This window comes from Thunnus thynnus, chromosome 11 (genome assembly GCF_963924715.1).
Source record: "Thunnus thynnus chromosome 11, fThuThy2.1, whole genome shotgun sequence".
NCBI lineage: Eukaryota > Metazoa > Chordata > Actinopteri > Scombriformes > Scombridae > Thunnus > Thunnus thynnus.
The window spans coordinates 23,302,174-23,822,771 of record NC_089527.1 but is presented as its reverse complement, the minus strand read 5'-3'; the positions used below and the strand labels follow the sequence as shown (position 1 = coordinate 23,822,771).

The following is a 520,598-nucleotide window of genomic DNA, read 5'->3' as shown; positions in this document are numbered from 1 at the left end:
CAAACAGCAGAGCAGACAAAGTTAGCAACTAGCTAGTGAACATAGTGGAGCATTTATCGCAGCTCAAGAGCCAGATATTTTTCCCAGGAGTTGGTGGAGACCATAACAGAGGTAGAGGAAAATTGAATATTTGACTTACATTCATCAGGTGGCCACAAACATGTTGCTCCGTGTTTTCTGGATGTGTAAATACGCAACTGTTTGCCAACACATTCACCATATCTTCTTTCTAAGTAGATGATAGGTCAATGTTGTGTTTACAGCTTGCTGTGCTCCACCCAAAAGACCAATTGATGCAGTTTTAACGATTTCACACAAACAAAATTTCAGTGTTGGTATCTAGACACAGCAAGGAAGTGTATTTGGACTACCTATTTGCATCATATAATCCATACTAGCGCAGTAGCATCCAAGGCAGACAGGTTAACATCCACAGAGTGATATGGACCTCTGGAGATACATTTAGCGTAATGGAGTCTTGATTTCAGCTTGCCGTTGCATCACCCCATTTTTCAGCCTCTACCTCTATGTCCAAATCCCCCTCTGAGCATAATTTCAGTGTTTTGGCAATTAAAAAATGACGTATTGCAGTTTGTGATAGTTAAATTCCTTTCTCTTGCTTGGCGGTCGCTGCCAAGGGCTTCTCTCGCTGTCACTCTGAGGCTTGGTGGTTTGTGAGGTAACCTCTTTGAGGGTGATTTATACCACACAGATGTTCAGGGATGAGCAGTTATCCTGTTGGGAAGTAGTGTGTGTCTGTGTCTGTGTGAAGAGTGTAATGCCTTTAGCTTGACACAGAGCTGTCCAATGTAGTCTGCAGGGGAAACACTTAAGGTCCTATGGCACTGTAATGAAAAAAGCTTTTCTACTTGTTTTTTCCCCTTTCGGAGAATTTGGTTCCATCTTCTTGACTCTAACAGTCAGAAAAGGCAGATACTGTACAGATTAACCCTTCATTAACACCACCCATCCTGTTCCAAATGTGTTCATCTGAATTGATTGTAAACTGGATGTTGCTGTACATTCTGGTTTGTATTGTTACAGTATTTTTTTCATACAATTGAACTGTCAGCGTTTAGTTTGGTCAAGTTTAGAGCTGCAATGATTAGTTGATCGACAGAAAATTAATTGGCAACTATTTTTGATAATAAATGAATTGTTTTGAGTCATTTTTCAAGAAAAATATCCAAATTCTCAAATGTCAACATGTGAACATTTGTGAAAATGTGAACATTTTTTGGTCAATGTAGTCTTCTATGATAGTAAACTAAATATATTTGTGTTAATGGACTGTTGGTTGGGACAAAAAGATGACATTTGAGGACGTCAACTTGCACTTTGGGAAACAGTGATCAACATTTTTCACAATTTTCAGACATTTTATAGACAATCAGTGTAAATAATTAAAATAACTGACAGATTAATGGACACAGAAAATTATAATTAGTTGCAGCCCTAGTCAAGTTTTCATTCTTGCTGCTATCACTTTGAGTAGCAGAAGCTGAACATTTAAACCATTTATCCTTTACTTTTAGATAACTATTTCAACTGTTTATGAATTACTATTTCAAGTATTTATCCACTTTTAGGTTACTATTTCAGCTGTTTATTTATTCCTTTTAGCTAATCAACCATTTATCCATTACTTTTAGCTAACAGTTTCAAGTTCTCTGCTTGCTTGTTAACAAGCTTTCATGCACTCTCGCTTGCATTGTGGTGTTCAGGAATTACATCTTACTCAAATGTAGATATATATTTTTACAATCAAATTCTTATTTCTATTTTTTCAATTTAATTGAGCTTCTCCACAATCTTTTTATGGACCTCCTGGCAGCTGCAGAAGTACCCTGGGGTACAAGTATGTGCCTGCTATATCAGACTGTATACTCATCAAGCAACAGCAGATGTGATATGTATTACCTTGCAGGAAGTTGTTTCTTCTTCATTAAAGTGATTGATGTTATACATTTTCAAGCAGGAAGATGTATTTTAAGATAAGACCTGTGCTTCTACACTGCAGGATGAGGCTTATAGTCAAAAACAGTTCTTATTGTCATCCTTCTTTAATCAGGGGTAGATTCAGACCAGGTTCTTTGGCAGCAGCACTAACCAGTGGGCTATTTATCAGCAAGTATCAGTTGGATATTTGGCACTGGTTATTCCTCTGTTTTGGTGATTGTTGTTGCGTTGTACAAACACTGGACCCACAGTAACAGGCTGGGACAGTCTGTGCAAAAAAACCCCTTTGATGCAATGAGGCATTTGTCCCCACTGACATAAAAAAATGCAAAATGAGTATTGGTTTTGTTTTTTGTTTTTTTCTCTTTTCAATCATGTTCCTTTGCTATTATACGGGTGTAATGGAGCGTTTACTCTGCAACATTATTTATAACTGCACTGGAACTGCTAAATCAAGAGTGTGAAAAACATGATCTCAGCTGTCTCGTTCCAGACCCTCTGTCAGTGGACTCCTCGGCAGGGGCTGGTGGGAACAAACAGTTCCTCACGGGGAACGGCTGTTGCAAGGAAACCTCTTCTGGCTCGTCAACGCCTCAGCATATAGCGAGGGAAAGGTATGCCTTTTGTGTGTGTGTGTTCTGCTCACGTATCCACTGAGCTCATGGTCTGATGTCATTCACGTTGGTTTATAGTGGCCACAGTGTTGAATATTGGAAATGATTTCTGCTGTGACGAAAAAATTAATGAGTTCTACTCCCTTATGATAAATAACTGTGCTCTCTGTTTATGAGATTATGATTTTACACTATTGGTTTTGTCACATCATAACTGATCATCTGGAGGTCTTTTGTTGTTTTGGTTGCGTAATGGTCTGCTCCATGTAGACTGTTAATGGGGGACAAGACAGAATCCTGGACAAATTTAGATCCGAGGTTGCTGATAGCTTGTGCAAAATCATTTCATGAAGCCCCCACTTCTATCCCCGAATAATGTCAGAATTATTTATGTTTTGATCGGCTGCAGCTCTCCATTTCCATTTTTAACCCTCTGTGTATATATGTGTGTGTGTATGACTGTTGACCTGCTGGCAGGAGCATCAAGGCAGCATGTGGCTGAGAAAGAGGCTGAGTGGAAAAGGAAAACAGTCTGAGACAGAGTGCAGGTGTAGAAACCAGAGAAGCCCTCAGCTCATCTGAGGCATGATGGAGAGAGGGGAGTGTCTGCTGTAAACTGCAGACAGTAGCAGAACCAGCCGGTGGTGGAAAAATAGCTCAGATCCTCTATTTAAAGATCACTTGCACACAGGTTTTAAGACATATTAAAATACTCTGCTTGAAATAATAATTTGTGTCTAACATGGTTTTCCCACAAAAAAGTTGAATTACCTTGTTAAAAGACACATTGAAGCTCAAATATTTAACTGAAGGAACAAGAAGAAAAACACATTACACTTTAAATAAAAGTACTGCAATGTAAATATTCTCCATTACAAGTCAAAGTAAAATGCAAAGTCAAAGTAGATGCATTATCATCTAAAATGTGCTTAAAGTACTGTTTCAAAAGTGCAGATAATTGGCCAAATTTGGTTGGCTGACATGGGAGTCAGTAATGTATTTCACAGTAGCGCTAAGTAAAATACAAAAACGTATATCATGAGTAGATACAAACTATTCCACAGATGACCATCACAAATTGCCAAAGTCATCAAGCAACCATCCTCATGCGTATAGATGGTAACATAATTTCCTTCTCCGTCAATATAATCCAGTTGTCAATAACTGAGTTCATATAGTCCACAAGCCGTCATTAATGGATCACCCCTGTGGTCTTAACTGAGGTAATTAATCAAACACAAATCAAATATCACTGCCTTCAAAAAAGGTTTGTGTATGTCAGCTGTCCTTTAAACATCAAACGTCGCTCAAATGCACAGGAAGATGTTCCAGAAACATTCCCAGCTTGCAACTACATTATAATGCATCAACCTTGACAAAAATGAAGCCAGTTAAACGTTCAATGTTGTGATCGATCGCCTACTCAACCAAGTTTTCATCATAGCGTGCTGAAATTGTGGACATAAGTGATTGTCTGAAAGCAGGACATCAATCTAAAAACTTGGATGGTCAGAAGCAGTGTAAAATATTGTTAGTTTTTTGGCTAAAACAAACAAAACTACTGGTATCATTCTATAAAGCGGCAGGAAAAAAATGTGCCAGTGCCACTCTGTAATGCACCTTTAGGGTCTGGCTAAAGATTGTATACACTGTATCCTCCAGGGTGTTCAGGTGCATCACAACTATCAGTTTTAGTCACCAATTTATCCAACACATTGCAGGAATGTACACCCAACTATGCTGTATTTACTGCAGGTTTGGACAACTTATTGAAATGTACAATCTTAGTTTAAACAGATATAGCAGATCATTATGTGACAGATGAGTTATTGGGCGCAAAGAGAGCAGATTACCCTCTGTGTGGCAGGTTCAAAGACTGTGTTATGTAACAGATGAGGAGCAGACAGTTCAGCTGTGTCAGTCAAACCGTGCTCCTCCTGAGACAAGCTGCTCTTCTGGGCCTCACAGCAGCAATAAATCCCGTGGGGTTTTATTGCTGCAGTGTTCTGCAAAACACTGTCAAAGATCACATGAAAACGAGAAGCATGGGTTACACCAGCAGCGCTGGGTGAAAGACTGCTTTTACCTGCTGCTTTTGGTTTTTAATCTCTGTAGGCTAACACCACCCTGGAACTTTCTGGAATAAAAGATTTCTTACTTCACCTGTGCTCACAGAGCATTCAACAGATTATTGGAAGGTGTTTGAAACTGACGCACAAGTTACCATAACTCAACCTGATACTATTATATAACAGAGAACTATGTCAAACTAGTGATGAATGAATGAATCACACCTCTTTTTGCCTTTAGTTATTTGGTTTTAATATAAAGTCTGTACATAACAATACAGAAACCACACATATCAAAACAGAAACAACAGCATATCACAAAACTCATACCATCATCATCAAAACTGTTGTCTTTTAAAACAGCCTGTTAATCTTTCAGCGAGGAGTATGTGGAGAGTCTCTTTTAAAGACGTAGTCAGACAGCTCAACAGGAAGTCACTGCGCCCCGCCAAGAAATAGACAAGCGCATAAATCCCTGTAAACCCCGCAACTTATCATTTTTACACTTCAGTTTTTAAACAAACAAGAGTTCACTTTAGAGATGCTGGTAGGTGGATTTTATTACCTTCAGACATAGCTAGGCTGGCTGTTTTCCCTTGTTTTCAGTCTTTGTGCTAAGCTAAGCTAATTGGCTCATGGCTATAGCTTCATATTTGATGTACTAACTTTAGCATGGCAGGAAAGCAAATAAGCGTATTCCCAAAATGTTGAACTATTCCTTTAACATACGAAAAAAGGCTGGTTCATATTCCAAAACTCAATTCATGAGTGCTTCAATGTGAGCCCATGTCTTTCCACTTAAAACTGTTACTGGTCCACGAAGAGTCAGAGGGAAGACATTCAGACGTCCAGCTGATCAATAACAGTTGTCTTTTCATCACTATGACAAAGGATCTTGGATGCAGAGAGAATAGATTTTCTTTCTGTTTCTATATCATCCCTGCTGTGTTTCAGTCCCTCAGTTTATTTTGCTTGGCTATTCTGACGAGGCATTTCTCATCATATCTGTGGTTGACAGTGATAATCTTTAATATACATGGTGCTGTGTGGAGGAAACTGTGGCTTACCGGCCAATAACGTTCTGGGCTCAACAGGAGACAATGTTTTAAATCATCTGTGCTTATAATACTCTTTTTAAAGAATCTCTTGATCCACTTTGCTTTCTCCTCTCAGATCTCCATGTTTCCTTTTCTTGCTGTCTGATCTGATTCCCCTATTATCATACATGCTATGCTTGCTCCTATACTCCTATTCTATTTTCTCCACTGCCTTAAAATGTTAAAGGATATTGTAGCCTGACCCATTCCTCTCTGTGTTCAAGTCCCATTGGCTGAGTGACATCTCTCCACATCTGTGACGAGAACTGTTGAGCTCTTTGATAACTTGGAGGACAGATCTGGCAAGATCTCTAAGAGCTCAGAGGAACCCTCATAAAGGATGTGCCTGAACTAATCTTAACCTTTGTTGATTTTTACAATTGAGAAGTACTTGATTTCAAGTACTTCTCAATTATAAAATGCAATTGTAAAAACTACACATTGTGCTTTTATGGGAGGTTATGTGCTGGACTATATCTTGGCTGGGTGCAATTACTTCGAGGCTTGCCAGGCAACCAGCAGAAACTCCAGGAAGTCACTGTGACCCCTGCAAAACCACAACATGTACTTTTTATCCTCCAGAAAACAAGACTCAACTGTAGAATAAATACATTAAAACCAAAACCAATCTCAGTGAGATTAAATGTACTTGGAGTTAGCTGTTTGGTGCAAAACATGCATTTGAAACTTGTTTTAAATTAAGTCTTGGGTGCGATAGTGCTTGCATGAAGCATCCATCTTTGCATTGAGTTTTTAATAGATCTGAGGGTTCTCTGTTCTCTCCAGGAAACGACGAGCCCCCATGGCCAAGTGCTGATCTGAGCAATGCTGATACTTTTTGGTTTCCAGCCAATAGTAAGAGTTGTTTCTGACAGTCATATGGAAACCAGATGGGCTTTTGCCCAAACAAATCTTCCAAGGGTTTGACCAACGTGTGTAATCAAACGATTGTGGCTTACACACCAACTTGTCAACTGAAGATAAACAACCCAGTCTTGTATGTTGTATCATGCATAGTGTAACATCTATGTGTGTATGTAACATAGACTGTTTCGTGTCCCAGTTGTCCTTCACTCACTGATTGTTGTTCTTTCTTCATTGTTTGTTGACACACTGTGGGGTTTGCGTGCATCATGCATCAGTGAAAGCTGCCCACACACACCCATCTACTGGGAATTTAATGCAAGTTTAGAGGCAGAATGTGAAAGTATCTGTGACTACGTGTGTATGTTTGCATGTCTGGGTATGCTGTGCGCTCAGTCTGCCAGGTAGAGTAGGGAATGTTATGGAAAATTAAAAAGGCCTGTGAGGGAAAAGGGCCAGTTGGGGTGACTGTGGCATTTGGAAGCAGGGGCAGTTTTTCCAGTCTGTCCACTGTGAGCCTGCTAGTCACCTGCTCACAATTAGACCTGGAGGTCTTTGCTCCTCTCTTCTCCTATGGCCTCAGCAATCAATGTCCAGACGGGGCCTCTCTCACACATGTCAAGAACTAGAAGCAAGGCAGTAAAGTAAAACTAAGCAATCTACCATCATGTCAATGGTCTTGCTATCAAAGATAACACTACATAGATTTTCAAAAGACATTAAAAACTTTCTCAAAAAGTATCTTAATTGCAGAAGTGAGTACATGACTTGGACTGCAGTCCGTCTTGAGTCATAAACCTGCTGATTTTAGACCAAGCAGCAACTACCACAGGCTGGAGGCTGAAGTCAATGCCAAAGTACCTCAAAGTGAAATGCCACTGATAGCTACTAGATGCTGGCTCCAATCCAGTGGTCTCAATCACTAAATTCAGGCCCTCTAATGAGTGTGCTGGTGGTCATTTTGGCTGGTATTGCTCCGTTAATAAGATTTGAAGACTTCTAGGTGCTTTGATGTCTGCCGTGTGGGCATAGACATCTGTGATTGACAGTTTGCTCACTGGCTCCAGGACTTGCACTGAATGGGACTATTGTCGCAATATTTCAGTAAGTTTCAAGTTAATTGATTACGATATCTACCCTGTTAGGAAAGAAAAGGTGGCGCCAACTGGCTCCAATGCAAACCAACGAGTGATGTCACACCTCACCACGTCCATCTCTACATACAGGCTATGCTTTTGACTCAACTTGACAACATCAAAAAGACCTGCAACTTGACTTCAACACCAACGACTTCCCTTGGACTTTGGCTTTGTGTCTTATGACTTGACGTCTTCTCCAAGCCCCAAAATTAGAAATGATGTTATAAAAAGTGCAACAAATTACTTATACCTCAAATCAATCTGATGAGCAGCCAATCATGTTGTGCTAGCATGAGAGATCAGGAAGTAATCAGGGACTACTTAGTAACTACTCAGTATGATGCGTCTCTTTACTTGAGGGTGCACAAAAAGAGTAATAAGTAATTTATGAGTCATTACTAGTTTCTAGCATCTGGCTCAGAGTTTATCAAATCATAAAGAAAGTAGTCAGTCGACTTACAGATATTTATGAACTAGTCATAACCTAATGATTTATTTTCTCCCAGACTATTCTCTCGTCATCATCATGTACCCTATGTTAAGTGTTACCACTTTATTTAAGATATTTTTAAGAAGAAATTCCCTCAATACTTTTCAAACACTGCGGGCATATTTTGTCTGTCTGACTCTCATTGGGTTTATGCTGTTTACCTTGTTATTTTTCTCAAACTTAGTGTATCTTTGCATTGCCATTCCCCTGATTAAAATGTCAAAAAGATAGTCCTCTAAGCACAATTCTCCTCTAGCAGACAGACGTTTTCCAGCTCAATGAAAGTCATGTACCCCCACAGATGGAACAGTTTTGGCGTACGTTTTTCTTCTGTCAAATGTCTTACTTCACCAACAGTACATTGAGGCTCTGGCTGTCTGTATGAGTCTGATCTGAGGGATGAGTTACACAACAGGTAAAGTTCAACGTCTAACAATCTGATTTAAAATTAGATTTACTTTAGCCCAAAAATTAGGCTTTATTTGAGTCCGGCTCTCAGTGAGAGAGCTGATAGACCATTTTTATTGTCTTCACCATGTGTTGCAGTCAGTCCTGTGGTTTGCTTGTTTTTGCTCAGCCTTGCATCATACAACAGACACATACGATTCACATTGTCGTCTGATTTTGACCACACTTACCACTCATTTTCTGAAACACAGAACTATTAAATGCAAAGTGATCTGTGTGTTGTGGGACAAAATCAGGAATAAAACAATGGTAAACTTTAGAGAGTTTTGGCAGCTGACAAGTTGGAGAGTTACTGGAAAGAGTTCAGCACCAGAACCAGGGTCTAGAGTTCAGCCCAACTGTCTGGCAAAATGCTCCAGCAGGTACTACCTGAGGCTGGCTGCTTCAAATCTACTTTTCAGTGGCTGGAAACTATTTTAATGGGAAACACAGGGATGGATAATAAAAAAAATGAGAGTTGAGAGTTAGAACTTCCCTCTTCTCTAGGACCAATTAGATGTTGGCCTGTTACTGTCGGGAATCTTTCAGCAGTTTTTCAGGGAATCATAGTTTATTTCACCAGCAGCACGTCTCTCCACAAAGGAGAGGATTAAAAAAGACCCCAGTTCAGAATTGACACTTGTATTTCATGTGACATGCCAGTCATAATACCCTTTTTGGTAATGAAGTGAGGTATTATGTAATAATTGCTCCTGGTAAATTGCTGGATAACGTGCTCATTTGTATCAAATTAAATGCAATCAGGCATTAGCATGGTCATTACAGTCCTGGCTCTGACTACTGCCATGGAGAATATCTCCCACATGCTGCACATGATATCAGGTTATCTGTAGTTCACGGCAGCCTACTCCACTATGGCAGTCTCTTGGGTATTTGTATTCATTCACTTACCTGCTCTTTGCTGGATGTGGTTGTGCACATTCAGGTAAGGTTAGATTAGTTCTTTCCAAGAATCTCTGATGGTTTTCACTTGTGTTCCCTTCTCCTTGACAATAATTATGTCTTAATAATTGATGACGTTGGTGCTGAAAACCATCACATTCAGACGCTGTGTTATTGGAAAACAAAACCAGAAAAGCAAACAATTAGTAAATATTGATGTTGTGAAACAGATCATATGAATCTGGTTGTTTCTTAAATTTTTAAAGTTTGTGCAGCAGCTAGTCTTGCATAGCCAGACCTATTTCCATAGTGCTGTGCCAGCGTTGGAGAAAGGTCTGGCTGCACGAACTATCAATTCTGCTTTAGGGGAGAAAAATGCTCTGGCTTGTTTGTATTTCTTTAAACCAATCACAGTTGTCTTGGGCGGTGCTAAGCCCAGCATGTAGCGATGGGTGCCCGGGGGGGGGAGGGTAGCAGCCATGAAATGGACTGCAATGTAATCCTTGGGGGTAATTGCTCCCATTAAAGTACATCCACTAAAGGTGCTTGCTTTTGCCACTGACAAGCTCAGATTGTTATTATAAGTGTCTGATAATGAAAGTAAACACAGCAACTAGCTGCCTGTAGCAGCATTATGGCTAACTGCATAGGGAACTACATCTGGGGCAGTTTGCCGGCTAACCGAACCACCCACATATTCATCTGCGCATGCTGGTTTGTTTACATGTATGAGGCTGACTTTCACTGCAGTTAGACTGTAAGGAAACTAAAAAAAACTAAGAGCAGTGATGGATTATCCCGTGGACTACTATGAAGACAATTGTAAGTCATTTCACTTAGACTGGCCAACTGTATTTATTTGAGCCGGAGTACACAGAGAGGAGATAGAACAAATGAAAGAGGAAAAATGAAGAATGGAGGCAGAAAGGCAACAGGACTGTCAGGAAAGACAATGTACAGTAATGGTTACCTCGGAAAAGCTGCTCGTATTCCTGCAGTCACTGCTCTCCTGACGAGTGAAAAGGAAATCTTTTGCTGCAGAGTGGGACCTCTTTCTGCCAGATTCAGAAAATCTAGAAGTATCCATGGAGGAGAGTATCCCAGCTGTGTTACTACTAAAAATGGATTTTTTTTTCTGCACGCGGCTACGCGGCCATCCAACAGGTAAAAACTACATAGAATTGTGTAAAAAACTAGTACGATCTGTTTATAAACGATTAAAATAAATACCTCATTGTACCAGAGGCAATGCGGTGCAGCAGTGCAACCTTGTGGGTTTTTTTTTCATTGCACATTAAAATAAATCAATCAAATCAATGTGTATCCATGATCCTGTAGTTAAAATGATCTAGTTAATTTAATTCGGTATCATTTAATATAGCCTATACCTCACCAAATCCTGCATAACCAACTGCATTATCACTTGGCAAAACTCATATGCAAATATGCATGTAGTGAAGCTGATCATCTATGTGGAAAAATACTGGTATTGTACCCAGCAGGAGGGATGCAAACATGTTGGGGGTGGGAGGGTAGGGTCACAGAGAGACATTTCACTGTAGGCATAAACATGGATGAGCTGAAGCTGATCATTGAAGTTGAAAAACATCCGGAGTTGTATGACCCAGCTAACCAGTTTTACAGTATGGACAGGATCACGCACAGCTGAAAGCACACACGAAAATAAATTTGCAGGACACATGTAGACAGGTCTTACTTTTGTAATAGTTTACGTGGCAAATGCTTTAACTTAGCCATTTTCCAAAGTATCCTACTTGAAATCTCTTCAGAAAACACAGCTAGCATGCAACCACAAGCAACAAAGATGCAGTTGGTGTAGCAGGTAATGGGGCACGTTGCATCCGTACCTGATGTATTTCAACTGTGAGTCTCTATCGTCCGCAGTAATCCATGAAAACTCTACAGTGTGGATCTGGTCATTTTATCCTTGCAATTTGGACACTTGCAGACATGAACAATTTTATTTCATCTACTAAGTTATTATTTCTCTAGCATGAATGGACACTGAGCTATCCACAGCCTCAGACATAAACAAACCGATGTGCAAACTGCCCTGGATGTAGTTTCCTATGCAGTTAGCCATAATGCTGCTACAGGTGGCTGTGTTTACTTTTGTTATTTACTTTAGTTGTCAGGCACTTATAATAACAATCTGAGTCTGTCAGTGGCAAAAACAAGCACTTTTAGTGGACGTACTTTGATGGGCACAATTTCTCCCAAGAATTACATTGCAGTCTGTTTTGTGGCTGCAATGTAAGCAATCTCACTCAATACTGGACTAATTCCAAAATTTTTTGTTCCCATTAGTCACTTAGACCCCAAATCATGGGAAAATAGGGTCCAGGTTGAAAAATACCAGAATTCCTCCCTGGAAGGAAGGAAAATCAATTTAAAAAGCCTCATGGTGTGTTTGGAAAATGGTTGGCAGAAAATACACTCAGTTTGCAGTTAATGGGCTAAAACATGCAAAACCATCACTGTGGTCCTCCAAACATGTCATTTGCTTCTATTGACCAAAGAATTAATAATAACTTATTAACTTGTTAACGTTTCAATCCTGTTCCTTTAAGGGTCTTTATTAGCTGGTTGGTTTTATATCATGTGACTGTATGAATTTTAAATTTGCTCCTATCTTTTGCTTCTTTGACTCACAAAAAACGGACATGTTTTCAAATACACAGCACGTGATGTTAAAATCCAAAGTGCCACCTCTTAAACTCCCGTGCTCCTGGTGGTGATGAAAGGCTTAGGCACCAACCTGTGCTACTCCAATGTTGAGAAAGGCTGGGCACACATTTCATTGGGGTTGTCAAGTGCGGTCCTACTTTCATTGTTTTGCTGACTGGGCCAGTGACATCTCCAGTAGGCTTAGCGGTGTGTTCTGTGTACCAGACCCCCCCGCTTATTTGGGAGACCAGCTGGGGTATTTCCTCTTCAGCCAGAGCCACTAGCTGCTCTGGTCTGCCACCCTGAAGTTTCCTTGATGGCACCAGTCTTACAATTGATTTTTCCATGAAGCCCCAACATCCAACTTCTACTTGGCAGATCTTTGCTCTTCGGCTCTGCTGTTCTGCTTCTGCTGCAAGCTCTGTACATTGTAGTTTCTTTCTTTCAAAGACTTCCTGCACAGCATCCTCCCCCCAAGGGACTGTGAGCTCCACAGTCCCACAGCTCCACAGCTATGTCTAAGTGTTGAATTACCCAGCCATTCATTGAGATTTTCAGGGTTAAGAAAGAAATTGTAGGTTGCTCGAATGAGGAAACTTATCCTGCTTGACTCCATCTCCAACATCCTTCCAGCTGATCTTCCATTTTTCCACATTCTCCAATCTCATCCACTAGCCCTGTTTAGCTTGCAACACAGCCTTTTTTTACTCATCGATTACTGTCGGTGGACTTCAGCCAAGACCAACTTCTGCCACTCTAGTGAGGTGATCACTTGATTTTGCCAGAGTCATCTTTAGCCTCAATGTAGTGCATTTGAACTCCTCTGTGAGGCTAATGAGAGGCAGCTGGAATAGCCCCTGACCATACAGGCCTGTGCTGCTCAGGCATTGCAACACCTAACTATTTTCTCACATAAGAGCTGATCGTCCTTCCCGCCTTCTCGACTCCTGTGAGGGTGATGTCATACATGGTTAGTGACTACATAAGGCAAGGTAGTAGCCCAAACTGCAGGCACCAGATTTTCAGCTTACCGGGCATGAATTTAATTCTGGCCCCAGTGATGTTCTCTTGAAGCTTACCTAGAAGGCGTCTGGTGCTCGTTTCTGTTGTTGTCATGGTTGTCATGTCATCCGTGTAGGCCCTGATGGGTGGTAGATGGACTTCAGCCACTTGCCACTCTCTACTCACTTGGAGGCCCTTATGATGACTTCCTTCGCCATGGTGAAAGCCAATGGGGAGATGGTACACCCTGACATTATGCCAATCACCATGCGTTGCTATGTGTGGCGAAACAGAGCTGAAGATCTTGGAAATAGGCCTTGACAAGGTTTGTGATGGTCTCTGGTATCTTGAAGAAGTCAAAGGATGCCAAAGAATGTCAAAGGAGGAAACTGGGAGGGACAGATCCGAATGTGTTGGCAAAGTCAAGGAAAATGACATGGAGATCACTCTTCTCTTTCTTAGCAGTCTGGATTTGGTGCAAAATCATGCTGGTATGTTCAAGACATCACGAGAACCATGGGATGCCCTCTTTTTGGACTGTTGTATCAACATGGTTGTTTCTCTCCAGATAGCTTGTTATCCTCTGAGCTATAACACTGAAGAAAATCTTACCCCCTACATTGAGGAGACTGATGGGGCAGAATTGGATGATATTGATGGATTCCTTCTCTTTCAGAATCAAGACTCCTCCTGACCAGCACCATGTTTTGGGTATGATTCCCTTCTCTCAAGCCACTCTCATTAGCCTTCACAGGAAGCGAAGAGCATCAGGAGCGTTCTTGTAGAGTTGATATGGAATGTCAGCGCTATTTGGCCCTGGGGCAGATGATGCTCTTGCCCACTTTACTGCCTTCTTCACTTCCCTCCACTTTGAAGGATTAATGTCCATCTGGTGCTCAATTGGTGGGATGTCCAATAGAATAGCTGTCTGCACGTGTCTCTTGTCTTCTGCATGCATTCTTTCCAGGTACTCCTGCCTTGATGTTTTCAGATTTCCTTCCTTTTCTTAGGTGAAAAGTGATTTCACTAACTTGAAGGGATCCTTGAAGAAACGTGATCTTGCTCATTCTGTCTTTTTTCATGATTTCCACAAGTTCTCCACTCATCTCAGGGTTGCTAAACGGCTTTTGATGTTTTCCTGGACAATGTTGATGGCCTCCTTCTCACCAACAGAGGGTTCTCTCCACTGCTTCTTGAGCTGCCTTCTCTCCCAGATCAGGCACTCCATCTCCTATTGTCTCCTGGACTTGCTTTCCAACACTGGTGCCTTTTCCTTTTTGTTCCTTATTCCATGTTGTTCTACTCCATTGTCATAGATGATGTCCCCCATCTGGTCAAGCTTTCTTTTGATTTTGCCCCTCATCCCCTGTAAGACACTGGTCAGGTCTGCGTTTATGGTCTCCAGTTCTTTCTTTCTTCTCTGAGGCTCCAGGTCATTTCAGCTTCCACTGATCTTCGTCTCCATTGCTGGTTTTCTTGGCTGGATGGGCTCCATACATTCCTCTGCCTCTGTCACTGTCCTTGAATTTCCTTCCTCAGGGGGCTGATGTCCTGCGAACTTTGATGAGACTCTAGTTGCTGGACTTCATTTGACTGACTTGATTGACTTCAGAGGAAGTACTTATCAATGCGAAGTCCCTGTTTTCCCTCTCTTGAGTACCCTTTCTTTCCTTGATGTATTTTCAGGCCCTCTGAAGATGTTATTTTCCTCCAGCCACAGGAATATACCTGAAGCCTTTTCTTGGATGCTGATGATGCGCATTCTTCTTGTCAAGTGCTGGAGTGCTTGTTGACAAAAACCACAGGACTTGTGACATGACACATCCAGTTGTAAAAAAGTGAGATTCTCATCATCAGAGCAATGTGGTGGTCAGCAGAGCATCTCTAAACCCTGAATGCTGTAAAACAGTCTCTCATCCATTTACATTCTATGTAAGGATTTGTTGCTGCTCTTTTATGTAGGAGCTGCAGTGTGGAAGCTGTTCTTCCATTTATCATTTGATGTTGAATATATTCCAAATGCAAAAAGTCAAGACTGTTCTTTTGTTTAAAAGACAACTTTTCCCCAGCTTGTATCATTTATAATTGTCCCTTGCAGAGCAGAAAATCCACTCTCCATGTGAGTCCATATGAATGAGAATGTGTTTTTGTCATTAGAGGAGATTGAAAACATAGTAAACAACCACAGGCCACTGGCTCATGACTCTGCCCAGCCGTGGAAGGACACCTCTCTGCAGGGTTGGACTGGGATAGTACTACATAGTACTCAAATGGCCCACATAGCCCACTGGGATTTCTCCTGATGCTCCTGATGGCCAGTCCATGCAACAACTAGGAGCCTGGAGTTTGTGTTTGTTTGATCAGTTAGTATGGTTGTGTAATTTTTCTTTGTTTTAAAATATCACTTTGTAATCTTTGCCAATGTTTGCCAAGTGATCTTATCTGTTGGTATGTTTCTTTCACTGTCATACTCAAAAATATACCAAATAAGGTGGTAAAAGGCTGCAGCAGAAATCTTGTTTCCAGATCTCAAGAATCACTGTGGTGAGTACAATGTTATTTTTTCCCAAGAGAAATGATGAAAATAAGGTCTAAGTTGTGATAAACTGGATTTTTTCTGTAAGTCAATATTTGATCAAAGACATATTGGTAAATTATCTGTGATGAATAGTTCTGCTGCATGAACAGTTTCACCAAGGAGAAATTAAGCTCTTCTTTCGTAAGGAAAGGTACATCTGGGATTTTTCAGGCAAAGTTGGAAGATTTTTCATATCTGATTCTCTTTTTTCATATTTTGGGCAGTCTATGATAAAATGTGCTTTTGTCTGTACTTCTCCTGTTTCACATTGGGCACATACTCATTTTTCTCTAACTATTGTTTTCTATGGCCTGAACAATTTTATTCTCTCTGTCTTTTCCTCTTTCTTTCCCTCAATCTATCATTTTGTGAATATTGTGCCAGCACACGGTCCACTTACCAGCTCTGCTGTTGCACCAACCATCCACCATTTGACATAAAGACAAATAGATGAAACCCTTCACAGACACCTGTTGAGAGTTATATGTATCTCCTGTGAGGTCGAACAAGGACTGCTGTGTATCCATATAGAGTCTCTTTCCTTATCATCTGTCACATGTTGATTTACTGTGGTCCATATCCAGCAAAATTCTTCATTGGACGAGCCCTTTTTTTACCTCACAGTTACCAGATGGTTTAGCAGATAGATGAAGGGATAGAAAGATGGAAAGCAGGAGCAATTAGTTTCTCTAGAAAGTTTCATACCGGCGATTTTCAGGCTGCTACATCATTTACTGTAAACTGCGGTGTTCATATTCTGTTCGGTAAGTGTGAAATGATGTGATGATGTGATGTGGAGTGGGTGATTATTTTCCACACTCCAGTGCACTAGTATCCTATTTGCTTTCACCTACTGAACTGGGCTGTACTACAGATGTCCAAATCTCTCCTGTCTTCCTCCATTCTGTCTTCCAGAGCCTGTCTTAGTTTGATCCCGGGGTTTATTTGTTTTAATCACCCAGAGGAACAAAGACGGAGCCGAGACCAAAGAGGGCTTTAGTACAATTATATCAGCAAGCCAGGAAAACAAACTCACTTCAATCAGAGGTTATGTCTCCTTTTTTCTCTGTCTACCTCTCTCCCTGAATCACTTTCTTACAATTTATTTTCCTGTTGTTGAGTGACAAGAGATTTTTCACTATTTAAAGATGGTTCCCAACCAGATTAACATGGAGCAATATGTTACTGTGATCAGAAAGAAAATATTAAAAATACATGAAACTTTTGCCATTTTGCCAGCACAAGCATTTACTCTTTTGCATCATCCAACAATTTTCTGGGGTGAGACAATAGATACTGTAGCTGTTGTACTGACCTTAGTCGAAACGTCATATCTCTCAATGTTTGTTTTATTTCTGGAGATTGTTCACAGCACAAAAGTACAGTGGTATTCTTCACAATAACACACAGAATGAAGTGCAGGAAAGGAATGAAGAGAGCAGACCTGTACTGTGTACAAACACATCTAAACAATTTATCTGTTGGCTGCCGAAGGCCTCCTGTATTTTGCACACTGACCCTTTCTGCAGGACTCTTGTACAATACAAGACTGCCCTCTCATAGCCAGCCAATGTTCCATCATAAAACATTATTTCATGAATGCGTCTCAACCTTAAAACTAAATATGATGCTGGATTTTTGCTCCGAAGGAAGCAGAGGTGAGTGGTTTTCAGTGTGTCGGACCCCAAAAATGACTTTAGCATGATACGCATCTGCTATGTGATTTTAGTCTCCAATGTGTTATGTAAAGTAGCTGTTTTAACTATTGTCAAGGATGCATCATCTTCCCTGTTTGACCGGTCTGTATTTTGCATTTGATGGTTTAATGGACTGGTGGAATCATGGAGAATCCAGTCCACATAGTAATATATAATGGTTAAGTGGTTAATAACACACCTCATTGAGCCTCAAGTTATGTTTGTTTTTTTCATTATGAATACCTCTTCTATTATTCACAGTGCAAAAATGATTTTTTTTTAGCTTAGCTTAGCATAAAAACTGGGGGAACAAGGGGAAACATCTAGCCCAACTGTCCAAATGGAACAAAATCCACCTACCAGCAGCTCTACAGCTCACTAATTTACACTTTATATGTCAAAGTGCAAAAAAGTTTTTGGAGAAAGTCCCTGCACCAAGAACTAGTGAAAACCAACTCGTCGTTTTTACATTTTGGTTTTTGTACGTATTCAAAAATCAACATATAACATGTTAATTAATGAGCTTTAGAGCTGCTTCCAGTCATTATGCTAGTATCAGTATCAATACTAGGCTAGTATCAATCTTTTTATCTAAGTCTCTGCAAGAAGTGAAAAAGCGTGTTTCCCAGAATGTTGAAGAATTTCATTTTTTGAGGGGGACATATGCTTTTTGTGATTTTCTGTCATATTCTATCATGATATTAACGTATGTAAAAATGCTGTCTTCAAGTCAAAAGCCCAGGCTTGAGCCTGCTCTGAATGCTCTGTTTGCAAAGTTACCTTTCATTACCCATCGCCTTTGTTGCTAAGGTTGTTCCACATGTTGTTTGCGTTGTCCACTTACATATTTTGAATCAAATTCAGGCTTGAACATTTACAGATGTATTTAAAAGGTTTATATTACGAGTGAAGATACGAGTGACATCCAACTACTACTGTTTGTAGTTCCCGAGCCACCAGAAGTCTGCTGAGGGGCAGCTTCCAGAAGCTGGCCAATCAGTACAGAGTGGGCTCATCGGGAGGGAGACCTTAAAGAGACAGGAGCTGAACCGAGGGGCTGCATAGAGGGTCAGTATAAGATAAATAAAGAGTTTTTTGAACTGTAAATCATGCAAAGATATTCCAGTAGAGCCCCAGAATAAAAATATAGACCTGGAAATTTGCATGTTAGGTCCTCTTTAACAGAAAGAGAGCATCTGTATGTAGGTCAGTCATCTACTCTACCTCACAATTGTATTGCAGAATTTTTAAAAACTATTTGGAGTGAAATAACACTGCAGAAAGTGTGTAAAAAGTGTGACTTTTATGATGCGTACATCTGTGTGTTTTTGTATTGCCACATCGGGGCCAGATTTTCACTTTATGCCTGTGGATTTGTCTAGTATCCTATCAGCTGTCAGCTCTAAGCTGCAGGCTGATCCTTCCATGTAATGTGGTTATTTATCTTTCAGACGGAGGATCCATCCGGACAAGCGCACCAACATACATAAAGTATGTAGTACAAACATGTGCACACACATACACACACACACACACACACACACACACACACACACACACACTCACATGCACAAAGGCACACAAAATTAGAAACACATTGAGCTTTCTGCTCTCTGAGACAAAAGTGGATGAATTATATTTGTCTACTCAGTTGTCACTTTTCTCTGTCCTCTAGTCCCCCTAAATCCTACTGCTTCATCATCCACAGCACTGCTGTCCCCCATGGCTTCCCAGAAAGAAGATTTGCTGATTGCCACATGGTAGTTGGCAATAACAGTTGCCTGTCTGTCAGAAGTCATCATCCTGTGGTTGAGGGCCTTATTTTTGCGACCCCCGTAGGAATTACTGGTCCTGGCTTGCGGTGTAAACGTTTTTGAACATACCGATCAGGAATTATTTTCAACTCAAAAAAAAAAAAAAAAAAAAAATCAGCACATGTGGGAAGATACACACGTGCTATTCACCTGTTTCCTGTGTGTGTGTGTGGAAGTATGGGAAATCTTAACGTCTGTAATGTTTTAGTTGTGCAGCAACAACCACAACAACTGTTACAGTAATCAGCAATGAAGTCATCCTTAGGGTGGATCCAGGCACTGCTGCAATTTGGAAATTTATGCTGTTATCTTATTATCAACAACGTGACGAGTGATCTGTATAATAGACTGCTAATATCTGCAAATGACAAAGAGAGTGTGTGCGTGCACATATTATATGCAAAGGTGAAACTAAATGAGCATGTGATCTCTAAAAAAAACTGTGTGAATAAGTGGAAGAACATTCCATACATCATATTTTCCACTTTGCTGCAGAATGTAGAGCCCGTTTATCTGGCAGGAAATCTTGACTCGCTGCACTACCACACATCCTGACAGTCACATAATAAATCTCCAAAAATGGAGCAGGGTCAGAAGTCACAAACATTCTCTCAATAAAAGCATAAAGGTTATAATATAGAAATGTGGCAATATAGTGATGACACAAGAGACTGATTTCCATGGTGTGGCATGAAGTATGAGTATGAGAAGTATGAATATGTGTCTTTTAATGTCTGCAACATTTTCATCCTCGAACTGTTCTGACCTGGTATGGAACGCTGTAACTTAATAAGCCATTCCATTCATGGCATCAGCAGATTGGAAAAAGTGAGTGGAAAAATAATCTAAATTATTGTCTTTTTCCATACTCAAAATCACAACCAGTCCAAGTGAGGAAACTTGCACACTCGACTGAGCTGTGAAAGACCTTCTGCTCTTGGCCACAGAGGCAAACGTTTTCCAATTGCCGGCGCCCTCTGGAAGAAAGAAATTGAGAAGAATGCAAAGAAAAAAAAAAGTCACAACCTTAAAATTGAACATGTCAGTGTCATATTGGGAAGGATTTTGTTGAGGCCTTCACTGAGTGCTTTTCCACTTGAGTAAAGGTGATCCTTCTTCAGGGAGTGTGGTGGCTTTTTGCCTGTAGATGGGAAGGAGAAAATCCTATTGTTTCCTTCAGTATAATCAGCCTTACGGAAACTGATGTGTGTTGCTGGGTGCTTGAACACGTTGATTATTACCACTCCGTTTTTTGGTACCCATCACTGACACAGTTTTCCGGCTGCGTGGCGCATGTTGGCAGGTGGGGCTGATGATGTGTTGAAAAGCAATAAAATGAGGGAAAGGAATGACAAATCTGTGATGACAAAAGCAGAGCAAGTACAGCGTGTCTGACCCACTATCCTCAGCATCCTTCACAAACCCTGAGGGAAGAAAGAAATAGGAAGGAAAAGGAAAAGGATCATGGTTGCACAAAGGGAATAAAAGATAGAACAAGAAAAGGAGGATGAAAGACTGATTTGTTCTGGTATGAATGATCATTTTAAACTAATAGAGAGAGTAGACAAGGAATGGAAGTTTTGTCGCAATAAATCAGTATATAAGAATAACAAATTTGCATCAACACTTAGTGAAAAACACATATATCTTCTCTCATGAAATGTGAAAAAGGTTGAAATCGGGTAAGAGGTACAATAAAGGAAGACTTGAAGAGCTGAAAAGCACTGACAAAATGCTTGATGATGCTTAAAAAGGGAGAAAATTATATTTTAATTTCTTTGGTTTCATGATGACGCCCCCTAACTTTGCATTACTTTGATGAAATACTGCTTTATTATCTGTCTATGTAGATGGAGACCTTATTTCGATACAGAAAATCAGATCTTTAATGAAGCGATAATGTGGCCGTCATAGGCAGAGCAGACTTTTACACTGAGCCTGATAGCATCCTGCTCCACAACACAGGAGCCACAGACTCAAAAAAAACTCACATTAGCTTTTCTGCTAAAGTCTCCATCTTAATCTAACTTACAAACATAAACACACGTCTTGTCCTGCACCTTAGCTTGTTGAACAAGCCACAGAACAACCTTCACCACATTCACATGCACTGTTAACGCAGGCTAGGTAGCTAATTAGCTGTTTAGCTGCTCAGCTGCAGCATATTAAATAGGATGTTAACATACCTACAAATGTCACTTCAGTACAGTTAGATGGTGGTTTGCTCATTGCTTTTCAAAATCCTTGTTAGACACAGTTTCAGTACATGACATGTAGCTAAAGCAGTTTGTTTACTTTGTCTCTCGTGTAGCACTGGGACAAAAGGGAATATTTCCAATGTTTCACCAAAGACCCCTTTTCTCCATTTTAATAATACTAAACTATTAATAATGTATTTAAAGGACCAATGTGTCAGTAGTGGCATCTAGCAGTGAGGTTGCAGATTGCAATCAACTGAATACCCCTCCCCTCACCCTCCTCTTCCAAATGTGTAGGAGAACCTACGGTGGCTGCAGAACTTGCGAAAAACATGAAAAGCCCTCTTTAGACCCAATGTTTGGTTTGTCTGTTCTGGGCTACTGTAGAAACATGGCGGGCCCCATGGAAAATGACCTGCTCCCTATGTAGATATAAAGGGCTCATGCTAGGGTAACGAAAACATAACGATTCTTATTTTCAGGTGATTATACACTATTTAAAACATAATTATGAACACTATATTCCATTTTTATTCTGTTCTGCTAGATGCCACTAAATTTTACACACCGGTCCTTTAAAAAACATATTGACATTATTTTTGACTGAAAACAGGGATGACTAAATGTGATTTCACTTGGACTTTAAGCACAAAAAAAGCTCTCAGGACTAACCATATATCTGAACAAGGAGACAATGTTGCAAAATGTTGCTTTCAGTCCATTAATCACAGAGTAATGGTTGATTCCATTGGATTTGAGAGGTTATTTGCATTCACTGCTCTCTGCCAAAGTCAGAAATTTCCAAAATCTTACACATAGTCTTTAATTTGAGAACTTGAGAACCATGCAAGAAAGCTGCAAGAGTTTTTGATCTCAGCTATGACTTTTTTGGGCAACGTATGTCCTCTTGTTGTGTACAGTAAACGGGTAAGCTTTTCACCCTTTTTTGTGTTAGACATTGACAGTTATCAGACTACGCAATGGTTCACCTGACTAAAGAAAAAGGCAGGTACAGGCAGACATGGCTGCTCAGGAACTGTGCATCTGTCATGAAGGAGCCATAGAAACTTGAATACATTTGCTTGAAGAATATCCAGACAAAAACAAGGGGAATTAAAGTGGAGTTTTGGCAACTAAACTTGTCACTCTCTGCAACAACAAAAGAGACGAGCAAAGATATCGCTCAAAAGCCTGAGAGAGAGAGAAAGACCCCATTCCAAGGCCCCTCAGGGTGTCACTCCCGGTAACACAATCAATTTGAGAGTTAGAGGCCAATTATGACTGGTTCCAACACTTAGAGCATCTAATAGATACATTCTTCTGTTGATACAAGCCAGATTACATTCCACAAGAAGAGAAAGTGGGATGAGAGAGCATAGTAGAGGGGGAGGAGGAAAATGACAGGAGCAGACACAGTGAGGGTGGTGGTGAAAGGGAGTATAATGAGTAAGAAGAACATTAGGAAGAAGAAGTGATGAAGAGAGGATGGGGAGGAAGAGGAGACGGAAGATGAAATGGAAAGGAACAAATTGTGGATGGTGAAAAAACAAGAAGGTGGATCACAAATGCAATTATCTTTAACAAAACGTCACCGACTAACAAATCCAGTCAGCAAAGCAGGTCAGGTCCGGCTGATTGCACCACAAACTCTTCTATAATTTTCACAGAGTGCAGACTATGATTCATCTGTATTTAATAGGTTCTGGCACAATGAAGGCTGGGGTTCCACTGAAACAATCTGTTTAGGGACTTCCTTGGGAGACACACCTCCTCTGGTGCGTGCCATCATTTCCTGTCTCGTGTGATGACATGTGGGATATAATCGACTGCATTGGAGGGTGGAGATGTTACACACACATGCACGTGCAAGCAGACATGTGTGGGCCTTGCACAAATGCACACACTTCTTGTCCTTGAGGCCCAGTTTTGGTGGAGAGTCTCGCCTGACCACCATTAAACCAGGCTCGAAAGAAAGACACGCTCAATTGCACATAAACAGACGCAAAAATTGAAGTCATTGCTTGTAAACCTTGATATACTTTATGACTTTGACCTCAAAGAAAGTTCCTAATGCAATGCTGTCGCCATGTGTTTGTGATGCACCAGAGAGTCATGTCTAAATGTGTGACACATGGCTGCAAGTGGCACGTTACGGTCTGTCGTGCACGTGACTAGTGTGTTTTTTTTGCTATTGGCAGAGAATATATTTATAAATAGTATGATGAGACATTGTTTTCGTGGAATATAATGGCAGCCATACCCAGTACAATCATAACTTTTTGGATGCACAAGGCTTATATGACTGTTCCAATTACCCATCGACTTCACCAGACTCCAATGTGTGTATATGTGTGTCTTTGTTTATGTGATATTGTGGGGACCCAAAACTGGAGGCCCTCTTACACTACGGGGACCCACCACCCCCACCTCTCTCTTGGGACCAAAAAGCTAGGCTTCTCAAGTTTAACAGCCTATTTTATGGCTTGGTAAACATGTGCACTAGTGCCTTAGGCTTGATCAGTTTTTTGGTATCGCAGTTATGTGTTTGCACATGTTGCAACATCCTATGCTGGTTTCAGAACCCTGGAAGACGTGATGACATCAAATTATAACTTATCACATTGCCTGTTGTCTGCGTCATCCTTGTTTATCACCTCATGTCTCTTTCCCCTTTGTGTGAACCGTATCCTTGAATCTTGTGTGTGTGTGTGTGTGTGTGTGTGTGTGTGTGTAGTCTATCTGCTTTCCAGGTCCAGGAGTCTTTGTTTTAACAGTGCATATTGGAACCTGGGCACCTGGAAGTTGTGGATGTCTTCTTGCATCTGTATTCTTACTCTTTGTTTACACTTTATAAAGTCCCCCTTATTCGTTATGGAGTCTAAGGATACACGATCTTATTCTGGATTTGAGAAACCCTAATATAAGAGCTGGAGTGCTCCAGGATACTGTGGTATGTAAACACTTTATCCAGATTTCTGATCTCTGTCTGCAATGTTTGCAGGTGCGTCCTCAAAGTATGAGTTATGTGGTTGACAGTCAGTGATAAACAATGTGATGATCGTGCTGAAATGAAAAGGGAAAATCTGTCATGCCAATAAAGCAAAGTGAAGTGAAAGCCTCACACTGGTGATGCGCAGGATGAACTGCGTTGTCACTCTTGTTTTTTATCGCTGGCGATCAGAGTGAGAAGCCTGATCCAAAAGACTGGGAAGTGCATCAAAGTCCAGCCAGCCAGAAACTAATGTTGGGTCATCCACAGCTGTAACTCACCCACACACACACCTGGGCACAGCAACACAGCACCCTACAGTAGGAATTATGTCCTTTTTGGACAATTCTGCACCTCACAATCTTTATCCAATGTCAAAGTGGAGAGTAGTGTGGCATCTGTAGAGAGGCTCAAAGCAAGGGTGTGAAATCAGAGTGGGGAATCATGTACCATGGCTAATTTTCATGCAGGAGACCAGGATTTCACTAGTAGTAACTATATTTCCCTTACCTTAAAAAAGTGCTTCAGTTGCATAAATCTATACCATAACCATTGTTTTTCACCATAATCACAATAACCAATTTCCCTTACATTAAGCATACCGTAGTTGCCATATAAAGATTTTTAATTTGACATAAAAAAAAATGTTGGCAATGAATGTTCTTGTCTGTGTGTGGGTGGTACTAATACATGTACATGGCTATAAATAACCAGGTTTCTTAAATGCCATGCTACCTTCATATTCCAAATATTAACAAGGATATTTGTGTGCATATAAACATACTCAGTGCAAGGAAAGCTAAGAAAAGGAATAAAACCAATAAGAAAGTGTCAAAGGCCTCTGCAGATGGAAAGCAGGATTGGTGTGGACACACCAGACTGAGCAGAGAAAAAAAGAGAAGAGAAAAGAAAAGAGACAGAGAAGGGCGGGAAGGTTGGAGAAAAAACATACACTCCTTTTCCAGAGAAAGAGAGTGTTGAGAGAGAGAGAGAGAGAGTGAAAGAAAAGAAGAGATGGGGGGAGGGTAAGGAGAGTGGATTTGTGCGCCTCCTTCTGTCCCCTCCCTCCATTATAGAGGTATAGATGGTGCAGGAGCAGCCTGCTGCATCCAGAAGTCCAGTCCAGTGAGCTGCACTAGTCCTGAGAGCCACCAGCTCAGAGAAGTAGTCCAGCCACTGCAGAGTCCTGCAGCTGCAGCACACATAACACTCAACCTGTTACAAAAGATTTATTCAGTCAGCAAGGTACCACTGAGCAACCGTGTTGAGAGATCTCTGAGCTGTTACACCTGAGACTCATAGTCGACCACAGCAGTCATGATGTTTAGGATGCAGCAGCACTCACACAGCCTTCTGGTCTTTCTCCTCATGGTCTTCATCGCTGGGATAGTTCTCTGTGATCCCTCCGCTCCACGCAGAAGCAGAGGTAGGTGACATATACATTTTCTGGACATGCATATGAGTCACTCACCCTGGTGTGCATGTGAGGGGACACCATGATGATGCTTGCTCATCATGGTGTCCCTACACAGTCTCAAGACCCATGCAAGTCACGTGGACCAGAGACTTCAGTTTGCTGATACTGTATGTTTGGATGTGAACATCTCTGTGTTCTCCTTGTGATGGACTGATTACTTTTCCATAGTCTGTCTCTACCTTCTGCCAAATGCATGCTAGGTTAATAAGATTCATACTTGTCTTATGAGTACATGACAACAGTAAAGGTTCTGCAACTTAAGCAAGCCTACTCTGTACTAATGATATATAATGATTGATGGGTGTCATTTACAAATCTTGTTTCTAACATGATAAAAAAGGTAGAAGCATCTTGCAGCCTCTGCTTTGTAGAAATCCCCAGATGCACACAATGAGCAAAAGATAAACAAAAGTAGTCTTGTGTTTCCAACAAACTTGTTTTCTGTGTCCACAAAAAACAGCTGCAACTTATCAGTATTGCAGTACATATGCATTCATATGCATATATATATATGGTAACGCAGCAGTATAGTGAAGCTGGGTGTTAAAAGGGATTAGTGTTGAATTCCAATAGCTGATTCAAAGCATTCAAGTAGTTATAGAGCTAAAGTTCTTAAATATTTCCTTATCAATACATTTTGTTTCTCAAAATTATTGAAGCTGTTTTGTTCCTGCACTGAGTGGAATAAAAACTATACATATTGTCTCCCTCCAAACAAATCACCTAAATAGATTCAATGAGGGATTTGAAAGTTCTCAGATTCTTCCTAAAAGGGAAGGAGGAGAAGTAAGTTTTTCTTCTCAAGAACCACCTGTTAGACTTTCAAACTGCCCTGATTAGAAACTGTGTGCTTTTACGATCCCTGTCGTTAATCCACATTTCCCTGAAATGAGGTGAGCAGACACAGTGAAATAGGTCAGTTACTGCTCACAGGTTTTAATGAAAGTGTTTCCAGGTTGGGGGTTAGAGGTTAGACTTGTAGACAACCTGGTAGGATGACTTTCCTGGAACTGTGCCAACAGAGCAGATCAAGTGTATAATTTGGCTAATTACTTTCATTTGTTGCTTCAAGCAAATATTTATTGTTTTACATTATCTCATTAATGGATTTTTTTTTTTAAATCAAACCATCTGAAGAGAGTCTTTAAAACTAAACACAGACAGTGCTGTAGACACATCATTGCTGTCCAGTGAAGATATCTCCAAAGTATCAACAGAAGTACAGAAGGAAGATTATCACAACAATGTCTTTGCATTATGTAAATATTACATATGTATCATGTGCAATCCAAATTGCTATTTAGGGGATTTATCACCAGTTTGAAGATAACTCAGTGTCAGAGCTCCCAAACCCTTTACTCCTACATACAGAGTTTTCTTTTCCAACATAAAGGAAACCATAAAACAGACTCACTTTGATAAGTAGATTATAGCATATTGCACCTCTTCGGTCTGATTAGGATTCTCACGACATTCTTGGAAAACAATATATTTTCCACAAACGTTTTCCATATAGTCTCATTATCCCACTGCAAACACACTGAACTCTGGCTCTCCATCTCTGACTCTATACTTTCCAGCCATGCTCTATTTTGTGGGTTAAATTTGGGGACCCTTTGAAGACTTTGATGGTAATAAAAGTGATTTGAGGTGAGCAGACTGGAGTATAAAGAGGTAAGCACGGTGGAAAAGGCTGCTTCCAGTGCGTAACATCGCTGGCTGAACTTGGCACGCAGACAAATCACAGTGTGCAGTTTTGGAAACTAGATGAAAGGGGGAATGTGTGTTTTTGCTTTGGGAGGAGAGTTAAAAGTCTGTATCTCTGTTCTTCTTGGATCAGGCTGCTGGTTTCAGAATGAAACATGTTATGCAATGACGTGTGTTTGCTTTCTTTTGTTAAAGATATTATCGGACAACACAGTGTTGTCAGAGCTGACAGGTCTACGTGCTGTTAGATGATCTGTACTTCCCACAGCATTTATGGTAATTATGAGTGTATATCTGCATCTGAATGAGTTGAAACTCTTTTAATACAAGACATTATTTACTACCGATCCACTTCAGGACAATATATGGCCTGGAAACTGCTGCTGAGCCAGACAAAACAAGGCCACATGTCTTGCACAGATTAATGAGGGAAATATGGAGGTAGAGAGGAAAGTAGAGGAGGTTAGAGGACAAGACAGATAAATTCAAAGCACTTTAGGAAGTTGAGAGAGGATCAGGTTGATGGAAAGATGGCTGGTGACACATACAGGACAGAAGAGATTGAGTAAAGGAGGAGAAGGATGGGATGGAGCTGTGCCACAGGGGAAAGGAAAACAGCTGTTGCTCAGTTGAATCTGACAAGGGAATATATAATGTGAGAGCAGAGAGACCAACATGGAAGCAGCCAAAGTGGGGGAAAATGTGGGAGTACAATCCCAGGCACAGCTCTCTCCCGCTGCGCCGCAAGGTGAGGCCTCCTGGCATCCCCTCCTGTGAGCCTGAGAGGTGGGATCAAGAAAGCTCCAGTTGAATTACGGTATATATTTGATGGGCTGAGTTACACTAGTCTACAGCTCCGGGTATTCCCGTTAGAGCTAATATAGGTCAGTTCAGCTGTCGTTTGCACACCAGCTAAATGATTTCAAACCCTCTGCGCTCCGGCTGGCACGGGGCTCAGATGATTTTCACACTTCATTGCCTTAAATGAAGGTGACTGTTTTACCAAGGGCCATAAAACATCTGTCTCTGTCTCCACGGTGCGTGAAGCCAAGTCTCCTCTTCCAGGATAGAAACCTGAGAGGGCGAAATACTGTACGCCAGAGCTGCGTAAAATCACTTTGAGACTTAGGGCACCATGCACGCAAAGTCAGAATACGTGTGTGTGTATGGCATCTACTGTCAGTTGAATTGATTTAAATGGGTGTGTATGTGTGTGATACTTTCAGGTTGTAGGGTACTATAAAGTGTTTATACCCTCATTTGGTCAGTCTGTAGAGCCCAGCTGTCATGTTCAGCCACTCTGACTCAAGACAAACTGACATGACTTCATTATTTGGTGTCACTTTCATCCACCAAAACTACCACATTCATTTCAACAAAGAGAGGAAAGTTCCATTGCATATTTTGAAAACAAAACAAGCCTTGTAGTCCTGCTCCAAGTTTTTTTTTTTTTTTTGAGGCTTTGCTTTGGATATTTATAGTTCATTAGTTCACACATCAGCTTCAGTGGAAAAGTCTTGAGATGATCTCAGTGTATTTATTCTAGAGCATTTACTTGAATAGAGTCCTTTTCATCTGAACTGAAAGAGAGGCGAGAGACGGTGTAAAGAACTTGCAGCAGTGATGATCTGTGGTTCGTTAATGACAGTAAATCAGCATGTGGAAAGGTGATGCCAAAGAACTGCGAATACTGTAGAGATGCACTTCTTAATATTTATTTCCAAACACCAAACACACATAAAAATATCATGTTGCACTGCAGTTGAAAGTGAAGAGAGCGTGTTATGCTGACAACCCCATTAACCTACTCAGTTTCCCGGAGGATCATCCATCACAGCTGATGATCCAAGATCGCCGCTCTGCTGAGCCAAGCTTGAATTTCCACTTTGAGGGTGTTTCTCTTTTTCAAGCCAGCAGGATTACATTCTCTGGATATTAGTTGAAAACAGGATGACTACAAGGGTGAAATGTTTATTGAATGATGTGGCATTGTTTATTGTATAATCTGACATGTTTATTGGCCACCTCCCAGTGTTATGATGGATTTCCTCGTACAGTAAGCGCTGATTAATTGGTTGTGTTCTCTTGGGATGCATGTGGAGATAGTCTGCTCATGTCATGATGTTTTAATTGAAGGGATTAGTCTTCAATGTGAGATTTACAGTATATTATATAATAGACTGCCACCCCAAATTGTGAGTAGGAATGACATTCGTGAAGCTGTTTCGAAATTCTCCATAACCTGCAGATGAAATTTATTAAAAGGCAGATCCATTTTTGGCTATATCATGGCACTGTACCATTTTCTCTCTGTTAGAATGAATGTTTGCTTTGATTGGGTATTAAGGTTATGGGTTTAATTACACTGTGGCTACATGTCATTTGATGAGGTAGTAAATCACTGTTTTTTTTTAGTTTGACAGGGTCAGAGTCACCAGTACAATTGCTCTCATGATGAATTTATATTCAAATAATCAGCCATTATTTTCCTCATTAGTCATCTGAAATGACTCGTTGCGGGCCCACACAAACACGCACAACATGACTTTGTGGCTTAGAGATTTTTTTCTGGCTAGCTAAATGTCAATAGTTTTCCTTTGTACTGTAGTTGATTGATTATTAGAGCTGTGACTGGATCAGTTCCTAAAGCCTTATTCATTTTACTCTGGAAATATTGATAAGTCTTAACAGTCCCTAAGAGGTGTGTGGGCCAAATGGCCAGGCTTTCGATGGGTTGTCGTGGGAGCAAGCCAGTGTTTTCTTGTACTGGAGTTTTAAAAACGTGCTGCCAGAAGTTTCCTAATGTTTCATATGCTCTGAGCCCCCCACCCTGTGAGCCAACCTCACTCGTGTTTTATCGGAAATATTGATGGGAGAAGCAAAACAAATGCAGTTTTGATAGGAAACACATAGCTGGAAAAGTGCAAGGGTATTTTTCAAATTCAGGGCTTCCCCCTCTTTCGCTGTCAGTGTCTGTTTTGGCATCTGGCAGCTGCTGGCATTATTCCTCATGCAAAGTTCCACTATTTCATTTAATGCTGAAATATGAGCCAAGGACATGTGCTGTGGAGAGTATAGTACAAGCCATAACCCAGGCAGAAAGTCAATTGTTTTAAGCCTCGAAGACAATGAGGGGTGAAAGTTTAAGCCTCCATAGACTCATTTGTGATTTCCACTGTAGACCTCAAAAAATTTAAATGACAAAAACAGAGCCTGTGGAAATATAATTAAATGTATGAATGCTCTAAATTCTAAGTTGATTTGAGGAGGATGTAAATGTTCAAAATAAAACACACTTAAATCTAATAAAAATGGGATTAATATGACAAACTTGTGTGTCACATCTACCCTGGTGGTTATTTATTGTTCTACATGTGTACTTGCCAACTGTCAGTCATAAGTCACACTTCTGGCCCAGCTGCCTTCATCTGAGTTTTCTGATATTGATTTGCATGCCTGTAATAAATTGACTAACTGTTAGCTTGCCAAGTTATTGGCTAGTGTTGAAGGCCAAATGGCAGAGGCAAGTAATGAGAAAAAAATAAGCAAATTCATCAATTGATTGTGCAAGCAGGGACCTAGAGTTTGCTTGTCAGTTCACTCGTTATGATGTGCTTCATTGTATCAAGACTTGTTGCTTAAAATTTAACACAAGCTAGCTACAGCTACTAGCATACAGAGTTGTGATATTGATTAAAATGGCTTCTTCTTGTTTGGATAAAATGAAAGAAAAAGTTTCATTGTATTAGAAAAAGATGTTTGACAAATCAAAAAAAGTTTTATCAAATATTCCTTCCAAGTCTTCAGGTTTAAGAGCTCGCCTGTAAAAATGAGACTTGAACACTCACAGAAATCATCACATTTTTGTGCATTCCACCCAATATACAAGTAATCAACTGTGGGATGAAATAGTCAAATCTGCCACTCTCACCTACCTTTGATTTACTCCTGTTTTTGTTTTGTCCAACTGACACTCTGCAGGTCTCTGATCTTTACACGTGCATTTCAGCAATCGCAATGTCAGACCAAGTTCAAGCTGTCATGGTTGCCTTGGCCAGTAAACATGAGCTCATCTGTAGCCTCTGTTGGCTCAAGATTACTATGCTCCACCCTTTTGTGCCTGTCCTCATCTAAAATCTGTCCCAAGGCTTGGCTGATTGGGTCTCTGCTCTGTGGAGGTCCCTTCTGGCAGGAAACGTGCAGTTTCTTGTAAAATGTGTGTGTGTGTGTAAGCGAAAAAAATGTCTGTGTGTGCAATGTATTATCTCATACCATTTTTTAGTCAAATCAAATCATTTGAATCATGCCTTGCTGACCTCAAGGTTTCATAAGACCTTGATTTAAAATTTAAAAAACAGCATATCTGTTTCAAAAGCCACTTCTAAGAGCAGAGACATATCTTTCGCCTACAAACTCCTCATATAGAAGCTGCAGTGTCTATAAAAGTCATGTTCTCACCCAATTAGAAAGCACACAATAAAAAGTGTTATTAGGTACGTGCTCTAGTTTTGTACTCTATTAATAAAATCACCACTATTAACTTTTGGTAAAACCTAAACCTCAGCAGACATCTTAAACCAGCAGCAAGCCTGCTTTGACTGTGTGTACTCCTAGCGTGCTTGTTAAGTGATGGAGAGCAGAAGTGCTCAATCTCTTCCTTGTAAGCTTTTCTGGTTTTACAAAACAAGACTAAAATGGAGAAAGAAGTTTGTTTGAGGGTTGTAGGCACTGCACTTTATGACAGCTTTCCCTATGTGCTTTAGAAGCCATAGCCTTGAGTCATAAGTGCAGTGATCTTCTCAAAAACAAAACAAGAGTAAGAACCTACTTGAATGTTACATGAAACAACTGTGTCTTCTCCTGCCTTCCCAGTGAGACGTCAGAACATGAAAGTCCGTATCAGCGCCACTGGAGACACCATCGTGATGAAGTTTTTGCGTCCCAGCACTGACACAAAGCTTGAAGGCTACATCCTGGGCTATGGCAGCAGCATGTTCTCCAAACAGTTCATTCAGCTGCCTGAGAACGGAGAGCCTTATGAGAATGAGTTTGGTGGGTTCCACAAACAGACAAGGACCAGATGACTATGATGCATTAGTGAACTGCATATTGCATATTTTGACTTTGACTGTTTGTGTCTATGGAGGCTCAGAGGATCTGTAAAACTAACCTCTAGTTCGTCTTTTTATAGATGCTGAGCCCAAGTACCTTATTGCTGTCCAGCCCATCCCAACCAACGAGGTGAAAAAGCAGTGCACAGGTAATGCTTCTACAAGAATTTCATAGGGAATTCAGGCATGAAAGGCATGGCCACTTTGGCATTGAGGTGGACATTAATGTTAATGTTCATTTGTTTGCAGGTAAAGTGGAACTGGAGAAGCCGCTACACTTGGTCATTGGGTCAGTGACGCCCACTTCAGTTCTCCTGTCCTGGGGGACGCTGCTGAAAACCCCCTATGAAGGCAATGTCATGAATGACTGTTTGGAAGATGGGTGAGCTTGCACACTAACACACGTGCACGTTGTCCTCGAGAGCTTGATTGTAATACCACATTGCAAATACAGAGAGACAGCTTGGTACGGATTCATCGATGTGCTGAAAAAAGAGACAATCACATGAATGCACAAGTGCATGAAGATTATTTTTCAGGCTTTTTCATTTCATGTCCACTGGCTGTATTGTAGTTTTGGAAAGCACAGAAACAGATGGTGGAAGCTTAAGTCACTCTCTCTCTCGCTCTCTCTCTCTCTCAGACATTTGGTGCAGAGACTCTGGTATAACTGTATAAACAGTATATGACTCCCTTAAGTCTCTCAGGTTACTAAGCAGTGGATCCCTAACAGACTGTGCACACAGGTGTTTAGGAGAATCCGCCCACATAGTGTACTGTATGAGAAAGTTTTCCTTCTCTAAACAACATCTCCTAATTGAAACTTTATGTAAAAAACCATTTTGGAAGAATCTGATAAAAAACTTGATCTCCTGCTCCGCCTTTTGGAATGAATCTCTTCTTGCTTTTATTTCTAATATTAGTTTCATGTGTGTCTTCTGAATAAAAGAATAGAAACATTGGTCCTTTTGTGGGAAGAGTTTTTCTGTTACAGCATCAACACTTTGACGTTGGAAACCTTGAGATGGACATTTTTGTATTGAGCGCATACATTTTTCTCAGAAGGAACATACAGTAAGATCAAACTCCCAACCCTGCTTGTTAGAACATTGTTAACATTGTTAGATTCGTATACAATACTGATTTTACAGTATCTAGATGTACTTCATTAGTTCTATTGTGACATTAAAGTGTGAATGTCCCTAAAACGGTTTAAATGCCTGGGAACTCCTCACAAGTCAGAACTGATAAAACTTCTTTAAACTTTTTTCTTTAAAGTTCTTGTTCATCTAGATATCACTTCACCTGGATGACTGAGATTCTTCATAGACAAATTTAGATGTAATGTTTATCTACATCTACAATCAGCATGCTCTATTCTGATCTTTCTTTGGCCCAGACACTACACAGTGCGTTATCGGGAGAGGAACAGGAAGTGGAACTACCAGACTTGCCCAACGAGTGACACAGTCATCGACAATCTGAAGCCCAACACAGTCTATGAGTTCGGTGTCCAGCCCAACACTAAGGACGGCACTGGAGTGTGGAGCAAGCCAGTCATTCACAACATCAGCATGGGGAGTACAGATGGTATGTTTGATGTTGGTTTTTCATGACACCATCCCTCCCTTTCCGGTTATCTGTGGACCAAAATATTTAGATGTTATTGTATGTTTAAGAAAAACTTTGCTAGATAATGTTACACATCCCCTTAGAAAGTATCTTTCTGTTTCCGTTATTTCTAGTCTTCACAGTCTGTAAAAACCTGTGCATGAATCTGTTTGTTCAGTTTATTACGGATCAGCTCTTTTGCTAATTGGGCAATGTTTTCCATCTTTTTTTAATGTGAACACATGATGGCAGATGCTGACTAAGTGTCTGCCAATTAAGTGGGAGTAATAACAGTGACATTGCGTGCCATTACGGTATCATATGAACCCTTAGATCCTGAATAGTGTTAGTGAATCATCTTGTGGTTTACTTGTGGTATTAACCCACTACTGAGGAACCCTCTTATTCAGTCATTTAATATGAAACACATCTTGAGCAAAGCATGTTTGAAATGTGGTTTTATTTAGCTCCCTCACTTTCTATTAATTTCCTAATTTTTTAAATCTTGTGTTGTGTTTCTAGACAAGGCCATCCGGAAAATCGTCAAACGTCCCATCAACCCTGTGGTATGTACTGGATGCACTCTTTTTAATTTCTTATCAAAGCATAACTAAAGCATCATAACTTAATATTATAATTTGGCCTTTTTGCAGTATTTTTTACGTAATCGTCATATTGTATTAATATGTGGATACAGGTGCTATTAGTAGTCAAATATGCTAAATGAAAGATGCGAGAGTGGTGTGACTGCAAAGGTACACCTCTTCTCAAAATAAATATTTTCGGGAACAGGGTGTGTATTTGGAACAAGAAATATACTTTAGAGTCCATGTTGTGCACTTTAGTAAGTGTATGTTATTCTCAGGGTTGTTTGCCTAATTAATTTTCCATCCAACTGCTGAATGGAAACAGCATCAGTGCAGCCAGGGTAGGCCGAGCCAAGAGAGCAGTCTGTAGCTAGCTAACTTCTGGAGAGGAATAAAAGAGAGAAAAAAAGAAAATGAAGGACAGCGAAGGAACGATAACACTGTGGAAAGGAGTTGTGAGGAGAAAGATGGCACGGATTTTCGGACAGTGCAGTGCTGTTGTATCATGTGCTGCTAGCTTCATATTCATAAAGTGTCACAGCTGCTGAGAATCAGACACAACACTTACCCCTCAAGAGGGAAACTTTGAATAACAATCTTCTCGCCAGGGAGTTTACCAATTCGACATGGAGTTGAAGGCCTAAGAGTTGTGCAACAAAGAAAGAGGCAGAAAAAACATGGTATTGAAGACAGAGTGTACATTTAGAAGTAGGACATTTTGTTATGATGATATTTCCTTACATTACATTAAATTATATTTTTCACAAATTCTTCCATGTCTTCTTGTCTTTCGCCCACCAGAAACCCTTAACGCCAGGTCCACACTCCTTCCCCTTTGCTCCTCGCCATGGTAAGCCAATAGAGACATGCTGCTTTTGGTCAAACCCACTGAACCCTATTTAATACAGCAGCAGAATTTTTATAATGCGGTATGATTTATCGCTGCCCAGAAATGTCTGTTTCAGCCCTTCTCACTGACCCCTGCTTTAAGACTCAGCACTGGAAGAATTTTAACATGCAGGCTGGACCTCATCACATCCAGTCTCACGTTTTTAAATCTGCAGTTTTTGTTTTGCTGGTTTATTGCAGATTCCAAGACCAGTAAAGCTGTTTTCAAATTGTGTGACCATGAAGATTTAGCACGAGATTAATTATAAACAATATTACTACGTGGAGACCAGTATGCCAATATATAAACAAGATATATAAACAACTTCAACCCAGTTTACCAAAAGCTATGTTTATGTTTTTTAATTAGAGATTGAACCTACTTTTCCCTGGTTTAAAAATCTTTTAGTTTCCTAACCTTAACCATATTTTTCCTTAGGTGCCTGGCGTGGATATTATAAGAATAAACATTTAATAAATATTGGTTGATGTGTACATTATTGGCCCGATAATGTTGAAGAAAACTATATTGTAATGTGGGTGACATTATTTTTCCTCCAAAACATATTTTGCTATTGTAATTTCTCTACCCAATTCTTTTTTCAGGACCCTGAAGGCATCTTCTGTGTTGACTTCTTGACATTAATCTCTCCTCCCTTGTCCTTGTCAGTTCTCCATAACAGGACCCAGGGCAGAGTGCCCCTCACCCGGAACATAGGCTCAAAGACAACTCTTGGTAATGCATTTTCTGACCTAAAGCTTAATTCTGAGGTCGGAAAAAATCTCGATGTTCTGTCTGACTATTACTTCTCTATCACTATCTTGCAGGAAATCTTAGCTCGTTGTTTAATGAACATACACTAGTTTTTGTACATTCTACAGGACATACAGCAACAAGCTTTCTCCCAGATCTACTAACATACACTATATTTCTCAGCTCCACCCGCAACCACTAGACAGGATTCTCTGTCGACCCCTGGACCCACAGTGCCTTTGGTCACCAAACAGCAAATCGGTAAACAGTGAATAATGGTTTTAAAAAGGCTTCATGGCTCTCATTCCCGCTGCGTGCAATCATAGACTCGGCAGACTATAATTGAGAGGCTGTCGATAGCTGCATGAGCAAGAGTGGCATGCTCTGAACAAGTACAGTAGCTCAGCCCTCCCTGGATGCGAGCTGATGGTGTCAGCTGTTTAATAAGGGTAAGGTAGGTGGCCTTGGCTGCATGGCATTTTCATAAAACTACATAGCTCATAGTGATTTTTAATGAAGGTTTTAAGGTTCTTTTATATTTGTCAGTTATTTTTATAGTGATTGATTTTCAAGATCTGTTTACCCAAATGAATCACAGATTATAACTCAAACTGTAAATCACTTAGACAAGCCTGCCAGCCAACAGTACTATAGAGAACTGGAACATTAATACCATTTATCTAGAGTCACCACATGTCGTGGGCTCCTGTTCCCAGCCCCCCAGAAAGTGGTGACCTTTGATCAGCACTGACAACCTTGTAATCTTGCATTTCAGTCAGATCAGTCATATCTCAAATAAATGCACTGTCTTAATTTTCCCGTCTCTTATCTCTTTGCCGTTTGTAATTTCATCAGTACAAACTCCATCAGTCCATAACACTATTTATGTCCATATGTTACTCTGTTTCATTACTCAGACTTGATCTTTCAGTATGTACAGTATAATTGTTCATCACCATTTGTGCTGATTACAAACCTGAAGCTTTTGCTTTCAATGCAGTGCAGTCGAAGATGTGAAGTCTGCATGACAAACTGCATGCACCAAACATTCCTCTCTCCCCAGCAGGAACTCCAGCAGAATCTCTCTTATCTTCTTCTTTTCTTTCCCTTTGTCGTCTTCTCTCACATTCATCTTTTATTATATATATTGTATATTGCAATTTCCCTCAGTTGTTATTACATAAAACCAGAGTGTTGTCATACACATGCTGTGTCCCAATTCGGGCCTGGATATGTCCAAATACAATCGAATAGACCAATTATTCATCTTGTGTTCAAGTGAAACTGTAAACTTGGGTATCACAAAACCCAATTTGGTATTTTGTGGTACTTTGTTCAGCATTTGAGGTCAACTTTATAGTGACTAACTTGAGAATGATTGACCCGAGGAGTACCTGAATGTGCCATAGTTTTGGTGTTTGTGACGCTAGACTGTCTCATTTAGGAAGAGCTCAGGCTCAATCTGGCCCTCTGGTTCTCTGAGGGACCGACTGTCATGGGCCGCATTGTTGAGAGGATCCAGTCTCTGAATTGAGACACAGCTAGTCTTGATTTCTTTTTAATATATAAAGTGTAATTCCAGGAAAAAATCAGATGACCATTGTTGTGATTCCTGTTCAGATTCCATTGAATTAATCAACAATCCTCAAAACAGAGGTATTTTTAACATTACATGGCCATAAAGTTGAGTACAGGTACTAAAGGCCTAGAATGCCATGTTATCTATTGCTTGTTTGCCTTTCTGTTGTTTTTTTCACTATCTGTCTCTCTTATTTTCTGACTTCCTCTCTTTTTCTCTCATTCTCATCACTGAGATGAGCATCTGATCAGATTGAACAATCAATTTAGAATGGTCCATCAAAATCCCACAGCAAGCGATCAATCAGTGACTATTAAACCCTCATGTGTCATAGAGGCACAGCCAATGGATTTGGATGGCCGTCGCTCACAGACATCCTGGCTGTGGTAGCTGAGTCTGTCTGTAGTAACACGGTTGTTACATTGCAAATACCTCCATATGGTCTGTATGCCTTTGAAATTGGATCCCCTCTATCAGACTGGTGCCAGGTAGAAGATATTGTGTAACCTGTGCTTTAGTCCAAGATTATCTGTGAGATCTGTGAGTTCTCAGGCCAGTAGCTGTTGGCACTTCTGCTGATCTAAATTTCAGCTGTTCAGCCATTGCCTTTATGTCTTGCTTTTGTCATTTTCTAGATAATAAAATAACATTATGTTTTATTTCATTTTATAAAAGAACCTTTACTACAGAATATAATATTTGAAATAATATTTTACAGCACAGTGTTGTGGCATCATGGCCATATTTTCTCTCTCTTGCACCACCCAGGAGGAGGAGACCTCTCCAGATCTTTCTTGCCTCCTCTCCTGGAGGTCCCCTTAGCTCCCAGGCTACGCCCTCCACTACACATTTCAGCCACCATGGCCTCTGTGCTAGACCCCCAGACAAATGTGGAGAAATATGGAGGATATCCTCTGAGTCAACCACAACAAAAGCCCCAGTCCCAACCTCATGCACAACCTCAGCCAAACCCCCAGCTACAGCCGCAGTATCGACCTACACCACAACCAAAGCCCCAACCCCAACAATCTCAACTAAAGCCCCAGACGAATCCTCAACTCCAACCTCAGCCAAAACCCCATTACACAACTCAACTACAACCTCAATCAACATCCCAGCCCATACACCATCCCCAAACTGAGCCCAACCCCCAACAGACATCCCAGCCCACTGTCCAGACCCTAAGTCAAACACAACCCCAAGCAACATCTCAGCCCATACCCCAAAGCCAACCTCAATCACAACCCCAAGCAACATCCCAGCCCAAACTTCAGACTCAGTCACAATCTCAGCCAAAGCAACATCCCCAATTACAGCCTCAAACCACACCCCAGCTCCAGTCTGAACAACAACCTCATTCAAGAACACAGCCCAAACACCACACACACCCACAAACACAACCTCAACTTAAGACCCAGACCAAGCCTCATCTGCAAGTTCAACCCACTTCCAAGCCCACATTAGTGGCAAATCCTAAAACACCTCGACCAATACCACGGCACATACTTCAAACACAACAGGCACAACCAAAGACTCACACCCAATCCCAACGTCAACCACAATCACAATCTACAACTCAGCCACAAACTCAAACACAACCTCAACCAATGGCCCACTTCCAGCCCACCTTCCAACCACAACCTCAACCAAAGACCAACCCTCAGCCTCAGCCTCAGCCACAACCAAAACCAAAACCTGAGCCAAAACACACCAAGCAGCAGTCTAAGGCCCAACCACCTAAAACACCTAAACCAAAGAGTGATTTTTCCCAACCCAAGCCCAAGACACAACCTCTAGAGAAGAACCAACCCAAGTCCCAACCAGATCCTCAGTCAAAAAAGAAGCTAAAGCCACAACCTGAATCAAAGACCCCAACCAAGGATCGACCTCGGCCAAAGACCCGGCCAGGGCCTTCAACAAAGACCCAGGCCCATCCCGTACCTCATTTTCAACCCACTTCCCAATCACAACCCAGATTGGCCCAGACTCAGTCCCGTTCTGAACCTCTACCCGAGCCACACCCTGCATCTAGGCCCCGACCACAACCTCCTAAGACCAGGACCCACTCTGATCTCACCAAGGTCACTCCAAGGCAGGGAGTCCCTACGGGTAAAGACCCTACTTTCTTCCCATCAGAAATCCACACTTAAGTATTAAGACATTATCTAAAATTACATTTTAAAAGGGGCATATTAATTAAATTTTTTGTTGTATATGTATTGAGTTTTCAAAGAAAACTTGGATAGTTATTGTCAGAATCTAGTAAATAAAATCAGTTAAATTAAGATTTTCGGTTAATCTCAATGAGTTGCTAAAATGTTTAGCAACCTTCGATACCATTATTAAATGTTCTCAACTGGTAAAACAAAGTTAGCCTGTGCAATCAATTTGTCTTCCAATCAGAGTGTGCTATTGTGTTGTTAGATGTAAGAGTTGACTCTTTATGAGTGTCAAAATCACAAAAAAATGCCCTTTCTAGTTACCATTGATTTAAAACCAACAATAATCTCATTGTGTTTTAAGAAATAGGGGTAGGACATGCTCCTTTTAAAAGTCAAATTATATTTGTATACATATTATCTTAAATAATAATGATTTAATAGTGTTGAGTTATAGTGAATAAATAGTGAGTTTTCTTTCATACAGCTCCTAGTCCACCAGAAGAGGGCAAGCCTCTACCAAGACCTGCCCTGGCTACAGAGAAGGCTGGTAGTTACAATCATGGTAAACACCATGACAAGTTTGTCCCATTACCATCTCTGCTTTCGTCAAGCCACCCATGGAACCCAACGCTTTCAGTTGTACTTCAAACCATTGGATGATGTCACCGCTTCCCCATCTCCATCTCCATTCTTACGCCCTACACACCCCACCCCATCATTGTCCCTGCCTCCATGTGTGCCTTCATTATCAGCCCAGAACACTCACCTCACTCCTGCCCATTCACAACCAGCGCAGTCTGGCTAACTTTTCTTTCTCAGATTTTCATTTATGCCTCTCTGTCATTTCACTCATCGTCCACTCTTCTACTTTCTTTTCACTGACTTGCACTATCATTTATTCCATCTAGGTAAAGCTATCAAGCTCGGAAAAGGATCAACCCTAACCTCCCCAATTGCCTTTCTGCTCATCTAGGTACTGGCGTCACCAGATCCTCCATTGCTGAAGTCCCTCGTTTTCCCATTAGCTCATCAGCTCCTCCAGCAGGAAGAAACACAACGCAGTCTCGCACCAGAGTTCCTCCTCATTCCACTCGTAATGGTGTCAGACCATACTCTCAACCCAAGATATTCCCCAGCACACCTGGGGGTAATGGAGCACTCACTTCCTTTCCTCTAAATCCCTCTTCCCAAGCAGCTACCTCAGATTATCCTCTCCTGTCAGCACTCTCTCATTCTTTTGTCTGCAGCTGTGCATCTACAGAAGAAGACAAACAGACTCAAACAGACTCTTGATTTAGCACATGATCTGTTTTAATTCATACAATAGAATGCCTGTACCTTTATCCCTCTCACTCTATCTTCTGCTTTATCTCCTGTTACAGTCCATGTGCTCTCCATGCTCTGCCACATGTGCTCTGTGGCCCTCTCTGTGTGTATTTCACACCTTTACCATGAGCAGCAGTGGCGTCTCTGGGGTCATGATCGTTAACATGATTTATGGTCCCTCTTGTTGGCCCGGTGGGAAGTCTGGCCACAGCACTGGCCAGGATACACCACATTTTACACCAGCCATGCCAAGCCAAGCACTGGGCAGACAGTACAGCCACCATAGCCAGTCTTTCTTTTTCTTCCTCTCTCTGTATCTCTTCCTCTCCCAAACACACCCGCACACTCCCCAAAGAGTTATAGAAGAATGGATAATGAGAAATGCCAAGAGATAGAATTTATGTTTTAAAGTCATGCCAATTCCGTTTGTATATCCAGCACATCTGTAAAAGCAGGCTAAAAACACAAGCAAGTCTGCAGCTGACATTCAATAGTGAGACAGGCAAAAGTAAAATCTTTTTTTCTCTTTTCTGACTTTCTTCTTATTTGGTATGTATATTACACTGACACAAAACATTTTATAACAGACCTTTTTCTCCCTCCAACAGCCGATGGGGCGCATCATAGGGGCAATGCTCTTCCTAAACCTGTGGTGTGGCCCAAAGACAAAACTGGTAAAGACAAACCAAGATAATCATCTTTCAGTGTTCCTCACTCACTAACCTATGAGGCACTGTTATGTCCTGTCCCACACAGTCACACTGATCTGTGCTTTTGTCACAATCCTCTCATGCTTTGTGATTTTCAACTTGCCTGTCAGTGTGATGTTTTGTGTCTAGCTGTGGTCTGTGTTTTCAAATATGTATAGTCCCAGTAGCGTGTACTTGACTGAGACTGAAGCCACATAACTCTAATTTTGGCATATACTTGTCCTCGCCACATTATTTAGTCTACGGCACATATGAATTTGTAATCAGGAACTGGTTTGAATTAGTTTTAGAACAGCTTCAGCCTGCTTGTTGGGAAAGGTGAATGTGGTCTACCCTTTTTTCTTGGTCAATCACATTATTTCCATTCTGCCAGGCAGGCTCAGTTAATTAGAGTAATTGAATCCATCTCAAGTAGTAATGCAAACCACGTCTAGACCACATAAATTAATGGTGACGATTCGCTCACTCCTTGTTGCTTGGAGTTGTGAAGAGAGGTTGTGCTTCAGTCTCATGTCACAGCTGGTGTGTGTTATTTCTGGAAACTTGGGTGGTTTCAGAGGTCTTTAAGGAGTCGCAAGGCTCTCTGGAAGCACCTCTACAGAAAAGAATAGTTGTTTTGCCTGCCACCCTGCAACACATCAAAGCACAAAGCTCCTAATGACCATTTGTACCTTTTTTAAAAGACAGAATCCACACATAGTCCACCTTGCTTCCTTTATGAAGGAAATAAATAACATGAAACTGAGTTAGTAATATCATCATTACTAACTCATTAAACTGAACAGCACTCTGCTACTCAGTACAGTAAGCAAAAGTTAGAGCATGCTTTGGCGAAACGCGAATTAGAGCATGTCCTCAACAGTTTTATAGCGCTCAGTTTCACATTGGCATTTCAAATTGAATTTATTTCAAAACTGTGCTTATAGTGGACTGCAGGTGTGTAATGGACAGTGTCCATTCATGAATCCCATCCATAAAATCTGAGTGTGTGTTGCAAAAACAACAACCCCTGAGACACTGGTATGTATTTCAGTGGGAATATTTTCCTAGACTGAACGTAAATCTCTGTGTTTTTGATTTTCACATTCTCACCCTGAAGATGTTAGAAGAAGTTATCTGACGGAAACCACCACTCAAATCTATTTTAAATTTACAGATCTGACTCTGAGGCTTTCAGCACATCAGGCGCTCGGCTTGCTATTTGGGAAGTTTATTGTACAACAGGAATTCAAAAGCATCCACTGTAGAAACTATAGGATGTCGGCCAGATTATATTATAAACATGTAGATGTATTGTTGACATATGTATTGTTGCATCACATCATATCACATTACATCACTATGGCTCTGTTCATTCATTGTCCAGTTAAAGCATGACATCACTCTATTTGTATTTGTTGAGGCTGGCATTCAAATTACTGCATCACCATTGTGTGACTTCATGTATAAGCATATGCTTGCCATTAGCTATACCATGTGTGAGTCAGAGGCACTCCTTGAATGTATTCTCAGTGTTCATCAGTCAGACTTATTGGCAGATGATGTTTCTCTTGAGAGTATCAAGAGAAGTCAGAGATCATTGATTTATGCAGACTACGGTGAGGTCAACTCCAGCAATGCCCAGGGAGGAAACAAGTCCAAGAGAAATGTTTTTGAGGTATTTTGGCCTCGATATGGATAGCTTAGACAACTACAGAATTATGTTGTCAGAATGAGCACTAATGAATCTCTGAGATAAGAGAGTGATGACTGGCAAAGGGAGTGGATACCTTAGAAATTAATCCCAACTCTTAAAACAGGTTATATCTAAACAGCTCAGATATGAAATAAGTAATAATAAGGAGATTTCGTATGTCAAGACACTCAGGGCTTCTCTACCTCCTCTAAGATATCACAACAAAATTTAGTAAGATTTGCTTGTTTAATGACATTAAATCATGCTAAATTCTTTACATTTAAAATCTGACTTTGAAGGTTTGTTGCAAAGATGTTTTCATTACAAAACCTTGCACTTTCTTGTGATTACTTATGCAGCTCATTAAAGCCAACTCATTCCTTGTGTTCAGTTTAGATTGAAACCGATCTGGTTTTCATCTCATAGCTTGGCTTGAACTTTATTTTATTGTAGCTTTGTAATGCGGGAATTTTGTGGAAAATTCGGTGGTCCAATTGCAACTGATCCAAAATAATTTTTAATAGAACAGAGTCAAAATCTTATAAAAAAGTTATTGGATCTGCTACTTAGCTATCATCTTTAGGATTAACTTTTTATAATTTGTTGGTTATTCCTCTGGAGTGTTTTTTAGGTTGAGTGGATAAAACGGGCTTCAAGGTAGTTTAACACTGACATGGTTTTCATCAGTCATAGACCATGGCAGTGCTCTGCGGCAGCACTTCACATGCAATCTGCCTGGCTTTTTATGTGCTTTATTGTCCCTTGTATTATGCCTGTGTGTGTGTGTGTGTGTACACTCATTTCACAGCCCACAGCATTACAGCAGTCTCCTGCATTGCTAAATATCCCTCTGTTTTCAAACCCATAAACACAGCATTCTTTCACCATTATTGCACAATTAAAATAACCATCATTTGTTTTCAGTTGTGTATCTCCTCTTCAGTGCCGACCACCTGTTGCTCTGTCTCAGTTGTGACTCTAAATCTGAAATGGACTCTGTTTCCCATGATTCCCTGCAGTTCTGCGTCCCTCTATTCCTGTCAACAAGAGAACCAACCTGGTGGGAAAACCTAGTGACCATGGTGAGGGCGACAGTGATGGCTGCACTGAACACTGCTGCACTTTGTCTTGTATACTGTAATTAAGCACACAACAGCTTAAACTAAGCTGCTCCTTAAGCCATTGGTGCTCAAACCTCTTTTTCCATGCTCCCCTTTCAATGCAGAAAATATTATGAAACATGACACTTATTTTGTTGTTTGAATGAAGCTTGTTAAAATGAATCTGCTAGCGTGAAAGCACTCTTGTTTGTTTATTACTCCCACATGTATCAGATTTATTCAACTTTAGTTCCACTCCGCATTTTTCCACAAGGTCATGCTGCAATGCTGCAATGCTTCTACACCTACCAGTTTGAGAACCGCTGCTTTAAGTTATCCTCTGCAAATAAAAAGGGCTCACAACTCTCAAACTACAGTAGCTTGCAATAAAATGTACAAGGTGTCCTAATGCACAAAACAGCATTTACCTTAACATTACAGCTCATCACAGATGTCTTGTCGCTGAGGCTTTTTTTGTTTCACTCACTGTTTTCTCGCTCATTCTCCTGTCTCACTGTGATTCAAATAATTGTACTTGTGTGCACAAAGCCAGTGTGTGTGTGTGTGTGTGTGTGTGTGAGCGCACTATGGTTCTGAGCATCTGGGCACCCTTGGTGTCAGTAAATGTATTCTGGCAGACCTTTTCCCCCTATAAAGAGCACAAGAGATATTACACAACAAGTAATCTCTGATCTTTCAGCAGCCAGGAAAAGGCCACTGAGTTGCTCAGTGAGGATGGCCAGAGCAGATGGATCACAACTGTGTATGACTGTGAGTCAGATGATGAGGGTGAATAACTGATCTCTCCTCCTCCTGCTCTCTGTCCTCAGATAAACCCATGGACCTGAAACAAGGAGACAAGGAGTCCATCTTGAAGCCATTCCCACTGGTCACAGCCAAACCTAAACAAGAGCGCAGACAGCAGACAACCTCCTCTGCCCCAGCCATAAACAGTATGAGTACTTTTAATATCATAGAGGAGTGTTACATCATCATCAACATCATAGCTGCTTTAATATAGCAAAATGACCTCCATGAATGTGAGAGCATATGTAACTGAAAAAGCTGTGAGTGCGAGAGTATGAGACAATGCATGCATCTGATAATCAGGTGATGTAGCTTGCAGGTGTGTATTGTATATTAGTATTAGAGACGGAAAAACAAGAAAATGTTGAATATGAATAGGCAGACAGAGAGCCAGAGTGCCGGCCAGAGCAGGTGCTGGGCGGGCTGGTCGTTGACCTGGGCCAGAGCTGTAAAAATAAGGACAGAGAGAGCTGCCAGGGACTGTTGGCACATCAAACTAACTCCAACTCCTCTCTCTGTTTCCTTTTCAGGCAGCCGTTTTGACCTAAATGACAACTCCTCCATATTCAGGCCCTTGCCTGCATCAGATTTAGACATCATGGGCAGGAAGCGCTTTGTGGGTAAGACTTCATCAGGCCATTTTACATTTCCACTGCAGATTTAAATGCTTCATTATTAACATCAACAGCTCTGTAGCAACATACTGTGTGTGTTAAGGCTGGGATATGACGTGAATACTGTAACTCCTATTCTTATTGTACCTGTCCACAGCTCCTCATGTGATCTATAAGACAGATAAAAAGCCAGATGAGCCGTGCTCTATCACCTCCTCCCTCGCTTATTTCCCTGATGAGGAGGAGGGCAGTGATCAGAATGTAACTGGTCCTCCCCGCGTACCGCCCTCCAATCTCACTGTGGTTACTGTGGAAGGTTGCCCATCTTTTGTCATTCTTGACTGGCAGAAGACCGACAATGAAACCAGAGGTACAGTAAATTCAAACGAAAGGCAGACACTTTAAAAATAGAGTTAATGATTAAAATGGTGAATTTTGTTTTAAGACATTCAATAAATCCCTTGGAAACATGTTTTATGAGTGACAAAGTGATGGCCATGGATAGATGAGTCGGTTATGAATGATGCTGTGTGTCCATTTAAGAAGTTTGTAGAGATAGAGGCGAGTGCAGTGTTGGTTATTTTGATGAGAGCAATGTGAGAACATAGAGCAAAATGTGATGGTTGGGGTTGAAATGTGAAGTTTAAAGGCCTCCATTGCATCCAAATATATTTTACTATTACTTTCTAATGATGGTTTATGGAAAGGGTTTATATATTGGCTTTACTAATGGTTAAAGATCCCCTCCAGGAGATATAAAAATCCTCTGCTTGGAATAATACATTGTGTCTGATATGTTTTTTCCACAAAAATGTTCAGTTACCTTGTAAAAAAATTCTTGAAATAACATTTAATCCTTCTCCATCATTGAAAAATCTCCTCCATTGCCTCCAAACTAGTTGTGACGTCACAAATCACGCTCGTAGGTACATGCCTTAAACTCAGATTTAAGCTTCAGCAGATGAATATGAAAACAGGTTTTAGTGTCAAACTTTACGTCATTCTGCTCAGTGAAGCTCAAACATCCAACTGAAGGACCAAGAAGAGAAAATCTTTTTAACTGGAGGGGGACTTTAAGAAATCATTTCCTGACAAATGAATGGTGTTGATAATGTGTAGTTGTTTAGAGTTGAAATTTAGAGCATGTTTGTTTTATTAAAAGCACATTGGGGATTTTTCTGCTCCTTTGTCAGAGTATGAGGTTATATCCACCACTAAAGGACCTCATGGAGAGGAGGTGTCCATACTGACGACAAACCAGACACACACAGCAGTAGAGAATCTCAAACCAGAGAGCAGGTATGTAACAGAAGACTGCAGCTAGACATTAAAGGATAGGTTCACAAAGACTGTAACACTGAAAGATATCTACTTGATTTGAATCATTTGGACAGCTGAAACTTCATATTAGCTCCAGATAAACTTTTAAATACATTTTTGCACAGAAGGAGGACTGTGGATTTTAGCCCCCATCACTTACATTGTAATTGGATTATGAAGGGATCTTCTAATGGGCAGTATGAATAAGGGGAATGAATATGGCAAGAAAAACCTATGTCAGTGTTCATTTGGGCACCTGACTGTTGTTTTGAGACATACTTGAAAAATTGTGAATCCATCCTTTAATATGTCTTTTATCAGTATGTATCTGAACTCATCAGGATGTATCTCTTTCTGAAGTCTTCCATTTGTACAGATTAGGAACAACCATCATGCTTACAAGATTTAAATACAAACCTTTTGCTTAACAAATACGTTAGGCTTGAGATACTGGCTGATTACATTAGTACGGTTCACAGTAGACTTCATCTTTTTCAAATTCCCTTGCACAAGTCAATGCAGTGAATCACGTTTGGTTTTGCACATGCAAAATGTCCAAGGAGACACGAAAGCTGAGTAAATCTGGCTGGAATGGGTCACTGAGTTTTTAATTAGATCTCAGCATCTGGAGTCTCAAAACTCACCAGAACCCTCCCTTGGGCTGGGTTTGCTAACCCAACGATTGCCAGGACATCTGAGCACAGCACATGGAATAACCATCATCTATGTGTGCTTGTGCGTGAGTGTGTGAGACGGAGTGTGTGTGTGTGTGACCCTTCTTACTTTGCTGTCCAAGGCATGAAAATATCTCAGAGTCTCAGTTCTGGAGGAGGGAGGAATTCAGGTTGAAAACTCCTCGAAGTTTGGATTACACGTTTTACTCCTTTTTCTGTATGTCTCAAATTTCTTGTTCTTAATGTGTAATTCTTGTTTCAGTTATGAATTCAAAGTAACACCGAAGAATGAGCTGGGAAGCGGACCCTCCAGTGAGCCTGTGTCTTTCAGCACAGAATCAGGCAAGTTTTTACAAAACATCTAATCCATTTTAACCATAAGAGGAAATCCCTGATAAACCCTGATGTGTTTTCTCTTACATAATTAGTTGCATGTCAACGCCACTGTATATGTAGGTAATCATCAGACTATGATTAGCGTTGTTTAGCATCCCAGAGGGTGGGCTATTAGGCAGTTGTTAGTGTAATGATTTCAACATGGTAAAGGGGTCCGACTGATTAAGACTCAAGGGTGTTGTCAGCTCACCAGATGTCCTCTGAGGTTTCTAACAGAGGCATATCATCCACCTGGTAATTAGGATAAGCTAATTTAGAAGCTAAATTTGCACTGATCATAGTGCAGCTGAAGTATCAACTGTTGTGTTTTTAAACTCATGATGACAACACTAAGAAGGGAATGCTGTGCTTAATTGGCGTCTTGTGGCGTCCCTGTGCAATCAAAGCCATGCCTTTTGGGGCTTAACACTGTAAATACTGTGCCAAATCGGCTCTAATACAAGTTTGGATTCATCTAACACAATATCCAAGATGTCTCATGACTGTGTATTAATTGTAAGTTGTTCTGATGACGTTACTCATTGCAACTTTCCCTCAAAATTGCAGCGGATCCTCGAGTGAGCGAACATGTTTCAGGTGAATATGGCCCTTTCCTCTTATCGTCAGTATGTTGCAGAAAATTGATGCTATTTTAAAATGTTGAATGTTCCCTGGTTTTTGGTCATATACATAACATGCGTTAAGCATTTTTGCATCTAATGATTTCCTCACAGGAAAAGATGCCATCTGGACTCAGTTCCCATTTAAAACCGATGCCTACTCTGAATGCAACGGGAAGCAGTATGTCAAGAGAACTTGGTACCGAAAGTTTGTGGGAATCCAGCTCTGCAACTCTCTGAGATACAAGATCTACCTGAGTGACTCTCTCAATGGTAACTACAGCCCACCGAAACATTAATGAACTAAGCAGCTCCTTATGGCCACCAGCAAATTACAAATCACTTCTGAAAACATTTCAAAATATCAGCTCTGTGGGAACTTCCTTGTTTTACATAACATAACTGTGCATTTCTGGCAACATTATTAAGGGGTTAAAATGTCCTGAATCCATAGAGGAACATGCAATTCTTCACTTATTTCACTTATTAGGTCTGCTGTGGATTTGAAACATGGTTGGACTGGCTCAGGGTATCTATGTGCCCATTAATGAATTTGCAGCTATGTTGTCTTGATGATGTTAAATTAGGAAATTAGATTAGATCATTTCATTCAAGATCTGAAGATGGTCCAGAGAGAATTAGATTGGTCGCTCCTGTACAGTGACAAAATAGACACAAGTCAGTCACAAGTCTGTACATAACAGCTATATGTTTATGTCTGCTGATCTCTGTTAGCCTGCTGTACGTCTTTAGCTGTATATTTACATGTGTGCAAAAGTGTACATTGTATGCAAGTACATTTAGAGCCACTGGAAACCGGAATCCGATTCTTTGTGTGGTCATGTATTTATTACAATCAATCACTTAATAAATAAAAAGACAACCATGAGTGATGCACCTGAAAACAGGACCATTAAACAGCTGAAAAATATTAAATAAAAAAATTGTAACAAGAATACATAAGAAACAAAACCATAGAACTTATTTCAAAAATACAACCGATATCTCAGAAAAAAAACATACTTTTCAAAGGTTTCACGACTGTTAGCACAAAACACTTTCTAAACACAAAACAGAGGATGTCCTTCAAACTGAAGTGTAGTTTGAACTCTTCTCCTGACACCTTCCTCCAAGACCTTTTCTAATGAATCATGAAGTCAAACCAATTACAGCCCCAGACAGAAAATTGGTCCTGTGCCCTGATTTCTTTAATAGCCAAAAACATACTTTCTCCTCCATCTCTGCAGGGAAGTTCTACAACATTGGAGATCAGGCAGGGCATGGTGAGGACCACTGTCAGTTTGTGGACTCTTTCCTGGATGGACGGACTGGCACCCAGATGTTAGCTGACCAGCTACCAGGCAGACAAGGTATTTTGGTTTACCATAACCATTAATAAATCATTAATACTGGTTTTCATTATGTAGACTCTCATCCCTTCTCTTTTTTTATACCAGGCTTCTACAGAGCAATGAGACAGGAACCTGTTAATTTCGGAGAGATTGGAGGGAAGTCGCACGTTACTTACGTAGGTTGGTATGAGTGCGGCACGCCCATACCTGGGAAGTGGTAAGCCCTCCACAGGGCTGTCCAGGAAGGGTGACTTCCTTGGTGGTGAGGAAGAAGAGGAGTACCAAAGACGCCTGACTTGGCCCAAGGGGGAGTGGGCCTCTCTTTCATGTTACCATGGACACTGTAGATGGGTCTCTCTGTTTGAACTCCCAGGTATGAACCTGTACAGGACTAATAGGTGTCACACAACTCTATGGGGTGTAACATTTGTCTTAATTTCTCTATTTATCAAACATGTCACAATGGATGAAAGAATGCAGGAGTTTGAGTGAACCAAAACGTTGAATATACAGTAATAACAGAGAAAATGTTGGGAAGCTGGCTCCCAAAATGTAATAACTTGTATGATATTATTTATCAAGGGATTGTTATTGAATATCTTGTGTGTGCTCGGGCTTTTAGAAGAGAAAGTAAAAATACTTCCCAATACTTGCATGGCTATGAACACACACATAGATTGTTCATTTGTATACAGAAATGAAGTACCAATCATATATTGATTGTACATTTGGATGTTGTAAAATACAAGAACACAAGTACACACAGACATGCAGAATTTACCTTCTACTGGCCCTATGAGATTATTAGCAGTTACAGTTTGCACAGTATTAAACTTTTGTTCATATATGTATATGGTGTGAAATACAGTATGTGTACCAGGGATCACAGATGATAGTTTTCAAGTTTGAATATCATGTCATGGATGTAACAGCTTCAGCCAAATTGTTGATCTATTGTGAAAAAGCCAAAACTTGAGCCCAGAGGTTCTATGGGATAACTTGGAAACAGAAGACTTGTATTTTTTAATGCCCATGCAATCTTTTCTGGTATTTTATAAAAGAATAAAATATATATTAAAAACAATAAACTGCGCTTCATTGTGAAATGATAATTTATGTGTTTCTGTTCAAACATGCAAAATGTACATAAAACTTTAGAGAAACAAAGTTTTTTCCACATCTGTTATATGACTGCGGTTGTTTTTGATGTACCATGTAGACAATGTTCAGCAATAAATCTTGTTTTTATATTTACCGATATCCATTTCCATCTGACTTCAATGCCTTACATTTAAAGGAAAAGTTCAACATTTTGGGTAATACCCTTGTTTCCTTTATTGCCATGAGTTTCATTACATTTTGGTACCACTCTCATGTGTTTGCAGTAAATATGAAGCTAACTTAACTTAGCACAGAGACTGGAAACATGGGGAAACTGCTGCTAGCCTACCAGCACCTCTAAACTCATTAATACATTTTATCTTGTTTGTTTAATAGTACAAACTATTTCTTAACCCTTGTAAAATGGCTAATTATTATTTTTACACCTGTTATGTGTTAATTAGTTCTCAAGTCTGGGTAGCAACTTCCACATGTCCAGTCTTTATGCTAAGCAAAGTTATCCTTGGCTGCTGAAGATAGCTTCATACTAAGCATACGGACACATGAGGGGTGTCAATCTTATTAATTCTCTGCAAGCAAGCGAATAAGCATATTTTCCAAATTGTCAAACTTCTTTTTTATGATGCACTAGCATTGTATTTTTGTGCTCAAATTCTGATCCGAGTCTGAAACAGAGTGCATGTAATGGTAAGTATGTAATACAGAATTTAACTCCAGTGGTAGACATTAAACCTATATAATAAACCCCTAACTGTGCTATCAATATTACTGACCACTTACAGTCCAGTGGTCAAACCCATCTAGTGATTTCAGCTTGGCACTGATTACAATGAGGGTATTCGATAACTTCTCTAAATTATCCTTAATAAACCCTTTGTGCTCAATTGCCCTCACTCAGTTAGACAGTTTGACATGAAAGACCAGCCACATGTCTCAGCCAACCACAACCCTCAGACAGGAAAACAAAGTAGGGACACCAGCATTACCACAGTTTTCCATATCCGGTTGGGGAAGAAGGAGAAAGGAGAAGCCAAACTTAACAGACATGAACTCAGAAACCACAAACAGTGTGTGAGTGTTAAGAGAAAGACGGCAAGCTGACAGTGCCAAGAGCAACACAGTATCAAAACAAAAAGTAAAAAACAAACTCCATCTGGGTCTCAATCATTTATTAGGTTCAAGAAAAAAATGTTACAGTTTATACATAAACAACTAATCTCACTTGAAGGTGGAATTTGCTTTGATTTTTAGTAAAAACCAGTGATAAGAGAAAGAGAAAGACAGAGCAATAGCAAGTTTTACTGGAGGTGATAGAACGAGCTAAACAAAGAAAACCTTTTTTTCATGACACTGGGATCTACAACTCCCATAAGCCATCACTTAGCTAGTGTTCCCAACATGGGGCAGTTTCATTGACAAATCATTAATACCGACATGGTGGTGAAATTGATCAAATAAAGAAAAAACAAAGCAAACAGACATAACATAACATCAAGGGGTAACATTTCATTTAGGTAGTGTCTTATAAATGCATCCAGTAAACCAAACATAGATGGTTGAGGCGTATGACGCAGATGCAGTACGAGGATGCTGATCTCACTCGCAAAATGAAGTGTTACCATGAAAAGAACAACAAACAAGAGTTTGTGAGACAGCCTGTTTTGGTCTTCCAGATGTGTGCATACAGACTGGTTACATTTTTACAAAGATGGATACATGAGGGCAGATGGTGGTGGTGACAGGAGATGACGGAAAAAAAAAACAAAAAAACACAAGGTACATACGCCAAGGCCGGAACAGAGTGGTGTGTTGGAGAGACAGCATACAAACACTAACCATCAGACTTGAGGGGGGGGGGGTTTGCTTGTTTCATATTTGGACTTGATATTTGTAGGAGGGGAGATGCAGAGCAGTAAAGCATGTTTCCTGCATCCAGTCCAAACAGTTGGAGCCACATAGAGGGTTGGGGGGTTTGGGTGTGTGTGAGGATCATCCACTATCCTCTTTTACCGGTATCCAGGCCCTGGCTGAGTGTAGCCCTGGCCGTAAGGGGGGCGGGTGCGAGCGTACGGGTTAGCAGCTCCGGGTGGAGGGGTTACGGTGTTGCCTGGAGGCGGGGTGTATCCAGGGCGGGGCTGGTACCCTGAGCCGGGCTGGGAGCTGGGCGGCAGGCTGTAGTTGGCAGGCTGGGAGGCCTGGGAGGTATAGTTTTGGGGAGGGAAGGCTCCTGGTGGATACTGCTGGGCTCCCTGAGATGGATGAGGCTGCTGCTGGCCACCCTGGAAGCCCGGGGCTGGGGCTGGACCGGGGGCAGGAGCCTGGGAGGAGGGAGGCGCGTAGTTCTGGAACTGCTGCTGTGGCTGTGGTGGACCGGGCTGAGGGGCTCCGGGCTGAGAGCTGTATCCTGCTGAGAGAGGGAAGTAGAAGAAAATCTCTTTAATTCACTCCAGAGAGGAAAGAAATCCACCTCACTTAGCAACAAACCACAAACTGTATTTTGACCATTTTTGCTCTTACCAGGGTATTGCATACCGTACTGCTGCTGTGGTGGGGCTCCTGGTTGCTGAGGCGGGTATCCACCTGGAGCCTGGTACTGCTGATACACCTGACCTGAAGACAGCACAAGCCAGAGAAAAAAATGTCATCTATAAAAGCCACTATTCATTCATCTATGTGACATTCTAGCCTCATTTAGAGTTGTAGTTTCGAGTGTGTCATATGAGATTTAAGACACTTTCATTTACACAAAGCCACATACAGTATGTGTCTCTGTCTCTCTCAATCAGATATCTGATTGTAATACGTCTTGGTTGTTCTGGACTATATGCAAATCATGGTCAGCCCCACTCAAGCCCAGAGAGTGGTGGTAATGCACCTAAAGCTGCCAAAAACAAAGTTTAGTTCAAACAAATAACTATCCACAACAATCCACTAACACAAGCACTTGGGCTGTGTCTGAAATCACTCTTTCCGAAATGGTGCACTTTATTTACTCTCTGCCATTTTATTTGAGGGTGTAAATTTGTGTGTCCATGACATGTACAATACTTTCTGCTAACAATCCCACAATGCAATAGGCAGCGTTTTACAGATCTGAAAATTACTGTAGTGTGACTCTACATCTGTCAGTGATGAGGCAAAATGAGGGTGATTAGTAATTTTAAAATCTTAATTTACTGCTCTCTATTGAGTGAACTATGAAGTGTGTATTATATACGGAGCGTTGAATGAGGGAATGATTTTGGACACAGTCATGGATAACTGGCTGCTCCCTAACCCACACTGATCAATGCTGTCACCCACAGATTCACACTACAACAGCCATTTCAGTATGATCGAATATGTTGAAATCACTGGAGCCACAATGGCTAATTTCTGTGTAACTTCAGCTTCCATTATCACAGGGGACAGAGCCTGCGGAGGCTTCAACAGACCACTTACTGATGTAGTTACAGTTGGGCGGAGTACGCAAGTGTCTTGGAGTGACATGCATTTAACCCTTTTAAACATCTGGCAAGAACGTGTTCAGTTGGACTGCAATGCGTCTCGAATGCTTCTTGGATGCATTTACACTTGGCTTTTGTGATATTGGATAGCTATCCGATACACCCAAGACACGTGAAGTGACTAAGTGTAAATATGGTTTCTGTATCTGCATGGAAACACCTGTGCAGCTGGACAGCATAAAACACGAGTGCTTCAATAGAAACAGCTGCAACCACTTTGATATAAGTGTTTGTTGCTAAGAGTGCAATACCCGCAGAAATCTCTCTGTGGCACATTACAGTAAGAATTGGCTTGAGGCTAGAGAGCAGCGTGCAGGTGCCCGAGTAGACATAAACACACATACACACAAAGAAAAGATGCAAAACCTCTTAAAACTGTGGCTGACGTATAAACCCACTATCAAGATGCTGTATACACACAGACATGCACAACTCAACAGGCGCCGTCCTCTTCACCAGACATGTCTATGTTTGCAGACAGCGACTTCCTGCTGTACTTTTATTAACCATGACTTCACCAGTCCACATCGCCTGCATGCACATGTGGAGGATGGTCACAATCATCTCTACAACTTCTTAACTTGACTCAGTGCTGTGACTTAAATAGTAATCCTTTAAAGACCTCTGAACACCCAAAGGAAGCCTGGAACATCGTGTTAGACGTATTAGCCACATTTGAGTAGCATGACGAATAATCAATATTATCTTGCTTAAGAGGGACGCCATTGCACATCTTTTTTATGTTTCAAAAACATGGAAAATTTTTACTTTTTATTCTAATTAGCTTACAAAGTTTTCCATTGAATGAAGACTTGGCAGACCAATGGTTCCCCTTATACAAGGCCCAAATCTTACCCCCAGATTGCCTGCCTGGCATATAAATTGGGGTGACTACACACGAAAAGCACAAAGAGTGAAAGAGAGCCACATCAGAGTTGACTGGTTTTCAAGAACTAGTGCTTTTCCACTCTTTGGGAGGTCTGATATGGTGGCACTTAAAATTTTGAGTCTGAATAGAGCAAAGCTGAAAAGACTATGAGCTCCTATCAAATGGTTCTGTCCTAATGTTCAAGAACCTCAATGTACTCAAGAATAACCATTAATGTTATTATTATAACTCCATACTGTGGAGGAAAATGATTCTTTTCTATCCAGTGGTTCATGATTTAAACATTCAAAGCGGCACTTACTGTACAGTACGTGTACCATATATTGTCTGAAAGAAAATTTACTTTTTACATTTAAAATAAACATATATAGTTGAAGAGGCTAATGCTCAATGTACTTACAGTCCAAAAACTAATATTACTTTGCATGGTCAAGGAGACACTTGACAACTAAATACTGCTAAAAACACTTTACCTCTGTATAGTGTCTTTTTTATAAGCAAAGCAGTGATGTGGCAACCATGTGTTATCTCACTGACAGCACTTTTAACATAAGCACCATGGTCTTTATTGTGTGAAAAGGCATGTGTGTGAAATTGGCTGCTTCTCCTGTTCTCCCTGGCCTGTAATCCATCAGGAGTCTTATGTAAGACTGACAGAAGGATGCGTGGCTGTTAAACTGCATTGGCACGACGAGTTCGTTTCACCTCACTTTAGCCAAGAGTTCGGCCATCGGCCTGCTAAGCGATCGTAGGACAGACATGACTAGGGGCTCGCTGGCAGAGCTGCACTGTTTCAAAAGCGGAGACACCCGAAGTTAGGAAAATGATGTTCATAGGAACAAAGCATTTGGCTGTAGTTCTGTTGACCTCTGAGCATGCCTTTATAAGGAGTCATAAGAACATGGTCTTAGTTTTAAATAAACATGTCACACCAAACACATGTCTGCCCATCTGATAAAGAGCCCCACGCAACTGTCTGAGCCGTTGCAACATATGCATGTGTTTACGCTTTCTTTCTTTCTTACACAGATGTAAATTATTGCCAAGGGTCCATCGGCATCTGACAGACAACAGGTTGAAATCTTTACCATCTGCTTATGGATCTCATTAGCAGCATTCTCATGGCGACGTGTAATCTAAGCTTGCATTAAAAGTGAGCTTAAGGCTGCCTTTAAAAAACCACACATGCTCAGTTGGCGTCTAATCTCATGTATTACCCTTTCATAAATTCTTGTACATCGACTGGCTGTTCTGATTTGCCTTGAGGCTGTCATACTGACAAACAGTCTCTGCATCCAGAGCAAGGAAGAAAATGAGGACAAAGAGTGAGGAGGGGTCATTTGGGAGAGGCGGCTGGGCAGGATCTGGTTTGATTTCTCTATGTGCCAACCATGTGCAGCCTTGCTTGGGCGTAAGGAAAGAGATGAGGAAGGGATACTGTGATGAAGGAATGGATGAGGAGAGGACGAACTGTTTGTTGCCAAGTTCGGCTTCGAGATATATTGAGATATCTAAAATCCCATCAAAAGATTAAAAGATGGTGTCAAGCAAAAGCTACAAATCTGTTTAATAATGATACTTCACTGATCACTTGGGGGGAAATATATTTTTACTTTCTTTTTTACTTCTCTTTCCACAGGGGAGCTCAGAGTGCAGCTTCAGCTACAGAAAAATTCCCTGGGAGGTGGGAGGAAGTCTTGCTAAATTCTTGCTCACACAGGGGGTTAGGCTGAATCACTTATTACCTCACATCTCGCTAGCTACAGCCAATATTGACACAGCAATGGGAACTTGAAACTCTTCCTTGAAAATAGCAATTCCATAAAAAAAATCCCATCTTCATTTCAGTAAGCTTGACTGACCTCCATAACGGCATCCCTGAGTCACCACATCTAGTAACGCTGAAAGTAACGGTCAGAATCAAATAACAAATATGAAAGACCAAGTTACTTATGATACTAAGCCATCTGTTGTTTTTCCCCAGTCCTTCTGTTATGGAAGGAGAAAAAAAAAAGAAAGAAGAAAGAACCATGAACAGCTTTCTGTTGAGCTGGCTGTTTGTGTGCAACATGATGTGTCGTTGGCCAACCCACTGACAGAATAAGTCTTCCTTCTGGACCAACTAAACTCTTATGAAGCCCTACGGTTTGGTCCTGCAGTGCTAACCAGGCCAAACCATAAACCACCAGTTAAATGGGAGAACTCATACCACATGTGTGCTGATCGTGTCGCAGGTGTGGTCAGAAGTCAGCCTTGTGACTGCTCTGAATGAAATGAAAGTAATGCCTCTCACACGCTGCATCAAAAAGGCATCTCCTATGCTCAAGTGGTCTCCACATTCAGCTGGACCAATAAGAAAAATACAGAAAACTGGCATCCTTATCCATTAAATAAGATCCTTGGATAAAGTAAATGGACATGTTAAACTTCCCCCGAGCTGTATCCCAGATACTGTGGTGAGAAAATTAGGCAAAAATAAGCTTTGTTTTTGCCATCATACCGCCTGATCCTTTGTTCATTTATCTTTATTTAGGACTTGAGTTTGGGCCCAACATGTCTGTGTTAAAGATTGCACACAGGGGAGAACTGTGATAAGGTCTCTGCAGATGAAGATAAATGCTAATTCCATGGATACTCTTGTTTACACACTGATGATTAAGATGGATTATTTCTCATTCAGGGAGACCTGCTGCTTCAACCGCAGAATGGAACAGATTACCAAAAACAGGGAGCAAGCATTTTCTTACAGTTGATGCAGTAAACTGCAAACTTCAGTTAATGTAACTTGGTAAAAAACAACAACAACAGTATATTCAACCTATCAACTAAGCTTCTCCATTAATTATTTCGATTTAAATTAAGTGCTGCATCTTCTTCATTTTCTCGGTTTCCTTTAGTTTGCTCTGCTCATATCATTTTACATATCACATCACATATAATATTCTTCCACTCCATTAATGTTTCACCAGATCTAATCTACTATGGATCTCTGGCAGGATGAAAGTGATACTGTCTGTAATCCTATGAGAGATAAAATGATGGTAAGTGACACAGACACTAAACAATGGTATTATAGTATGGTCCTAGTCTATCATGTTACTAAATCACACATGAATATGTAATAGTTTCAAGAGTGGGCACAACAAGGAGTGGCATGAAATTACATCTCACATGCAGGACTGTAGTGATTGTGACATGGGTGCACATGTTTCTGGAGCAGTGTTTCCCCTATATTCATTCTGAATTATGAGCGCCGCTGCTTAAGTTTCACACTATCATTAATATCAATGGGCTACTAATGATTTTAACTTGCGCACTGTGCAAGCATGCTTTGAGTCATCGACTAGTGCAACAAATCCCAGAATCCTCCCTCTCATCATTCTTCAAAGGACATTTATGTGAAAGCACTGACCTATAGCCAGCTATGAAGACGATTCAGAATAGCTGGTCCACCTTAAGTGGTCCTCCGATAGCTGGTCCCCACATGGTCTTTTGATCAATATTCCATTGTGCATACCTCAGAGGAGTACCTGCCTGTTCACCTATTATGCTGTGTTAAACATGGTATGTGTGCACGTGTCTCACCATCCATGCCAGCTTGGGGTGCCTGCTGTACTCCAGGATAGGGAGCCTGTGGTTGAGGGGGCACTCCTGGCTGAGGGGCTGCAGATGAGGAGGAAGCAATGCTGTCAGGAGTTCCTGAGCGCTCCTCTGGCGCAACCGCTGGCAGAGCTACAGACACCACAGAGGGAGACAGGCATGTGCTGGAAATATGAATGCCTTATGTGACAGTTAAAACAAAACAGCAAGCAAGCCAAAGAACATCTGTTAAATTTAAAAGTGACGCACCAGTCGTAATTGCAAAGATTAAAGTCAGATTAATTTACAATAGCATCCTTAATTTTCTGCGGTTGGTTAGTGTGTGATACCTGGGGGCTGGTCCTCGCTCAGGCCAAATGCGGAGATGACATTCTTGTTGACCTCATCCTGGTTTTTTAATGGGTCGAAGGCTGACATGCTGGCTGCGCTAACTGGGGTCGCCTGTTTCACTGTGGTTTCTGCTGTCACCACCTTGCCCTCACGCCCATCCACTGATTCTAGAAACACAGCCAGGAAAATGAGTAAGCACTAGCAGATTGCAATGTTGCAATACACATGTGCCACATTTTGCACTTGTCAATTATAAACACATTTGTTGTTACACCATGAACACAAACATGTAGTAAAAGGGGTATGTGACGATGTATGAGTAATCTTCACAAACAGGTTTTTAAAAATTATCATTGCCAAAGCCTAATAAACGTTGACCTTGATTATAACTCGAAAAATAAATCCACCTGTTTGTCTGAGCAGGGTGCCAAAAGGCAGACTACAGATCACCTCTGTCCACTTCATTCCTTGATTCAAGCCAAATCGCATATGAATATGTACGTGCTCGGGAGTGGGCAGAAATAAAAAGCTGCGTAAAGTTACAGCTCACAGAGAATTACAAACACACAAAACACAAAATCAGATTTTATACAGGGAAGGGTATCTGTGGAGGTGAGTGACCATAGTCAGACTGGACTAAACTACAACATATGCAGTATGTAATTAAAGCAGTTTATAATTCCAGACAAATATTCACATGAAAAGAGTTATTAAATCATTCCAACAATAACTGACTCTTATCAATTATCTCATTCTTGTGTCTGTATCTGTGGGATACAGATGTTACAATTCTGGCAGTGAGTATGTGGAATATGAACAAGCGTTAAGGTGGCATTGCAATTTCCATCTGTGGGATTAAGAGAGAAGGTTTGTGATCTAAAAAAACAAACAAATCCCCCCCCCCCAAAAAAACAAAAAACAAAACAAAAACAAAAAGAGAAATCAAATCATCTGGACTGTTCGTGTGCACACATGCCATTAACTAATGGGACAGAATGTTTGTTGTGGATTCAGCAAGTTTATCTTACCTATCGATTTAAAATTTTCATCAGCAGGCAGAAGTTAAAGCTGGAGTGTGGGACTTATGTCTCCCCCTTCTAGCAGTGAGAGTAATTACAAAAACACTGTCGACACATGCTTACATCATAGGCTCCGCCGTAGCCTACAGTAGTTTCTACTGTAAAACGGTAGATAAATTGTTTTAAGTGTAACACAACCCCAGGGATATGACTCATCTCACTATCAGAATTTGATCCATTCGGTCCGATAACATTTGGAAAGTCTAGAAGAGCCGCACGATTAAATTATTTTATCCCCATTCAAGTTAGCAGAGAGCTAACCAGAAGGTGGCTTGGACCATAGAGCAGGCGCAGTATGCATTCATCCGGCCAGTGCAGGAATGTCAAACCCAACACCAGAATAAAAACTGTACTGTGAAGTACAGAGAGATTTATCTGGCAGTGATATGCTTAATCAGTATTGCGTGAACTCGTTGGGCAAGGGCTTGAATGTTACCGACATTAATTTATATGTAAAAGTTCTGCACTGCGGGTTTAAGAGTTCTTGTGTTAAAACAATTCAAAGAGCAGATGTGCACACACATACTGCAAGAAGACTCAAGGCATTACAATGTGTATACGTGTATGCGTGTGTGTATTCGCATGTGTGGGGGAGTACTTACCATTGTCAGGTGCTGTAGCAGCCAGACCAGGCTCTGTGGGGGGCTCCAGGCTATCCAGGAGGTTGTTGACTTTATTCCTGAGCTCGATGAGCTCCCTGCGCAGGTATTTCACCTGACTGGATTCCAAAGGTCGTGGCTGACCATTCACTGAAGATAACAAGAGATGAATTTAGGGGACACAAGGGAACAAATTAAGTATCTGTTTGTCATCTGTTTGGGGACTGATTTAGCAAAGTCAAACATTTCTCCATCTCTGCACAGTCTTTGTGTGTTAGACTTCGAGGAGGCTGATGGATAAAGCTCGAGGCCTGATCGCTTTTACAGAATACAGCAATCCCCTGGTCAGCACCGTTATTAATGGGGCTTTTTTGTGCATTACTGAATATGGAGCTCATTAATTCTGATCATTCCCCACCTGGGGCAATGCTGTCTTTAACTTGAACCACTTGTTGACATAGATCATGGTCTACAAATAAGTTGCAGCAATGAGCTATTAAGACTTTCTGGGTCAGTCTTATACAGAAGAGTGTCAACAGCCTGGCAGATAGTAAACCAAACCAAATGTGGCAGGAAAACCAAGCAGCATAACCTCACACCCCGAGAAAGTAAACAGACTAACAGACTGACAATACACATACATGCTTATAGGGGACTAACAGCTCCCAATATACATGTATGAATAATGTGTGAACTTCATATTGAGGCAAATCGTTGTTGGCTGTATACACTGATGAATATTCAAGTGTTGTTCACTCTATTAGACTGGTAAATATTGATTAATAGTTAATTAAACAGTCCTAATGTATAGTATCTCATTAGCAGATAACTGAAAAAAACAGCATTGTGATACACAGTAACATGCATCATGTAAAACAACCACCAAATCATTAAGTTAAATGACTTGGAAAATCTGTTAATTCTAAACTAAGTATGTGTGCATATTAAATGATGATCTGTCCCAATTCTGTTAGCTCTGCACTCTGAATATCTGGTATTACAGGGATAATCTATCACATGGTTGAGTCCGCAAAGCCATTCACAACAAAAGCCAGACCAACACAGGGAGCTCCGTCATCATCACTGCACCCCACCAGCTAGGCATTCAGCAAAACAATGAAACTGTGGAACATTCAGCAGGAAGGCACCAGCTTGTAGTCCAGCTTGTCTTTCCTCTTACTGTGTGTATATTTAAAAAGTAAAATAACATAAAAAACAATCAGGCAAACAGGTAAATCTGTAGGAAACACAGGATTAAGTTGTTTATTATGGACTGTACCTCCATGATTCATAAGGTACTATGACTTGGCAGAGTGACCCTTCGTGACCTGAACCACACGGGTCACTCTTAACTACTTTCAACTCTCATTTTCCTAATACTAAGTGATAGAGGAGTGGAATTTCCATTGCAAAACAATGAAATGTGAGAGTGAAAATTGCCGGACATTCCTTTCTCACACAAGTTTCTTGAGTTTGAGTGGATAATGCTGAACAGAGATGCACGGGGTCATGAGGCATTGCCTGAGACACGAGCTGCCATGAGATTCCATCTACTCTCGCTCGCTTTGAATATCGACACATGTCGGAGAATATCAGTTCCACGTGAGGTCATGACATGTGATGACGAGCCATGGCTCAGCCTCGATTGGGAGGAAGTAAAATATTTTTAAAAGAAGAAAAGAAACAAACATCTTACGGATGCCTGGCTGATAATAGCAGCAACCAGAGGACAGACTGGCTGGAAGTGCAGCACAGCAAACATGTTGTTATTACACATTCAAGAGTAGAGTGAGTGTGTGTTACTGCATGTTTAACTTTGTGAGAGTCATATTGAGCTTTAGATCTAGATTAGATTGTTACATTATAGTGATTAAAGTCCATGTGTGCTATGCTTATGACACATTTTCATAGCTGATAGCAATATTTCTTAGATTTAATGTCTTAAAGTTTGACAATTATTCATGCCTGTATTGCCATACCAGTAAATCCCAACCACAGTTTGAATCCTGGCAGAATAGAGACACAATTAGGCTATATAATAGCAAAACACTGTAACATACTCCTGCCTTTAAATGAATAACATTTACAGGAAATAAAATAATTCATGAACATGAACAAAAAACACATGTAATGTAGAAACAGCTTGCCGGGACATTTCATTAGTAAAATCAACATGTATTTAGAAATTTACAGATGCTGACCCTCTGCTGTTTATGGCCTTATATGGACATGTATTCTTTGCTGTGATTGAAAAAAAAACAGTCCCAGATGGCATATTTGATCAGTACAATTAAATTAATGATGTACAATATACTTCATCATTAACTTTGCATGCGTCTGCATTCTTTACTTTCATGCCCATAATTTATGTGTGAAAACAAACCTTTTAATCGTGTTTTTTTTCCAAAAAGCAGACAGAATGCACTTTGAGACTAAATATTAATGCTGAATGTGATTTATGTACTTATTGTTTTGTCTGTTTATGTCTGGAAAGGATCAAATTTCTAAAGAACTTAGCTTCATGTGTATGCCATGTAGTTGCTGGGCTCGTCTTGTTTTCAAGAAACAGAACATTTTTTTGATTCTGATTCAAGCACTGATCAAATTATAATTCAGGCCAAGTAAGGTACTGCATTCAAATAGTCTTGTAAAAACCCTGAAATATGGCAACACTTGATGCAACTTGTTGTTATTACTGAGAAAAACAGGCATCAACATGACATGTTCGGGTGTGCCCAACTGGTTGTTTGGTAAAATGTAATTAATTCTTCTATGACCTACATCTGAAGTCACACAGCTACAGGGCTATTGGGTGATTGTGGACTAAAAAAGTGGCAAATATTTAAGATTAAGAAACAGTATAACTAGTATAAAGATCTTTTGTGAATGCATCAATCTACTGTCTATATTGTTTGTCTGCTGAACCAGCCCTTAGTGACACACAGAAATTCCACCACAAATTAGTCATAAGGGAGGGCAGACAACTTTCACTTGGATGGAGACACACAGAGAGTTGTTGTGAGAAGCATAAGCTAGACTGCCCTCCAGTGACTGGTTGCTGTAAATGAATCTCCAATCACAGCAGATGAAAAAACATCCTGGTGTACAGTTTATCATGAAATAAAGACTTTAAAAACCTACAGGTTTAAAGTGTGGGATTTCTCAAAGCAAAGTTCAATTGAAAGGGAATAATGTGACATCTTACCAAACAAAGTCAGTTTGAGTATTCTACTGCACTGGATTGCGAAGGAGAGGTCAGAGCTGTCGAAGATGGTAATGAGGTCATCATCTACAAAAATGGAAAAGAGAGAACATGTGATTCACTGTACGGCAAATTATCTCTATTAAAGAAAATATATTACGATACCAAAAAAAAACCCAACCCTGTATTCCCTTATTAGAATTACATGGTCAAGTGAACAGATGATATGTTCATGTCATCAGTACAACAGCACACTACTTTACAATAAATAATCTGATCAGGGGAAAATTTAACACTGACATTTTTACTCTTAAGAATAATTAGGACAGGGGAGACCCGAGCCAAGTGTCCCGACTCACCTTCATCCTTGTATTTGATGGTAACCTCGTCGTTACTCTGCAGCTTGCCTCTGAAGACCCGTTGCATCATCAGCACCAGCTCATCGTAAGTAATGTCTTCGTTATGGATAGGGATGCGTCTGATGTCATCACCCAACTGGGCCTTGATGATCAGCTTCCCGCTCAGGTCCAGCTGGCCGTTCATTGTGCCGTCCGACCTCTTCTGCTCCAACCACTTAACAGGGTCAGAGAGGAAGCGGTTTTAAAAACAACCAATTAAGCAATGAGCCTGCTGTCCCGGATTTCCTTTCCAACATAAACTTTACTTATGACAAACAGGATGATATAAGGATAAGATGGATGTATGGATAAGCTGCATGGTTATTTATAAAATTGGTTAGGGAGGTTGTGAATAACTAAGGTCTTTTATCAATTGTAAATAAAAATTGCAGATATTTCTGTAATCTGTTTCCTGTGGGATGTAATCAAGGGTTTGGACACTAGAGAGTGGTCAGCCTTACATGTTGCAATGCCAGTGACATGCTGCACCACTAGGGTTGCAAGATTATGGTTACAATCATAATGATTATTTAGCTCAGTATTGAAAGTTCTAAACTTTTCACAGTTATATGTGCATTCATTTTTGGGAACAAAATAACATCATTCAAACTGGTCAGAAAACCTCCTCCACTTTCAATGAACTTTTCTTAATAGGTACAATGGGAATGTTTAAATCTTAAATAAAAAGGGATTTCATGAAACATATGTCTTTAATATCATCACAGTACATAAAAACAACAAAATGCACTCATCATAGCAGTAAAACTGAGGCCTCAGGTAAGAATGGATTTGTGCAAGTCATTGTTTTGATTAAAATGTGGTTATTACATTAACAAGTACATTCGGGTGATGATGAAATTAGCAGCTGCTCTTGACTATAACTGAGCTTTACTGACTTGCTTGAGGGTACCCTGACAATTACAAACAGAGGGACAGAGGGAGAGGGAGAGCCCTTTACTTTCAGAGCCTGGAAAATGGATTTGATTTGGCAATGTTCACTTCTAAACAATCAGACTATGCCCCCCAGGGTTAGTAACATGTTTATTTAGGTCAATTTATACTGACTGTAATCTTTATCACAATAAGAGGACAATCCAATCAAGGCTATGCCTATGCAGTTGCAATACAATGCAATTTCACTTTATCTGCAGAGTCTAAGGGTCAAACGTCACCAAGTGATGTGGCATAGTCTCTTCCAAGCTATGACAGAACTCATAACACACTTTGACCCAAAATGCAAGCCCACTTAATTAAATAATTTAATCTTTCCATTATGTTTAGTGGCTTTTTAAGTGCAATGTAATTGGATCATGCATGAGACATTATTTATGACATCATTAGTGTAATTCTTAAAACTCACAGATTTCGTTTAACTGTAACTTGTATCTTATACAGTCAAGTTAGCCTGCTGTCTGTGGTACATCAGTGTGTGTTTGCTCGATCGAATGTCGTCACCAGTTGGATTGAATTCACAATATATTACTGTGAATTCAATCTCAGAGACGCTCCGGCTTTGCCTGTCCCGGCCAGATGAATAATTGGCTGGATGCTAAGGATTGTGTGGTAGCTAACGTTTAGCAGAGCAACTACGATAACAAATAGATTTCGACTGAGATTAACGATTGGTAAACCGTAATCAAACGTTTCAAATGCCTCCCACATTATTTATCTGCGACGCTAAATCGCAGAGTCATCTGTCAGTGGCGCACATAACGTTACTTTCACTTATTAAGTTTGCTAGGCCGTTTCACTGCAGTGTCAACGATGACAGGACAAACTATATACTATGCTTTAAGTAAAAAAGCAATACAGTTAAAAGTCCACTGTATAACGTTTGTTCACCTCAAAATAATCTGCCTCAAAATCAACTTCGCGTTGTTAGCAACCGGTCAGCAAAAACAGGTTTCCAATGTAGCTAACTTTGTAACAGCTACCATAAATAAACATTCAGAGCTAGTTAAGCCAACAAATTTTTATATAGTAATGCAACATCATCACTTTCCTTAATCAGAACAGATTAATCGCTAGTCGTGGTGTGAATCTTTTTGTAAATACTTCCTATGAATCACTCCCAACACCTGTTTGGGTGAGCTAGCGTAACATTAGCCGGCTAACGCTAAATAGGTAGCTTGCTAGGTAGCCACACACAGTCAATCAATGACTGCAAAAAACTGTTGCGTGGTTAAAACTACATTATAATATGATTTGGCACCAAACCCAAGATGCCTCTCACCTGTATCTGACGACTTGACCACGCTGTATTTCACAGGTTTCCCCAAACTGTGAAAATGAAATCTGTTAGCTAGCCTAGCTAGACCCGGCTGCCAGCATCAGGAAGTGTCCTCTCGGCTGTCAACGTCACCCAGTACGTGGCATTTACTGCGCGCAGCCGCAGACAATCCGGTACAAAGTGCGCTGTGATTTACTCACCAAAGAGTAAAGATGATTAAACATCAATCTCAAACAAGTTCAAGAGAAAAAATGTATTTTTTATTCCGTCCACAATGCATTATTTTAGTCATACACACAAATATATCATTTTGGCTTTCTGATCCTGAAGGAGAATACCTGAAAACATAACAATACACGTAGTTACTGTGATTACCACCTTGGCTTAGATCAGTGATCCCCAACCTTTTTGGCTTGTGTCCCTTTTTGGTTTTTAAATCATCAAATAAATTCATTCATTCATTCATTCACACCCCTTAAAATAAAGCAAAGTGTATGCCTGGCACCCCTTGTCACATGTTGTGACGTCTACCAGTTAAACAAAAGTTTTAATAACATTTAGAGGCTTAAGGAGATAAAATACAGTAATTTACAATAAGTAAAGCAAAGGTTTGATGAAGCTTGAAGTAAAAAGAGAAAATTCTGTGTCATAAATCTTTTTTTTCTGTTGCACTATTCTGTCCTATCATCTTGCAACCCCTTTGATTAATCCAATGGCCCCCAGGTTGGGAACCACTGGCTTAGATGCATTTTGAAAAAAATAATGTCCAAGGTAGACTTAACAATGAAGGACACTACATCAGCATATTTGCAGCAGAGGCAAACCTGCTTCCTTTAATAAATACATTAAGCAAAATATATGTGTTGGAACAGTTCATGCTGTCACTGTTCCATAAGTATGAACACCTCTACATCGGTTCAATCATGGCGACATTTTTAGAGAGATGACAACAATGTCCTGGTCCTAAATGACCTCTTTCTCTGTGAGGAAAAAAGCAGAAGTCCAGACTCTGTGTTGAACAGGGTGTGAGGTGGTTGAATTCTGTGTTTATTGATGATGCTTTAATGCCACTCCTGATTGTGTGAGCTAGACATTTATCATCAGTTTTACATGTGTAAAAACAACAACTCCAGATTCCTGGATGAATTTGAAATCTTCCTCTATTTTACAGAGAGCACTAGTTGCTAAGGTATGATTTTCCATGATGAATGGTGACTGAATAACTAAACACAAATAAGACTCATTAATCATGTATAAATTAAGATAAAAACACAGTTTTGCCCAGTCACAGCTTTCTCTCCGCCATTATTTCTTCTTCTTCTCCTGCGTGGCGTTGAACCACGAGTCTAAAAGCTTTTTCATGTAATATAACTGCCATGCGTGCACTTGTACAGCAACCACCATGACTAGGTACATAACAGTCACTGCAGAGAAGCCAAAAATGAAACGGTAGGCCTTCCCATGGCGGTAGAGCTGCTGTGCTACAGGAAACATCTCCATTCCACCATAAATAAGAGGTGCCACAGAAAACAGCCCTGCACTGATCATGGATATGACCAGGTAGCTGATATTGTTCTTTGGAAGTGACAGGCTGCTACAGAGCAGAGGGAGGATGCTGAGCAGGTAGGGGTACTCCCACTGGTACGGCATGGACACTGTGTCATGTGACACCAGGTTTAAGTGGCTGACAGTCACTTGTGCAGCCACCAGGAGCCAGATCAGAAGATGGACTATGTTTAACTTGCGCACCTCTGACTTCAAGGAAGCACTGCAAAACAAATAGCAGACAGAGAGTCAGAGATTCTTGAAGACATTGTTGCTATTCAGAGATAACATTCATATCAAAAGTTTGATATCAAACATAGAGTTACTTGCCTCATCTGGTAATGTGGGGCCACCTTCTCTCTGTGTTTAAAGTCACTTCCATTGGTGCCAACAGCTCTGGGGCCAACGCGTGATGTCATGTTGAGAAAACCTATTGGTGAACAAAACAAATTGTATTCCAGCAGAAAAGCTTAACACAACTAGGACTGCAACTAACATTTATTTCAATAATCAAATAATTAAGTAATCATTTGTTCTGTAAAATGTCAAACAGTACAAAATAATGGTCATTATAATTTCCTGAGAACCACCATGATGTCTACAAATTGCTTGTTTGACGGACAAATGAAAAATCCAAAAATATTACAGATTTCGAAAGATGCTTCATTAACTTTCACATAAGACAAAAGAAAGAGGCAAATCCTTACTAGCTGGAACTAGGCCTATGTAATATTTGGCATTTTTAGCATTTGATTACCAAAACTGTTGCCAATCAATTATCTGTCAGTCGACTGATAGATTAATCCAATATTTGTTTCAGTTCTAGACACACAGCAGCTGATATTTTAACCTGCTCATCTTTCAATTTGACTGCTATCAAATGATGCTATTGGAAGAGAAAAGAAAGTCAAGCAAATAAAACCTGACACGATATCAGCCATTATGTCTACTTTTTTTTATATAAAAGCGATAACAGCTACTGGATTTGAAAAGGACTAATTTAATACAGATTAGTTGGGCTGTATAGCAGCCTAGCGTTAATTAGCTGCTGCTGCTGCTAGCTAACCTAATTCAGCATTACCTTTTGACACATACGTACGAGCCTATAAAGTAGGTTAACGCCGTTTCATTATCATCATTAACAGTGGAGTGTTACATCTCCAGATTTACATTTAGCTCGCTAACAATGCTTACTTACAATGCGTATTTCCGTGTTTCTTGTCAAGCTCGTTGTTTGAAATTGCTTTAACAAAAGATGAGATGAATGGATGTTGCAAAGAGCTGTGCGCATGCGCATGATCTCTGTTTTAAAGACCTCCCACCGCAGCATCAGCACCTCTCCTCACAGCACACAGCTGAGATCCTGACGCCCAGTCACAGTTATGATGTAAAACGAGAACTACAGACTGAAAGGACTGCTTAATGTTCCCTAGAAGCCATTTAATGATTTAAACTTTGTTGTCTTGATTTATTGAATGGACGGATTAATTAATTAAGGCTGTTTAACACAGCCTCTGATTTGCTGGATAATTTTATTAAACACACTAGGAAACTGTAGGAATATACACATTAAAAATCAGTGGGTTAAATTTTACCCAGTTTGGATCACTACAGCATTAACACAACACTGGGTAAATGTCACCCAGACAGCCACTCAAGATAAGGTGTTGTTTTGACCCAGTATAAGTGTTACTTTTTATTTTACTGTTGTGTTACTAAATCTTTATAACTACTCTGCTCTTTTTAAACATGCATGTCACAGTTTGTTATTCACTGTTAATAACTTGCGTGTCTTTTGAATGTCATATAAACATCATTTTGTACAAGAAACAATAAATCTGTGGCAGTTTTTAGCTACAGTTTGTTGTGTGTAACACTGGGTCAAAATATCACATTACTACTGGGGAAAATTAAACCAATGTTGTGTTGGTGCTATATTGATCCAAACTGAGTACAAGAAGTGATTTTTAGTGTGTACAAAACAAAACTGAGATAATGAAGTCCCCACCTTAAAGCCTTAACCATGTCAGATGTTGTGGTTTGTGCTGTATATTCACAAAACAAACGCTCAGCTAAATTAGCACAAACCCTTTGCCATAGAGGTACAGTATGAAGCCTGGTTCAGGGACATTTGCCCACTTTGTCTGGTTGGTAATACAGCCTTGCTTGTGGGAGATAATTTCACTGACATAAATTGTACAGCATGAGCTGATGAAGGGAAGGCTGAGATGTGCAGTCAATGTTGTTGTTCTTGCCCACCAGTTAATGCAGTCATCATGAGGGGAACAATTTAAAGCTGGAATGGATATTTTTACACGTGATGTAACTACAGCAAAAATGACTCAGCAGTGTCTTGGATGTTACATTATCTTATCATACCTTATCATTACCTTATCATTGTTGCTGGCATCCAACTCTCCAACAGACTGAAATGTCATCAACCAACCAAGAAACTTTTACATGATGATATCACACTTCACTGGAAGTATGAACGAGATCAAGTATGACCTGACAATCCTGTCAACATTTTTCAGTACACTTGGATGAGGATGAGCTCCTGCAGTGATTTAATCAAGTAGTTTTCTGTTACTGTACCCGCATCAGTTGAATGGGTTTAATTTGCTTTCTGTGAGCTTAGAAATACAAAATGTCAATGGCAGTTTTTTAATTAAGAAATTTTATTTAGAAAAAAACAACATAGACAACAATAACATGTGAAACATAAAGACATAAGTTCTTTGGTTACACTGACAATATTAGCACCATGGTTAAAAGGATAAATATGTATTTTCCTTTAAAGTTTTCATGCTTGAAAAAGTCTTTTCATACAGTCAAAATAATAAATTATTGACATAATTGTTGTATGAATTGCTGCAATATTCACTAAGTACTCACTTAGACTCCATTGTTTTTGATCCATTTTAAAGGCAAATTTAGTTTATATTCTCCGCAAATCTGCCAGCGAGACATCCTAATGAAACAGATCCAGGTTACTGTGAAACTGCCATTACAAGTACAAATGTAACATATGATTCTAATTCAAAATCTTGGCTTACAAAACAGTAACAGAATATAATCAGCATACAGTAAGTAAGAATACATCAGGTAACAATTTACCTCTGAAATGGTTTTGATGTGTTTTGAAATAAAAGTCAAATGCAAAGTTATTGGATCGAATCTTTAGAGATTTGTTTGACTCTTCTTCCGACAGCAGGATGGACTTGAACACTGCATAGTACCTGTTGAGTATTATATTGTAGTAGAACTGTTCATCTGTACATATTCACAGGCAGGGTCTGTGCTTTCTGACATTTACCACGTGTGAGTTATATTTGTATAGTACAACAGTTTATTTAGTCGCAGAGAAATGCTGTACGGTTTTTCATATACTGTGGTGTAGTGTTTGATGTAGTGTAAAGAGTGGTTTTCACAATTCTGGGCCAAATGATGTGGTTGTTTGACCTCTGTGATTTTAAATGAACAGGTTTCTTTACAGCACTATTACACCCATAAACCTGTACAGCTGATTTGCCCATTGTTCCCACTACATGTGTTAAAAATCCCCTGCAGCATCACAGCTATTGAGAGCAGGCCTAAGCAAGCATTAAGACAAAATTAACGTAACATTCTTACTCTTTGAAGCTTACTCATGGGAGAAATTGTCAGTCAGCAACACATTTGCTAAGGTAATATTTCATGTGTGTCATTATCTAATTTTAATCTTTTAATTGTAATTTTATGTAGTCACTGCCCAAATGTACACCATCCTACGTCCATTAACAGTGAAACACCAATAACTGGTACATGTAGTGCCATCACATACTTTCAAATTTACTTTCATATCCTTCCATTTCGTAGATGTAATTGAAGTTGTGCCCACACTGGATTTAAAAAATTGATTCATCCCTACCTAACTTTCCCTGAAAAACTGCTACATTTATTGAGGAAGCTAAAACAAATGCAGCCTTATGAGTTTTATGGTACAATACTGAAAGTGTATAACATTTAATTGAAATTCTTATAATAGTTTAGACATTGTTCATTTGTAATTATTGTTCATGTGTGACATAATTGACACAATACTGGTAAAAAGATAAATACTCTAATTTAGGTAATCCACTAGGAATTCATGAGAATCAGAAATAATCCATTCAACCAAGATTGTATAAAAATTAAGGCTACACAACCGGAAAATTCTTTCTTCTAAAACACCTACGAACTACAACAATACCAACCTTCAATGAACCGTCATTCCTATTTTACATTCTTGCCATTATCAATCAATACAAAAACTGTATTTACACAAAGGTATGCATGAAAAAATATAAATTTCCTACCAAAGTGAATATGTCTTCATGTTTTCTGTTGTATTTCACATTATTTGCCACATGGGGTAGCTGCCAGTTTTGAAATGAGGAGCAGGGACACTGTTGCAATAGTGTAACTGGAATTATACTGTTTGTTTTCTCTCATTTTCCCTTCATGTGTTGATACATACTGTAATTACAAATTGCACTCTTATGTTTTTTGACTAATGAAAGTAAGTAATATTTGAGGTGTTCTTTGAATGCCTTTTCACACATTCTTTTACATCTTCAGAGCTGTAACAAATTGCACAGGGCTATATGGCTCTACAGTATTAAAGCTGCTGTATATACAGAACATCACACTTCAGATTTCCCTTGAGATATTTTATCCTGGCCTCTCATCTTTACTGACAAGATTAACAGATTGTTGACTTTAAAATGAAAAGACAATAATCATGTTTTATATCACAGAAAATCGTGCTCCCATTTGTGCTCCGCTCAGACTGAAGCCGGACTTACATCGGATATAACAAATACCCAGAAAAGGAGGAGTGCACATACTGCCCAGCATAAAGTCCTGCGGCCTGATCTGAGGGCAGCTGAATATACACAGTGTCCCCAGGTTGTAAAGGTAATACTGCGCTCCCTGATGCTTGATCTAGGAAACTCTTTTTGTATTCATCGTATGTATACATCACTGGCTCATTGTTCCTCATCAAAGCCACCCACACATTACCTCCTTTGCAATGAATGTGGTAGGCAAAGTAATAAATGCCAGGCATGTCACAAGTGAAAATTCCTGTTTGGGGGTTGTAGTTTTGGCGACCATTGTACAAGAGCTTGTCAAATACTACTGGAGTGTCCACAGGTGGAAAGGGGGTTGTTGCTATAGCTGTGAATGCCGGCATTTCCAACCCACTAGCACCCATGACTTCTGCCCCAGTGCCTCCATACTTCTTCTTACCATAACCACCAGCTTTAACACCATCTAGTCCAGGGCCCATCTCAGAGAGCACTCCAGCCATGTCAGGAGACAGACCAGGTAATCCAGGTGGGCCTGGTGGTCCAGGAGGGCCAGGCTGACCACGTTGTCCAGTGGGTCCTGATGGACCTTCTTTCCCTTGGGGTCCTATGGGACCAGGAAGACCTGGACTCCCCTCTCCTGTGATGCCTGGTGGACCAGGTTGGCCGCTATCTCCTTTTGGCCCAGGAAGACCAGGAGGCCCAATTGGTCCTGCTGCACCATCCATTCCAGGGATTCCTTTAGGACCCTGGGGTCCCACTTCACCAGGTAATCCACTGAGTCCTTTCGGCCCAGGAATTCCAGGAGGACCAGGGGGACCAGGTAGACCTTTATGCCCACCGTCTCCTTTTGGACCACTCGGTCCTGGTGGACCTCTTGGACCTGGCTCTCCACGTTCCCCAGGCAGACCATCCTTACCAGGTATCCCAGGGGGACCACTTTCACCCTGGGCTCCATCAAGCCCTTTAGGTCCTCCCTCTCCACAGTCCCCTTTTGGACCAGGTGCACCTAAACCTCCTGGTGGTCCCATAGGGCCTGGAGGACCTGGAGGACCATTTGGTCCAGGGGGTCCAAGCATACCAGGTAGTCCTCCATGGCCCTTATCTCCTTTCAGTCCTGGAGGTCCAGGTGGCCCACCCATACCTTTATCACCTTTTGGTCCTGGGAGTCCTGGTTTACCAAATCCAGGCAGTCCCGGCTTTCCTGGCAAGCCTGGTGGTCCTGGATGACCTTTCCCACCTGGTAATCCAGGTTGTCCTGGCAGGCCATTTTGACCTGGTTTTCCTTGGCCAGGTAGACCTGGTGGGCCAGGCTCTCCTCCTTCACCAGGTAGCCCAGCTGGTCCCTTTTCTCCAGGATGACCTTTCTCTCCTGGTGGTCCTTGTGGGCCTGGCATCCCATTCAACCCAGGTTTTCCAAAACCAGGCAGCCCTCTTGGGCCAGCAGGTCCTGGGGGCCCTGGAAGCCCTTTGTGACCAGGTTGTCCTGGCTGGCCCATTCCTTTGTCTCCTTTGGGTCCCGGTAATCCTGGTAGTCCTGGCAGACCTTTGTGACCTGGCTCTCCTTTGGGTCCTGGTTGGCCTGGCAATCCTTGTACACCTGGTTTACCTATTCCTGGTAGCCCAGGTGGTCCTGGTGGACCCTGAGGCCCTGGCTGTCCAGCTGGCCCTTCTTCACCCCTTGGGCCCATTTCTCCTTGTGGTCCAACCTCACCATTTCCCCCTGGTTTGCCTGGTAGTCCTGGCAAACCTGGTTTACCTACTCCAGGCTCTCCTGGTGGACCGGGAGGTCCTGATCTCCCTGCTGGTCCTGGCTGTCCATTTCCTGGAGGTCCAGGTGGTCCTGCAGGTCCTGCAGGTCCTGCAGGTCCCTCAGGTCCAGGTGGCCCAGCTGGGCCTTGCCCTCCTTGAGGAATACCCTCAGCACCACTGGGGACTGTCTGACCTGTGAGAAATGAGCAACCAGAACTGATGAATTTGAAAATACATGAGCAAAATGTGGTAGTTTGGTTGCCACACACACACACACACACACACACACACACACACATGCACACAATCGACATACAGTTGGGTGTAAAAACACTTACCCATAAATATTTCTTTTCTGACACTTGAAGAAACAATATAAGCAATAACATGTGCTTGTCATGCTTCAGCAGGTCATTTCACATTCTAAAACAAAATCTAAATGTATATGTTTTAGAAATTTGTTGGTTACTGTTTGTTTAAAATGTTGACTTTCTCACCTTTGTCTTGTCCACCATTATAGCTGATACCTTTACGAGCATTTTCTTTGCCCTTGAGCATGGGCATCTGGGGTAGCTCCTTCCTGTAGTGGGGATACTGCATATAGGGCACCTCTTTGCCATGGTACTGTTGCTGGGGAAAGCCTTCTTTGGCCACGCCCATGTGTTGGAGGTGCTGCATGGGCTGGTATGGCTGAGGGTGTTGCTTGTGTCCATAGTATGCCCCACCACTCACATAAGTAAGAACTACAAGCTGTAGCAGTGTCAGGAAGAGGGGGGCAGGGAGGGGAGGCATGGCCAAGGCCTGTACAGAAGGTAGAGGAGAAAATATGTATTTAGATCCTTTTCCTTTTAGATCATCAACATTGGTGTAGTATCAATCTAAGATTTCTTGAAATATCATTAATGTCTTCAAGTGTGAGTCTAGTGTATGGCCTCATTTGCAAAGTGCAGACAAAAGGAGGCCACACTCTGTCTCCCTCTGCTGCATTTACCTTGGAACTACACAATGCCAAGGTGGACTGGTTTTTCAGTTGCACTTAGAATGTGTGCTTGCAGCATGTCAACTATGTAATATTGTCATAGATGTCAGGAATCATTGGGCTATTTCTTTGCTCAACTTCGGTATTGGTGCATCAAAATAGATCAAATTAAAGGAGTAAATGGGTCCTTTAAGTGTATACCATTTACATTTGATTAAAGTAGACATCTGTACCACAAACTAAGCACTCACAGGCTAAGCATGGATGAACTGTAGTTAGTACAGTTGTCCACAAGAGGGAGCCACAGTAAATACCAGACAGAATATTACATTTATACTGATGTCAATTTGTTGGGCTGAAACTTCCCCTGCAAGAATTTTTAGAAAACAAATTTTGAGCAGAAAAAATGTGATGCCTTTGGGAAAACTGTTTAAATACCACTGCCACAATTACCTACCACCTAAATGACAACACAAAGGTGCCATTATGCTGATGTATATATTATTACAAGGTGTAATAATTTAGTCGTAATTGTCTACGGATAATGTATCATACATGATGTATAAGATTTACATGGCCTGAATGCATGACAGGAGAATGGAGAATATGCAAGAACATATATTAATGGCCTGACACTATTTTTTTTCTTTTTATCTGCATTACTGCAATGTATTCAGACAGACAATGAAAATCATCATTAAAAGTCAAGTGAGATGATGAGACTAGAAGGTGCACAGCAGTAATAAGAAATATCAGCCTCCTACAAGTGCTTGTCAGAAGTACAAACAACACACTTCCCCCCTCAAACCTCAAAACAGTGCTTGTCCTCTCAGCTAAACACCAGTGAGGAAGAACCCGTTGATGTGACAATGCCTGCTTGATGTCTTTTTTCTCTGTTTGGCCTGCATTCAGATGTCTGGCTGAACAAGTACATTTTTGAGCAAACAGAGTTACGGTCCAGCTGTGCAGTTCAGACTATATGCCTTACACCCATTATTTATCCCCTAAGCTTTCTGCAAGGTGAAGGGGTTTTCTTTGGCTCCACAGTTATTGAATAAGGCCCTCAGCTGCTCCTCTGAGTGGTTTACTTCTGTTATTCTGTCATTCTTTACAACTGATATTTCCATCTCAGTGTCAGTCTACTCATCCCCTGCCACACTCTCCACCCAGGTTCAACACACGATCACTCCCATTTTTATTATAGCCAACTCATGTGAGGTTTTTCTAATTCAAATCCCAAACCATATCCTTACTGTCCACTCCATCACCGGCTCTTTAGATCTTTGACCTTTTCTCAGTGGACTGGTGATTTTGACATGACCATGCCACTGTCTCCCCTGATGAGAGCTGGCCTTTGAAGGAAGCTAACCCAGTTTCTATGGTGGCAAAAGTCAGACATGCCAAAGAGCCCAGAATAATGTCACTGAGTTTTCCCAATGAGAGATGGAATTTATGTTTGCCCACTGTTCCCAGTATCCTCATCAACAATGTGAAGCTGTGAGATCTACAGACAATTTATAAGTGGAGGGAACGGACGAGTATTACACTGTTCTCTAACTGTGAGGTGTGTCACAGGCTAAACTGAGCATCAAGCGTTTCCCATTCTATGTGTGAGGATTAGTTTAGATTTCCATGCTATGGAGGCCAATACAAGCTAATAGAGATAGAGTGATAATAGAAATATACAGAGGCAAGACAAGCCTTGAAGATGTTTCAGTTATGGAAGACACATTCAGATAACATCTAACTAAATAAATTAGCAAATGGATGGTTAATAATAATAACACATTTTATTTATAGAGTGCTTTTCAGGGTACTCAAAGACACTTTACATTAGTTAAAATGCTTTATCATCAGTATAGTAATTTTTAAAATTAATTTCTCTGTACCAACAAAGAGCATCAATAGTTCTTTACAGAGGGTGACACATATACTTGCATGTATACTGCAAGCAGGAAACAAATGAAAGACCTCTAAGAGTTGGGTGGTGAGCGTTAGAAGAAAGAGGTGCATTGATCCTGAGACATTTGTCAGGGCAAAATATTCAGACACACTTTTGCCAACAAACACTCAGAGTCCAGAAATCCAGCAAAAGTGTCACAGAGCCTATGAGTGTTTTGAGGTTTCGTGAGGAAGGTGTAAATGTTCACCAACTATCTACTGGCATGCCGAACACAGACACTTTCATTATTATAACAGAAGAAGTACTATAACAAGACAGTCAGATCATACAGCCGAACAATTTTGATTTAATTATGAACAACATCTCATTTTTGTCATTACTGGGATAATGGCAATACAATGATAATATGATAATTCAAATTTTTATTTTATTCACAACTTTATCAAAACACAAAATTTATGTGTGTGAAATATTGCCGCTTTGGTCCATATTCATGGTAGCAGGGAATAGCTTATCATTAGGTATCTCCTTAAAAAATGCTTCAATTATTACAAAAATATTAGTAATAATGGCACTGAGGGAAGCCTGCATCCAGTGCACTTTTGACAAATACACTTTCCTAACAAAATCACCAAACAGTTGAGATGAGATGACAAAAGCAATGTTGACCATGTTTTCTCTGGCCAGCCTAAAACTTATTATTTAACAGAAAATGTAAATGACATAATAATGTAATGGTATAATAGTTTATAAATAAGCTTTCTTAGTGATTTCAGAAAAGCAAAGAGACAACAGGGTCCTCAGTAATATCCAACACATTAGAAATAACACATGATACATAATGATACATAATGTAAGTGTGTGCCCAAACATGACCGTGTATACATACATAAAAAGGTTTAAGTAAATAAATGTGACAGTTTCACTAGCTTGTAGGAAGGTCCCAGCTCAGTGTCAGTACGTGTGTGTGTTTTTAAAGGGGTGGAAATATTCTGACAAAAAACTTGCGACTACAGATCAGAAGGACCGAACAACGAGGGTCTGTTCAGTGTCACATAGCAACACCATAACGTCGTCATGGTGATCACATAGTGATGGAAACACCTTCTGTCTTTACCTGGTGTGCTTTTCTCTAACACATTATTCAACATAAGTGTTACCTCCCAAGTGACTTATTCATACAGTAGGGTCACTTTCAGACTCTGACATAAACATTAACCAGCAATTTCCACATCTTAACTTGTTATTAGAGAAAACAAAAAAAGAAGGCTGTAGTTCCAACAAAGTGACTGCAAAGAAGCTTGTTACACCTGTTCAATTTATTTTTAAGCGCCAGTGTCTTCCCTCTATCTGTATCCACACAGATGGCAGACATGAAGTCACTTATAGAGTAAACGTGCCACAGCTGTGTGCAGACATGGCGTGAGCAGCGTGTTGTGAGTAGTTTCTCACGTTTGTAGGATTTACAGTTTAATTTTTCCACACACTGGTGCAAAATCAATTTAACTCCACATGATGACTTTCTGACAAGCAGTGGTTTGTAACAGTGACTAAACTGAAACAGCAACCGTGTTTTACATTTTCATGCCAGGCAGATGTCATCAGTGTGTCACGCACTTCACACATGTTTCCATACTGGTTTGCTTATGAGACACACATGCACACATACAGAGGAGATTGTAGAAAAAAGAACAATGGACATTTATTTGTGCAATTATAGATCACAGCTGGGGCCATTTTAACACCAAGTTGAAGCTGTTTTAAAAAAATGATCAGGCATGTATTCATGGGTGATCAGATGACTTTCTCTGAATGAATGGTACATGTATTAAAAAAAAAATTCTAAAATCATTTTGACATGTCACAGTAGGAGTTTACCAGTTTAGCACAGATGTAAATAATAAAAATAATGATGGCTGAATTCCATTTAACTGCTTCACATTCAGGGTCCTAGTATTGTGATATCAATTAGTAACACTTTTCCTAGGGAAAGTCAAAATGATGAAAGTTGTCCGATAGAAAAAGTCCTATTACTTGTGTATTGCATGTATTCTTTTATTGCACTGTATATGATTTTTTTTTCCCAAGCCCATTTAGGGGCAACAATTGCAAATTTGCTCAGGTTATGGATGCTACCATATGTGTAGAATATTCAGTAATATATTCTTAAATTCTTATAAATCAGTCAGTATATAAAGAAAATCCTAAAAAAAAAAAGAAATATATGGTTATAAAATGAAATGCACTACTTTTCACACCTGCCACATCTCATTACCTTGAGTGAGTTCTGTCACTGAAATTAAATATATAATAAATTAGCCCAGGGGGACATGCGGCTACATCTGCTGCCAGAATCATGTGTGGCTGGTCATACACCACTAAGCTCTCAGCATGTCCTGCTTGGCCCAGACAGTCTCAAAAATAAGCAAAGTAGTCTACTATGTATGTGTATATGTGTGTGTATGTGTGTGTGTATGTGTGTGTGTGTGTGTGTATGTGTGTGTGTGTGTGTGTGTGTGTGTATGTGCGTGTGCCTCTGTTTCCCGACTACTTCCAGATGTCCATCTTTTTGACATTTTACATAAACGAAACACAGTAAATTGTCCATCAGGTGTGCAACGTGAGAAAGGACTCATGGGCATCATATGTCTATAAGCTGTTGTTTTTTGCTGACTTTTCCTTCACCCTGCGGAAGTTGAGGTGTTGGCCACTGAGGTTTATATAAGCTTCGATCACCAGAATCTCATTAAAACCGCAGCAGCTGTGCAACCCTCCTGAACAAATGTGTAAAGAAAGAATAAGGCTATCAAAACTACAGTATGTTGTAATGAACACCAGCTTCCTTAATACTTCTGATTTACCATTACATGCTGGAAGGAGATAGTGAGGGAACACTAAACACAGATATTTTCATTAGGCAGCCTCAAACATTATTCACTGCAAAAAAGTTTCAAATTTAAAACATTTTTTAAAAGAGAAAACTGAAAGTTATTGAGGCAAGTTTGTTTGCTTAGGAATGACTTATTTTCTGCATATGATATGATGCTTATTAGTGCTATCATTAAACATAGTAATAAGGGTGTAATTATTATATTGTGGAGATACTGTATAACTCCAAACATACTACAGGTCTGTGTAACACTGATCTCTGGAGCATTTGGTTAGTTTCAAGAGTCATATTTGGATTTAGGAGAAATTTAATAAATATTTTAATTTATTTCTGTAATGTAGGATGAGATATTATTTTGGAGTAAGAAAGGAAGGCAGGCTGCGATCATATTGCTAGTGTCAAAAATATGAAGCTCTGCACAATGTAATTCATGTAAATGTTATTAATTCCTTTGCACCTAACAATGTAGGACAGGAAATAGAGAAGAGTTAAAGATAATAAATGAGAGTGGCAGTTGGCTGATTCCTCACTTATGGAAACACACCTGGTTTTATATTGTCATAAAAGCATACACCAACTCCTACGCACACAGTGACAGATGAAAATGAGGTCAGCTGACAGACTGAGGAGTCAGTGTGCAACGTTCTTCCTCGAAAGCACTTGTTAATCTCTCCTCCCAAGCATTAGAATAAGATAGAAATATTAGTTCTGCGTAGACTATCCCCATTCCTCTAGACACATCTGTCTATACTCTCTCTTCTGTCAGATACAGACAGCTTTCTTCTCACCATCTCCCTTTGTCTCTGTGTGAACAGAGCAACGTCTGTTTGGCACCATCTTCACTCTCATTTATCTCCTCTATGTCTCCGTCTGTGTGCTTGCCCTCGCTGCCCTTTCTCTCCCTTTGGAAACATCCCGGTTCAGTGACCTGAAGCCACTCAGTGACCTTGCCGACTGCCATGGAGGTTAGGGGGCAAGACTAAACTACCTTGCAAACAGACCAAGGAAAGGAACTACAGAAAAAGTCAAACACTGATGAGATACGGGAGGTCAAATGGTATTGATCACGTGGATCTGTTGGTCTGTAAAGTGCTCCTATGTGAGCACACGTGCATGTGTATTTACCTTGCTTGCGCGGCATGGTTGTGTGTGTAAAAAAAGCATCTAGAGCCTAAAATATTCACTTACTCACCCAAATTAGATTTTACTTTGTCCCTCTGGATAAAAAACAGGCAGTCTGACCAAAAGCTAGTGTTTAAATCCCACTGAACATGTTTGGCAAACCACTCTGCCTTCCTCCCCTGCACCGCAAACCATTAACAAATTTATACTTAAGCCAGCAGTACCCTTGCACTCAATCTTGGTAACTCTACTGACGTTGTGGTTTCTCAGTGAAAGGGAAAAACATTTGCAGCTCCTCGGCTCCCTAAACGCAGCTTTTATCACAAAGCACACCTCGTAAAATTAACACCTCTTCAAGTCACGCTGCAAATGTCCTCGTTCAAACAAACCAGGGGAATACAGCTACTCCGCACGCACACACACACAAACACATATACACACACGTACCCTGCCACAGCTGTGCAGCTAAATGACCAAAGTGTTTACCTCCTCCCCTCTGCTTTACCCAACCATCATTCTTGGTTTTCATAGGGTCCTTTTGTCCTTTTGTCCTCTAGGCATTCCTGACGTTTGCTGAATAATGTATACAGGAGGGTAAGATGTTGAATGTATTTGTGCACAGGACCAGCTATATTTGAGGGTCTCGTCTTCTGTAGCACTTTTCACACACTTGGTTAATACATTGATTTTGTACTATGATGCAGTGCAAAGCTAGGTAGACAAAAGGTGGAGGGAGAGAGAAATAAACTGTGCGCATGAACAGAGGAGGATTTTGTTATCAGTAGAAAATTAGGAAAAAGGAAAGTGAGGAATATTACAGTAAAAGCTTTTAGAACCTCGTGTAATAGATTCTATTTGCACACAATATGATGTGTATTTCACTGTAGGTCCCTGAACATCACGCACACAAATCAGTCCACCAGAGTCGAGCAAAGACAAAACTACGTATCAGTAATGAAACAAGAGAAAAAAAGAGCTGATCTTCATCCTAACAAAGCACTGATAACATGAGAATCAAGAAAACATTTAATATGAGTTTCCTGAGGTGACTAGAAGCTCTTTGGTGAAGCCACATATCCACAGCTAATCCCACAGCACCGAAATGAAAATCGAAATCATTTCCATTACATTGTTTTCATTCAAACTAACGCAACTTAAGAATTGTGGTCTCTATATAAGGCATCAATCTGTGAGGCAGAACTGTGTGGATTTTCTGAAAACTCACAAAACACTGTATTTCAGCTTCAAAAAGTTTGAAACAAAAATATGTCATCCCTCAGGCTCGACTTTTGAAACTTCAGATCCATTGCTTAGTTTGTGCACCCGTCCTGAATATCTGATCAGGAGTAGTGCTCCTGACTATATCCAGATCATGAAGATTTAATATTGTAATAAGTAAATCATTTAATTGCTGCTGTGACTGATAAGGCACCGAATTGACGAGCAACTTCAGAGAAAGAGCATTACAAAGCAAATCAGGCCAGAGAGGCAGAGCTGCTCAGAGCCAGAGACGGTGTTTGCTCTGCAGTCTCTTCTCACCAAACTGCTGCTCTTGCCCCCATCACATACATCTGACAGTTTGGCTTCAGCTTTCTGCATGCACACACATTTGAATGTGTATTTGCTTTCAGCACAGGCATTCTCTCATAGAGGGATGTAGCGCAGACTTCAGCTCTCTGGAGCCCCAGAGAAAGCAGCTTAACTAGGGATACCGTTCAGATAGCAGCCTAAAAACTCCACTCTATAGCTGGGAAGATGTTCTGTTCTGCCTGCTTCTCTGAAGGATGATGATGTGCAGAAATGATGCCATAGCTAAAAACCATATGTATGAGGCCTATGAGATGCCACGGCTGCCCAAAACTAAATCACTTAAATTCTGTCCCTCAGAAAAAAACAAACAACTGATTTTGGACTAAAATGTACATTATACATGAGAGTGTATATTGACAGTCACGTTGAATTAAAAAAAAAAGTTTTTTTGTATGTTGCAGTGAGTCTGTGATCAACAATTCATCCAGTTCAAACACAACTTTTTAAAGGATGTATATGTATGTAGTGGAACAACACTGGACACTGAGCTAACGGAGTGCACAAGCAATTCTTGATAGACAATAAAACAACATGCTGTGAGATAACTTTCAGCTGTACTATGTATATAAGCAGTAAAAATCACACAAATAAACTGCTAATAGAGATTAAAATCAAGTGGATATAGTGAGAATAGTACAGTGCTTACCTTTGTGAGTGGCCGTTTATGGGGAAATAATCACTGAAGACAGACCCACAGAAAGAATAGCAGGCAGACAGACAACCACACAGAGGGAACCCTGGGATATGTGCTCATAACAGATGCACACCTTGTGGACACAGCTTATATCTGCTGTAGGGTGGAGCCACTCGGGTGGGTGGGTGGGAGAGAGAGAGAGAGGAGGAAAGAAAAGGAGGGAGGTATAGAGTGAGAGTAAATATAACCTCCTGAAAAGTTATGCCAATGCTAATTTATAGATGGATGACAATGATACAGATGGAATTTTCCCCTCATTATAATGTTGTGATGTACAGGTCTGTGAAAGCAGTAAATAGCAGAGTAATTCATTATTCTTGTGTATGAGACACACTGGACTGGCTGTTTAAGTTCACCTGTCCTGGCACACACCTGGGGAAAAAACTCTTAAACATTTACAGGCCAAACAGACTAAAATAAATAATACAAACAAGCGTGTGCAGAAATATAGTATGTATGCATACTCAGAGGCAGTGGTGGCAGAAGCACTCAGATCCTTTGCTTAAGTAAAAGTACCAATACAGCAGTGTAAAAATACTCCATTACAAGTAAAAGTCCTGCATCAAAAATCCTACTTAAGTAAAACTACATTAGTATTAACAGCAAAATGTAGTTAAAGTATTGCAGTAAAAGTAGTGCTTTGGTCCCTCTGACTGATATATTATTATATATGACATCATTAGATTATTAATACTGAAGCATCAGTGTTAGAGCAGCATGTTACTGTTCTAGCTGCTGGAGGTGGAGCTAGTTTCAACTACTTTATATACAGCTAGCTAGTTTAGTCCAGTGGTTCCCAACCAAGGGGTCGGGCCCCTCCAAAGGGTCACCAGATAAATCTCAGGGGTCGTGAGATGATTAATGGGAGAGGAAAGAAGACAAAACAAAGTTCTGATACACAAATCTGTTTTCAGTTTTGGGACTTTTTTTCTAATCTTTGATTTTTGCTGAAATATTGGATCATTTGAACATTTATTGAAATTAAACCATGTGAGAAATTTAGAGGGAAAAATCACTATTTGGTGGAGCTGTTAACAACTCATAGACATCTGAAATGTGACCCTGACTACACACTGCTTTATGTAAAATGTCAAAAGCCAAAAAGGTTGGAAACAGGTTGGAATCTTTAACAATGTGTTGTATTTTAAAAGCTTGTTATATTATCAATTGTGTCAAATCTTCATCTGAAAAGCTGTCAGATAAATGTAGTGGAGTAGAAAGTACAATATTTCCCTCTGAAATGTAGTGGAGTGGAAGTATAAAGTAGCATCAAAGAGAAATACTCAAATAAAGTACAAGTACCTCAAAATTATACTTAAGTACAGTACTTTAGTAAATGTACTTAGTTACTTTCCACCATTGCTCAGGGGTGATAAATAATGTGACATTTGTGATGTTCATTACTTAACTGACTTAAAATTCAAAATTTGCAATCAACAAGATTAAGGAAATAAATTATGGTTTGTTGTGCTTAAACTTAAGTTATGTCATAGACCAATATTTACTGTTCAAAATATGAGATAAACTAAAGACAAATGATGCTTTGCTATCAAACTCTGAAGTTGCCACAGTTCAGAAATAGTACCGATACATTTGTTACAGTACATATACTGTAATGTACTGTATTTTACTTCTAATACTTACATACTTTTACTTAAGTAAAATTTCCAGCACTCTCACTTATAACAGTGTGTTTTCTTTTCAGTTGTGTAATTTGAGTCTTCCCCCACTGCATACTGTATACTTATAATAACTCATAGAAAGTTTTTGTCAGAGTTTTTCTTTCAATCATGTGAGGATCATCCATCAATGTGAGTTTGCATCTGTATTCGTCTAAAAGCAGAAGGAAAAATAACATCCATGCTTTTATACCTGTCATAGCAAAAGTGTGAAAAATTGAGTCGGCATTAAATGTGGTGAAAAGCCGTCTGATGAGCACTTTAGAAGGAGCATTCAGTCTCAGCCACAGACTAAAAATATTCTTTTTCTCTGAGGTTCTTTGTTGGGTGTGATGACAGACACTTTCCAGGGCAGTTTTGACACCTGTCTACAACAACTTAGTAACTCTGACGTGTCCGCACAGTAACTATATACATTATGTACATACAGCGTGACTCTCTGTACTGTACCTCTGCTGTGACTGTGTCTTCTCTTTTATTTCCTTTGCGTAAATCGCCCTGCTCTTTCCTCTCACGATTTTAGATACAGAACAGAGGCCAGCACTGTGTCGTGACTGAGGGTGGCTTAAAGTGTGCGTGTGTGTGAGAGGCAGTGGGTGCATGCGGTTCCAAAGTGACACAGTGGTGTAAAAGGGTGGATGCCCTGTTCCATCTCCAACAGCCAAGTGTCAGTTTAGTCAACTTACTGGTCCCGGCCTGATTTGTTAAATGAGGATTGATAGTCTTTTGTGATGATGCGATGATGTTCTCAGTGGTCTCACAAATTTCGTTGCTGTTTGAATGTATGCAACACAGTAAGGAACATCAGTCTCTCTATATTATCTGTGTGAAAATGCTCTAAAGTCGTCCTTCATTAATGAGGTAATCAGTTTGAAGCTACATAACTATGATGTTTATATACAGTACCAGTCAAAAGTTTGGACACACCTTCCAATTCACTTGAATGAGAAAGTGTACTGTATGTAATGTAATCCACAACTCCCAGTTCAAATACTATAATGCAGTTTTCATCTCTATGGAGCTTAGCTTGTAATTGTTCTCTACCCGCCCACTCAAACACAAAACTCATATAAATGCAATAAATGCACCACAAACTCTTTCGCTCTCACACATACACAGTCACACACTTTGAGTTGTGGTGTGAAAGGTACACGATAGCCAGGGGGTAATGAGTTGTGTGTGTTTGCCCTCGTGCTTCAATTCTCTTCCTGTTCCATTAATGAAGCCTCAATGGGCCTAACAACGGCCTCTCACCAGCCGCTTTGCACCTGTTGTACTGTATACTGCTGCACGTGAAAGTAGACCCTGCGTACAGATGTAGTCCTGTTATTCCCAGACTATCACACGCCCTACTTTGATTCATGTCAGCATTCAGTTTGTTCTTGTTCTTGATGAAGTCCACGACTTATAGTTAACTTAAAGCTGCATGAATCAATATTTTCATATTAACAAAGGACAAAATTACTATGTGTAATGTGAAAGGTGTCACTCTTAGAGGAGAACCTATAAATAATTATTATCCGACTTGACAGTATTTCCCAGCTTTACCAAGTTTTTTAGAGTCTTTCAGCTCATTGTTTTGGTTTCATGTAACTTTACTATTTTGGTTCACTCTCATCAGCCTTGTTTCCAGCAGCAGTAAGCAGCTGTTTTCATTACTATGATGTGTACAAAAGCAACTAGTTGGTGAACAAGGTGTACCATTTAGCAGCGCCAGATATGTTTCTCAAGAGCTAAAAGTAGAAGAAATATTGGAGTTACATTGGTCAGCTGGACGTAAGACTTTTACACATTTTACACTATTTACAAATAAATATATGAATATATATATGTAATATTTAAATATCCTTATATCAGGACAAATCATAATATTCTGGCTGCCTTCATACAGATTTCATACATATACTTTTATATTTTGTATATCACATACAGTGCACAGCATAAATTAACTTTATAAAACAAGTATGAGGGACTAATCAAACAGCTACAAAATAAATAGCAAATATAAAGACAATTCTTGTTGACTTTTGTGTGTGAAGAGACAAGGAATTGATACAGACACGGGCAGTTGTCAAGGTTTGTGACACCAAATTAAGTTTTAAGGCCTTTTTGAAAAATAGATGATGTGATTAAAATATGAAATTTTGGATATGAAGAAAACCTATAAGATGCTCTATAAGACTTAAAATGTAGTGCATACTTGAGAAATTTTAGAGAATTTTTAAGTTCTGAACAAGAAAAGACTGAAGGACTTTGTGCCATAGACTCTTCATTTTGCTCTGCAGTCATGAAGGACTCTGAGAGAGTTTTAATCAGCTTATTATCATATTTGAGAGTTAAAGCTGTACAGTTTGTCTTCCACATGGCCGCAGCCTGAGGATTAGAAGTATGTGGCAGACACATGGTGCTGTTCCCTGCTCTATGAGAATAAAATAAGAACGTAGCTCAGTCACTTCCCAACTTGGGACTTATACACAGCAAGCACAACTACCCCAGAATCCACACACGAATGCACATACAGATCACCCACATGTTTAGCCCTCGTGCATACACACACTTATCCAAACACAGAATTGCACACAGCACATAAGATAGAGTGGCTTTGTTTTCCCACCAGTTGGCAAACCTCCTCTGTGCCCTGAGAAAGTTTATGATGCGTATTATGCATGATATTGTCCAGAACCCCTGATGAGAGTTACACTAGGTATTTGTGTTTTTGCATTCCAGTGGAGCACCACTTAGCGGCTGAACAAAAACACTAATTTGGTTGTACTATAAATACTGCTTGTTAATAGTCCAAACAAGTATATGACAGACAGAATTGTATTTGAACAGAGTACAAGTATACATGTCAGTGTGGGGAAATGCGCTACTCTTAATGAAGTGTTCTTATCAGACGTATTTGTAGCTTACAGAGCAGTCTGTGCCCAGTCTACTATTTATCACTGTCTCTTGCTCTTAGGCACCAACTTTCACAGACTATTTTCTGTGACCTCCGCTCTTCAAATTGTGTAGGCTTGTGTATTGTGTATGCATGCACATGTTGTCTAAAGGCCTATGGGGTCCCAGCAACTCACTGGCTGTGCTTCAGTACAGCATGGCAAATGTAGATGCATTTACAAATATTTGCAGAGTTTACATTTTACAGTCATAAAGCAGAGACAATCAGGCCATCACCACAGTAACTCACCGTCAAGAATCTGGTTTTAACATTTCAAGAGCTGTCCCATAGCCCTGTCACATTTTCAGATGAGTTTACGACATCTGAGTTTGTAAGGCTTCCACATTCCTTACTTCTTCCCTCTTCACCATGAGGCAATCTTGGAATTTGCAGTGCAAACAGGAGTAAACATCGGAAAGTGTCCATGTCACCTCGCCGGTAGGGACAGTGCACTGTGGAATTTAGCTCTGCCAGAAAGCTCCTAAAAATATGAGTGATCCCTTAATCAGTGTCACCAATATGGGATTGATATGATATGGGTATATTACCTACCTGTTCGGCCATGGAACAAGTGTTTTCTTAAAAAAAAAAAAGAGCGTCCCTATGCTGCATCATTACCCAAATACTGAAAAATACCAGAATCTGATCTCACGCTGGGTTAATATTTACCTCTTCATGATGTCACCGAGGGGCATCTAGTTACCGGGGGATCCTTTCAGAGAACAAGAAGTAAATCAGGGTTATACCTACATTGCTTTTCAACAAGTGTGTGATCAGCTTCTTTCTTTTTAGACTTTTACTATTTTGAACTTTTACCCCACTGCCCAGAACAGCGAACCTTGACCTTCCTTCTCTGACCCTAGTTCCCACTGAACTAACCCGCAGGAACAATGGAGAGCAGTAAAGCAAGAAACACCAAACTATGTCAGGAATAATAATCACTATACCACACGAATTGTGGTTGCATGGACACTGCCACAGCAGGACATATTTAGTGATGCTTTAGGGATGGGAATGTAGGTTTGTTGGCCCAACTCTTGATCCTGACCGACATATCTCAACAAACGGTTGAATGGATTGCCATGAAATTTTGTACAGACGTTTGTGTTGCCCGGAGGATGAATCTCGCTGACTTCTCCCGTAGCACTACTATATGGGGTTTTGCGTGAAATGTCTTGGCAGCTATTGGATGGATTGCAGTAAAATTTTGTTCAGACATTCATGATCCCCTCAGGATGAACTGTAATACCTAATAACAACTTTTCATTTAGTGCCATCAAAATTTAAATTTGTCCAAAACTTTGGTTTATGACCACATATTAAAAGTATTTGATCCACCAGTCTCATGCAGCCGTTCTTTGTGTTTGGTGTTAATTAAATGTCAGCACGTTAACATGTGAACATGGTAAACAATGTTAGTAACGTTATTATGAGCATGTTAGCATGCTTACATTAGCATTTGAGTAAAAGCCCTGCAACGACTGAATACAGCCCACAAGCTGCAACCATAGCTGTATGTCTTTCTGTTATTGAGTCCTATTCTTATTTTCCCAAAATAAGTTAAAAAAAAACAAAAAACAATCTGCCAGTGTTGTAAGACCAGTACTGCCATTTTCTGTCACAAATAAAATTGTTTAAAGGATTTTCAAGAATTGAGAAGTGTCATTTTCCATGATGCTAGCACCACCATTTGGATTATTCTGTCTTTGTTAAAAGTAAGTACCAACCCTTATTTCTACAAAATTTTGAAACAAATAAATTTTTACAATTTTTATGGGTTGACATGCACTGCACTGAGATTATTTTTTCATTATAAGCAAATAAGGCAAATGAGACTTGATAAGACAATTGCTTGTTAGTATTGCCTAAACGCCACACAGCAGAGCGGTTGATAATACTGTCACCATATTGATTCCTGAAGAGTAATGGTTGTCTTTGCTCTACCACTTGTTATCGCTTTAAATTATCCACCATACTGCGCATTCAAGCAGTAAAACAAATGTTCCACAATTGCCTACATAACATTTAGTTGCCTTAAAGTTAGTTCAGTCCCTGCCCCCTCCATTTGTAGTTGTGATGACCATACTACTCAGCCCACACCTGCTACACTCAGGGTGGGTACTTCTCGTTCCTTGCCCCCTACCATAGGTCCAGCAATAAATCACTGGCTTTAAGAGCCCCCTGTGTCACTTCAAAAATGCCCCTCTCACCACCAACAAGGCCAGAGGTTTGTTATTCAGTTTTTTATGAAAACAACCTTGTTGCTCAGGCAGAGGGGCTCCCAGGACTTGTACCACCACCTCCCTCTCTCATAGACCTCCGCCTCAAGAAACATATGCAGACTGTGGGCATAGCGAGTGAGACGTTCCAATAAGGTCAAAATCCCATAACCTTTACTTTATTTCTAAATTTCAGTCATTTGTCATGGGAACAGTATTTTTACACACTACAGAATTTGGGTTAAGGACAACACAAACCACTTGATCAAATATTTAGGCTAATTCTCTCCTAAAGAGGAACTAAATGTGTAATGAATCCCTCACTGGAGGCTCCCATGTTCCCACCATGATCATCCATTATGACTCCAAACAGTCTGCGTTCAACCACAATAACATATTCATCCTCCCGTATATGTATCTGTGCCTCTAAGTGAGTAGAGGTTATTTAGCTTTGTGAGTTTGCAGTGACACACACTCCCCCGCTCACAGCTGGCCTGAAGACAAGCCTCCACACAGTAGTGTCGCACCAAAACCTCCATACATGCACGTAAGTGTACACATGCACAAACACATGCACAGTCTCTTCATTCCTCATGTTAAAACACACACACACACATAGCACCCACAATCCTTTGCCTCAATCAACAGGCTCTAACATTCCAGTCTCTCACCCAGGGCTGTCCAGCGATGACATCACTGCACCGAAAGAGACGGGCAAAGGGTTTACAAGGCATAAGGTGGCTTGGTGGGTCGAGTCTGATTCAAAAGGCTCTCTCTCTCTTGGGCCCCATAAAAAAACACCAGTTTATTTAAATAAAACATTTGACGGAACATCGAAAACAAACATAATGGATCAACTTTTTTAATGGAATGAGTCTTTGTCTGCGAGGAATGTCAGCATTGGTGCAGCATGTCTATAATCTGTAGGAGTGCAGATTCTATGGGAATAGTTAAACATTTTGGGAAATACATTATACATTATTATACATACATTATTCATTCCAAGAGAGAGATGAGAAGATTGATACCAATCTCATGTATGTGCGTCAAATATGGAACTATAGACAGGATGTGGTTAGCCTCGCTTAGCATAAAGACGGCAGGTAGGGACCTTCCTCTGTTCAACATAGGTCTCCACTACATAAATGTTCTGTGATTACTTTATTCATGAGGTACAGAAGAGGGGTTATGAGTCAGACTATTTCTTGGCCAAGCAAAGTTGCTTCTTAAAGTCTCTGCTGGTTGCCTGGCAACATCATGGTGATGAAAAGACTCCAGGAAGTCACTGCCCCTGGTAAAGAAATAGTCTGATACATAACCAAAGCAACTTGTTTTCACACTTCAGTTTTTGTAAAGATTAAACAATCAAGTTATAATGTGTTAAGCAGTGAGTAGTAGTGAGTCAAGTTAGCCATTTCCCCCAATTTCCAGTCTTTATGCTAAGCTAAGCTAACCGGATGCTGGCTGTAGCTAACTGGACAGATGTAAGAGTGTTGCCTACCAACAATTTTACAGCTGAGTAATTAACATGTTGTATCACTTTGTCTAAACTGCTTTGACTGAGCGACTATACAGAGACCAAAACCAAAATCTGTGCTCACAAACTATACCTGTCAACCCATGCTATAGCCAGAAATGCTGCATGGAAGTACTACATGAATGGCTAAACGCCATGGATTCTGCTGATGTTGAACTACCCTAAAAGAAGCAATTGTGATGTTCACATTTTTATTCATGTGTGGGTTAAACAAACAAGGTTCAATGTCTAAATAAGAGCGCTTGTGGTCTATTTTTTCACTTTGGATAGAGCCAGGCTGTTTCCCGTTTCCAGTCTAACCACATCTAGCTAACTCCAGCTCCATATTTATGCCAGTTCATGTAATATAATTATTACCAGTTTCTGATTTGCAAATGATGTTCACACAACATCCATGCTGTAATTCCAACTGGGAATTACATCCAACATTAAGAGCATAAGAAATGAAAAGTGGATGCCTCACATTAGCCAAAGTCCATGTTCAAGGTAATTAAACTCAAACATAAAGGATATAGTGTTATAGTATTTATTTAACCTTCACACTACCAACTTTGCAATAATGCATTTGTCTTGATTTGTCCAATGATGTGGATGCTCTTCTAATCTCACTCTGGGAAAATAAAGCAAATAAGCATAGTTCCCAAAAATATTGAACTATTCTTTAACATGTATCTTCTTTTGTGACCCCTGTGAACAGATTTTGTCATTGAGGAAACTCTTTATGGTAATGTAAAGTCAAGTTTATGTAAAGTCACACCTATTAGATAATCCAAAACACCTCACAGTCACACATACTATGTACAGAACCCCTTGTACTCCCTCATCACACTATGGTACGACTGCCTCCTTCCTATATCACCTGCACCCACACCTTGGCAAACAGACAGAATCATATTAATGATATACTGCAAGAAATGTTAGAGGGAGACAGACAGTCTGTAGATGTCTGTCATGTTTGATTTAATGGTCAGAGTTTAGGTGTGTGGGAGAAACAACAGAGCGACAGGTAAACATATTTACAGCTTTAGTGGAGGAGGGTAAAAGGTTATACAAAGTCAGAGCAGTCCTATGCTGAAAAAAAAGCAATATCACTCTTCTAATCTGCAGCATTTTCCTCTTATCTCCTCTTCTCTCATTTAAGTATCAAAAAAGCTCTTAGATCATATTCTTTCTATTATTTCCTGAGTAAAATAAAATTTCACTCACTAACTTGACATTTGACATGAAAATGTACATTTAGTTCTGTAAATCAGATTCAATACAGAAATATTTTCTTGCATTCTGGCTTGCCAAGAATTCTTCAGTCTTCTACTTCCCTACTTCATAGGAAGAGGACAGTAAGGCATGCATATGTGCACATATACATACATATACTGTACACAAATGGCCTTTGCAAATACAGTTTGCCTTAGTGTGATTAACAGTTTTCGTAGCTTTTTGCCAATTCTTGCATTTTGATGAGAGGTGAGAATTGATACCAGTTCTATCAATAAACACTTGTGATTCACACTTGAAATGTTTGCCTGAATATGTTTCTCTCCTGTTTAAGGAGAATTTAAAGGCTTGAGGATGTTCCATCGCAGAGATGAGCCTCCCAGACATCACTTTGAGTCAGGCTTTCAGGCCATTTTATTACCACCTGCACTGCTTAAATCTAAACTTTGTCACCCAATAAGTTCGTTTGTAACATTATTTAAGATTGTTTATGCTTCCATTTACATGTCTGGCAGTCAGTTTGGTAATATACAAGCTGAGAAGGAGAAGGAGAAGGCCTTCAGAGTGCAAGCATATGGCTATTTTCTGGAGGCAGTACCGGCCAAGGCCGGTACAAATCAAATTGTTCACTTTTTGCTCCTCCTGGACGAATGATCGGTACAAATGATTAACAATAGTGTTATAAAATATCTTGTTCTTGCACAAATCTGTGTACATAAAAAGGCGAAGTTAAATATGACTCCCAAGGTTGGTCCTAAACATACAATAATTTCTTATGAAATCTCATTGAGTCCTTTTTCTGTTATCTTCTATTTTTCTCCTAACTAAAAAAATAAAGCTGTATTTCCCACTGGGTGAAAGGGTAAGGTATTAGGCCATAAACACAGGTGCTTGCTGAAAGGCATTGTGGGTAGGGTATTCTGCAGTGAGGTGTTAGTATGTGAGGAATGCTCATAGGACTCAGTGTTGACCTGGGACAAACAGATAGCATGCTGGGATACAGCATATGGGGGACAAGACAGTTCTGGCTTAGGCAGTTTACCATGTCCTCCCATGGTAATCACTGAAAAAAGTCAGGCTGAAAACTGACAGAAACAGAAGAAAACTACACAAAGAAGAAAATGAGTTAATGCATTTGGTGCATTGAAAAGAAGGTAAACATCCTGCAAGTGACAAAAAACAGAAAATGATACACATCAAAGAAACTGAAATGTGTGTCAATCTTATTGCCTATTATTATTCTTATTTCTTTCAGATTTTCTTCAAGCTACAAGTATTTACACAAGAAATGAACAGATTAATAAATTACTTAATCTGTGCAATGAATCCAAGTTAATTTAAGATGGCTACATTGTCTACCAAAAAACAAAATGTGTAGAATCCAAAAGAGTGCCGCATGCTGACAGTAACACCAAACTATTTAAAGTCTACTTCACCTTATTTAATGTACTCTATACTCTAAAACCAACCCACCCATCATGGTTTCTGTCAACTGGTGCTCAGTTTACACAAAAGCACTATTTAATGCCCACTTTGTGTCTGAAAGCGAATTGAAATAATCTGTATAATGACTGTAAATGTTGGCACTCCTTGTAGTCAGGGAGAACAGTTAATGTACAGTCCATAGTCCCAAATGGCCCATATATATTATGGGCAGTCCACTGTACTACCCTGTGTTATTCCACCCTACACTCTCTGTTGCCATCATTAAATGTCAAACCAGAGGCTCTGACATGGCAGGCAAGTATGCCAGATATAATATACTTGAAAGAAAGGTATAGCCCCAGAATGTATTCTCAAAACTGAGACATGGAACAAAAGCCTTTTTTACTAGTTTGTCATATTGTTTGTTTACATTTTTACAGAATTTTATATACATAAACTTCACATAACATATTTTATTACGGGAATCAGTAATTACAGAGTTCCTAGAGAGGAAAGTTGAAGGATGTAAAGCATAGTTTGTTATTTGTTTGTTTTTTATTGTACTAGATCTAAACAGGATGCAGCAAGAGAGAAAAAGAGAGAAATAAACTGACAATAATGTTACTCAAATCAATATGTTGCTTTTTGTGGCAGCAAGACAGTTAACTTTGTCAGTAGCAACAGTAGTAACAGTAGCAGTACCAGCAGCAGCAGTGTATTAGTGGTAGCAGTAGTGCAATAACAGTAGTGGTTGTAGTAAGGATAGTAATAGTAGTAGTAGCTCGTCTGCCCTCATTTAATCTTCAGAAGGTTAAACACACTTCCAATAAAGTTTGAAGACAGGAGTTAGCATTTTAAAGATTTAAAAGCAATTGTGAAACAGTGAAAAGAGAATTGAATGAAACACAAACTTTAGTGATTTAGAATAATTAAAACATTGGATACTATAAAAAAAAGAGTTAAAGAACTTTAAATCAGTTATACTGTCCCTCATACCAGGAAGAAAAAAAACGTCACCACAGAAAGATCCCCATAGGTCCCTGCAGGAAGTGTAACACAGTAATCAAGTAAATATATGTGTAGAGTCCACAAGAAAAAAGGAATAAAATAAATTATATAAACACTTGCTGAACAGTGTTCAGCATCACTCCCTATTTGCTCTACAGTGCACTGCATTCACCTGTCACCATTTCATCTGAGTGTTTGAATTGAGTGTGTAAATGTAACCACTTATAGTTTCCTCAAAAAATCCACAATGGATTGAAAAAGGTAGTGTCCATGGCGTGTACACTACTTTCTAACAATCCCACAATGCAATCCTCCACACTTTATAGATGTAAATTTCTCAACATCTGTCAGCACTGACGCAAAATAATGATGCGTGTCTGTAGACTCAGTTTATTGCTCACTTAAGAGTAAACTTTAGACAAACCTGGCTGTGTTGAGCTCTCGAGTGACATTGCTGCTTTGACAACAGAAGTGTTTGTGTTATTATGGTTGGCAGTTGCCCCCTCTGACAGATGAAAACTGTCTGTGTGAACGTGGCAATCATTCAGTCTTACAACCCTCTTGTGAAATTAGTTATGACACAGGCTTCAGAAAACATACAATGTATCCCTTCTGTCTGACCTCCATAGCCTGTTTATTAAAGTGCTGTGTGGAGTAGCTCATTAAACCCAACAGGAATTACTTGCAAGCTTTTGTTTTAAATTCCATTATTATGTGCATTGTAATCAGTGTTAATGCATCATTAAAAAAAAAAATCACACATGATGGCGTAAAAGTGGAATTTCAGCCTGGGAACGTAGTACCAAGCTAGCGGCGTGGTGCCTCACAATCTGCAGGCAGATCGCTCAGTCTTTAGCAGTCCATGGTTAACATGCAGCTCAGAATGTGACTGAAACATTAGGACAGCCCTGGAGTGTTGCAGGCTATTAGTGCCACATTAGCCTCAAACAGCTAATAATGCCAAGCTTGGTTAGCTCTAAACTGATAGCAGAAACACTAATTTAATTCCAACAAGGGCATTTAGAGAGTAGATAAAAGATGCCTGTCAGTCTGTTCTTGGTCACAGATCTTACAAAATGGTTCATGGTTGCTACAAGGAACAAAATGATCAACTAACTAACTGCGTGTAGTGGGGATAAAGTGACATCAGGGGTTAATCAAAGCAGCTTGAATTCAATGACCCGCAGCATTTTTATTTTATGGGTGTTAATTTTACTACTGACTGGAGATCAAACACTTATTAAAAGATACAACACTTAAGGGCACAATCCTCTTTTGTTCTCTTTTCCTCTGTGAGTATTTTTGGAAACCTTTTACTCCCCGTATGTTCATCCTAAAGCCCGCTGAATCATTTCTCCTTCCCAAACACCCCGGGCATTTTCGGTTATATGCATGTCAAGACAGGCATTCGATGAGACGTATTCAAATCTTTGCCAGGTGCTTTGTTCATAATAACAGAGCACACTGAACAAAAGACGTTTAGGGAAAACCAAACTAAGCCCAACTGTGTCGATGTCCATGCCAAAAACTCACTCTACTTCTCAGGTTCTGTAAACAGTTTTTACTGTTCTCTTCTCAGTGTGAGTGCAGACTCACTACTAAAGCCAAACCACCTCTATGGTCTGTAAACCACAATATTGCATATAATATTACAGCAACATGATGCCAGTAGTGTCTTTACCATAGTGAGGGATTCATTGTCATGGTAGCAAGATTAAAAGCCATTAGCCCCAATTTGTATTATATAGACTTTTCAGTTTGGAGAAACCAAATTAGACCAGATGAGATATATTCTGGACAGAGTGCAGAGTGCATATATATATATATATATATATTATACAAAACAAAAAGCAACTATGAACTATGAATTGATTCTAAGCAAGTATTGTCTTTGTGGCCAAAGGTTGATATATTAATTGGCTGTGCCATAGACCTCCAGTGTTGTCCAAAAGGTGTTAAAAACACAAAAATGAGCCACACCACTGCATTTCATTATGACGAAAACTGATAGTAGTATTTTTGGGGTGTTTTTTGTCATTATTAGACTTAACAGGGGACAAGGGAAGAGAGAAATGGGGAACAACATGCATCAAAGGTCACCCACCACATTCAAGTTAGCACCCTAAACTCCCAATGGCACCATTCAGCTGTTTGTGGGATTGACTCAAAATAAACTGAAGATATGAAACTAATGACTATACAATCTGCTGCTAAAAATAGTCCCCGACAAATTCACTTTCTACTCCTTTACTCAACTACTTTGGGTAATATTCGTTAAAATCTAGTGCCCCATTATTTTAGGGAAATACTTAGCCTTTTTAATAATGAAACTGTACTGTATTTTTCAATAGTTTACCTCGAACCAGTGGGGTTGAGGCTGAGCTGAGACAGAGAGTAGGGAAGTTGGAAAGTATTGAACAACAGATTGTTAGTTTTGGTCTTTTCAAAGGATTTGCTGGCGCAACGAAAATGAAAGAATAACACCAGGCTTCCTATTTGAAAGCCAATCGTTAATTCCTGCTTGATTCATTGAAAGTTATCTATTTGCCGATATATTAAAACCCACGGGCACCCAAAACATCTCCTTCTACTTTGCTACTCTATCCTTGACATGACACACCCAGCACTATCATTTAGAGGGAATTGTGTGTTAAGTTATGGAGCAGTACTGGATACAATATGTGACTACACCAGGAATGACGGCCTACTGTCCTCCACTGTTCAGGCCCTTCTTTTTTTTCCTCTATCTATCAATCAATCACTGACATATTCTTGGACTGCTACTTGCTACTTGGGAGACCTTACAATAAAACCTGTATTGTAAACAATGTGTTGGAGAGCTGCTGTGAAACTCACTGTACATATGCAAACATTAGACCACACACATACACATGCACATGCAAACATGTTCCATATACAGTACAAGGGAGTTGAGTGTGGCAAAAGGGACCTCCTACAAGTTGACCTCTGAACCTTAGAGAAGTATAGATATTGCAGTTTATTTACTCTGTCTTGGAAGATGAAACACCCATAAAATACGCTTCTCTTCCCCCATTAAAAACTGATAGCGAAACAAACTGTACCACCTCAAAATGTAAGCTCTGTTTGAGTATGAATGAAGTATGGCCTGCTGCCTTTGTCAATGGAAAACTATTTCTAATTAAGTGAGTTAACAAATAAATTTTCCTTTAACTGATGTTTTCCATTCTTCTTCTGAAGACGATTCTTCTTCTGGTTAGACGATTTCACCAGAATATCTAAAAAACACAAAGTCCTGGGCAGGTTGCCAGAGAGATGAAACTTTTTATTATGTGTTTGAATAATAAATGAATTTATCCTGCAGAGTTTACATGGGAGGCTCATGCAGAATGAAAAAGAAAATACACAGCACCTGGACCAGGAATGTGCCCAGAGAGCTGAGAATGGATCCTGGGCAGTCAGACAGAGTTTGTCCAGCTCAGGTCCAAGTATTTTAGCCACAAGAGAAGCTCCGGACCTTGAACCAAGACTATAACACTTAGCAAGACAGAAAGCCACAGTTTTAAAAATCTGCTTCAAACTCCTTTCCCAGATTCAATCCAACTACACTTGTCAAACTTTTGCATTTAAATACCTCAATCACATTCTGTACATCTACACATTACTGTATACTGAGAGACAAGAAAAATAGAAACACTTGTGTGATGAAAACCACAGCCTCAAAGATAGCCATTCATTGTACAACCTTAATTTAACAACAAAATAAACTCTTACTAATTGACTTAAATACAATATATTATATATTGTGTGCTAATATTAACACCCCTGCAGTTAAAAACTGTGTGCAGGTGCAGACAAAAACACAGATATGGCTGATTAATGCATAGTGAGTATATGAACACTTAGTGGCACTTCAGTGACACTGTTTATGTGCGTGTGGTTGGGTGTGTATGTGCCATGTGGCATCGCTAACACAGGAAAGAAGCATACACAGCATTCCTCCTCAATTGGAGCAAACACCCAGTCAGAGAAAAGGTCAGAGGTCACATAGGACCTACCCACACTGAGCATCAATGCCTGATCTACAATAATTATGTTTCTAACTGCTCCTTTTCAAATCTCATGTATGTCTGCATTTTTTTCCTGCTAATTGGAACTGCTGGTGGAAAACAAAAGCCAAAATCAGCCATTTCATTTGCATCCAGTGTATCCAATAACTGCAGCTGTCTCACCTTTAAGATATATTTTTTTTGTTTTTAGTTCAACTGTTCAAAGCAAAATGTTTGCCATGTGCACACAGTGTGTTGTGGATTGAGCTACTGATATATGTTTGTGTCCTGTAGTGATTCTATACTTTGGTATTTCTCTCCCGTAGTAGCACTAGTGTGTGTGACAAACACAATTCATCTTGGCTGACAATTAATACTGGGGGACAATCAGAGGTCAGAAAGAGGAGGAGAAACATAAGGAGGAAGAGAGAGAAGAAAGATGGACAGAGCTGAGTCTCCACCAAATCAGAAATTCTTAATTGTAGATGATAATATTGATGCAGGGAACTCTATTTTAAATTTGGTCATAGACCTACAGCATTGCATCTTTCAAAAAATGATTAATTCATTTTTACAGGAGGATTATTTTGATTGCATTTAAATAAGTAAACTAATGCTTTCCTTTTGTTCTCAAGTTTTGTGAAAGGCATCACTGTGCATACTTGCGTGAGTGTGGCCTGTAAGGGTTATGGAAGATGGTCCAGTGATCTCTCATCACCTTTATCTAGCACATCCTCATTTTTTTTTCTTGTTTGACAGCTGATTGGCACATTTAGTGAATGTACACTTAAATACTAAATAAACCATAGAAAATAAGTTAAACTAAAGATTTGTGTGGATACATGTGATGTGAATGTGCCTCCCTGAAGCCTGAATGGGATACCAGAGAGGTGGAAGTGAGTAGATTGACATAGAAAACTGAAACGATAGTCTTGGCGTGATTTAAAGAGGAAAAAATATGTGTGAGTTGTCCAAAGATCATAGTTTTCCCTTTGTGAAACCAACACTCTTAAAGGAACTAAAAACTTTGCAAACAAACAGTGAGTCAGTTTAATGAAAATCTAAAAATGTACCAGTTGATCTTTACTGTGCCCTGAAAGAAAGGTACAAATAACAAAGACGACAGCTGCAGATGTTGGATCATGAAAAGCATCTGTAAGAATAATGTAAACAGCAGTTCAACCTCCACATGCAAGCAAAACATGTCAAGAGTTATCAGACCATTATATCTAAACTACTGTCCTATCTCATGATACTGTCACACAAAACCTGAACTAGTAATGTCTCCTTAGTCTTTTGTGCATGTGTTTTTTTATGTATGCACATAATGTTGAATGGGCTCCTTGTCCACGTGTTTATTGCTATGTATTCCCCACAGGAAGAGGAATCCTTTTTAAGGCAAAATGACATCCATCATTTACAGTCACCCCTGGTTTGAAGAGTCTGCTGCTGATTATTGGTCTTCATATAAAAAGAGCTTGTTCCCAAAGCTCCCATTGAAAACTAAAGCAAATTTGCCAAGTAAAAAGATAACCATCTGTGCACTGGGTCTGATTACCACTGTTGGTATGTCTTCCATAAACTGTCCATTTGTGTGAGTGTGTAGGTATGTAGGACGCTATATGTGATGTATGCACACATGTCTACTGTCCCACTGGAGGGTGCTGTGGTGTGAACAGACACTGTGGTTAATGGTTACACAGCGGCGGACCACCAGCCACGATCTCCCATAAGGCCGTGGGCAGGATACTGAAACGGACTCATCAAGTCACACATGTTTATTTAATGGTACAAAAAATATTGAATAAACCGGTAGCTAGAAAACCACGTTTCCTTCCGCATTGCTAAAACTACAGACAACCGCAGACCCTTATATACTTAAACTGTACTGTTCCTCTGCCCAGCGTCTGTGATGATGGATGGAGGATGACACATAACTCACACGCACTCATGTATACACTCAGACACATGCACACAAACAAAGGTACACATGCATGGAAAACACTTGCTGATTCAGTCACTCTCTGAAAGACTCACACAGGGATTCTGTTGTCTGAAAAACCAAAGCTACACTGATTATGTTGAACATAAATCTGAGGGGGAAAAAATAATCATTTGGACACATTAATCAGAGTTGAAACACATGTGTGCAATGTTGCTATGTAACATCACCCAGAAGGCTTTAAACAAAAGTGTCAAACAAAGGTCTACTTGCAGTGATGACTCTTAATCAGATTAAAGAGAATCTGGAAGGGATGAGAGAAAATTACTTGATGCCTAATTTAAAAAACATCTACCTATCAAAAGTCCCCCAGCTGAACCAAAACAGACTGCACCAACAGATTAATATGATTCATAAGGTAAATCTCCCCTTACAGTATGTTCTGTATGTTTATAGTATGTTCTGTACATTATGTCTCTGTACACAAACATACAGCGGTATATTCAGATCTTTGACTCAAGTTAAAAAAATTTTAAAAAGCAATAGCACTTCAGCAAAAAATAGCATTTCAGTGCTATAGCTGGTCATTTTTGCTACATTATACACTGTTAGGTAGTTTATATTATAACAATGCATCATATTGTATGAGCTCATCAGAGTTTTTTAATGTAAAATCATCATCTGCAAAGTACTTGGATACATGTAGAAATGTAAAGGGTACAATATTTTTACAGTGTTTGAATTATAGCGTGATTAACGCATAACGTTACCTCAGAATTGTACTTTTACACATCTGCACACACACACACATGCATGTTGGCTCATATAATGTTCTCATACACACGTTTGTTATGACCACAAATTCAAGTCAAATCTATTTTCCTGAATCTCCCAAAATAAACCAAATTAAAGTCTGTAAACTTGAAAATATCCTGGAATCAATGTGTCTAAAATTAATGTCCACCTTTTGTCAGTTCACACTATTGGACAAACATTCAATCACACACACACACACACACACACACACACACACACACACACACACACACACACACACATACATGCACACACATGTTTTTCACATATTCTTTTTGTTGACCAAAAAAGCAACTCAAATCCATTCTCTTTAAGCTCTAAAATCAACCACAACACAACACTCTTACAAAATAACCAAACTCAAAGCAGTCAATGCCATTTATCCCATTTCTAATACATTAAAGGCTCCTGAACCTGAAATAACCTGAAATTATCTTGACCAAAGGAATTTTTGAAGAAGAACAATTTTTGATTTTGACACTTTGAAGTTTTTTCCTCAATTTGCTGTCATTGGGGGAACATTTGGTTCTCACTTTGGTCACTGCAGGCCTGAGTCTGACCCCTGAAATGAAACATTAAATATGATATTACCAGACATTGGCCTTATATTGGCCAATCAGCTCAAAAGAGACAACCATCTGCTTATCTTCATTTTGAGTCTCACTCAAAGGTTATTTTGCAAATATGTGGTAATGGGAGACATTTCTATTTAGAGAGCAGGAAGCTCCTGTAATGTTTTTAAATCATTGAACAGGGAAGGAATGATTTACTGGCAACTGTGTTGCACTTGTCTGAGCCCTATAGCGACTCCCAGTGGAGATATCATTTAGTGCATTTTACTAGCAGCACTAGATCAGATGATCTGTAACTTGCAACACAAGTTGTTATAGCAACACATCAAATAAAATGTATTCCAAGTCACTGATTTTATATCAAATACTGTACATCCAGGTCTTCACAAACAATCTTCCTGCAATTTACTTGGAGTCATCATGAAGGTCCATTGAAAGCCAGTCCTGCTTTCAGAGTACTCTCGGGTCGGTATCACTATGGAAACTCTTGACCCTGTGGTCACTGTCAGGACCTTGGTTGAATTCTTCAAAGTCCCATTGTCCCTTTGCAGCAAAGTTAGAATTAGAATACCAGTCAGGTTTCGCCTGCATCTGTTGACCTTTGCGAGCTGACTGGCCAAGAACAGCTACATGCTGAGACTTCAAACATCTGCGGGAATTTCCATTAATTTCCCATCCCACAGATCGATATCATTTATAACCTTGTGCCACATGCTCTTTGGATTATTTCCAATATTTTTTCACTGTTCAGCAGTCACTGAACACACGGAAATACACATACTGCTGTGAGGGTTGATACGTAAACTATTGATACTACCAGTACTAAGACTTATTTTGAAATCAATACTAGTGTTACACACACACACACACACACACACACACACACACACACACACGCACACAGAATCCATTAAACATGAAGATCATGTTCTAGGTACATGAATGAATATGAAAACATATTTGTTATTTACCATGAAAAACTGTCCTGTGTTTTGGCATGCATGTGATTTCCTAATAAGTGAATTTCATAGATAAATGCTTAATGTTTGCCAAATCAAATGAAAATGCATTAATTCATAAGCTATTAATCATAAATCATGACACATGACTCACTCCTATACATGACAGTACATTAGCTGTGTTTAATAGTAAAAACTATTGGTATCATTATAATGGTGATTCTTGCCCTGATTGCAGCCAGACTTTGTAGTATCATCTACTCTACAGTGCAGGGAAACTTTGTTCTTGAGTCAGTTCCTGAGTTGATTGTTGTCCAGACCCGGAGCAGCAGGTACAGACATGATCCCAGCATGTGATGACTAACTGTCACTAACTATTTTTCCCAAAAGCCTGTGCCAAGCTCTTATCAAATGATCTGATATGGTTAACGGTAAAAGGAAAAAAGCACTGATAATCAACTAACCGTCACCATCAAACGTGCACACAATTCTGTAAACAAATGTAATGTCAAGCAAAGCAAAGTTTTGGCTTGCATTTAACAAAACTTGATATGGACTGAGTATACCAGAGATTGCATGATATTAAATACATGCACATAAAATTGATGTTGTAAAACAACCAAATGGAGGGTCTGCATAAAAACGGCCAGCTGGCTGCTTCCTTGTTATAATACTTTGTGACCACCGAGTGGCACAATCTAGTTTCAGCAACTCCTCAGCAGTGGACTAGACCACATTGCTCACCAAACAACTGTAACACAATATTTATGAGAACAGCTGGGTAAAATTATTAATGTTTACTAGCTCTTTAGCCAGTATCATTAAATTAATGAGTTCAGAAATTCATTGTGTAGCTCCAAGACACAAAAAAACAGTGTGCATTAATAATGTGTATGTGGACATGAGTCTTTTTGTTCCTGTAAAATAAATCACAGCTTTGGCAAAGCAGCATCCCACCAATACAGAGACTAGTCTTTATACTGGAAAAACCTCCGGGGCTGAAAATTATGTCAGTTTTAAGCATAAAATAACATTAAGTGTGAGGAAGAGGGAGCATGATTGAAGAAATGGTAGAATTTTGACCTGTTGTTACACAGTGGACATAGTGTCATCAACAATTTAATGCACAGTCTAATGCATTAAAATCAAATACAATAGCCCTGCATCAAATCACTACCTGTATTGACAGTTTTACAGAAGTAGTATAAATAATATATAATAATAATATCAATATTTGTTGACAAAGGTGCTGAATAAACTCAAATTTTACTAATAAATCTATTTTTTTAACTGTTGGAGGAAAGAAATAGGACCGTAACACAATACAATGTTATCACCACCATAAACAACCACAAAAAATAGCATACGTGAAGTTGAATCCACACTTTTCTGACAATCTCAAAAAAGTAAACTTTAGAAATATACTATTTGCGTCAGGGCTGTCTCACTGGACTGCATTAGATTGAGCACATATTTATATTATTTTCTCCAAACTTGCTTATAGTATGTTATCTATATTGGATTTTTAGGGGGATTTGTGAGGATGTCCCTCGGGATATCTTGACAAGCCTGCTGCTCTGAATGTATTGGAATTTCCCTTGTGCAAATGTGTCATAGAAATAAAGATAGAGGATGGAAAACAGAGATACAGAGATGAGGGGTGTGCATGGGAGAGAACAGAGTTGTGGACAATTTCAGCACGAGTGACTTTCTGGCTGCTTCCCTCATGGACATCTGCACACTGCACAAAGAGATGTAGAAACACACACACACACACACACACACACACACACAAACACACAGACACACACACACACACACACACACACACACACACACACACACACACACACACACACACACACGCACACTGGGTCATCCATCTAATGTGAAAAAAAAACTCTGAATCATCAGACATATTACTCACAGGCTACAGGCTAAAAACTGTGTTTGTTGCTACAGGTTACTATTGGTTACTCTGACAGTTGCATCACATCCAAGCTCTTTGCCAAGCGAGGGTGTATTTTATAACAATAATAAGTTGATATTTCTTAAGTATCTTAACATTGCCTGGATGTTTTGAAAATTCCCATGATGTGTGCCAACCAGTTGTTAATCAGCCACAATCAACTTCTTTCTGTTCAGTGTCATTTTAATAACTCTGTAAAGGGTTGCCTTTTTCCCGAGCGAGTAGATTCAGAGCCAGATTTGGGTGTACAGAAAGAAAACACATTACTGGAATAATACAGGGTGGGTGGGTAAGAAACACTAAGTTTATTAGCTCACTGAGGTCTTTATGATTTATGAAACAACTGAGTTCCAGGAACACACAGGAGTTATTACATAAGTCTCAGCAAATGACCATCAACAAGAGGATTAGGTTGATTTTATTGTCCTCAATTTACTCCAGTACTCCACACTAAAATGTTGAGGCATTTGTACTTAATTTGTTCTTAATATGAAGTTTGTTTTGATTGACTTTACATTTTTTTACTTAAAGATAAGTTAATATTTTGCCCCCCTCATGTATGTTAATGAGGTGGACAAAATATTAGGACGACTTTTCAATGTAATGCACTCCAGTACACCACCACCACCCACTATGATAATAAACATAAACTAGAATTATCACCTTTCAGATGATGTCAGTAAAAACTGAAAATGTTATAAGCTTGGTAAAAGTAGAATTTATAGCAGAACTGTTGTATTGGATTGCATTAGATTGCACAGGTGTACCTAATAAAATGCTCGGAGAGTGTAGATCCCAAAGGAAGTGTATATGCCTAATATACTTTAAATAAACATATGCAGCCTAGTATAAATATGTCATGTACATGCACAGAAAAGTATAGACAAATAAAAATATACAAAAACAAATTATTAAAAGAATGAATAAATGATGGATAAATGAATAAAAAATGACTTAAAAAAAGGAGGTGCAAAGTACAAATGAGAGTACAATGTATTAATATATTAATGAAAGTGCAGGGCATCAGTTACAGTATTTGACATTAAAATCAATAACCTGTGCAGGAAAATGCATCTGTGATACAAATATAGAAACATAATCAATGGAACAGTAACACTGTAGGAACTTTACTGTATAACTGAATGAAAAACAGCAGGAATATGAATAGACATTGTAGTTTGAGTGGTTCTACAATAATTAAACCTCTGTTTATCTTGATTAACAGATAAAGACTTTGCGATAAAAAGAGACATTAAGAAATAAAAAATTCATTGGGAAAAATAGAGTTGTGGAATAAAAATGAAACACAAGAAAAGACCTGTAATAAACTTTATTGTGAACAATATTGGATAATATTGCAATTTCATGGTTATGTTGTATACTTTTTCTGTATCTGTTCATCTGATTATTTATGTCTTATCTAACATGGAACACTTAAGGTTTCCATTAAAACCAGCGCCCTTTAGACCACTTACAACATTATAACACTGCTTAATAATTTAACGCAGAAATGGGATTTGAACAAAAAGCTAATTTCATGGTGCCCATATGAACATTGTAACAGTTTTTTCTTGCTGTATTCATTCATTTTGTTTATAATAAAAGATCCCTTCATAACGCACTACCAATGTAATAAATATAATCCATAGTCCTCATTCTGTGAAAAAAATGCATTCCAATGTTAATCTGAAGTTATTATGAGACTTCAGCAGTCTGAGGTCATCACATGAAATGGCCATCTTCCAAAGTTACAGAGTTTTTAGAACAAAATGTTGTTGTTGTGTTATTATCCGTCCACTGCAGCTCAGCACAACCACATTGTGCAGGAAAACACAAAAAGGACTGTAACTTTGGAAGATACTCACTAAATCTGATTAACTCACACTGCTGACGTCTCATATTAATTTCAGATAAACTTTGGAATGTATGTTTGCACAGAATTTAATTGAACTGTGGATTTTGTCCCCCGTCACTTTATAAACATGTATGAAGAAGACGAATGATTATAGCAAGCAAAACCTGTGTCATTGTTTTAAAACAGACTTGAAAAAATGTGAATCTATCCTTTAATAATGACTCTGTTCTGTTCAAGTGTCCCAGTCAGCCATGACAGTATGATAGTGAGCCAGCATGCACAACAACAGGACCCTGAACCTGAAGCAGCTTAATGAATTCAGCCTTCATTTATTGTATTATTTACACCTGTGCTTTTCCTACTGTGACGTCAACATGTCTTCAGTTAAAAATGACTGCCCTCATATGAGTCGTCTCTCTATCATTGTAGAGAAATTGATTTCTTTCTCTGTGCTTTTCACTAGTAGTGATCAATGGGAAAATATATAAGTTACAGTTTAACAAGTACTACAATGGACATTAGCATTTAGCTTTATTGTGTTTTTATTCTGAATTGCACGTCAGGACCAGGTGTTTACTCTTTTGTGTTTACCTTTATTAGCATTTGGGCTACTGTTAGGAACAAAAAACGTATTTCAGGTTTTTCAGTTTCACCAAAATCCCATTGTGCTAGAACTTACTTTTTATTTATTGAATACAATTGAGACATACAACATGTCTGTTCTCAGACAAAACCTCCTTTGAAGGTGTCTGTTGGCTATTGTCTGAGGTTTTTGTGTTTGCAGCAAAGATATTATAGTTAACTAGAAAACTAGGTGTAAAAAAACATTTTTGTTAACGGAAATAAAAATTAAAAACTAGACTAGAAAAAAATGAAATTAACTGAAACTATATTGTTTACTTACGCAACTGACCAAAATAAAAATATACATTTTTATCAATTTTGTCAAATTTGTTAATGCAACAAGCATGAGGAGACACTGGTGCATATGTTTATTGAGACTGGGATGTCTACATCAGTGGTTCTCAAACTTTTTCATGTCAGGGACCCCTTAACTGACACAAATGAGACCACATACACCCATCGGATAAGATTTTTGCTTTTAGATGTTTTATTTCAGAAAGTGTAGGAAACCCATGACCAATATTCATTGTGTTACTTATGGATGGAATTAGAGTGAAAATAAATTATTCCCCTTTTTGCTGGGGACCCCCTGGAACCCACTCAAGGACCACTGGGGGTCCTCGGACCCCACTTTGAGAACCACATGACCAACCTGGCACATGAGTGAGTCAATCGCCTTCACGAAGTGTTGTGTTTGGAAATCTTGCGCCTTTTATAACAAAAAACTGAAACTAATACCGCAACTAATCATCTTTGAACTATAAAAACTAAACTGAAACGAGCAAACCCACTGTGGAAACTAAGAAAACTGAGCTGAAAACAAACAATTAAAAACAAAATAAAAAATGAAAACTAATGAAAAATACAACGCTATAAGAACTCTGGTTTGCAGATGTTAAGAAGGTGGAGTTTGGGATGGTTTTTATTGTAATACTGTGCTGAAGAGTGACTTTGAGGGGGGTGTAAATTTGGGATTTTTCAGAGCACATCCAGCTCCAGCTCCGGAGGAGGAGCCTCAGTGGAGGAAGTGGCTCCACAGATTGGATGCGTGTGTGTGTGTGTTGAGCAGTTACCTCCATAGTGAGTGTCGCTAACCACTGGATCGTGAAACGAGAAACAAAATACATCCTCAGGAGGGAACCACGCGCGAACTCGCCCTCGAGGACTTGAAGATTAGTTTTTTTTTTCTTTTTTAATGTTCTTCGGTACAGGTTGAAAGCGGTGCAGCCGGTCCAGAAGCGAGCATTATGCATTCAGACTGCAGGCTGCTATGGGCAGAGCGGTAATGGTGGGCAGGGGACCGACAGGGGCCGGGGTCCTCGTCCTGTCGATTCTCATCATTCTCACCAAGGAGGGCTGTCGAGCGCAGAAAGGTTGGTGCCCCGCACAGCTGCGGTGACAACTGGAGGAGTCGTGTGTAACCGCAAGGACACGCGGCCATGGTGGTATAACACAAGCGTTTAGATGTGTAGAGATAACTTAAGCCAGAGGCTCGGCGTATTGTTACTGTGCACCAAAGTTAAAACCTACCTTACATGGCCGTGTGTACGTGGAATTCCGCTTGATTTACGCCGCTTGCCGCCGCCCGTCATCGGTGTGTTTGGTGAAAGAGTGGGGTAGTTAAACCAGGAAAACCGGTTCCTTGTTAAGGAACAACTGCTCCTTGGAGGATATGTTGTAAGCCGAATCAAACCGTGGCTTTCAACGAGTTGTTAAAAGTCTAAAGTCACAGTCTTTTTAGTTATTTGTGTTTCCAAATAAGCGAGGCACCTTTAACTTGCCTGTTTTTTTAATGGAGTCTGGCTCTAAGTTGACTGTACGAGACAACAGCACATTTGGGAGCTTGTGGCCTTGTTTCTCGCCCCAGTTACACCTTTTTTTCGCATTTACCGTATTCCTAATACTATATGCTCGATCAGCGTGATGTGTTTGACAGGTGACGGGTTTCTTACACCATACTGAACCTAAAAAACAATATTTTATAGGTTTTAACGCAGACAACCAACCTCAGGTGGTCAGAGATTGGGGGTGGGGTGGCAGTGGGGGTATGACTGTAAACACGTGGACACAGTTTGTCATAACTTTAAAATTCAAATGAATTATAATTGAGTTTCTCTCTTTAAATATTTTGTGATATCTGTGCGATATTTTCAATTTTCTCAACAAGTTTAATGATGGAACAGTCTCTATTTATTCTATCTATCTATAGGCTCTATTTCTTATTGAATTGAGTTGTATTCTGGTTTGTTTTTGACCATCAGAGGGTGACTTTAGGAAGGTAATATGAACTCCTACTGAATCTGAACTCCTACTGAATACCATGCAGTTGTTCACTAACATTTATGAGTCAGAGTGAGGGAAGCAGCTTTTGTTTTTGTCCTGTTCATCTGGATAATGTCCACTGAGAAGCTCTTACGTAACACCAGGCTGACAGAACATCCACTTAGCACCATGAAGCGTGACTGTTGAGTGTTATCTCAGAGCCATAGGCCCACAGCATCAACACAAAGAAAAACAAATGTCTCCTAAAAATGTCTTAGGTCATACGTTTTGTAAAACAAATACGATCGGATGGCTGCTTCTTAAATTTTATGCTTTGGTCAAAATTAGTTGACGTTCTCAGCAGCACAGCTAAAATTGTTGTCTATAAAGCCCAAAACCAACCTAATGCTTTTCTCTTTGCTGAACCAAATAACATTACATTAATTCATTGTGCGTTTACCGAAAGTGACTTGGATTTTTATATCCTACATTCACACGCAGTTTGGTGTTTAATGTCTGGCACCAGGACACATCAACATGTGGGCAGGAGTCAAACCACCACCCCGATGATTAATGCTGCCACAGTTATCGCTCACATACTAAACCGAAAAGCCTATTCTAGTTAAACCCGAAATGATGTACAGACCTGCAGAAAGAAACCCAAACAAATCTCTAATCATACCGAGTCTTGTAAAATAAAAAAAGAAGGTAGATTAGGGCTGCAACTAGCAATTATTTTCAAGATATTTTAATTTGCTGGTTATTTTTTTGATTCAACTGTTAATCTTTTCATCTAAAAAATCTCAAAAGATTTAAAAAAATATGCCTCTTGGATTTCCTGAGTACTAGATGATGTCACCAAATATCTTGTTTTTTCCGAGCAACAGTCCTAAACCCAAAGATAGTCAGTATATAATGATAGAAAACAAAGATAATCCTCACATTGCTTAAACAATTAATCAATTTTCACATAGTTGCAGATTAATGTGTCTACAGATTGACTAATCAACTAATTGTCACAACCCTAGATAAGATTTATTACACTTTCTAATCCCTTACTTCCTGTGTGTCCTAAATGAAACTGGAATTACTAATGTAACATTTATAGATGTATTAGAACAAGCATATATTGTATGCATGTAAGCTATCAGTTTGGCCCCTCTCAACAGGTGTGGAGCCCCTCCATTTTTTAAATGGAAGAAACCTAAAAATATAAATAATAAAGGATAAGACAAGTGTTATTCTGTATTTTTCTTATTGTCAACAAATCTCATGTAAAGACCAACGAAACCAACCAAGTGTTAAGGCGCTAGTATACGGCATCGGAACTGCTTAGATGATTGAATAGCCTCAGAAACCCCCTACCCCCACACATTTCCCATAACTGAATTGGAGGCCTGCGTCCGACAATTTCTGTCTGAAAGACATAAATCTTTTGTAATGGGTCACAGATACATATTCATTTAAAATTGAAAAACTCAGTAATTTTCCAAAACAGATGGGCCTGTAATTACTAGCAAACGTTACTCAATCCGGAATAAATTGTGCATTTATTGGGGACTATTTTCAGACTTGAATTAATCCACATTTGGTGTGCAAGTATTTATGGCAGCAAGCTGACGTATGTGGTATAAACGCTAAATAAAAAAAATAAAGTGCCTATGTTCATGGTAATGAAGGAACGTGTCACCTAGTGCTACTTTGTGGTTCATTAATGTAAATAAACAGTGGAGGTCTAAGGAACAGAGGAATGAGCTATTTCAGGCTTTAAGGCAGCCAATACTTGATAGGAGGAACAATTCATTGTTGGTTTTGGTCTTTTAATGAGGTTTGTTGACAGTGACAGAAATATAGAATATCACCAGACTTGTCCTTTAACCTCCTGACATCTGTTTGTGTTGCTCTGCAGGTGATGGCTGTGGCCCCAGTGTGCTTGGCCCCAGCAGTGGGACTCTGTCCTCTCTGGGTTACCCAGGGACATACCCAAATGACACGGTGTGTGAGTGGGAGATCAGTGTGCCTCGCGGCAACAGGATCTACTTTCGCTTTGCTGAGCTGGATATAGAAGACAGCGACTGTCAGGTCAACTACCTCCGCCTCTACAATGGCGTTGGACCCGAGAGGAGTGAGATTGGTGAGAATGACAAGCAGTTACTGGACTGGATTTAGTCTGGTTTAGGGGAGAAAGTTACTGCCAAAATGACAATGCTGTCATCTATTCTGTCAGTTGAAACTCAATTCATAAAAGCACCAATATAAAGTGAGCATGTCCTCCTAGTCTCAAATGAGCCATTTCTTAAATGGTATGCGTCTCAGTATCTCCCATACTTGTGTCACTGTCTGTATGTTTACATGCACAGCTGGTTACTAGGTTACAGGTTATGTCAGGAAATTGGAGAATGTATTAACATGTGCTGCAGTAACCTGGTTACTATGAGATCTGCATTACATTCTTAAAGATATATAGGATTGCAAGCAACGATTATTTTCAATATTGTTTAATCTGTAAATTATTTTCTCGATTAATGGATTACTTATTTGGTCTATAAAATGTCCGAAAATGGTGAAAAATGTCGGTCCCTGTTTCCCAGAGCCCAGGATGACATCCTCAATCCAGTCCACAATCCAAAGATATTTAGTTTAGGAATATCTAAAGGACTAAAGAAAACTAAAAATACAAAGAGACTAGAAAATATTCAAATTTTCAGAATCCGGAATCAGAGAATTTGGACTTTTTTTTTCTCAAAAAATGACCAAATGATTAATCGACTTATCAAAATAGTTGGCTCTTAATTTAATAGTTGACAACTAATCGATTAATCAGCTAATCATTGCAGCTCTAGAGATATATTGTGTGTATATACAATACCTAAAGCGGAATATGTCTGATCTTTATAAATAATGTTCAGCTGTTGAAACCAAACTATTTATTTCATTTTCAGTTCTAGGACTGTGCATTTCTGAGTTTATCTAATTGTTTTTGATGTGTGGAAGAGGATGATTTGTGTTTTTATTTAAGGTGAAACATAAACAAGGATGAATAGCCACAGTCTGTGCTATTGTCATAGCAGTACTTACTCTCTGAAGTATTTGCTTACATGATGTTTAAAAAAATCAGTTTGCTGCAGCGCGCTGACAATACCAGGTCACTTGAGTGCATGTAAACACAGCGACTGACAATGCGCTGGTCACATGATAAGCACCTAGTCATCAGTGATTGTAGATGATAGAAAGCTAAATATTAGACCTGTAGATGCTCAGTGCCATTGTTCAGTATGTTCTTTCTTGCTTTGACATTGCTGTAATGAGATGGCTCCATAAGACTTTGAGAAAAGGCTGATTATAAGTTACTGATAATTAGTTGAACAGATTATAACATGATATGAATTTTCATTTTAGGGGAGAACCATTTCTTGAAATGCTCCCAGCTTAAAAGTACAGTCAGTAATCTGTTACTAGCACCTGGGTGATTTTTGCTTTCCTAGAGTTGGTTTGTGAGCACGTGTTGAGAATAGTCAAATTCATTTTTGAAATATTTTAATCCATCAAGACGATGAAGATCAGCTGTATCATTCTGTCCTGGGTTATATGTTCTATTGTTGGCTCTTGTGATGTAAAGCCCAGTTAGTCACAGCAATCACTAAAGATTTTTTTCTGCATTATTATATAACATAATGCTTGTGTTGTGGTAGATCTGTTGTTATATTTGTTATACTTTACAGGCTTTTGTAACTAACCATAACCATTTTTGTCCTGCATCTCCTACATATTCTCCCACGGCTGCCTGTGCTGTGCAACAGTCAAGTACTGCGGTTTGGGTCTGAAGATTAAAGAGCTTATCGAGTCCACTGGCAACCAGGTCACGGTCCAGTTCATGAGTGGGACCCACACCACAGGACGTGGATTCTACCTGTCCTACTCCACCACTGAACACACAGGTACCTGCTCGTTCTCTTCTCTGCGTCTCATGTGTTGATCATCAGGTTTCCCCCTGTAGGTCCCAGCCTGCAGGGGTAGTCATGTGATAGAGGTGTAGCAGACTGGAATGATGTTTTGTTGAAGTCGTCTTAATATCAAGTTTGGTTACATTTCTGTTTTGGCCCCAGGTGTTAGAGTTGCTCTGGAGACCGTGTGTGTCACTGATCGAGTTAAAGTCCAATGTGAGGCTGATTACAGCTGTTTCATTCTGCACCACCTCCTCAGTGTTAGCTATCTGATCTAAATAGATTGTCCTGGAAAGCCCTGTACACAGGTCAGCTAGTGTGTGTGTGTGTGTGTGTGTTTTATCTCTTCATATGTCACCTTTCTAGACAATCACAAACAGCCTTGTCTGTTTCTCGACCACTTTGCAGTTTTTTTGGGTTTTCACAGTGTTCGTGCTCTAGGATCTGTAATAAATCCCAAAGCCGTGTTTCATCCTGTGCTAGGATGTTTTTTTTTCAAGTTGAAACATGAATACTATGAGAACTGGAGATTACAAATGTTTTGACAGTGACATTTCTCTCTCACTCAGTAACATGAGTGTGCTCCGTGTGTGTGATATTAGGTTAATGTTGGTGGGTTTTTGGTGGCCCGGAGTTGCAAAGCACAAACAGCGTTGGATGAAACGCATTAACAAAACAGAAAAAATGACCACAACAGTATTTCATAAAACACATGAACAAATCACTTAATGCAGCATTTCACAGACATCACAACACTGCAGAACACAAAATCACACTGGAGGTCTTCTCAGGTCTACTCTGTTGTAATATTGCTAGTTATACTTACTCTAATTAGGCTGGGTAGGTCCTGTTGTGTTGCCATGGGTCACAGGTCTAAATATGTCTTATACCCAAGTAGTTGATCAGCAGAAAATAAATCAACAACAATTTTGTTGATTGAATACTTATTAAAGTCATTTATCACTGATTTCAGCTTTTCAAAAATGAGGATTTACTGCTGTAATTAGTTTTCTATCACTTTATATCAAATCATTTTTGACTGTTGGTAGACAAAACAAGTAGAGCCACAATGATTAGTCAGTTAATCAATCGCCAGAAAATTAATCAGAAACTATTTTGTTGATCAATTGTTTAGGTCTTTTTTTTTTTTTTTTTTTAGCAAAAATGCCAAATATTTGATTTCAGATTATTAAATTTGGGAATTAATTGCTTTTTCTCGTCTTACACTATAGTAAATTGAGTATCTTTGAGTTTTGGACTGTAGATTGGATTGTATATGATATATAAATAGGAAATTCTGATTGAAATTTTTTCAGTTTTTTGACGCGTTACAGACCAAAATGATTAATTGAAAAAATAGTTGTATTGTTAATTGATAATGAAAGTAACTGTAAAAACAAAAAAAAACATGTTTTCATTTGTTGCATTTTGTCCTTTGTTAATGTGTTTTGTTTTGTCTGTGCTCTGCATGTCAGAGCCACTGTATATGAGAGATCAAAATACATTATATACAGTACATGTCCCATAATCCCATAAGCAAACAGTGTCTACAGTTAGATGACTTGAGCTGAATGGAGGGCTGTGTGCAGTTTTGTGGTAGTGGTGCTGGAGGCCAAATGAGAAGAGCATTTACGATGCTGTGTTTGCTTCCCGTTGAGTGTATTTAATCACACAGAAGAGATAAGGAGCTGCTGCCCGGCTGTAAACGTTACATTCTGATCAGCCACATATCTGGAATTCCATCTGTAATATGCAGGGTCATCATGCTAGTGGGAATTGTCTAAATTTAATGTTTTTCCATCCTAAATGATTGAACAGGCAGTAATGAATACTGAGGGGTGGCACCAGCAGATTTGTGTGTAGCTGTTCAAGAAGATTTCTCAGTTCCTGCTCAGACATGAATGTGTCTGGGTTTGGTCAGATAGCAGTTCAGCAGTCGTCCATGTCTGCATGAAAAACTGTGAATCTAGACCGACTTTAATGTATTTGTGGTTTGTTCTTTGTGACTGTTTTTCAAATGAGTGTGGCTGGTAAAAGAGAGCAGAGAGGGATAGTGGAGAATGCAGACAGATATTTCTAGAAGCAGGAAGAGTGAGAGACATTTGAAAGCTCGATGAGAAGAAGGGGAAGAGAGGCAAGAGGAAGTGAGAGTAATTGAGAAGAAAGTGGTAATATTTTGTGGTTTTATTATAAGGCTTCTCCTCAATGGGAAGCTGTCAATTTTCCTCTAATGTGAAATGATATTACTGAAGAGATACGATAGTAGACATGCACATGTGCTAGATTATTATCTAAGAAAACTGTCTTTTTCACACCCACTTAACAGTGGTGCATAAAAGAAAATAATTAGTAGATATCAAGAATTTCCTCCCATTGACTCTGTGATTGTAAGCTTCATTTAAAAAAAAAGTTGTGAAACATCTAATAAAACATTATTTCTAAGCCAGTAGTGGAGTTAAGAGTGTTTATCTCACCCTGTCAGTACATGAGGAGATTTTGTCTGGTTTCTGTGTGATGATTTTTATCACATCATAAAAGAAGAACGCAGAGTGATATATTTACCCATCATAACAGTTATCTTAACAATATTGTCTATGCTTTTGGGATATTATTCATAAAAACAATTGTGTATCATCTAAATGTCCAAATATTAACTTTAAAATTCATACTCCTGTGAATATTCACATTGTAAGTGAGGAGTTTGAGTTGTATGAGTTTTTCTTAATGGCCATCACAATTTCCCAGAGCCAAAAATGACTCTTGTGTGGTCCAACCAACAGTAAAAAAAAAAACAACTAAATGTCTGATTTACAATGACCAGAGAAAAAGAGCAGAAAGTCAATTATAGAAGCTGAAACTGGAGAATGTTGTTTTTTTTGTCTTGATAAATGACTTGTATGATTAATCGATTATCAGCATTGTTGCAGATTTACTTTCTGTTTATTGACTAATTGAGTAATCAGCCCGCTATTAAAGCACTTGCGTCAGTTGCATATTTATGTAACAGACACAGATCCATCTACAGCCAAAGAACGTTTTATAAAACTTAATAAAAGTGCTTATTCATCATCTGTGTTTTGGCACTGATAACAGATGATAAGTTATCAGCTCTTCTCTCCCCTCAGCAGACTTATTGCACAACTGTGACTGTTTGATACTTGATGGTGTGGACACTGTTTGGCTGTTATGGGAATACCCACCCATAGTTATTGTGCGTGGTAGTCCGGGAGACAAAGAAACAACTTCTGATGTCTAAAATTGGATGTTCTTTTCAATAAGAATATTGTTGATGAGTACTGTGTGATTGCCATTCTGAAGGGCATGCTTTGTCATGTGGAACATTTTCAGTGATTTCAGATAAACGGATAATTGAAGCCACAAGAAGAGGAAGGCAGTGGCGTGCGTGCAGGAGAGTAGTAATTCAGTCTTAGTGGTCATCTCGGTGCAACTGAATCACTCTGGAAGACAAACAAGGCCGTCAATGAGTCCAGCTACAGCAGATTTTTCCACCAAAGTATTGAATTGTGTTCGTCCATACGCATTATGCTAGTCATGGAATTGATCATGCAGATGAGTGTGGGTGGACAGTGTGCACAGCTAAGTAAATCAGTCACCATGGTGACTTTTGGTGGTTGGGGGTATTTGTTAGTTTGACTCAGTGGTTGGTTTACCAGATAAATGTTGTTTTTTTGATAATGTGGTCAAGACTCATCAAGAAAGACCACCTCCGCTCAGTTTTTCATTGCATTCCCAGGAACCTAACCCCATCCTGTTGGACATGTGGTGTGCCTCATCACTGAAACACTTATGTCATTAGGAACAACCCAGCTCACACATTCTTTTGTGTTGTTGTTCGAAATGGAGATTAAGTCAGTTGACAGAAAACTAATAAGCCTTTCTGCATTAGTTTTTACCTTGCGAGGTAACTGGATTCGCAAGATCACAACATCACGCGAGAATCCATCTCGTCAGGCTTCAAGTTATGCGCTTGTGTTCGAACCACCGGTGGTTCGAACCAATCAATGTCTTGTGAATATTCTCGCGTGATGCCTGGAAAGGTAAGATGGTGGTAGACAAATGGTTCGTCCAATCACCTGCTAAGTATTTTTTGAAAGTGCCTGCCCTTTTCCAAACAGTTGCCAAGGACGACTTCTCAGATAGTTCTGTGTAACAAACCGTCTGGTGCGTCATATTACATGACTTCTGCCTCTTTTAATAAAGGCTAAGGGCTGTTTGTTGGCTTGTGTGAAAAATCTGATGTCAGTTTGATAGGGAAGTAGCGGTGACTTTGCAAACAGTTTGTTCAGAGCAGGCTGAAGCCCTGGCTTTTGACTGTCAGGGAGTATTTTCACATACGTACACATCAAGTTTTGACTATGTTTCACATAGACATCATATATAAATGACAGAAAGTCACAAAAAGCATGATATGTCCCCTTTAACTAACTGCAAGCTCAGAATAAGGCTTTCCAGCTAAATGTTCCCTCAGGTTTTAACATACTAAGCTCACAGTCAAGTCAACCGAACATCATCTTTATCTCTGCTGCCTGTCCAACTAGGCATCATCACCACCGGATTTACCCTGAGAAAGTACCAGTACTATGTGTCGTATCAAGCCAATTGTAACATTTTTCTGTGAGAAAATCGTTGTCAGTTTTGATGACTTTCAGTAGTTTGATTATATGGAAGTGTAAATGGTTGTGTCTAGCCAAAGAGAGAAACAAATGCAGAGAAACTTGTTCTGACACTGTTCATTTGCCTTTTTCAGATCTAATCACCTGCCTGGACAAAGGAACTGACTTTCAGGAGGCAGAGTTCAGGTAAATAATGTTTGCTTTGTGGGGTATTTGTGCGGTGATCAAGCTGTTTTGATGTTCACTGTTTGTCTCGCTCCTCCTTCTTTTTCTAGTAAATTCTGTCCAGCGGGCTGCTTGACATCTACCGAGGAGATTTCTGGAACTATCCCTAATGGATACCGAGAGGCGAGTACATCCAGTTAATGATGTCGGGGTTCAAAACTATTAAGTTGATAAGCTTGAATTATTCATATGATATGAATGAAAGTTGAACTGGGAGAAATGTGACTCCTAAAATTAATGCAGTCCTCTAGAGAGAAGACGTATCACTCTGTTGGAGTTGTAACTGCAGAAATCCTCAGTCCATGAGTGATTGTGCAGTGGTGTTACAGAGTGGAGGTTCCTCCCTCGCAAACCCGACAACACACCAGTTTCATTTTGGCCTGCATTCAAGTTACTCGCAGAATTAACATTAATTAGCAACAGCTGATATAGTGTGCTGCTGTTTACATTTGTCATTTTAACCGGTCAAAGTGATGGTCAACAGTGGCAAAAAAAATCAAAGTGTTTGTTCACTGCTCTGTACTGAAAATAGGAGAGATAACATTTTTTGCATTCACACACTCTAATTTTCACTCATATATATACAGGCGAAATACTTGCACTGTCGCCCACGCTGTCGAGAGCAGCTTTGCAACAGGTTGAGGTGGACAAAACACTGTAGAGTAAAGAAAGAATCAGCATGTCATGGGGTTTATTTTAGCAGATACCGATTCATTAAAATATGCTTGTATCGGCCCCAGCTTGGATTCTTAGGATTTGCTCGGGACAACCATATATACGGTATACGTGTGTGTGCGTGTGCATGTGCGTGTATTTGTGCTTGCATGGTGGTGATAGTCATTGTCTCATATGAGTCATGGTGCCCACCAGTCTCCCGCTGTTTGCTCATGATTCCCACTGTAACCTCGCAGGAACCACGAGACCATCAGCATTTGCTTACTCATGTTATCATGACCTTGCTCCATTACTTTTGTCTTTTGTCACCATCCATTACTGAGCTGCAAGTCTGCATATCTTTCAGCTTGATTCATCGAAGGCTTCTCTTTCTTCCTTGTGTAAACGGGCCCCTCGCTCTGTGGTATGCGAGTCCTGGACTGATGACCTCACAGCGCCCCCGCTGTGCGTGAGGTCATGGGCGCCGAGACTCTGGCTGGTGACTTCATGCTCGGAGTTTGGGGTTGTTGAAGGAGGGAGGGGTGTTGGCTAGCTGATGGAGGACAGGGAGGAGCGGCGGGGTGTGCTTCAGGGAGTGAGGTGCCCCACAGGAACAGAGGAGGGGCTGGGTCAGGGGGTGAAAGGGAGGTGAGATAATAGTTTGGCCGAAAATAATAGCCCTCTAATCCAGTCCAGCTGCAAGAGGGTGCTGAGCAGAGCTGTGTGTTTAAGTGTGTGTGTTCTGGAGAGACAAAAAGCTAGAGAGTGAGTCAGTGTGATTGAGATGTTGGAGAAAACCTTTGTGTGCATGCCTGGGTGTTTTTTAAATTTTTTTTGCATGTGTGCATGTGATTCATTCATGCTTGTCTTTTTTGGGGTGTATGTATGTCACAACACTGTAATATTATGGTGATTTTGGAGGCCTGATGCAATACTGTTCTGCATACTTGAGTCTGTTTCACGCAGTTGCCCCACCCAGACCCTGCAGCTTGCTTTCTCTTTTTAAATTTTAATGCTCTTTTTAATTTAAAATTTAAATTGCCACATCCAACTTATCTTATGTATGTATGTGTGTGTAAGTGTGGTTTCCTCTGTTGGAGGCAGGGTGCGGTGGTTTGGAGCAGTACTTAGTGTTTGTGTTAGTGGTTTGGTATGGCGCTCCGTAGGATGTGGTGTATGCTTTTGGGAAGTTTAAGAGTCACAGGGCAAGTGTTGATTGCTTGTGGCAGCAGTGACTGCTGTCTGTGTGTATGTGTGTGTGTGTGTGTGTGTGTGTGTGTGTGTGTGTGAATAAATGCATATGTGTATGCATACTTGTCACTGGGTAACAAGAGTTTTCGCACAATCTTGTCAGCTGTGGATTCCAGTGTGGGCCTTTTTCCAGTAATAAATTTCCACCTCACTCAACCAGCTGTTCATGGGAAGGAGCTTGTGGCCAGAGTGGAATCAGGCTTTTGTCCGTTTCTCAGTGATGTGGCAGCAGGTTTGGGCTGGAATGCGGCTGGCGGTGAATCATTACCAGTGCCACTTAGTATTCTCTCTACAGAGGAGTGACATCATGCTGATTCATCAGCCTTTAACTGCCACAGTCTGAAGGTTGAGAGTTTGCTCTCTGTGATCACACTGAAAGACAGTACTGCCTGATCTCACTCACTTACCTGCAAATGGTCCTTGTTTTGCATTGCTGCCTGTCGGCCCCTGATTCTGCATTTCAACCGCGGGTTGAAACCTAGTAAAAGTTTTGATTACCTTCACAAGCTTTAACCAAAAACGTCTCTGCTCCAGAGTTAGTATTCTTTGATGGCCCAGGAACTACCAGGGTTCAAGTCTGCTGTACAGTCACTCACTGGTCAAAACCAAACTCTGATTGCTACAACATGTACTCAGCATTCATTCAGACTGCAAAAGCAATAACTGTGATCAATATCAGGGCTTTTTGTGTGTCAAACAAATATTAACATAATTTCTTTTTCTATAATTTCCTAAATGTAGCTGCTGTGTAACTGTTAGTTCTTAGGTCATTTCTTTGAAAGAGTTATGTAATTTGGTAGTATACAGGAAATGTGCTCATTATAGAGAATCTAACATGTAGTTTGACACAAAACTACACACTGACAACTAAGTGTTTTCTATTAAAGAATTTTTAAGAGTCTAATTTGATACGAATTATTGCAAATGAACAACTATGTATGAACCCAAATGTAATGAACTGGCACTTACCAACTAAACCAAATCAACACCCTAAAAAATTAACCTGCAAATTATAAAATACTATATAAAAGTATAAAATAAAATAAATAAAATAATATATAAAATATCCAGGAAATAAGTATAAAATGAAAGGACCTGTAAAATGAAGAGTTACCAGAATTTCTTGAAATGTTACTGATGTTTTTAAAAAAGCTACAGACAACTTCAAGACTAGCCTAAGAGAACGTGAGATGGGCTAACACGAAAAAAAGTCAAAAGTTAACTTCACTTTCAAAGCAGTTACAATAAAGTAGTGTAATAATCAATTAATCGATCAACAGAAAAAAAGCACCATTTTGATCATCACTTAATTGTCATTTTTCAAGCAACAAGGACTAAGAGTCTACACCCATGTTAGCTGCTCTGTGAAACAGTACTAAGGCACAGCATTTCTTTGGGTTAAATGCTAATGTCAGCATGCTAACATGCCCACAACGACAGTCTAGCGTGCTAACATTTGCTAATTAGAAGCCTGCACCAAATTTCTTGGCAATCCATCCAATAACTTTTGAGACGTTTCACTAAAAACCATGAATGTCAACCTCATGGCTACATAAGAGGAAAGTCAGGGATCACCAAAGACACATGAAAAATTGTGTCTTGAACAAAGCCTTGGCTTTGTAATCGGTTATAAGTCTAATTATATATTCATATATATTCACGGTACATCATGATGAGATGGCAGCACAAATGCATGAGTTTTAGTTTCTATGACTATTTGTTGTAATAGAAAGGTGCATAACCAGAATCTCTCATCTTTCTTTCTTTCCTTTCATTCTGCAGTCCTCTCCTCTGTGTGTGGCAGCCATCCATGCAGGTGTAGTGTCCAACGCTGTTGGAGGGAGGATCAACGTGGTCAGCAGCAAAGGCATCCCTCACTATGAGGGCACACTGGCTAACAATGTCACTTCCACTGGGTAAGAACTGCAGGCACTACAGCACACAAACCTGCTGCACTCTTATCTTCATTTACTTTGGTGTATGACACTACTCCTCCTCATCATCATGTGTACTTGGTGCTCATTAATTTGATTTGTATCTTTCAGAAAAGACTAAAAACTGATATCGATTAGCTTTTATTTAGTGTATTCTTGTTTCTCTAATCACACACATCTCTTCCCTCCTCAGAGGAACTTTGTCAAACAGTCTCTTCACCTTCAGGACCAATGGTGAGTTGTTTTTTCACTAAAGCACCATTAAGAGCTGTAATAGTTTTGCTGGGGAAGTCCTGTAAATGTAATTATTACCTTCAGCATCTGTAATTTTAATTAAGTGCAGATCTTGCCATGACTGTAATTTTTATAGGTCTGCAACAAAAAATCTGGAGTAAATTACTTAGTGTTTTAACACAGGCTCACAGTTCAAACTTGATTGCTGTTAATGTCTGACCTGAAATTTCTAATGTAGACACAGGCAGAAAAACTCAAGTGTACATCTGGACTTCAGTGTCTGGGTTATGAGCAGGAATCCTTCGTCTTTTATCCAATTGGACCTCTGGAATTATGTAAAATGATATTAAGGCCCTGTGCACTAAATCTAATTGAATTTCTTAAACGGTTAATCTTGTTATTAACGATGGTGCTGGCTTCTCTGTGCTTGCAGGCTGCTATGGAACTCTGGGATTAGAGTCCGGCGGTGTTGCAGACACTCAGCTCTCTGCTTCGTCTGAGTGGGAATGGAACAACATCATTGGTCAACACAGTGTGTGGGCGTCATCAGGGGCACGGCTAAAAAAGGAGGGGCTGCCTTGGGCGCCTTCTCAGAGTGACCAGAAGCAGTGGCTGCAGGTCGATCTGAAGAGGGAGAAGAGGATCACAGGTACACAAGACATTCATATACAAACACACACTCACTGGTATTACTATACACTATAACCACTATCCTGAATTTATCTTAAGTTAAAGGGGACATATCATGCACATGACACACACACACACACAGGTCTATATTTATATTCTGGGGCTGTGCTGGAATATCTTCGCATGACTTACAGTTCATGCAGCCCCTCAGTTCAGCCTCTGTCTGAAACAGGTCATTTTAGCTCCTTCTCTTTAAGGCCCCTCTCCTGATGAGCCCACTCTGTTCTGATTGGTTAGCGTCCAGAAGCTGACTTCCACCAGCTTCAGAGGCTACATAAACAAACAGCAGTAGTAGGATTTCACTTCTTTTTCTAGTTCTTTACTCGAAATATAAACTTCTCAAATACATTCGTATATGTTCGAGCTAAAGTCCAATCTGAAATATGCAAGTGGACAACACAAACAACCTGTGGAACAACTTGAACAACAAAGGGTTGGCTGTTTATGGGCATGTGTGAACAATATGATGTCCGTTCGATGGGGAAGTAGAGGTAAGGAAGTGTTCAGAGCAGGCTGAAGCCTGAGCTTTTATCTTTTAGGGATCTTTTAACATACGTTCACCTTATTTTTTGGAACTTGGACTATGTTTAACATAGACATCTGACATCATAACAGTATAAAAATGACAGAAAATCACAAAAAGCACAATATGTCCCCTTAACTGTAAGCCCAGAATAAGGCTTTTCAACAAAATGTTCTCTTCGGTTTTAACATACTAAGCTCACAATCAAGTCAACTGTACATCAACTTTGTCTCTGCTGTCTGTCCATCTAGGCATCACCACCACCGGTTCTACCCTGAGAGAGTACCAGTACTATCTTTCAGCGTACCGGGTCCTGTACAGTCATGATGGCCAGCAGTGGTACAGCTACAGGGAAGCCAATTCTACACAAGACAAGGTAATACAATCACTAAATCAATAAACCCTGCTCGCTCAGCAATTACGTCACTGGCTTTCACTTGTCTGTTATTTTTTTTTCAAATTGGTGCAAATGGACAAAAATGTCACTTTAGAAGGCTGCAGGGACACATACTTGGATTGTTTCTATAGCAACTGGTATTGACTAAGGGATGTTTATGTCAGGAAATGGGAGCAGTGAGTGGTTTGAGTTAAGTGCTGTGGTAGACAAATCAGGACACTCAGGCATTAATAATGAATGGATATGGATTTAGTGGCAGGGTTGTAAGGCTGGAAGTGCTGTCTACGAGCTGCTATCTGCTGAGAGTCTTACAGGCTCTTTGTGTGTTGAGGAAAGTAGTTATTAGTTTGCCAAGTTGGAAATTAATCGGCTTACGGCTTATAGTGGATTTGTTCAGTCTGAAACAAGAATTGCTCTGGTGAACATTTTTTAATTCTTAAGTACTACTACTGGTCTACAACTGGGTTTAAATCTCTGGCACAAATAAGAGTGTTTGTTCCCATGTTGTGGTAGATTTTCCAAGGCAACATCAACTACCTGCATGAGGTGAGGAATAACTTCATTCCTCCTATCGAGGCCCGGTTTGTGAGGATAAATCCAACCTCATGGCACCAGAGAATTGCGCTCAAGTTGGAGCTGCTTGGCTGCCAACTTCATACAGGTAAATAAATATTATATAATAATATAATAATAAATTTTTCTTTTCTTTGGATCTAAGATGTTTATTTATTTATTTATTTATTTATTTATTTTTGACAGTGAGGCAGAGGCCGGAACCGAGGGCCCCCTCTCGTCGCACTCCACCTCCTGCCGGTACAAAACGCCCACCTCAGCTTGGCCAGACCACACACACCCCAGACATCAGAAACACCACTATGCCTCCTCACACAGGCAAAGGTGCGTCAGATTTTAGATCTAACGGCTCGTTTGACCCCTTATAGAGATGTTTATCATCTGGTATTTATTGCTGTGTTTTTGCTCTTAGATGTGGCACTTGCAGCAGTTCTGGTGCCCGTGTTGGTCATGGTTCTGACTGCTCTCATCTTGATTGTGGTTTGCGCTTGGCACTGGAGGAACAGGTACGTCTTCTACATGAGTAAATGAAGTCTCAAATGAAAACGATGGTGTTGCTCTCCATGATTTTAATATTTCTTTCTTTATAGAAAGAAGAGCTCTGAAGGAATGTATGATCTTCCTCACTGGGATCGCACAGGTAGGTCATCGCTCTGCAGGATGGGTTTATTGGTTCTGTTTGAGGGGTTTCTAGTTACAGCTCACTGTGAATTTGCTGCAGACTGGTGGAAAAGCATGAAGCAACTGCTGCCATCCAAGATGGTGGAGACCGAGGATTCAGTTCGGTACAGCAGCAGTGAGGTGGGCCGGCTAACAGGGAGAGGTGCTGTACCCAGACTACATGCTGAACCTGCAGGTACATGCTGTTGATTATTAACTATTGAAGGAAGCAGCTTTGATTTTGATGGTTTGATAGATAAACCAAGACATTGGGACTGAGGTTGACATACCACCACAACACTGCAGTTTAGATCTCAGTAGGTTACATTAGTTACATAGTTAAATTTTAAGTCAAATTATGTGTCTTTTCTTAAGTATTTTCTTTTGTAACGTCAAAGTATCTGCACACACTAGATGCATAAAACTCTGTAAATGTACAAAGACAGAAATGTACATTCACATTCTTTTTGTCAGATTTAAAAAGCAGTGCATGGCTTCATTTTATAAATCTGAGGCAACGTAATAAACAATAGCCTCCATACATATAGTATTATAGGAATACACTGCACTTTTTAGAACATGCTACATGGAAATCTGAGGGTTGTTTCAACCTCACAGTTATTGTTCTTTTTGTGAATTGTTGAGCATGTTGCAGACAGTGTGGACAACATGTAATCTATGAAGTATAAGCTGTTATTATATGGTGACATGTTCTCTTTTCAGAGTACGCCCAGCCCCTGGTGAGTGGTGTTACAACATTAGGTCCACGATCAACCTTTAAACCAGACGAGGGGCCTGACCCAGGATACACAGATCCTGACCTGTACGACGCCCCCATCTCACCAGATGTATATCACGCCTATGCAGAACCCCTGCCAGCTTCAGGAGCTGAATATGCTACACCCATTGTGGTCGATATGGGTTGCCACCCATCAGGGGGCTCCTCTTTGAACCAGCCCTCCACAGTGTGTAGTTTCATGGGTGCCGGGCCCTCCTCCCTGCTCACACGGACAGACAGTGGCCACTCAGGGAGGTCGGCGTATGATACGCCCAAAAATGCCACTGGACAGGCCACACCCACTGAGGACCTGACCTATCAGGTGCCTCAGAGTAGCACTCAGAAGCCAACGGAACACAGCTAAAGAGCAGAGAGTCGGGATGCACATGGCTTTTAATCCGCCCCTCACTGCCAACGCAACCTTGACAGGCAAAGAGGGTTGATAGAGGAGGAGGTGTGAACCTGTGAGCCCTTGAGTCTGGGCTCGAGTCTTGAATGAACACTACCTTAGCTTTAGATTCATCTGGAGATGTCTGTATTGCCTAATTGTTTCTGCATGGCCACAATCTGCTTGTGTAGTGCCATTACAGTCCTATCACTGAAACCACAAAGATGAATGTGCTTGTGCCAGACGTGAGAGTCGGAGATGGATGGATGGATTGACGGAGGATGAAAAAGGAGAGAGCTGACTACTATTTGATAAAAAGACTTTGTCCCTGTCCTGTGATTCTTGGTAGTTCTTGCATTCTGTGAAACTGTGATTTCCATTATTCCATTATTATTCTGTTACATACTGAACCAGGTTCAACTGAAACGTACATGATGATTTACATTCTACAAATCTGAGGGTTATTTTATTGAATTGATCGCATGTTGCATTAAGTAGCCTGCACCCAAGGTCAAAAGAATTCCTCCTTTCTTGAGAAACTCTAGTTTTCCACGGTACGTTTTGTCTTACCTTGTTTAAAAGCATGACTTGAAATTGTGTATAGTTCTAGTAATTCCATCACTGCAAACCTGTTAAATTCTCAAATGATTTACTGATATTTATTTTTTATTTCACATCCTGCTGACAAGGAAATACTCTTTTTAAGAAATTGCCCACCACCGCCCTCATAGATTACAGATCACAGACGTGCGTGGTTGCACTGTTGTAATGGGAACACTGTTGTGTCACAACAAACGTTGACAACTTGTTAGTGACTGATGAACCCTGTCGGAGATGTTTGTTTGTATGTGAACTTGAAAAGGCTGATCGGTAGAGGATCGATCCAAAGAGAAAATACTTCTTGTAATATTGAAGACCAAATGTTGCCTTTTCTGATTATGCAATGTTGATTCACAACAGGTCCAACGTTCACGATTGTGCCAACATCACAAGTTTAGCCAAATACACCTTAAAGCAGTCTTAATGTAAGAAGTAAAGCATCATTTGTAAAGGCCTAGTGGGCCTAGCAAAAAGGTACAGAGAAAATGGGTAAATCTGTTACAGCTGATAGTTTCATAGAAACACCCTCTGGTGTCTGAGCTTCCTGTATGTTTGTCCTGAACTTTTTTTTTGGTTTTACTTGCATCATGTTGATTGTCTCGTGTTGAAATGGGTGTTTGATCTGTCGTAATTGGGTGTGACTTGTTACTTTCTTGTGTCTGTGTTTTTTTTGGGTTTTTTTGGACTGGTTATGATATGGCTTATAGTCGTTGTAGGACATGTTTGTCTGTAGCACCGGTGGTAATTAAAAAGTCCACAGTAGACTGCATTCCTCTCTTGTCCTCCTCCTGTGGTACAGACGTGACCAAACACTTGGCGGCAGGAGCGCAGATGGAGGAGAAAAATGGGACGAGCTGCTTTTTAACTTTACAGAACAGCAACCTCGCCTGGAGGAGGGGTTGCTGTGTTGTTCACACAGCTGTACTCCATAACCAAGGCAATCTACATGCAGAGTTGTGGTGCTCCCTGGTCACAGAGGAGTTGTTTATGTGGCTCTCACTGATTGTATATAGAGAAATAAAGATTTTTTAAAAGAAAATGCTTTATTACAATCACCAGCTGTCAAAAGAACACATTCACTGTAAATCCATAGTACAGACACAACTAATCATTGATGGCTTTCTGTGTTCACTTTCTTTGCACATTCATGTAGTGCTGACAATTAGTGACTTCACAATCACACTGTAACTACAGCAATTTACAATTAAATACAGCATTTTTATTTCCTTGACAGAAAAAAGCCTTATCTTAGCACCATCCTCTCCTCGCTGCTATGATCCACAATCATTATTTCATTAGTATCAGTTCTTAAAGGATAGGTTCACAATTTTTAAAGTCTGTCTTAAAATAGTAGTCAGGTGCCCATATGAACACTGGAACAGGTTTACTTGCTGTAATCATTCCTTCTTCAGCACAAAACTGTATTAGTAAAAGTTTAATATGAGGCTGCAGCCATCCAAATGAGCTTAATCCAGTGAATATCTTCCAAAGTAACTGTCTTTTTGTTACTATTCCTCCACAGCAGCTCAGCAAGGACTCCCTGTCTGGGAAAACACTTTTTAGTACAAAATGTCCGAACTTTGGAAGATATCCACTCGATAGTTGTCTAATTTGGATGGCTGCAGCCTCATATTAGTTCAAATAACCTTAACAATACATTTTTGCTCATGACGAGGACTGTTGGAGTGCATTTGGTGGGTATCTTCTAATGGCCAGTATGAACAGGAGGAATGATTAAACTTTCAGTGCTCATATAGGCAGCTGACTATTGATTTAAGACAGACTTGAAAAAAGATGAATCTATCCTTTAAGTAAATAATTTGTTAGGATTTTATATAACATTGTCAAGTATTAGCATGTAAGAACACCAATGGTGAACCAATGCCAGCTGCATTTGCTAACCTCAGTAGTAATTCTGTAATTGGAAACCTTGTCCACAAACACACCTTTATTACATTTGTTGAATTACAGGGTTTCCCATATAGTTTGTTTTCAACATCAAGAGTTTTCAAAGCGTAATTCTGCCACACGAAAAACAGCCTCAACACTTTGATGACTGGATACCAGTAATTGCTATTGTAATTTTTTTTGTACATAAACAAAAAGATGTACATTTAAAAACACAAACATTTATCAAGTAAAATCAAAAAATATTAACACTAACACAACTGGGTGTGCAGAGCAACATCATCACAGTAAAGCCATCACACGAGTCATTTGATCAACATTGATTTTCAACACATGGTATTGTACCAAATGAACTTTTTTTTAAAATCCCTTCTCCTCATCCCGCATTTACTTACATTTGTATGTCAATGTTCTTGTAATCTCTATCTCAGCTGCTTTTGAGTTTTTCCACTCTTTCACTCCTCAGCATCACTTCCTCACTCTTCATTCCTCCATGTTTTTTCCATCCTTTCCAAATTTCCACCAGACCACGGTGAGGGCGACGGCTATCAGCAGGACCAGGCTGCTGGTTACTAGGTAAGCAATGGGCAGGAAATGGTTCTGACCTCCGAACCAGGTCAGTGTGGTCAGCACCACTTCCTTTCTGCCTTGGAAGTACTGCACAGGGAAGTCTGGAAGGGCAGAGGTCAAGGCTGAAAATAGGCGATCACTAAGAGAAGCTCAATGGTCTTAAAATAAACGCTAAGGCTGTGGAAACAAATGCTCACAATGGGACACGTGTTAAGTATGTTTCACTTTCCTGTAGAGGCACCTACTTAAAACCTGCACCAACATTCCCATTACATCTGTGACAGCAGTGGAAGGATACTGTAGGATATATCGATGCTGTAATTCCCTGCTGGTAGCCCCTTAGTGAACGGCTTGTTGGCTCGGTACAAAACCCCGTAGAGCTTCTTGAAGTTGGGGAAGGCTGCCTCTCTCATCCAAATGATCAGGTCATCATTGATGAAGCCGTTGTTGGTTGGGTCGTGGGGATCAAGATCATACACAGGTTTATGCCAGTACAGTGGCTGTGCTGTGCCTGTGGGGCGATCACACATCAGACATGGTGAGTAATTTAAACATTGCAGAACAGGCAAGAAGCTGAAATTCTGTGTTTGATCAAGGACATTTCTATGTACCTTTAAACACTTCAGCCAGAGTCAAGTTGTCGATCTGTGGGTTCCGGTACTTGACGTTTTTGTCTGTGTACCAGGTGATGCCCCTCCGTAACAGACGGACCTTGACTGGAGAACCGTTGGAGCCATGGTAGTTGAATGTGAAGGAATCTGGGAGAACACATAAGAGTCAAGAAGGAAAATGGAGGATGGATGCGACACTGAAGTGTATTATGAGTAGTGCTTACCATTGAAGATACTGTTGGCCACAGCACCGCAGGGAGCAATGGGAAGTCCATCTTTGTTTCTTATAAATGGCTCGCAGTATGAGCTGGGGTTCTAGTCAGGGAGCAAGGTTTATGAAGACACCCAGAGACATTATTTAACAATGTTTAAACAGCAGTGTATAAAATATTTCACATTCAAACAAGCTTCTTTCATGGAGATGAATGTGTATTTGTTGCAGTATTTGCAGCTGTCAGCAAGTAAAGTTTCCTTACGATGGTATTCTGAAAATTAATACAAAAGTTTTGTGGAGCTACCTTTAAGTTTTGCTTCCTGCCAACCATCTGTCCATCATCTCTGGAGTCCATGTATCTGCGGAGGTTCTGGTGGAAGTTTTGCAAGCCGTAATAGAAAAAGACATCTCCCTGGGAGCAGTCAGGATGCAGATCATCAGCATATGTGTGCAAACAGAGATGCAAGGCTGAATTCTATGTCTGACTCGCTTGCTTGAGCATAAAAAGTTCATTTTCTGACCTTGGAATATAGCAGTTTGACAAAATAATCTCAATTCAAGGTACATTTACAAGATTCTACAGCTTTTAATCATACTTGGGTCTCATGTTAGTTGGACTGTCTATGACAAACCATCAGAAACTGTGAGATGCGGTTGAAAGATCTGGAAAAAGCTACAATTATTTTGTCAAACTGACTGGATATGTTTGTCAAACTCAGACTATTACCTTGAAGGCTTTCTCAACAGCGAACACCACCTTGCAATTGCAGCCCTGTGCTGCAATGCTCACATTTTTAAGCTTTTTAAAGCATATATCACACGTCCCGGCCTGCGTGTAGTCCAGCTGAGAGGACAGGAGACAGTTAATTAATGAACAGAATAAATGGAGAATAAACTGTTCCTGTTTACCATAATTCAAAACATAACCTTGGATCTGTACTCTCTTTGTCACTCCCTTTTTTATTGCACACAAGGGCATTCGCTCTCTTCCTCTCCCTCTCTTTCAAACACACACTTTGTCTATTTTGTATTAGAATACTTCCTCTAGTCAAAAAACTACTAAATAAGCAAAGGCAATTCTCAAAAACACAATCTCACCTTTATTTCCTGTATGCTCTGCACGGTAAGAAGAAGCCATACTCCCAGCAGCATACATATCAAAGCCATAATGTAGAAGAAGGGCAGCACAGTGTTAGCTGTTAGCATGGGAGACCAGGCAGGGAGCCTCTGCTGTTTGAAAGCCGAGTTGTCTGGCCTCCGAGCCAAGGGCCCAGACTTAGCCTTCACTCTGCCCATGAGGAGAACCTTCAGCTGGGGATAGACGAGGAAACTGGAGATCCAACAAGTGTGTATGCGAAGGCGCTGCTCTCTTCCTGTTCTTTGCTTAAGTGTTATCTCTACTCTCACACTCGCACAACTCTGCCTGCCAAGAGATTTTCCCAGCAGGCATTGCAGGGCGTTGAGACCGTAGGGGCCTGTTATTCATTAACCACAATCCTTTACTTAACTACCTCTTTCTGTTTTGTGTTACTTCCATTTTCTTTGTGATTTTTTTTTTTTTTTTCACTGCTTCCTTCCATCAAGGCAAACAGGTTCCTGTTTATTTGCATCAAAGTTAAACAGAAGACTATTTTATATTTTTATTCTATTTTGCTGTGGGAGATTATCTGTTGGTTTTGCACCCCTTAGTGCTGCTTTAAAATGTTTTATCAAAGGATGTTATGATAAATGGGGCTTCCTAGTGGGCGAGTAAACTCATGACCTCACATTCTCAGTGGGAGAGACTGCCCAAGGTCAGAGTAAACAAACAGAAGGATGCCGGTTTCATTCAGAGTCCGTTTATTCAATCCATCACACTGGGACATCGTGTTGGACTACAAGAGCGAACAAACAACATCACCCATTTGACACGGCCTCTGAAAATAGTAAAAGCACAGTGCAGGTTTCACACTGACACAAAAGGGAAAACAAACAGGAAGAGGCCCCTTGGCCTGTTGTGGAGGAACATCAGTAAGACACTTTGAACATGAAGTTGTGGTGCACATTATCAGCACATGGTGAAGTTTACAATGTGCAGTTAAAATAGTCCAATTTTGACTTTGTCTTCTTTACAGCCATTGAGGATACCGCTCTCCAGCAGCTTAAAAAAGTCCACTTTGATCTGAAATATACATGCAGGAATGTCAAATATCAAATTAAAAAAAATCAAATATTTAATAGAGTAATGCAGTGAGATTAGTCAAAACAAGCCAATCATATTTCATCCCAGCAGGGGGCAGCAGCTCACCTCAGGTATGTCCACCATCCTCCTGAGCTTCTGGTCCCTCCAGTTCCAGTCCAGAACCAGGTAACGCAACGCCTGCAAGTTCAAACCATCTGGGGGGAGAGGGGGGGGGGTCTAAATTTCCACAGTATAAAAAGGCTTTAAAAGCTTTGAGGGTAAACAGTGTCCACACCTACCTTTCTCAATAAGAGCACTGATCCTGCTGGGTGTCCCGACTCCGATGTGGGTGACGCCTTTCTGCAGCAGCTTCACCTGCTCCTCGATCTGTGAAGACACAAACAGATAATGTTGTCCTGACATAACTACACAATCCACATGCATTGTGATGAGTAACTGTCTTTTTCTCTATTACCTTGATGTGTTTCGCAAAAAGCTTTATTGCTTTGGCTTCACCCTTGAAGGTTGTCAGCTGCCTGGGTGTAACACAACAACAATAACATTCCTGTTAATCAGATGCAAAAGTTGTAATGCAGGAAAATAAACAAACATCACAGATCATTTGCTTACTTGATGAGCTCAATGGTTCGGAGAGCCGAGCTACAGACGATGAGCATTACCACAGAACTCTTTTCTGCATGCTGCTTTTGAATCTTCGACCATTTGGGGCAAACTAAACATAAAAGGAAAAAGACGATAAAAGTGAAACCCGTGTGTCCAAAAGTAAACAATTAATATAAGATTTACTAAACTAGATTTAGAACACTGCTCACTCTGTTTCAGGTACGAGGAGAGGCTGTGTGTCAGGTCATTACTGGACAGGAAACAGGAGTCTGGAAGATGAGGGACAGCAGACAGTGACCTTGATGAATCGACAGATCAGCAGATATTGACTGAACGTTAAAGCGGACTCGTCTTGACTCACCATGCAATTTGAGCTCCTCCTGCTCGATAACAGAGCGCTTGTCTGAGAAGTACTGCGCAACCAGCTTCTGTAGGTCTGTTGGACAACCTGGTTTTGGCTCTGAGGAGGCCAAAACATCTGTAATCGTCTTCTTCTTCTGGAAAACAAACCGGACTTTCATATCCACTGACAGCACTGAACGACTGTCTGTGCAACAATAACTGTTTCCAACAGCAGGTGTCGCCACCGAGTCCACACACTCACCTTCCTCTTTCTTTTGGGTTTAGCTGACTTTTCATCCTCTGTCTCTTTCTTCTGAGGAATTATAACCTCTTTCTGTGACAACAATACATGCAGAAAACACAAACCATTATAAAATACTTCTATATGATGAATAATCTTCAGAGGTAAAAAGTGGAGATCTGATCCATTATTTCAGCAATGTGTATTTTAAGGGATTTTACTATGTATTACTTACTGCGTAATCAATATACAACAAAAAGTCCAGTGCATCACATTGTTATATTTAGGGCTGATTGATTTTGCTGCTCATTACCTATTTGATCATTTTTTGATATGTGGTCAGTGTAACAGCATACCATCCTTACAACTGCAGCACAGTGGGTTTGAATGAAAAGGTTTTGTAATTAAGAGGTAACAGGTAACATTATACCTGTTCATTCTTTTTCTTCTTCTTGGCCTTCACCGTTTTTTCTGCTATCCTCTTCCTCTTCTCTGGTTTTGTCTGTGTGTTTGGTTTCTCTGTTGGACGTTTCTCTTGTTCCGTCTCCTCTTCCACTTCAGACGCATCTAAAAAAAAAAAAAAAAAAAGGAGGTAGAAGTTTCATCAGTACAATTCTGGATTTACTTGCATCTGGTAGTAGTGCAAGAAGAATAAACTGAGAAAAGTAGAGATACACAAATGTTACCTGAGATAACAACAATGCAACAGTCCTCCAGCTAAGCATATGGTTATATTTAGCCTCTCTGTTGCTACCACTTCTCAGTGCATATGTCTTATCTTACGCTATGAGGCCACGCTCAGAACTCTTGGCATATCTGCACGCTTGTTCAAAATACTTGAGCTTTAAAAATGAATGCCAGACGGTTTTATTGCACTGTCCTTCCTGAATGTCCACTTTTAAAATACTTCGCAGTTCTCTCTGTGGACCTTTAGTTTCAAAAGAACAGTGCGGTTGACGTTGCCTCTTCATCTTGTTCAGTGTTTGGAGCTCTAAGGGTTGAAATTTCAAGCATACAGCACTTATTGCCAAATCCCAATCAGTAGCAACAAATCATTAACCACTAATGGAAGACAAATGATGTGACATCACTGATTAGGTTAAGTGTTGAATTGATCTTTTTAAGCCTCAACACAACTGCCAGAAGTTGCATGATGAGTTTACATCATATTGTTAAAACCATAATTTCAAGCAACAAAGTCAGAAAAATCATTCATGTCAGCCTTAAACTTATAACTCAGAGTCGACAGAAAACAAGAATTTAATCAATGATATCTCCCATTTGATGAAGGAACTACAGAAGTGTCAACGGTTTACAAAATGGCTGCAAAGCCAATAGCACAAGTATATAAAAATAACAGTAATACAATTACCCCAGTTATTTAAAAGGGGCGATATACAGATTGTTTGTATCTGGTTTCACTCGTTGACAAACTGCTCCATAGATGTAACACTGCAAAAGTAGCTAATTTAGGCTATTTAAATAATGCGACTTCTGACTAGCAGAACAGCAGATTTTCTTGTTCTTCCGATTTTGCACAATGTGCACACAGCATAATTTCCAAGCGAGTATTATATTGAGGAAACAAAACAAAACAATAAATAATAATTTTGACTCCATTATACCTACGAGTGCTCAGTATAACACAGTGACAAGCAACACTTGAACATGTCTCTGACCTGCCACACTGGGTAGCTGTTCAACGCCAGGAGCTCACCCAAAACATACACCACACATTAACCATCTAACACCTGACCCCGGATTTCCTGCTTTATCCTCTTATTTCCCATCTCGCTATCGATTCATCCCATCCAATCTTTTTTTAATCACACCATCCTTCCGTTTTCCTTCTCTACCACTTCCTCGGGGCTATTATAATCTAGGACCACATAAAACAAAAGACAGTGTGATGGATTGATGCCTGGTAGGTCTTTTGCTTTCAGTCATTCCACAGCTGCACCCCTCCCTTTTCACTGCTTCACTTCGTCCCTTACTGCTAGACTTTCATCTTTATCCTACTCATTACAGTCATCTATCCAGGCATGCACTCTTCCTGCTGAAAGACCACCCCCACTATTGATGTATCAAACCAGCCATTCCTCACTCTCTCTCTCTCTCCTGGTACTCCCACTCTCATTCTAGACTGGGAAGAGTGGAGTGTGAAGTGAGGTTATATTGGTGCCAAAGACCAAGGAAACAAGAACGAAGTGAAAAAGGAAGACAAATGACAGAGGTAAGGACTTCAAGCAATGATATTGGAGATAAATGGATCATAATCAAAGCAAAGCCCAGCCCTTTATGATCAGTGAGTGGTCCACCTGTCCTGCAGCAGGTAAGGTTTTTCCCTGCCAGTACTGGTATTTGCCAGTGTGATCTCTTAGGCTTGTGTTTACCAATGAAGATGGGAGCTTTAGAACAGTGTGCTATTATTGTGGATGTAGCTTTGAGTGTGAAAGGAATATTTATGGTAAACATTTTACAGCGAGTGCCCTTTAATTTTGGTATGATCAGTAAGGAAAAGTGTTTAGCTTGTGAGAACAAATCTTAAAATTTGTACACTTTTCTAATGCGATTTACACGCGCTACAGGCTCAATTTATGTGCTTGAGTGGACAACACAAAATTCAATCACCTGACATTGCTGTTCTGTGTTAAATTAGCCGTGAAATACTGTGCTCTACAATAAGCCTGCGGGTCCAGAAGTTAACCAAACCCAGGCTTCAGATGAGTAGAGTGTGCTGACAGGGCAGCTACACCAATGTTAAAGCCCCTTTCCACTCAGAGATAAGTCTTCTTATTGTTACTTCACTTGGATGTTTGGCCTTCACTGTGCAGAATGATATATGTGTATAGTTTAACACTCAAAGGCTGTTTTCACATTCATCTGCATACGTTTCCATTCACCTCTATTGTACTGGAAAGAGAAAATTCAGACGTGTCTCAAAATCTGGGCAAATTAAACTACCTGCATGGATAGGTGAGACTAGAGGTAAATGAGGAAATATGTTTTTTTGTGATTTGGGTGAACCTAACATTTAAACAGACTGACGTGGTGGGCGAGGTAGTATCACAAAGTGAATGATCCTATCATTAGCATATGTAAAAATGCTTGCGACTTTAGTATATATACTGGCTTCCAATCAGTTGACTTGCATTACAATGTGTGCCATCTGTACTTTATCATAACAGTGACATGGGGTGTACCTAATTATATATATTTCTGTTTGACCAATATTGCATTTAAAACATATCATTTTTTGTGTTTAAGGATAGATTCAATACAAGATAAGAGAACACTGCAGTTTCTGATAGTCGAAGGTTAGAAGAAACAGTTTGCGGTTGTTGTGGTTTCATTCATTTTGTACATTCTGTCCAAGCACAATATTTACAAGGGGAGCTCTAAAGTTATATGGCCTTGAGGGCCACACTTACATGCAGTCATCAAATAGGCCTTTTTCACAACACTTATCATAGTAGGAAAGGCACAGGTGTTAGTAATAACATTAACAATGGCTCCGCTCTATTCAAGTGTCCTAGTAAGCTGTGACAGTGAGCCAGCATGAACAATACCAGGACCCTGAAACTGAAGCAGCTGAATGGAATTCAGCCACCATTCATTTTATTATTTATACCTGTGCTTTTCCTATTGTGACTACTGTAATTAGCATCTGCCTTACTAAAGCCTCAAATGCATGGTGAGGCACAGACCACTGATCGACTGTGCAGAAGGTGAGCCTCTCATGACAAACAAACTGAGCTTTTAGAATGAGCTAGTCATTAACCTGCATGTTTACGGGCACCAAATAATGGTAAATGTGGTGTAAACAGTCCAACATAATGCACATGCAGGTGGGTGACAAGGCAAGAAAAGGGAAAAACCAACATTAAGTAACTTAGTAAGGTATTGTGCCACCATGGTTCCTCAATGCATCTTGGGGTAGATTCTACAAGTCTCCTAACTCTACTGGAGGAATAACCCCAATTCTTCCAAAATATATTCCCTCTTTTAAATGTTTTGATGACAGTGGTGAAGAGTGCTGCATAACATGGTGCCTGTGAAGGCCATAGCATATGACTCACATTGTTGTCATACTTATCAGACCTTTGAGTGACCCCTTGTGCCCTGTGGATGAGGCATTGTCATGTTTGGAGAGAGCATTCCCAACAGGACCGAACTGTGTGATTATAAGATAAATGTGATTACTCAGTATAACTTTGTATTAATTTGTAGTGACACTTTCCACCAATGGGACGAGTGGACCTAAATCATTTCAGGACAATGCCTCCAACAGCATAACAGAGGCACCAGTCATCCTCACATTGTTGGTTAAGCATTCAAGCTTTTTCCCCCACATCTCTCTAGACCTGTCGATTTATTATTTATTTTTGCACTACTGAACTCTCAAATCTCCATCTATGCCCCAACAACAAATTCTTTTGAGTCACTTTTCCTCTTGACATTTTAAATCAGAATTGAGGTCAACTGGGCTAGCGAAGCATTTTTATAAATGTCACAGAACATGAAAGGATGTTGTATCATGCAGTACACCTATGGATGCATCTGCATTTGGTATGTTTCTACACTTTAATTTCTTTCTCTTGCATGATAGCATTGGATTGGACAGGTAGTTAAGTGAGAGGGCAAGAAAATCTCTCTTCAGTATTTTGTATTACTTCCTGCATAATATTGCATTTACAGATTGTTGCCGAAAGCAATACCTAAGGCAATATAAAAATTAATAGATTATTTATCGGAAGGGGGCTCTAGCAGTTCTTACAATCAGGCAGTAAAGAAAAGAACTGACAAAATGGTGAACGAATGGAAGGTGTGATAAAGATGACAAAGGCTAACTCAATTCATACCATATAAATAAAAGAGTAGTGAGGAAACAAAGCTACTGTAAGACTAGTGTCCCCTAACCCTTACCCCCAATATCCTCCAAACCACAATCGCTCCAGATGGTGGGGTCAGGAGATGAATACAAGGTAATAAGCCTACAGCTCAGATAACCATAGATCAATGAAAGTCAATGGCAGTGGGGAGGGCTCAGATGCAGGAAAATGGAGCTGCCTGGTTTAATGGGCAATCAATACTGACTGGTTTTAATGGATGGTCAATGGTGCTGACTGGACGTAATGAGGATCAATCGACTGGTTACAGGAAACTGTTGATTGTTTCGGTTCCAGGCAAATAGCACTCAGATTTGGATAGTTTTAAAGGGTGACATGTTTGTTTATGTATGCTGGCACTGTGCCTACACAACTTGCTTAAAACTATGTCGGCCATGACCTTTGGAAAAGCGCTTAATCACCAGCACAGTTTACACTATTAGTCTGATTACAGATACCATTTTGGCCTGTGCAGACAGATAAGACAAACTAATTAAACCTTTTATCCTCCTGCAACCTAAACACATCCTATTATATACAGGCATGACCACCCCCAGCCCCCCAATGCTCACGCAACCTGCTTGAGGCAGATATTGTGCGGCATTTATGTTGTTAGATTGGTGCTTCTGTAACAAACAATGTGATATTTTCTGTGAAAACAATTCCCCGGTTGTTTCAACAATCAATAACTCATCTCAAGACATGTACCAATTGCCTGATCTTGGGAGGGTTGGGAGAAGAGGTGTGTGGGTGTAGCAGTTATTGGGTTTGGAGGCATGCAGCTTCCTCTTTAAAGCCTCAATTGAGTATGTGTTATTGTTAAATCAATGGGGACTTTAGGCTGCATGCACAAATTTAACAAGCAGGCTATAGTGGAGTGACTCTCTGGGAGAAAAGAATACCACTCTGGATACAAATTCAGTTGTTCAACCCATTATTTCCATTGTCCAAATATTTTGACTTTGTATTCAATTACTTGTTGCCCTGTTTGTTGTTGGAAGACTAATCCAGGAACAGATCTTGTAGACTGGCTAATTGGAGTTGAAGTAAAAGATTTACAAGCTTGCCAAGTAAAGGATAGGGGTAGGTGTTGTAATTGTTATTTGGCTGTCCTTGCTCCTGTTAGGGCTTGTTAGGCTGTAAGTCTCATAACTTAGACACAAGAAAGTGCAGGGATAGAACATCACCAGCAGGAGGGGCATTGGATGCACAATAAGACCAACAGCTTTGCTCACTGACAGTACAGACAACCATGTTTTGGACACTCAAAGCTAGACAGACTGCACAACACCTGTGACACATGTGGTGTACTTTTAAAAATGAGCTTGGGCGCACACACAGAAAGCAGACTCAACCTTTACTCATTTATGAAATCTGAATCAATAAACCAAACGCATTTCTTGCTCTAAAACAATGCACATTCCTCCTCTCTATTACAAACCAAGAGTCTGGTTTATAAAAGGATCTGTGATCTGAGTCAGTCACAGAAGAGTGGTCAGTAATAGCAAAACTAAACTGTCTTGTCTCAGTGACACTCCCGACGTCCACGTGTTTCAGTTTAGCCAATCATGCCTGGCTTGTGCTTCTGATGATGTCACGTAGAAAGTGCTAATCAGACACACTCGGTTATGTAAATAACCCAAAGCTTTTAAGCTTCCACAAGAACCAAAGGAGGAAACCCTTTTCTAACTTTAGCATGCCTTGACAGCACATTGCAACTTATGCAACGTTGGTACTGTAGTTGGCCCCAAAACATTTATAGCTGCCAAACTTTACCTTAAATAACTGGACTCTTGACTCCACTTTTCCTGTTAACATGACTGCAGCTCTGCTTTCCTCCCACTTTTGTTTTTATCTACGGATCTATTCCTAATCTTTACATCTGCCCCTGCTCTCTTCTAAATCCTCCAGTGGCAGGTATCATATGGATGATATTTGTAATACTGTTCTCATCTTTCGTTCTCTATCAATCAACAGCACAAGACTCTGATGCAATACATGTGGAATCTAGCATCTAAAGTCAGAGTGAGGGGAATGTATGTAAATGTATGTGTTAGAGAGAGAGTGTGTGTGTGTGTGTGTGTGCATGTACAAGCACATCCACGAACACCCATGCACACAAAATGGCAAATGGTAGAATTTCACATCTTCATTCTTCAATGAACAACCTTCTGTGGAGGAAGTCTTGATGAACAAAAATAACTTCTGGAGGACGCAGTTTACATCAGAGCACAACAATGTAGACCATATTTCATTACATCACTGCCTGCCTAATAGTCATTGTTTGGCTTTCCACATTTACGGTTACCATGTAGCGTACCTTAGTTACAGCAGAAAATGTCCCTGCTACATGCAAGAAATTCACATTTGTAAAACCATATTTCAAGAGCATTTTGTAGTTCCCTTATTTCTCCTTCACTCAAAGATTATGTATGTGTTACCAAATGCAATATCATATAGTATATCATACATCTACTAGAATTATAGAATTACAGCAGAACTATCATTAGATTAATGATAAAACTAATTCATTATACTGAGTCAACATGGAAAATCTACTCTAAACTGCAGTAAATGCCAAGGCAATGAAAATTCAATAGTTTCCCTTCTCAAACAGCACTTATAGTCATTAGGGAGAGTAGTTATAACAATGGCAGTGAAGGCAGTTGATTGTCATCTAATACACTCCGTCTTTGTGCTAACGTTATCTTCAGTGTATAAAGCATTTAGAGCAGCCTTACCACACTCACAGTCATAAAAAAACAACAGTGGTTCATTTCTGGTAAAAAAAAAAAAAAAAAAAAAAAAGCAAAAACATTTATAGGCTCTCCCTTGCTCTGTTGCTGGCTTGCTTACTGTGTAATTTCTCTGTAACAACACTCTTACCAGCCATGCTTGCAGTATTGTGCTCCTGCCAAAACATACATCAGCCATACAGAATGCAAATTACAGAGTGCTGTGCCAACTTGACCCTAGAAACTGGAGGCCAAAGAGGACTCCAGGGCACAGACTGAACCAGCCTGTCATGACAGGTGGATATAATCTGCTCATGGGAGATGAATAGCTAGAGCAGGGGTCTCAAACTTAAATTACCTGGGGGTCACTGGCGATGCTGTTTATTTCAAAGGGGAAAGAAGGCTCATTAGAGAAAATACTGTTTTTTCCAACAATGAATTTCTATCACTGTATACACTCTAAAAGGTTTCTTGTCCTCTTCTCTCCTTTGTAGCTAGCAGGCTGCTCCATATGTTTAGTAGAATAATGCTGCTTGAGATATTCCTTGAGAATGCCAGCTTCCTCTATGCAGATGACACAGAAATCAGTCACACTGAACTTAAATTAGAAAAACACATACAAAAACAAAAGACATTTTAGTGTCAGACCTTTTAGTGTCAAGTGTCCCACAGTAAATCAGAGTAAATGTGAAATAAAATGTTTATGCTTACAAATTAAAAAGGTACCGTGTGGAGTTGTAAACAAAGTTTCTGTTTACATTCACTGTTTCTCACCAAAATGCTTTATGTGAATTCTTGAGGCCTAATAAACATGTTCAATGCATTTTCCTCATCATAAAACTTTTGCTGAGCCCATTTTTGAAAGGATCTTTTAAATCTACATTGTTACATGCTTGTTAGCAGTTTTCTTCTTACTTCCCTTTGTTGGCATAATGCTAAATTTCATAGTCTGTTCCAAACACTAACTATCAATCAGCATTAAACCTTTGGCATAACTACATATCATGTTACCAATTGCACATATGCATATATGTATGTACTTGTGAACATGCATGTGATTCTGACAACACCAGTACCCAGTTTTAAAAAATATTGCTCCATAGTCCTAAAAGACAGGGGAAAATAACAATGGGAAAACTGTATTGCTGGATTTTGCAATAAGCTCTAAAAATAGGAGGCCAGTAATCTTTTTGAGACTCTTGGACTAGAGACAATCTGAAATAAGGTACAGACAGGGCCACTCAGTGTTATATTGATAATTGAATATAAGGGTGACACACCTAGGTTTGATTACAGAGCTGGTTTGAAAATGTGAAGGAGCAGGTTTAACAAACCATAAGCCACAACCATACTGTTAAAATACCACCTGTGTGCATATGTGGACCATGTGTGGCATGTGTAGACCAGAGCACAGTGAGTGAGATAAGTTTTTGGAAGTGTTAATGGTTTATTCTGAGGGCAGCCAGTGCCCTTTAGAATAGACAGGTGCAGGCAGGAGGGATGCAGGCATGCAGCCCTGGGTGGTGTTCAGATAAATAAACAGGGGCGGCGTGCCACATGTGCAGCTGCCAACCTGCCTGCCAGCGGACAGTCCTCAGTGAGGCAACCCTGGCAACCTTTATTAAGGCCGACTCTGTCTCTGAGCCAGAACTCAAGTTTAGAGGAATTACATTGCCTGGCATTGTTTAGGTGTGTGCTTGGACATCACTATGCATGTGCTTGTCTAGACGTGGTGAGCACACTAAAGAAAGAACACAGTCTGACTTGTCTCATCTGTATGTGTGTGTGTGTGTGAGAGAGTAAAAATTGTGAGGTGGTCAGACCCCATCAGCATTAGTCAGCTGGAGGCCAAGGACAGGGAAACAGCAGCACGTGTCATGGCTTGACTGCTCTCATTAACAGCACCGTCAGATGGGCAGAGAAAAGAAATATATGCTCAAGGAAAACACACCCCAAGGCCACCACTGAGTAACTCTAATCAGCTCTGCTACATGTCTTATCTGATCTGTAGCAACCCGATGCTACACCTATTCAATCTGACTGATGAAGGTCCTCCTTAGTCCGAAACCTCAACCATTTCCTTTCTTTGACTCTTGGCTGCTGGACAATGAATATAAAATGAAAAGAAGATATGATCATTTTGAGTTCATGTGGTGAAGTGTGCTGGGGAACGGTCTCAGGTTTGTGAATGATTCTTGAGTAAGTCTTGATAGTTTAAAGGGACCTAATGAAAACTCCCCAGCAATTGTGTTAAGAGCTTTCATCATCCCTTCCTGTCGCTGCAAACAAGTGGTGCAAAGGAACGTAGGGACAGCAAAGACAGCTTCATCTGTCTTCCTGATTGATACAGAGAGGGTATCAAGAGAAAGGGAGGGAGGTTGAAAAGGGAACATCACTCTTTCTTTCCACACAGACGCCGACAGAAAAAACCCAGTATGCAGACACAATCTACTGACTAAGCCAACACTCTCTCAAGGATTCACACTATAGTGTGGAACTAGCTAAAGGGCTCGCTTTCTGCTTGGTCTTTCCTGCACAATGTTTGTCCCTTATGTACATGTATTAATCTTGTTTAGAGAGACTCAAGGTTGCTCTAAGGACATGATGAATACAAGCATATACTGTCTGCATGTGGTATTTGCACTTGTGCAAGAGAAAGAATGACTGAGAAAAATAGAGAGTGGGAGACAGAGAAAAAGAGACTGAATGCTTTCCTCTTCAGTACTGTAATAACATTTCTATCAAGCACTGTAAAATGGCCTGAGGAGCCCTTCATCACTAGTTTAAAGGGGACATGTCATGCTTTTTGTGATTTTTTTTTTGTTTTATGCTGTTATGTCGGATGACTATGTTAAACATGGTCAAAGTTCCAAAATGTGACCTGAACATATAGAAATGTTCTCTGAAAGTCAAAAGCCCAGACTTCAACCAGCTCTGAGTGCTTTGTTTGTCTACTTCCTCCTTGTGATGACATCAGATTGTTTGCACATGCCCACACACGGTCGTCTGTTCCATAGTCTTTGTTGCTAAGTTTGTTCCATGGGTTGTTTATGTGTTCACTTGCATACTTCGGAACGGATTTCAGTTCAAACATGTAAAGATGTATTTGAGATGTTTCCAAATCTTAATACTACCGTTTGTTGACGTAGCCTCTGGTGCCACCGTAAATTGGCCGAGACGCAGCTTCCAGAAGCTGACCAATCACAACCCAGTGGGCTCACTGTGAGGGGGGCCTTAAAAAGACAGCAGCTAAAATGGCCTGTTTCAGAGAGAAGCTGAACTATGGGGCTGCATAAAGGACTGGTATTAGGGATGCATCAATTCAATACTGATATCGGATCCAATACTGAATCAAATAGCTATATGGGTGACAATGGGGTTGATCTCGTCTGATCTATTATCTAGAAAGGAAGACACACTGGTGGGGCCTGTGGTGCCATTAGATGAGTTTCTGTCGCCGAAGCCAGGTTACTGCTGTTGTTTCAGCATTGTGAAGCACAAGGCTTAATAGACCATATAAAGTGTACACTAACTTATAACCCTATGTGAAGTTGTTTTGGACGCTATCTCTAGTAAATAGCAGCTTTCCCAGAGAAGCCGGTGTAGCCTCAATAAGACCGGCTATTGAAGTTAATCTTGCTAAGAGAAAACCAGTTGTGTGTGGCCTAAAATGTAACGGCAAAATACCTCCGCTGATTAAATCAAATGCAACATAAAACTTAAAAAAAAACCAAACCCTGACTATGTACTTTATAACCGCGGTGGTTATGTCAAAGCAAGCGACTAATAAAAGTCGAGTTGCCGTTTGATTATTTAGCAATGGCCAGCAGTTAGGATTAGCTCTGCTTCTCAGGCTCACTTGCAAACAAATAAACATATTTGTTACATGTTGTTTTACAGTTAGAAAAGCAATCTTAGGAGAGCAAAGTCAAATCTGATGTTGCCTTACACATAAAAGAATGATTCCAGTCTCTTCCACACAGTGAGGTATACAGTTTATTATGGTATTATTATGGAACAATGGTATCGGATCGGTACTTGTATCAGCCGATACCCAAAGCCCAGGTATCGGTATCAGGACCAAAAAAGTCAGATCAGTGCATCCCTAACCAGTATGAGTTAAAACTGTAAATCACGCAAAGATATTCCAGGAGAGCCCCAGAATATAGATATACACCTGGAAATGTGCACGATATGTCCCCTTTAAAATAATCACACTGAAAGCATTGACCTCTCATATCAACTAGGGCTGTCACTTTTTCAAAAAGTCTAGTTCGAGCAAATTTGAACTAACAAGTAACTTGTTTGTATAAATTCATACACAACCCATATACCATGTGTTGGAGAATTTATTGTGATTGTCATAAACATATATATGGCGAGCGATGTCCGTCAGTGGTCAGAGAGTGTCTTACAGTTCTGTATAGTCTTTATATTTTCCTGTGTGGTGTCATATATGTCTTGAGAATGTACTGTGTCAGACAAGGTTGTAGAGTTGACATTGCTCTCCTTGTTTGATGCTGCTGCCTCACTTGTATGGTAAGCTAGCTGGTGAGTCCTCAGATTTGTTGTCATTAGAGTAAGGCAGCTGCTTTTTACAATGTTGGCAGACAGCCTTATATTTGCTGGTAATTTTAGGCTAGTAATTGGGCGCACCCTCTGCTGGATCACAAGGGAAACTACTTCGAACGGTCTGTTACACTTGTATATTGTATATTTTAAATTTCAACAGGTCAAGTACAGTTTGAATATTTAATTTTTCCCCATGTTCGAACTAAAGTTTGGATTTCAAATAAAAAGTGACAGAAAGTAATTGCTCTCCTCAATTTCAACAAGATGGTAAACACAAGGTCCATTAGTTACTTATCTAAAGAAACTTGACCAACAACTCGGCAATAAAAGGCGTTCCCTGAGACTGTGAGAGTTTGGACTGGAGAAGCAGAGCTGAAGAGCAAAGCAATGACATCATCTTTCACTAATATGAACCTGCTTGCTCTCTCTCTAAATATGTGAGAACACTAAGTCAGTGTTGCTGGCTAGCAAACAGTTTAGTTGATATGATTCCAACACATATACGCACACACATCTAAGTCATATGGTCAGTAATTAAGGCCCTTCTCTCTGGCAACCTTTAGTCCTTTTGTCTGCAAAGCTGACACAGATTGTTGTAAATGTGCTAAGAGACAGCTATGAGATGACATAAGCCTAACACAAAGTAATGCCAGGCACAGGCCTATCTGTTTCAGTAACACTAACTGTTATGACAAGAGGCCTTCTGACTTGGATTGGATTTTGAATTAGCCAGAAAAGGTTTATATAATCTGCATCAGCTGGTTTCTTATTAAAGCCACACAATAACCACTTGTACTATAAAGACATATTACATGACCTTGTTCAACCTCTTTGATTGGAGGCCTACATTTCTATTTGTTCCTGTGTTCAGCTGCCACCACCAATAATTTCCCATTCTCCTGTTCCTCCTAGGAATGCATCCCCTTGGTAAAAGCAGCAAAAAGGTTCCTTGGAATCAAGGTAATCCAAAGAAACACAACTCGGAGCCTTCCATCGACCCCATTCAACCCCCCAAAATCCCCATTCAGAGGGATAATAGGCGAGATAGGAGAGAGAAGTGGGAGAGCAGACACACAAGAGGAGACCTGTCCCGTGATGACATGTTGTTTCTGCTCAGTATTCTGGAGGGAGAGCTACAGGTAGGGTGATTTGCTCACTTTACTCATTCGATCTGTAGCTAAATGTAGCTCACGAGGGACTCACAAGTCACATAAACCGCTCAAGATGAGAGAATATCTAACTGCAGCTACTGTAAGAAATTAAAGCCATGTTCTGTTGCAATGTTTTTCACACCAGGCCAGAGATGAGGTAATCACGGTGTTAAAATCGGAGAAGACAGATTCAGCTCTACTGGGGGCCCACTATGGTTTCAGCGGATTGGAGAAGGTGCTCCACGCCCTGCAGAGGGACTCCCTACGGGCCCAGCAGGACCACCTGCAGGATGTGTACGAAAAACCTATTGCTGAGGTACCAACAGCCAATAGTAAGATACAAGACACCATATGGAGTGGATAGTCAAATTTAATGAGGTGAATGCATTACTGTCTGACAAAAAAGCATCAATTATTGCTCCATCATTGCACAAATCTGTTATTTTGCACTACATGTGTTGCATCCATTGGATCTCTTTGTCTACAATGATTATGCATCTGTCTGTCTGTCTAAGTTTGTTTGGTGGCTTGTTCAACAAGCTAAGGAGCAAGACATGTGTTCATGTTTGTAAGTTACATAAGCAGGAGACTTTAACAGGAGAGCTAATGTGGGTTGTTTTTGTGATGTGGCTCTTGTGTTGTAGGAGGCTATCAGGCTCAGTGTGATGTTAGAACACCACTATATTGAAATATAGTCCCCATCTATCTTGACGGATAACGGAATGGTATTTCATCAAATGAATGCAAAACTAGGGGGAGCCATAATGAAACCAAAGAATTTTGTTTTTTTCCCCAGAGGAGAACGCAGGACAAATGATTTACAGAGCAGAAATGCATGCTGTAGTAGACAAAAATGCAATTTCATTTCAGTTGGTCTTTAACTATTTTTTCACTAAAATAAAAAAATGGGGTCGTAGGTTTGCTAGTTGAGCGCTATACTCACTCACCAGTGTGTTAAAAAAATAAATAAATAAAAAGCATACAGGGTCAATTACTGTTAAATCCCACGGCTGGTGTTGGAATATCTAAATAATTAATGAAGGTATTCACATTGACTGATGGCTTCATTTTGCTAGGTCTGTGTTATTGGAGTCAATGACCTTTGCTATATTGTCTGCAGCAACCTACACAACACAGAAATTTGAGTCTGCATCAGGCTTTTACAGCAATCAGACCTTCACTTGCCACATACAGTATATACACACACTTTATAGGCCCTCCTTCCTTACTCCTGACAACCCTTACACAAGTGAAGGTACACTGACATCTTCCTGTCCATTGCCCCCTGTGTTGTTTCCCTTTTCTTTGCAGCTGAATAATTTGATGGAGGCACAGAAGTGGTCATCTACACGGATGCTGGAGCAGTTTCTTGATGTGTCACGCTCTCACAGTGATGCCCTGCACAGGCTAGAGGAGCAAGAGAGGAGGCATAGAGCTTTTATCCACAAGAGTAACTGCCTTACCACTCTACTGGAGGAGGACAGAGAGAGGTTGGTGAACCATACCATAGAGGTTTATATGAATACCTGAGAATGATATTTCATAGCTCCCACTAAATTGACAGCCCTGCATTGAAGCTGGAATTGTAGAAATATCCACCCGTGCCTTTCAGAGTCCCTCCTGTTGTAAAAGAGATGAGGATTTACAGCTAGTGTAGAAGAGGCAAAGGGATTAAAGTATTTCAGCACGCTGGAACAAGCCAGATCTGAGCTCTGTGATGTACACTTGTGCAGGCTTAGGTTCTTTTAGTCTATGTTGGTCTGTAATGCTCTTCATGGATGAGTGAGAGAGCAAAGGCACCGTTGGCTGCTGCATTTCTACCAGACAGTGTATGTGACCTCAAGACTGTACTTAGAGTTACTCCACTCAGACACAGCCCATTACATCCTGGACTTGGTTTGGACCTTGTGGCCAACCTGGCTCTGTTCACTCTCCCTAGTAAACACAAAAACATGCACTCACATGCAATTATATGTACAATTGAAATTGGCATCCTTCTGCCCCAATTTAACAATACCACACAGCACAGGATAAAGCCTTCTTCTAAACTAAGTAAATGTGCTGAGGGTTTGCTGGTGGGTATACAGATTCCTTTCCCAAATAGAGAGCACATTCAGATGTCTAACATGAAGGTGGTTACTGGTTCTCCTATGCAATTTGAGGCCCACGACAGGGCTATTCTGTTGAAGTCCCTGGTCGTCTCGGCTCATGTAACACCAGAGTCCACTCTGTAATCTAGCTGTGTAGAGACTGGACTTGCACTGGGCTTGCAGCCTTGGGAGGAGACTAGTTGTCTACATCTGTGTGCCAAAGTGCAAACACTTTACTGATCCACCACAGGCACACATGCAATTAAAGACCAAAAATAGTCATCCCAGTAGAGTGATTAAGTTTACTAGAATTCTGTCTATTCAAATACGATGTGGAAACCCTAAACATGCACACATAAAGGCTTTGTGGTTCATCTTGGTCTAATGATGATTAATACATGAGTAGACAGCATGTCTGTGGTGCGGTGTGAACACTGTGCGGCTCATACATTCCTGACTTCTTGAATACAAAGGATTTTCATCACCCTGCCTACCCTCCTCTATGAGTTCCCCTTAAGAACAAACGTCTAAAACATCACACTTCAGCATCTCACATAAACTGAAGCATTGGCTGAACAAATTATGAAACTGTGACAGTGTTTCAATGTCAGATTGACCAAAGTATCTTCATGTCACAACTTAACTTTCCTTATCTTCCCTTTGGTGGCCTCTTGTCCACAGCTGACATGATTAGTTAATCAATCAGTTAGTTGATCCGTGGAAAACTGATCTGCAAATATTTTGAGCATTTCTTTGTCTTACGTGGTGAAAATCTGTGAATCTTTATTGTTTTGGACTGCTGGTCGGACAAAATGTGAAGTCACTAGGGATGGAGGAAAAATATCAATTCTTAGATGCATTGCGATGCGGACGTGGACGATTCTGCATTGATTCACAAATGTCAAAAAGCAATTTTCTAAATGTTAGTTAATAACATGATGCTGATATAATGAAAAACGCAGAACAACACTACAGTGCGCACACACTAGAGTTATCTTGCAATTCATCTTAAAAAAAGGTAGCGGTTGCAAGTGTTTTTTGATTTAATGAATAAATAATTACCTTTGCGAGATGGATGTGAAGTATATTGTGAACTTTATATGCTGTCATCAGAGTTAGCATTATGTTTACATTACGTTAGCAGAGCAGCAAACTCCAGCAGTAACAAATGAGACCGGCTGACCAACACACACTGCAACGTTAAACTATTTAAACCAACTCTGAGGTGAAGAAAATAACTTGGTGCTCAGTCTGTTTCACCTCAAAAGCCCTGCACTGGCTCAGCGTGTTGGACAGCGATGGCTTTCCCCAGAACTAATGGTGCAGCAAAGAGGCTGCTCTCCATTGCTGGAGACATGACGTTAATAACACAGCGGAGCACTCCTCTTCAGTTTGTTATTCTCATACAGGCAGGAGACTGTAAGATGCTTTCAAATTAATTAATTAATTAATTAAGTTAACTTTTTAAAATAGAAAGGCTGTGGACCATTTATCTTAACTGCCAGTTATGTTTTATATTGTATTTCAGTGGAGTACTAAGACTGAAAATAGCGCCCCTTTTTCTATTCATTCAATCAAGAATTGATTCGGAATCGAATCAGACACCAAAGAATTAGAATTGAATTGTATCATCAGATTTCCAAAGATTCCCACCCCTAGATGTCACCTCTGGCTTTAGATGGGCGTTTTCACCATTTTACAGACCAAACAATTAATCAGGAAAATAATCAGCAGAATAATTTATAGTGAAAATAATTAGTTGCAACACTATTCTTGTCCATTAAAACCCATTAAATGACCTAATCCTCATTGCACATTGCAATCAATCTGCACAGCATTGTTTTCTTGCCTGTATTTATATCTGCTCTTAGGTACACTTGAAAAACAGTTTATATTCCCTTTCTTTGTGTTCCCAACTGCACACCAGCGTCTTTGAGCTTGGCACAAATAGGTTTGAGCTGAGTCAATGCTTGAATTTATCCACAGGGTAAACAATACAAGGCACATGGCGATACGCCTGTCCCTTTCATCTCTCTCTCCATCCTGCCCTTCTTACATCTTGCTCTGCAGTAGCCTAAATATTTAACTGAAAGAATTTCCACTCCTGCTCCAAATCCTCTTCAGCTATCTTTCAATCTCCCTCCCAGTTTCTTTTCAAAGCATATGCTCTGAGCCAAGAGAGCTACTCAGTCTGGCTTAAAATCAGCACCCCTCTGTCTTTTTCATTTCCCTTAAAAAGTAGCTCCTCAAGGTGCCATGTGCAAAGCAGATGACCTATTTTAGCTGTGAACTATACAGTAAATTCCAGTCACGGCATATAATCACTATGCCATACTATGATCCCCATTGCGTGTCAAAGGATGATTACATCTGCACATCACAATGCAGCGATCTGGTTGTTCCAACCTCAGCTATCAGAACATGCTCTAAGCCTGTGCATGTTTCCGATGGTCTGTCACAAGGCTGACAGCATCTCAGCATTAACCGCACACACATGTTCAACACTCAAAAGACGTCCATGCTCTACTCTGCCTACTTGGGTTCTGAATCACAAACACTTCACATACGCAACCCTACAGCTGCAAACCACTTTTAAAATGTTTTCACTCCCAATACGGTATCAATAAGTGCTACACATGTAGGAAAGGAATGCAGATGATCTAAAATAAGAAGTCAATGAGAAAAAGCTCTCCAGCTCGGTTAAACGTGGCAGAGGATAGGGATGGCTTCAGATCGCAGGGGCCATTTTGGATCCGGTTCCTGGACGGCAAAGTCCCGGATTTGTTTAGGTCCAATACTAGCGAATCTCCAACTGAACCTTTTATATTTAGCAAAGAGCAACAGAAAGAATCTTGGTAGCGAATTTCACATTTTGAGCTGTCCATTGCTGTATCTTGTTAAAATGGCAGACATTTTTACCATCACTGGCAGATAAGCTCAGTAGTAGCTAATAAACGTTAATTCCAAAAAGGCTAAAATAAAAAGTTTGATTGTTCTCTGTTTGTCAAAGGCAGAAGTTCAAAAAACTCAATCTTGTAAAATTATACCCCTGGATGAAAATAGGAGTTATGGCAACAGAGAAGAGAGTACTCCTCTTACATAAGGGGAATATTACATATCGGCGAAGTTTGAGGTTTTTCTTGGAAATGCCTTTGAGGGATCGGCTCATGCTTGTAATTGAGGACAAGCAATGCAGATGCCAGCTCCTCCTCAATGGGAAAAAGGACCTGGTTGACTCTGGTTTGGGAGTTGGTCTGTGGATAGGAATGGCAAGGAATGTGAAGGATTGCTTTCTCACATTCCACAACAAGAGAAATATCTCATCTTACGGAGTGCTTTTCTTACAAAAGAGTGTTTATGGGGGAAGCAGAATAATCAAGCAGGTTGATTATTATCCATACTAAGGCTGGGCGGTATGGACCAAAAATCATATCTTAGTATTTTTAGGCTAAATGGCGATACACCATATATATATATATATATATATATATATAAATTTCTACGAAGTGGTCTAAATGTGTAGTTGTAAGTCAAAGCCACATGTGAGATGTTACAAGCACTTTTATTAAAACAGGCTGTGATCAAAATGAAATGCAAAGACAGGGTTTGAAATTAAACAGCTGCACAATATATCAACATGTACATGAAAAATTATATAAATAGCTTAGGCTATATTAAATAAAAATAGGCCTATCTCTGAGAATGCTCCTTCAGTTGTTTTCAACAACAATAACAAACTGATTAAAATAAAGTACAATTACAGGTTTTCCTCTCCTGCTTAACAAAATATGCAACTGTGCAAATAATAATAAAAATGTAAACAGAACAAAAACAACAGGTCTACTCGCTCTGACAAAGTAGTTACGTTTTTTTTACTGAGGGAGACAGTTCTTTACCAGGCAAAGTATTTCCTCCTTTGTACCCATGTACATCTCTTACAGATTTTGTGCAAGGAAAACTAGCCTATCAACAGCCTCAGGCTTCAGGGATGCCCTGTGACAGGTTACAATGTTACCACTGCAACTGAACACCCTTTTGGAAGGAGAACTGGTTGCTGGTACACAAAGATACTTCTTTGCCAGGTGGCTCAGTGCTGGAAAGACAATGTTATGTTCCTTCCACCGTTTGAGAGGATCTGTAATACTCTCTACACTGACTGACTGCAAGTAGCTTGAAAGTTAATTTTCAATTGCCTCCTTTTGTGTTAATGCAGTGCTGGTGGCTGTGCTCTACTTGAAGAAGCTTTCCAGTGACTTCCTCTTAGCTGTTGGTGGCACTGCTGCTTCTTGGTCTGCAGGCTTGGGCACAGCGGGCACAGCTGGGTCAGGCTGACAGCTGCCCAGATCAGCCAGCAGAGCCTCCGCCTCCAAGAGAGCTTTGTGTTTTACTGTATCAACCTTTTCACTTGGGATGCATCTGGTCCTGAACCGTGGATCCACAAGTGAGGCAATGTCCATCTTGTCACTAGTGGCTGGGTTGGCATACATGGCACTGGGGTAATCCACAGTGCAGGTCTTGATTGATTTGCACAGCAGGCTATCACCCTCTTCATGTGCCAGGAGACTTGTGTTGAAATGGTGTAGCACAGGTCTGACATATGAGAGGGTGACATATTCCTCATCTGACAGAGCATTGGTGGCGTCCTAAAGGGGTTTCAAAGCCTTGTGGACCTCTATGTCCTGCCATGTAGGGACAAGATGCCTGGACTTTTTTCAGTGGACAGGACTTTTGTGAGTGCTCCTTCCTGCTCCAGGACCCTCTCGATCATTTGCTGCCTTGATCCTCAGCATGTGGTTGACTCTGTGATGAGCTGGTGAGCCAGCAGACCCGGCTGAATCTGGACCTCAGCCAGATCTCTTCTTTTCCTCCAGCTGTAGGAGAAGCTCCTGACAATTCTCTTACACTGAGAAATGGCCCGGGTGATGCAGTTGTCATCCATGCCATGTCCTGTAATACAAAATTGAAAAATATATTTAAAATCTTTTTCATTTTCTTTTATGTTTTCATTTAAAAACACAGATCACTTGTGTTTGATAGGGATGTGCATGATTAAATGACTACAAGTTTAAACATTGCTGCACCTGCTAGTCGAAAACACAACCGCGACTAATTGATTAGTTGAAGATTATGTGCGATTTTATTCGACCAAGATTTTCTTTGGTTGACTACAGCCCTAGAAAACACTATTCTGTTAAACTATTTTGGTAAAATCACCAGTCACTTGTGAAAAAAGCTGTATATTTACATTTGTGCAATCTCAAACGCTGCTGCACTTGAATGTATCCCTAGCTCCTCTCAGCTGGCTCTCATTCACTGTCACAAGCCTAAGTCTATGACTATGGTACACACGCCTTCTGATAGCTAGTGTTGATGTTAGCAACTGCTTACTGCTAGTACTACTCAACATCTGATATTTTTGGAAAATATTTGGAGTTTTAACCTACATGCCACGATTCAGCAGAGGTAAGCTACACTGTCGTCTGTAGATTTTGCAGAGCAGGTATCAGTCCATAAGGATCCATGTTTTGACTAGCGTTAGCTCAATAGTGGAGCCTGTCCAGCTGTAATGTTAAAGTCTAATGAGTTGGGATCATCTGCAGCTGAGAACAGCCATGCACTGTTCACACTGGAAAATGATGATACCACTGAAGGAAACCATTTAAAGTATCTTCGATGATATGTCTGCACTGCGAGTTTATGGAAATAACTGTCAATTTCAGTAGCGACAGCTGTACTGTATTAACTGATGCTTCTCCATTTAGCCTTAACATTTCAAATAGATTTTTTTTATGGTTATTAGACATACTACTGTAAGTGGTACTTACTGCAAACTATCTTTTTGCTGAGCATAGGCCTGGCATCTATTTTTTTATTCCATAAACATTGTACTCACCGATGGCCAGATGAAGTCGGTGACCAAAGTGCTGCATTCTCAGACCATTCTTCAGTTGGACCGCTTTGACAACGTTGCTTCCTTTGTCTTTTGTTATAGCAACCATTCCATTTTCATCAAGTTTCCAGTTTGTCAGGGCATCCTGCAGTGCTTCAGCTATATGCTCTCGGGTGTGATCTTGGGGAAAAATAGCTGGTTTGGAGACATGCAGTTTTCATCTCCCAGTCTTTGATGAAATGTACTGTCCAGCTCATATATGGCTTGCACGTCCTGCTTGACCACATATCAGTCGTCAATGTGAAATGAGTCACTTTTGCGAGCCGGTTGGTAAGGTTCTGTCTGACCTCAGTGTACATTTTTGGCACTGCTTCTCTTGCAAAGCAGTTGCGACTGGGCAACTGGTATCTTGGGTCAATGGTTTATAGTAGCTTTTTAAAGCCTTCTTGTTCCACTGTTGCAACAGGGCCCATATCTTTAGCAATGTGGTAGGCCACCACCTTAGTTATATCGCGTCACTCGGCACTTTTCTTTTTATAAGTCACACCACTGGTAAATGAAGCTTGCAATGCACTTTGTTTAGGGGCAGAAGTTTAACACACTCTGTGTACTGCAGTTTATGGCGCTGTTGTAAATGTTGGAAGAGATTTGAATGCTTCCACTTTTGGATGCAGCTTCTTTATGGCATTTTCTACAGATGACATGGTGCTCATCTGATCTTTTAAATTCAAACCATCTCCAGATAACTGAACCATTGTTTTTCTTTTTACAAACCAGGTCTCCAGATCTCCCTCCATGTTGCAGGAGAACTTGTGAGTGAGTGGGGCCGGGTTTGCGCACAGAGGGAGAGTGAGAGCGGGGGTGCACAGAGATTGTGAGAGAGGACAGATGCAAACACTGGCACAGCTTTACGGAAGAAACGGGTTATGAATTTTAACATGACATCAAACTATATCAATATAAACGGTATTGTCTCATCCAATATCTCACTTGAATATATAGATATACCATAAAAATTTGATATACCGCCCAGCCGTAATCCATACGCTCCTCTGATCTGTAGCTTACTCCTGAGGTCCATGGCTGATATTTGCTGTTGAAGTGTTTGATGTCTAGCGTGGCCTTCCCTAATTATACCTTTGCTATGAATAAGAACTAAGTGCATTCAACATCAAGTAATTGAAATTACAAACAAAAAGCAAGTCCAGATGAAATGTTGTTTAGCCACAGCAATCTCTGACTTTGAAACAGGCAGCTAAGACACAGAATACAGGCCTTACATGATTAACCCACATAACTGGCGTAGTCTCTATAAATCAAGGCTGCACAGTCTCTGATGGGAGGAATTCACAAGTTAAACTACAACACAGTTGAATCGGGATAAATACTGTGGACAGACTCTCTACTTTGTTGGCTTAAAAACAACAGACTGATATCCAAAGTGCTCTGAAATAAAAATACTTGTGTCAAACTTAGAGCTGATGTGGCAATGTGATAAGATCTGACAGATGACGTGACTATATGTTTAAAATGGTACCCTCCTATAAAACGTGCTGATGCATCTCAGAGCTGCTAAATCTGGAGCTGACAGAAACTTTCAATAATCATACAGACATTGTTACCACATTTGCTTGGATATATAAACTACGTGATTTCTTGTTTCTGTCTCTAATATGTCTGAATGATTTTATTAGGTGAGCCTATCTCTCAGCATAAAGAAGTCCACAGCAAATAACATGGTCTATCTTTTCTGCTGCACAAAATCATTCAGCATTCAGCGCTATTCATTGTACAATATGAAATACATTTCTTTAAAAGATATGAACAATCTGCACAGATATTCATGCTTGGTGTGAAAAGGCTTTTGAAAGCAAATGTCTAAATAGTTGAAATGTGTCGTTCAGGCTGTTTTGCAAATACTTGTGTGATGACAAACAGTCATGGGGGAAACATTTCTAATCTAATTGGAGACTAGATGGATTTGCTTGACAAAAAATCCCCCACAAGAGATATGTTTCCCAATGAAAGCTGGAAGTAGAAGCCATAATGCATGTAATCGCTCCTTGAGGGGGAACATGCGTCACATACAGAGTTATATGTTTGTTTCTCTCCTGCAGCACTGGTAGTACAATGATCTAGCAAGCCAAAATATTTCATTTCTTTTTCCATTATTATTTGTCGTTCTTGTTGTGACTCATGAGACATGCAGGGAAACCGATGAAAGTATTATCAGTCATCCCTCGCTGCCCCACTGGGCACATACTGTAGATTTGACTTGAGTGAAAATACAGATGAACACAGAGGAAACTGATGATGCCAAGAGAAAGGAAAAACATGCAATCCTAAAAGAAAATTTGCAATTCATACCTTAAACCAAGAAAGTAAGAAAAGGAACAAAATGACAGAAAGAAAAGGAGATATAAAAGGGGTGTGGGGAAAGAAGAAAGAGAGACATATGGATGTAATTGTGGGCCGATGAACTGATGATGTCATCTCACAGTCAGGTTATCAGGCCCCAGGCAAAGCAGCTACAACACACAAAACATGTCTCTTCTTAAAACATATGTGAACACCACACACACACAACATATAACACATGCATGCCTCTAGATGAGCTAGAGCTCCTAGGACATGCCAAGTTAGGCTTCGTACTTATGTAGCATGGTTAACATGTTTGTGCGGCTAATCCTGCAAACTGAGAGTCTATCTACTTTGAATTGTGATTGAAGCTTTAGCTTTCTTCGAGCACACACAAACACATTCTGTCCTTCCCATTAGCCTCTTTGGCATGGCTACACAATGACCTCATCTGGAATGGGCTGCACTCCAGTAAAAACACACACACACACACACACACACATACATACACACACACACAGCAGTAGAGCCTGTTACAGTCCCATATAAGGACTAGCTGATGATGTAATGGGCGCCACTGACTGCGAGTGAGACTCAGTGAGCAGAGCACTTCTCATAATGTTTGGTTTTCCGGATGGAATGTCCACATCACTGGGATCTCCGGGAACGGGAGAGGTGAAAGAGTAGAGACTATTTATTCTCTGAGGATTTTAAAAGGGCAGGGGCTAACAGCACAGCACAGGTAAGAAAAATCACAAGACTTGTGAACAGCAGAATGATACAAATGTGCATTTAGAAACGTGTGTCGCTTCAAAACTTGCTTTGTAACTGCAAGATGAGCTGATACAAACCAACTGTTGGACAATTCTGCATAGATTAAACAGTCTTACAATGCTAAGTTGAGACCAAATAACCAAAGTGCAGTTCAAAAGGAATCTAAATTGTATATCAACAGAAACAAATTTAAGTCTCACTCTGAAACTTTTACACTGAAAACCTGTAGCATTCAATTTTTAATATCTTAATTGATCATACTTTGCAATTATCTGCTTTTTATAGGAGCATTATTGACAAGACAATACTCACAATTTTAAGTGGGACCATATAAAAACCAATAATGAAGTTAGGTTATTTATTTGAGAAATATAACCAACCTTTCCATTCAGAACAATAGATCTTTGCTAATTTAAGCCACTCACCCATACACATTATTGCTGTAGGTGAAATGTATCTTACTAGTAAAAGTATCACTTAAAAAGCTGCAACATAATGTGCGGTCTCATATTTTGCAGTTAACATTAGCTGTCCTACAATCTTTTTCTTTTTTTCCTGTGTGTTAAACTTGGACACACAGGAAAACATGCATCTAAACTTGGATTAATATGATGTGAAATAGCATGATATGTAGACTAAGCTGACGGCACTCTGGAAACCTCCAGTATGCAACACTTGTAGCAGACGGTCCACAAACTCATATAAGACAACTGATTGGACTTGAAATGGACTGCTGACAGATGACTTGTGTGCCTCACTTGCAATAACTCAATACAAAAATGTACAGTGTGTATTAGTATTAATTTTGTCAGTTATGTTTTTTTTTTTTAATTTAGTCTTAGTCCTTAGTCCTGTGTCAAATGTCCTTTGTAGTTTTTATCATATTTAGTCAACCTCATCCTGTTTTTTTGTTTTTTTTTTTAAGTCAAGTTTTAGTTGACGTGTGGGCATTTTAGTCTTATCTTAGTCAAAGAAAACCAAAACTATTTTAGTACAGTTTTATTTAATGAAAACTGTTGACATTTTAGTCTTTTTTAGCACTGATAAAAGTTAGCCAACTTGTTAATTGATATGTTTTGGTGCTACATTTGCAGACCACATGCTGTAAAAGCTGTTTTTAGTGCTTTGAGAATTATACACAAACTAGCTACCTAAAAACATACACTAAAAACGGTCCGCATAACATGGCTTTAAGCAAAAGGTTAGCCAGCTAAGCTGGCTGGGCTTCTACTTTTTCTCAGTAGAAAAGTATATCCGAAAGCCATTTAAGGTTAGCATTGTCCCGTTTTTGAGAGATGCTAGCCCATCTAATGTTGTCTATACCAGAGATTAATTAAGAGGTTCCTCTACCCTTGAGTACCCACAACACCGCATCCAATCACCCTCAGGACTCAATTCTACGTCAGCTTTTATGCTCATTTTCAGCTCCTTCACAACAATTTTCTAGCCTAGCTTAATGAGTTTGGTTTGGCTATCAAACACAGACTACATAATGTAACACCAACCTTACTAGTTGGCTTAATATAGCTTGAAAAAAAATTACCACTGAGATGTTAACCCACCTCAATTTCTTTGTGGGGAGCCTTAATGTGTCTCTTCAGGTTTGTGGTATTCTTACAAGCTATTTTATGGCCTCATTGCCTCCCTTCTGATAAAGCAAACAGATACAGACACAAACTTCTGATACAGACAACTAAGAAAGTCAGGGAAGGTCTCATTTTTTTTTATAGTTACGTTACAATCCATTCACTCATTGGCCATAGAAAACAATTAATATATGTAAATTGCTTCACAACACATACAACCTTTAACGTTAACTTGCTTTCTGTAAAATAGCTGATGTACTCCTCACTGTGCTAATTGTAGTGTTGTCCTCATATGGTTCGTGCAGCACAGAAAATGGAACTACTGCACGCCATCCAATGAACATGATATTTGGATTGTAATTTAGAAAAAAAACAGTCTATAATATTTGTCTCCTCTTTTTTGTCAACAAAAGTAAAGAGAGATTTTGGTGAAGATTTGTTAAACTACATTTTAGTCTTTTTTTCGTCAATAATATTGCATGTTGATATAGACACAGTTAGTGTTTAATGACACCGATGCCATCTCTTCATCATCTCATCTTAGTAATGGAAAAAAAGGTCATTGATGAACATATTTAGTCATAGTTTTCAGTAACGGTCTGAACACTAGTTTGTACGAAATGCATTTGTACATTGCTGGTACACATCTGGGGAAATGTGAGGACTGACAGCACTTGGTAAATGTAGCCAGTCTGTAATTACTTATGGAACAAGGGGGAATTCCTGCCTTTCCTAGCTGGAAATGGGGTAGTGTTCGAGGTGTGTTCAAGGTACACAGAAGGAGGGTGATTGGATGCGGTGTTGTGGGTACTCAAGGGTAGAGGAACCTCTTAATTAATCAACACTCCCTGCCAAGGGACCATCTGCTGTGCTAGTCAAAACATCCTACAAAAAGCATGCTGCCTAGGGAGAAATGCAAAACAATATAGTTGGAAATACAGGCATATCTACATGTCTTAGAGTTTTTACAAATGAGATATCTATAGACGCACATACACATACGCACAGAGGCAAAAGAGACGAATGTTACAAGTTTCCACACAAGTCTGAGAAGTGAGGAAATAGTGATTCAAATTCTTCTGAAAAATAAAATAAATGTTTATGCAGGAAATACACAACTTAGGAAATGATTTGTGTTTAACAGTTGTGGCCAAGATGTTAAGTATAAACACTACTAAATTTTCTTGATGGCTGAAATAAGAGTCAATTACACAATAAACCCATGCAATGCCATATTTCTCTCTACAGGCTGAAGCTCCTGATTGTAAAGGAGAGAGAATACCAGGAGATAAAGGAGAAGAAAAGTGAAAGAGAAGTATCAAGTCTAAAAGAGGAGCTGACCAAGCTGAAGGCTTTTGCACTGCTGGTTGTGAAGGAACAACAGTGTCTGAGCGAACTGCTGGAGGAACAGAGACGTTGTGTCAAAGAACTGACTGCCATCACTGACCACATCAAGCAGGAGGTCAGCGCTGCTTACCCCAGTGCAAAAGAAGAGGAGGGGCTGACATCACTGCATCTGGAAGTGGAGCAACACAACCAAGTTAACATCTTCCACCAAACCCAGCACACCATGACAGCTAAACTAGTTGATGACGGTATTCAGAATCAACAGCTCAGACAGCAGCTGGTGTTCCTTGGCCATCGGTTTGATGATCTGGAGGGGACTAGGGGTGTCCTGAGGAGGGCAGACAAGGAACTTCGAGAGCTCAATGAGCGAGAAATGGGGACCCCAAGCTTGCTGTCAGAGGTGGAGGTACTGAGGAGGAGGGTGGTGGAAATGGAGGGGAAAGACGAGGAGCTGATTCGCATCAGAGACCAGTGTCGAGAACTGGACCGCAGACTAGCGAGGGAGACCAAACACTGCTGTAGCCTAAAGGTTGAGGTGGATAAGCTCAGTGGTAGAATCAGTGAATTGGACAGGATAGAGGAGGCTTTAGGTAAGAGCAAACAAGACTGTAGTATTCTGAAGAGCAGCTTGGAAAAAGAGAGAGATGTTAGCAAGATGCTGTCTGGTGAGCTAGACACTCTGAAGGTCAGGGTGAGAGAGCTAGAGGCTGTTGAAAGCCAACTGGAGAAGAGTGAAGCAGTGATTAGACAAGACCTGGCCAAGCTCAGGTCGCTGACTGTAGCATTGGTGGACGAAAGAAAGACCATGGCCGAGAGGCTCCGGCAAGCTGAGGAAAAACTCAGCAGGAGGGAGGGAAAAACACATGAGCAAAGCAATTTGGCAACAATGACAGAAAGACTGAGAGATGAGAGGCAGCAGGTGCTGAGGTGTAAGGCAGAGTTAGAAGAAAGGATTATGGGCATATCAAAAGAAAAGGATGAGCTCCAAGCCAGGCTTACAACAGAGGAGGAGAGGAATGGGGAGCTACAGAGTAAAATAACCATTATGAAGAAACGGTTACAGGTCCTGGAAAACAAGAAAGAAAAAGAGGAGAAGTACATGTACAGCTCAATCCCCAACCTCACTAACCATCACTGCCAAACAGACAACAAAGTCAAAGAACTGACCCAGGAACTAGATAGGCTGCAAAAAAGACTCCAGGACAAGGAGGTGTTGGAGAGAGAATTGATGAAGGTGGAGGAGGACTTTAAGTCCCTGCAAAGGAGGTTCAAGGATGAACAGAGGAGGTCCAAGGCTCTAACGGAGGAGCTAGAGGTGGCTAAAAGGGAGCTTTCTGGGTATCAGCAGGCAGAGAAGCAGGAGGTCAACCAGGAACACCTTCTACTTTGTCGTCTTCAGAGGGAGCAGGTTAAGTCCAGACTGTTAGGCAGAGAAGTAGATACCTTGAAGGAGAAACTCCAGGAGCTGATGGGGACTGAGGAATCCATCTGCAGGGTCCAGACGGATCACTCCACTCTGCAGAGCAAGTTGACCCAACAAGAAGCCAGGAACAAAGAGCTGGCCAGAGAGATGAAGGAACTGAGTAGTGAGCTAGACAGGTATAGACAAATCAAGAATTTGACATCTGGTGCCAATAGTCAGCACTACTCAGACCTTTATCAGACCACCAAAGAGGTACAAACTGAGCCAGCAGACAGCCTGCCTCCTGACTATAGCTGCCAAGTTGTTTCAGTAAACAATGAGAAATCAGATGGTGAAAATGATGATGAGGACCCACACCACAATGTAGAAGTCATCAACAGAAGAAGCTCAACTCTTGTCAATAACCTTAACAGCATAAACAGCGCAAATAACAACATAAGCCAATACAGCAGCCATTCAGCCAATGGCGTAAATATGCACCAAACAGTTAATGGAGAGGTGATGATGTTAACACACACACCAGGGCAGCCATTGCACATCAAAGTAACACCGCACCATATACTCAACACAGCCACGCTCGAGATTAGCAGCCCCACTGCAGACACAGCCACATCCTACACCAGCACAGCTGTCATCCCAACAAGCGGAGCCTCACCTAAGCAGAGAATTACAATCATCCAGAATTCAGCTCTGCCTGCAGTTAATGCTAAAACCCCACCTTCAAGTCCTGACCGCACCGTCTCCCCGCTTAATGGAACACCCGTCACTCGGATGTTAAGTCCAAATTCATCACGCTCTGCGACACCTGACAACAACAACTCCCCCATTCAGATTGTAACAGTCAGGACCTGTTCTCCAGAGCCAACAGAGGTCACGAGCCAGGCTGTCTTCTGCAAGACGCCAGAGAGGCAGAACAGCTGGCAACGTCAGAAGTCCAACAGCACGGACACAAGTCCCAGTATCATCACCGCAGAGGACAATAAGATCCATATCCATCTGGGGAGCCCATATGTCCAGTCTCTGAATGGCATGACCCACAGCATCCCACAGCCTGTTGGCCCATACTATCTTCGACATGAGCAAAGGACTCAAGTAATCGCTAATGGCTGCCATGTCAAAGGTGTTGGCAAGATTACCAGTAGCATCACTATATCCCCTGCAACCTCTCCAGCCTCACACTCCTCAAATATAACAGTAAGTGGCCTTTGTGATTAGGTGAAAATATACTCTGAACATATGTTCAAAGTCCCATTGCTGGACTAGACAACTAAAACAATACACTTCTTCTAAAGTGAACCCAGAGTTTGTTCTATTAAGTCCTACAAGAGCCTCTGTACAGCCTACTTGGTCTGGTTAGTGTATCCATAGACTTACTGAATTTAAAAGCCTCTTATCAATTGTATAAATGTGTCTCATGCTTGTATGAGTACTGAGTGAGACCAACCCAACCAAATGTGTGATGTGTATACATTTCTGTTTCATGTTTTTTTTTGTTGTCATTAAAAGTCATTATGTTGTTTTCATTTATTCACCTTGACTACTTCTGAGAGGGGTTTGATATCAACAGAGCAACAGGTTGCTAGTCAAAGAGTGAAGCAAAGAGTAGACAGAAATTGGCAGTACCCTGGTTAGATAGATGTTTTTTCCCCTCCAGGGTCAACTCCACAGTGAACAGTATAAAAACAAACAACCCTGCACCTCCAAACTGTGGACAGATAGATCTGGTACAAATAACATCATGGGTGTTTTCTCTTTGCATGTTATCATATGCGGACATTTTAATTTCTTAATCTTTCGCAATATTTCTAGCATGAAATGAAGGAAGAAAACAGGATTACTGGGAAATAAGGTTTGTGTTTGCTGAGTTTGACTCAAAAGTTAAGTCATCTACTATCTCAGCTACACCAAAATTCTTCATAAATCTGTGTGTGTGTGTGTGTGTGTGTGTGTGTGTGTGTGTGAGTGTGAGTGTGAGTGTATACTGGAAAGTCCAGTTTTCTGACACAATAAAACTTGGAACACCAAGTGGTGGTGGGGTTGTTCAGGTTTTTGTGGGAAATGGACTACTTTGCTCTTTAAATTCTAGTCATCAGAGTCTTAACACATTTGAAAATGTCAACTGATGTGGAGTTAAATCATTTTTCAACTTTTGCATAAACTTATTAACACATTTCCTCTGCTTGTTCTCATTTATGGTAAAAAAAAGGGGTAACCCCATTAAGTGAGCAAAGAGAGCAGCAATTGGTAAACAACATCAGCAGTCAAACCTACTGATGTATATATAAATGTTACATCATTTTTTGTGGCATCATTTTCAAGTTTAGTTGTAAATGGTTGTGCTGATTCTCTTATTTTATTACATTTTCCTATTTGTTTCCTGTTCCACATGAAAAACAGGATCAGTGGTCTTAGTGTCATTTAAATGATAATCCAATACAAATGGCTGCAGACCTTCAATTGCTCAAACTCCTCTATAAGTAATAATAATAATAGTAATAATAATAATAAAAAAATAAAGTTAAAATTAAGACTATAGAAACATACAAACAATAAGAACATATGCCACAAGTTAAAATTACAAGGCATGCAGGGGAAGGATATCTAGCTAGAATTTTAAAGGTAAGAAATAAATAGTTGCCAATTATAACAGAAAAAACAATGTGAAAACAAAAAAAAGCCTTAAAAAATTAGGAGCAGTAGCAAAGGAGTTTATTTAGGAGAAATATTTTGGAGCAATGTGTCCAACTTCTAAAATCACACGAATAACCCTCACACATGAGACAAGGTGATGACTTTTACTAAATCTCCTGAGATTTTGAGAGAGCTTTCTGTAAAAACAAACAAACAAAAAAACAGCAACTTTTTAGTAAGAGGAACCATCTGATGATCTTTATCAGGTCAGCCAATTCTAATGACATCAACTTTTTAAAAACACCACTAAGGTGACTTAGTGTGGCAGAAATAAATGGCCTAAGACAAAATTAGCAATTAAATAGCCTTTTCATATACTGAATCTAGTCGCCAAAGCTGTAAGGCGATGTGTCATCCAAATTAAAAAAAGCTTGCTGACAGTGTTGGGGAAAACCATAAGGCCTCCTGTGATTGGACAGGCTGGCAGAGAGCCGACATAGCAGGTATATGATGACAAACATGAAGAAACCTTAACCACCATGAGATCACCAGCTGGTAAGGTGGAAACCAGATGAGGCATTTGATGACAGTTTGAGGCAGACTGCAGTGTGACAGAGGCTCTCACGAGAATCTTTGTCATTAGTGAGAGCATTTAGACACCTCACCATAAAAGTCATGCTGTTTCTAAATGAATCTCCTCTTCATTCTTCAGTAATTCGAAGTAGGGCTGGGCGATATAGCTGAAAAATTTATCACAATAAAATGTTTAATTTCACTCAATATCAATAATTACTGATCATTTTTAAAGACCTACTTTTATAAAGACCAAAAAAAAAAAAAAAACGGTTGAATTTAACCATTTTATTCTGAATTTAACCCAAAAAACCTGGTGATCCTGCCATCCTGGTGAGCTGACCTGTCTTTTTTTTTTTTTTTTTTTTTTAAATCAATAATTTCCTCACCATCTGAGCTCATTTTCTCACTCCACGCTGTTTCTGTTGATGTGTCACATGTCGATGATGCAACTGAACAACACGACCGTTAAATGATTGGCTGTTTGCGTTTCACTCGTAGCACGATCCATTATCAAGGTATATGATAGGCCATTTACAAGCCGGGGAGGTGGTGAAAGTAGTTAAGTGAAACTATCAAACATTCTATCAAACAATTTTGTTATTGTTATTGATAAAGTGTCTATCACCGGTACATATCGCTATCGTTTTATCGCCCAGGCCTTCTTCAAAGTCAATCCCACACTCTATCTAACAAATTTCCAACTTTTCTGTCTTGTCAGTTTTCAGTCAGCCTCACAGCCTTTTCTGTCAAGTGCTTCAATGATACAAATGCAAGCAAGGATGAGATGTCAGTCAGGGTAAAGAGGCCAACCTAATACAAGAAACAGACATCTCTAAAAATAAAAAGTACATGTATAAGAAATCTCATGACGGTTTAAGTCTTACATGGCGCAGTAAAACGATACATTCCTTTGGCATGGCGAAACATAACATACCCATCTGTAGCTTGGTCTGGATGCATGTTGCTTTTATTTCATTTCTACAAAAGGGGCCAACCTTAACAAATAAGGATATCCATCACTTCATTAGGTCTGTGTATGTCTTTGTGTCTCCCAATCTATTATAATTTTCTTTATGGCTGGGATACACATGTTGAGCCATACAGTGAGCCACAATCACAGGTTGGCCCTGATACAGAGCTGGACCACAAAAGCCTCAATGGAAAGGCTTTGTGATTGCAGCTGGTTACGCAAACAAGTAATGTCTCTTTCCTATAATCAGATTCCTCTGGGGTCACTGCAGAAGCCTGGTCCAACACGGATCCCCAAGACAAAAGGATACAGCACTAACAGAAGAGGCAACAGAGCTCTCAATATGGGACAAATGAATGGAAAACCTCCTACGGTGTATGCAGGGAAAACACCGACTTGAGAATGACCAACATGCCTGTATCTTCAACATGTTCAGCCCTACACATAGATGTTATAAGTAATAACTTTCATAACAAAAAAAATATGCACAGAAAAAGAATTGTGATTTTTATACAGATGTCTTGATGGTATCAGGAGGCTATTGCAACAAAAACATGAACAAGCACTAATTAATGATGAATTCAATAAATGGACTGTACTTGTATTGTGCCTTTCTAGTCTTCTGACCACTCAAAGCACTTTTACACTACGAATCACATTCACCCATTCACACACATTCATATGCCGAATGGGTACAGGGGCTACCATGCAAAGTCCCAACCTGCCCATCAGAGGAAACTTACCATTCACACACATTCATACACTGATGGCACAAACATCAGGAGCAATTTGGGGTTAAGTATCTTGCCCAAGGACACATCAGCATGTGGACTGGAGAAGAGAATCGAACCGCTGATCTTCCGATTAGTGGACGACCCGCTCTACCTCCTGAGCCGCAGCCGCCCTAATATTCTGTAGGTTTGCAAGTAACTATTATTTTCATTATCAATTAATCTGTATCTTTGTCTTTATTTTCTCTATTAATTGATTAGTTGTTTGGTCTATAAATTGTCAGAAAATGGTTAAAAATCACCATTTCCCAAAGCCCAAGGTGACGTCCTCAAATGTCTTGTTTTGTCAACAACAGTGCACAATCCAAAGATATTCAATTTATTGTCATAGAAGACTAAAGAAACCAGAAAATATTCACATTAGAGAAGTTGGAATCAGAGAATTTGGACATTTTTTCTTAAAAAAAACCAAACAAAAACGATGAATTCATCATCAACATAGTTGGCGATAAATGTAATAGTTGGCAACTAATCGATTAATAGACTAATCATTGCAGCTCTGAGAATATATCATCTGAATTTGCCACACAGAGTGACTCAGTTTCCAAAAATTGACTGTAGCAACTGACAGATTTTCCACATAGTGTTACCAAAAAGCTGTTCTCATGTATGAAAAGAAAGAAAAGCCAAACATCAACCAAAAAACTGTCAAATTTAATGCTACTGCTTGCACGTAGGGGTAAACAGCTCCTAGACCATTTATTTATGTTGTGGGTACTGGTTTTATCTGCACTACAAACAATACCTTATTTTATGTTGACCATACTTTAAACATGAAATGGAGAAGGGAAAACAGAATTACTGCTAGCTGGGTTAGATTCAAAAGTTGACTCATCTCTTCACAACTTTGTGTGTGTGTGTGTGTGTGACCTAGGACAACGTGTGTGAGTGTGTGTGTGTGTGTGTGTGTGTGTGTGTATATAAATGACTGAAAGGAGAGACCGGACGTGTCTGTATGTCTGAATAAGCCAAATAAAAACGATTTACTCTAATGCCTCCTGAAGATACACTCTGGTAGGCAAGGCAACAACACACTGCTGTCTGACTCAATCAGGTCAATAATCCTTAAGAGTACATGACTGCCCTCTATTGGTATACAGAGTGCACTTAAAGCATGTGAGGATTAGCTACAGCTAACTTCCTCTGCTGATTTTATGGATCGGCATAACAGAGAGGTATGATAGATGTAGAGGAGAGCGAACTGTGCCGTTCAAGTTGAAGGTAGTTTGCATGGCAGGCAACGTTAGGATAACATTAACGTTTCTCATCTGAGTTGGCTCACACACACAGACAGACACACACACACAGACACACGTGTTTGCACATCTATGGGAAGCTGCACAGAACAACTCCAGCAAACAACCCTAACTTTCCCTGTCATGACAAACCAGGGACAAACTGTACACATAAGTATCGGTACTTTGTGCTTACACCCGTTACTATGGCGACTGATGTTAACAGTTCACAGAACGTTAACCCCAAAAGTTAACAGCTACTCGCTGGTTAGCTAACGTTAGCTTACAGTTAGCAATAACCAACAGACATTTCTCACGACCAGCAACAACAAGCCAACGTTGAGAGTTACACCGAGACCTCCCAGACCACAAGTCTCAGACACACCAGAATTTAAAGGCACTAGAGTTAAGAGAGATACCTGAATTAGCCTCGTTTGTCCACCACTCGTCACCTAGGTCGTCTCCCATTTTCCTGAACCTGTAGATTAGACAGTTTGACCAATCCAAATCTACCGCTGAGACAGCGTGCTGGGGGTGTGTTCACAGGCAGCACGTTGAAAACATGCACAGGGTTTTACATGTCAATGGGACGCCACAAAGCCCCACAAAATGAGACTTTGTTCTCTCCACACCGAAATGTTAACACTAAAGAGTGGTGAATAGGTGTTACACTATATAGGCTACAGCTTATAAGATCATAGTTTAACTTAATCTTTGATGAGTAACACCGACTGTCAGCAGTGGTGGAAAGTAACTAAGTACATTTACTCAAGTATTGTACTTAAGTATTTCCATTTTATGCGACTTACATCTATTGCTATACATACAATTATTTTTTGCCACATTTATTTGCCACTTATAGTTACTTGTTACTTTTCATATTAAGATTTTACATAAAATAATATATTTTAATATTCCAACTGTAGTTTAAATTGTCTGCTCTTTTCTTTTTAAGCTTTTTCTTTTTGAGCTGCATTAGCGTGTGAATGATGCTATACGTGTATGTGTGTGTGTGTGTGTGTATAGATATATATATATATGTATTTAATTATTATGAAAACACGAGATACACTTGTATAATATGATGCAGTACTATCACTAGTAATCTACCCAAAGTATCTAAAATCGGCTCCTCATTGATGAATTACAACATTAAAATTTTCTTACATGTAATTGTTATTGATAAAAACCAACAAAATAATAATAAAAAAGCCAGTTTGCATAATGAGTAATTGAACTTCTGATACTTCAAGTACATTTTGCTGATAATACTTCCATATTTTTACTTAAGTAACATTTTGAATTCAGGACTTTTACTTAGTTGCTGAAGTATTTTTAGGCTACAGTACTTCTACCGAATACTTCTTCCACCACTGCCTGTAAATTGTCATGGCACTAACTATGACGTCAGCACTGTATTAAGTATTATTAGGTGTGCAACAATATTCAGAATCCATATGATTTTAAGATTTTGAGGTCACGATTTTATCTACGGTACTAAGTGGTCTAATCCTGAATTATATCTTCACTGTATGCTATACTAGCTCTATATACGTGTGTTCGGCCTGAGGAGTTTAGAATGCCACATTATTTCTGTGATAAATTTACTAGAGTCTGCCTCATGAGTTAAATGCAGGTGACAACGACAACAACCTCCGGGGCTGAAAAATGAAGCCAACACGGAAGTGCCAAAAACTACAATTATTCAAACGGCCACTTAAGGCTGGCTCCAAAAGCGAGTCAGTCCCATAGGCTGTAGCTCCATGGATGTATAATCCATACATGGCTCCCATGGCTCCCGGTCGGTCTGAAAAGTGAAGCCCAATGCTAAATGCCTCAAACCTGCATTCTTTCTAATGGCAAGCAGGGGGCGATTCCACTGGTTGCAAAAAGAAGTCCGATTGTATAGAAGTCCATGAGAAAATGACCCTACTTCTCACCTGATTTATTACCCAAGTAAACACTTTCCTAATGAGTCTATGGTCTAAATTGCTAGTTTTAAGTCTTCTTCAATACAGCATGATGTTCATTTTGTATATTATGGTCCCATTTAAAGTAAAATGCACGATAAAGCAGGGTATGCTTTAGGGCGTGGTTAAATTGTGATTGACAAGTCGCTACCACGGCGACAACATTGAACGCTCAACGTCGTAGGGGCACGGTGTGTTTTTCAGTCCATGAAAGTTAATTGTAACATTTTGGTCGCCTAAAAAGTCTCGTTCAGCGTTTGGTTACTAAAATACCCTCTAAGGAGTCGACTGTTCAGTTTTTCTGGTAAGTACATTTTGTTTGAATGGTTTTAAGCCCGTTTTTCTCTAGCGAAAATTAGCATTAGCATTATCGCAGTTAACCATAGACTGTAAATGCACCGTGCTAACCAAGCTAGCAGCTAGCGCTAGTCAGCTCCATCCTCTCGTCCACATATGGCCACTTGTCATCATTTGTGGCTCCAAAAATCCAAGATGTCGACGGTCAAAATGCAAACTCGAGGCTTCAAAACCAGTGGGTGAAGTCACGGTGGCAACCTCTATTGTTTTTTTTGTTTTGTTTTTTTACAGTATATGATTAAATGTAACTTTCCTTTTCCTTTTTTATACAACTCTGACTCACACACAAACATCTGCTAATGCTGCAAGTTTTGAAGAATATATTTTGTCTTCATCATGAGACAAGTAAAATCAGTCGAAATTGGATCAGTGATGGCAAAGCTGGTATGGTTGCTTGGAAAATACATATGAAAGTTAGTTTACAGATCTTGGGGAGTACGATATGTGAAAAAAGTTGTATAAAGCCTTTTGTTGCTCCAGAGGGAGCTATGCAAAATCTGATAAATCTGTTGTGACTGAAGACTAAAAGTTTTAAAATTAAAAAACATCTTGGGGTATGGAGTTTAAGTGAGGTTACTAATCACAAGAGAAGAGCTGGCTGCAGACAAGTTGGCGTATGTCAACCTCAATTGGCACCTGTTCATGATATCAATGGTCAGTAGTGTTCTGGTTTTTCTCTCTTTTTTGTTTTTGCATCCAAGAAGTAGACTTTAAAGACTGAAGCCAACAGGATTTCTTCTGCCTTTCTCACTGCCTTCTTCTCTTCTTCATCTCTCGTTTGTTTTAAATCCTTATTTAAGTCAAATATGATATTTTTCATGACTTATAGGTCTTGGTTTTGTACCCACTTAATTGGTACAGTTAGAAAGTCACAGATCAATAATCTTATATTTCTTGTGGGGAAAAAATTAACGTGTTTCAGCTAAAAGCCATCATTAACATTTAGCTGAATTGTATTCAAGATTTGGAGCTGTGTGCACTTCTACTTTTCAATATAGTGTAACAATACTGTAATCATACACCTTCAAGCAAGCAATCAAATGATCAAATGATGACATTATACCGCAACAAGCACAGTCTTGTTAATTATTAGCTACTTCAGAAAATCCTGTTGTGAGATACGTATGTAACAATGTAAAGCTTACCTCATCTGAACTCAGAATAAAATTTTCCCTAGCTAGTTTTACAAGTATCTCTTCAATGCCTGCTGAATCTGTGACTTAAATAAAAGATGTCTCTGTGGAGAGTTAAAACAAAATCCCTCAAGTCCCTCATGGTCAAATCCCTCACGGTCCTCTTCCATTATTTCAACATGCCTTTTTTCAAAATTCCACAACAGCCTGACTCCCCTCAGCATGGCTTTTTCAGCTTGAAACCAGCTTAATCATGTCATATGTTGGATGGATTTATGATTTGGTAACGTTATCATCAGACAACACAAGACGGTTGTCAAGTGAGATTTAAGAATACTGTGCATTGACAGCATGACATAATATCCTTCAAAATTGTGTTTAATCACCTTGAATGACAGCATCTCTATTTGCTTGATTTTCACGCACTTTAGTATTATGAACCACCAATCGGATATATCGGAGCTTTCAGAAAAGTCAGTTTCCTTGTTGTGATTACGATTTGGAAGTTTGCGTGGACGCTATTTACAACTCAGAATCTCGTAATTACGATAACTCCTACAGTATATGACATGAATGCAACAGATTTATATGAATTATTAGGTTACACTATTCGTGGTGAGTCTGGCAATGTTATACAAGTGTGATTCTTTGCTGGTGTTACCTGAACAATAATAATAATATGTATATCATCTGTTTTGAGCTACATGATTGCAAAAAGTCACAAGTTTTACTGGGGCTTAGACACACAAATCAATACCTCACAGAAAAAGCACAAGATAAACATATAGAGTGACTGTTAAAAAAACAACAGATCCATCTCATTCACTGAGAGCAGTGACCTATGCTAAATGCTTTGCCTGCCTCTATACAGTTTGTCTCCTGGTTTCAATTTTCCACTTCTTGCAAGCAAGCAGCTTTCAGTCTTCTTTGTTGTTTTACTGTCTGGGTCAGTTAGAAGCCCCACTGTGTTTCCCCACTGCATTTGATGTGGAAAGTAATGAGTACATGTTTTAGGAGAGAGCAATTTATGTTAGAGACCATTTCGATGCTGTACCATCTAGACGGGTGATTTCCCTTTTTGTCATGGTTACCTAGAAATGGCTTGTCACAAATTGTGCTGCATGCATTCAGCTCTCTCCTCCACACAAGGCATCATACCATAAAACAATTTTTCATAGATGAAAAAGCAATAAAGGCACAGTTCAGTTATGTTTGTTCATTTAATTAGATTCTAAATAAACGTCCTCCACAAGATATATTTATAGGTTATAAATCTCAAATGTTAACCTTTACAAATGACATGTACAATTATAGGATAAACCCCCATTATTAACACGATGTTTCCATAGAGGAAGAGACCAGTAACCTCAGTGTCTCTCTGTAGTATTACAAAACACTTCTTTGGCATCCTCTGTCATTATGGTTGGATTGGGTGATCTTATTTTCCAACACACAGAAGAAAGGAAAGAGAGGAGAAAAGGAGGAGGAGGAGGAGGACGTGTTTGGAATCGTGCCTTCTTTTCTGCAGCTGTAGCGGAGAGGAGGGACAGGTCCTCTGGGAGTAATTGCATGCTTTTTTGTGTTTCTTTCGGAATAACACATTTCTGGCTGGTAGAGGCTATGAGATTAAAGCTTTGCCACAAAAAAAAGAGAACTGACTGATTACTGGGGAAATTATAAAGGGTTCAGAATGGTTATGCTGTGTAACCCTCAAAATGGGGGAAGAAAAACAAATCAAGAAAGAGAAAGGAAGGATGCAGTCAACACATTGTGCTGAGGTCTGCCAACATGCAGGCAAGACAATGGACTCTAAATGGCAGCTTTGTATGTAATTAAGCATCATTCCTGTAAAATTCAGGCCTCCTCCTCATTTGTCATTCTCTCTGTTCATCATTTGACTGCATTTTAGGAACAATATGCTGTATAAAAACACAACCCTTTTCTGTAAAACTTGCAAAACTTGCAAAAAAATCTGCTTTTCCTGTGTTAATTAGCCAACCTGTATGTTAAAGAGAATGTGTACTTTAAAAAAGGCAAACCGCATAGAAGGTTAAAAATCATAAAATACTCATGAAATTATCTCAGATGAACATTTTTTTAAATTCTGTCTCAACTCCACAAAAAAGTGTTTTGCTCATTCCTTCACTTGGATGTTTGACCTTCACTGTGCAGAATGATTTATGTGCAGAGTTTTCAAACTCATCTGCAGAAGGTTGAAAGTTTCTCTGTGCTCACCTTAAATCTGAGTTTAACACGCATATGTACGAGCATGATTTGTGCCATCCCAACGAGTTTGGAGCCAATCATGGTCCAGTATGCAACTTGCACAAATGTGAAGCATCCAGTGCACAAACACAGAGAATGGACTTTTCAGTGAAGTAGGGACATCTTTTATCTAGAAGTTAAAACAAAATTGAATTAAGTGAAAAATATTAACATATTAATAGATTCTGGATTTTTCAAGGGAGAAGGAGTAGATATATTGAGAATTTTAACAAGGTAATTGAATTTTGTGTGGAAAAAACAAATTAGACACAGATTATTATTAAAAACTGAGTATTTTAGATATCTTTAAAAATGTCTGCAGGGGTCTTTTACTTTGGACAGAGTCAGGCTACCTGTTCCCCCCCGCCTCCAGTTTTTGTGCTAAGCTAAACTAATCGACTGCTGGCGGTGGCTTCATAATTAACAAACAGAGAGTGATATAGATCTTCACAACAAGACTGGAGTAAGCGTATTACCCTACATGTCGAACTCTTGCTTTAACATAAGTGTCTTTGCCTGAACCAAAGAGGAGACCTGCAGTTTATTAAGAAGACTGCTTGTGCATGCATAGGCTATGAAAATCCTACCCATTAAGACGTGAGCTTTACATTTATGTTTTAGTAACAGGAACACAGGAAAAGAATTTAAGATACACAGAGATCTACTTTAACACAACAAGAGTCTAAAAAGTTGTAAGAATGGTGGAAAAGAGTGAAAGAGAAGATGAACGTCATTGTAATTAAAGGCGGACAGCTGTCTCTTTTGGCCTCTGTGATTGCATACTGTGGAGCATTGGTGTTAATGTGTTTATTTTGTTGTAAGCAGCTGTTTCTCCACTTTTCTCCTTTTAATGATCACAAGATGTGTTATTTTTGGACGCCACCCTACTCTCTTTTACTGAGTGTTGTTTGTTTTCTTCTTCTGCTGAACACGAAGAAAGAGAGAACGGACACTGACTAATTACGGTTTGGAAAAAGTTCAGTGCTTGTTACAATACACCCACAAAGGCGTTTACTTCCTTCCAATTCCCATGCTTTGTGTTTCCACTGTGATAAAAGTAGTACCTGAGATCTGTACAGTGACTATTTTGAACTCCTCTCTTTTTTTTTTTTACTCATTGACAAAAACACGACTCAGTTTTTGTTCATTTGTTCTGCTGGCTTTGAGCAGCTCGGAGATAATCTGCTTTTTTCCAAACCAGCTAACCGATTACAGTTGTTTTTGGGACTTAGGTGACAACAAGAGAGAGGTTTTTTTGTCGTCTTGTCTTTGTTGTCTTGTTGTCAAGGGTTAAAGGATTAGTTAGTTGGCAGTAAATTATGCAGAAACCTTGTCTAATTAGTGGAGAAAAAATACAAACTATTCAAGGAGAATACAGTATTATATTATAATAAAGTATAATTTAACTACAATAAACTTTATAATTTTAATTAGGGCTGAAAAACAAAATGATGATTCAAATGAAATACAGTAACTGTCATGTTGGTATGCCAAAACTAGAACAGGTGGGTCTGTAAGATAGTCAGTGGTTTGACAGCGGGTATGTGACTAAGTGCAAATAAACAGGAAGTGACCTTGAGCTTTTCAAAACTTCGCCATACATAACTTCCAAGTTACAACTGTATTCATGAGCATCTGGCTTAGCCCGACCTGCACGGGATGTGCTGCATTCTAAACACTTGGCAAATATTAATTTGTTGTTGTTGCTTTCTGTCGTGTCTTTTGGTTTTCCAGACTATTTAATGAGTGTGTGTCTGTGTGCTTTGAGGTTAGAGAAGATGAAAGATCCAGATAATTAAACAAGTACACACATATTGGTTGAAATATTTCTAAAAAGCAAAAATCGAATATGGTCAGTATATTTGAACATACAGTATATACACATATTTAAATTTCCATATGTCAGTATATATTGTATAAGAGAAGAGTTCTGCCTGTAAGCATCAGTGTTTGTTCTCGTGTAGGCTACACGTGTCTGTAGCCACAGATGGGATTAACAAGTGAATGCCGTCCCATAGATGTGTCAGGGGGTTAGAGGTAAGACAGAAGGGCTTTTCAGAGCAGGCGTTGTTATGGCGTAGGTCCCAGTTACTGTCAACCTCACCAACTGTCCAACCACATGGGTCAGGCTGCACCTGATGGAAGTTTTAAGGCCACACGCAGCAAAGTGCTCTGAAGCTGAAATGGCAGTTTAGAGGTTACAACATGTTGTCCAATTGAGTCTTCAAATTATGTGCCAGCATTTCATAACAGTGAAGGGTCAATGTTACGTTTGACAGAGAGCTGTACTCCTTCTCAAACATCAGGCCAACACTCATGAGACGTTGCCATACAGTGCTTTTTCACTTCCCTGAACATTGCATATTTGCACTTGTGGCATAAGTACATTCTCTGTTTTTTATATACTGTTATTTATAATGTTTTATTTTGAATATTTTATATTATATTTTTTTATTAAATCCGTACGCCTTTTTAATCCTTGAATCCCAAGTGCAAGCCCAGACATCCTACACTGATCAAACTACTGCAGTAACATTTACAGGCATTATATGTATATGAGTTGATATGAATGCCAAATGAAAGTGAAAAATGTGGGTATGAATGTATCAGACACAAAGCTTTTCTACAGAATGAGAAGAGGAAGGAGAATAATGGTGCTGTGTGAACTTTCATGGTCATCAAGACTGACCTTTGTCCGTCATACATTTTAATGCCAAAATTATCTTTTTATTCTATCTCAGGCAGATGGGACTGAACATCAGCTGTGTGAGAGCCGATGATGCTGCAGACAGCCAAGACTCTACAGTGTGGGCAGAGAGACATGACATTTTGTCCCCTCTCTAATTATGGTAAGTGACCAGAGTGATTGTTGTTAACTGCAGAAGTGATGGCTTTAAAGAGCTGGGGGCCATCCACACAGCTGGGAGCTCAGAGACACATACATATTTTTGCCTCAACATGTACATCACTGAAGGGACACAGAGGCACAAAACAAGGTGAGGGGGGACTTCTGGGTGATGCTCCTGTCAGACAGGACCTTGCTGCCTGTGTTACATTACGTGACCCAGCAGAGGAAGGCCAGAACAATTGGAAAATAAACAAACACCTGTGTTGTTGGATAAATGAGATGAGACTGAAACTGCTCACGGGTTGGCTACTACTTCTGGAATGAAACTGTAGCAACTAATCCTCCAAATTAAACCACCACATAAATCGTTTATACCTTGCACTCCCGAATGACCCACTGCAGTGTAATTTGACCGCTTTCCAAAAGCCTTACCAGTCACTGTTAAAAAATAATTATGTTTTATGACACAACAACACTGTGGTTAAGGTCTAGTTATGTTTATGCACAAAAAGCACTTGGTTAGGTTTAGGGAAAGATCATAGTTTGGATTAAAATGATCTTTTGAAAATGGTTAGTACTTCCTCAAAGTTAAACAACCTTCATCATCATTACAACAGTAAACACCACGTTATGTTTTTTTTTTAAAAATGTCCCAGCTCATGATGGGAAGTTGGAAATGCGAAGGGAACTGTGGTTGAAACTGGAAGCTAACAATTGTCTCCTGCAGCCAAGTCCACTACATAGCCACCTACCCAACCTGCCTCCTCCTAAGAAGAAATTCAACTTATATTGACGTCATCTGAACTGTGTCACTTCCCTGAGTTATAATTACTAAGGCTGCTAGATGGCATCTTAACTATAGGTTGTTTTTGGCAACTGAATATACAACCTGTAGAGTCATTTTTCTTGGGTAGACGGGCTCGTAGAAGAAGGTTGATGAAATATTATTTTGAATCAAATTTTTTTACCCAAAATTTATACTCTCATCCCCAAATCTGAAAACACACAAGAAGGCTTTTGTGAAAATTGTGTAGAAGTGGCCAAAATATACAGTATTGAAAGTGACCCTGGAATCTCACACACACACACACACACACACACACACACACTATAAATCAATAAAATTTAAAACATCACATTTGTTCAGCAACTTGAAAATATTGTAAAATATCTTAAGTACAATAAAACACACACATACACCCACAATTCAGTCTCCTCCACAAGAGAAGTATCAAATTGTACTGAAAAATAAATGTTGCCCCAGAAGTAAAAACAGACTGAAATACTAACACTAGAAGTGCACTTCAGAAGCAAAAAAATCTGCAGAACTGCCTGTGCAAGCTCATTGTCAGGCTATCAGTAGCTATCAATAGCAATTGCCCGGGAACCTTGTGTGAATATTATTGAACTAAACTTAGGCTGAAAAAACCAAATGCCTCAAATGTCTGCCTCTATTGATTGTTAGTCGTTTGACATTTACACAAACCTGATTCCCTCCATTGTTACAGACCTTTGAATTCATGTTCTCTGTTGCTGAACTACTCACCCACAACTTTAGGCAGGATGGATTGGACATACTGTATCTGTTAAAGGGGCATTCCACTGATTTTACATATGAGGTCCTGTTCACACTTCATGGCAATACTAGTCATGAGTAATACTCACCTTGCGAAAATGTTGTTTACAGCTTTACTTTACTTCTGCTGTTGTTCTGGAGGGAGCTGTCTAAAGTCTTGACAAAATAACCCAGGTGATGTCATAAGGTAAATTTTCTTGGCTTGTGGACTACACATTTTTGAGATATTAAAAGATGTGGACATTTACCAAGCAGAGGAAGATAACTAGAGGTCTGGTCATCTTGGCCTCTGCCGCACTGATTTTGACCTGTCTTTTTTAATACTACAGAAGAACCCTTACAGACTTCCAAACCTTGTGGAATTGCTTGCTGAAGAACCCCTTTTAATGGTAGCCTGGTGCTATTTCAGCAGAATGAGTAAATGGATGGCTTGGTGATCACAATGATTATGCTTTCAGCATCACATTTCCTCCCTAAATACTGAACTCCGCTGTCCATCCTTAAAGAGGAAGCCAAGTATGGTAGCCTGGATTACATTACAGTATATATCAGTGCATAGATTAAAGGATAAGTTCTCATTTTTTAAGATCTCTCTTAAAACAAGACATGACATGCCCATGTGTACATTTAAAAAGTTAGTGGTTGCTGTAATCTATTATGGACAATTCGGTATGGACAATTCTTCCTGTCCATACCGGCTGCAAAGAAATTGATTCTTAAAGCAATTTCAATGTAAGTGATGAGGGACTAAATCTACAGTACAAAGTCCATCTACAGCCAAAGCTAGTATGAGGCCTCAGCAGTCTGAGTCTGAGTCATGAAGGTATCCTCCAAAGTTACTGTCTTTTTAGTAACAAATTTCAGCTTGATGTTACTGTCGCTCTGTCCTTGCCCAGACAGAAAACACTGTCCATGGAAGGACAAAGTAGGACAGACAAGTCATTTTGAAAGATAACCACTTGATGCGTCTATCTCAGACTGTTGAAGATTAATTAGCTTCAGCTGAACTTTAAAGAATACATTTTTGCACAGAAAGGACTATGATAATGTAATGATGTCCACGTACGTTAAAATCGGTTTAGGAAGCAATTCTTTGAGGCCAGTCTGGACTGCAGGAACAATCATAGTATTGCTTTAAGATGGACTCGAAAAAATATGAACCGATCCTTTAAGGCCGTTAAAAGAAACATTATAAATGAACTTTCCAAATTTTATTTTATTCAATAATAATTTTATTATTGTTTTTTGTCGTCTGTGTTTTTAAAAACAACTGTTATAAAAACAACAAAAATCTCATCTCTGTGCTACATCAACTGTCTCTTTTGAAACTTTAAGTATGTACATTTGAAAAACTTTTTCTGCTGTGATTTCTGTTTACTCTTGTCTAATATTGACCACATGGTGGATTACTGGACTTCAAGACCTTGAGGCACTGAACAAACAAAATAGTCAACAGTATTCACACCGCTGTTATTGTGCATATAAGATGCCGATATGAAACACAGCGTTTTCACTTGATGACTTTTCCTGTTCAAGAGGAGCACAGCCACAAGATATCATTGTCAGAGATAAAGCATCTCTATCATGGTGTGCAGTAGCAAAGCTGTTGTGTTTCAAGATGATTTATTTCCCCAGAAGCTGCATTTACACTGCGGCTGAAGTGAAAACAATGTGATGACTTTTAATAGCACCAGATTACGACAGGTAAACATAGTCAAATATCTCTCTTCTATTTGAAATGAGCCCAGTCAGCTATTTCACCCTAACTAGCCAGTGAGTGTCTAAAATTTTTGTGAATGCAAAAAACAGGATATTGATTACAAATATATTTAAGATGCTTAACCTGTGAATTTATTTGTGTAAAATCAGTTTGTATAGATTTATAAATAACCTAACATATTTTACAGATTCATCCAACTATCTTCTGTCTAATCTAGCTTGTTCAGTCACTTTAAAATATTTAAAACCTAGTAAGTACAATAAAATTTAAACTAACACACACACACGCAATAATATAACGTAATGGCAACACCCCTTAATTATTCATGAAATAAAAATATCCTCATAATTCCCTTCTCAAATGGACATCAATGCTTAATTACCAGTAATCATAATCACATAAAAATGTACATGCTAATGTTTTTACGGCTGCCCCTTTTTCCTGCCCTGATACGATATTATATACTTTATGTAAATATGAATGCTTGAGCTCAGTGAGATATCACACATGGGGATGATAAGACGGGAAAAGAAGGAATGAGGAGAATGCAGGAGAGGAGCAGAGAGAGGGGAGGGAGAGAGGAGGGAGATTGAGTTTGACTTGGAGCAGTAAGAGGGTAAGTCAGGATGTCCCGGAGGTCATGAATAAAAGACGAAAAGAATAATTTTGGCGTTCCTCAGCTTGGTACAGAACGTCACAGTGTGGATATCAAAGAGATTAGTAACACTGAATCACATCTCTCTCCTTTTCACTCTTTCTTTTTTTGTTGTTTCGTCTTTCTCTTTCTTTATACACATATCTCTCTCTGTCCTTGAGAGCCACACACACTGTATATTGTTCCATGAGACCACATACACACACTGAACATTAATATGATTGTCTTGTAGGTGCAGTCACCACTGGGAATTTGCATGGTGCAAATTAGGTTGGATCTCATCCTTAGAGAAGCTATTAGCCCCTCACTACCACCCTCTGCAACTGAGTGTGTGTGTGTGTGTGTGTGTGTGTGTCTGTGTGTGTGTGTGTGTGTGTGTGTGTGTGTAATGATGTCAAGCAATCTTGGCTTCACCAGTACATCATGTTCACCTCATCAGCAAAGAAAACACTGACTCATATACACACAAATGAACTATCTTCCTTTACAAAGACAAAATGCGGGCATGAACAACATTATTAGAGCTTTTTGTGTTGTTGCCCCGTATTCATGTAGAATAAACACTAGTGCTTTGCTTTACACTTTGTTCTATAATGCAGTGTGGGGAATTGTAGGAGAAAAGAGGGAATCCTTTATACAACAGCAATTCATTTTCTGATCTAGTTGGAGATAGTGACTGCGGGGGACCACGTTGTGGTTTCTAAAAAGGCGTTCGTAAGAGGAAGATTTGTCTTGTCACTGTTCTCTGCAGGTCCTCGCAGCTTATTACCATTTTACAATCAGCTCTTGAGCAGCTGTTTCCATTGATAACAAATTGATGTATTTGACTGTAATTTCACCTTAACACATGCAGACATATACTGATGCATAACTACTACGCTGATTCAGAGAGACAGTTATCTAGTCCCCACTTTACCAGTGTAAATATTCCATGAATGTTATCGGAAACCTCTACATTGAAATGTTGGGTGTCATGCAATATTTTTCCACATCAACTGCTTTTGGGAGGACAATTTTTACAAGTAGCTACACAAAAGATTTTATTATTCTGCTGTTCTGCTCTTGGCAGCGATAAAAATAGGAAAAGCACACAGCCAGCAGAATCTAACGAGAGGTAGTCCTACATCTAGAGTGTATTCAGAATAATTGAGACACCAGCTTCAAGCTTCCCCATGTGATAGAAGTTGTGTCGTATTTTTTTGTCTGATATGTATTTATAACTCCTACAAATCATTAATTACTTGATATGACCTCAGATAACACTTGAAGATCTTCTTTAAATAGTTCAAAGACTGTACCTCCGTCAAAAAAGAATGCATTATAGGACTAAGCTAATCATAGAGAATTGTCATGTTAGCAAATGTTTAGAAATTACCTTGAATATAGACATGACTTGTCAATATCTTAATGGAGGTTGAGAAATGGTAAAACAAAATGCACAGAGAACTGGTTTGATATTGTCCTAAATAGAGACAGAATTGAAGAGTGAGTTGCTTTGTATAGCAGTATTGATGCTGCTATACAAAGCTGCAAGTTCAGCATTCAATACCATTAAAATAAAGGAAACCTTGTTTGTAAAGTCAAAATTTGTCAACCCAGTACTGAAGTTTAACACTCTTTTACACAAAGTGTATTCCTCTGATTCATTTCTTGCAGGGGATTTTGTGTTTTTAATTTAATTATATTTTAAGAGCCGGCATCACTTTGTGCAATGCCTGATATCATATTTTGTTTCAAGCCTAATTTGAAACTACTTCCTCCCTCCTTTGGTATAATAGAAGGTCTTTATGGATGATAGAAGATACCGTGCTGCTGCACTGGCAAACTGTAGCTAATAATCATCATCATTGTCAAGGAGGCTTGAATGGAAAGACGGAGGCTTGGCAAAGACGGTGGAGAAAATGATTTTAGGGAACTGAGTTGGCGTTATTTCCCCTCAGCCACAGTGGAACAGCTCATTCACATTGCCACCAGTAGATGGAGCTGAGATCCTCTCAATGCTGCAGGGTCAGCTCTGCAGAATGTGTACATTTGTACATTTATGTGTGTTGCATGTGTGTGATTAGGAACATTGATGTTTTTTTAAAGGTATGTTTAAGGGGGTATCAGTACCTGTGTGTTGTCTGTATCTTTGTGTCGATTTTCTCAGTCTCTCAGTGTAGTCACTTGCAAGGGTGCAGAAGTTTCCCTCTCTAAGCTGTTTACTTTTGTTGAAGGTCAGGGTAGGACAGGACCTAATGTTCAGAGACAGACTTCTGAAAGCAGTGTCTATTCAGGCCCATGCGGTGAACTGGCACTTCAGACGCTGGGTTTGGGGGCTGAGTTAGGGGGTTCGTTCTGCACAGTGGGACCAGTGTTGGCTTTTGTGACAGGGTAAGCATGTCTCTCTTTTCTTTTTTGCAATTGCCTCACACTCTATCTTCCCCTCTCACGCTTGCCCCAGTGTCTCCTCTCCCCTCTCTGTGTCCCTCTTAAGTTTGCCTATCAGCCCTCTGGCCCTTAGGAGCATCTGTGCCCCTCCTCATTCAACATATGTCCCATGCCTTTAGGCCTAACCCCCAACACTGGAGCCAATCACTTATTCATCATGAACATGAATTAACAATCATCTATTTTCCATCCCACCAACAACCTGATGGTTAATTTCACTCCTGACCTGCTTCTGGTTTTGGCGGGGTTGCTTGTACATCACGCAAACACACAGACGGCGCAAGTGGGAACCTCTCGAAAGGAATTATCAACAGGCAACAGTCAGCATAGACAATGCACTGGTCTGTGCAAGTACAACATGGAAGAATACCGTTGCATGATAGTAAGATGTACAAGTATCTACAAGAAGATTAACTAATTGGTTAAATGGTTTGAACATAAACCAAAAAAAAGAGGGTATGGTGTGGTGGCGTTAAAATGTGGCCATAGAGTAGCAATATAAAGAGGAAGGAATGAGACATACACAGAGGAAGAAAGCAAAATAAACAGACTGGATAAAAGCTGTGGTTAAATTTGTATTATTATGTGTACACTACCCAAAGAATGCTTTCTTCATCCATTTGATTCCATCTCCATCTTCAATGTTTTATGAATCATCAAAAGGTGCAGCAACCAGGAGGAGTTTCATGTGTCCCACATGTGCATTAGAATAAATGGGAGCCTGTACGCTGGAAAACTGTGGTAATGGTAATTGGCTGAAAGCCCTCCTTGGTGTTGCAGTGATTTTACTTGCAACTGCAACACGTTGCCAGTAGGAAGTAATTGCTCATTTGGAGGAAGGTAAGATCCTCGTTACTGCCATCAGTCCCTTGCTGTTGCTGCAGCAGAGAATACTCTGTGTGTGTTTGTATCTACTTGTACGGGGGATAAGAGTGAGCTAGTGCTGAGATGTCGTTACTATCTGACTACACCTGTCCTGATACATGATGTTTGTAAGTGGCTGAATAAAGGGAGTGTCTGTCTTTCCAAATGACAGTTCAAGGACAAGGTTCAAAGCATTACCAGGTGTCAGTCAAGCTCTTTGAAGCCTCTTCTCTCACCCCTCTCAAAGGGTAGACAGAGGAGAATAGGAGGAGCTATCTAGAGAAACGGGTTGCCATGCATCGAGTACTGTTTACCTTGCTGGGACTTAAACTGCTTCCAGCTATAAGAGGAGCTGCTCCCTTGATGTGAACCAACTTCATAGCCTCTCTCCATACTATCCTCCATACGTTCACTCCGTCGCCCTGCATTGTACTATTTAACCTCTCCAAACAACCCCCTCTTCCTTCCAGCACCCTTAAAACACTTCACACACCTACATCACAGTATTTTAAGGGATAGGGTAGTGGTGCCTAGAGCCACATTAGCATGGCAAACTCAGCGTGACAGCAGTTTTGCTACAGTGCTGTTATGATGGAGTGAATATGCTCGCAGTTTGGGCTGCTCTGGGGGAAAGCGGTTCCCTCCAAAGTGTGTTATCATGTAGCCCCGAGTGGAGCTGGAGGGAAGGAGTGGGGAGGGGGTTGTAAGATTGGGAGAAGGGTGGGGATGGGAAAGTGGAAAGAGACTGGAGGTGAGCTGAATTCAAGTTCAAAGCTGTGGAACGTGACTGTGAGCCGAGAGTGAGCTGCGGGAGGAACTGTGATGCAGGGAGTTTGGATGTGGTGTGTGCTGGAATGAATGGACCTTGGCGGGTTGACAGTCACTCCACACACGAGTTTGAGTGAAAGAGGAGGCGACAGTGCTGGGCTTATTGAAAAAGACAAGGAGAACACTGCAATCAGCTCTTCCCCTCCTGTGAGGAGGGAGTGCAAAATCACATGAACAGTACACAGAACGCTGCCTCTGCAGCGCACACAAAGCCTGCGTGAGACACATAATGCCTTTCATAATATATCATTGAAATTTACCACTGTTATGAAACAGCTATGTGCCATCAAACACACACTATTAAACAACAGTAGCAGTAGCAGACTGTATAAAAGATGAAAAAATTAAAATTGTAAAGGCTTACACAGCATAATTGAAATTAATGGTGTTCCTGTTTTGTGTGGGTTTTTTTTTTTTTTTTGCCATTTTAACATTTCCTAGAAGAAACAAAATTCAAAATTTGATTTCATCCTTAGAAGAGCTACTACCTGTAAGAACTGAAATAATAATGATAATAATAATACTTTTATCATTATTCCCACTATAGACACTCGTTCCTTATGTTGGACTGAATTTCCATATTTGATATTTTCCTTCTGAAGTACAGCAGCTTCAGAGATTCAACCAGTAAAATTCTGTTTGTGTCTGAGCCTGTGATCTCTTTATACCAGCAGAAACCAAAGGAATTTTTTTTTTGATTTTTTGCTTCCTGAAGGCATAGACATGCATATACAAAACACACACAATTCATTTTAACAATAGTTGTTAAAATTAATTTTGTGTGCTTTGTATATATATGTTAAATTTATTCTCAACAGGGGGTGGGTTGGGATGCTCTTTTTGCATCTCCAGTGTGTGATTTATACTGATAAACTGGGTGTAATTTGCCTTAAAAGTTTATCTACCATGTTTCTATGTCTGTACTGTAATCGCCACCTAAAATAACTTCTTTTGTTTCCTTGATTAAACTGTAGTTGCCTTTTTGCTCATACAGGAGATTTACAAGAGATTATAAGAAATCTACTAAAGGGCAGTTTATAATGTGTTAACTTTGGCCATTATTGCCACTGGCTTATTAACCAGTCCCATTTACTCAGTCGTCCAGTCCTTAAATAACAACATTTTCTCCCCCAGTTTACTGATAGCATTCATTTAGTTTTCTCATCATTCTGCTCTGTAATGATTTTGGAGAAGTGTGGGAAAGGAAAATTACATCTTTTCACAGATGAGATAAGAGGAAGGAGACATGTCCGATAAACTGTCTAATCAATTTCAGCAATTAAATGCAGTTGCAGCCTGTAGAAGATATTTATTAATTTACAAATACAGCTATAGCACAGCTGCAGTCTTTTTTTCCTCTTGATTATAGCAACAAGCCAAGAGCCAGGTGTTCATTCTGGCAGGGAACAGAAGGACAAGTCTTCACAGCAATAGAGAACAATTATCAGCACCTCCACTCAACTTCAAAGTTCTCTCAACATCATTAAAAGCAGGTACGGCAACCTGTATCGAATATTATGCAGCTGAAGTCTTTATCGGATGGAGATGAGCCTTATTTAATCTACAAATTCAGTAAAAACTACATTCAGTTCTGGTAGTTTAATAGTAGATTAGATTGATTTGGAGGAAAAGGATGTCAAACAGGGTTTTGTACTAATCAGATAAACACAGTCAGACTGGTCGGTTATGGCTTTGATGCTGAGGCTTAGTTTTTTGATTGGCACTTTGCCCATTCACTTCATTTAAAACAGAGGTGATGCCTCACCCCCACTGACCAGTATTTCCATGACAGTACACAATGAACGTCCTGCTGATCCTGGAGGGTTCACTCAGCGTGCATCTGAAATCACTCACTTTTCACATAGTGTGCTATTAAGTGTAGCCACTATTTCATAGTTGCCTGATTCTCTAGTGATAATTATAATATGGTCTTTAGTGTCACAATGAAATGGAAAAAGTAATGAACATGTGGCATTTACTCACCACATTGCAACATGTTATGCATTATACATGATCTGAATAGTGTGGTATTGTTTGTTGGCAGCACAGAGAGGTTGATACACAACAGAGTTTTCTACATAGGTGTCATACACAAACTTCTTGTTCATTTATTCACCTGATGACATATTTCTGTTCTCTTTTAGGGTACAATATACAAGCATGGCTTGTGTGTGGATGTAAAAAAAGCTACAATTATGATGGTGGTATCTCAGTTGCAAACCCATGCTGTAGGATTCTACTATTTAACCATTTTGCCAAGAAATGTTACATATCTGTAAAACCTGTCACCTGTTCACAATATAGTAATCAAAATTCCATTGAAATAAAACTTAAGATTTTATAATGTTAAACTTTTCAATGAAATTTAGTCCAGTCTGAATAGATGGCTAGACGTCAACTGCAAATCACCAAAACTACACTTGCCAAGCTGATAGTGGTACGTTAATGTTATTTTTTCCCAAGGCCTTTGTCATAACCAATTTCAGACTAATGTTTGAAGAACCTCCATATTCACACATTCTTCATCTGTTGGAAGAGGGGATTGCCAACATCAGCAGACTTCAGTCACAAGTAGAAATACATTTACAAGCATCTACAAACCCTTTCCCTTGTCAGTGCCTGCTCCACAACAATGTTAGCAAACCAAAATCTGAGCCATGTTTTCCTCATTTTGTTTGTTGTCAGGTGTTATTAATTGTTACCATGGAAACACATTCTTGGGTGGCTTTTAGACACTAAATTAATCAGCCTGTTTTGATGCAACTGTAATACTTGCAAGATCAAAACTAAGATGGATCTAACTCTTACAGGTTTAAAGCTTTGTACAGGGATTCAGCTTCAAAAGCATTGTCATGTTCCTATTTGTTGTGCACTGAGAGATAGAAATGGTTGCACTGATGAGGTTGGATATCATAAGATAGTGATAAAGGATTATTGATGAAGATTGGTGATGTGTACTTTTGCTCCCTACCTCAACCACACCACATTCCCCTTGGACCCACATAACACACATATACACTCCACTACAGTTATGAAGTGGCCCTTAGGGGGTCACATCATCTGTCCTTCAAAATATCTTGTTTGTTTATTGCGTCCATTGACATAAAAATGAAAATAAACTCATAAAATACCAGACAGACAGATGGACAGAGAAATATAAAGTCTGGATAGGCTCAAATCTGGGACTTCAAAGACCTTTTTTCTGTCACTGGTTTTAATGAAGCCTTCTCAGAAGGGAACAAGCAGTGAGACTCTCTTTATTAAAGCGCAGCCACTAAGGGCCCCCTATGGACCCACATAACAAAGTGTGTCATTAAAAATTAACTTTGGGTGGAAGAGACTTACTCACAGAGGAGAGAGGGAGTGCAAGCTCAGATCAGCCAGGCCTGTAGCTCTGAGGCCTCCGGAGTGACCACAGTGCGGCAGGGGCAAAGCTCTAGATTCATGGTCACTGAAACTCTGTGCTCTCACATGACACTGTTTGTTGCCACAATGACCCTGAACGCTGAACAAAAGGTGGTAGCTATCAAAACCAAACTGACTATATTGGTACTCTACAGTGTTTGGAAATAAACGAAAAGAACAACAGGACACTGTTTTGTTGTCAAAATGACTTGTCTATGCTAATCTTCCTTATTCAGTATTGGCTGATATTAAAATATATTACAATAAATAGTTCATTTATTTCTAAAATACCTTCTTATTAGATTATGTATATCCATTACAGGAAATTTTGATTCCCAATAATCAGTATTGGTATCAGACCTTAGAAAGTGCATGGAGAGCTTAAGATAAAATACGGGACAAAGAGTGTTCAGACCTTGGTTTACTTTTTTAATGAGATTGAAAGCAATCAAATTTGGTACTCAAGCAAATTGAGTACCGAATTAGATTAATATCATAATCAATATCATCTGCATACAAATGATTAATATAATCAAGGCAGATTGATTGTTCATTAACCTGCCTTGATTTTTGGTGGATTTAGAAAATAAAAATGGTCCAAGTATTGATCCATGGGGAACACCTTTTCAGTAACACTTTACAATAGGGTACACAAAGCACTGATTAGTTGTCAAGGAACAACACAGGAACAAATCCGCAAATCATAACTTTTAATTAATAAATAGCCAACATGTTTCTGAAAGAAGAACAAGGGTCTGCATTACAGTAGGCGTATTGGTACAGGCAACATGAAAAGAGGAAATGTGATATGTCAATTTTGAGTGATAATCCTTGAATTTTATGGTTTATCAAGATTTTGTAGAATCATTTTATCCTCCATCTTGTCAATCGCAAAATGAACAGTAGTATTATACTGTTCATGTTTCAAGACAGTCTATCTGGAATGTGGATTTGTGTGTATTCACCTGGCCAACACATTATGTGGGCGGATGACATTGGATTGCTGCAAAGGTTGAGCAAGGTTAAACTTTTCTGTTGGATGATCCTGCTTTTTTTTTTTTGCCAGGGCCCTCAAGGGTCTCACTGAAATGAACGAGGAGGTCATGTTTTTAATGCAGAGCTAGTATAGGTTGAACTCTTCTACTTTTTTGGGGAAAAAATCTTAAAATGAGACAATACAAAGAAAAAATACAAAATACAAGTTGAACATTCTCAAATTGTATTGTATAACTGTAACATTAACAAAATGTATCAAACAGTATCCTTAAAAATACTTCTAATCTGTAGGAACCACCTTCCTCCCTTGCAGTTTGCTCCCTCTGACACTGTTCCTTTTTATACTTACTCATTGAAGCTCAGGCCTTTCATATCCATCGCTTTAAGACAGCACTTTCAACTACCGGTGTCCAGCCTGAGGCAGAAACATGCCCTCAGCAGCTCACTCACTGCAGGTACAAAGTTATCAACGGCCACAGATCTGGAATCAGATGTTTTTGATCCTGCTGCAACGTTTTCAACCACGTGTAAGAGAAGACCTGTAATTTTTTATTTTGCTGCTCTCAGCATGAACGTTTTTCCCTTTAGAGGCCACTGTGTAGTTTACATTTTCTGGAAATCTACTTTAAAGACCAATTGCAAAGATGAAAAAACATCTGTCAGTTATCATGTGGCATGACTTTTGAACTTCATTCATTGACATTAAGTAGTTTAGCTGAGTGCTTCCCCATTGACACTACTGACACTTCCTATATTCAGTATGATGTGTTCATGTCAGCCAACTTTTTGATGGAAGAGGACGTTATTATGTTTTGCCCTAACAAATCAGTAGTGAATGACATATCCATCCCATTGACATAATTTTGTAGTTAACAAGGAAGTTGCAGCAGTGGTTGCTATGAGCAGTTAACTTTTTTACATTGGACAACATAATTCTTATTTCTGTACATGGACTTGAAACTGCTTATACAAGTGTGTCAATCTCATTTGCACTTGATGCTATTTTCCTGTTGCTGTTTTTCATTAATGCAGCTAGGTAGCCAGATATGTCGGAAGATGACGTCCCCATTCTTCACCCCACCAACTAAGCTCTGATTGGCTGACTGTTTATCTAACCGATTGGAACAGCTGTCAATGGGACACGGACATCAGCCTATTTAAATCGCTGAACAAATCTGAGATGTTGGCAGCAATTTGGAGGTCTGGAACCAGGGCATACAGACACCACTAGGGGGCATAATCAGTAGTGAATCTTCTACACTTCTGTATATATGCACTGAGACAGTACGCAGACTAGGAGCCAGGCCCCCATGTCTCCTCAAACAAATCAAAGTCAGTCATGGCCTCTTATTCTGTCATTTCAGACAGACCACGGATGTCTGCAGAGCTGCTCTGCTGGATGGAGGCCACACAGAGGTAAAGGATGATTATATTCTGCCTGCACTCTCTGCTGTCATCTTCTAACATTTCTCTTCCACACAATGACCATGAGGAGGATGGGTAGAACACCCGTCACCCTAATGTCTCCTTGCCTTATCATGAGGAGCTCATAAAAGATCCACTCTCTTCCCTTCAAGTAGGCCAATCTCTGTGTCAGCCACACAAGGGAAAGGTACCGCACACACACTATGTGCCAGGCTCACTGGTCGATCACCAAAACTGAACATCAGTTATATCGGATTTCACCCCCTAAAAAACTTTAACTGTGATGACTGAGAATTGTACTGCCAAGGGCCATTTTTTATGGCAGATTACATGCATATTCATTAAGATTATATTACATTCGATATGGATTTTTTTTTTCTCCCTCTTTCCTTAAATGCCATCTGAGCTTTGGAAAAGATTATGTGAGTGGGATGGATAATGCTGTGGTGTGATTTCTAAACAAACTGTCATGAAAATATTTATGCGTGCACTATGTGGTAACTGGAGTCAAGAGTTGAAAGGTCATCCATTTAACCCTTTACCTGTCTTTAACCTTTGTAACATAGAGCCATTCTCTGGATATCATAAGAGTGATGAGTGGAGTGACATGGCAGCACTTTTCCGCAAATCGTGGTCCTCTGTAGTCAAAATTAGGCATTAAAAGAGTCTTAGGGGGTCAGCGAAGCAACTATAAACCTAATGCATCTCTTATATTCTGCCTGTGTGTTTACTGTGTGTATTAATGGGCTGCTGTTGTATGGCTCTTTGGTCTTTAACAGACAGCGAGACGGTGCTGGGTTGTCACAAATACATGATGTGGACGGAAGAGAAAGAGGCAATTTGGATCCTCATTAAATTTTCAAAAGTCCTGATGGTCCTCTGAAAATTGAACCAACTGTTCCAAAGCAACCTTAATTTTATGCTACAGTAAGTGCAAATTAGCTTCACAAAAATTATTTTTAATCACACTCTGCCGAGTTAATTTGCTGTGTGGTAATTTTCCATGCTCCCTCTTAGCATCGCACTCAGTCATGAACCCTGATGACTTGTATGATCTGTGCTAACCTCAGGCTTGTTTGCCCCTGGTCCAATTTTCTCTACCAATCTAACAATCCGCTACCTTCAAAAACACAATATAAAGTTCCCTGCACAGCATCTCTGATGCACAGCAACCCTGTAGGCCTAAGAAACTGAGATAATTACCTTTGGTTACTGCTAATTTTTTGTCATGCAGCAGTGATCTGAGGTGGAATGCTGGGCTGTTATAACATTACATTCATTTGGCAGGTGTTTTTGTCCCAAGTGACTTACAGTTTTTCCCCCTTTTTACATCTCAGATTTTGCATGATTCAGAGGAACATGTTTTCCTGATAAAGATGTTTCCACCACATTAATGCATTTAAAGGGTGTATCATTTATAAGTATTTATTTACTTACATGTAGCGAGGGAGTGGGGATGGAATTAAAATATAAATAGTACGCAGGTTCTTTATATTGGGGGAGAGCAAGGACACAAAGACTATTAAAAAATTATTACAATACTTAAAAGCATCGAACTAGCTAAAAAAAAAAAAACAACACAAAATATAAAACCAAAATTAAAAATTAATTTAAAAACTGGAGATACAGCAACTTGAAATTCACCTAACAACTTGATTAAAGTCCAGGAAGCAGGAGAGAGTCTTAAAAGTCCAAGTAAAAACAGGGGAAATAAATACTTGAAATATCCACAACCGGAGCATTTGTATGTAGGCCAGTTTGCTTTCCAGTCGGCTGCGGCCGTTGTCCTCCCCAGAGCTGTGGTCCTCTATATCTCTCCAGGCTGTCCCAGGGTAGCTAGGGAAACAGACAACAACAGCCAACAGCCAGTCCACTGTGGTTTACAGCCAACACAGCTTCTTTTTTGCTAGAGTACTATACACAAATACAATATTTACATGGTTGGGCAGAAGTCCCCACTCTGCCCTGCATCTCTGTGTCACGCCTGTACTACTCTGGCCTCTCTTGTTGGTCTGCTGGCTAGCTGTCATCTGCTCTGGGGTGGCGGCTCTTGTCATTAGTGGGTGGCCCCTCTTCCCTTGCTTCTTCACTTGGATCTGTCTCTTCCCTTCCTCTGTCTGGTGGCAATGACACTGGGCTATAGAGTCTGGGGAGTGAGTCATGGTGTGGCAGCACTGCTGAGCTCTCTCCTGTGAATTTGCCACAGTGTCCATAGAAATGCTCAAAGAGATACTGCACTTGGCTAACATCTCACAAAACACCTGGTCCTTACCTAAACCGCAGGCCAAGGCATGCTGCCCCCTAGCTCAGTTGTTCCCCTCCTGATGTGGTCTTAGGAAGCCATCTCTGCCATCATCCACTTCCTCTGTCTCCATCCATGCTGCTGTTTACAGGTATTTGTCTTTTACCGGGGGTAACAGACCGGCCATGCCATGGGCCCAAAACATCCTGCAGGGATTGGTGCTTCACAGAGTTAATCAAAAAATGCACAGGTGCAGACAATTTGTAATGAACTGAGGCAGAGCAACATAAAAGTATGTGCAAAGGAATACATAAGGCAAAGCCCACATGCAAAACAAAGCAACAATCCGGAAATTTTGATAGTAGGTGACTCTATCGTCAGACACTTAGGCTAACTCTTCCTGGTGCTATCACCTACTGTCTTCAGTCTTCACCACTGGCTAAAAAATTTCTGTTCTGCTGCAGGATATGACTTCATCTCCAACTTCGATTACTTTTGGACTAACTCAAGACTGTACAGAGCTGATGGTGTGCACCCAAATAGAAAGGGAACAAAGCAGTTGACTGCTAATTTCATTCAGTTTATAGCCTTTAATTCTTTCTGATATGCACCACGACAAGACCCGATCCAGACCTATGTGTCTACCATCACTACATCCACTTCTAACGGTGTGGGTCCTGCCACTGTGTGCTCCGACTCTCAAACCCAGTCTCTGGAAAACTCTAGCCACAGCAGGCCTGACTCTGCTGACAACTCCAACTATTTTGCAAGGACATTAAAGTTTGCACTTCTCAATGTCAGATCCCTTACTAATAAAACCTCCATTATTAATGATCTCATAACATCACATAGGCTTGATTGTATTCTCCTTACTGAGACTTGGCTCGATGAAACTGGTAGCAAGGAACTGATTGAAGCTTCTCTATCTGAATTCTCATTTTCACATTTCACCAGGTCAAATAAAAAGGGTGGTCTGCTGCCATTTTTTCAGATATTTTATCATGTAAAAGCGTTATTTGGTTCTCACTCTACTTTTGAGTATTTAGCCCTGGTAATGAAATCTGCATATCCCTGTCTAGTACTCACAGTTTACCGCCCTCCAAGGCTTAAAAAGGCTTTATATCTGAATTTGGTAAACTGATAACACCACAGACCATTTCGCCAACTAGTTTGCTGACTTGTTATCAACATTTGACTTCACACAGCACACTGCCTACTCATAATCAGGGTCACACTCTTGACCTGGTCATTTCCAAGGGCCTTGATATAACCCTAAACTGCACTCTAGATGTTGGGATTTCAGATAATTTTTGTATTTTTTCAGTGTTGCTTGGGTGACCAAACATGTACCTGGTCTAAAATCAGTTAAAAGGTGCTCCATCTGTGCAGACACATCTGATAAGTTTATCATTAGATATACTAACTCTGCTAGGAGTACCTGGTCACATTCTGATTTTAATTCTGATTTTACTTCTGTTTTTAATTTGTCCTCATTGTCTTTGTGTGACAATTTAGTTAATGATTTTAATCTTTCAGTGACACATTTTTGCACTGATATTGCACCTGTAAAAACCAAGATAATTTCTGGTAAATCAAAAGTATCTTGGAGGAGTGTTGAAAGAGTGAAGGCACTAAAAAGAACCTGCCGTAAATCTGAGGGCAAATGGCGTAAGACCAAATTGCAGGCTGATTATATTCTCTAAAAAAGACTTGCTCAGTAAATATAACAAAGAAATGAAAACATCTAGACAGCATTACTTTTCTCAAATTATTAGCGAAAATCTCAATAACTCTAAGTTTCTGTTCAGCACAATTGATAAATTGGTCAATCCCTTCAGACCAATACCCACTGAACTCCTCTTCACAAAAATGCAATGAATTTGCCTCATATTTTAAATCCAAGATTATTAACATTTGAAACAAAATCATGGCTTCTTCTGTTGGTGCAAGTGACTTCCCCTCTTCCACTCAGTGCCATACTGCTATTACCCTCTCCAACTTCGCTCCCATTCAAAGTTATGAGCTGCAAGAAGTAGTACAACAGTTAAGCTATGCTACATGTGCTCTTGACCCAATGCCCACCAAGTTGTTTAAAAGTGTTGTCAATGTACAGATGTATCTGTCATATAACAATTTCTTTGATGTTTACCAGTCTGGTTTTAGAGTTAACCACAGTACAGAAACTGCCCTGGTCAGAGTTGTGAATGATCTTAAAATTAGCTCTGACAACCACAAAGTTACTGTTCTAGTACTTCTCGACCTCAGTGCAGGCTTTAATACGGTTGACCATGTAATTCTTTTTAAGTGCCTTGAACACTGTTAAGGCCTTAGAGGCACTGTTCTTAACTGGCTTTCTTCTTACCTTACTGGTAGATCTTTTTCTGTTTCTGTAGGTAACTCTGAATCAGATGAAGTCAACATTCCATATGGGGTCAATTCTTGGTCCTCTACTGTTTAATTTGTATATGCTCCCACTTGGGTCCATCATTCAACAATACAACATATCATATCAATCCTATGCTGACGACACACAGTTATACATATCTGTTTCTGCCAACCACCTTAACCCAGTGAATGATCTCATCCAGTGCATTACTGAGGTTAAATATTGGATGGCCAAGAATTTCTTGCAGCTAAATGAAGACAAAACTGAGATTCTTTTAGCAGGTTCGAAGGCTTTGAGGCACCAGATTCACTCTTTGTTAACTCCCCTGTCGGTAAAACCCTGTGAGCATGTCAAATTCTTGGGTGTGATTTTGGATGCTGATCTTAACTTTCAGAGGCACATTTCCAATGTCTCTAAGACTGCTTTTTATCATCTTAGAAATATATCCAAAGTTAGATCTTTCCTGTCACAATCAGATTCTGAAAAGTTGGTTCATGCATTCATTTCCAGTCGACTAGACTATTGTAATGGAGTCTTTGCTGGACTGGCAAAGCAAACGCTTAATAAACTCCAACTTATTCAGAATGCTGCAGCTAGAGTATTAACCAAAACCAAAATGTGTGAACACATCACTCCTGTTTTAATTTCTCTTCACTGGCTCCCAGTAAAGCAAAGAATTGATTTTAAAATACTTCTTATTGTTTTTAAAGCTATGAACGGCCTAGCTCCCTCCTACATTGTTGACATGCTCTCTGAATGCACACCAGACAGACCCTTGAGATCATCAAGTAAAGGTCTCCTCACTATACCAAGAATAAACACTAAATCAGCTCATGGTGCCTTCAGTCATTATGGCCCTACTCTCTGGTATTCTCTTATACACGAACTCAGGTCTGTTACAACAGTGTCTTCTTTTAAAAGCAGACTGAAAACATATCTTTTTTTGCGAGCTTTTAGTTAGGTTAATGGGTAAAACCTTCTTTTTAGAAACAGTATTATTATTATTTCTTTTAACAATGATAATAATACCTTCTTACCCTACTCTCTTATTGTAATACCTTCTCACCTTCTAAATTTATATGCAGAATGATATGTTTTTAAATATGTAACATCTTATTTTATATTTTATCTTATTTGTTTTCTATATGTAATGTTAATGTAATGTTATATATTTTTGTCATGTATGATCTTTACTTGTTTTCTAAGCACATTGAGTTTACGCCTGTCGTATGAAATGTGCAATATAAATAAATTTGACTTGACTTGAAACTACAAACAAGCAAAAGACAGTTCGAAACCCACCCAAACAGTTAAATATTCAATTTAATAAATTACATATTTCAAACCACCACTTTAGTCAAGAATAGTATGAATACCATCAAGTTGTCCATTTCTAGTCACAAGCATTCTCTTTTTTCCCAATTGTTTGAATTTAAATCATTGTTACCATCGCCCCCTAAATACAACCAGATATACATATAGATCTAACTTCACACCTGTATGACTCATCTGTCATAATGTTTACTGTGCAGTCAGTCTTGTGTTTTGTAATCATTTGGCGTGGTTTCTTAATCCTCACCAAATAAATTTGAGATATATAGTCCAGACTGGTCTTAAATATATGATAAATTAAAACAATGAACTTGGCAGTAGCAAAGACATTACGGTGTGCTCCAACAAATTTAATTTATATTGTGTGGTTTCGATGATTTAAGAAGCTTTATTTATCAATCACTTCCAGTGTAGTTTACGTAGATCTACAGTATTTACTGTGTGTGTTAACTGCAGTGATAAATACTACCGTATTCAACAACAGTGTGGACACAAAGGATTCTGTACATTTTAATAAGTGCTATTATCTTGATAAAGAAAACATGCTAGAAAAACAAGATACCTTCTTACCTACACATCTAAGTCTTAATGTGAGAAGTTGACAGTTATGTGGCTGTTGGTTCTTTTCAGAGTTTGAAATTGCCTGCCAGTGTCATGTTTGTGAAGATTAGTACAATTATTTTTCCATAAGTCCTATAGAGACATGAATTGCATAGTGCTGACAGTCCATTGCAATAAGATGCAACAAAGATTTACACTTATCCATATTGAACCTAGCCAAGTAATTGCTTTTTTCTATATTGCAATGTGACATAACCCACTTTGATTATATGGCTCATAATCAAGCAGTTACAGTACACTTTACATGTAATAAGTGAAATCAGGGCTCGGCTAGAGTGGTTGTTTTGACATTTCTCAGATTTTCCAGGGCGTCATTTTCTGATTAGTTGGAACGGAAGGCTAGGCTTCATTTTTACAACAAACAACTGCAGACTTATGAAAATCTCTGTATTACTGAAGAACTCTCATAGTAGTTTATGAATTATTTTTCACTTTCAGTGTAAAGAAATCTTACAATCTGTCATGACCCCCAGGCACAGGTGCCAGAATGGTTTCTTGAGGAATGAACAATTAAAAGGCACCTTTATAATACGTAATGAGTCCAAGATTTATCTTGGGATACAAAAATACTTCAAAACCAATACAAAAAAAGCTTATTAACTTAAATCCAGCAAATGTCTAGATGTATAAATGTGGGGAATTTAACAGTCATTTGTGAAGTGTCTCTGATTTTCTCCTCTCGACTGATGGCCACCGAATGTTTTGATATCTTGAGGGTTTAAAGGCCTATTGTGATCACTGACATCCTTTTATCCACTGATTTTCTTGGTCCTCTGCCAGTATTTTTGCTGACTGAATGTAATAATTTGCCACATTGTTATGGAAATGTGATCAGCACTTATTCAACTGGTTGGCAAACTCTAGATTAAATATATTATTGCTGCTAGAATGAAGATACAAAAAAAATCTGTCATAGTGTATTGATGCTTAGGAAAGCTGCATCACTGACACAAAATCATCTGTTTTAGCCGCATTAAGAAATTTTCCCAATTGGCAAAGAATAAGGCACTACAACAACTACAATGTAATATCCTAAAGTCAATTCTAGGTTAACTTCATTATTACCTTTGAAAGTACCCAACAGTAATCTTGCACTTTTAGTTCTTCTTTCATCTTTAAAGAAATTAAAAGAAGAGCTGATTGTAGAGTGGCAGAGGTGGGGCCATTTAATAGCTCACTACCTGGATAGAATGGCATTTAATCATCCTCAGTCATTGTAAAAGTGAAAGGAATATTGGATTAGGTAATTGGCTTTCAACAGCAACCTGAAAGGGCCAACAATTTGTACCATGTTCACCTGGGCTGAATGTTGTTTCCAAATCTGCGGACAGACAGGATCATCATAGCTCATAGCCTTTCCTCTGCGTTGTACTGTATCAACTCTTCAGTTTGGAGTGTGATCACATTTACTTGTAACTGAAGTTTGGCACCACAGAGGAGGTCTGAGTGTGCCCTGTGTGTCTGTTAAATGGGCACTGAATGCAAGCCTGCCCATCAAAACAGAAGGTCCAACAGAACAATAAAATGCCCCTCGGGAAATATGCCAGATCTCAAAGTTGGCCCTTATATGAGATATTGCACTTCCTCCTAGAAGCAGCACATATGTTCCCTGGGGCAGGATGAATGGCTCCGCCTGGGAGAATAGGGGGAGGGGGAGGAGGAGGAAAGATGAGTGTCTCCATCTGTCTGTGGATCTGGGGGGCTCACAGACCGTTACATCTCCCCCTGGAAGAGAAGGGGCTAGGCAGATATCATCGAACACAGACATAGTTTCTCAGTTTCCTGGCCTTGCACTCCATGGCTTCCATGTAGCAGCCAGTGTTTGCCAGCGATCGGATGGACAACAAAACCGCATATGGACATGAAAAACACATATGGCTCAAATGTCTCTATGCCTTTTTCTGTTGGAGAGCTTTCATTACCCTTGGCTTCAGCTGTAGTGCAACTGACAGCAGCTCCAATCGGCAGGTATTTAAACAATACAGTATGAATTTAGTGTATTTTACCCCTCTTTATCATTGCACACCTTTTGTTATAAACATGTAATATAGTAGTGAACTAAAGTACCCTGGTGTAATGTGTGTTTATACATGTGTGAATTTGCATGTGTGAACCTAGGGGATTGGCCCTCTCCCTGGCAGACAGTGTCCATCTGGCTGAGGGGTTTGGAGACAGACACTGTCTGTTGAGCACTATAACCCTTATCTTCATGCCATGTCTCAGATGCCCCTACCACTCTCTCTGGTCTCCCGGAAGAGATGTCTGGCATGGATGGGACTAGAAGAGGGAGAGCAAGAGAGGAATGTAAAAAAAAAAAATCAACTCACTGTTGTCAGTTGGCCAAACCAAGCACCACCAAGACACCTATCATCATTTCTATTGGGCAAGGATCCAAATCAATATCTTGTTACTGACAAAGCTAGTAGGGTTTGATCTATGCCGTTGTTCTGTCCTCAGGTTGATCATACATCATCAGTCCTGAGGTGTGAGCGACCACAGTAACACTACTTGTGTAAAGCATGTTGGTTCACTGGGGGGGGGCTCATCACAGGTTTTCATCTGACTCAGTTTTGTCCCTGATAGATGAGAGACCTTACAACTATAAAGGGCGTCAGGGCATGCAATGATTTCCTCTTTGGGTCTAGAATAGAGCAGTTTAAGGATGTGAACATATGCACAAGGACAAAGACAATGCAGGTAGAGGTTAAAGCAAGGGCCGCGTCAAAAGAATGTAAAACTTTTATACTCAAGTTTGACTGAATTAATTTGTGGCATTTTTAGTTTGTTGCTTTTGCGGCATTGTTGCATCATTGTGGTTATCTATACATTGGATAGTTACACATCACTGTGTAATGCATAATGAGATTTTTTTTTTTCTGTAATGAGTGTTAGGGATTACAATATGAGTTTCATTAATAACAGTACAGTTGCTTATCCAAAAGGGGCCGTAAGTGAAGTGCTGTTAGCTTGGTGCCGTTAGCTTGGCGCTAAGAGGAAGAATAAACCTTTTGGTATTTCCAGAGCTGTCTTATTTACATGCTATTTGTTCTTAGCTGGCTAGCAAGCCGCTGGTAAGGCTACACTCAGTGGGTTTTGTTCAGAGTAGGAGTGCAGTCACCAGGGCTGATGCTAAGCTAGCTGTTGATCATCAGTAAATACCTCCAAACACTGGCTGCTTAATCCACAGTGTCTTGTTTTGTATTTAAACTCAAAGCAATTAGTTTGTGACAGCTACTTCACTATTCCTCATATTACAATTTCATCAAAGTTTTCATCAGTGTAAACTATCTGCACATATACTGATAGTAATCAGCTAGTCTGATTGTCTGCTCCATGCCATGAATGTTTGTGTATTTAATATGTTAAAGTTAACTAGATTAGACAAGAAATGATATTCTCTGCAATGTTTGGTGCTTTGTTGTCGGGTGGCTACACAGCTGGTGCCCGGTCTACATTTTATATTCACATAATTAATGTGTTTCATGTGAGCTGGCCGACTGAACTACAGCAATTTAAAAAAGGAGCACTGTGCTAAGCAGTGTTTGTGTGTGAGGAAATTGCCTCTTGACAAATAAGACTGTCAGGTCAATCCAAATGTCAAATGAAAAAATTCATTTTTAAACTTAAAATCATTATTTTAATATAAAGAGGTTAAGGGCAACATGACAAACCTGACATTTTGTGAAATGATATCACTGTTGTCGCTCTAATTTCTTTGTGCCCAAGTATTATTTGAAACACATCTTAGGCTGTAATGCTAATCTTGTTGTTAATTTATGATCAACCATAATGCCAGGCATACTGACATGCTTTCTCCCTCCTTACAGATGCTTCTCTCTATTTCCTCCAGAATCTTGAACTCAGAAATAGACTTCTTGTCACGGATGATGTGTATTAGGCAGCAGGGGAAGGACCCAAATACAGACTATAGAGGCAGGCAGGGACAGTTCAGTGAGTTTATTGTCAAAAGAGAGATATGAAAGGTCACACGCATGGGTGGCAAGTCCAAACAGTCTAACCAGCAGTTGTATTAAGTCCACAGAGTTGCAGGGATGAGACAAGGAAAAGTCCAGAAAGGCAGGCAAGCAGATACAGATATGGTCCAGGTAACAGGATACAGAAAACAGAAGCTCGAAAGCACTGACAAAAAACATGACAATTACAATATTCTGACAAAGGAAAAAAGGTGATGAGAGAATGAGGTACAGGTGGGGAGATGGGCGGGGAAGCCAGGGTGAGGGGAATGATGATGGATTTGCAGTGATTTCAGGGCAGATGGGCGTTGCAGGATCTGGAAAGCAAGTAGAAAAGTCTGACGGTGTCTGGTGGACTGGTGGAGAATGGCAACAAAGGGAACAGGGAAAGTTGGAATACAGCTGGAGGAAAGGACATAGAGCCAGACTATAACACTTCTGCATGGTTTAATTTATGTTATTCTGTTCTATAAGCAATGAGTCTACCTTATAACAGAGCTGTAATTTTCCAAAGGTCGAGAAAGATGTTAACAGCTGACATTTTTTTCACAGCCCTTACATAACCTTCCTCTCTCCTAGACACACACACACACACCATCTTTTTCACTGTCTCACTCTTGTTTCTCTTTCTCTCACCTTCTCTCTCTGTCAGGTGGTCTGAGGGATCAGAAGTTGCCCACAGGGTCCACCCACACATTATCCCCCAGCGATGAGTAAAGTAGCAGCAGAATTCTTGCTGTTTGCGCATAAATGTGAGTGTGTTTATGCGGAAGCCCACCTGTGTGAACCTTTGGCTGGGATAGGATAAAAATAACAGTGCTAGACACCATACTGTATATGACACTCAGTGGCACACTATGTTCTGTCTTTCCCATTTCCAACATATCTTATACTGAAGTTAATAAAACAGCAACTGAGTCGGGCTTACATTTTTAAACACAGTGAGAGTGAAAGGAGAGATGGGATGAAGGACAGACGGAAAGTATTAGAGTGGATACTTGATGACTCAGGAAATAATAGAGTTGTCATCTCCTTCCTTTCGAATCACACATTTCATCTGAGCTGCGTGTTAGACGTGATCCCTCGGCCCTGAGTGCGACAGAACTCATAAACCTCAGGCATCTTCGTACATGCAATTTGGACAACGTTATTCTGAAGAACACATTGTGCAGCTGCAGTGTCAGTCGGCAAGAACTGAGGGCATGAGCATCAAGAGCACACCGTTATTAATAACTCATATGCACAAGCGTGGTGTTATTGAGTTGTGCCTCGTACAAACACTGAATGTCGCTCGCTTTAAACAGATGAGAGGAGGGAGACAATGATTGTGGCCCATTATACAGAACCTTATCTCTGTGAATGATGCTGAGTATGGCTTCAGTGTCTCAGGTTTGTCCTCTAAAATTACTTTGCGTAATGAGGGATTGTATTAGTAATGGTGGAGATTTTCATCTAATGAATACACAAGGATTGTTAATAGATTATAGTGAAGTACTTGTTTGGCCAGCATTGACTGTTTAGTTTATTCAGTCGTTGGGAAACACACACACAAAGGGAGGTTTTTGAATATCAGTGTCATGCTGAAGTATATATTATATCCCTGTGTGTTCATTGACTGCTGTATAGATCAAGTGAGCAGGAAAACTCTGCAGTGGAAAACTTCTGGAGGCTAAAGTCTATAGAAACAGAATCCTCATTTAATGAATATAGCCCAAAAATCTCAGATGAAGCCTAACATAAAGCTTTTTCATGGGTTTTTAATGCAGTAGACCTCTAAAGTCGAGGTTCTTTTGAAAAGATGATTGTTAGGATACGAGTCAACATGGCAACCCTATCTCCTAGAAATGATTTTGAAGTAAATTTAAAACATAGTTACTTAGAAATGAGTTTCTATACCACAAATTTGTCTTGCCAGTTACGTTTTCACTCTCACTCAGTCTTCCCTCTTTTTGTTACTGTACTTTCACTGCAACAGGGAAACACTGATATAACTAACTAAGACTGCTGAAGCCTCATATAAGCTTCAGATACATTTTTAAATACATTTTTGCACAAAATGTGTGGTGACACTTTGAATTTTGCCCCCCATCACTTACATTAAAAATGCATTTAAACTGAGAACTTTTGATAGCCAGTATGAACAGGAGGAACCTCTTTCAGTGTTCATCTGGACACCTGACTGTTGTTTTAAGAGACTTGAAAAATTGTGAACCTGTCCTTTAAGTGCTGCTGGGATTACGTTGGTTCAATAATAGTGATGTTCACGTTGGGGTGTCGGCCAGAACACACAAAACATACAGCTATAGTTAACACAACAGCACAGTATTGCAACCATCTTGGCTTATGGGTTTAGAGTTAAATGATGTGTGGTCTAACAAGAACAAATACAAAGTGCCAAAATATAATAAGAATCAAGCAACCAAACATACAAAACATAAATGGCTTATTACCAGAATTACAAATAAATTCTCCCATGATATGGCTACTAATGCACACATGCTTTATATGCTTAATCAGCAGCACAGTAAAGTTATATTAAACCAGTTTCAAAATGCAATAAATAAATTATACTAGTGGCTCCTTTAGGTTGCAAGGCGCACAGACCTCCATCCTATTGCCATAATTACCACAACACCAATAATGTCAACGGTTTTAATGGATAGGAGCAGCTAAACTAGCATTAGCATAAACAAACTATATGGGGAGTATATTATCTCAGTGGATATGGGGGAAGCTAACAGCATTGGTAAAATAAACAGTCCTTCAGAATTGTTTCTACTAACAGTTTGTCAGAGTCGCACACAATTGAAGTAAAGTCTACTTTGCTCCATATTCTGCTGGAAAGTGTCTTGCTTTGCTACAACAGGGCAACTGCATCACAATCAACAACCTTTCCAGCAGTTTGAACGAAGTGTTACGTTCTTGTACTGCACATAGCCTAATTTATAGGGAGGATGTCGGGTTAGACAGCGGGCATTCAAGTCCAGGACTTTGACACTGGAGACTAGTGATTTTTTTTTAAAGAAAAAAAGTCACAATTCTCTGATTCCAGTTTCTCAAATGTGAATATTTTCTATGATAGTAAACTGAATATCTTTGGGTTGTGGGCTGTTGTTGGGACAAAAGACGACATTTGAGGATGTCATCTTGGGCTTTGGGAAAGACTGATCAACATTTTTCAATATTGTCTGACATTTTATGGACCAAACAATAAATTGATTAATTGAGAAAATAATCGACAGATTAATCGATAATGAAAATAATTGTTAGTTGCAGCCCTACGACAAAGGTTAGGTTTATGTAACAAAAGCACAAACAGGAGTAAGGTTAGGAAAAGATAGCAGTTTTGATTAAATGTTAGTAAAGTCTTCGTGTTTCAAGTCACTATTGACTTTTTCCAATATTAAACCAAGGCCATGATCTTACCTTAACCAAGTGTTGTTACTGCCAAAACACAATGATAAAATTGTTAAAAGGGCCATATTATACCCCTTTTCCACAAGTTAACACAGTTCCCTGCGGTCTTAATAAAATCTGTCTGACATGCTTTGGTCAAAATACCACAAGGATCACGCACCATTACAGCCTGTCTAAAAAGCTGGTTTGAGTCTGGCTCTGCTCCCTCTCTCGCAGAGCTCGCCAAGGCTCAGCAGCCGTCTGTTGGCAATTAGCGGCTCACCCTCAACTTAGCCTAGCCTTAGCCTAGCTTCGCCCCATGTGACGTAAGAATCTGCAGCAAATCTGAAGGGCTTGTTGAATCACATAGGTACAGAGCAAGCCCACACCAAATTGACTGGGTTGTCTTATTTCACAGCTTGTGTGTTAGCAGGCACATCAGAGATCCAGATACATACTCACAAGCACTGAAAAGGTGAGTTTTTCATAATATGGCCCCTTTAATCACGCTTCAGTTGCTATGAGTAGATATTGTTTTGCAATGTGGTTTCCTCATTGTGGTGATACAAAACATTGTTGGGCCAGCATCAGGTATTTGATAATTTGCAAATTATATACAAGACAGGGTTGAACATGAACTATAATATACTGTATCTCCAATGTAGAGCTGCAATGCAGTATAGATGCCCTGCCTCCTTATTCTATCGCAATTAATTATTAGTGGATCTGGGTCCTTTGGGCAAACAACACTATCAATACTGCATCTACTTGCTGCGATCAATGAACAAGTTATTTAGGGAATTGGCCACCCCCTCCTTATGCACTAGCTCATTTGTGCTCACACATTCTTATGTTAAGTTTCTCTTCTTTGCAGTTGCTTCAGATGTACCTGATAAAAACACACCCACACCACTTTTTATTCTAACTCTTTATAGATTGTGACCTTACTAGTTCATACAAAAGCCCCCCTCCTTGTCTCCATTGCAATGAGCAGTCCATTAGCAAATGCCAATAAGCCCTCTGTAGCGTGACAGCATGTTCTCAAACAAATTAGAGCCCTAAAGACAACGGCAATATTATTATTTTCAATCCTCCATCATGTGTTCATTAATCTTCATTTGGACTTGATGAGTGTGGCAATCAAATGAAATTATATCCCTGTTTTGGCCTCTTGTGGATACCCCCTCTCACAAACTCCTATCTAATGCATTCCCGCAAGCTATTGGAATACAACAAAATTTCCAAATGACTTTAGATTAATTTTGCCTGATTAGCTGCTAAATATATCATCAAGCTCCTTCAAAGTCATTAACAGCGTCAACAACGACTGCAGAGGCAAACACATCACAGATGAAATGCACTATCAAGCACGAGCGGAATCGAGACCTTCAAATATTGAAAGATAAACATCATACAGCAGCCTTTGTTTGATTATGCAAACATGCCAAATCTCTTGTGCTCTATGTGAGATCTGAGATCTCGGCTGGTAATTAGAAGGTGTGTGTTCAGGGCCTGGCTCCATTGCTTTAAATCACTGTAATTGCTCGTGATCTCCTCTTAAAACATCACTATTCATTCCCCCATAATTACCGGCACATCTGCGGGAGCACACGTGCCTCTGACATCACTGTGCAGTCTGCATGGCCAGTTTGCTGGTGTCTGTTGGTGGCCTGCCCAATGGAGTGAAGACAGAAGACATTATAACTTAAAAGACCTACATTTCCGTTCCTCTTAGCCTCCCCATGTCTCTCTACATTACTGATCAGCAGTGGAATTACCTTTTCAAAATATCCAACTAGGCATCCTGCTGCTTTGTATCTGCAGGCAAATTTCAAAGCACTATTTTATTATAGAAAATGTGACAAACTACGTAGAGAGGTAACGGCAACACGTCTCTGCTTCATTGTGGTCTTTGATGAGACTCAGCAATAGGTTCTTTGAATATTTTGGAATATTTCCTGGTTATTGTCAGCCACTAGAGAGAGAAACTAGGGTATGGGCAATGTGTACAGTCATACCCATGGGTCTTCACTTTATAGGATGAAATATTAAATACTATAAAGTGGAGAGACTTTTGTATCAGTTGCATAGTTTTCCCCTTTCCTTTCCATAATCCCCGTTGTTGTGATTCATTTTTCTGCTTTCACAACAGCCCATTCATTTTATTTACAGTTTCAAAAACTGCTTCCAGTCTTGAAAAAAGGCCTGCACTGGATAATCCATTACAGCAAATATCTTTTTTCCATAGTGCCAAAGTTGAGTGTTTCATAACAGTGTTTATGTTCATACCAACAGTTTTTTTGGACCGAATATTATTTCTGTCTCTATAAACATAAATAGGCAACAAAACCTTTTACCTCTTGCGAACCCTGAAATCCTCAGTGACTGCATTACACTCTGATCACTTTCAATCAAGTCATCACCATGAAATAATACCTGAAGCCTGTCACCTTACCAACTGTACGTAATATCTTATTCATGTCTTTTATTTCATGTGTTTGTTAGTTGAGACATCATTCAGCCTGTCACGCTATGTTTGACACTGTGAAGTTTGTAATTTAAAAATGTCAAAAAATCAGTGAATGGTAAAACATTGAATATATAATATAAAGCAGATGCAGGCAGTAAATAGGCTGTTACTTTAAATCACTGTAATCCCCTTTAAGGCTGGCCTGCTGCCATGCTATTGATTTAAATAGCGCATAGAGTATTATGCAGAACATCTGTCTTTTATCGTGGTCTCACCTTGACACTTGGCTGGACATTTACATCCGTTCTGCCAAGTCATTGTTGACAAACTTGGGCACAGTAGAGAGAGAGAGACAATCATGAGGAAACTTTGAGGTAGCGCCCATGTGGGCCCAGGGCAGCAAAAATCACGTGTGACCCAATTCTCAGCTGTCCTAGATATAAACACTTGGCTTCCAGTAGATTACTGTCCTCCTCAGCTCATGATCAAAGACAGCCAGAAACAAACGACTGCAGCGCAAGAGATGGAAAGACACTGAGGAAATGTCGAATGAAGAAGAGAATGTGTAAGAAAGAAAGGATTTGGAGAAAGAAAAACACGAAAGAGTTGGATGACAGAGGCATATACATGGGCAGGGGAAGATAACATGACATGTAATCAGAACTTTATACGTACAGTATCACCTGCTGAAGGTTATTTTAACTTGTGACATCAATATTGAAGTAGGGGGATCGACATAAATACAACAAATTATATTTAAAATATACATAAAATCACAAATACATGTACAGCATATGATTATTATTATCTGTCTCTCACCAAAAAACATATTATTTGTACTGATAGTAATACCACTAAGATATTCAGAACTTCTTCAACTTTAACCAAGATAAAAAATTGCTAAATATGCTATAAGTTCCGTAACTTTAAAGACATTATGTGTATAATTTGAATTTTTTAATCTGGTTCTCTCAAGTGTTAGCATCACAACACTACTGTCTGACTGGCAGATGATGCTAGATGCTATCCCCTATCCTCATGGATGTATAAAGAGAACTGGATACAGTGTCTGAGGCAGGGCCCCGTTCATTCCTGTAAAAGTCGCTCAGTGGCGCATGAAGCCAAAAAAGCCACTTCCTGAAAACACACTGCGCACGAGCATGCTCACTAGAGACTTCCACCGGCCAAGACCATTAACTTCCAGTTTAGTCCTCTTGCTATGTGTGGCTCTTCTAGACTTTCGAAATGTGATCGGACCAAATTAACCAAATTCTGATAGTGAAACGAGTCATTTTGCAGGGGTTTTGATGCTCAAAAAAAATGTATCTGCTGATTTACAGACATCTCTTTCACAATGTAAGTCTATGGGAGAAAAAGTCTTTTGGGCTCAATAGCATCACAAAACATTGTAATTACACGGTTTGGCCACTATGTCAAATTGGCTTCAAAGCCCAGCGCTATTCCTAGGGGCTTACCCATCTCCCTGCTACCTCCACATACACAACCCTTGGCTGAAAGCAACACAAGAAGAATACCTATTTTCACCTTTGTCACATTGTTTCTATGAATAAAAACATAAGCATGAGCAATATTCCAAAATATTTTTTAATCATACAAATTCTAAATATTGGCTTTAATTGTTTATCTTTGCTGTATTAATTTAGATAATAAAAATAGTGCTTAGTCACTAGCTAGCAACCACTGACCTTGTCTGTGGGAATGTGCCTGTGTGTTTGTGTTCAGTTCAGCTTCTAACTGAACTCAGAACTCATCAGAAACTCTGGTTCTTTCTGTTATTTCTCCCTAGTCTCTCTCCTTTTCCCTGTTGTCTCTGTACGTTTATGAAGCAGATTCATAAAACTCTTGGATATGTGTCTTTGCAATTTTCTTTGCGATGCCATGGGCAAATTCTCCCCTACTCATGTATTTCCATTGACTTTTTATGCAGTCGAACCACCTCTAAAATTTGCTCTGAATTCTGTCTGAACACACAGTAACATTCTTTTTAATTTGTTTGCATAGAGTTTTGTTGCATACAGTAGTATGGCATAGTTAGGTAGTATAAAAAGAGCCATAGTGATGCCTGGTGCTAGCTACAGTTATGGATTGGTTTTGTAACTTATTAGACTGAAAAATATACTCAACACACTCCTCAAACAGAAAGCCAGAGCTGTTGGTTGGGTGGGAAACAAATCATTCCTATTTTGAAAATACAGAAATACACAGGTTGAAAAATAATTATTTTTCTCCACACAGTCAAGTGCAAGTAAAAGTACATATTTTGTATTTAAACACACTGAAATGTATCAGAAGTATTGTTTATCCCTGGTAAAACACCACTTTTCCTTCCTGTGGCTGTGTTTCCAGTATCAGCATTATTCATGTTATTAGCGTAGTGATTTATTAAAGCTGGTGTAACAGTGGGTGGCCGCCATGAGGTGAAACCTCTTAAGAAGTGGAAGTAGAAGCAGATCTTGCAGTGTCATTGTTTAGTCAAAAAACTCTTTCCGTCAGCCTTCATCTCACCTTCTCTTTATCAGTGCTCCAACCTTTTTATTTTCATATTTTGGCTCTTAAAAATCTCTGGCATTTCCATTAAGTTCTTTTTTTTTGCGTGCAAATTAAAAAATGTGCTGTAAAACCAGTGTATTGAAACTGTTGATTATACTTTGTATACCATAAGAATTAACAATCAAAACCCACAACAGTTAGTCTTGGTACAACATCTGAAAGAAGAAGGGAAAACCTGGAGCCTTGGTAAGGCCTATTAGCCCATCTACATTCACTCTCTGTCACAACCTGTATGGCTGTAGGATTAACCAGGGGCGACGTGCAGCGGAGCATTCATGTCCTGTCCTTGTCTCTCTGTTTCCCAAGCTCCATCACTCAGGCTCATGCGGAGGCAATATTAATCATCATAACTTCCCTCAATGCACAAACTGCAGTAATGAAAATAAAACACACTCTCATGCTTATTCACAAGAGTAAAATCTATCATTAACTGTTGCTCAGTTATTTACGTGATATACGTGATAATCAGCGCGGCATTCTCAACAGTCAGGTGTCCATATGAACACTGAAAGAGATTCATTCCTCCTGTTCATACTGACTATTAAAAGATCTCCTTCAAATGTGCTCTCAATGTAAGTGATGGAGCCTAAATCCAGTGTGTTCACACAGTAATTTTGTGTAAAAATACATTTAAAAGTTGATCTGAAGCTTAAATGAGGCTTCAGCAGTCTGAGTTAGCATATCAAGTGGATATCTGCCATTTACATTACATTACATTTACAGTCTTTTTAGCATAAAATTCCCTCTGTGCTTCTTCGGACTGTGTTTTCCTGTTAAGCTGAGGTGGAAGTAAAGTAACAAAAAGAGGGACTTTGGCACTAAAAAGACTAACGTTGAAAGATGTCTACTTGATTTGACTAATTTGGACGGCTGAAGCTTCATGTTAGCTTCAGATAAACTTGAATGCACAGAAAGAGGCTTGTGGATTTTGGCCCCCATCACTTACATTGTAAGTGCATTGCAAAGGGATCTTCTAATGGTCAGTATGAAAAGGACGAATGATTACGGCAAGAAAAAACAATTTCAATCTTCATTTGAGACAGACTTGAAAAGTTGTGAACCTATCCTTTAATACAAAAAAAAAAAAATCTCACAACCTTCTGTCACAAGGCCAATGATGATGTAACCTACTCTATATTGAATATGAAAGACGCAACATATCAAACAAAAAATGATTTGTAGTGGAGTGCTCAAAGTCCAACTTTCCCACACCAGTTTCCGAGTTTTTCCAAAGGTGATTTAACAGTCCTTTTGAACAAAGGACATTCCTACAGTGCATCTGCCACAGAAGAATAGAATAAATCAGATTGTATGAGTTCCCTGATGAAACAGAAGAGTATTTCTGCTTGGTGTCATCATACTCATTATGAGACACCCATTTATAGATCTGAGAAGGTGCTCTCACATCCTTAGAATAGCCATGAGGTCAAATTGAGAAGAGCTTTACTTTAAACAGACAGAAGTGTGCCAGGCAGAAGTATGAAATATGCCGCACTTCACACAGTATGTTCTGTCTTCATCGTAATGCACTGACATATGTGCCGTGAATGACAGATTTCTTTAATTTACCACCCTACTGTACAGTGTATTACTCACCCTCTGAAGGAATTTGGAAGGTATTTTATTTATTCCCAGAGCTGCTATGAAAACCAGCTGTGTACTATATTAGACAAACAATTAAGTGTGTATTATTGTACAGCTGAAACCATTTGTTGATTAATAAATTTGTCACTATACAGAAAATTAATCAGCAACAATTTTGATAATTGATTAATCTATGAAGTGTTTTACATCATTATAAATAGAATGTCTTTGGGTTTTGGACTGTTGGACCAAAAAAAAAAGCAATTTGAGGATGTCAACTCGAGCTCTGGCGGACATTTTTTTTTTGCTATGGTCCATCAGTAATTAAGAGTGTATTATCTTCTTGCTGCATGTCTGCTTACTTCATCAGAGAGTTGCTCATATTATAGAGTCATTTCCAGAAAGGCTGAGCAGCTGATTAGAGCTTTGTTGTTGATCTGGTCGTGTTTACTTGTGAGTCATTGTGCTGGTTTACACTGACCTTTTTTACACAGATGCTGAGCTTTGGTCAAACATTTTAGACTTTAAGACTTACCAATAATTTTCTTTTTAAAAAAAATCCACAGTTAAATCAATAATGCAAAGCGTCTGTAGGTGCATTCCTATAGCCTATTAGCTATTATGATGTGGTACAGCAGCTGAAGCATGTAATCTGGAGGTTTAATGTTGACCAAGGACTGGCAGCTTGGGCATATTAGGTGTCTCTCCTTTCTCCTGCTCCTCTTCTCTCCTGCTCTAACTTTGCCTGAAAGCAGTGGTGCAAGAAGTATTCAGATCATTTACTTTTGTGTAAGTACCAAGACAATAATGTAAATGTTATTATCAGCAAAATGTACTTTACGTATCGAATATAATATTAAACAATTCCAATTTCGACACACCTTCCCATCCCCTTGTATGTCCAATGGTTCTGTATATTCCATTATAATTATGGATATGTATCCAACAATGTGTAAGTAGCATTTTATATTTGAGGCTGGTCAAAGTGACGCTTATTTTAACTACTTTCTATAGTTTAGTGCAGTGGTTCCCAACCTGTCACAAGATAAATCTGAGGGGGTCTGAGGGGATTGTTGATGGGTAAAGACTTTTTTTTTTTAATTAATTGTTATTTTTTCTTTTTACTTTCCTCTTATCTTTCCTTTTTTGAGAATATTTCTGCCTCATTGATCTTTGAACAGTTGAGCAGTTTAGAGGGTAAATCTCTCTCTGGCTGAACTACTAACAACTCATAGACATCTGAAACATGACAAGTAGACAGTAGTTTTTTTTAAGGGTCACATGCTAAAAAGGTTGGGAAAGTTGAGTATTTTACAAGCGTCAACCTCCGGGGCTGAAAAATGAAGCCAATGCGGAAGTGCCAAAAACTGCAGTTCCTCAAATGGCCACTTGAGGCTGGCTCCAAAAGTGAGTCAATCCCCATAGACCCCCATGTTTACAGCTTGGTACAAAAAACGGTTTTGGTCTCTATAGCTAATTTCCCCTTTGATGAAAATTTAACTCACCTGTTTAAATTTTATTAAGCTGTAAAGTCATGCATAATTAACTTTGAGTGACAGGTCGCTAGCCGCTAGGTGGCTTGTTTCTGCAACCAGGCTTCATTCGGCCCACCTCAGCTCCACCTCTTTGCCCATTTTGGATTAGCCAGTAGTTAAGCGGAGTCGCTTTTGGAGCCAGCCTCAGGTGGCCATTCAAGGAACTACAGTTTTTTATCACTTCCATGTCGGCTTTATTTTTCAGCCTGAACAGACCACAAAATATAAGTATCTCAACCCTCAGTAGTTGTCTCATTAGTCTCAGTTGTGCAGATTTTCATGGCTGGGTTTAATTCAGATGAGTGATAAAATATTGATTGCTGCTGAGAGGATACATAAAACAACAGCTTTGTTGAAACCACAAAGAAAAAAAAATTAATAATAGAGCAATGCATAAAAAGATCGCCTGGTGAAACAATGTCTGTAAAAAGAATACCCTTCCTCTCCTGGAGTTTCTGGATATCTACCATGAGAATAATAAAAGATCCCACATTCAAACACTGTTGAGCACCGGTGTAACAATAGCTGTTTGAAATAACTATCAGAGGGGCCATTTACACAACCTTTGGTTAATCACCCAACTGCCTTCTTCCATTCTCCGCATCCTTTTCTCTCTTACCTCACGCTCAATACACCTCCACATAGCCATGGAATCTCATTCATCAATGCCAGTCCAGAGTGGATATTAGTAACCCCGCACCAGTGTGCAAGAGTGTATTATCTCCCTGCTCCTTGTCTCCTTACTTCATCAGAGAGTTACTCATGTAATGGAGTAATTTCCAGAAAGGCTGAGCAGCTGATTAGAGCTTTGTTGTCGGTCTGGTTGTGTTTACTTGTGAGTCATCGTGTTGATTTACACTGACCTTTTTGCCATTGTTTCTGTAGAGGCCTACTGTGTGTGAGCATCTTGTTCATTCACTAAAGTTAAGAACAGGCACACGTACAATACAGTGTTATACATAATCACCCAAGCAAACAAGCATTTTCATTTTAAAGAAAAAAAAAGCATTAGATCTTGCTTTCAAATGGTTAAGGATGCATTAAAAATATATCTTGTGCAGGCACTCAAAGCAGTCAAAGAGGAAAGTTCTGAAGGATAGAGCTGTCTATTCGTTCTGTGAATATCATCTTGGTGATGGTTAATGGTAAAGAGTGCAGGCGTTAAAGGGCTTATTGAGCATATGGCAGCTCTCAGAAGACTTTCTTTGAAATCCCTTCTCTCTGTTTCCCCTGCAACCCACAGAAGTCTCGCCTAGTTTATATTCTCAAAGCAGAGCCATGTGTGTCTCCCTGTGCCCTCGGTCTGTGGATGGCATTATAGACTCAGCAGGGTGATCAGTGGGGGTCAGAGCCAGCATTTAACCCTCTGTAGCCCCAGCAGCCTCTCTCCCTCCTGGACACCGGTTCTTCTTCCACATGCAGAGGCAGCTGTGGACTCAGAGGTGAGACCAGTGATACAGTGGAAAGGTCGAGATGTTCCTGAAAGAGAAGAGAGAGATGGAGAGGAACCACATCATTGACTGACTGGACAATAGAGTGCCCAGGTATGAAACTGAAATTGGAATTTGAGATTTTATTTCAGTTACATCAACAGGGATACAGTATCTCCTCGAAGGGATGAAGAAAATGTTCATTGTATTTGAAAAATGTGCGCTTGCGTCTCAGTTCATGTAAAATTGAAACTGAAAAAGAAAATCATGAGTGAATGTATGAGGTCCCAATCCCTTGCCAGAAAGACAGACTGAGAGAAAACAGAACTGGAGGAGCCAAGAGGGAGGGGTTCATAGAGGATTTGGGTCATAGATAGCCAAGAGGGATCGTACTGTGTGTGTGTGTGTGTGTGTATGTGTGTGTCTGTGTGTGTGTGTCTGTGTTTGGGTGTGTGAATGTGTATGTTTGCGTGGGTTTTTTCTGTCTGTATGTGTGTGCTGTCACGTGAGCCTGTATCAGTTGCACAACAGATTAACTGATTATAACCAATTATGGTTTTAATATTGTCTTTCATATGGAGAGCCATTCTCTCTGCAGGAAATACAAATAACTTGATAGGGCAACAAAGTTACTAAAATGACATTTAAAGGTGCAGTGTGTAGAATTTAGTGGTAACAAATGGAACTGACTTGGCAGAAATGAAATATAATATTCATAAATATGTTTTAATTAGTGTATAATCACCTGAAAATAAGAATCATTTTGTTGCCCAAGAATGAGCCCTTTATATCTGTATAGGTATCGGGTCCTCCTCCACAGAGCCTGCCATGATACACCACCATGTTTCTACAGTAGCCCAGAATGGACAAACCAAATACTGGCTCTAGTTTTGCGGCCACCATAGGTTCTTCTACACACTTGGAAGGGGAGGGGGGGGGGTATTCAGTTTGTTGCACCTCACCTCTAGATGCCAATAAATCCTACACACTGCACTTTATCATTATCATTTAAATGTATACATTCATTTTCCAGGGATGGTAGTTACTGTATGTCGGTCGGTTGGTCCACAAATATGGTACACACTGAAATATCTGAACTGTTGGATGGATTGCTATGAAATTTGGAACAAGCATTTACAGTATGTCCCCCTCAGGATGAATTGTAACCTTGCCATCCTTAAGTCTTTATCTGGCACCATCACTTCAGTGTGTCAAAACTTTGATTTATGACCAAATACTCGCAAAACTAATAACATTCCCATCAGCCTTTGCTGTACAATGTGTTTAGTGCTAATCAGCAAATTTTAGCACGATGACATGCTAAACTAAGATGGTGACCATGATAAACATTATACTTGCTAAGCATCAGCATCATTGACTGTATATAAATATGGGCCACGGGTCTCCACTTCCTACCACTATGCAAAAGTGAAGTCAAAATATCTCCCGTCCAGGAACTGCCATCTTGCATGTGTGTGCCACATTTGGAGCCAGAGTCTGTGCAGTAGAGTCGGGCAGTGGGATTTCTGTCTGTGGGACACACTCCCTCAGCCATCCTGCTGTCTGACGGAGAGCGCTTGTCACAGCTGTCAACCATTACGTCACACCCCCTTTTTATATCATCAAATAACTAATTAAAAAAAAACAAAAATATGAGCACTTGGACAAGCAGCAGAGTGACAAGAGCTACCTAAAATAACAGAAACCATCTTTGGGAAAAATTAATTTTACATGCACTCTGATTTTTTTAGTTTGGCCCTTGTCCCATCTGCTGACATGGAGGGGGCAGGACTTATTACATATACTGCAGCCAGCCACCAGGGGGCGATCAAGATGTTTTGGCTTCACTTATGGGGGGCTGTCATGACGTCCATATTTATATATAGTCAATGAGCAGCATGTTAGCATTATAGTTGTGAACATGTTAGCACGCTCATGAAAGCATTTGCCCAAGTACAGCCCTAGCAGCAACTACCAAGGGCAAATGCAAAAGTACCTTAAAGTACCACCGATGACCGCTATATGCTGGCTCTAATTGACTCCCATTTAAAAAGCACCAACTTCTCTCTAGAAATACTAAGTCATTTTGGAAATAGTAGCTTTGATATCTGCCATGTGGGCGTTGATTGACAGCTGTGATTGACAGTTCGCTCACCTGCTGCTATAATCGGCTCTAGGGTAGCGGGGCGTGTTTCCAGAGCATGAAAGGCAACACCCTGCACTCTTTATTTGGAAGGTCCTGGTTCCAAAAGGAAAAGATGGTGCTGACCGTAAGCTCCAACTCTGGGCTTCCGATGCAAACCAACAGCTGACCACCATCTTTATATGCAGTCTATTGTGCAGCCTCACAGAGTTGCTAGCATGGCTGTATAATACTTTTTTTTCCCAATAATGATTACTATGTATTCTTATTTTTTCTAGTAAATCAAATAAACTTAACCATTGCAGGATATGTCTGTTTATACATCCAGGGTTCAAATGATGTGTCTTTGTAAAAGAAAAAAATGAATTTTTAAAGTGACATCTCTTTTCCCAGCACTATTGGCCCCAGACAAACACAAACACGCACACACACAGACACACATATATATCTGTATCTTCCATTGCAGGGTCACAGTACAATGGGTCAGCCAAAAATCACTGTGTCTAGAGCACTGATCTGTAGCTGTTAAGGGCCTTGGACAAAGACATGCTTTTGGCAGTCATTTTGGGTGCTAAGGGTGAAATGGAGGCCTGTCTCTAAGCCCTGGCCTGCATCCAGCTAACACTCTCCCATAAGGTTGAGGGGAATTGGACCAATGACCTCCAGGGCGATGATCAGCCTTCCTAGCTGCATGGGTAATGGGGCATCATCTATCTGCAAATATTGTGAATATAGTTACTATGCTGGTAAAAACTCAAAAATAGCATGGCAAACTAGCCTTTTGACTGGATTCATGTATTTGATGAAGTGTTTGATGTTCAGCAACAGTGGAGCACTCTAATTTTGCAGCTCATGGTGCTCCAGCCTCTGTCTGTCATTCACTCCAGCGGGTTTCAGGTTTTCATTCTGAATCTTAGTTTTATTCAGCTCAGGGGTCAAGGGGTGACGACCCACAACTCTGGACTGTCATCACATGATCTCGCAGTGACATTGTCAGGGAGATGCCCTGTGGACTCAGCATATTTGCACTCATCTTCTGTCAATCATATCAACTAGGAGGGACCCTGCGGTCAGAGGTGATGCTTAAATGTTTTCTCTGTGCCGCACTCTGTCAGCTGTGTTTCTGAATGGTTGTAAATATTGTTCTGACATAAGGAAGAACGTCCTAATGGTTTGGTAGTGGAGCTTGAATCAAAGGATTCTGCATCCCCTTGTAATTTTCCAGGGGAGGACAGATTCACCTCTGATCATAGATTGTGAGTGTTCATGAGTAATCAGATTTTTTGAGAGATTTTTGAATGGCAAGCACCTGATCATTTTTTGCTGTGTGACTGAAAAGATGATATCAAATGATACAGACTTTATTGTATAGACTTTTAGAATTATTCTGTGTACATGAAGTCTATTGAATGTTAAATTTTAGTGGCGTGAATGTGAAAAACGAAAGAAAAAAGGATGATTGACAAAATCTGCATTTATCAATTCAGTTGTTCTCTTTTTAATTTTTTTTTTTTTTGTGATCATTAGATCTGGATCATCCTGATTTCAACTTTCTACTTGCTCCACAGGGATGTATCAGTTATCGGAATCTGTGGATTATTTGCATGTTATTTTTGAATTGATTTAAAGATTGGAAGGAAGATTGAGGACCAATCTCCACACAGGCCAGCATTATCCAGAAATTTCATAAAGTGAAATTTGGTTATGGGCAGGCTGTGCTTCATTAGCACAGAATTAAGCTGTTGAGACTTTCTCAGCTGGCCTGGAAAACAGTTTAATAGACTGGAATCAAATCTTGGGATGGAAAATGGAGTGAAAACTCTGTGGGAGAAAGTGGTAAGGGAGCTACTTTTAGGGTCTAAATTGAGGTTCGTTCACTGGATTTATGTTACTCTGTTCATATTTGAATATAAAAAGATGGATGCATAACCAAGTTTTAGGATTTTGGCTCAAGGATATACAGTACGTACACACTGTTGGGCCCCATAAACAATCAAAAAGTCACACAACCCAAAACACATGGATTGGATGCCTAGCTAGTGCGCAATTCTCATTTTCTCCCGATAGCTGTTTTAATTTACATTATGCAATGTTTTTGTCACCTTCTCTGATTATTATTTTAGCCTAAGGAGTCACTGCTACAGCTTTGACTTTTCAGTGTTATGCACACAACTGTCATGGCCGCGTATCAACATCTGTGAGCTCTGCGATAGTTTAGGCTAATGTTTTAATTGGTTCCTGAGAACAGAGGGCAAGCCAAATTGCTTTAGTGTCCCAGAGGCTTTCGCTCTTAATGAGATATTCTCCCCTCACAGGATCAGAGGGGTCCTGACCCATGTGTCGTCACTGGGATATTATTGTAGCACATTCCCCTCTCTCTGATGGAGCGCACTGAGAGGTTAATGAAAGCAGAAGTCAAGGAGATATCTATACGCGCGAAAGAAAGGGCTACTTTCCGGGACAAACTACTGTAAATGAGAGAGTCAGACGCTTGTTTAGCTGTAAGTATTTGCATTAATCCAAAACCTTCATTCAGTTCAGTTCACCTACACCTGTCTGCTCTGGTGGCTTCAACTCAGCCCCAAGTTCAAAAGAGATGCCCTTGTATCTATTTAGTTGTGAATAAACCCCTGAGTTATTTTGGATCCTCTTAAAGGTGGCGACACAAAATTAGATTTTAAATTAGATTTCAAAACCCCCGTATGGCCTTTTTGCAGGACGTCACCTCTGATCAGTTAATAAGAGGGAAAAAGCAAAAAGGAACAAGGCAAGATAGAGCAGAGACGGTGATGTCCTTCACCTGTGGTCACCTGTGACAAAGGCTCTTTAAACAGGAACGGACAAATGAGAAAAGATTAGAATCTGTGTGGGCTGTCAATGTGGAGTGGGTACATTTACTTTTTGGTCTCTTTACTGTGACAACCAAGGGGAATGAAAGGAGAAAAGAATGAAGGAAGACAAAACCAGTTAGATGGCCATTCTCACCTTCAGGCAATTTTTTTTATTGTTCAAAGGGCCTTTTGTTTATACTGATGATAAAACTGAGATATCAGAGATACGGGGGAACAGTCCTACTCTGCTGATAACAGCATATATGACACCCACCTCCTTCCTGCAAGCGAAGCGGAGCTATAGCAGATACCTAGCACTGAGATCTTATTCTGTCTGCCTCGGGCCCCACAGCACCCCCTCTTCCTTGCTACGTCCTCCTCTATAAGCAGCTAAATCGATCAGATACACCTTGTTTAACCCCCCTGAAGGATTTGTTAGATTAAGAATCAACTGACAATCTTAACCTGCAATCAATTCAAACTTAAAGCCTGATGATAACCTCATGTCATTGGAAAAAAAAAAGACACTGTTGCTATTTACGGCAACAATCAGGTTAACAACGTGTGGGTGAAATTTTCTTTGCTAAAAGTGCTTTTTCTTTATCAGCAGAACTTGAAAAAGTCGAGGAACCGGATCACCACGAATGCAATAGCTTTGAAATGGAAAGAATAAAAGCTTCCATGTCTGTTCCTATTCACCAAATCATTCATCATTATAACTTCTGCAAATGATTGATTCAATTAAAACAATACATTAGTGATAACGACATGTGGATGAATCCTTTCTGCTTCAACAACACGACTGATATACCTGTTGTGCTGCTGTTTTTTCCTGCTGTAGCTCTGCTGCAGGGAACAGTCGTGTGTGTGGCGCCCGAGCAGGAGCAGGTACCCACTTTGACTGACAGGCTGATTTGCTGTGTTCTCCATTGCTGTTCCTCTCCACCAAACCGAGAAAATTAGATCTACAGTCACGTTGCTAATGTCAATCAAACACCTCTGTTTCTTCCATTATACTGCAGTGGTTTCTTTTGTGTGTGTGTGTATTTGTGAGTCTCGATTGTTTGCATGTGTTTATGTGCCAGCACATGTTAGTGAATTAAATGTGTATGCGTTTCAGTCCTCGCCTGCAAAAATGAGTGTAGTGACCTGTGAAGGCAAAGTCGCACAAAGACAAGTGTCCTCATAAAGCAGTTTGGAGAAGGGGGTTTGGCCAGCTCACAGCGCCGCTAATCTAATAGTGGTCATTCATGCTGACGCCAGGCGAAGGCGAGTCTGGTTGGGAGGTGAAACTTGAGGGAGAGAAGAAATGAGTGTTGCTGCTGACTCTGAGAATCCCTCTTGTGGTGTTTTAGGGGGAAACAGATCAGGCAAGCAGAGAGGGGGAGCAGATTTTACGGCAGGAACAGTCTGTCTCGGCTGGCCTACTCACTGTCTCATAACCTGATATGGCTGTTCGCCTCATTGGCTCTGTGTAACAGCATATCATGACCCAGGCTGAGCATGTGTGCGCATGTGAGTGTGTGACTTTTAATTCTGATTGCTGTTTGCATATTACAGTAGACTCAGAGCGTGGGGGTGCTTGATCTACTCAGTGATGCTTTGCCAGGGAGAGTCATCTCATAGCCTATCCAGAGACAGATACAGTTATTACAGCGTGCGGTACAGAGCCACTGAGAAACACTCGGCACTGCAACACAGAGCTCTGACCCAGATCCCAGACGAAGAACGTTTTTTCATCTTCTCTCTCTTTTTAGAACAAAGGCTCATCTAGCCCTCAGATATGTGCCTCCATTCCACTCGTTTGTGCATTTCCACCATTTTCTACTATTTCTGTGTTTTGGGTTTATGAGATAAAATCCCTCCGGTTGGGAAGGATGCTCTGCGGAGTCTAATTGATGAAAGGGCGCCATCCGGTTTTAGCATGCTTCCCAATTAGGAAAAAGTACAAGGCAGAAATGAAAAAATAGTATGCTTGTTGAGTATCCACATGAGTGTGCCTTTAGAACAGCCCCGGTTGACGTGAACTTCCTCATCACTCTTTAATCAAACATCATTCTGTAACTTTTTTTCCTGCGTTGTTGGTACGAGGTTGCACAGCGCTGTCACTTCATTGAGTATTTGTAATCGAGCCAAATCATATCGACCTTGTCCAAGGGCCTGCACTTCACTCTGCGTCGTTCTCCCAAGATTCTTCCAATTTCATGGAAAATTAGATTAACATAAAATCAATTAATGCATTAATTAGTCTTCTTTAATTACACTAACTGGAGTATAGTTTTTGCTTTCAATTATTTATTCCATAATTAATAGGATGTAATTAGTACAGCTGATATCAATATTAAACACCACGATAATCCCACTGAGTGAAGTGGACATCTGAGGCTCATTAACAAGTTGCCCGGACCAATAGGAGGTCTGGTGACTCCCTGAGCAGCCAATAGCACAATGCAAGGAGCATACTTTGAAATCTGCTACTAATAAGGGACATGTCTTCTCATTTTGCATACAGCCTGCCGTTTATTGATTTTGAACAGGTTAATTACGCGATGATTTTGCCCTCCAGCCAAACGAAAAGGTTTGTCAATTTTTTTTAGAGACCCATGCTAATTGTTAGCGCTCGCGCAAATAACTATGTCAATATTATTAACAGCCACAGTGCGGGAGTGTGTTTTAGTGTTCAGTACAGCATTAAATCCAATATGGCTATAATTTGACTTTTTTTTTTTTTTTTTTTTACTATTTTTAACAGGTGATTAAATTGATTCATTATTTTCTCAGGGACCATTTTAAAGGGAAACACTGCATGCAATTTCATCATTATAGACATAATTAGCTTTTTGCAAAATTTGAAAACATATTTTAATGCTGCAATGGGAATTGAAAGCACAGTGTTGCATTTGTTATTGATATTTAATAGATTTTAAAGATTAGATGGTTTCCTGGCTGGAGTGATGGTCTCTTGTTTTTAGGTGCTGCCAGAATTTGAGGGTTCGTTTCTTTTCTTTTCTGTCTTCCTTCTCTCCCTCTCACTCATTCACTGTCTGTGTTATCTAGCTGCTGGGACTGCAGCTCAAGGTGATATGGCAGCTAATTAGCAGAATTATCAGTGACCCCGTTAACAAGCCCGTCATTTAAACCTGTACTTCTCCTCTGAGAGTCCAACACTGCTGCCTGGAGCCCAAAGAGAAGGAGGGAGGGAGAGAGAGGGAGTGAATAACAGAGACACTTAAAGACAGATACAGAGAGGAGGAGGACAGAGACAGAATGACAGACAACAGGACACAGACAGAGAAAGATGTGAAATCACTGGATGTATGAATATGTGATGGATGAGGCTGAGAGGCTGAGGAGAGAAGAATGTGGCACAGTGAAGTAAAGCCAGCTGTGAATTGACATTTGAAAGGTTGAATAACACACAAATAGGACAGAGAGGTAGCATGCCACTACAGAGGAAATAGAGCAGTTTGCAGTTGATGACTTAATCTGACTTAATCTGAGAGAGCATTTTCCAGGGAAAAGAGCAGAGGAGTAATGAAAAAAGGCAATGAATAGGCTGAAGTGATGATTTGAGTGTAAATGAGAATGGACAGCCGTGCTCCTCCTGTGCTGTCCTCACCTCTGAGTCTCTGACAGCCCACAGCATACAGATGGCACTGCTAATTACATACTGCAGAGGGAGAGGGGCAGCTCCTGCTTCCCCACACTACACAATCAAAACCTAGATGATATGGTGTGTGTGTGTGTGTGTGTGTGTGTGTGTGTGTGTGTGTGTGTGTGTGTGTGTGTGTGTGTGTGTGTGTGTGTGTGTGTGTGTGTGTGTGTGTGTGAGTGAGTGAGTGAGTGAGTGAGTGAGTGAGTGAGTGTGAGTGTGTGTGTGTGCGCGCAGTTTCCACAACTGTCTTGCGGACACGTGTCTTTTTAGTTGCTAAAATTGTCTCTCTCACATCTCTATGATAAAGAGAGCAACTTTTAAGATGGCTGCCACAGTTTGACATCTCATTAGAGTCCAAACAGACAGAAAGATAAACACATACGAATGGACGTAGACATTTGGTGTCTACATACATAACACTGTACATGTGTATGCTGTACATATGTAACCGGCAAGGTTAAGTGAAGTGGTACATTTTGCTTTCAAGAATTAATAAACAGAATTGAAAAGCAAGTTTCTTAATGAAAACATATGCAATTTGGAACCAAAAATGGCCAAAAGTATCACTGTAAAGGGTATTGTCATGATATTACATCAAATTGTCCTGAAATACTACAGTACTACAATGAGAATATAGTAAAATTACTTCATACCGTGTTTGCCATGGATTTTTATCAAACTAATAAACACTGAACATTAATACCTATGATGCAAGTTTATGGGAATCTATGAAAGATGATTGGAAAGATGGAATTACTTTAAATGCAGCACAGCGCCTGTGTCTATTAATTTTATGCATCCTTTCATGTTTTCATGCCAGTTTTTTGGGTGTTATTGATTAAAATCATTTTTAAAAAGCAAAATGTTTGCAAACAAGCACAGAACCTCACAACGATGGACTGTGAAATAGTTACACTGGGCTCTTTCTGGCCACTAGCACCGTCTCAGCACCCTACCTCTGCAATAGACAAATACATTCTTGGTCTCTCTTTTCCACTGGTCGGTGGACGTGATTCCCGTAATCTAGAGGCAGAATGTTTTCTCTTTGTCAGTCTCTAAAATACATACACTCTCTCTCTCTCTCTCTCTCTCTCTCTCTCTCGTGTAAGATTGAGTTAATATTACCCCTGAGTTTAAAGCATTTTCTTTTTCAATATTGCTATTAAATGCAACATTTAACAGTATATAATTAAAGCTTCAATAATAAAAATGTCATTCAATTGTATTTCTAGATAGTTACTGATAGGGTTGCGGTTTGACGATAACGTAGCAGCCAAAGCAGATAGTTACTGGTAACAACTTGGTTTGGTTTGAACATTAACATATGCATTCACAATACAACATCCCTGGACAAGCTTATGTTAGCATTGCCATGTTAGCTAGAGCTAGACAGAGAAGGAGCCTGGTTCGCTGGTCCTGCACTCCTTTGTACTTTTGTAGCTAATCAAAATAAACCTCCTGAAAACTGGAGTGCTGTGTTGTGTTCATGGTACCCTCTGAAAAAGATGGTAGTCACTGTAATGACAGTAAAAGAAACTGTTTCTGGTGTTACTGCAATCCATAGTATATAGTAAAACCAACACACGGATAAACCTCTACGTGACACCCAGCCTTACTGATTTTCTGCATATTCTCCTTTAATCTTGTACACGCACGCACACACACACCTAGATCTGCATAAAAACAAATACACGTGATTCAATATCTTCCTCTAAAGAGATGTTCAAGTTGTTGAGACATTGAGACCCAGATTGCTCAAAGGATGGCTGTGAGTATTTTACAGTTCATAATCAGTCTGCAACTGTGACCAATACCAACAATACCATACCTCTTGAAATAATAACAAGACCATTTGAAAAACAGCAAAGTGGGAACGTGTGAAATGAGATTAAAGCTATGGCAAAAAGGAAAACTCAGGCAATGGCTGAATATCAAATACAAATTATTCATGTACCAGTAACCCATTTAGTTGCATAACACTAGTGATTATAAATGCATAATTGCGCTTGTCAGAGAGAAGTCAGGAATATTTACTGTGAGAGGACTGGTACTGGCTGAAGGAACACCTTCAGTTTATTCCTGGTGTCCTTTTGACAGCTTAATCCCAACTCAGTTCATCTGTGCTTTTGTTGAGATGACTGACCATCTGTTATTTTGTGATCAGGAGAAGATTCATTAAAGGAATGTGACTTTTAAGGAGAACCGACTGTTGGGAAAATTACATAAGTGATATGAACACAGGCACTGAAATCATTCATGTGATGATTCATGATGTGCTTGAGAGTTTTAATTATTTATTTTACATACACAAATATTGCACATGTTATCTATCATTTATCATATACATACATATATTTATTATTATATTGTTTTTTGTATAACTTACTTGCTTCGTCCAGGACTTTTTACCACAATCACAATCTTCTTCAGCAGATGGAGATTATAACCTGCAGTCACCTGAGAATGACTTCTTTAATCTTTCTGCGGCCGTCCACTCACTCCTAGTTGATGACAAGAGGTGCATCTCCCTTAAAATGCTTCCATGTTTCCCTCACTTGCGTGATGATGTGAGGAGAAAGGAAACGAGGAAATATGTTTTTAGAGAAATTAAGCATCTTTCCCTCTGAAACATCATGTGAAGCGAAGTCAGTTTCTAATGACAGTGGAAGCTGATCATAGCTGGATCAGATATCAGTTGGCTTTAACAGCCGTAGAGACTTTTGATAGAGTTTGTGTCTGCGCACACGTGCACTGTGCTAATACTAATAAAGGTGCACAGTTTTTACTGCCAGAGCAGCTGTTTTTTCTGTTACCTGTTCAACAAACACCTGCACATGAACAAAAACCTGCATTCTGTATTTATACTGTGTATTGTGTCCTGGTCAGAGGCACATGAACCATTTCTGCCGCCAGTTTTTTATTTATTATTTGCGTTTGTATTTATTGATATTCTGATTGTGATTTCGTTATTTAATAACCCAGAATATGGTTAGGGTGTCTTTTGAACAGTGGAAATGATCTATTGGGCTAAACATTTCAGGGAAAATTGGAAATTATGTAACTCATAAACCCGATGCTCAGGAATTTTCATCCTCACATGTGACTGAATGGAAATGATGATAAATGATGTAAAATATAAATGTGTTTAAAATGTGTTTCTTGCTGACAGACAGACTCTCCCTGACTTTAATTTTATCCATAATAAAAGTTAATGGGTGAAACAACTGCATGAAACCAAAAAAAAATCTTAATAAATGAAAGAGAGTTCTTTATGGTTCTTTTGTTGATCAGACCTACAATTAACAGATTTTTAATTAGATGGTGAGTCGGAAAACAAATAAAATATAACTCTAGGGAGTGATACACTTGAATTTAATCTGTAATCTGTCTGTTTACTCACTGATGTGATGTGTCAGATCCATCCGATCAACAGCAGCATCCAGTCAATAAAAATATCCAGCGTGTCGGCTGGTAAAAAACTTCCAAGAAGGCTGCTCTGGTGTATCCTCACTCATGGTTCCTCAGAGATCCCTCTTTACTCCTCAGAGCAGAAATAAGCACTTTGGGGCTGCCTTCAAGATGGTGGACCGAAATGTCTTCCAGTTCATGCGAGGAGTGAGAAATGATCAAAATGGGAATGGAGACGCACCTTTTGACTCCTATCCAGGTTGATGCTGTGAACAGTTATGATCTGAAGTTCTGATGATGGTGCCTGTTGCCGGTGTTCATTCAGTCTCTTGCCCGAGGTCCTAGCTGTTTCACTGACATAATGTTGATGTTGTGTGTGATGTGGATGTCATACACCACTCCAAACGTCCTCTCCGCGGGGGTTCTGTCTTTAGGGTGCATCAGCAGAGATCTTAATATGTTGAATGGTGTGATAAGTGCTGTGTAGTGTTTTGCTCTGTGTAGAAGGGTCCTCCAGTTGATCTTTTATGTTTTAATGTGGTGGTTGGAGACGAAACTGAGATATTGGTCTGAGTGAGTGGGTTTCCCCTAGACAGTCAGCCTTTACATGAGCATGGGTGTCTAGAAATGGCAACTTACATCCTCTTCCTGTTCACTAGTAAACATTATGTGTGAGTTGATGTTACAGTACTGATGTGCTGGATGAAGCTTACAATAATGGAACAATTAGGTGAAACAAAAGTTGACAGATTTTTTTATGTCTAGTTATCAATGTTTTCTGATTCTGTTCAATGGTTGTTTACATTAGTGATGTTTCTAAACACAGGGATAAAACAGGGCTTCATTTTCAGTTATGATCCATCCAACAATGAACTGATCCTACTTACAAGTATTGTGTGTGAATCCAAAGCCTGATATATCATATTCCTCTGTGCTGTAGACCTCTGTTGATGACCTCAACACCTTCACCATTTCATCTCCCTACTAAGACTGTTATAACCAATAGGGTTACTCATTCACTTTGCACCAGTAAGCAGATTAACAAAAACAATCTAGAGTACATAATTGTACCACTGTCCCACCAAGAGCTACTGCTTCTCCATCAATTATGGCTCCCAGCCCAATAACACTTAAAATGGCAGTTCAACAGCTTGTTGAACTGTGTCCTCCACGCTATGATTATTTAAGCGAACCCAGGAACAGTGGTTGCGGTAACAGTTATTATGTAATGAATTTTCTTCCTTTGAAATTCTCCTGTTTAAACTAGGTGGTCTACACTTGATCATTTTTGCTTTAATTTTATCGCCCTCCAAAATCTATCAGCAGCTTTTTAGTAGAACTCCCTGAATTTTTATCTGCACTTCTTTTAAAGTATGATAGCATTGTTCTTTAATTAATATTCATGTTAATGACTCTTCAAACGTTCACGCTGCTGATTTTTTAAACATTACTACATCTTTTAACCTTGAACAATACGTTTGTAGGTCAACACATAACCGTGGCCATACCTTAGACCTTGCTTTCACCCTGGGTGTCAGAGTTCCCACTGTGGGATCAATAGACATGAGTGTATCTGATCATAAATGCATAGTTTTTTATCTGTGAAATATGTCAGGGAAATATTTGTGTTCCCCAGGTCATTCTCTGGTCATTTTCCATCCTGGGAGCAGTGGGTAATGACCTGTCTCTTTCCGAGCGGTTCATCTCTCTGTCTATTGAGGTTGACTGAGAAAAGCAGCTGTCTTGATAAGGCTGACTGTCCTATGATAACCAAAGTCAGGTGGAGATATGCTATGCTTTGTGCAGACAGTCAGACGGGAATGGATAGCAAGTGACCTGTGTACAAACTATGTGTCTTCAGTAAATGTTAGTCAGCGTTGTGTCTTGTTTATAGTTCAATAACCAGTAGAGGCATAGATGAGTGAAGAATAACCTTATAAGGAGGTAGTAAAGGTAAGGATTTGGTGAAGGGTTTAAATACTCTTGTCCATAAGTAGACCGCAGAAATGAGTGACATTGCAAAGTGTTTTCACTTGTACTGTAACTCTGTTCTCCTTGATTGAGCTTCAATAAATGTTCCTGCATAAGACATCCCGGTCTCCTATCAAGTTCTTCACTTTGGGTTAAACAGCTCTCAATTCTTTCACAAAATAGATAGCATTAACACTGTTCATCCCCACTCTATGTGCTCTCGCATTTTTAATGAACAAAGTGACTAAAGTTTCTGTACACTTTTTTAATTATCATAGCCCACTGCTGTATGAAAACCAATAAATTGGCGGACTGTTTTAACTCTGTCTCTGTGCCCATACTGAATAATATTGCTCCTCTTAAAGTCAGGTCAAAGCCTACACAAAGAAAGCAGCCTTGGATAAATCATAGGGTTCGTAGCTGTAAGTCGGAGTCTAGGAGAGCAGAGCAGATATGGAAGAAATCAGGTCTCCAAGTACACTGTGAGACTATGAAGGAGTTATTGCTCCACTATAATAATATGGTAAAGAATGCAAGAGCACAATACTTCTCTGAACTTATCTCTGCCCATCAGCATAACCCCAGATTTTTATTTAAGACTGTTGATCAGTTGGTAAATCTGACCCCTCCTTGCACTCCAGCTGAAAGTGATGCTGATTGTGAAGTTTTTATCTTACTTCATTGATAAAGTAGAGTCCAGCAGAGCTTCTGTTACCCCTAATGGCACATACTCTAATGTCCATCACCCACCACAGAAGACTTTTAATCATTTTTCTTCCATTTCCTTGTCTGATCTTTTAGAGATAGTATCTTCTATGAAAGTTTCTGCCAGTCCAGTTGATTTAATACCAACAAAGTTCTTTCTCAAAGCAAATTGAACCTGTTGGGCCCTGTCTGCTGTCAATTTTTAACAGTTCTTTATCTAATGGTTGTGTCCCAGATTACTTCAAAACAGCTTGTGTACAACCTCTTTTAAAAAAAAATCTGGGCTGGATAGTACCCTCCCTTAACATTACAGACTATTCTCCAAGCTACCTTTTATATCAAAAATTTTAGAAAAATACATGTCCAAGCAATTCCTTTTAACAGCAGAAAACAGTAAAAAAAATTTGTGGGACAGGATGTGCTCAGTCCTTGTTCTTCTGGACCTTAGCGTAGCCTTTTACACAGTCGATCACAGCATCCTGTTAGACAGGCCGAAGCACTGGGTAGGAATATCTGGTACTGCTTTAAAATGGTTCTCTTCATACCTGTCAAACAGGAAGTTCTGTGTCTTCATTAATAATCGCATTTCATCTTTCCTCCTGTCAAGTATGGTGTCCTACAGTTTTGGGACCAATTTTATTTTCTCTGTACCTGCTTCCCCTGGGACATATTCATAGAGATGGTGTTCCCTTTCGTTGTTATGCTGATGACATGCAGATGTATCTGCTCATTAGAGCCACTGATCCTGGCATGCTGAGTTCACTACATGACTGCCTATGTGATGTCAAAAACTTGAAGTCACAAAATTTCATGCTACTTAAGAGATTGTCATAATTGGCCCCCATGAAGCCTGTTGCAAAGAATCTTAGTGTTTGGTTTGATAGCAACTTAAGCTTTGAGCAGCACACAACAAAACTTTTGCAGTCTTCTTTTTATCATCTTAGAAATATTTCCAAAATTTGATGTATTTCATCTTTCAAGACACAGAGACCATTTTACACACCTTCATCTCCTCGTGCCTTGACGATTGCAACAGCCTCTTCACTTGCCTCAACCAAAAAATTATAAATTGGCTCCAGACTGTGCAGAACTCAGCTGTCAGGTTTTTAACAAGATCCAAGAGAAGTGACCATATCATGCCTGTTTTAGCCTCCCTGCGTTGGCTCCCAGTATGTTTTAGAATTGATTTAAAGATCTTAATGTTGACTTTAAGGCTCTTCATGGCCTCTCTCCATGCTATATATCTGACCTCTTAGTTGCATGTGAGTATGTAGCCTGATATCCACGGGCAGAGGTCTTTTATCTGTTCTTGATACAGGGCTGAAAACTAGAGGTGACAGAACATTCGCAGTCAGAGCGCCGAAGCTATGGAATGAGCTGCCTGAGGAAATCAGGTCAGTAGAATCAGTCACCTCTTTTAAATCTCTTCTTAAAACATACTTTTATCGGAGAGCTTTTCCTGATTTTACTTGATTTTTATTGACTGCCTTTTTGCATGGCGACACTGTAACTGATTTTATTTGCTTATTTTGTTTTTATGATCTGTGTTCTGTTTTTATGATCTGTTTCTGTTTATGATCTGCTTATTTTGTTTTTATTATCTGCCTTGTTTTTATGATCTGCTTGTTTTGAAGTTGTTGCCTTGCGTGAAGCACTTTGTAACATGGGTTTAGAAAAGAGCTCTATAAATAAAGATTATTATTATTGTCCAAAACTATTAAAAACACTTCAGTGCATTGGATTACTTATGGGCAACGGTAATTTGTTAAGAAATGGCTCCAAAGACTAATAATAGTGTCCACATTCTCAGTCTCCGGAGAGTTGTTCTGTATAAGGCAGACACCACTACAGATGCTCGGGAACGCAGCTCCTTTAACAGAGCTTTGCTAGCTTGTTGTGCTACATATCACAACCTCTTGACTTTGTGCTACATTTTAATTTTCTCAGAGAACTTCAGTAAATAGCCAAGAGATGTGTTATGTAGCACAAGAGCTTGTACAGCTCTGTAAACAAAACCATGTTCCCACGCATGTTCAGTAGCACCTGCTGTACACAGAACTTTTCTCAGGAACCTGAAAACGTGATCGCTGTTATTAGTCTTTGGAGCCATTTTTTTAAAAAAAACTATGGTAGCCATTGTCTTCGTGGTGCAGGAACACGTCTCCCAGAGCGATGGTGAGACTCATTTTCAATGGAGGTCTATGGCACAGAGGAATAAAATATATCAGACTTTAGATAAACACACAATACTTGTAAGTAGATCAATTAATTGTTGGTTTGGCTCTACACATGAGATTTGTTGACAATAAGAAAAACATAGAAAATCGCCAGCCTTATCCTTTTATGCTACTTAATTTTATGAGTCTTCAGGCTTTGTTGCATTTCATTACTAAAGGTTTAGTCTTTATACACATTTGTTCTCATTACTTAATGGGTAAATTTACCAATGGACTAATCATGTCACATTCCTGTTATATGTTGATGATGACAGTAGGGAAGCCTGTGAGAATTTATCATGGTTAGGGGGTGGGGGTTTGTTGGTGTTCAAGGGGAGAGAGGGAGCTCAGTAATGATAGTGGGAGTATCTTGGTGTACATGAAGAGTGAGAAGTTGGGATCTGGAGTAAAAATAGAGAGAAGCTGGAAGGATGTAGTGTAGTTATAATGAAGCATGTAGGCTGTGTGTGTTAGAGCTGGGGGAGGGAGGGCTCAGGACCTTGGTGAGAAGGCCATCACAGGTAGTCAGGCTTCATCAGTCAACACCACCACAACCAGCTCAGCACAGGGAAGTAGTACACCATGGGAAATTAGACTCACACTTGCCTCCATTTCTTCTGCCGCTGCCTGGTGGACTTCTTTTTTCTTTTCACTCCCACCCCCCCGTGGAAGCAGTTTTTTAACCCGTGGAAGCAGTCATCCCTTCATTTCATATGAAATATGCCAGTTATCCTCAGAAAACAGAGCAGCATAAAATGAAGTTTATAAATGCTCCAAATATGCTGAACAACATCAACCTCAGAATCTAAATTTTGCTCCTTGGCTTGTGTTTGTATGTACGTACGTATGTGTATATATGTGTGTGCGCTGTTTGTTTGTCTACATGGGTAAGTGTGTACAAGTGTATGTGTGTGTGATTTTTTTCTATTTGATGTTTTTTGTTTTGATGTTTTTTTTTTTACTCTCATCTCATCCCACCACATGCATGTCACATCACACTGTTAGGCAAAACCCTCATGACATCCTGGCAAGTGCCAAGCTACAGTATATCAAAGGGGTAATAATAGGGATTTGTCTATACAGAGTTCACGGTACAAAAGCTGAAGTAGTGAATCAGAACAAAGCGATAGCCCTTCCCTCCCATCTGAGGGCTACAGATACAGAAGAGCTGTGAGACACTTCCAATTGACCTCGAGTATTTTGGATCAAATACCATGAAGCGGTAGGAGCTGATCTCGCTCTTTCTTTCTCTTTCATGCTCTCACTCTTACGTACTGTACGCTGCATACATGGAGACCGCATGACAGTATCTGATGAAACTGTTTGTAATTCAGTTGTTCCCTTTAAATTGGTGAAGCACAGTTGGAGCTGTACAGTGAATATGTTTTTATCATCATGTAGAAAGATATTCACAGTACTTGAGGGGAAAAAAAAAACATGTTGAGAGAAATCTATAACATTCTCTGACACAGCAAACCTCCAATTCTGAGCTGGATAAATGGCTGTTGTGTTAAACAGTATAACAGCAGCTACAGAATGAATACGAATATGTAACCGACACCCTTAATTCTATGTTTAATTTGCTATTTGTATAAACACACTAATATCTCACTTAGTATACCCGTATAATTTGCTGCCATAGCCTTGCTGCTTCGTAATTCACTTTTAGTCTCACTGCGTCTGCTACTGATAATCATTATCTGCATTTGTGAAAATAACATTTGGTTACTAAAGATATTTGTCTCTAGTACAGGACGTTTTACTGATAAAATCAGGCAAACCGTTGCTCATTCCACACCGCGAGAGGAGGAACACGCAGGAAAGTGTTGCATTTAGAATATTTGAGGTATGACATTCCTCTATCTGTAGTTTACAGTAAGTGGAAGGATGGAAAGAAAAGACAATAATGAGTCTAATAAGCTCTTTTCTCTCATTGCTTCTCCCATTTGGATATAGGGTCATTTGTTTTGTCACTCATTGTTCCACATTTGGGAATGATTTTAGATTTTGAGCTTAACTTTTATTCCTTGAAGAGGAATGTTTATTATTATTATTATTTTGATGCAGAATGGTGTGTGTATGTGTGTGTGTGTGTGTGTCTAAGAAAGCAATTTAAGGACAAATTATCTTTATTATTATACATTGTAATTAATATAGTGTCATTTTAATACTGTGTTTAATAACTAATAGTAAATTCTGAATTTAAATATATTATAATGTGTGTGATATGACTTTATGTATAATTTATACTTTAGGACTGAACTCTGCATGAATATATACACTATTCTGTATATCAATACCCTTAGATCCAGTTGTGCCGGAGCAGAATTGCAGACTTTTAGATTTTATTATTTTCACTGGATTTCCTAAAAAAAACCAACAAGAAATTTAGAGTTAATTCTGATTGCTGAAACTGATTCTAAAGTCCTTTTACTTCATTATTTTTTTGTATTCCTGCTGACGTGTACTTTGCTTTTAGGTGTTTGTCACTATTTATAACAGCTGCAGTCTCGACTAATAATGCTCATAACCCTGAGCTGTTCAACACCATCAGAGAAGATAAATAAAAAGGTCAAGCACACTGAAGTGTAACCCAACTTGCTCTTAGTAACAAATATATGTAGTACCACCTTAGAGTCAGGTCTGTGAGAACCTGTCAGTGTCAACATTTACAACAAAAAACCAAGGGAACTGAGCTACATGTGTGGATACAGCCTTAATTTTAAGTAAGTGTATGTCTATGGCTTTTACATTTTATCCATTTTTGTTATTGTTTTTACTGTTTATTACATTTTACTGTTTACTGCATGTCATGAAATTCTATTTAGTATTATGTATCATTTTATTAGTTAAGTCCTGATCAACTTCACGGCTGTTGTCAGACATAGCTGAATTGTCAGGAGTCCTGTACCAACCCTGTCTCCAAGAAATTACATTTACATAACACTAATTTGTTTTGCCAATTATGTTTTACTACGACATGTTAATGTTACCTGGATCTTACATTCACAGACAATGTTTTTTTCCAGAGAATTAGTAGCTATGTTTTTGTCACAGGGAGCTTTTCCTAATCTTAAACAAATACTGTGAGTACTTAAAGAAAAAAATACAAAGGTTTAATCATGCTTTAGTTACTAATAAACATTTTCTTATTGTTGATTAAGAAGACTAGGAGACTACAGCCATGCTAGCAGCACTGTGAGGCTGTAAGCATAGTGTCATGCTAACATGCTCATGTTTAGCAGGTATATTGTTTACCATGTTTACCATATTAGTTTAGCACATTAACTAATGAGCACTAAACACAGAGAGGCTGATGGGAATGGCATTAGTTTCGCAGGTATTCGGTCAAAACCAACCAATTAAAATTTTGGTAGTGCCAGAAAGGGAGCTAACTTTGTCCTCTGGAGAACATGAATGCCTGTACAAAATTTCATGGCAATCCACCCAGTAGTTGTTGAGATATTTCAGTCTGAACCAAAGTCCTGGACTGAAAATATAAATGGGGCTCCATCATGTTTCCTCCAAAACTTAATTTGCTGTTGCAAATTAGTAGTGTATAAACATAATGTCTAGGAGACAGAGTTGCCTGTGCAGGCCAGACATACAGGGTGTGTGTGTGTGTGTCCTCTAAACATTTTATGGTGTCAACAATGTGAATTCACAAGCTACCTCATCCTCAAGCCGAAGCTCAATCCCCCTCTGTCCCCTGTCTGACTCACCCCAGAGTATTACAGACAACCCTTGGACAAACACATGTATCGCTGTGACTAGAGAGGTCATCCTTGTGGACTGTGTGTGCTTGAAGGTTTAGATTTGTGTGTGTGTGCGTGTCTCATCTTGTCTGACTATCAGAGGTAGTTTACTGCACTGCTGCACTACCAACAGATGGCCATTACCATACTGTAACAAACTCAACACTAGGCAGGGACCTCTTTCATTTTCAGCAGCAAAAGCTCAGCCACATCATAACATAGTGATATCTGTTCTCTCCCTAACATCCATAATGAAATACTGTAAATGTTCTCCCCCCAACAGTAAAAAGATAAGTTTATAGCGCTCCACTATTTATGAGCAGACACAGCATTAGAGTGATTTCGGGGCCTGTTCCTCAGCAAAACACTTCCTCAGCCTCACAGCTGTCAGGAAAACTGTATAGCTGAATGGGATTGAAGAGACTGAGCCCTTTTTAAAAGCTCATATTCATCTCTTTGATGTGATAGGAACAGTTGGGTGAAACCCCGACTCTTCCGTCTTGCTCTAGGATTCGGTGGCATACAACAGAGAGAGGGGAGAATAAGGAGAGAGGGGAATAAAAGAGAAGGAGAAAGGGGGTAAAAAAAGAACATTAGGTAGTAAATACAAGCTTCTTAAACAGCTTTAACCATGAATGTTTGCTTCACAAAACTCATCACAAAAATTGATTTCAAAAGCATGCATGGAAATAATGCAAATAGAAATGTTACCCTTTAAAATGTGCTGAAATATCTTTATATGATACCTGCTTGTGTGTGTTGAGGGGGAATCAACAATGAGTCTCAACATGCCCCCTAACATTCTTCCTCCAGGGGAGCCGTTGGCAGAAAAACTCTGGGCGGGTGACCAGGCCACAGATGGTGTCACATACACACAAACACACACACAGACTGCCTGAAGGACACACACCGCAGGCACTATGTGACTCCCTTTAAAGCTCACCCCACCACCCCAACAGATTTAAAAGCCAACAGTATGGGCCTTTGTATTAAACTCTTAATGGCTAATCAAGACTGAGCTTTCAGTGATTACTCATCACCTCTAAGCTTAATTTCCGTGGTCAGAATATTTTCTGGATCAGAGCATTTGGAACATAAATAAAAGTTCACTTAAAATACAGTTTCTGCCTTCTGTTCCCCTGAAACGAAATGTGGTCATCCGCTTTCTGGAAGCAGGAGGAAACAGCCTGGCTCGCTCCAAAGGTAAAAAAAAAATCTGCCAGCCTGCACCTCAAGCAAATTGTAGTTTTTTATATTTCAGTACAGATCAAACAAACGAGATGCATCATGTTAATGAGTCAGCGTTAGAGGTGCTGGTAGGGGTATTTTTGACCTCTGGAGAGACAAAGGCTAAATGTTTCCCCCTGCTTTGAGTCTTAATGCTAAGCTAGGCTAATCATCTTCAAGTTGTAGCATTATACATAACAAACAGACATGTTTGACATGCTATTAAGCATATAAGCCAAAATGTCAAACTATTCCTTTAAAGGATTTGCCTGGCAATGTTCTATATTTTTCTTATTGTCAGCAAATCTCATGTGCAGAGCCAAACCAACAATGAACTCATCCTACTTACAAGTACTGTGAATGCATCCAAAGCCTGATATATCTTATTCCCCTGCGCCATAGGGCTCCATTGTTGTCCAAAAACTATTAAAAACACATCAGTGAGCCACACTGCTGCACTGGGTGACATGTTCCTTCGTCCCTGAAGACAGCGGCTACTGTAGTTTGTTTAGAAATGACTCCAAAGAGTAAAAATAGCGATAAAGATAGTAACCCACCACATGTGGAAAAGCGGTCCTTACTCCTGAGGGTTATGATCTTATCACTGTTTTAACTCTTTGGAGCTGTTTTTTAAACAAGCTATGATAATCACTGTCTTCAGGGACAAAGGAACATGTCATCCAGTGCGACAGTGAGGCTCACTGACGTGTTTTAAATAGTTTTTTTTTACAATAACAGAGGTCTATCATCTATGGCACAGAGGAATATGATATATCAGGGTTTGGATGCATACACACAATACTTGTAAGTAGATCAGTTCATTGTTGGTTTGGCTTTACACATGAGATTTGTTGACAATAAGAAAAACGTAGAAAATCACCAGCCAAATCCTTTAAGTGGCTTTGATATATAATACTTGATTAATTCATTTTTGATCACTAGCGCAGTGGAGCAGTTTGTCTACAAGTGGCTCTCCATTTTGTTTGCTCTAGCACTCGGGTGATGAGATACACATTCCTGCCTGATTTCACACTATTCCACTGGTCTACACAAGAAACATAGCAACGTGCCAGCAAAGTCAGTGAAGATGAAGATTGCCAGCCAGCAAACATCGATGTGAACAATGCAGGTTCAAAATGTTCACAAAATCAGCTTTGCTAATATTTTATGAAGAAGGAAATGCTTTCAACACGTTTGTTAGGCTGCAAAGATACACAGAATGCGTTTTGGTGGTAACACTGAATGTAAAAATCAGTTGAATGAATGAATGTAAACAGAAACCTTGTTTACAAGAAAACGCCACAAGACACCTGTAAGGTTTGAAAAATCATCTCATTTCACACTGTGTGACAGTGATACATATTCTGTATCTGCATCATCTGCTTATCATAATAAATTGTCTCGGACATGTTTTTTTCCTTAAAAGAATGTTCAGTTACCTTGTTAAAATTTATCAAATGACATCTTCTCCTTCTCCCTCAATGAAAAATCCAGAATCTGTGAAAATGTAAATATTTTTCATTTTAAATGTTTAATTTCTGGACACAAGCTGTCTCCTACTTCACTGTTAAGTTAAGATGAATGTGAAAACAGCCTTCAAGTGTCAAACTCTGCACATACATCATTCTGCACAGTGAAGCTCAAACACTGAAGTGAAGTAACAAGAAGAAAAACACATTTTTGAGTAGAGGGGGATTTTAACGAGTGCTTGAGGGTCATAGAGCCCTCAACTCATCATTATGACTAGGTAAATAGTACACAATCAGAAACATAATTTAATGAAACTAAGAGAAACCCTTTAAAAAATAATTCATTCATGAAGTTTTTATTTTCTTTCAACTCAGAGACATATTTTTACACCATATTTTATTGCACACACAGTGTTTATTTCAGCAGATGTGTTTATTCCTACTGGTGGATTATTAATCACTCAACACTGAGTCATCTCGTAATAACAATTTGCATCTCAGGGTCACTGCTCTGTCATTGTCACTGATTCTGAGTCTCACATATAATTGAGAGAAGGATGAATTGTTGGATGATAATGAGCCTGTCAGTGTAGAGACATTATCACATATTACAACTGTGCTCCCTGCTTATGGCCACACACTCAATACCACTACCCTCACCCTGTGTTTTTTATGTCCTATAGGCTTTCAGGGTTCTGAGTGGCTCCATGCTGTTAAGTGCCATCTACACTGATATGGCCACCCTGGGGTCAGGCTGAACATGAGCACTGCATAGTGCAGCCACTCAGCACCACAAGGACAGAGAAAGAGTCCAAGTGCCTGCTACTCTGAGCTCGCTAACAGATGGGATGGAACTAAAGAGCATTATGGGTTTCCCAGTTTGTAGATTTGTCGTTCCGTGCCAAATTAATCAAAGTTTGACAGTGTATCATGTATTTCTCTTGTACATCATGGACTGAAGCAGCTGAAATATCACTTGTCACTCTGTTAGTGTTCCATTTCAATAGGAGAAAAATGCAAAAGCAATCATACAATAGCAAGCAGAAATACACTCACAGCTGTTTAATGTAATAACACATGCATCAAGCTCTGCTCCGCCATGCGTGGCAACCTAATTTGTGTAGGTTTATTGTTTGTAATACAAACATTCTCTGGAAATGTCTTAAATTGTAACTGGACTCGGCTGTGCACTTGAGTCCATGTCGATATTGTGTGTGCGTGTGTTTGCACTTGTGTATTCGTGTGCGTGGTTGTGCATTTGCGTCTTTGAGTAAATGTGACTGGAAGGGAGATGAAGTGTGAAATGAAGTCACTGGAGCTAAGTCGAACTTCAGCACGGAACAAAATGGAGAGGTTATCACTGAGCTACCTTGGGGCCACTGCAGTGGCTTTCAGCCTCCATCTGCAGCTTGCAAGAATAAGCTTCCAATTAGACAAATGAAATTAAGTGTTAGTAATCATCCACCAAAATGCAGTGTGACAGAACCAGTAGGCTGATGAGAGCAAGAACTGCGAGATGAAAACAGTCACAGATGTCTTAACAGCACAGAACAGAAATATTCTTCCTTGTATTGCTGTATTTTGCTCCAGAACGACCTTGTAATCCAACCACTTCTTTAGTCCACCCTCCACCCGACAGCAGCAACAGCATGCTGTAATCTATCCGTGAGAAAAATGCTCATCAAAAAAACTGACCTGAGCAGTGCTGCTGTACTATCTCCCAGCGTTTCTCTGTCAGAGCTTCCTTTTGTGGATTACACAAGATTTTGCTTCAAGATTTCAATGTTCTGGGTCTCATAAGACTTGTGTATAAAGCTTCTCTGGAATGATTTTTTCTTTTTTGCATTTCCAGGTACTGTATACTTCAGAGCCCTTTCATTATAATATCCTTTCATATGATTGTTCATGGAGTACATGTTGGCTTTGGCTGTGAATGCTCATCGGTAATCAATAATTAAAGCTCTATAGGGTCTCTGTGAGTTAATATTCAGGTCTGTATCTTCTGCAATCCTCAGGGATACAAAGGCTTTCTCTTTCTAACTATCCCTATCACCTCCTCCACCTTGCATTTCTATTTGTTTCCATCCCTGTGTTGGTGACTTCGTAACCTCTTGTTCTCAACCAGATCCCCTCGCCAAATCTAATACAGAAATGCTAACAAAGACAGACCACCACAAAAAAAAAAAGAAGGGTACAACATGTAAAGCACACATGCACACTTATTCTTAACCAATTCCTGATTTGTCTTCTGTTATTAAAACCACGCTCTCTCTTGTGTATCATCTCCTTTCCCCTCAGAGGGTAGCTGCAGCCTAAATATGGAAATTTCAAAAAATATGTCAGTTCTTCTGCTGTAGCTCTGTACTTTCTATACTTCACAAAATCAAAATTTCAGTAGATGTATTTAGTGTAAAAGGGTTGATTCCCGGTAGACTACCGAGCTTTTTCCTACATAGAGAATATGGGATACGAGACCACACAACTATACCAAATAATTAATGCTACTGGTCAAAGTAACAATCCAGCTTGCCACCAAATGTGTATCTTGTTTACATAACAGTAAAGCAGAAACATGTGACAACATTATCCATGCACTTGCAACTGTTTTTTTTTTTTTCAGCATTTTCCCGCTTATATTTCTACAATTTTGCCCAATGTAAAAAAAACCTACAGCTTCCAAAATGACTATAGAGTCAACAAAAACAGAACATGATGAACTTTGATAGGATTTTATTCCAAGGCTGTTGCATTAAACCACATTATATGATACAGACATTTTTCTGGTATTACAGTGTACAAATTAAAGCAGTCATAATCTGGGCTGGCAGTAGAACAAGCTGTAAACACACACAATATTGACATATTATCACCTTATAAACATGTTGTGGTGCTAATCATTGCCTATTTACACATTCAGCACACAGAGCAACATTAGAGTTTATTTGGAGTTATATTCCTGGCCGCACAACAATTAGTCTAATAGTCACTCTCCTTTTAGCTCTGTCGTTGGTCTAAAATCACTCTTGTGGGAAATATCTGGCTCTTCAGCTGCTAAATGCCCCACTATGTTCACCAGTTGCTAACTTTGTCTGTCTGATGTTTGGTGCTGGGCAGATAGAGTGTGATGGGTTTATCAGCCGTCTGCAGCTGCTGGAAACAACGCTGATGAGGGTGGTGAGAGTGAAGCAAAACAAGTAAAGATGCTGGCCAGAAAACCAAAACAATGAGCTAAAAGATGCTAAAACACGCTGAAGGGAACTACAGAGTCGGGTAATAATTCTTCGTGGGTTCTTATCTCTGAGCATAATGTAAAAAAGATCTCCTTGGGTGGCATTTTTGTAGAAGATGAATTAATCTGTGAAAATTTATATTTATTGGTTTCACTACTTTTTAGTTTAATTTCATGTGCTTACTATGGCCAGAGTAGGCAATAAGCACCACCTTTTCGTCATTTTGAATAAAAACCCTGACTACATGTTCTAATTTTCAACCCCCTTGATAACTGTGATTAGTATTTGGAAGCTAAAAGATTTTCTCTGAGGATCTCTCCAGTGTGGTAAGGAGCAAGGAGCTTATCTGATAGTTGCATGTTTATCACAGATTGTGAGTATCTCCCTCCTTCTTTTTCCAAATATGACCCTCTGTAGGGAGCGTGTTTACAAATGACTCCCGCTCTTCAGACTTTTGATGCTGAAAAGCTCAGCGCTTGTTTTCCTTGCATCAGCAAGCGAAACCTCTCTCTCTCCACCTCTCTACCCTGACTAATTTGTGAGGGGTGCTTTCTGTGGTGATGAAAAGTCTCTGGCAACCCAACACTATAATTACATCTCAATTTGTCCATACTGCCATCCACCGGTCTTTGATAAACAGGCTGTTTGAGATTTGAGTTGTTATTTTAATGAACATCAGTCTCAGAGGAGATGTAAAGTGACTTTTAACACTTTGGGATGCGTGACAGTAACAACTTCAACAACATACAACAGGGCTGCCAACTTTTTACTTCAGCCTGGAGTGAGCTTTGTTGACCCACTCAACCTCTCTCTGGCCTTAATAAAAAAAACAAGACAAATGACCATTGCATACCTGTCAAGTCAGTGATTGAAATCTGTGAGCCACTACCACCCCCCACACACGCATGAAAAAAAACATGTGCAAGCATAATCGCCCCATAGAGATAAGAAGCTGTTCAGTGATGAAGGTGCTTACCTGCTGAATATTGAATCATTGTTGACTAAAGTTAGTATAACTGCAACGCAGACGCGGTGAGTTGCACAGTGCAAACAATGTTAACATTGCAGTCACTCCAGCCTTGCTCCAATCATGCTCAGCAGGTTAGTTGCTTGACCACAAAATCATTGTGCTTGGCTGCTCCACCGGAACGCTCATTGCTATGATTTACACGCTTTCAGTTCAAACAGATGATGATTGGTACGTTCACGGGCAATCCGTGAAAAGTGCTGTTCTAACCTTGTTATGCTCTGCGCCTCAGCCTGTCTGAACTTGAAAAAAAAAACTGTTGTTCTTTTAATTGGGTAAATCATCCTTTGAATCATGAGAGGATACAGTTGTTTTTGATGACACACCATAAAATTATTTTATTGGAATTTCCAACTTTAAAATGTAATGTTGACATGGTTCAAAATGAAAACCATCATAGTGAAAATGTGTACTTCAGTAATAATAGTATTACCTTGTTCAAAATGAGCAATATAACTGGTTACATTATAATTTCTCTATATGAAATAATATAATGTGCTGCTAAACATTTCCATCCATTAGCATGTAATTAAAGGATTCCCTGCTAAGTAAAAGGGCTACCACTTTTAACAATCCCACCGAGAATCAACACCACAGTCTGCAGCTCTACACAGCAAAACAATGGCATCTTGTATAAAACCATGGGTAGCCTCTACCAGCACAGGAACTCACACAAATGAACAAACGTTTAACAAACGAAATATGTTTTTCTCAAGCGGCAACCTCCGGGGCTGAAACATGAAGCCAATGCAGAAGTGCCAAAGACTGCAGTTCCTCGAATGGCCACTTGAGGCTGGCTCCAAAAGCGAGTCAATCCCCATAGACCCTCATGTTAAAATGCCCAAATATACAGCAGAAATAAACAGAATTAAACCAGAGTTAAAGGGCCAGTGAATATTGGACTTGGATTAAGCTCCAGTTCAGCTGAATGTGTAAGTAAGCAATCGTTTTGCTCAACTACATATGTTCATTACTGTGAGTTTGCTTCAGTCAGTCTCTTTCACTAATGATCAATAATTTTTAATGCAGCTTTAAGGCAGAAGTGCTCAAAGTGAGATGTGCAGACCAAAGTTTACCTGTGATAACCTCTAATTTTTATGACACTAGAGGGACAATCCTGCCAATCCTTTGTGAAAGTAGTTGTGACTTTTCTATATAGCTACCAGGAGAAATGTGTGTTTTAGAATTAGTGGTATTCATGCAGTTTACAGTGAGAGGGAAATATCGGATTATACTAATCCGATATCAGCTGTTGATATAATTTAATCCAATGTTATTGGTGTGAAGTTTTGTAATTTGATGTTTATTGTGTATTTTCTGCAAAATGTAATGTTAAGTGTCAGGTCAGATACATTAACCGTGTTACATATGACCTCTTTTATCATCATGTATTAGCAAGCTAACGTTAGTTTTTTTCAGTTGGTCTATTCAGCTATCTTACGCAACAGTTCCTGGCAATTGTTAGTAACAGCTAATCTTTACATAAGAACTAGCTTGTGTGGAGCAACTGGTTTTAATTTTGTGATGTGTAAATCTTCTCTTAAAGTATGAACAGCTGGTGCAACTGGCTCCTGAACATGTCAACAATTGATCCAGATAAACCTATCCAACTTTACTTTTCAGGGAAAACATTTGGGAAATATTTTACAGTAACTAGCCAAAAATTTTTAATCATGATCAGATTTGTATATTCTTTATTTATGTTATCTGTAGTCTCAGAGCCTTCTTACAAACAAACAAATAGAAAAGAATAGATACGCCTGTCATGGCAAATATGGAAGATAAATAAAGTGACAGATCCTTCTTACAAACAAACAAATAGAAAAGAATAGATACGCCTGTCATGGCAAATATGGAACATAAATAAACTAAGTTTAATCGTTGATGCTTTCCAGAGGGAAACAAGATGAAGGCAGACAAGTTGTCACAGAGCTGCTCTGCTGTCGTCACCTTTGTTTAGCTGAAACTAATCCAATGGAAAGAGTATTTTCCTCATTCAGGCTGATATATAACTGAAGAGAAGACACTGAAAATATCAAACATGATTACATCACGTATAGTTTTGGTTATCTTGACAAAATGCGCAGAGAGTGATGAATAACAGCCAGTGAATTAGCTTACAGATTCTTGTCAATGTTAAGGTAACGCCGCCAGCCATATCTGGTCTTCTGATGAGGTCTTCTGATGCATGCCTGAGGTTTTATTGGATGGCTGCTATGTTCTCAAGCCAATGTGGGGCTGACTCTACCATCTCTGTCAAGGCTCTGACGACCTCTCCCTGTAACTTGATATTCAAGCCCGTATATTCACAACTCCCTTGGGGTTCTTGAGCATTCACACTATCTCCCTTTATCTGCCTGCATCTGCGTAATGGTGTGACTCTGTATTCTCCCTCACACGTCAACACACTGCATCAGCTTCAGGTTCTTAGGTCTTCGCTGACGTAGACCAGCTTCAATGGCAAGCTTTTTCAGCCACAGAAACAAGCGAACACTGAACTTCTGATGTCTTGTACTAGTCTCTCTCTCTTACTCCCTGACTCTTTGGCCTCTAGTTTCACAACAGTGTACTTCAGCGGTATCTGAGTGCAATAAAGCTGAAAAGGTAGGGCTAATAGAAAATAATGAGCTACTTGTGTTATCCCTGTACAAACAATCTCAATTACTGATATCATTAACCTCACCACAGTGTAACAGAACTTTATTTGAGATCTGTATCTGTATCGATGTTTCACCCCTGAGATCCATCAGCCTCAGACAAACAAATCATATTTATCTGCAGCTCCCGACAAAACTCTGGAGGAGAAACAGTCAATCCATCATATTTGAAATAAGGAGTCCACACGCTGGAGCTGTCAAATTAGTATTTGGCCTCTCATTTTGATTCAAGTATTTAACCACTTGTGTGTGCAGACAAAATAACAGTAGTCGAGACATGAAAGTGGTTATCAATTATGCCCATAATATTTTATAAAAGTGGCAGGAGATGTGTTGTATTATTCAGCAGGGTTGCATAACATACGTAAGCAGTATACAAATGTGAAATGCTCATACCAATCATTAAAAAAACACAAATTCACTTAATTTATCACATCATGTCCTGTATAATATTCTCATTGTCTATATATAAATATATCTGGTAGGGTTTGGTGACTTTACAGTGAGCTTAATTTTCTTTACAGTATAGTATTCTTTATGTATAGTCATTTCTAATGTCACAATAATAATTTAAATTTAGTTTTATGTTTTTTTTGTAGCTCCTGAAGAGTGAGTGTATGATATTATTGTCATATGGTATCAGTAGAGATTGTTAGTCTGGGCATACTATCCAGAGACTCTCCAACTGGGAGGCTGGTGATGCTGTTGTTAAGCTGAACTGTGTAGGTGGAATATATAGAACACACCTATAGTACATCAGGGTCACCACACCAAGCCCGCCAACAAAAGATTCCTTTAAGAACTGAGTAAATACACACCGCTACGATGTTATTGGCTGTTTCTGCCACTTAAACACTGTGAAACTATAAGCAATATAGGCTTTCAAGCACCACTTTTGGCTATATTTGAGAACAGATTTTAAAAATACACATGGTAATGATTAAACAATATCGTAACGTCTTAGTTCATTATTGATCTTTTTTGTTTAGGGAGTGAACTTAAAAATATGTACAAGCATTATAGACATACTGTATACAGTTTGTGCTTCTAGAAACTCAGAACAACACACACATAAGCAGCCACTCAAAGATGCCTCCATCACTGACACTATTTCTCTGTCATACGTCTAATGATAGCAGTTCAGAGCCAGATTTAGCGAGTCTAGTTTGGCAACGCAGTTAAAATTTGGGGGGCATGTTGTTACAGTCACCATGCTCTACCGTTTTATTTTTGTGGTTTTATTTGTGCATATTTGTTGTTTTTAACAAGTCCTCTCTTCTTCACTACCTCTTTGTGCACCGTAGCCAAGGAGAAATGTTTTTTTTTGTAACCATGCGAGTGAGTCTAAGAATAATTCAGTGCATACAGTACACTGTATGCTTATTTATCTAAATGCAATAACAACAAGACCCTACATATGTTTTAATTTTAATTAAATGTGAACTTTTTTTTATCTCCTCACCCTGAATAGGAGTCTTTGAAGTGAAAGACAAAATCACTCACCATCCTCCCACTTTCATATGAACGTTATTACTTATGAACTTTTAAAAGTACCATGACAGTTGCCCTTAATCTGGTTTGGTCTCAGCAGGTGGACTAGTGACCTGTCTCTTCATTATTTCTGCCAACAATGTACAGAACTGCTTAAAGTGGAAATATTTAAGTACAAGCACCTCATAACTGTAATTAAGCATAATACCTGGATAGTTGTACTTGCTTACCACTGGTAGGAGGTTACTGGTTGCCATGGATTCAGTCATTTACCGCTGTTTTATCTCTGCTTCCAAGCTCACTGGACCATCCACTTGTATTTTTCTTCTACTGTCTACTTTCATATGGGTCAGGTAGTGAAAAGGGGTCAGTGCTCCCATCATCAAACAAGTGAGCGGATGCAGCAGGAAAATGTAGGTAACTGCGGCTCTGCTTTTTGTTTCAGGGGGAACAAAAAAAAAAGGATTGCTTTCAAGGGTTTTGTGATGAATGCTTCACTTTCTCTCTTGTTTTTTTCTTTTGGAATGTCCTCTGTGATAACCTGTTAAAGCTGTGTTGAAAAGCTTGTTACCTGGGGACACCTGAGATTTAGCGCCCATAGCAACAAGTGTGTGCTGATCAGTGGTCACAGTGACATAGTGTTCATTATGTTTCTTGTGACAAGTCCCTGCTTGTGGCTGTACTTCTTCCGCCATTCCTCACTATCAGTATAACAAAGAAAGAAACAGAAAATGTCCAAAGTTAGATGTACACCTATTTCTGTCAAACAAGATTTTGGCAGTGTTGCTAACCTTGGCAACTAAGTCACCACACACACTGGAGCAGTTTCACAATATCAACCTTGCAGGGGGTTGCTGGTGGGTGGCTTTTTATATGAAGCACTGAATAAACTGTGCTAATATCATAGCAACAGATTTAATTACAACTTCAACAGCACAGTAAATGACGGTGGGTAAGAAGACAGTGAGGCTCCTGTCTTTCTAGTTGTTTGGATGACCACACACACACAATTAATCAGTTTACAGCAATGACACTGTTGAGGGCAGCGTCCGTCTCTTGTCTGAGGGCCATAATATTCAGTCTAAACATCATCTCCTGCTGTGAGAGAGTGGGATCAAAGTAGAACTAGAAACAACAAAAAGCAAATACTGAGCCAATGGAAAAATTGTGTTTTTTACTGTGACTGGCTGCACTTTGTAGTGGGAAACGGTGACTCACAAAATTAGAGACCACATTTTGGTTGCATTTGGAGTTGGAGGACAGACAGGAAATGAAAAAATAAGAGCAAAACCTCACTCTTTTGGAAACGTGAACATTGGGCCTCATGCAAGAACATTTTTGTCTTTTCCTAAACTTGGAAATGATTGAGGATGGCTTGTTTCAGCCCAATGAATTCCACCTGATTATTAGCTCATCAACACCTCTAAAATTGTGATATAAGGTGGCCTGTTTTGCTCCATTTGTGGGCATGTTTCATTCACAAAAATGCTACCAAAGAGCAAAAAGGAGAATTCCACTCCTGGCATCAGAAATCTGCAGACAAAGGCATAACAAATTTATCAGTGCCAGTGGTCATCTAAATATTAATACAGCTGCCAACGATGAGTCATCAGAGCAGTGCTGTACTTCGACGGACATAAAGAGGGAATGGTTTGACATCAAGTTCGATGCTTAAAAATGTCTTCAGGTGCAACAGACGATGACACTGGACAGAGACCTGCATAAAGACCCTGAGGCAACTGTCGGAGTGAGAGAGGTTCTCTAACAACTGCTTAAATTTCTGTGCTGATATATGCCAATAAAAATAATAAAATGGGCTTTGGGTGGCATAACAGTAGCTAGTCCCCAAAATCACATTTTAAATATACTGTATTCAGAATATAAGAGATAATTAACATAGGGACACAGGATAAGAACTTGAAATAAGAAAATGTATTTGTCACTTTGTATATAAGATTAAGAGTGCAGCAAGAAGTGTGCAAAGGCTTACAAAGCTAATAAACATGCTGCAGTGGAGCACTGTACCTGTCATTGTTTCAGCTAATGCTGTTTGTCACAACTTGGATACACTTCTGCTATAATGCTGGTCCTGTAAACACTCTTCAAACTGAATCAAAGATGCTCTAACATAAAAACATCTCCACCTAGACATCTTACACACACAAAACACGCATACACAAACTTTTTTGACAATAATGTTTTTTTTCCCCCTACGTTTCTTGTACAGTAGAGGGTTTGTGGGTTGAGACAAAAAATTTGATCCTTTGAAACTTATTTTGAATTTTTGCGCATTTGAAGGCCAGAACTAAGTTGGAATAGTGTTTACTGTATCATCATTAGATCAAATATGTGTTTAGAGTCATATCTGTAGTTATGACAGGACAGCAGGTGTTTGGAGGTATGATGACGTACCAGAAAAGGGCAAACATTGTCCTGACAACAGTGAACAGCTGGTCTGGAGTGTAGCACCTGTGTGCCCGCCCAGCAATATGTCGGCCCTCTCCGGTACAAACTTCAATCACGCTTCAACAGCTGAACCAAAGCTATTAGTGCAAATGCAGAGAGCATCTGTCACAAATCACCAGGCTTACCTGGGCGAGATGATGAAGTATGGATTTTGGAGGGCAGGAGGACTCAGGAAAAATCATATATCTGCATATCTACCCTCTTGATTCTTTCTGTAAGGGTAAATGCTCAATCTGTAGCATTGAATTTACCTTGCATTTGTTGCACAGTTTAACTGACTCTGTGATCAAGAGTTGAAATGTTTGGGTAAATGTCCCAAAACGTCCCAGACAAACTAGTATACATATACATATACATGGTAGTAACCTGATTACTGTAAATCCAAGTATACATGTAACAGATAAGTAAGCAGATTTCTCCCCAACCCCCAACCTTGTTTTGGAAACATGGTTCACTGATTTTAACCATATTAGTGATAGAAGTTTTTTTTGGTGACTTTTTGAGTGTGTTTCTGTGTTGACAGTACAGTGAGGAGAAGTAGGCAGTCAGACACACATATGGCACTGAACGATATTTTAATTAATAAGTAATTTCTTAAGACAATCCAGTAAGTACACTTACTGACAATATAAGAAAATCCACTTTGTGGATGCACTTATAATTAAAATGATAAAAACATAAATAATGGTGTATTTTATATTGTGTTTTTTATTGTACTTAGGATTAATAGACTAACTTCTAGTTGAAGTAGTTTTGACTATTGGTATAGTTATTTTAAGTGTACTTGAAAAATTTTATTGATATTTTTCAAAGTTTGATATGAGTGAATTTCATCAGCATTTTTCATGATAGTTTATGAAAATCCACTGTTGTAGAACAGTGAAACACAATTTTAATATATTTTTCTAACAATTACATTTTGTACAAAAAATTAGAATGCACGTCAAATGTACTTATTGATATTTAAGTATATTTGAAGTATATTATAGTATACTTCAGTTTTATCTGGGCCACAGGTCAGGCATATGGATCATGACTAAGCCTTTATTTATAACGTGCATGTTTTTGTGCAGAGGAAGTTTAGAAAAATCACCTGGTTTAAGGCAAGACAGCTCAGTCCTGGTCTGTGTTCATGTTAGCTGGTTTAGTTGTGGGACAGATTGGCAGACTCAATTAATTTGAACATCCTAAATATCAGGTCCTGTATAATGTCTTGAATGTATAATGATTTTCAGTGAGGAGCTTGGCAGCTGTCAGTCAAAATTAATTTTGTTATGGCCAGCTCAATTCTGGCTTTGGATGAAAAATGCAGCATTTCATTTTATTGGGCTATTTGATAAGCATCACTGGTTTTCATTTTGTTGAGTCTGATTAGCTGTTTCTGCATCAACTTTACTGGGACACATAAAGAATGAGTGCTTATGAGTAAACCTTTGTCAATACATTATAGTCAAATATCTGCCAAAATGGCAGGAATTTCATCACACTGCAGAGGTCGGGTGGCTTTGTGTGTTTTTATTGCAGTGCCTCTTAGCTTCATGTATGAATGGTTATCCTTATAATCATATCAACAACATTATGGAAAAATGAATGGTAGAATTAGTTTAGTATGAAAATCATATCGAAAAAATGTTGCCAATCTTACATACGGATAATGATGCAACAGGTGCAGCTGCTCCTCACAACATGAACTAATGAACTAATTTATCAAATTGTACCTGAATTTGTTGGAATATAACAGATATATAGTTCTTAAAGCCTTATTAAAAAGTCAAATGTCCATCCAATTAATCACCTCTGGCGCATATTTGGGCCAGAGCCATGGATTTGTTGTGGTGTATGCTTTTGCCCTGATCCCAGTGGGGTAAAAACACTTGGTTTAAGGTTAAAGCCTCTTCGATCTGTTCCTGCATGTTTTTGTCTAGTTTAATGAAAAGTGCAACAGTTTGTCAGACTCTACCATTAGGACTTTGCTGTTCAATAAGTGTTTGTTGGCTTGTGTTGATTTTAATTGTGCATCTTGGCAACAGCTGCTGCTCTAGCTGGTTAGTTTTGATTCATGCTGCTTTAGATGGAAGATGCATCACTGTCTCATAATTTTCCAAAGGTAAAAACATATAAACAGATGGTACAGTATGAAGTGTTTCACGTGTGCTTTGAGCCTCTCTTGATTGGCCAACTAATACATGTTTTTACTTTTTAAATCCTGTATGGGTACATTTCACATATGAGTGAAACAATATATTTTGCAGGCATCTCATATAGGATTTTGCATGTTTTTTAGCACAACTTGCATATGTGTAGTATTTGTAATAACTTGCTGTTTGAATTTCATATCAGTAGCAGTATTGAGGGTGAGGTCAATGTTTAGGTCCTGGCACACTAAGCCGACGTGTCTGTTGAGCCTTGTTTGGCTGAATGACACCTGTAGCGTTTGTGGTGTATCCACCATTGATGGATATCCAGCACTGATATTCGGCCCTAGTCAGTGGCTGTTTAAATCTGAGCATGCAGTGATGCAAACACCATTACTACAAACCCAATACTTACAACTTACTACTGTAGCAGTTTCTTCTTACACAGGTGCAGAATGTTCATGCAGGTTTAGCCAGCTGGTAGTCTTTGTGGTGTGTTCAAGAGCAACTTTTAACAGGGCGATGAGAACCAACACATCAATTGGTTTGTGTCTTCACTCATTTTTTTAAGTTGTTGTGGTGTGTCAGGGGCCTTAATCTCGTGGTCTGGGACAATCATGCAATTTCACACCATCTGCAAGAAGAAATGTATTGGTGTAATCCGGATTAGTGTTCATACTGCTACTAGCTGCTGTTTCCCATTAGAATTCAGTGTGTCATGTGCCATAAACAACACTGTGAAAAAGCCATTCGAGTGTCCCATCCAAATGAAGTAATTTTCTTGTTCTTCAGAGAGTTGTTTGTAAATAGGAACCTGTTCCATATTGAGGCTCAACATTTTTCTAAATTAAATTTGCTTTTGTTAATTTTGAACAGTGTCTCTCTTATAACAGACTCCAAGATTGGAGCCATTCATTCCCATGAAAGCTGCTCAAAAAGTTTTCTGTCCTCTCTTCCTAGTGTACTTCATAGTACGGCCTACAGTACATGCACATTAGAGATGATATCAAACACACAAAAATGTCATTTTTAGGCTCTGTGAAAGTGTTTCAAATACTAAAGTGTACAAAAAACAAATGCTGGTCTATACAGTAAATGCCTTTTAGGCTGCGAGGCATGTTTTTATCATAGCACTGCAATTGGCCACTGGGACAAAGTGGCAGCATGGTTGACTTGCCACACTTATCCAGCACTCTTAATAAATCCATGGTCTCTACACTCATTATTAATTAAAACAGTCATAGAGGGTTGTTTAGACTGACATCAGCTCAGTGTGAAAAAACACAGCCCTCCAACTCATTTCAATGGGGGCAGGGCGTTTACGCAGCGGGGCTACCAGCACAGACAGCTCGGCAAAAAATTGCAGCGGTCATCCAACAAAAATGTTGAACCTGGCTCAACTTTTGCTGCAACGCAACCTGACGCCATCTGGCAAGGTGCTACGTTGACCAATCACATACATGCAAGCACACATCCCTGGTGGATTACTTTGCAACGTGAAAGCCGTATTTGACTTGCGATCGTTGCGACGAAAGATAAAATAGTTGCCACCGAAAGCATCATAAGCGATCTCAAAATCTTTAAAAAAATACCTACTTAATCCTGCTTACCTTAATAACATTTATTATAATCACAACTTCCTGTTCAGTCGGCCTACAGCGAGTTCTTTCTCCTTTAGCTGTTGTTTGCTCTCCATCTGTGGACCCAGGAAAGGTCAAGGGTTAGCAGTGTTAGGTCAGGACATGGCCACTGTATTTATGGCCTTTCTACGGTCCATGCTTTAATATGTCAACACAAACGAGGCAGGATTGAGTGTGTGTTGACAAGGGGCATTTTTCACTGCTCCCTCTCCTTCCCCTCCGTCCCACTGTTCAAGGTCCAGACACTCTTTTCTGGCCTGTGAAAAAATCTATCAAGGACACATGGACGCCCCCCAACAGACACTTTTTTTGAGCAGGGAACATTTTAAAGGGCAAACCAAGGAAAAGAGCTGAATAACATGCTTGACAAAGTAAGAGATGATCAATCTTTCATCAGCGTTGGGGCTGACTTTTCATTAATGGAGTCCTGTGGAGTTTCTGCTCCTAATTACTAGACTAAGAGTCCCACTGGAATATTAATAATACAATCCCAGAGTAAGCTGTCTATCCGTTCCTTAATGTGACTGCAAAAGATAGGTATGTATGTCGGTCACATGAGTGTCTGCGTTGTTTGTCAGTATGTGTGAGAGACGGTGTGGTTTTGTGTTCATAAAACCACAAAATCTTCCTACTATCTGTCTTCATCGGAGTCATTCTTTATCAGTCAACCCCCTTGAAGCTCCTCTTCAGATCCATATGAAGTCTGTAAAGCAGCCATATTCGATAAAAAATAAAGTCACCCCCCTTTACCCCCAAGGATTAATCCTGATGGTTGTGCAGCAATAAGTCAGAAAGAAGAATATCTGTCCAGCTTTCAATAGATATTTTTCTGCTCTTGGCGATTTGTTTGATAACACCAGGATTACACCCCCATATATCAGCTATATGTGTTCAACCACCTTGAGATCTTTGTTCTTCTGTTCAGCCTTCCAGCCATACCTGTAAGGAAAACGATAGATGAGGACAATATCTATCCCTTCTTCCTACAGTATGTCAATCTGCACTAGTCAATGTAGAGGAAATCCCATATATTTAAGTTCTCCATTCCATCTTGCAGTGAGACCCTCAGAGATTAATCAAAAGCCTTTGATAAAGTGGAATTGAGTTTCTATGACCCACAAGCTAGCAAAGTGTGTTTTTATGTGATGGGAGGGTTAGTTGGTCACCACAAATCACAGTTGATCGGATAAATTTATGTATGTGTGTGACAGAGGTTTGCCGAGCAGTATCAAGGGTCGGAGGTGTGTTTGGATGAAAGTTAAATTTTCAAATTGCAGACTGATTCATCAATTATCTGTTTTGTCCTCCACCTCCTGATGTAACAGCGTAGATGAGCGAGGTGTGGGTAGAGGCAAACAATCCTCCACAGCTCCAAATTACCATTGTTTTCCAGAGACTCCTAAATCACGCCCACTTTTAGGCCATCAAATCAAATCAACTTAATTTGACATCATACCCCACCCACATATTACATTTTACTCATAAATACATCACATTACTGAAGCCAACTGTGTTCTAACTGCCATTTCAGTAGGACATGAAAGATAAATAAATCCTTTAGACTCTTCAAAAACATACCGGAGTGTTCATTTTTAATTTGTTCCTCAATATTAAGACTAATTATATATATTAAGACTCACTGATCTTGTATGACATGTCACAATTAAAAGCTTTTTAGTTCATTTTTTTGTGTTGATGTTTATTTTTTATTTATTTTCAGAACAACACATTCATATTTTTCATGCATTGTACAAGACACTCAAGGTTATATGTTGCTTTCTTTCTTTTCTTGTGGAAATTGAGATGCATTCACTGTCCAGTGGATGGAGATTTTTTTTGGAGGCACATGCTTATGCACACTTTTAACCACTTTGTAATATACATGAAATTAACCCCCCTGTGTGACAGGGAATTAGATTTATATCACTATGTGCTCTTGAGACAAATTACAGCACTGGAGGTCATTGATCTGAGGTGGTAGGCCAGTGGTAAGCCTTCTCTCCAGGAGAGTGTACAGAGACAAGCGAGGTCTCTGTATTTCCCCATCCCCCTCCCGCTAGGCCTTCTCTGATTAGTGACGGTAAAAATTGACTTTCTGTCTGGTCACAGAATGATCCGTGCACGTACAGTGCATTAGGTTTTACATCACTGTGATGCTGGGTAGATTTAGCATTTCAAACTTCTCTCTTGGCCTCTGTGAGTGATGATTGCAGCTCTTATAAACAAAGGTAGGAGTAGAGCTTGCTGTACAATACTGCTGCCTGATGGATATACTGACTCACCATTATACACTGACTCACTGAATTTTTCTCCTCATCTTTATATTGTTTATTGCAACACATAAATTGTTCTACTGAAATTTTGAATAGTTTTTCTAAAAAAAAATCATTGCATGATTCATTATGGCATGTAGACAGTGACTGTAATAAGTAAGAACTGATACCAGTGTATGGTCCTTGTCTTATCTTGACTTTATCACATGACGATAACCTCTGAACTGACCCTAGAACTCATTTATTAGGGGCTGTAACCATTACAAATCAATAAGTACATGTAACCCATACTTAAGGTATGTTTGAGTCCCATTTATCTGTTATTTACTTTGAATGTTTAACTGATTTGAATGGTGAACAGTTATTTTTTTATGATAATCTGTAAACACTGAAAACTATGAGCCTTACCCAAAGTTGGCGAGTTGGATGAAGTCCTTTTATTTATTTTTCACAGTTAGCAGAGCAAGTCTGATACTGGTTTTAATGTTTTCAAAATGGCTGCATGGCTGCAAGCATGTTTGCACTCCATTAACCCTGATACTAAAGCGCTATAGTGTATGTGTATAGTGTATGACATTTTAACTCATCACACATGCCCATTAATGTCTGTCCTTTTGGTCCATTCTTTGGTGCTGATGTTTTCCAATTCAGGCTCGAACATTGCCATTTTGAGTAAAGAAGAAGAAGAAGAAAAACAAGTGAAATCCTACTACTACAGTTTGTTTACGTAGCCTACAGAAGTTTTGTGGGCTCATCAGCAGGGTGGCCTCAATGAGACAGGAGGTAAAACGGCCTGTTTTTCTGTAAATCATGCAAATATATTCCAGTAGGGCCACAGACTAAAAATATGAACCTGGAAATGTGCATGTTATGTCCCCTTTAAATTTTCCTTCTTCAGCTTCACTGACCGAGGCAATTTTCTCAGAAATGTAATGGACAGGACCAAAGGAGTTGGTAAGTTTTGGTGCAGCCGAGGGATTAAATTGTGACTATTATTGGGGTTGTTGGATGCCGCTGTGTGCAGGCAGCACACTGACCAGCACTGCACCCACTGGGGTGATGTGTCTCCAGAACATCAGGGGTGAGCAACCCTTTAAAGTTCTGCTCAGATTGACACAGCAGTTAAAGCCAAACCGCAGGTCAGAGATGAGTGGGCTTTTGGAGTGCATACACACGAACACACACTTAAGATTACTTCCAACACAAACAATACACAGCAGCCCCCCTGCTTTACACAGCATTGCACATGCTTTACCAGCAAGAAGGGGGAAACAGTGAAACTGTGGAGGCAGAGTAGGGATTGTTGATAGCGGAGAGCAACGTGTAGACAGCAGGTTACCTCTTCATCTCCCTTGTCTTTGCCCCGTCGTGCATCACAGTGTATATCGGTAAAGCAAGTGGGATGCTGATTCATGCTGGCAGAAATGGACCAAGCAAAAGGGAGGGAGAGACAGAAAGAGAGGAGGCCCTAAAATGGCTCTGAACGTGTGAAAAAGTACCCTGCCAATACCGGCCATAAAACTTGAGCGACAGCAGGCACAAACCCATGAATCAGAGTGTGACAGGATTGCAGAGTTCAGTATGGCAGACACCAGATTCAATCAAACCAATACCTAACCTTCAGCATGGCTTCATGGTGACTGGCATTACAAGATCTACAAAGCAAGAACTGCTGTGAGGGAATGAATGATTGTTTCCTGGTAAAATCGTTTTATGTTTTTCTTTAAACCAACTGCAAAACAATTGTAAATACACGGCTAGATTAGATGGACACTGACTCAAATGGATTTTATTGAAGAGTGCTATCCACAGAATATAAAGTACATCTGACCCCAAGTAAATTACTGTAGAGGGGAAAATTATCATGTTAAAACTATCTTGCTTTATCTTTATTTACTCTAAGGTTAAATGTTAAAGCTGCACAGTTGCAGAAAGTTCACAGGCTCGAGCATTTTAAATCTATTAGATACAACTGTCGTGCATGAAATGACTCTAAACAGCTATCAGCTTTGGATCCAGTATCACAGTAGTTTCATTCTTCCTGTGTCTTAACATTCAGTGTATCTCCTATATTGAAAGAACCACCTCAGGTAATTTGATGATGAAGTGCATATAGATTAATGTTGCTGTTGATGGAGCACCCAGTGGGAGTGTGAATGTGAGGTGTTTCCAACAGCTTGCTTTCTCATCTAAATCTTCTGAAACCTCCTACAAGCCCACAGGGAGACAGGAATATACCGCCTGCCAGAAGAAGACAATAGAGAATGGCCAGAAAGAGTATCATCTCATCAATCTTTGGCTCACTTTACGGTTTCTGTCTTACTGAAGCAGAAACATATTCTTTTTGGTCTTTAAATCATGAAGTTCTCTGGCTTTACTGGCTACCATTAGGCTTTATTTTTGGAGGCTTATGTACTGAGAGCTCTACAAACTTTTGCTAACAAATTCCAGATACAACTAGATTATACACATGACATTTAAACCCTTTTTTTGATTACATTTTTATTCTGTCAATACTAGACCTAATATATCAGGAGCATTTTGTGTCTTTATGTAATACTGAACATAGAGTTTTCTAATACAAGCATATATACTGTACATAGTTACATTGTATTTACATTATAACAGTCGTTAGACCTGTTTCCATACACCTGGTAGCACAAGAATGTCATATTTCCATCATGTTATTTTTCTGGCCCTGACTAAAAATATCACCACCAGCTCTTTATCTCGATTAACCAGCTGCAAATATTCACAAAATGGCAGTGAATGGAAAAGTGTATTAATTCATTCATTTTCTTTTTCTGATATTCTGGAAATTTGGCCAAAATTTGCACCAACTTTTGATGGAAACCTAGCTCTAAACTGCCTGAAAAGAGCTCTTCTTTGCTCTTCTGGTCCCTAAAGTCTCCCCTCTAGAAGTACAAGTCTCCTCTGACATTTGGTAAGATTTATTGATGAGTCATCATTATAAAATAAAACATTATACTAGGAATATGAATAATTGCAATAATTAATAATGACTTCAGATAGCACATGTGTAACTCTAAACCTTAATCCCACGTTACAAGTACAGTATATAGTTTTCCACCCCATTATTATTACATAGGGGGCAAGTTTATGTATTTAAGTTTGTGGTCATATAAAGCTAAAAGAAGTGTGTCATCCTTTCTTTAACTTTAATAAAGATGTTACCCAGAATTTTCCTTTGTCTTGACCTCATTGGAAGACTACTGTGATATCCCTTTCAGACTAACACAGTGCTGAGGGTTAAACCTTCAATGATATGAATGAATGACTTCTCATCTTCTGGCTTTGTGAACCTCCTTTCAGTACTGCCCAGGATATCATGTACAGGAGTTTCAGTTAAGGATGACATTTGACTGAATGTTAATGATGTATAAATGTCTTTAAATCCAAAAGAGAACTGAGATTTAACAGGAGTCTCATATCAGTGTTACATAAACCACCATATCCTGTGTGAAAGAGATATAATATGACAGTTTTGTGATGTACATTTAAGTATACAAAGCTTTACACAGCTTTGATGTATGTAATCATAAGTACAATTGTTTGCCGCTGAGCCTCAGCCTTTAAAGTGCCTGAGCTACTGTATGTCAAGCTCAAACAAATGGCCATTTGTACAAATCAAAACCTTTCCCTTCACCAAAATCTCTGCCTTTGTGTCGGTGTCTCTCTTCTTGATCTTTATTTGAGGGAAAGCTGCTAACCATTTGTGTTGATCAGTGTTTGACACATAGACTCCCTGCTGTTAATTCATGTGTCAGCACATATGACCTTAATGTCTAGGCTCAATCTTCTACTTAAAAAAAAGAAAAGAATTGTCTTTCTGTCTTTTGTATTCTTGCTGTGGCTTGCTGAGCGTAGCATTGATGCAGTTAATGAGAAAATGCACAGCGGGAGTAAGACAGAGAGAATTATAACTTGCTGGCCTAGATTAGAAATCTATAAACAATCCCTCAAGAAGCAGCACGACTTCCTGTTTTCCTGACACCAAAGCTAGCCTTACCCTTGAAAAGTGAGGAATGAAGGAATTTATTCACAAAGTTGTTCTTTCTTTTCTCTCTCTCTCTCTCCTTCCCTACCTTGCCTCTGTTGACTTAGACATTACCTTGAATTGCAAACATTGTGTGTTAATATAGCGTATAATGTGACACTAAATATGCAGATCTGTATAGCACAACACCTGATTTCACATCTGAGTGTCAAAGTGCCATCTGTGGGGTCACCTGGGGGCCCTGGCCTGATGTCACAGCGAGTGCCGGACAGAAACATGAGAGAAGGAGGGAGAGGGAACAAGAGCGAAAGAGACTGTGAAAGAGAAAAAGGGAAGGAGGTCAAAACAGCTATCCTGATATGTTTGGTTACAGAGAGGGGGCTCAACTTTTCAAAGCAGACAGAGAGTGGCAAAGAAAATACAAGAGAAGTTTGTTGGAAATAAATGAGTGGATGGATAGAGAGAAAAGGAGCAGCAATCATACGCTTAAGATGGAAAGCTGAGGGACTCTACTGAATAAATGAGCTGCAATTACCAAGTTTCTGCAGTAATTACTACAAATCATATTATCAATATTGCATTGGTGTTGGCTTTTTGACACTACTCCCACTGTTCAACACTTTTTAAAAAATTTATAAAATGCTAGAAAAATGTCTTTATCTGAATATTCAGTCACAAGAATTATGTCAGGAATTAAGAGTCTGGTCAGACCAAAAAAAAAAAAAAAAGTATGAGTGAGAAGAGGGGAGCATCTGAGAAAGTGTTTATGAGAGCACATCTGTGTGTGTGTGTGTGTGTGTTGGTGTGTTGGTGTGTTTGTTTGCGTGTGGGGAAATTGGATGACAGCATGTTTGTCACTGCAGTCGCACTCCACTGCTCTGGAGTGGCACTGCAGATGGATGTCTCTCAAATGCTTCAGTGAGCTTGCCAATTCACCAGCTGAAACAGATGCTAAAGTAGATATATGCTGTAACTGCTATTTGCTTAACTTTGGTGATCGAGGATCCACTTCCTATAGCCGCTCTCATGGGAAAACACTCTCACAAGCAAAAGACAATATGTATTCCCTCTTTAGCTAGTAGCATGACTCGTGGCAATATCAGACGGACGGTCCAACACTTTTGTCCAGGGTGAAATATCTCAACAACTATTATGGCTCGCCATTAAATGTCATACAAACGTTTGTGTCCAGCAAAAGATAAATCTAATGAATCAGTTCGTTCCAGTATTCAGTTCATGACAGGATACTTCGAAAACTTATGACCAAGTTCCCCTCAGCCTCAGCTGTACTCTGAGATGTTATCATAGACTGTATATAAAGATGGATGTAGTGAGGTGTGACGTCACCCATTGGTTTGCGCTGGAGCTGTTTGAAGCCCAGACTTGCTACTTACGGCCGGTGCCATCTTTTCTGTTTGGAGCCAGGACCTTCCAATGAAGGAATGTGTGGTGTTGCTTTCCATGCTCTGGAAACACACCCCCCTACCTCAGACCAAAGCTAGCTTACTGGGAGCACTGACCAGTGCACAATCGGGCTAACATTAGCTCCTTTAGCTAAATTTGCTAACAGGGCAGATATCATAACCAAATACCATTAAACTTCAAGTCTACGGGGCCTACGAACATGATTTGTGACATCACATCTAGTTTGGAAGCTAATCGTGGTCCAGTTTGCAACTTACACAAGTGTGATTTGGAAACTTGAAGCCTCCAGTGCACTTACACTGAGAATGGACTTTACAATGAAATAGGAGATATCTTGTGTCCAACACTTAAACTTCTGAAATGAAATATATTTGCATATTTATAGATTCTAGATTTTTTATTGAGGGAGGAGTAAATGCCATTTTAAGGATTTTATCATGGTAATTATACTTTTTTTAATGGAAAAACCCTATCAGACACACATTATTGTTCCTAGCAGAGTATTTTTATATATCTTAATACATGTCTGGAGGGAATCTTTAAATATTGCGACAATAGTCCGGCGCAGTGGGAGTCCCGTAGCTGGGACTCCCACTGAGTAGGGAGTCCTTAAGTCTGCAGTTTTTACTTCTCTGTATTCCCACCCATGTTTTTTTGTGCACATTTACAATTTTTGTATAAAACAATATGCATTGAAAGGAAGCAGGTTTTTATGCTTGACTGTGGTGAAAAAGTTCCCTCATTGAAAAAGAGAAGATGCAGTAAAGGTTGATGGAAACAAATTTTTCAGATACACCTTAATGTTGCAGTACCTGCTTCTGCTTCTCCAGAAAAATCATTTATGTCATGCTGCCACTCACTCTTACAGGTCTGCAACCCACCACATTGTGACAGCCTTGGTTTAAAGTAGCCTAATAGCCAAGGACCTTTGTTGCATGTCAAACCCGCCCTCCTTCTCTCCCCTTGTTCCTGTCAATAAAGACAAACATGCCAAAACAAAAAAACCTTCAAGTCCAGACAGGGACCCTTGCATTTCACCCCGTCTCTACCGACATACAGTAGCAGCTGATAAAATCACCACAGACTACATGACAATCAGGTGGGAGGCAGCAATAAAATGGAGTGATATGTCATAATTGCTTTATAATATATATATATATATATATATATATATATATATATATATATATATATATATATATGTATATGTATATATATATATAACTATCAATAGTGTAATTTTGTCACATTCTTTTGTAATTATATTATGTTCTGTATGTAATAAATTGTATGTGGTAAACAGTAGTTGATAGAAACACACTGATTGATTTTATTTTGCAAAAATGTGAGAAATTACTTGCACAACCTTTTAAAGGAAATTATTTTTTCAGAGAATCATACATCACATTATTGGTTGCCTGATTATTATTATTATAATCCTCAACTGAGAATGTGATAAAACACAATAAATCAAATAACCATTCACAAGTACAGTAGAGTGATGTCAGTGTGATATGGAAATACAACCAGTAATGCATGAAAAGGAAGGCTTTATGGTGTCTCCAAATGTATTCACTGTTAGGTGTCTTTTTCTGAACAATCATAGGGTGTTCTACATTTGCATGTTCCAAACAGGCAGGGCTCCAGCGTTGGCTGTGGCCACCACACTGGAACAGATGTCACACCTGGTTTGTGTGATCTCTGTTGTGTGGGTGACCTCTTGGTCTCTAAGCAACACGCTTGTCTCATGGCTGATGGCCCCTGCAGATGCAGAAGCATGCATGTGTGTGTGTATGCAGAAAGGCTTCGGTTCCTGTGAATTAACTTGCTTGTGTTTGTGACTTGTGTACTTGCATGCATGTGCATTTGTGTCTACTTTCCTATGCACACATACAGTATATTGGTTTTCTCGACTGAGCAGAAGCAGAACAATCGAGCCTGATGACTACAGAACATGATCATATATATGAGAAACATTACACAGTGTTACAGAGCTGATATGAAATGAGTGCAGCCACTTTAGATACAAATAAAGCATCTCGGGCTTCTCCACATCCCCCTCAAACCCCTCTAGACTATGATGGTATTCCTGGTTGTCCTCTTACTGTTACTAAGAAAGCCTTGGAAATCCTTTCTCCCGGCCCTCCACCCCCAAAAGACACACACATACACATACCCACACACACAAACTGATACAACACTAATCTCCCTCTCACAGTCTCTAATGGAAAGGATTCAGCTGAGTAGCTTTGGAGGAAAAAACAAAAAAGAGAAGTGGAGTGCGAAGTGAGAGAGCGCAGAGAAGGAAGGTGGGATTTTCAGAGAGCAAGGGCACAGAGGCAAGAATAGAGAAACGAGTTTGTATGTCACAAGATCATACAGGCATGAGAGAGAAAATCCAAGGTAAGAGGGAGGGAGGAAAGGTTAAGACAGAACATGGAAAACCACAAGGAGAAAAAAAAAAAAAGCATGTCACCAGAAAAGGATTTCACACGTCACATGAAGCTGAAGACAAAAACACTTTTTGGAACTTATCCGCACCTACACAATCAGGGATTACTCCATCTATCCGCACGCAGCGTATGACAAGGCTCTGCCAGGCTGGCCCAGCAGAGATAACATACATATGGAGCATGAAACACATCTGGTGGTGCATAGAAATGATGCACATGACACAGATGTGTGTACATCCTCTGAAGTATGCTGTGAAATGAGATGTTGTAAGGCCCATGAAAGTGATTAGTGCTGCTTTGACAAATGAGCAGAAAATGGCCGTCTTCACGTATAGCATCAATGTTAAGTATGCACAATCACATTTTCCCGTACACATCTGCATGCATGCCTTTGAGAGAGACTTCAGGGCCGCCCCTTCTCTCCTCTGCTATTGTCCTACGTATGTGTGGACACAGCACTCTGTATTTAGGAATGCGTGGGATTGGAGAGAGCAGGGAAGGTCATCGGGAAAATGTAAATTAGTTGAATGAATCAGCCGATCCAAATGTAGGCTGTGCATTAAGTTATATAAAGGCCATGTTCCAACAAAAGAGGACACAGCATGGTGTGGATCTCTCTGCTTTAGGGATGATTGAGAGAGCTGATTGTGTTGTGCCAGGGGCTGACAAAATGGACTGTCATTTTTTAACACAAAAATACCAAGTTCCCCTTGTTTTAAATGACCTTTGCCTCATCTGCTGATAAAAATGAATTACCCATGACAGAGAGTAAAAGCTGAGTGTTGCACTATATTGTCATAAAGTAGCCTACATACTGCACATAGTAATCACTGCCAGTGAATTTTGTTTTATAAAGCAATACTGTATTCTCAACAGTGCTTACCGCAGGAGCTTTATACAGTATGTTAATGTAGATATGCAAGGCATTTTGGGAAATAATTCATAGCAGGTAAAATATTACAGTATGGTAATATTTTACTGCAACTTTGATATAGTAAATAAAACCTCCGCGGAGCGTCGTGGTAGCTAAATGGTTACAGTGCATGCCACATAACCACAACCTCCCTGATTCGACTCTGGCTTGGGACCCTTGTTGCTTGTCAAATTTAACGGCAAAACACGTTGTTGGTCTGTGCACTCCAGAACGTCTGATCTGATGCTCCTATCATCACAGTATCATTTGTCCATCTAAAACCATCCAAATCACTGTCGAAAAATAAATACGTTTCATGATGCGACAATCTGGTTAAGGTCTGGTTAGGCAATAAAAGGTAAGCTACTAACTTAGCTAACATTAGCTATCATTGATGGTACTGTGGCAGCATTTATAAACTTCAGTTTAATATAACTAACAAAATATAATAAAATATTTAGAGCTATCGTTATCTTACAGAATACACACCGGGCAGGGACGACAGAGGGCAAGGTATTTTTACTTATGATGAATTAGCAATAAATTGAAATATCTTGTGCTGAGAGAATATTGCAGTAAAATGTGTTGTTAGTGTCGTTAAGCAAACTTTTCTTGGGAGTCAACGTCTATAAGGGCATACAACATTATCTTAAGTAATGATTCTGTGTGTGTCTGTGTGTGGTATTCTGCCTTGCTGTCTGCAAATGTCTCTGTGTGTTTACAGGCCTGTCCATGTTTTTGCCTTGGTCTGTGTGCGGTGGTGGTCAATGTGTTATGTGCTGGGGTTCTTATTAATGAGATGTGGCCTGAGGAGTGGTCCTAATGTGTGGTCTGACACCCATTCATTCTAATATTGGACATATTGACTAGCATCAGGAGGTTTCCATGAACACAGGTTATTAATCACATGTCCCTGGTAATCATACAGGGCGCACGACATTGTGACGGACACAGAGATGAAATTGCTGTGTGCGTGTGTGTGTGTGTGTGTGTGTGTGTGTATTACAAAGCATAGTTTCTACTACCAGTGGCTCATTATCTTTCTGTCAAACACAGTCAGAGAAGGGCTCTTCTCTCTTCTTAAGAGAAGAGTAGATGAGAATAAAAGCTGAGAAATGATTTGAAATGAATACAGCGACAAGCACACACACACACACAGTGTACAAGTATTGCACTAATATTACGAGAAAAAGATAAATATAGAAATATATATATTTAATAACAGTATATTTGTATAATATATGAGTTGTGTACTGGTGACTGACTCACACACTTCACTGTGAACAGAGATTATAGACGACTTTGGGGTCTTGCAGGTTGTTCTAAAGCAATTCATTCATTTATATTTAGCTGGGCAAAACACAGGGATTAGTAAAAAGCTTTTCCAAATCAACTGAACAATACATCAAACATATCAAATGATGATGACCTTCATTAATAGATATTTCAATGGACAAAAAGGGATTTATACATTACATGAAACAATCTATAAATAGATTACAGTGTGTGATAACATGACTGTATATTGTGTAATATATAAGTGTTGACTGGAGAGCAGTTTTTTTACTGTATGGAAAAGCACTTGAGGCATTTTAAAGCATTAAATTCCACAAATCCCTGATTGATTAACAATAGATCAATTAATACATTCCTAACTAATGGCTCATGTAAATCAGTTTACCTTTAGCATTAATGGAAATCCTCAATGACTCTATAGAGCAAAAAACCAATGTCTTTGCAGGCGGTTAAACACAGCATGATTTACTCTAATGTCTGTATCAGTTGTAGATACATTACATACATGTGCTTCCACATGTACACACACACGCTCTTTATATTAGATTACAAAAATGACACATTTCTGTACAAACACATGCGACTGCATTCACTTGTCGTTTGTTGAAGGCATCTCAGGATAGGAACTAATTGTAAGTATATCTTCCTATGACACGCATGCAGATAGTGCGTGAACAATATCACCAGTAAACAACACTTACTCTTACAAGTTATTACATCAGCTGCACACACACTGGTACAAGATATGCGATTACATGGCAGCTGTTTCACTCTGAACATTCAGTACAGATTCGAACGATCTTAAGAACAGTGCTACAAAAACACAACGGTTATTCGTTGGTCTTTTTGGTCTTTTGGGTTTTTTCTTTAACCTGTGAGAAAGGCACCCATCACACATACAGATGACTTCTAAAGGGTGAGAGGTTGCTATAAATGTATACCCCGTTCCTCACATCCTTTGATCCTTACACCGTTGTTTCTATGCAGTGATCGTATTCTCTCGAAAACTTTTCATCGGCCTCACCGTTCTGGGTAAAATGACTTCAACAGCACAGGTGTATTATGTCTCTTGGTATTCTTGTGTTTGTCTGTTTCTGGCTCCCCTTCTCTTCTCTCTCACTTTTCAAAGACTCTTTACACTTGCACCGCACTCACTCACTCTTTTTCACACACACATACGCACACTCGCATACACACAGGTACCCTGCAGTACGACTAGCCCCAGGGGGTCAGAACAAAGCGTACGCAGCTAATCGAACCTGTGGTGAGAAATGAGGAAGAGCAGTGGTGAGGAAGCGGTTGCCTGGGTATGAAGGAGTTTTGGGGGTTCAGGAGGGGTATCATTTAACTGGCTTCCTGCTTCTGGGTCATCAGGACAACATGTAACATGTGGCAATACTGCACATATCTATAGAAACAAGCTTTTATATTAGTCCGCTTTTGAAAATCTATCTCTCAGCCTTGGTTAGGAGCATGTCTATGTTTTTTTTTTTGTTTGTTTGTTTTTGTGCAGTGCATATATGAAAGTGTGTAGGTTTGAATACTCACTTTATTATCCCCAAATTAAGGGCCAAAAGAAGTATACCTCACACTCAGATCTGTACGAGTTGAATGCACAAATTAGGGAGATCTAAGTATTCAGATACTTTACTGTATTGGTACTTTTACTTAAGTAATGTAAAAATACTCTGTATGTAGTTAAAGTTTGGTCCCTCTGACTGATTTATTATTATATATGACATCATTAGATTATTAATACTGAAGCATCAGTGTTAGAGCAGCATGTTATTGTTGTAGCTGCTGGAGGTGGAGCTAGTTTCAACTACTTTGTATACAGTTAGCTTTAGTCCAGTGGTTCCCAACCTAGGGGTTGGGCCCCTCCAAAGGGTCACCAGATAAATCTGAGGGGTCGTGAGATGATTAATGGGAGAGGAAAGAAGACAAAACAAAGTTCTGATACACAAATCTGTTCTCAGTTTTTGGACTTTTTCTCTAATCTTTGATTTTTGGTGAAATATTGGATCATTTGAACATTTATTGAAATGAAACCATGTGAGAAGTTCAGAGGGAAAAATCAATATTTGGTGGAGCTGTTAACAACTCATAGACATGTGAAATGTGACCCCGACTACACACTGCTTTTGCATCAAATGTTAACATTTATGTTTAAAACTGTACCTTATCCCAATATATACAATACAACAAACCACTGGTTTCATTTTTAACAATTGGTTAGATTTTAAAAGCTTGTTCCATTGTGTCAAATCTTCATTTGAACAGTAACAAAAGCTGTCAAATAAATGTAGTTGAGTAGAAAGCACAATATTTCCCTCTGAAATGTAGTAGAGTGAAAGTATAAAGTAGCATCAAATGAAAATATTCAAGTAGAGTACAAGAACCTCAAAATTGTAGGTAAGAACAGTACTTAAGTAAATGTACGTAGTTACTTTCCACCACTGTCTAGCACATAATTATCAAGAAAATACAGGATGCACCATGTGTTTATTATTGTAACCATGACGACAAAGGTCCTCTAACCTTAATGAAGTACTCATTTCAACTTAAACCATGATCTGGAGAGTATCAATCAATGGTGAAAGAGGGCAGAATTTAAATATCATGGATGTTTTAATTAAAGAAAGGCATTTATTTGAAGAAATGCAAACATTTTCAATAACGTTTCCTGACTGGCTACTGCAGATGGATGACATCTAAATAACTAGCAAATTTGCAAAGGTTGTTACACGTCAACCCCATGCAGATGAGATTACACAATAACAGCAGTAATTTATACGTAAACTCTATGTAAGAAGATTCCTCTGTACTTCAGTTCCAGGGTGTCAAACTGTGTTTGTTTATCAGAGTGTTGATAGTCAATGGGCGTCATGTTGCTCAGGAATCAATAGAAAAGGTTAAAGGGTTCAGATGATCTTTTCGCATTAAGCTGGTCTCTCATCTCGTCTGCTTTCATCTGAAAACAAACAATGGCATTATCACCAATTATGTTTGTGATTAGTGTATAAGCCCTATGTGAGCGAAGGCAAATAGGACTGATAGACAAGAAAAGATTGCGGCACAGAAAGCAAATGATGGAAAAAGAGGCAGAGAATTACAAAGAGCAGTGGTGCACTACCTTTGTTGTGGTCTGCAAAAAAAAAAAACATAGAACTGCTTCACATCATGACCCTGAAAGCAATCAGCACAATTCATCATCACCCTGACTAGCCATGTTTAACATCATCCTATTACCTCAAATGAAAACTGTATTGCATAACCTTGCACAAATGGATAATGCATTTCAATAACCTTCTGTACTTTGGATGAGACATAACTGCTTTATTTTTAAGTCTAAATAATGACCTCATCTTAAGCCAACCGGTAATGTAAAAGCATAATAGTACCTTTTGTCTCTTAAGTCCTGGCTTGAAATCCTCACATCTATTGGGTCTTGATAAGGAGTACAGCAGTACGCCGTAAGTGTGCAGATTCAGTTTGTGTACTATATGTCTGTGTTAGAGTAAGGGAAAGAAAAAGGGATTTATTACAAAGCAGAGTGGAGTGTATTTTATGTAACAGTGCGGAGTAGATCAGAGAGCAGAGCATGACCTATTTTTAGGGCTCCGTGGAGACAATGTTTCTGTTCCATGCACTGGAAACCATGACGCCGCTCTTCAATACCACTTTGCAAACCTATGGTGCATCAGAAGGTTGAACGGTAAAGGACTGACAGCTCACCCCTCTTGAAGATAGTCAGTGGTGCTGCTATTAAATTGACTCCTGGATGCGCAGTCAACCTGCCAGCACATACAGAATTCTCTGTACGACACTGTTAAAATAGTTACGCTTTGTTTGTCGTACATGATGTGTCTGATGACTGTCCTCTCAAGAAAAACAACAGGTCAGTTGTTTCAGTAAGTGCCCCACAAGTCACAAAGCTGTAGTTTACTTTGGAGCAAAGGAGGAAATCAGGTGATGTTATTGTGGGAGGAGGTCAGCGTGAATGGATGGGTCAACAAAACACTGGACTTTAGCACAGGAGATCAATGTTAGTTTTCTGTTGCCATGCCGATAACTAAAGAGATGATCATAGATTTCAGGAGATGTGAGGATGAGAAACTGCATCTTAAAATTGTTGGAAAACCAGTTGATAGTGTGAAGGAGTTTATATTTCCTGGCTAGTTAGAGAATATATTTTTTTGAGGAAGCATATTGCAAATTTGGTGTTTCATTGAAAGCTATAGTTCAGTTTTACACATCTGTTGTAGAAAGTGTGCTAACTTTCTCTATCACTGTGTGGTTTCAGTAGTCTGACTACTACAATTTATAAAGTTCCACCAAAAGGCTCTGAACATTGAGAGAGATGATTCTCACCCAGCAGCTCCCCTCTTTGAGGAAATGCCCTCTGGGAGGAAGTTCAGACAGCTCTGTTTTAACCTGAACGCTTTAAAAGAAGAGTATTCCCTGAGGCTTTTTGACTCTTGAATGGTAAACCTTTGGCATTTTAAGGGACTTTTTGTTTTTAGTTCATGGCTGTCTTTGCAATTATTTATGGTATTTTGTCAATTTCTAATGAGTTTGGGTTGTTTGACTTGTGAATCACAAACCTTCCTCACTTGGCGGTTTTTAGCTTATCTTTTGCATTTATGATACTTTGTGTATCATAAATGATAAAATAAAAATCTCTCCAACTAAACAGAAGACAAACTGTTTCTATAAAACATCATGTTGTTGATCAAACAGCTGAGCCAATTCACTCTTAGATCATGTGACAGCCAGGTGTTTCCCACCATTCCCTGAGGTCTTGCAGTCAGTGGAGAGCAACTGCAGCCACCTTCATCTTATCAGGTTATCGCTGCTACATTTACATGACATCAGAGTAAGTCGGGATCACGTCGGACAGAAATCTACTGTAATAGGAATGCTTTGACGGTGATTGCCGGTGACCAATTTTGCACCTAGCTCATCTTGAATAAGCCTAATGTAGACAAAAAGAGAGAAAGGCAGCATTATTCTATGATTCATGATTCTACTATGAACGGCAAGTAAGAAGAAGAAAATATGCAGCCACAGATGGCTGGAAGATATACAGACAGTATGATCTGTCTGTTCTGCAGCTAAGTTAATTTTTCTCATTTATTAATGCTGGAGTTCAGTGCTATGCTAACGTTAGTCTCTGGTAATGAGGTACAAAGTATTCACAAAATACTTCACCTTCATCTTACCAAGCTTATTATTAACTTACTGTATTAAATCCAAAATACATCCAAACATTTGCCTTCTTTAAAGATGAATTACAGCAAGTGCGTTCTGTACGTGGCTATTTTGTTCCATAATTACAAAAAAAGAACATTTATGAATCAATTCAGAATCGTTGAATCCAAGTTTTTTCACCTGTGTTGACTAGTGTTGGGTAGTAACGCACTTACAGTAATATTATTGCTTTTTTGAGTAACAAGTAGTGTAAGGGATTACAGTTTTAAATTCAGTAATTATATTATAATTACTAATCCCAGTAACTCTCCATTACTTTTACACTTGGGGACTGGCGTGCTCGCTGTTTTACTGTGATTAACAGAGGGGTGATATCACCGTGGACTCTGACGCTCCAGAGGAGGAGAAATGTGACTCATGGTAATTCCAGCATATGGGTGTGGAGGATTTTGAGTTGTTTAAAGGCAATTTTTGACGGAGCTGACGGCTGAGTAACGAAATTAAAGTAATGAGTAATGTAACGAGTTACTTTTGCTGCTGAGTAATAAATAAAGTAATGTAATTATGTAATAAATTTTACAATGAGTTATATGTAATCAGTAATTAATTACAATCTTCAAGTAACTTGCCCAACACTGGTGTGGACCTGGCTTCACCACACACACCGCTACCACTTCGAGCAATCTTCAGTGTATCCCCCTAACCTCCTACCACACACATACAACCTCACTTCACTCACAGTGGGATCATTAGAGCTGTTTGATGAGTAAGTGGAAAGACCAGGACCAGAAAAGTTTATCTCTCCAGGCAGAGAGCTTCCTGGCATATAGCCCAATCCCAACACTCCTTTCACCGCTTAGGCTATGTGTGTGTGTGTGTGTGTGTGTGTGTGTGTGTGTGTGTGTGTGTGTGTGTCACACACACCGAGTTTTCCAATAACTGTGGTTTCTCTCTGGAAATGACCAGACCCGTGTCTTCATAAATCCTCAGCTCATCTCTTGAGGACATGTCCTGAATGCTTGTGTTTGGGGAGATGATGTTCATTATGTGCCTCTTGTGTCTTATTTCTTACATGTATGTCATCTTAAATTGGCAGTTCTCTTCTTCTTTTAAAGGGGCCGCTGGTAACATACTATTTTTTTTCTTATTGTTCATAAATCTTATGAAAGGGCTAAAACTAACAATGGATCAATCCTACTAACCAGTACTGTCTGTGTAGCTAAAGGCTGATAGAGCTTATTCATCTGTGGCATAGAGCTCCATTGTTGTCCAGAAACTAATAAAAACACATCATTGAGCCATATGTTGCACTGGATGGATGATGTGTCTCTTTCTCATGATGAACATGTAGACTCTATTTTGAGTTTCCCATGCCATTCTTCTGCTGTTAATTCTCACTGACATGTACTTATTTGTGGCTGAAGTCTTCAACAAATGCACAATTCCTGTTTAAGTGATGTTTGCTAAACACCAGCTGCCCAGCTGTTTCAGGGAATTACTGAGCCCTATATAAACTATATTTGTGACCTGTTTTTACAAAAGTAAATCTTCAATAGGAAGATGTGAGAGACAGACTAACACATTGTTGGCCTTTCATGGGATTTGACAGCATTAAGGAAAATATAGAATAATGCCAGCCGTATGCTTACAGTATAAGTGGCTTTTTTCTCACAAATGCCCTCAACAATAAGATTTATTCATGCTATTTAGGGTTTGGGAATGTGAGTGTGTGTCTTATTCATTCTTTCTATATATACACGTTTGCCTCTCTTTTCTGTGACTCCATCTTTTTCTCTTCCTACCTCTGTCTTTTGCCACCTCTCTATCTCTCTGCCTCTATTCTTCTCCATCTATTGTTACATAAAATGTAAGTGAAGGCTTGGCTGTGTGGGCTGCCAAGTGGAGGAGTGCCTTACCACTTTCTGAACTTTCATTCACTAAGGAGTTTCCAAGTTCAGCAGCCATGCAAACCTCCTCAGCCAGCTCAGTATGTCAGAGTACAAGAGTATCAGAGTACAAGACTATTTATGAACCCACCTCCACCATCTCAGCACCCTCTGTTGCTTCAATATTATGGTCCCTCCGGAACTATAACATACACAGTTTGAAACAATGGATGCTCTGCTGTTTTTTCTTGACAGCCATGACAGCATCGTTTAGTTTCTGCATTTCTATGTGTTTGCTTTTGCTTGTTTTTATTATAGATGTATCTCATGATAACTGTCCAGTCTATAAAATGTGTCCAGTTACCAGGGAGGGCCCAAATCGATGTCTTCTAATTTCAAGCCATATATTGTTTGAGATACAGATAAAAAGCCAAAAGTATTGAATTAACAAAAGTACAGAGAGAAGCAACTTAATCGTCACGTTGGAGAGACTGCGAGTACATGCTTTTGTGGATTAATTGTTTCAGCAGATTATATGGTATTTTCCTTTCCACCGTGCCAAAGATGAGACAACGCAACTTTTTCTGAACAGCAGCATTTGCGGCCACAAGCAACAATTACAGAACAACGGTTAATTATTAGCATTAACAACAACACATTATGTAAAGTAACAGATTACAAATGAAATGACAAAATATGATGCTTGTCTTCCAAAACAACACACATAAGTGTTTTCTGATCTGACGCCGCTATCAACAGGATGACACGGTTTGTCTGTGCCATCCGAAGCTGTTAGAAATTACTGTTTCAAAAACTGTTTTCTGAACTGACACCAGTATGATTAAGGTTGGGTTAGGTTTGGACACAAAAACTACTTGTTGTTTGTTAGGGAAAGATCATGGTTTGGTAAAAACTTACTCTGTTAAGGTAAAGGAAACACTGTGATCATGGATAAAAGAAGTCCACATAGACTGTAGTTAGAAAACAGGGAATGAACAGCATAGCGTCCACCCATAGACTGTATATAAAGATGGACATAGCAAGGTGTGATGTCACGGACTGTTTTGCATTGGAGCTTCTGAATATGTAGCGCCTGGTGTTGCCTGTCACGCTCTGGAAACGCAGCCAGTGGAGCTAACGCTACTTAAGCTAAATTGTGCTAACAGGGAAGGTATTGTAGTCAAGTAACATTAAACCTAACCGCAATATTGCGACCATGGTCTTACTCAGTGCGAGTACCGGAGGTGGGGAGAGCAGCAGGTAAGTGAACTGTCAATCACAGCTGCCACTCAATGCTCACACGGCAGACGTCAAAGCTATTATAAATCTTCAAATCTTATTGATGGAGCAATAATCTTCAAAATGTAAAACACTATAACACTTCCTCCTTTGCTTCTAAATGAAAGCTAAAGGTATTTGTGTCTTGAACATAAACATACGTTGTTTTGGGGGCACTTTGTGTAAAGTCTGATTCAGAGGAGATGCAGTGACAGCGCCCCCCACATTAGTGTTCTCCAGGGTGGATTTTTTTTCTACCCGATGACAATGTCTGTACTGTAATTTGTGAGTGGATCATACACTGAACAGCATGATGAGTATTCCCAATGATGTTGAACATTACAAAGGGACAGACTCAAATTGGTAACAGTACATAACTAAAGCTATGTGGGCTTGTAGATGGGGGTGGGGTGGGGGTGGGGGGTGTTTTCTATTAAGCAGACTGGGGGTTTTATTATTTATGAATGAGATTTTATTTGCAAAAGAAAGCATATAGTATTTATCCTTTCAAAAGTCACATACTTCCATGTGTGTATGTGCATGTATTTACCTGTGTGCTCCAAAAAAAGAACACAAAACAAAAATAAACGTTTTTTGTGATAGCAGATGCACAGACATGAATAACTGATGGCTGAATGAGGGCATCAGGTTCTGGTTTTAATTTCCGTCTGTGTTGATCTTGGAGACGCTGGCCCTGGCTGGATGAAGACGAAGTGTCACTTCATAACGTGGATAAATGGGATTAGTATCAGCACTTAACAAATGAAGAACATCCTTCATACTAATCTTCCAGCTGTCAGACATGAGCGAGCCAGGGGAGACTCCTGCTCCCTCACTCCAGATCAGCTTACTACTAATGACACACCCACTCCAGCTTTCCATCCCACCGTAATGAACACAACAATAACAGCATGACTAGCCAGACATGCATTAATATAGAGAGCATGTACCTAATATGCTGACCTATTATGGACCGATTTGTTATAACTATGAATGGAAGAGCTTTAAATGAGGTAGGTATACAGATACTTGGAAAGGAAGAGTGCCTCAAGCAGCAAACTAACTTTTTCAAGAAAGTTATTCGCATGTTTTTGTGTGTGTTTCTTTAGGATTTTTTTTTTTCACTTTCAGTAACTAATTATAAGCATTTTGCTGCAGAGCAAATCAATCACGGCGTATTGTGAGTCATCACACAAATTCATGCAAAATCATTCACGGCAAAATGATGAAGCGGCAAGCATCTAACACTCCTCCTATTGTCACTTTAGGCTAATATTGTTCTCCTCCTGTCCTCTCTCTCTCTCTCTCTCTCTCTCTCTCTTTCTCTCTCAGTCTGTCTTATGACCTTCAGTAACTTGCTTCCACTACCACATCAGATTTTGTGTGTGCATTTATCCTTTGTGTGTGTTGTTACCGGTGGCTGTTTGGAGCTTTCTTCTTCTTCTTCTTCTCCACCATGCTCATGTTCTCATTCCCTTTCCATGACGCTGCCTCAGTCTGTGTCTTTGTTTTGTGTTGTGTGTTTTTTCCTTCCTATACTGAAGACAGACAGAAAGAAGCCAGTTTCTACAGTAACTGATTAGATTCAGGGCTGCTTTTGTGTTGAAGATGAGTACAAAAGTATGTAATATAAATGCTTCAATTTTGTACACTTTAAAGCAAATGATGGCGAATATAATAGTGGTCACTCAGAGGAGCCTGACTGTCTTTTGTCTAGCTCAACTGGGATGGTCACACACACACTAGGTGACAACAACCTGAATGTTTGTTGTCTCAAAACCACAACCTTTTTCATTCCAGACAAACAGGACAATGACTGCAACCCCTGACATGTGTCACAATGATGTAGCTGCTGAACAATAACAAAGAGAAGTGTCATTGATTATACTTACCACTGTAATTGTTGAAATTGTAGGTGGTGCCTTGGGTGCGCTGACAGTGTGCCTTGGCCTGTCTCTCATTAGACCAGAATGAACAGGAAACACTTGATGCATGAGTGACACTGCGCCGGCAGATGTTCCAGCAGCTGTTTTCAAATGCTCTCCTGCTTACAGAGGGATAACTGCATGTACTGTCTCCGCAGGACTGTTTGTTTCACACACATGAGCTCAGTCAAGATTCAAACAGTATTCTATATTGTCTTTTTTTCTCTCTCTCCAAATGGGTTATTAGAGAAGCTTTAAATGAATTTTGGACAAATTAAATTCTATGATATCAAATTGAGACCAGGATATTTCTTACATACGACGTGTAATAAAATTAATGAATAAAGGTATGTTGATCGATTGATTTCACTGGTACAAAAATTAAAATTGTGTAACCAAACTATAGGTGGGCTGCAGTGGAGTAGAGATCTATATCTTGGGTTGGGGGTTGTTTGGACAAAATGGTAGAGTCAAACTGTAATGACATTAAATCCTACATAAATATTGCCAATAAAAATGATAGCACTCGATATTAGACATTGTAACCAGACCCTGAGTCTCCTAGAAAAGATGTTAAAGGGGGTCAAACATCCCTCTGAGAATTTATATAACAACAAACTGGCCTCATGTCATGAACTGAGTTTTACCTGTTACAGCATAGAGTGGGTGGATTCAGCTCTGTGTGTCCTGCTGCTTTGTCACTGAGCTCTTAATGTATTTCTGCTGTTCTTTGCTGTTACAGCAACACTTCCTTCCCGGAGGGAATACACATGACAGTTTTGTACAGAACTCAACCCCTTTTGAGTCAACAAAGGAGGGACAAAAAGTGCAGACTACCAACTGCCAAAATGAAATGCACTTAAAGCACAAGTGGACGTATTATAACTCTGAATTATTTTATGCCCTTGCACAAGACCTAATACTTTGATAATTAACTAAAGCAAAAAAGTAAAAATAGGAATGTTAGAGGTATTTTATGAAGTGAAGAATTTCCATATTCCAGCTAAATACAGTAATTCACAGTTTTTATGTTTATCCATCCTGCAGTATGCAACGGGTCAGAGGGGATTAAATCTGCAATCACAGCAGTGTATTTCGACGGGAGAACCAGGCAAGTTAGAGCCCTTGGGCCTAAAAGCGAAATTAATGTATGGTATGAAAATCCCCAGCTACATCCTCATGTCCTAACATCAGCATCAAAGCTCATACTGCAGTGTCATGACAGAGACAGAGAAAGAGGGGAAGATACACAGAGAACAAACGAGCGAGCGAGTGTAGCACTCCTGCCTACGCCTCTGTCTGACAATTTAAGTGCAGATCTAGCCCGCCTGTACCACCTGCGGTAGGGCCTGTGATACAATGGAGCTTAAAACAATGAATAAATCATCTCTACTGCACTTAAAAGCACCCCTTTTGTCCTTCAAACCATTCACACACTTTCTGTTATTGCTGTTTAATGTGAGAGAGCAGAGGGAAGAGAGATCCAGCAGATGGGAAAAGTTAGTAGCGGTTGTAGCTCTTGTACCTTTTCCCCCCAAATTATGCTTGAAATGACAGGTAATTGGGCATATCTCAGAAACATATCAGAGGCCAGACCTTGTTCTGGCTGGGACAAAGGGTTGATTTCCTGTTTTGTTGAGCCTGCAGCCGCTTAGGTTTTTCACATCTTCTCTAAACACAACAATATCATTAGATAGGACATTTGTCTCTTATGAATGATGGAACTGTGTCTGTGAATGTCGGACAGAAAGATTCATATAGATATATAAATATATATTTATATATATATATAAACACACAATAGGAAAGAGCCTTTGTGTCCTTCAAAAGAAAGGACATGAGGCAGTTAGAGGCAAGGAGACAGAGTCCACTTTCACCCCTTCATGCCCTTCGTAATAGTCCGTAATTGTTTTACACGCTGAGCTCTGATGTCCTGCGGGCGTCTCCGGGAATGAGATGGATTTTTATTTCCATTTTCAGTTCTATGTGGATGAGTCCTGTCCTGCACTACTAATAAGCAGATCCGCCACACTTTAAGGATTGGCTTAATTACTGATTCTTGGCTGACCTTGCTGTCTGAACTTTGCTTTAGAGCATCAGTTGTGGCTCATCAATTTCTATGTTAATGAACACCAGAGGCGATAGGGAGGGACCGGAGGGGGGTTCAGTTGTTTTCATACAAAGTTGATGTTCTAAGAAGGAGTTACAGTATGTGATTAAAAGACTGTTATGTAACCTTGTGTTAAAAGAGAGAGAAATAGAAGACACAAGATGACAAAAGTCCTCAAATGCTTTACATTATTATGTTACAAACTTGTACAAATGCCAAGTGCCAAATGGAGACTTGAATATTAGGTCCAAATAAGTCTTTACTTGTCCCATAGTAACTAATCCTAACTCTAACCTTTTTTTTATCTGTCATACTTTGGTATTCATTTGTCCACCCCATAAAACCCCTTTGTAAAAAGAGGTGGTCAAAGTGAACTCTAGTGTCCACTGTTTCATATTTTACTTGGAAAAAAAAAAGAATGCAAACATGTGACCATTTTGTATCATGGTGGTATAATAACCTCAGGAAGTGGATGCATCAGTGTTTGTCTACATCAAGAACCTCTTGAGGTCAAAGCTCAAGTATCTCGAGTAGGAAAATTATCTGTTGACTTTTCATATAAAAACATAGTTTCACATAAAGACGGAATGTCTTGAATTTAACCTCACTTGATGAAACTATTCCCTTCATTTGTAGAATTTTTCAAACTTACATTTGCATCCTTGAGTTACATATTTCATTTCTATTTTTCTTTTAGATTTGTTGAAAGGAAGGCATGCTCTAAAAATGGACCAATAGGTATATAACCATGGTTTGAATTTTTTCATAAATCCCACAGCACATATGTACACACACGCCCCAGATAATACAAGAGAGGGTGAGGATAGAGCATGTACATATGACACTTTACATTGCTGCACCTGTGGGATTCACACACCCCCACCTCTTTCTTTATCTTTTCTTCCCCCTTTATCTCCGTCTCTCTCTTTCTACCTTTCCCTGTATTCCTTTGGATGGAAAAAAAAAACGCTGATCCCGCTCCAGTCCTCTGATTAAAAGGAAAAGCCTCAAGTGGGAATCATGAGGAATGCTCCCGTGACAGCTCTGGATGCAGGCTTTGGATTGGCTGCTTGATGTATAATTCAGGTTAGATGGGAGACCTTAATGAGACTGGCTAATGATGTTGACAAGTGTCTCAGCATTGATGAAAAATAGTTAACGCTTGCACACTGACTCCAACTCGCAAATCCATTTAGATAGACTACATTTTAACACCAACTGGATCTCTGTCAAGGTCAAAACGTTTAAAGATTTTTACCATAACCATATACCATCAAACTCTACCCGCTGTAACACCAAGAGGTTTGAACCAAGAAGATGAAATGAGACATTTTTTTGCACATTTATTTGTGGTTTAGCTCCTCATTGATAGTTTTCAACATCAAAATGTTGTTAATCCAAATCAGTTTGTGGTTTAAAGTCAGTGTGCATGCATTACTTTTTGTCATCAGTGCAGTTTTCCATCAGACTTGCATCTACAGTATGTGTGATACGTGTACTGTACCATTACGCTCCTTCAAAGCGTCTCAGCTTTCTCACCACAGGCTCACAAATCCATTTTTACAGCAGAGCTTTCAGAGTGCTACTCACTGAGTTATTTCCTACTCTCTCTTCCTCACTGTTTTGAAGATATTCTGCTTTTCACTGTTTTTTTTTTTTTTTTTAACTTCTTGTGATCATTTCTGTGGGTTTGAGATGGTTTGTTGGTGAGCTGCAGAGGGAGGAAATCTAGTTCCCTGCTGAAATATTTAGCAGTGCTCAGCATGCGGAAAGAATCCAAGCTATGAACATTACTTCAGCTTCTCACAAACCCTCAGCACAAAGTAAAATAACAAGGCAGTGGAGAAAAAAAAACTTGGACTAATACAATGATTATTCAAGTAAGTTCCCGTTACAAAACAACCTCAGTCATGAGAACAATCAGGGAGTGAGAGGCTGATGTTAAAGAGGAAAAGTGCTATGAAATGTAATTTTATGTCCAAATATACTGGAACCCCTAGCAGAAGGAAAGATTAATTTATTTTTTGGCATTGAGCATTTTAAAGATATTACATTTAAATATAAAAAATATAGGCCATATCCCAAGGCGTTCTCACAACAGTACCACAATAGCTGTTAAATGTTGAGTGTTTCCAGACTGTCAACATGCAGCAGTAGGTGGTACATTCTTGTAAAAGCTCAGACAAACAAGTTGTTTTAAATCTACCACCCCTGTGTCTCCTTGTTCTTCTTCACCTTCTCCTCTCTCTTCTGCATTTTAAAGTGAAACTCACATTTGATTTCTCTCTTACATGCTATGTCACTCTCACAATCGCAGACGGCTGTATTGGACAGTCCAGCTTGAAGGTCACGGCGCTGTGATATCAAAAGATGCCACTCTGATCAGGAAAGCGGTGTGCCAGTTGCTAAGGGAGGTGATCACAACAGCCGGGGGATGAAACCAGCTAGGGGATGAATCAGTCAAATCATTCAAATAATCAAGAACAAGATATCCCCAGTATTTTTCAAGGCCACAGAGTAACATGTTGGCAGTATCAACTGTTGAGAGAGGAAACCAGTCATGAAGGGAAGGTTTTTTGAAAACTGAATTAGCATTTTGGAAAGTAAACCTCTGAGACTGATAACAATAGACTCATTCATATGTGCAGGTTTCATTTCAATTGTGCGCACTTGCTGTCGGTGGTTTTGTGCTGGCACAGATGTGCATACCAGATGAGCAGGGGAAATGGCATTATCTCTACAATTACAGGAAGGTCACGACCTGCTGTCGCGGCACCCGCTTGGCATCCGCTTGGAAACTGCTTGGCACCCGCAACCTGCAGATTCCATAAACCTGCAATTAGGCAATGGGCATGTATCAGTCAGCACACTCTGTGAAACATCTGCTTGTCTGTGTGCCTGTATGTGTGTGTGTGTGTCTGTGTGTGTGTGTGTCAGTAAAAGAGATTAAAAGGGAGACAGACAAATGACAGATAAAGGAAACAGACTGATGAGAGGCAGAGATTACTTTCGTTAGTCTGACATGCAAAATGATTAGCTATGTTCTATTTGTCCAAAATTAAGGAACATTGAACTGAAGAACTAGCTTACTTTAATGGGAAAATATGATCATGCCCCATCACTAGTGGATCCCTCACTGGCTTCCCACCATCGAATTTTAGTGTCTTTCAATTCATGGTTTTGGTTTTACGGCTAAAACTTTTCCTACATTCCTCTCAGGAGTTTGTGAGGACCAAAACAGAACAAAAGTGAGTGAATATTGGATTTAGATTAGTTGGGTGGCAGAACTATAACTCCAAATGAAGGCTATTGTTGTTCTTTGTCTGCTGGATGAGTAAGAAGGCAACTGTTTGCTAACATATTTGCTATGATAACGTCATAAGGTGATAATATGTGTTTATATTTTCCTGCGTTGCACCAAAGTGGCCCAAACAATCAGTTATAGCGGGTTTACTGTCCAAATCTAAATGAACAGTTCTTCATAGATAAACTGGAGATTTAGATAATGCTTAGGCACCCTCATCATATGCATGAATCCACTTTTCATTTCATTCACTATGCAATAGTGGATTTGAATGTACTGAGTTTTGTATAATTTGACCAAAAATAATTGCACCCTTTGTGGTGTGAAAATTAAGTCTTCAACAGCGTAGATCAAAACTTCAAAAATGTTCAAGAAGGAAGGAGAAGACTGAAGACTTTCATGTTAGGAGCAGCTTGTCTTTGTGCGGTCTAATATTGTGTTACCCTCATGTTTCACGCCTTGGTACATCTGTTGTGTCCCAATGAGAATTCACATTAATTTCCTTAGTTTCAATTTGTACCAAGGAATTAATTGTTTCTTTATCTGATTGCATTCTAATGCAAAGTCTATTTCTGTCTGTGCGGGAAAGTGGGACATGATGCTTATTCAAGATATTGCTTTTTAAAGTGAAGTTGGTCCCTTTTTTTTTTTTTTTTAAAGAGCTTTTATATAGAGCTGTTACTGTACAAAGAAGCTGCGAACGAAGTCAAAGAAGCTGCTGTTCAGAGCTATTTAGTGGAGCAGCAGCAGGGAAAAAAAGAAGTGTGGGAGTAAGATGTGATGGGGTCCTGTGATCTCTCAGCAGTTTCTATGGCATCACTCATGCACCATTTATCTACTGAATAATCAGCAGGCAGCAATGAGTGAGTGAGTGAGTGAGTGAGTGAGTGAGTGAGTTTTTTAAAGAGAATGAGGAGGAGGATTTATGTCATATCGGTCAGGCTTTATGTTTTCTGCACGATCTACAACTATCAGGTACCTACTCATACTCGGAAAGGAAAAACTGTGGAGGCAGATACGTCTGTGACGAGTTTCCTGAGCCCTGGGCAAGTGCGATTATACAAGACAGCCCTCTCTGTTCCCTCTAGTTCACAGATGCCACAGATCCTGATGGGATTTGATAAAAAGAGAGGTGTATATCCTCACACTGACACACAAACACACAGGTGTGTCTGGTTTGCTCTCACGCTACCGTTAGACTCATGGAGATATTCATTTATTTTCTGTTCCTTTCTGTTCCTTTTGTTTTTTTGCAAAATCATCGCCACCATTGCTGTTGTCTGTAAGTAATTTACTGCTGCTGGATAATATGTAAATCTGCAGACTCTTCTTAATTGCGATGACCTTTAATTAAAAAGGGTTGATGTGTTCTTAGCAGCTTTCTTGGACTGAAGTTTATTCAAAAATGAACATAGTCAACACAACAACAACACAGAACCATATATCTAACAAAATGCCATCAGGGCTTAAGCAAAACTAAAAAAAAAGTCTAAATCAAAAAGCTACAGTGGGGCATGTGGGTGCAGTAGCTGCTTTAGATGAATGAATGATGACTTTTATCAGCTGTTACATATCTGCTCTTCCAGCAAAACTGTTTATTTGTAATATGTGAGGTGCAAAAGAGAGGTGATGGCTCTGACATGATGGAGGATCACACCCCGGATTTTAGTGTATGTGAGCAATTAAATCACATCTGCCCATAGCTGTTTGAAAGCTGGCACAGGTGAATGGGTGCTCACAGCACTGTTAAATAATTAAATGTATTGTGTTGTTCTATTTGTCGACATTTCCTTTTATGGTGATTCTGTTGTAGCCCGACATATTTAGAAAGGAGGTTAGAAGAGTTACTGATATCAACAGCATAGACATCATACAGTATAGAAGACATACAGAAGCAAATGAATCACTTACAAGAGTGAGAGGATACTATATGCTTTAAAAAAATCTGTAAATATGCCTACATGTATTTGAGTTTTAATGTATAACTGAGATAAATTACTGAGTGGTGAATTTCAAGCACTGACAAGAAATAGAGGTTTTTAAATCGACTTATTACTCTCTGTGATAAAAACTGTTCCAATATACTCAGCTTAGTTTTTGTTTGGTTTGGTCTTGTCCTGATTTATGTTCAAATCCCCAAATTAATCCTTTACCTTGGTTTTGGATTTTCTATTATTGAAAAGCAATTTTTATTCAAACACATTGTTAACCTAAAAGCCTCAAACAGAAAAAACGCACATGATAGGAAGACATGGAGTACAGTGTTCATATCTCGTGTGTGTTTTTGTGATTTCAGCTGAGTTAACACATTTTGTCAGACAGAAATTACTTGAATTATGTACTTCATACTAAGCCATGAGTTGAGATTCATGAAAGAACTGAATCATTCATTATATTTTTCATGTTGTAATTAGACTCCAGCTCAGGTTGAAGGCGGGTGCTATGAAAGGAATCGTGTCTTGTCACCAAACTCCCAATAAGAATGATAAAGATGTAATTTGTCCAACAGGTGCAACAAAACCAACGGGAGAGTTTGCGAGATGTCTATCAAGCACAGTCTGTACATGCACACATAGCTCTGAGAGGAAGTCTAATTACCCAACATATTTACCTGTGTGAGTTTATGTCACACTCTTGTTATGTCGGATGGATGGGAGGGAACAAGTGTTCACATCATCTGACAACTCAGGAAGGTTGTACGATAACTGAGTTGATCATATGAGGGTTTAAAACTGTGCATTGACAAAATTACATTATATCCACTAAATTTTGGTTTAATTACACTGAATGATGGACTTTGGCTGATGTGAGGCATCCATGTTTGCTTGGTTTTATGGCATTTCTTTATTATAAAATGCCAAGTTGGATATATCTGAGCTTTCAGAAAAATCCCAGTTTCCCAGTCGTGATTACGACTTGGAGGTTGACATGTATGCTATTTACAAGTCGTTAACTCGTAATTAAGGTAACTTCAATAGGACATGAGATTTTTGTACTAGTTTGGACTGTTTTCTCCACCACACAAACCTGCACAACTACTCATAACATAACATACCAGGGTTGGAGGCACTTTACTGTAATCTTCCAGATAAATCAAAGTGCAATGTAAATCTTAAATTCACCTCACACAAAATGGGTTAGTAGATCTGCCAGTGACGGAATAGAAAACACATCAGAAAAGAAGTAAAAGTATCATACTTTCAGAGTTTTGAAAACCTTCCAAACTGACTGAATTAAATGTGTATTTTATTTCTGCATACATGAATAGGCTACATGAGAGATCTCACCAACCTTACCTGAGCCTCCCTCTCTCTTTAAAGAAAGCAGCAGCAGGTTCTGGGAGTGATTATAGTGGACAGCAGGTAACCTAATAGGTTCCTATTAACCCATATTTCATCTATCTGCAATGCCTACATTCATGTGTTGGACTTCTAGCAGGATTTAATACCAGCACATTAAAATTGCTTCAAATGTAGCTTGTTCTTGTGTTTTTTAAATATCTCTGGCCATAGAAAACCAGCACAATGTAAGACAATCGGGATCAGAGGTGGTCCTATTTTGTCTTGTTTAAAGAATCCACTTTCACTTTGATAGACACCATAAACATTTGTTGACAGAATACTTTCATCACTGGCTGACTGCATAATTCAAAAATTCAACTTGCTTGACTTCCATGTTGCTCATCTCTCCACCATGTTTTCCCCTCTGTGCCACAACTACATACATGTTGATCTCTGAATGATTCCATTTAATTTGAGGGTTTTTTTTCTCAGCTCAGTATCCTGAACTCTATTTGCTCATTTTTAATGGCAGCAATAAAACAATTTAAAGTTGGATTTTAAAAAGCAAAAAAAACCCCAAACAAAAACATATCGTACATGTATTGCACTGAATCATTTGTGGGAACATTTAACATAAACGAGACTTTGATTCCAGACTTTATTCCAAGCTCTTATGTAAGGCTGAGACATCAGCAGTATGCGGGATTATAGGCTAAGTGGTGGTTCAATGTTAAGACTAGTCCCTCTGTCATTTTCTGTTACTCTCTCTCTCTCTCTCTCTCTCTCCCTCTGTCTCTCTCTCTCTCTTTCTCTCTCTCTCTCTGTCTCATCCTTACCCCTCTTCACTCGCTTCTGACAAGTGAGGACCCCTTTTTTTTGCACATCCCGTTCTGTTCAGCGTTCAAGCGCTGAGTTGAATTATACCTGTCTGCTGGAATGTCTTTTCCCCTCATCCATTTCACTGTTTAATCGATGAAAATGACTGAGTGCAGGTGCAGTCGCGGCGTGTGTTAGAGCCAGCAGGGGACGGTGTGTGGTGCACTAGGACCGGGGAGAGATACTTCTCGTCGTGTGCATTGCAACTACAGAGCGGAGCTGTGGAGGAAACCCCCCATCGGATCTGACCATTTTATCCATACATTTCTTTTTCCCATCTCCACCGCGGCGCGGCTGAGTGGGGATCACACCAAACCAGTGAGTCTAGGATGGTCAAGCACCCAGGAGAGGATTAGTAATTGAGCACGATTTGCGTAAAAAGTCAGGTGTCAGATTTTTTGGGGGGAAGGGGGGGTGATCATTTGGCAGCTTCGCCCCCACTCGTTTTGCTTTACATTTTTTATTGGTTGTAGTAGTATTTTTTTCTACCCATCATCCGTTTTATTTCAAGCGCGCAAAGTCACATCTGCGTAGGAGAGCGCTTGGCGCACTTCTTCCCCAAAGGACAGAGACAAGATCTCCATTATTCTGTTTGGATTTAAACCGGACGATTGGCTGAATGGGTGACCTCGCTGAAACACAGACTATCACTGGCTTCCACCCATTTTATGGAAACGTGTTCTCTTTATTGACCCGGAGTTGTGATGTCCAAAGCCTTCCCCACTGACTGACAAACGGCGTCGTACCATTTTGGAATCGAATTGAAGGTAGGCCAGTTTTCCCCTTGGCTTGCCGACATAACACGGTTCTTTTTCAGACCATTTGATAAAGTTCGCAGACCTCAATTTAACTGGTTCTTCGATTAGTGCGGCAATGAATTGATCGCCTGTGACTCTGGGTTTCTGTCGGACAGTTGCAGCAGTTATTCTAGAAAAATTACGGCTGTAGGAGATGTAATATTCATCAGTTTAAAAAGGCTCTGAGCCAGTCAAAGGCTTCAAGGCGGAGAAGTTCAGCACCTGCCACTGTTGCAGCAAAGAAATTCGGTCGAATATGGGATTATATAGGCTACAAAGATTCAGGGATGCAGTAGATAAATAATTAAAGTTATGGTATGTGTCGCAGTGTGAGAGGGAATCAATGTTTGTGCTTTTTGGTCTGAGTGAGCCTATTTTGTATATTTGGCTCACGAAATGTTTGCTCATGAGCTTAATGATGGAGATGCCGGAGAAGCCCTCTGCAGTGCAGTCTCACACACCGGCCCGCCGGGCTCACTGGAGCTCACTAAGGAGAGGATTTAGATAAAGGTGTAAACGAAGCGGCAGCTTTCCCTCAAGGCAGTCTACCAGTAAGCCTTATTATATTCACAATCCTGTCTTTATACGAAGGATATAGGCGGCTGGATGTACTGAGGCAACGATTTAACAATGAAATAAACTTAAGTTTTTTAATGGTTGCGCCACAAAAAACAACTTCTCTCTCTCTCTCTCTCTCTCTCTCTCTCTCTCTCTCTCTCTCTCTCTCTCTCTCTCTCTCTCTCTCTCTCTGTGCGTGTGTGTGTGTGTGTGTCTCACGTGCACACACACACTCACAGTGATTGGGTTTCAGATGATTGTGTGCGTCATTGTAGGTGCAGAGTCTATATTCGAGAAACACGAAGATGCCAAAACTCGCGCACACGCTGTCATTTTTTTTTTTGTTTGTTTTAATTGTTGCCCCGACTAAGCTAATCTGTGTCATCACGACCATTTAACTGTGCTTCAGCAGTGTGCATCCTAACAGGCTCGGGTTTCTTGCCATGTCGGCCTATACTGTATGAGTTTCCCATGTGGACAAACAGCGCGGTCCCCTTGGGTGGAACGGTGCGAATACCGACGCATGACGCAGGAATCTGAGTGATGATTGATGATGATCCCGTTTCTGACTGAGAGTGAGCCCGGGTCAGATCCACTTTGAGCCTTATAGACAACCCTTTTGTCAGCCGTATTTCTTGTTGTTTTTTTTTTTGTTGTTTTTTTACGTTGTGTTTGCTGCAAGTCGTTTTGAAGCCAGATAGTTGGTGATCTGTAAGGCTCATCTTGAACATGTGCAGTAAGTGAGCGCATGGTTGTGTCCAGGTAGGCTCTCTCTCTCTTTTTCTCTGTCACACACACACACACACACACACACACACACACACACACACACACACACACACACACACACACACACACACACGGGAGGCTATTTAGGTTAAACATACACTCACGCAATGCTGTCTAGCTGGTTGCTCGTTTTGATAAGACACCGAGGCCGCGCCTGTACACCGTTAATGAGAGCAGACAGTGTTTTTTAGTTAGTCAGGTGACCTATATCTATCTGGCAGTGACGACGCGCCAGTGGCCAGCTGGAGGTGAGCCACATCTCTAGTTCACGTTGTGAACTAAGAGAAAAGTCATGAAAGAGCATGCTTCCGTGTCACTCTGGATTTTCGGTGTAACTTTTATGAGGGCCTCGCGTTAATGAATTCGTAAAGTCACTTCTGTCTGATGTTCCACAGCGCGGCAGATAAAACTGGCAGGCCGTCGCTGCCTGCCGGGAAGATGACAGGAACTGTCCGTGGTGCTGAAACAGAAAGCTCCTTTGTTCGACTCGGGGGTGATTTTTTTCTGAGTTGAAATGTTGCGTGACTTCGGTTTCCCATCATGTCCCGTCATGTCTGGCTGCAGTTACATTTTATGTTTAAATATTTGAGCAGCTATGCATGTATGTCATTCTGAAGGTGTCTCGTGTAAACACATGGGATTAGTGTGTATTCAAAAAAAATTACAGTCATGTATTCTTTGTAATGTAATTATCATTTCATTGTAATAGACTTTTTTTTTTAGAGAGAATACAGACCATCTCTTAATGTAGGCCAATAATGACATTCATTCTACCACCATGTACATTATGCTAATATGCTTCATACATATTTCATGTTACCCATCTTAATTGTGACATCAAATCCCATAGTTACACTGCTCATGGTATTATGACACATTGTGTCATATATCCCGTGTACTTTGCCGTGCCTTTTTCTCAATTGTGGCCCTGCGTTACAGTGTTTGCTTTACAGTAAATGGCTTCATCATGTGTGTTAAAATCAATTAGCTGATCATTATAAAGTTGTTCTTGGTTTGGCAATGAGACTTTGTGAAAATGAAACAGGCTCATACTACCGAGATGTACTCCAGTTCTGTAATAACTCCAGGACCTCTGTCTGCCCATGCTGCTTCATTATATAATATTTATTTGATAGAAGTATCTCCTCATTTAACTTCTCATTCTTCTCTAATTAATTCAAATTTAGTCACACAACACATATCTTTTCTTGTCGTCTGCTCTGTGTTAGAAAACATGCTAAAATATACAAACACAGGAGACATAAAACCTTTTAAGGCGATGTTGTAGTGTTGTAAGTGTTGCCATCAGGGATTTGCTGTCTCTCAGCCTTTGTATTCCTGGTACATTAAAAGGATCACACATCATTTTTGCTGTTGCATTTTATAAATATGCCGTGGAGACTCCAAATCTTTACTGATGATTGCACTCATTTTCTCCTTCTCTAGTTTCTTTTTGGACTGCACAGGGTTAAACATGCAATTGGGACTGTATAATGCACAAGGCGTGCACCATGCCTGCTATAAATGCAGTTGGGGAACCGATATATAGCCCATGTTGAAATCAAATTAACCCTCAGGGAGCCATGGCATCCACTGCGCCCCTGATAATTGACTGCATTTCTTTTCTGTGATTACTATTACCCGGTATCTATGTATGTGCATGATCTAGTGTGTATAAAATATCTTTACATGATATTACTGCACATGTAACCCCTACTAGGTTCACTAAGTGCCGAGTGGGACCACAGCAAGGCGATTTATCTGTGCGTTAATGGTCTTCTACTAAGAAGGAAGAGCTGGTATAGAGTCCTCCTGGACTGGTCTTATGTTGGTGATGAATGATGTGTGTGTTTTCCCCTCACAGTGATTGAATTAGGCAACCCCACAGACCCATTGCTTTTCCCGAGCACTCGAAGGCGATCCTGTGGTGAAGTGTATCAATAAGCGGGTGGATGGAGTGTAAGTGGTTGTGTTGCCGCGGGCAGACAGCCGGTGATGAGGAGGGGGAACGTGCTTAGGGAGAGTCCCGCTGATCACACAGCAGATTGGGAGCCCTTGGTGCTAGCGTCTGTCGGTCACTGCCACGGGGGGAGAGAGGGGTGGACCCACACATAGCTGACCCAGAACCACATACTGGGCAAACTTCAGTTCAGCTTTCCAACTGAACCCAGCTCACATAAGCTGTTATTTTATTTGTATTATCAGGAGCCTTTCGCATCAACATAGACCTCACATGCCTGTAGTGTGAAAACATTTGTCCACTTTAGTAGAATTATGATCAGTTGACTGATGTGATTGTTTCAGAGCAAAGCATCTAGTGAGCCTGATGTTTTGATGGCTTTGTTTTGAAGGCTGGTTGCTTTGACGTGGACCCCCATGAGGCCACTGGCAGCTGAGCTCCCACTGTGGCAGATTGATATTTGTAATTTAAGGGAAGCTGTCACACAGCATCCTCCAGATGGAGAGTGCCGCGGAGGCATGCAGACGATTAAACACGGTTTGTTTAGAAATAATCATTTTGATGTGGAAGCTGAGGATTCATTTGAGGCATATTGGCTCAAGGGTTCAAAATGTTCAATTATGCACAGACGCATACAATCACATAATAATAACATATAGATCCAGAATACAGAGCAGTGTTAGGGAGTGGAAGCTTCTCGTCTGTCTGTTGTCTGATGAAGCCCTCTAAATCACAGCAGAAAGGACAGGTCAGTGATTTGTGTCCCTGTTGCAGAAAAGGTTGAGGATAGGTTGCGGTTGAGAGCTAATTCATTAATTCACTCACTGGCGTGCACACACACACACATACACAAACACACACACTCACATGCACATTGTTTTCATCATTGAACTATTGGAATTGATATTTGCAGGAGTGTCATGTTTTAAAAGACCATCTCCTCCTTGTCACATTGATTGACAATAAAGGAACAATAAACAGCACAGAGAGAATACTACGTGATTAACTGCCCTTCAGAGGAACCAAACATGTGCAATAAATCAGGCTTCCATCTCACAAATTAAGACAATGGCATTTAGATGCTGGTTTGAAGACCTTTAAGTTTGAACTTAAAGCTTTTGAGCTTATAGGTCTAAATGATAGTTGATCTCTGTGAGGATGCAAAGGTTAGAAGCACTTATATAATTTAAATTAGCCTGTAATTTTTATATGTATACAGTGTTTGAAATGGGTAGGAGGAAATTGGGGGTGGAGTTTGAGAAGGTGAGGAAAATAAACTATGTGATAACATCGCAGTATGATACATGATGCATGTCAGGTGTAAATTGTCTGAAAGCTCTTTCTAGGATGTTTTTGTTAAACATAGAATAGGACAAAGGCAGTTTTTGCACTGTGGACTGTTATGTTGACCCGTTGGCTGGGAGTTGGGGGGATATTAGAACACACATGTTAGGCATCTAATTTTCCATATCTTCTTTGCAAAAACTCTCAAATGATGTTTGTTTGTTTGTTTACTCATGTTAGCTTGCTAGTTACAGCAGTAATAGCTCCACAGCACATGCAGATTCAGTAGCCTGGTGGGTGATGAAGGAATAATGCCACGTACTGAGGACCCACTCTGGTTAAAAAAGTGTATCCTGTTGTTGTGGGCAGGAAGAAAGGGGAGTTGCGAAGTGGTTCCAGAAGTGTTTTTCCTCATTCTGTATTCCCATTTCAAATGTTTCTTTAAACGATCTCCTCAAAATTACTGAACATAGAAACTCAGGACTGTCCTGGATAATGTAACAATCCTAGAGGTTTATATTATAATCATCAGTTTCAATTAAATCAACGTTGTTTCTGAGAAATTATGTTTTGTCTGTGATTTTGACGGACGGCTAAGAATACTACAATACCCATGAACCTCGGCCGCTGTTACAATGGAGAAGAGGCACAAATCAGAGCGGTAATTAATTCAAAACAGTTAGTCGTTCAAGTTGTTTAAAACATGAAGCCATAGTTGCTGAATTGACTCAAAAATGACCCAGAAATTGAAATTGAACTGATTCATTCTGTAGATTGTAAAATCAGTTTTCTCAACACCGTAATCTTTAGCTTCTGCCTGCTGTTAGCAGTGCATGTGACCAAATTTTAAGCTTGGTGATTAGTTGTTAACTTAAACCCCAAAATGTTTATGGTAAGGTAGGATCAGCTGGATGGACCAACTCTTGTGAGGTTAGGGTTAGATTAAGGTTCAGGTTAAAATCTCAAGAGTTTCACAAATCATCCCTCTGGCTGCTCCAATCTAACACCAACCAATATTTATGTACACATTCTTGTATCTTCGACTTTTTATCGAAGAACCAGATATTTGAACACAGTTTCTTTTTTCTTTTTGATTTCACTGGGAGAGTTTCATGCTGATCTAAGATACAGAAGCACCCAAACTGTGAGTCATGTAACATTGTCTATGGGAGATATTAATGGCATTTTTACTTCCAGAACCAACGATCCCCGAAATAGCTCTTCTTACTTTGCAACTCTATGAGAAAAGATGCAGCACTGATGTGAAGTTCAACTTCCAAAATAGCCTACAAAGTTATTTAATTATTATTCAACTTTTGTTTCCTGAATCATGCGGTTTACTCATGATCCAGTAACAAATTCTCTGTGGCTCAGTACTGGTCTGCGGCTCAGTGGTTTGTAACCACTGTTATACTGGGGTGAGCTGCATGATTGAATTGAACAGACTGAACATGAGTGACATTTATATATACAGTATTTTAGATGATAGTTTCCCCCTTTATTAATAAAAACATATTATTAATTGGAATAATTTCCATCAGAAAGAGGACATCTGATTAAAGCATCATTAGAGTAGCTGCGGCTATAACAATAATAGCTGCAGTATAGTGTTTTATACTTGTCTCATTGTATTATTTGTTTAAGATCATTAAGACAAAGTGATGGATTTCCTTCCTTATTTTCATTGCAACTTAACCATATATGATGGTTTTTTTAAATCTATTTGTCAGTTTTTTGTTGTGTTAGGACATTGGGTGCAAATGAGCTGTCTACTTAAGTCAGAGGACAAAATGATTAACTGGTTAAAACATCATTGCAGGAGACTACAGGATACTTGCCAATGGCTGCTTGAACTCACTTCCATTGAAATCTCACTGATAACCTCTCTGACACTCTCTTAGCGCAGAGCAGACACTCTGCTCCACTGATATTCGTCTTATTATTTCTTTCACACTCTAACTTCTAGCTCTCCGTCCAAAGTTCCTGCCCCACCTACAACTGTATGTGGTAAGATCAGGCCTGTGAGTCACTTTCAAGACCTCTACCTTTTAATTCAATCACCTGAGAGCATTACCTGTCAGCAGTCACAGTATTGAGATAAAAGTGGTGTTGATTTGTAGCTTGGAGTCACTTTACTCACCAGGTGAAACTCTCTTTTACAGTATGTGTAGACATCTGTACAGAACTGTTTTGCAAAATGAGGGCATCTGAAAGAATGAGGGTAGAAGGAATTTAGAGAGAGAGGAGAGTAGATAGAGGCTACGTAAAGGTGAACAAGTGTTACATAAAGGAGGCTGGATGGGTAGAGTGCAGTTAGCGAGAGGCGGAGATGAGGGAATTAAGAAATTTAAATTAAAAGAGGGTATCCAAGCTTGTTTTCATTTGCTGTTCAGACATCCTGAGCTCCTCTTTGCTCCACTGGTTTTGGATAACTCTTTCCCTAAAAAAAAAAAAAAAAAAACAGAAAGAGAGAGAGAGGGGGGGGGGGTGGGGGTGATAATAATAATAGTACACATGTTTGACTGAACCTTGTGTCATGGTCTGACTGCACAATTGAAAACTGATTGTATGTATGCATGCATACAAATACTTAATTTCCATAACACTGGAAGCCTGCATTTTATTAATGCTATTTTTAAAGACAAACCTTTATTACAAACAAAGCCAATATTAAAGTTCCTCCACTCAAAAATATTATTACTTTACTTGGATGTTTGACTTTCACTGTGCAGAATGATATTATCACATTCATCTGCTGAAGGAGGAAAGTTTCTCTGTGCTCACCTTAAATCTCAGTTTAACATGTGCACATACGAGCATGATTTGTGACATCACAATTTGTTCGGTGGCCGATTGTGGTCTTAAACAAGTGTAATGTGAAAATTTCTAGCCTTCGGTGCAGATACACCGAGAATTCAGATATGTAGGAGACATCTTGTACCAAGTAGTTACATTTTTGAGATGAACAATATTTATATATTCATAGATTATGAATTTACCAATGAGAGACAAGGGGTATATGTAATTTTGATGATTTAAAAGTAATTGAACTTGTGGAAAAACCACATCAGCCAGAAGTTATTGTTAAAGCAGAGGCAATGAAGAGGCAAACAGGTAACAAGGGGAGACAGAGAGACAGGTATGACATGCAACAAAGGTCCCCAGCTGGAATCGAACCAGGGTTGTGTGGCTATGAGTGAGGCATACACAGTAACCTCCTGATGAGGGTTTCTTGAAGCTGGATAAATGATGTCTGCTGTCTGTCAAGATCAAAGGTAGAAGTAGCTGGACTTTGTTATAGTGCGGCAAAACCTCTGAAGGAGGATGTCAGGGTGCGTGAACGGGTCAACAGAGCTTGTGACATGAGAGACAACTGTTTGCATCTCCCATCAACATTATTTTCCATTAATTCTTTAAATGGTAAATGGCTGAGTTTATATAGCACTTTTATCCAAAGCGTTTCACAATGTTTCTGCTGTTCATTCACCCGTTCACACATCGATGGGATCAAGCTACCACACAGGGTGCTGGCGTAACCATCGGGAGCAATTTGGTGTACAGTATCTTGCCCAAAGACACTTCGACTTGCGGACAAGAGGAGTCGGGGATCGGACCACCGACCCTCTGATTAGTGGATGACCTGCTCTACCTCCTGAGACACAGCCGCCCCAACAAGAAGATTTCTTTAACCATAGCTGCAGTCTTCCCCTAATCTTAATCAGTATAGCTTCAGTTGCCTAAACTTAGCCAAACCTTCTTCATAGCATCCAGGACACTGACCTGTGATGTCGTCCTGCTAATAGTGACACCAAATCAGATGATGTTCACACAAGTCTTTTTGAAAGGCAATGCCAAATTACCTGTTTTGTCATTACATTTGCAAGATGTGTTGCTGGTGTCAGGTCCTGTCAGCTGCTGGTGTAAGTAAACAATACCAGACCTGACTATCAGGAGAAAAAACTGTCTGGACAATGTTGATTAGTTATCATATGATCATGTCTGGAATTGGAACAAGATAGAATGGATCTTATCTGACCTTATTAGGTTTCACTCTTTGTGTTGTTTTGTCAGAGTAAACCTCACCAGCCGTAATAGAATAATCCTCTCAGCTGTCACTTTTCATTGGTCCTGGGAAAATCTTGTCTCATGGACGCGCATGTAAAAGATTTGATATGAACACGTGTACACACACAGAAAAGAGTACAGGAATGTAAAATAAAGAAACGCTGCTCCCTTCTCTCTCTTCTTTCTATTTCTCTGTGACACACATACACTTACACACACAAGATTAGTCATGGCGAAATGCCTTGTCTTACAGGATGAAATTGCATTTAAAGGTATAATTTAATCATTTCCCTTTTTTTTTGTAGAATTGGTGCGGGGAGTGAATCATCGTTGTAGCATTCCTTGGAGACGTCGATGTTGTAATCTCAGCACTGGCAGTTACTTGTAAGAAAGCTGTCAGTATTTTCAAGATCAGATTTGCTCACAACAGTGACATTTTAAGCTGTGATCTCTCGGTGGACTGGACCACAAAAAAAAAAAAAAGAGAAAGAGAGAGAGAGAGAGGAGGGACTTAATCTCAATTTTCTGTTACTTGGCTTGTCAACTTGTCTCTGAAATCCACTCAGATAGACCCAGCTCTGAGTTACAAAGACAGGAAGACAAAAACAGAGACAAGGTCATGTGAGAATTGGCAAGTAAGAGAGGGAGAGAGACATAGAGAAGCAATAAGAGGAGAAGAGAGAAGGAGAGGTGTTTCTAGTTTATTAAAGCTAAAACACTTTATTTTGTCAGCTGCAGCGCTCTGTGTTATGTTGCAATGAGTCCCCGGGGAGTAGGGACCGCCATAAATACTGTATTGCCGGCTTTGATGTAGGCTCACATTGTGTACAGGGTACTAGCTATTAATGCCATCGGTCAGTAATGAGTGGGTACCGACTCCAAGCCAACAGTTAAAAGTCTTTAAACACTCACCCAAGCACAGACATGGCAAGAACTTAAGAACACCAGACGGCCTTTTTGCTAGAGGATGGGCTCAGATCTGAAATTCTTGGATACAGACACCTCATATTAGACAAGAGCAAACACAATCAGCTGCTTTTTAAGTACTTATAATAGTGAATCTTTACAAGATGACCACGAAGCGTTGGTGTCTCAGTTTGTTAGAGCTGTGACATTGCAGTGTTGTTGTCGAAGGTCAGTGACATCTATGTGTCTGTTCATCCTGCATATGCTAGTGTGTGCGTGTGTGTGTGCCTGTGTGTCTGTATGCCTGTGCACACTGATCTGACACACAGGCCCAGTCAGTCATGTTCTTGGCTCCAGCAGTGATCTGGCACCTCTCCTAGTTCTGCAGCCCCTGCCATGCCTCCCCCTCTCCCCCGCTCTCTCCTGCTGCCTCTCCTCCTCCCATCCTCCTTTTCTCCCTCCGTCCACACACCAGTGCAGATCAGCCTGCCCAGGCCTAGCAGGGTGTCAGAAAAAGAGAACTGACTGGATTTGCACCCATGCTCTCCAGCCCCGGTATGTCTCCTCATTTCTGGCTTCTCTGCAATGCTTTGCCAACATATGACAGTAATATGGCAGTATTATGTCGCCAATTATAATTTGCCGCACACAAGATGCTGAACACATGGCCTGTGAAGAGCTGTGGCTATTCACGGGCCAGGATAGCACTCGGCAAAGCCTTTTCCATATTCTTCAGACAAAACCTTGGATAACCTCACAGCGGACACACACACACACACACACACACAAACACACAGATTCACTGACTTACAGTTCTGTTTCTGTTCACATAAATTCTGTAATACGATTCCATCTGAGATAACCGTACAGCTCCCTGCAGGGCCTTTTCCCCTCTCTCTGAGACCCACAGCAGCTGCACTCTAGTATAGATGCAGCAGTGGTTGGAGAACAATCAATGATACTGAGTGTGAGTGTGGCCATGTATTGATATGTGTGTAGCTGGGGTTTGAAAAAGAAAAAATTCTGAATCAGTAGCTAAAGTGGATACTAGATGTTAAAGTTAACAGCCATTTCCGACAGACAAAATAATTTTATTGAAATAAATCAGATTGTTTTGATGCCATCCTTTTTTAACCTCTTTAGTTGTTAAAATAAAGAAACATATATGCAGTAAACCTAAACATTGTACTGGTATCAGTAAGTCTACATACTATATAAACTCAAGAGAGACAGACACACTGAATAAGAGAAGAAATTATCTATCCTACAGTATATGTTTTACATTATTATAATATCAGCATATGTTTAAGTAAAAGAAGAAGGCAACCTAGATGAAGAATAATGTAACAGTTTTTTACTATGAATGGACAAATATTCTTATGCTACAGAGTCTGTAGCTACATATATGATTATACAGATCAGTATACTTGAAAATAACACTAATCATCATTACACATGAAAGACATGGCAGTTGGACTTTCACTGTCTCCAAAAAACTGTACGTTCAACACACAAAGGCGCATCACTTTCCCTTTGGCTACATGTTTGTGCCTGGACATCACTAGTGCAAAGAAAGAAAGAAAGAAGAAATCTATAGCTGTGCATTGTCTATTGTACAGTAGTGGAGCTGGATATTATTCAGAGATATTGGTTTAGGAGTCCCATTGTGTCACACATTGGAGTGTGCATGAGGGTTGGGTTGAGACGAAAAGGTGAGCATGTTTGGTCGAGAGGCGAGATACGGTTGAAGGTCATCGATCGGTGCTTATGGACTGTAATTCACACACAGGGGAGCAGGAGTGAGGTGGGGTGGAGGGGAGGGGATGTATAAATAAGAACAACAGAACATTCTCTGATTCCCCATGCTCCCTCCATCCACCCCCACCGCCCCATCCACCCCTTCGTCCCCAGTGAGCGTGTGATACTGTCTGCTCGGAAAGTCGTCATCTTTTTAACAGGGCTTTCATACACCTTCCCTTGCTCTCTTTGTGTGTTTGGGGCTTTCGGTTGGCTGTAGCTATTGTTCTGCAACACCCACAAGTTGCTCTCATTGGTCCAGTAGCTGATGAAGCCCATATATCTGTCTCTGCCAAATACTGACAGCATCTTAGGCTCTTTGTAAGCAGTGAAGTAGGAGAGAAGACTTTTTCACCTCAGTGCAAGTCCGTGATATACTGTCAGGTTTAACCCTCTAAACTCTGGTAAGTTACAATGGTTTGTGTTTGCAGTATATGCTTTGGTTTCTTTTTTTGGCATGAACAAAGTGAGTTGTTGCTATTTTTTGGTCCAGCAGAGGTTGTTGTGGATGTGATATCTTAATAGATAATGTAAACTTTTTACATTTGACGTCCTCACAGTGTTCAGTGCATGACTTTAAGAACTTTTTGAGATTAGTTTTATGAAACCTCATGGGCTCATTTTTTCCAAATCACTAAAAATATTTTTAACAACAGTTCTATTTAGTTGATGAAAATAATCCATCACTGTGGCTGAGCAGTCAATTGTCAAGTTTTTTATCAGATTGGTCATGAAACTGTGGTACACAAAGTTCCAGTCACCGTATCATATTAATGTGCACACACTGGAACGTTGTGAGAGCTGAGATGAGACATTAGGTCTAACTTCTGCCTTCTGCTTATTGGTTTACAATATCTTTTAAACCTTAGATAAATAGCTAGATTCTCTGCCAACAAGTCCTCCAAATTAAATGACAAAATATTGTTTGTTACTGCCATTTAGAACAACACACAACACAACAACGTAAGCGTTTTCTGATCTGATGCTCTATAGGGGGGATGACATCATTTGTTATTGTCTTGTGAAACTGATAAAAAAGAAATAATTATTGAAAAATAAATATATTTTATTATGTGACAACGTTATGGTTAAGATCTGGTTAGTTTTAGGCATAAAAATGCATTGGTTAGGTTTAGGAAAGATCATGGTTGGGCGTAAATAAGCCCTTAGTCATTGGGTTAAGATAGCAAAATTGTTTAGGGGATCTTTGTTGCCATGGTTACAAATACAACCACGTGGTTAAGGTTATGGGACGATAGACCATCAGTTGAAAACGGGATGGATGGACAGGACAACTGATTCTGCAGTTTCTTGGTTTTTAAAGTTATGATTTAAAACAAACAATAAATTAGGAGTACTTCATCATATTTTAAACAGAATCAGGTTTATTTGCAGGTATTTGACTGCAGTTGTAGACTCAGTGTATTTACATGCAGTGCCATAAAACAACAAAGATAACAAAGCTAAGCAAACATAAACAGTCAAGTAGGTATGAAAATAGAGATCAACAACAGTTAAACAGAAAGCCATACAGTGTATATATGCAGTGTTAGTTTGATTGGCGACTGTACTGTACAAGTAAGAGTCTCTTGTCAGTGCAACGAATGCTGGAATAATATTGTGCAGATTGTACAATAACTAACTGTACAGGAGATGGCTTTATATACATCTTGTAGTTGATAAAGATCCTGCATTAACTTACATTTATGCAGAACCAGGATTTTTATTCATGAGTATTTTCATAATCAAGACATTTGAAAAACATGGCAAGGAAAAAAATGACAAGCACATTAGCCAATTACATGAGTCAAGGCATGCAGGAAATGAGAAAATCAAGCTTGATTTGTCCCTTATAATGTTTATCTCATGAGCGTGTTTGTCAAGTATTATAATGGACTGATATGATAACGAATCAATAATTGATGTGGCTGAATCTTTCATTTGTGGTATCTTTCATCTATTTTGCAACCTTTCTTAACCCCCTCCCTCCTTCTTTCCGCCACTTTCCTCTCCATTTCTTCCAGTTCTCTCTATTCCCAGCCTGTCCCTAGTCAAGCAGAGAATCGATTTTTAAACAGGCAAGACTCTGGGGACCGAGCAGAGAACCACTATTGGCCTCATTTAGGCTCCATTGCCACGACGATGGCTCCTCTAGACAATAGGATAGACTCTGTCATGGATACCAAGGCGTAAATGCACATTCCAGCTGAAAACCGCTCAAGCCAGCATTTCCTGTCTTCAGGGAGCTTTGTTTTAAAAAACCCTGTCGCTGTGAGAGGATGGACCGCAGTGCCTCTCCACACACCAGTAATATAGGCACATCCAGCACATTTCACAGCCGCGGGCTAGATAGGACAGGAATATAGGAAATGTATGGGCTTTTTCTCCATGCTCTTTACCGCATGCCACCTTTCACTTCTTCATCACTATCATGGCTTTTTTGTGCAGTCTGCGACATATGCACAATGTCTTTCTACCGTAAACAGCCACTGCTGATTCCTCATTAGGGGACTGTGCTCCTAGTGCTCCAGTGTATACAGCTGTATGTCTGTCAGAAAGCTTAAGCATACAGAGCCTATCCCAGGCTTCTTTCTTGTTTGAAAGGTTTCAGGAATGTTCCTGCAATTTCAGCTGTACGGTAGTTTATCTTGGACATTGGTGCATTGTTTTGTGTCCAAACTGAGCTGTGAAAGATGCACTTCTGGATTGCTCTGTAGGTTTGGCACTTTCAAAACACATGCATGAAGAAATGATTTGAAGAAATTCCAATTTGGAAAAGTCTGTTGCAGTGATGTTGTCCTGAAACAAATCTTAGGGGCTGGTAAATTTGTGGTTGCTTGAGAGAAAAAGCAATGTGATGCACCTGGCCACCGGCAGTAGGAGCACGGAGGTGAAGGAGAGATTCATGCACCCATAGTTTGAACAACACAACAACAACATTGGACACAAATTGAGAAGTTCCCCTTTAAGGTCAGCTTGAATGAACAGTTACACATTTAGAAAACTGTGTTGGCACTGCGCTGAACACTTGGATGCCCTCTAACAGCAGCTGTCAATATCAAACTGTAATTTGGCAAATGAAGGGCATTATGTTCTACGCCTGATAAAATAAGAATCTATTTAAACTAATCAATAACCATTTGGTGGTATTTTTTTATTTACTTAAGTTGATGAGAGGATGCATTTGAACAAATCTACAATAATACCCAGCTCCATTGCTTGGCTACACAATTTAGTACAGAAGTGCAGCCTATTTCATGGAAAAGACTGAAGTACGTCCTCCCACATACATGTTGATGAGGTGTGCTTTAGGTCACTTAGAGACATGAAAGAAAAGAGACACGGAGAGAGATGAAAATACATTACACTGCATGTGGTACAACATACTTTAGTTAGTTGCAGTACTGCTACTACTACAGTACTAATAACAATAACAGTGATAATAGGAATAATAGTAAAAACCCCTAATATACAGTTTTTTGCAGCTTTACAGGATACGGAGTGACAAAAAACAGGCTAAAAAATACAAGCTAAGATAAATATTCTAAGATTAGTATAAAATATATAGATATATTGATCAGCTAATAATTATTTTCATAATACATTAATGTGATGATCATTGTCTTAATTAATTGTTTGGTCCTAAAACAGAATATATAGAATATATATCAGAAAACAATGAAAAATGCCCATTGTGATATCTTAGAGCAAACTAAACGACTTGTCTTGTTGACTGATCGAATAACTGATGCAGCTCTAATAAAATATGATTCTATAAGTTAAAAAAGAAATGAAAAGGCACAGAAAAAATGAAGGGATACGACGAATGTATGTGAGAGTATGTGTGTGTGCGCGCACCTGAATGTGTATGTTAGCCTGTGTGTTTGTGTTTGACTGTGGTTTTATCTATCTGTGTGTCAGTAGTGGTCTGGCTGCCCCCAGTGGGGTGTGTATACTAAATGGGTGAGGAGACTGCTGGCCCCTGCTCTCCATCAAAGGCAGCATTGACTGGAAGCATGAGAGCCTCACTGCAGCCAGTCATCCTTGGACAGCTGACAATGGGCCTGGGCATGGGGGACGTAGCTGAAAGCAATCAACAACCGCTGGAGGAAAATGCTTCACTGCTGGTGGGATGTGTCTGAAATCAGACCTCACCCACAACAACTCCCCTCTCTGCTCTTGATCGATCACGTGCAAAACGGATTTAGCTTGCCTCGAAGCTCTTGTAATTAATTATGTACACACTGTTGCATTTTATGTGCTCGAATTACGTGTATGTACAGTATCTGTATGTCTATGTCCAGGGGTAGCAGAACAGCAGGGGTGCGGATTGGCTCTGAGTCGTGTGGTAATTAATCTCACTCAGTGAAGAGGTGCATGTTGGGACTGAGGCAGGGCATAGCTCACCGCACCTTGCTTGTTAACTCTAACCACCTATGGACAGTCTCTGGAGATTAACAAGGGCTGCCCATGGTCAAAAGCGGTCAAATGCATTTAACAAATGCTCACTCAGCCTACCAGCACGCTTATTTTTTTTATTCTGAGGCAGTAATTCATATTATTGCTGCAAAAAAATACACATGGGACTTGACTCGCACCGTGACACATCTGGCAAATGGCAGAACAAACACACATGTACACACATGCCAATGGCACAGACCCAGGAACAGGTAGAAATACAATAAGCAAAGTCGCAGTCTGCTGTGCCATTTACTCGCAATCCCACCGTGAATCTCTTTGACACAGTGACACACAGAAACACCTATGACTCACTCACTCGGCGTGTGTGTGTGTATGTATGTATGCTTTCTGTGCTTATTCTACTATTTTTTTTTTTTGTCTTGTCTGCTCTGCACATTGGTGTTGCACTTGTTTGCATAGCTAAAACTACAATTGGAGAGAATAATAGTGAATAAGAAAGCTGCATCTGCACACAAACTTGCTTCCACTTCTAAATAATTCCGACTTTCCCTCTAATTGCTGTGTTTGACTCCAGTGTACAACCTGCATCATATTATCAGTCAGTTCATGTGTCTCTCCCAGCAATAGCTTCAAAGGTTATCCTGTACAGTCAGTGACTGCTTAAGCATATAAATAATGTATTATTTCATAGAATGGAGGATGATATACATATGCGGTATATACATATTTTCATCTCATGACGCCAGAGCTATGATCTGACTGCAGCTGAAGAATATTTTACCTGCTGAATTCTCATTTAATATTCAGCAGTTATTACTCATGCAATATTGATCAAAACTCACTACTGGTCTTGTAGTATGCATGTGAGAGAAGGTTTAATTCCTTGTATTTACAGCTGTGTACATTCAGCTGTGCTTTCTTCACCTAGTTCTTTGACCTTGCTATAACTACATCATCCTCCCTACACTCAGTGGAGACGGCTGGAACACAAACCCTCCTGCTCTTTCATCAAGCACTTATCTTAATAAGCCTCATATTTTAATGATCTTCATTTGTCCATCTAAATACAATACATTTAAAAACACACTTGTACATAATCTTTTCAACTGTGCATGAATAAGTAAGGTAGATTTTTAAAATTAGTCTTAAGAAAATAGAACTTTACAGTAGTATACATTACAGTATAGCACAGAATTTTACGCTCACTTAAATTGAACCCATTTATTTATTACAGAAAAAACAATAGCTGTGCATATTTTTGAACCAGATGAAATCAATGAGCATCACAACTCCACAGAAACCAGAGAAACTCTTTCTTTTCAGATGAACATTTTCACTGTCTGCATTTTTGGTCCTGTCGGGGCATAGAGCCACATCTAGTAAATACTATAAAGATGTAATTTAGCTAAGACCACAGTGCAGGCTGCCTTCAAATTGGATTAAATCCCTAAATCACATGATCAATCATCCATAGTTTGCTGTGCCAAGATGGCGGCGCTTTCCTTCTCTGTCTTAAGATGGCACAACTGCATACTAAAGCAACAGTAACAGTGTTGTAAATCACTTGCTTTTAGGTTCTGCTTTTAACATCTTCAGTCTCAAGAGATACAAAACTGGACTATGAGAGAATATTTGAGGCTCAGTAACGTGCACAGAGCCAAAGTGCACAGACACACACCACAAGCACACAGCAGAGGGAGTGTGCTAGCAACAAATAGCGTGAGGTGATAATTGAATTTGGGAAACATTAGGGGAGAGCGGGAAGAGATACAGCTGTCCTCGGAGATTTAGTCCCATAACAATGGCAACAGACAGTAAATTCCTCTGCTCCTTTGTCAGGGCGAGTCAGCAGGCAGTGCTGGGCCATGGCCCTCATTTTCTGGTAAAAAGCAGCAGGCAAGCGGTATGTGTGCTACTGTGTGTGATGATGTGTGCATGCTTCATGCATCGCTGAAGCGTGGATATCACGCCATGCCTCTGTTTGTGCCTCCTCAAACACACCTGCTCCTGGCGCCTCAGAGAAAAAAGCTTGGCCGTAGTTAAACGCACAAGCAACGCCAAAATGTCATATTACAATGAGAGGATGCATCTGTACAACTTCTTATGTCTGTACAATACTTTTAATGCAGGATGATCCCTAAAGGTTTGCTAAGGTGCTGGAAGCATCAATGAGTCCAAACTGATAGAAGAGATTTCCACACACTTAGATCTATGCAGTGTTTCACTTAATTTTGAGATTTCGGTCTATCAGACCTTCATCAGAGTATACGTGATTCAATAATGGACAAGCAGGTAAAAATAATCAATTTCATTCTAATCATTGACAGTATGCAATACACCTGTGCACACCCTGGTGGTAGAAGCTCCACCTCTTGGGAAATGTAGTTTTTAGTACTGAATGGAGTAGTGTGAGGCATAGAAATGTTTCCATGGATCTCATGCTTTTGATTATTGATTAGGTATCACGGCAAAAGGACACACTGAAGCTGCAGAGCAATGATTTTAATAATGTCATTGACCCTATTAAACAAATACTGAAGTCAGATGAAGATGGTCTGATGGCAACAAAAATCAAGAAATACAAGTGGAACAACCTGGACTCCTTCAGGGCAAAGTCTACAAGTGAGTCCAAGAAGAAGACCCTCAACATCCATCCACCACAAGCCACCAGACTAACCAGTCAAGTACCACCACGGCAGACTGTGATTTCCCTAGTGACTCTGATTGTAACAGGAGCTGCTACCAGCACCCAGCAGGTAGAAATCACCATCCAAAAAACAGCCAGTGGCATGGAAGAAAACAAGGAGGGTAAGAAAAAACCCAGATCCCAGGAAAAAGCCCTTCACCCGCCAGCAAGCCAGAATCCTGTGCTTAACCTTTCCGATAAGGTACTCACTCCCCATCAACGTTCTGCTCTCACTAAAGGCCTGAGCTTTGTCCTCACATGCAAGACAAACTCTTACAAGGTGAAGATGGATTTATTCCATTTCTTTTGAAAGATTAAACTCAAACATATGTTTGGCAACTCTGATATACAAAGGTCTCTGTTAAACCTCTATTTAAACTTAAAATCACATTCATGCCCTACACCTCAAATCCCTCTGTCCAAATTTTTTTGCAGAATAGTTGAACAAGAAACCCTTGACTTATTTAAAGACAAACCCCTTCATTCTCTCTCTAATCTCAGTCAAGATGAATATTTGGCTATACAAGAATTTTCCAAAGACCCTTAGACTATTATTAAGCCTGCAGACAAGGTCGCTACAGTCATTCAGAACATGTCAGACTACAAAGAAGAGGCCTACTGGCAATTAACTGATGAAAATTTTTACAGAAAACTGAAGACTAACCCACTCTTGATTCCCAAGAAAGATCTCAGATGTCACAGGTCGAGCTCTTGATCTGAATTGGGGCTCAAAGAATGAACATGATTTTCTGAATTGGAAACATCCTGTAACTCCTGTATTCTGTATGAAGCTTAAAATCCATAAAAACTCGGTTAAACCCAAAAGCCGACCTATGGTAGCAATTAATGATTCCTCACTAGAGCCATTATCTAATTATGTTGATCATTTTCTTAAACCATATGTTCAGAATCTTCCATCATATATTAAGGACTCTACTGATTTAAACAGTAAGATATCAACATTAAAAGATTTACCTCATGATATCATTCTGGCCACCTTAAATGTGGAAAGCCTCTACACTAATATTTCAATCTCTATAACAAATTTATATGTGTGTTTTTTTGAACAGTTATGTTTTTAACACTAACAGAAACACCTTCCTTCACAAAGTCCTCAAATGGTTCAGATATCTAGATGATGTCTTTTGCATTTTTCCAAGGGACTAGAAATGAGTTGAATGATTTTGTTAATCTCCTCAGTAGTATGAATCCTGATCTTAAGCTCTCATTTGAATATGATCATAAATGTGTGTCTTTCCTGGATATGTGGGTTGAATTATGCAATGGCCGCCTCATTACTACCTTATATCAAAAAGAAAGGGATAGGAATACATTCCTCCTAGCCGGCAGTGCTCATCCCAGAGCTTTGAAATATGGTTTACCCAAGAGTCAGTTCCATAGGCTCAGATGCATATGTCAAACTAATGAGGAATTCATTGATAAAGCTGCTGCAATCCTTTTTGGACAGAGGCTACTCTTTACAGTGTATTGACGAGGCCTACCAATTTGCATTTTCTAAATCCTGCATCCTGCAACAGCATGTATACCGTTAGACCCATTTCCTCAAGAGCACCATTCTAAAACACTGGCCTTTTTTGGCCTCTGACCCAGTATTAGTCCAGCATTTTAAGGATCCTCCCCTCTTTGTCTATAAAAGAGGTTCTAACTTACACAACAAGCTCTAAAAGATGGGAATTATCCATGTGCAATTGTGCCCAGTGCCAAAACACATGGCAAACTCCTGTTTTTAGACATCCAAGATCAGGTAAAAGTTTTCCTGTTAAGGGTTTTTTCACATGCAGCACAGAAAATGTTATTTATCTACGAAAATGCCCATGTGATAAGATTTATATAGGTAAAACTACACACATGCCAAAACAAAGGATTAGTGAGCACAAGAGCTGAATCAGACATAACAAAGTGAACTATCCTGTTGCCTGTCATCTCAATGAATTTTCACACCCTGTCTCCTCTCTATGAATCGAGGGCATTGAACACATTGAATTGGCAAGAGGGGGAGATATGGAAAGAAAGATATGCCAAAGGGAACTCTATTGGATTGACGCTTTAGATGCACTCCAGCCTACGGGCTTCAAAAAGGATTTTGAATGTTGTTGTAATCCAAGATGTTTCTTTTCTTCATTGCAGAATTTTGGGTCTATGGTTCATGATGGCCCTATTTGTGTTTGAGATGCTTATTTTCTTATATGTCTGGGGATCTCTGATTTATGATGGCTTAAGTCTGATTCCTCTCAAAGCTCCATGTGAGGAAATACTACATATAGATGGTACTACTTTAAGGTGCTTCCTGATTGTATTTGCTTTTTCTATATTGTCCATATTCACTGTGTTCCACCCCTTTTTTGTATTCTATAACAAGTATGGCTTCCACTTCTATGCCTCACACTACTCCATTCAGTACAAAAAACTACAATTCCCAAGAGGTGGAGCTTCTACCACCAGGGTGCATACAGATGTATTGCATATTGCCAGTGATTAGAATGGGATTGGTTGTTTTTACCTGCCTGTCCATTATTGAAACATTTATGCGCCAATGAAGGTCTGATAGACCGAAAGCTCAAAATAAAGTGAAACACTGCATAGATCGAAGTGTGTGGAAATCTCTTCTATCAATTTGTACAGTACTTTTAAAAATGTTTTATCCTCACCAACACTTTTTTTATCATTTATGCAAGTGTTTGATTTTGCTTCCAGATGGTTTTGGGAGATAGTTTTGATGATTTCAGCTCAGCATCATTGTGTTTTTTTCCCATGTTGCCCTGGAAACATTTGTATTCATGTACCCTCAGACAAGGCCAGATAAGCGTTGTGAGTCAATTACACTGAAAGAAATGTGTCTTGTGGTTGAAATAAACTCACCCTCAACCCTTTTGGTTTGTGAAGTTACCTGGCTTTGTCGGGAAATTAATCTTAAAGGTGATATATTAGGTGTTATATTATTTAAACACAGTGTATACTCCCTCCAACCATGACAAAACGATGAGAGAACCTTCAATAGTGGAGTTACGTTGTGTAAAAAGAAACAGCTTGATTCTCCACTTACTGAGTCAGTATTCTGAATTTCTCCATCTTTTACAGGAACTGAGGAGAGGCAGTTGAAACGACTGCTTTACAGACTGATGTTTGAATCCATGTGCATTGAAGGCTTTCTCCCATTCTCTGTCCATCAACAAGCAGTCTCTTCTGGAGAGTACACTGAAGGACCATTCAAGTTTTAACTCTGAGAAAGTTCCTCTTTTGAGTGCTTTTGTGTAGCAGTTACAACCTTAACGCAGGGAATGGAGAGGGAGGAGAAGTGAAGGGAGACGAGGTGTGTTGGGTGGTTGTGGGGTCTCGCGAGGCGCACAATGTCCCCTCTGTGTGTGAGGATGGCAGGCCGGTGATGTCATGGCTGGCAGGACCCAAGAGCCACTGGGCTTGTGAAGGCGTGACATGATTGGGACACAGAGGAGTGTCGCTGACATTGTTCTATTGAATCAGGCTGTGACGGGATGCAGCTCTCCATCCTGCAGCTACAGAAGCACAGCCTGCCAATCATTCTGTTGTGTTAAGTAAATCAAGTTGTATCAGCAACTTGAAATTAAATTATCTTTTTTTTTTGTCATTTTGCCTTTATATTGGACATCTTGTAGTGTGGCCATATATAGGAAATACAGGGAGACATGCAACAAAGGTCCCAAGCATAGTATGCGTCTTAACTGCTGGTCTACCAGAAACCCCCAAATGAAATGATTTTGATATAAGTAATGTGATTAGTTCATATAATATCGCCATTTGATTAACAAAATCACCATTTGTGACAAACAAAAAGTGCACTGCAACACACTCAAATTGGCTGTCCCCATCGGCAGGGGACTATGTTAGGTTAAGTCCTGTGTTACAATGAACAATTTTGACATGTAGGCAATCAATGAGCACATTGCTATCTTGCAGTGAGAGAAAGACCGCAAGCTGGTAGGAGGGCTGTGCTGGGATTAAGGATTCATACAGAGCACAGATAATCAGGTTATCCTGTTGTGTTTTTATATTTAGTTTCTAGTGTAAACTGAATATCATACTGCCACAATGCACAATGGCGGTACTGTGTCTCTTTGTTTCTCTCTCCTCTGCTTGTGCAGGTGCACATGGTCCGATGTTTTTCGATATTTTACTGTCATTGTGTGTTCTGTATCAGCGAGTCCCTCCATTATGTTTGACTTGTTACATTTCTGGGACAGGATCGCAGCAATAGTTGTAGGATGTGTTATGTTTAAAGTGGGATATGATCCTTAAGATTGAGGACTACAAAAACCTGTACTGACCTCTGAAGGATTTGGACCTTTGAGACAGTTTCTGGTTTGTGATTTGCGTGCACATAGCCCTAAACTGACTGCGAGGTTACAGCTGCAGCTGAAAACACATTTAAATCCGAACCACTAATCGGCAAGTGTTTTTAAAGGCCTTTTAGTCGAACAAAGAAGCACCAATCCTTCAGCTGTGGCATTTGCCAGAATGTTATTGGCAGAGCGGTGTTCATCGACTGAACGTTGTTTCCTAGTAGAAAGTGATCGAGGAGGAGAGAAAGGCTTCTTTTCAGAGCGGGCCTCGCGAGTGTTGTGTAAACACACACTGAGAGAGGCTCCTTTCATTAGCTATGCTAATCTGGAATGCACGTGACGTGCTGCAGACTCCAGAGTCCCTCCTGTGCTCTGGCTCTCAATTTCTGTCTCCAAATGCCAGAGTCCTGTCTTCGCCTTTCTGGTTCATTGGGTTAATTTGCTGCGTGTTTCGTTCCCCTTTTCCTATATAATTAGAGTGACAGAAACATGGATCTGGCTATTGGTGAATGTGCTCCTCTTCTTCTATCACCTTTTGCTTTTGTTTGGTCGTCTACTACTTCTCACACATACAACCACCCAGACAGGCAGCTTTAGCAGAATGAAAGCTTTGATTGCATCACCTCTGTCCCCTTTTGCCCCATTGTTGCTGTTTGAGCTTCAGGTGAAACAAGGCAATAGGTCTCTTCCCAACTAATAATTTTAACATTTCTTAGTTTCACATTTAATTTCACAAATTGCATCAGATGACAGCTGATTTTAAAATGTACTATCAGCCAGCACTGTAAGCTAACAAACAGTTTCTTTGATGAGTGTTTTTTTTTCATTCATTTAACATCAAATTTATACAGTAACACCGGCTCTATTTCAGGAGCTGGCTATTAGAGGGTAATTACTTCATGTTAGATTATGTCATTTACTCAGAGAAAATGAGGAGTAGAGAGTGAGTCACCTCCATCAATTAATATGATATACGAGTCGATAAGGGATATGGGTGGAATATTTGCTGCTTTTGTGCGAGTCACAAGGTGATAATTTGAAATTCCCTTTAAGGTTTCCCCTATTTTTTAATGAAGCTGGCGATTAAAAGTGGTGTTTCTTACACGTGTAATTATTTCTTTATTGATTCGTCAGCAACTCAGGGAATGGTTTCTCATGAAATATATCCCTGCTGTGATAACCTGTCTCAATTGCAATCATGAGAGAAAATCATTACAAGAAAGACCCCCCAGGGGAATGAGGAAGGTAGTATGATGGTATGAGTGTCTAAGTGTGTTCCTGTGTGTTGGCGTGCAGATCTTTGTACTAAAGTGTGTGCGCTTGTTGTAGTGTTTGGGCTATTGCAAAACATTCCTTCACACTGACACTTACTCTTGCCAGTAGTGACAAAGAGGTACTTGAACTCATGTACAAGCAGTGACCGATTGTTCTGTTTTTCTTTCTCCTATCTGTCCTCTCCTTCTTTTTCTCTTCTCCTTCAGGCTGTGAGGACGGGGGGAAGATGAGACCTCCCAGCCCTCTGGTGATCCTGCTGTACGTCACGCTGTCCAAGAGTCTAAAGGTGGTCTCTAAGAGAGGCTCAGGTATTTAACACTCTTTGTCAGCCTTCCTTTTGTGTGGTTTGTGTATGCATCCATCTCCTGTGTGTTAATATGTTTCAGTGACTCAGTGTGTGTGAGTGTGTTCCAGTGTTGTCTCTTCATTTTATGGTAACCACCAACCATCAATGGCTGAAGCCATCATTGATGTAATTTGGTGGCTTCTGGGTATTTTTACCTGTGTAATTTAATACTTGTGTGCCGCTGTTTCGTGAACTCCTGCCTGATAGAAATTGTCTAAAATTTGAAAGAGTGATTTTCACTGTAGATATGTGTTCAGCTACCCAGGAAATCATGAAAATCTTAATTACTGTTAATTGTTGATATTGTTCCTCATGGCTCACTAAACAGTGTGATTCATCAGGCTTCAAGTGCTTGTGGAAAACACTGGTGTCTCACTAGTGTGTGTGTTACACGCTTTAAAGGATAAGGCTGGCAATTTTCTATATTTTTTCTGACTGTCAACAAATCTCATGTGCAGAGCCAAACCAACAATGAATTGATCCAACTTAGAAGTATTGTGTGTATCCAAAGCCTGATATATTTTATTCCTCTGTGCCACAGACCGCTGTTGTTGTACAAAAACATGTCAATGAGCCTGCTGCTGCTTGGGTGACATGTTCCTTCTCCCCGAAGATTGCAGTCATGTTAGTTCGGTCATGCTAGAAATGGCTCCAAAGACTAATAACAGTAATCATGTTTTTAGTCTCCGGAGAGCAGTTCCGTAGCAGACAGACATCACTGTGCATATGCTGGAACACGGTTCTGTTTACAGAGCTTTGCTAGTTTGTTGTGCTACATATCAAATCTCTTGACTTTAAAGTTCTTTACAATGTGCAATGTAGTACAAAGTTAAGAGGTTGTGAAATGTAGCACACCAAGCAAGCAAAGCTCTCTGCCTTACACAGAACTACTCTCCAAAGACTGAAAACGTGATCACTGTTAGATTTGTTGACAATATGAAAAATATAGAAGATTACCAGCCATATCCTTTAAACATATTCTTCAAAAAGAGAATTGGCATGTAATTGAATGGGGTTTTGCCCTCGCCACTTCTATGTAAGAATGACTCACACAGAAAAATGGGAGCAGTTTAGATATAACTGTAGCTTTTTTGCCTGTGTATTAGATTAAGAGCATGTGAATTAATGAAAAGATATACACTGTACTTCTTAAAATTAGCTTGACCTACCTCAGTCTAGAGAGAGTGACAGCTACCAAATGATCCTATTCCTCAGTGACTGGGTCGCTAAGGGTTAATGTGAAACTCATTTTGGCCCTAAATGCCAGCAAATTGAGCATCAATTGTGAACAAATGCAAAGGTCAAAAGAGAAAATGGAGAGCAAAAAAATTGAAGGCAGAAACTTTTCATGACATGAATACATATAAGTATTCAGGTAGTCAGTTAAAACACTGTGAAGACAATCTCCCATCACAGAAAAAAGTAGATCTATTATATTGCAGTAATATTCACATACTAATTTAACATACTGGATTTGGTGAAAAAATCTGAATCTTCATCTTAAGCAATCAGAAATGGCTTGTGCATGTGCGTGTGTGTGTGTGTGCGTGTGTGTGTGTGTGTGTGTTTGCTCTTCACACACTGGGTTTTATGTCTTCCTGTGTGTATTGCAGACATGAGTGAGCATGTCTGAGGGTTTAAGGACTGACCCTTTGCTAAAGGTTTTATACTGAAGGAAGAACAATCACCAGACAGACACTGACACAAAGAGCAGAAGGGCAACTTATAAATAAATAATGTGCTAAGTAGATGTGACACAGAATACAGACATGCTTACCCATACAGTACACCTACCTAGCCAAGAACAATATATTCCTAAACTCTCTGTCCACTGTGCACTAATTACCAACCTCCTGCCGTAATAAAAGACTAATAAGAGTAGATTTGGTTAGGTTATTTTCAACTTGTAATGATTGTGTGGACATTATGCACTAATTGTTTAAGACAATAATCATATCTGTAATTGGCTAGAAAATCAGCCTTGTTTTAACAGGATCAATAAAATATTGATAATTCAGAAACGTTGCAGTCTGAAAATCTATTGCATAATTATTATCCAGCTAAGTTACAGGATATGATGGCTTGCGTCATCTAAGTGTCATAATAACTTTCCTGCTATGGTTATACAATGCAATAACACAATGACAGACTAATTTAATGTAATCTAATTTTATCTCTGTTTAACGATTGTGTTGTCTGTATTAATTACTGTATATATATATTGTCATTATTATCAGAGTTATACTAGTATACTGCAGGTTTCTTTTGTGCATGTGTGTGTGCGTTCTTAACTCATGTGCCTACACACACACAAGTACCTGTGTGGTTGTATGCTTTGGTTCGTGGAGGATTTCCATATAAATCTAAGCCAAGACAGTGCTTCAGATCAATCAAGTGGGTCCTCTGGGTCCTTTGGTCAAATATTGATAGCAGAAAAGTCAATATTACCCCCCAACTAAGGGGTCAAAGGTGATGGAGTGTCACTGCGTAGTTTGGCTATTTAATGGCACTTTGAAAGGCTTCTCAGGCTGCCTGAAAGATTATAAATGGAGACATGTGGAAAATCAGACAAGCTCACATTAAACTTGTAATCTGGGACATGGACACACACACACACACACACACACACACAGGGATAAGTACATGCACATACCTATAGTGTTATTACATTATACAGTAGTATTAAGAAGTTAAACACATATTTATGCGGCTTTCTCTGCATAGCTTATTTTTTTATGAGTGTTGTGGAAAAAATTGAGCTAGTGGTGGCAGCCTGAAATACTCATTTCAATTAATTTGTTTGCATTGCACGGAAGCTCGATTTTGCATTTGCATACCTTGAGTAAGAGGCTGCCTTTGACAGCTGTTCCTCTAAATGTACAAGAAATCACTACAGCATTTTGTCAATGTGTATGTGGCAGGTGTTGTGATTTCAGTATCCTATTTTTTAATTTTTATAAATGACATGGCTGTAACACATGTCAAATATTTTTTTCTGCCCCACTCTGTTATTCTCTCCAGTACTAGTCTCAGACATATTGAGCTGGATGAAGGTTAGGTGACTGTGTTAAAGATGAAATGTAGTGGTAAAGGAGATTAATTGGCTGATAAAGCCCCTGGTGGGTGATTGTTTTCTGGTTCAAAGGTTCGGGACATTTGTCTTCATGTGCTGGAGATGAAAAAGATAGAGCAGCTGGACTTTCATGACCGCTATTAAATTAACTTCAAGTGACCACCTCTGGCTTTTTAAATGCACCTAGGTCAATGTCATTTATAGGTAGTTGTTGGTATTGTCCAAATAAAAAAAAACCGATAGGGGGAAAGAAAGCTTAAGGATGTAGAAAAAGATCATTGTTTGGAATATTGTTCTAACACAGTGTTTGTGGAGCATTCAGTATCAGATGGGAATACCCCATTGTTTCTACAGGATTAGTTGGGAATTTCACTCCACAACCTTGAATACTTATGGGTGAGGGATGGGCTATGAAGACTTGATTAGCCCTCAAGAGACACTGGATGAAGCTTCTATTTAATTGATTTTCCTTACCAATGTCCGGCTAGCATTCCCAGAGTTTGTAGCATTCTGAAATCCTATAATTATTCAATGTGGAGTCTGCTTTGGCCTGTATTACCCAAACTAATGAGTTTCCCAAAGGTGTGGAGGCTGCATGTGTCTCCTGTTCCTTCATTCTTCTCTCCACTCTTAGCACTGCTCATGGTTTTAATGGCCACTCAGGCTCTGCAGAATTGGATATCAGTCGGAGTAGATTGTTGTTGTTGGTTTGTGATTTTTATTCTGTGTGCACACATCTGTGGATGCGTGCATCTGTTAACACACAGGTTGTATGTTTTTCATCCAAAAACTGAATGAGCCTCATGCAAGAACATTTATTTATTCTTTTCCTAAAGTGTACAAGTGTTCCAAGTCAGACAAACTTGTCCCCGCTCGTTTCAGCCTGATGAATGCCACCTGTTTCAAGTCTTGCTGTTGCTATTGGTGTCAGTGGTGGTATCATAGGACCCGAAACAATTAGAAAATATTAATACAGCTGTCAACGACGTGTCCTAAGAGCAGCGCTGTACTGTGACAGAAATAAAGAGGGAATGATTTTACATGAAGTTAGATATTAAAAAATGTCTCTCTAAAGCAAAGTGGTCCGTGACTTAGATGAGAGGTGGTCAAGGGATGTGACAGTGATGTATAGATGAGAGAATATTATAGCCTACTGCAGGTTACTTTACACTGTCAGTTGAAAGAGACTGAAATGTATAAATTGCCATACTGAAATATGCCTATAAAAAGCATAAAATCAAAAAAACCTCTCAGTAAATTGGCAGCCTTGACGACGATAATATGGTGAGCAGAATATTAATTTTGTATTAAGTTCGTTTTATATTTTATTCAAATTCTTTTCAGTATCACATTTAAATTCTTTCAGATTATTCTTAAGTAAAACAAAGGTTTTTGCTCTTGTGAAGAAAGTCAGAGACCATCTGTTCATGACTCAAATTGGTGAATGCTATAAATTCTCTGTAATCACTCGTATGTGCCACTTAAGAATAAATTTGTTCATATGAGTGGTTCTTGCATGAGGACCAATATGTTTTCTCTCCTCGGTGTGATTGTGCAGTAAATTGACCAAGGCCTTGCTGACACTGCGTGAGAGTCACTCAGGGACTCTGTAGAGGTCTCTGACAGACACAGGCTGTCAGGATCCATCCATCAGACTCCAGTTGTCTCCGTCTTGGTCCGATCCGGCCCAGTCAGACCTGAGCAAGCCCATTCCAGCCTCTCTGCTGGAGATCAGCCCATAAAGTCCCAGACTTTAATGAGACAAGACAGGGACTCTCTAACTGAGGTCTCAGCCTCCTCACAAACCCAATTACCAGTTTTCAGCAGGCTGTAAGCTACGCTGAAGAATGTTAAAAATGGGGAAGAACTTTCTGACCAAACACAAAACCCGCTGGTCTACACAACACAATGCAGTGTCAGACATTGCTTAGTGCAAGAGACGGGGGCATCAGGAAGAACTCTGGCAGACAATGTGTCTGTAACAAGTAGTGCTGAAAGGATAAATCAGTTAGATCAACAGAAAAACTAATCTATGACCATGTTGATCAGTCAGGTAGTCTTTTATCAAGTAAAATTGTCAAGCACATTTGACAGTGACTTCTTCCCTTGATTAGATTTATGAGTCAGTTGAATGATTTTTACTTTCATGGCTGCTCTCAAACAAAAAAGAATATTTGAAAAGCAAAAGCAAAAAAGCTGTTCATAAAACTTTAATTTAATGAATAGCATTTTCTCAGTAAATCTCGCCCAGAGTCTTTCTGTGGACATAAAGTTTATCAAAGAATACCAAGTATAAGTGCAACTTTCCAGTGGCCTTGTGAAGAGTGTGCTGAGAAGGCTGCGTCATGGCGTGTGCATGTCAACTGACACCCATAGGAAACATCTGATGAGTCAGACGGAAGAAGGTGTCAGGGACACATTCTCTTACACACTTTTGCACTTTTGTATCCTGTTTACAATTTACAAAAATGGTTCTATCTGTATAGACATTGTATGTTGTTGTCCGTTTGTTATTTCTATATGTATGTATGTATTTTTCACCCACTTGCTTATGATACGTTATGTTTAACTATCTTTGTGTGGCTTGCTGTCCTTGTGTATCTTTTTGAAGATTGTTGTGTGTAAGCACATTGAGAGCCACTAAAAACTGGGGTCAAATTCCTTGTATGCGTAAACATACTTGGCCAATAAAGCTGATTGTGATTCTAATTCTGAGTAGATGGGATGTGCCAAACCGAGGAGCAAATGTAATGAAATTGCTGGGTGCAGGTATTTTATGTGTCATACACGGCTGCTTTATGTTTCCCTTTAGAATTCCTCACATAGCTACACAACTTCATCACTCTGCCAGCTATATTCTGCAGTGCTGTTGGCATTGCAGTGGCACTCTACCTGGTAAATGTTGGCTAGCATCATTAGCATTACCGTTTGCTTAGTTGCTATGAAAAATAATTTATTATATTTTGTTTTTTCCTAATTGTGTCAAAGTTGATGGTTGGTATATCTAATTCATATGTTTACGGATTTTATTAAATGGAAGATTTTGCCAAAAATTGAAAATGATTAGCTACAAATTAGCAAGACAGCAGGAGATGTTAACAATGTATCCTAGCAACGCATGCCGCTAGGCAATAACCATAGTTGCGTGGGCATTCACATGGACGCGCATCGCTAATACCGGGCGTAGTTAAGACTAGACTTAGTTTGGTGCGTGCAACCAACGTCAAGTCCAGTCTAAAGACTGGTCTAAACAAAGACCGACTTAGCAGATAGGACCAGACTTAGTAAAGACGAGTTGGTGCAACCCATCACTGGAGTCTGGAGTCAAAAACAAAAAATTAGACATAGTCCTCTGTGGACCCTCTCCAACATCTGTTGGCATTGCTCTTTCCACTGGACTGGATCTGAGTTTCAGCCGAAATCAGTCAAGAAAATGATCACTGTGGGAGTTTGGGGATGAAATGGCAACAGTAGCCAGTCAACCGAATAAACCACGTCTCCTCTTTAGACTCAGGCCTTGGACAGACAACATTCCCCTCGGTCTTGTCAAAAACACCTGCTCTCATCCAAAGCAATATCTCTCTGTCCAATTTCAAACTGTTTTTTGTGTTTGTCTTGAGTATGTTGTGTGCAGTTATCAGTCACAATGACACAATCCAGACAGACAACATATATGCAAGACCTGATCCATCACACTCTGAAAAGTGACCACATGGATCTGAAAAACCTGAGAGGAAGTGTATGTTGGTATGAGCTGTATGGTTTGAAGGACATTCTTGGAGACTGATGGCAAGGGGAACCTTCCAATATCCATTGTCCAAATCTAGTGGCAAAAAAACATGAGCATAGCATTATCAATCAAAGCAAACATCAATCCAAGGCATCGAAATATGACACCTCATTCACCCCCCGAAACATACAGAGAACCATGAATTCCCATTGGACTGTGATCTATCGTAACAATATGGCTTCAATAGGCACTGCGGAACTGATACTATTTCAGTATAGCCTTTAATTCTGCCTTTGTGGCTTTATGCTCAAGGAAGCGATATGGCTTTTTGTGCATGACCACACTAAAGATTGTCTGCTCTGGGCTGATGGTAAAAAGGTAAAAGGCAGAGGGATATTTGAGCTGTGCTGTAAACTTTGGCCTTAACCATGCATGTAATAAGATAATTGGATGCTGTATCAAAAAATGATGCTCCATAAATTTAAATGAAAGTTGCTCACTGAAAAAGTTTTTCAGGATTCTGCAGTTTTGGGTCTGTAGAGCATGCATTAGTATCCTTCCTTAGATGAGCCAGCTGACTTACTGATGACTCTCTGCACACATGAATGACATAAAAAATACTTTGATACAACTCTGACTTATTCATTTTCATTTGACCTAATGGCTAAAATGGAACCATTGTCTTTATTTTGCAATGCTTTTGCTCTGGTCTTATTGGGCTCCAACTCATCATGTGACCAGCTATCCTGACTGTGATCCCTTTGTCACAATCAGTAGACAGCCCAACACTGTTCCTAGAGACTTGGCCTCAACTTATTTATCTCAATTCCCAGCTAGTAATTGTGAGGAGGAATTAAGGCACTATACATGCCTATATAGGCTCAGCTAGATCAGAAAATGGCAAAATGAGCCTCCTCTATGATGCTGTGATTGTAGGCAGGGCCAGAATAGTTTATCTACCTTGCAAGCTATAGAGTTATACCATATACATTCAACATCCTCCACAACTCACCCCAGAGTTATATTAAATTTGAACCATGCTTATGGTGTTTTACATACCCTAGTTTACCAGCAATAGGCTTATTGTAATTTCCTACATTGTTTCCTAATCACTTTTAGGCACCAAAGGTTTTCTCGATGGTTCACCATGTGCAGCGAGTGTGCTGGCGCATTGACTATATGACCATCAATCAGCGTCACCTGGTCAAAGGATGAGTGTTATGTATCATCATGCAAATTTTCCACAGGGCCCAGTGTGTGTTGTCTTTTGCCCTGGACTCGCTGCCAGGACATAAACAGACAATAGCCTGGATTATGAATTGCTCACAGCTGCGACTCCGCGCCATCATAGCTTCTCTGGCTCTGCTGTCCCATACAAAGACAAAAAAATAAAACGCCGCATGAACACTTGTACATTTATGCACTCCAAATGTCATGAGAGAGCCAGACAATACACATCACTAAACACATCCAAGGCCTGCTGACCGGTCTGTTAGCTGGAATAATGGCTTTTAAACACAGCCTGCAGGGATGAGTGAACATGCTGCAGTGGAAAACAACACTCTGCACTCAGCTCAAATACAAGAATGGGAGCGTGTCTATGTCTTAAGCTTAATCCAGTAGAAGCTCTATCTTATAGTAAATATGTGGAGTTCTTGAGATGATTCAACTGCGATTGATGTGGTTATTGAATCCACATTAAAGCAAAAAGTCTAAACAAATTGCTTGACAAATCTTTTAATGAAAGGACTAAGACTGGGCAACAACTAAACCTAATTTATGAATGTTTTCTTAAGGTTTGTTTACATCAGGAATATTCATATTCATATATATATATATTTTCATTTGAAAAACACTAAATACAGTTTTTCCAACACAAACGCTTCAGTTATGCATGTAAATAAATCTCAAGTATACATATTCAAAACAACTATGGATTGAACCTTGAAAGAGTAATTATTATTTCTTTCTACCAGCTGTCAGCAGTGTTGGGCAGCAACACATTACTTTGTAACATGTTACAGTAATGTAAGTAATTACCTTTTTCAGTAACGATACAATTTGAAATTCAGTAATTACAATTACAGTTACTAATTCCAGTAATGCTCGTCTCCAGGGAACTCCAAAGTTGTCTTGTTTGCATGTTGTTTCTTCGTAGCTGGCTTGTTAACGTTAGACTTTGGTAAGGCTACATTCATAAATCAGCTGGTTGAGTTCAGAGTTGGAGGGTGTGAGAGCGCAGCCACTTGGGCTAACATTAAGCTAGCTGGCTGCTTGTTAAACCACATTGTCTTTTATTCTTTTTCTACACGTGTTAAACATGGATGTGAAATGTGGGTGTGGAGGCTTTGAAATTATTTAAAGGGCACCTTTGACAGAGAGGGGCTGAGTAACTCAAGTAAAAATAGGTAATGTAACTAGTAATTAGTTTTGCTGTTGAGTAATTAGTTAAGTGTTTACTTTTTAAGTTAAATATGTAATGTGCAAATGATTACATTTTGTCACGTAACTTGCCCAGCAGTGGCTATGACTGCTGGTTTAATATAGCATAGTGTCCCAAAAGCCACTGCAGTCAGCTCGCTGTCGACATACTCTGATATGACAGGGTATTGCTACCCAATGATCCCAGCAGGAGATGTCAGGGATGTATGTGTGTGTGTGTGTGCACTGTGTGATTGTATTCATCTGAATGTTTCTCCTTGTTTCACTTGTGATATCCCAACCTTGGCCTCTTGCTGTTTCTCTGAGCGGGGATAAAAACGATACAGCCAATATTCTAGATGACTCTGCAAAGTCCCGCTCCAAATCCCCGATAAGAGCCTGTCATGGATAACTGTAAATCTGACATGGCCCCAAGGCAGTGTGGGGGATGAAGTCTATGAAGCTGACGCCTGAATAACCTCACGATAAGTGTGGGGACAGGAACACAAAATCCAGTGAGTCAGTCATTTAATTTATTTGTCAAGGCGCTCTCCTTTCATTTCACAAATCATACTGGTGCAATTTCTCTGACACTTGCAAACTGAAATGTGCCTGTCTATACATTTCCTCTGTCAAGCAGACGGGCTAAATGACATACACAAATAAGATATAGTGAGACCTTGTCTCTACTTGTCATGCCTGTTTCATACCTCTGAGGCTTCCTAGGTGCTTGTATTGAACATTCATCCCACTCATTTCTAGTGCAGGAAAAGAGTGTGATAGTTTATTGACAGATCAGCTAACAATGCTGCACTCGTCCTTGGTGCCTGTTTTCTTGATGTGAGCCACTAAGCAGGACTGTCCAAATAAGGATGTATTGAGGATAAGTAGCTAATATGGCCACCTGCACTAGCCCACAACACGTCAATACTGAAACAAGCCAACTCACAGGAAGACACGTGAATGTGTATAAACATATACACATTTGTTATCCTGGTGTTTTTGCCCCTCTGACATACACACATTCACATTTATGTTACTTTATAAGCATGCATACATGCACACAAATGTATACATACACAATTGAGAAACAAACACAGGATGTGTTGTATACATTGGTCAATTTTCTTCCTTTACCGTTGGTTTACAACATGCACAGATGCACAACGGAGGTTGTCCTGGCCTGGTCAATACCTCTCTCTCTAAATGATGAGGAATGGCCTGCGCTGCAGTAACACTGTGCTGGGAGATTGATCACATGCAGACTACTGGAGATTAAATGGCTTTCTTGTAGAGAGCCAGACCGTGGATGGTGCATTGTGTAGATAGGAATCCTGTTTTCTTGGCTTCGTTCACAACAGCTACACTGCCTCAGAATAGCCCAGCATATGCAAGCAATCAAGCCATAATGCATTGGTTTTTATAGGAGGGCATAGGATTGTATTTGACTGTGTCATTATTTTGCTCACTCTTTCAAGAAAAGAAGAAGGACGTTGTTCAAAGACTGGAATTGTTATATTACTGGTTAGTGCCTCTGATGTGACTCCCCAGTGTCTGGAAGTGTGGAAGCAATAGCTCTTTAAAATAATAGGGAGGACATGTAAAGAGTTAGACTCTTGTCAAAAGCTAGATGGAGGTTTGCACTCGAAAAAATCACATGACAGTAAGTAGTCTTTATACAGTAGGTATTTTAATCCCCTGTAACCGTTTTCATTAAAGACCATTATAGCCTGACATATTACTCCCTCCAGTTAATGTATGCTCAGATAAATTACATGCATTTGTGCGTAATGCCGTGTATATACAGTATTTGTATGTGTTTATGTGTGTGGTGTGTGGAGGAGGGAGGTCGTACACTCTGAAGTGAACAGATGATTAGAGAGACATGTGGTGATATGTGTGCATACTGGTTTTCACTGATAAAGGAGCAATTATGCAAAGGAATCATTCATTTTTGTGGCATAAGTAAATATAATGTAATATTCAGCATATGCACTGGTGTAAGGATGTGTGCAAATGTTCAACTGAGTGGTTTTATATCTGCTACAGAAATAGACTGTCAGGTAATTAAATGGTAGTAAATGAGGAGAAGTGCCACAAGATGCTTTTATAGACATCAGGGCAATTTAGTCCACGTGAAAGGGTTGGGATATGTGAATGATATGTGAATGGTGTTTCTGCATGTCCATATTTTATGTTCATGGTTAGAATTTCTGTGCTTTTGTTTGTTAGTTTTCCTTGTGAATATGTGGGAAAGTGTGTTACCTAACTGAATGTAGCAGCAGGGTGTGTGCTGCTTGTTAGTGTGTTCCCTGGAAGCCTTGAGTATCTGCAATATGTTAGCTGACAGGTGATGTTATTCGTCTGCTGATTGGTGATTTTTTCCTGGTGGGTTTTAAAGGGGACCTATCATGCACATTTCCAAGTCTATATTTATATTCTTTGGGTCTATTGGAATATCTTTGCATGATTTATAGCTCAAAAAAACTCCTTATTTATCTTATACTGGCTTTTTATGCAGCTCATCAGTTCAGCTTCTGTCTGAAACTGGTCGATTTTGCTCCTGTCTCCATAAGGACCCCCTCCGGATGAACCCACTCTGCTCTGATTGGTTAGCCTCCAGAAGCTGCCCTTCGGCGGTTCCAGAAACAGTAGTAGTAGGATTTCACTTCCCATTGAACAACATTAGCAGTAGTCTTCAAAACGAAAGGCCATGTGCAAACAATCTGATGTCATCAAGAGGAGGAAGTAGAGGTAACTTTGCAAATGAAGCCATTTTTATATATGTTCAGTTTTGAGTTTTGGACCTTTGACCATGTTTAACATAGACATCTGATATCCTAACAGTATAAAAATGACAGAAAATAACAAAAAGCATGTTATGTCCCCTTTACAATAGCTAAATATTGAACAAAACATAATGTACAGTGTGTGTACTCAGTCAACACATAACTGAGAAATATTATTTGTTAGCACTCGGCATCAAGAAGTGTGTTTGATTGTTCTTCAACAGTGATCACATCAGATGCTTTCGGAAAACCCAGAGGTTACACTTCAGGCACCAAAACTACAAAAACCAGCTTTCCAGAAACCCCTTCAGGCCATTTAAACAAGTGGTTCTCAAACTAAGGACCCCTAAACTGACACATGTTAGACCACTGACCCCCGTTTGATATGATTTTGTCCCAGGGTACCCATCTGATAAGATTTTGACTTTTAGATGTTTTATTACAGAAAGTATATGAAACCCATGACCAAAATAGTCATACATTATGTCATTGTGTTACTTATGGATGGAGTTATAGTGAAAATAAATTATTCCCCTTTATGCTGGGGACCCCCTCCCCTTCAAGGACCCCCCTTTGAGAGCCACTGATTTAAACTACAATTCTCTATCATCTCCTTGTGTCAAAGTGATATGCACTCAATCGTTTGCTGTTGTTAGACCTTTGGACACACAGAGCTACAAGCGTTACACATAGGAATAAACACTCACATACGCATCCACAGTGTATCTGTCTACCATCCCTCATTAAGCAAAAACTCACAAAAAAGTGAGCTCCATGCTGAGAATGTGGGGGAGGAATCTGAGTACGTCTTCAAATGCTAATGAGAGGAGCCTGCTTCAACAGACTGCTTTGTCTTAGTGTGTATCCATCTGAACATGTTTGTGTGTGTGTGTGTGTAAGCATGTTTTTTTTATTTTTTGTAAAGGTAGGGCAAATTCTAAGCTGTTATTTTTACATATCATTAGTAGCCCAGTGAAGCCCCATCACCCTGACAACTACATCCCTTCCTTTCCCTTCTGCTTATCACCATAACAACTAATCTACTGTAAATAGTGCTGTCTGCCTGTCTCTTTCTTTCTTCGTTTCTCTCCACTTTGTGTTTGTCTTACAATCTTTTCTGCATTTCTCGCTTTCTTTATACACACCTCTTGTTGCCGCAGCACCTCCCTTCTCCTTCACTGCTGTTGTTTCTTCCGCTCCTGTCTAGTTGCTCTGTTTGGAGTTCATTTTTCTGTGCCACTGCAGATGTGGGTGGTTCTGGTGACTGCACAATAACCTTTCTTCTGCTTCACATTGTCAGGTGCCTGAGCTCAGATGGCGATCAATAAAAAAGGCAGCTATAACAAGTTATCCAGCGAACTCCCCCATCCTATATTGATTTAGTACTTTTTTGTAATAAAAATAGCTTTTTAAAACGTATTTCTTTCTTTATTATATATACAGTATATTGACTGATACCTGATTGGTGTAGGTATCTGCAGTAGGTCTTTAGAAGATCGGGTCTCCTCCATGCCTTTGTGTTTGACCTAAATGTGTTATTGACAGTGAGCCTGGCCTGACAACTTGATTGGCCTACTACGCTCTAGGATTAACTTGCCAACCTGGCAGGCTTTTACAATCAAAGATCAAGCCAATGTGCTGTTTGGCTGAGTAGCTCTGGGATTGACTTAACAGCCTGATGTGCTAATGCAGAGTTATCCCAAGGTTGAGCAGCATAGCAAGGACACACATGCTGTTGTAGATCCACAATCTACTGAATATAGAGGTACAGGACATTTATAAATGTAACAACAAACACTTATCTTTGAAGTTATTATGAAGGTGTTCCTGAGGCATAAGCGAAACCTCTCGTTTGGTTTAATTTGTCCTGTATTTGGATTTTTTTTCTCTGCCTCTATTGTTTCCCTTTGCCTGACTCCATCTCTTTTAATCACTGTTTGAAATCACTAATTATTCTGGTTTATTCCGTCTCCTTTCCCCTCCCCCTCTTCTTTGCCTGACTCAATCTTTTCATCGGCAGCATAGGAGAGGTCACCTTTGTGAACCCCTGCCCTATTTCCTCTCTTTTTCACCGTTCACACACTCCGTGCTCCTCTCCTGCTTCTTTTCACTTTCTATCCAGAGCTCAAGGGAAGCCCTCCTGGATTCCTTCTTACATAACCGCCTCCCCCTCACTCTCCTCGATAAGTGCATGTGTAAAAAGCAACGTGAGCGTTCAAGGCAGAGGGAATATTGATATTGTCAGTGCTCACAAAATATTAGGTTTATCCTTGCAATGGACAGCTGTGTCAGAAAAAAAGTAAAGCCATCTAGTCAGATCACAGCCCACGATTGTTTCCTCAAGATTGACTGGCAACTATAGGCAAAGCCTGGAGAAAAAAAAACAAGACTTTGGAGCATATCAGTTGAAATTTCAAAGCATAGTCTTTTAGCCTTTATTTTGAGGCAGCTCTTACCACACATCTTGAATTCCTATAATGTCCCTTCTCTAGTTGGTTCCCATACACATGCTTCAGTGGCTTGCTGTATATGTGATGTTGTAGCCTGTGACGTCGGGACTCTTTTGAAGCTATAAATGCCTCTGCTCTCTCATTCTCTCTCTCTCTCTGCCTTCATTAAGAGGTTGTCTTAAGCTACCCAGCTTAACGCTATTTACATTTTCATTATTCTACCGTTACCGGGAAGAAATGGCATGAAATCCAGCAGTGTTCAGGACATTAGACAAGCTTCATTCTCACAGCAAATGGATTTACATAAATAAGGAGGTTGATACATGGAAGCGGAAAGAAAGAGAGGAAAGCAAAGAAGAGAGGAGATGAGGCAACAAAAGATGAGGAAAAAAGTGAGCGCGAAGGCAGGGAGAACCTCTAAAATGGATGAAGAGGACAAGATGTGATGCAGAGGCAGGATGGGTGAGAGAGAGAGATGTAAAGTGGTAAATGAGAGGGGATTGTGTTGGGTTCTCTGGATGTATAAAGTGGGCTCCGAGGGACTGACAGAGGTCCTCTGAACCAAAGCATGTGATCAATACAGCCCTCGGTTTCCTCATTACTGGAACAGACCTCATTGTGTTTACCATACAATGGACTTGTGGGATCAAACTCTGTTCATGTTTATTTGTCAGCCTATGTGTGTGTGTGTGTTTACCTACCTGTATTTTTCTGTTTACATCCTCTGTTAAGACAATTTACTGTTTTATATCATGTGGATTTACTGTATTCACAGTACTGCGCACTTTTCAATCTACTGGTAATCCTTAGTTTGAATACTTTTCCTGTGGGTTTAGACTTAAACCCATTTATTGACTGAATGAATGTTTAGTTCTTGGTGTTTATTGCTTGTGTGAGTTCACGTAGGATTGGATAGAACATAGCATTAGTTCAGGCAGAGCACTGAAGTTGTATTGGCTGATTGGCTTCAGTGGATTTCAGTATGTTTTTTGTTGATTCAACTAAGATTTAAGCACATGTATGTTTATTATGGAGATTAGCTCTCAGCAAAATCCTTATTGCTGCTCTGATTCTTTAAGGGCTCCCTCAAAGAGAAAATCTAACTGTATAACTGTATAACCATGTGCTAAAATGTCACGGTTTGTACTGACATTTGTGAAACATAAAGCTTGTGCGCGTATTTTCTGTAAGGTATTCATACATGTGGCAATTAGTATAGTGTGTGTGTATGTGCGTGTGTGTGTGTTTGTGTACGTATCGGTTTCTTTCTGTCAAAGTCCCAGTGCTTGCTTTAGAATGCTAATGATAGATTAGCCTTAGAGACTTCGTCAAGCCTCAGAGAATCTCAGCCAATCACGGATGGCATTTCTCCTTTTCAACCCTCTCAGCACACATTCCGAACCACTCTGACCCCGAGACCCTCTCTTCAAACCAGGAATAAAGACCGAAGAATAACAGGAAAGAACTCAAGTTTCGCTTTTTCTTCCCTCAGTTTCCTTTCATTTACATTTTCTCAGGAATTTTCCGTTTGAAGATCTTTTGGATCGCTCTTTCCCACTTGTTGGTGTTTTGTGTTGGATGAACTCGTCAACTGTGAGCCCAGGACCCCCCAGCAATGAGGGGGGAACTGTCCAAAAGAAAAAGAGACTCAGAATCATCAGAAAAGGCTAATATCCTCAAAGAATCTTGATTCTGCTACCTACTTATGCTATATAGTGATATAATGAAGAATTGTTATTGTAATGGTGAATGCAGGTTCATATGATGTACTCGGTGAATGACAAAAGACCTCATTTTACTCTTAAATGATGTACCTTCTCCTGGAATAGAAAAACATTGATACTGAATCTTTCTCTATATATATATATAATATATTTTCAAATCTTGGGAGTGAGGAGTAAATTATAATGGCAAGCGAATCCTACCATAACTCAAGAGCCTCCGCTGTAATAGACACGTCTCCTAGTCTAATGAAAGGTAAACAGCATGAACATACACACATGAGGCAATCCAGTGTGTGTACAAGAGCTGAGTACACAGGCTCTGCATCCACTCTCCAAACTTTGCTCTGTTTGAGTACGGGGGTCAAAGGTCTCCCTCTTTACACACTGGAAGATTGAGATGAGAGTTTGTGTGTTCATGTGGGGGCTGCTGTGTGTGTGTCTCTTCTCTCAGGCTAGTTTTAAAATCAGAAACCTCTGTTTCCTGATTTTATAACTAATGATATCTGAAAATGATGTTTCAATCTTGGAATTTGATTTTCTCGTCCCTGTTTTAGGTTTGATTTTACAGCAAAAACACACCAATCGAATTAACAGAGCGACTCGGCCCTTATCGTAGCTCGCTGTAATTCTGAGTTGATCTTGATGTACCATACTCATCTATTAACAGGACAACTGCTGTTGCCATCCATCATTCAACTGAAGCGCCACCCATCCCCAGAACACACGCAAATTCGTTATTGTCAGAGGAGAAGCTTTTATCAACCCCATCTGAACTTCATCATTATTGTGTGTGAAAGAGAGTGGATGGGTGGGAAAGTGGAGTGTAATGCTGGGGGTGAAAGTGTGAAGGACATCTCCTCTTTACAGGTGCACAGCACCCCTCCCAAAAGAGCCCTCATATGTCTGATCATGTATTCAGTCCACTTCTGTGTCCCTCTCAATCCCCTGCTCTTGTAGGTTTCACTCATCAATAATTAAACCAAGAGGTTTCAGCCAAATTAGCTGAATTATTTTGAAGTAGCTGAATGCCTGCTTTTCACTAATGGGATGGTGCTTTTGGGCAGATGTTTTATTGAAAAGGAGGAGGTTTTAATTCACTTTAAATATTTGATAAGTAGTGTTATATTTAGATTATAGGCAAACCGATTTTCCTTCTCTAATGAATGGGAGAGCTGTTCGAGCAACTTCACAACAAACACCAAAAGCTCTGGAGCTTAAGTACATTCCCTGATTCCCATAGAATGGGACATTTCTATTTCAGAAGCATTGTAAGAGACAGTAATGACCATAATTGCCTGCCAAGGCTCATTCATATCAACAGCTCAATAAGCTACTGGTTGTGTCTGCTTCCCTCTAGTGAATCCTGGCTTTCTCTTGTTCATTCTGGCTGTCATTCACTCTTTTTTCCTCCAAATCTTATCTTAGGGTAAAACTGCGACTTCCATCTTGTCACTCTGAAAAAGAAGTCTTTGCTCGTCGACCTTCAAGTTAGTTTCCCTGACCTGTCGCCGCCGGCCAGTATCTCCAGCTCTGTCAGTAAATTCAGTATATACAGCTTCTCTCATATCTTTTCCTGCAGTACTAACCATATCTCAAGGCCTCCTGCCCCTCCTGTAATGTCCACTTTAACATCCAGTCCTCCCACCAGCAGCCTGACTGCTCTGTGTCTGTGATCCCTGGTGCATTATTGGCATGACAGAGGAAGGCACAGCTGTTGCGGAGCCAGGCAGAGCGGGTATGGGCACTGGTCCAGGCTTGTCGGCAGCTGGATTAGCAGTGCAGCCATTAGCATCTGAACTCCTGTAATGTGACAATATGACAGGGATTATGCCATTTGAGGCCGAGCGGCAGGAGCCGAGAAGCAGAGAGGGGCACGCTTAGAAGTAGGTTAAAATGCAAAATTGGGAAGCGGGAAGATTTAGGAAGGTGTGCAGGATTATTGGATGCTGAGTTGAGAAAAGGGGGTGTTAAAAGAGTGAACAGCCTGAAATTGCAGAGTGGACAGAAAAATGAGAGATTGGGTGGGAAACAGGATTATGCATAACTGACTAACAAAGGAATCCTGAATTAATGAATGAAAACTATTGAATTTGTGCACATGTAAAAAGAAAAGGCATTGTTGGGTAATGTACTCACAAACTCCTGCACATTTCCATTTTAAATACCTTCTTGGCAAGACATCCATCTTGTACATTTTACAGCCAGACAGCCACAAAAAGGAAAGAGATTTTATACTTACAGCTCATGCTGTCAGCACCGTACGCAACAATACACACATTCAGATTCAATATGATTTTTTATTTTGAGGTCATGATTTAATTTAAGTCCTGCATTATATTTACACAGTATACTTTATTCTAAGTACTTAACTGACATTGGGTTTCAAAAAGCCACTCGCAGTGCTTTCACGAAAACAGTCTCAGTAAAATAATGCTCATAGTTTTTTTCTCTTGTTGATTTTGTCACTTGTGTTCATGGTTCAGCTTCATTGACATTATACAATACAAGATTACGCTGTGAAATGCAGTTACATTACATGATATACTGTAGTTGATATACTGCATATCTATATTCTGTGAGCCATGCCAGTTTGTGATGTGACCAGTCAGAATGCTTTTGCTTTTTCTTAACTAAAGTCATATTTTTGTTGACACTACCCACATTTTGGGTGTATTTTTGTCAGTAAAATTGTGCCTTACTTGGGATTTCTTGGAGGTCTGTGTCTCTCTCCTCTGGTGCTGCCATCTCATAACAGCAAGCCAGTAGCCTGAGTCTACTCTCCCAACAAGGGGAATACATCCTGAGTGGATATTCTGTACCCCCTTTGCTGCTACCTTCGCGTTCCTAGCTCCTGCTTCTGCCCCTAATATTTCTGCAGAATCTTATTTATCTTCTTTTTGAGTGCTGGGACCACTACATCTATCACCACTGCCATATTCTGTTCCTTGTCTATTACCAGATGGTTTTCCAATACTTGTTTATCTGTCTGGATCTGTCATCATCAAATGTCACCCTTTGTGGTGTCTCCAGTGGACCTGGGAAGAGGGTCTAACCCATCTTTGGCTCAGATGTGTCTCTACACAATCCCTGCAATATGATTTAATTCTTTGTTGCTTGTTTTATCCACTCATGTATCTTGATACACTAAGTGTATCTTGAAAAGCAACGTAGGTTTAGCTGAGAATCAAGCATATGCTTATATAACATCTCTAATACAAGAAATGCAGCTTGTTTTGTTAAGCAAGTACAGACGAAGACATAAAACAGGGAGATAGATTGCTAAGTGCAAACATTTGATGATTTGAAACATGATGTTTAAAAGAAACAAACAAATAAATGATTTAAAATGTTTATCACTAAGTAATCCGGTGAAGTAAAATAGCACCATGGGAGCTATTTATGATTCAGTACAGAGCAATTTGCTTTCCAAGGAAATAAAAACTACTTTAACATGGTTTGATTTATGTAATTATGCAAATGCTAAGCTTTAAAAAAATGTGGCAGGCTATTCAATACAAGGAGCATACGCAGTAAAAGCTTCTTCTCCATATATCTTGGTCCTGGAATATCTAAAAGATCACAGTTATTATACATACACTGAAGGTAAGCTGTACTGTAAGTGAGTTAAATATATGCAGATACTGAATATGCATCCAAATGTAATGCATTTTCCCATTATAGTTGGAGAGAAAAAGGAAGCGAGAATAAGATGCACATGCAGCACTGTATAGTACACATTCTCAGGTCACGTAATCACCACATGAAAAATACTGTTTGTTTTTGGAAGTTTACATTTCAGATAATTCACTGACAGTATTCAAGTCAATTATTTGTATAACCAAATATCACAAAACACAAATTTGCCTCAGGCAGCTTTTGTTTCTTTTTCTGATATATTTGATCTGATATATCAGCACACAAGTAAGTTTAAATTATAACACAGAAAAACGGAGAGAGATTGAGTATTAGAGGGAAAAATTAAGGGATAGAGATGATATTGAGGTGAATATAACTGAACAGATAAAAAGAGAGCCCTGTTCCACAGAGATAGAGAGTGAAGGGTTTGGAGAGGCAGATATACCCTGGCTGACCCACACTGCCTCTTCAACATCATCTCCCTTGAAGGGAACCGATCGCCACTGACCCCTCAGATAGAAGCGGTCTCTAGTTGCTGTGGAAACCAAATCTGCTGTTGGCTTCCCCGTCCTCAGTTAAGTGGCTCAGATAGACTTTGGACTTAAAATGGCCCACGAAGGTGCTGCACTTAAGTCACTGTTTGAACAAAAAACAGGGACAGGATACTAGTTGGAGTTCCTAACATAGAGAGATGTTTGTTTCTTTGCCTCTGTGAGTCTGTGTCTGTGTCCACTATCACCTTGTTGAGTTGACTAAATGGCGGCTCAGAGGCGTTTAACTGATTTAACCCGGCGACCACTGTACAAGAAATGAAAGGAGTAAGAAAGACGGGGCACACACACAAGAGATGGAGCGTTAAACTAATTACTGCCGTCAATCACTTTGCATTTGCTTTGAGTAATTAAAAACAGTACTAATTAAATAAAGATTGGCCATTGGCAACTCATTGGTTATTTTAGCCCCAGTGTATCTTAGGGCCAGACATAGTCCTCTGTCCTTTACTGCTAATCCTCTTAAACACCTGCAACACTACTGCACAGAACCTGAGAACAAGCTCTAAGAGAAAACAACAATCTTCTGTGCACAGTTGAATTTTCACATCTTACACAACTGTGCTGTTTGTTTAGCTTGTATCCTAATTTCTCTTTTGGTATGTTAGACCCCTCTCAGACATTCACCTTATTACATAAATGTGACTGCAATTTAACATGTTGGTATCATGTCAGAAAAAGCTCAACCTTTACGTAAAAGTCACAGTTGCAGTCTTACTAGTTTGGACCTAGTAACATTTCCTTTTAACATGGAAAAAGTCTGAATTAAATGCCATCAGATTCATGTAAAGGAGACCTCTGCACAAGGTAAAACACACACAGCAAGAAATTAAACAGAGGTCTTGTTCTCCCTATTATGAGTACTCTAGTTGTGGAGATTTTTCCAATGTCCAATCAGTCAATAAAAATCATCCTCACTTGCTGTGCTGGAAGTAGAAGGAAAAAAAACCCCTCATACATCAGACCAGCTCTCTCTCACCTTTATATTTTCTTTTTGGTGTACATTATGAGTATCCATCAAAAACCTTTTCCTACATGTGAGCAAAAAGGAGGAGACCTGACTTCTAACTTCTTGTTATTTTACTGTATGTTTGTCGGACTGTATAAAATAGCAGAATTTATTAGAGGTTTCACAGTGAGAAAGGGGTCAGCATCCCCCTTGCTTACAGTGGTCATTAATGAAGGCTTCAATGGCAAAATACTTTTGAAAAAATCCATTAATGATGCAGCCTGGGAGAGATCTGAGAACACTTCTCTCTTCATATAATTACTTTTCAACTAACCGCTGTTTTCCAACAGTGACGTTACTCCCTCTTAGGTTGTGATTCTCTCTGATGTTCTGTCACATTTTAATTAAGTCATAAGGAACATTTATGTAACAGACACCTACTGTATGTCTGAATTACTTAAGGTCGTTACAGCAATGTTACATATTACACCTCTGAAAATGGTTTTAGGAGATAAGAATGCTGAGAATATTTTTGCTACAGATTTCTGTGTCAGGCCAAGTCCAAGATAACCACCTGCCCAATCATTCATCCATCTCCTCGTTGACTCGCCCCCAGAGCGAAGCCAGTAGGAGCTCACAGCCGTTGGCCTGCCTCCCTGCTTCCCTGCTTCCCTCTGGGCTGAGGTGCTTGTCACAGGCAGGGCTGCATTTAGATACAATGCTCCATTACATCAATAATAGATAGGAGGATGAAGGAGGCAGGCCAAATTGGATGGGACAACTCACTCAACAGGATATGACAAGTCGCAATGATGGGGAAACGTGTGTGTGTGTGTGTGTGTGTGTGTGTGTGTGTGTGTGTGTGTGTGTGTTTGTGTGTGCGCATGTACAGTATGTAAGTGTGTGTGTGTGTGTGTGTGTATATGTTACATGAGCAAGAGGTGCATGGATGCCAAGCGAGTGAGGGAGTGCAGGATACTGAAGGATACTGACTTAGTGGGTTTCTGCTACGATGGCACCATTTAGGATCAGACTGACCCAGTTTCTACAGAGCCCATACATTTTAGATAATCCCTGAGGAAACCAGGTTTTCACAGTCTGCCTCCTCTGCATGGTGTTACATTGTAGAATACAGCAGGTAGAGGCAGGGACACAAAATGAAGCACTTAAACTTACATGCTGAATCATGCACGGTTGTGTTAAAGAGAGGATATTCATTTCCCTCCCACCGCTAAACCACCTTCCTTTGCTCTTTCCACCTCCTCCTTCCTTTCCCTCCCTCCTTCCCCTTCCCTTTTTTTTGCGCAAGCCGAAGTGGTTATGTGGCTTTATGCTGCAGCCATTTAAATCATTACCTTTCCCACATTGATCCAGCCAGAAGGTAATTGGCTCAATCAAGAGAATTAAAAGCCCGGGTAAGATGGAATAATTCAGCTCACAGATCAAAAGAGGAGGGGAAGAGGATGGGGGGAGGGGAGTAAAAGGAATGCCGATATTAACACTGTGGATGAGGAAGTGAACGCTGCAAGCAAAGGGGAGGGCTAAAAGGAATTAAAATAAGAATATTAGCATATGAATGAGACAGAGTGAAAGACAGGAAATAGAGCAAGAATATAACATTATGATACATAAAATGCAAGAGAGGGAGCAGTATGATTGCATAGACAGAAAATGACTGAAGTGAAAACTAAGGTGAAGACACATTTCCATCTTTAGTAATCACAAAACATCCCCTTGACCATGTTTCATTTGCTGTCTCTGTCTGTTTCTGATTCAGTTTAGAAATGCACTCCGACTCACAGTTTACCCCAGAGCCACAATACTCCTTTAGTAATGACATATCGAGTGACATTTCTGTCTCCCCTGTAGCATTCTTACTTACTATCTTCTTTCTGAATAGAAGGCCAGCAGGACTGCATTTCTATGCACACGACTGTGAGATGGACTGTGAAGCTAGCAGGCCTTGCCTTGGTTAATCCTTAAATTAGGAAACAGACGGCGGTGAAGAGAGTGTTGCAGAGGTACAGCTGTTGATGAACGCGACACCTGCTTTCTTTGAGAAAGAAACGGAATGATGTGTGTAAGGTGTCCAATATTTTTATTAGTTACGGTAACATTTAACTCATCGTCTTCATTGATGAGATTTGGGGAGTTCGGTAGGGCAAGCTTCATGAGCAGGTTTGTTTGAAAGCAAGTGCTGGTAGATTGTTTTGTAACGGAAGGCCATTATACTGTTTGCCTCACTATAGTTTTGAGTCTCACAGCATCCAAAGCAACTTACAAGTGAGGCAAGACAATAAAGCATTAGAGGACAAATTGTAAAAATTCTTTTTTTTTTATTATTACAGTAAGAAATGACTGGAAATAGACGAGAACATAAAAAATACCACAAACAACAAGAAAGTCTTGCAACAAAGGAGCTCAAGTATTTAGGTGTTCATCATGTTTTCAGGCATTTCTTGAATGCACCAGGGGAGTCAGCAGACCATGTAGAGCTGGCTAGTTCATGCCACAAAAATGCAACAAAAAAAGTCTGGATTTTGATTGTGATCTATAACTCAAACCAGACTTCCTGGGTCATATTTCATTTGTCTCACTTGTACCTGAAGCAACATACTCCACCAATCCACCCTTGTGTTGTTTTAGCCTGTTTTTGATCCAAACACTTGCTTAGTATGATTGATAAAACCAGGAATTAGCCCTGCAAAATCAGCTTCACATTAGCAATGGACAGAGTAGGTTTTTATTTTTACTTGGTTAATAATTTGGTTTAGATATTTTGTTTAAAACCCGTCTGATCATGTGATTACTCATGTTCATTACTCATTACGCTTCCCCTATTAGACTTCTGCAAAGCCCCATTTATCAGCACTTAGGTTTTTGAGTAAAGTGTTCAGATAATTAAGAGGGATGATGTCTAGTGGTACTAAGACCTATGCTTTAACAACTAAATGTTCCTTCGGCAGTGTGATGCTTTCAGCTCACCACTGTTAAGATCTATTTAGTGCCTTGTTGTCAGTGAGTGGCTTTTAGGTCATTACTGTAGATTGAGCTGAATTGCTCATCATCCCATCATTGTGAATGGTAGCTACGAGCATTATGAGAAGAACTGGCAGTTATGCACAGTATTGGTGTTGAATAAGTTGAAGTTGAAGTTGAATTAGTGACACTTATGCATTGGTTTATAGTAATGTAGACTTGTGTCGACTTTCATACGTGTTGTGTGTGTCTAGTGTGGGTGTATGTGAGTTGGATTCAGGGTCCCAGAAGCCATGTAAGAGTCACAGATGAGCAAACCTCAGACACGCATTACCCCTGATTAGGCTCAGGGAGGAAGGTATGTAAAGAGAAACAATGAGGTGGGGGATGAAGCGTGACGAGATCACTCTATGACAGTTAATGATGTCAATTCTTGCTTTTTAATTTTTACAGAAAGGGAGGAAAGAGATGGGTTGTGAGAAACGTTATGAGAAAATGCAGGTGTGGAGTGGAGGTGGTGTTTGTATTCTTCACTGTGAGGAGATAAAGAGATGCTGAGTCACAGTTCCTCCGTGATCCCGGCTTTTAAAGCTGAAATATTAAATGTTTATTTATTCATTGGTGTGACCAGCATGAAGAAGGAAGTCAGGGAAATATAGCAGTGGGGGAAAATGTTTTGAAATTAAAGAACAGCTGTTCAAAAGCACATTAACGCTGGCATTGCCTTTTTTAATTACAGATGGAAGGTCAGAGGGACAATTTCTACCTTGTCCTGCCTCAAAGTAAAAACCCCTCGTGTAGCTTTTAAGGCCATTACGTTAACTATCCAAACACATTTGCACTGGTGAGTGAATCTCTGTCTGACCCAATAAAGCTCCGGTTTTGTTGTGAATTTGGAAACAGATGCAGAAATTGGAAACTGTTTTAACTGGGCGGATGCTTTTATGCTTTAATTCAGCCCCAGTTTCTCCGAGCATATCTGCAGAAGCCTCACAGGAATCTTCCTGTCAACTTAACCACAATCCCAGTTGCTCATGCCAGCCTGTCAGTTCTCTGCCTCTTCCTCACCAGTAGTAGAGTCACATGAGCCCGGTCCCCCTGCTGCGTTCCCCTGGCTGCCGTGCACACTGCTACAGAAAAACTCCAGAGGAGATGTCTGCGCCTTGAAAGCACCATCCAGCCGAGCTGAAGAAGAACACAATGGCAAGATGAAAATATAGCACACATGAACAGCTGCTAATCCATGCAGGCTATGTGAGCCTTGATAAGCGAATAAGTGTGTGGGTAACCAGCTGATTGTAGTGCTGAACGTGGCATACGCAGGCCTGTTTTGGTTTATTCCTCTGATTGATGCTTGTAATTACCTTCTGAATGAATGCGTCGTTTTCGTCACAATGTTTGCTTTTAATTCAACCCGTTTGTGTAGCGTCTTGGGATGAGCATCCTCCTCTATTTTCTCATGCACACACACACAAACATACACAAACATACTGCATGGCATCATTTTAATAAGACAGCATGGTAATATCATGGAAATATAAAGGAGGAAAGGTGAGGCGCAAGTTCAGAGCATTTTATTGCCAATATTCCCTGCAGCATGCAGCTATTTCTGAATGCACACACACATGCGCCATACACCAAAAAGTTTAAGACCTTTACAACTTCTTTCATGTTTTAGCACAGCACTAACTTTACTAAGAAAGCCAATATCAGTATAAAGTTGTGTTCAGACACCAGTGTAACTTGTCGCTGGTAATGGCTCATGAATTATGGACATGGTTCATACATCACCCTCATGTTCACACTGTACCATGCACAAATTTGCATATGAGATTAGTGAAAGCTGCTTGACCTCTAACCAAGGGCATGATGGGTGGTGGAAGGATGTGATGTGGGAGATGGGGCTCTAAAATACGAGTCAATTTCCTGCGGGGCTTATCAGAGCTGTTTGACTGGCGTGTGAGCAGCGAGCGGCCGTCAGTTGTCAGGATTTAAACTTAGGGAGGAAATGAGTCACTGGGGTGTGCTCTGAATATCCTGCAACGATAGGATAAAAGTGAGTGTGAGAGAAAGCCATATACCAAACACCTGGGAAGGAAAGAGATGTATGCTTCAGTCATATGGTTAGTATTTACAAATCATCTAAATAGAAGTGGAGGGCTAATCTGTAGTTCTTCTCAGCTGGAGCAGTATTAGTGCATAGCTTACCCTGGTGTGTTTTGAATACATCCAGTGCTTTACTGGCTGTGGTGGCTACATCAGACTGTCTGGATGACAGACACATCTTCCTCCCTTCATTAATCTCCATTTAGTTCTGCACTAGAGAGGGAGAGAGGGAGGGTGGCGAGAGAGCATTGGGCAGGGGGGGGAAAGGGGGAAGAGCAAGATTAAAGATATGGCTGGCCATGAAATCGAAAAAGGAGATGGAAGATGGGGGAAGAAGGAGAAAAGATGGAGAGAAAGAGGTTGAGGAGAAGGGGGAGGTGGGGGGGGGACCGGAGATGAATATTGAAAGTGAAGGTGTAGTTGCCTAGAAGACGAGTGAGGAAAGTGAGGTAAAAGGGAGGAAGGTGAGAGCATAGAGGAGCTAAGGAATATAAGTATAAATTGGAGAAAAATTGAGGCAGGAGAGAACGGCAGGAGGAGGGGAAAGGGAGCCTGCTGTTTGATCTTTAACAGGATTATTTTTCCCTGCTGTCCTTTTATTTATTTGATTTTTTCCTCATATTTATTCATTATGTAAATGCTGGCTGTGTGCCAGCAGAAAACCATATCACAGTTCTGCGCTGCACTGAGCCCACCCTGTGACTGTGCATCGCCGATACACACACAGCCATACAGGGTAATCCTAAAGGGATTTCTGTGGACCTCTGCAGCCCTGCAGTATAGGCCTGGACACAGGCAGCCATGCAGCAGACTATTAGCTGAGTGCTTAACTGTGTAGTTATTGACTCACTATATGGTCTGTATTTTTTAGTGTTTTGAGTTCTTTTGTTATAACAGCTTGACCTTTAGAAAATGATGTTTGACTATGTGACCATCTGTTTGTTTGCTTTCTCTCTGTGTTGCTGGTCCGGCTCTGAGGGGTCTCTTACGCTCTGTATACTCTCTATCAGCCCACATTAAAAGACACAAAAACAAAATCCAAGGCCAGCCTGCACCCTGGTGATTATTCTGATTCTCTTATTAAAACTGAGGGCTTGAGATTTGTCTGGTAGTTGGCCTCTAGGGTTGATTGAGCTTTTCCAAGGTTCTTATTTGAATGGGTTAAACCCTCAACTGAGAGGTAGGTGCTGGATCCTGTAGTAGATATTGATTTGGCCTTTCTCTGGGATTATACAAGTATGGCTCCGTCGACTGTTAATAAGGCCATCATTGGAGGACAATACTTAATCTCAGTGGCCCGTAGCCCAAAAAGGATTTAGTTATCTCTATGTTTGTCTGTTTGTTTGTAGTTCTTAAAGCTTAAAGGTTGATATTTTTAGGATTCATAGATCACTTGCTGATGTGCTAGAGTACTGATTTCATTCTTAGCATGTTGAGATCTTGTGTAAGTTTATTATTACATGACTGTGTATGTGTATTGGGTTGTACATATCTGTAACATCAAAATCCCCTCATGTGGGATGTACAAGGCCATTCTGATTAATAAACAGCAGCAAAAAGGGTGCACCCAGTCCTCTGTGACATGGCTATTTGCTTCATACGTATCCGAAATTCAGTATATTCTGACTCTTTTGAATATCTCCACACACACATATTGTACATATACATACACAGCTCCATGACCTATCAACCTGTATGAGAAAACTCTGGTGTACAGACACAGACGTGAGGGCTTCACAGATGCTAAGTCCATAAAAACCAGATTGTAATGTATGTGTGTGTTTGTGTGTGTGTGTGTGTGTGTATGCCCTCCAACGTACACTGAGGAGCATAGCCATTAGAGCATTATTGCAGATTGTCTAGTAGGGCGCTCAGGGCCACAAAATGCAATTAGATTCTGGTATAAAATATTTATTTCCACAACACCTACTGTGCACCAGAGAGGAGCCTTTACACACTGTGCACTTAAATATGAAAACAGTAGCGCATGCCCGAAAGAGCAGCAGATACAATTTCTCAGCGTGAGCTCATGCACAGTTTCTGTGTGTCTGTGGGCACAGATGAGTGGTGGCATGCTAATAGATGACTACTAGTTTTATTACTTTCTTAAATATATTTGAATCAAATGCATTACATTACCCTGTAAAAGACTGGAGTCAAATTACACAGTACATAATGCAATACATTGTTATATATATTTGAAATTGATTGTTATGCTCCATTCTAATAAAAGGATACTTAAAAGATACACCTATTAGTATATCTCAAAGACATCAAATGACTGTCGTATGTATTACGGTGCTCAAGTACTTAAATATTTAAGTTCAATTTGGAGATACTTACCTTCAGAATCTCCGTGGTATGCTTTGTACTTCTACTCTGCTACATTTCAGAGGGAAATATTACATTCCACTATATTTATCTGGGAGCTGGAGTTACTTTGCATACTCACATTTAACACCTTTGATCAGTTTATTACAGATGACACCTTTTAAACTATCCAATAGAATATAAAGCAGCTTCACCTCTAACCACTGCAATATTAAAATGTTGCCTACATGTTAAGGCATCAGTAATAATAAAAGAATAATATAACACTCTGATAGGGGCCATCCCTCTGCATAATACATTTTTGATACTTCAATTACATTTAACTGATAATACTTACATTTACATTGTAGTATTGATCTTATTTACTTAGGGGAATACTTCCTCCACCATTGATTATGTTGTTTATATTGTGTTTTCATGTTATTGTTTCTACCTCTTATGTGTCCATTTTATGTATATCCTTGTATTTTTTTGAAAATCTAACATCACAAGTTTGTCCCTGCGATGAAGGGAGCTGAAATATTTTCATTTTAAAATTCAATAAAGCCATCAATTGTCTCCAGCTTGAGCTTTCAATTGTTAACAAAAGCTGCCAGATTGATTTATGTTGGGATACTTTTAAGCCCAGAAACCACATGAGGACTTTGGTATGCCATCTTGGGATAGTCATTGTGGGTCCTCACCCCTGAAGGAGCAAGGATTAATGGATTGTGGCTTTTACTCTTCTGAAGCAGCCATCCTATTTGCTGTGTACTGAACAAGGACCATGACGCCACCTCTTCTCACCTCTCCACATTGAGCTGAAGTACTTACCAACCTTGGCTGATCAAGCTTTTACAGTGATCTTATGTGCATGGTTCAATGAAGTTCACAAACTGGTGCTGGATTTGGAAATATGTAAAGTGCAGGTGAACCTTGACATTGGGAAGCTTGCAAAGAGATACAGTACAGTCAGTAAGCTGCAAGCTAGTTCTGCACTCTCACTGTGTCTCACCAACCATGTGTCTGTGTGTTTGTGTGGGTGGATGAGTAGGTGGAGGCCAAATGTTAAGGAATGAGCAGTATGGATGGTAGTTAGTATAAGAAACCTAACTCTGGGTAACTATTCTAATCATATATACAGACCACTGGAACCAAACGTACAGGGCTCTGAATGTGATGTTTTACAGACTTTAAAATTCACAAAAATCAATCAGCAGGAGTTGGATTGTCTCCCGCTCATGCCAGGCATGTGGGCAGAGGTGGATTTTTTTTTTTTTTTTTTTAAATTATTTTTCTGACAGAAAAAAAAATGCATTATACGCATGTGTGTATGTACAATAATCGTGTGTACATGTGTGTTTCTGGCCTGCACTGGGAGGATTACTGTAGATTTACAAGGCCTGGTAACAATGAGCAGACCCACCCCAGGGACCCATACTCAATAACTATCACAATGAAATGCTGCTAATTCCTATTTAAAGCTGCCGCACAGGCACTGCCCTCCCTGTTCTTCAGGCCGAGGGGAGCAGGAGGCTCAGAGACAGAAGGGGAAGGAATCCATATTATGTTAGTCAGAATAATTTCTGTTAATTCCTGTTGCGTTGTTCATCTCTTAAGTCTCCACAAATCACCCTTCTCCCATTGTTTACTGACGGTTTATGAGGTAACTTCATGAGACTAATGTGTGTGTCACTGGAGAGCATTGTATGTTTGAATCTGTGTCATTTGTCTTAGAAGTGCCCACCCAAAGGCCCTGTCTTCTCTAGTACTGCTCCTTATTGGCAAGCCACTGAATAATTCAGCAGTTTCTGATGTAAAGGGGATTGCTTTAATTCCTGGCTAGCAGGTTAATGTCTGGATTTTGCTGTTGCATTAAATGCAAGCAGTAATTTATGATGTCGGCACATGCATGACAAATAAGCACATGATGTGGCGTTGTTAGAGCGTGATGCATTCATGGACAAAGATAGTATGTGTGTGTATTTATTCTGAATGTTTTTCATTGCTGCATGTTTACAAGGATGCAAGGACCTTTTTTTGTCATCTCACCACAGTTACCTTCATACTTTTCAGTTCAATGCTACATACGATGACATGAAATTGCATTTCCCAGGGTTTTGGTTGGAAAGTAGCATAATACAAAAGAAGTATTTAATATTTAAAGGAATTTAAAATTGAAGGTTTAAATTAGAATGTACAAATAATAGTGCAAGACGAGCAATGCAATGAAATAAAATGAGTGATACATTTATAGAGGCCCCCAGGAGAAGAATAAAAAAAATTAAATGAATAAAATAAAAGAAGACAGTGTGCAAGTTCTGCTTGATATGCGTATAAGTATAGTACTTAGTGTAGATGTGCACCTTTGTGGTTTTATGAAATATTGGCAGTAAGATTGAACAGCAGAGTTGCAATTTTGTGTTTGCTGCTGTCTTCTGCTGGTTCCAGCACAAGCACATTCATTTAGAGAAGGGCTTTAATTGGACACAGAATCAGGGACAGGAATCTCAAGCTACATAAATAATTTAGGGGCGTTGGACAAGTCTGCCTATCTGACTGTTCTCTGTTTTTTCATCTTGCTTTTCTCTTCTGTTTCACTTGCTGTCTCTCGTTCCCGCACATGCACGCAGGTGTGCAGGTGCATCAAAGCAAGCACAGACACATGCATACACACGCTGTACATGTTTCTCAGAAGCTGTAAGACTTTTTTTTTTCCCTTTGGCCATTAATCAGGAGATGAAATATTGGCACCAAATCACTTGAGGAAACTATTTTACTTACACACGAGACACAGGCTTGCATGCAAAAGCTGGCAAGCAAATACACATGCTCACATACAGTGTCTTTAAACTGGGGCGCTATCGTAATGGGGGTAATGATTTTTGCATTATTAATGAACCAGGCTTCATACTCATCTTAATTGAAAATGTCCTTTCATCTTCAACACTTGCTCATGCATCTTCTCTCTTAATATAAGTGCATGTAATAGTACACATACTGAAGAGGGAACATGCACTCACATACATAACCTGCACAAATTTCACATGTATACAGGCACACACACTGTTCAACTCCCAGCTCTTCTATCTCGCAACACTTTTTGCTGTCTTTTTATTTTCTGTTCTGGTCTGCTCTTTAACTAACAAAGACCACGCCACCTATAAATGCAAATTACCAGAATAATATTCGGGGAGTGAATAAGATTCAGGGATGCAGGGATGGGAGGCATCAAGATTTAGGGTTGGGATAAAATGAGGGTTGAGCGTAATGAAATGAGCAGAGGGTCAACTGAGAATTGATGACGGGTATACGCCGGAAGCTGTCGTGGCAACAAACCCACAGAGTGAGACTCGCAGTAGGGGCCATGTGTCAATGAGGCATCATAGCTCCATTGTCTCCCCTGTGGTTCCTGTAATGAGAAAGAGGGAGGTGAAGAAGCAGAAAAAGGGGGTTTGGGGAGAGAGAGATGTCAGGAAGTTATCAAATCATACATTATACTGTGTGTGCTTTATACACCTGTATGTGGATGTGTGCGTTGCTAAACCGCGTTGTTGTTTCAATGATTTATCTTGTTAAATAACTGGTCACTCTCTGCAGACCTCTGACCTTGTGAGCGCACTGCTAGCAACTCGAGCAACAATAACAAAAGTGAGAGGAAAACAAGAGCGGACAGAGAAAGAAAATAGATTGGTGGAAAAGGGGCATGAAAGGACAAAGAGACGATGAAATAAAATAGAAAAAAAAAAATCAGGTTTAGGTGGATGTGCAAATGAAACACCAGACACTTCAGTAAGGTGAGTGATATGAATAACAGGTTTTTATTGACCTGTTCAACTATGTGTTATCAGTCAATAACCAGCATGTCTTGACAGTTTACTTTCTTTAGAGGGCATGACAGTAAGAAAGTTTGAATAGAAACCACTTGAGCTCTGTGTGTGTGTGTGAGTGTGTGTGTGTTTATGATCATGGGCATAGTGCCTAGATCTAGGCCTAGGGCAGTTTGTCATTAACTCCTCTGGCCCTGAGTGCTGGCTCTCACTGGAAATGTCTCTTTCCTGACTGGATGGATGGGCCATTGCTTCCATCCCTCTCCCACCCTCTCTCTCATTGTCAATTCTCCTGCCATCACTTTGATTTAGCGTCACATTTCTTATTCATGCCCATGATTTTATGTATTCATTTTTTAAGACAAGAATTTCTTCTTATTTGGGGGTTCTATTTGTTTTAGAGGTCAAAATGAAGAGAATCACCAAAACCCTATCAACAAGAAAAACATTTTTAAAAAATTGGATTCTTTCACCTTCACCTTCAATTTCCCAATAAGTCACCATATTCGCCAGTTTTAAACATTCAATGAGAAAGACTTACCTAGCACACCAAAATACACAGAGATAGAAAAAAATTAAGACATAAGAGTTTTCCATAGAGACATGCATGCATACAGTATCGCTAGGATGCTTAATGTCTCAGATGAATAAATCATCCCAATGTATTATGAAACATGGTAAATAATGAATATGCACATTGATGACTTAAGTAACACACCAGTTTAGATACAACTAACTTGACAGCCAAGTGAGACTGGTGCATACAACCATGAACACTGTGTGCTGTGGTCTGCATCAGAAAAACTCATATACCCATTACTGTTCAGCACCATGGATAGCTCCGCGGGATACAGCCTCAATGGAGTACAAATCTGAATTTAAGGGCTGACCTACAGAGATTGGCACAGTTAACCAGAACTCCAGTCTTAACCATTGGTAGTGTCTATTTAAGACCCAATTTCCTGTGTGTGTCCCTGTTTGCAGCTACATTGCACATTTTTGAGCTTTCTCCCCCCCAGGCTGTAAGTTAAATGCCTGGTAATAGAGGTCATGAGAAATGCTCATTCACAAACCCTGAGGATACAAAATCCAATGACCCAATAAACTTTTGAAGAGCCAGCTCAGTTTCAGCAAGTTTTTTTTGGGATGGGGAGGTGGCTTAAGCAACACTGTCCCACCGGTGGGACACTTTAGCCTCTGTGGCATTATTTTCAGGATCATTTATACTCATTCTGACTTTTTGGTTGTAAAATTTAAGGGTTTACCTTCTAAATGACACCAGAGTTGTGACTGTAATCAGAAGGGTTGAAGAACAGTAACCTTCTTATTCTTGGTACATTTTTTTGGGCTTGTGCACATAAGTTAGCGATCAAGGTGATGTGTTTTTCTCAATCTAGCTAGAAGAGCAAACGGAGAGAAAGTACAAATTGAGTGTATTAAAACACAAGGAGCGAGAGAGTACATCTTACCTCTCGTCTTGCTCATCCTGTCAACACAACCGCGATCATGATAGAACAGATAATGACGCTAACGTTACTGCTAGCACTACCAGCCTGCCTGCTGAGACTTTGAATAAGGTGGATTTTCAGTCTTGCATTTAGAAGTGGTTCAGTCACCTGTTGACTGTGTGTGGTTTGAGAATGAGCTTAGAAGCTGTCTGCTTGCGAGAATTCATTCATGCATATAGAAAACAAGAGTGAGTAATTCGTGCATTTGATACATGCAGTGATACTTTTTGACATGAACAAGAACTCTTAAAGAATTAAGAAATATGTTCAAGTCATGTTTCTACAGTATGATATGTGCATTGCTTCTTTTTGATGAGAACATAAATATGCTGTCTAGATGCCATCCTAGAGTTTTCTAATTGAATGTGATCTGGTTTATTACACCACTATGAAACACTCTGAATTTAACTGACCTGTCTGATATTATAAGTGCTTAGTTTCAGATTTAATTTAGCTAACCTTGATAAATGGGTGGGGTCACAAGATGACAAAAAGTATAAAATAGAAAAAAGAGAGCAATTTCTGTTCAGATTTTTCTCTACTTGCACTGCTCTTTTCTTGGGAAATACTGAGCATTTTCACCTTTTCAAGTTACAAACATCCATAATTAGTCTTTATTAACTTAAATTATGGTTATGAAGGAATATTAGATTAATCTGCTGTTTAACTCCATGCTTACCACATCTCGCCACCTGTCTGTGTCATTATCTATTGTGTTGTAAACTGTATACTTTGTATGTGAATAGGCCTTGTATGTCAGGAAGAGTAGCAGGGGATGGACCCAAATGCAGGACGCAGGCAGTATGATTCTTTTATTTTATTTTAGCTCAAATGCAGGCAAAGAAAAACTGAATTGAACAGAACCAAACAATATAGAAACTCCTTTCTCCTGTTCAACTGAAACACAGGACTGAAATACTAACTGAACTAACGATGAGATGAGGTGCAGGTGGGGAGATGGGTGGAGAAACTCAAGTGAGGGGAATGAAGAGATGAAACAGGAGAACAGAACAGAATCTGATAGGCTGGGGAAAACACTGGGAAAAGGGCAGGGCTAATGAGGATGATGCAGGGCAGGTGAGGAAGGAAGAGTGGAGAGAAAAGCAGGCTGGGAACACAGAAGGAAAAACTCAGGGCAAACTGAAATCCGAAAACCCAGCTTACACATGAATATAACTTAAATACACAAGTCACACTGAGCAGAAACAGCAAACAAACCTGAACATAAAACTGACAACCTTATGGTCTTTAAAGAACTTTCAGTGAGATTCAATAAAATAGGCAAGCCAATAAAATTGTAAACAGTCCCATGATTTAAAAGGTAGGTCTTAACATGTTTCTTAAAGGAATTCACAGAAATTGCATGTTGAATATTTATGGGCAGGCTGTTCCATAGTTTTGGTCCATAACAGGAAAAGGCTGTCTCTCCATGCTTTTCTATCTTGACTGTTGGTACATTTAGTGTTGTAGTGCTCATTGACTTAAGACAGCGCCTGGGTGTATAAAGAGATAATCGACAAAGTATGGAGGTGCTAAAGCATTCGGGGCCTTGTAAACTAGTAATAAAATTTTAAAATCGATTCTAAAAGAGACAGGGAGCCAGTGTAAAGATACTAAAATGAGTGTGATGTGTTCTCTTTTGCTTGTTTTGGTTAAAACTCTGGCAGCTGCGTTTTGTACCAGCTGAAGACTGTTTATTGATTTCTTGGGAAGTTCAATTAAAAAAGCATTGCAATAGTCAGGATGACAAAAGACGAGGGCATGAATCAATATCTTTGCATTGTAAAGTGCCAGGTACTGTATGGTCTAACTTTAGCAATATTTCTTAGGTGCAAACGAAAAAAGCTTTCTAAAAATTTAAGTTATGATCTATGGTGAGATGAATATTGGATGACAAGATGGTGTGCAGCATCCTAAAAAAGTCACATATACAATCTCACAAAGTGTGAGGGGGTCCACCATTTTCTCTGCAATTCTGAATTCCCACTGCACTGCAGTCCATGTCACTGTTAACTTAACTGTAAGCCTGAGGATGTGGAACGAGCTTCTCTCAGTACACATGTAGCCACCAGCTGCTGCCTTTTACCTGACAGCCAACTGCTTCACAATGAAGGCTTCCTGTTGAGTTTTTTATATTTTATAAACATAGGCGGGCTTTAGGGGATGATTTTCTCGAAAGATGTGAAGTTTACAGAATGAATGAAAATAGCGATGATCATCAATATTGTAGTCGAGGTGTTTGGATTACCTGATTACTGAGAGTGCAGTTGTGTGTTTGTGAGCGGATTTAATGCCCTTGTTTTGTCATTCTTCCTCCTCTTTATTTTTGTGTCTTGGGCCCGAGAGAGGGAAGAGGGAGAGAGGAGCATGGGTGATAATGACTTGTCAAATTAGAAGTGATGGAACCTGCAGCGAGTGTAAACACAATTCGGAATGTTCAGATGACATTTTCCAAGCTGTATTTCTACTGGGGGAGATTAGGGGAGTGACAGCTCTGCCTGAATCTCATGGATCACAGCTGCACAATGGAGAACACTGGCACACACATACACAAACACACATACACATAAACACACCGAGAGAGTAGAAATTACTGGCATTTTAATACTACACAGCAGACTGACACCTGCGTAGACAAACAGACATTTGCCCACAGAGAAACACATGTGCACACACACCTCGCATTTGGAAATCTTATGATTTGAAATGCTTCTCCTCCTCCAGGCTTTTCTTCCTTTTCATGGTCCAAGGGGCTTGGCTCAGCCAGCCAGGCTGTGTATGAATGCATGTCCATGTAGCCTGCCCACACCCCGTCAGCATGATGGATGTTGTTCACACACAGCCTTGACTTTATAACTTATAGGGACTTAATTTGCATGTGTTTCCATCGCTAGTAAAACTGCATATGATGTAGGAGCGCCATAGACTTTTTCGCTGTTAACATATTAGTGGCTCCTGTTTCTATGTGTTCTATTTTACGCATGGCCATCCTCCTCAGCACAGCAGCAGCCATGAACGGTCTTGCTCATTTCCCAACTTCGCCTATGAAATAAAGAGCCATTTACGAGGAACAATGTCCCGGCCACCACATCTCCCTCTATCCTGCCCCCACTATTGGAGAGATACTATTGAGAGTCCCGAGCGCATCAATTTGGGTCTCAAATGACTTTCTCCAGCTGGCCAAATCCTGACAAGCTTTCTGTTCTCCTTAAAAAGAGCCTTTATCATCAAGAGAAAGGAAGAAAGGATGACTGAGGGAGAGAGAGAGAGAGAGAGAGAGAGAGAGAGAGAGAGAGAGAGAGAGAGAGAGAGAGAGAGAGAGAGAGAGAGAGAGAGAGAGAGAGAGAGAGAGAGAGAGAGAGAGAGAGAGAGAGAGAGAGAGAGAGAGAGAGAGAGAGAGAGAGAGAGAGAGAGAGAGAGAGGAAAGTCAAAAGCTAATGTCTCAGTGACACCCTTTCTCACACAACAGGGGAAATTTCTGTTCTATAACGGGTTCTGGTTAATTTGAAGTCAATTGGAGAGTTATTAAAAGGATCTGAGTGAGCTGTGCTGAACTTGGTCAAGGGCAACAAACCCACCCTGGTTTCTGTATGAAACAATAGAAACAGGACTGTCACTTTCAGGCAAACTTGAAAGTCAATATGATTTGCCTATAAACTACTTGTACATTTGGACTGAATATATCTTCCATCCTATTTTACTTTTTGAAGTTATTTTAGCTACAAATACCTTCAGTTCTCTTCTGAACACCTGCTTAGATTCTGTGGGGTAAATCTCATTGTTGAGGATTTACTGCAGTTTTGCTGTACAGTAGGTATTGTTTTTGGTTTATCTCTCAAAGCGTCATGTTGCCTTTGAAATTACTCTGCCAATATGTATGCAAATGCCAACATCTACTTTCAGGAATTAGATTTTCTTCATTTCCCTACCGTTCCTATATCCGTTTCTATGGTCCTCAGGTGCAGGTTCAGTAGTTTAATGTAACGCTGTTGTGCATTGCAGCACAATTTGCAGTGCATGCACTACAAATAATGTCTGGATGAAAAAATAATAAAGCCAGATGCAGAGAAGTGGAAGCTCTGATTTCATTCACACACAGTAAGATATGATGAGTGGAGGTCATCAGATGAGCATATCTCATGTAATGATGTGGACATACACACAGGGTCTGTTTTCTAAGCAGATCTAAATGGGAATAATGCCCTCAATTTACTGTATAGTGAACGAGCAACTAGTTTAGTATTTGAGTTATTCATGTCTTTATTTTTGTATTTTCTACAGTCTCAGGGTGGGCCTTGTTTAACCTTGCAGTTCCCAATTTTCCTACAGGTAAGAAACAAGAGATTTTTTATGTTTAAATCAGGGGTAAGGCTATATAATATATTTTATATTGGTGGTAAACCCAGAAAATCTTTCACTTATTAAGTGTAAAAGATGTGTTACAGACACAAGGCATAATATGGAACATATTCACATTATAGTGAATCAGCCAGAGTGGAATTAACACATTTCCAAAAGGTTGAGGTAATATGATACTTCTAAAACATGTTGAAGAACATCCCCAGGACATAACCAGAGCAGAATGGGCTGATATAATCAAAGGTCAAACATATTTTGCAGCAAAATACTCTCAGCTATGTGAACTTTGTATTTTCTGTGAGTTATGGTGAGGGAAGCTACTATACAGGGGAAATGAGGTGGAATTGATTACAGGCAGGTATAAAGGCAGATTTCAACCAACAAGATAAAAGGGCTGTAAAAGAACCAAATTCAGGGTAAATTACTCAATATTTCTTTGAACAATCAGCAAAAGCAGCAAAAATTGGGCTACAATAGCCAGCCCCCCAGCAGTGGGAACATGTTCCAAGGCTGGCATTAGGCTGATCAGCTTGGGGTTGTGTCAGTGGGTAGCTGTATGGCAGCAGGCATGGCAGACTTGCTGCTTGTTTGATTTGCATATGCAGCCTTCACATCACATCCAATCAAAGTTTCACATTCCCCCTTCTCTGTGTTTGCTCTTACAGTCCTTAATTACAATAACACTTTTCCACACACTTGATAGAGTTCAAACTCAAGTGTCAATGTCGATAGTTTAGTACAATTTTTTGCAGATGGGCCTAAAGATGGACAGTTGTTTCATCAGCCGATATTTTGGCTCAAAGCAAGATAACTACTACTGCTAAACAACTACTGACCAGATGGTATGAAATTTGGTATGGATAATTATTTTCACATTACAGACAAGTGTACAGTAAACCCAACAAACAATCCAGGAAGCTTAAGGAATATGTAGTTAATAAAATGAATTCCACATAAATTAGAATAAAACATAAACATAAAATTGTTTTTGCTGATTGGTTTCTGTGTCTGATATATTTTTTACAGAAGCATTAACACCTTAAAATCACTGTATACAATTAAAGAAGAGTAAAATATTTACTAATATTAATATGTTGACAGTATCAGATGTGGTATATGGGGGGAAATTTGTCTCTTTATTACATTCATTATTCAGTCATGATAGAAAGACAAAGCGAAAGGTAGAATTATACAAGTAGAATATCATTCTCTCTGTAACGCTGTTTTTTGTATAGACAGCAAAGGTAGTGCACCACCATCTTTAGAGAGAAATTATCAGTATTGGTCCACATTTGCATATAAATGAACAGTGGTGAACTGTCAGTGAGGGAGAATGATTTGGAGACAGAGAAATTTGGAGTGGCACAGCACAGAGGGGGAGATTAAAAAGACACAGAAAGTTTCATATAGTGTAGGTACAAAGACAAGCAGAAAGACCGGGGGGTGTTAAACGCAAATATTAATACACAGCCCTGCTTCAGTTAGACATATAATGTGTAATACATGAGTGCATCATTTATATAAGATAACTTTTTGGTTGACATATAGCATATGAGGTGCTGACTTATTATTTACAAGAATGATAAATTATTTGTCATTTGTCAACACAAAAAAGGTATGGTATTAAAGCTGCAATACACACCATTCAACCACTAGATGTCGCACTATAGCACCAGCATCTCAGACCAAAGCAAATGTGCACGTCGTTTATTCAATAAAATTGGGGGGAAAAAAGAAAGAAAGCAGTCCCTGAACCAACAGCTCTGTTAGTGCATTGCCTATTTCTCGCCTCAAATGTTTTGAGAAATGTATTTTACTTGACTGTTTAGCTGTAATTTGAGAAAGTTTGTGATGCAGCCGCCATCTTGAAAATGGACGCGGAGGACACGGAGGGACTCACATGCACTACTATGCACACTCACATGCACTAACATGCATGCATGGCTGGACCGGCCACCAAAACAAAGAACAGAGAAGCTTGGATAACAACACACGTAGAGGGATTGTGACTTTATTCTCTGCTTAGGTCACCATTACTTCATGATATCTTTACATAGAAAACAGTTGTTTGCTGACATCTAGTGAGGCTAGATGTAATTTATTGCAACTTTAATGTTAATTCAGGTCATGTCAGTTCCTGTTACAACAGATCCCTAATGGACCGGTGAAAGATCAGAACAAAGCCAGGCCACATTAACTGTCTGTTCTGTTGTGGATCCCAGACAACAAAGATGGATGACACTAAAGCTTATTTTCCTTATCAGTCTGTAACATTTTTATCATAATCCAAACTGAATCCTGCAGCAAATTACATTTCAACTTCAAAGACCTTGGGCTGTAATTGTGCTTACACAATCCAATTTTTTGTCGTCTCTGAACTTAATCAATTGGCACGGCAATTACCATGGAAGTATTTACATGAATTGATCTGATATGGTGTTATGTATATGAGCTTCATGGATGGCAATAAGAATGACTATTTTCATGAGCAATATAACAAGGTTTTGAAAAATTTCATTCAATTTTCATTCATGTGCCACAAATGCTGGCTCATTCACAGTTGTGGCTAGTCAGCTGATAGAGAGGTTGGCAATGGCATGACTGGGAATGATGAGGAAAATGCAGCACAGACTGTGCCAAGTTCAAGGTATTTACCCCCGAAATAGCCTATAATAGCCTACAAACGTATATAATGATTGTCCAGCTTTTTACTGAATCACATGGTTCCCTCGTGGTCTGGTACTAAATGTTCTTGTCTGCAGACTGGGGTCAGGGAGCCTCTGGTTTACATCAACTTGTTTGCAGCCAGGCTCTCTTGATAGCTTTTTCAATGAAGACAAGGCCCAGTAGCACCCTATTATACATTCACAGCCAGTCAGTGCATCTGTGGGAGTTTACTTCCTATAGAAAGCTATCACTGACCAATCTTGATGGACTTGGGTTCTGTCCAGTCACAAACAAGCATTGTTGTCCCTACCTTTCCTGTTTGTGGTTTGCGTTTTGTGCTTTGTGAAATGTTTTTTGTGTTTTATGAAATGTGTTTTGACCCTCAGGGCCACCGTAGTATTTGACTGAATTACAGTAACACAGGATCCGCCCAGGATAGATCCATTTGGAGGCCTACTGTTATAGGCTGTAAATTCAAATTCAAGGCATGGACAGGGACTTGCAGTGTAACTGTTGGCTGAAGAGACTAAGCCAGTGATTTACAAAGACAGCTTGGGTTCAACAGGTGAAAACTTGGTCCTTGATCTGCACTTTAACTAATCTTGAGGCTAAAGTGAAGAGAGATAGAGAGAGAAACACACATGGACAAAGTGATGAGCCTATAATAGAGCAAGTTGTGATAAGAGGCTAATCCAAGAATGTTTTTATGCACATTTACTACTCTGTACAGTATATCTATGTTATTATCACGCATTACTTCAGTACAGATCTACAATCATAATGTGCGCAGTGCAGGAGAATCATATGTAATTTGATGAAAGATTATGGATGGTATTTTTATCTTGTACCAAGGCTTCCTAGTGCAGTGAACCATTTACGATAGATTCTGCACAATTACCTTGAGGGTCAGAACAGCTCTAAGCCACGATGGAGCCCGAAATCCACGGACACCTTTAGTACATAATTAGCCTTTGCCAAGAATATATAGGTGAATTTCCATAGTTGATAAAGTTGGTCATTACTTTGCCTCCATGGTTAGACAAGATTTTTGTTCTATAAGATAATAATAATCTGTTTCGTACAAAAAATTAACTACAGAATACTGAATGAAGACAGAAATATTCACTGTTGTCCCAAAGATAAATTAGAAAACATAAAATAGGCAATGGAGGACAAAAAAAAAAAATCAAGTGAGGAGGAATGAGTCGGCTGGGTAGGGATAGAGATGGAGTTATGTACACAGAGTGGGTGTAAATTGAGGAGGAGAGCAAGAGAATGAGAGAGACAGAAAGTTATTAAGAGTCCTTATCCACATATAGATCATTGACTGTCTTTGTGGCCTGCGAGAACCCTGCCGCCCACCCAACATCTGATAATTACACTTCATTAGGAGAGCAGGTAGTGATGAGGAAAGAGAGGGCAACTACTGAGGGCGACTTGAGAGCGAGTGAGAGACATGTAAGTAGGAAAGAGGAGAGAGGCACAATGGAGTGATATAGCATTGTGAAGGGATAATGTGAATTTGATTATAGGGGGAAAGAAAAGCAGGAGTTGACTTAGATGACACGTAGCTCACTCTGTGATTGTGTGTGTGTGTATTGTGGGTGTTGTGAATGTGCATTTGTTTTTGTGTGTGTGTGTGTGACTCCATGAGTGTTTATGTGTGTACATGGGTAAATTTATTCTAGCTCAGGGCTCTTTATTTATTGCCTTGGTTTAGTGTCACTCAAAGATAGACAGGTCTGCCCAGACACAGAATGTAATAAGGGTCTGTGAGGCACACACACATCCTGTAGCTTGACATTCCCCCCCTTGCTATTTCCTTGCACTGTCCATACCTATGCCCTACACGTCATGTGATGTAGCAGTGTGAGGGCATCAGCAGCAGCAGAGTGTAGCACTAGCCGGTAAAAGAGTGCTGCAGCTTAACAGTGCTGCAGTAAGATTCACTGGGGCAGTTTCCTTCAGTCTGACAGCCATGTGGGAATGTGTCTATACAGAAACGTCCTTTACATTATGGGCTTGTCTAAGAGTGGCTGAACAGGATCACTACAAAAGGTGCGATGTCCCAGAGGTGCAGGGAGGACAAGGGAGAGATCTTGTGTTTGTGTGTGTAGATGTGTATGTGCTGTCCGCAGAGAGAGTGAGAGGTGGGGACTGCAGTATTCCTCCAGCGGGAAGCATTGATTTTCCAGCCCAGCATGGGGATGTGGGAAATGTCAGCCTCTAATTGAGTTGATAAAACCGTTTTGAGTTTCAGACGTAAATATGGTTTCCCCCCACACAAAAGGCCACCGCATTAGACAACTCCCATTGGGAGGTCTGTAAGGAATGAAAGGTCTCCTTGTTGTGTGTGTGATTTTGTGTGTGTGTTTACATGCGCACACCCTTATGCATGCAAAGTTGTTTGCACAGTCAGACGATATTTAAATGTTTCTCGGACAATACACGTCCGTCGGTGAAAGCAAGTGAAAGGCACTGAATAAAATGTTTGTTTGACTGTGAATCGGGATACAAGCTTGTTAGAATAAACAGTCGTTGCTGTGGCAGAGAGGGCAGAAACGGAGAGAGCGAGGCAGAGGTCATATCCATTAGAGGTGTCGAGGGTGAATAAAGAAGAGGCTGAATGAAGCCTCTACTGTCCCTGATGATTACCAGATTGATATGCAGAGAGAGCAAGGGACTTACTGGCTGCTTTCAATGGAAAATCATCCTAATGTCAGTGGATGAGTAGTTGTCTATGGTTTAATGTTTCTTTGATGATTATCTCTGTGAAAAGATGATACATGCATGGAATGGAAGTGAATCATGCAATCAGATTTTGTTTTTTGCTGTGATTTTTTAACACTCTAAACAAAAAAATACAGCTTGTTTGCTGGAATTAAAATTGTTAATAGTGTTTATTACTTCAAGATATGTGACAGTTGTGTAATCAGGTTTAAAGTTGTGAGAAGTGAATGCGAGCCTGTTTGTATCTATAGGGGCCCTGCTCTCATTATTAGGAGCGATAATTAGACAGGGTTTCACACATTACGCTCCGCACTCACACTTTGTGTTTCTCTCACATTCATATATAAGCACACACACATTTGTAGCTAAGCCCACTGGTAATTAACAGACATAATTAGGCAGACAACCATTCGTATAGGGAATGCACACTCATGCAAACATACACACACACACACACACACACACACAAAGACACACATTACTTCCCTGGTAATTAAGAGTATTAATTACAAGCATAGCTGTCCCTGTGAGGCTCTGTATCACTCACAGACTGGCACGCAGCAGGGTTCTTATTACTTTATCTCACCACACCATCACCACTTCTGTCTCTCAATCCCTCTGGTTACACATACACACACATGTACTCCCAATTATGCACCTGCTGGATAAACAAATGATAGCCAAGTAGTCAGAGACTGATAGCTGGCCATAGGTTAACCTCTAGTAGCTTGGTAATTGGGAGAGATCTACTAACTGTAGTGTGCCTGAGGGGCTGCGCCATTGTCTATGATTTTTGTCAAATGTCTTTTCAGCTGCTCTATGCCTCCCTTTTTTCTCTTGTGCACTTTATTAGGAGCTGAAGTATATATTTCAAAATTAGGCCAGGAAGAGATATAGTTTCTGTCTGTATTGCACGTGTTAGCTTGTGATTTTATTTGTAAAATGAGCTACTCTACTTCCACTGTACTATGCACACTAACCTAGTTGGACATGTAGGCCAACCTCTCAGTCCAGTCAGGGTTAAGAGTACAGTAGCATGCAGTATGTAGAAAAAAGATGATCACTCTGGATTAAAACTGTGAGACAAAGAGCCTAAGGAAAATATATCTGTTCATGGAGCTGTTAGACAAGAAACACGCCTTACTTTAAGAGCTTGAGGCGTATTCCTAGTTAATGAACTAGCCGTGCACTTTGTGGCAGTGAAGCTGTGGCGCATCCTCGGCACTTGGAGGAGTCTGACATCACTTTCCCAAATGTCACAGTGGTTGCGTGTTTGGATATTGCAGGGAAACGTCTAAGCTGTCTCTGCAGAGGCCAAGGTGGCACACATGCTCTGAATGTGTGAGCAACCTCAAGGTAGTGAGAGGAGAGCAGAGGAGATAGGTGTCTACTACAGGCATTGCACTGTGAAGTTGCAATCCTCCACAAGCTCAACATAATATGGAGTAAAAAAGACATTAATATTCATACAATATGAAACAGTTTTATACTTGCATACTGTACACAGCTTAGTGTTTTGTGACTAATACAGCTATTTTAGGGAGTGTTTTATAATAAGTAAGAGGAGGATTATTGTAGGTGGTTTATGACCTGGTAATCTTTATCCCTCTCATATGTTCTTGTGAAGTAACGTGAAGATGCATACTATTGTTTTATTATTGTGCAGTAAATATATTACTATATGTTGTAATCACACTGCAACCAATTCGTCTCATACATGTATGTGCTCATACATATTTTATTATCTTTTAATCCCTCACACCTTAGTAATGTGTTGATGAATATCTCTTTCTCTTTCTGCTTCTTTGCAGTGGATGGCTGTACAGATTGGTCAGTGGACTATCTAAAGTACCGGGTGCTACAGGGTGAGCCGGTGCGGCTAAAGTGTGCTCTGTTCTATGGTTATATCCGGGCAAACTACAGCCAGGCACAGAGTGTGGGCCTCAGCCTCATGTGGTACCGCAGCTCCGGCCTTGGCCACAGTGACTTTGAGGAGCCCATTTCTTTCGATGGCGTGCGCATGAGCAAGGAGGAGGACGCCATCTGGTTCAGACCTGCTGACCTCCAGGATGTGGGCCTCTATTCCTGTGTCTTACGGTAAGATGGAGGGAAAAGAATGTATGCTGGGGGATGATGCATTTAAAATGCTTTTTACAGTAACAAGCAGAGGTGGATTTGGTGATTTGGGGGCCCTAGGCAAACTCAGACATGGGGCTTCTGTCATGCCTTATTTTCACTCTTTCTTTAAATGTTGGTATTGGCAGCAGCAAAAGAAGAAATCAAAATGTTTACTTAAGTATAACCACACTATAAAACACTTAAAAGTCCTTCAAAATTGTACATAGAGGGGGCTGAATCCCTCCTAGTAGCAGTGCAATAGATATATACAGTTAAAATGAAAATAATCTTAGATTAGGATTTTAGATACAAAATATATCAACTGATATAATATGATGGATTATTATAGATGAAACTAACCAGCTTTATAGTTATATATAAGCTCATAAGTTATATAATATAGTTTTTCTATAGTGAAATTATATTTTTCTCAAAGAAAGTTTGATATTTTGGGGAAAATGCTTATACACTTTCTTGCTGAGTTAGAAGAGAAGATTCACCCTTTTCCCCAGTTTTTCCAAAGTTCAAAAGTACGCCTGACATATGGTGTGCTGTATCATTGTTTAGTCTGCCCATAAACAGAACTTGTGCGACGTAATGTGCTGCAACGTGATTTAACTAGCTGTTTCGGTTTTCCAGTCTTTATGCTCAGCAGCTAATCTTCTCCCAGCTCTAGCTCCATAAGGCACAGACTTCAGAGTATTGATCTTCTCCTCTAACTCTCGGAAAGAAAGCAAATAAGCATATGTCCTTAAAGGTAATCCCTCTTAATAAACATACATGAACATAAATCTTAGTTAAATCAACAATGCAAAATACCACATTGGGGTCAGGGTGTTGCAGGAGCTACGTCAGCAAACGACGTTGGCGTGAGCATAATCTGTACACGTGCATGAATATGATTGGATGTTACTAGTTATACAGCTGTGAATGAGCCAATGATTGCGAAGTGGCAAGTGGCAATATGTGGACAAAGAGAGATAACTGTATACAAACACAAGTAAAAGCACAAACACACACATACACACACACACTTTAGTGGGCCGTTACAGAGAGACCCTTCCTAATACAAGATGCATAATTATGTGGCAGTAACTTATTAACCTTTGCAGTGGAGAACATCCCTCAATAAACGGCTCATTGCAGCTCTTCATTTCAGAGAGTTTTTTAATAAACCCAGTTGAAGGCCTCTTAAAGACCCGGAGAGGCTTTCAGAATACATGGAGTGTGACCGGGGGGAGAATGTTTGTGTGCAACGATACCCCAGTCTATACTGTATTTCATTATTGTACTCTGTAGCACTAATCTGGTAGAAATGCTTTCCAGACAATGTGTTACTGTAAATTAATATTGTCTTTGATTATTGACTGTTTCTTCTAACAATGCTTTGCTCATATTCAAATGCCGTGTTTGAAATTCAGAGCATACTGTAATTCTTTAGAGCACAACAGTTGTAAAAAGTGCCCTCAGGTCTGTCTTTCTCAGCGTGCTTGTGTTGAGCTGGGGGAATTTCAAACTTCTCAGATACCCTAATCAGAACACTGCAAGAGATTTGCCTCTGAGCTGAAATCAATTGTCTTTTTGTAAAGGGGTAAGCTTTTGAGTCACACATTTTAGCACATATGACCCAAACATTCTCCCCTAAAACTCCCTGCAAGCAGAGAGAGGGGAAAAAACTCCTTTTTTTTCTTGCCCACATTTGGCTTTTATAAAGTACCTCCAGGAGACCTTAATTTATCCATTTAAACCTCAGATATCCGAACTGCACCTCATATTATGGCAACCACCTCATAAAGGTATGTTTTATTACAAGGCTGATGTATTCGTTTGGTATTCAATTTGCCTAATATATAACTACTAAACTCACAGCTCACTGTGTACCCCAATCCAACAACCTAATGAGTTACTCGGTTGTATGAATCTCATCATTAACACATGTAATTAAAAGCTCATTAAGTGCCACTGGTACTGTATAGCAGTTCAGAATGAGCACACACTGCACATGCCAAATTCACAAATTTTATGTCAGTGAAAATTAGTCCGATGAGACGTGTTTCAATGGTTTCAATGACCTCCGCAACCACGTGTTTTTCTTGAATCTGTGCTTATGAGGGCAATCATGGTTTATGATAAGATTTTTTAAAATATAAAATGAAATCAATTGCAAAATCTCTGTGATTTAATTGCAATTAGGATATATTAAAACAAAACAGCAAATGAATGTATGCAGCAAATGAAGTATACTCAAAATCACTCGTAATGGCATACTGAACACAGTGGTAGTGAAGAACTGAGGACATTTAAGCACTTGCAGTGAGTATAATTTTGAGGCACTTGTACTTTTCTCGAGTATTTTCTGCTCCTTTGTACTTCTTCTCACTACATTTCAAAGAGAAGTTTGTACTTTTTACCCCACTACATTTAATGGCAGATATAATTAACAGTTACTTTAAAAATAAAGATTTCACATACACAACATATGATACATTTTTAATAATAATACATTTTATTTATAGAGCACTTTTCAAGGTACTCAAAGATGCTTTACAGAAGTTAAAAGGATGATAAACAAAAAGGGAGAAGGAGTGCGGCAGTAGAGCAGGTCGGTGAGGTAGGAGGGGGCATAATTATGTATGGGAGCAGGAGAGTTTTTGATGTCCTGGAGTTTATTTAGGACTTTGGATGTCATAAATACTGTTACAGTAATCAATTCTGGATGTTATGAAAGTCAGTGGATCAAAGTTTCAGCAACAGAGAAGAAGAGTGATGGACAGAGATGAGTTATGCTTTTTAGGTGGAAAAGGGCAGTTCTGGTGTTTAGATTGACGTAGTGTTCAAAAGAGAGGTTGCTGTCAAAAGTGACTCCAAGGTTGCAGATGTGTGGGGAGCGTGACAGAGTGGAGTTGTCGATGGTGAGGCAGAAGTTGTGAGTGGCTTTGGTGAGGGATTTGGAGCTGATGATTATCATATCTGATTTATCACAGTTAAGTTTGAGGAAGTTGGCTTGCATCCATGATTTAATTTCAGTGAGGCAGTTGGTTAGACTGGAGTGAGTTGCATTGGTGATGGATTTAGTGGAGATGTAGAGCTGGATGTCATCGGCGTAGACCATGAGGACGGACGATATTGAGGATGAACAGGAAAGGACCAAGCACCGAACGTTGGGGGACGCCATGGGGCAGAGGAGTGGTGAAGGAGCTGCAGTAGACTTTGAGGAGGGCTGTTTCTGTTCTGTGCTGTGTGCAGAAACCAGATTAAAATGGTTTGAACAGGTAATTGGAGATGAGGTGAGCTTTGAGTTGGGAGGTGACATGTTCCAGTACTTTTGACAGAAAGAGAAGAGATGGGCCGGAATGGTCAGGATATCGGGGTTGAGTCCAGGTTTTTGAGGATGGGGGTGACAGCAGCCAGTTTGAGTGTTTGGGGGACTGGAGCAGAGCTGAAAGATGAATTAATGATTTCTGTGATGAATGAGGAGATAACTGGGAGACCTCCTTAACAAGAGTGGATGGGATGGGATCCAGAACACAAGTGGAGCTTTTCATTCCTACCATAAGGGTGTAAATCGCCATTGGGGAGACTGGGGAGAACGAGACAGGGGCTGAGTGGTAAAGAGGGGAGAGACAGGTGGGGAGGTGGAGAAGGCAGGGGAGGTGGTCAGGTTGCTATAATGATCATCTCATCAAATATAATACATTGTTACAGGTTAAAATAGAAAATAAGATAAAACGCGCTCAACTCATGATTAGATCTTGAGGACTGGTTGCTGGATCCTCAGTGTAGTTAATTATAAAAAAGAGAGACTAGGACAGCACTCCAATTTGACTTTTTAATATTGTGGCAATATTAAAAAGTCAAATTGGAGTGCTGTCCTAGTCTCTCTTTTTTATTATAGGTTAAACTACCCAGTAATATCTAAAATACTCAAAATTAGGTCCACCTTGACCAGCTATGAAATGAACACGCTCCTCAAATTTTAATGAATCAATAATAATAATCCGGTAATAGAAAATATATAATAACACTCTGAAAGGGGCCATTTTGCATTATGAGGATACTTTTGATACTTTATGTATTTTAGGTACATGCAAGTAAACTTTTGATTGCAACAGAGTATTTTTACAGTGAGTATTGCTGCTTTTGAAGATCTGAACACTTCCTACCACAACCACTTCCACTGCATAACAGTAGAATATTTTATCAAGTCTAACATAAGACATCATGCCGGTGGAATACCTTTTCTTTTTAATGTCTTACAAAAATTATTCTTTAACATGTAAAATCATGACGGATGCTTGAAAGACTGAAAGAAAGGTTCACCTGAGTGATACCAGATGTAATCGTTCCTTGTGAAGAAAATGTATGTGTATGATGTCTATCACCTTATTACGTTCAATGTTTGTTAGTTAAAGTGTACTTCTTAAAAGTCTAGCAAGATATTTTTGACTACAATGACTGATTGGTCAGATAAGGCTGCACACAAACCTCAAGTTATTCACTGATATCATAATACAACCTGATTAGGATGTAAACCAATTAAAGCTGATAGACAGTACTTTAAAGTCATAGCCACTGTTTTATTTCAAATCCAATGTGCTGTAGTATAAAAGCCAACACAACAAAAAAATGTGTCGTTGCCCTAATACCTTCTGACTGCACTGTATATATGGCAGGATAGTTTACAAGAGCGGCTTGTCGTGTTCTGTCTATAAATATAGGTAAATCCCTCTGTGTTAAGTTCAGCTTTTCATTGAAGCCCTCCAGGTGTTTTTTCTCAGAGATTTGGAGGCACACAGTTTCACTGAAGTGTGTGTCTTTCTGTCTGCAAACATGTGTGCACCTAGTGTGTGCATGTGTGTGAACGGTTATCTTTGTCCTCTGTCTGGAAATGTAAGTCTAATCGCTCTCATGTGAAGGTGACTTCATTTACATAGCAATCTCCATGTGCTTTCTTTTGCTTTCTCTCTCTCTTTCATTCCTTTGCTCTTTCTCTGCCTCACTTTCCTCTGCATGTCATCTCACATAAGGTCTTTAACATCAGTTCGGATCCATCAATCTCTCTTCCTCTCCTCCTCGCTCTGTCTCTCTCTCTCTCTCTCTCTCTCTCACACACACACACACACACACACACACACACACACACACACACACACACACACACCACACTCCCTCTATGTTTCACCTGATGAATTATTTCATAATAATTCTAGTAATGAGTCTGTGTTCTGGGGTGGGTGAAACCATGTGTATTTCCTTTCCATGATTAGATTATCCAACATGTGGGATAATAATGCGTGGAGAATTACAGCTAACGTGAGGTGCAGACTAATATCCAAAGCAGTTACACTCAAATAGAATGTGACAGACGTGAAAGACACCGCAGGACTGTGCATCGACCCCCGGCTGTCCATCAATCACGCACCACCGCTGACACCTTCCCACAACACCACAGGGTGCTTGCTGTGAATTATTTAACATGTAGAGATGTCTTCTATTGGCTCCCTGGGGACTTCAATGGCTCAGGTGCACGAGAGGTCATTTCTGATCATCTCCCCATTATTAAGCAAGGAGGGGTTGACTTTGTAGGTGTGTAGATTTGCCTACATGTGCATCCATGTGTCAACATTTGTGTTGGTGAGTGTGTTTGCATGCTTGTGTTTATTCTTATTGTCCAAGTGTACTCTATAAGCCTACAGCGCAGTGTCTTCCCACTCTGTTCCCTCCAGATAGGAGGCATTGAGTCAATGATGTTAGATTTGAACACCAAGAGGGCATAGCTCTCTTGCAGTATCTTACATCTTACTTTTGCTTCCTACAGCATTTTCCAGATGCCCTTTTAGTCTTTTAGTCATCCTCTATGTTCTAGAAGTATACAGTATTTTTTTTTTTTTTTCATTCCCGGCAGCTATTCTCCTTCTGTTCCTCTCATTGCGATCTAGACCCAGTCTTCCACAGCTGCGCGTGGCTACATTTGTCTTTTAAGCATGTGTGTGCGTGCATGTGTCTGCATCTGTGTTTTATGGCCCCAGGAGGTCAGAGGTGTTTATATAAGAGAGGTGACTCCCTTATTGCTTCCATAACCTGAGTAGATCATATGAAACCCTGTCATTTACAGTGAATGGGAGCATCTGGCAAGCTGTAAATGTAATGTAATGAAATGAAATGAAAGCCCATATGGCTGCACACACAGCCCCGCCGTTTGACTAATGTGACTGACCGAGTCAGATCACAGTTAGGCTGGGCCAGGTGGCTGACAACAGAAACACATTTGAAAGAATGTGGACTCATGGTCTGGGTCTGTTTTTAATGGTTTGGGCTATGCTCCTAGTTCCAATTAAGGGAAACCTTAAAGAGGACAGAACATGCACATTTCCAGGTATATATTTTTATTCTGGGACTCTGCTGGAATATCTTTGCATGTTTTACAGTTCAAAAAACTCTATTTATCTTCTACTGGCCTTTTACACAGCCCCTCAGTTTAGCCTCTATCTGAAACAGGCCATTTTAGCTCCTGTGTCTTTAAGGCCCCCCTCCCAATGAGCCCACTCTATTTTGATTGGTTAGCTCACAGAAGCTGCCCCTCAGCAGACTTCTGCCTGCTCCAGAGGCTACTTAAACAAACAATACCAGTCGGATTTCACTTCCTTTTTTCAGTTCTTTACCAGAAATATTAATTTCTCAAATATAATCATACATGTTCAAGCCCGATTCCAATCAGAAATGTGTGAATGGACAACATGAGCAGCCCGTGGAACAACCTTAGCAACAAAGACTACGGAATGGACGGCTGTTCATGGGCATGCATTAACTGACATCAGTTTGATGGGGATGCTAGGTTACTTTTGCAAATGGAGCTGTCAGAGCAGGCTGAAGCCCTTGCTTTTGACTTAAAGATGTCCTTTTTTACATATATTCACCTTATGTTTTGGAATTTTGTGTAACATAGACATCCAACATTATAACAGTATATAAATGACAGAAAATTGCAAAAAGCATGTTATGTTTAATGCTACACCATGTAATCTAATGATATTTTACAGTGCGTTTACCATTTTGTGGCACCAGGTTGGAGATGGCTCTTCCTTGTGTGTACCTGTACACAAAGTGAGGTCCATAAAGAAATTGGCTTTCAGTGTTTGACGAGGAAGAACTGGCCTGCGCAGATCCCTGACCTCAGCTCCATTGATAAAGTTCGGGATGAACTGCAACACAAAATGCAAGCCAGGACTTCTTGCCCAACATCAGTGCTTGACCTCTTGTGACTGAAAGGCAATAAATCTCTGCAGCCAGGTTGTTATAGCAACAAAGGTGTCCTTGTACTTTGGGTGTTTTTTGGTGTCCATATACTGTTGGCCAATTGTTGTAGGGAACACCCCATCACAGTCACTTCTGGGGAAGCGGATGCAGTGGGATGGCATTGTGTTACTGGTGGTGGTGGGGGATAAAATGATGTTGGCTTTGATGATGAGACAACATTAATAACACAGAGAGAGAGAGAGGCATCCCTCATCTCTGTCAGTGTGTGTGTGCATCAGGACTGAAGTGTTTGGTTTGGTTGCTGGGATGCGAGGAGGATGGGGGTGGGTTTAAGATGTGCAGTGGGGACTATCTCAGGGTTTGTCTCCTCTATGATTAGCATTCCCAGGCCCAGCTGACTCCCTCCATAAATCCAATAGTTGTCGTGAGCGTGAGTCATTGACTCGGTAAAGCTGCTGAACACGTCGTTATTGCCAAACCCTCAAACATAGCAGAAGGGGAGGGAAGCAGAGCAGGAGTGGAAAAGGATTAAATAACTAAAAGGATAACAAAGGGAATAAACATGGAATTCCACTGTATAAGTTTTTTGTATGTGAATGATCACAATTAAGAATGCCCTTTTTCTGCCTTATATTCTATAATGTAACATCAGTACTATTTATATTGCAGTATTACAAGTAAAAATGAATCTTTATCTTCTTGTCTTGTTGCTTTTCTGTCCACAGGAACTCCACATACTGCATGAAGGTCTCCATGTCTCTCACTGTGGCGGAGAATGACACAAACCTGTGCTACAACTCCAACATGAGACGAGCTGAGAAGGCTGAGCTCAGCAAGACTAAAGATATCCTCTGCCCTGATATCGATGACTATGTTGAGCCTGGCAAAGACCCAGACATTACCTGGTACAAGGTGAGGTAGTTCTTAGCATGTTTGTGGTTGTATGATCATCACTACTGCCATGAGATTTTTTGTACTACTTGTATATTTGAGGTTAATTGATGTTTTTTATATGTGAGTGTGTCTTGAATACTGATATATGTTAGGGAAGAGTAATAAGGAGGGTGCCTGTCTTTGTGATTATACAAGCAAGAAATACTCTTGAATGCTTCATTGGTTTGTTTCCATCTAATTTCTTGGCTGTTTATGTTTAAAAGCCTTGTTTGAAACGTGGTTCCAGATCATTTAGGCAGATTATGTATGGATGCAGTGATCACAATGAGTTATATAAACTGTGTTTACTGAGTGCGCCACACCGTTCTAAGAGTCATCTACAGAGAAGAAGGACTGAGCAGAGGGCAACTACAGAGCTGGCTTTTATAATCAACACAAAATGTGTATGAGGAGAAAATTGTGCAATGTCACTCTTTGCCCCGCGGAATGGGTGGATGTCCTCCAAATGCTCCTAGTCCCTGATCTTTATTCAGCATGTACCTACTATTCTATCACCTGGGTTCCTGCCTTTCCCAGGTCAGGCACGGCCTGTGGACAACAATGTGCATCCCGGAGAAGGGTTCAGGCCAGACTAATCACAGGCAGATCAGCAGTAGATTAGCTGGCCGGGCTCGACCTCTAGGTTTTTCCAGAATTCAATTACGGTCTGGGTAATGACTGGGAGTGCTGGAACCTAGAGTTATTTGGACCACTGCGGAGCCACAGTGATTGAATTCGAAAGTTGCCGGGAGCAATGGTGGAATGGAATCTGCCGAGCCATCGCTGTCCCTGCCAGGGCACCGAAGATCATGTCATGGAGTCTCTCCTTGTGCCTGCATGCACATATATTCACACATGCACACAGACGCCGAATAAACACACTTTTATTGTCAGCAGAGACTTCTGTAAATAACATTCACTGTCCTCTGTGGCCTTAGTGGAGTATTGAATTGAGAATATTTAGTTTAGTGCAATAAATCTTGATTGGATAAGTAGGATAATGGCTAAGCCTTCTCATTTTACCTTATGGAATTTTTATGTCAGAGTGCCAAGCTATGCATCCCTACCATTCACCCACGTTTTTAATGCTCAGTTATGTTTTAAAGCTTTTGTGTCCAATTCACACCACTTGAAATCTTATGGATGTAATTAATTATGAAGCAGAGCAAAAGTCATAAATTTCATAGGGAGCCTTGTACAGAATATTTTTCTCCCGATCACACACTGTACACAATACCTTTCCATCCGTCCATTGCATCTCATTTTATCTCAAGCGACTTCTATACTTAAGTTTTGAGTTTGACCTGCCTGTCCTTCTCTAATGCACAGGAATGCCATCCAAAGCAGTGGCGCGCTAGCATCATCCAGAAGAGAGATATTCTGTCTTTCCAGGAGGTAAAGGAAGATGACATTGGAAATTACACCTGTGAAGTCCAGTTTGGTGGCTTTGTAGTCAGGAGGACGACTGAGCTCACCGTCACAGGTAAGTTTTCAGGAGAATCACAAAGGATGAAATTGTGTCTTTAACCATGGAGAGGGAAGGAATTGTCTCTTTTACAAATACTTTATGTGGTAGTCGATGTTGGAAGAATGAGTAGAGTAGCAGTTGTTACAGGCAAAGGCACTTGAAGAAATTAATGGATGGTACCAAACACATCATGCACACACACACACACATACACACATACACATACTGCAAGCAAACTGCAGCGATATCCTGCTGTTGTGTTAATTGCTGGGGGAGGTTGAATGCTGTGGCTTGGCCTCTATCTCGTCTTCTAACTCAGCACTTTCCAGCCAACCAAGCAGTGTTGAAATATTTAAGGCTATAGGCTAAACCCCTTCACACAGAGAGCTAAAGAGCCAGGACCAAGGTCAGGAGATTAAGGGCCCGATCAGACAGAGCACTTTTTGCAGGTTGAAAAATGTGAGGTGCACCGCACTGCCTTTTTTGTTGAAGCCTACAATTTAAAAACAGCAGCTTGCTGCATTTTTTTAAATTGTTGCTAGGCAACCACCAAATCAAAACAACTTACCTGAAATCTCACTACGGACTAATTCACCCCCAGGCTTGGTTTTCTGTTCAGATCATGGTAACTACAGTTGGTAAAGTCATATACCTCCAGGTATCCAGCAACAGCCACCGCTAGTTTGTCCTCCATGATTATTGTCTCCATTTATTGTCGTCACCGCCACAGAAGGCCCGCCTCTCAAATTCATCTGATTGGACAACGGGAAAAAACACAAATGATGTTGGGTACTTTTCTGCTCCGAGTTGAAGTTTTTTCAATTCGAGGTGTTCAGGGTGCTCCTCCAAAAACACGAGACATTTAGAGCGGAAAAAACGTGAGGCGCTAAGCAACACAAAAGCAGCGAGCAAAAAGCTTCACGCTCATCGAAAAACAATTACAAAAAGGCGCCCCAGGCTGCTAAAAAGTACTCTGTCTGATAAGGGCCTCACAGTAATTTGCGCACAAGAGAAATAAATACATACATTCTTTTTTTCTTTCTTTCTCACTGTGAGTGGACTCCAGGGTGAGACCCAAGGATTGGGTGCTGTCAGTTGGTGTGTGTGTGTTCTTCCAGGTCAACTACTCTGGTTAGGGTTGATTAAAAGGTCAAATACTTTTTTTCCCCTCTCCTTTTCATTCTCTCAAACCGGTCTAGATAATCCCGCCCATTTTGTTTCAGTGTGCACAGTACATCTGGTTGCTTTGCATTGCCTCATGTTGGGTGTGTGGTTTTAAATCTAAATTAAAACAATAGGAAAACAATTTTGCCTGTGCTGGCTTGGTCTTTGTGTTTGATTTTTAACTAAATAAGATTGTAGAGCTCTATTGGCGGATTCACCATTTCTGTGTGTGTGTGTGTGTGTGTGTGTGTGTGTGTGTGTGTGTGTGTGTGTGTGTCTGTGTGTCTGTGTGTGTGTGTGTGTGTGTGTGTGTGAATGTGAGTATACAATGTTAGTCTATGTTAGTCAACACAGAAGTAGTGTTAGCATTTGATTGGTATCTTGTTTGGTGTTTATTTGTGTGGCTGGTCATTGCTCTTATGTGATATGAGGGCGATAGTAGTGTGAGGTACACAGACTACCTGCTATCTAGCCAAGATCAAACAGGAAGATACATACCTCAACCTGCGCCTGGTGTGCTACTGGATAAGGCTAAAGCTTCCAGATTGGCTGCTCTGGTGATTGATGGGTAAGCATTTTATCCCCAGCGGAGCTCAATAAGTATGAGGCAGATAGGAGGTAGATACACTAGATCTCATTTTATCACTATTTCCATCACAGAGTACTCTACGTGCTCATCTTTTCCATGATTCCCTATGGACCTCAGTTAGAAATTCCCTGGGACATGCATGGGCAGCATATTTCTATAAAACATGTGAGAAGCAGTAGGTTTATTAGACTTTGGGTCCTGTGCTAGAAGTTTAAAGGGTCAGTTTTTTGTTTTTGTAATGTCTGATCTATTAACATTGTTGTTGTCAATATGTGTTTTTTTAATATATGTTATTGTGAGCTACAGTATATAGTTTGAATGTTTCCAAGCACACTCCCATGTTGCTTATGTGCTCTATATACCTTGGCTGTATCCTTGTGTGTTTGTTAGCCTGTCAGCCTGACCTCAATGCTCTATAATGACAGTGGTCATAAAAGCTTTATTGGGTTATAAATATACATAGTTCACATCAATGATACAGAAAGAAGGAAGAAGAGAGTGTGGACAGAGCGAGAGAAGGATACAGAGGGGAGGAAAGAAAGAGAAAGAAATGCTAGAACACTGACAGACATGTTCGTAACTACCATTTTCTTTCTGTGCAGTGTATGAGCCCCGCATGTTGCCTGTCTGCATTATGATGTGTATTCAATAAACCTGGCTGAACGATAGGAACCAGAAAAAAAAAGAGGGAAATAAGTCATTTTATTCTTGATTACATTTACCTACCTCTATATTGGGAAGGTGTTTCCAAACTTTTGACTGGTACTGTACATCAAACACTGTCTGAGGTACCTTTCTGCATGTTTCTTATAATGAAATGTCAATAAGTCATCAAAGTAGAGGAAGTAATTTTATTTGACACCCGGGGTGCGATGTTCTACTGCTTCAATGCAGCATGTTGATGTGAGGATCCCATTATTGTTTCTCCTCTTGCAGTACATGAAATAATTTACATGAAGAACATGTCCAGAATGAGGATGTTCACTGTCCCTTAGTAAACAGACTCAGTGTGACTGACCCGGTGTCACTATTTATTAGAAAATTGATGTGTAGAGAACTTTTTTTTTTTTTTTACAGCATCACAAAAGGTGCCTGTATCAGTCACCTATTCTGTATCATCGACTGAGGTGCCTCTACTATAAAATTATTATAATTATTACACCATTTATTATACCATTGCCTTTAATAAACCTACACCATCATCCCCTCAAGTGGGCGTGAGATTATCCATATTTTATCACATCCTGTTAAAACCGATATTGCCCGAGCAGCAGGCATAAAAGGCCAAACTGTGTCTGAGATCCGAGGGCTAATGTTGTAGTTTATTTGATAGGCCAAGAGGATGAAGGAGGTCATTAAGTTTAACTGATCTTAAATATAGCGCAATAGACACTGGCCTTTGCTTTGACCCTGCCTCGCTGCAATTTTCACGTGTGTGTATGTGTGTGTTCTGTCCTCACCCTGCTGCACTGTGTAACAGCCTCCATTAGAAGCAGCGGAGGAGCCACAATCTGAACTGAGGTCAGTCTTGTAATAGAGGTTAACTATGGGCATAAACACAGGCTCGCTCAGATCAGGCTGATCCAGGAGCCCCTTAATCAAGCGTTGATGTTTCACAGGTTAATAGAAATGTAAAAGAAACAGCGACCCCTTGCCTCGTTTTATGTTCTCTCCAGTTTATGTCAGGGTGCATTTAAATGTTCTTATCTCACTCTGAGGATGTGGACATGGGGGCGAGGTGGAAGTACAGCCTGTGCCGCGATACAGGATGTATATCGAGAGTAATCAACAGATGGAAATATTTTGTTTTCTCTTTCCTCTCCATTGACCTTAACCTCAACCTCCCACATGTAAAGAGAGTGCCTTTTTGTGTACTCTTATAATTGATTCATAGCAGCAGCAGGTTTGCTATTTCCCAGTTCCTCTGAGGAATACAGAGTGTGGTCAGATTAGTCTACTCTTGTGTTTGCTCCCTTCTGCTATCAGAGGCACAAGAAGCAATGCCTCAGTGATGATTAATTGATACATGCACATATAGTATATGGGCCACATCATGTATGCATGCTTGTGTGTTTGTCTTCTTAAAATATACAGTATATATGCATACCTATGAGCGTCTGGTGTGATATGTCGGTTTTTTTTATAGCACATCTTAATCATTTCTACTCAATTTTTATAGTTCTCACAGGCCTCACTTCAGCACTGTGATGGTAATGCTACAATACTATAACACCAGATAAAAGCCCTGCTCAGCTGATGTATGCAGCTCCCTCTGCGTGCTGCTGGAAGGAAAATATTATACAGGGAGAGCGGAAAAGGATAAAGAGAACAAGGGAGTTAAAGTGACTGATAACACAAAGGAGAGAGGGGAGAAGAGATAGAAAGAATGAAAAAGATAGAGAGGTTGGTGCTCCTGTATCTTATCTGTATTCCTCGCTGGTGTTTCCCAGCAGAAACAGTGTGTCCAGGACTATAAACAGACTATTATCCTAGTGTTTATCACAGTGCACATTACCGTTTGCCTCTGTCGGACTTACTGTAATGGAGTCGTTTGGTTTGATGGATGCCTCGGGCGTGGGTTTCTATCTATTGCTCCCATTATACCTCTGTCTGCATCCCCTCACTGTAGAAATATCTGTCTGCACATTCAGCATAGCCTGCAAGCATGGTGATTGAGGTTATGGCCAATGTAAATGTACCATTTGGCACAGTGAATAGGAGGTGCAGAGGGCAAGAAGAAATCGAGGGGAGGGGAGGAATCGTCTACCTTACATTACCTCCTGTAGAATATCCGCTGTGAGTGTGGAGACGCTTTATGTACTGTGAATAAATACATATACAGTACAAATCAAAAGTTTGGACACATCTTCCCTTCACTTGAATGAGAAAGTGTGTCTAAACTTTTGACTGGTACTGTATACAAGTGTGTGTGTGTGTGAGACAATAAAATACATATGTGATTGCTGCAGGTGTTTCGTGTCTTTGCATGTGGTGTTTGCTTTATTGCCTGCTCACTGTATCGGAATGTATTGTTGCTGGATTTCAAGTCTCCAGAAGGCACTGTTGCATTTAAGATTCATCCATCAGGGTTTGCAGCAACCTGATTGCCCTTGCCTCTCTGAGCTAGATCTCATCTCTGAGATATGGCAACACGCATATTGTATGTGCAGCGCGTGTGTGTTGGAGAGACAGAGAGTGTTGTTTGCGTGTGTGTGTGTGTGTAATGAGGAGCTCAGGTGTAGGGAGGTGATCCAGGACATCGTCTCATCGCAGTAAAAGGCTCCTTACAGTTCTTCTGCTATAAGGTCACCTTCAAAAGCATGCATACTTCACAACCTTATAAAATGTTACGGCCTGTGTGCACGCGTGAGTGGGACCGTGCGCATGTCTTTGTGCGATTTATTTATTTATTTTGGCCGTAGCTTGACTTTCACCTGGCGTATGTGGGAGAGTACGAAGGCAGAAGCAGTCAGCAGAGACACAAGGAAAGAAGACTTTGGTATCCACCTCCACAGTCTGTTCTCCCGCCCCATCTATCAAGCTGAAGATGGACAGATGGATGGAGAAGCAGCGATTAGTGCTGATATTATCCTGGAGAGCGGGGAGAAGAGAAATGAGTGGGGCAAGATAAGAGGCGTGGGGGTGAGAAAATGAGATGGGTTTGCTCTCAACTGAAACTGTTTCCATCTCTCGGTCTATATGCTCGGGTCTTGCGTGAATACGTTGTGCCGCCTGCAGTGTGCCGGCCTTGTCGTCCTCAGTTACATGTCCTCAGGGAGAAGATGATAAAATCACACCTGAGATAAGTGTTACTCCAGCAGTTGACTTTTCCTGACTCCTCCTACACACATATAAGCACCTGTACACACATATGTACGTTAATCCCACCCGTGAGAGGCTGGTGCACACACTGTAAAAGCACTTGATATGTGTGAGATGTGCAGTACTGTCTGTACTGTTTCAGCATCCAGTATGTCCTGCATATAGTCTGGCATGAGATTACCAAGGATATCTATGTGACGTGTTGATCCGCACGCTTTTAAAACCTATGAATTCACTGAGCAGCTGAGTTACTCGTGAAATTGTGTTATTACCAGAATAGGGTGGAGCAGAATGGCTCATTAGTTTAGGGTCAATGATCACTCTCGTCATTAACTAATCTCTCTCTGTCTCTCTTTCTCACCCCTAACCTCTCCTCCCCCTCTCCTTCACCACTCCCCTGCTCTTGTTCTCCAACTCACTTCATCACTATTCATCAGCTGTCCTCCTAGACTCTAAGCAGGCCAGGGTTCACATTGTTTTAATTCAATTAAAATTGACATCAATCTGCATGTGACGAATGAAATTTACATCCTCCACAATTAATCTAGCCTGACCTACCCCACTCCACCCACGCACACACCCTCAGTCTCTGGTTATTATCATTATCTAGGTCCATAGGGCCGGTACCAGAGCAGGAGTGAAATTAAAATCATAATTCTGTCTTTTGAAGCTTTTTGAAGTGTAGGTTAGTAAGTAAATGGCATTTTTCGGTGGCTGGGAATGCACATCTGGAAAAGACATACCGATATTTCTGAGGCTGTTGAGATGAGATATTTAGCCTCTACATACTCAACAGCTTGAAGTACGTTCATTTCTGCATGCCACAAAACTTCCTGCAGTTAAACCTGCAGTGCAGAACTTTTACATATAGATGAACATCCGTTACATTCAGGCCCTTACCAAATGAGTTCTCACAATCCTATCACCCCCAGCTAAATCTCCTTGTATTTCACAGTACACAGAGTTTTTAAATCTGGTGTCAGAGGTGACATTCCCCCGCTGGCTGGATGAATGCATACTGCTTTATGGGCAGAGCATGCACACCAGAGACTTCCACCGTCTGAGCGGCTACCTTCCGGTTAGTCCTCTGCTAACTTGAATGTGGATAAAATCATTTAATCATGTGGCTCTTCTAGGCTTTCCAAATGTTATAAGTGACTGAATGGATCAAATTCTGATAGTGAAACGAATCGTTTCATGGGGGTTGTGTGATGCTTAAAACAATTTATCCAGTGTTTTACAGCCTGAGAATAGCGAGTAATCTACGGTGGAGCCTAGGACGTAAGCAAAGTGTTTTTGTAATAACTCTCACTGCCAGAAGGGGGAGATAAAAGTCCCGCACTCCAGCTTTAACAAGCTAAAAGACTGAAATTCTAGTGCTGGGTGCAAACGGTCAGAGGCTCAGAACCACTGAGGAAGAACCAAAGTGGCCCTCCATCCTTTTTAGAAATATTTCAAAAATACAATGTTTTGTATTCCAGTTGGATTCTGAAACACAGATTATTGCCATGTCGTTTGTACTGGTCTTCCTATAATAGCCAATCAACAGTTTTAGTTTATTCATATCTATAGAACTGAAAAACTCAATAATTTTATATAATAATATTAATAATATTTTATTATTTTATAATATTTTCACTGGCTAATTGTTCTTTAAAAATGGGCTTTGAGATGCTGCTTCTGCTCTATAGAGCTCTAAGTGGCCTGGTCAACAGTTTTTATATCAGTCCAGCATGTTCCTCAGGTCTCAACTCTCCATCTTCTTCAAATTCCCAGAATTGATTCAAGGAATACTTTGATTCTTTTGCATGAGATCAGGCCCTGCAAATTCACTTAAACAATAATATAAAACTAAAGCATAATGGTCTCTCTTATATTTTAAAACATTTCTTTATTTTGTCTAATTAGATGCCCATTCATATGCTTTGTATTATTCAATCCACCTTCACAGAAATAAGTTATTAGTTAGTTCTTTTGAAAACAAGATCATCTGATGAGGACAAGGGCACAAATTTTATGGGATGGAAAACAATTGGAGATCCTCTTAATCAAAAACTTCAGCCGCTCTGTATCTTCCATGAGAATTAAAGTATTTTGCTGTTTAAAATGTATGGAACTCTTCAGGTATATGCAGTATCAAATATAGCTAGGCCTTGACAAACGTTTTCATGAGTACTGCCTTTATAAGTCTGCTCCTTATGGCGGTGGACAGCTCATGTGGTGAGTAGTTTCACAGTCACAGGTTGTCATTTGTCATTTTTGCTTGGTTGCCAAGCTTCAAGAAGGCGCGTCTTACCTAATATGAGCTTGTCAGAGTGCAGACACCAGGGAGGAGAGTAGAGATATGGACACTTGAGAGTGTCATGCTGCAGGTGAAGGCAAAACTTTTCGTTGGGAGCGTGATGGACAATAAATGATTGCCCTCATCCTTGAAGTATATTTGTTCAGTTGCTGTATGCGGGCTGGCCCCCAACAAGGCTGCCAGTGCAAGCAACACTGCAGGTGAACGAATGGAGCAACAGCAGAATGCTGATCGAGTTCACAGGGGTTCTTGCATCCCGTCTTGTTGTTGGCAACTGAAAATATTCCGTGTATGTTGCACATCGTATGCTGTGGCCTGTCAGTTGCTGGTACAACCGGAGAGCTTAGTGGTGATTGTATCTCCTAGCCTAGACCTTACAGCAAAATATTTTACCAGTATTACTTGTGCTGTGGCAATAGGAAAAAAAGCTTTTTTACCATGTATTCTCCTCCTGACATAAATCACTCATGTTAGTGCAGCACTTTGCTTTCAATCATCTCTCTCTCCCTCTCTGTATGCAACCTACACATTACAATCTATGTTCAAGCAGCTACTGTAAGCTATAATTTTGCTTCCATTTTGTGTCCAGTTCCTGTTCTGAAAGACAAGGTCCTTTTTATCTTCACGCTGGGATAATGATGAACACGATATTTAAAGTATATGCATGAATTACTGTAAAATTTTGTACCTTCAAGCAATGTTGGAGCTGTTTCATACAGTCCCATTTTAAAACACAGCAGCTACTCTAGCACTAATGGTCACATTGAGTCTCATTCATTCTGTGCTTAAACAGTAAATACAAATGTTTTAAGCACAAATCTTGGATTCATCAAGATGTTCTTATCTGAATTTGTTCTTATTTTGTGAACAACTTTAGAGCTACCTTAGACTATGCATAGGCACAAATCATAAATGTCTCACGGTCTTAAAAAATTATATAGTCAATATTTATTTAATGTAAACAGTGTATTAGAACCACAATTATTTAAAAAATGATTGGACCTAAATATACAACATTTAAAAGTGTGAAATTGCTAATACACAATTTATTAACTAATTATAAGATTAAAAACTAAGACATTGTAATCTATAAATCATCATCATAAATGTAATGAAATTATTAATATATTAAAATGTTCCTGTTCCCACTTTTAGATGACAATAGCTTATATATCGGAGTTTCCATATTGGAATATGACACTGATTCATTTCCCCCATCAGATCCGGCCGTGATATATGCAGCTGGTTAACCAGCAGCCTGTTCATTTCTATGCACTATTAGTGAATGAGGCCCGTTGTGTTGGAATTTTGTGGGTGAGCTTGTTGACTACAGTATAACACCTTGTACTTACATTAATGGTTTTACTCTCATTCTCTGCCTGTCTTCCTCCTTCACTTCACTAATGAATTTACAGTATATGTTGGCCGTTTTGACACTGATCATGTTATGGCCTTTGTTTCTCTGATCTCTCTGCAATCCCTGTTCTCCTTGCCAGCAATCCAGTGGTAATTGGCCCCTTACATCCTGCAGACATCCTCCTCTCCTCTCCTCTCCCCTCCTCTCCTCTCCCCTCCTCTCCTCTCCTCTCCTCTCCTCTCCTCCTCTCTTTTCCCCATCGCCCCAACAGACAGTGAGCACCTAACTTTGGGTCTGTAGGCGTCGCCTCAACAGAAGAAATTTGCTCACAGTTCTGTTATAATCAGAACAGGGCCAGCTGCAGTATGGTTCTCATGGTGGGAAATGAAAAGGCTGAAGTTCAGTTAGGGGGCCCTAAATAACCATCTCATCATACAGTGTCCTTAAGAAAAGAACAACCTCCTTCCAATTAAAAGATAAGAAGGTGACCATTAACAACCACAGGGGACAGTCACAGAAAATAGAGAGATTGTTACACATCCCAGCCACAGAGCACCAATGGACACAGTCTTGGGCAAATCCTCAGAGTCCAAATTAATGAACGGTTTCAATAGGTGTGTGAGAGTCTGTAAGCATACAGTAATTTGCACACACTTTAGGGATATGTGTACAAATGTATGTGTGCACATCTACACTATGTGAATGTTATACAAAGAGCGTAAAGACATAGGAATAAAATGATTCCCTTCCCTGTCCTCAGAAATTGTTTCTCCAGTCAGCATAACACAAACCAAACTAAATCAGACAACTATACTCAAGGTTCATGTACAACCAATGTCTGACATAATCTGCCTCCTTCTCCCATTCTCTCTGTGTGTGTCTGTCTCTACGTATGTCTCCACCCCCAGCTCCTTCCTGTAGAATTACAGAGCTTCATAAGGTTGATGCAACCCTCACTCTTTCCTTGTCACTCAATACTCTAAATCATACATATAGTGTGCAGTCAAAGCCTCTCAGCCCTGGGGTGGAGACAAAAAAGAGATCTCAGTAACACTAATATTAACTTGCCCCTGTGGTGACTGCTTATTCATGTGTTTCTGTGTTATCCTGCCCACTGTCTTCAGGTGCACTGAATGGTATACAGTGTGTATGTCCCTCTACATTATAGTTGTTTTGGACCCAAAAGCGGTGCCTCAGAGAATGGTGGTTATGTCAAAATGAGTTTTTTTTTCTATTCAGTTTCTTCCAGTGAGTCCATGACTAAACGCCTTAACTGTCATTACCATTTTGTGTTGCCACCACTTTCCCTGGTACACAATGGAAATGATGTCTTTACAGCAGCATTGCTGCTGCTCTTGCTCTCTCTTTCTCTCCTCATCTGGCATCCCTGCACAGTTAGGGAGGCTGTCCAAGAAGCCAATGTCAGCATATACAGTTTGCTTGCAGTGTGTGTGTGTATGTATGAGAATGGTTTGCTGTCTGTACCTTTGCTTGTGCCTATGCCTATACTGTAAGTCTGCGTGTGTGTGTGGGGGGTGTCCATCACTCTGCACCTGTGCATTGCTGTAAATGCATACCTGTTTGTGCACTGTATGTGCGCATCCAGGCATGCCTGCAAGTGAATGGCAGAGTTTCTGTTCCACCTGTTCCTCCCTGAAGCCGGTTGCCGCTTTGGACACACAGCCAAAGAAGAGCTGGTTGATCTAAAGCAAGAAAAAGATGGATGAGATGATGGTAGATTGAGTGATGGGTAGCCAAGCTACAGGTGGCCAGCAGATATGTAGGCTGATGATGTGGGTGAGATCATGTTGATGAATGTGTCTGATTGTCACATTCACCTTACTGTGATTACACTCACATTTTTTTCTAGCTACTCAGATGCTTAACGACAGGAAATGTCTCTTGTGACTCGTTGTTGTCTCCATGACCACCTCTGCTCCCTGCTAGCTCAAGATCAGATTACTGAATGCCTACTGTACCTCAATCATAAGTGTATGTGAAACAAAGAAAAAGGCAGAATGTGTTTAAAGCAGGTTGAGTCAGCGTTTATTAGACTTGCCAGTTTGCTGCAGAGTGATGTGGGTGTCACAAGCGTCATACAGGTTTTTCTCTCACTGTATGTGCTCACCTTTTTATCACCTATCTCTCCCCTCTCTCTTCTTCTTTTGTTGTCACTCAGAATGATAGGAAGTAGAGGCAGGTAATTACTATGGGCGAGGGTTCTATCCCTGTCCTCTCATTTTCTTTATATTCTCTCCGACAAACCCTTACCTTCCTCTCGCTCACCACGTTGCTCTCTCCATCTGTCTCTGTGGTTATTTTTAAATCCTTCTAATTACCAATTTTAGAGAGATTAAAGAAACTGTCAGCTATTGTAGTTTTTCTGAATAAGCTGGACAATACTGTAGGCATCATGCCTACATGCTTACATGGGTTTGAATCCCAGTGTGGTGCAGTGTGAGGGTTGGATCCCTTCCTGCAGTTGTTGTTTAGCAGTGCACTGGAGCAGGCTTTATTCTGATTAACTGCATCACATCTGATGGATTCCAGGCGACCTCTCCACCCCTCAATATAGCTCTGGGAGCCTTTCAGGGGAAAAAGGCTTTCCTTTTTAATTAGACAAGAATTGAAATCTATTTGTGAATGCAGAAAAGGCCCTGCGCTGAATGAGGGATTGCTGAGTTCAGTCAGTGTTGAACTGACTACAGTCATCTCCCTCACCATTACAGCATTCACAAGTAAAGCAAGTGATGTGCTCTCTGCCTGTCTCTCTGACCCATCAGGAGAAAAAACGTCAATATCGTTTTTTCTCTCCAGGTGGGTTTGATATAATAAAGACATGACTTACGTATCTATATTACAGAAATATTACAGAAGTGTATGCTCCTACATCAGTATTGTTGTAGTACAGCTTCCAGCCATCATTATGACCTTTTTTTTTAAAGACTTACATCTTCAGTTGGAACAAATTGGCTTGGGGCTGAGAGCCACAGACAGAGAAGTCAGAAAGCATTGTTGGCTTTACTTTTTTCTTTGTTGACAATAATAAAAATATAGAAAACGATAACCTTATCCTGTAACGGAAGTGTCATGCTGTGTTTCTGCTTCACACACACACACACACACACATTTAAGTGTATGCACACAAATATGCACTCTCATGTAATAAGCTAAATCCTAATACCCCCCTCTGGTGTCCATGCGGAGTATTCTACAGTGTATGTTGTGTAAGACTCTGTGAGTCTGATAAATAAAAGAGCAGAGAGCTCTTCCTCATAATCATGTTATATTTATGTTGAGGAGCAGAGGGAGAAGAGAGCTTCAGTGCCACAGCACTGTCCCTGGCCCTACCACTTACTAGCTGCAGAGAAGTAGCTCAGCTTCAATGTTAATTACTTTCACGGTAAAATATCTGTTTAATTTGTAATGCAGGGGCCAAACTTTCACTTCGAAATGTTTGTTGAATGATTAATTCAAAGAGTCTTGCTTGTATAGAGGAGTATTTGTTTAACAATCAGTTGTGGGTCATGTGATCATGGCCTTATTTCCGAGAGTTTGACTTGATTGACTGTGTCTTACCGTAATGCAGGATGTGTGCTTTATTGGCATTGTGACTCATCAGGTTTAGGGAGCAGATGCAGACAGGGCGCCACATACTGTATCCCTAAATGCTTTGCTTTGCTATTCTGCACACTCTTCCACACGCCTTCGTCTCGTGGCATCTGGGGCGTCTCACTGGGATAGCATGTTACATAATTAGCACCAAATTAACACTCAATTAGGCAACCCGTGTTGAGAGGGTGGGGACAGACTGTCTTCAGAGGCTTCAGAAATCACATCAGAGTCTCATCCACCACCTGGCCTGCTGAGAACATACTGTGTCACTTACATATAGACTTATACCTCATGCTTTTTTTGTCCATGTTTTATTGGGTGATGATTAGCGATTATACAATATACAACAGTTTAAACAGAATGTCTGCTGGCATTTAGCAATCACCGACGCGAAGAAAGATCAGGGTTAATGTGTTCCAATATGATGTGTTTTATGTTGTTTCAGCAAAAAGCTTTGATTTATGAATTGACCCACTACAAAGCTGGCTAGTTTATGATACTTGTGCTTCTCCTGAGAGTAAAGTGATAAAATTTGATAAAGGTCAACTTGAAAGTGTTCTTTTGTGAACCTGTCTGTGATAGTACCATATAAAAAATTCCTCTGCTATGTCAGCCAAACACAAGTCCAGTATCTTGTGTTGTAGCGGTCTCTTTTCTCCATAGACTTCTTCACACAGTCACCACTGGGAAGCAAAGGATTATAAAGAGACACAATTAACATGGAAGTCCCAGATTATTTCTGTATTATGCAGCTCTGACTAAAATAAGTAACCAAAACAGTGCTAAAGGGAACAATCTTTTTTTTTCCTTTGGAAAGTCATGCAAGTGCACACACAACTACAAAATACTTGCTCATACGTAGTAAAAAAAAAAAAAAAAATCCCTCTCAGCTCTCAACCATCTCTTCCTCTCTCCTCACTTCTCTAACGTCATGCCCTCTTTCTCTCTTTTGCACACACGCTTACCTACTCCAGCACACACACACATTCGCACCTCTGTCGGGGTGGGGTTCTTTATTTCATTAACAGCCGCTTGTACGCCAAAATTCATTATGCCAACCTTCTGTTCTCGTGCACCCAAGCATGCCAGCTAACGTGCGGAACAAATTTCTCCCCCCCCCCACCCTCTCTTTTCACCCTTCCTCCCTCACGCTCTTCCCCCCACTCTTGCTAATAAGTATGTTTAGGATGTGATTCACCTGCATCAAAGGCTCCCTGTGAAGAGGCCCGCTTTGTATCGCTGGTCCCTGATTAGTCATTACTGTCAAACCCTCTGTGTTTCCCTCTGCTCCTATTCTTTGAAGTTAACAAGTAGTTGTATCCAAAATGCAAATAACGCAGATATCGTTACATTCTCCCGAGCCTCTTCGTCCTGTGATGCGCTGGTTTTGCGTCTTTGTGCAACATAACTTGAGTGGCTGCCGAGCATTTGCTTTCTTATTCCCTTTTATCTGAGCACAAAGGTTGTAAAGAGTGCTAATACCACAGTACTGTTGAGTGAAGTTTAAGAGAAAATCCTGGGATTTCATATGCAATCTTTAATGGGGTAGATTGGAGTCATGTTTGCTTTGGAGCTGATGCTTCACGGTATCAATGATTTTGTTGTGATTTTTGTTCTGTTTTTGTTATATGTGTTATATGATCATTCTGCTCATTCCTTCTGTCAATACTTAAATACAAAAAATGTAGCAATGCTAGATAGTTTTTCATTTTAAATGAAAAAAAAAAAAAAAAAGTTGTTTCATCTGAATCTGAAGTGAATTTCCACCCCACACAACAGACATTTGCCAATGCCACCAACCCTGTTGCCATGGAAATTGATAAGGTGGCACCTTGGGTTCGGCTGTGTTGTGACAAGTTATTCCGAGTGGAATAAAAAGGGGCTTTGTCTTGAAACAAAGCGGTGGCTTAGGAGGGCTCTCCAGCCCTCTGAGACTTGCCTTATTTATGAGACACCAGTGAACACACTGCCATAGAATAAAACAGCCAAACATGTCTGCCACTCAAACCTCCACTCTCCAGTGCTTTCTCTTGCCAATGAATATATTTGGATAGAGGACGATAAACCACTTTTAGTCCATTTAATTGTCTTTGCACTCACAATATCCCAGACATTGTGAAGTGGACTGAATGTGGAATAGCACAGCCCATCACTTCATTATTGGATTTTCAGAATTACGCTGATGAGCCCAAATAGGATGAAAAAGAAGAATCTGCACTCTGTTCTTTGCTCTCCGAAGGTTTATCGTTATTTACTGTTGCTGTGCAATATTTAGATTATTCAGGTCTTTTTCAGGCACAAACAGTACAAACACCACATTATATACAGTAGATTCTTATCTTAAAATGATGGTGATCTCCAACAGGTGACTCAACTGAAAAGCCATTGGCTGTAACCCCAGGTAACCATATATACATCTTCAGAAAGCAACAATCAATCACAGGAAAATTTTAACGCAATATGATACACAGACAAAACCTCAAAAGGAAAAGAAGAAAATAACAAACTAAATAAAAATAAACTAAATAAAAATAAAATCAAGTAACAAAAATTGAAAGGATATGAAGAAAAACTAATAATAGTGTACAAAACAAATCCTAAATTCAACCTTTTGAGGGATAATGTGTCAAGAGTGTAGATTTAAGAAGCCTCTGTCTTTAAAGAGTATGTCACCATCATAGTTAACATCTTCTTTGTTCACATCTCATGTTCTTTCTACTTGTCATTCCACCTCATACTACTTTTCCTGAGATTACTTTGCCTCTTTCACAACTAGGTCTATATTACCTCACCTTTTTTGTTTCTGGTGCACACAGCAGCACTTGGTCTGAGTGTACAGTGTGTGTGTGTTTGTGTACACTGTGTGTATGTGAGTGGAGTTTTTTTTTTCTGTAGGGTAATAATTGCTGCTTGATTTGTGGTCAAAGAAGGTCAGACATCCTGCAGGGAACATGTCAGGCTTTTAAAAGCAGAGAAAAAAAAGAGCCCAGCCCTGAAACCGTTTAACCTCTCCAACCTCCAGGGAGGTCAAAGCTCTCAATCAGCTCCTCTACTTTTATTAGCTTAGGATTCAATGTAAAATACTGGCAAGAGGGTGGCTATTGGTCCACTGCACTTGTGTTGCTTGTATGCACCCGAGCATACATGTGGAGGCTGATATTTGTATGGACCCATTACATACTGTAGATAGTGGGTCAAACTGAGAAGAGCAGGGGCTAATAACAGAACTGGGGAGGTTTTCTGAGAGGTACAAGGGTCTACGCACCTTTCTTAGAAAAAACACCGGCAGGAACTGAGGTTTTTTTAGCATGTTTGTCTGTATCTGCCTGTGTGCACTTAAATGAAGATGCCTTCTTCAAGCCTCATTAACGCTAACACACCACTGTCGTAGCCAAATAATAAAGTCTGACCTTGAAGTGCCATTATTATAGCAATATAACTGGATCAACTCTTTAGCTGCAGTGGTCTCCTCCAATTATGTTTAATGCTAAAATGGCAGCTTTCCTTTCAGCTTTGTAGCAAAATGTTTTTAGAGTAACAAATCACAAATCAGAGTGCAGAATTTGTTAATGAAAGCTAAGCAGGATGTTCAACAATTGGCCTTATCAGACAGTCGGGCCTCTATTCTATAAATAAGAGTATAAAGCAGCAGTTCAACAGTCTGAAAAAGCAGAGGATCAAACAATTCTGTCTGGTGTTTTTTCTACTGCAAAGATAGTTTGCTTTTAAGAGGAATTGTTTTTGACAAAATATCACTATGTAATCTGACAAATATGAAAGAATAACAAAAACTTAGAATTAATACTATTTTATGGATATTTTTCAGTATTTTCCTGCATTGTGTTTAAAATTAAACCTCATTTATAGCAATAAAACCCAGTCATTAAAACCTTAGAGAGTATGGCTTATGGCTATATGGCCCCTCCGTGCTGGTCCCATGACCACACTGTCATAATGAGAAATTAGGAGTCGGGGCCATGAAGGAAGTGCAGGAAGAAGTGATGGATTCAGTCCAGATGGTCACTAGTGCAGACGGGACAGCGGGAGCTCTGTTAACACTTCTCCACACTGCTGCAAACAGGCACATAGCAAAAACTGTTACAATACTAACAATAAACCCTGCCACTCCACACTATGTGGTGTTTATTTAGCCACACGCATCCTCTAATAATGCCATCAATGACAAGATCCATTAACAAATAGTAGGTTCTACACATCCTGGGCAGATTTGTAGATTACAACCAGGCAATTCTTAGCAGATGCTGTACCATTCACAGATATGTTTTTACAGTGGTGTAGCTTTTATCTCCTCCAGTTGATTGGGTACCACTCAAAACGCTACAGACAGATATGTAGTTATAGTGCATGTGAGTGAAGAAATGGTGCATCTGACACATGTCTAAAGAACTGCCGGTGTCCATGCTTCTATGTCAAGGAGGAGAAGTATGCAGTGATGGAGGCCTTCCCATTCACTCTTGGATCAGCGGACTCTAATGGCTTCTCATCAATTCCTCCTGTCTAGAGAAGTGTGTGTCATGACTCCTGTAACTACTTCTGACAAGAGTGATGAAGCACTTGTTAAAGTTGTAAGATTCTGCTGGAGTTTGAAACCTTTAGATATAAATCTGTGTAAAGGGGGATGGACAGAGACAGTGAATGAGGGGCAAACAGGGAGGGGGGGACCGTTGAGAGATGAGTGAAAAGGTGAGAGGAATAGCGCCCATGGTTTAGATGTGACAGATTGGAGAAAGTAGTGAGAGAGAGATGGGAGAGAGAGAGAAAGAGAGAGGAGTGAGAGAAGCTAATGATCTCCATCTGTCTTAGAAGGCTGGGAGAGAAGAGCATCGTTTGGCTTTTGATATCAGGGGAAGCAAACAAACACACGATTTGCAGATCTCACCCTGGCACTGTGTTATGTGACTGGCTTCATTTAAGTCAGCTTGTGAAATGTAGCTCAGAGACACCGGCTCTGTCATGCTAATGATGGCTGCTCTTCAGTAAGAGTGCTTGTGTAACAACATGTTTGTTTATGTCTGTATACTGTAGTATGCCAGAGTCTATTTTGGCACATATGCTTATGTATGTCTATGTTAATGTATGTATGATTGCGTATTTAGTTTTGAGTGGAATGAGTGTGCAAGTTTGCATTTTGTTTGTTGCACAGTGCTGATGATCTCAGATGAGACTTCTGAATCTCTAATTAGAATTTGGCACAGACTAGAAAAACTATAGTGGCTCTAACATCAAGGAGATGGAGTGTGTTGGCCATTATTGGGGCCACTTATGCTAGGTAGGAGTGTTTGCCTGTGTCTGGCTGTGAGAATACCTTCTCTTCTGCTTTTTATAGCTAGTCACAGCAAGTAAGAGTTACTTTATGAAACATTTCACTGCTGTGGAATGGAGAACAGAAAGCATAAAAAGTGCTCTGAATTCCAGGTGATTACTAGAAGACTGTTTTGGCTTACCTTGGGTTATTACATTACTACTGTATCTCACGGAAGTTTCTGCATGTAAAGAAATATGAAAAAGCCAAGTGCTTACTCTTACTCACATGCAATAAATCAAGGAAACCTTAAGGTACTCTTGAACTGGTCACAGAAAGAACGTTCTTCAGGCACTTTTAAGCACAGCAAGGAGAGGAGTTATATTAAAAGCTTATTTAAAAGCATATTGGTTAAAACGGCAGCCAGTTTCTACCTCACAGGTTCCTCATCAGGGTGGAAACAGTTTTTAACTGTTTCTGTGTGTGTTGCAGACGGAGGCATAGCACCTCGAAGTTATGCACTGGCTGAAATAGTAAAAAATAAGCCTGAAAAGACAAGTTATTTCCCCATTCCTGCTCCTTAGCTACTCGAACTCAACTGAAAGGTTCCTGATGTCTGCATGTCCTCATCAGCTATTCTACCCTCACTACCTGTTTTACCTGAGCAAAATCCATTGTGCATGTCTGCCCTATCGAAAAAGAACCAGGGTGCCAATTAACAGTTAAGCTGCTCTGAGGGAGACGTAAAAAAAAAAAATCATTAGGTCTGCTGAGGTAGTCGGCTCTCTCAATAACAATTTTCACAGGTGGAATAATAATACATTCTCTTTGTTCCCTTTTTTAATTATTGAATGCTATTCTACCTGATTAGCCCAAAATATTGATTTGTAGTGTTAAATAAAAACACGTCTACACATGGATACAAAATTCAGCATGATTCTCATTCAGCCATTTCTAATATTCTGTCTACTTCCAGCGAGTATGAGTATGAAGGAGATTTGAGATTTGTCTAACATGTCTCCATTAAGCTCAGTCTATTGCATTCCTGTCCAGAAATAGAAATTTTAGGACATAAACACAGAGCTACATAGTCTGTCCCATAAGCACAGTGTTGTATTGCAATGCCTCCATCAGGTAGAGCTCTTTGCATTTCTTTAGCTACTGCATTTGAACTCAGGGTAGACACTGAAATATTGTCTTGCAGAGTGAACAGTCAGTAATCGAGACATCTCCGGATCATATCGAGGCTTGAACACCTCTCTCTCTGTGTTTCCTGTCACTCAATATATGTCGTCTGCTGGCAAAAAACACAAAATTATCTTATATACTATATACACAGTGAGATTAATGTAATGTCAAGTATTTTTTGTCTCTTATAATAGTGTAAATTCATCCCATTATTATACACAGATGAGGAGGAACAGTGGATTTGGTAAACTGCTGAGGTTGGTGTGGAGACGGGTCAAAGGGAGCTGATGGAGCAGATGGCAGTGAGGTGACTCTGCAGGCTGCCTATCTGTTCTATTCCGCAGTTGCTTCATGTAAATATCAGACCTGTATGCGCCACCTCAGGCAGCCTGTTGGCACTTCCAGTGTGTTTACACACCTGGATGGACCAAAAGCGTGGTATACAGCATGGCAAAAAAGAAAAGGGACGCACACATGAAAACACCCTTCCAATGGGATTATACGCTGTGCATGCTGATTGTAATGCGCCAGGACTGTGTTAATCCCCCACCCCCCTCAGGTGTGTATCCACCTGCTTTGGCTCTCTCCTGCATTGACTGGGTTGGCCTTGTCCTCCTGCTCTGACCGAGTAACACCAAGCCACTAGGGCTTCCGTCTGAACAGCCCGCAGAGATTGGCACTGATTAGAGAGCTTATCCTCTGTCATTGCCTACTGTCGGAGTAGCTGCTGCATGTTTTGATGGTCAGTATCTGTCTATGTCTGAAAACGTCTCTCTGTTCTGTCTCGCATGTGTCCTCTATCAATTCCCCCCACAGCCTATCAGCATAAGCTCACCCACACAGGTGTATTAATTGTACATTTTGCTTTACTATTTAGTAGGAATGGCTTCTTTATCATCACTCCACCACAGGGTTCTGTTATCTGAGGCTGACAGGAAGGTGTGCGACCTGTATGAGTGTGTGTGTGTGTGTGTGTGTTTGCAAAGATGAGCAACCTACATGTGTTACCAGAGGATGGGAAAATGTTTGCTTCTAATGTTTGCTACACCTGGTAGCCAGGGTGTAGGCTGATGTTGCACACAGGCAGACGTTAAGAACTGACCTGCATTATTGAATGTGTACATGCTGTGTGTGAGCTGAGCCCTAATGGAAGGACGGTGTGGTAGTGCAGTGTACACTCTACCCATTGGGGAACATTAAAGTTCACAAAGATATTATCCAAGACACACTGCACAGACACATACATACATGCTGCCCGGGAAGAGCAGGAGCATAAGCTGGATTGAATGCAGAGAAAAGAAGCTAAGAAAAGAACTGGCAAGGTTTACTGAAAGGTAAAAAAGAGTATGGTGGGGCCACACCTGGGTCAGTGACAAAAGGATGAATAGACGACAGTGGGGGAGATAGCGACATACTTCTTGGTGAGATGGAGTGAAAGGAAAAATATCGCTCTTAGATTCAATGAGATAGGTTAAGAACAGAGCAGAGTCTTAGACAGATGAAAAGAGTGAGCGGTTCAGTTTGGAGAGGGCACAGGCAGACTATGCTTAGCCGCACCCACACACATTGTTGATACTGTATGTCGATACTTGATCAACAGTATTGTCGAGGCTAGCCTCTAAATACAAAGATCGTCTCCTCATCAAGTTCTCCTCCTCCTCTCTATTTTCTTCCCTGCCATCCCTCTCTGTCTTCTTTAAGAACTCCTCCGTGCCTGTGTTTCTTCTTCACCTTGTCCTTTTCCACTTCATACCCAACCAAGCTCCCAGAAGCATGTAATGTTCAGCGCCAGCTCATAAAACAAACACATACTTGCACTATTTGCTGTATGCCATTTCTTCATGCTCATATTCATGAACTTTGAATGACATCACAGGTGCACACATACTCACATGCTCCGTTTTGATGTATTCTCACAGGCACATGTGAAGATCATAAACGTGCAGCGCATGCTTTCTCTTTCACACCTTCCTCCTCTCTGTCTTTTGCTCTCTGTTTGGCAGATGTAGTTGCCCTTCTTCTCTGAAATTACACTGAGATGAACACGCATGAGTGCACATGCTCAAGCACACACTTGCAGGGCTTTTGAACATAGAGAAGTGCATTCTCACTTGCCAAGTTTGCACACAGACACCTCCTGTGCTCACTGTGTCGAATTCTTCGGGGTTTCTTTGTTGTAGGACTATATGGGAACATTCAAAGATTATAAAATGGTTTGAACTCTTCCTTGTGAATGTTGGTCTTTGCTCCATGTGCAACTTGTTTTGAATAGAGCATCTGGCAACTGTAAGGCTGGAACAGTCATACTGTATCACAACAGAGTGCACAGCACCATATGTGTCACAGATCCCTTCAGACTGTAAGGAGGGATGATTGGGAAAGTTGTTTGTGTGCATATGGAAAGGAGCAGTAAGAGAGAGAGAGAGAGAGAGAGACTTTTATTTAAAGGGGACATGTCAAGCACATTTCCAGGTCTATATCTATATTCTGGGGCTTTGCTAGAATATTTTTTGCAAGATTTACAGTTAAAAAACTCATTATTTATCTTATACCGGTACTTAATACAGCCCCTCGGTTCAGCCTCTGTCTGAAACAGGCCGTTTCAGCTTCTGTCTCTTTAAGGCCCCCCTCCTGACTGGTCAGCTTATTCAGGGAACTGTGTCTCGGCCGACATCAACAAGCAATAGTAGTAGGATTTCACTTCTTTTTCTCATTCTTTACTCGAAATATAAACTTCTCAAATACATCCATACATGCTCAAGTTCAAATCCGAGGCTATGGAACAGACAGCCGTTTGTGGGCATTCGCGAACAATCTAATGTCAACACAAGGATGAAGTAGAGGTAACTTTGCAAATAGAGTGTTCAGAGCAGGCTGAAGCCTGAGCTTTTGACTCTCAGGGAGCATTTTTATATATATTCACCTCAAGTTTTGGACCTTTGACCATGTTAAACATTGATATCCGATATCATAACAGTATAAAAATAACATCACAAAAATCACAAAAAGCATGATATATCTCCTTTCATTCAATTAAATCTGGAAACTAAATCATTGTTGCTATATCAACAGCAAAGCAAAAGCCGCCTAATATCAGTCATTAAAGTCTCACTGTTTTTCTCCGTATGGCCCATAAATTTGAAGATGAATTACACCTGCATGTGTCTGTGAATACGCATACAAGTGTTGCATGGAGTGTTTTCATTTTTCTCCTCAATTCTGATACACAGGGGTGACCATTATATCTCGAGGACACTTCTGACCCTCTTTTCCCTCTGCCTCAGCATCCCTGCTTTCTGCTCAGTATTCTGTAAACAATAGACCCATAAAAATGCTCCTTGTTCATTTCAAACACTTCTCACATTCTGTGACTGCTTAATTGAACCTCTTACTGACAGTACAATGCAACTTATTCTACCAACCTGCGCAAAATATAATCCTAGTTAAGTCTAGAAAAACTAATTAAGACACTCTCAATGAGGTTGCTTTTTATGTAGAGAACAATGCATTATTATATTGTGTGGAGGAGCATACCTCCTGAGCATTTGTTTTTGTAGCCACTTGAAGCTCAACTCAAGAAGACACTTTGGGTAATTGATGTTGAGTTATTGTGAAGGGCTTGTTAAAGTTTGTGAGGAGGGGAAGCCTGCAGGTGAGCTCTCCTGTACGAGAAGACGCCGGTAAGATTATTGGATCTAGCAATGGCATTTATAAGGGGCAAAGCTCTGTGGTCCCACACACACACACACGGGCACACATGTACAACCACATAGACATATATTGTACACACACAACTGCTGAGAGGGCAGAATCAGAGCAAACCTCCAGCAATCAATAACATATTTTCTCAGTCTGTCCCTTTCTCTGTCACTGTCCCTATTTTTGTATCAATCTCCCACTTCATCTTTCCCTTTTAGTTAATGCTCTTTCGTCTTTAGTGAAATTCGTCTTTAATTGGTCTCCATGTAGTACTTCTTAGGTAATGAGTTGCCACTGGTTAACTAACATGTTCAGGGAAAGAGGAAGGAGCTGACATGCAGGCACTTGATTTTAATTTCCTCTTTCTTCTTATTTCACAAAGATATGGATTATTGAGGCCTCACAGCTGGAATCCCACTTTGAACAGCTTGATCATTGCCATGTTTCATAATCACATAGTCTGTTAGAGGGCTGCTTAGTTGGAAAAAGCTTGACTGGCTGCATGGTCAAACGAGGCCAATGGTTCCCACTTTTCAAGATGAAAGCCATTTGACGGTGCCAGTGACTGTGATGCACTAACCTGTCTAGCCGTATTTGTGGGATAGAAAGCACACTCCTTTCGCTTTGATGACGACGTATTTCAACTTTGCCAGAGCCAAGGCTCTTAGAGAGCACAACAGTGGTGCACAGTGGGGGGGACGTGATGTGGTTTAGGATGAATACATGTGCTTTTATTAGCTTCCTCTGGATGACACCATCCACCTCCCCACTCGGCTCCTCTCATGTGGGAAATGGTTGGGTCTGGAATTGAATTCTGTATACTCTGAGGTGACTTTATAAGGGAATCATACAGGATGGTTATTGCACCATCAGGAATGTAATGAAACTGGCGCAAAGGTGACAACTGTACAGAGGAAGGTCACTGTTAATATATGGTGATCTCCCTCAGTACAATATAGGAGTCTGCCAGCCGTAGAGGAGAACTGAGACTTCTCAAGTCAAGCTTAGCAGTCTCCGGCGACTCACAAGGACTTTGTGTTTGCTCAAGTCTCCATCCTTGTATTTTCTTCTCCAGCTTCACTGCCTTTGCTGGTAAAAATACTAAAAAACCTTTGGGAGCCAATTTCCTGAGACTAAGGGACAGTGGCTGTATGTGTGTGTGTGCCCATGCATGAATGTGTGTGTGAATGTCCATCACTTTGTGACTGCATGCCCATATACTGAATATGGCAGTAATTTATACATTTGATTTGTTCTTATTTTCATCTTTGTCACCAAATTGCCAACAGCGTATCTCTCTCTTGCAAATCCCACATACCCACAAATGGGACAACTAACAGAAAAAAAAGCCTTGTGATCCAAGTATCTCAGCTCCATCCTTAATTCATTAATTTGCTGTTTCCCTACAGTCAGTCACCCAGAATAATCCATCGGGGAAGTCCAGTGAGCAGAAATGGCATTGTGGATGACTGATCACAAAGCTTATATTCACAGAGCCCCACTCTGTACTAATATATCTGCATATAGGCCTGCACACACACTTAAACACACAAAGTTTGATTTATCCACTCCTCAATAGCACTTAAAACATACAGTGAAGCAGTGAAGTAATTTCATACAGACTGTCATGTGTCAAAGCATCTCAGGCTTTGAAAACAAAAGCCCAGCCAATTGATTTATACATACAGCCTGCTACATTTTTTCTCACAACTAGGCATAAGCAGAGGCTCTGTCATTTTTTACTTCATATGTCACAACTTCCTTAACTTTCTACATATACTGTAGCATCCCTCCAAAGCTAAGGGACTCAGCCTAACTGTCATGTGGTTTGAGAGTTTACAGAGATACTCGTGTCACCTTCTGAAATGAATTCAGCCCGATTTGCTGCAGAGAATAAACATTGCCCCTGAGGATACAGACTTAAATGTTTTATTAGGAATTATCGATCTCAGAGAATAAAACTTGCATAAGTATACCAGCGTGGCCATTCTGATCCCCTAAAGACACATATTCACACAGTAGACATTGATTGACTCTGCCCTGCATGGTGATTGATACCTGCACAGTATCAATTCACAGTTGAGAGTTTTGCTAAATTAAACTAATTCTCTAACAAGCAGAGTTGCAGCTTCTCCAATATTTTGTGTATGCTTATACAGTTTTGTCCTAAAGGTTTCATTTCCTAAGAACGTAGGAGTTGAATATTGCTCAGCGCCTGGTGCAATTAGAACTTGCAACCAGCACACAAGCATCACAACCACAACAATTTTCCTTGCACGAAGAGATATATTTCATTGATATTTAGTCCAAATCTCTTTTTTGTTTGTCTTTGTCTTTTAAAGTAGCAGATAGACAGACAGGAGTGGAAATAAAACCTGATTCTAACCTTTAAAATGTAGCATATAATCAAGAGGGTCTTTCAGGAATATGAGACGAAAAACATGCATTTCTTTTCTCATGATGCTCTCTCAACCTTTCATTAAGTTAACATTAAGTTGTGTTTGCATGTTTATTAACCTGTTTATGTCTACTTTTGCTTAAACCAGAATTTCCTGTGTTAGGAGTTGTTTCCACAACCTCTAGATTTTAATGGTGCCCCTCGCCCCCCTGCATCATGATAATTGATGTATTTCCCATAAAGGGGTAGTAATTAAGATAATGAGATTTTCAGAGGCAAGTGAAGCATTCCAAAATGAGGGGGGGTGGGGGTGGCATGTTTCTCAACTGGTTCACTTTAGTTTTTACAATTTTTCCTTTCCATCCTCTCTTGTTTCATTATCTTCATTTCACCCGCTCTACTTTTCTTTCCACTGCTTCCTATCTGTTTTCTCCTTACCACATCTGCTCTCATACACAGCTTGTCCTCATTTGTTTGCCCAATGCATAATTAGCTATAGGATCACCCATTGTGTAATTATGTATAGCAGTTTGATATGTAATTAAAATTGTATCAGTATCCTGTGTAATTTGTGCTGTGTGATTACCTATTAACAGTGCAAACAGTTGTGCCTAAAAGCCCGTGACCGCCCCTCTTATAGATGTCACTGAGCTTCACTGTCAGTATTTACATACCAGCAGGTGCTTTATCTGAGCAAAAAGCTCTTTTCAGACCAACACATAATAAACATTAACATTTGTCTACATCTCCTCACATGAACACTTCTTTCTGACAGCTTGAGTAATTGTTAAATACATTATCATTCAGGCTTTAACTGAGCACTTTACAAGACCACGCACTTTACTTCAGACGAGACCGCGCACTTTACTTCACATCACTTTGCAGAAAGACTTATTCCTCCTAAATAAAGAATAAACAGAGTAGGGCTTTCAAACAGCTTATTAGAGAGGTCTTATAATGAGGTTAAAGAAGAGGGCTTGGGAGGACACTCTGAGGAAACATTTTAATGGGCTACAAACTGGCCTAAAAAAACACCTTTGCAGATTCACCACTAAATAATTAGATGTGCCTGAAAAGTCTGATGTCAGGAACAGCCTGTTTTATTCAATAATGGGGTTTTGTGTGTGTGTGTGTGTGTGTGTGTGTGTGTGTGTGTGTGTGTGTGTGTGTGTTTGTGTGTGTGTGTGGGGGGGGATTGGTGTTTACCTCACGGGTCAAAGGTCATACCCTACTGTAAAAATGTAATGTATTGAGTTTTTACCATCAATAAATACATTGATGTCACTGTACACATATAAGAGGGCAATATACTGTATATCAAACCTGTTTTATTCCAGTAAACTCTTTATCTGCAGCCGCATAAGCACTGTAATCATTTTAATTGTACTGATTTTATTACAGAACAGGAAATCTGTGACAATATCAAACGTGTCATGTTTGCAAACAGAGAAATGTAATGAGTTTAACATGGCTCAGTTTTTTTCATATGATGGCATAGCACTGCAAAAAAAAATGGTGTCAATTGTCATAAATTGTCCATAATGTAACAAAAAAACCCATTCAACTGTCTGTTCAAACTGAACTAAAACTACACACATGGTATGTAGTTTGACACATTGGGACAAAAAGGCCTTGCACTGTGGCACAAAAGGTGTGACTTCCAGATTAGAGGCATTGATCCCAGTGTTCTTTGGTCAAGCAGCTGCTGTTAATGCACATGGGTTCAGTGCTGTACTGTGAGAGAATCAGTGCACATTTCTCTTTTGAATTCAGTTCTTTTCATCAACTTTCCTTGCATTTGCAAAACTTTTTAGGAATCTTGCTGCTAGTATTAACAATAAAACTTACACGTCACTGGCAGATGTTTACAACTCATGATAATGACATTTCCATGAGCGGAGTAATTGGACAGCAGTGGATGCATGCACAGAAACTGCCAATGGGTGCATATAGACAGGCAGAATGTGGGCACAATATATCCTTACATTAAGTACAGTATTTTGCAGTTTGGTCTCGACTTTCAGAGGCACAGCCGTAAAGCAAAGCTTGGTGCGCTTTATCAAAACATGCAAGAAAAAATACACATAAGTAAATGCGTCATGGATATTAAACAAGTTATTCTTGAACTCTGGCCCCTTTTGTGTATTTAATAGTCTCGACAATACTCTGATACAGTTTGTCCTAATCTCTACACCACCTCACCATTGCTACAGTAAATAATTCTCTTTATGATGCTTTTGACAATATGTGAAAGACCTCCCAGACATCCTTTTTCTATACATATATTTTTATTGGATAGCGACAGTGGACAGATGACAAGAAATGAGGGGAGAGAGAGAGACAGGGAATGACATGCAACAAAGATCTGCTGCCAGAATCAAACCTGGAACGTTGCGGTTACGTGGCATGCATCTTAACTAGTAGGCTATTGGGGCATGCCCCCCAGCAATCTTTTGTATATAAGTGTTTTTCAGTAATGCTCAGAAAGCAAGCTTTGAATGTGTGTGAACATGTGAGTGTGAGGTAAGAATTACTGAAAAAGAGCACTCATGCTCAGAAAGCCTGCCCTGGATAAAAGACTTTAAAGACAAATGCAAAGACTGTTTTCATCTTTGTGAGCAGCAGAGTACCTCATGATCAAAACATCTCATCTAAATGTAGACACAGCAGCCTCTCCATTTCTCTCCCCTGGTGTCACTGTTTAGTCGTGTACATACAGCACCCTCTTTCTGTTCTCTTAACCCCTCAACCCTGAAGAGCACAACCTTCCTTGCAGAACACACAAATGCTTTTAACAACAATAAAACTGCTGCATGTTCTGGCATTCCCCAGAGGAAGGACTTCAGCAGCAGGTCTGACATCCACCGTATGGATGATTAGCATCATTAGAGCATCATCTGGTCCCTCTCACTCAGACACACAGACACTCCATGATGGCTCTTCAAATGCCTAACACTCATGCAGATTAAATGGTGGCTTGTTCTTGGCAAAGCAGTGATTAATTTATGATTAGAAGTAGGTCAGATGAATGGAACCCGAGGTCTATAGACACCAGTGAGCGATGTGTCTTCAAAGAGGGAGTTACGAAAGTGTGAGGAATGAGGATGGACATAAAGGGGATGAGCATTTAATCATTTTGAAAAGGAGATAGGAGCTAACTTCTGTCCGTGCTCTGTGTGAAATGTTCACAAATGTCTGTAAGGCAGAGGGGAACACAAAGAAAAAATACTGGAACAAGTGGAATAGAGGGACAAAAGTAAAAGTTGCTCAATCAGAAATCCTTCTTTTTCAGTGAGCTTTTTCCTGTGTTGTTGGTTCGTCTGTCATGTCTAAATTGTGTCTTCTCTATCTTTCAGCTCCTTTGACCGACAAGCCGCCAAAGATCCTGTTTCCTTCAGAAAACAAGATCACCAACATGGAGCTGCAGCTAGGTAAGAGCATCATGGGATTTTCCTCCAGCAGCAGTTGGCGCTATCTGTGTCATTTTCAAATGACACAAAATGAATGATTTTACAAATCCTCTCCAACACACCGCAGGCACTGAAGGCAGATTGATGATGGCACTTTTATTAGCTGGAGAAAGAGCAAAAGAAAAACAATTGTTAAAGTGTTTTCCATATATGCAAATGGTGCGTGCTAATGTCCCTGGGCTGTTTTGTCAACAATGGAGAGCCCATATGGTGCCAGGGTTCCATACGCTGGCTCGCCACATGGAGAGGCGGCCGCTGTCAGTCGCCATTGTTTGTCTTCTTTGACGTAGGGTCATGATGGTCCTACCATGTGTGCATGCGTGCATGAGTGAGTATAAACGTGTGGTTGTGTTTGTTTTGGTTTTTTTTCCCGTGACAGCATATTGCTTGATTTCTGGGCACAGTCCGCTGTCCACATGGTGCTTGCTGCTCTATGAATGGCTAATGTGTCTGTCATGGAGAAGCTGATCGGACAAGACTGAGACTGAGAGGTCTGGAAAGCAGAGGAGGATTGGATGAGTATGTGACGGGAGGAGTAGGGGTGGGGATATAGACAAAGAAGGTACAATGATTCACTGAGAAGGAGGCTGTACGTTTGGTTTTAACTTCGGTAGGGATAGTTTTTGTCGGACAGCCAAAATAGTTGTGTGTACTTGCTCTCTATCACTCTTTTCTCTTTCATAGACACACACACAAAGAGTCTGACTCTGCAAAATGTCTACTTTACTGAATATACATTTGCCTAAAACTGGACTTGAATCATGATTTTTCTTTTCTCTGATTTTTACATTTTACTTAATTGACTGACTTAACTATAAATCTGAGACCAAAATTAATATATTAAAAAAAAACATATCATAGACTGTCGCAACAAATGTTAAAATAATATAAATGTGTTGAAACCTGTATGTGATGTGCTGCTTTCTAACTTGCTGCTGTAAGATTTTCAAACCTCACTTGAGATTCTGTCTTTCTTTCAGTTTGTGGATTTGGGCGACACAGCTCAAGAGTTTCATGACAGAGACACAGTGATGCTCAAACTTATCTTTAAATCATCTCAAAAACTTCTGTCTGTATTATTTTTCATTGAACTCCTGAACTTATGGCGAGATCTTTCACTGTGACGTCCGAGGCCACCTGACTGTGTGTCTCTGTGCTGCTTAGTGACAGTCACAAACAAATCAGCTGGACAAGCTGTGGCTAATTTAGCTTATAAGTAATGTTCATGTCTTAATGACAAATGTAATAATAACTCTGCTCTTGATCCACTCATGGAAAATAAGAGAGATAGCGTTAAATATTTCTCCCACTAATTTCAAAGATTATTTTTTGGATTGATCACAGAACATTCTTATTAACTAAGCTCAGCTGTTACTGATACTTTGGTTCCTCTTTAAAGGGACCAGATGTCTTAATTTGCTTTTGGGGGGAATTTTCACTAACAGTAATAAAGTTGTTTAATTAAACAGCATGTCTGAGCAACAGTCACCAATTAGCTAACATAATGAAATTAATTAAATATAACATCAAATGATGAAATTAAACATAATATCAAATCATCTTAGTTCTGCCCAGTGAAGTTGTTTTCAACTCTAACGTTTGGAACGTTTAAACTATAAATACTAACCGCTTCAGATTCTCCACCTCACCAACTCCACTAGTGCTGCTGCTGTCGGGATGCTGCTAGTCAACAATGCCTACAGCTTGAAGTTGAGGGTTGCCAGATCATCGGGTCGAGTATCCCCCCTATCCTGCTCTTTCACTCTTTATCATAATAGCACACTTTTTTGCAGAAAACACACAAACATGGCAACTCTGCAGAGATCTTACCGTTAACATTACATGGAGTTAAAGCGGCTAGATTGTTTGAGATGGGTAAAAATATTGGTAGGGACAATCCAGCAACATCTTGATATTGATAGGGACATGTCGTTACCGTCCACACCTAAATCTACGCCCATGCTGAGAGGTTACCTTTTGTCTTTCATCTGATGCCAGGTAGCTCTTATAAAATGCCTCCACGGTTGGCTGATCAAGAGTGAAAAGTTGCTGCTGTTGGTAAACTGACAAGCACAGCCTCATATGTCAGCATACTCACACCTATGCATGAACAGGTTGCATAATGCATGCCCTTCGAGGAGCTATGTTGTTTGTATCTATCTGGATTTTACTGAAATTTTGAGGAAAGGTGTCTTTTAAAACTGTCTCACAATTATTTAAAGCCTCTATTTAAGCCTTGTTTTTCATGTTTGGTGTGTGTGTGTGTGTGTGTGTGTGTGTGTTAAAAGGTCAGCACACTTAGTGCTGCATAGTGTTTTAATACACAACTTCCATAAAATTGGGAGACTTGCAAGAGACAGTTTTTGAAAAGAAAGGTCTAAATCAGTGCAGCAACGGCCAAATATACTGACTTTTGCCCTGAGTGTGGGCAAAATACTGGATCCTACATTTCCCATAATGCAACTCACTAGAATGTCTTTGTTAGATCCTCTATGGCCCTTGTTTATAATGCAGGCTTTTATATGGGTTGGGAGACTATAAAATAGTCTACTCTTGATAAAATAGTCTCCAAACCCAAGCGTAATAACCCAGATGACATTACTGGGATATTTTCCGACAAAAGGAGCAAAATTCCCTCCAGACCCACATATGACATTATACAACTGTTTTCACAGGCTAATTAGTACTCCCAATAACAAGCGAACTGATCTGTAAACCCAGAGGAGTTTCCCTCTAATGGTATGGAATATGAGGGCTTGGCACCACCATCACAAAAAGAGAATCATATGCAAAGCAGAAAAGGAGAGAAAGTGAGCCCCCACGGACTCCCAGCAGAGTCTGACACAGAGAGAAACCAAGGTAAATATTTTACAGCTGGGCTCCATTTTGTGTGCAAAAAAGTTTCTCTCTCCCTGCAGATGATAGTTTCTCTTTTATTTAGCTTTATTTATTTATTCTCCCTCTTTCTTAATATTTGTTGAGTCATGCCCTAAGCAGCTTTATGGAGCAACATGGCAGATTTATGGTGGCCAGAATGCGCACAGAAAAAGGCTGGTCCCTTATGGCAAGGTGGAGGCCAGTGGATGGGCAGTAAAATCGGAGCCGTAAGCAGGGAGATAAATCTGCAACACTGCCGGGAAACACAGCCCCACTTTATCTCCTCTGCTGCCGCAACCAGCGCAGGTCTTAGACAGCTGCCATCACAGCCAGCTTTACACAACATACACACACGCAGGCATAAATAAAACACATATGTTACATAGACTCTCACAGACGATGCACAGCGGGGATTGTAGCGGAAAGTCAAAGAGGACAGTGCAGAGAAGAGAACACAAAAGACCATGAAAAGGAACTGAGAGCGAGAAGCTGAGAGGTGTCAGAGCAGGCGTAGAGGCAAGCGAGGGTGTCAGAGATGGGATTGGATATGTTGAGAGAGAAAGACGATGGGTGTATAGACACGGAGATCAGAGTTTGTTTGTTTGTCTCAGGAGAGGGGAGGTCTTGTCAAAGTGTCCTTTTAAAGTCTCCTTCTGTCACTCAGGCCTACACACTCAAAGAGTGGATTTATGCTCATTCAGAACTAGTTTGTATGATGTGTGTTGTCCAACCATGTTGAAAATCTACAGTGTTTATAGTTGTTCTGAACAGCCACATTTGAATGCAGAGTGAAAAGTCATCGAGAAGGGGCAGACCTGATATTGTTTCAGTGCCGGGATAACAGCACACATTTTCAGACATTCTCACCTGCAAGGCATTCATGGTGTTGCACTCGACTGTTCACACGAAAAGTGACAAAAATAGTTGTGTCAAGAATTTTTTTTAAAAAAAAGAGCCAGAGAGAGAAGTTCAGAATGTCGACTTGTCGGTTTCAGAAAGTTACAGAAATGGCCACACGCAGCCTGGACTTTGCAAAGGTGACTGGGGAGAAGGTTTCCGAGGCAATTCAACCATCCGCCAAGCTTTTCTGACAGAGTATTCTGGCCCCTTAAACCACAACAACACTGCCAAATAACAGTGTGTGTGTGTGTGTGTGTGTGTGTGCTGCTCTTATTGTGGATCTACAAGGCTTCACAGCTTTAGGGATGTGTGACTGCACGGATGCTGAAAGCAGGACTGTATTGTGTCACAAATATTACTTTCGGTCAACTTGACATTTTTGGATGCATTCTCCAAAGAAGACGAAATCACGGGTGCGTGGGATGGTTAGGTTTTGTCAGTAGCCATCCAGTTTTTCTATTGCCAGATTTACTGCTGTCCCTAAGTGGTGAGTTGGTGCAGTCCACTTGCACATCTCCAGAATAGGAGGATGATTCATGTTGCATATTTGTATCTGTGCTGGATTTTCGTGACAAGGAACTGCACAGAAGTACACAAACTTACAGTGTGTGGCATATTACACATAGCTCCAAATTTAAAACACACACAGGCACACTGACTTGGTGTTGATTCCCTCGGGATGATTTGTCATGGGTTTGCTGTCCCAGAGAGTCGGGTGGAGAGATTCAACTCACGCAGCACTCCACTTTGAGCATCTCTCTCTTTCTTGCAAGCTCTCGGTCTCCGTCACACACACACATGCACAGATATTCGCGCACGCCTCTGCACCACTTGGGGTGGGTAGGTCACACGCACTTGCAGCGCAGTCCTTGGTAACTGTGGGATAATTGTAACTGATAGAGGATTTTACTGTCCCCTAAAGCCTGTGGATGGATGCACTCTAGTGGAAAGGAATTAGAGTCCATTATTTCAAAGAGCAGGACCCAGTAGTATGGGGTGGGTGACAGAAGGCGGACAACTCTTACCTCCTTCATTTCAGCTCCTGACACACACTGCACTGTGTTGAGTCTCTCTCTCACACACACACACACACATACACACTTAGACACAAACATCTCACACTGCACACAGTCAGTGGTAGCCATCTGTAATAGACTGACACTCCAAGTTGCTGATGTTCCCAATTTCCCTTGTGTTTTAGCAATGTGTTTTTGAGAAGAAATAGAAAGAAATAGACAGTGTGGTTGCATGTTGCACTGAATAATCTCACTCCTTGCAATCTTCCTCTATTATCTCCGTCTTCTTCCCTCACAATTTGGAAACATCTGTCTGCTGGCCAAAGCATAAAACATGCTTTTTTTTTCATTTCAGTGAAGTAAATCCGTGCAGGGTTTTCGCATAGAGCTCAACTCTGGTGAACATATGTACTATGTGCAAATTTGTACGTCAAGGTGCCTCAAAGGTCAGACAATTTGTAAATGGTAAGTGAGAAAACTTACCAATTGCAAACTGCCTGACATTTGAAGCACCAGAGACCAAGAGAGTCAAGAATTCAGGAGGATATCATACAAGCTGGGTTGCGCCATCAATTCGAATATGCTTGAGTATATACTGCTCTGCAAAAATGAAAATGCCACAGGGTTTTCAGTCAAGTAAAGTCTCTTTAATAAACTGTGTCAAATGGTTGGCAACCAAGCTAGCCCAGGAAACTTGAAAGTGTTATGCCACTCTCTGGTCTGATGGGGCACTGAGAATGAATAATATATAACAGTTGAAATTCTGATAGTTTATTAGTTACCACAACTCACAGTAACTTTGACTTGTATGGGGGATATTTTCCCATTTTTTCCACAAGTTGATATACTGTATGTACATGCTGAGTATCATTACATTTTCCAGGTGTGACATCACACTAAAGGCTTGTGTGAAATAGCTTGTTTGAGTGGTGCAATTTAGTCACATAAAAACAACAGTGAAACACTGAGGAGTATCCACTCCAAGACTCTGTCTTTATGTGTTAGTGGTTTCCCTAAAAGCCTACTGAAGCTTTTGATCTTCGTCATTTTTTGTTGAAGCTGTGCATCCAACTAACACCTCCAGCTCCCCCTCTTCCATGCCTAACCCCATATCCATGTTTTAGCTTTCTCACTTATCTTTTCTCTCCATCTATTTGTCCCTAATCTGTTTTACCTCCTCACTGCCTCCATTGACCTCTGCTTGCTGGAGGATTTTAGGATTCGTCAGGATAAGATCATTTCCCAAAGTCTGTTGAAGTGATTAAGACCCCCTTTTCTCTCTTCTCTCCTCCTCTCCTCTCCTCTCCTCTCCTCTCCTCTCCTCTCACTACTATGAAATCTACAATGCCGGAGACCTTCTTGATCTTGAACACCTGGCCGTGACATCAGACATGTCACCTTCACACGGAGAGGGGTGAAATTGAAATTGACATTGCTCTGCAGAGTTACTAAAGGTCAACTCGGAGTCACACACAAAATTACTCCATGTCTCTCTTTCACTCTCTGTCCGTCTGCTTCTTCAGCACACACACACAAACACACACGCACACACACACACTTTCATTCTCTCACCTCTCTCACATGTCTCCTATAGTCCTTCTCACCTCAGTTCCTGTCACTTTTCTTTTTTCAGCTCATGAAAGTAGCATATCTGTAAAAGTATGGCCATATTTGTGCGTTTGTATGTTTGACTTTAAGTTTGTGTGACAGTAGCACCTGTATGAAACTGGATGTTGGTGATAATGGTGTTGGCAATGGTGGTGATGAAGAGGATGGTAATCTTGCAGAGAACTACACCGTCAGTGCTTTGTGTTTTTTGATAAACCGAGTACATGTATCTATATCTTTTGTGATAAATGACATATTTACATTATAACAGGAAAAAAATCACTAGCTTTAAAGGTCACGCTGCAGATATTGGGAACCATTTTATTGTGCAGTTATTCAATTTGGTTGCAGTCCTACAGTGACCCAGCGTTAAGTAGCCCACGGTGACCAGTATGGTAACTAGTGTGTCAGCGAAACAAAGCTACATGTTTAAGTGTGTGAATGGTTGTCATTAATCACTGTGTCTGGAGCTGAAAGCAGGAGCCTGCAGTATGATAAATGAACTAACAGCGCCTCTACACATGCCTAACAGGAAAGGGAGAGGGAGGAAGGCAGCGAATGAGAAAACACGCATATGAAGAGACAGAAACAGCACCACATGTAATAAAGACAACACCCCACTGTGCATCACATACAGCTGCTTGTTTATTGCTGCCTTGACATTACTCGCCACAGACAGTGAGGCTGGTAAGAAGATGCAAGAGAGGTGTGAACCCGCACTTCATTCATATCAGGCTGTTATTTATACTCCCTGAGGCATCAGGCTGTCGCTAGACTGTCAGGCTCTGTCTTTAAAGGTAGAGTCAGTGATTCTGGAGAGAGACTGTTCAGTACACTTTTTGTCAAATTCAGCAAATATCTCTTCATGGTCTGCTAAGTGTCCGTTCTGTGTGTGTGCTGAAAAAAAAAATCCGGTGTTCATACTTCAGCCCTGGCTCTGTAAATGGGAAACCAACAAAGTGGCTTGGATAGAGACATACATCACAATTCCAGCCAATCAGCAGGGAGTGTTCGTACTCGTGCAGCGGATGGGGGGAAGTCATCAGAGCAGCTGTCTGTGTGAGGACATGACAGTCTCCCATCTCCAGCACCCGCTGAATATGGGTGCTGGAGCGGAGTGGAGGGCTGGCATACTGGAGAGAGAGAGGTCGTGGCCAATTCACATAGGAAGTGTTTTCTCAAGGAACAGATACACTTCCATTTTATTAAATGTATCAATCCACACCGAATCCGAGACAGTCTCACTTTTTTATGCTCAGAGTCTGTTTCTGTCGTGTTTAGTGAATCATGATCTGAGCAGGCAGCTGTTTAAATCAAATGTGTTTTGACCTTATTAACCATATCAGTGAATCAATAAATACAAACACTGTTGATTTCTTCCCGCGGAGTCGACATGCAAACTATTTTGGTTCAGTAAATTTCTGCTGTCAGTCAGCCTGGTGAAGGCAGTTTGTCCAGCCACTGTCCTTTCAGCTCTCCAGGAGTTGCAGCTGACAGACGGCTGCTTCTGTGGACAGAGACGCTGAACGCAGGTCGAGTGAGAAGTGGGAAGGCCGCAGAGAGGTGGAGAGTGTTGATGGACTGTTGTGCTCACATTTTTTTCCACTCGTGATAATCTGTGAGAGGAACAGGAGTGACTCTACAGCTGACGCATCGCTCTGAATTTCGCCATATTTCTCTTTTTGTCGTTGCCTTGGCAATGCGCATGAATTTGGGGGCAGAGCTTCTGAAGGAGCACGAAGGGAGAGGTGTATTTGTGTGGGTGTTTCGTTCAAATATCAACAATCTTTCTACAGGATGACTGACTCTACTTTTAATAGACCTTATTAGCAACCATTCAGCCGATTCAGAAACAAAGTAGTAGCTATTTCCTGAAATGCAGATGCAAAGCTCGCCCATTCGTTGACAGTCAGCTGATTGTCTGCCGTAGTCTTTGCTGTGTGTTCAAGCGTGACTTTTAATAGAAGACAGGATGTGATGTGAGGTGACGCATCAATCTGTTTTTATTCAGCTCGTGTTCGGTTTAGTGTGTCAGGGCCATAAGATCTGCCCCCAAAGAAAGCAACAGGTCTGATTTGTCTTCCCTTGGCCTGAGCTCAACTTTATGCTCACTGTCAGCGTTTGTGCATGTATATGTACACAATCATTATCTAGGCCATATCTGATTTCACACTGATTGTGTTAAATCAGTCACCAGCAAGAGTTTCTACCCTTTTAAGCCAAGGGATGTCTTTAAAGAGAAATGATTAGGTAATGGTAGCTCTTAGCTTGTCTGTGTCTGATGCTCAGGCCCACTGACAGGTAATCAAAGAGAAGTAGCACCCCACTCATCCCTGCATCACTCTGTATTTGATGCAACAAGGGCAGACAGGAGGAAGAGGCCAACATAATGAGACCCGTCTCCTTTTCAGAGGTTCTCTGTTTCCAGAAGCTGCCCTTTCATCCTCTTCCTCCAGTCACTGCCACCTCTGTTTGGTCAAGGTGGCAATGATAAGGTCAAGGGATATCTTCTAAAAGAGCAACTTGACATACAGACTCCATTGCAGGAAAGGCACTGAAAATTGAGTAATTGACCCAATAGGCAGAAAGAGATGGATGTACAGTAATAAGAAAGGATGGAGGAGTGAGAAAAGAACGCGGAGGATAGAGAGAGATATAGGGAAAAGGGGGGAGGGTGTTGGCACTGGAATGACATGCATGAACAGCAAAGCGAGCAGGGGAAAAGGCGGCTTTGCCATTCACTTTGAAGCTTGCTCCACTTCTGTCTGTCTTACGTAACAGAAAAATGAAGAAAAACAAGTGCCAAAAAAAACTAGGCAGGGTGGAGAGAAAAAAAGAGGCAAGTCAGAACTTCCAAACTTCAGGGCTCTGATGTTTCCGGCAAGCGAGTGGTTGTATCTGGACGATGGAATTAGTCACCATGCCGCACCGAGCTACGGTGTTGAGTGAGGGGTAAAAGAGTAAAGAGAAAGCGAGGTAGATCAGTCACTGGTGTGAAAGGAGACAAGAAAGGAGGGCTCAGAGGAGGTTGTTGGACAGAAAAAGAAAAGGAGATAGAGCACAGAAATCTCAGAAAGCTAGCAATGTTTCTCCTTCTCTTTCTCCCTGTTACATAAGCTGATCCTTCCATCCTCAGACCAGCTGAGGCCCTCCACATATGTTTGTTCTTGAGTAACCAAAGAAGACCCCCCAGCTGGAGGCCACGGCCATAGCGAGGAGCACCGATGCACTTTAGCTAACACCTATATGACCATTACCCTCTTTTCTGCTGTACTGTTACTTTTTTATGACAATCAATCTTCATGATGCCACCATCGCCCACAGCAGCGAATGTTGCTATGGAGATCAGTAGATCTGCACCGAACTGCTGCCATAGGGAGAGTATTCAAGCTCACGTTGGTGCGTGTGTGTGTTTGTGTGTGCATCTTTCTGTGTGTGTGTGTGTGCAGACGGTTCATCTTTAATTGCCATCTGCAATCTGCATCCTGAGCACAGTCAGTAATTCGAGAGGCCCAGCGTGGGGTAAATAGCTAAGACTCATTTACAAGTGTGTTAATGGACTCTCTATCTTTGTCTTTCTCCATCCCCTTTCTCTCCCCCGCTCTGTTTCTCTGTCAGCCTTTCTTTATCCTCTCTCTCTCTCTCTCTCTCTCTCTCTCTCTCTCCACATAGCAGTCACACATTGAACCGTAGATCAAAACTTACTGCAGTAACAGCACAAGCAGTATAGAAGCAGTTTGTGCATAATTTACATAATTTTATGAATAAACACACAGTTTCAGGCAGTTAATTATCTTCAATTTGGTCATTAACATAAACATCGTTGGATTGACTATGACTGGCTGCTGCTGCTGACTGTATTTTGAAGAGCAGACGTTAACTGGGCTGGTGCTAGCCTGGGGTGATGCTTAAGGGAGTGTATAGCCAGCTGAAATTAGATTTGAGAAATGAGATTTTTTGTTTGACATTGGTTGTTATAATCACTACTGTTCAGGAAACTATCACGGATGAAAGTGAAATTGTGGTAATTTTAAATAAAAAACAGATAGACTTTTTTTTAACTGTAATTTACTCAGTGGAAGGATGAGCACAACCTTCATTTCCTTCTGCTATTTTAGCCTCCCTGCTTCTTTCCTTCCTCCCTTAACTACCTTCTTCAACCCTTGAAATGTGTTATTAGTATTAAACAATGGAGGAACAGGCATGTTAAGTACCAGCTTTACTTTCCTTAATAACTACCCTCCATGGTAATAATTACCCCCTTTGAAACAAAAGGAAAAAACCTTCTTTAGTTACTAGGCAATAAGTGTGCAGCTGGTATTGTGTGTTTTATGTGTTTGTGTGTGGGTGCACACTTTCTGTTGCCTGCACTTTCTGCTGTCATTGCAGATTACAGACATTTTCTCATGATTTTCAGCTTGCATCTTGCATTTGTTTTATTGGAGTAAATGACCAAAGTTAAACCAAAACAATCAATTTGTTGTACGTTACATCATTATAATGCACTGTAGTTTGTCTATCAATTCCTTATAGTCAGTTTTTGGAGATTTCAAGGTTTCTACTAGACACTGACAATAATTTGATTATGTGTGTGTGTGTGTGTGTGTGTGTGTGTGTGTGTGTGTGTGTGTGTGTGTGTGTGCGTGCGTGCGTGTGTGTGTGTGTGTGTGTGTGTGTGTGTGTGTGTTTCCATCTCACCACACAACACTGTGTAATCCTAAATTTCACCACTAATTGTCAGCATTGCCTTAAAGGCTAGATGTAGATTTTTTCAAGTCTATCTTATTACAGTACTCATACTGTATGCCATACACACAGTAAGTGACTTATTGGTTGCTTTAGTCTCTTATCCATACTTTGGACTGCATTTTTCCACAGAACAAGGATTGTGGATTTTGTCTGCTATCTTTTAGACAGCCTCAGGATGGAGAGGAGGAGTGATTACAGTGAGGGAGGCAACAATCCTACTTTTTCTGTCACAGTACCGATTCCAATACCTCAACTCAGGATATCTGCCGAGACTGAATACTGTAAATGCAACTTACAGTGTAAATTTTAATGGCAGAAAAAGATAAGGAGACAGTATATTTCCTTTGCATTTTTGCCTTTACTTAACAGCTGACTATGTAGAAATAGACAGGAAATGTGGGGAGAAAGAGATGGCTTCAATATGTAAGGTATCCCATCCACTTAATAAGACCAATATTGGTGCTGATTCTGATCTGGCAAATTCAGTGACCAATCATGCATGCAGGCATGTGAGTACTGCATTAAAATCACAATCTATCCTTTTAAATCTATTCCTTAAAGTCAGTCCACTGACTAAAGTCAGACTTTACCATAACATATCCTCCCTGTCATCAGTAACCACTTAACTGGATAACTGACTCATGTTGATGTTGGTGACTCATATGTCGAGTCATAGGCTGTGACGAGGGGCAAGCTCTTAACTATCAACATCTCTCATTTTTATTGTTTCTTTTCACCTAGATTCAGTAAATCCACAAAATCTACCAGTTGTCTTTACCTACATCACTCTCCACTGCTCTGAATTTAATATTCTCTTTCTTATACTGTTCTTCCCGCATGTGCAGGAGATGCATATACAGTAACAATGCAACCCTCCATCCATGTAGACTTGGACAGACATGGCACACATGTTGCTACCATAGTAATAATATCGAGAACCATCCCCCTTTACAGGATGCCCAGCTGGTAAACTGAAATCAGTCGTTGTTGCTTGTTAATACAATACTGGTTATGGGATGAAATAAATAAATATATCTAAGTGAAACTATTTTCAAACTGAACGTGTGAAACAATTTAGTGTTTAATCTGAATATTAGACTAAACCTACTGAGCCTCACATGTGCATCTCACAAGCTAATAATGCTGTCAGAGAGCTGTTCCTGTTTTATTTCTAATGCCTGCAGCCTTATTTAAATTATTTCTCACAGCATAGGCCGATATGTTGCAGGAGCACAGTGGAGACATGCTTGTGCGGTATCGTGCCTGCAATTATGCATTCCAATTCACAGAAACAGCTCTATTTAGTATCCTGGGTAGACCTTTAACCTGAGTGCACAGCTGTCATTGTAATAAGCTGTAGCAGTCAGGTAGAGTGTAAAATGGCAATATCTTAAAGAGGATGTGTTTTTGTTTGTTTGCTCTTGCATTTATATCAAGTGCTCATCACCACAAACGTTTGAGCATTGAGTGTTTATTCAAATGCTTAAAATCATTGATGCATGTCCAAAAAATAGTCCTCTCTAGAGAAATTACAGCATTGGTCATTTACTTAATTTTTTTATTTGTGGTGAGAGGCAGGAGTAGTGTGACACACAATATAAAGTATGTTTCAATCAGACTTCATTAGAGTGAACAATTATTTTATTGACATGTGCACAGCAATGATGAGAAATGTGAAAAGTCTTTGGCGATTAGACCCCATCGTGATGTTGTCATAAAGGGTGTAGTGAAGCCATTAGTAGAGTAGGATATCCTCCTATGGAGTCTAGACACTGGTGGTGGTGGTGATGATGATGGATGAAGAGAATGCTGAGATCTGGATGGATGAGAAGAGGAGCGGGCTTCTGGTGAGTTCAGACCTGCGCTGAAGTGATGAAACTGGAGGTGAATGGGGAGGAGGAGGATTGCAACTGAAATGACAGCTGATAGTGATAGAGAGGAGAACAGATGTGACGTTTTACAGCTAAGACATGATTGGCTGATAGAGATCGTGGCGAAATCTGATTGGTTTGACTAAAGGAGTTAACGCCCCTAATCAGCTGATATGAGAAGCAGGAGAAGAGAGAGAGAGGAGGATGAGAATGAATGAGTAACATAAGACATGTCTTCCTGTTTGAACTTACGCTAATCTTCATTAGGCTACTTTATCTACATACATGAAGGAAATATTTCTCTAACCATAATCAAGTTTTAGCTGCCTACACTAACCAGTGCGGCAGATAAGAGATTGTTTATAAGATATGTTATTGGAACAGTTACATGGGTCATTTTGGAAGGTCATTTCAGGACTTTTTGCCAGTGAGGGTAGATGAGACATCCTCACGCTCCTAAACCTTCCTGGACAGTTTCCTCTCCTTGTCTCATCTCAGGTTCCTGTCACTGTCTGTCTGTAACACTCAGAGTCCATGTTCTTTAAATTCCTCTAGAGCACCCACCATCTGTCCAGTGCTGCCTGCTGGCACCAGAACCTGCCTGTTGAGAGGACTCGCTATAGTGTGTGCCTCCAACAGTCAGCAGAGTTGTTTGAATTTGGCTTGTCACTTTAATGCTCCGCATCTTAATTTGTCAGTTGACAAAGTAAAGGCTTTATAGATAGGCTTATCATTTGTCTATACAAATATCGGGGTGGAAACCAGAATTCTAAATTCTCTGTAGTTTAATCACCTTTTTTACAAACTTACTTAGAGGGACTCTAGCCACAGTTTGCAGCTCACTACAAACTCTGAGTGAATGTTGTTCATTACAAATTTCAAACGCCTTTAGGCTACAGAAAAAAGTGCATTAACATGTTCATGTATACACAAGTGGAACAACATCATGCCATTCGAATGGCACCGCCGAGCCCTTATGTCCAAACCAACATTGTAATTGATGTAATTGATAAATAGAAAAATTTAACTTTGTACTTATGATTTTTAATTATTTTTAAGCTACAATTTGCACCATCTCTATAGACGGTCAGCCTGTGGATACAACTGATTATCAAATATACATATTCAACCACTTTCCTCAGTATAACTTTACTAGAATCAACCAAAAAAGAAAAATTAAACAAAAATTACGGACAATAATTGAAAAAGGCTAAGGAACTAAATACGAAAATGTGCAATATAAACTCCTGCCTTTGAAGTCCAGAAAAACACATTAAGCAACACACACAACGCTACGTTGCTATGCAACAGTACTTGTGCACATTCTCCTCTGGAGAGTGGGTTGAAACCATCAGTGAGTTTGTTGTTGTTCTCACTTGTCTGAATGGCATTCTTCTAAACTTCTTCTAAACTTTTTCTAAACTTTTTCTAAACTTTGGCATTCTAGGCTCGTTCATTCTCAATGCATAATATAACCAGTCCAGTCAACCTCTTTCCCGCTGCACTCCTCAAGGTTTTCAAACAGTTTGAGTTAAATGAGTGATAAAGAGTAGAAAGCTTGTGCACACCTCACTAAGGGTAAAACTAGGGCCTACTAGGCCTCCATATATGACCACAGCTCACATCCGCTGACACTCCGTCAGTGAATGTTTACATTTAGAGCATGTATCTTTTACAGAATGTCAGTTACGTGGAGCCCGTGTGCAGCCGCAGACACACTAGCAGCTTCGTCTTTGGTGCAGCTGCTGATTTGATGCATTTCTTTTGTTCCATTCTCACACAGCTTATCATGTGTTTTCAAGACTTTTGCTTTTACTCTGTAACTGATGCAGCTTGAAATGTAGAGAAGTAAAAACACTTGAAATCAAACATACATAGGTAAAAGTAAAATTACTCATTTAAAAACATTCTCACAATGTTACTTCCATCCCTGTACAGCTTCACTCTGCTGACTCTGCTATATTAATCTCCTTTCTCTCCTCTTCTTTATTTTATCCTCTTCTCAGTGGCTTTTCTAATCACTTGCACTCCCCTATTAGAGATAACATGACCTTTTGTGTGTTGGCAGTTTCCTGTGTGACCTTTAAGAGTGAGGCAGACGGAGAACATCTGTGGATTGAGTGGAGCATAATGTGGGGCTAAAGTGGACTCCATCACTGAGTTCAGCCAGAGAGAGCCATTACAACTCTTTGTCCTCAACTGGAAAATGAGAAAATTAGTCACCTTTACGTACTGTATGTGCAAGTGTAGCCAAGCTTACAAGGACTCCTCTGACCTCATGTCTTGTTCTCCTCAGTAGAACGGACCCTCCAGATCACGCCATGTTTCACAAGTAATCTGTCACTTTCACTCTTTCGTGGTTTTCCTTCTCATCACATTCTTCACCGCTGGTAGGTTTTGCGCTCCTGCCTCTATTTTCTCTCTCTGGCTCCATCAACCTTCCAATTTATCTCTCTTTTTCTCTCCCTCTCTCTATTGCCATCCCCAGAGTAAATATGTAAGGTTTGGGCTTATTTCACTGAAGCTGAAGTGGCAAATATTAGTCATCATGTATGTTTTCATTTACAATCCTCATCTCAGGCAAATGTATCAAAAGTCATACTCAGTGTACTTCTGTAAAGTTCAACTTATCTGTACCGCAGCAGTGAAATTAACTTCAGCTTGTTTACCTCCATATTTCTTTTTTGTTATTTTTCCTTTGAGTATTAAAAGTAAATTGTGTTTTATCCCCTCTATATATCTTACTCAGTGGTGAGTGATTCTTCTAATGAAAGTAATGTAAAAGTAAGCCTAGTGTTAATGTGCTAGGCCTGAGTTAATGGCTGCAGTCAAGGTTGAGTGGCAGGTCAGTGAAAGGAATGACAAACATTGCTTTTTACTTTATATGTAGGCTTTTTAACAGCACTGTACAGACTTTCTGTATGCTGTCTTTTCCTCTCTCATGCTCTCTCTCCCTTTGTGTGACTGTGTGGTTGCTCAGGCATGCACTCATGCTATTTCTAACAGAGCAATAGTATTCCCTGTTGACTTGAACACTATTTGTGAAACAAATAATGTTTCCATCACTGAGATTCCCCATGCTCTGCAGGTAGCTTGGCTTTTCACCCACAATACGTGAATTGAATCATTATTATTGTTCAATAGATTCTCATCTATCCATTTTCTTTCCAGCTCGTCCTTCCCCACAGCCACATCCAACAAGTCCTCCAGCAGGATCCCAAGGCATTCCTGAACCCATATCAGATAATCCTCCCTGTCTCCTATAAATTACGTTCATATACAACTAAATTACAACAGCAAGTACATTTTGCTAGAAACGTAATGCTGGCTGAATTACATTTTCTCTCAACATAATAAGAAAATGTTGTTAATTAACATATTTGGAAAGTTGCAAAAATGTGGATACTGAACGTATGAGTGAAATGTTCAGAGACAACGTACATAGTTATTTTTTTTCCATCAAAATATCCAATCTTGCAGTTCAAGATCTGCTAGTACAAACTACAGCGATATTACTTTTCATAATACTTTTTATGTTATGTTTAGACACCGGCAGCACTTGGTTAAGTTCAGGGAAAGATCATGATCTTGGTTTAATAGGCTACAGAAAAAGGTCCACAGTGACTGTAAGCATAACATGTGTATTAACATTTAAGCGATACCATAGTCTTTCACTAACCCTAACCAAGTCCCGTATCTTGTACACCCCCCATCCACCCCGACCTCCTCCACTCCAACTTCAGAGCCATATATATAAGTAGCGTGTTATTCATTCTAAAAACATTACCTATAAACATAATCCAGGCAGTGATTACATTTATCAAGTCAGCATAATTGGGAAAATAATTTAGTTGTATGTTACAGTAACTTCTAGGAGACAAAAATAATATATATATATATATATATATATATATATATATATATATATATATATATATATATAATTTCTCCAGTGTGTTCCACGCCCGCTCTGGGTTTACTCCTAATTCAATGTGCGTGTAACATCACCACAGGAAGCTGTCTGGGGGGCATCCTATACCAACTGACTCCTTTCATCACTAAAGAGTGTTTTTTTCCTAAGAATTACTTATGGATTTCCAAGCACATCACTATGTTCCTGAGGGTGTGCCCAGATACCCTGTGATAGAAGTTCATTTTCACCGCTCCTATCCGTGCTCTAGAGAGTGTGAGACTATACTACTCATGACCGTTGGTAAGGGTTTGAAAGTAGATCGACTGGAAAACTGAGAGCTTTGCCCTCAGGCTACAACCCCCGCATTGTGAGCTCACCTTCAATCTTAACCTCATTTGAACACAGAAACACTTTAACCCCAAGTATTGATTATCGAAGTTCAGATACATATGCAGCAATTGCAACTTGCAATCATGTTTACTTGACTCTCACATCCAAGGTCGCACACATGCCCAGTCCACCTTTGTCTCTACCCAGTGATTTAGAATCATGGCAATTTTTATCAGAGGGGAGGCAATCAGGAGTAATTTTTTTTTCAACATATCTCATTCAAGTGAATGGGAAGGTGTGTCCAAACTTTTGACTGGTACTGTACCTGCTGTATATGCTGACATGAACACATACACAATTTGCCACACATGAATACATAAAGGGAATAAATATCTCACAGTTGGGTGTTACAACATATAATTTTCATTTTGATTGTTCCAGTTTCTCTGGAATGATGTGGTTGTTTTGGTGGGTGTGATAGTGCAGTGCAGTGGAAAAGTACAGAATGGTAATGATATCCTACAGGAGAAGTTCCAGTCGTGCAGCGATAATCATTTCTACAGGATTAAGTCCTGACCCACATCAGCCTAGCATATTAGCATTCTGAGAGTACTGCGGCAAGATTCCACACAGACTAAATGCCTGCAGTTGATAGGATGGTAAAGAGGAAGGAAAATAGGAGTGGGAGACAGAGAGAGTGAGTGTGAGAAGCAAAAAAGAATGAATAATGTGGAAAAGAAAGTCAGCTTTTTGCATGTGTCAGACCCCGTACTGTATGTTTGTTGTGTGTGTGTGTGTGTGTTTGCCGGTGTGCTTTTTAAGATGAGCGTGATGTTTGGAGCAGCAAGCTGTGGGTTCATTTGCATCTTAACTCCTGCATTGAACAAAAGAAGTATCTATGAAATTTCCTGCACCATAGTGAAATTGGATGGCGGATATGAAACATAAGAGGAGCTTTATTTGAATTTCACTGATGTTTTTTTCCTGTCCAAACCCATTGGCTTTTAAATGCAGATGGCCTTGCAACAAGTTTGAGGACCGAAGAGTTTTTTTAGCCAGAACGAGATCAATCAAGGTATCACAAAATACAGACATTTTTATGAAGTCACAAACTTGCTTCATTGAACTTTTCACCTGTTTCTATTTTCATTGATGGTACATTGTTTGATCCTCAATATGGTCCCAGGTTGCTATCGCTTGAACGCCTCCGGTTGTAATTTGTATGATAGAAGATTTGATACAGCAACATCTTGTAGTATAATTACAAAGTTCAGTGAACAGCTTTTTAGTGGGCCTCTGCATTGAATCTGTAAGTCAGATTTACATTTGTACATTTGTGTGTGTGTGTGTGTGTGTGTGTGTGTGTGTGTGTGTGTGTGTGTGTGAGTGAGCTAGCAGCAGATGGTTTGTTGGAAATAATGAAAACACTGGCCCACTCAGTACCCTCTTGGTTATGACATAATATTACTAACTATACAAGAGTTACAACAATACAAGTATTACACTTGCATCGTCAAAATTTCAGAGGTGGGTTCTCAGCATCTATCAGGATAATCAGCATGCTTGCATCCTTTCCTTTTTAAGGCAAAATTAAGTAGACCATTTCAATACTTTGAATCCTGTAGGACTTCTGCATTACTTTAGTCAGGCTCTCCTGGCTCTGGGTCTGTATGTTTGTGCAGAAGTTTAAAAATCCCACCAGTTCCCTGTACCTAGATCAGGGTTGGTCAACCCAAAACATAGCCATACCTGTGGAGGGTTTTACACCTTCAGGATTCTAAAAATGATGAAATTAAACAATCTGAGAAGAAAACATCAGTCTCACAGCTAATAGATACATGCAACGGGCTCGTGAGTTTACATTGCTTGGCTATAACAGCTCAGAACAGCTCAGCGGCCACAAAAGGTGGGAACAGCTAGTTTATCTGGTGTATTTGATTGAGAACCCTCCTTCGTTATTCTCCACCCAGGATATAGGTGTTTTGTTTGTTTGTTTGTTTTGTTTTTTAATATTCTTTTTTGGCAGTTGTGCCTTTATTTCACAACCAGTAGAGAGAGAGAGAGTAAACATGGAAAGACAGGGGTATGTCATGTAACAAAGGTCCCCCAGCCAGAAATCAAATCGTGAATGTTGCCAGGGCATGATGTAGGTGTTTTAACATAATTTTAGGAATTTGTGCACTCAAATAGTATTATGATTTCAATGAATCATTATTGTGCACGACTCAAATATGAAAAATAATTCATCCAATGACATGACTCATACTAGAGTATGTATAATAATAGGGAAATAGTCCTCCTAGTGAATGATTGAAATGAATGATGCAGTATTATCTATTGCGTAGTTGGTATGAGAACCTGATAAACAGATAAGATGACTGTTACCTGGGAAGCAGCGAGTCAAATCAACGATACAGCAGCTTAGTTCTGAATTGCCAGTTGAAGTTACCAATTATGAAAGCACCAGGGTTTAAGCAAGTTGATGGAGATTTTGTAGAAATGCTTGCTTGCTCCCTGGGGAGGCTTCCTGTGGAGTATTACAGAGAGTTGGAGGTGCTGTGGTTAAAAGCTGGAGTCTGGATCTCAAAATGATGAATAATTCAGCTGGTCCAGATTTGGAAAAGTCTCCATTGGAGGAGAGCTCCTGTTTTAGGCTCTCCTAGTTTCTCCTAGTTTCACTTCCTATTGTTCCGAATCACATCTTCAGACTAGAAAAAGCTAGAATTCCACCGGCATGGCAAAAGGGCAGAACAAGAGCAAGAAAAAAACAGCCAGATAAGAAACTATTATAAAGTTTTGGTCTGCTTGCCCAAAAGATGCATCCTGGTCAGTCACAGGGATTGCAGAGTTCAGGGGGTGCAGACACAATCACCTCCTGTCCATGAACAGGCTGGTTAAACTCCTGACTGCTGTTACTCTTTTATTCAAAATTGATAGTCTTTAGATAGACTTTTTCATTTTGGATAGTAGCTTTAGTGTTTTTAGAGTGAAACAGGCAGAATGGTGATAAGCATTACCTTAGTGTTAGTCAGAGATGACAGGACTGGGTTAATGATACATTTCCTGATTTAAAGGCAGTGGTAATAGGTGATATACACACATACTTACATACAATAGTAATTGTTCTTAGACAATCGACATTGACAATAGACATAGAAATCTAAAACTACATTTTAAAGTCCATGGGTTTTACAGTACTTTGTTGAACTTGATCTGACTGCAAATGGTAGGCGTCCAGGCCATGTGCTTCATTTGTGCGTGTGTGTGTGTTCCTTGAGGTGAGTGATATAATAGTAAGTAGTCAATGTTGTGGGAGGTTTGAAGAAGACATTTTGTTCAAAGGTGAAGACCTGCAAGGGTTAAACATGTCAGTGGAAGAGAAAGAGAGGAATACAGTTGAAATGTCATTTGACATGTAAGAGATGAAAGCAGTTCAGGACTAATAGATTAATACTGTTAAATGTCAGTTGACATGTAAGTGGTAAAAAGAAAAGTGTGTGTATGTTGTAAGCAGTTGAAATTTCAGTTAAAGTCTAAGATCCGAAAGTAGTTTCGCTGTCAGCTGAAGAGTAAAAATTAGTTCACATGTCACATTGACATGTAATCAGTTAAAACAGTTGAAATGAAGTGAAATTTCTTTTAAAGTGTAAGTTAATGAAACAGCTTAATGTCCTGTGAAGATGAAGTGCTAATGCCAAAAGCGAGTGTGATGCAAAATAGTAATAATTGCAGTGTTTATCTCAAGTATTTCAGAAAGTTTTCGTCTTTGCTTCCTTGATGAAACATTGGACCAAAAGTTTCACAAAAAGTGAGGTAGACAGGTCAATTCTAGCCTGGGGATTTACTACTACTCATTATTACTGAGTGTATCATGTAGTTCATTAAGATATTCAATTACTGCCATTCAGAGTGAACCATCTGCAATGATGACACTACATTAGGCACCAATGACTGGACCAAAGTATGGAGAAAGGGTGTCCTCACTAGTCAAACTGTTGCTGGTCGATCCCAAAACATGAATAAAACAATTTGCTCAGCCACTTCAACATATCACACATATTGTGCTTGTTTCAGTTTTGGGAGGTTTCAAGTGTATATTTGTTTGGGAGCCCTATGTGACTGAAGGAGACTTTCTTTGATTGAAGCTCATAGCTGTATTTTGGCTGTAGACAGGAGAGTATGGAGACGTTTGGGTGAGCTGCAATTCTGCTAAGGCAACTAGACTCCCACAAAAGTAACGAGACCTGACACAAGAGTCTTCATCATCTTGCAGTTTACATCCAGATTGATTAATGATGTTTGCCCTCATAGTAAATATTCCTTGCAAATTCTGAAGAGCTGTGCCCTGCAATAGACTGGCACTCCGTCCAGGGCGTGCCTGCCAGGTATAGGGAGTGGATGAATGGATTGTCATTGTGTACTCTTTTTGTGAGATGTTTCATTAAAGGACATACTCTAGACAGAAGCAACTGCTAACTGTAACACCATGTAACAGAGTGTGAAAGGAGGAAAGTTCTCTGTTCCCTTTATATAAAAATATAGATAAAAATATAGAAAAAAGAAGAAAATGTCCTTCACTGAATGGCTTGCTTTATGACAAGCAATTATATGTTCTCCTGCAACATGAACAGTTTCAAAGGAGAGATTGAATAGGCTTTTCTTTTGGAAGGGAAGCAAAGATTGTAATTTTTGAGGTGTGGAAATGTTCTTTCTAATTCTGTAGTGTTAGACATTTTGGGCATTCTATAATAAAATAGACCACTTATTCTGTTTCACACTTGGCGCAACATGGTTGTTTCTTTTTTATCCAAATTCTTCTCTGCCAACCTGTTTTAACAGCCATCTGACGACCACAGTGTGTACTTATTCAAAATTTTGAATTAAAAATGAGGCTAGTTGAACCTGTCTTGCTGGTCATTGTTAGAGTCACAGCCTGGCCCGGACAATTAACAACTTTAATTAGGTTACTGGGAATCAACATGTAAATTGTCTTTATATTTATCTCAGCTGTTTGCCTTACCGGTTGGACATCTCTGCAGATCTTCACTTACAGTAAAAATATATATTTTGTAGTCCTGACACTCTTCTCTAATCATATCCAAATGATACCGTAGTAAGGCTGGCATTATGAAGAAAGAAATTCACTGATGTTTTCCAGGACAAGGTCTCAGTCATAATGAGACTGGAAAGATTATTCACTGCTGTTACATGTGTTTTTCTTGTGTTTGTTGTTTTCTTTGCACATTTAATCTTTAATAGTAGACCCCTGCCTAAAGATCATTCAGAGTTGTCAAATCTTAGACTCTTTATAATCCCAACCAGGGTGCAAAATTAACTTTTTTGTCCACCAACCAAACGGCTAGTGAATGTTCAAATCTTGAGAGTTGAGAACTCATCGTGTAGGTCAACTAATAAAGTTGTTCTTCATACTACAAGTGTTGCTGGAGTTCTCATCTCTCTAGACTTCTTTCCCTTCTCTGTGCACCTTGGAAATAGGTGAAGTTGTGCCAGAGACCCTTATTCTGGATGTTCAAATCGTACCAGTCACTCAATAGATTACCATTGTTTTTTTAAAATGATAAGTGAAGCAAATCTACAAGCCACTTGCATATTTTCCTAGCATTTGGCTGGTGGCTGGTGCTAATTTTGTGCCCTGATCCCAACCTCCCAACTAATGCACATGCCTGATGAATAGTCATCAAATCTCCAACAACTACAAGAAAGCTAATCTGTCCCTCTCAATATTCAGAGTTAAACCAACTCTAAAACACACCAGATGCATAGCACAGGCCTTGCTGAAGAGTTAATACTGAAAATATCAACCTTGTGCCAGGTGTGTGTGCATTTGAATGCAAATAGGAGGCTGACTGATCTGTGTGGTGATTGGTTACTTCCAGATAGCATGTGGCTATCTACATAAGGAGCCGAGCCGACCTATTGGTCTTATTCAATATCTGACTGAAGATTTCGCCCTTGTTGTATATGCATGAACGCTCAAGCAAACGAACACATCCATGACCGCTGGAATTGTATATTTCTGAGTGTATCTCAGGGCCACTTGTCTCTGAAATGAATTACCACGCTGCGTCGCTGGTAATACCTGTCTCTTTATAGGATCAATTAGAGTCCACCATAAGGCACAGCTTCTGTTGTCACACACACTTTCTCTGAGCCCAACGAACAGTGGATAAGTCGAGGCTACATTATACTTTAATGATGGATTGGTCCTTATTCATCATTTGAGAATAATAATAATAACTTTATTTACATAGCACTTTGCCACTGCTTTTTATTAAATCAAACAATCATTCATTTCTTACACTGCACTGTAACTTTTATTCTTATTCTAGTCCTATTCTATTTTAGCTTGTTTTTATTTTCTATTCTCTTTGCTCTTTAATGACTGTTTTTAATTGCATTTAAATTTCCTTTTATTGTGCTTCTTTTGCACTTTATCTCAATGTTTTTTATGTTTTATGTAAAGCACCTCAAATTGCCTTGTTGCTGAAATGTGCTATTTAAAAAAAAACTTGCCTTGCCTTGCACATACAAAATCACAGTCAACAAATAAAATAACATTAAAAAAAAGGATAAAAGTAACACATAAAAGTAACAGATAAAATAATTAAGCAAAAGCCATGCAGTAGACATAAGTTTTGAGAGACGATTTAAAAGAAGACAGTGAATTTTCTAGTCAGACTTCCTCAGGCAGGGTGCGAACCACAGGGGAGCCAGGGGGAGCTTGGCTCCTCTTAATAAGACATGACCTCCCCTGAAAACATGATTTGTTAAATATTTTGGGGATCTCTAAAATGTTTACAATATGTTATTTTTGCAATGCATTTATATTTTTCTGTATCTTCATCATCATGGATCACGTGTAAAATTAGTCTGTTATTGATGTATGATTCATGCATGAGGGTGATTCATCACTAATTCACTTTAATACAGATACTGGCATGCATGCTATTCTTGCCATCCCCATCGAAGCGTGGCGGCTTTAACTCAAAGATCAGAAAAAAACAAACTTTCTTAGTCCCACTCAGTCTGCGCACCAAATCACCATTATTCATTTCTCTGTTTTGTCATCATACAGATATGTCAAAAAGAAAACAAGGAAGCTTAATCACAAATTGTGGATTTACTAAAAAATCTAAGCCAATCGACTCTGAAGTCAGGCCTCTGGTATCCCTTCTGTTTTGAGGTCTATTTTAAGGGCTATTCCCAATTAATTGTATTATTCACTGTTAGTACTGTATGTGATGGGTGTTGATGAGGACTGGATCCCTTGTAGGCCACTTGGCCTGTTTTTGTTGGTTATTATAATTATTGTGCTCATCTGTATGTGATGGGTAACTTTAATTGTTGTTGATGAGGACTCAATCCCTTGTAGGGAGCCTGGCGTGCTCTGTTTTTAATTTAATGCTCATACATCTGTGTGTTTATAGGCTGTGTTGCTATTTGACCTGTCTGTGTCTCATTTATGCCGATAAACTATAGAATATAATACATCACTCTGCCTACATACTACTCGCAGCTATGAATGTTTCTCTGCAACAAGAGTCACAGTCATCCTCAAGCTACACTACACTATATATACTACTATATACACTATACTACTACACTATATTAATCTATATATTAAACTATATATAACTACTATAGCCCAACTTATTCTGAATAACAATATATGGCTTGTATAGGCTTAAAAATCTGTGTTGGAAAAAAGCTAATAGTGTGTAACACTCAAGTCATTATTAGACAATATGTTAATTACTCTCAAGTTAGGGAACCATTAGACATAAAGCAATACAAATGAGAATAGGTTGATGGGAGCGCATCTTAGTTGGTGCAGGCCAGCTGTAGTATAATGTGCTAGGTATTGTCCGTATCTTCACTAAGCTTAACTCTACAGGGCTGTTATCTGAAAGAATAGATGTCTTATTTAAAGGCACTGTTAAACTTAAGCATGACTTCTACCAAAAGTAAGTACACACCATGTTATGCACTGTAAATTTGACACAATATAAAATACAGTCATTACAAGCACGTGCATAAACAGTAATGCTTAGTTGGCTTACAGTTGGCACAAGGTACAATTAAACACGTATTGTCTATTTGCATGCGTGTATGCTCATATACACACATGCACAAGAAGTCTTCATTTTCTGGAGATAAGCCTTTTTCTCTTTGCTCATAGATAAGCTGGGAAGGCAAAGTGAACTTTTCCGTTACTATAGAAACCAGATCCCAGTCGTATTCTTTTAAAGTAATGATCCTCAGGGACAAAAGGAGAAAAGTGAAAATAGGATAGGATGTGTTGCGTTTTGATGTCTTCAAAATAGGCTCCTAGCAAGAATTCATAGTTCGGATCATCGTGAGGACGCCCTGTTAGACTTCTAGAGAACATTTGACATCATTACAGTAACAGGACATTAGACTCCAAGGTTAGGCTCAAAGTGACAGAAACTGAGGAAAAATGAGTGATGAGTCATCACTATAAGGATTTGTGCAGTGCAGCTTACTTAATCTCTTTTGGAGACAAGGAGACGCTGATTGATGCTGTGCTGTACCCTGGTATATATATTCTGTAGGAAGACACACAGGCATGCAAATACACACACAAATCAAGTACAGTCTACTTCTCACAGGAAATCATTGCAGTAATTAACGTTGCGCTCCCTCGTTGCCACTCTGATTGGCTGAAAGTCATCCTAAGAAGCAGCTCTGCACAGTTCCCACAGGTATTTGCCAGAGTGAAATTATCTCAGCGCTTTTCAAGTACCAGGGGACATCATCAGCCTGTGTTAGTGTGTAAACATTTCTGTTTTCCCCAGTGCCCCTGTCCCAATGTCTCCAGCCCACTCGGCACAAGTCATTTGTCAGCCTTGATTTAGATTTATCAACACATAGGCCCCCTGCGGCTAGAGCTCAATCTGCACTCCCACTGAAAAAGCTCTGAATTTATCGGACATGCTCTTGGTGGATTCTGGGGTAGGGTGGAGGGGTTGTGATGGTAATGTGATGGAGGGAAACAAGAATCAGACAAGTGAAACAGGGAAGAGAAAGAGATGACAAGGAGGGAGGGTGAGAGACTGAAGAGTGAGAGACAGACAGACAGAGAGGAGGAGGGGTAGTGAGGCCCATGCATCTAAACTGAAAGGAGCTGAAGTGGTGTGTTGAGATTTGAGGGTCCGGCTCCAAAAGCAGAGGGTGAGAAGGAGGACAGAGTGCTAGACGTGCGATAAGAGGCCCAAGGGGCTGGAGGTGAAGAGGGGTGGACACCCCTTTGTGCTATAGAAAGGATGAGGGATGGCTGGAAGTGTGTGCGTGTGTGTGTGTGGAGGGATGTGCTTTTAGGAGAACAGAGAGAGATTGCAGGTAATGGAGAAAAAAATAGGACAAGGAGGGTTGAGGTGATGTTCAGAAGATAAGCCAAAAGCTTTGGTTAGAGGAAATAGCTAGATGAGCACCCGGAAAAGGTGGTTCGGAAAAAATGTTAGCTGCAAAGCGGAGGGACGACATATCTGGAGGATAAAGAAGAGATACAGAGGGAAGTGAAGATATGTGATCTCTTCTTGCATAGAGAAACAAGATGAAAGCGAAATAGTAAATTAATTCCTTAGATCTGCTATTCTAAAGTCAGGCTACGTGCATAAAGCTAGAGGTATCTGTAAAGCTCTAGAGGGTGTGCAAAAAAAAAAGAAAATCACATATAATGTGCATTAAATTATTACAGCTGGTTACAAATGGCATGAGCAAGTCCTGTCACTATTAAACTGCAAATTAGTGTAATGTATACTCTGGTTTGTAAATAAACAATGAATGTAATTTATTCCAAATTGGTTTGAATGCATCAGCTTTCTGTCTAAAAGTCTTTCAGTTGTAACATAAACCTCAGCTATAAAGCTATAAAGATAAAAGTTAGAGGCGATAAGTACAATAAAAAGAGATTAAAAGAGATTTCTACAGTAAAAAGAAAAGTAGGTTCACAAAAGTACAGACTAACTGTCAAATTAGTTAGATTGTGCCTCATCACCCGTGAAGGAACAACATTAAGTCCTCATAAGAAGTGCAACACAGTAAATAATCTCAGATACTTTTTTTTCAAGAGTAAAAAGGAGAAAATTCAGAACATCAACAGTTATCCCAACAGTAAATTAATGGTTACCTACTCTATAGTTAGAGTTGCGAAGGAGGAGGTGTTATGTTCAAACGCCCCTGGTTCTGGAAGTAAAAATACTTTTCATTTTCTTTATAGACAATGTTAGAGAACTGGCAGTTGAAGCTCTTCCAAGGCTTGGATGGGCATGAAACTCTCCTGGTTGAATAATCAGTACAAAAGATGAGCAACTGTGTTAGAAAATATCTTGTTCTCTGATAAAATGTGAAAGGTACAAGCCTGTGTCCATAAAAACCTACGTCCCCCAAGGTGCATTTTGGTAAGAAACATCTAATCACCAGATTTATAATTCCTTTATGTCTTTCAAAAGTCTTTCAAACATTTGAAATGGGACTTCAAAGTGGAGAATACTTACCAAACTAGCAGCTCCGTATTATTCGAAACTCTATTACACTATTCAACACAATTTTTGTTCCTGGGTAGTAAGTGTTATTTCCTAATTGCTAATGCCTAAAAAGTACAGAAAATGGCTATTGTTCCTTTCAAACTTTGCTTTTGTGAACAGGACAATGATATTTTGAAATTTACCTATCTCCAATGGGAAAACAGGCGAATTTTCACATTTTCATTCAAATAAAGTCGAGATGTGCATCTCCATCACCAAGGTTGATGCAATACACATCTCAATCCATTACCAACAATCCAATACATTAAAGATACATATGAAGCAACTACCAATGCAATATGATATGATTCACCCTTATTGCGATGTAATATGATTCAACACAATTTGATTCCACGCAATGCAGTTTGACGCAATGCAAAAGAATGATGCTATATGCAATTCAATATGGTACAGAGTTTGATTTTATTCCTTCAACAAAAAGTGCCATCGTTACTTTACATATTTGTTTCTCTAGTGCTGCAACTTAGTAAGTATCTCATTTATGCTGTTTCTTTTTGACTAGAGATGCACCAATACTGATATTGGTCTGATACTGACTCAAATAGCTGGATCGGGTATCGGTCATAATGCGCCAATCTGGTATTGGATACCATTATTTTTATTGTATTGTAATATTTGTTACATTTTGTTTTACAAAGTTAGGAAAGTAACATTTAAGTCAAGCCTGATGTTGCCTTACACATAAAAGAACAATCCCCATCTCTTCCACAGTGAGGCATACAGTGTACTAATTAAACACTGGTGTTGGATCGGTACTCAGTATTGGCTGATACCCAAAGCCGAGGTATCGGTATCGGTATCAGGACTGAAAAAGATCCATCCCTATTTTTGACTTCTAAAAAAACACCTGGACCTTTCACAAACAGGCCTTTTCACAACTCCATTGTAGTGTAGTGTTCTCTGTCTTCAGTTTACATGTATATACTCCGTGACCCAAACAATTACTGTCAAAATTTTTTTAAATTTCACTTACTCCGATGTGCAGAACAATAATTCTAGAGCACAAGTTCCACCCAGAACTGTCACACCCTGCTTGGACTTTGTGCGTTTTTTGGTCTCTTTGTGTTTTTGTGTTCTTTAGGGTTTCCTGGTTTGCACTTCTGTTTAGTCCTTCTGGTCATATGGGTTTTCTTGTTATATTTGAGTGGTGGGTTTGGACTGCCTTTTGTTGTTTAGCCTGGTGTGTTGTGTACTTGGGTTTAGGTTCTTGGTGGTTCTTTGATGGGTTGGTGTGGGTTGCATTTAGAGTATTGTGTTTTCTGGGTTTTGCTTTTGTTACTATGTTTCCCTTGTGTGTTCATGCGCTCCTCCCTGCACCTGACCTGTATTTTCCCTCGTTAGCCCTGCCCTGTCTTCTCAGCCTATCAGCTCCCAGCCTGCCCCTGCGTCTTGTCACCTGTTCCTCGTTGTCTGATTAGGTTAGTTTGTATTTAAGTCCTGGTTTTCTGTTCAGTCTCTGTTGGATCATTTGTCCTGTTTGGTTCGTTTGGTTTTGCCCTGTTCTGTCCTTGACCATTTCAACGTTAATGAAGATTTTTGTCAACTCTGTGTTCTGGTCCATTCCTGCTTCTCCCACATGACAGGAACGTTCTGACAGCACACCAAAGCTGTAGCATGCCAGCGCACTTGAGGAACAGTTTAGACAGGAGGAATCAATCGAAATATTATTATTGGTCACAAATTATTGGTCTAAATTGGTTCTAAATAGTACAGGCATAGGGCCTCTACTAATAATTATATATAAATAAATTGGATTTACCGATGCAAAGATGTTAGTAATGATGTATCCAGTGCACACATGCAATTGCATAGTGAATGTTTATGCCAGTGCACCAATACAAATCTTCCCATCCCCTACATGAAGTAAAAAAGATGTATGAATCAAAATTAACATGTATTTATACTAAAGTTGTACAAAAGTGACCACAGAAAATTTATTTCCCATCATCATATCCGGTGATTTTTCTGACTTTGTGTGAACGAAAATGTGCAAATTCTCCCATTTTCAGTTTCAAAATATCACTGTCCTGGTCACAAAAGCAAAGTTTGAAGAGAATAATAGCTATTTTCTATCATTTTTAGGCATAAGCAATTAGGAAATAACACTTAACTACCCAGGAACAAAAAACAAGAAATTTTTACAGTGTTATCACCTCAGACTCAGCCCTCAGCTCTTTGCTGCTCAAACAACAGTCAAAAAATAGCTACAATAAACATCCAACATACATGTACAAGATGATGGTCCAACATGGGCATTTGCAGAGTAGATAAAACCAGCTGTCAATATTTGTTTGGTCACAGATCTGACAAAACTGTGGATGGAACAATGTTATATAGAACTCTGCCAGTTGCTACTAGCAACACAATGTTCTGTCCATTGTTCCCAGCTCCTTCAACACTTTCTTCTAAATCTCAGCTAAAAATGTATTTTTTTTCTCATTGCTCAATAATTTGGGTTGGTAAGATCTGTGCGCCACTTCTCATGAGATTTATTGTTCTTGACGTTTTCTTCGTTTTTCTATTAATCTGCCATTTATTCATTCCATGCGCTGTATTCTGTTATTTTAGTCTTAAAGTGAAGCACCATGCATTACTTTGTGTAACTATTCTACTTCATATTTGTATTCTGTTGACAGCAGCAGGCGTCGTTAGGTGCCTCTCCTGTCTCATTAACACCTCAGCAGTGGTTACTAAGGAGAGAGGACAAGTTGTTCACTATGCTTGACCAGATCTTCCATCCAATTTGGCATTTATCCCAACCATTCTTCAGCCACAAGCCTCTAAACTCTCAGTCTCCTCTGAACTCGAAACCCTACTGACTGAAAGATACTCTGATCTTTTGTTACCTTTAAAAACTGTACACATATTGAAATGGTATTACTAAAACTAACTTTCACATCAAACAATAACTCCTTACATTTCCCTGTCAATAATTATCAATGATCATCTTTTCATCGTAGGCTGTAATGGTATATTTCAAGTATTACTAATAAATTATATGTTTATCATCATTTTTTTTTTTCTAGTCCAACCAAAAAAGCTTCCACACGTTCCAACCTGCTTTACTCACAGGCAACACCATTAATTTCAGTTTGGAAATATGGTGCGGTGAGGGATTAGGGGGCCCTTCTGTTGACAGAAGACAGATGGCACAAGTGTGTGACAGGGGTGTGATAAAGTCCACAAAGATACTTGTGTTGATTGTGGATGGTCTGGGTTTGTGTGACCTGAGCCTGGTTTGTGAGCTCTGGTTTTGTTTGAGTTGGTCTGATCTCAGTTGGTATTCTGGTCAGTGGGTCAGCGCCTGCAGCCAGGCAACTCTTGGGTCGTTCGTTAAAGTGATGTTCCTCGTCAAGTGTTCAAATCACACCATTTAATTGGCCTCCAGCCCCCTGGACAGGGGCCAGTTACAGCTCCCTCTCTCTAATTCTCTGCATGCCCACACTTGTCTTTTAGCTGCAGCGTTCTTTTCTCTACACCTTTTTATTTCTTTTCCTTTATCTCATCATTTTCATCATTAAAAATAATAACATTAATTCTCATTTTCAAAATATTTGCTTGGTCAGTGGCAAATCTTTTCAGCAGGTAAAGTGCCCTTGCTTTCTCTCTTGGAAAACATTTTTCAGAAACTTGACACCCAGTGTTATTGAGGGAAAATGACATTGTCTTTGGTCTCATTTTGACCATAAAAGGAGATTTCACATGAACCTACAGTAGTGGGGAAAAATGTTCCCTAAACCCTCGTGTTAAAATGGACGAAGCATAAAAGAAAAGGAGGATGTGGAGCCTGCAGCAAGGATAAGACATGAGCAACAAAGACACTTTGTAAGAGAACAAGACACAGTACTCTCAAAATGTCTAAATTAAAGTATCCCAGAGTATCGAAAGGTTAGAGAGGCAAGGGTTCACAACATGGGTGAACTGGGGTGCTTTGAGGAATTTGATTTCTCTTCCCATGGTACACAATATCACATTGTCATGTGATATGGACAAGGCTTGAGATTGAGGAAGAGGTGGGGCACTGGCACTTGTTGCATGTTGATCCCTCAGTCAGTAGGAAATCGCTAGAAAGATAAAAGAGCATTATTTAGTTCATCATCACATCATTGCATAATCCCCCACAGTTCCTTTCATGGTATAATGGGCCTCTGTCTTCTGCTGCCTCGGACAGAGCACCTATTATGTCATCAAAAGGGGACGATTAGCAGACGAAAGGGGAGATGAAAGCGAGGGCACCAACTACCTGTTCACAAAGGCCGTAATTTTTACCGGTAATTAAAGGCTTACATTTCCCTGACGGATCATCAAGGGCCACAGAACAAATGGGGAGAAGGAGCGACAGAGAGGGAAAGAAGCAGGATTCTCCTCTGTTAAAAGCTCTCAGGCTTGTAATGGTAATTAAGGGCTTGTCTCGGGAGAGGGGACGATATTAGAACAGAAGAGAGGCTGAGGTGGTGGGGGGTGGGCCCCCAACTCTTTCATGTTCTCATCGCCCTAACTTATTCCTCCACTTATTCTGACCAAATCCTCCAATCCGCTCTTTCGCTGTACTTCGCACCCCTCCAATTCCCCCACCTCACTCCGACCTGCACTTCTCCGCAATGCAGAGTAAAAAGTAATCAGTTCAGCCTATCGTCATCGTTCCACATCAGCTCACTGCTATACCACGAACAAATAGCCACATTTATACATAGGACTAATTTGCAGGTATTGTAATGTTTTCAAAACATTGCTAACATTTTCTGGCTTTGTTCACCCAGAATTTGGCCTTCCTCCAAATTAGAGCAGACTTTGATTGCTGGCAGAAATCCACAGAGGCCCTAATATGGCACAGTACAGTACCTGTCTTTAGTTCCCGTCCTGGCAGAGCCTGCAGAGCTGCTCCTACCCAGCACAGTAGACGTTGTCATGGTAACCTGCGGGCGGCTATAGGAAAGGAATGTTGATAGACAGATTTGGACTTCTGAGCTCAACATTCCACTACCTGATACAACCAGAAAACAGTAAACACACCTGCCCGGTTATGATTCTCTGGAGATGCCCCCTTCTGCATTGAGAGATGAGCCTGGACGAAGAAGCAGGATCAGATATTTTTAGCGATGGGGATTGGAATGAAAATTTCAAGGTTCTCTAGTGAATTTTTGTTGATGCTGACCAGCTGTCGTTCACAGTCTTTCTCAATTCTCTATTTTTTATCACATTCTGCCCCCCCAGTTCATCTCTCTCCCTTGCCCTTAACCAGAGCATTCGTATATTGTGAAAGTGTGCTGCTCAGTGATCGTGGGGTGAATCTGAGACTACATGTAGTTTACATAAGAAAGCGTGCAGAAAATGTATGTATTATCATATGCAACATGCACAAGGGACTTTCTTCACTGCCACTTTCAACAGTGATCCATCCATTTTTAACTACACAGATGGATGTACCTCCCTTTGCTACACTGAGCACACATGCAGACAAACACAGAAACACACACACACACACACGCACATAGTAACTGAAAGCAATCTCAAATACCACAAAGTACGAGTCTATCTAAAGACCATTTGAAAAAATATCGTAATTTTGTTGTTCAAAGCCACATGGGTCTATTTATTGCTCGTCTTGTTTTCTCTCTCTTATCCATCCTGTTTGCAGAAAAAGGATTACACAGTACCATGTGCACTTTTTCATGCTTGTTTCACACCTTGTGGGGGAAGAATCATGACTGACAGGACTTGTATCAGATTCTCCTGCAGCGATATCCACAGGAAATCTTCACAAACACGTTCTCCCTATCTCTCTCTCTGCCTCTCTCTCAGACACACACATTCATATACACATACAAACACTGTGTGCTTGGCCATTTTAATTAATGCTTAAAATAAAATACCCAAACCCTGATGTCTCTGTCAAAACCTAGGCTGTAGAATATCTCTGTTTTGTGTGAGAGCCGTGTGCAGTAACTCCACTTTTGCTGATTTTTTTTCACTTCAGATGAAGGATCAAATGACCTTTTATGGGTCTTAGTTTTATAACACTACTTAAAATCCCAATTCATAAACTCAAGCTAGAGACAAGGTGCTGTGTCTGTTGTTCTTAACTCTTATGCTTTTCTGGTACATCAGTGTTTCCTCTGTATTCACTCTGCAGCGGCACACCACCACTGCAAAATTATGAGTGCTGCTGCTGAAATTTCACATGATCATTAATATCAATGGGCGACTAATGATTTTCACTAGCACCGGGTCTGTTTGTTTTGGAGAGGAAGAGACCTCTGCGGGTAATCAGCTCCCTGTAAAAACCTGCTGAACGTCTGGATCTTAAGTTGTCAGAGAAACAAGCTGAGCAGATGTCAGCAGCAGCTCAGCTCGCAGCCCCTCTTTACATCCTGTGTCCTCCAAACAGCGTCAGAGAAACACTGATTTTTAATGTGAAAATGCTTTATTCAGTGATTTTACTGGTTTTAATCGCCGGGTCCATTTCTTTTGGAGAGGAGGAGACCTCTGCGGATAATTTGGCTCCCAGTAAAAACTACTTGAACAATGAACATTGAGGGAATCCTAACCGGGAGAAGCTGGTTGTTTAACAATGAAGACAACAACTCCCATGATCTCACACTACTTCACAATGTTATCGTGACTACTACTATTTGTTTACGTAGCCTCCGGAGCCAGTAGAAGTCAGCTGAGGGGCAACTTCCAAGAGTGGGCCAATCAGAACAGAGTGGGCTCATCGGCATGGGCGCCTTAAAGAGACAGGAGCAAAAACGGCCTGTTTCAGACAGAGGCTGAACTGAGGGGCTGCACAAAGGGACAGTATAGAATAAATAAGGATTTTTTTAAACATTCAATCACAAAAAGATATTCCAGTAGAGCCCCTGAATATAAATATAGACCTGGAAATGTGCATGATACGTCCCCTTTCAGTGATTAGCGTAAAAAGGTTGTATTCGGTTTAGTAAGGTTTGAATACAACAGCAATGTCCGTGTTGCCAAATAGAATAGTGAAAAAATAGTTTAATGCATTAACAATGACAAACAAATCACAATACTCCATAATAACCTATTGACCTTATTAACCATATGTACTGTATATATGTAAAGAAAGCTCACAAATTGACGTTTCTTATGGTTGCTCGTGTGACCTTCACTGTACAGATTGATGTACAGTCTGTTGAGGGTTTATCACTAGAAAGCTGTCTCCATATTCGTCAGCTGTGCTGTGAGACATGCACATATGGGCAAATATTTGTAACATCACAACCAGTGTGGAAGCCAATGATCATGGCTCAAAACTGCTATGAGCTCAGAACAGACTTTAGTGAAGTTGGATAGAGCTTGAATCCCGAGGTCAAACTTTTGAAACTATATTTGCACTTAATTGATCAAAATTTTAATGAGCGAGAATAAGTAGATATAATTTTTAACTTATTCAAAGTAAAACACCATACTGCAATTAAGAATGCTCTTAAAAATGAAACAGTACTTTTACTACCAGACAAGGTGGGAAAAAAAGGAGATGACGCACTCAGCTGTTTCCCTTGGTAACCTCTTCTTTAGATGAGTACGCAGAGAGAAGACTGGTGAGAACAGGCAGCCCTGAGGATGTGATTTGATGTTAAGAGGATACTGTTTTTTTTAGTTATCGTGTTATTTTCATTGTCAGCTGAAGACACGTTTTGCATCCAAAGCTGTCTCCTGTATTCAATGGTTTGCAGAACTGGGAGTTGAGTTTAACTGAAATTATTTTAGCAGATGTAAAACGTGAGGAAAGCGCATTTTGGGCGCATTAATATACCGACATGTGGTATCGCTTCATGTGCCAGACTTCGCCCTGCCTTGAAATAGAGCACTAAGAGAACATTGGGTTGTGCTGAGGACCAGAGTGTGTTATGAAACATCAAACACACTCTGGCTATGACTTATTCAAAAAGCACTCCAAATAAAACATGTTGGTGGCTGTCACACACAAAATCAACTCTGCTCCTAGCAGTAGCATGCGAAAGACAAGGGGCCTATTCAGTAGATTCTAAAAGAAAGAGATGAGACATAAAAGACAGAAATGACATTGACATGCATGTGTGTGTCTGTTGGTTTATAATCATGTTTGTATGCACATGGCTTTTTTTTTTTCTCTCTCTGGCTGTCTGTTCATTCATCTGCCCTTCTGTCTGCGTATCTGTCAATCTCACTGTGTGCTGTGTGCATCTGTGCTGAATTTGGACAGCATCTGCAGAGTGTTTTCTGTGCAGCGTTTGGTTTCCTCTCCTCTGGCTTGGAAAGTATTTCTCTGTCTGAATCTGAGTGCTCGCTCTGTGAAGCCTAATTAAACCAAATACAGTACTGTAAAATCAGCTAAGCATGCACCGCGAGTTGAGGCAAATCAAAGCACACTTCATTTGATAGTCTCAGCAGTCAGTCACTTAGTCATTTTACTCAGACTACTTCATTCATTCATTTATTAATTCATTCATCCGGCCACACAATGATGGCAGGCAAAGCTGCCCCACTTCAGGGTCAGCATTTGTTCCACTAGCTTTCATTTTTGCATGTAATTTCTAATAGAGGGCTTCTATTATAATGTTTTTTAAAGGCATGATGTCATGTTCTGTCTATATCCTTATCTGCTATGAATGCACTCAAGCACATTCAATAAGTGCCTTCATGAATGCGGTTATTATAAGTTGCTTTAGACATAAGCGTCTGCTAAATGAATGTAATGTGGTGTAATGGGTATCTAGTACTGTGGGTATCATGCGGGTGGAATAATACAGTCTTGCTGACAGTTTCATGCTATTTCACTGATGGACAGTCAGTGGCAGTCAAGTGCTGAGAAATGTAGCAATGCACAAATGGGATAGAAGGGTACACACACTACGTTTTTGTGAGGAACAGCGAATGTAAACACAACTTTGTTTGTTTACAATAAAACTCCACAGGGTACCTTTAAGTTGCTCTTTAAACATGAAAGATTGATTATTTCGTTAGCATTCAAAAACCACAGATCCCATGAGGCTTTGACAGCAGTTGTGAAGAAGACTCATGGGATATGATGTTAAATTCTTACAAATGATAATTTTATATTTTGATCAAATGATAGAGTACTAGCCAAGAATATGGAAGGAAATCCCAGTGTCAGCTTTTCAGACAGACCAGTGACAGAGGTCTTGTGTGAGAGTATAGTTTTGTGTTGCAGAGGCTCAGCAGAACAGAGGCTAGCTTACAAAGGGGATGGGTCTTTGACGCTCTATACAACATGGCCTATCAACTCCACTTCACACCTAGTTATGATTAGGTTCAAGAGTTATTCTTTCAAGTTATACTGTCCTCTGCCAAGTATTCATCTGTAGCTTGCTGTGGACCAGAGTAGTAGTCAGTCTGTATGAAAGTCTGTATGACTCTCAGAGGAGCTAGGCAGCAATAAAAGAGAGGGTAGATCTTAAAGGGACAGTTTGGATTTTTTGAAGTGGGGTTGTATGAGGTAGTTTTCCGAAGTCAGTGTATTACCCGCAGTAGATTTGGGTCGGCACGCTCCCAGTTTGGAGAAGCAGACAGGACTACCGGCACAGAAACTAAACACTGTACTGCTGTGGACGGGGGCATCAGCAAAACATATTTTAGCCACCTAAAAAAATCGATTTTTTTTTTTTTTTAGGTGGACCTTTTTTAAGGTGGCTAAAATATGTTTTGCTGCTGGCCCCATCCACAGCAGTACAGTGTTTAGTTTCTGTGCCAGTACTCCTGTCTGCTTCTCCAAACTGGGAGCATGCTGACCCAAATCTACTGCAGGTAATAGACTGACTATTGGTAACTTCTTCATACAACCCCACTTCAAAAAATCCGAAGTATCCCTTTAAGTCACATTTCCATCAGGCGCCGTGACCGACTCTCAGCCTTGGGGAGGATGTCAATCACTCAGATTACATGGATTTGTTCCACACCCACGCACGCGTGAAGGCAAAAACAACACACAAAGAACACTTAATCATGCTCTAGTGCAGTACAAGGCACACATTCGAGTCAGCGGGGGATATTTTTCACACCGAGTCTTGCCAATTCTTGTAATAGAACATTTATTTGTGAACTTTAAAAAAACGACACTATGGTGGACTTTTTTGAGATTTCACCAAAAGCCTGAAAGAAGAAAAAAGGTTATTTCTGAAAATAAAATTTCCTGTGAAATCTTATTTAGCTTAACAGGTCTGTTTTCCTAGCAGTGTATTGTATGGCTTTCACAAGATTGAAAATTCACTGTAACAATAATAACCATTGAAATAGTATCACAGTATCATAATATCATAACAAAAATTCATCTTTGTTTAGAGTGCTGTTAGCATTTGTTCCTCAGTTATGTGCTTCAAAAGCATATCTTTTTCACAATGCTTCCGAAAAGACAAATTATATCTATTTTCCACAGTCTTCACGTTGTGAAACTTCCCTTTCCAATTAAAACATCTTCCTATTGTAACTCTCCAGACTCTCCAAATATTTAACAATCTTCACTATAGCCAGATAATTAATAGTTACATACACGGCTTAGCTCAGCAAATGTGGAGACTTTCATTCACTACACAGAGTGATATTTTGATATTATATTCTGTGGGAAATGTGTGGAAATGTCTTGTGAGGTTAGTTGTGTTTCCACCTGGCCATCACTTTTTTTAACTCAGCTCTGCTTTGTTGGACCATCAGATTGTTGGGGTTGAGCCAAAGTTTGACAAAGTTTTACCTTGTGAATGTTCTGCACGCTGCGGTGATCAGCTCCTCAAATCCACAGACACACATACACACACATGCTCGCATTATTAAGACTGATTAGTCTGCCTGCGCATGTGCACAAAAGTTACCACCTCACTCATATAAAAATGATAATGTGTCTCAGTGAAGACTAGTTCGAGTTGAGCCAGACACCGTTCCTGTGAGTCACCAGCAGTTACAAACTGCTCTGAGGATATAACAGATTATAATAATAATGAAACTACTGTGACTTTGACAACAGGAGAGAACAGAGAGATTTCAAAAGCTGCACCTCCTACCTTGTAACATGATAGTGTGCAAATTATTCACCTCATTGTTCCAGTCCTGGTTAATAGTCTTCCTACCATCTGCTCCCATCTGCTCAAACTTTAACCGACTCGGCATCATTGTAGTGCTGGCTCAGAGGCTAATGACAGAGTCATGCGAGCTGTATGTAAAACAGTCTTTCCTCTGTGTCTGACTAATATTTATACGTCTTTTCCAACAGCCTTGCAAACACAGTCGTTCAACTGCTCTTCACCCTTCCAATTCAACCTGCAGCTGCAGTTATAGCCGGGACAGAAGAAGCGGTATTTTAAATAACTTTGGTTTTATTTCACCTGTACACTGGAAATGTTGTAGAAATAAAGGAAGGGTGCTAGTGGGAGTGGCAGAGGATTTGCTTTGACCATGGATGTATTAATACATGTATTAATAATGTATGAATGTGTAGCAGAGTCAGCCTTGCTGCCAATGTATCCCCATGGCCAAATGTGGTACAGCGACAAAAAAAAGAAAATCTCCTGCAGCTCAGAAAGCACTTTCCCCATAGACCACTTCAATAAAAGACACATCTGTAAAACTGTTGCTAGGACAACTTTAATGGCACACAAGGTTAATTATTAAAATTATTTTCTTATAATATGTAGCCTAGAGCTTTTTTTTTGTAATATGTGAGGCGTCAACGTGAAGTATATGGAATGAGCAAGCAGGGCCGAGGAGAGAAAAAAAAGTCATTCACATGTGTAATGGCCCAACTAAGAAGACAAAAAACTTTTGTCTTTTTTTTTGTCATATGTGCGGGGTGAGCAGCTAAATTAATGGTGATCATCTTTCAACACAATATCCAGCTCTCTCATAGTGTATCCATGAATCCGATGGTGATGCTGTGGGTGTAACATCACCCACTGGTGTTTGCGGTGGTGGAAGAAGTAACAAAGGTGACTGTGAGAGCATTTGGGCGAGTGCTGCTCTTGGATTAGATCTAGACAGCATGAAGCCTTCGACAATTTCCTGCGATTCCCAGTGAGCTTCCTCTCCAGGCGGTGGCTGCTGGCAGCATGACATTCCTGGTTTGCAACTGATCTGCGGGATAAACTAACAGCACAGGAGAGACTGATAAACAGAGGTAAAGGGAAATGCTGCATCTGTGTCGCACACACAGAGATACACGGTTGTACAATATGTAATTTGCACAGTATGGTTACCTGTTTGCTGTACAAATTATAAAGTCTGTTTGTACATGAAAGTACTGCACCAAAACCTGTGCGTGTATGTACATACGTGTGTAATCACACACGGGAGGTTTCTATTTTGTAGGTACAGCGTGTAGCCTTTGTAGAGCCCGGCTGTGCACAAATACCAAGCTGAGAGTGGCTGTTGAACTTTGGAAAATGTCAGCCACTGCTCCTCACAGACACTGCTATCAGTTCGTTCCTGGGTGTCCTCCTGTCCTCCTGGCCTGCTCGCCTTAAAACTTTCCTTGTGCCGAGAGTGGCCTACTGAAATCTTTTGAAGTTCTGTCTGCGTTGTGGTGTTGGCTGGAGGAGTACAGAGGATGTTTGCCCTTAGTTCAAACAAAAACAACAGTAAGAAATAAAGTTACCAGTTTTGCTCTGAAGACATGTGTTGCACTGGTCACAGCCGGTGGCATTTCAGAAAAAGGTGCAGAGCTGTAAGTGGTGTTCGATGAGTTCAAAGATCATCACACTGAGTGGCCAAAAAATGTAGTAAATCCCTGTAAGTGTGAGATCTAGAAACACCGACCTGTCGTTACACAGTCCTGCAGTAAATCCTTAAAAATTTAGCTTTGGCTGTGTCAAAGAGAGTTCAGTCAAATATAGTTCTTTTTGAGGCTGTAGTTCCCTCCTATATGTATGTATATCCTGCACTAGACTGTAGGGATCTGTCCATGGTGCTGTAACATACTAAGCATTAATAACAGTTTACCTTGCAATCATGCTCATACATCCTGGGGGAATGCATCCCCTCCTCCTCCTCTTCATGTGTTTCTTCCAGTGTTTTCCGGAGTCACATGCCTAGGAGCCAGTCATCGGCTCTCCCGAGAGGAGCGTCCTCCACCGTACACTATACTGAATTATGAGCCTTCCTCATCTGTATGTTGTTTACATGTTGCTGTGTGGTTCACTAGGAGGCAGCAGCATGTGATTGCTGCACCCCAGGCCTTTTGAGAATGCCGCTTCAGAGGAATGCAAAATAAACATGTGCATAGTACGTGCCAACAGTGCCTTATCTTTGTAATATGTGAATAGTTCATGGACACTGAAGGTTTTGCATGAGTGGCAAAAGGAGCCTCTCTATGCCAACTTCAATCATGTTACACCAGTGCTGCGTGTAACATTTGGTTTACATTTTTTATCTACCTTATCAGTTTTTTTTTAACCTTTAATATTTCTCAAATAGGAAAATAACACCACCTGCATTATCTAAACCAAAGCTTTTTTTTTAATTGGTGCATGAAGTATCATCTTTTCTCTTACTTGCCCTCTCTGTTGAACCAAAGAGATAATCAGTTCAAGAAACAAAGACCCTTTTGACTCCTCAGTGACACTTACTTCTCCATTACTTCTCACCATATATAAACTCTCAACAAACTGCAATTGTTGACTCCTGGCTTTCCTTCATATCCAGCAGCAGCTCTAAATAAAATAACATTATTGTCAGCCTCCTCTCACTTCCTTTCGCCTTCCTTTTTCTCATGGATACACAGTCTCAGGGGGGGTTTTAAGAAGCTCTTGAGTGCCCTCATGTGTTCAATACAGTTCATCCGCTTTCATAACAGTATATGTGTCTGCTGTTGACATGAGGAAACCTTTTTTTGAGATCCAGCTTGTCTGCTTTAATCAAAGCTGTATATCCCTCAAGGTGAGTGAATGTGTAAGTGTTCAACTTACATGTCTTCTCATGGGACCACTTTTGATGTGAGTTGTGTGCAAGGTCAGTGTGTGTGAGTGTACGAATGTGTGCACAAGCATACATGAGTAATGCACAGTTGACAAAGAATTGTGAATCTTCATGTTTCCTACAAAATAATATAAAGAGTTTCTGTTGATGCCACTGACTTTGAAGGCACTGATATGAAATGATACAATATTTTACGGGCCATGCACATGAAACACGCACCTTTAACGAGCCAGCAGGACTGTCAAGCATGACAGCATGTCATCTCCTGTCTTTGCAGGAAGTGCTTTGAACCTGACTTGCCGGGCTTTTTTCGGCTACAGCGGCGACGTCAGCCCGCTCATCTACTGGATGAAGGGAGAGAAGTTCATAGAGGATCTGGATGAAGAGAGAGTCCAGGAGAGTGACATCAAGTAAGAAACACACAGCTGGAGTTGAAATCATTCCATCAGATGTGGCAGTAATGAATAATGATAATGAGAGATTCACTTGAAAATATCAAAGGGCCAACGGTTTTGCATGTTTTAGCCCATTAACTCCAAATTGCATACACTAAACCAACCATTTTCCAGAGATTTATTCCCTCCCTTCCAAGCAGCTGCTGGTTTCCATTTATTTTGTTACAGTATGAACATCATACATTTTTTTAAATGACATTATTGTTCTGGAAATGCACTTGCAAGCAGGTGGAAATCATAGCATAACTCATATGATTATCATTAGTATTATTATTATATTACATTGTGCACAGTAACAATAGAATCACATACGTCACATATATAACAAGATAATCAACTATTTTGCATCACAATGTTTGTGATGATGTGTTGCTTCTTGGATTAGAAATTTTGTTGGTCTGCAGCTGACTCAAATCAGGGATGTTGGAGAGTCAAAAAAAGAGGGTTTTCAAACAGTCAAAAGGATAAATAAAGGTGATGAACTGTGGGTCATGATGGATTATCTGTCTCGAGAATGTTTCAAGCCACTGCAGAATGATTTTTGTAGCATACTGAAATACGCTGATACATCGTCAATATGCAAAACACAGTATGTTCCTTTAAATTGCCGACTTAAATGAGCTATCTTCTCTGAGTTCCATGTCATCAGTTTCATCAGCTGGTCTCGTTTGAAGGGGAAAGTCCAGGATTCTGTTGCTTTTATTTCTTTCCATGACACGCAACTTCTTTTTTCTTCACTCCTTTTTAAATTTCTGTTTATCTGCTGCAGAAAAGGGATGCACATCTGTTGGTTTATATTCACCACCACACTATGATATACAAATCAGTTTTACAAAAAAAGATCGTCCATGCCCTGCTTTCCTTTCTCTCACATGTACATCTTTCCTTTTTTGCACATTTAAAACATTTAAAAGAGATAGTTTATGTACCTTGCCTGCTCCCCCTGTCTCCTTCCAGCGTAACATTGTAAAATCTGTCCAACAAGCCTCCCTTGCAGGCCTCTAAGACATTTAAAACAAGCTCATCACTGTGTCTCTCCCTCCTTGTGGTGTAGCACATTTAAACAAGTCCATTCCCCGGCCCATGTGCATGTTTCCTATTAGGGCTGTTTGGAGAGGCTGCAGCTCTGGGGAGACAGCCCTGTCAGATGGTTAACAACCGCCATTTTTCACACCGCCGCCACTATCGCTATCTCCCTCGCTGCACCCACCTATAGCAGCATGCAGATGGGCCATGGGGAGCCTGGGGGGGGGAGAGGGAGGGGGAGAGATGGAGAAAGAGAGAGTAACGAAGACACGTACTATGTGATAGTGAGTTTGTTTGTGCACTGATATGAATATGCAACAGAACCAGATCTCATTTTCGCCACTGTTCTCCTGTCTTTCCCTCTCTCTGTCTCTCTCCATTACTCCTCAACACGAGGATTCCCTAAGGGGTTATCTTTTCAATAATTCATACCGATATTTCATGCAGCAGATCAATAATGTATTTGATCATACACTTGCTATTGCTGATGCCACTACCTTAGGCTTTTTCACATCCAGCCAATGCCTTGGATTTACTTACATAAAGTCAGTCAGAGATATGGACCGGGCGAAGACGGGGAGCAGCGGAGAGAGGGGATAGGAGAAACTAAACATGAACAAATCTGTGTTTACCCTGCAGCCAAGCTGTCTCCCTTCTACATGATACAGTGAGCATGTTTCTAAGGTTTAGCTGTCTTCTTCAGGCTGGCACTTGCACACTTTTAGCTTTATTACTAATGCATCAGCAGCCAAACTTGAGCTTAGAGAAGAGCACTCATACCTTGGGCTCAGAGTTTCTGCAGGCATTTATTTACCCAACTCTGAGCTTATTGATTTGGGGAAGCTCATTTCTATGGCAGCCCAGGCCCATAAATTCTCATTTGTGCAAACTGGAACAGGGCTATTGTTATCATAGCACAGATGACTGGACATTAGCATAGCATGCAGAGATTAATAAATTAGCAAAACAAATCTGGCTCAGTGTAATAAAGGACCTGATCGATAATGTTATTGACCCAATTCAGTTGGTGTTTTGCAGGTGTACGTTGAATTGAATGAATAAAAGGAACAAATTAGTTGGAAATTGATCACTAAATGAGCAAACGCAGAGGTTTCGCTAATGAGGAAGTTAGAGAAAATTAAAAAGAAAAAGTGCCTGCAACAGCCAGAGTTTGAGAACGTGTTCACAATTCACTCATTCGGCTAAATCTATATTGATAAACCCAGTCACCCGAAAGAAAAGTAGAGGATTTTACATTTACAAGATTTACATGGAAATCTGAAAATTTGCCCTTTGTTTAATACATGTCGGAACATTTTCCAGCTATACACAGTCTGATGTAGTTATGTTCTCAGCCCAGTTATGTGTGTGTGTTATGAGCTGTCTTCCTGTTCTCGTGTATCTCCCTGTGCTTCATGTGGACATTCTTATGCACCCACTCTAACTTGAGGTCCTCATCATCTCCATCATCTCCATTTTAGGCTCATGTTGAATACAGCGGTCCTTCTCCATCAGGTTGTGTGGCAACGAGCTGTGCTGGCTCATATAGTGTGAAACGGGAGGCTTCAAAGAAACCCACCACTCCCTGGAGAGACATGAATTATTCCTGTGCCTCCTTCTCCCAGCGCTCCAGCCCCCAAACATTGCACAACAAACTCAGCTGAAACTACAAATATCATCAGCACTGCCTCAGTCTCTCTACGCAAAGCCCATGATACACTTTCAATTACATGATGCCAAATCTCCCCAACAAGCTGTCCTTATGTGCAGTTTATCGGCTTGAAGGCGTGAGAGAAGAGAGATGCTTGAGAGTCATTATCCCCCTACACTCACACGCACTCCCCTCCTTTCCCATCCTACTCCTCCTTCCCAACCTCACGCATAGCCTTTATTAACACATACAGTTGATGACACAACGCCCCGTGCACACATGCTCGCTCGCACAAACAGAGGAAATCTCTTTCTCATTTGCACTTTATTTCCTCCAAAGTGTCATTTGTGCTGAGGGTGCTGTAAAAAGTGGGCTAAGTAGTGTGTCTAAGCATTATCTCCCCATTCTCTCCTCCATCAGGCTCAACCAGCCCAGCCAGGGACACTCATTTACTTTATGGAATATTACTTTCTCTCCTCTCTCCGTTACCATGGCAGCCGCTATAAAAAGATTTTCTTCTCATCGCCATTGTTTGATCCCTACCCCACCCCCCTACCCCCTCCCCTGCTGAGGAAGAGCCCTTATTGATTTTCATTTCTCATATGTTTTGAGTGCAGAGAGAGAAATTAACATAGCATGAAGTACTTACAGTAAAGGGGCTTCGCTGAGATGCAGAATGCAGACACACGCTTGCGGGCATTTTCATCGCTTAACCCTTGTGGATTGTAACACAATATGTTCTGTGATTGCTGTATTCCAGATCATGAATCTTAAAGCCCTATCACACATGCTGCCTGTCATCACATTCACATGCACTGATTATACATTCTCGTACAGACAAAAGGAACATGCTACGTCTCTTCTGCTCTTTCCAAAATTGGTGCTACAGAGAAGCATTACTTAGTGGGTTTTTTTATCATTTGTCTTGCAGGGTTGTCAAAGAGCATCTCGGTGAGCAGGAAGTAGCCATTTCCTTGACAATTGACTCATTGGAAGAGGAGGACCTAGGAAATTATTCCTGTTATGTGGAAAACGGTAACGGCCGTCGCCAAGCTACCATCCAGCTCTTCAGGCGAGGTAAGGGTTATTTGACGTTTGCCACATCCACCTTGATGACTGTAAAAGCCCTTGACATCCAGTTTTTCTTCTATTTCCCCAAAAAATGACTTAAAGGCTGGAAAATCATTTTGTTCCTCATTTACATATATATATGATATGTTTGACAGTATCATATGTATAGACTGTATCAGCTAGTTCCAACTCTTCATTAAAACTGAATGATGAATGACTATTCTAAGCCTCACTGGATTTACAATGGATCAAATGACCAGAAACACGACTCCAAACCAGTGCTAATGATGCTCTGTATCTGCTGGATGTGTAAATAAGCCACTGTTTGTTTGCTAATTCGCCATATCAACTTCATAAGCTGATAATATATCAGTGTTTTGTTTACAGCTTGTTTCTGCTGCCCCCAAGTGACCAAAAAAATTTTTTTATCACAGGATTAAAGTGTGCACACAACAAACATATATGTTTCCTAACATTTGCTTCAGATAATGGATAGTTCTTTTAACAAAAATGTATTTGAATACTTCCCTTCATATCCCCAAAAACCTTACAGAATCATTTGCTCTTCCTTTCTGATCCGTCTGATCTTTTTTTTTTAGTTCCTCCATCCGTGCTTGTGTTTACAGTCTGTGTTTGGGCTGCATTTGGTTGTGTTGTTTCCTCCTTCATGTGCGCCAGCAGCTGTGCAGCTATTTTGACTCTCTAGCATGACTTGTCTGAAGCTCTTTTCATGCACTGGTTGTCACCCTACAAAGAGAGGTAATTTGATGGCTGTTTAAACAGCAAATTGGTCCTTGGCTTTTCCCAACAGGCCAGTAAGTTCGGCATACAATTACATTTTAAGTCTTTATCTGTCTGTCTCCTCACTTTCTCTGTGACCGTCTTTTGTAGATGGCCCATTTCCATTTGAGTGGGCTTTGTAGGCTGTAGACAGCTCAATTTAACTCTCCTCTGTTCAGCAGCATTTCTGAGGAGAGGGATGCTAAGGAAGACTTCAAGTCAAGTCACTCTCTTACCCTCTCTCTCTCTGTCTGTTTCTCACCCACATTATTCTGATGTTTATTTCATGTTTCCCCACTCACCCCGAATGCATCACTCATAAGCCCTGCAGCAGGTCTATGAATGTCTCAGCAGGCTGCCTTTCCTTCCAGCTCAGAGGAAAGAGAGAGATGGAGAGTGAGGAGCGTTGGTCAGTTAAACATAAACAACTTTAGAGAGTGAGGATGATTGCTGATAATTAGGTAGAATCTTTAAAATTATGGAGAGGGTCAAGAAATCACATATCAGAGGGACAAAACAACAAGTGATGTCTTTCTGAGAAACAGTATTAGTTGTTGTTCATGAAAAAACATCAAAGATAATGTGCCAGCTCATACATTTTGGGGTCTACTGTTTTATTACAGTCATTATTTAGTCTAATATTATGTCTTAAATTATAACTGTTTGAAGGAAAATACACATGCGGTGTTAAACATGCAATTTGAACTTGTTTAACAGTAATAAAATATATGTTTTATGGCATCATGCTGATGCTACAATGATTTGTAAAGATATGTACCTTAGCAGTGTACATAATCTGTGATAATATAGACAATGCATTATGGTTGCCATGGCAGCCGCGCCACATTCCAGCCCACAGTGACAGAGATATAAGGTGAACCTGTTCTAGCTGAGCCAACCAGGTAAATGCTGCTTTAATACACAACATAACTCATCCTTCCCCGAGCTAGGCCTCTGGGGAGATGGAGAGGAGATAATAGAGAAGAGAAATGAATGGAGAGACAGAGGGAGAAGAGAGGGAGGGTGAGAAGTGAGAGAGCTCCAAGAGCCAGAAGAAGAAGAGGTGTGATGGAGAGAGGAGTTAGTGAGATGAGTAAACTGAAGCTTCTTGTTTTGAAAAGGCTTCCATCCATGTCCAGAATTATCACAAGTCCCACCATGGAAGGCAGCCAAAGTACAGAGCTGTGTCATTTCTGTGCTGCTCCAAAGAAATGAACCCAATTTCTCATCATCTCCCATTTTTTCCCCTCATGTCTCCCTGCACTGTGCCCTCTCATTTTTCCCAAACTCATTATGAGTCTCATGTCTCTTCCCCCTGAAGATTAATGCTGCCTCGCTCTGAAAATACTGATGATTGTCCAGTCTTCCAGTAAATGTAAATGTGTCCTGAGTTTAACTGGGAACTTATGAAGAAAAACCTCTGTGTCCACCCTGGTGGAGGAATCAGTCCGTTCAATACAGATGTAATTGTAAATGTAGTTTGAACCGTGATTGTCTCAGCAATTTATATTTATAGATATGTTTTGTTCTGTGTGTGTCCATCTCAGCAGAGCTCATGTACACCGTGGAGCTGGCAGGAGGGCTTGGGGCGATCCTGCTGCTACTCATCTTCCTCATCTCCCTATACAAATGCTACAAGATTGAGCTGATGCTTTTCTATAGGAGGCACTTTGGCAGCGAGGACATGGATGGAGGTAAAGATGGCACAAAAGATTGCAAAGAAATCCTTTCTTTGTCTCTGCTGGAAAGCCTTGAAGCACCAACCTCTTGTTTTAGCAACTTTTATGCCTTTCTGAACCAAAATGATAATGTCAAGCAGGCCTGCTTGTTTTCATAGAGGTGAATGTGTTTACCCATGTGCATATGGTTTTATGTGTGCGTTTGTGTGTTCTGTCAGAGCCTCTATCCATAACACACTCCTGGGTAGATACAGATGTCTTCTCCGTTTGTATATCCAGCAGCCCATTTCCTCGCTCTCTCGCTCTCTCTCAGCAGTTGGTGTAGAGGTGCACGTGATTGTGTGTGTACATTGCTGCAATGGCTGCATAGGGAAGAAACGAGATTTTCGATTTGTTGCCCATTTAAAAAGAGATCAGTCTCAATATGTCACGGAATAATGCCCAGCCTCTGCTGCGGAGGGCCAGATAGGACGACATGGGGACTGGGCAGGCTCGGAGCTCCTTCCCTGAGCGACAAATAGGAGCATAAACAGCTTGAAAATTGGAGGGCAACTTTTTGTTTTCTCTACAGAATATAGTAAACTTTTCATTCAGTTAAGGATTTCTCTGTTTGTGTCCCACTATGTTCTCTTTTTGCTCTGTATTTTCTTTTTAAACATTCTGGAAAGACTGAACTCATTTTTGAATCGCTGGATTGTTTCTACAGTAGCATGAATTATCTATTACATGCTGTTTTGTTGACTCAAACTTCCACATGATTAAGTCATACCGTCAGGGACCACTGATACAAGCTGTTTTTGATTTTCCAAGTTTGCTAGGTGGTTAATTAGCAAGGTTGGTTGCTAATTTGAACGTGTTGTTTGATGTTGGGATCCTATTGAGCGCAGCCCTGGCCTTTCCAGTGAATTTCAAAGCTGCATGTGCTCCTCAAAGAGTTTGTGAAAAAGCCCCTCTTCCCTTTTTGGCTGGCCCACATTCCAGTTTCTACAGAGAATAATGACTAGGACTTACTGAACATGTCACCAGTACTGCTTTTTTCCCATTGTCTATTATCTGCCTTTTCAGTTCTTCCCACTGTCTTCTGGGAAATCATTTTGAGGTGGGGAAGAGGGTGTTGCTTGAATCATGATTTGGGTGTGTTTGTATGTACCCCAATTTATTTCTCATGCACACTTTATGGCCAATATGAACACCCCTGTCCACATGCTTATTTGAAATTTTGTTCTGGGGCTGTTTTTCATGGTTCGGGCCAGGCTACATAATTCGAATTGAGGATGCTAAAGCATACAGTGATATTTTAGACAACAGTGTACACTTTGGTGAAGGCCCTTTTCTATTTCAACATGACAACACCTCTATGCACAAAGCCAGGACTATAAAGAAGTGGTTTTCTCAGTTTGATGTGAAAGACCTTGATTTCAACCCCATCCAAAACCTTTGAGATGAATTGGACAATCGCTGACTGTGAGCCAGGCCTTATCACCCAACATCAGGGTCTGACCTCACCAGTGTTCCTGTGGCTGAATTGGAGCAAAGCCCTGCAGCCAAAATCTGACAGAAAGCTCTCCTGGAACAGTGGAGGCTCTTATAGCAGCATATTGCAGTAATCATACAAGTGATTTTATGTATCTAAGGTTTGGCATCTTGAATAAAAATTTACTTTGTGGTAGATAAAGAACAGAAAAAGTAAACTGGCACAGTGAGGGGCAATTTCAATTATCATTTTGTCTCGTTTGAAAGTAGCATTTACTGTCACATAAAGTTCGACTCAAGACTGCATTACAGTAACACAGCATATTCAGTTTTAAAAATGAAAGTTTTCAAAAGTCATTCATACTCTACATCCTTTCAGATACTGACTTCTGCATAAATAGTCCTTTTCTTCATAGCAATTTTATCATTTCTGAGGAAATGACTGTTTATAATGAGTGTTTGATAATTGATTTGTTAATGGGGACCTATTATGCTTTTCCTTATTTTCAGTCATATACAGTATATAGTGTTACAATGTCGGATGTTCATGTTAAAAGTGTGAAATAATGATGTAAACATATGTAGAAGTAATCCCTGTGAACAAAAAGCTCAGACTTTAGACTGCGTCGAATGCTCGGTTTCCACCGTTTTTTTCTATTTTCAGCCTGAGCCTGAGCTTGTGACAGATTTCTTTATATTTTCATCTGCTCCATGCACAGCACTCAAGTTCATTGCTCTGCTCCACTAACATTATGGCATTTTTCCATTGTTTTGGGGGTAGTCATGCCGAGCTATGACTCAAGTCAAGCTGGCATGCTGTGACTGTTTTTCCATTACACAGTACCGCAAAACAAAATAAGTAGTTTATTTGTTGGAAATGTACTAGTTGTCTGTAGCTCTTCATCAAACATCATCATCACTGTGGCTGTTTCTGCTTGTACTATTCCTCCCTGCATTATTTCTAACTGATCCGCTGAACAAAGAGCTCCAAGTATTTCCATATGTTGTTGTGTCAACCAGTTTTTAGCGCTGCTCACGAAGCTCTGCTAATTCAGTGAGGAACTTGTTTTTATTTCCTGTAAATTCTTCACAATAAAAGTCTCCTGTTATTTAGTCATTACAAAACTTTTAACATGAAACAGTAAGGCAGGAAATGTTGAGTTTGCATCGGCGGCAACTTAACACAACTCTGATACGGCTGCTCCTCGGCAGGCTTCCGGAAAGCTGGCCAGTCAGAACAGAGTGGGCTCATCGGGAGGGGGGGCCGTAAAGAGAAAGGAGCTAAGACTGCCTTTTAAGAGACATAGGCTGAACTGAGGGGGTTCATAAAGGGCCAGTATAAGATAAATAAGGAGTTTTTTAAACTGTGAATCATGCAAAGCTTCTCTAGTGGAGTCCCTAAATAAAAATATAGAGCTGAAAATGAGCATAATAGGTCCCTTTAATTTATTCCAACATGGAGCAATGATTGATATCACACAAAAAAACAAATGATTAGTCATAAAATAGACAATGTTGTGATGCTAACTAGGGTTTTGAGGCCAAAATTAGAAAGGGTTTTCTGTTTGAGTTTTTAAGACAAAGCAGTTGTAACACATTGTAATGCCCAAGGTTTTGGAATGAGATGTTCATCAGTCAAATACAGATGTAATGTTGGGTTTGTTGTAAGTTTTTGATTGTGCCATGAGAAGTCAAGAGTCCACTTTTTTCAACAGCCACTCCCTGCTTTTTCTCTCTGTTGGCTTTTTACAGAAAACAAAGACTACGATGCGTACCTGTCCTACACCAAAGTGGACCCTGACCAGTGGAGTCAGGAGACCAGGGAGGAGGAACGTTTTGCCCTGGAGATCCTCCCTGATGTGCTGGAGAAACATTACGGCTACAAACTCTTCATCCCAGATCGAGACCTCATTCCAACAGGAAGTAAGCACCGTGACTGTGTAATATACTGTATTGGAGCGTGAGGGGCATTTACTGTTTTGTGTAGCGTAGTTGCTGCAGTGTTTGGAATATTTCGTCATAGTTTTGAAATGTTTGTTGCTTGTTGTTTTGTCTTTAGTGTTGTTTTTCACTGTCACTGTCTTGTGTTTCAACATTTTGTGCAGTTAGGGTTAATTCAAGCAGGGTATATCCGCACTCATGAGTGATGAATGGATGATTGTTCCACTTTTCCAAATTAGGGAAGAGGGAAAAGGCAATATTCAGCCCAATGCTGTCAATGAGAACCTTTTTCTTGTATCCTCTAAAACCTCTCTTGATAAAAGCAAACCATTCTTAACTGGCTGTTCCCATTCTATGTATTACAGAAATGGTAATATCGTATACAGTGAGCACTGGGAGCTGATATAATGAACAAATTTATCATCCTCCCTGGTTGTCATCCATGCATTTATAAATCCATGAAAATTCTGTCTGAACATATTCTCATGCGTGCTAACTCTGCTGAGCCCGTAGTACACAGTGTGCTCTAGTTAGTAGTGATGCTGTGTGTTTGTACTGTAGACTTCATGTGGAACAGATAAAACGCAAACACATCCTAGCTGGTCCAGACAGAATTAAACATCAATGGGAAATGTGTGAAGGCTCCGAGCCCTGCCGACTGAGCTGTCTCTTTCCTTTAATCAAAAGACAAGTGCCGCCAGCTTCAGCACCAAGCAAAATCATTGTAGATGAATGTCCAATCAGGGAAACATGGTATGTGAAATAAAAGATGAGCGAGAGGAAACTCGGCCACTTTTTACGACTGTGTTGAGAATTTTTCTGTGTCTGTACTGTGTTCTTCCTGTGACCTGAATGTGAACATGTTTATGTTTAGGTCTCACCAATGAGCATTACCAGGATGACACTCGACTCTTTGGAGGTACTCGCCCTCAGTCTTTTCCTCTTGTATCAGCTGCTGTCATTTACCTGCTCCTAGGAAGTTTCAAAGAGGCGCTTAGAGTGACGCTGTTATGTTATCTGAAATATCAGGCCCAGTTCAGTAGACAGCAACTCAGTCTAATCTTATATACTGTGCAGCTTTATCAGTCATCTCCAGCTTTGTCTGTGGGTCTGCCTTCTGGAGTATTGATTGCAATACATAGAATAGTCCTTTACATTGTAAACATACATGCATTTATATATGTATGTATCTGCACACACATACGCAGTAACCATGTGATTCTGTACACACTATACACTAAAATCAGTGTAATAAAATCAGACGCTGCAGGTCGACAGCCGGTCATTGTCTTGTGTTTTGTGTCTGGTGCTGTATGTCCATCCATCGTTGAGTGTTGTGCCTTGTTCTCATTAGATCTCCTGTGTTGTATGTACATCATTCAACTATGTCACCACTCTTATGCCTTTGCATTTTTCTTCTTTTCTTTCTTTACCCCTTGTTCTCTGCAGCCTACATAGAGGACGTGGCACGCTGTGTAGATCAGAGCAAGCGCCTCATTATAGTTATGACACCCAACTATGTCGTGCGGAGAGGCTGGAGCATCTTTGAGCTGGAGACACGGCTGCGCAACATGCTGGTGACCGGCGAGATCAAGGTCATCCTGATTGAGTGTGCCGAATTGCGCGGCATCATGAACTACCAGGAAGTGGAGGCTCTCAAGCATACCATTAAAACCCTCACTGTCATCAAGTGGCGTGGCCCCAAGAGCAACAAGCTCAGCTCCAAGTTCTGGAAGCAGCTGCAGTACGAGATGCCGTTCAGACGCACAGAGCCCATGCTCACCCACGAGCCGGCGCTGGACGTCAGCGAGCAGGGCCCCTTCGGAGAGCTGCAGACCGTCTCTGCCATCTCCATGGCAGCAGCCACCTCCACCGCCATGGCCACCGCCCACCCAGAGCTGCGTTCCTCTTTCCACAACACCTACCACACCACCATGAGGCAGAAACACTACTACCGCAGCTACGAGTACGACATACCCCCAGGAGGGACCCTGCCACCTCTGTCCTCTCTAGGGAACCAGCACACCTACTGCAACATCCCACTAACACTGCTGAACGGACAGAGGCCTCCTGGGAAGAGCCGAGAGCACAGCCTCGAGGAGGCACATGCTAACAACGCCATGCTCCCTCTGCTGCCGAGAGAAACCAGCATCTCCAGCGTCATCTGGTAGTGATGAGCAGAATCAGCTGTAGGAAAATCAGTCAGGGTCAGACATGGCTAGGCTCAGTCTGGTAGCTCTTAGGAACACAGTCAATGGTCATGATGACAGCGAGAAGTGTTTTGGATCCATTTGGTTCCTCGTTGTTAACTGGCAGCAAGTCATGGAGATACAGCAGGTTTTTGGACTCTGTCTCCCTCTTTTTGTTTTGTTTTTTTTTTCAAGTGGACAGCACCTCCGTTACAGGAGATGTTTTCTATGTGGAACCACAGGAGATTTATGAACAAAATGATAACACACTGTTTCATCAACTAGCGAGAGACGGACTCGCAAGAACTTGACATTAAAGAACAAACACACTATGGCAATTGTGCACACACACATACAAACACATACACACGCAAATGTGCATACATACAAACAAAAGGAAAACAGGGTCTTGTACATATATTTCAATTTATTTGTAGCATCAGTGTTTTCCTGTTTTGTTCTTTTGTTTGTTTTACTCAATCATGTTTGTTGCCTTCTCTACTGTAGGACTTTGCTTTAACTTGTTATACAGAGTTGTATATTTTTATTGTTTTCTCTTTTTAGTTTTTTTTTTTTTTAACTCTTATTTCAACATGCTTGTTTGGAAAGCCAGTATGTCATGTACCTGCGCTGTTGTTTTTTTATGTTTGTCAGTTTCTTTTTAAATCTTTGTGTAGTTTCAATTTTTTAACACTTTTGGAATTGCCTGGACATTTCAGGAGCTTCGAGGAGCTGAAACTTCTTTTTGTTTACCTGTAAAAGGTGTATCTAGTTTAAAAAGAAACTCTCTTTTAAAAAATCATAGAATATGCAAAAAGAAGGAGGAGCTGGCAAAAATACACCGTCCTGTTGGAGCAAGAAGGAGGAGCGGTTGGAGGGCAGTGCTAGTCCTCTCCAATCATATAGACCAATAGACTGGCAGAGCTCTCTCTAAAGCTTCATATTTTCTATTGAAACAAACAGCCTTGCTGTTTTAGAGTGATAGTGAAATGCCTCACCTTAAAAAGAAATCTGTAGATTATTTTAAAAAGAATTCTATTTTTATAACAGAAAAGAGTTTGCTTGAGAAGTCATACTATTTGCATTTCATCCACCATAGAAAGGGGATTTGTGTATAAGTGTTATGCTGGTTTTGTACACTTGCAATGTGGTTCCTGGTTTGTTAAGAGATTTAAGGTGGCTTTTGAACCCCACATGAAAAAATACGTCCTGTTCTTGATTCAGAAGTAAAGCATTTTCAATGTTTTGGTTTTTTTAAAAACATAATATTATTCCCATTCTGATAGTTACTTTGGCTCATATGGATAGTTCATGTTTAAGGAAAGAAAATAATACATTTGTGTTTTGAAAGACTTTTTAAATATATTTGAAGGTGTGATTTTTGAGTATGCATAGCAAATAGATATGTATTCTATATATAATATAGATATTTATATAAATATATAAACACGATTTTCACTTGGAAAGAAATGTCTATCTTTATAGAAACACAATCATTATCAGTTGCCCTTACTTTCTCACTGCACATTAAAAACATTGATTTCCTTTTGATGTTTTCCTTTTGTGTACTAGTTTTCATGACACCCTGACAACATACTGATTACATTTTAATAGTCAGATTGATGGCAAGTTCATCATCTACTGTGCGTTCTTTGGTGGCAGCAGTTGGTTAATGGGTAGAAAAGTGAGTTTGAATCAGCGATCCCGCTTAAAGATCTGGCTCAGAGAAAGTGAACAAGCATCCTTCTCTCTCCAACTACTGATGAAATGCCTCTAAACACCACAGAACTAGACTGTCCCTTCAATTGCCAACTGTTCTTGTAGTAGACGCCACTACAAGACTATTTTGGTACTAGACAGCCTGTGTGTCCAACCTGTTTGTCTTCATCTGCTCTCTGTGATTATTGCCATAAATAACAGCAAGTTGAAATGATTTTAATTCAGATACTCAAACAATCCTCTAAGGACATTATGAAATGTGTTATGCAAATGATGAAACATGGGAGATATAATCTGCTGTACCCAGAGGAGAGAGAAAGAAACCATCTTGTGTCCAGATGTATGCTGCATTTTTGGATCTCTTCTTCAATGATTCTTTCAAGCCTTTCAAGAAACAAATTACTCAATTATCCTTAACAGCCAACCATCAATGCAGTGGGAAAAGGTCCATTTTTAGACAGCGCATAATGACGGAGCTCATGAAGGGAATCTGACAGTTTATAATGTGCTGATAGGGGGGTCTCTGTGGCCTAATGGTTTAGAACTCCTGCCATGTAATCGCAATTTCCCTGCTTCGATACTGGCCGGAGACATTTATTGCATGGCAGCCCCGTCACTCTCTCCCCATGTTTCCTGTCTATCTCTGCTATCAGACAGGAGCAGAAACGCCAAACAAAGATAAACCTTTAAAAAAAAAAAAGTGCTGATATGAGAAACATTTCAGCTTTAAGCCATGGAGCTTCATTTGATGCCTGACTTCCGCTTGGCGACATAAACACAATGAAGTCTGAGTGCTGCCAAAGAGTGCCATCTCATGGGGATTCACACTGCGTACAAGGGGTGTTTGTGATTGAACACTGGTAAACACAGAAAGAGAATGCACATTTACTGATTCACTGTCAATCCCAAGAGAGAACAGAGAAAAAGAGAAACTGGGGCAGAAGAAACAGACGGGGACAGACTGAGTTAAAGCCAGAGAAAGGGAGAAAGAGAGTGAAAGACAGAGTTTGTCACAATAAAGACCGTTTTTGTCCGTGCCAGGGTGCACAAAAAGGGCTGTAAAGCTCAGAGGTTTTTAGACTATGTAAACACACAAACCCCAAAGACAGTTATAACAGCATCAATAAGAAAATAAATGAACCACAACCACTGGAATTTTCATTGGCTGCGGTTCTTTTCATAAAGATGCCACCAGAGGCATGCACACACACAAGCACACACAACATGTTGTCAACCACAAGTAGAGCTAGTGACTGTTGTGTGTTGGCAGCCTCCTGCCAGACAGCTGCAGTTTTATTAGCAGACACTGGATTAATAGACTCTTTATTACCCAGAGCAATTAAGGACTTAATTGGAGAGAAAATAGGCCCCATCGAGAGGGAACGGGTAGAGGAGATAGTCAGGAATAAGCATATCTTTAGAGAAAAGTCCATAGTGGCATATGTACAAGTGTGTGTGTGTGTGTGTGTGTGTGTGTGTGATTTTTCCCTTTTTCCCTGCAATGCCTCATCAGACCACCAGGAGGTATGTGAGAGTTATCAGTGCTCACATGTATCATCCAGCTGGTATCTCATGTTTTCTGCTGGCCCTGCTTATTGTTGTCTTCACTTCCTTCCTTCCAGTGGTAGTCCATTTCAGTTGAATGTAGTTATTCTGTTCTGAGTGGCAATAAAAATAGTACAGAGACATTTCTCTGCTTTGAGGCACACTTAACAAAAAAAAAACCTTGCTACTCTTGTAAACATCTTTTTGTTGAGAAACTAAACTGCAAAGTGATAACATTCCTGGAAATGAAATTTAGTCTACTCTTAGTATTTTGTTTGTCATAAACAGCAGGAGCTCTAGCAGAAAAGGCTACCAAACTGGTGAGTCCATAATCAATGTTGAGCATTGGTGAGGGGAGAGTACCTCGACCCAAAGCTTTGCTCAAGCAGCCTTTTTCTTTTCAAACACACATCAGACTCAGGGCTGAAATGTGCAATCTCTCTAACTATGCATCATATGGGAAGACTGCATTTCATCAGAATACTGTTTAATAAGGCTGTTGTTTGTATAGCACTTCCCGTCCTGCACTCTCAGCCTCCACACTGCCTCCGCTTTACTCTCAGCTCACACACACACACACACACACACAGTCAGCTTCCATATGCTGTTGCACACTGATGGCAATGCTCCCAGTTTTAAAGTCTAGCCAGGAATAAGAGGTCATTTCATGGTCCAATGGCTCTCTGACTGGGAATTTTTTTTTACTTCTTCTTCTTTTGTGTGTCTATCTCCGTCCCTCTCTTTCTATCTCATTTCCACTTCCTCTCCTTTATTTGAGTATAATCCAAAAATCAGCAGAGTGGGGCATATATAAATGTAAAGTAGTTACCTCCTGCCTAGGTTATTTTGTAAGATCGGGCCAAAACAAAGCCACAGGGACCAAGCACAGGTACAGGCCATCTGGCCCTTGAACAGTGACTTGAGTAGTGTAGCTGCTGGAAGCGGGAATCAGGGCCTGTGTTTGTCAAGCTGCTAAAAGTACAATTTTGGCCTTAAGTGAAATATAAAAGTAAGAATCCTTCATTTGTACTCCTACTCGCAAGCCTATCACTGTATTTAAATGTCTGATAGTCTGTTAAACCATTTTTTATTTTTTTTAAATTTGGCAATTATCAAGGGTGCTAACAAAGAAACAAGACTGAATCTGGCATTGACTTTATTTGCAGTCACCTTCTAAGCATATTCATCGTCTGCCCTTGTCAGTGTGCTACTAAATTCTCCTCATTATATGATTTCTCTGGCGAATCTAATCCACCAACTGCAGAATGTCTTGCAGCAGAATTTTGTTTCCATTTCAGCTGGTTTCCTTTTATTTCATCCCCAGTTACATATTTTAAAATTTTAATTATATTAGGCTGTTGTTCATTTCACATGTAAATTATTCATCCTGATCTTTTTTTAAAAAAAATCACACAAATAAAATGAACTTCTTAAAAATGATATATGTTCTTAACATACCACATAAGGATTGAACAATATGGCAAATGTAGGGTCAATCCATATCTCTGATTGTCCTTCTCTGCGTATAATCATGTGATGAGAGTTGCTCTCAAAAGTTACTTTTAAATTTTGCTGCAAGTAGCAGTAAGTCACTTGATAAATGTGTTTTACTGCTCATTCTTTAGTGTTCTTAGACATTTGATAAATGCAGGCCCAGGTCCAGGAACTTAGCTTCATAAAATTATTTGGTCATACTGTAAGGAAGTCTTTGCCCCACTGTCCACTCATATTGTAAAGTATTTTAACATATCAGTCTCTATAGAACTGATAGAAACAGATGTTTTATGATGATGCCATGAGCCTACAATCCCTGGTCTTCGACTTTATAAGACCGGTTTCCAGCTGCTTTTCCTCTGCACTATAAGGGTTTTCCAGGGAGTCCATCCTCCATCCTTTCACTACACACTATATGCTCTGGACATTTTAGCCTGCATCAAAATTCCACACTGTAATGGCCAGAGTTGGAGGGACGAGTAGAACATTACCTGAGGCGCTTTTACTCCACCATTTCTATACCCCTCTGTGTGTGTGTGTGGTGTGTGTGTGTCTCCTCTCTGTGTCAGCGGGTGGGGAATGATGCATGTGCACAGCCTAAAAGCAGCAGGTGGTATACTGTTGCACCCTGGTGGTCTAACATGGCATTTCACCTGTGTTTAGAAGTCACAGTGCCACAGTTGAACCCTCCTCCTTACCTGCAATGTGACAGACGGGACTGTGTGGGCTACCACAGACTCATCTCCATCTATAGTTGACGTAATAAACCTTTATCAATAAGTTCTGTAAACAACACAGTTGATGTGAATCAGTGTGACTCAGATTTTTCAAGGTAACATATGTATGCTGTAGCTATCACTGCTTACGTACTGAGACATATTATCTCCTGCATGATGCTTTCTAAGACTGATTTCACACAGGAAAGTGTGTCAGTGATGACAGAGCTGATATCACATACACAGACACACACACACAAAATAAGGAGGTTAAAAAAACAATTCGGAGTATTTTTTTTATTATAGAAAAATAGTTTATATAAAAACAAATAAGTTATGAATTCCAGCAGCTGCTTTGTATTTTTCCTCTGTCATGACAATTTTCAGCCTTCAACACACTCAACATCTTGCTTTCTCTTTCATTCTCTCATGCACACACACATATTCTTGCCTGTGTTGCTCATTTCACAGTCCTTGAAGATCTCCCACATACAGTAGTTGTAAATGCAGTCCCTATCCTCCTCATCTGCCTTCTTACCCAATCAGAGCTTGGAGCATATCAGTCCATCTTGCAGCTGAACCTGCTGAATTCAACTCTGTCCACTCTGGATCTACTTCCCGTAGAACATCTCCTTGAGCACCTCCTCAATGTTGACGGTCCCTATGATGGGTTTGAAGAAGAGCTGAGCGACCACCGGCGGGCTGATGGCCCTCAGCATGGACAGAGCGATGAGCAGCTTGGCGAACCGCGTCGTGTCCTCGCGGTGGATCAGCCTGACGTGCTCGTTCAGAGCCTGGTGCGCCTCCCGACGCAGAGACTGGATGTAGTGGAGACAGCGCAGACCCTCCAGATCTGCGGAGAGAAGACGAAAAGGGAGATGAAAGTGAGACGACTGGAAAAAGTTCAGTCTCTAGTCAGAAATGCTGTAAAAAGACTACAGACAGCTGTCAGTTAGAAAATGCAATAAACCTATTTGGTGCCCAAATACTAAAGTCTAACTCAGTGGTAGATTAATGGCACCATATAATTTCAATTATGCACAAGTTACTGCTAAAAAAAAAGCATATCTCCTAAATACACTATTAGGCAAACTTGTAAACTATGAATGCACTATTGTACTGACTTGAAGATAATTTAATAATCTAGCCTGTGTTACACTCAGTTGTAAGTCAGCTGTGTGCCATCTGTGTTAAATAACTTTAACAACTCTGACCTACCAGGGTTGAACAGCACAGCTCCTTTCAGATACGCGTACTCCTTCGTACTGATATCTACACTCCAGCACTTCTTCAGGAAGGCTTTGATCGCTTCGATATCCACAACAGAGACCCCGGCTGTCGCTCTGGTCTGGCCGGCCAGCACCTCGCTCTGTCTGTCCGGTAAACCCGTGAGGATGCGCTGTAGCATGCTGGGCTCCACGGTCTCCGTAGTCTCAAAGTCCACCCGGTCTTGTGCGAGTCCCAGCACGAGAAGGGGCGCCCAGCCGCTCCGGATCAGCATCAGCTGGTCGTCCTCCGGCAGCTCACGAAAACAGGGGACGTTTTTCACGAAGCGCAGCGTCTTCACCAGAACCGCCGACGCGGCTTTGCACGTCACCTGCGGGGAGCGGAGGATACCTCGGCGCCGCGTCGAGCCGCAGGAGCAAGCCTGCTGCCGGTGCTCCTGCAGCGAGGCTGGGGCTGCGTTGGAGGAGGTCCTGTGGAATAAGTTATGCAGTGTTTGTTGTTGCTGTTGTTGAGATTGTTGTTCTTCTTGTTGTTGTTGTTGATGATGTTGTTGATGTTGTTGTTGTTGTTGTTGTTGTTGTTTCTCCTCTGCTGTCGCAAGGCTGTCACTCTTCAAAATGCTGTAGAGGATGCTGCTGCTGTTTCGGCCGCTGGCACCTCGACAGCGGCAGCCCTCCAGCGTGGCCATGGCCGCTGGCCGCTCTGCATGGGCCGGAGCTCAGCGCGTCCCGCTGTCTTTGAAGCGCCGGAGGTCAGTTCAGAGGTAGCGCTGTTTTCTTAGCCCCTGATAGCCCCGAGTGAAGGGCAGCACGTTTATATTAGCTCCCGTCTTTCCCCGCGCTTTGAGAGCTTTTTCAGACCCTCTGCATATTCCGCCTCCCACACTCAGGCACCTCCTCCTTCTCCACCTCCTGTGTCTCTCTCTCTCTCTCTCTCTCTCTCTCTCTCACGCACGCACACAGACACACACACACACACACACAAACTCACACAGTCACTTCAAAGGGAATTACATTGACTTACATTAATGTCCTGGAGACTTATCCTCACCGTAACTATAACCACCACATGCCGAACCCTAACCTTGATATAACCCTAAACTAACCTTAACTTTAAACCAAGTCTTCACCCTAAAATTAATGATATACATCAAGGGGACTTGCTTTTCGTCCCAGTAAGGGAGGCGACTCCCCACAAGATGATGACTGTAAACAGATTTATGTCCCTATGATATGAGGAATACCTGGTCCAAACACACACACACACACTTATACATACACACACCTTTTAGGGCTCAAATATTCAAGACACACTGCTGTAAAACTTATTGTTTTGCAAGAATCCACGTCAGACAATACGCACCTTTCATCTCTTTTGCTCATCTGTGAAAAGTTAAAACAAAATGCGTGTCTTCAAAATCTCAGCCTGATGGCACAAAATCAAAGATAAAAAGCAATAGTCAATAGGTCTGGTTAATTAAATGGATTGTGTTATTAATTGTGAGAGAGAATAAAAAAACCAAGAGGGAGGAAAACACAGACAAGAAATCAGAGCCTAGTTCTATTCTCAGCATTACCTTGACTCTCTGGCAGTGCTGTTTATCAGGCAGGAGCTGGTAAAAAATATAGGCCAGCGACGGATCTGAAGGCTTAATTATTTTAGGGACAATTTATATGATTTTCTATGAGAAAGAAGTAGGAAGAGCTGAGCTGTGAAGGCCAGCCTCCAACCTTGACTCGGACACACTGATATTGATTTAACCGTGAAAACAGGAGCTGGTGAATTATGATGTCATGACTCAATGCTCTCCTTGCCTCTGTCAGTGAAGGAGGATGGGGGGGGGCAGGAGGGGTGATGGTGGGGGGGGGTAGCAGGGGGAAGGAGGGGAGGAGTGTGGAGGTCAGTGAATGAGAGACTGAGAAAGACAGGTCTGGATAAAGCAGATGAATTAGAGGTTTATCTTAATTGCTCCTAAGAGGGATCACAGGTTAGGGCTGGCTGCTAACTCAGAGAGAGGGAGGTAGGGGGGGGGGGCTCTGGGGAAATAAGAAGTGATTACAGAGGAGTTTATCCAGAAAAAAACAAGCAAGGAAGAATGAAACAAAACTAAAAATAATACAAAAGTTTTCAATCAATGTCCTGACTTACAGGTTCAGACAGTTCTGGTGTAGTCACCTATACCCTCTCACTGTCATGCGAGGGTCTTCTTGGAAGGTTGCTTTGGTGTAGAGAAAGGATGACACTGAGTGCATGTTCACATTCACGAAATCCAGCAGTAAACAGGACCTCAGTGTCCACTTGTTCTGTTGCACTGAAGGACACGGCTATGAATGGAAGCAGGATGAAAAACTTTTGCTGTAGTGCCACAATATTGTTCAGAGGCCGAATGTCTTTGTATTGATTTAGCTGGGAGAGAAAACAGAGAGATTTTTCACATGTTTATATCAAGGACACCGCGGGATAAACAGCCTTCACTCAGACTGTCTCTTCTCCTGCTCAAGGCCCAGCCAGCGCAGGTTATAAAAATCCTTCCGTCTCAAGGAGAGATTACATTATGTCTTGTTTCAAACGCACAGAGTTGAAATTGCACTTTGTCTTGCTCTTGGGTCCTCCTTTTCTTCCTTTGTTTATCAATTTGTACAAGATGTACTTAAGTAGCCCCATCGTCTTTCCTTCTGACAGAGCAGATTTGTCAGGCTAAATTTTAGCTAAATTAGCAGTATTATAATTATACAGACTACCTATTATATATCCTGTACAATTATAATAATAATGATGAACTAAAGTGCTTTACATGAGGAAAAACATTTCAGCACTACATTTAAATAAAATCAGGCACAAGAAAATGTGCAGGAAAATAAATTTAATAAAACACACCACAGAAAATAAGATAAAAGAGAGTGGAATAAATAAAACAAGTAAGACTAACAGCAGAAATAAACAAAAAAAACCTTGCTTTAAATTGTCAGACAATGTTGAATAAGAAGATTTTTCCAAACTTTAAGTCCCCCGCTATTCAAAAATGTCTTTTTCTTCATGTTTCTACAGTTGAATGTTTGAGGTTCACTGTGCAGAATGATGTATGTGCAGAGTTTGACACTAAAAGACTGTTTTCACATTCATCATCTGCTGAGTGCAAAGTTTTGCCTGTGCTCACCTTAAATCTGAGTTTAAGCCGTGTACTTACGAGCATGATCGGCGACATCACAACTAGTTTGGAGCCAATCGCAGATCACAGATATCAATGAAAAGGCCTACCTCAAGGACATAGAGGACCTTTCCCACTGGTGTCAGGACAACAACCTTCTCCTGAACGTCAGCAAGACTAAGGAGCTGATAGTGGACTCTGGGAAGAAGCAGGGAAGGAACTATGCCCCCTTTAATATCAATGGGTCCTCAGTGGAGAGGCTTTAAGTACCTCGGTGTCTACATCACAGAGGGTCTGACCTGGGGGCTGCATACTGACTGTTTTGTTATTGTTGTATTTTTCCAAGCAAAGTATCTTTATATATCTTAAAACATGTCTGGAGGGGATCTTTAAAGCTGCCGAAGGGGAAATAAGCAAACAGTTCCACATCCAGCAGTTACGGAGCAACATTATCATTGATTTGGAGTCGTGTTTCCATCTACCTGGTGAATGTACATCCAGTATTCACTCTCTTTTAGCTCTGTTTTTGGTCTCCATCAACTCCTATCTCTTAAGCTGCTGAATGCTCCACTGTGTTCACCAGCTAGTTGCTAACTGTGTCTATGTGTCTTTTGGTGCTGAGCAAGTACTGTGCATTGGTTTTTAAGAGCTTTTTCTCTGACAGCAGCTGCTTGTGGCCAAGTTGGTGCCAGAAATTTAAACAATGAGCTGAAACTCATTATAATGCTCTGTAAATCCAAGGGGAGCTGCAGAGTCAGGAGGTAATTCTCTGTCACTACAAGCCAATTTGATACATTGTTATTATAAAAAAAAAAAATGTTGATCATAGCCGCTTTAAGGGGTTAATAATACTTGATCAATGAAATGTGGAGATGTTTTATTGCTGAAGGTTTGGCTGTACATGTGCTGTGTAAAAAATTGCTTTCTAGAAGACGTACCATCAAATGAAGTACACTGAGTCATCAGCTTTACAGATCCACTTTCTCAGTTTTCTGTGATAGGGAGCAGATTCTTTCTCTGGCCCAGTGCCTGCTGGTCCTGAGCCCAGTTTAAAATGGCTCAGTACGGGGAGGCCCTCTCGCAACCCTATCACATATCCTTAAGGATGTGAGTGCACAAACTGCCATATCCCAGCATTACATTTACAAGTTAAGTTCTACCCATTTAACTGGGGAAACTCTTTGCTCCATTCCCTCCCCTAACTCCCATCTGCCAGTGGTCTGTGCCGAAATATTTCGGAATATGCAAAAAAGTTATGAATAAACAGATATCGATTGTTCACACGCATGCTGTCTGTGATCTGCACTTCTGTAGCGAATTGCAATGACATCCAGACAGTCAGAGTCAGACAGCATCAGCCACGCTGCTGCTCAGTGTCTACTGCTGAAATTTAGAGCAAGGTCAGTACAGAGGAAGCGACTCACTCAGACAAGGAGCATGGGAAAGTGAGAGCGACATGCAGGAATTAAAGGGGGAAGGAAAGACAGAGTAAAGAGCCATTTAAAATAAGTTTCAAGTTGTCAGTGTATGATGTGTTTGTATATAAGTTTTATGAAAACTTTGCCAGAAATTTAAAATTCTCCTTTGAAAAGATAAATTGCAAGTGTATCCACTTAGGTCTACAACTAATACTTTGAAACCGAACTTTTTCAATATGCACAGATTGCTCAGGTAAATACACAAAATGCTTTCAATAAGTGAGTATTATTGCTTTTGCAGTGGTAAGCATTTCCTGAAGGTTGATCACACAAATGAAATTCTGAGGTTGCCGTGACCCAAGAAGACAGCTCTTTGGCACATTCAACCGAGCCGGCCTTGAAACACAAGTGTGGAGAAGAACACAAGGTTTTTACCAAACACCCACAGACACTCAAAGACAGGTCTCAGAAACATAAGAGGACAACTTTGTATGATTCAAGGCTTTGCATTAAATGGCTCCCCTGGAAAAGTCTTGTACTGCATTGTTTGTTGATTTGTTGGGCGCTCTTCTGGCGGTTGCTATAGTGACTGCCTCCATTTTCTCTCTGTGGCTGCTCACATAAAGGACTGTGTCCTTGTCTCCATAATAGTTACAAATTGAATACTGCACTTTCCAAGGACTCATGTCACCAACTTACATCAGAGTGAGAGTGTGTGTGTGTTTGTGTGTTAGAGAGGAAGAAAGAAGACAAGTTTGCTTTAGATGTGCTCGATAACTGCAAGGTAAAATGGACAGGTTTTTTTTTTTCACTTCGTTTTGATTTATTTTGTGGATCAAAAAATATAAAAGAGATAATAATGCTATTATAAAAACAGCTCAATGTTAAAATGAATGCAGAAAGACACAAGAGATGTGAATAAAAAACAAATAACAAAAAAAGCAGGAATATAAGAACACAAGGATTAAAAAAGGACCTCTGTGCAGCAACACGAGCGGTCCATAGTACCAGAGCAATTTAGATTAACGAACCATTAAGACCATACAGTCATTGTTACTGTATGGTCTTAATGTACTGTTATAGATCACATAAGGACTGCACTGTCAGTCCAACGCACCTCCATATTTCAGCTAGAAATATTGAATCATAGGTCCAAAGCAGAAATGAATGAATGAATGAATGAATGAATGAATGGTCATACCATTAGAAATCTCAGAATGTTTTCTTCACATAAGCTCTCAATGACAGTGTGAAAGGTTCACTCAAGACCTGTGAATACCTGACGATCTGGCAACCCTTAACTTCAAGCTGTGTTACGTTGTTGACTAGCTGCAGCCCAGCAGCAGAGTCAGTAATGAATGAACGGTGGTTAAACTGAAGTGGTGAGTATTTATTATTAAAAAGTTATAGACATAAAATAATTTAAAATGTCTTCACTGGACAAAACTAACAACATATTTGAATGTCAGGCATTAGGTGCTTGTTAGCTCTAACATGTTTAATTAAAGAACTTTATTAGTGTAGACAGAAATTGCTCCCAAAGCAAATTAAGACATCAGGTCCTTTTCAGAAGAACTGAAGTGTCAATAACAGCTGAGCTTATCTCATAAGAATGTTCTGTAATCAATCCAAACATTTATCTCCTTCGACATTATTAAGATACATATTTACTGTATATGACCTCATACTCTCCCCTTTTCAAAGAGTGGATGAGTAATTATTGTATATGAGTCATAATAACATAGATTATTTATAAGGTAAATTAGCTGCAGCTTGTCCAACTGATTTGTTTGTGAATATGTGGGCATCATTTTATTTTAAAACCCTGTCAGCAGCAGCCGAGCAGCACAGAGTCACACAGACGGGTGAGCTGCAGCCTCTCAAGTGAGCTCTGATGTCATAGTGAAACAATAATACCAGGAGAGCTTTTTGAGATTATTTAAAGATATCAATCAACAAACTGAAAGAAGCACAAAGTCTGGAAACCTCACAGCAGAGATTGGTTGGTTCAAACAGAGCAGCACATTACCTTCAGGTTTCTATACATTTGTTTTCATATCGCAGTTATTGTGAACATCTATCATATGTCAGTTTTAAATATTAATTTTAGTATGAGATTTACATCAAAAAAATAAAATATAAAATATCTCTAACAACAGAGAACAATTCTTGCCTGTTATATCAGCAAATATATATTCAGTAAAATAAACTTTGTTCAGAATCAGGCTCTTAATGTGTGTATGTGCAGGCATGTATGCATATGAAAGAGAAAAAAGACAAGTGGGCAAGTGCTGTCCCTGCCAAAGTTAAAACCAAATCCACACCCTTGGTTGTACAGACTGTAAGTGTCTGAGACAAATTTGGGATTTGGGATTATGTATAAGTGAAAAGGACAAACGGCTTGAGTTGATACATTTATTTTTCTTACCTGAAGGTCCACCTACTAGAGGTGGAAGCACTTCATGAAGCACTTCACTGATTCGTGCTGTTCTCCTCAGTTCAAAGAGTTGTCAGGAATGACAATGTAGTTTGATTGCATCGCAGTTCAAATGCACGTCAGTAGGTTCATCAGTATGCAAACACATCACTGATTCTGACTGTCTTCAATTCACTGGCAAGCTCAGTATGTTGCTGGTTCAAACTTTCATTCCAGCACAAAAATAGGCCTCTACAAACACTGTTTATAAGTTATCACATCATGATTGTTTCTGTGCCTTGACTGTCTTTTAATAATCTTTTAATCAGAAAGTAACATACTGTAAATCATGCTGAAACACTTAACACTCCACTAGTAAAAGCCACTGATTCAGTCAGTGATGAAGATGATTCTAGTAAGTCCAGTTTGAAGATTTGGTGTTAAAGATTTCTTCATACATGAACTGAACCACCACTGTACCATGTACTGTAACACTTGTAGCACTTACTAGCTGTTTGCAGAGCTTTCAACTGCATCTCACGTTCATCATGGAGACAACTCAGTTGAAGTATGGAATTTTGGTCACATGATAACAGGTAGTCATATATGGAGTGAGGCTGTAACCTCTGTCTCTGTTCAACGATGGTCTTGTCTTGGCATCAGATTTTTCAGATTTTACATTGGTCAGCTCAGCAGTGTTGTATGTTGATGGCGTGTAATAATCCTGTCAGGCAATGAAAAGAGCTCACTGATACATAGAACCTCTCTTTGGACAAACACAGCTTTGTTTCATTGTTTACTTCAGCTGTGGAACTATCACTAAATGCTGGTAAACAGCACACACACGCACACACACACACATTAACACACTCTTATGTTACTATGGTCCATAGTCTGTTTGTCTCTCCTCTTGTAACAATGTTGAAGGTCAGTGTAAACACAAGGTCACCCAGCTCAAAGCAAACAAAGCAGCAGATATGCTAGCTTTTAGGCCAGGAACAAATGATTTTGCTATTAAAGCCTTCTTACGGGTTTTGTTCTAATATGTTGTGATGAAAATATGTTGTATAGTGTCATGTTGCATGGTGTTGTTTTGTCTTATGGTGCTGCTTGTGAAAAGTAAAAAAAATCAATTTTGGTTACTTTCATGATTCATTTGTATTGAAAATTTCAGTGGGTTTAGTGTACATTCAGTCAATGTCAAACACTCATTCATTCAAGTTTGAAAATGTGACAAATTTAACAAAAAATACTTTTAAATAAAAAACTGTAAATCAATAGAAATTATAAATAAAAGATGAGCATTGTCATTGACTTGCTCCATGTTCAACAAAAACTTTTAGCACCCGAAACAAACCACTAAAAGCTCTTTAACAACACTTGCTTTTTGAGATCTTTTCACAAATGTGCTGAAAGCTGTTCTTACTAAGATAAAGAGGACGGGTGGTGTTAATCTCATTGCTACCAGTGAACTACTTGGTAAAAAAAAAAAAGAAGAAATCTCATGCACATTTCCAGGTTTATATCTATATTCTGGGGCTCTGCTTGCATAACTTTGCATGATTTACAGTTAAAAAAACTTCTTATTTATCTTATAGCTTACTGGCTCTTTATGCAGCCCTTCAGTTTAGCTTCTTTCTATAACATGTTGTTTCAGCTCCTGTCTCTTTGAGCCTTGAAAGGGAAGGGAAGATATTTTCAATCAAAAGAATAATTAAACACCAGCACCAAATATTTGTTTTTACCTTGCTGCAGCAATATAGACATGTTAGGTGATGTTGGGTATGGTCAAAAGAGAGGCAAAAGAGCTGAAATAAAGACTTTCTGCTTGGTATTAAGTTACAAACTAAAACTGAAATCCCAGAGATCACATGCAGAATAGTCCATCAAATTGTCAAAACCTGCCGAGCCCATATTTCATAATTCACATTGATGTGGAGTGGTTGTAAAGTCTGCTAAATTGATACATTTATTGTCAGGTGAAACTTGAACTTCACTTACGAATGGGGAGTTTCTCACATCTTAGATCAACCAATGGCGTGTGCTGTCCAGTTAGCTTATAGATGTAAGGTGTCATGAATGTCAAACACATTCATAGAGCTTAAGGGCAACAGAGTTACTACAATTTATGAACATGGAGGAGCCAGATCAGATGAACGAATGTATACCATCATTGACCACAAAACAAATGTCTTTGCTTGCTGCAATGGATGCTGCTTGTGATGACATAACAGCAGAAGTATGCAGAGGATGGCTGCAGCATACAAGATGATTCTTCCCATCGCAAGGGAGAGCATCGGGTGTGAGGTCGATGAGAATCAGTGGCTAAACAGACAGGAGACTGTGATTCCCAGCACTGTAACTTTATTTTGTTACTATAATGCTGCATATAGTAAGCCCGTGTTTTGTTTCAATTTTTAGTTATTTTTCTGTTTACTGTATTGTACTGTGTTATGTGACCACTGCAGGACAATAAAATGTCTTTTTCCTCTCATTATATGCAAATCTAAGTGCTCTAGTGCTTTACAAAGTGGAATGTGAAAGCTTGTACGCTTGAAATCAACATCTGAAGAGTATCCACTTTGATACACAATAGCAGTCAGCTAGCTACAGAATAATAACAGTCTGGTACAGCAGACATTTATTGTCAGTGAAAACATGTAGGACCAGACAGTAGAAATTAGGAGATGAGGAACACACTTCCAAAGTCCACTGTTATTCTGACTTCTTGGTTTTACACAATGTCAAAGGGACGTGTCATTTTGGTGGCAGTGACTTATTCATTGACACAAAGCTTAATGTTTAAACAAGAATTAAATGTTTGGGGTGAGTTACAGCCTTTTGCAGGTTAGCTATAGTGTTGAGGTAAGAGCTGTTGGCTATTCGTTGCCTGAAGGTGTTTTGTGAATACAGCTGCAAGGATTTCAACAATTTAGATCGGGTATAAGAGGCACTCCAGAGGAATGCCATGTAGGTGGCTCTGTCACTTTGTCATTTTGTAAGTTCAAACCACCTTGGATTGGTTGTTTGTGAGGAGTAGCATGTAAAGGCTGAGGCTGAACCTCTGCGACAAACACTTTGTGTTTCATGTGGCTGCTTCATACTAAGTCAGCCCACGTTTTGCCAGTTAAACACTTTTAATATAAACTAGCAGTAATAGAAAATATTTCATTAGCATTAGCAGCAACTTAAAGCTGGAGTGCAGGACTTTTGTCTCCCCCTCCTGGCAGTGGGATTAATTACAAAAATACTGTCGACATACTTACGTCATAGGCTCCTCCGTAGCTTACTCCATCGCTACTTTCATGGCTGTAAATAGTTGTTAAATTGTTTGGAGTGTCACATCAGAATTTGATCCATTTGGTCTGATAACATTTAGAAAAGTCTAGAAGAGCCGCACGATTAAATTATTCTATCCCTATTCAAGTTAGCAGAGTGCTAACAGTATGTATTCATCCAGCCAGCACGGGAATGTCAAACACAACATCAGATTTAAAACTCTGGTATACTGTGAAATACTGAGAGATTTATCTGGTGGTGATAGGCTTAATCAGCATTGTGTGAACTCATTTGGCAAGGGCTTGAATGTAACTGACGTTCATTTATCTGTAAAAGTTCCGCACTGCAGATTTAATAAACGGAGAGGTAATTAACAGTGTTAAGAGAGTGAACACTAACCAGTGAGGCTGATACCAATGAGATTAAAAACCAAGATGCATAATTACATACAGTACATGCATCGTTTCATGTGCATCCCTCATGCGTATGAAGGCAATTTGAATCCAGTGCAGGAATGGCGGACCCCACCACTAATGATGAAAACTACAATATAGAGAGGTAATTACAGGCTGTAAATACTGGCTATGGTTATCATAATGGGTATCAAAAACAGGGTTTGATTTCATGAAAATCATGAGGATGATATACTTAAAAGAATTTAAGGTAACGCTTAACTACCTGTACAAATGCAAATACAGATAAACATGCTACAACAAAGTGGCAGTAACATGAGGGAGTGAGGCATTGCAGAGGCGGGACACTGCAGTTGTAATGTCCTTGTTGTGGATAAATTGTGTGTAGAACATATGCCACAGGGACGTGAGCTAATTAGCCAAGGTTGAGTGGGACTCTGGGGGTTGGGGTTCGGTGGGTCTGTGTGTATGTGTGTGTGTGTGTGTTTGTGTATGTGTGTGGAGGGGGCTGTGGGTGGGGGTTAACATGTAGAGGTGGAGAGAGAAGAAGAGGGAGAAGAGGCTGCCAAGGTCAAACCCATGAGTGTGCATGTGCTACTGAATCCACGCAGCACAATAGTCCCCCAGTGCCACCGTGACAGGTTCACTTCATTCAGTCTCCCCATGACTTAAAACCATCTTCACTTTGGCAGTATATACACCTTCGTTTCTCACTTCACCCTGCCTGCATCACCCCAGTAAGTCAGAAAGGATTATTTCAACAGAGGCGCTGTGAAAACACATTTAGACAAAACAGCGATTAAAATGCAGATTGCCTCACCTGACTCCTATATGCATATCCCATTTACCTGCCTTCATCCCTCTTTTCCTCGCTTGCCCTTTCTTTCAATTTCTACTTGTCCTTGTTGATCTATTCATCTTATCTAAATATATGTGACACCTTGAAATAACGTTCCTTTTTCACATGTATAGCCATTACCGAAAACACACGTAATACATGCATGCATCCATGTGTGTGTGTGTGTGTGTGTGCATGATGTGTTGAAAGGCTACTGAGTGAAATATGAAATAGAGCAGAGCAATAATTTATGTCCCTCCTATCTCGTTCTTTATTGGTCTCACAGTGACTACTGTATGAATATTTTGCCTTACAGCATATCGAGGACAGGGTCATGTTTGCATAAGGAGGTAAATTATGACACTAATAACAATGTCGGCGTGCCAGGAAGAGATGTGGGAGGAGGTGAGGGCGAGGGGCAGAGTGGAAAATAGGGAGGAACTCACATGTGGTAGGATGTGTGTTGAATGACCAAGGTGAGGGAAAAGACATTGGTGGATGAAACACACATTTAGAATAAAAATAAAGGAAATATGGGACTGGTTTCCCTTTTTTTTTGAGTGATAAAATGCAGCAAGATTAATGACTTGTTTTCATTTCCATCTCTAAAAATTCTCATTAAAAAGTTAAGTATTCTTCATTTGAGACTTAAGCACCTTTGGGCAACAATGAACCCATTTTCAGACTTCTGTAAGAGATTTACCGGCAACCTGAAAGTATCAACTGTATTCTTTTTGAAGTACAGTGAAATCTCTCTATAATCACTTTCAGACAATTATTTTGTGTAAGACAAGACTTCTACTTGACTACATGCCAGAGAAGGATAATGTTTGCTTCATTTCATCTATCTGATGATTCTAGTTACTAGTTACTTTGGAGATGAAGCTTTTACATACAAATATACAAGTTCATAAACATGATGCACTGCTATAGATTCAGTCACATAAAGAGTGAACATAAAGTAGGTAAAATTTGCTCCTCCTCCAGCTTAAAATGCTGATTACTTGATGAGTACTTTTGATATGTTTTGGTGCTGTTTCTGTAATACAAGGCTTTTTATTTGTGCAATTGCAACTTTTACTTAAATAGGTGCTTTTCCATCACTACATTCTTAAAATCAAGGTACACCTTGATTTTTTGATAAGTGAAGAAAAAGGAAAAAAGTATCTATTCCACTATGTATGGATGAGGGGGTTTAAGGGTAATTTAAACGATACTCTACGTTTTTGTAGAAGATGTGAATCTTTAAAAATGGGTTGTAAATGCATACTTTCATTCATGTAAAAGGCTAAATAATTTCCTGAAACAGCTGGGCACTGTAGTTTTTTTAGCAAACTTTGCTCCTACAGGACTATAAAGGGTTTGTTGGGGACTATTTTTAGCTGCTCATTTGGTGCACAAGTGAACATTTATGGCAGCAGTACGGTTAATGGCACAGAGGAACAGTAGCTTTGGCTATGCAGACAATACTTTTTGTTAGTAGGATCAGTTCCTTATTGTTTTCATGAAAAATATAGAATAAAAACACACTTTATTTCAACTTTTTTTCTACGGTTAAACTTCACATCAAACCCAAATTGCAATACAAACTTAATTAATTGGAAGACATCTATTATAATTGCAAAGGTATAACTGCACTGGCCAATCATTTGTCAAATGTGTCCATGTTTGATGATTGAATGAATCTCTGTATATTAAGTCAGTGATATTTTGTAGATTACCTTTTTTTCTGATCATATTGTAGATGCTAGATGCAGATGTTTGCTCCCATAATCACAGACTGAAGCGGACACTCAGCCCATCATTGGTTGCATCACTAAATAATCTCATCTTATGCCACCATAGCTACACCTACAGTACATATTTGTTTTCCACAAGCAGCAGCCTTTTGTTCAGCCAGTGCCTCGTTCAGCTGATTCAGAAGTAACCTTGCCAGCCTGCCATCATAATTGGCTACAGATCCATGAGCAGGGGGTGTATCCAAACTTCCTAGCCTCGCTGTTCAGCCTCTGCTGCTATTTCCATGTGCATACGATTTATTTTCAGATGTTCTACCTTGAATATCTTTGCAGTCAGCTTCACATACAAAACAGACTATGGTGGACTGATGGACTACGATAACATGTCAATTGTAGGTTAACTGTGAGATGCCTACATCTGTGTATATTGACCCTTCTTGATCCAATATGTTGTTTGTCTAAAAACATTACAGGCTCTTAACCTGTGGTAACTGATTGAGGTTTTGAAGCATGTCAAATTTCACTCACATTACACTAATCTCATCCTAGATTCTTTTATAGCAAGAAGTTATTTCCAATTACACTTCTCCCTTTCTACACTTTCAAGTTCATCCATTGGCCTTGCTTATCAGGATAAATTGCTTCAGCACATCATTCTGCACTCCTCTTCACACTTTATTTGTATCAGTATGATTTTCATCTCTTTTCAGTGTCACTTTCTATACATGTTTTCTTTTGCCAAGGCCAAGGCCTCCGCTAAATGCCAGTTGAGTTCGTTGAACTTCCTGTTTATTGGAGACCTTGACAAGTACCATATGTGTTGTATGTTTCTTTATGCGCTATGAATCTGTAAACCTGCACTATACTTTAAAGCCAGATTAATTACAGTTTATTTTCATCAATCAGCCACGTATTCAACAGCCCAATTATTGCCCTGATGAAACAGTAGCAGAATAATTACTCTAAAGGAACTAATGAATTGAAACCTTTAAAAGTGTCCCCCAGCAGTGAGTGAGTACTTAAAATGGTGGTTCCTTTGCCTTTACATCTCTTAAGTAACCCTTGGTGTAAAACAATCAAACATTAACTTAAAATAATAACTGTGAATTTCAGACACTAACCCCTTTTGGCTCAATTTGTGCTCCTCTCCATACAGCATTACAATATTAGACAGCATTGGGAACTTGTGAAGGAGTCATTTCTAACTTCTCTTGCTTTATAGTGCACCAACAGAATATTTTCTTTTGACAGTAAAGGCTGAACATCACTTTATTATTATTATTACTGAGGCTTCAGCAGTCTAAGTCATATCAAGTGGATATCTGCCACATTTATGGTCTTTTTAGCATCAAATTGCCTCTTTGTGTTTCCTCAGACAGTGTTTCCCTGTTGAGCTGCGGTGGAAGTATAATAACAAAAAGAGGGACTTTGGCACTAAAAAGACTGTAACATTTAAATATATCTACCTGATTTGACTCATTTGGACAGCTGAAGCTTCATATTAGCTTCAGATAAACTTTAAAATACAATTTGCACAGAGGGAGGACTGTGGATTTTGGCCCCCGTCACTTACATTGTAAATGCATTATGAAGGGATCTTCTAATCGTCAGTATGAGCAGGAGGAATGATTATGGAAAGAAAACCCTATTTCAATGTTTGTTTGGGCACCTGACTATTGTTTTGTAATAATAATAATAATTTTATTTGTATAGCACTTTTCAAGCTAGGAGCACAAAGTGCTTTCCATTGCTGAGAGACAGCATAAAAAAACAATCATAAATACAAAAAGAAAAACACAAGAACAGCAAAATACAAGCACACAATTAAAAGACAATGTATAAAATGTACAAATAAATCATCCAAAAGGTAAAACAAGTGAATCTATTAAAATAAACTTAAAATCTGGCAGTTGCAAAACAGAGCTGTATGTAAACAAATAAGACTAGTTGTCAGATGGGAAGGCGAGTCTATAAAAATGTGCCTTAGGACAGGATTTAACAACTGAAACAGTGAAACAGCAGACTGAATATTAACTGGAAGACTGTTCCAAAGCTGAGGTGCCAGTACAGCAAAAGCTTGATCACCCTTTGACCTTAACCTGGACTCTGGAACAGCTAGAAGGCCTAACCACATCAGATCTAAGAAGCAGTTTTTTTTTTTTTTGGACAGTAAGGAGTTAAGAGTTCACTGATGTACTCTGGCGCCTGGCCATGTAAAGCCTTGTAAGTCATGAGTAAGATTTGAAGTAAGATGAGTAAGAGATTGGTAACCAGTGCAAAGAGGCTAACACTTGGGTGATGTGAGAAGGTCTTTGTCAGAAGTTTGGCTGCAGAGTTCTGCACAGTCTGAAGCTGAGCTACAGCTCAGGCACTGAGGCAGGTTAACAAGGTGTTACAGTAGTCCAGCCGTGAAGATATAAAAGCATGAATAATGTGCTCTGTATTGCTATAAGATAACATTGCTCTGATCTTGGAAATATTCCCGAATTGGTAGAAACATGATTGTACTGATTTTTTTTGTGTGTTGTCCAAAGCTTAGCTCACTGTCAAAAATAGCAGTCTTTCAAGTTCTTAGCAGTGCTCTTAATATTTGGCCAAACTCATTCATTGAGCTCTTGTGACAAATATGTTTGCAGCAATATGATTTGTAAAAGGGTACAAAGTGAGATAAAAAAAAAAAGAGACATAACAAGGGATAAAAGAACAAGTGTGTCACAAACTCCAGAACAGAGGGTCAGACTGTATGTGTGTGTTGGAGGTGTGAGGTGAGCCTGATGTCACCATGAGAACCAAGTATTGCCTGGAAAAATACAACTTATTCCAGCACATTTAAAGTTATGGAAAAGCTTTAGATTACAGCTCACATAGCCTTGCGAAAATGTCACATGTTTGCATCACCCACTGTGCAGAATCATCTGGCTAACAAGGTAAAATGTCAGTGATCCACACATGAATAGTGTTAAAACCACTAAAATACAGTGCAAGGTATCAAGTTAAAGAAGAATAAACATGTGGGTGGATAAAAATCTGTTTTTCCAGCCAGTTACCATCCACATTCGCATGGGCACTGTGTGCTGTGATATATAGTCATGCATTATCACATTATGTTCCCCCAGCCCTTTGAGAGCCAGATCCTGCTGCCCTGTTGTCTCTCAAGGTCTCTCTCTGTCTGCTCTAGCTTAGCCAAGGTCACCCACGCCGCTGCAGGCTCCCTGCAACCTTGAGCGGCTAACTGACCGGGAAATGTGTGTTCTCCCGTTCCACCACCTACATGTCCCCATGTCAATCAGCCAGATACATAGCAGGGCTGTCATTAAATGTTCCAGCATGCTGCAAGTTGGACATTAGGTCACTCCAGTAGATACAATCTGAAAGAACCACAGCCTCTCAAGGCCATTTAAAAAAAATTAGGAGGGAGAGCTCAGCTTCTGAATAAATGTTAATTGAATTAAGTGCCTTGACTACCTAGCTGTAGTCTGAAATGCTTCCACCTGTCTGTGCCTGTGTGTGTGTGTGTGTGTGTGTGTGTTTCAAACAGCCTTGAAATTGTGATGGATGTTTTGAAGTTATTTAGTCACATGGGAGAGGAAAAATATATGTAAACAGTATATGACTGTTCCAATTAACAAGGCAACATACTAAAAGCTTTTTAAATAAAGGCAAACCACCGAGTGCTACAGAGCATTAAAGCCACAATGGTGAGAGTGTATCTAGGACCTTGGATTTGATATGAAATCATGTGGCCTTGCCTCTGCCGCCCTCCATGTTAAAAGCTCTTTGTGACAAGGAAATTACTTTATGAACCTCTGAAAGACTTCAACCTTCCTGTTAGTTTCATTGCAGGAACATGAGAGAGGTGTGTTTCTTTGCCTTTCGTTTATCAGTCTCTTTCCCTGCTCTTGTTTTATGGCTGTTCCTCCATTCTTTGACCTCAGTCTTTCTTTTTCTTTAGGAGAAAACCTACTACTAATTACAGTAAATAAATAAGAAGTCTTTGCTCTCTTATTTATACTCTGTTTGCATCCAAATAAGTAAGACATGGTGAGTGATTTGTCAATCTACTGACAAGAAAAGGTATATAATTTGCATAATTTGTGTAATTTGGTGAAGATGAGGGGCTGTGAATAAATATTCACACCCTGTGTGCATACGTGAGACTGCAGGTTGCAGTTTTGCCTTCAGCCCTTTAAACAATTCTTAACTTTTGCTGGAAAAAGAGGTCTGTTTTTCTTTTTTTTTTTCCAAGGTCTGAGGAAATAAGTTTGTTTGATTATGCTCACACTGCTGTGCCTGGCATTGAGTGAATCACATTTATATGTGAGCATATTTTTTTGTTTTTTTTGTCTGTAACGTCTCGGCTCCTTTAACATGTACCTGGAATGTTCAATCCGGATAGAGGCAGAAATATCAAACATGTGTCTCTACAGCCTTGAGACTTCACAGGGCTCCGACTGCGGTGCTCAGCCCGGTAAACACACAGTTTCCTCCTGTTGCTCTCTGTTTGGACAGGAAACAAGGAAGCTGATCAAACACCGGCTCAGAAGGCCATGGCTGCACTGAGCTGGAATGGAGTCGCAGGTCTTTTCAAGGCACTTTAAATAGGGGGAAACGTCGAAAATAACATGTCACTTTTAGTGAGCAAATCCACTGGTTTGGAGCTCTGCTGGGTGTACAATATTTTCCCAAAATAAATCATGCAGCATAGATGTGATCCTCATCACAAGCATGTATTTTGTTTATGCAGTAGAGGAACCAGTATCACAAACGCAGTTTAACATTTGGTGCTCAGTGCCTGCGTGCTTCAGATTTACAACCCAGGCTTGATGACATCATAGATTAGGAGTGGCGGGGCGTAGATGATAGGAAGCATTAGCTGGATGGATAAAAGCTGGCTGAGACAGTGAGAAAATAGAAGAGTGGATAGTCTGTTTCAAAGTCATTGGGGTTAATAAATCAGGTGATAATGCTTCCCCCTTGTGACTGTTTATTAAACTGCAGGAATTTATTAATGATCATTTGAAAGGGGGCATGAGAATAAACAAAAATGACCAAGACATTTATGGAATTAAATCTTTGGACAGAAAAATATATTCATAAGCCACTGATTTAAGAGTGGCACCTAATACTATGTGTGCAGAATTTCGATTTCTTCAAACAAGCCTGCCAATTTTCAGATAATATATTATTTCAAATGAATTGCATTCAGTAAATGACAGGGACACCATTTAAATTATGTTCTCCATTACTTTACTGCAGAGAGACATTTAAAACAGATGAAGAAAAGAGTGTTGATCTTTACTCAAAGACATGGTGAGAAATGGAAAAAGCAAGGACATGATGTTATTGATGAATGATATTTGGAAAAAAAAATGCAAAGTCGAGTTTCAATTTTCAGTTCCTGTCTTTATTGTCCTTTACAAAATAACAACAACAGCTCAACACACACACAACACATACACATGAGCCCATTGCACGGTGCACATCAAAAGTACAATACATAAATAGAGCCCATTCTCCTGGTAATTAACTAGTCTCATACAGAACTTGCTTTCAACATCCACTCAACACGGGGGGTTACTCCTCTTTATTCTCAGTGAGCTGCTCCCTGGATGCCTCATTTGAAATCTGCAGACAAGGAGTGCTGATCTCACTTGACTGCATGTCACCAGCCACCCGTAGCAGGCAGCTCAGGACCATATCTTTGGCCAGGCCAGCCTCCAGATTCCCTTCCCGGCTCAGCTGCAAAGTGATCTGGTCCAGGCTAGTCAGGACCAGCTCTGAGCCCAGTAAAGGGCAAATAGGGCCTGCTTCAGAATCCGAACCAGGCGCCCCTTCCCTGGCCATGTTCTCCATCATGTATTGCTGGTATAGGTCCAAGAGCTTCTGCTCCAGATAGTGATTCAGAAGGGAGTTGGAGAACGGTCCTTCGCGCCCCTGGAGCAGAAAGCTCCGATCACGACCACTTCCCAGCCTCCAACGATTCAAATCCCCCCTCAGCGGATGCAGAGGCCTGTCCTGTGATGCCTGTCCTGGGAGAGAATCCTCCACAGCTGGGGGCACATCACAGGACTGGAGGAAAGGGCCAACAGCCTGGGCATCAGTACAGACCCGCAGCTCGCCATTGTTGGCTAAGAGAGGCAGCACCTGGTCGCCTCCAATATGAAGGTCGCTATAGTTTTGGCAGATGCTCTGACAGAAGGAGGGAACCAAAAATGGGGCATCACCACCTGAGGGAGTCTGGGCCGGGATCTCTATCCCTGGAGAGATTTGTCTGCCTGGCCAGGCTCTCTGGAGATCCAAGGACTGCAACGGAGAAATGTATAACTCCACTGAAGCACCCCTGCTGTCTGTACTGTCTGCCTGCTCTGGGGAGTTGTGGTGAACGAGTAAAGTGCTTCTGCTGGGGCCTGGCAGAAGGGTAGCAGCTGCTCTCTGCAGCCTGTAAGCCCTCTGAGGAGCCTTCTCAGGAGGGAGGGGATCCAACTCCTCCAATTCACCGTAGGCCATACTCAGCAGTCTACCTTCACAAAGCATGGCTGCAACAAAGAGCACACACTGAGCATGAGCACAGGTTATCCCAGAAGCTGTGAGCATGAATCTGTCATTAAAATAAATCCTATTAACCTTTCTTCTGAAAACAAACACATTCCTACCTTGTAGCACAGTCTCCCAGTCAGCTGACAACTTGTTTTCAGATGACAAATGTCCAAGTACAATCTTTACCACAACAGAAGAAGGCACGTCTTAAACTCACTGCATGTTCAACAATACAGACTACCAAATGTTTAGTCATGTGCAAAGAGTGAGCACATGTTTGAGAGGGTTGTTTTATACCACTTCAAGAGGAAGTGGAAATGCCCCTGTTTTTCTCATCTTTTTCCACCCAGTTCTGCAAACTTAAAACTGCAGCTGGGCTAATCATAAATATATTTAAACACATCATTCGTCTCAGAAAAATATTTGCACAGGACTTCATTGACAGGCATATCTTAGTTAAGAAAATTATATCTATTTAACTCTCTTAAGACAATACATTGGTAGTTTTTATGCTTGCCAAATGAAGTTAGAGGTGAAATATTATTAGAAAAAACACACAAGCTGTAAAAAGGAACCACTGACGTTTTATTTCTGTGTAAGTGAAGCAGGTGTGTGAGATTCAGAGTCTCGTTTTCGTTTTTCTGTCTCCTGTGGAGCTTATAGCTGCAATAATACTATCTGTGTCTGTGTAAAGCAGAAGTGTGACTTCAGTATGCAACCACAGCTCCTCATTTCCTCCTTGAAACAGCGCCTTCATATTCCTCAGGTATGTTCAAGTAAGTGTGGGAGAAACTCATGTCCTTCATAAGTGAGGTCTAATTCTAGTGAAAGTTATGGAAACTTATGGCTGGGATTTTTCCCGAATTGAAAGCACCTTGTGTGTACAGCTTAAGTCTCGCTTCAATTAAGACTCTTTTATTCAGACTTCCTCCGGTTGTGACAGGAAAGCCCAACAACAGAGGTAATTGAAACACGAGACCATATGTTTTATTAATGATTGAGCGAGTAAACCGAGACAGATATTACACACACATAAGTCATGTAACTTCTCGAATTTGTTGCAATATACTGGTCGTTCATACAACTGAATTGGTCATTTTAATCTTTTCATAGCCCATAAACTCCAAAATTGGAACAGATAAGCCTCATCCGCAGTTTAATCTACCACATCTTTTTTTTTAAAACATTTTTTTGTCTTGTCTAACACACGTTTTATAAACAGGTGGATTCACTGCTAAAACTTTTAAAACAGGTCAACACTTTGCTGGATAGTTGTTGATATTTTGTCCGCTGCCTCAAGTCTGGTAAGAGTCAGGATATCTGACACAGGACTGCTGCTCAATAGTAATGATGGCACAAAGTGTAGAGTTACCGACCCGTTGCTACAGCGATGTTGCTGAGCAACATCCGCTAACATTAAAGACACGTTGAGATCAGGTTAGACAGCTGTCTCAGATCTGCTTTTGCTTACGTGTCACTGTCAGAACCACCGTTTGGCGATTTCAGCACCATGGACAGAGACTGGTCAGCGTGAACAGCTCCAATCAGGTTTAAAGGCTTGCTTGTTTGTTTGTTTGTTTGTTTGTTTGTTTGTTTGCTTTGTGAGGTATTAGGTTGGCTTGACGAGAAATATGGATAGATACTCCAGTGACACAGAGGAATCTCAGGATAAGTCTGTAACGTTGAAACGCTCCGTTTAGAGGAATGTTCAGGAAGATAAATAATGTGTTCCGTCCCAACCATCCCGGACAGAGGGGGCGGGATGGTGGTGGGTTTAGGTCCGAGCAGGACTACCACAGCGCCTGCACCGTCAGGCTGGTCCGCAGCACCTCCATGCTGGTAGTGGGTGAGAAAACTCAGGCAGCCGTGGGCTCGACCTTAAAACGGAGCAAAAGCACAGTGAGCATCGAGTCGACCTTGTACTATTATCAGAGACAAGAGGATAGGATATGGCTTTACTCTCAGAATCAGAACTGCCTGGAGTACCTGGAAGCACTTGTGGCTTTGAGGCGGCAATACACAAAGAGTGTCAGTGACTTAAAAAGTAACGACACAAAGGCCACAGTGTCCTCCAAGAAGAAGCCTGCGCCTCCTCCACCAAAGAAAGAACCGGTAAGCTTAAATCACCTCTTCAAGAACACACGACAGGCAATATCAAAGACGAATGTTCTCCCATTTCTTCACAGATATCAAGAGCCAGACCCTCCGCCCCTCCGGCCCCCAATGAGCAAGACACTTTGCAGTTCTTTGATGAGGTCATCGCGAGCTGCGACAGCGAACCTCAGCGCAAACCCTACGTGGATGATGGACACGCTGACGTGGACTTCATAGGTGACTTTGAAATCCTTCTGCTTAATGGTGAACCTGGAATTTAGTGCTTATTCATTGGTAGCCGATACAGGCAATCAAATAGATGTTATACTAACAGTTATTCTCAATCCCCTGGGGTCAATAATGGTCCAAATAATATACTTAATGATCTCCTCCTCCAGACATGTAAGGCATATAAAAACACTCTGCTTGGAACAATAATGTGTGTCTGATATGGACCACGATTGGTTCCAAACTAGTTGTGATGTCACAAATCATGCTCATAGGCCTGTCCCTTAAAATCTGATTTTCAATGAGCTCAGAGAAACTTTCCACTTTAAACAGGTGAATGTGAAAACAGCCTTTAGGTATCAAACTCTGCACAGTGAAGCTCAAACATCCAACTGTAGGAACAAGAAGAAAAACATGTTTTTGAGTGGAAGGGGACTTTAAGTAATGCTTAACTAATGTTTGAGTCATGATGATTTTCATGTATTAATTCATGCAGGATGTATCATGAATTCCTTTTGATCACCATTGACAAATAATCAAGTAATGATGACTTCATGTTATAAGTTTAAACTTCGTAATTTAACGAGTGTTAATTCACAGTTACTTTAATTGACAGTTAAAGCATGATACAACCTGAACGCGCATTCATGTTGTTCGCTTGTAAACGTGACATAAAGCGTCATGCAGCAATATGCCCATGTTTGCATCTGACCACCAGTTTGATAATAAAAAAGCAGCTTCATAGACGCTGATCAAATGCATGGCTATAAAATATCCTACATTATAACTGGAACTGAGCTAATTTGGTGACATATCATATATTAGCCTAATGTATGAAGTAATTAACATTCATTAATTGACAATCTATATCAAGTGTTAAGTAATCACATCAAGTCATAGTGACTTGATCATTTAATGGTGAGCAGCAGGAATTCATGATACATCCTGCATTAATTTATGCATGAAATCATTGACTCAAGCATTAGTTAAGCATATGTAATGCTTAATGAGATGTACTTTTATTATAAAGTGTTACCAAATCTACTCAAGTACTCTAAGATTTTATGTAAAAACCATATGATTTTATAAACATGATGCACTGATTTATATTTTTTAAAAGGCAACACTATCCAGTGTTCAATATATATCTGCATAAGTAATAATCCAAAGATATATAAAAACATTACTATGACGGGAGCTGTTCATCCGCTCTTATGAGTAGTTTTATTTTTTATAACTTTACTTTTGACACTCAATATATTTTGCAGAGAATACTACTGCACTTCTACTTCAGTAACATTTTAAATGTAGGACAGTATTTGCTGTACTGCTACTCTCATTTAAATAAAAGGTCTTCTGAGATGGTTGAGATCAGAGGTGCAAAGTAACTAAGTACATCCACTCAAATATTGTACTTAAAGTCCCAATATAATCATGATTACTTAATCTGACTGATTAAATGTCTTCTCTGGACACAGTTGGTGTATAACAACTGAGCTTGACATCTCTATCACTTTCCATTCAAATTTCATTACACTTTTATCAGTTACTATTACACTGAGCTTGATGACATCATGTAGGTGGCCACCATTTAAACATTTGTTAAAGTTTATACGAGCACTTCACTACATTTCAGAGGGAAATGTTCAGTTTACAGCTGCACTAGTTATCTTCTATATTGTAGTTTTTATATGTCAAACATATACATTCAGATAACATGATACTTTTCTGTATATTAGAGTTTAAATATGTAGAAGTACTAGTATTAGTAGTTTGTTGTAGCAATACTTTGACCGCTTACATGTTAATGAATCGGTCATTTTTAACACACTAAAGGTTATTCTTCATTAATTTTTACTTGTGGTACATAAGTTGATTTAGCTAATACTTCCATATCTTTAATATCTATTATTGAGTATTATAAAATTGATCTATTATTTCTTTTACATGAACAAAAAAGAGCAGACAATTTGACTTGCCTTTGCAAGAAAAGCACAGGTGTAGCCAATAATATTAAAGATGGCCCAGTTTGACCCAGTAAAGTCAGCATGCATTGTATCATGCTCATAGATCTGGCACATCTCAATTGAGTGCAGACATTGTTAACGAACATTGTTAAATAAATTACACCTGAGCTTTTCCAACAATGTCAAAATCTGTGCCAAGAAAAATGTCTTATTTTCTCCACTCTGGATGTCATAACAGATGCAGGCAGGTAATAGTTGAGTGTGGTTAAGGTTTGGGTAAACTGTACATCATTTATACCAATTTATACAGAGCCCCTGGTCTTTGGGACCACTTTATGTGTCAAACCAGGAGAGGAAGCTGTTGGTTTTCAGCTTCAGCTCAGGTTGTTGCTCTCTGCTTCTCTCTCCCACAGTGGCCTCCAGCTCTGCAGAACACGACCTCCACTCTAACTGGGTTTTGCGGGTTCCTCGGGTCGCAGATGACTCCAAACAGAAAGAAGTCCCTGTCTGTGCCAATGAAAGCATCCTGAACAAGAAAAACCCGAGTGGGTCCACAAGCAGCAGACTGCGGCTGCAGAGGAACCCGATCCATCTGCCCAAAGTGGTGGAGAGCGCATTCCAGACTCTGCGCTTCAAGCCCAAATTAAAAAAGCAGTGAAGCTTGATGGACATTTGAAACCACCAGCACTGCCAGGCTGCTGACGCAGAGCTCAACCTACTTGCTTGGACAGACACCATGCTCTTCTGTGTGGACAGTTCATACATACAAAAACTTTAAGTGTAATTTTAATAAAGTTTTTTTTTTTTTTTTAAAAAAACTGTCCAGAGACATAAACTTCATTAATCTTGATCACATACAGACCTTTTTCACAGCAGACATTTTGACTTGCTATAGTAGCACAAATATTACTAATTAACATTAACGATGGCTCTGCTTTATTCAAGTGTGCCTGTTGAGTCATGACAGTGAGTCAGCATGCACAACACAAGGACCTTGAGACTAAAGCGCCTAAAAGGAATTCAGCCATCATTAAATTTATGACACAAGACAAAATGTTTGCTGTGGAAAAAGCCTATCCAGTGTCATTAGTTTCAGATTTTCTGAAAAGTGGTAGAAAAATATCATCAATCACAGGATGTCACTTTCCTTCATTCCCTCTGACACCTCTAGATTAGTCTGACCCTTCTTTTGATAGCATTTCTTTCAGGTCTGATGAACTGAGCATAATTAAATAATATCAATAATTCAAAATTGTGATAGTTTTAGGTTGACTACAGTTTATGCTTCAGACCTGCAGAGCAACAAGACTTAATTAACCCTTGTGGTATCTAGCAAAGCTAATATTTCTGGTTTAATTTATCCAGGTTTTCAGATATCCAAGACACAACGGGGGATTAATGGATTTTTTTGTGGTGCTCACAGCACTGAAAAATCAAATTAATGAAACTGATCTCATTCAAACTATTTTAAATGAAAATATTGTCAAATTGTCATTTTCTTTTCTTTATTACAAAGGTGTAGTATACAAAACCATAAACTGTACAACATTCATTTCTTTTCTGCTTTGACCTTGGGGCTGAAGAAGGATGACATAGGCTTCATGCCAGTCTTGTCCACTTTAGCCAGACTTTTCTGAGCAGCAGTCATCTTCTTGGGTGGCTGGAGTGAGGGGCAAAAAGTAAATAAATCAATATAACTCACCGACATTGCACAGAGATAGAAGGGAATTCATTACATATCTTGACCTTCAATTCAAACAGAAAAAAACATGTTTTCTCAAGGTAAGGCCCCTTGACTTGTGTGTGTACTTTAGAGACAAAGCTTAAAGGTGCAGTGTGTAGAATTTAGTGGCATCTAGCTGAACAGACTTGGCAGAAATAGAATACAATATTCATAAGTATGTTTAATTAGTGTATAATCACCTGAAAATAAGAGTTGTGTTTTCGTTACCTTAGAATGAGCCCTTTATATCTACATAGGGGGCGGGTCCTCTTCCACGGAGCCCGCAATATTGCGCTGCCATGCTTCTACAGTAGCCCAGAATGGACAAACCAAACACTGGCTCTAGAGAGGACCTTTCGCGTTTTTCGCGACTTTCACAGCCACCATAGGTTCTCCTACATGCTCGGAGGGGGAGGAGAATTCAGTTGGTTGCAATCTGCAACCACACTGCTAGATGCCACTAAATCCTACACACTGGTCCTTTAAAGAAAGAAAGCGGTAAACAAACATGAACTACACTAACAATCACTATAGGTCTTAAAAAATGATTCCAGCAATGAAAACAAACAAATGATCAATTTAGTTAATCTGATATAATCAAAACAAATGATGATTTTATCATTTCTGAGCATCCTCCTATAACTGTTTAGTCTATTCAGGCAGACTGCTCTGTATACACTCACTTTCCGCGCAAAGTCTGCACTGTTGAATTTGGTGTAGTCCTCTCCAGCTTCCACCGGATTGTCTGAAAGTTTCCGCTTCTGCCAAACGAGGAAGTAAGAAATGCTTTTCATGACCAAGAGCACCAAAGTTTTGTTTTTAACCACAGAAACACACTACTACTAGTTTCAATGACCTCGCACTGTAAATAAAAAAGCTCTTAAATCATAACTGATGTTAGAAACACACAAGCAGTGATTTGTTTTCCCCCAATGTAAAAGTCAATCAACACATGCAACTGCAACAACAACAGAGGTGGAGGACTACAGAAAATGTGCACAGTGGTTTCGACAACAGAAATGAGACAATATGCCACACCGACTCTACTCACGTCTAAGGCAGACACCAACATACCTTAGTAGGTGGCTCTGTCTCCTTTGGGCTTGTGAGCTCTGGTAACCTGTGGAGGAGAATAAAAGGCATGGTTGAAATGCATCCTCACCATAACTTAGCACTAATAATGATTATAATATCAAAGTGTTAAATATCTGAACATACTGCAAGTGTTTGAGGAGAGCTTTGCTCAGGTCTTCGCTGATATACTCTGATATCAGACCATGGGCATAGCGTAGGTAGTCCTCTGTATCATGGAGATAAGAAAATGACAGTGATCATATAGTTTGAGGTTGAGTGATATGAAAATGAAAGATGGTGAAATGTTGTTTCAGTGTTTTATGATGGAAATCATGCACTATTACTGCCATCTATTGGTCAATATCCTATGTGCTGCAAGAACTAAGGTGGAAAAAAATACAAATGGGGCCCAAATAAAATAATTTCTCTTTTCATAGAAAGCTGACACTGGAATTTTGGGTAGTTATAACAGTGAAGCTGCCTAAAGTTGAAGCAACATGCCTTCATTTGCGTCTGACTCTGACTTCACTCTGACGTATGTTGAGGATTTCACTCCTTCTCCCACAGAGATATTTCTCTTCTTGAGGGCAGTGACTGTCCTCTCCACCTACACCAAAACAGAAAAATCATAAAAACAAGGATGCATTTGATATGAGTGCACTGTTTTCACATATTTTGGGATATTACAGCTCAAATGTAGAGATGTTTGAATTCCATTAAATGGTGACGATGAATACTTTAGAGTACCTTTTTCTTTAACCAATCCATCGTCTTCTCTTGACTGTATCGATGAAACTTCAGGCTTCCCACCTCTGGAAGTATGACACCAGGCATTTAAATAAAGCAACCAACATAACCTTTCTCATCGTGTGATACTAGCTTCATGAATAAACTTGGACCTTTTTCCTCAGCAATGTGGTGCATGGAGGCCAGTGAACGTGTGCAGCTCAGCAGCCTTGAGCAAGCTGGGAACTCTTCATCCATCATCACTTGATCCACAGGCTGGAACTTCCCCTGAGCAGCAAATGACATCAAAATAATTAAAGCTGAGACTGTATGTTTCATGTGTGAGGTGTAAGTTAGGAAACGGAAAGGGTTAAAGTCTTATTTACAGCCTCTGATGTACTATTCAGGTTATAGTAGAGACATGATATTGCTGAGACTACTACCTTTCTAATTTTTATTTGTGAGGAAGCACTGCCTCCACAAAATAGCTTTACTGTCTCCTTATAGACCACAAAGTGATCAAAAATATTACAACAAGCTAACAGGGAGGGGGAAATATGGGCTGCAGGTGTGTGGTGTTATCATTAAAGGAACAGTCAATCATTCTGGTACAGTCACTACACTTCTGAGACACCTTCAAAAGGAGTCTTACATACAGTATTTAAGAAAACTGAATACACCCCTGGTCAATATCACTAACATTTCTTTTAAAAAAACGGTGTTTGACTAATTAAACTATAATCAAAAGTCCATATTTAAGAATGAACTGTGACAAAAGTCGGCACACCCTTCATTAGTGAGACTCCATTCTTTTATTTTTCTATATTTTGTATGCCTGCCTTTATTTCTGACAGATTAGATCCTCCTGGGCAGGGATGATACCAGTCTTGCACAAATCTGCGGAGAGATGTTCTGCCATTCTTCACAGATAATTCTTTTCAGCTGCTCTTTGCTGGAGGGGTTTTGTTACTCTACTTTCCACTTTAAAATACTCCTAAAGTATTCTGTTGGATTGAAGTCAGGGGACATACTGTACTTGGCCAGGTCATAGTTTCACTTTTTTCTTCTGCTGTGGTTTTTGCAGTGTGTTTGGGATCATTGTCATGTTGGAAAATTCCTCTCCTGCCAACCTTCTTGAGACTGGGAGTCATCTTTTCATTCAGTATTTGGGTATACAATCTTGCATTCATAGCGCCATCTATAAATGTGATCTCCCCTACACCTTTTACACTATGCAGCCCCATATCAGCACACTCCTGCCTCTATGTTTCATGTTCGGCACTATGCAGTCAATGTGGTAGTCTTTGTCAGGTCCATGCCAAACTTATTTATTTTGGTTTCATCTGACCAAAGAATGTGCTGCCAATATTCATCAGGCTTCTTTTCTATTTCTTTGACAAAGTTTATTCTTGTAGTTTTGTGCCATTTTTTGAGCAATGGTTTTCTTCTTGGATGTCATCCAGGTTGACTTCATGTCCTTCACTCTGTCTGAACAGTCACTGAAACACCAATTTCGATAATCTTTGTGCCAAGTCAGAAGCACTTGCCCGTCTGTTTTTCAATGCAAGGTTGCGTAAATAGCTAATTGTGCATATGATGATTTTTCAAGGAAGGCCACTGCGCCTTCTGTTACTGGTGGTTTGGAACCTCCTGTACCTCCTAACCACTGCTGCAACTGTGTTTTGGCTTCTATTCAGTAGCCTACTGATGATCTTGTACCCTCTCCCATCTTCATGAAGTCTCACAATCTGGCTTCTTACTTGTTCAGGCAATTCCTTACCATGTTGGAGCCATGTTGCATTAGACACAACCCAGGCCAAAACTGAGAGTTGTGGTGTTCACAGGTCCTTTTATAACCTTGTTCAGGAAATTAGTCTTAACTGGAAGTCCCAGATGTAATCATTTTTCTTTCAGTGGTCACAGGTGTTATCACTTGTGTAGCATTGAGGTTGTACTTTGAAGTCTGTATTTTCAATTTAGTCTATCTAACCTGTTTGTTTTTAACTATAAATAAGATCAAATACCCTTCACTCCACCCTAAAATACTACAGTTATTGTAAGATGATAAAATGTTGAATCATTTAACATTCTAGTGATATTGCACAGGGGTGTCTCAGTTTTTTAATACACTATACACGTTGTTACATGTTGCAAATGCTGTTTCTAGGAATTTTGGTAATGAAATAGTTCCAATACAATGTGTCATTTTAACATTTTTCTCTCCATGAGCGCTAAATAGACCACATACAATGTATCGTGTATGCTTCACAGTATTGGTGTTGTAAGAAGTCTTATTTCATATCTGTATAACACAGCAAGTCTTGCTACTTCTCCAGCTTAACTATAAGTTTAAACATATTCATGCTTAATATAAGTTTGATAGGTAGACTAGGAAAAAAACCATCAGCCTTCAGCGGGAATTACACCCTTCGCTGTGGCAGAGTTGCAGAGGAGTTACACCACAGTTACACCACAATAATCATCAACATAACTGGAACGACAGCTGTGAGATGAACAGATTTCTTTTTCTTACCTCTTTGCCAGATTTAATCAAATAAGGCAAAATAAGATAGAGAGGATCCATTGGTGTGACAAAGAGAAGCCTCCCATCTGTTAAAAAAACGAGACAACTAGTTGATTAACACATGGTAAACGTTTTAGCCAAGACCACAATTTAAATAACCTTCCATCATCTATGAATATTTACATGCACAGATATCATTATAAATGCTGACATTTCAAACACTGTTACATAGCCTGGTCATATCAGATTGATAGAGATGCCAGTTTGCAGAATATTAACCCTCTCATGTACATGTACCTTGGTTAGATTCAACTTGTGACAGCTTTTCCTTTTTGTCAACACTGTTTGTCTTTAATTGGAAAACACTGTCATGATATATGAATGTATATATATGGAGAATGTTCCTCTGGAGAAGTTAAATACTTTTATGTGCAGTGGACCTGTGGTTTCAGCAAGGATGATTTGGCCTATTTGAAGCTCTATTAGCATCATAAGCTGCTATGAAAGCTCACATAGCAAAGTGTTGATTGCATAAGCTCTTTTACAGCTGATAAAAACTGCTGATGGGAACTGGACGTAATATGAACCACTTATGCAGCACTGTTTATGATAAAGTTTCGATAAAGATGCTGTAGAGCAGTGGTTCCCACAGTGGGGTTGCCACAAGGTTAATCATATAATGTCATCTAATGACATTTAATGTCTCTCTTTTGCTTTTTATCTCTTTAATGTGAAGCACTTTGAGCTGCATTTTGTATGAAATACTGCTATACAAATAAAGTTATTATTATTATTATCATATCATTGTTCATCTACTGTGTGTTTTTAATAACAGCAACATTTACATTAACCACTTTTTATGTTATGTTCTCAAACATATCAAAATACGCAATAAATATCAAAATAACCACATTAAAATCTCTCTTAAAAACTGTTTAATATGCAGGAGGCCGCAACTAACTCACTGTTGCCGGTTGTCATAGTAACACAACACACTTTCCGGCTCGGGAGTTTTGCAGGAACTCAGCAGTCAGAAAAAAAGCGAGTGTCAGAGCAGCAGTGGAAAGATTTGAGACAGTAAACAGTTCAAATAAATGCTGAAACATCTCAGCTCTCAACACAGAGACGACTGAATCTGAGCCAACTGACAAAACTGCTCAGCTAATGGCTTAACGGACAAGTTTTGGCTGTTTGCAGAAGACGGATATCCATCGTCATACATCCACATTCACTGTGGTATTGCATGTTCCCAAAGTCATATTTGTGTTATGTGGCTCTCTCATCGCTGGTAAACAAGAGACGTCCTGTCAGTGGAGTCAGACCTGCAGGTTGTTTTCTCTCAAGATCAACAGCTCACATGTCCCATTAAAATGCCTGCAACCGTTTTTGTGTTTTGTTTGTTTGTTTGTTTTTCCTTGTACATTTGAAATATCGGCTCATTTTAACTGAAGAAAATGAAAGAAATACATTTAACATATTAACTCATTATTATTGTTATTGGGTGATTGAGCATGTATATAATGTAACATAATATCAACATAATATAGGCTAATATAATAGAATTTATTATAATATAATATGACATTGTTAAACCCAATAAGCTTCTGTGTACATATAGGCTATGTAAGTTATTTTGGGGGTTGGGTACTCGGGGTGCCATGACAAAAAAAATCCTTTGAAGGGTTGCTGTGGTCTAAAAACCGTTTGGGAACCACTGCTGTAGAGTAACACAGTAATGAGTGATGACACCAACCTCTCTGTACAGTCTGTCCAACAAACCAGGAGTGGAAATCTTCTTCAAATGCTTTGACCTCATAAAGCTGCACATCACCACTTCCCAGCATGTACAGAGATGCTGCATCTGCAGTGACAAAATGAGGAACAGAATTACTTTCACTACCACGTCTGCACAAGCAGCTCACAAGATACAGCATTAGATTTCTGTGAAGAATCAAAAATAACAGCAGGCTCTTCTGAAGACGTTTACTTGTTTTTTATGTGACTGTTTATCACATATTGTCATAATGTTAATACAATGTTGTTAGGCCTGCAACTATTGATTATTTTCATAATTTAATCAATTAATCCCAGGTCCAGTCTATAAAAATGCCTGAAATTGTGAAAAAGTTCTGAGAGACCAGGGTTACATCATCAAATTGCTGAGGCCTTGTATTATAAACAATCCAAAACCCAAATAAATGAGTTGTAATTATATAAAAACAGGGAAAACAATCATATTTTTAAATTTGAGAAGCTGGAACCAGCAAATAATTGATATTTTTCTTAATAATTATCTACATTATTATTAACGATTCATTTCTGTCAACAGACTTATTTATTAATCACAAATGTTGTACATTGCTGCGTCATGCTGCATGACAAGGTTTTGGATCTCAAAAGCAGTAATTTGGGGAAACAGTTTAAAAGATCAATGAACAGCTGAAACTATCAGTTGATTAATCAGTTGGCCAACCGACAGAAGAAATGCATCAATTTTGATCACTGATTAATCATCCTTTATGAAACAGAAACATCTCAATTTCCCTGGTTTCAATTTCTCAAGTGTGAACATTCACTGATTTCCATAATCTTCTATGATAGTAAATTTAATGTTTTTGGGTTTTGGACTGTTGGTTGGAGAGAAAAAAACAGGCAATCTCAAAACATCACCTAGTTCTGGAAACTTGAGACATTTTTCACTATTTTCTGGCAGTTAATAAAGCAAATAATGAAAATATCTGTTAACTGCATACCTAGATAAATACATAATAATAAAAGTTAGACCTGTGGAGGGATTCCTCAGTCTCACAAAAGCTGGGTCGCTGTCATGCTTCTGTGTGTCGATGACAGAGTCTGTGGACACCCAAACAAAAGATACATGAACAGCTGCAGGTGCAATCTGACAAAACATCACTGTTTACACTGTGTGGAAGATGATCAGTGTGCAGCTGCATGCACAAAGCAAGAACAAAGGCAACTCTAACTCAAAACAAAGTTAATAACTTGTAGTAACACGCTGATGTGTAGCTAATAATAGTGGCATGCTAGCAACTGCATCTCAAGTCAAAGTCGGTGATGATAAATGTAAGAAGCGCTATGAAACTTTGCTAATGTTTCCTGGTCAAAACAAACATAATGCAGAAAGCTAGCTTAGCTCGGGCATGACTTGTGACGTACCTGCAGCTATGACAACCCAACTGTCATTTTGTACATTAGGCGTTCGCTTCTTCTTTTCAGCCATGTTGTATTATTAGACTTTACAGACTGAATTTCTGTTGTGCCACGCTGTGTTATTGATATAAGTTAATACCTATTTAGGCTACAAACAGCGTTGGCCAACTGAACATGAATGGCTAGCTGCTCTTGCCTGACAACATGAGCTCAGAAAAGGCGCCTCTCTCCTTCTCTGCACTTCCTGCGGTTTCTCACGCAGGAGAAACTCCGACACTCATAACTGCTCCGTCACCTCATTTCTGTCCAGTTTTTTAAAACTAGTAATACTAAAAGGGTTTGTATAATTAAGTTAGCGTTTTATCATCGAAACAAGCTGATGAAGTTGCGAAAAATACACTGCGTTAGACTTGTACTTTACTCTGTTTACACTGTTTGTAATGTAATGGTACGGCCCGATATGACGTCATGCCCACATGCAGTTCCTCAGTACGGCCACTAGAGGTCAACAAAGGACTTTGATCAAAAATTACAGTGCATGGTGGCATTTGGATTTGTACTGCACAGTTAATCTCCCAGTTACTTAGCTGATATTTCTTAAATATGCTTTGGTCTTCACAGAGAGCCAAAAGGTCTTCTCTCAGGTGCAGGATATATGGTGACCAGTTATCCTTTGGCAAACTGGCACACAACAGATTGGGGGATCCATCTGTCCTTGTAAGAGGAGGGCATCTCTCGCTCTCTCTCAGGATATGACACTGTGAGTCCCAGTTGGTTTTCAGTGAGTCACTTGTTTTTTTTCCTCCTCCTGCACTGTTTATGTGTCTCTGTGCATGCTCGAGTGCGGATGTGTAGGATGTGTGTGTGTGTGTGTGTGTTTGTGTGTGTGTGTGTGTGTGTGTGTGTTTCCATCCCTATTAATGACTATAGCTGTGTCATCAATTTGTTTAACCATCCAGGGGTCCCTCTGATATGTTTATGTTTTTTTTTTTTATTTTGGTGCTGTTTATTTTCCTCTCTTCTAAAAACACCCACAGCTCAGCCTATTAACAGGTTTTTAATTAGCTTGTTTTTGGTAATGATGAAGGGAAGGATTTGTGTACCGGGTGACTGAGCTTTTTAAACATAGCCATACAGTGTGCCTGTGGAGAGCAGCATGATGTAGAGGAAAATTAGAGTCTACACTGGGTGACTTATTGCTTTGTGTTTCTCTGACATGCTCATTTTGATGTCACCTCTCTCGCTGGTTTTCAGTTTTTGTGGCCTTTTTTTTTCAGTCAGTTCAAAGATAATGTTGCCATACAGGCCCATTTGCTGATTTGAGCTACACATGCTCTGAACACTTTGAACACTGTCTCAATTCCTCCTTGAAATCAGTTAGATTTATGTTGCTGTAGTCTGTGGCAAAGAGAGCGTGGGTGAGATATTGTCGGTGAATTACTTGTTTTATGGGTCCCGGGAGTATCATACACAACAGTCTGCGCAGCTAAACAGAATATTCCATGAAAGCTTTCTTTCTTTTTGGGCTGCTTGAGGGAACGTCTGTGTGTCTGACTGCCAGGAGAACAACAGCGGCCTTTCTGATACACTGGACCACAGACAACCCTAGAGAGCCGAGTCCTCTGTCACCAGCATGCAGACGGGAACAAAGTGGGTCTAAATTTAGGCCTCGATATGGCCTTGTAGACCCGGAGTTCGAGACCCCTCCATGCTCTCCGAAACCCAACTCAACAATTCGCATCAATCATACTGCAACAAAGAGAATTTCAACACAACTAAAACCATGTCTGTTCTTTCTTTCTCCCCCTCAAGCTCTACTTCCTTCTTCCCTTTCTAATGTGCTTCAGAGCTTGCTATTTCTTGTTAAAAATATTCCAATAAACTCGTCTGTGGAGGTATAAGGCTTTATTGCAGCCAGCAGGCGGTAGACTGTTGGTCACACTCTGCTGAGCACATTGAGCAACCCATGGTCCTATCTATCTCTGTGGCCTCATTTGTGGTGGTCCAATGCAGGGTGACTGGTTACAGCTTACATATCGACTCAGCCCCAAGCTGTCATGTCACCACCATGTGCTGTGCATTAGCAAGGGTGTATTTTTACCCTCTTCATCGCCTGTCTTCGGAATTTATGGAGTAAGAGGTGAAAAGAGCTGATATCAAGAGCATACATATTCACCACAGTGCATTTTTTTACTGTCATTACTGCCAAGAGAAGCAGGTTATAAATAGAAAGACAACGTCACTTAGGGTGCCACTTTTTCAGTACAGACACAGACACAGGCTGTTATTTCACACAGCTGCAAAAAGCCACATTACCATTTGGAATTCCCTACAGATGTAAACTCCATCTTCAGTTCAAGGAGATAATGTACACATTGATGCACTCATAATAGACATACACACACACACACACACACACACACACACACACACACGCACATAAAAACAGATGTGGAGAGAATTCCCCTTGGCAGCAGAAGCCTTTGAGTCATCATCTGGGATTCCCTTCCTCTCACTTCCAAATATGGGTGGGATTGTGAGGCAGAATGTGGAAGGCAGAGTGGAACCCCCTTGTGATGTCAGAGCTTTGGAACAGTGAGCCTCAAGCTGACTGGAAACTCACAGGAAGGAATGTCGGGAATGCAAAAATCACCGAAAAGCTATTCCCTCGTGCATGTTTGTAAAATCTGAGTTGTAGCGCTCTTGCCTCATGCGCACACACACACACACACACACATACACACATACACATACACACACATAATGTTTTTCGCCAGTCCTCTCACTAGGGAGATATGCTTTCCCGTAAAGTCTAATTCCTCTTCCCCCCCCACCCCACAAGATGGTGACTCCTTATTCCCAGCATCAGTTGCTCTGTGTGAGGCCTCTGGTTGAATGGTATTTCCCCTCTACGTGAGTGCAGCGAATGATGTGAGTGCTTGAACATCAACTGTTGTGTGCTTGACGTAGACCTTTGAATTTTGAAAATTTGGAGAGATTTATACATTTTTGCCAAAATAAAAGTATTTTCTATTATACGTCACTTTAGTGCTTGACAAGCTAGTGTTTAAATTTGTGAAACATAGACAAAATATACATGAATATTGAACAAGCTTATGAAGTATGAAGTTTAAACCACCTAACGAGGGCCAGATTAACCTACTAGGTGGCCTCGAAGCATGAATCATGTGAACCTTTTGAACCCTTATTCTTCCCACCCTGCGTGCATTGTGTATTCAATGTATCCTTTTGCCTTGAATTACCTATCAAGTACACTCATTCACTAACCACTACTCCTAGACTTGAATACTACCTGCCCCAAGTTTGCTGTGTGTCATTAATTTGTGGTAATTATATATATATGTACAAATATATTTAGAAATAGGCATCATGTAAGCACACTATAAACTGAAATAATAAAAGGTCTTAAAATATTACATTACATTTGGACACACTAGTGCAGTGCCCATTCAAAACGTGCCTGTTCGGAACGGGCCAAATGTTTATTATTTCTCGAGAACTACATATGTATGTATGAATTGACAAATGTATCAATTAAAAAGATAAGGAATTAATAAATCAAATGGTTTAAATCCAGACAGAAACTTCACCAGTGAGACTAAACTGAGGTTGAACCGTAGAAGCAGTTTACAGCCTTCCACTGGTTGATTCTGCTGCCAATCAAACATGTCTGTGCTCCTATTGGTTAGTTTTACTGCCTCAACCTCTGTTTTTTTCTCCTTTATGCAGTCCTTCTTCTCTCTTGGGCATTTTAACTGAGCAGTGCGCATGGCTCAGCAAGTCAGAGCCCAGAAGCCCCACCCTGCTGTGATGTGATGGTGTTTGTATCAAACAGTCCCTGCTGCACTCAGACACTGAGCTGAGCAGCTCGCTGTTCGCTTGTTTATTCAAAGTTTATTAAACGTGTCATGTGTCCAAACTTCACACTCGACACTGCACTTCCTTTGGCCCTCAGCAGTACACCTGCCAAGTGTGAAGTCGAGTCAGAGCCCAGAAGCCCCGCTGCCAAACAACCTCCGCTGCACTCAGAGATGGAGCTGAGCAGTATGCTGTTCGCTTATTTATTCAAAGTTTATTAATATTCATTAATATGGTCCAAATTGCACCAAATTCAACACTGCACGTCCTTGGCTGCCCAGCAATACACCTGACGAGTGTGAAGTAGATTGGATGAACGGTTCTCCAGATATGCGAGGGACAAACATACAGACAGACAGACAGACAGAGATTCCTTGCTTTTTAGTTAGATGTACTGCTGTGCCCATTCAAAATGTGTCTGAAACATCCTGCAGTAAGTCTTGAACATACATATTAAGTTTCGTTCACAGTAGAGCTTAAGTCTCTTAAACTTTTTCAAGTCATTAACACTACAGATGTAATCCCACCTCTGACCACGATGTGGGTTGCAATGGTAGAGTGACGCTGTCCATTTTCTGGTGTACTTTACCAAAACAAAAATACTATTGATCAAATTGATACATTCAATATCTACACAGTAGACCACAAGCCTGAGGGTCTGTTTCCCACTTTGTGTAGTAATATAGCTATAGTCTTGCACCTAGGCATCAACCCTGTCAAGATAAAGGTACCCTGACGGGATTTTGACCACTAGTAACACTGTGGAGCAATGTTCTAATCAGTGTCTTCCTGTTTTGTTTTTCATCTTGATGCGATACAATGCAAGACGATACGATACTATAATATACAATAGGATACGATACGATACAGCACAATGCGATACGCATTTCTGCCAATGGTTTCAAACTATTCCACTGATCAACAGGTGGCGGTAATGTGCCAAGAAGAGCAGCAATACGCCAGCAAAATTCACAGAAGAGGAAGCCTGCAGGCAAGCAAACATGGTTGTAAATAATGCAAAAGTTATAAAAACATCTGCCTTGCGAGGTGTTTATGAAGAAGAAAATGCATTCAGCATGTTTGTGCGGCCTTAGTAATACACACAATACTTTTTGGTGAGAAAAACTAAATGTAAATATTACTCCATGGGGTACCATTGATGTGGTGTTAATTACTTAAAACTGAATGGAACATTGTACTATAAGACTTCTATAAGCCATTGTGCAAAACACTTTATAGCAGGTTGCCAAGACTTTGGTTATCTCTTCATTTTGTATGTTTCACATTTGTCTTGCACTGTTCAAAGTTTATTAATTATAGAACTAGTGCTGAAATAATTAGTTGATTAATAAATTGGTTGATAGAATATTAATTGCCAAATATTTTGGCGATTGATTTCATTTCTCAAGCAAAAAAACCAACAAATATTCACTAGTTACGGCTTTTCAAATGTGAGCATTTGCACCTTTTTTCTGTTTTGTATCAGTTTAACTTTAATACATCAGATTTAGACTGTTGGTTGGACAAAACAAGCAATTTGATGATGTCACCTTGACCTCTGGTAGATTTTGATGGACATTTTTAATTATTTCATGACATTTTATACACTGATGAATCAAGAAAATAATTGGCAGATTAATTGATCTTGAAAATAATTGTTATGTATCCCTACATGGATCAGTGATGTGGGCTCTAAACAGGGTCTGATAAAAATATCAGCTTTCAGGCAGTCAGGGGGGCTGCCTGTCCCAGAGGCTTTCATCTGCCCATGATCCCTGCCTGTCTCCTCTCTCCCTTTTCCTTCCGTCTCTTTACTCTGTCCCGCCGAGTAGACGTCCCACAATACACCATCCCCAACCCTAATTATTGTTTACTAGGATCAATCTCTCTCTCCCTGTCCCTCTCTCCATCTCTCTCTCTCTCTCCCTCACTGTCTCCCGCTCTCTCAGTGTACCAGGGACCAGAGACGATGTGGTAATTACATCTGCCGACTGCTGGTCTGCCGCAGACGGCTCCGCAAGTCTCTCTGCTCAGAGAGAAATTAGAGACTGCTCAGCACATGTCCAGGGCTGTAATTAGAATAAGTACTCTGTGTATGAAATGTGTTTATTTGTTTATTTATGAGACCCCAGAATTCCAGGGCACTTCTCTTCGCCTCTACTCTCTAAGGTTGGGTCAGGACAGGAGATATGCACCAGAACCCCTGTTAGGGAGTTAGCATAACTTCTGAGTATGTGTGCTGTATTTACTGTTTCAGCATGTCTCAGTTTGATATTATTTTGGTTTGATAGTCGTTTTTACAGAACCGTAACTTATAAACTCCAAGTAGTGTTGATGTTTGATGGCTATCGTGCTTGATACTAGATGTACCGTTAATAAACAGTCATTTTAAAGAATGGAAATTTCCTGATGCAGAGAAAGTTGATCCAGGGTCTACCCAGTTTTGGAAGAAGTATTTAGATCCTATACTTAAGTAAAAGCACCAGTACAACAAGTAAGTTCTACAAATAAAAGTCAGAAAGTTCAGACACAAAATGTACTTAATGTATCAAAATTAAACGTCCCCTGTGGCTGATATATTTTTATATATGACATTATTAGATTTTTTAACACTGATGCGTCAATGTGTAAGCAACATTTCACTGTTGAGGCTGGTTGAGGTGGAGCTAATTTTAACCACTTCATACAGCTAGTTTAGATTCTCAACCTACGAGTCAGCCACCTCCAGAGGGTCACAAGAGAAATTTATGAGTCGTGAGATGGTAGGAAAGAGGAAAAAACAAAGTTCTACTACAAAAATCTGTCTCCATTTTTTGGACTTTTCTCTAATGGTTTGTGTGTGATGATAACTGTTTGAATGATCCAAGTGAAGTTTAGAGGAGAAATCACTCTTTGGTGGAGCTGTTAACAACTCAGACATCTGAAACATGACAAGGAGACCCAACCAGACACTGTAATAAAGGGTCACAAGCTAAAAAGGTTGGGAATCATTGGCTTATCTTTAATAATATATTGTATTTCATGATCTTTTCATATGTTTTTTAATCTAAAATCTTAATCTGGAAAGTAACTTTGCTGTCACATAAATGGAGTAAAAAGTAAGATATTTTCCTCTAGAAACGTATTGGAGTAAGAGTGTAAAGTACCATAAAATGGAAATACTCAAGACAAGTACCTCAAAATTATACTGAAGTACAGTACTTGAGTGCATGTATTTATCTGTTTTCCACCACTGGTCCTATCAACTCTGGAGGTTGCTTGGTAACCTCTCTGATCTGCAGTCTTCAATCCAAACATCTTTACATGTTTACTTAAACTTTATATCAAGCCTGTGTATCTTTTCAAAGAAGAAATAACAACTCCACCGTCATACAAATGAAAAGTTGAACTCATAAGAAACAAAAAGCACCCTTGCTCATTTCAATACACTCAGTGGTTTTGCTCCTACAGCCTTACTTGTTCTGGTATGACCACAAGCTTATGGTGGTTAATGTTGACTAAAGTGTAGATACTTAGTCAGTGTGCTGACTTGATGGCTCTTCTCTATTTGTGCTATACTACGTTCAAGCGTTTACCGTTATCATGTTAATGTCACTTGTGGCCACAGTGGCTCACTTCATTAAAATTACATGTTATGTAAATTATTCACTCAGTGTTGTCACTTTGTGTCTCCATATTATATAAATCTACTACGGCTACTGCTGTCTACATACGACACCAATTACACGTGTCCTCAAAGAGGGATTTCTGCTCTGTTACTCCTCCTGACGTCCCTTTTTTTAAATGCTTTTGTTGAGTTTTTCCTTGTCCAAGTTGACCCTCTTGTAAAAATTGTGATTTTGAGCTATATAAATGAAATTAATTTGACTTCACTATAACAAAATTGTGGAGCAAAGTGGATTCTGTTGCCTTCATGTTTACAAGATGAGAAGAAGCAGCTATATAGGAAAACATACAGCTCCAATTTTACAAAATATAGCTTACTTTTTTTTCCAAAAGTCTGTCTTTTACAAATATATTGAGAGAAAAACATATTTTTTTCTAAAACTTGCATATCAAAAATTGAGCAGACACCTTTGGCTTTCAGTACCTTTATATCAACCGTTTCACCTGCCTACCACTCTGCCACTGGAAATTCCAGAAATCAGTGAATCTCTTGGAGAAAGTAACAACCCACTGCTTCCCATACACCAACATGTCTCCCATTTTACTTTGAAGGGATCCAGTTTCAGACACAAAATAGTCAAGGGGACCAAGAGTTGCTGAGGGGCGCTTTCTCCACTCATAGATTTATGAGCTGCGCAATGAGACAGTCGACAACTCAGGCCATTAAAAGATTATCTGGATCTTTCACAGGCATACTGGGATCATTTGGGAACAAAGTCATTATGTTCATTCCTTATAAATCTGCAAGGTGGAGGGTGACACATTGGGGAAACGAACAGTCCATTACCATGTGTATTTGTGTGCATGCATGTTACAGTATGTGTGGTTATTTTATATTCCCCCTTAAGACAGATAAATTTTCCTCAATTTAGAGATATCCTGTACATGTGTTTGTGCGTATCTCATCTTTATAGAGGACAGCTTTCATTCTGACCCCAAACCACTGTCATCATATACTGTATATCATCTCTTATCAGTGATGCTGAATGATTTAACCACAAGGGTTAGAGTGTTTATAAGCAGATTTGCTTTTGAATCACACTCCATAATCTGAGAATCATTACTGAAGAGAAAAGCAGATGCTGGATGAGAGGCAAACACATAAAGGTGTTCATGCGGGGGGGAGGTGGAGTGTCTACGCAGCAGTGACACACACTGGACGGCTGAGAGCCCAACGTGTAGCCTTTAACTTACCTCAGAAGATGGATTGACCCAGCTGCTTCATAAAATAACTAGTCAGTCTCTTAGTGAAATTGTTCCCATGATGGATATATGCTTTTATGTTTAGAACTGTCATTTTTCCACTAAACTAAAATGACTCTTGTCATGATTTCATGTGCTCTGAAGGACTTCACATTAGAGCAGTGCTGAATTTCTTGACCCAATGCACACAATCAATAAACCCATTGGCATTTTAAACACAATCATTTTTAAGTAATGCATGAAATAGTGTATGTCAGCAAATATTTATATAGGGACAAGAATGGATAGACAGTGTGTAAGACCACTGACTTCACCATTCGTGACTGGAAAGATAAAAATATTATTCATGTGACATAAAAGTTTTGGCAAATTTCCATCATATAGGCAATGACTACTTTACTTGCCAACACCATTATCTTAGAGTGTGAACAAGAGCTTTAATTTCCACCAATAAGCTCTTATGACTGGACAACAATAGCTGAACGAGACACTTTCATCTCAATAGTAAAATTGGTAATTACTCTCCTGACTGGACCCAGGCTCACAGTCTGCATTTTGTCCTTGGCTTTTCAGGGATAAGGGTCTTGGCACAAACTGGCCAAGTGTAATGTAATCGAAAGAGGCAAGACTGTGAATCTGGCGGTGTGATGTCATAACTATGAGACACTTGTGTGATATCATAATTATGAGGTAATGGCGGGAGGGGTGTGCAAGTTTATGACTTTGGCACACGCTCAGTTTACCGTCAGCCGACTGCAACAGGGTACTAATGAGAATAGATGGCCTGCCTCGAGCTATCCATGTGTGCCTGTGTGTGTGTATGTGTGTCAGCATTTGTGAGAGACAGAGTGCACATGTTCGAGCAATGATAAATTGATGGTTATTGGCTGAATGATGTACTCAAGAAAGGGTTAATGCAAATGACCTACAGGTACGGACTGGAGAGCACCAGAGCGAGGGAGAACGCACGAGGGATCCATGTGAGTTTCGAAGTCAACAGGTTTTGAAGTTTGTATATATGCAAAAATCTGAGTCTCACTATAGATAAGACACTGACTCTTCACCAACATGTTAAGTGTTTGTTTCTGTTTTTTCCAGCTGAGAAACATTGCAAACCTCAGGCCTGTTGTGTCTGGAGCTGTGATGCTTTTATTTCATTTTGTCCCTCTTCACCTGCCTCAGCAAAACATGGACTGGACTGCTTACAAGTAGTCCAAAATATTGCTGATAAGCTATTGACCAGGTGCCATATTCACAAAGCATCCTAAGGCTAAAAGTATATTTAAAAAAAGTAGAAACTCCTTAAAATAATGAGCGTGTCAGTCCTAACTTTAGTCCTAAGTTTTTATTGTGTGAGTAATACACAAACATTTTAATGCTAAAAGTAGCTCCTATAAGTCTGAGAGAAGTTAGAGGTTAGAGGCCTTTGGACTCCCAAGTCAGTAAAACCCTCTCATAATCAGTCAGCTGCTGCAGGCAATGATCCTCATTGTGGTTTTTTGGAAAAATACAACAACAAAATTTTTTTAAAGCACATTTAGATAGTGGTCAAGTTAATGAGGACCCAATTATCTCACCAACAAATTGAAACAGTCCAATCCAATTACATCTATCTCTTTCTTTCCTTCTCTCACATTGACAGATACAGATCGGTCACTTGCCAACTAGTCACTGTGGACTTTAGTGATTAAGTTCTTTCATGAAACATGTCATTCATAGCAACGTGGTCAAACCCACAACTTCTCTTAGCTTAGGAGTTTTCTCAGTTCCTTACTGAAAGTTGCTCTCGGCATCTTTGTCAAAATGTCGTCAGAGGAAAAACTTGGTTAGGAACTTTTAGCACCATGTAGGAGGACTCATATAACGTTAAGATAAAATCCTTTGTGAATATAGCCTCAGGTTCTCCGAAAAAGGTCTCATTTGACACCAATCTTGATTTTTTTTTTTACACTTTCTTATCAAATTCTTGTAATCACTTGTAGATTTGTTGGTTGTTCTTCACTCCAGGCTTAAAACTGAAGGAGACTGTGCTTCTGACATTTGGACTTAAGATCTGTGGACAACCTTAAACAGAAGCTCAAGACCCTCTTGTCTAGACTTGCACTAAGACTTTCTTTCTATTTCTTTTGTTTTTACTCTTGTTTAGTCTTCATTTTATGTCCCTTGCTGTATTTTTTTCTTATTGTGAGGCACTTCTTCTCAAGAAAGGTGTTGTCTAAATAAATGCCCTTACTCATTTTTGCATCAGTCTTATTCATTTTCCATTGTACTATTGACACACTCATAAGATTAGTTTTATTGTAAACTCTCAGAATGAGCAAAGGTTTCGTTCATTACCACATTGAGTATTATGTGGTCTGAGCAATCCACAATGGCGTAAGAATGCTGTAAAGCTAATCCCTGAGCTTTAGTGTACATGTTGTGCTGATTTCTGGTTGCTAGTTAGTCTGATGATAAAACAATCATCTATTGTTGGACTCATTGTTAGTCATTCTGAATGAGGTAGTGCTGTCTGGGTGCTTTCAGACAACTCACCGTCATCAAACACATTACTTCTTCAAAGATAATTTTGAAAACCAAGTCTTCAGATTTTTACCTATATATTAATTTCAAATGGACAGAAGATCAGTCCTTGTTTTCTTAGGAAAAATTCATCCTTTACTTGGCTTCTTTATTGGGGAAATCAGAGTGTGGGGGTCAGCCCATAAACAACACCAGAGCTGTGTTAAGAATCAAAAGATTTTATTCAATATAAATAGCAATAGTATGCACATTTTCCACATAATTCAGAAATAACCCAAAGTGATAATGAGATGCACTGATGAGTTGCTTTTAACATAGGTAGGTGTCAATTAACTTCAATTCTGAACCATTTAATGTGAAAGTTATTGGCATACTATAAAGCTCATAGTAAAAACTGGCGAGCTAGTACAGCAATTTCTGTTACATGAGTACACATATGGAGAAAATTTTGACTTCACAGTTCCACTTGCATGCAATAACAGTGAGCAAGCAGTAGACTGTGTGGAGAACAAAAGAAAAGAGAAAGAGCACATTGTAAATCAGTAAAATCAGTAAAATCTTTATGATATAATCAATAATGATATACCATATCAAATCCAGATCTTTTTTTTATTATTTGATGGTGAAAGGACATAGACAAAGGGTTTTCTAAAAATCTATCCTGTGTTTTTGATGGCAAATTAAATAAATAAATTGATGACACATTTTTAAAAAATGTTTGTTCTGACTACCTAATTGGCTGCTAAATTTGACATTGCTCAATCTGCAATGGTGACCTGCTGTTTCGCTGTCAATTACGGTGAGTTAGAAGTGAAAGTGTGACCTCACCCAAACGATCACATGTGCCAAAGTCACCCTGCAGAAATGACATCATGGATAATGATGTCATCCCAGGATTCCAGACCCTCTCCATTCCTGCTTAAATGCTTTTAGGCTCGGCTGTAGACACACACACACACACACACACACACACACACACACACACACACTAAAGCGTGTGCACGCTTGTGCTCTTCTGCGCGCAAACACAGACGGGTGAGCACACACACGTGCACACGCATAAAACCAACTCGAGGAGCCTCACCCTAGACTGAGTCGTGATATGAGCAAGACAAACACACAACAGATGCGATAAGGATGTCATGTGGCCTCAGAACAAATAAAGCAAATCTTCAGAACTAAATACGCCTAATAATAAGCTTGTAAACCTTCTGCAAACCTTTCTGACAGAAGCCAGGCGGCGGCCTCTCATATTCTGCCATGCCAGGAAAGAAACTACTTTAAATCAGACTCAAAGTATAATCACATTGAGCCTACTTTCAAATAGCCAAGAATAGTATTGTAGGCCACTGTGTTAATTTTCTGTGGTTTATATGCAGGGTTCCTCACTACGAAAAAAAAAAGTAAAACAGGACCTTCCTTCTGAGTGTGACAAGAGCCATGTGTGTTTAGGAAGAGGCTTTCAGCAGAGTCTGATGTCTTCTCTGCGCAGGCTTTTCTGAATATAAAGATGTCTATATTATCTGGATTTATATTGAACTTCTACAGTGCTCAGATGACAATTTGTTGAAACGGTCATGCTTCTGTGCATTCGTTTAGATAGGCTAAGCTAAAATTTTGTGGTATTATGATGGCAGCAGTGGATTGCAATTAAACTAACTTGCTTCTCTCCCTCTCTCTCTCTCTCTCTCCCCTTCTCTCTCTCTCTCTCTCTCTCTCTCTCTCTCTCTCCCTGTCTCTCTCTCTCAAACCCGAACACAGGCTCCCCCACAGGCTCTGTACCCAGTGCCTGACCTTAGTAAATACGTGGCTAATTTGAAGCATGTGGCGGCAAATTGGAAACACTGAGCTTTTAAAACTGTGGGCTTTTCTTTTGCACATGCTAATTCCTCCCAGGAGATCCCATCAGATGAAATGACCCAAAACATGTCAAATGTTGGGGCGACATTTGGGCCCACAGGGTGGAGAAAGGTGGGAGGAGGAGAGAGGGGTGGGGGGCGGCTGGAAGGGTGGACAAAGAGGTTCTGAAGGGCAGAGGAGTGTGAGAGAGGGTGGATTTAAAAGGGGGAAATTCATTCAAGTCATCCCTTAATAAAACACCACTGCCGCTCTCCTCCCTCTTTTTACTGTCCACCTCTTTATCTGTCACTTACACACGCGTGCACACATACACACACAAGCCTCCCACGCACAGGTGGAAATTCTTAGTGCTCTACCTCCTGTTCAAGGGAGAGCTGCCTGTTCCATGTAGGACAACAGGTGCATGCAAGGCAGGAGTGCACACGCACCGGTTCACGTGTGTCTGAGCGGGTGTGTGTGTGTGTGTGTGCACGTATTCACAATACAACTCTTTATTTTGAGAAGTGCAGAGAAGCAGGGAGAGAGTGTGAGCTTTTGGCTAGGGTCCAAATCTCACTCTGGGTGGACTCCTTGTCCAGCCCCCTCAACGCTGCAAAAAATGTTCACCTCACCTTCTAAATGAGTCTTACAATCCTGTTTTTTTTTTTTTACAGTCCTGTTTCCCCCCCAAAATATTGTCTTCATACTTCTCAAAATAAGTGTAGATGAGGACTGCTTCAAGACATAACGTCGCTCTACAGTGTTTATCAGAACATTCTGCATTGGATAAAGTTTAATTACATCTACCTATTAGAAAATTCTTCCTTTTTTTGAGAAAAAACAGAAACAGATTAAATGACATGGAAACTTGTTTTACTTTATTCATCATAAATGCATTAACATTATTTTTATTCACATAAATTAAAAGGTTGTCTCAAGAAGGCCTGGCAAACACTGCACTGCATTTACTGTGTGTGCCACCAGGTTTTGCGCTCTTTCAGTGCAAAATAACATAACAGCGTTAATTGTTTCTGGCTTGGTAGATGGTAAAGCTATAAAAAATTATCATTTGTCAGCAGTAATAAGACCATCTTATCTTATTTTACATCAATGTTTTAAAATGGTACGCTTAATGCCTTGAAGAGGCATATTTTTTTGCAGTAAATTCTCTCCCCCTATGCTTGGCACAAAGATGAGGGCTCCAGTTTTCCAACAATCTGGAGGATCTCTATCCCGCTTCGTGTCCACAGACGAGCTTCCTTGTTGGTCTAAATTTAGCCCTGGTCCCCTTGGGAGGCTGGAGCAGGTGGAGGTGACGGGGGCCCTGGCCCGTACTCATGGGACAGACGGGTGAACTCCATGACCAAAGCCCCGGACCTCACAATCTAGTTATAGAGCTGATAATGACATCCCCACTTTAGCACACACACCTCTAAAAGTGAGTCTGTTATTGCCTCAGTCTGATGGTTATAATCTGCGTCATGCTATCGTACAATCCCGAGCTGAAAACAACAGATTTCACTGGCAGACTCTGAAACCACTTATCAAAACTCTTCAGCAGCACCACATGAAAACCTCCAACCATGCCTCAATATTTTGAGACTTGCAACATGTAATTTGAGACCAGCTTTTGTGGGCACACATTCCCCAAAGCACACCATTGTCCTCTCTATAGAAGATGGAAAAAAAAAAAAAACCCACACCAAAATGCTGCGACTTTACCTTTTCATCAAAATGACTAGATAACTACTACTACACATCTGTCCCTACCATTTCTCATTTCAGAAACTTGCTGATCCCCATATTGCTGGCCCATTCACCAGGATGACATCATTGGCTCAGACCGTGCCAACTGTGCTCAATAAAGCCCAGGCGTGTTTGAGTGTGGGAGTGCCTCTGCTGCACTGAGACTTGAAAGACACGAGTGAGAAGATCTTTGTACTAAATTAGTCATGGCAAAAATTATTGCTTGTCACAGGTTCTCACCAAGTAATTGTGAAGATATCCTTAAATCCCTACAATAGATGTTAGTGCAAAGCTATGTTAAGAAAGGTGAACTGCTGCATGATGATGCCTTTTACTATAAAACTGTGTGCAGTGGGCTCTAATTAAAGGAATAGTTTGACATTTTGGCAATACGCTTAGTTGCCTTCTTGTCAGTTAGCCAGTTAGCTTAGCTTAGCATCAAGACTGGAAACAGTGGGAAAAAGCTACCCCGGCTCTGCAAACAAAATCCACCTACCAGCACTTCTAAAGCTCACTAATTAATACATTATATCTTATTTCTTGAATCTGTTTGAAAATCAAACTGTAAAAACAACACATTGTGGTTTTACAGGGCCTTATGTGCTGGACTGTTTCTTAAGAGTTACTGCTCCCGGCCAAGAAATAGTCCCACACATAAACCTCTGTAAAACCACAACTTACAGTTCCTACACTTTGCTTTTCTTTCTTTTTCTTATTGTCAACAAATCTCATGTGCAAAGCCAAACCAACAATGTATTAATCTTACTTACAAGTATTTTGTGTGTATCCCTGATATATCTTATTTCCTGTGTGCTGTAGACCTCCATTGTTGTCCAAAACCTATTAAAAATACATCAATCAGCCACACTGGGTGACATTTTCCTTCACCCTGAAGATTATGGTCACATTATTTTGTTTTGAAACGACTCCAAAGACTAATAACAGCAATCACATTTTCAGGCTCCAGAGAGTAGTTCTGTGTAAGGCAGATGCCACTGGAACACGGTTTACAGTGCTTCACTAGCTTGCTGTCATCAAAAGGTTGTGATCAAGCCCCATATGTTAAGCCCCCAGGAACAGCACCAGGCTGTGAAGCCAATTTGACATAGAGGCCAAACCGTGTAATTACAACTTCCGGGTCCATGATGATGCACATTGGCCCAAAAAGCATTTTTGCTTTTGCTTTTTGATACACAATCATTGGAAAAGGAGCAGTTGTAAAACTTTCAATAAATCTTTCTGAGCAGCACATCCCCCAGTAACATTTGGAAAGTCTAAAAGAGCAGCATGATTAAATTATTTTATCCCCATTCAAGTGAACGAGGAGCCAACAGGAGGTCAGCCGGCTTGGCCAGAGGACTTCTCGGACAAGCTAGAGAAAGACTCTTGTGCGTGTGCTCTATGGGCCTAAAAATGCGGAAGCGTGAGGAAGCACGCTGAAACATGACGGAAACACAATGGACTTCTTTGGCTTCATGTGCCACTGACTAACTTTCATAAAAATTAATGGGTGCCATCTTTGAATGCGGTATCCATGGTTGTGAGATGTAGCACAACAACTGTCTCTGGAGCCATTTCCAAACAAAATAACGTGACTATAATCTTCGGGGCAAGGGAACATGTCACCCAGTGCAAAAAATCTCACGTGCAGAGCCAAACCAACAAGGAATTGATCCACTTTACAAGTAGTAGTCTGTGCTGTAGACCTCGTAGAAACTGATAATGTAATAATCCATAAATAATGTAATAAAAATGATGAGTGCATAATTTAATAAGTTTTGTGCAAGTTATTACATTATGAGTTTAGTGGCAACTTTTTTGTTAAAAATGACATATATTGAAATAACAAATTAAAATGTAATGTTTTCAGGTCCAATATGTACAATATTTCATACAGACCCTCTTTTCCATCCCAACATCACATAATGGCCTGCAGGAGCCACATTTCAATTGTGCCCCATGTGTTTAGGATTGCCATTCAAATGCAAACCACATACAATTGTTCCTTTATGTGCATTTTAGATGTTTTAAGTACTGAAATAATACACACTGTCTCAGAATCCACCTCAGAAAAAGACAAAGCCAAAAACATAAACAAGGTATTGGCAAATCTAGCTCCTATGAATATATCTATGCATCCTATGAATGCATAGATATAACAAATGTATATATAATGTACACAGGATGTTGCAAATTGTTTGTCAGAAATCAAAATCTTTGACCTGTAATTCTGTCCATATATAGTGGGTGAATAGTAGTAAAGGTTTCACGACAGGCTTCTTTCCATTTTAAACATCCAAATGCATGAATGTCAACCCATTTTTACAAAAAAACAAGGTTATTATGAGAAAGCTATGTTGCACTACTAGCACAAACCTCAACAAATGCAGCAATACACTCAACACAAGCAGATACCATACAATGTGAAGACTATTGAACAGTTTTTTTTAATATACTGACATACAAAAAACTGCTTCATCAAATATAGATAGTCTTTCAATCAGAAATTAAACATTCTTATCAAAATGTAATACAAATTTAAACTTCAAGCATTTAAGCAGATTATACTAATCATGTCCTGAGCTTTGAAGTTTTGAATAGCTTATTTGAAAAATGCAACAATTTATAACCATACTATATTTAACCATATATTAACACATATGGAATTATGTAGTAAATCAAAAAGTGTTAAACAAACCAAAATATGTTTCATATTTTAGATTCCTCCTCGCATTTTCTCAACCAGCTTCATGAGTTCATCACCTGGAATGCTTTTCATTTAACAGGGTGCCTTGTCAAAGTTAATATGTGGAATTTCTTGCCTTCTTAATGCGTTTAAGACCGTCAGTTGTGTTGTGCCAAGGTAGTGTTGGTATACAGCAAATAGCCCTATTCAACTACTGTAGTAATCCATATTATGGCAAGAACCGCTCAACTAAGCAAGGAGCCCATCATTACTTACAACATGAAAGTCAGTCAATCTGGAAAATTTCAAGAGCTTTGAAAGTTTCTTCAAGTACAGTCGCAAAAACCATCAAACGCTATGATGAAACTGGCTTTTATGAGGACCGCTCCAGGAACAGAAGACCGAGAGTTCCCTCTGCTGCAGAGGAGAAGTTCATTAGTCTTACCAGCCTCAGAAAACGCCAATTAACAGCACCTCAGATTAGAGCCTACATCAATGCTTCCCAGAGTTCAAGTAGCAGACACATCTCAACATCAACTGTTCAGAGGAGACTGCATGAATCAGGCCTTTATGGTCAAATCACTGCAAAGAAACCACTACTCAGGGAGACCAATAATAAGAGAGAATTGCTTGAGCTAAGAAACACAAGGAATGGAAATTAGACCAGTGGAAATCTGTACTTTGGTCTGATGAGTCCAAATTTGTGAATTTTGGTTCCAATTGCCGTGTCTTTGTGAGACACAGAGAAGGTGAACGGATGGTATCTGCATGTGTGGTTCCCACCACAAGAATGGCGGAGGAGGTGTGTGTGGGGGGTTTTGCTGGTGACACTGTTGGCAATTTATTCAGAATTCATGACACACCTTCCTGTCTGGATTGAGCTTAGTGGGACCATCATTTGTTTTTCAACAGGACAATGACCCAAAACATACCTCCAGTCTATGTTAGGGCAGTTTGACCAAGATGGAGAGTGATGGAGTGCTGCATCAGGTGAGCTGGCCTCCACAATCACCCAACCTAAACCCAACTGAGATGGTTTGGGATGAGTTGGAGCACAGAGTGAAGGAAAAGCTGCCAACAAGTGCTCAGCATATGTGGGAACTCCTTCAAGACTGTTGAAAAAGCACTCCATATGACGACCTCATGAAGCTGGTTGACAGAATGCCAAGAGTGTGCCAAGCTGTCATATTTTACTTTGTTTATAGTTTGTATTATTTATTTAGTTATTTTGTGGTTTTTATGTCTTCAGTATTAATCTACAATGTAGAAAATAGTAAAAAATAAACAAAAAAACATTGAATGAGTAGGTGTGTCCAAACTTGTGTGTCCAGACTGGTACTGTATATATAAGATTATCATTGGAATAGATCCACATGCTCAGAAGTATCAATAAAAATGAATTTTAAAAAGATATCAAAGCTTTTCTTACTATATATCTTGTTAGAACTTAAATAGGACTGAAAAGACTGAAAATATAATACTATATAATACCAGATTTTTTTATGTAATATAGAATTGAGTTACTACTGTGTACTGTGTGCAAACTACATCAAATATTTATTAAAGGTTTGTGCTAGTAATGCAACAAAGCCTTCTCAGAACTACCTTTTTTCTTGTATTGACAGGTTCACATACGCTTTTTGTTGTTGTTCCAGGAGAAAAGAAGCATGTTGTGAAACCTACATAACAGAATAATCCACTACCATTTATGGACAGAAATACCATTTCTGACCAATTATGCATTCATAGGATGAACAAGGTCTGCCAATATCTTATTATGTTTTTGGCTTTGGTCTTTTTCTGAGGTGGATTCTGAGACAGTGTGTATTATTTCAGTACTTAAAACTTAAAATGCACATAAAGGAACAATTGTATGTGGTTTGCATTTGAATGGCAATCCTAAACACATGGGGAACAATTGAAATGTGGCTCCTGCAGGCCGTGATGTGATGTTGGGATGGAAAAGGTGGTCTGTATGAAATACTGTACATATTGGACCTGAAAACATTATATTTTAATTTGTTATTTCAATATATGTCGAATTATTACATTTTTAACAAAAAGTTGCCACTAAACTCATAACATAATAACTTACACAAAAATGTAATATTTTTTTACATTATGCACTCATCATTTTTATTACATTATTTATGGATTATTACATTATCAGTTTCTACAAGGTCTACAGCAAAGGCTACTACTTGTAAATTAGATCATAAATTAGATTAGAATTCCTTGTTGGTTTGGCTCTGCACGTGAGATTTTTTGACAATAAGAAAAATACAAAAAATTGCCAGCCTTATCCTTTAAACAAACAAGATACAATGCATTAATTCATGAGATCTAGAGGTACTGGTTGATTTTGTTACCTTTGGACAGAACCAGGCAGCTAGTCGATCTTCTCTTCTAACTCTTGTCAAGAAAGCGAATAAGCCTTTTTACCAAAACGCAGAACTATTCCTTCGAACTCATTTGTTTATCAGAATTTTGCACCAGACAGTGAAGTCTCTAATATGACCGTGTTAACAGCAGACAATAGAGCCAAACAGAATTCAGACAGTCAGACACTCCTCCATGTACTGGTTTTAATCTTAATGACAGTGTATGTCTGGGCTTTGTGGTGTTATGGTAGCACTAATGTTGTGTAATTAAACTAACTTGCCCCTCAATGCCCATCCCCAGTCTTCACCACACCTCCACTCTTCTTTCTCTGCCCTAACATCACACCACTACTGCTGTGAAGACTAGCTCGCCTCTTTCTTTGTTTCTGTCTTTCTTGCAGTCCGTGTCTATCTCTCTCATTCTCCTTGCCTTGCTCTCTGCGAGCACTTGTGCTAGCACGGCAGTTTGGACGATGGTCTGGGTATAGCGGGTGTGTGTCAAACAGCACCTTCCCTCTGAGGAAAAATGCACAGGGAGGGCTGCAGGAGGAGGAGGGGGAGGAGGAGGAGGAGGAGGAGGAGGAGGAGGAGGAGGAGTGAGGTGGGGGGCACACACACTCACACACATAGCACAAACACACATACACTGCATGGTGATGTCATCTAAAATGACATCATCCCATGGAGGGGAGCCAAGGGACCTGATGGGTTAGCATCCTCCAGTGAGTAAAGGGAGAGAGTGAGAAGGAGACAGAGAGAGAGAGGAAGACTTAAATAAAGAGAAAGGAGAAAAAAAAAGAATGGACAATGTAAGAGAGACAATGACTGTGATCTGAATTTTCATTGTTTGTTTTCTACATGAATGCTTCTTGTTCTCATAATCTTTGATGCAGCCACACGTCTCTTTTAGAAATACTTGCTTCATTTCCATTTGCAGGTGTTACCGTCCTGAGGGAAGTATGCATGAGTGCAGCTAAAGTGCAGCTAGAGTGCAAGTGAATCAATACCAGTGAGCTAATACACACACATTATACACACAAGCATATTATCTACACACACATACAAGTACATGTATCTCAGTAGTATATGTGGAGTGTATGAACACATGCTTTATGCACAGCAATGCATATATACACGTGGACACATGGACATGCATGGTCTCACAAATAAACACACTCTCACACACACTGGGTGCTTAGCATGGACACCTGTGTCTCTGCGTGTTTCCATTGTTGTCCACTTGGCTGTGCTGTGCTCCACACTGTGCTCCCGGCATGCCTGCCATCTGAAACCAGACACCTATGGACCAGCATCCTGCCCGAGCGATACACTGCTCCTTCTCTGGAGCCACTGCCGATGCTGAGGACATTCCACTTGGCACACACTGATGTATTCTTTGTAAAAAAAAAAATAAAAATAAAAAAAAATTCTATTTATTTATTGCTGTGATAGCAAAATTGTGATTGTGCCCACTTTTCTTCGTAGCTGGTCATATCTTTCAAATACTTTGATGAATTGCCCCTAACACTCAGTGTTTCCTTTTAAGACGGTGTCTTAGATCAGATGAAAGCTGGTCTTTCTAATACATGATGATTCAATCTTTCTTATCGCTCACTGCTGTCAGTGGCAAACTGACTCAACAGTATAAATAGAGAGGCATGCAGTGTGGAACAGAGAGGAGCAGGGATGAGAGATAGGAAGGGAATGAGGGAGGGCTCGTCGTGATGTGAGGGTGTGAGTCCACACAATGGAGGAAAATTTTGGTCATTCACAATCAAACAAAATAACCAGCAAAGATGAAGCTGGGATATTATCTGTTTTGCCCTGACTGGCATCTATTCTTGACAGGATTATTACTCACAGCCATTAATGTGATGCAAGCTTTTGACGGCCTTCTACTTTTTCACAGTCTCATCAAGTCCACAGACGTCTGTGTAACTTTTGTTTCGGTGCAATAACTTGTGTTCAACTACGTTAACAAGATAGGTACGCTAGGAACAGAGAAGAGGAAGCAGGTTATTTTAGTGTTTACTTCCCCTTTATCTCCCTTCACTTTGTGTACTGTTTTGTTGGAATGATAGCTTGCAGTCTATCTTATTCCTGATTTAAAAAAAATACAGCACATGTCATGCAGACTATCTGATAAACAGAGTGAGTTAATAATTCACAACCACTGACATGCATTTATACACATGGTGTACATAATGCATGAACAACACTCAGGTCTCTCTCACACACACACAGCATGTTTAAATCTAAATTAAGCTTTTGAGGTTAAAGTGATCATCAAAATGTTAATGTTTATATAAATCAGGGCAAACTGCACTGCCATCACCACAAACACACAGGCTATTTTTGGTCTTACTCAGTTTATCTGTACCCAGTCCAATCTCCATCCACTCTTTCCTACTTTCTTTCTTTTCTCTGTATATTGGTATATATTGGTATGGCAACATTGGCACAGGCCCACTCCTACTCTCTTCCGATCTTAGTCATAGGCCTCACTCATGAGGCACCAGCTGAAGCCCTCCAAACAGTTGATACGTTTGATCACTTCTGTGTGTTTCCTCTCGCCGCCTTTGTTGCTCTTGCACGCGCATGCTGACCACATGCAAATGGAGCCCAAACCGGGCTCTCAACTAAGAGTAAAGAGGAAACAGGATTCAATTTGTCTCCTCGTATTATCCGGTTCTTCAGGTAGGTTCGGTTTGCATGCATCTGACTAATGGTTTGCCTTTGTAGGTCAAGAGAAAGGGAACATATACTGTTGTGATTAGCCATTGTATTCAGGTGTTTGGCTCAGGTCGCTTGTTGATTCCCATTGTGCTGAGCGGGAAGGGACAGGGAACTTATTACAGGAACTCTTGCTATCCCTGTGGACACCAGCCCATAAGCTCTCTGTGAATATAGGACACATTTTGTGCATACAATTGTGTTGCACTGAGTGTGTACATATGTGACTTCCTGTCAGCTTGTCAGGTTATGCTATCTACATTATATAACCCTACGAGATACAAGATAACAAGTGAATGTTGACGATTCAAACTGTCTCATTTGCTTCTAGTTCAATACTCTCTTTATAGTTCTCTATACTTGAATCAGTCTCCTTACAGTTACACATTTCAGACACTTCCATCCTCATGAAGAAATCTGAGCCACATGACCTCTGTTTTAGAGGCTAAGGGGTTGCCCGTGAGCTTTTCTATTGAGATTATGTTGATGGGGTTTAAGGCGCAGTGGGATCTGACCCCCAGTGATTCATGTGAAAGCCTGAGGATCTCTGTCAGAGCCCTGCTGGTTGTTCCAAGAGAGGGAGAAATGATTACAGCAACTAATAACTGTTTCAGTGTACATATGGGCATGTTAATGTTGTTTTAAGACAGGCTTGGAAAAAACGGCTGGTAACAAGGCCTTCACTGTAAGACTCACCACTGACATCTTCCCAAGGGACACTTTAACAGAGGTATTATTTTGTTTTATGCTCTGTTCGATCACTGTTTATTCCTGACAATCACCTTTTCTTTACTCTTGTGTCTAATTTTGGTCAACTTGTTCCTTTTCTATGAACTTCCATTACAATGTACTTCATTTAGGCTACTGCACTTTATTTGTTCTGTAAAGCACTTCAGAAAAATGCTTATTAAATCCAGTTTGTCATGTATCTTACTGAAGCTGCACCGTTAAATGCACCCTACTGCTTTATATTATGGCACAGACTGTAACTGACTGAACGCTTCTGCACGCTAAACATCTCTGAATGTAAGTTGTGACAGAGACAAAGATGGGAAGAGAATAGGGAGACCTTTGAACTTAGGCAGGCAATTTGCCATTAAAAAGTATAATTGGAGGGGTCCAGTGAAGGGCTCAATGTACTCTCAGCCCACTCCCAACTAAATGGCCAACGGTTTATTTAAGTGACAAATAGGTCAAACAGTCTCTAATTATCCCTCAATCGAAGGCAAGGATTTTCTTCTCCTGCTTTTTTTTTTTCTCCTTTTCTTTCCTGTGTGAGAGAGCAGCATCGTTCCAACTCACCAACCAGCGGTCTCTGTTGACCTAGTTCTGCTCTGGACACCGGGTGCTTTACAAGTAACAGGCCTCACCCGCTGTCTCCTCTCCTGGGCCCGTAGACACACAGGCCAGGATGTAAACATATAAACTCAGAGAGAAGCTCTACACACTCACATCTATAACCTCTCTGACGTTTTACCCATCAGGTTAATTGAGTGAACAACATTGATCTTGGATGTGTCCCCAGCTGACAAGGATAACATTGACAGTGACAGTGATGGTGTTTTTAATGCTGGCAGTGCATTTTCTGTCTATAACATGCACTGAAAGCATGTGAAGTGTGTCCTGCAACTGTCAAGATATTGGAGATTTAAATGTAAATTATAGGAAAATCACAGTCACTCTGAAGCCATAAGATGCAGAGAAGTAAGTTCACTTTCACTTCACTGATGACTAAACTGAAGCTGAGACTAATATTGGGCTGTTATTAACATTTATATTACATTAAATCTGTTTTGTGGGCACTAAGCCTGTATATCTAAACTGATTGTTTAAGAAACATATTTTATTTATTCTATTTATCACATTTCCACTAGTCATATCACTGCAGTACTAACCTAAAAAACCTTGCTGAAATGCTGAGACGCTGAAATGATGTGTATCAGTGTGCCATGCGCACGTGTTGTTACACATACACCACACAAACTGCTGAGTTTTTCGTTTTGAATCATGTAGATTCCTCCCACACAATATGATCTTTCAGTTGCTCCTCAGTGTCCTCATATTCTAAATATCTGAACCAAGTCTTTTTTTTAAAAAAAAATTTAAGGTGTGGTGTTTTAAACTACCCTTTTATGCGCGTGACTGAGCCCCTGGTGTACTGAAAACGCTTCAGATAGATAATCGATTACAAAGTCGAATCTAGAAAATTTTGTAAACAGCTGCGTCAAAGCGCAGTGCGCAGGGAGGGGGGATTTGGACACAGTCGCTTTATCTTTGGTTGCTTTTAACATCCACTCAAAGATTGAGGAGGTACAATATTTATCGTCCTTATTGATCCATCTCTCAAATTCAAATTTAAGTACACTTAATTTGCATGAAAGGATATTAACTATTGATTGCAAAAGCAAGTATGTGAAACAGGCCGGACCAAATATCAGCCATCCAGCGCTTCATCTCCTTTTTACTTGATACTTTCAGAGAGGAGAGGTCTGTCCTGGTGTATGTGCGACTTGGAGTTCATCAAAAAGTTCATAAAAGTGTTCATAGTTCATAAAAGTTCATAAAAGATGCCTTTTATGCACATTGGTCTTGTATTTTCAGTAAGTCAGCAGTCAAGTGTTAAAGCACAAAAACAGAAAGACACACAGATAGAGAGAGAGAGAGAGAGAGAGAGAGAGAGAGAGAGAGAGAGAGAGAGAGAGAGAGACAGAGAGAGAGAGAGAGAGAGAGAGAGAGAGTGCGCGGCAAACTTACACAAACTTCCTGAATCAACTGTTGTAGGATAAGAGGAACCTGCATGTTTCAAAGTAGAAATGATAAAAAATCCTCTCCTCAACAACTTTTGGCGCCCTCACTGCAGTCTTGTACTTCATCGGTGACCTTAAAGGGGAACCGCAGCCCATCAGATTATAGCGCCTGATTACTGTTTCGTGTTTGCATTCTGACTGTGCATCAGCCCACACACCGGGCAAATATTCAAATACTGCTGCATAACTGTGAGAGTGACACTCCCAAAACACACAAACACACACTCAGAGAGAGAGAGGGAGAGAGAGAAAACAATTCAAGTTAGTTTTCAGCTGTGTCAGATTATCAGTTTTATTTGCGCACGGAACACAGGAACCTAAGTGTAGGTTACTAGTTACATACAGTCAATATGTGTAAATAATAGCATACAGGCCTACACTGGGAGACAGTTTTATTATGTATTTAAGACTTGTCACTCTGGTTTTCGATGTAAATCAACCCTCAAAGTTTTCCGGATTTAACTTAAAGTAAAAGAGTGCGTTATTCCTGTCAAAATCAACTAAAAGAATATGTTTAAAATGTGTTTATGAAGATTTAATATTTGTAGCTTTGCCAAAGGTTGCTGATATCGAACGGTGATCATCTAATTGGATAATTAAGTCCCATGTCTAATCAAAGCTTTTGTTTGGCCAAAAGAAAAAAAAATAGTTATTCCATGAGACAAACCGCAGACAGTTTCAATATTTCATCAAACAATCAACATTAATATTTACGTATCCACACGCACAGCAAACACTGAAAACATTTTCCTTGATACATCCGAGTAGATTTCTTATTTAAGACTGCAAACTTGCTCTGGAAATACTTGATAATTGGTGCAAGTGAAATAGGCATTGGATTTTTTTTTCTTTTTCATATTATATTTTGTTTTATGCCAGTACATATATTACACTTTAATTATCAGTGTAGCAACAAACAAGACATCTGCAGCCCACGCCTTATGACAGACTGACCTGTGACGCATGGTTTGAGAGAGAGAGAGAAAGCATTGGACTCTTTAAAACTTGAGGTTTAAAATATACTTACCTCTTCATTTAAGACGTGGTGGTGCAGTGCTTGCTGGACGATAAGGACGTTGACGGTGAGGCTACAAGTAACCTTTTAAAATCATGCTTCTGATAACAAGCAGCAGTTTTTACGCTCTGGCCATCGACCGTACAGGCTTTTACTTGGATGGAGGCTTTATTCCCTTTTCTTTACACTCTGAGGAGGAGATGGGTGGACAAACTGTGCATTTTTTTTCTACTGAACAAACTACTGAAATCCCATTTGCTTTATGTGGCCTCTAAAGAGTTTTACACGTGTGTTCAGTGTATTTTACGCACGCAGACTATGAGTATAGTGTTTTTTCTCCAAGCCACTTAATTATACTCTCTGTACACTCAGCCTGTGAGGCTATAGGCTTATTGTGGAGTTGCTTTTGCAAAAAAATTCCTAAAGCTATCCTCTACATGCCTTCATTTTTATGTAACTGGTAACCAGTAAATTTCACAAAGCTTTAAAGGGGTTTTGTACATGGCTGAAACTATACAGGCCTACTGTGTATGTGTAGCTTATCTCGTATGGCATCGTTTTATAGATGCTCTTGGTTCATTAGTTGTGATGAAGCTGGCACACTTATCAGACGTGTCTTTTTTTTTTTTTTTAGTTAATCTGCAGTCTTTGAAATTCACTTCCTTTTCACTATAATCTGCAGCCCTTTATCGTGCCAAATATTTTGTCACAGCCTTTCGCGCTGTGAGGTCAAAATATTTTCAAGGGCATTTAGGAGCTGAAGTCACTTGCTGATTTTCATTTGTTACAAAACTGATCTAAGCTGAGGTTTTTTTTATGAAGCATGTGTTGTCAGGCTGGATGGAGGGAGAGGGGCGTCTTGATGGTGACTTCACTGACACCAACAACTTCCTGACGCAACGCTACTGTAACAGCGGCGGGGAAACAGGGAGCTCACCTTTTTATCCGATGAACATGATCCTATTTCTACATATAGCCGTCTCAGTTCTCCCTCCCCTCGGTTCCAAGAACAGCGACGGGCTCCTTACACCAAAGAGTCTGTTTATCAGTTTTTACAACATAAAAAAACACTTCGTTACACTACTTGTTGCGTTGCTTTACGGTCCTGTCGTTGCCACCAGGAAGCAAATAATCAAATAACCTGCCTTGTAAGTGATGTTCAAATTTTCCATCTTTTGGTTTATAACGTGTGCTTCCATCCAGAGAAAGTCAACTTTTACGCCATCTATAACCTGTGACAGACAGCGAGTAACCTGCAGAGAAATAATGGATGGAGAGGATAATTTCTCAACTTCAGTCCAAGGTTAAGGTTGAAGGAAAGGTGAATTCTTTGAAAAGATTTTTGAGTGTAAGAGAGTTGCAAGTTTCTATACTCCTACTCGTTGTTGGGGAAGCGGTAGTAACGCGTTACTGAGCGTCTCGTTACCGCCCTGCGCTGTCCGGGAACTAGCAGAGTTTGAAGTCGAAAGGCGTAGGCTGAATGCGTTCTCGTTTTGAAGACTCCGGCTCGGTGAAGTAATATAAGGGAAGCATATGAACGCAACAGAAAGCAATGAAGGAAGCCTGTATGCGATTCGGAATCTGTAGTTCTGTAAAGATATCCAAGTTACCGAGCCGGGCTATGCAAATGTCTCCGTTCCTATGCGCGCACTGGACGCACAGACTAGTAGCCTGATCTTGGGTAGCCTATCGGACCCGGGCACCGTGTACTGTGTAGCTTTTCCACTTCACATTGAAGGGATGCTGGTCGTCCCAGACACGTGAGCTGAGCTGATGAGACGACTTTATCGCGGATTTGGATGAGGGGTTTTCTGTGCGTTAATGGCCAGGCGTGCGAACTAGGCTATAGTGCGCTCAGATGTGAGTGTGTGTATGTCTGTGTGTGTGTGTGTGTGTGTGTGTGTGTGTGTGTTTGTGTGTGTGTGTGTGTGTGTGTGTGTGTGTGTGTGTGTGTGTGTGTGTGTGTGTGTGTGTTTTTCTTTCTCTCTCTCGGTCGCTCTGTGTATCCACCGCTCCGCCTCCCCCTTTTCGCAACATTGACGCAACCAAAAATACTGGAACAAAAGAAACAACTTCCTTGAAGCTTTGCTGAAACTGCACTTAGTCGGAGAATGGAAGCTTGTTGTCAACTTGCCTGGATAGAAATGTCGAGGTGAGGGTGTCACCAGCGGCCGGCTGGCAGCGAGAGAGATGCAGTCGATCACTCCTGAACGCATCCAGGCGATCCAGTAAGTGCCATTAAACATTCAGTGGAGTAATTTCAACTTTTGTTGTGTGACCTCCTGACTAGTTGAGTTTGCCGTTCAGTGTCAGTCACTACACAAAAAAATAAAGTCGTTTTGGTCGATGCTCTGCGACACTGGACACAAAGTAAAGTCTCTTTAAGGTAATGCTGTCGAACTGACGAGGTAATATAACTTATAGGCCTATCCTTATTCATTGTGGAGGATGGCGATGTGCATGAGGTTTTCAAAATGACAAGTTTGTACTCTTTTTCAAACAATTTGACATTTGGGAGCCATTGACAATGAGGCTTTATCCACAGTGCTGTCAAAGGTTTAGTCCGCGTAATGTGGAAGAGAAATCAGTGTATATGAGGTGAATGTAGACAACCACTAATCGAGTAAACATAAATAG

At 40.0% G+C, this 520,598-nt stretch overlaps 13 protein-coding genes, 2 long non-coding RNA genes and 1 other non-coding gene across 32 annotated transcripts; 7 read left to right on the top strand and 9 right to left on the bottom strand.

Annotated features, from left to right (window-relative positions):
- The first annotated feature begins 25,620 nt into the window (after positions 1 to 25,620).
- LOC137192916 (target of Nesh-SH3) lies at positions 25,621 to 52,257 on the top strand. Of its 5 annotated transcripts, XM_067603971.1 has the most exons (23): positions 25,621 to 25,974; positions 32,605 to 32,784; positions 32,924 to 32,992; positions 33,093 to 33,225; positions 34,243 to 34,433; positions 34,977 to 35,020; positions 35,843 to 35,891; positions 36,600 to 36,665; positions 36,867 to 36,944; positions 39,031 to 40,371; positions 40,909 to 40,986; positions 41,398 to 41,571; positions 42,359 to 42,424; positions 45,155 to 45,217; positions 46,066 to 46,188; positions 46,573 to 46,662; positions 46,814 to 47,026; positions 47,850 to 47,955; positions 48,913 to 48,992; positions 49,593 to 49,622; positions 49,760 to 49,918; positions 50,893 to 51,015; positions 51,103 to 52,257. In XM_067603971.1, the coding sequence occupies exons 1-23, from the start codon at positions 25,866 to 25,868 to the stop codon at positions 51,216 to 51,218; spliced, it is 3,681 nt and encodes a 1,226-aa protein (XP_067460072.1). In that variant the 5' UTR covers positions 25,621 to 25,865; the 3' UTR covers positions 51,219 to 52,257. The 5 variants fall into 5 exon arrangements, with proteins under 5 accessions (XP_067460072.1, XP_067460073.1, XP_067460074.1 ...); XM_067603972.1 differs by lacking the exon at positions 36,867 to 36,944; XM_067603973.1 differs by lacking the exons at positions 39,031 to 40,371; positions 40,909 to 40,986 and having other exon boundaries at positions 25,631 to 25,974.
- A 1,016-nt stretch (positions 52,258 to 53,273) lies between these two features.
- On the bottom strand, positions 53,274 to 68,115 carry tfg (trafficking from ER to golgi regulator). 4 transcript variants are annotated; one of them, XM_067603976.1, is made up of 8 exons: positions 67,956 to 68,115; positions 65,684 to 65,897; positions 65,328 to 65,411; positions 62,126 to 62,272; positions 60,444 to 60,611; positions 60,100 to 60,246; positions 54,637 to 54,729; positions 53,274 to 54,526 (listed from the first exon to the last, which is right to left on the bottom strand). In XM_067603976.1, exons 2-8 carry the CDS (start codon positions 65,865 to 65,867, stop codon positions 54,126 to 54,128), a joined length of 1,224 nt encoding a protein of 407 aa, XP_067460077.1. In that variant the 5' UTR covers positions 65,868 to 65,897; positions 67,956 to 68,115; the 3' UTR covers positions 53,274 to 54,125. The 4 variants fall into 4 exon arrangements, with proteins under 4 accessions (XP_067460077.1, XP_067460078.1, XP_067460079.1 ...); XM_067603977.1 differs by having other exon boundaries at positions 53,274 to 54,523; XM_067603978.1 differs by having other exon boundaries at positions 54,652 to 54,729.
- Positions 68,116 to 68,978: 863 nt separating this feature from the next.
- jagn1a (jagunal homolog 1a) lies at positions 68,979 to 70,794 on the bottom strand. The gene is made up of 3 exons (XM_067602645.1): positions 70,696 to 70,794; positions 69,828 to 69,927; positions 68,979 to 69,720 (listed from the first exon to the last, which is right to left on the bottom strand). The coding sequence occupies exons 2-3, from the start codon at positions 69,914 to 69,916 to the stop codon at positions 69,258 to 69,260; spliced, it is 552 nt and encodes a 183-aa protein (XP_067458746.1). The 5' UTR covers positions 69,917 to 69,927; positions 70,696 to 70,794; the 3' UTR covers positions 68,979 to 69,257.
- Positions 70,795 to 72,205: 1,411 nt separating this feature from the next.
- Positions 72,206 to 85,310, bottom strand: col8a1a (collagen, type VIII, alpha 1a). The gene is made up of 3 exons (XM_067603970.1): positions 85,209 to 85,310; positions 76,576 to 76,879; positions 72,206 to 76,271 (listed from the first exon to the last, which is right to left on the bottom strand). Exons 2-3 carry the CDS (start codon positions 76,868 to 76,870, stop codon positions 74,320 to 74,322), a joined length of 2,247 nt encoding a protein of 748 aa, XP_067460071.1. The 5' UTR covers positions 76,871 to 76,879; positions 85,209 to 85,310; the 3' UTR covers positions 72,206 to 74,319.
- A 25,747-nt stretch (positions 85,311 to 111,057) lies between these two features.
- On the top strand, positions 111,058 to 130,561 carry dcbld2 (discoidin, CUB and LCCL domain containing 2). 2 transcript variants are annotated; one of them, XM_067603965.1, is made up of 15 exons: positions 111,060 to 111,418; positions 114,217 to 114,441; positions 116,108 to 116,245; positions 121,020 to 121,071; positions 121,161 to 121,233; positions 124,798 to 124,931; positions 125,143 to 125,183; positions 125,617 to 125,832; positions 126,648 to 126,772; positions 127,307 to 127,454; positions 127,553 to 127,690; positions 127,779 to 127,872; positions 127,957 to 128,006; positions 128,088 to 128,222; positions 128,750 to 130,561. In XM_067603965.1, the coding sequence occupies exons 1-15, from the start codon at positions 111,316 to 111,318 to the stop codon at positions 129,166 to 129,168; spliced, it is 2,091 nt and encodes a 696-aa protein (XP_067460066.1). In that variant the 5' UTR covers positions 111,060 to 111,315; the 3' UTR covers positions 129,169 to 130,561. The 2 variants fall into 2 exon arrangements, with proteins under 2 accessions (XP_067460065.1, XP_067460066.1); XM_067603964.1 differs by having other exon boundaries at positions 111,058 to 111,418; positions 127,957 to 128,222.
- Positions 130,562 to 130,814: 253 nt separating this feature from the next.
- On the bottom strand, positions 130,815 to 134,791 carry tmem30c (transmembrane protein 30C). The gene is made up of 7 exons (XM_067603966.1): positions 134,194 to 134,791; positions 133,823 to 133,939; positions 133,400 to 133,507; positions 133,106 to 133,196; positions 132,882 to 133,028; positions 132,569 to 132,781; positions 130,815 to 132,371 (listed from the first exon to the last, which is right to left on the bottom strand). The coding sequence occupies exons 1-7, from the start codon at positions 134,389 to 134,391 to the stop codon at positions 132,184 to 132,186; spliced, it is 1,062 nt and encodes a 353-aa protein (XP_067460067.1). The 5' UTR covers positions 134,392 to 134,791; the 3' UTR covers positions 130,815 to 132,183.
- Positions 134,792 to 134,917: 126 nt separating this feature from the next.
- cmss1 (cms1 ribosomal small subunit homolog) lies at positions 134,918 to 172,031 on the bottom strand. Of its 2 annotated transcripts, none has more exons than XM_067603967.1 (10): positions 171,901 to 172,031; positions 136,894 to 137,030; positions 136,485 to 136,556; positions 136,242 to 136,377; positions 136,090 to 136,149; positions 135,887 to 135,989; positions 135,732 to 135,792; positions 135,556 to 135,643; positions 135,383 to 135,471; positions 134,918 to 135,256 (listed from the first exon to the last, which is right to left on the bottom strand). In XM_067603967.1, the coding sequence occupies exons 1-10, from the start codon at positions 171,947 to 171,949 to the stop codon at positions 135,173 to 135,175; spliced, it is 879 nt and encodes a 292-aa protein (XP_067460068.1). In that variant the 5' UTR covers positions 171,950 to 172,031; the 3' UTR covers positions 134,918 to 135,172. The 2 variants fall into 2 exon arrangements, with proteins under 2 accessions (XP_067460068.1, XP_067460069.1); XM_067603968.1 differs by having other exon boundaries at positions 136,242 to 136,374.
- Positions 160,730 to 170,033, top strand: LOC137192177 (filamin A-interacting protein 1-like; the record flags this gene model as incomplete). The annotated part of the gene is made up of 3 exons (XM_067602688.1): positions 160,730 to 160,890; positions 163,757 to 166,472; positions 169,706 to 170,033. Coding segments are annotated over 3 exons (3,027 nt in total), but the record flags the coding sequence as incomplete, so codon positions are not given.
- A 1,541-nt stretch (positions 172,032 to 173,572) lies between the features above and the next one.
- Positions 173,573 to 453,002, top strand: il1rapl1a (interleukin 1 receptor accessory protein-like 1a). Of its 6 annotated transcripts, XM_067603961.1 has the most exons (15): positions 173,573 to 173,755; positions 179,948 to 180,055; positions 189,497 to 189,620; positions 193,893 to 193,944; positions 312,852 to 312,953; positions 358,615 to 358,900; positions 366,904 to 367,090; positions 368,441 to 368,594; positions 397,333 to 397,407; positions 439,500 to 439,632; positions 443,286 to 443,431; positions 445,753 to 445,899; positions 449,110 to 449,280; positions 450,173 to 450,217; positions 450,748 to 453,002. In XM_067603961.1, the coding sequence occupies exons 5-15, from the start codon at positions 312,872 to 312,874 to the stop codon at positions 451,467 to 451,469; spliced, it is 2,148 nt and encodes a 715-aa protein (XP_067460062.1). In that variant the 5' UTR covers positions 173,573 to 173,755; positions 179,948 to 180,055; positions 189,497 to 189,620; positions 193,893 to 193,944; positions 312,852 to 312,871; the 3' UTR covers positions 451,470 to 453,002. The 6 variants fall into 6 exon arrangements, with proteins under 6 accessions (XP_067460062.1, XP_067460059.1, XP_067460061.1 ...); XM_067603958.1 differs by lacking the exon at positions 189,497 to 189,620 and having other exon boundaries at positions 173,575 to 173,755; XM_067603959.1 differs by lacking the exons at positions 173,573 to 173,755; positions 189,497 to 189,620 and adding an exon at positions 178,140 to 178,182.
- On the top strand, positions 245,274 to 245,374 carry LOC137193307 (small nucleolar RNA U13). The gene has a single exon (XR_010930739.1). It is a non-coding gene; the product is annotated as a small nucleolar RNA U13 (small nucleolar RNA).
- On the bottom strand, positions 270,384 to 272,526 carry LOC137192131 (uncharacterized). The gene is made up of 3 exons (XR_010930521.1): positions 271,634 to 272,526; positions 271,300 to 271,405; positions 270,384 to 271,084 (listed from the first exon to the last, which is right to left on the bottom strand). It is a non-coding gene; the product is annotated as an uncharacterized lncRNA (long non-coding RNA).
- Positions 453,003 to 457,243: 4,241 nt separating the features above from the next.
- nr0b1 (nuclear receptor subfamily 0, group B, member 1) lies at positions 457,244 to 459,101 on the bottom strand. Its single transcript, XM_067603952.1, has 2 exons — positions 458,180 to 459,101; positions 457,244 to 457,814 (listed from the first exon to the last, which is right to left on the bottom strand). The coding sequence occupies exons 1-2, from the start codon at positions 458,874 to 458,876 to the stop codon at positions 457,573 to 457,575; spliced, it is 939 nt and encodes a 312-aa protein (XP_067460053.1). The 5' UTR covers positions 458,877 to 459,101; the 3' UTR covers positions 457,244 to 457,572.
- Positions 459,102 to 476,829: 17,728 nt separating this feature from the next.
- LOC137192905 (TLR adapter interacting with SLC15A4 on the lysosome) lies at positions 476,830 to 479,213 on the bottom strand. Its single transcript, XM_067603953.1, has 2 exons — positions 478,093 to 479,213; positions 476,830 to 477,975 (listed from the first exon to the last, which is right to left on the bottom strand). The coding sequence occupies exon 2, from the start codon at positions 477,971 to 477,973 to the stop codon at positions 477,014 to 477,016; it is 960 nt and encodes a 319-aa protein (XP_067460054.1). The 5' UTR covers positions 477,974 to 477,975; positions 478,093 to 479,213; the 3' UTR covers positions 476,830 to 477,013.
- Positions 479,214 to 479,680: 467 nt separating this feature from the next.
- On the top strand, positions 479,681 to 483,073 carry LOC137192907 (uncharacterized protein C13orf42). Its single transcript, XM_067603957.1, has 3 exons — positions 479,681 to 480,088; positions 480,163 to 480,307; positions 482,679 to 483,073. The coding sequence occupies exons 1-3, from the start codon at positions 479,681 to 479,683 to the stop codon at positions 482,921 to 482,923; spliced, it is 798 nt and encodes a 265-aa protein (XP_067460058.1). The 3' UTR covers positions 482,924 to 483,073.
- A 680-nt stretch (positions 483,074 to 483,753) lies between these two features.
- Positions 483,754 to 491,917, bottom strand: rnaseh2b (ribonuclease H2, subunit B). 2 transcript variants are annotated; one of them, XM_067603954.1, is made up of 11 exons: positions 491,490 to 491,915; positions 491,097 to 491,165; positions 490,066 to 490,173; positions 488,322 to 488,398; positions 485,962 to 486,076; positions 485,810 to 485,874; positions 485,564 to 485,669; positions 485,207 to 485,288; positions 485,063 to 485,108; positions 484,672 to 484,749; positions 483,754 to 483,925 (listed from the first exon to the last, which is right to left on the bottom strand). In XM_067603954.1, exons 1-11 carry the CDS (start codon positions 491,551 to 491,553, stop codon positions 483,815 to 483,817), a joined length of 921 nt encoding a protein of 306 aa, XP_067460055.1. In that variant the 5' UTR covers positions 491,554 to 491,915; the 3' UTR covers positions 483,754 to 483,814. The 2 variants fall into 2 exon arrangements, with proteins under 2 accessions (XP_067460055.1, XP_067460056.1); XM_067603955.1 differs by lacking the exon at positions 484,672 to 484,749 and having other exon boundaries at positions 491,490 to 491,917.
- Positions 491,174 to 502,494, top strand: LOC137192908 (uncharacterized). Of its 2 annotated transcripts, none has more exons than XR_010930651.1 (4): positions 491,174 to 491,396; positions 492,105 to 492,243; positions 501,163 to 501,211; positions 501,330 to 502,494. It is a non-coding gene; the product is annotated as an uncharacterized lncRNA (long non-coding RNA). The 2 variants fall into 2 exon arrangements; XR_010930650.1 differs by lacking the exon at positions 491,174 to 491,396 and adding an exon at positions 491,737 to 491,820.
- Positions 502,495 to 520,598: the final 18,104 nt, after the last annotated feature.

What these genes read in the sequence shown, in the direction of transcription:
- LOC137192907 (XM_067603957.1), top strand. Translation starts at nt 479,681, where the DNA reads ATGTTCAGGAAGATAAATAATGTGTTCCGTCCCAACCATCCCGGACAG. An exon ending in CTCCACCAAAGAAAGAACCG is followed by an intron (nt 480,089 to 480,162) that starts GTAAGCTTAAAT and finishes ATTTCTTCACAG; the next exon opens with ATATCAAGAGCCAGACCCTC. An exon ending in CGCTGACGTGGACTTCATAG is followed by an intron (nt 480,308 to 482,678) that starts GTGACTTTGAAA and finishes TCTCTCCCACAG; the next exon opens with TGGCCTCCAGCTCTGCAGAA.
- tfg (XM_067603976.1), bottom strand. Translation starts at nt 65,867, where the DNA reads ATGAACGGCCAGCTGGACCTGAGCGGGAAGCTGATCATCAAGGCCCAG. An exon ending in CATCAAATACAAGGATGAAG is followed by an intron (nt 65,412 to 65,683) that starts GTGAGTCGGGAC and finishes CCATTTTTGTAG; the next exon opens with ATGATGACCTCATTACCATC. An exon ending in TGCTACAGCACCTGACAATG is followed by an intron (nt 60,612 to 62,125) that starts GTAAGTACTCCC and finishes CTGTGTTTCTAG; the next exon opens with AATCAGTGGATGGGCGTGAG.
- cmss1 (XM_067603967.1), bottom strand. Translation starts at nt 171,949, where the DNA reads ATGGGAGACGACCTAGGTGACGAGTGGTGGACAAACGAGGCTAATTCA. An exon ending in GACAAACGAGGCTAATTCAG is followed by an intron (nt 137,031 to 171,900) that starts GTATCTCTCTTA and finishes TTTTTTTTTTAG; the next exon opens with ATGCGTCTGAAGTGGAAGAG. An exon ending in CAGTGCTCTTATTGAGAAAG is followed by an intron (nt 135,472 to 135,555) that starts GTAGGTGTGGAC and finishes CTCTCCCCCCAG; the next exon opens with ATGGTTTGAACTTGCAGGCG.
- jagn1a (XM_067602645.1), bottom strand. Translation starts at nt 69,916, where the DNA reads ATGACATCACGCGTTGGCCCCAGAGCTGTTGGCACCAATGGAAGTGAC. An exon ending in GCCCCACATTACCAGATGAG is followed by an intron (nt 69,721 to 69,827) that starts GCAAGTAACTCT and finishes TTTGTTTTGCAG; the next exon opens with TGCTTCCTTGAAGTCAGAGG.
- tmem30c (XM_067603966.1), bottom strand. Translation starts at nt 134,391, where the DNA reads ATGGGCAGAGTGAAGGCTAAGTCTGGGCCCTTGGCTCGGAGGCCAGAC. An exon ending in GCAGGAAGCAAAACTTAAAG is followed by an intron (nt 133,197 to 133,399) that starts GTAGCTCCACAA and finishes CTCCCTGACTAG; the next exon opens with AACCCCAGCTCATACTGCGA. An exon ending in TCTGGCTGAAGTGTTTAAAG is followed by an intron (nt 132,782 to 132,881) that starts GTACATAGAAAT and finishes ATCGCCCCACAG; the next exon opens with GCACAGCACAGCCACTGTAC.
- LOC137192905 (XM_067603953.1), bottom strand. Translation starts at nt 477,973, where the DNA reads ATGCTTTGTGAAGGTAGACTGCTGAGTATGGCCTACGGTGAATTGGAG.
- dcbld2 (XM_067603964.1), top strand. Translation starts at nt 111,316, where the DNA reads ATGGGCAGAGCGGTAATGGTGGGCAGGGGACCGACAGGGGCCGGGGTC. An exon ending in CTCCACCACTGAACACACAG is followed by an intron (nt 116,246 to 121,019) that starts GTACCTGCTCGT and finishes TGCCTTTTTCAG; the next exon opens with ATCTAATCACCTGCCTGGAC. An exon ending in GAGGGAGAAGAGGATCACAG is followed by an intron (nt 125,833 to 126,647) that starts GTACACAAGACA and finishes CTGTCCATCTAG; the next exon opens with GCATCACCACCACCGGTTCT.
- LOC137192916 (XM_067603971.1), top strand. Translation starts at nt 25,866, where the DNA reads ATGATGTTTAGGATGCAGCAGCACTCACACAGCCTTCTGGTCTTTCTC. An exon ending in CGCTCCACGCAGAAGCAGAG is followed by an intron (nt 25,975 to 32,604) that starts GTAGGTGACATA and finishes CTGCCTTCCCAG; the next exon opens with TGAGACGTCAGAACATGAAA. An exon ending in AACGTCCCATCAACCCTGTG is followed by an intron (nt 35,021 to 35,842) that starts GTATGTACTGGA and finishes TTCGCCCACCAG; the next exon opens with AAACCCTTAACGCCAGGTCC.
- nr0b1 (XM_067603952.1), bottom strand. Translation starts at nt 458,876, where the DNA reads ATGGCCACGCTGGAGGGCTGCCGCTGTCGAGGTGCCAGCGGCCGAAAC. An exon ending in AGCTGTGCTGTTCAACCCTG is followed by an intron (nt 457,815 to 458,179) that starts GTAGGTCAGAGT and finishes TTCTCTCCGCAG; the next exon opens with ATCTGGAGGGTCTGCGCTGT.
- col8a1a (XM_067603970.1), bottom strand. Translation starts at nt 76,870, where the DNA reads ATGCCTCCCCTCCCTGCCCCCCTCTTCCTGACACTGCTACAGCTTGTA. An exon ending in TAATGGTGGACAAGACAAAG is followed by an intron (nt 76,272 to 76,575) that starts GTGAGAAAGTCA and finishes CATTTCTCACAG; the next exon opens with GTCAGACAGTCCCCAGTGGT.
- il1rapl1a (XM_067603958.1), top strand. An exon ending in TGGATGGAGGCCACACAGAG is followed by an intron (nt 193,945 to 312,851) that starts GTAAAGGATGAT and finishes CTTCTCCTTCAG; the next exon opens with GCTGTGAGGACGGGGGGAAG. An exon ending in CAACATGGAGCTGCAGCTAG is followed by an intron (nt 397,408 to 439,499) that starts GTAAGAGCATCA and finishes CTGTCTTTGCAG; the next exon opens with GAAGTGCTTTGAACCTGACT.
- rnaseh2b (XM_067603954.1), bottom strand. Translation starts at nt 491,553, where the DNA reads ATGGCTGAAAAGAAGAAGCGAACGCCTAATGTACAAAATGACAGTTGG. An exon ending in TGGACAGACTGTACAGAGAG is followed by an intron (nt 488,399 to 490,065) that starts GTTGGTGTCATC and finishes TTTTTTTAACAG; the next exon opens with ATGGGAGGCTTCTCTTTGTC. An exon ending in AGACAGAGCCACCTACTAAG is followed by an intron (nt 484,750 to 485,062) that starts GTATGTTGGTGT and finishes CTCGTTTGGCAG; the next exon opens with AAGCGGAAACTTTCAGACAA.